Source organism: Schistocerca nitens, chromosome 2 (assembly GCF_023898315.1).
Source record: "Schistocerca nitens isolate TAMUIC-IGC-003100 chromosome 2, iqSchNite1.1, whole genome shotgun sequence".
NCBI lineage: Eukaryota > Metazoa > Arthropoda > Insecta > Orthoptera > Acrididae > Schistocerca > Schistocerca nitens.
In genome coordinates this window covers 386603159-387179874 of record NC_064615.1, presented here as the reverse complement: position 1 = coordinate 387179874, position 576716 = coordinate 386603159, and the positions used below count along the sequence as shown (strand labels likewise).

Genomic DNA, 576716 nt, shown 5'->3' with positions numbered 1-576716 from the left:
GTTTATATGTACGCAGTCACAAAATATAAAATGAATAGGCATACAGAATTATGGAATTCACAACCGATTCACTGATAACTTCACGATTAAAGGCTACACGTCAGAAACAGCCTCTGTCTAAGAAAATAGAGCCAATTGGGGAAACCCGTTTTCAGATTCAGATCCAGCATACCCTATATACCCAGTATACGTTCAAATATCCCTGGCAACAAGAAAAATTTTTTGTGGTGCTGTGTGCTGTGTTACTTACTAAATATAGTTTCTGTAATACAGCTTACAGCTTCAGAATCAGAAGTACAAAAAAAAATGGCTCTAAGCATTATGGGACTTAACAGCTGAGGTCATCCCATGCCCGAGGCAGGATTCGAACCTGCGACCGAAGCAGCCGTGTGGTTCCAGACTGAAGTGCCTAGAACCGCTCGGCCACCATGGCCGGCTTCAGAAGTACAGTACAAGTTATCAACGGACATTAAACGGCGAAAATTTTGTATGGTGCAGAAGGTATTTTATCTGTATTTTCGGTGTTACAAGTGCCTACCCGTGAAGGTGCTGCTGGAGACAAACCGGCCGCCACTCTTCGATTCAAAGAATATATGGATATGAATCAGCGACTTTATCGCTGATGTTGAACGAAAAATTAAGAAGCAAGAGAAACTTTTTTTCTACCAAGTGTGATAGCAAAATGATTAAAAACTACCTGAGAAGTCAGCAGCAAAAATACAATCCTGGGGAGGAGGATGTGGAGCATCTCTGGCAGAAATTAAGACGTATGTCACATGTGAGTCACGTCGTCGGTTAGTGGGTACCAAAATGGGTAATGAGGGGCGGTAAGGACCCATCATGGTGCACTAACAACATTATTTACTACGAAATCAGATATTACTATAAACTTGGCTCAAGTGAAGTAAATGCCTAACTGGCAAACAAATTCTGAACGGAGTCAAAATGAAGGTAAAGACAGCTATGTGATAAACGATCAACGAATTCAAAAGCAAGATCTTACGTATTTAATTGCCAAAACCACTAGAACGTTTTGGTTCTACGAAAAAGTTGTCACTGGATTAAAGACGTCGGTTCAGTTGTTGATGGTAAAATGAAAGCCGAAACTCTAAATTCTGTCTTCCGAATTTGTTTTCCAGACGAAAATCCAGCGTGAAAACGACAGATATGAGAGTAAGCGAGCACGAAATTGAAAAACAGCTCCTGACTACAGGGGTGTGTCGGGGTGCCGGTTGGATTCTACACTGAATATTCAGAGAAAGTGGCCTCCATTCCAGAAACAGTTTTCCGTAGATCGCTGGCACAAAGAAGCACGCCACGCGACTGCACCAAGTCACACCGCGTACCAGTCATAAGATGGATAACTAGACTGTTGCGCTGATCTACAGAGATAAATCACTGGCGTCAGTTTGTTCCAAAATTAGGGGCCAACTCATACTGGAGTATGTATACAATTACCGCTAACAGTGTACGTGTGAAATCCAGGTTGCTCCTTTACTTCATGATATCCAGATGGCTGTTGATAGCGGAAGTCATGGAGACGTCGTACTTCTTAACTCACAAAAAGTCTTTGATATAGGTCCGATCCGCCACATAGCAAGCAAAATATCTCAACAGACAAGCGACTGAACTGAAAACCACGCAGTAAACTGAGCCGAATCAGCCGTTCTTAGTGTGTATCAGTGTCAGGGGAGAGACTATCGAAGGCGTGTTCTGACAGGGTCTCTGTGTTCACGATATAAATAAACTTACAGGTAGCACCTTCATGTTGAAGGTCGGCCACGTAATCAACCTTTTTTGCAGTCACAAACCGACATGAGCGTTAATTATTGTCCTGATATTTTAATGATGAGGCTGTATGCTACCTTCTAAAAATGGAACTTGTTGCGTTATGCTGTAGATCGTTAGAGAGAAGATAGCTGCCATTTTCAACATTCACTGAAGCTTTTGGCTGAGACTGTTACATACTAATGATAAAATACACTCCTGGAAATTGAAATAAGAACACCGTGAATTCATTGTCCCAGGAAGGGGAAACTTTATTGACACATTTCTGGGGTCAGATACATCACATGATCACACTGACAGAACCACAGGCACATAGACACAGGCAACAGAGCATGCACAATGTCGGCACTAGTACAGTGTATATCCACCTTTCGCAGCAATGCAGGCTGCTATTCTCCCATGGAGACGATCGTAGAGATGCTGGATGTAGTCCTATGGAACGGCTTGCCATGCCATTTCCACCTGGCGCCTCAGTTGGACCAGCGTTCGTGCTGGACGTGCAGACCGCGTGAGACGACGCTTCATCCGGTCCCAAACATGCTCAATGGGGGACAGATCCGGAGATCTTGCTGGCCAGGGTAGTTGACTTACACCTTCTAGAGCACGTTGGGTGGCACGGGATACATGCGGACGTGCATTGTCCTGTTGGAACAGCAAGTTCCCTTGCCGGTCTAGGAATGGTAGAATGATGGGTTCGATGACGGTTTGGATGTACCGTGCACTATTCAGTGTCCCCTCGACGATCACCAGTGGTGTACGGCCAGTGTAGGAGATCGCTCCCCACACCATGATGCCGGGTGTTGGCCCTGTGTGCCTCGGTCGTATGCAGTCCTGATTGTGGCGCTCACCAGCACGGCGCCAAACACGCATACGACCATCATTGGCACCAAGGCAGAAGCGACTCTCATCGCTGAAGACGACACGTCTCCATTCGTCCCTCCATTCACGCCTGTCGCGACACCACTGGAGGCGGGCTGCACGATGTTGGGGCGTGAGCGGAAGACGGCCTAACGGTGTGCGGGACCGTAGCCCAGCTTCATGGAGACGGTTGCGAATGGTCCTCGCCGATACCCCAGGAGCAACAGTGTCCCTAATTTGCTGGGAAGTGGCGGTGCGGTCCCCTACGGCACTGCGTGGGATACTACGGTCTTGGCGTGCATCCGTGCGTCGCTGCGGTCCGGTCCCAGGTCGACGGGCACGTGCACCTTCCGCCGACCACTGGCGACAACATCGATGTACTGTGGAGACCTCACGCCCCACGTGTTGAGCAATTCGGCGGTACGTCCACCCGGCCTCCCGCATGCCTACTATACGCCCTCGCTCAAAGTCCGTCAACTGCACATACGGTTCACGTCCACGCTGTCGCGGCATGCTACCAGTGTTAAAGACTGCGATGGAGCTCCGTATGCCACGGCAAACTGGCTGACACTGACGGCGGCGGTGCACAAATGCTGCGCAGCTAGCGCCATTCGACGGCCAACACCGCGGTTCCTGGTGTGTCCGCTGTGCCGTGCGTGTGATCATTGCTTGTACAGCCCTCTCGCAGTGTCCGGAGCAAGTATGGTGGGTCTGACACACCGGTGTCAATGTGTTCTTTTTTCCATTTCCAGGAGTGTAACTACGCTAGTAGGCTGACATCCGTCAAATCTCATCTAGGTTACATTCGATGCTGGAGCTTCTCCTGCCCAAATCAGTGTTCACTAGAATAGGCGAAAAAGAATTGGAAAATTGAAAGTCACTGATATACCCCTACATCTATTATAAAAAAATTTAAATACACCTTTTAAAAACATACAGAGTGTCCTAAGGAAACTCGACCACACTTGTGCAGGAAGGTACAATGATCGGATTTCAAGAAGGACGCATATCTGGAAACGCACGGCTTGGGCACTGGGGAGCGTGGAAGTCTGAGATGGGAGTGCGTTTCACATTACATCACTAAGGCCGACACGAGTAGCACATCGTGTTGTCTACATTACAGTCGGCCTTCGAACTGCTTAACTCTTTGCTGAACCTCACTCACATGAGCCAATACGTGCGGTTGTATTTGAAGAATTTCAGTCGCTCCGTGGACTCGAGCAATAAGTCCTCCGGTGACGATGCAGATGTGCCATTCACCATACTCTTGATACTACCCACTGAAAATAATCTACAGGTGTTAGACCTAACGACCGTGTTGGCCATGGAACTGGTCCACCCCTACCGATACATCGACTGGGACATGCGACTTTGAGGTAATTACACATATCGACATCAATGTGTGCTGCATCTCCGTCGTGTTGCAGCCACATGTAGCGGCATTACATCCAATATGGTAGGCATAACATCTCTAGCAAATGTGAGGTAGATCGATCTCGTTAGTCTGCTTGGCAGTAGATGTGGCTCAATGATATGGTCACCAACTATTCCAGCCTTGATGTTAAGACCAACCCTGTGGTGGTGATTTTGAATTACCAGCGCACACGGATTTTCGTTCGACTAAACACGGCTTTTGTGTATGTTTATTATGCTGTCTCTAGCGAAAGTGCATTCATCCGTGAATAGCACCAAGCTTGGGAATTGTGGCTCGAGTATGGGGCGTCGTGGGTTGTCCTCCTTCCGTAATGCCTGGACTTGCTGCAGACGTATGGATGGAGCCGGTGTTCGTGGACAACACGCCACATGGCACTTTTACCAGTGTGCAGCCTCTGTGCCACCTGCTAAGTGCTGTTAGCTGGGTCCTCTTCGAACACTGTGAGCTCGTCTTCCACCAACTGTTGCTTTCGAGCCGAGCGTAAGGGACCCGCATCGCGTTTTGGCACCTATCACAGGGCAAACAGTAGACTGGGGCTAGTATGCGCAAGTACCAACCGCGAATTGCCATTACTTTAATGGACAATGGACGGGAGAAAAGAGCCACGTGCAACTTACCGGTTTCTCTGAGGCATCTCTCAATGGCTACGAACTTGGAATGACGTGGGGTATGTCTTTTTGGAAGTCCTGCAGTAGCTCTTCACTGCAATAAGCTCTGCCATATGCAAGCATCATTTCGGTCATTTCCGTGTCTTTGTACTGATACACTTCGTACTACTGTCAACAACGTTACTGCACTGGCAAAGCACACAAGGTCCGCAGTAGGATGCGCAAAAGGGCTGTGTGGAGAAATGTAGTGCGTACGCAGGAATGTTTTTAGGGTCAGGTCGTCCATCCCCAGTACACAGATAGCTACAGGGTTGCATACCATCCGTATTCAGACACAAAAACGAATCGGAAGAAACTGTGACAACCGTTCGTTCTCAGACTTTGACGCTCTCCAACGAGGAAGTCGTGCGTTTCCGGATATGGGTTCCTTGTAGAAAACCGAAGTTAGTTAATGTAGAGCAGATCATTTCAAACATTGTCGGTGAGCTAAAAGAGAAAGATAAGAAACGCCTTTAGCAATAAAAAGTACTGCTCAAGAGTGGCTGTTGCGATAATTGTTGAGATGAAGGCACAACTTCTTTCTCGACTGGCCACAGTCTAACGTGTCTGTGGAACGCAGCCGGCCGCTGTGGCCGAGCTGTTGAAGGCGCTTCAATCCGGAACCGCGCTGCTGCTACGGTCGCAAGTTCGAATCGCGCCTCGGGCATGGATGTGTGTGATGTCCTTAGGTTTGAGTAGTTCTAAGTCTAGGGGACTGATGACCTCAGATGATAAGTCCCATAGTGCTCAGAGCTATTTGTGGAACGCAGTCCGCAGTACTTCGCATATCTGCAGCATATTGATACTGTTTAACTCGGATCTCCCTTCGACGTCGTTGAACTATACTCAGACTTAATTCGTACACGACTTAAGGTAAGCTCTGCGTCACTGTCAATACGACAGGTGTGTTACAGATTCTACGTATCTTGAGGAAGAATTAAACGAAACGAAGCATACTCGTTGAATACCTGCTTTCAATTCAGACCTCGTCCTACCGTGCTGTTAACTTTGTTCAGTGCTGAATGACGTGTAATATGTGGCTGTTCTCATGGTATTACGCCCTAAAATGACAGTGTCAGGGAGTAACTTATTTTAAAACCAGGATATTCTGAGTCGTCATAAGAGTGACAGGGGGTTTGTAGTCCCATTCATGCTCAGATCAAAGAACACCAAAGCTATAACTGGAAACTGAACTGGGAATTCCTATGAAACCATTTACTGCCATACTCGAAAGACAATGTGGCGAAAGTTTCAGGGATGCTCCTTTTGCTTTCAAATTATTTCCTCCACCGGTAATATCTCCGACGGAGTACGTATAAAAGAAATTCTTTTCAGTCGTTCACAGCGTGAAAATTACTCACCGTCTTCCGAAAGGTGAGAAGAAACGTTCTCATTACTCTAACAACCGGCCATCTGGTGGCGGCATTTAGAATTTCAAATGTCGCCCGTCTTACCGGTGAGCGGATTTCGAAAGAAGCCGAACATCCGGCAACGGAGATAGAGAAGGGGGAGGGGTGGGGGAGGTAAGGGGAGGCGTCTCCACCGGAAGCGGAGACGAACGGTCGGCAATTTCCGGCGTCAGAACAGAAAGCGATGTGCGCGCCTCCGCGTGCGAGTCTTAGAATAGGGCCGGATTAAAGCCAATTTGTAGGCTCACTATCTATTTAAATAACCGTGGAAGCCAACGGAGTGTGATATTGCCCGAGGCGCGGTAGAAATATCTTCGAGGAGCCGCACTTTGCCCAGGGGCTCTGGATGAGGCGAAGCTGTGCTACGATTCGGATAGTAATAAGAGGAGGAGATAGGAGAGCGGCAACGTGGGGGCGTCGATTATGGCGTCGCTACGTCACCTTTCCTCTGGAGAAGACGCCTTTGAACCACGTACCTTCGCAGTCCTCTTAAGGCAATAACGCCCAAGTAAATACTATGACTCAGATGAAATATTATTGAAATGGATTCTTCTTCTCAGTTTTTATCGACCAAAGGGAACCACGTAACAACCAATTCCTCCTTCTTCTTTGTTATTTTCTATTTTCCCCTAGTTTCTCTTCACTTACACATGTTAATTTTTCAGAATATCCTCCCATGTTGATCAAGATTCCTTACCTATCAATGGCATAATGGACTTCGTTGTTTAGTGTTTTAGTAATAAATGAGCTCTTTATGTTATTTCTGTAGTTCGCGCTAATTTCTCGGACATCACATCACATATTGTTTCAAATTACGAGTAAATACTAACACATACTGCTCCAATACATTGAATAACCGGATCCATTTATAGGAACGCGCGAGGAACTCCCCAGCTACATTGTCAGGTTGAAACTAGAGCTGACAGGCGGAAAAATATTACTGTAAACGGAACAACTTATATAAATCACCGATACTGCATTAATCAAGCATGAAAATAATAACCTCCAGATGACAGAGATTTTGGATAAAACTTACCGTGCTAAATTGACGCACTGGTTTCCTAGAAAAAAAGGAACATTTGTTTTGATACATTATTTTACATCATTGTGCGCGTGTCCAAAGAAACTGAACCTTAGCTTTTATCATCGGCTGTCGGACATTCTCGACAATTTATCGTCTTCCAACCTTTTTTGTAACTGACTAAGTTCTCGCACATCGCTTCAGATACTGTTTCAAGTGACGAGTAAATACTATCACATTCGGCTGCGATTCGTTGGATAATTGGTTCAATTTGTAGCACCGAACGAGGAACTCCCGCACTGCATTGTCAGGTTGAAAATAGAGCTAGAAGGAAAAAAAAATTACTGCAGACGGAAACATCTACTATATATCATCGATACTGATTAATCCACCCGTGAAAATAATAACTTCGAAATGATCGTAATTTTGGATAAAACTTACCGTGTTAGATACAAACACTTCGTAAAACGGATTTAAAGTTTGCCTCATGGTGACGTATTAGCGTTCCCTGTTTGGCAAGGGGCAACTATTGCACCATAGTGGGGAAGGAAAACAGTGGATGAGGAAACAGCGGAGGGTGAGGGGGAGGGGGGTAGGGGAACACGGAACAACTGCCCCAATCTACGAACGAAGTGTTAGAGCAGCCACAGTATGTAGACGAGTACAAGTTCGTAAAATTTAAAATAATAAATACACTCCTGGAAATGGAAAAAAGAACACATTGACACCGGTGTGTCAGACCCACCATACTTGCTCCGGACACTGCGAGAGGGCTGTACAAGCAATGATCACACGCACGGCACAGCGGACACACCAGGAACCGCGGTGTTGGCCGTCGAATGGCGCTAGCTGCGCAGCATTTGTGCACCGCCGCCGTCAGTGTCAGCCAGTTTGCCGTGGCATACGGAGCTCCATCGCAGTCTTTAACACTGGTAGCATGCCGCGACAGCGTGGACGTGAACCGTATGTGCAGTTGACGGACTTGGAGCGAGGGCGTATAGTGGGCATGCGGGAGGCCGGGTGGACGTACCGCCGAATTGCTCAACACGTGGGGCGTGAGGTCTCCACAGTACATCGATGTTGTCGCCAGTGGTCGGCGGAAGGTGCACGTGCCCGTCGACCTGCGACCGGACCGCAGCGACGCACGGATGCACGCCAAGACCGTAGGATCCTACGCAGTGCCGTAGGGGACCGCACCGCCACTTCCCAGCAAATTAGGGACACTGTTGCTCCTGGGGTATCGGCGAGGACCATTCGCAACCGTCTCCATGAAGCTGGGCTACGGTCCCGCACACCGTTAGGCCGTCTTCCGCTCACGCCCCAACATCGTGCAGCCCGCCTCCAGTGGTGTCGCGACAGGCGTGAATGGAGGGACGAATGGAGACGTGTCGTCTTCAGCGATGAGAGTCGCTTCTGCCTTGGTGCCAATGATGGTCGTATGCGTGTTTGGCGCCGTGCTGGTGAGCGCCACAATCAGGACTGCATACGACCGAGGCACACAGGGCCAACACCCGGCATCATGGTGTGGGGAGCGATCTCCTACACTGGCCGTACACCACTGGTGATCGTCGAGGGGACACTGAATAGTGCACGGTACATCCAAACCGTCATCGAACCCATCGTTCTACCATTCCTAGACCGGCAAGGGAACTTGCTGTTCCAACAGGACAATGCACGTCCGCATGTATCCCGTGCCACCCAACGTGCTCTAGAAGGTGTAAGTCAACTACCCTGGCCAGCAAGATCTCCGGATCTGTCCCCCATTGAGCATGTTTGGGTTTGGGACTGGATGAAGCGTCGTCTCACGCGGTCTGCACGTCCAGCACGAACGCTGGTCCAACTAAGGCGCCAGGTGGAAACGGCATGGCAAGCCGTTCCACAGGACTACATCCAGCATCTCTACGATCGTCTCCATGGGAGAATAGCAGCCTGCATTGCTGCGAAAGGTGGATATACACTGTACTAGTGCCGACATTGTGCATGCTCTGTTGCCTGTGTCTATGTGCCTGTGGTTCTGTCAGTGTGATCATGTGATGTATCTAACCCCAGGAATGTGTCAATAAAGTTTCCCCTTCCTGGGACAAAGAATTCACGGTGTTCTTATTTCAATTTCCAGGAGTGTATATTTGGAGAACTGTAAGAAAATAGTGCTTTATACAGGTGGTCGGAAATACCCGTTACGTACTTCTAGGGGAGTGAGTACATCGTATTTTGAATAGGAACCCATGTCCGGAAATGTCATCCAACGAGACTACGGAGCGCCAAAGTTATAGGCGGGAGCAGCCGGCCGCGGTGGCCGTGCGGTTCTGGCGCTGCAGTCCGGAACCGCGGGACTGCTACGGTCGCAGGTTCGAATCCTGCTTCGGGCATGGGCGTTTGTGTGATGTCCTTAGGTTAGTTAGGTTTAAGTAGTTCTAAGTTCTAGGGGACTTATGACCTAAGATGTTGAGTCCCATAGTGCTCAGAGCCATTTGAACCATTTTTATAGGCGGGAGCGTCTGTAAATGTACGTAAACACGGGCTGATTCCTTGATGATGTTACAGACTTTCTAGGATGATGGAGAATTATAAATGTATTAATTTAAAGTAAGGATCCCTGTACCGGAAACGAACGAGTCGAAAGTTATAAACGAAAACCGTTCTGATACCTCTCACAGTTGAATACATGTACCGGTTCTTGTGTTGCGAAGAGTGTAGGGTGGTAACTTTCAGTGGTGGTAGTGTGGACAAAAACGAGAAAAAATGTCCAATAAACCTGGGCTCTAAATTGCATACCTGAGAAGCTATGACCATTCTTTCATCTTCACTAATGTGAAACACATCTTCTCTACTGAGCAACTGTTCATAGCTGTTAAGGTACGCACAAGTCCTAGAAGTCTGTAACGGGAACTTCCGACTACCATGTATGTCGATGTCGTTCGCTACAGAAATGGAAAGAGCTGGAAAGAACTATTAGTAAGCTAAAGGTAAAGCCTCTGGTACAAGCCCATGGGTGGGCACTGGCCAGTCAGCAGGTAGAGTGCAGCCTTTCTTCCTGGTACATGATAACAACGTAAGTCAACCTGAGGCCGTCCTGGAAACACTGGAACGAGAAACATTCCCTGCCCCTATTCGAGATTGAACCTGTACCTTCAGGACCGGTGTCTAGTACTCTACCCGTCAGAGTGGTCTGTAAAGGGAGGCGGTTAGGCGGGTACCAGCGTTCAACACTCATTCGCTGTCAAGAGAGTGAGTGCCTGCGATAAAATGGGTGGTCAGAAATTGTAGCGCAGGACAAATTCTCACTGTACGCTGTCTTCAGAGGAATGTCCAAGCATTAAGTTCGCCGTAGCCTTAAACGGAAGTCTACCTACTGAGTATCACAGTGCTTAAAGTTGCATGTAGTTCTCTTAAAATCGAATAAAAGAAGCTTTATCGCCGAATTAGAAACTTCAAAGGGAAGAGAATACACACCAACATCAAATCAAAACGCGTCAGTGTGGGACGCCCGGATACAGTTAGAATTTATAGACCTACAGTGTGACAGGCACCTGTGTGATAAGTTTAATAATAAACTAAGTCTTGTAGACTCGTATAAAAACTTTCTTCGACTTAATTTTCCGCGACTTCACATGTCTGCAGCTACGATTATGCCGATGTTTGTAACTACATATTTGTGCGAGTGTCCTTTTTCCGCAATGAAGTGAATGAAATCTACCCACTAAAATTCACTGACAGACTTCAACATAAAAGCTTACCTTCGGAAACAATGCGCAGAAAATGGAATCATAAATTGACATTTTAGTGAGAAGCGAAATAAGTTGTGTTAATTGACATCCAGACTTTCTGTGTTTAATGTGCAAATAAAATAGTCACGAAATACAAGTTAATGTCAATTTTAAACTTCATTCGAAAGCGATATTCGTCTTAAGGCTGAATGATTCGTAAGAAATATCATGCTTCTTGCTTAGCTGCCCCATGTTCTTCGCCCCATCAGGTAAAAGAAATGCAGGTAAGTTTTCACTGTCATTATCAATGTAGTCGTCTTAGGAAATAAATTTGCCATGAAAGGCATAAATTAGCCACCGTGAGGTGACAAATCTCCGTAGACCTATCATTAACGGCCTTAGAATAGACATTAAGCTTTCTTGTGCTACTTTCTTGTTGCGATTCCCCGCCCCCCGATCCTAATACTCGCCGTGAGCTGGCCGGTTCCTCAATGCTGTGGCGTGAGCGCGAATAATACGACCATTTTATGTAAATTATTTTCAAAAGTTTTTGTCAGTATCGGTATTAATTTCGTAATGGCGTCATAAATGTCGGAGGAAGGCCTAGTCGGCGGTGCGGGTTTCCCCCATCGTCCCCTACGCTCCTCGGAGTATGGTACATCATCATCATCATCCTCGTCATAAATAATGGCATTTCCAGTTTAAACATTATGAAACACTTGTTTGTTGCCTACAATTGCTAAAACAGGGATTCTTTTTAACACAAAACCATCCTCTATTTCTTTACCTAATCTACTGTCCGACACCTTTCGGCACTTAATTTCCATTGTCAAGTGTATCTAATTTTGTAAATTGATTTGTTGATATTTTTCTTCATTATATACTGAGGTGGTCTAGGGATATCAATTTGCTATAGCGTCGTGGCGCAGCGGTAAGCGCTCGGGTTCGTAATCCGAAGGGCGCCGGATCGAATCTCGCACCGTGCAAATTTTCCGCAGGGGCGCAGTGGTCTCGTGGTAACGTGAGCAGCTGCGGAACGAAAGGTCCTAGGTTCAAGTCTACCGTCGAGTGAAAACTTTAAACCGGCACGGTAGCTCAGCGTGTTCGGTCAGAGGGATGGCTGCCCTCTGTAATAAAAAAACTGAGTTAATGGATCGACAACGAACTGAAACGGGTGTCTTTCGACGTCCGCCCAGAGCAGATACAACGAACGAAAACGAACAAAATGAGATTAAAATAAAAAATAAAAAAAAAGACGAAAAAAAAGACCCGGGTTCGAGTCCCGGCCGCAGCACAAAAAAAAGGGGTAGCGTCTTTGATTCATAATCAAAACGTCTTCGGTCCCGGGTTCGATCCCCGCCGCTGCCTAAATTTTGATAAATATTCAGCATTGGCGGCCGAAGACTTCCGGCATGAGAAGTCAGCCTCATTCTGCCAACGGCCTTGTCAAAGAGGGCGGAGGAGCGGATAGAGGTTCAGGGCACTCTCTTGCCCTAAGGGGTGGGAAATTGCCCCTAAAGGCGGAAGAATCAGCAATGATCAACGACATGAGGATGCAGAAGTCAATGGAAACCACTGCATTAAAGACACGTAACGTGTATCCACAGGACATGTGGCCTGTAATTGAAGAAGTGTCATGATGATCTCTCCATTGGCAAAAGATTCCGGAATAGTCCCCCATTTGGATCTCCGGGAGGGGACTGCCAAGGGGGAGGTTACCATGAGAAAAAGATTGAATAATCAACGAAAGGATAACGTTCTACGAGTCGGGGCGTGGAATGTCAGAAACTTGAACATGGTAGGGAAACTAGAAAATCTGAAAAGGGAAATGCAAAGGCTCAATCTAGATATAGTAGGGGTCAGTGAAGTGAAGTGGAAGGAAGACAAGGATTTCTGGTCAGATGAGTATCGGGTAATATCAACAGCAGCAGAAAATGGTATAACAGGTGTAGGATTCGTTATGAATAGGAAGGTAGGGCAGAGGGTGTGTTACTGTGAACAGTTCAGTGACCGGGTTGTTCTAATCAGAATCGACAGCAGACCAACACCGACAACGATAGTTCAGGTATACATGCCGGCGTCGCAAGCTGAAGATGAACAGATAGAGAAAGTGTATGAGGATATTGAAAGGGTAATGCAGTATCTAAAAGGGGACGAAAATCTAATAGTCATGGGCGACTGGAATGCAGTTGTAGGGGAAGGAGTAGAAGAAAAGGTTACAGGAGAATATGGGCTTGGGACAAGGAATGAAAGAGGAGAAAGACTAATTGAGTTCTGTAACAAGTTTCAGCTAGTAATAGCGAATACCCTGTTCAAGAATCACAAGAGGAGGAGGTATACTTGGAAAAGGCCGGGATATACGGGAAAATTTCAATTAGATTACATCATGGTCAGACAGAGATTCCGAAATCAGATACTGGACTGTAAGGCGTACCCAGGAGCAGATATAGACTTAGATCACAATATAGTAGTGAAGAAGAGTAGGCTGAAGTTGAAGACATTAGTCAGGAAGAATCAATACGCAAAGAAGTGGGATACGGAAGTACTAAGGAATGACGAGATACGTTTGAAGTTCTCTAACGCTATAGATACAGCAATAAGGAATAACGCAGTAGGCAGTACAGTTGATGAGGAATGGACATCTCTAAAAAGGGCCATCACGGATGTTGGGACTCAAAACATAGGTACAAAGAAGGTAGCTGCGAAGAAACCATGGGTAACAGAAGAAATACTTCAGTTGATTGATGAAAGGAGGAAGTACAAACATGTTCCGGGTAAAATCAGGAATACAGAAATACAAGTCGCTGAGGAATGAAATAAATAGGAAGTGCAGGGAAGCTAAGACGAAATGGCTGCAGGAAAAATGTGAAGACATCGAAAAAGATATGATTGTCGGAAGGACAGACTCAGCATACAGGAAAGTCAAAACAACCTTTGGTGACATTAAAAGCAACGGTGGTAACATTAAGAGTGGAACGGGAATTCCACTGTTACATGCAGAGGAGAGAGCAGATAGGTGGAAAGAATACATTGAAAGCCTCTATGAGGGTGAACATTTGTCTGATGTGATAGAAGAAGAAACAGGAGTCGATTTAGAAGAGATAGGGGATCCAGTATTAGAATCGGAATTTAAAAGAGCTTTGGAGGACTTACGGTCAAATAAGGCAGAAGGGATAGATAACATTCCATCAGAATTTTTAAAATCACTGGGGGAAGTGGCAACAAAACTACTATTCACGTTGGTGTGTAGAATATATGAGTCTGGCGACATACCATCTGACTTTCGGAAAAGCATCATCCACACAATTCCGAAGACGGCAAGAGCTGACAAGTGCGAGAATTATCGCACAATCAGCTTAACAGCTCATGCATCGAAGCTGCTTACAAGAATAATATACAGAAGAATGGAAAAGAAAATTGAGAATGCGCTAGGTGACGATCAGTTTGGCTTTAGGAAAAGTAAAGGGACGAGAGAGGCAATTCTGACGTTACGGCTAATAATGGGAGCAAGGCTAAAGAAAAGTCGAGACACTTTCATAGGATTTGTCGACCTGGAAAAAGCGTTCGACAATATAAAATGGTGCAAGCTGTTCGAGATTCTGAAAAAAGTAGGGGTAAGCTATAGGGAGAGACGGGTCATATACAATATGTACAACAACCAAGAGGGAATAATAAGAGTGGACGATCAAGAACGAAGTGCTCGTATTAAGAAGGGTGTAAGACAAGGCTGTAGCCTTTCGTCCCTACTCTTCAATCTGTACATCGAGGAAGCAATGACAGAAATAAAAGAAAGGTTCAGGAGTGGAATTAAAATACAAGGTGAAATGATATCAGTGATACGATTCGCTGATGACATTGCTATCCTCAGTGAAAGTGAAGAAGAATTAAATAATCTGCTGAACGGAATGAACAGTCTAATGAGTACACAGTATGGTTTGAGAGTAAATCGGAGAAAGGCGAAGGTAATGAGAAATAGTAGAAATGAGAACAGCGAGAAACTTAACATCAGGATTGATAGTCACGAAGTCAATGAAGTTAAGGAATTCTGCTACCTAGGCAGTAAAATAACCAATGACGGACGGAGCAAGGAGGACATCAAAAGCAGACTCGCTATGGCAAAAAAGGCATTTCTGGCCAAGAGAAGTCTACTAATATCAAATACCGGCCTTAATTTGAGGAAGAAATTTCTGAGGATGTACGTCTGGAGTACAGCATTGTATGGTAGTGAAACATGGACTGTGGGAAAACCGGAACAGAAGAGAATCGAAGCATTTGAGATGTGGTGCTATAGACGAATGTTGAAAATTAGGTGGACTGATAAGGTACGGAATAAGGAGGTTCTATGCAGAATCGGAGAGGAAAGGAATATGTGGAAAACACTGATAAGGAGAAGGGACAGGATGATAGGACATCTGCTAAGACATGAGGGAATGACTTCCATGGTACTAGAGGGAGCTGTAGAGGGCAAAAACTGTAGAGGAAGACAGAGATTGGAAAACGTCAAGCAAATAATTGAGGACGTAGGTTGCAAGTGTTACTCTGAGATGAAGAGGTTAGCACAGGAAAGGAATTCGTGGCGGGCCGCATCAAACCAGTCAGTAGACTGATGACAAAAAATATATATATATACTGAGGTGACAAAAGTCATGGGGTACCTCCTAATATTCCACAATGTTCTTCAAACCAGTCGCGAACAATTGTGGCCGGGTGACATGGTGCATTGTCATCCAGTAATATTCCATCGTTGTTGAGGAGCATGACCCAGTCCATTCCACGTAACCACAGCCCACGCCATTACGGAACCACCACTAGCTTGCACAGTGCCTTGTCACTTCCATCCACGGCTTCGTGGGCTCTGCTCCAAACTCGAGCCCTACCATCAGCTCTTAGCAGCTGAAATCGGGACTCGTCTGACCAGGCCACGGTTTTCCACTCGTCTAGGGTCCAACCGACATGCTGGCGGTCTGAGGACAGGTGCCGCAGGCGATGTCGTGCTGTTAGCAGAGCCACTCGCATCGGTCGTCTGCTGCCATAGCCCATTAACGCCAAATTTCGCCGCACTATCGTACCGGACAGCTCGTCGTACGTCGCCATTTAATTCTGCTGGTATTTGACGCTGCATGGTCATGACCGTCAATTACGTCCTAAGAAGGTACCTATAGGCTATCCACCCCCGGTAGCTGAGTGGTCAGAGCGACAGAATGTCAAATCTAAGGGCCCGATTTTGATTCCCGGCTGGATCGGAGATTTTCTCCGCTCAGGACTGGGTGTTGTCCTAATCATCATTTCATCCCCATCGACGCCCAGGTCGCCGAAGTGGCGTCAACTCAAACGACCTGCACCCGGCGAACGGTCTACCCGACGGGAGGCCCTAGCCACACGACATTTACCTTTATCTATAGGCTCCTGGAGTCCTTCAGACAGAGAAACCTCTCTAACGGTCACCGTCTCATCTTGGCGGCCACCTGTAACTACAGTTTGAAAGACGTTGCATTAAAATTAAACTGAACCAGAATTACTCCTGTACACAGTGAATCACGGTATGTAACTTTCGTCTCACTCTTATCTCTGGGACACACAGGAAATCTCGAGGTAAGCATTTTTGTTTGTTTGTTTTGATTTACAATAAACTTCCCTAAAAAAAGTATAGTCTCACAACACGTTCTCTGTATGTTACGGTCCAAGTCAAATTTATTCGTTGGAAAGTTTCATTACAGCCGCATGATAAGACGTCGTCCCATAGACACGTCATCAGAGTTTCATTGCATCAGCTAGGTGGGGTAAGCGACAGGACGGGAAACAGACTAATAAATACAGCTTTGCACATCGCACTACCATGATGATAACAGCACGCTCGTCCATGCAGTTAGACACCCACGTACTCAAAGTACTCGTCGTTGAAAAATCTCATAGCTCTGTTGGCAGTCAAGCGACTATTTAGATGCAAGCGGCACGACGCAATTTCCTACCGGGATCGCTGTCAATACTGTGAAGCGCAGAGTGGCCTAATGATGACAACGGCGCCCGCACCGCTTTTCCGAACAGGGCGGCGTCTGCGCCACCCTGCACTGGCATTACTGTCCCTGTAAATCTCTATTAGCGGGGCAGTTTCCAGTCCGAATGTGGAGAGGCCGTGTTGCCAGAATTGCCAGTTTATTTCGTCATGCGCGCGGCTGGGGTGACCGCCACATATTTTTTTTATTCCGTGCGCCAGACTGCGCACAGTGGCTGACATATTTCCCAACGGCCGACGTGACAGCGTGAGAGCGCGAACCAGATGTCGGCATCTGCGGCGCGCCACAGGCACCCACCCGATGGCCAGGCGCCATGGGCCGACAGGGCAAATATCGCGGCCCCTCTGTTCACGCGCTCAGAAATATTGCTCTCTGGATACCGCAATGGAGAAATTTCTGTACTAGCCAACGTCTCACACAACGATTACTGTACCACGTTTGCAGAAATATCGCAAATAGTTATGGCAATGAAAGCTACAATTTGGCACAATCTTCCTCCTCGATAGCACTCATCATGATACAGCGTACATTCTATTCTTTTCCGAATGTACGTAGCAATCTCCTGCACCCAACCGCTGTGTTTAATGGCTTTGAAACCTACAAGAATTCTGGAGTATTTCGTGTCATCTTTGCCACAGCACCGGACTGATTAGAGGGCTGAGGACTCAGGTGAGAGACTGATGGCGACTGATAGCGACTGATGCCGCCCAGTCTAGAGAATATGTTATGTGTGGGCCTGCGTATACGTTGCTAAATATAGGAATTGATTCGTGGTAAGAGCGAGTTTGTAATTTTTGGTGTTTGGCTTGTTCTTGGTTGACAAAACAACTTTCATTCTTCATACTTCATCTAGCTTGTCGCGTGTGTTCTGCTGAAGGAGAAAATTGCAAAGTACACACACACACACAGAGAGAGAGAGAGGGGGGGGGGAGGGAGGAAGGGGTGGAGAGAGAGGGAGGGAAGAGTGGGAGTGGGAGTGGAAGGTGGAGATGGTGGGTGAGAGAGGGGTGGGGAGGAGAGTGGGAGGTAGAGGGGACAGAAAAAAATGTTCAAATGCGTCTGAAATCTTATGGGACTTAACTGCTAAGGTCATCAGTCCCTAAGCTTACACACTACTTAACCTAAAGCCAGCCGGAGTGGCCATGCGGTTCTAGGCGCTACAGTCTGGAGCCGAGCGACCGCTACGGTCGCAGGTTCGGATCCTGCCTCGGGCGACTGATGACCTCAGCTGTTAAGTCCCATAGTGCTCAGAGTCATTTGAACCTGCCTCGGGCATGGATGTGTGTGATGTCCTTAGGTTATTTAGGTTTAATTAGTTCTTAGGCGACTGATGACCTCAGATGTTAAGTCGCATAGTGCTCAGAGCCATTTTTGAATTTAACCTAAATTACCCTAAGGACAAACACACACATCCATGCCCGAGGGAGGACTCGAACCTCCGCCGGGATCAGCCGCACAGAGAGGGGACAGAGATTTGTTGTTAAGGAAGAGGGAGAGCGGAAAGCATTGGAGAAGGAGAAAGAGAGAGAAAGAGACAGAGCGTAAGTACGAAGATAATCATAAAGTTACAATCATCTCATGGAAAAAGCTGAGGTGCATACATGATACTTGGTGTCATGTCAGTATTTCTCTACACGTTCACTCTTCAATGCGACAAATTACCCTAACAATGAATGACGTTTGGAAACCTTGGTTGTAGAAGTCTTTGTATTGGCTATAGGAAACCGCGTCATCACCAATTTCATCTCATAGTCATTCTTCAAATGACTACCTCGTTTTCTTCTCAGAGGAAATGAGAAGTCACGTGGTCCGTGTCAGGAGAATACAAGGGATCAGACAAAATCTGATAACCCAAAGAAGCAGCATTTATCATAAAATGAGTCAGTGTGTGAACAGTCGCGAAACTCTGCGGGCTATGGGCTTTGCAGTGCTCAAAAAAGTCCTGTAAGACGTCGAAAACGGAGCCAAGACACATTTTCACTTTTCCAACGATCGCTTCGATTGTGACGCGCCGGTCTTCGAGCACTTGAGCATCCACTTGTCTTCCGATTCCCGGGTCTTCACAGAGAGATTTGATGTCCCAATTCTTTTGCGCCATTAATATTTATTTCACCACTGGAAGCGCGTGAACCAGTTAACCACTGTGTGATATGCAAGTGTATTCTTTCCGTACATTTCCAACAACTCGGACTGGCGTTGTTATTTGATATTGGCAAATCGAAGAAGGGCGATCTGTTATGTTAAAAAGTGTGGATAGAGAATCCTATGTCAATATCGCTAAAAGTCCTTCATTGATTACTACTTTCAGCTCATTGACGAACCACTGAGATCAATAAAAATTATTACTTAATTAAGTGTGTATCAGCCACCACATAACTCAGCATGTATTGTTGCACCCGTGTTCTCTTTCAAATGCAGAGAACAAATTACCGCAAGATACTCCACTTTATCAAGGGATGAACCATTTTCTACTGAGTCTTCTAGCGATTTGCTACGACAGTATGATGCGGGGACATCAGTGTGAAAGGAAGGCGTGAACGAAGTGTGGGGTTAAAGTACCGTAGACATCAAGGTCATTAGTGACGGTATTTCAGTGTGAACCAGGACAGCAGACAGCTGCAAACAAATGAAAAAATAATTTCGTAGCTTTACTTTTTCATGGTGATAATTAAAACTTTTTGAATGCCTGGCACAAATGAAGTGCAATACTCACAGAAGAGCCAGAGGAACCGGTACACCTGCCCAATGTCGTGTAGGGCCCCCGCGAGCATGCAGACGTGCCGTAACACAATGTGGCATGGAGGCGACTAATGTGTAATGTGGTGCTGGAGAGAACTGACACCGTGAATCCTGCATGGCTCTTCACAAATCCGTAAAAGTACGAGGGGGTGGAGATTTCTTCTGAACACCACGTTGTAAGGTATCCCAAATATGCTCAATAATGTTCATGTCTGGGGAGTTTGGTGACCAGTGGAAGTGTTTAAACTCAGAAGAACGTTCCTGCAGCCTCTCTGTAGCAGTTCTGGACGTGTGGGGTGTTACATTGTCCTGCTGGAATTGCCCAAGTCCTTCGGAATGCACAATGGACATGAATGGACGCAGGTGATCAGACATGATGCTTGCGCACGTGTCATCTGTCAGAGTCGAATCTAGACGTATCAGGGGTCCTATATCACCAACTGCACACGCCTCGCACTATTACAGAATGCAGGGCCCATGGACTTGTGAGGTTGTCTCCATACCAGAACACGTCCACGTATAATTTGAAACGAGACTCGTCCGACCAGGCAACATGTTTTCAGTCATCAACACTTCAGCCGCGCGGGATTAGCCGAGCGGTCTCAGGCGCTGCACTGATGGACTGTCCGGCTGGTCCCGGCGGAGGTTCGAGTCCTCCCTCGGGCATGGGTGTGTGTGTTTGTCCTTAGGATAATTTAGGTTAAGTAGTGTGTAAGCTTAGGGACTGATGACCTTAGCAGTTAAGTCCCATAAGATTTCACAAACATTTGAACATTTTTCAACAGTTCAACGTCGGTGTTGACGGGTCCAGGCGAGGCGCAAAGCTTTGTGCCATGCAGTCAACAGGAGTATACGAGTGGGCCTTCGGCTCCGAAAGCCCATATCGATGACGTTTCATTGAAAGGTTCGCACAGTAATACTTGTTGATGGCCCAGCATTGAAATCTGCAACAACTTGCAGAAGGATTGCACTTCTGTCACGTTGAACGATTCTCTTCAGTCGTCGTTGGTCCAGTTCTTGCAGGATTTTTCCGGCCGCAGTAATGTCGGAGATTTTATGTTTCACCGAATTCCTGATATTCACGGTACACTAGTGAAATGGTCGTACGGGAAAATTCCCACTTCATCGCTACCCGGAGATGCTGTGTCCCATCGCTCGTGCGCCGATTATAAAACCTTATATCTTGTGACCTGCCATTGTAGCAGCAGTAACCATTCTAACAACTGCGCCAGACACTTGTTGTCTTATACAGGCGTTGCTGATCGCAGCGCTGTGTTCTGCTCGTTTACATAGCTCTGTATTTGAATACGCATGCGGATACCAGTTCCCTCGCATTTACAGCTTTTTATCTGGTAATCATTGCACAAAAGAGCCATTTTCAGTTAGTGTCCATGTGTGATTACACGAAAACATTACAATTAATAAGAGTAAATAAACTTGAACACTTTAAAACAGCAGACAGTGATCAGTACTACTGCCGCAGTCCTGCCGAAAATATCGAGAAGCCTTGATTAGAAAATTGATACACAGGCAGTCTAGTAATCTGCAACATTTAAGGGGGGTAAGACGTCAAACGGGCCGTCTTGGAGACACCACAGGTCATTTTAATTTCCACTGTCAATACTTTTACGAATAAATTCATAAAAATTTGTCAGCATGACCCGGAAGGATTCAGAATTCACAATCATAGCAGTGGAAGTTCAAAAAAAATAACAAAATAATTTTTTTACACGTGAAAGTTAATCATTTTTCACTTCTTTTGGCTGCGTTTGTTGCTATAGGTACACGTTTCTTCATAAGTAAGGGAGATTCTTCGATGAATTTTGCACAGCATACAAACCATACTTACAGGTGTATGAAACTCTAGAAATTATTTAATTTATGAAAAACTGAATGTGCTGTTACATTTTAAACTTTATGTTTAGAAAAAACTCAAATATTATAGTTAATTATCTCAATTTTTACCACAGTTTTTAATATATTTGGAAAATTCTAGCGTTTCATGCACCTGTAAGTATGTTTTGTATTGTGTGCAAAATTCATCGAAGTATCTCCCTTAATTATGAAGAAAAGTGTACCTATAGCAACAAATGCAGCCAATGGTAAGTGAAAAAAAGGTGAAATACAAATGTCAAAAAAATAATTATTTTCTTATATTTTTGAACTTCCACCACTATAAGTGTACATCTTGAATCCTTTCTGGTCATTCTGATAAAGTTTTATGAATTTATTTTTAAAAGTATAGACAGTGGAAGTTAAAAATTCCTGTGGTGTCTCTCCTGTTCCAAGTCGTCCCGTTTGACGTCCTACCCCCCTTAAAGAAACCAAGGAAAATAATATTTATGAAGTATCAGAGAAGACAATATCAGGTTCAGTAGAATGTTAGATGGCATTCCAGTTTATCTTCACTGTTGCTTTAACTCGTACGTCGACTGAAAAGTGAAATAATGAACTATCCAGAAAGTAAAGGAATACTTAATGGTCACAAACACAATTGGTAAGGTCCAGAAATGAATCAGACCTTCTGATGAAAAGTAAGAAGAGAGGGGAACTGGTGAATGAAAATTTCAGAGTACTTGCCACATCATTTTGGTTAAGGTTAAATAAAGGAAATTAGAAACTGACAGAGACAATATTAACATGATCTCATTGTTTCAACGAACGTATTTCCCTGTACAGACGGAGAAAGGAAGCGCATCAGAGGAGGTCTGGAGTAGGCAAACGAAGCATTCTCCAGCGTAAGAGAACTACTAACATCAAATACTGCCGTAATATTGGATGGAGGAATAATTTTTTTGGAGCACAGTACTGTACAGAAACGTAACTTATGTCACAGGAACACCACTGGAGAAGAAATTAAAACTTAGTATGTTAAAAATTAATCACTGGATAAACAATCATAATTGGATGATAATAGAAGTGTGTTGAAAACCCTTAGCAGAAGAAGAATATGTATAGTGGACATGCGATAAGGCGATGATAAAAAGTTACATGGAAATCTAAGGAGGAGATGGAAAAATGTCAACCATATCAAGACTGAGAATGGAATCAGCATCAGATCATTCGAATGAAAAGGAAACGGAACTGCTGCTTCGATTATAATTTGATAGCCAAGGCATCTTCGATTTTATGATGTTGTGCCTAACAAAGGACGCTGCGTTTTTGGCTCAGAACTGCGGACACTTATTTTCGTGGCGTTGCAATTGGCATCCTCAGTTAAAGTACGTCATGGTACTTAGGTTGCTCTCACTAGTTACGATGACTACACGCTAAACGAACCAATGTGAAATCTACTGCTGACTGCTAAAAAACAGTATTCCATTTGAATCCGTAGACGTATTACGGCACTGCACTGAACAGGTATTTGAATGTGGCGCAGGGGCAGTTGAATTTAGTGAAACTAAACTTCTAATTGTAGTTGTTTATAGGTCGCCTAACTCTAACTTCAGAGCATTTCTGCTCAACCTGGAGAAGGTTCTTGGGTTACCTTATAGGAAGTCCCAAAAATTAGTTGTATGTGGTGATTTCACTATTAATTTTGTACGTTGGAAGATTTCCTAAATTTATATGATATGATGCATTCCGTTTTTCTCCAACCAGGGTGCAGGGGAACAATAGCATAGCCATAGACAATATTTTTATTCATTACTCATTACTAGATGGGCATTCTGTTAATAAAAGGGTGAATGGCCTTTCAGACAATGACGCACAAATTTTAACACTAAACGGTTTTTGTACTCAAACGAATGTTACATATAATTACAAACTATGTAAAAAAGTTAATCCAACGGCAGTAGAGAGTTTTTTCAACCTCGTTAAGGAACAAGAGTGACAGTATGTTTATAGAGCTGACAACATTGATAACAAATACAATGCTTTCCTTAACACATTCCTCATGTTATTTGAAAGCTGCTTTCCACTAGAACGTACTAAACAGTGTACTAGCAGAAAAGGGCAGCCTGGATGACTGAATGGTGTAATAAGGATATCACAAGAACAAAGTGGGAATTACATCAAAATCTTAGAAGTAGTCACAATCAAGCTACAGTAGGCCATTACAAACAGTACTGTAAGGTGCTTAAAAATGTTACCAGGAAGATATGTATGCAAATGGAATAGTTAATTCATAGGATAAAATTAGAACCATATGGTCAGTCGTGAAGGAAATGTCTGGTCAGCAGCACAAGGTCCATGATATAAAGTCAGTTTGTAGTAAAAATATTTCTGTTACCCCATGTCAGATGTATGTGCAGTATTTCACAGTCACTTTCTGAGCACTACTGGTGAATTAAATAAAAAGTCAATAATTAAAACTCAATAATTAAATCACTGAAGACTAAGGACACTCATGAATATGATGGAGTATCTAGCAGTATACTAAAGAATTGTGCTGCACATGTTAGCCCTGTACTTAGCCATATTTGTAATGTTTCTTTTTAGAATGGTCAGTTTCCTGAGCGATTAAAGTACTCAGTAGTAAAGCCGCTTTATAAAAAGGGAGAAAGGGATAATATAGATAATTTTAGACATATTTCTATGCCATCAGTGTTTGCTAAAGTTACTGGAAGGGCTGTGTATGTAAGGATAACTGATCATTTTATTTCACATAATTTACTATCAAGCGTGCAGTTCGTTTTTATAAGTGGTTCAACAAATGAAATTGCTGTACTCTCTTTTCTCTATGACATACTGTATGGATTAAACAAAAGATTTAGAACGCTAGACATCTTTTTTTGATTTACCTAGGCCGTGTTAATCACAAAATGTTGCTCCACAAGTTGGACCATAGGGGTTACGAGGAGTAGCTCACAATTAGTTCACCTTTTACTTTAACAACAGACAGTGAAAGGTCATTACTCACAGTGTTGAGAATGGCTGTAATGTGGATTCTGAGAAGGGCACAGTCAAGTAGGGATGCCCCATGGATCAGTGTTGGGACCACTCCTGTTGTTTATATAAATGATACGCCCTCTAGTGTTAGAGATAAATTTAAAATATTCCTGTTTGCTAATGACACTAACATGGTAGTAAAGGATGTTGTGTGCAACATTGGCTCTGTTTCAAATAGTGGATTTATGACAAGTTCATGGTGTATATAAAATAAACTAACAATCACAATAAGACTCAGTTTTTACAGTCTCTTAACACACAGTACAACAAAACCCGACGTTTTAATTTCACAGAATGGGTATATGAATGGCAAAACTGAGCAGTTCAAATTTCTAGGTGTTCATGTATATAGTAAACTGTCTTCGAAATCCCACGTTCAGGATCTTGTTCAAAGACTTAATGTTGCTATTTTTACTCTCCGAACGGTATTTGAGGTAAGTGATCGACACGAAAAGTAGTCTACCTTGCTTATTTTCATTCGTTTATGTCGCATGGTATATTTTGGGGTAACTCTTTCCATTCCATTTTTGGCTCAGAAACGGCCAGTTTGGACAATAAGTGGTGTAAGTTTGCGAATCTCTTGTCGACCCCTCTTCATTAACATAGGTAACTGAAGAATTTCCTCATGGGTCACTCCTTCTATTGTGTCGAGGAGTTCCTTGAAAAATTAAGCTGATTCATATGTTATATTGTTCACTGTGCTTACATATACTTAATGCTTGTATTTTTTCGGGTTCATAAACATTTTATCCCCCCATGAACCATGGACCTGGCCGTTGGTGGGGAGGCTTGCGTGCCTCAGCGATACAGATAGCCGTACCGTAGGTGCAACCACAACGGAGGGGTATCTGTTGAGAGGCCAGACAAACGTGTGGTTCCTGAAGAGGGGCAGCAGCCTTTTCAGTAGTTGCAGGAATGGATGATTGACTGATCTGGCCTTGTAACACTAACCAAAACGACCTTGCTGTGCTGGTACTGCGAATGGTTGAAAGCAAGGGGAAACTACAGCCGTAATTTTTCCCGAGGGCATGCAGCTCTACTGTATGGTTAATGATGACGGCGTCCTCTTGGGTAAAATATTCCGGAGGTAAAATAGTCCCCCATTCGGATCTCCGGGCGGACACTACTCAGGAGGACGTCGTTATCAGGAGAAAGAAAACTGGCGTTCTACGGATCGGAGCGTGGAATATCAGATCCCTTAATCGGGCAGGTAGGTTAGAAAATTTAAAAAGGGAAATGGATAAGTTAAAGTTAGATATAGTGGGAATTAGTGAAGTTCGGTGGCAGAAGGAAGAAGACCCCAAGCAGATTCAGAAGGATGTAGGTTGCAGTAGGTACTGGGAGATGAAGAAGCTTGCACAGGATAGAGTAGCATGAAGAGCTGCATCAAACCAGTCTCAGGACTGAAGACCACAAGAACAAACATTTTATTTTATCTGTTATTAATTTTATGTTGTATTTTCATGTAGTGGCATGTTCCATGACCTTGGAGATTTGCTCCTCTTCCCACGCCCAGGTTCCCGGGTTCGATTCCCGGCGGGGTCAGGGATTTTCTCTGCCTCGTGATGGCTGGGTGTTGTGTGCTGTCCTTAGGTTAGTTAGGTTTAAGTAGTTCTAAGTTCTAGGGGACTTATGACCATAGCAGTTGAGTCCCATAGTGCTCAGAGCCATTTGAACCATTTGTTCCTCAATTTGTTCCTACGGAACTAGACGTGTAAAACAAAAACAAATAAAAAATAATAATAACACTCCTTGTACACTTAGGTTATACTATGACCACTAGAGGATTTTGTTTCCGAAAATGGGCTTACAGCAAATTGTGTATCACATACAGTGAGAAAAATCGCTACTTTCAGTGTTGCACTCCTTGTTACAGCTTTTGAGATTGTCAGGAATAACATTGAATGTTGTAGAAACCGCGCAACACATGTTAGTGAACTTATTTTTTCCTCAATTAGACGAAAGTCTTTAAGTCTACCGCAATCTGCTGATTTCGGCCTTTGTGGCCATTACGAAGTGATTAATATGTAGAGACAAATTTGTATAAAATCCAGTTTACATAGACGAATCAATGGGCATGACTATTCATATTCTTAAATTCATTCACCAATAAACAGTGCCTATCAGTGTCCGCCTCGATAGTTCGGTGGTCATGGCGTCAGAATGCCACGCAAGGGACACAGGTTCGATTCCCAGCTGTATTCATCATTTCATCCTCATCGACACGGAAGTTGTCGAAGTGGCGTCACATTAAAGGATTTGCACCAGGCGGTCGGTCTACCCGACGGGACGCCCTGGTCACACGACGTTTCAGTGCAGTGCCGTATTCAGTAACTTACACATACAGATGTTTATGAGGCACTAGGAGTGAATAAATACATACTGCTTATAACCGTTAAATTAAATCGCTTTCTGATGATTCACTTGATTAACACTCGGGTAAAGTGTGAAAATGTTGGTTTGTCATACGAAATACAGGGTGTAAATAAATCCTCTTCACAGACTTCGAAGACAGGTTCCCTGCGCACAAACAAGACAAAAATGCCATTAAACGTTGACTCTAAAATGCATACCTTAAGAGCTATGAGTACTTGTTCATCTTCGATTCAGTTCTTCGCTGTCCGTATGATGGTAAGAGGTAGTAAGGACCAAAAAATGAGAAAGTGTCCAGTAAACATGGGCGCAAAAATGCATTCATAAATAGATACGAGCACTAGTACAGTAGAAGAGATTTGTTTCGCACTAGCGAAGATGAGCAAATGCTCGTAGATCTTACTGCATGCACTTTAGAGCCCTTTACTAGGCATTCTTTCTTATTTTGGCGCAAGGGATCTGTCCTCAAGGACTGTAACGGGAATTATTTACATCCCTTGTAAGCAAGGCTGGCATAATGAAACTCGCGGGATAGTATTTATAAGACTGACATGGAGTTGACCATTGTTAACGAACAGCAGAACTGCCTATCTCATAAAATACTGGAAACATATTTTCGATGCACCAGTCGGTTCTGCCACTGATTTCTGAGTGAAATGGAATCAGGACTTTTGGATCCTCACTTTTTCATTTCTTCAGACGAAGCCTGGTTCGGTCTGTGAAAGTATGTGAATTCGCAGAACATGCACAGCAATGCATCAGAAAATCCCCATCAATGCTCTGAAGAGACTTTGCACAATCTTAAGATTGGTGCTTGGTAGACAACATCTGGTGCCCGCATCGTATCACGATTCTTCCACCGAACAGTTAAATCTAAACGGTATTTCTAGAAACTAATTAATCCATTTGTGAACCAACTCTCAGAAGAATATGGAAATTTTCAGCAAGACGGAGCAACCGCACACACCACCTTGACAACCTTGTCACGACTGCCTTAGGTGTTCGGTAATGAGAGGACAGTCAGCAGAGGCAGTGCAACCTTATGATTTCTCACGTTGTGTTTATTTTTACCTGTGTGGCAAATTAATAAGTTAGGTTTACTCAGATAATCCCCAAACATCTGCAAACCTATATTAGAACGTTGAAACCACTGTTGCTGCTATGAAGCTTTCTGACAGATTAAAACTGTGTGCCAAAATGAGACTCGAACTCGGGACCTTTGCCTTTGACTGGTCGTGAGTCGTGCTTTGGTAGCTCAGTTGGTAGAGCACTTGCCCGCGAAAGACAAAGGACCCGAGTTGGAGTCTCGGTCCGGCACACAGTTTTAATCTGCCAGGAAGTTTCATATCAGCGTACACTCCTCTGCAGAGTGAAGATATTCTGGACTGTTGCCGCTGTCCCTTATGCGGAGCTACTGAGCGTGTCTCGCAGCACAGCGCTGCATCGACGCCAGCAGTGGTCATTTCTAGCATCTCCTGTGGTGTCCACCAATACGGGGCAGTTCCACGTCAGTCTAGTTGTAAATATTTTCCGGATCAATTTTATTTTGCGCATCATGTAAATATTAACTGTTCATAGCTGTTACATTAGATACTTCATGATGATTCACTTCGTTAGGAGACAGGTTACGTCTTGAAAATGAGTATTATATTCGAAACTAGACTCCAGTTAATTTCTGTGTGAACACAACTAAGGCAGAAAGGAGAAACTACGAAGTCAGTTATGTTGTTTCACGCATAATACCAACCTTTCAACGATTTATTACCTTTTCAAGTGGAGCTGTTTATTTTTTCCTGTTTACGATATTGTTTGTCATGTTTTCGTGTGTTTTGCTCTGCGTCTCTTGTCTTTCTGCCGTATGTTTATGGTTTTACTGCAATCATAAAATAATATTCTTGGGATTTTTTCGACGGTAATGTTAGAAACTATAATTTTTATGTGTTTACCTGGAGACCTCCAAGTAGATACACAATAATTGCAATTTTCTAACAGTCCAGATACACAAGAAACAGTGCCGTCTAAAAAAATACCAAGATTTATATTTTCCGAAGTCCCGATCGTAGTAAAACCATAAGAAGTATAGTGTAGGCAAGACAATCAGAAAACAGAATGGGAGATTTCACACACAATAGTGATATAAATAGTTGCACTTGAAAATGGAGATAAATTTCTGAAATGCGGCGCTCTATGCATGCAAAAACGCAACTGGTACACTGTTTTATTTTTTAAATGGTTAATAACCAGTACCAGGCTATCGCAAAACATCGATTGGTATATGAATTTAAGTCTATAGTACTTGCTGAGTCTTCCACAAATATGTTTGAATTTCATCAACCCTAATTGTTGATTCGATTCGCAGTGTATAGTTCCTGTCATACATATGTTTTCATTCTAAAATGCGTCACATCTTTAGGTCGAAATTTAAAAAGTGACAACTGAAAATCTGTTCCCGCTCTCGTGAAACTAACATTATGTAATACTTTACCATCTATAGTGCAGTCCCATCAGTAAATGGACTACTCCCCTTACTCTCTTGTCTTTAGAAGTGTATTGCTTTCTTCGTTTCAATTTCTGCGTCTGTAGTCATTACCATTCATTTTAAAACATCTATTAATTTAATACTTCGCAAAACCAATAGCCTACTAGCTTCCTCAAGACCTTGTGCTCCTTACAAGGTCATTTTTGACAGTCCACAACCAGCTTGACGTATATGCATTTACACTCCAGAAGCCACTTTACGGTGATAGGTGGATGCTGCTTCGGGCACAATTAAAATTTGCCTGTATTTCCTGTCCAATGGTTTGGCTGTTTGTAAGCCTCCGTACAAGTTCTAATCAACTGAGTTTCCCGTTCACATTACGCGAAACGAACGTGCGAGGAGCTTTCAGCTACCAGTCTACCCTTTACCGAACTCAGCTAATATATATGTTCCCCTGGTCTCTCTAACCGTATCACAAATTTCTTGTTCCATTTGCTTCAGTTTTGGTAGTTTTTGTTGTATTTGCTAAGTAAGTCCAGCGTACGACATCCAAGGTAGCAGGAAGCAAACCCCTATCACAAAATAACCATTGCTGGACAAGATAACTGTCTTATCTCTGAAACAATTAATATTGGCGACATAATATGAAACTTGTAGTAAACAGCTATTAAAAGTATGGATACAGATTACTCAACTTTGAGTGCTGCAAGGCACGTGACTCAAATATATTGGAAGCAACTGTCTAATCTGCAGAGTTCTGTTTGGACTGCTGTTTGTGACAGTTAATAAGTTCAGTCTGAATCTCACTAAACATTCGGCGTTTCCTTTCCAACGGTCGCTCGTAAATAGCGGCTTGGTATTACGCCAGCAGTTCGTTTCCGTTGCTGAGTGCATACAATTCATATGGCGGGCGAGCCACTGTGTCGGCAAGTCAATGTTATAGACACAGAGGAACATCGCTTGATACGCGGGCCTTCGGTGGATGTATGGTGTTTGCTACAAAAAATGATCGCCTTCTTCCTTCGGGTGGTGCAGCAAGCAATACAACCACGAATACTACTTCTCCCAGATATGACCTATTATCCCCGAACAAAGACAAACGCAGTGACTTGGAATCGAGGTTTGACTGTTCTTTATCTTTTCCGAGACGGCAGTAAGAATGTACTCGACTTTTGGGCCTTACTACAAGAAAATCACTCACAGCTTATGAGACATCCGAGATATCGAACATATTACGCTAATTTTTTAGGGAGTGCCTTGCTTGATCCCCCACCCAGTTGGGGTGTCCCGGGTAGGAGAATGTCATTGTTTCCTATATGTATCAGAACAAGAAAGGACCAGGACAGTGGAGAGGATCCACCAACACACGAGAAGACGTACCCGGCACCAACGCGAGGTATAACAACGGTATTAGGGAGGTACGCGCCCAAGAAGAGGAACATGGTCCGTTATTGTTTTGTACCGACAGAAGCAGGTTTTTTTTTACTTCTTCTTCTTCTTCTTCTTCGTTTCACCCAACTTTGGGGTACGTTGAATCAATCACTTCTGTGTGTTCTGTGCCTTTCTTTTCGCCCAGTACTGCTTCATTCTTTCTGATCTTGCTTTTCTTTCCTCATCAGAGATGACAATCGTTCTTTTCTTCCTATTTTGGAGCTGGAATCCCTCTTTTCTGTCTTTGCTTATCATTTTTGCGGTCCTGTCTGTGAGCATTTTTTCTGTGATGTGTAGTTCTCTTAAGTCTTTCTCTGTTTGGATAAACCAATTTGGTTTGGATTTTTTATTCCTGAAGTAGTCAAACATTCTTTTTGTAAGTCTATTTGGGTTCATTCTGAGAATGTGCCCATAAAACTCAATGTTTTTTTTTTACTATTATGTAAAAAAAGTAGACTTATTTATGTTTCCCAGAAATATTTTATTTTATAAAGGTCATCGTCTTATATAAAAAAAACTGATAGAAGCAGTTTATGTTTGTTATTGTTACATCATTATGTAACAAAATGTCCACTTATTTACGTTTCCCAGAAATATTTTATTTTATAAGGGTCATCGTCTTATATATATAAAAAAGAATTTAAAAATCGGGCAGCTTAGATGGGTGCCATGCGGAGGATGCGGAGGATCCGGGTTCGATTCCCTAGTACTGCGAAAGATTTTTCCTTGGTGGAAGGACTAGTATGGGATGCACTCAGCCTTGTGATGCTAACTGTGGAAAGTCTACAAAACGTCTGAGGAACAGGTGCGCAGTCAACGTGCCCCACATACCCCATCCGCAGGACACACAAGGGAGAGGATGACACGGAGGTGAGTAGACATCCCTCGGGCTTTTACGACCTGGCAAGGATCTCGTTTCTTTTATTATTATTATTATTTTCGATTATTCCCATTTAAGAGAGCGTTTGAACTTGAATTCCTTTATGATGATTGTTTATGTTTTTTTCTGGGCCCAAATTTTCTTCATGTGTTCACTGTGTTGTTTCTTTCGCTCCGCTGTCCATTTGCATCCTGGTCTCTTCTGTGTTGTGGTGTCAAATTTATGTTTTCTGATGATGTTCCTGAATTCAGTTCTATTTTCTGCATCGTTTACTGTTATGTGTGCTTGTCTGAAGTCCTCTTCAACTTCTTTTATCCATTTTGTTTTTCCCCTGCCTGAGTTGATGACTTTAAGAATTCGCTTTGAAATTCTGTTTTCATTCATCCTGTGGATATGTCCGTAGAACTGCTTTCTTCTTTTCCTTATTGAATCCGTAATCTTGTCTGTGTATTTATATAATTCTGATGTTGGTCTCTTCTTCCACATTCCTTGCTCTTGTATCGGGCCAAAATTTTTCCTGAGAATTTTCCTACCTTGTTTCACCATTTCTTTGATTTTAGTTTGCCCACCTATTTGCGTTGTTGCAGATGCATACAGTGCCTCCGGAAGTACGACAGTGTTGTAGTGCCTCAATTTTGCGTTAATGGATATGGACTTTTTGTTATAATAGTTCCACGTGAGTTTATATGCTTTCTGTAGTTTTTTTATTCTTTCCTCATTGGCCTTTAGGTTGATCCCTGATGGCTGGATGATTTCTCCCAGGTACTTAAAATGTGGTACTTGTACGATTTTCCCATGGGTTCTCACAATAGGCAACTTGTCTTGTGGCACTCTTTCTATGTACTGGGTTTTCTCATATGAGATTTGCATGCCGGTTCTTTGTGCAATTTCGTGTAACTTCTCTATGGCGTTAGTGGCTTCTTTTCTATTATTTGTGAGGATTGCAAGGTCATCCGCAAAAGCTAAACACTTCACATTGAATCTATTATCTTTTCTAACTCCAATTTGGATTCCTTTGACTTCTTTTTCCCATGTCCTGATAATTTTTTCAAGAATGATAAAGAGTAATGGTGAAAGTCCGTCACCCTGTCACACTCCAGTTTGGATTTCAAATGGTTCCGAGATATCCCCCATAAATTTAACCTTGGAGACTGTGACAGTTAATGTTTCCCGAATGATTGCTCTTGTCTTTCTGTCAATGCTGAATTCTTCCAGCGTCTTGCAGAGCGCTACTCTGTCTATTGAGTAGTAGGCCTTTTTAAAATCTACAAAAGTGACCACCGTGTTTCGGGTGTTTCTCATCTGGAGAATCATTTTCAGATTCCAGATCTGCTCTATGCATGATCGTCCCTTGCGAAAACCAGTCTGGTATTCTCCTATTTGTGGGTCAGCTTATTCTTCTAATCTATTCGTGAGAACTTTTGATAGGATTTTATATGTGACCGGTACGAGTGAGATACCCCTGTAATTATTTGGTTCAGTTTTGTCCCATTTTTTGTGGAGTGGATGGATGATTTATTATTATTATTATTATCTGTTACGGCGGCAGCTGTTGATAGCATCGGCTAATGATTACTGTAGACTGTAGACTGGAGCTGCAGGAGCTGTGAACTGGGTTGCAACTGGACGAGTGTGTGCGCTGCGTCTCATTTATCCGCGATCGTCGAAATTAATTCCCTCTGCACTCCGCTTTGCGGAAGAGGAAAGTAGTTCCAGTTATCAGGGCTCTCTGTGGCGGCTGACGTCACTAGCGGTGGCCCTGACGCTTTGAAGGACCCATGACGCAAGCAGAAATTAGTTCTAGTGGCCTAGTGAGCGGCATCTGAGTGTCGACAGATAGCAACTGTGTGCCAAACGGCTACGTACAAGGCAGGTTTGTAGTTGGATTCTCTTCTTGTTCTAGTGTAAAGTGCAGCAGTCCTGTTGGTTCCACACATATCATGAAAAATTTTTGGCTGTCAACACTCTGTTGACTCTGTGTATAATTAGATACAAGTCACCATGTGACAGGAAATGTTAGGTGGTTATATGAGGTAGCTACTAGACTTCATTCACATTTGTTGTCGGCGCTTTTTGTTGAGTTTGTCCCTCTGCGCTTCATAACGTCGTTATGTGAAGGGCAGTACCAGTTCATCCCAGAAGCTGTTCTGAGAGACAGAGACACTGCCTTGGTCTTCGTAGCCACTGCGGTAGCGCAGCGGCTGCTGCCTCTGGCTGCCCGTCTGCGCAGTAATTACCGCGAGCTCAGTCGCGTGGGCGGGCGGAAGGTGCGCCGAGAAATAAAATATTCACCGCCTGCCGCGACCTGGGTCTGCCTGCAGACAGCGCCTAATTTGCGTCCGGGTAAGGAACTGCCGCGGTGCTGCTCTGTCGGGGATTCCCCTTGAAGGTGACGTCAATCTTTGGGACTTCCCCTGTTCTGGCTGGGATTGTCACTGTAAAGCGCGAAGTAGCTGTATTTCTGGCAACCTGCCTCTCCTTCCAGCCGCCATCGTCAGGGACGCAGTGTTGGCCATCCGACAAATCCTTATTCTTTCCTCTACACCTCTCATCTATAACTGCTTTTGACGGTAACTTCGACAAGCCTCGTTGAACTGTCAGAGGTTCCCGACATCCTGAACATCCGTTTGCTTCCATATTATACAAGGATGTCATTAATAATCACGTTGATTAATCGATGCAAGCTGCAAACCTGTCAGATCTCCTGAGGCTATTTTCATAGTATTATTACTACTTTTACACGCTGTCCAGTCACACTAATGTGTCCGCCTGTCGAAAGCCTCAGTAACCACCTTTGCAGTGCGAACCTCTGTAATAATCGTTTGTACAAGAAGAGAGTCATTCAGGTTCTGGAAGTTACCAACAGGAATGTGGAACTATGCCCACCCCAGTGCTGTAACCAGCTACGCTAGGTCCCTCGCTTGAAGATCCACGGCGCGAACAGCCGTTTCCACGATTCTGCAGTGAGAATCAGACTTCAACAAGGACCAACTTGGCATAGTCTTTGACAAACTAGGTATGTAACCATTTACCATCCAATTAAAAAGTTTGCAAAAGATGACGATTTTATACATTCCAGCCTCAGTAACCACCTTTGCAGTGCGAACCTCTGTAATAATCGTTTGTACAAGAAGAGAGTCATTCAGGTTCTGGAAGTTACCAACAGGAATGTGGAACTATGCCCACCCCAGTGCTGTAACCAGCTACGCTAGGTCCCTCGCTTGAAGATCCACGGCGCGAACAGCCGTTTCCACGATTCTGCAATGAGAATCAGACTTCAACAAAGACCAACTTGGCATAGTCTTTGACAAACTAGGTATGTAACCATTTACCATCCAATTAAAAAGTTTGCAAAAGATGACGGTTTTATACATTCCACATTCATGTGCGACAGAACTCTGCAAAAATTTAAACGAACTGAATGCAAAAAGTGGAAAAAATATTGAAACATCGATGAAGGTAAAATCCTTATGACGAGTGTTATAATTCCATTAAGTACCGCATCATTTTATTGATTAATGTCAATAATGTTGTAAGACATACTTCAGAAAACATTTTATATATCGGAGAAGCTTACGTGTGCCAACTACCCAAAGTTCCTCTACAGTAGTTTGCAAACAATAAGAACACCAAACTTCTTAACTCATTCAGCCAGGTGGTATCGTGCAGATTGTGCGATGTTACGGCGGTCCTGATTAATGCCTATCTCACCACTGGGTTCCGTGTTCTTGTCTCTTCCCTTCTGGTGTCGGCCACGGGTCGGCAGTGTCCAGACATGGCTCCGCTAGCGCGGCGGGGGAGAATCCTGCAGTCGGGACAAGAAACGTGGTCCTCAATCGCTGTGTTGTCACCAGGAGGATGGGAAATCTGTTGCGAAGGAGGCGCGCGGTAAAGTTTCTGCTCTTCGACTGTCGTGATGTGAGTGGGTCTTTCCACACACGTACAATGCTCAAGGCCGCGTCCCAGGGCACACCACTGTATTTATTTACAAGTTCACTCTGTACCTGGATTAAAGTACAGATACACCACCTGTGGTCACATCCTACTTGTTTTATTATTAGTTTCCGTCAACAGAGGTGTAGTTTGCTCTTTACCCAACATTTTAAATGTTCATAGCTGCGCCCAGCACTGTCGCCAGCACGTTAATGGGTTGCCATAAGCGCAATGCACAGGGTGACAGTTATTGAACTATATGAAAAAACGTAAATTAGTTACAAATAGTTTATTCAACTACATATATTCGGACTTGGGTTTGACATGTTAGACATGTTAGACATGTCTGCCATCCTTGGCGATGATGTGGCGCAGACAAATAGCGAAATTCTGCATGGCCCGCTGAAGTGTTGGAACATCGATGCTATCGATGACATCCTGAATGGCAGTTTTCAACTCAGCAGTGGTTTTGGGTTATTTCTGTACACCTTGTCTTTAATATAGCCCACAAAAAGGAGTCACATGTGTTCAGATCCGGAGAATATGGCGGCCAAACTAGGCCCATGCTAGTGGCCTCTGGGTAACCCAGATTCAGAATGCGGTCCCCGAAGTGCTCCTCCAGGACATCAAACACCCTCCTGGTTCGATGGGGACGAGCTCGGTCTTGCATGAAACATATCTTGTCGAAATCAGGATCACCTTGGATAATGGGGATGAAATCATCTTCCAAAACCTTCACGTACCGTTCGGTATTCAACGTGCCATCAAGAAATATCACACCCGTTATTCCGTGACTGGACATTGCACACCACACGAGGAAAAGACTTTTAGATCGCGAAATGTGGATTCTAAGTCGCCCAAATGCACCAGTTTTGCTTATTGATGAACCCATCGAAATGAAAGTGGGCTTCGTCGCTAAACCAAACCATACTCACATACTAATTCCCATCATCCCCCGCGGCCAACCGTGCAGTTTGAACGTCCTAACGCAAACCGTTCAGAAGTTATGACCATTATGTTTCACTTAGTGCAGTAATTGTCACCCTGCATGTCTGAAGACATTCTCGTCTGTAGAGTGGGACTACTGACAAAGCAATTAATGTGGGGGTTTACCAATACATTAATTCCTAATTGACTCTGTGTCCCCTGTATGAGATGCCTACCTGTGGTAAGTGTAGCGAACTCCCTACAGAGTCTTTTAAGATGAAATACCATAGTGTGTCAGGCTGGTGGAACACCGTGGTGCTGTCTTCATCCCTTAGAGGTGCATTTCTCTGCAATAGTTGAAGGTAGGGTATACAAAGACCGTGCCCAGAGGACGACGGTCATCAGGAATCCTGAATATATCAATACGTCAGATTGCCAAAATATTTCACCACCTTGAGGGTGCCACCCACATGAAGACATGAAAAGGGTTCAGAACAGACATACGATAGTAAAAAATGTTTCTGAACAAGCTGTCTGGAGGGTCACGACATATTTGGCACACAGTAATACATGTAGAGTGCGAGCAACTGGAATCGCAGAGGAGACGAGACAGAGAAAGCAGACGGCCTCTAGTGCCTGTCTGGTCTCCAAGCAGGTGTGCTCCCCGGCGTCTACCAGGCCATTGATAAACAGTAAAGTGGAAACTGTCAAACGCGTCCGAAAAACAGACGAATTTACGAGACACAGAGTTTGTGGATAGCGGAGTAACTAAACAGTATTTAGGATGGCGCCGGAGTGCTTCTAGAGAGGAACATCTATAGCGAGTGCATTCTTTTACTCTGGGAAAAGAAGTCGCTCTACGGTTATTGGCGAGGCATATGCGATGACCGTCTGCTAGTGTCATACTCAGTTTCTGCGTGTTCCAGTCTAACTGTGATATAGACGGCTGCCACCATTCCAAGTGGTTCCCTCCCCCAGGCGCAGAGTGACTTCGTAACGGCCGATGCTGCTGACAGAGAGCTCACCGCCCTGTAAATAACATGCGCTCCAATACTGAAGTAAAACCCCAGATGCGAATCTTCTATTTGCCTCAAAGCACTACCTAAAACGTGGCAAAGCGACCTTGCGACAGTTATTACCATAACTGGCATATTTTTGTTTTCTGTTCTTATTATACTCTATATTGGAAAAATATCACTGAATAAGGGTTCGAAAGATAATATAGCGTAGAAGTAGTTAAGTAAGTTACATAGGGTAGATTACTATAGGAAGCCTCGGAGAAAAGACTATAAAGCAAACGGAATCTTAGAAGAAAAAGTTGTAATGCCTGAAGCGAAATAAGAAGTAACTTTTCACAGGACAGAAATGCCAGAATTAGAGAGTGTGCCACAACAACTGAAAAACTGCAAGATATCATAAACACCAGTTACAAAAAGGATGCCTCTCCTGTAATGAAAAATAGCTTCCTTCTCTTCATCAACAAATGCGGAACGAGGGGATGTAGTTGTTGTTGTGGTCTTCAGTCCTGAGACTGGTTTGATGCAGCTCTCCATGCTAATCTATCCTGTGCAAGCTCCTTCACCTCCCAGTACCTACTACAACCTACATCCTTCTGAACCCGCTTAGTGTATTCATCTCTTGGTCTCCCTCTACGATTTTTACCCTACACGCTGCCCTCCAATGCTAAATTTGTGATCCCTTGATGCCTCAGGACATGTCCTACCAACCGATCCCTTCTTCTAGTCAAGTTGTGCCACAAACTTCTCTTCTCCCCAGTCCTATTCAATACCTCCTCATTAGTTACGTGATCTACCCACATTATCTTCAACATTCTGCTGTAGCACCACATTTCGAAAGCTTCTATTCTCTTCTTGGCCAAACTATTTGCTGTCCATGTTTCACTTCCATACATGGCTACACTCCATACAAATACTTTCAGTCGTGCGGTAGCGTTCTCGCTTCCCACGCCCGGGTTCCCGGGTTCGATTCCCGGCGGGGTCAGGGATTTTCTCTGCCTCGTGATGGCTGGGTGTTGTGTGCTGTCCTTAGGTTAGTTAGGTTTAAGTAGTTCTAAGTTCTAGGGGACTTATGACCACAGCAGTTGAGTCCCATAGTGCTCAGAGCCATTTGAACCATTTTGAACCAAATACTTTCAGAAACGACTTCCTGACACTTAAATCTATACTCGATGTTAACAAATTTCTCTTCTTCAGAAACGTTTTCCTTGCCATTGCCAGTCTACATTTTATATCCTCTCTACTTCGACCATCATCAGTTATTTTGCTCCCCAAATAGCAAAACTCCTTTACTACTTTAAGTGTCTCATTTCCTAATCTAACTTCCTCAGTATCACCCGAGTTAATTCGACCACATTCCATTATCCTTGTTTTGCTTTTGTTGATGTTCATCTTATATCCTCCTTTCAAGACACTGTCCATTCCATTCAACTGCTCTTCCAAGTCCTTTGCTGCCTCTGACAGAATTACAATGTCATCGGCGAACCTCAAAGTTTTTATTTCTTCTCCCTGGATTTTAATACCTACTCCAAATTTTTCTTTTGTTTCCTTTACTGCTTGCTCAATATACAGATTGAATAACGTCGGGGAGAGGCTACAACCCTGTCTCACTCCCTTCCCAACCACTGCTTCCCTTTCATACCCCTCGACTCCTTCTCTTCATCAACAAATGCGGAACGAGGGGATGTAGTTGTTGTTGTGGTCTTCAGTCCTGAGACTGGTTTGATGCAGCTCTCCATGCTAATCTAAATAGCCTTTCGCTCCCTGTATTTTGACCCTGCCTCCTTTAGAATTTGAAAGAGGAGATAAATTCCGAAAAACTAGAAATTAGCCATAGTAACACCTATATCTCAGAAAGAACACATAAAACACTGTGAGAGTTATAAGGGCATTTCTGTACCCAGTACTGCATATAAAATAGTTTTGTGGATAATAACACAAAATTTAGTAGCAATTTTAGAAATTACCTTGACGGGGGAGCTAACTGGCTACGGGAAAGGTAAGTCTCGTTCAGGAAAATATTTCCCATCAGCCATATAACTGAAAAGCATCTAGAATTTAATCTGCTATTTACTGACTACGTGAAAGACTTTGACAGAATGAACAGGAGACTGTTAGGGAACGTTCTAATAAAAATAATGCAACAAAAGTACTAAGACACGAAACTAACCACTGCGGGAAAAGATAATGCTATGGTAACAACAAACTTAGACTTAGGACAAGAATTCAGTTTCTATCCATTACTTTTTAATACCTTCGTTGATGGCATATTGAGACAACTGCTACAGGTTCAAATCGCTCTGAACACTATGGGACTTAACACCTGAGGTCATCAGTGCCCTAGAACTTAGAACTACTTAAACCTAACTAGCCTAAGGACATCACACACATCCATGCCCGAGACAGGATTCGAACCTGCGACAGTAGTGGTCGCGCGGTCCCAGACTGAAGCGCCTAGAGTGCTCGACCACAGCGGCCGGCAATCACTAAAGCAAATAGAGTTTTAGATCTACAACTCTAATCGATAAAACTGCCTAAGGACAACTCTCTTTGCTGATGACCCACGTCTTATAGCCGCCAGTCGGGACATCCTTCAAAAAGTCGCTCATAAGTTCATTATAGCTACAAAGAATTAAAAGTTAACAATTTCGCCAGAAAAGATAGTCTTCGGTTTAACGGTCAATCCAAAATGTATTAAACAAGCGACAAATAGAGTGAATGAATTCAGCTTCCTCGGAAATATCAACTCGTTTTTCGCACGTGAAGAAGACTTGCCGGAAAAATTGGAAGCATCAGGTTTATGGCTGGAAGAATGTAGCGAACACTGAATAAAAATGAGAGAAAAGAAACAGAAATAAAGTTCTACAAAACAATGGCAATACAACGCATAATTTATGGCTGTGAGACCTGCACAATAACAGCAGGAAATGAACGAAGAACACAAGTTGTGGAAATGAGGTTTTTAAGAAGAGCCGCTGGCTGTAGACTACGTGGATATGATAAGAAATACAACAATCAGACAAGAACTAGGACTGAAAAGCACAAATTAACATATCAAAGTGTATAGAAACACACCACCTGATCAAAGCTATAGGGACGCGTATTAATGGACATTAGTATGGTGGTGGCACCTTTCGCACTGCAAGTGAGGTGTGTGAAAGTCTATGGAGGAATGAGAGAATATTGTTCCACAACAGCCGAAACCAGAGGAGGTAGTAATGTTGGGCGCTGGCATCTGGAACGACGTCAATATTCTAATTCATACCAGTGCTGCTCCACTGGGTTCCGGTCAGGCCACTGGGCAGGTCGGTCCACTTGAGGAATATTACCGTAAATAAATCGATGTGTCACAGATACTGCTTGATGACAGGCTGCATTTTCATGCTCGTAGTAACTGTCCTTGTTTCCCATCTGTTCCTCAACGTGTTATGTTTTAATATCCTTCTCTATTTTGTGATTTCTTCAGCGTAATGAGGGACACACTATAACCGAGAACATCACCCTCATACCGCATCACCACCTCTCTGTACTTCAGTGTTGACACTATACATGATGGCAGGTAACGATCTGCAAGCATCTACACTACTGGCCATTAAAATAGCTACACCATGAAGATGACATGCTACAGACGCGAAATTTAACCAACAGGAAGAAGATGCTGTGATATGCAAATGATTAGCTTTTCAGAGCATTCACACAAAGTTGGCGCCGGTGGCGACACCTACAACGTGCTGACATGAGGAAAGTTTCCAATCGAACGTAATTTTTTCGGATGAATCCAGGTTCTGTTTACAGCATCATGATGGTCGCATCCGTGTTTGGCGACATCGCGGTGGACGCACATTGGAAGCGTGTATTCGTCATCGCCATACTGGCGCATCACCCGGCGTGATGGTACGTGGTGCCATTGGTATCTCGGTCACTTCTTGTTCGCATTGACGGCACTTTGAACAGTGGCCGTTACATTTCAGATGTGTTACGACCCGTGGCTCTACCCTTGATTCGATCCCTGCGAAACCCTACATTTCAGCAGGATAATGCACGACCGCATGTTGCAGGTCCTGTACGGGCCTTTCTGGATAGAGAAAATGTTCGACTGCTGCCCTGGGCAGCACATCTCTCACCAATCGAAAACGTCTGGTCAATAGTTGCCGAGCAACTGGCTCGTCACAATACGCCAGTCACTACTCTGATGAACTGTGGTATCGTGTTGAAGCTGCATGGGCAGCTGTACCTGTACACGCCATCCATGCTCTGTTTGGCTCAATTCCCAGGCGTATCAAGGCCGTTATTGCGGCCAGAGGTGGTTGTTCTGGGTACTGATTTCTCAGGATCTATGGACCCAAATTGCATGAAAATGTAATCACATGTCAGTTCTAGTATAATATATTTGTCCGATGAACACCCGTTTATCATCTGCATTTCTTCTTGGTGAAGCAGTTTTAATGGTCAGTAGTGTATCAATCGTTAATCCTTTCATCACATTGCCACAGTGCATAGTTCGATTCATCACTCCAGTCACTGGTTTCCAGTCATCCACTGCCCAGTGGCGTTGCTCTTTATTCCATCCCAAACGTCGTTTATCACTGGCTACAGAAATATGTGGCTTGTGAGCACCTGCTGGACCATTGTATCTCATGATTTTTAACTCCCTATGCACAGTTATTGTCATTTCACGAGTTATTCCTTCTGCTGATTCCAAGCGATTCTTTACGACAGTCCTCCACAACGTTCGGTGCACAACGTCTGTCTTGTGTTTGTTTAGCAGCAGTTGTTCCTTCGCGTTTCCATGTAATAGTCGTATCACCAACAGTCACGCTGGTCTACTTCAGGAGGGTTGAAACGTCCCTGATGCATTTGCTACTCAGGTGACAAAAATGGTTCAAATGGCTCTGAGCACTATGGGACTTATCATCTGAGGTCATCAGTCCCCTAGACTTAGAACTACTTAAACCTAACTAACCTAAGGACATCACACACATCCATGCCCGAGGCAGGATTAGAACCTACGACCGTAGTAGTAGCGCCGTTCCGGACTGAAGCGACTAAAACCGCTCGGCCACAGCGGCCGGCTACTCAGGTGACATCCAATGACTAGTCCACATCCGACGTCAGTCAGTTTTCCTGACCGACCCTATCTGCTGTTACTGCACCTCTGCTGTCAGCCAAATACTGGCTCCCTCATTTTATACTGGCAGGACCAACTATTGCAAAATTTAATGACCGATTCCACATTACATTCGGTTGTCCGGATAGTGTGGATCAGGCAGAGTGAATGGAGGAATTATGTAACAAAAATGAATGAAAATAGATAGGAAAAATATCATTGGATCAAGAAAGTGGTAGCTAAATAAAATAGAAGCCCACGAGAAACAAATGTCACTGAACCAGAGGACGTAACAGGCAAAAGCCTACTCGTTGAAGCAAGAAGAAAATCAACTGGGTCGGAATATGTTTTATAAAAGGTAACTGTAATCAGCCTGGCCAAGGTCCAAATCAATTACAATATGCTCTATTTGCACTTCTTCAGCTGAAGCCCCATATTTTATTTATTATCACTTGCAAATGCAGAGAGCTTGCATACTTGAGCCAATCGAAGTTTAATTATCACCTAGAAAAAATAAAACTACGTAATTAATAGTTTGTTTGTTTGCAATCCTGGTACACGTTGAAATCTCTACACCACAGTACCGCAGCATGCCGCTAGAGGAACCCAGACAAAAGAGTTGAAAAGCTGGAGTATTGCGCAGGAATTCGTTTCCAACAACACTGAAAATATTTCAGCTATCTCACGCCAGCACAGACGTCTTAAGAATTCATTTGGATGGGCCTTGTCTTTCAGCGTAAATGTGTGGCTAGGCAGGACTCTATAGAGAACGACCAAGATACTAAAATCCCTAGGCTTCGGTATGTGATGATTTTGTCCTGGACGTTTGTCTCGCAAACGTAGATGTCCAACAACTGACCGAGCGAGGTGGCGCAGTGGTTAGCACACTGGACTCGCATTCGGGAGGACGACGGTTCAATCCCGCGTCCGGCCATCCTGATTTAGGTTTTCCGTGATTTCCCTAAATCGCTCCAGGCAAATGCCGGGATGGTTCCTTTGAAAGGGCACGGCCGACTTCCTTCCCTAATCCAATGAGACCGATGACCTCGCTGTTTGGTCTCTTCCCCCCAAAGAACCCAACTCCAACAACTGATAAATCAGCGGATGCAGTGGCCATTTCTGCACAAAGATGTAAGCCATTGTCTATGTTATTATCAGTATTGTTGTTGTTGTTCTTGTTGATTTTTCCTTTATGTATGGAAACCAATGTATTACGGTTGCAGTATACCGTTTCTGGTTACATGAACGGAAAATCGGAGGGCGTGATGAAAAGTAATGCCTCCAAACTTTTTATGTGAAAACTCTAAAGGCGTTTTAAAGAAAACCAACTTTATTGGTTAAAAACAGTCTTGGCTGCAATTTTAGTTTTTTATTTTTCAACGACGCGTTTCGCCTTATTTAGGCATCTTCAGGTTATCTACATAGAAATCAGAGAACAAATACATCTATTTAAGAATCGCGATCGCGTTGTGGAGACTTGGATAACCTATAAGCATGTATAAACAGATCAACTATTGAAAGAGCAAATACCTTAATTCGGTATTTCTTAGAAGAATCCTTTAGTCAGTGTAGCCAAAGGGCATCGTCGAATATATCAGGCGAACATCGCCTTCGTTAAACTTAGTAAAAACTAGAAATATAAAATAGTAAACTCATTATCTTTTCTAGATGGACGCGAGGGGCACAAAGATCTGCATAACGCGTTCCCGTTCACAGGAGCGAGTAACAGAGTAAGATGGGGGCTCAGGTAGTAAGCATAATGCCCAAACTTTATTAACATTCTACATCTTTACTCTTCATGTTTACATACTTGCAGCTGTCTGCCGATAGAGGGCTCCCAACTGTAGCCAGTAACATGGGCGGTGTGTAACGTAACTATGTCGGTGAATAGGGAACAGCGTGCTGTAATCGAGTTTCGAATTCGAGGAGTTATTTCACACGTTGACCACCCTCTCCTTCAGCATGACAATTCCAGGCCACGCACGAATGCTGCGATATCTGAAACAAACAGACGGTCATCGATCATCCTCCATAAACTCTCGATTTGGCTCCATCCGCTTTTCATCTGTTTCCAAAACTCAAAGAACGCCCTCAGGTACTTCACTGTGACACTGATGAAGCGGTACTAGGAGAGGTGAGGGTTGTGGCTCCGTCAACAACGTGAAACATTCTTTAGTGACAATATGAATAACGTGGGGGAAAAGTGTTACGTTGAGAAATAAATACGTAGACATGAAAAATAAAGATGTAGAATATTAATTGTTTTATTTCACGTAAAAAATTCGGAGCATTACTTTTGAATATGTTCTCGTAATTGGTACAGCAGATAAACGCAAAGCAACCAGTACATATGATTAGTTTTACACATCTTTCATTTTACGGACTGTCGTTACCTATACTAAAATATGACGATTTACTGCAATTTGTACTGACAGATTTTCGCTAAATACATGTTTTAGTGTGATCAAGACGATCGGGAATTTTCTTTCAACCACAGCTACGGTACTCAGTCAATAGTGGTGAAAAGTGCACCACAAAGAAGTGCTTTTCGGTTCATCGATAACAGTGCCGCCCGCCCATGAATAAGACATAAACGTAATTAAATTAAACGGCCCGCCATTGAAGGCTGGCTGCGTGGTACACAACAAAGCGCGGTCGATGCCGGACTGCGTTCCGCGATGGGGCCGCCACTCCACCTGTCACAGCACGCTATTCGTCCGCTCTTCCAGAAGCGGGTCGTGGTGACAGAGAACCCGACCACACAGAGATCGCGATCGACACATTTTTCAACCAGCAATTTAGATTCCTCATATCGGTCTTCTGCCCCCATACTTACTGCCTCGTAAGTTGCGGAGTACTTTCACGAACTTACAGCATCAGCGTATCTAAAGCAGCAAAGTTCCTGCACTGTTTTCTGTCTTTTCTATGATAATCCAGTCTCATACAATAATACAATTTTCGTGATCTTTATGTCTCCGTGACAGTCTTCTAAGGGGTAATTTTTTCTAAGCTTACCATGGTCATCCGTACTGGGGCTGGTATCTTGCCAAGCACACCGTAACATTACGTAAGTGCAGGCAGCACCCGTAATGAAATGGTTGAATTTTCCGACTTTGATGTGTGACAGTTAACTTGCACTGTTAAACAAATTTGATTATAGTTACCAGCTGGAAAATGCTCCTGTTGAAGTAGAAAAGAGGCGGATAAGTATAAATCGTCTTACCCAGTCTCTCATTGTAGTTAAGTCTTCATACTCAGCATCTCCCTTTCACTGTCACTGTCCATACATGTCTCTCTATCAGTGTCTCCTTGTTCTCCCACTGATTTGTGTATCCCACTGTCATTGTCTCCTCTCTTATATTGTCTCACTTTGTCTTTCTTTCGGCTGCTGCTGTATCCACCATACCTCGGCAGTTCAAAAGTTCTGGGAGGTGTGACTTATTTTTTACCCCTATAAAAAAAGCACTCCGTCTTCAGTCCACGAATGGCCTACCGGGACCATCCGACCGCCGTGTTATCCTCAGTGGAGGATGCGGATAGTGGGGGCGTGGGGTCAGCACACCGCTCTCCCGGTCGTTATGATGGTATTCTTGACCGAAGCCGCTACTATTCGGTCGAGTAGCTCCTCAGTTGGCATCACGAGGCTGAGTGCACCCCGAAAAATGGCAACAGCGCATGGCGGCCTGGATGGTCACCCATCCAAGCGCCGACCACGGCCGACAGCGCTTAACTTCGGTGAACTCAGGGGAACCGGTGTATCCACAGCGGCAAGGCCTTTGCGTTTTCCCCTATACCTACGTGTTTGAAATTTCCGCCCAAAACGCGGCCTCCCCTATACCATGTGTTAAAGTTCGCTGCTCTAGGAGGGTCCAGACCCCTCCAAGTGTGAGTGGTCTCCACTCACCTGTATTTGTCATTTCCACTGTCTCATCTTTCTTTTGCTCCATCTTTCTATCTCCATTTCTTTCTCTTTTATTGCCACTGTCTCTCACTGATTATCAACATCTCCTCTTTCTTAAGCTCCAAGTGTTACTGTCTTCATCCATCTCTCTTTCTCTTTCGCTGTCACTTTCTCCCTCTCGAACCATCTCTCTTCGTCTCTCACTGGCATTTTATTCTCTCTCTTCCACTGTCACTGTCTCTCTATTATTGCGTTTCAGTACGAAAAAGTTCGATTTTGTTCACATACCAAAATTTTTGATGAGGAAAGCAGAATGAGGATTGAGGTAGCTAATTCCTCGCTCTTCTCTCAGACTCTTTGAAGGGGGAGCATATTCACATTTTGTGTGCTCCGACGGGAGCATTTTTCCTCTGAGTCTCTTCTTTTCTGTGTTATAGCTAGGTGTGCATCTTATATAAAATGAATTTACAGCGCAGTAAAATTTTGATAGTTTACTTGTATACTTCGACACATGTATATACGAATACAACAAATAAGTGCTTATAATATAAGTCAAAATAAAATCGTTTGCCTTACATTTTTTCTGGGTATTTTGCTCATCGATAGCGATTAATCAAAACACCCGACTTGTGATTTGTGTCTTAAAAGAGAAAAATTGTTATTAGAGATATTTTACTGAATTTGCAGTCTTTCCTGTTTTATATAATTTTTGTCAGTCATTTTAAGTTCTTTTCAGGTACGTCACTGCAGTATCGCTTTTGACATATCTGGACAGGTGTGAAGTGCCCATCGTGTAGAGACAGCGCTTCGGGATGGAAAATGCTGACTAAAAACATAGTTTGGTGATTTCAGAACCTTTCCGATGAACCTATAACCCTCGCCGTGTCTTCACCAAGTCAGTTAAAACTACATTTCCGCCTCAGACCGGATATTATGTGCATATTTTACATGCATAAATACGGTAAATTTGAACATCTGGATTTAGGGAAGAGATAATCATATAGAAAAAAGTTTTAAGGTTCCTCGAGAAAATCATCTTAAGAACATGTAAAGATTTCGGCAGTTTGCCATGAATGGAAATTATAGAAGTGGCCGTCCCCAGAACTGGTACTTTTCGTACCGGGGTTTTTTCAGGAATCCCCCATGAACAAGTGGTGCTTTTATAAGTGGCTTAAGATCCACCTTAGACCATACCTGCTGCAAAGTAACCAACCGATTAGCTCAATTTGCCTACCTCTAGGATGCGTGTAATGCTTAAATTATGATCCTATACGCTGAATAACTATAATACGCCCGTTGTTCTGGTAGCTGTATAAATGGGAGCTAGGCCAAGAGATATCTAAAACACTTGATTCACTATCTCTGTGATCAATAGAACCCGACACAATAAACCATGAGAAATCACATTTTCGCGCGCGGGGTTTTTGGAACGTATTGGTACGGTGTCCTGTCGCGACGGAACTACTAAACATCGCACTCCAAGGCGTTGTTAACTTTGCTGAAAAGAATTGAAATTTTGGAGGCACGTTCATGTTCGAACGTAATGTAGGATGATAGCTAGATGCGCATGTCAATCACAAGATATCTAAGGATGATATATATCCACCATGGTTTGATAACAGAACTGGAACGCTACAAAGAAAGAAAAGAGGTCTAAAACGCAGATTAAATGGAATCCATAACCTCCTTTCCAAACAAAAACATTGTGATATCATGATGAGAGCTCGTTAGGCCAATGAGGGCACTGAAATAATTCTGTGGTGACATATGAAAATCTGTTCCGGACTTGGAGACGAACCCGGGCGGTCGCCTTAGCCACTTCGACTATCCGAGCACGCTTCCTACCCAACCCAAATTCCCATCTTCTGTAGTGCCATTCAGTCCAATTTCTTCATTGCTCGTAGCATCTCGCATGATTCCTGCAAGAGATCGGACCTAGAGTGAATCCATAATGAAGATTTCATGAAATGACGTCAAGGCGTTGATATTATTATTATATGTCTAGTGACTGTTATTTCGGACATCAGCTCCACTGCTCAGAAAATCGTGAAAAATATGATTCTATGAATTTGAAATACTTATTTGATATGAGTACAGCGAATGGTCAAAAGACCACCAGCAAGTTATCATCTGCCGTACGGTTGACATTATCTACCGGTTTCGTCATTGGCTTTGGAGGGACAGAACTTGATGGTATAACAAAACCATAGATATTTTATTCTGTCAATCGAAATATCTCCTCTAAAAGCCATCTCATCTCTCTTCCTCTTTGTGATTAATGAATAAATTCAATTTTGGGCTCCAAGCAGCAGCGTCATGACTACCCGTTCTCAATATAGTGCTACGAGTGATTATAATTGCTAAAATTAAAAATGGAAACTATTTATCAATAAACTTAATCACTAAAATTTTGCCCATGAATCCAACAGTATCGCCAGTCGTACCGTTGCCATATATTTAAAGTTTCGGTAAAATAGTTTCGTGCATAATGATGGCTGGTTGACCGCTGGTTAATCAGCTACCCGTCCGCAACGAAACAGCATTACCTCAGCAGAAATGATTTCGCTACGAAGACTTCGTGAGGATGTAAAGAACGTTATCCTATCAGCTGACAAAGGTAATACGATATTTTAATATCAAGTAACGTCTACAATGCTTACGTATAGCCCGACGAGCGATTTCCCAGACCAACAAGGACCCCACTAACAAGTGATCCCAATGACGGTTGCGTTCTTGAATGCTACTTCTTTCCCTGAAGAAATTGTGAAAAGATTAAATCGCTGGGGCGCATTTCCACCGAGGGTAAATGGTTTGCTAAGAGTGCACAAGAAGGATGTACCGTCGTGGCCTATAGGAAGGAATATGCGGAGTCCAAAGTATTATGTAGCCAAGCGTTTAGCCTCGTCTTTGATACTTTTGGTGAGGAATGTCCTCACTATATTCGGTGCTGAAACTGAATTTATCAGCAAGTTGAAGACTCTCAGGCTCAACAGTTCGCATGTACTTGTCAGTTTTGATATAGTATCATTGTTCACCAAAATCTGCGCCCTCACAGAATACTTATCTTTACAAAACAATTTCATAAATTATTATAACTTTATTCATTTTATTCCAGAAAGGTACTTATAAACAGACTGCCGCTTTTTACATGCAAATCTCGTCAATTTATTTATGAAGGGCTTTGAGAAGAAGGGACTGGACTCTTCTAACTTTAAGCCTAATACATCCCGTGGTATTTAGGTGATTCGTTTATGGTGAGGGACCCCTTGGCAAGGGGAAACTTCATAAACTCTTTCACCACATTGGTTGCATACATGAAACCATTCAGTTCGCGATGGAGTTGGAAAAAGACACATGCCTCCCGTTTTTGAATGTTTTAATTCATCGCGAAACGGATGGCACAATGGGACATGGACTCTACCAGACTCTGACACACATGGATTTGTATCCGCAAGCAGGCAGCTCTCATAATAACAAGTGGTGTGCTCAGTACACTTGTCCATAGGCCACATACTATTGCAGATCACGACAGTCCTTGTGAAAAGTTTGAACAAAAAATAGTGTTTGGCAACATTGGCTACCCGTCGCACAAAATACACGAGGTCTGCGGTTCAAACCGAAGGTGAGTGGCTTTGATCAAGAGGCTGAAAAGGAAAGATTTAGGCCTTCCTACCGTATGAAGTGAGACTGCCTTCAGAAATAGGTGTCGTCTCTAAGCATAAAGTGAAGGTTACCTTTCCCCTGGCATCAAAGGCAACCATTCCCGTTTGTTCTGTGAAGGATGACAATGCTGCGCAAGGTAGGTGTATAAAATAGTCCCTGTGAGTGTGGGCTTTCATATGTCGGGTAAACAGAACGAACTGTTCATAAATGTTGCTAGAGAAATCGATTCCCCCTCCCCTCCTCCCCCCCCCCACCTCCACCAACCCTCTGCTAATGTCTGAGAAATAAAGAGATGGTGCTGCTGCGCAAGGTAGGTGTATATAATAGTCCCCGTGAGTGTGGACTTTCATTCATATGTCGGGTAAACATAACGAACTGTTCATAAACATTGTGAAAAAAATCGATGCTCCCCCCCCCCCCCCCGCCACCACCCTCTGTTACTGTCTGAGAAACCAACAGCAGTGCACTGAGATAGGCTGCGGACTCTGCCCCTACGGGACCCATCGAATTTCGTCCAGAAAACGATTTACTTCATAGCGATGATAGCTCAAACCTGAATAAAATACAGTACTCCGTACTTAAAATAGTCTGCTCTCATGTGTAACGGTTCAGCACTCCTGTCTTCAACGCCTTGTGTTACCGAACTAGAACATCTAACATGATGTTCGTTATAAGGGGCTTGTTAGTCTATTTCGTTGCATCCCGAGCGATATCTCTGCACCTGCTACGAGCAATGTTCTTATTGGGCTGCACCGTCAATATTTACGGCCTATAAGATGGATGTACAATTCTCAGACATGGTACCAGCAGAAGAGACTACTTGGATCCTGATTTATTACTGTGATTTTAAAGAATTATGTATCATTTGTTTAATTTATAATACGAGTCACCATAGTTTTAGCCCTTTTTATTGCCGTGTTGCAGTTCTGCTATGTACCACCCAGTTTCCCGTAAGTAATTACGTTCTAATCTTAGAACAAGAAACACGCAGCGTTGCAGCTGTATTGCAACATTCCCGGTGTCTTTCTAAATTCTGAGAGATTCCACCAGATGACCCTGCTGCGAGGATTCGTCAATTGTTTTCCTACATGGTTGTGAAGTCATCTGTTTTCCAAGCACGAGAAATCGGAAAGAAGTGTCAAGTAAGATAGAATGACACCGCATTTAGTAGGTAAACTCTCATTTTACACAGTCTGTTAGAGTTATTTCTGAAAGTACATAGTTTTTCATTTTTAAGTGAAGTTCTTTATTTGCTGCGGAAATACAACATTTCGTAAATACGGCCCTGATAAACCAATCAGTTAATTTCTGACACCCAATCTGGTTACACGCTATTTTACGTTTTCGCAATATTTTAGACATTATGGATACTTATTATGTAGAATGGCTAGAGTTTTAAAGCCCAATTAAAAAAAAGATTTGTGACTGGAAACAGTCTGAAGTTCTCAGCCTAGCAACTGATATTTCAAAAAATCTAAATTATCGTCTGATTTTTTATAAGTACTTTGGTTCAATTCTTTTGTGAAAGTATCTGCACCTAGAGAGTATTCTTAGCTTGGGCACTATTAGAAGAAACCGAATTTCGAATTGTAAAATTCCAGAGTGGAGGAAGTACAGGAAAATGTAGGTGGGTATTTGTTAAAGTGTACGGTGACAACAGTGGGACAGATGTTACTGTACCTGATTGAAAGGATGATAATGTAGTAAATTTCGCTTCAGTATTTCAGGGGAAATGCCTAAACCACAGTATTAGCGGTATGATAAATCTCACAAAAAGTTATACTACCGTTGTGAGACCGTTCATTGTTGGTAAATGGCACATGGATGGGGTATATCTGATAGATAGTACCGTAGGGAGATATAAAATATTACTGATGAGGAAAAATTGGCATGCTCTTATGTTTAACCACTTTTTTCGTAGCTGTAGCGAATTCCTAAACATTATGCTAACGTGTACGAAGAGAGAAAGGGTTTTCAGGGAAAATAACGAATTCAGCAGAGTTCCGGCTGGCTTGGCAGAATTATTGTACAAACTAAACACAGAAGACGACGGAAGCAGAAAAAATTGGCTCCGTAGAAAAAAAAAAAAAAATACCAGCAAAGGAACGTAAAGGCCCCATAGAGCATTTGTCACCAAAACCTGTACGTCAGGTCACTGACCAATATGTACTTACAAGAAGGTTAAATGCAATTTCCTTAAATGTAGAAATTATGAAAAGACCAGGCGTGAAAAGTGCGGTGTTTAACTCTGTTTAAATAAAACCTTTGTTTGTTTCGCGAGATTCCATATCGTGTAACACAACTTCCTCTCATATAAAAACTGTACCCTAATACTGGAACGTCGCAGAACTGCGACACGTACCTTTTTCAATCCGGAAACAAAATGAATTTTTGTTAATTTTCCATCATGCCATGTGAAACAAAGAACATGACTTTTACAATGTTACCTAAATTATTGAGATACAAAGGTTTAAAAACACCTTGTATATTTGACAGACTGAACAAATAGTTAATTACAGAACGGCAAGACCTCATGGTCTCATGATAGAGCTGTTAAATTATACGCGAATTATGACACAGTAAGGTCTATCAGGCGTAAAAAATTAAAATATCGTAGTTGACTAGGATGGTCTAGTGTTCGATCATAATTGTCACAAGCAATGACGAAACCTTAGGTACAGAACTGACATTGAAAAGTGCAGAATTAATCTAAACAATTTACAAGTAGAACCTAAAAAAGTTAACAACACAATATTCACAAAAACAAGGGAACGAGTGACATCGCTTACACCATACTTCATCGTCATTTGACAATTATTACAGTAAGTGAATAATGATAAAATAAAGTTGGAGAATAATTGAATAAAACATCAGGAACAGTCCTTAATAACGATGTCACAAAACATGCATTATCTCTGAAAATGTAAAACACTAAAGCAACAAAACTGGCGTTTTTGTTATGCAGTTCATAAAATGACAAGTGAACTCTGTTAAATTAGCTAGTTATTTACAATGGAAGAGAACGTAAACCAGTGGTCACACAAAGCTGTGTTACCATTAGGTTGATAACGATAAAGTGAACGTGAGTAACGAATAAAAGCGATTATAAAAATCCTGTTGTCATTGGAAATACGGAAAGCTAAACTAACTAAGCTGGATGATTTCAGTAGTGTGTTAACAACTAAAATCAAACAGTGTTATATTTACCTCTATTATGTTCCACAAAAGAGGAAATGACCAGTGGTTGCAAAGTGAACGTGAGTAACGAATAAAAGCGATTATAAAAATCCTGTTGTCATTGGAAATACGGAAAGCTAAACTAACTAAGCTGGATGATTTCAGTAGTGTGTTAACAACTAAAATCAAACAGTGTTATATTTACCCCTATTATGTACCACAAAAGAGGAAATGACCAGTGGTTGCACAAAGCTGTAATATCGTTAAACAGATACGTCAGTAAGTAAATTATTAAACAAAAGACCATGACGCAAAAACAGCTGATGGTTCCGTCGCCATTATGTGAGATAAAAGAACGTAATTTTTTTAAAAAATGAGTTTTATAAAAAAGGGGATTTAAAATACTTACAAACGTACGTCTGAAAGAAAGTTGCACCATTAACGTTATGGGTGAAAAAGTATAAAGCAATATATATATATATATATATATATATATATATATATATATATATATGTGTGTGTGTGTGTGTGTGTGTGTGTGTGTGGTGAAAAAGTATAAAGCAAATATATATATATATATATATATATATATATATATGTGTGTGTGTGTGTGTGTGTGTGTGTGTGTGTGTGTGTGTGTGCATAAAACTTCATCATAAACAGACTAGACTCGTACTAAGAACCACCTAAACATTAGTTGCAGCGTCTCTGCATTTGATTGAACATCAGTATACAGTTGAGAACACTAAGACCTATAAGAGAATGGAAATAGAAAAGAACACTTCAAGGATAACGAGTTCAATCACTCATACTCTAAAAACTAGGACTTTTCAAAGATTCATATCACTTGCTGCGTCGGTACATACATAGAAAAATTAATGTAGTCACAAGACACAGTCATGACTGTCAGATATAGAAATGCAAACATAACAAGGTACAAATTTGTCACTTTACGATACCCTTATATAAAGAAATAAAACGTAGTTAAAAACTGCAAATCAAATAGGCTTTACATCGTAATACTCCCTATCGGGGAACAGACTGCGCAAAACGATAAACAACATTAAAAGGAGGTCGGGCACTTTTAGCAGAGTAAATACATTACATAGAGTAAAAACAAACGGCAGTTACAAATATAAAACAAACAAATACATCGTGTGAAACCGAAGTACGAACTCATGAATATAAAATACGTGGTTTCTACTATGACAATGATAAGGCACTATACAAGTGTATTATGCTTAAAACGATGTATTCAGATGTAATTATAAACATCTGAAGAAAGTGAAAAAACTAAAAGTCGAATATAACAAGGAAAAAAACGACGGCAACGGAATAACATTCAGGGCGCAACAGGAATTTTAAAATTCTTTAAGGATCTGTTTGAAATTGACAGCGCAATTCCTGTTATATAATGCTGTTTGCTCATTTAACACACTTTCTGGTTGCCTCTCTAAAAGTGTGTTTGTAGCTCTTCCGCTATATTCACACATGTAGCTTTTCCAGCTTTGTGGAAAATACTAATATTGTTTTCTATGCTATGGAGGGTTGACCACCAAAAGACAAAGTGTTATGTTCACATAAATTAACACGTTCCCTATATCTTGTGATGAGCTTCCGTCCCATCTGGCCAACGTAGCTGCATTCCCCATAATCAATATATCTTAGCTTGCATGTGCCGGACAGATGAAACAGGGACATCAATTTTGTGCTTACGGCAAGAATTCAGTACATTGTTAGTAGTGAAACCAGTATTAACTTGTTTGTTGCAGAACGCTTACGCTGTTTTGTAAAACACTTCAGTCACGTATGAGATTGCGACGTACTTTTTATTTTTTCGATATGTAATTTGCTGCAGAGTAATTTCCCTGTTGTCCTTGAAGGTTAAACATCCAGCCCACTCGTAAGAAAAAGTAAATATTCTGAGTGAGGATTTAGGGGATGTTAATGTCACGGGATTTTCCTTCGGTTGCAGTTTAATAAGAGCGTTAATCAGTACCAGCTACGTACCACAGAAATTCTAGATGACGTCAACATAAATCTGTCTTTGGACATTACCCTCACGTTGAGCGTTATGCTCGAGGCAATGCTCCCAGATTCTGTGGATAACTTCTGAAAGCTGGTTGGCGCAATATAACGACAGCTGTTTCCCGTTGGGGAAGTAAGTGGCACTTGTCGAGATAGTCGGCACTGAGGGGACAGGACGTGTGGTTCCGCATGTCACGCCAGCCGACAGCCGGTGGTTGGCGCCCCCGCAACTACCAGTCGAGTGCCAGATAAACCGGCACCCCGCTCCCCGTGCTGCCCCGATAACAACACCTCTCCCGCTCACCCTCACACTTACCCAACCTTTTTCCCCAACCGCAGAGGCCACTGCTTCCTGACTAAACATTACGCCACACCCTGGCCGCGACGTCGCCAGATATAACAGGCTACACGGAACTTCTGGTAGGGCCCGCTCTCCAAAACACTGTATGTCCACAACAATCGGATAAAGCCACTCTGTAAGCACTTTGTATTGACTTTCACTGCCAGTTGCTATTCTGTTATGAAAATAATAGCCAATGTCATGTTTTTCCTTAACTTTTATGACCGATTTCGACCATATTAGACCCTCTAAGGCGTGTAAAGAAAAGGAGGATTGTTTCCACCAATGACATCTGCTTTACACCAGTAACCCATAGATGACGCGTTAGTGGTAATAAAGCAGACCATGACAGTGATAACTAAGAAACTGACACATCGAACTATCGTAGCACTAATAGATCCTCTTAAGCAAGTGTTAAAATACAACTTCTCCAATGGTAAAGTTTACAGGCAAACTAGAGGCTTTCCCGTGGATGACTGTACATCGAGCCCCATTGTCGAAATACTTTTAAATTATCTGGAACATAAATTATTCAGCCAAAATCCCATGTGCATGCAGAGTCTTATTTTCTGCCATTATCGCTGAAGGAGACAAAGAGATGATGTCCACGGTATTCTTCAAAATTTCGACAAAATCCACAAGAATATTAACCATTCCTGCGAGCATGAAGTACAAAAACCCGCATCTCGTGGTCGTGCGGTAGCGTTCTCGCTTCCCGCGCCCGGGTTCCCGGGTTCGATTCCCGGCGGGGTCAGGGATTTTCTCTGCCTCGTGATGGCTGGGTGTTGTGTGCTGTCCTTAGATTAGTTAGGTTTAAGTAGTTCTAAGTTCTAGGGGACTTATGACCACAGTAGTTGAGTCCCATAGTGCTCAGAGCCATTTGAACCATTTGAGCCATGAAGTACAAAACACATTTCATTGATCTAAATATATACACGCGAAATGATAAAACTGTTCTTAATATTTGCAGGAAGCCCACTATCCCTGCCATAAATAGGCATTCTACCAACTGCCATCCAACCATACGAAGAATAGCAGCATACAACTAACTCCATGATCGATAGGGCATTTAGAATCCCTCTCTGTGCAGAGAATCATGACGAGGAAGTGGATATAACTAAACAGCTTGCTGAAGTTAGTGGTTAAGCACCCACATTGATATACAATTTAGTTGAAAAATAAAAAAATTATGAAAACATTAAAAAGCAAGAAAAATACCCAAGCATGTGTTTAGGAGACGTTTCACAAAAAAGGCATTGTTTATAAACCACATAAAATGAGAATAGCTTTTTAAAGGAACAACAAACTCTCTCACTGACTACTCCGTTATCTTCCAAGTAATGATGAGAAATTCAAAAAAACTAATTTAGGAAATTGCTTTGTAATGAATGCTCACTACTACATATGGATAGGAAAACCTGCCTCTTGCTCTCACACTAAGTTCAAGAAACATTGAAGCGCATTGTGATATAAGACCAGCAAAATCAGCAACAGTCACACACATCGAAGCTACAGGCACGGCCGGTTTAAGGCCGAAGCGAAATAAGCGGTCGCTTGGAGTGCTAATCTGATAGGTGCAAAATTTGTACACAGGGTGTATCATAGTTAGCAGCTTAAACAAACGATTTCCCCTCTCACCATATTTATTTGTGACGGTCTTACCACGAGCCCAAGGTACCTACCGTGTAAGGGAAGAGGGGAAGGGGTGAGGGGCACCAAATGAATGTCACCAGTGTGGAAGAAAGGAGGGGGCAAAGGGCACCAAATGATATGTCGCTTGTGTGGATCAAAATGTTTTGGAACTGGTCTTGATTGCAGATCATACCTTCGAGGACATAAATGATGATCTCAAGGTACTGCACACTTTCAATAAAAAGAAAGTATGCCAAAATACACTCAATAATCATTCTGTAAGCAAATAAAGCATTCTCTTTGAAAACTTCGACACAGTGTCCGATACAGTTTTGAATATGTGTGTCTATAATGAGTGTAATTATTTCTTGAAATACAACTTAGCTACCAGTACATTCATACATGTTATCATATAGGCACTAATTCTAGAACTGTGTGTTTATGAAAACACGTAACTATAGTATCATATTTATCTTGTCTCCCACATTTTTAATCATAAACATTATAATGAAGGACGGTATAAGCAGAGTCTTTTTCATCTACTTGCAAAGAATTTCATAATTTTCATGAATATATTTCATTTTTATTATGGTACTAAAGAGAAATTTATTACAGTTTAAAGGTGCAAGATTAAGACTTAATTTAATCAGGGCCTGCGTGGTGTATAGTGGGACGCAGTTGCGATTTTCAGCTGTAGAATGCATCACAAATACTGATTCACTTGCACTGTTAGTACTTTTAATACCCTTAAACCATCTGCTTTTATTACATCTTTAAGTTCTGTGTTTAATTCGTTGAATTACTAACGGCCCATATCACAATATAACCTCTTGGCCACCTCACATGCTGTTGTATATAATCATCACCGCTTCCCACAATCCGTTACAATTAGAAGATATCTTCTTCCTGATGATGACAATTAACCATTGAAACGCGTAATGGATAAAATAAAACTTTGAGGCTGACGTAGAATTATATGTTAATTAATTCAGCATGTGAGTTATAATAATGGACATCAAATGACGTTAGTGGTAGAAACAGTCCTCCACTTCTTTAGTTTTAGGTTTGCACAGGGATTAATTCGGCGGAAACGCGGTCGTAAATGTTATAGGAAATAGTGATGTAAACTGTTTCGTTCATAAAATGATAAAACAAGCTCACTGTCATCTCTTGAGCCCCAGTGGCGCCATTCAGTTGTGTGGAGATGAGTTGCCGCTTCATTTTGCCATCAGATGTAATCATCTTCACACCGAGGCATTTCTCAAATTAGGTAGTGGAATATGATGAATGATGTAGCTGCTCGATAGTTTTTATCGCGGCATCTGCAGTGATTGACATACGCATCGTTGCGGTAAAAGAAAAACTTTCTTCGAAAAATATTGTTTGTTCTCATATATTTCTTGTGAAATGTGTGCGATAAAAAGGACTGATCTTTGCTGGTTTCCATTTTGCAGATAGTCGACAAATGTCACCCAGAAGAAGTTTCAAGGCTTAAATCTACATCTTTTGAAACTGATCGAATGGTTTTCATTTTATTTGGAGCGCGTGATAATTGGGGAATAAACTGATTTGTTACTTCGCCAAATATCGTGAACTATCGTTTATTTGTGACGCAGGCCTTACGGAGATAATTATGTAGCACTTGATCGTGACTATACATAAATATATGAATTTTAACCGACAGATGAAATTATTATAGATGTCCAAATATTGCAATAAAATGATCCTACAGTTACATTAAGTATTGTTTTACTACTTTTAATCTACTGCGAAACTCATCTGGTCGATAATACTTCAAACCCAAAAAATTTACGCAGAGTTTTAAATCCAGCTGCATGATACGTACTTAAGCTCAACATGCTATATCATTTATATAGTTTGTGATACATATTCCTGTTTACAGTTTTTTACATCTACGGCAATCTCCAGTGGCAGGTTAATCATTCCTTGAGGCCATAACTCATACATAATTTATGCATCTCTGATTATTGTTAGTGATTTCCAATAAGCTTTTTTAGGTATCCTTCTTACGGTTATTTCATTTCATAGTTTATGGGCTCACCCGCTTTTTATCCGACTTCTACAACGAACAGTTCCGTTTTGTATCCCGCTTGGAAGGCGGCGCGTGGGTCTGCTCCTGTAATTTAGAGGGTAGGCCGAATGTAGGAAGCTAGGAGGAGCAGATGAGGTAGAACTCTCGGTACTGCAATTAAAGTGGTTTTGCTGTATCTCAACACAATAATAAACGTGAATACATAACCTTGTAATGAGGAGCACGTAGGTGCGAAGCCGGGTGTGTCAAAGCTAACAGAAATTACACAGGCAAAATCTGTAGTGGCTCGCCCGCTACGAAAATGAAACAATGTTGGTTGGCCGTCTGCTCGGAATCAAATGGGCTGAATCTGGAGCGGCGCTCGTAGAGCTGGACAGCGCCGGCTAGAGGGCGCTGACGTCGGTGTGGATCGTCCGCTCTCGTAGTGCCAACCTAAGAACGTGTACCTACGCCGTGACATCGTAGCTATCGATACCACATTCCGGTCTCTTCCTCGGCGATATTGCCCCTTGTATCGCTTTTACACAGACTTCAGAAGCTTCTTCCTCGACTAAGGTTTGATGTTCGATACTGGCAGATTCCTCAGCGAGATGAGGGCGCTTCTCGCCTGCAGCAGTTGTCTCCTAAGAATTCCTCTCTCCAGACGTCTTATAGACCTAGATTCCTAGCCAGACGATTGCTTTTGCATATTCTGTTGGGCATTCTGCAATTTTCTGATTAGCTTCTTATAGTCAGTAGTGCCTTCCTCTTTGTTCTATTAATCCTTAACTTGAATTCAGAGGCTAGAAAACCACATATTCCGTTCAGCAGCTCGCCTATGCACTGTAGGAATAGAATGGAACATCAGTGGCACACCTAAGTCTTGATTACTGAAGTAAGAAAGTATCCAGAAACAACATACTTCAATTTTTTCTTGTATGATGACGTATTAGCTTCAGGGGTGTTTGTTTATTGACGATATAAGTAATATAAGACTCTTAGATTGCCGCTAGGAAATAAGGGCTCATTAGTTTACTATTAACAAAGGTGTATTATTAAATTAACGTTCAATTATGAAGTGTGTTCATCATGATGAAAGGGGAGTGTGAAAGCAGCCTTCAGGGTGGTTAGAATTACATTTCCGTTACTTGAGCAAGGGTATAAGACAACTATTTACATATAGGTACCCAACTTTACAGGAACAATGTTCACACTTCGGATGCGGGATTTGTGTCGTTAGTGGTGCCGGCCGGAGTGGCCGAGCGGTTCTAGGCGCTACAGTTTGGAACCGCGTGACCGCTACGGTCGCAGGTTCGGATCCTGCCTCGGGCATGGATGTTTGTGATGTCCTTAGGTTAGTTAGGTTTAAGTAGTTCTGATTTCTAGGGGACTGATGACCATGGATGTTAAGTCCCATAGTGCTCAGAGCCATTTGAACCATACCTGCAAAATTATATCACTTTACGACACATTGTTCAGCAGATATGACGTCAAAATCATTGAGAATCGTGAAAAACTAGCTGTTTCTTAAAACGGAGCGTAAATTACCCTCGCTATAGTCACCCAGTGTTTGATAATTAAAGCACTTCGCGACGTCCAAGAAACTTTAAATATAATTTCAAAACTTTTCTAAACTTTTTTCTCGCTTACAAGCACAACGTCAAATATGCAATACATTAACTCAGTTGTAAAGTAATCAGGAGTTTAAAGCTGTTTCATCCCGAGCATACCGAGTCTTTGAAGAATCGGGGCTTTACCTGTGAAATCTGTAAGATTCTACAGGTGCTAGCAATACGAGGCTTGTTTTCGGAAAGGAACAAAAAACATGCATGAAGCGCCGCAGACATGACGACTTTCGCTTTCAAACCCAATTTTACCAAAATAAATCCAGTGAATTATTAAAAGGATCGCTGAGGACAAGACGGGTCGAAGTAAACACAGTCTCATTCGTTTACAGTGATATACTAAACAGCTCCGCTTATTTTCCTTTTCTTTTTTTCAAATTAATTTTCCGAGGTTTTGTTCGGTCGTGTGGCTACCGGGTTGTGACCCAGTGACATTTGTTTGTTTGTTCAGTTGGCTGCTTTCCGTTGGTTTTTTAATTTCTCCTTTTCTGCTGTCTTCACAGCAAAAATGTTCACCGTGAATAAATAGATGCGCTTTTAAACCGCCAACAACAAGTCGTTTTCACTAGGACCTGTATTACGACCTTTTATTCGTTTTTAGATGTGAAACGCGTTTCGGGATTACGATGATGACAGATTTGTTCTCTACATTTCGAGATGTCGTTGCACCAGTCATATGGACGTGGGAGAAATGTTCATTCGTAAATAGTAAGTACGCATAATTTTATTCTTAACTATATTTTTTATCCTTTTTACCTATTCTGTTTGGTTCTTCTCTTCGTGTGAATTACTACTGCAGACGTAAGATTTCGCAGCTTAGTATATAACGCACATTAATGTAAGACATGAAAATCCACAATAATTTCAGCTAAAGTGGGATAATACTTAGTTATAAAAGACATAATAATGGGAAAACAGTTACAGATCTATGTAGCCCAGAGTAAAACTGAAAACTAGCGTTTTTTGAAATACCTCGACCCATACACCAACAACATAAGGATGCTTTCCCGTAATTTTACGTTGTGCAGTTAGCCTGAAATGGTATCAACCGAATATCTGTTTCTGTATCAAGACTGCTGAACACCGTGCCACAAAAATTAAACAAACAGGAAATAAAGGAGTGTCAGATTATGAGATCAACCGTGACAGCCATCCGCATCTTCCTTGAACCTAAAACTCCCATACACCAACTATCTGGTCATTCTCAAGAAACAAATGATAACGTATGGACCATATTTCCGTAGTCGTCAGTATCATACCTTCCGCATCCCTCCACCCCCTCCTTTCACACACACACACACACTATCTCTCTCTTTCTCTCTCTCTCTCTCTCTCTCTCTCTCTCTTAATTTATTTCTCTCTTCAGCATCCACCCACTCTCGTCTACGAATACACACGCACTATCGTAAGAAAGTTACATGTGGCAGAAATGAATACTACACAACCACTGAATGGGATTAGAAAAATATACAAGGTCCCTGATTCAGTTGGTATTAAGTTTTCGTGTGCTACAATCTTCTGAATATCGTGACATATAATCAGTCAAGGCGTGGACATTTTCGTGGCAAACATCTCCCCCCACGCCATTTGCACACGCATCCACAACACTTCGACAGTCAATGTTGGAGGCTCGTGACAAATAAATTGCCTGTCAACCATTAACAACAGTAGGTAAGCACACTCTCGGTCTCCATTATCGGTCTCCAAGGACACTGTAGTGAGCAGACTGGATATGAATTTGGGAAGTCTGAGTTGACGTCCCAGCACGGCCATGCTCATATACGTTTTCTGTGATTTCCGTAAGTCACTTCATGCGAGTTCCTTATGAATCCTCGAAGTATAGCATGAATTTTCTCGTCTATTTTTTTCATGTGTATTAGAGCTCCTACTGCGTTCTTCTTGATACCAAGCGGAAAAAATCAAATATTACATCCTTCTCTTTTCTGAAGGAACGCAGCGTGCTCTTATTTAGAGCCTTAAAGTTGTCGGATGCTTCGACAAAGTCGGACAGCAAGTTACACTAGTCCTTAAGCCGTCACTGTCTGTGAAGAAAACGCGGGCACAGAAACGACAGAGAAAAAGTCTAGAAGAAAACGCGGGCACAGAAACGACAGAGAAAAAGTCTATGGTATCTCATGGCAGTTCTCGAAACGCTGACCATAATTTCGGAGCTAAGGAGCAACAGGTATTTTAAACCTATATTATCTCTTTCATCTGCGTACTGTTCTATATTTTGAGACATCCCCTGCCCCATACGTATGTGCACACAATTTCCGGTTGTAGAAGTAAGGAATGCCATTTAGATTAGATCATTTATATTACAAAAACGAAAAGAAACTAACTAACAAAGGAAACAATCAAGATATGCACGTAGAGCTCTTCATTTTATGTAAAGTAATACCGTACTCTTTTCGAAAGAGAACATGGACTTTCGGATGGCCTGGTACTAGGAACCATACCCTTGTCTCAAAGTATACTACACTGCGCAACACTATTGAAGATTCACTTTTTTTTAACTTCACCATTTTCTCCCATTCCGACGTAGAAGTTTGAAACTTGACTAAAATGTGGCTGTAGCCTTCCTCTGTAATTGTGCGGAAACGTGCGCCCTGTGAAGTCACCCTCAAGCTCGACATTGCTTCAAACAGAAAATTTTGCCGTGCTTCTGCACAACACTTCCGTGGACAATTTGGGAAGGTCGTCACACTCTTTCTTACCCACATCTCATCCATTCTCTTGACGGCTTTGCAGCTGAGATAACGACACCCAGGGTTTAAATAACACGCTTTTCTTATGAGTGGCTGGTTGGGTGGTTGGTGTACACGGTGGAACCATTAGGGACCTTTCGAAACCATTCTGCGAAATCTGAATATGATCCGAAGCACAAAGGAGGGTTCATGGTTTGTCAGTCCTCCTTTCTCGCGTCCTCCTGTGTTATGATCAAGGGCAAGTGCGACATTGACACGTACGTGAATAAGACGGCATAGGATCCCTCTAAGATCCTCCAGTTCGCCAGCATCCATGGTGGCACCCAAGCACCTTTGGTGAGCATTTTAAAAATATTCCTGTGCGCAGATATTCATTTACCGATGACTGCGCACCAGCAGGACAGACCACACTTTCAGTACCTTTCACATTGCGCATGCCGCTAGCAGGCGCTAATACAGCGATGTAGCAACACTCAGCGCACGTTGTGGAGATAAGGCTGCCAATGCGGCTGGCACGTACTCATCGGTGAACGCATGTCTTCGTACAGGGACATTTTTCAAATGCCCATCAAAAATGCGTGTGTGTCACTGAGGGTGTTGTCACATTGGGAAGGGGGAATGGTCTTAGCGCGACCCATTGCCTTTTTATTCATGTGCTTGTCCACCTCCCACGCCCTTCCCCCTCCCTCCCTTCCACACACCCAGCAATCCTGCTACAGTAGGAGACGGAACAGGAGCACTGAAGAAGCATAAACATCTGTTTGTGTTTCATATTTCGTCGAGGGATTTTGAATGGTACAAAACAAAAACTGCGGTTGCACTACACTCCAATGGAGTCAGATCTTCTTCAGTGGAGTCGTAATGCCACGATCTTCTTAGAGAAGGGTTGAATGGTCTAGGAGGTGTTAGGAGTGGAAAAGGTTGTCAAGAACATCGTTCTGTTGCACATCGCACTGCAAACTGTCGTCTTCGACCGCGAAATGGTGGTAAATGAACGACCCTTGAGAAGTGGTGGTTCTACTGACATATTCTGTGACATCTCTTGAGGCCTTTTCATGACGATTCTGAATGGTGGAATGTCTGTAACGTTTTCCTTCATTACTAATAACAAAATCGCGGTGATTTCAACACGCTGGGCGTCACCGTTCTGCCCTCCATCGCTGAGGCGTCAAGAAAGGATTGAAGTGTGGGGAAGGGAGAGGGGTGACGATCTTCATTCGGTTACAAGACCACGGTGACGTTGGACAGAAATGTGATGATATTTGGTGCTAAAGTGACATCATTAATCCACTTTACATCTCACACGAATTTCTGTGTTCTGGTCTTTTTTTTCGTAAGTGTCGACACCTTTCTGTTTGAAACATCGCCGGGCCCGAGTGTGACGTAGCAGGAGGCCACGCTTTTGTGCTATTACAGAGGTAGATTGCAGGCACCTCCGAGCCAAATTTAGAACTCCGTCGCTGTGGAAAAAATTGACAGGGTTTCCAAAAAAGTAAAACCTACTCAAGTGGGCAGGATGAGCTATTTTAATACTCAGGACCTCGACCCTTAGAACAATTCTGAGATCAAATTCTAGCAAGATGGTAGTGGAATTATGAATATTTGCGACGAGATTTCCATTTCTAGCATTTCCCTTGAAAAATCGGAAGACTCCCTTGGTTGTGACCAAGGTGCGGGAGAATAAGTTTGAGATAGGTTTTAATTTAAAGCTAAGAGAATATTATCGCAGTCTATGCAAGGATCGTGTCTTCGTTCATCTATCTCAAAGGGCGGACCGATGAACATTCACTGACATGTATTAACAGAGCTCATGTCAGCAAAAAGCAATGATTCATATTTGAAAGGGCATGTTAATGCTTTATTTAGATTATATTATCTCTGTCTGCCCGCTATATCCACGGACATTAGCTCCACATGATGGGTCACTGTTCTTCATATCAGGTCGATGTCTGATGTTCGCCATTGGATTTAACGCGTCCGGTAATTCCTACTAATATAAAGATCCCACATGACAAATTCTAAAGTGAAGTATAAATGTTAACGAAACAAAATTCAGACGCTTTCCATTCTTATGTTGCTAGTAACATAATATGCACTGAATCACACTCGCAGTCTTTGCATTGTTCACGTTACTGCCACTACACAAAATGCAAGATTTCCATTGCCTAAACACTTATCTGTCACATGTACGTACGTCTCTCGCTTCCAAATATTCATCGTCAATCTCGCGTATGCCATCAGCCGGAAAGCACCGCAAAGTTAAGTTTGTAAAACCATACATGTCGTCGCAGCTTCCAGGTAAGAGAGTAATGTTTTCTCCAATTCCATGAACCTAAAAAAATAACATAGTCAATCTAAATATAATGTTTAGAAAATAATGCAATAATATGCTTACAGTACTTCACTGTCACAACTAATGGACAACGTAATACCATTTAGATGAACTTATATAACAGACCTACATTTTCGCATAATTGAAACAGTTGGTGACATGTGTTCCTAATATCCCTGTTGCATGGAAAAACATCGGTTCCGAAGAACAAAGTAAATCCAAAAAAATGTAGAATCAGATATAACCGAATCGTTATTGGTCGATTACTTCTAGGCAATTACGATCAAAAGAATTTTTACAAATGGTAAAAACTGTAAAGTAGTTTGTGAAATTACAGATAATGAAGTTCAATATTCTTTAGCATAGATTTCAATGGTTACAGAAAACGGTCGTCAGTTAATTGTGAATGAGCAATATTGTACAGTTGTTGATCAATTTCGAACAATATAATTAATGCAAGAAAATCAGGGACGAAAGGGCGCAGTAACACTGACTTGAGCTCAGATTCAAAATCACGGTTATCAATATGAAATAAAATTAATAGTGAAATCAGTAAAGCAAAAAGCGCTAAGCATATCCACTTGACTGCTAATTGTTCGGCACTCAGTTTGCGTAATAAGTAGCTTCGCGCAGCCTACCATAATCGGCATTATTAATGTTTCTACTATTGCAACTGTTAAATAAATATTTCCTGTTAAGCAAAATATGTCTTACTAGTGATTAACTTTTCCATAACACCGTTACGTATTTTGAAATTGGGATCAGAAATTATTAATCACACAAAGAAATTAAATATTCTAATTTATAATAATTTTTAACAACTCACAGAAATAACTTTTGCATAATCTCTGAATGTCAATACTTTTTTTTTTAATTGCAGATTTCGCTGAGCAGCAAGGTCCATTATCTTTAACTACCATTATCAATTATTTTTTAAGTTATAATAACTTTTCTCTTTTTTAAACACATTATCAAAATTAAATTAGTTCAGCAATTTTAGTCTTTTTATCATCAACAGTTACACTCGGTTTTAATTAATCATGACAGTGGAGATGCATAAAACAATCGTGCCAAAGGCACCGTCAGTAGTTAAAATTAAAATACCACCTGCATCTGTACAGCATAATTATAAAGAGATGGTCGATGCGAACACGGCATACTACCACTACTTAGCTTGTGAACTGGCGCGAAGAGGGTGTGGAAGCACTAGGGCAGACAATTTCACTGAGAGAGAGAGAGAGAGAGAGAGCACTTGTGGTATGCGTGAGACACTCGCGCACCTTAAAACACCGGGATATATGTATACTCATGCGCATCAAAATTTTAAAGGCTGTGCTGATTTCAACCCTCTGTCTTAATAAATAAAACATATGATAACCATTTAAAACAACCGCATACATAGAAAATATGAACACCAATTTGCCTGTGTCCTAGTGTCAAGCAGGTGAAGCTTGCGCTAAAGAACATATCCCACGAGAGAGGGAACTAGTACTACGCGCGAGAATCTCGTGCAAATTAAAGGCTAGGATACATACTAGCGAAAACAAACAAAATGTTGTAAATCGAAACTATCTGTCGTCATGAATACAAAACATAACAGAAACATTTAAACCACACATACACATCAAAAACCGCGAACAACAATCATTAAGAATACGTAAAATCCCAACAAGACAGGAAAGGAGCATCTCAGCAGTATCAACAGACAAAAAAAAACTAGCTTCTAGCCAGCCAGACTACATTACGATAGAGCAAGAAGAGGTGTGAAACTATCAAAAAAAATTTTGTTTCTAAGCTTCACCTGTTCGTTAAGAATAAATCCATCTTCTTGAGATAGATGTTTGAAAATTTCTAATTCCTCGAACAGGTCCAGTTTGTAACCCTTACTCACTTCGTGTAGGAATTATACCTCTTCCAATTTACGTGGAGTATGTTGAAAGAGCAATAGATGTTCAGCAAGCGTGGAATTGTACACGTTTTCCCCATATTTACCTAGCATGTGTTCTTTATATCTTACTTTAATGGGTCTACCTGTCTGTCCAACGTAATAGTTTGGGCAGTCGTTACAAGTAATTTTGTAAACTCCGGATTCAATGCCAAGTTCTTTCCGTGCCCCAATAGTATGAATCAGTCTTTGTTTTATGCTATTGTTTACAGAAAAGGCAACTCTGTAACCGTATTGCTTCTGTAGAAGTCTCCTGATCTTGTATGATAGGTTCCCCAAAAGTGGAATAGAAATAAAGTTATTACCCTCACTCTTTATCGCCCTGTTATCTCCTAAGGTTGAACATTTTACAGCTGTTTTTTTTCCTAACAAGTTGTTCAATTAACTTAGGGTCGTATCCATTATTAACAGCTATGGATTTTACAAAAGATATTTCTCTTTCTAAACAATCCTGTTCTAAAGGTGTGTTCACGGCACGATGAACTGCAGAGTGAAAGACGGCAATTTTGTGAATTTGTCGGTGACAAGAATCTGCTGGGATTATATTATCAGAAAAAGTATTTTTACGAAAAATGTCGAAGCTAATGGCATTGTCAAATAACTTAAGCTTCAAATCAAGAAAATTGAGTTCTCTCTAATCGTTTCGCATCTCTTTTGTTAAATTCATTTTTTCGTGAAAACTGTTAAGAACATGAAACATTAGTTTCTTGGTCACTCCCTTGAAATATTATGAGTATGTCATCAACGTAACGAGCATAGAAAGAAATCATATTACCCAACACAGGATTATTTTTGAAAAAATTCCCTTCTAAAGCATTCACAAAGATGTCAGCTAAGATACCAGCTAATGGGCAACCCAATTTCAATAAATCTTTATTCTGCAACTGTTTGGCTGTTATCATTTACCGTGAAGATTATCAACATTGCTGCTTCAGCCATGTTTAAAATTTTGATTTACAAAATAGTAACAAAATATATTACATAAAAATTACTCGATTACTTAGCATTACAACATTAATACTGCGAAAATTTCTTATGCCAGACACTGTGTTGTTGTGATACAAACTGAACGAACTTCAGGAAAGAGCAACTGATACGCTCACGTGACGTATTTACCATTGTAAAGTCTTGAAATTTTATCCCCTGACTGCAAGTGATTCCCTGAAATGGGTTTGGAGGTGAAGAAAGAAAATCAGGATTTAACATCTCCTCACAACGCAATCGTTGTAGACGGACGTCAAAATCACATTACCAGAGGAGGGGGCCGAAATAGGTCGTGTGGTTCTTGAATGAAACATACTGTCATTTCCCTTCAGTGACTCAGGAAAACCACGGAAAACCGCCGCCGTCCCAAATGTCCAGTGCCTTACCACACCGCCAGGTTGTTCACGCCGCTTTCGACTATCGACCTGCATTTTATAAATGGATGGAGAATCCATCCAGCATCCGCTGCCCGGGAGAATTATCTTCTGCCTAATATGCTGGGCGATTCAGCATCTTTCCCTTCTGAGATTTTCAACATTCACTAAACCCGGAAACTGGAGGAGCGACGCAGTAAAGTCGGTCCCAGCCAGTGATTGCTTTCATTTGCGAATCTCATGTTCCACGGGAGATTCTACAGGGGACTGCCGGTTTCGTGCCAGACACGTGCGGAAAGCGACGCGGGCGTGGCAGGCAAAGGAGACCCTTGTGATTATTCTGTGCCTGCCGTTAGCTGTTCCAAAACTATATTTAAAAAAATGCAGATTCACTTTGAGAGAATTGCGAAGCTAAGAAGTTCACGATAGTTAGCATTTGCTCGATGGGAGATATAAGTGCTTCTGATTCGTAAAGCTCTAAATTTTAGTTGGCAAATAAAGGCTAAAGTAAAAGACCGTAAAAGGCAATACAATCTAAAGGATTAAATATTACGTAACAACAAATAGCAATAGCCGAATTACCCCCCCCCCTCCCCCCACACACTCAAACCGTATGAATTTGTGCGTGTCAATGGAAGACGATATTAAGGGCTGATAATCCCGCCATTCAACACACTGTGTTACAAATGCATTGAAATTCTCGCTCTTTTCAAAAATCCGGTATCAATTGCGGTCTGACCATCGATTCTACCCTACTTGAGACGAAAACTCCTTCGTGAAGTAGAATCTAAAATTTTACGTAATAAAAATTGGTTCTGATTTAACATCAGACACTTCCGGTCACAACATAAAATTCCTTGAAATTAACCGTCCCTTTCAATAGCGATCTTTTTTCTTCTATTTAGTTTATAACGTTTCTTCGTGAAGTTGTCCGCCCCCGGTAGCTGAGTGGCCGCCGGCACGGTAGCTCAGCGTGTTCTGTCAGAGGGCTGCGTGATCTCTGTGATAGAAAAACTGAGCCAAGGAATCAACGATCAGCTTGAACGGATGTCTTGCGACGTCCGCCCAAACCAAACGCAACGAACTATATCGAACAAAATGAAAAAAAGTGGTAAGCGCGACGGGATGTCAATCCTATGGGCCCGGTTTCGATTTCCGGCTGGGTCGGAGATTTTCTCCGCCCAGGGACTGGGCGTCATGTTGTCCTAATCATCATCATTTCATTCCCATCGACGCGCAAGTCACCGAAGTGGCGGCAAATCGAAAGCCTTGCACCAGGCGAACGGTCTACCCGACGGGAGGCCCTAGTCGTGCAGTTCAAGTTTTCGTATTTGAGTTCTCTTTTGGAAATCATCCCCACCTTTACTAAGGTATTGAAAGTCATAACCACCTTTTATTCACAGTAAATAACAGGTTTTGTGCAGATAGGGAGGGGGGGAGGGGGGGGAGGGGCGGCTCGTTTCTATGAACTAACTATGAAATGCCTGATACGAGAGCACTGCTCATCTTAACTTTGACACTTTTTTAGAAAAGTCTTTTGAAGTAATTGCATTTCAGTTGAAGCACGATCTAAAAATACCTGATCTGATAACGAATTTTACCTAAAAGGCAATACTCAATTACTATTAATCAATTAAAACTTTGATAAATTACATCGTTTACTGCCGTAAAGCGTCTCCTAGACAAAATCGAGTATTAGTTTCGCAATTCTCTGGTTCAAATGGCTCTGAGCACTATGGGACTTAACTTCTGAGGTCATCAGTCCCCTAGAACTTAGAACTACTTAAACCTAACTAACCTAAGGACACCACACAGATCCATACCCGAGGCAGGATTCGAATCTGCGACCGTAGCGGTCGCGCGGTTCCAGACTGTAGCGCCTAGAACCGCTCGGCCACTCCGGCCGGCACAATTCTCTGGTGAATCATAATTGTTTGTATACTAATGACGATAATCATTAATGAAAACCACCTTAGCCACATTATTACACATTTATTGGATTACGGCCCGTTTCGTTGTAGAACATCTTCAAGCTGCCTAATATCGTGACACAAATTGTTGTCGAGTGCAGTGTTGTGGACCAGATCCAAAAACACTGATCATAAGCATTATGCCGACTGCCTGGCAGAAGTATGGCGACCAGGCACGACATGCTCCGTATAGTGAACAGTTTACTGGCTTTAGCACAACTCGGCAGCCTGAAGATTTTCTTCGATCGGGACTTGTCGTAATACAATAAATGAGTAATAATATAGGTGAGGTGCTTTTCATTAATCATTACTATTAGTGTCAGTTGTGGTACTCAACATGGTTAAGCTTATTTCGTTTGATATACATCGCTACAACATTGTATTGGAATTTTGATTGTTAGGTTTTGATAGTGACTTTTTCCTGTTGTATGTTTTTAGCTCTTTTCAACCCCATTCAATCAGTATATTATAAAGAGGACTTGCATCCAAATAAAACTAGCAATTCGTGAGAAACACCTAATTTCAGTTAAACATACTGAATTATCGAAGTAATTGGTCATCAACATAGCTAAAAATTATATGCAACTCAACTTGAATCCTTAGGCACGTCGTAACTCTGACGCGGGATTTGTTAGACGCCAGCAGAATACAGGAAGCAGCCTCAGCTGAGGCCGAGCAGTTTTCAATAGTGTTGAGTTAGTTAGGTCAGTGATTCTGATTTTTATATTTTGTAGAATAATAGTTTGTCAGCAGTGACGGAGTCAGATGCCAAGTGTCTTGGTTTTTGTACAGTACAATAACAAATATTACTCACAGGTTTTGTTCGTTATTTAGGAAGTCATGTCGGACAAACAGTAAATGTATATGTAGACCCTCTATCCCGGAAGCCCATCGACCACAAGATAAGCATGTCCACAGGATTAGTCTGCAGCTCGTGGTCTCGCCGTCACGTTTTCGCTTCGCGAGCACGGGGTCCCGGGTTCGATTCCCGGCGGGGTCAGGGATTTTCACCTGTTTGTGTTGTCCTCATAATTTCATCATCATACATGAAAGTGGTGAGTTTGGACTGAGCAACGGTCGAGAATCTGTACGGGAGCTGATAACAGCGCAGTTGAGCGCCCCACAAACCAAACATCATCATCATCATCCACAGGATTATAGGAAATCGTGATTCCGTGGTGTCTGTCCTTTCAGCCATGTCCGAAAGAACAGGTACAACGCATTCACATAACTGATTCGCCTCAATGAGCAATAAATTCACAATCTTCAGTGCGGATGCAGCTTTACGTTCGACTTCCAGCGGAAATCTAAAGTTAGGGAGCATGGAGAACATAGACGAGGACTGCAATAGGTGAGAGTGTGGGTGAGTCAGGGAGCGTGCCGAGATAGTCCACGCATTTGCGATACACACTGTGTCCGGGTGGCGAGCAGTTAAGGCAGCTGCGTAGTAAGCAGGAGATCCCGGATTCGAGTCCCAGTCCGGTACACATTTAGACTCATCGCCGCTGATTCCGCATAAAGTCCCAATGCAGCAGATAGTATCAGTCCCTTCCATTTCCTTTCCTTCCTCTCCCCCTCCACCTTCAGATTACGTAATATATCCACAGGAGTTGTGGATCTGGGAATCCGCTGATGGGGACTCGCTGTTTAAACATCGGTACAAAAAAGCTGGAATCTAATTACTAAAGAGTTACGTTCAAATCTGTGCTTCACCATCTCAGTTTGATTCAATGCATTCGTAACTGTTGCTTAACATGACTGTTATAAATACGCAAGACGCTACATAAATCGTGACAAATAAAAACACCTACAGCCGTCCATATGATTTTATTTTATTTTGTCGCTACCAGTTTCGACGCTTCATTGCGTTACCTTCAGGCTGTTTTGATGCGGTACAGGTTGATACGGTCCGCATGCATAACCCATCAGTTGCCAGCACTACTGGATTCGCAGATAATGTGTCAGCACACCAACCATCAACTGTGAGTTGACAGATAAATTAGTTGGATTCTTCATGCCTGGATGTCAACAGCCAAGTCACGGAATTGACGTAATGCACTATATTAAGGGTGTTCCTCCGCGTGTGTGAATCGTACTGATTCCAGAGCTTTACAAAATTCAGTAAAACGAATTGGGTATTGGAATATCGTCGCCTTTCGTATGATCCGCGGTCCAAAAGTCGTGCATGGCATGGAATAGCCTATTTTCTGTAGGTACATTGCATTCTGTTACATTTTAATACGTCACTGCACTTGTAAACATATTTTTCTTGATTTATTCAGCAGTCATCACAAGACGAGAGGCAGATTTCGTAAATTGGAACAAGAATACACTCGTAAAATTTTCAGTGCTTCTTACGTGCCTGTTATAAACTTAGTGGATTTCTAGGGTGGGAGTTCCACGTGACAGATTCAGATGAGCAGTTATCACGACAGCCCATACGGTTACTACAGGTTTGCAAAGACGTGAATACAGAGGCGCACGTCAGCTTCCTTCAGTACAAGTTTCCAAGTCACGCAAACAGATAAGCCGCTGTAAAACTGCTGCTCGCCCAGTAAAACACCAGTCACACTACAGAACTGATACCGAGTGTCGAACAAGCTACACTATGTGATCAAAAGCATACCGACACTCCCAAAAACATACGTTCTTAATATTAGTTGCATTGTGCTGCCACCTACTGCCAGGTACTCCATATCAGCGACCTCAGTAGTCATTATACATCGTGAGAGAGCAGAATGGGGCACTCTTCGCAACTCACGGACTTCGAACGCGGTCAGGTGATTGGGTGTCACTTGTGTCAAATGTCTGTACGCGACATTTCCGCACTCCTATACATCCCTAGGTCCACTGTTTCCGATGTGATAGTGAAGTGGAAACGTGAAGGGTCACGTACTGCACAAAAGCGTACTGGCCGACCCCGTCTGTTGACTGACAGAGACCGCCGACCGTTGAAGGGGGTCGTAATGTGTAATAAGCAGACATCTATCCAGACCATTACACAGGAATTCCAAATTCCATCAGGATCCACTGCAAGTACTATGACAGTTAGGCGGGAGGTGAGAAAACTTGGATTTGATGGTCGAGCGGCTGCTCATAAGCCACACATCACGTCAGTAAATGCCAAACGACGTCTCTCTTAGTGTAAGGAGCGTAAACATCGGACGATCGAACAGTGGAAAAACGTTGTGTGGAGTGACAAATCGCGGTACACGGTGTGTCGATCCGATGTCATGGTATGGCTATGGCGAATACCCGGCGAACGTCATCTGCCAGCTTGTGTAGTGCCAACAGTAAAATGTGGAGGCGATGGTGTTATGTTGTGGTCGTGTTTTCCATGGATGAGGCTTGTTGTTTTGCATGGTACTATCACAGCACAGCACATCGATGTTTTAAGCACCTTCCTGCTCCCCATTGTTGAAGGGCAATTCGGGATGGCGATTGAATCTTTCAACACGATCGAGCACTCAGCCTGTGGCGGAGTGGTTACACGACAATAACATCCCTGTAATGAACTGGCCTGCACAGAGTCCTGAGCTGAATCCTATAGAACACCTTCGAGATGGTTTGGAACGCCGACTTCGTGCCAGGCCTCACCGACCGACATCGATACCTCTCCTCAGTACAGCACTCCGTGAAGAATAGTCTGTCATTCCCCGTGAGACTTTCCAGCACCTGATTGAACGTATGCCTGTGAGAGTGGAAGCTGTCATCAAGGCAAAGGGTGGGCCAACACCATATTGAATTCCAGTATTACCGGTGGAGGACGCCACGAACTTGTAAGTCATTTTCAACCAGGCGCCCGGATACTTTTGATCAGATAGTGTATCAACTTGTATGGAAATATTAGGCTCCACCAATCGCATTTTTCGTTTCAAAAGAAAAAAAATGAAAAATTAGATCAGTCGGCGAACAAACATCAGCTTTTTTAAATTTATTGATAGCCAAGTAAAACAAGTGCATCACATTACACAAGCAAATATTATAAATATGCCAGCCGTAGTGGCCGAGCGGTTCTAGGCGCTTCAGTCTGGAAGTAGAATTTCTGGTTAACTAATAGAAATGCGAACACGAAAAGAGTGTAGGCCATCATTTTAATACATACTTGTTTTGTCACTGCAGCCATCACTTGATAGAGCCGTACGAGGGAGTGCTGGAAACCGATGCTTCGGAATTTTTTACTGAAAACGTTTAAAGCTATTTAAATAAAACAAACCTTTATTCTTTGTATCTACATATTAGCTATTTCTCAACATAATCACCCTGGCGACGACCACATTTTTTCCCAACGAGAGACCAATTTGTTGATACCGTCATTGTAGAATGTTTGACTTTGTTGGAAGAGCCACAGACTCACCTCTTCTTTCCCCGCGTCAACTCTACCAAACTGAGGTGCTCGAAGGTGTTATTTAAGTTATGGTAACATGAATATCGGATGGGGCCAAGTTGGAACTGTATGGAGGCAGATCGATGTCTGTGAACCCAAGGTGTCGGATTGTTGCAGATGTCGCTGCGCTCCTGTGTCGTCTGGCGTTGTCATCCTGAAGAAGAAGGTGATCCATGTGTGGACAAACTCTCCGAATTCGGAGCGCGATCAAAGCATGCTGTTTCTCAGACGCCAACATAGTTACGTTACACACCGCCATGTTGCACGCTCCAATTCCGAACCCTCTGATGGCAGAGGGCTGCAAATATGTAGACATGAAGAATATAGATGTAAAATATTACTAACGTTCGTCTTATTTAAAAAGCTTCTAAAGTTTTTATATCAAAATATTCGGAGGCATTACTTTTCAGCACGCCATCGTATTTTGCAATCCCATGGTTCGGTAACGTTCACTACTATAATGACCTACCTTCTTGGAATTGGGATTCTTACATTTTTCCTCAGGGCATAGGGTTTTTCGAGAGTTTCGTATTTCTTGTTTACCAGGCAGAATAGTTTTATCATTGCTGGTTCTTCCGAGCATTGCAAAAATTCTGAGATACTGTCTACTATAGGTGCCCTGTTTCGGCTTAGCTCAACTGCTCCATTACATCTCCCATCTCACCTTAATCTGCTTACTCTTTGCTAACTATGCTGCTGTATTCAAGTTAGTTACCCTCGTTAATCCCTTCTCTATAGGGCGATTAAGCTGTCCCTGCCAACAGGTTTTATGCAACGCACAATGCCATCAAAAACAACTTACAAGATTTTCATATTCTCTTCCTCATTGCACGCAAACTATTAGTCCTACAGAAAAAAATGAACAATACTTTTGTAGTAAATTTAATGTAGCTGAATTTTATACTGGAATAAGTTGTTTTTGAAGATCACAGTTTTCGAGTCGTTTAAGAAAAACGCGTTTCAAGGTCAATTTTGTATGTTCATGTTGAGCTATGGTATCTAGCGGAAAAGTATCGCACTACAAAATTAAACGACATTAAATTTCCTACAAAAACGCTCGCATTTTTCTAATAGTATGCTGCTAGGAAGCCAGAGAATATGAGAATTTCGCACATTGTTTTCGAAGGCGTTGCAGGTTGCATAAAACCCATGGCTAGGGGCAGCTGAATCACTCTTTATATTCAGTTCACCTATCAGTCTTTCCTTCTTTCGTTGGTACAGCCTCTTGATAGTCACACAGATGCTTCTTTTTCTGCAAATGTTTTTCCTTAATTTTCCCACATGAGACATCTATAATTCTCATAGCCACTCATGCTTCTACAGCTTTGCATTTCTCCCCTATCCATCCAGCATTGTTATTCTTACCCATCCTGTCGATCTCATGTTTTAGACGCCTATACTCGCTTCTGCGTGCTTCATTTGCTATATTTTTATATTTTCTCCTTTTGCCACTTTAATTCAGTACCTCGAGGATTGTCCAAGGTCTCCTATTGGGTCTTGTCCTTCAGCAGGCTCCATAATTTCATCTCTCAAATCTATGCATTCGTCTTGTATTTCTTTCACTTGTTTCGAGAAGTCGTTGACTAACTCTCCATTTATTGCTCTCATCAGCCTTTGTTTCTTTCAGTTTACCTAGGTTCCATTACCTTATTCTTGTACAACTTTCTGCAGTGTTTTAAGTTTTAATCTGCAGTTAGTAACCGATAAGTTATGGACAAGATCCACATCTGCCACAACAAAAGTTTTGTAGTTTTGAACCTTGATTCGAAACCTCAGTCTCTGAAACCTAGCGGTACCATCAGGTCAATTCCAGGTATAAAAACACCCTTCATGAATTTTAAACCACATGTTCCGAATAATTACATTTGTTCTTGTTCAAAATTCTAGCAATCGTCTTCCTGTCTCATCGTTGTCCCCCAGTCCATATTCTACTCTTTTTCTTCCTCCTTTTCCCACTATCGAATTCCAGTGCTCCATCACAGTTAAATTTTTGTCTCCCTTTACTATCTGAATAATTTCATTTATATGATTTCCATCTCTTCATGACACGTGGAGCCAGTAGGAGTGCTAACCTATGCTTCTACAATGAGTGTCTACTACAATGAGTGTTAGCTTTGTACTGTATCTACCTAGGTCATGAATTTGTGTTCGCTATGTCGTTCACAGTAGCTGACCTGCATATTTATTTTCTTATTCATTATTGCACCTATCCTTATATGATTCTGTGTTCATAACTTTATACTCGCCTGACCGGAAATTTGTCCCTCCTCTCACCACACTTCATCATTTCCCACTACTCTTTGCAACACACTAAGGTCATGGATAATCTTTCACGAATTACATGTCGGACGATCTTAATGGACAAATCATATGCTCAAATTGTCCAGGATGTTCTTCAAACCAATCGTGAACAATTGTGGCCCGGTGACATGGTGCTTTATCATCCACAAAAAATTCCATCGGTGGTGGGAATATGAAATCCATGAATGGGTGCAAAAGCTCTCTAAGTAAGCGAACATAATGTTTCCCAGTCAGTGATCGTTTCCACTGGATCAGAGGATCCAGTCCAATGCGTGTAAACACAGCCCACACCATTATGGAGCCACCTGTAGCTTGCACAGAGCCCTGTCGACAACTTGGACCCATGGCTTCGTGGAGTCTGCATCACACTCGAACCGTACCATCAGCACTTACCAACTGAAATCGGGTCTCATCTGACCAGGCCACTGTTTTCCGTTCTCTGGGTCCAACTGGTATGACCACGAGACTAGAAGAAGCTCTGCGGGCGATGTCGTGCTGTTAGCAAAGGCACTCGAGTCGGTCATCTGCTGCCATAGCCCATTAACGCCACATTTCGCCGCACTGTCCTAACGAATAAGTTCGTCGTACGTTACACGTTGATTTCCGCCGTTATTCACGCAGTGTTGCTTGTCTGTTACCCCTGACAACTCTACACAAACGCGCTAATCTCAGTCGTTAAGAGAAGCCGACGGCCACTGTGTTGTCCGTAGTGAGAGGTAATTTCTGAAATTTGGTATTCTCGGCACACAATGTGTGTCTCGGAATATTTAATTCCCTAATGATTTCCGAAATGGAATGTCCAATGAGTCTAACTCCAATTACCATTCCGCGTTCAAAGTCCCATCGCGAGGCCGTAACCACGTCGGAAATCTCTTCACATGAACCACCCGAGTACAAATCACAGCTCCTCCTATGCATTGCCCTTCATACCTTGTGTACGTGACGCTACCACGATCTATATATGTACACATCGCTGTCCCATAACTTTTGCAAGATCAGCGTAGTTTGCGCATAGTTGTTTCTGAAGGTTACTAGAGCACTTGCCCGCGAAAGGCAATGGTCCCGAGTTCGAGTATCGGTCCGGCACATAGTTTTAATCTGCCAGGAAGTTTCATATCAGTGCACACTCTGCTGTAGAGTGAAAATTTCTTTCTAGAAACGTCCCCCAGGCTGTGGCTAAGCCATGTCTCCACAATTACCTTTCTTCCAGGAGTGCTAGTTCTGCTAGGTTCGCAGGAGAGCTTCTGTGAAGTTTGGAGGGTAGGAGACGAGGTACTGGCGGAATTAAAGCAGTGAGGACGGGGCGTGAGTCGTGCTTAGGTAGGTCAGTTGGTAGAGCACTTGCCCGCGAAAGGCAAAGGTCCCGAGTTCGAGTCTCGGTCCGGCACACAGTTTTAATCTGCCAGGAAGTTTCATGTTTCTGAAGCCATTGCGGGTCGCTTAAAACCCACAGGTAGTGGCAGTTTAATCATCCTTTATGTTAAATCGTACTAAATTTAAAAAAATGATGATCAGCGTTGCAATTTTTATTAAGATAAAAAGACCATGCCTGAGTTGCGATGAAATTGAAACAGTTTCACGAACGACATTGTAAATGCAAAACTCGCGTGTATAAGGATTGCTGGAAGCCAACAGAGAATCCGATTCTGAAAACTTGAAACAACACCGGCAATTTGTGCCGAAAAATACAGCCTACAGTATATTAGACGCTTAATGTTGGGAGAATGTAGGCGGGCCGACAGAGGCTTAAAGGCTGCACGTTTCGGATAACAATACACTCTTGCAGCCTAAAACAAGAAGATAAATGGCCATTGTACATTTTTCGCGTTTTTCGTGTCGCTGTCTGAAACTATGACAGCGAGAGAATAAAAAAAGGGAATACAGCCACTCGCCACTCGTTGTTTTTTTTGCCTCCTGTTGTGCACTGCCTTCTGATGGAATTTGTGGCGCGGCCCCCTCCTGCAGAGCTGACTCGGCAGTTCCGGCGACGGCGGCGGATGTCGCCCGCAGAATAAAAATGCGGCGCTGGTGGCGGCGGGCCCGCGTGTTGCTGCCAGGGGCAGGGGGGGGGGGAGGGGAGGCGCGTTATTGGCCCGCAGCAAACAAATGCCTGTCGTGCCTATAGCACTCTCACGCTCGCCGTACGCTGCAACAGCCAATACTTTACAGAAGCTATTGTCTTACCCGTCTTCCCCTTTCCGCGTCACTCCATGAGAAGTACGGGTAGTAATTTTAGAATACTGTCCTCTTCATCGATTACATGCAAAGGACGGCGTCTACAGGTAAAGGAGGCACTCCCCCCCCCATCCAGAAAATACGGACCAAGTCACGGTGAGTGGAGTGGTGTGTGAGAGAAGGGGGTGCGGACTGCGTGCTCATCAAAACGTACGGTAGGTGCAGGAGGGATGTCCGTGGAGACGCCAGACAAACATAATGGTTCCTCGAAAGGCCATCAATCTCAAAGCAGTTGCAGGGGGAGCAGTCCGGATGATCGACTAATCGAGCGTCGCATTTAGTCAATACGGCTTGGCCACGAGACTGTACAATGTCCAGTCTCATTTCCGTGACGACCTGGCAGAAGACTGATTAACCAACTTCTACAGCGCTGACCTCCTCGAGATATGCAGAAAGAGAAGCAGTGAGGTTCTTTAATGTACCGACAGGAATGTGGAGCCATGCAGCCGTGACCAGCTGCGTTAGGCTTCTCGATCGAGGATCCATGGCACGTGCAGCTCAATCGCACTGATGCAACGGATTCTCGATTGGGTTTAAATCCGATTAATTTAGTGACCAGGGAACTACTGTAAACTCATCCAGATGCTCTTCAAACCACGTACGTACACTGTGAGCTGTGTGGCGCGTTGCACTGTCCTGCTGGTACATGCCATCGTGTCGAGGAAAAACGAATTTTATGTAAGTGTGCTAGAAGCATGCTTTTACTGATCCATGGTGCCTTCCAGTATGGTACGACCACGCAGGGAATGCCACATAAACATTCCCAAGACCATTACACTCCCTCCTCCGGTCTGAACCCTTCAGACGACAAGAGCCATCAGTTCCATTGAGTCATCATAAAAGGCCATCTGTCGCCATTCATAGGACGTAGAGTTGCGATATTGGCGTCAATTTCCAGCTTTCGTCACGGGCGAACAGTAGCCATCAGGGGTGCATAAACCAGACTCCTGCTTCTGAGGTCCATATGCAGCAACATTCACTGAAAGATAGTCGAGGAGGCACTGTTGATAGCCTCCTGTTTCATTCGGGCCTTTAGTTGCTCAGTAGTCGCACGTGTATTCGTCTGTACACATCACAGCAGTCGGTCGCCACTGTCATCTGTGTGTCGTGGTGCGCCACAGTTGCCTCAGCGCGGTTTTGATTATCTCCATTTTGCCGTGCACGGTCTACTTAAACGACGGCGGCACGTGAACAGTTAACAAATTTAGGCGATTCCTTGGCCCGAAAGCTAATGATCATGCTCTACTGAACGTCAGATAAATCGCTTCGTTTGCGCATTACGACAATGACTGTACTGTTTCACGTGTCCTCCCGACATGATTTACATACCGTCCTCTCCTAGTGCTGGCACCTGCAGCCTGTGAGTGATTACTGTACGTCGACGTCGAAAATAGGTGGTGGTCACATTAATTTCAATGGATCGTGTAGTTTTTCGCGGTAACATTTTCAGATAAATCTTTCACGGACTCTTGCCCAGTGACATTTGTATGTAAACTCAAGTTTTCGGCGCCATTGTCAGGAACTATCTATCAGTCGTTTTGTGCTTTATTTATTTCGTCGAATTATGACACGGACGCGTCACGAAATCATAGAACTTCCTTACGCTATTAGAGTTCATGCCGATGTCTATGATGTCTGTGATGAAACGAAAATTTTATCCCATGTACCTACCTACAGGAATTCTGTCATCAGAGAAGTCGTGGTGTGTGGAAATGAACGCTTGATGACAGAAGGATACAGAGAAATACATTAAGTTATCCTCCGTTCAAACAGATTAGTAGCGCTACCAATGTTCCTCCATCACAGACGATGACATACTCCGTGTTAGCATATGAAAGTTCCGCGACATCGTGCCGTCACCATGACATATTTCGGCCAACTATATAAGGTACTACACGGCGCTAAGCTAATTACTGGTGATTTCGCCAGAGAAAATCGTCGAAATCCCGTAATCTAAATGGTTCAAATGGCTCTGAGCACTATGGGACTCAACATCTTAGGTCATAAGTCCCCTAAAACTTAGAACTACTTAAACCTAACTAACCTAAGGACATCACACACACCCATGCCCGAGGCAGGATTCGAACCTGCGACCGCAGCAGTCCCGCGGTTCCGGACTGCAGCGCCAGAACCGCTAGACCACCGCGGCCGGCAATCCCGTAATCCTATCGAATATTTATGGCACATAACCGAGTTGTCAGTTCATGCATAAAATCCTGCAACGGTAATACTTTCGCAATTATGGACTGTTACACTGTTTCTGCAGGGGACTTCCAAGACTTGTTGAGTCCATGCCACATCGAGTTGCTACACTACGCTTGGCAAAAGGAGGCCCGACACGATATTCGGAGATATCGCATGCATTTTGCCACTTTAGTGTATTAATCCTATACAAAAAACGAACGAGACCTTTTTGTATGAAAATAAATGTTGTTAAATTTTGTACTGGGACACGTTTTCGCTAGAGGCCGTAGTTTTCGAATTGTTCAAGAAAAACTTATAAAAGTGACCTTTAAGTGCGTTTTCCTTGAATAACTCGGAAACTGTGGCCTCCGGCGAAAACGTATCCCAGTAATAAATTCAGCTAGGTTACATTTCCTACGAAAAGGGTCCGTTCATTTTTTATAAAAGATTAATAGTTTACACGTAGCGAGGGAGAGAATATGAATATCTTGCTCGTTGTTTCAGAAGGTGTTGCGGGTTGCGTAAAACCAATAGTTTGGAGCAGATGAATAAATCTGTATAACAGGTTTCTAGATTTCTGAAATTGTATGTAGCGCACGAATAACAAGGTAAATGAAGAATGGGGCTCATCAATTATTTTCATCAATAAACGACAAAATAATCTAAATCGGAAAATAACAAAGCAGCAAAGGCCAGGCAGAATTTAGGTGCTCCAAGAATTCGTGATTATTTCTTAGTATAGCACTGTCATATCACCAATGACGCAGATAACTTTTAACATGAAGAAATTGACAGCAATTAAGTTAATTCTCAACAAGATATCATATTTGACTGCACACATAAATTTTTAAATTAGTCCGAAGATTAGAAACAGAAAGTGATATAGCAAGGGCCATGACAGTGGTGCAAATCTCAGTATGTATGTGTTACACAACTGCTTCCTAATATCACTTTCCATTGAGTGCAGTTGGTTGCACGTGACGTTGTAGGATATAAATCAGTCTTTCACCGCAAAAGAAAAAAGGAAACTTTTTTGGGATCAAAAATTATTTTATACTCTACAAGTTTTATATATCATGTCGGTTTGTTCTTCACTGCAATTATGTCATATTTTCATCAAGTGATATTCTTTTCAAACATATTTGTAAACATAAATGCGATTAGTCTCGACATAGTACGTCTACTTCTTTACCTTTCAGCTAGCTGTAGTACAAGCGCTTTAGCACGCAAATGCTTGAAAGGTGGCTACACTGAGCCACAGCGCCAGAGATCGCTAGAGAGCATTGTTCCGCCGCCTCCACTGGCAGTGATTATTGAGATGTCGTAGTGGGCAGTGCTTGTCCAGGACTCGTAGTAGTCAGTTCGTGTTCAGATGTGCTAGTAGGGAGTGCTTGCTGAGATGTGATACTGAAAAGTTCTTGTTGAGATGTGGTAATAGCGAGTCGGTGTGGAGATATATTGTAATGATAGAGTGATTTTGGTCAATATATGAAGGTAACGAAACTTGATTTTTTTTTCATTATTTCCATGTTTTAAATAATGCGTCATTACAGGTTCAGTCAACAAAGCATCTGGCTTGTGTTCTTGTATTAGAGTGCAATTCTGGTTTTCTTGAGTAATTATGGTATTTTTATTTTCTTTAATTAATTCAGTATAAATGATATTTAAAATTTCTTGTGTTATTGAAGAAGAACCGTGCCAGATGCGTACGTTGAGTCATACTTCCACACACAGAACAATTACACTTGTGCTTTGGTTTCGTAGGTTTTATAGTTGCTGGGGACTTAATTAATTAATTGTGTTAATGAAAATTTCCATTTCATTCTTTGTTGTTGTTCTATGCAGTCAGATAGCGTAATAATACTAGTCAGGGCCAACCGTTTACGAGACTCGTAATCGGACAGACAGCTACTAAAGCAACAATTAAAATTATTTGCATTATATATTAATTAAGCCCCCATGCACGTGGCGACCGCTGCTTCGGATCGTCCCTTGGAATTCTTCTGATCGTAAAAATAGTAGACAGTAGTATTGTTGTAGTAATTTGTAGTCTAGTAATTGTAGTCTATATTGCATGTGTAGATTTGGTAATTGGCATTTTTCTAATGGTATTTTTTAAAATTTAATTTTTGTTGTCTTGTCTATGGGTTTGACAATTTAGTGCAATTATTTCAATTGTTCGATGATCGTGATTGAGGGAAGCATTTCGTGTGAATGATATTGTTGGAGATATAGTGTCATTGTGTGTAATTTTTTTATAGTGACGAGTTTTGTATATTTTGTAAATGATCACGCGATCAATGAAAAAGGCAAAAATGATGGATAGTGAGAATGACGAGATTGTTAACATGGCGAACTCGCCAACAGAGGAAAACAGTGTGATGAATAATGAAGTGGAAAACAATGTAATAAGTCGGGAAAATAGTCCGGAACCATTTCAAAATTTTTCTCAAGCAGAAAATTCACAGAATACGAGATTAACGATAGAAGATTCTGAAATAGTATCGAACACAGATAGCTTTATGGCTATGCAGAAGGAAGTTAGTTTTGTGGGAAATGTTAGGGGCGAAAAGAATTTCGAACCGGCTGATATGGAGCAATTGATGAGTGCAATATTAAATTTGGGATCACAGTTACGATCTGAATTAAAAACAGATAGGGAAACAATGGCAACACGGTTAGACTTACAAATGGGAACAATGGAGCAGTTTCGATCTGAATTTAAAACAGAGATAGGAACAATTAAAACAGAGATGGGAACTTTGGGATCTGAATTAAAAACTGATATGGGAACAATGGAAACACAGTTTAGATCTGAATTAAAAACACAGATGGGGACAATGGAAACACGGTTAGACTCACGAATAGGGACATGTTTCAAAAATATGAAAGATGAATTAAAGACAGAAATCAGAGAAGAAGTACAACCGATTTTGAATTCTCACAATAATAGATTAATTGCAGTAGAGATTAGACAAAGGGAACAGGATAGAGAACAGGAGGAGAGAGATCGCGTGATAGTACAGAAATTTTCAGAGTTAAATTTACAACGTGCACACGATAAGGAAGAAATATTTGAGAGAATCGAGGAATCCGTACCAAATGACAGAATAAATAATCTAACACAACAATATGAACAGTTAACTACCAAATGTGTCAACACTGAAACCCGAGTCGCGACACTTACGGAAGACGTAAGTAAACAGAAAGAAAAAATAGGTGACTTATCGGAAAGAGTTGAGGAAATTTCAGATAAATTGACAAATCTTAGTTTACATGGGGACAGAGATTCGGATGATACAGCTCCATTACCATTTGCAGAAACCGAAGAGTACCAGAACATAAATAAGCATGTTGAAAATCAGGGAAAATTTAATTAACGCGTTAAAAGGGAAGTTGAGGCATTACGAAAGCAAGTCAAACAAATTGAGGGCGAAATCGTAGGAAAAGACAGCAGAAGAAATTTAGAATCACAGATAGCAGAGGGCTTTGAAGAAGATAATTTGTTTCATTTACGGGACGCAACAAGAGAGCGCCAGGCGCGCGAACTTGACAATAATCGACATTCAAACTGGGACAGACGCGGTAGGTCTTTGTCGCCACGAGGCGAAAACTTTGACTATAAACACTTTTTGACTGTTCGGAAATTTAAGATCTTCCGCAATTCTAAGAATGACATACATCCATGTGCATGGTTAGATCAATTTATGTATGCACTCCCACCAAATTGGCCACTAAGTCACAAACTGGAATTTATGTGTGGATATTTAGAAAACGAACCGGCGACGCGGATGCGCGCACTCATTAGAGAGTGTAATAATCTGAATGATTTTTATCATGCATTTCTATCGGCATATTGGTCCGAAAACACACAAGACAGAGTCAAACATAGTCTGATTATGCAGCGTAATTTTAAACAGTCTGAGTTCCGCACGCCGGCAGAATACTTTGAAGACATGATTCGAAAGAATCAGTTCCTGTCCAACCCTTGTTTAACTAAGCTGCCACAATCCATAAGACAAATTGCTTTAGCTGGAAGATGTAAAGACGACATTGAGACTTTTAAGACTTTGTTACAAGAACTTGAGTATGACAACGACGACGGGACTTCTTGTAACTTTTTCAGTAACAGTAATTACGATAGATTTTCAGAGAAAAGGGATAGTGATCGGAACGGGCGTTATATGGGTAATTTTGAGAATGACAGACGTAACAGACAGGACAATAGATACCAGCCTTATGACAACAACAGACGTTCTAACAGAAATTACACAGACAATTATAATAACGGTAATTCGTACCGGAATGATCATTCATACGGAAACAGTAATCGGTATCATCAAGACAGAAATTATCCATACAGTAATAGAAATTCTTACTACAGAAATAACCAGGGTAGTAGGTCTAACAATAATTTCAGAAGTGACAGTCGAAATTATACAAGAAGTAGTTATGCAGACAGACAGGAAAACAGAAATTTTAATAACAGACACAACCAAGAATTTGCATCTAACAGACAGGAAGGACCTAATTGGCATCCTCCGCGTGACAGAAATTCAGAGAGACAAGTGGAAATAGTAGAAATTGATCCGCGAAATGTCGGGAATAATCAAAGACGTGACGCAAACAATCGACAGTGACTAGCAGCTTCGGCTTCTGGCAGCAATATAGACGGTTCAGAAAGTAATGACACTACAGCTTTACACTACGTACGCCTGGAAGACATGAGAGACATTTTGCTAGATGAAAAGGAAAATAATGTAGACGCATTTTTACATCCTGTTATTGAAGTACGTGTGGGTAAGAATAAGTTCACGGCAGTTTTAGATTCTGGGAGCCCATTGAACGTCATTAGTGAATCAGTTTTTCGTATATGTGAAAGAACTATTGCCTGTCCTGTGTTACCTATTTCTAAAACTACAATTCGAGGAGCGATTTCTGGAAAAGGTGTGGAAGTTAAACAACAGACCAACCTAAATTTCATTTGTCAAGGATACGAATTGTCTGCTAATTTTATTATTGTTCCATTACTCAGTTCACAGATTATATTAGGTATGGAGTTTCTTAACACACATAAGGCAATTTTGAACTTTAAAGAAGGAAGTGTGAATTTGACTGTTGCCGGAATGCCGAAATGTTTGAAATTTTTCGAGTGTTTAGCAAGATCTGAATCAGATACAAAATGTTTAAGGTTTCTTACTTCTGATGTTTTCGTTGAGCATTATGACGACAGTGTGTTTATTCATGACAATGACAATAGATATAGAGACGCGATGGAGGATGTAATTAGTAGCGAAGAATTAATTAATGAAAAGGTTAAGAAAGCTGAAGTGCCAGATGACGTTGCAAGAGAAGAGCTGCACCATATTTTGACTTCACATGCTACAGTGTTTAGTCATCACACAGGAACTATACAAGGCTTACAATATTTATTTAAAGTAAAAGAACACACACCATTTCGCGGGAAAACGTACGCTATTCCTTTGGCTTACAGAGACAAGGTTAAGAATGAACTTCAATACATGTTAGATCAGGGCATTATTGAGCCAGCAGTCAGCCCTTATACCAGCCCATTACATGTTGTTCTTAAAAAGGATGGGTCAATTCGTTTGGTTCTGGATTCCAGACAGATAAATAATATTATTATTCCTGAAACTGACCGTCCACAAAATTTAGATGAACTTCTTCAACATTTCCATGGAATTAAAGTTTTATCCACGATTGATATGCGCGCAAGTTTTTGGCAAATAGAACTCCACCCTGATTGTAGAAAATATACTGCCTTTTTAGCCTTTGGTAACTGTTACCAGTTTCGGAAATTACCGTTTGGACTTACTGTATCTTCAGCAGCATTCATTCGTAGCTTAAATGAAATTTTACCTGTTTATCTTCGTGACAATATTACTTCATATGTTGACGATATTCTTATTGCTAAACACTCTTGGAGTGAGCACAACAAAATTTTGGATTACTTATTACGTATTTTTGCAAGAGTTGGCATAATAGTGAACTTAGAAAAATCTGAATTTGGTCGTTCTCAGGTGAAATTTCTCGGTCACATTATTTCTACAGAAGGTATTCTTCCCGATCCAGAGAAACTAGATGCTATTCGTAATTATGCTGTTCCTACTACAAAACGTGATGTTCGTAGTTTCCTTGGTGTCTGTAATTTTCTTAGACGCTTTGTTAGATTGGATGATTTGGCCACACCTCGTTTACACATTTCAGTGCATATGCACATTTTGGTCCCAGAAAATGCTTTCATAAATTACGAGAAAATTGCTACTTCAGTAATATGGAAAAACGTATTCGATCTGTTCTTGCCAAATGCAAATTATGTCAAAAGGCTAAGCCGCCAACAATTTCTCACAGAGCACCGTTGTTTCCTATCATTCCAGCGAAATTAAAGGAGATGGCTGCAGTTGATTTGTTCGGTCCAGTGGTTCGATCTACTAATGGTTTTGCGTACATTTTTGTAGCAGTGGAATTGACATCAAAATATGTGTGTTTTACACCGTTACGCAAAGCAACAGCTCGTTCAGTATCTAATGCTTTCATCAAACATTTTCTTAAAGAAGTGGGTCATGTTGATAAGGTTATATCAGATAATGGATCACAGTTTCGCTCTAAAATTTGGCTTCGTACTCTACGGCGTCGTAAGATTAAACCAATTTTTATTTCACTTTTTCACCCTCAATCTAATTCTTCAGAGAGATGGATGAAGGAAATCAATAAATTGTGCCGTCTTTATTGTCATCAGAATCACAGAACTTGGGATCAGTATCTTCATATTTTTCAAAACATTCTGAATGAACTTCCTAATGACTCAACTTCTTTACCGCCTCTATTGATATTAAAAAATAAAGTACCAACAAATCGCATTTCTGAAATCGTTCCTTTTCCGCCTTCACGGAAACTGCGGCATTCTGAAGTTGTCAACCTGGCTCTACAAAATATTGCATCTGCGGCTGCTAGAAGAGAGATATCAGCTAAACATCCTGGTCGTTTAAAAATCTTGTCAGTTGGCCAAAAGGTGTTAATTAAGTCTCATCGTTTGTCTCACAAAGGAAAAGGCTTGTGTCGCAAATTTTTTCTGCTTTATAACGGTCCATATAGAATTCGCAAAATTATACATGATAACACTGTTGAAGTAGAAACTCTTAAATCTCGACGCTCTAAGGGAATACATCACATATCTAACGTTAAAATTTTTGTGGAATGACATACTTGTGAGAAACTAACAGCTACGTAAACACACGGAGAGTACAAGGATACCGCGCTGTGTTTTGGCGGCGGCACATACTCAAAGCAACAGTCAGTCTGCGCGCCGCACAAGGCTGTCGTTGACCGCAAACAATCACCTCCTACGTCACGCGCCTACAGCTGATCGAGCGCTCAGTGCGAATGCACTGACAGACGTAAACAAATACACAGTCTAATTTCTCCGACTAAATTCAGTATAAAGCTATAGTGACTTGATAAATTATGTTATTAACGTTCAGTATTTTTCAGGATACGGTTGTATAAAATATTTAAGACCTTCAGGTAAATTCTATGTGTGTCCGACGTTAAGAGGACTTGCTATGGAGAAAATTTCAGGAAGAATGTAATTTCAAAAAAGAAAAAAAGAAAAAAAAGGAAGTAAAAAACCAAAAAGGTAACGATTAATTGAGTTTATTTTTCAGGTAACATATTTCCACTTAGGTACGTACTTTAGACGTAATTTGCTGCTCGCGATTACGTGATTCATACTTTGTGCTAAATTTCATGTTCTATGAATTTACTAGTGAAGCGACGTGCTTGCGCACATTAACTGATTTTGACAATGATTGACTAATAAACAGGGTTGTTATTTGTATATATTATGCATTGCTTGGCTGCACTGCTTTTTCACTGATTTCATATTTTTTATTATGTGCCTGCTGTGCTTATTTATTTAAATTATAATTGTCACCCTATTAGTTGTGCTGTTATGTATGTAGGTTACACTTTGTGATTTATCTGCTTGCGCCTTCATGTTTACTTATTAAGATTACATACGAACATTTATTTGCTTATGCTGATATGATGCTAATGACTTGTTTATTACGTAAGATATATGTTTGCTGCTTTTTGTATGGATTGCATATTTACACATTTCTGTTTTGTTGTCATAACTACTCTCCAATTTAGAATATAGCAATGATGATGTACAGTGTACGAACATAGAGTTTAGGTTACACTGTGGTATTAATTATAGATTGTTCGCTTGGCAGAGCCTCGTTGTAAGAATTGTGCTGCATCCACTTGTTGACATTCTGTTCTCTACTGGTATATTTACTCGCTATTGCATGTTTTGCTTATGCTCAGTGCCTTATATTTTAAGATAAGAAAATGAACTGCTATAATTCGACGAACGACATTAGTACAAGAAACTTCACAGAAGCCACATGAGCTGGAGGTTTTATGGAAGCTGTATAAATTTATGCTAATAGGAAGGAAGCTAACGACATGACATACCAACGCTAGGTTAGACCATTAACAGTTATTACACTGCATTCTTCGTGAGCAATTGAAATAGGAAGTGACACTTGACACAAGAAATACTCCATATGTTTGCTTCTGTTTGCCATAATTTTTGAAGTGGTGTACACACTGTGAAATATTATGATCATTCACACTCCGTAATCGTACTTAATTACTGAAAGTTATTCAAACTAAAGGCTGTTAGAGGTCATGTATGCATTTCTTTTATTTAATGATGGACAAGGAACCAAAATGTGTCTTATAATTTATAATGAGTAGAAAATTTGGGTCAGATGGATTACACAGAGGTTGTGTGTAGACACTGTGTCTTCGGATTGTATGGGATGATGAATTGAAGTTGCACTAGGATTTTGTCTGTACTTGTTCGAGGAGACTGACTAGAGGAAAGAGTTGTTATGGAAGTAAAATGATATTGGTGCTGAGGTTTATATATATCGACGTAGTGAAGAGGTATTATTGAAGTATTAAGATTAAGTGATGATTATTGGAGTTTTCGTGGACAAGAGGTAAGGTAAATGATATTGATGATAAGGTTTATATGTATCGACGTATTGAAGAGGTATTAGTGAAGTATTGAGATTATGCTGATGATTATTGGAGATTTGGTGGATAAGAGGTAAAGTAAGTGAGGAGCATTTTTTTTTTTTTTTTTGTTGGTCCATATGGAACAAGGAGGATGAAGATGGCAGACTAGAACACTCAAGTAGAAGGAAGATTGTCTACACACACACTTTGTCAAATCACAAAGCAGTATATACTTTTTTTTGAGAGAGGAAGCATTTGCATATCTTGGTACACTGACAGTTGTTCAGCAACCGTACATTTTGATCTGGCTTGGCAAACATTGGTCTTGACATGATGACTATGACGTTGACTTAACTATTATTGACTGTTATACATTGCTGCCACTACTACTTGATACACATGATGAACATAAAATTTTGACAGAATTGCATTTACACAGTTAACACTATTCAATTACACAGTAGTACTTAATGTGGATGAAAGATGAGTGAGTGTGTTTTGTGTGTTTTCCTTTCCTAATCCTACCCACCTATCTCCTAAATATTATTTTATTTGTTGGTAGTGGCTTGCACTGACACCCATAAATGTTATAGGTTTACTGGTATTTGTGTATTGTAATAGTTAATAGGACAATTATCTGATATCATTTGTGTGTTTGTTATGATTTGTATGTTTAGTGTAAAAGCATTGTATGTGTATTCAAACTATTGTTCATGCCTGAACTGTCTGACTAGTGATGGTGCTGCACTTTTCAACATTATGCGTGACATTTAGTCATGTTTAATTTCTGCTGATGAACTGTGTGATCAGTGATTGTAAAAAATTATGGACTGTTACTTGTACCTTTTCTACATGATTGGTGCCGCTAGGACATGTTTAATTTCTGCTTATAAACTCTGATGAACAGTGTGATCAGTGCTAGTGAATTTTATGGAACTGCTTCTGCTGAGAAATGTGACTTGTTGATGTCTGCACCTGCTCAACATTGCTGGGTACCACTGATGGACTGCTTCTACTGAAATGGTGTTACTTGTTGATGTCTGCACCTGCTCAACATTGCTGGGTGCCACTGATGGACTGTTTCTACTGAAAAGATGTCACCTGTCGCTGTCTGCACCTGCTCAACATTGCTGGGTGCCACTGATGGACTGCTTCTACTGAAATGATGTCACTTGTTGGTGTCTGCACCTGCTCAACATTGCTGGTGCCACTAATGGAACTGCTTATACTGAAATGGTGTTACTTGTTGGTGTCTGCACCTATTCAACATTACTGGGTGCCACTGATGGACTGTTTCTATTGAAAAAATGTTACTTGTTGGTTTTTGCACCTGTTGACCATTGCTGGGTGCTACTGCTGGAACTGTCAACTGCTTATTCTTGAGCTATGGAAAGCGTTTATGTGAATATTTGTATAAACTGATTTTTTGTGTATTACTGGTTGTGAAAAGTTATGAGACTCTTACCTGCACATATTCGTCATTGCTGACGCTATTGATTGAATTGTTTAACCACATAATACTTGTGTAAACTATTATGTAAAGTCACATGTATGAAAGAATTTGTATTGCTTACTGTATTCTATATAATAGGTTATTGAAAGGTCAGTGCAAAGCCAAAATTTTATCTAGTTATATGATATTTACGTATTAATATTATCTTTTATTTTTGTCTGTATTTTTTTGACGAATTTGGTGGTATTTTCACCACCAATGCTGGCAAAAATACCATCAAATTCTAGCCGTGGAGGAAGGGCATATGAAGGGTGGCTACACTGAGCCACAGCGCCAGAGATCGCTAGAGAGCATTGTTCCGCCGCCTCCACTGGCAGTGATTATTGAGATGTCGTAGTGGGCAGTGCTTGTCCAGGACTCGTAGTAGTCAGTTCGTGTTCAGATGTGCTAGTAGGGAGTGCTTGCTGAGATGTGATACTGAAAAGTTCTTGTTGAGATGTGGTAATAGCGAGTCGGTGTGGAGATATATTGTAATGATTAGAGTGATTTTGGTCAATATATGAAGGTAACGAAACTTGATTTTTTTTTCATTATTTCCATGTTTTAAATAATGCGTCATTACAGGTTCAGTCAACAAAGCATCTGGCTTGTGTTCTTGTATTAGAGTGCAATTCTGGTTTTCTTGAGTAATTATGGTATTTTTATTTTCTTTAATTAATTCAGTATAAATGATATTTAAAATTTCTTGTGTTATTGAAGAAGAACCGTGCCAGATGCGTACGTTGAGTCATACTTCCACACACAGAACAATTACACTTGTGCTTTGGTTTCGTAGGTTTTATAGTTGCTGGGGACTTAATTAATTAATTGTGTTAATGAAAATTTCCATTTCATTCTTTGTTGTTGTTCTATGCAGTCAGATAGCGTAATAATACTAGTCAGGGCCAACCGTTTACGAGACTCGTAATCGGACAGACAGCTACTAAAGCAAAAATTAAAATTATTTGCATTATATATTAATTAAGCCCCCATGCATGCTTCCTCCTTTTTCAGAGACTCTGTGACTCTATTAGTCGCTGGGCGCTTGTGAAATCCCCGAAGGGAAGTGCAAAACCGAATATGGTTAGAGAACAACGTTCCATCGACATAATCATCATTAGAGACCGTTCACGAGCTCAGTTGGATAGTGACGGCGTCGGAAATCGGCAGTAGTGTCCTAGAATTCACCATCTCATGATTGGTTTAAAATTAGTTGGGGAACCATGCAGAATATGAAACCCCATAGGTACACGGGAGTTACAGTCCCATCTTCCTCAAACGAAACTCCGTTGTTCGTCAACCTACCTCGGTAAATACGCCCAAAGGTGTTCAGGGGGCAATCGGAGCTAATGATGTAATGTTTTAATGTGACAAAATCGAAGTATTCAGTACGGTAACTGGTTAGAGAATAATGTTCTTATGATAGGTTAAACGTGTGCTCGTATTATGATTCTTGGACCATAAGAGGCGTTAGTTCGCACACTTTTCATGGCTAATGAGCTATTCAATACGACCCGTTAACATAAGACGTACGATCAAACTGTTTGTCCGATTGAATCCTCAAGAACTTTAAATTATATAGTTTTTCACGGACGTTTGTAGAAGTTTAAACACAATCATCCGGCTTGTATTCATTACATAAGTTAAAATTCACAATTCACGTCGTGGCCACATAGAGACTGATATGAACACACTTTTCTTTCGGCTGCAAAGTATGGTTTTCACGATTCGTTCCCTGTAAAGGCCCTTGAGTTGCTTTTATATCAGGGCACTATCTTTTCGCTGTAGATTATGTTAGAATTCTGGTGAACAGCCTTGTTACGGCCTCTAACAATTTGCTTCGCGTGAGCGGTGAACCCTGATAAACCTCGGTCCCATACTCTGAAGTAGCAACCAGACACGCAATCTGTAATGGCGCACATCGTGCCTAAGACGTCACTGACACAAATTAACCCTTTCAACTACACTATTGGCCATTAAAATTGCTACACCACGAAGATGACGTGCTACAGACGCGAAATTTAACCGACAGGAAGAAGATACTGTGATATCCAAATGATTAGCTTTTCAGAGCATTCACACAAGGGTGGCGCCGGTGGCCACACCTACAACGTGCTGACATGAGGAAAGTTTCCAACCGATTTCTCATACACAAACAGCAGTTGACCGGCGTTGCCTGGTGAAACCTTGTTGTGATGCCTCGTGTAAGGAGGAGAAATGCGTACCATCACGTTTCCGACTTTGATGTAGGTCGGATTGTAGCCTATCGCGATTGAGGTTTATCATATCGCGACATTGCTGCTCGCGTTGGTCAAGATCCAATGACTGTTAGCAGAATATGGAATCGGTGGATTCAGGAGGGTAATACTGAACGCCGTGCTGGATCGCAACGGCCTCGTATCACTATCAGCCGAGATGACAGGCATCCTATCCGCATTGCTGTAACGGATCGTGCAGCCACGTGTCGATCCCTGAGTCAACAGATGGGGACGTTTGCAAGACAACAACTATCTGCACGAACAGTTCGACGACGTTTGCAGCAGCATGGACTATCAGCTCGGAGACCATGGCTGTGGTTACCCTTGACGCTGCATCACAGACAGGGGCGCCTGCGATGGTGTACTCAACGACGAACCTGGGTGCACAAATGGCAAAACTTAATTTTTTCGGATCAATCCAGGTTCTGTTTACAGCATCATGATGATCGCATCCGTGTTTGGCGACATCGCGGTGAACGCACAATGGAAGCTTGTATTCGTCATCGCCATACTGGCTATATCACCCGGCGTGATGCTATGGGGAGCCATTGGTTACACGTCTCGGTCACCTCATGTTCGCACTGACGGCACTTTGAACAGTAGACGTTACATTTCAGATGCGTTATCACCCGTGGCTCTACCCTTCATTCGATCCCTGCGAAACCCTACATTTCAGCAGGATAATGCACGACCGCATGTTGCAGGTCCTGTACGGGCCTTTCTGGATACAGAAAATTTTCGACTGCTGCCCTGGCCAGCACATTCTCCAGATCTCTCACCAATTGAAAATGTCTGGTTAATGGTGGCCGAGTAACTGTCTCGTCACAATACACCAGTCACTACTCTTGATGAACTGTGGTATCGTGTTGAAGCTGCATGGGCAGCTGTACCTCTACCCGTCATCCAAGCTCTGTTTGACTCAATGCCCAGGCGTATCAAGGCCGTTATTGCGGCCAGAGGTGGTTGTTCTGGGTACTGATATCTCAGGATCCATGCACCCAAATTGCGTGAAAATGTAATCGCATGTCAGTTCTAGTATAATATATTTGTCCAATGAATACCCGTTTACCATCTGCGTTTCTTCTTGGTGTAGCAATTTTAATGGCCAGTAGTGTATTAATCCATTGCCTGCTGCTTGCGTATTACTCTGTAAATATCTGTTTATTATTCCTTGTTCTATCTCCATAGCTGCTACCCGATTCCAGGAAAGGAGCGTCGCAGCACGCAGCGTATCTCCTATTTTATGCTTTTTGTATCGCTAGAGAATTTTTTTTAAACGGAGCTGCACCTCAACGGACATCCATCAAACAATTTTATCACACAATGCATTAATGAATTCATCCATCTATAAAATTTTTCCCACACTGGAACTATAACCATGAAGCTTGAAAATCATACAGGCCGATGAGAGACTGACTGCACATGAAAGCAGCGTTCAATTGTTTCCATAAATATGAAAAATAGCTCTAATAAACATTCTGTTACTTGATCGATAACCGCAAAATATCAGTTGATAAACTAAGTTACGATTAAAGAAAAATTTAAAGCAGTGTGAAACACACAAGCGCGTTACTAAACCCTTAAATGCCAATCAAAACTTGCATGAAAAAGTATTACGACAGTTGCTTTGTGATCATAACAGTATTACGCAGCTATTTACCTCGGATTTTTAAGATCCAGCATATAAAGAGGATTTTACCACCAAGTACACTAGTAAAGGTAATAGACCTTAGCCTCCTTATTAAACGATGTAAAAATGAACATAATGGTAACATATATATCACATCCTGTATGTGATACCAAGCATGAAATATGTGTTAGCTAAAGGAACAATCACTATAGACGCCAAACAGATGTGAGGAGGAACAAAAGGAATAAGCAATGCACAAAGTGGCCCGACCAAAAGTGAGGGATTAAATATCCGATTAACTAAGAACGCTGATAATACTGCTTAGGTCTCCGTACTTGCAGCTTCAATTAAAGCTTTATAACTTTCTCTCGTAAATACAGTTTTTATGGAAAGACATATACATACCTTTTTTAATTTCTGTGTTCTGAGGCATGTGATCTGGATCTAGCGAAGATCCCGACAACTCAACGAATTAGCAATAACGCAGTATTACTAACGTAATGATATGTATGCCTTAATGTGTGATGATGAGCACTACCAGCTCGAGACGCGTTGTAAGTGAATTAATGTTACAAGAGCAATAATCTTTAAACATTGTAACTGGCTACTCGATTTTAGACGCATTCCGTACTAGAATGCAGATATGTGATGATTCCTGTTACCGTTTCATTAAATGGAGAGGATAGACGTTCAGAAAGGGCACCTTTAAGGCTAACGCGGTTTCCTGAAGCGGGGCTCCAACCTGCCACATCCGCTTTACGAGACAATAGTGGTTTCCCAGGCCACTGAAGCTGGAAAATGATACTTTGTAAACAGTTCAAAAATGGCTCTGAACACTATGGGACTTAACATCTGTGGTCATCAGTCCCCTAGAACTTAGAACTACTTAAACCTAACTAACCGAAGGACATCACACACATCCATGCCCGAGGCAGGATTCGAACCTGCGACCGTAGCAGTCGCGCGGTTCCGGACTGAGCGCCTAGAACCGCTAGACCACCACGGCCGGCGTGAACAGTTCCTTGCAGTAGTTTAAATATTTCCACATCAACAGAAAGTTCTTGACATAGGCAAATGAGAAACACAACGGCGATGACTACTTAAAATCTGAAATGACTTCCATCTTTTCTAGGGACAAGGGTGCTCCTGTCCTTCCAGGAAATTGTTCTGTTTCTTCCCTGGCAGAATAAATCACTTCAGCTCGGAAACAATATCTCCTTACACAACTTGCGTATTGAACACGGCAAAATATTATTATCTCATTGCAGACCGCAAAAACCTCATATTCACTCATAATCAATACCGTGTTTCGTATGCAAGTGTTAGCTGGGTCATCGAGCACATACAGAAATTCAGTGAATAAACGTTTGCATTAACTTAGTCACTTCCCAAAAAAGTTGTGAAATACTTTTATTTCTACCAAAATAAGGATGGCAAAAAGAAGGTAGATGTGATAATTTATTTCAGTGATTGTGTTGAGTACAAGGGATCTGGACTAATATTTTAGTCTTCCAACAAGCATTAAAATGTAAATTAGGTCGTGATGAGAATGTGACCAACGTGTAGACTTTTATAACCCAAAGTTTCAAAAAAATTACGCGACCGACATGAGCACCCTTGTACATTCGGACGATAATTTGAAAATTTTTTCGACGCAGATGAAGCCGAACATTCCCATACTTGAATACCACCACCCAAAAGCTCAACGGTATACTTACTTCATGAAAATAAAAGTTATCACATTACATCACACATAGTTCAAATGGTGACGTGACACAGAACCGCAATACAATGGTTGTTTTGAGGTTCTTTCTATTTCTTGTTGGCTCTAGCAAGACCCCACATTCATTCGTAAACATCCTTCTCATCTCCGTCGATCCAATGTGTATGCGAGTCAGCACCTGACCAAATATTTGCCAAGGAAAATCGCCAAACAGCTGACTGTCTATACATGAAGTGCATATGGCACCTGTAGATGGCATTATTGAGATGGCGAAACTGGTGCCTTGATAAATCCTTCTTATCTGTCTTTTCTGTACAGTGCGATTATGTCGCTATTTCCCTATGGATGAACACAGACGTAGTTCATGACTTACACTTCAGTCTATCGGTTTTTGTCTTGTGCAAGCTGAGCAAGTATCCGTGATCCAAAGGTCTAATTACCTAATCAGCCGCTCTAGTCGTATGTTGCGTCATTCAAGAGATTTCATATATACCTTATGTGCTTAAAAATCATCATCGGTCTTGCCTGTAATACCAGTGGGCTCAAATACGGTTCCACTCAGCCATAAATATTCCTAGTACACTGCGTGCAGTTTCACAAATTCTTTCAATTTGGGTTGTCTATTACTACCTAACATACCCCACTGATTTCAGCATGTCTTCCACTCTGTTTCTCACTCCGCAATAATTCTGCTTTGTTTCTTTGTTCCCTTTCTTCTCTCTAGTAGCATGTTTTTCTTTTGTTTAACTTGGAAATAGTTTCAAGTATGCATCAAATTTTGCATAACATTGCTTCCACACATCTTCGATTGTGCACATTTATGTCATGTCTTCCTTTATTACTTGGATTCACTGGTTGCCTCTTGACAAAATTCGTCTAGTGAGTCCTGTATTCTTCCTTCTCGCTATATCGCCAAAGAACATTTCTCACGCTTCTCAGTTTTTACTGATGCCAAAATTTTTCTTAAAATATTTTTTTCATACCTGACGTAACTGAAAATACTCATTGTGCAGCACCAAAACTTCCTCGTTAGACTACTTCATTGTTGTATCTTGACTTCTTGTTTTAACCGAGAAATGTGTGTTTCGTTGTTTAGGCACTAACAGAGAGACATCGGAAAAAAGATTAATTCGTTTCCACATTATTGTATGCCAGAAATTCCTTTCATTGCCTCGGTTACTAACAAGTTCTTAAAAAATTATCTTTAAAATATTCTGCTGAAGGCATCAGATGAATAACATTATATGGACCTGATCTTTTCCCTCCCATTTCCTTCATCAGATAACAGGCCGGAAGCTGATACTTAATAAGCCCAAGACGTTAAGAATTTCGATACAACAGCGTAAATGGTGCGAACGAGAAATGTAATTACGCTGCTATTTCTCTTCTCTTTCCTGCGTCCTGTGCGGAAATCATCTCCACGCAGTTAACTGCCTTTTCCGTTGCGTTGGCTAATTTTGAGAGTTACACCATCCTAGGGCCAATCCTTTCCAGGAAATATCCATTCATGATGATTACATCTGATTCTGTCATTTCCAAATAAAAATAACATAAGTAGCAAATTTAAGAGCTCCAACGTATATTTTACGTATGGAATGACATATATGGGCACAAATCTTATTTCCTGAAGCGCGTTCCATTCAAAGGTTACTTTTATGTGATACTCGATATTATATTTTCATCATGTTTAATTTATGTTGCAATTGGTATTAACACTAATCAAAATCAAGGTCTGCAGTTGCGATTTTAGATTGTACGTAAACATACGGTTTTATCTTCGAGGGGATAGACTTTTTCGACTTTTAAGAAGTTGATATTAAGAAAGACAAGAGCGAGTCATGTTATTTGATGGAACACTTTCCTTCTGATCTTTCCTGTATTCTAATTCGTAGTAAAGTTTCCCGTCAGCGTCTGAGTTAATAAAGTGTTCGTTTTATTTACATAACTTTTACCTGACACTGAAGTGGGTTGTATTCAGAAACTGTGATGGGGCAAATACCACAAATTCTAACAACGGGCAAAATTTTGCACGACATACCAGCAGATAAGTAAGCTAAACGAGGAATTAACGACGGTAATGGGACTAACATAAGTCAAAGTTATTAAAATAAAAATTAATCACTGTATGAGAAGGATTCCCAATTTTTTAAAGTATCTCTTTACAACGAGTACGACCACTACCTCCAGTTATTATTTTGGGAACCTTTTCTGCAGTTTAAGAACTGTGTCCATGTCCTGTGCCTTCGATCCCGAGAGAAGAATCCCATAGGTAAGAACTGATTGTATGAAGACATAGTAAGTCACCGCAAATCATTGCCTGTTAAAAACTTATGCTAACACCCTAAGAGCACAACATACTGATGACATCCATTTTGCCAGTGCCTCTGTATGTTCATACTATGTTAGATGACAATCAGTGTTCATCGCTAAAAACTTGGTGTTTGCTTCGCGGTCTATAGATTTATCATCTATTCTTTATATTTAAACTGACAGAGTTGCTTCCCCCCCTCCCCCTCCTCCTTTTTTGGTAAAGTACATATTGTTCGTTTCCTTCATGTTCAAGATCAGTTTATTAAATACTACCCAATTCGTAAGCGTCTCTGAATGTTTCATTTGCTTTCTCTAATAAGAGTTCTGATGTTGTATTAGTGACTATGATGTTGCTGCCATTGGCAATGAGAACTTTTTCTCCATGTCTTACCAAGAACCCTGTATACTACCCTGCAAAACACCTATTTTTATGTTTCTTGTCTAAAAATTATTTCACTGTATATTTATCATCAGCAGTAAGGCGAATGTAAATCCTCCTGGCAAACAGGGTTATCTCTCAACTTCCGTCTTACAAGGAACCCCTTGTATACGACATATCAAAAGGCTAATGATGTTTACGGTGTTTGACGCCCTCACCATATCCTATGGTGAGCACAGCATGAGGCTATCGAGCGCAGTTGAACTGTTTAGTCGCAGAGTAACTCAAAAGTGCTACAATGCTAGTGGTCTAGTGGTGATGATACAAATCAGATCAATGGAAACTATAGACAAAGCAAACACTGCATTATATTTACAACAGCAGTTGCCGTTATTGACCTTTTGTCAGAGCGGAACCCAATGGCAGATGAAGTATTAACTTTTCTGCAAGATGAATCAGTGGAATGTGTGGTGTCGTATACGCCTGACTATGCGGCAATGTAAATGGCCAGTAAAATGATGACGATACGTGCTTAACAAGCGAAAGTGATACTGAAACAGGTGCCGAGCCATGTAGTTCATCGTCAGTGTCAGACACGGAGCCACAAACCCGGTCTCCAGTGAAACGTAGTAAAGAACAGTCATTGTCCAAAGAGAAGGTACTAAACATAATTACGTTTATGGAAGATCATGTGTGACATAGTGAAATGAACAGACTTAGAATAAGTTCGCAGCACTCTGACTGTGTAGCGCTTAAGAAAAATTATGGATGTTCAAGGGAAGACAAGGCACACTTGTTACAAAAATTGGTTTCTACGCATTTCAAGGAGGCTCGATACAATTTACAGGATGCGCATAATAGTGACTGACTACATTATGCACATTAAATTGAGCGCGAAATAGATTACAATTATTTCCGGAGAACTAGTGGATAGTTGCACAACTTCAGACAGTGCTACAGAATTGGAGGAAGTAACATACCAAAATTTCAAAGAAAACGTCAACTTGACGATGCACAGAAAACTGCGGAGTCAGCCCGAAAAGTTTTGGATGAGAAACAAACTTATCCCCTCGTTCAATAAGGAGTTTGTTTTCAACTCGGGATTTAAACTGGAATTGCATATGAAAGGAACCCTGGAAATTAGAGCTACCAAGAGAGTTGTATCAAGATCAACTAACATCAATGCCTTAACGCATTCTTGTACAATTATGCCGACTGTTAATCTGGATGATAAATTGGCTGGAAAGTCATTTATTGTGCTGCGAGAAGTTGAATCTGTTCTGTCCCCTACGATTCCTTCTCGTGTGCGTGATCTTGCAAGGGCAGCGAGGAATATTTGCGCCACGGCAAGCGACAGTGGGAAATGAGCGTAAGAGAAGTATAACTATGATAAGAGCACTATTTTTGGCCAATAGCTGGTCAAAATAACTTGCTTGATTCTTGGTCCGCGTATATAAATCATATTGCCTTAGAGCACACTATCCCTTCTGAGAAGTGTTGACAGTGCAATTCAAACCACCCAGAACCACTAGACAAATTCAGTCTCTAGATGTTTGTTTCCTCCGTGCCTATAAAACACATTATCGCACTATCTACAGCTAAGCCTTAAAGGATAATCCGTTTCACAATATACTTCACAACACACTGTCTCGCATCCGGATTCATGCCATCACATTCCATCAGTTCTCACATCCCAGTTACGAAAATCAGAGAAAACGTAAATTGTGATGAGCAGACAGGAATTTGCGACTCACTCCTCCTATATGCAACTCTAGTGCCTTTAACCAGTTCACCACCTCGGGTGGTAGATTGTTGTATAGATAGATAAACTGAAAACTTGATAGCTGTAGTCAAAGAGAGACAGAGAGAGACAGTCGGAGTGAAAAAGGAAGGGTGGAAGAGAGCTAGGGAGGGAGGCAGGTAGAGTGACAGGAATACTAAAATAGTTACCGGATGGTTCGGTGACTGAATAAACGGTAAATAACTGGTTGTCCGAAAGAGAGCAGAGAATTAAGGAGTCTCTTTGGAAGACACGACATTTTCCGTTCAGTGTATCCATCTGTGCCTAGAGCAGACGGCGCTTCATCCAGTCGAGAATCACAGAATCCAGATAAACTGCGAGTATTCCCGATATTGAGAAAGATGGCTGTCCGGTCGAATGCACGGCTGTCTGGGAACCGGCCCGATACGTTTACCCTCTATTGTCAACAGCAGAGGAAGGCGAAGCAGCAATCCACTTTTGCCGGCCTGTGGCGCCTTCCGGCGACGGGCGCCCTTCCGGCAGCCTCCTCTTCCTGCTGTCGTTCCTCCATATCCTTCCCGATGCTCGCCTGGGGACGAATTTGCAAGGAGCGGGCGCCTATTTTATGGGGCAGCGGGCCTATATAAAATAATTGACCGTGAGTCAGCGCCGCGGGCGAGCGACAGCCAGCTGGGCGTGTTGCGGGCTGCAGCAGCAGCAGCAGGCGCAGAGCGGTCCGACAGGCCCTGTGGACGTGTTGCGGCTTGCGGCGCAGCGCAGGCTGTTCTGAGGCCTGCAGAAGCGCTTTCCGTACGCTCGCAACAAAAACACGGTTATGAAACAGTCAGTCAAGAATAGATCATTCAGCTTGTAAAATATGTCACTTAATGGCTCATGTTTGTACCACGTTTTCATGTTTTCACCCAGCTGTCACGCTTTTCTCGGATGAAATGCCGCGCAGGGTAGCCGTGAGGTCTACGGTCTTGGTTCGCCCCCCCCCCCCCCCTCCACTCCGTCGGTGGTTCGAGTCCTCCCTGGGCCATGGGTGTGTGTGTTGTCGTTAGTGTATTTTAGTTTCAGTTAGATTAAGTCGTGTGTAAGCCTAGGGACCGATGACCTTAGCAGTTTGGTCGTACAGGAATTTACCACAAATTTCCAAAAATTTACAACGAAATCCAGAAGGCAGTAGAGGATAGAGTTTGATGCCGTGTTTCTTGACTTCCGGAATACGTTCGGTACAGCTATGCACTACTCGAAGACGTATCGGAACTGCAGCAAGTCGTGGTTTATTTTCACATAGACGTCAGACCACATGCGAGGTTGAAGAACATTGCGTAGCATATCAACGCAGCACCCATTTTTTCGACCCACAATTTTTGCCATTGCTGCACACAACTTAATACGAAGAAACATCCGTTTCTGACTACTGTAAATGCAGTTTCGGACATTTTTAAAGAGCCCGTTGGATATACGCAAGCGGAAGACATTGTGATCCAGGAAAGAATCTGTCTGTTGGGTAACACAAGCAATCACACCATTTCCACGATTTGCTCTTAGCAAAAACGACAGGCATCTAAATTATTACGCCGACTACGAGTCCTTGACAATATCTACATTAGGTATAGTTCTGCTACCCAATAGTGACACATGAATTTTTTTTTTCCTGACCGGAACTCGAACCCGGATTTCCCGCTTTTCGCGAGTGGTCTTCGCAACCACTTTGAAGATCCGGGATATACGTGCACGCTCTCCTGGCCTACACAAACTTTCATTTATCATACTGTATACATCCTTCTATCGTGGTCCACTAAATTCGTCACCTCGCAACGTTACTTGGATTCGCACGACAGGAACAATGAAACAACGAGTAATCGAGACCAGTGTTGTTATAGTTGTCTCATTCTCCCTGCTGCGGGAAGCATGGTAATGCTGCTACCTTTAGGTGATGAATTTAATGGATTACGGTATAAACCTGTAGACTGTGTGACATAAGGAAGTTTGGGGCAGTCCGCGCTAATAGCCGAAGTTGTTAGGGCAACTGCTCGCAATGAGTGGGAAATCCGGGTTGGAGTCCTGGTCGAGCAAAAATTTTCATGTGTTACTATTAGGTAGTAGATCTATGTCTAATATGGCTCACGTCAAGGAACATGCAGTTAGTGAATTAATTTCGAAATTATTTCATACAGCTGTGGATCGTCAACAGTGTCTGTTCTTTTAGACATAAACATAAGAAAACGACAGGGTACGTCATCAGCCACTGCTAGCGGATAGCTGAATTTCACATCTCCGCCATCGAGAGTGCTGCCTGTTGGCAGTGTGATCGATCCTGTAGTTACGATCACACTATGCCAGGTGCCGGGGTGGTGAAGAGTTTGTACCTATTTAATTCTGACGAATTTTGCCTGAGAAAGAGACATGCACTCGTCCCCCTCCTTACCTACCACCTAATTAATTATGCGCACAACGGTAACGAAAGGAAATGATGGTGGACCCTGCTAGTTGGTAAAATAAGGAGTGCACACTCACAATAATTTAATAAAAATCGTAATCTACTCAGAGAAAAAAAAGAGAACTTTATCATAATAACAGCAGGAAATGGGATTCTGCATATATCTACGAAATGATATGCGTATTAAATATTGCAAGGAGATTTATAATACATCAGAACATAAAGGCAGATGATCATCGGCACAAACAGTAGGTTAAAGGATAGGGTATACCGAACTGTTATGAGAATAAGAGTTAGCTTGAGAACAAGGGGCTCCTCTTCTGTGATGCAATAGATTGACGGTAATGACTGGAGGTCCTAATGAATTATCGCGATTAGTAGTGAGAGCTCAAATAGGATCACATGGAGAAACGAGAAATGTGTACTTGTAGCAAAGCGAGCGCTCGTGCTATTGAAGACTTCAGTATAAAATTGATAGTTCCTACAATGCCGGAGCCGGAAAATATTTTACCAATACTGAAATCTACAGCAGGTCGTCGTAGGCAGCGTTCTAATGATGTAGGCATCGAGTTCTGCTGTGCAGCAACTCTGTTTCAACCCGTGGCCTCGAAGGCTGTCCGAGAATTCTAAGTTCTGCCGAAAAAGTGCTACTAAGTTGTAAGACTGTCCGACTCCGACGAAGATCATATCCTGAAATCCTGCGACCGTGCAACGGAAGAGCGAAGCCAATATTGCTGAACTCCCTACCATCCTCGAAAACAGCGAATCAGCATTCAGTGCTGACTCCAAAATTCCCCCACACTGTCTCCGAACATCATTCGCGCCAATAACAACCGTTCCCTACAATTTCGAACAGGGCTTTATGACGTCAACTAGTCTCAGTTTAAGTTAACCAACCATGCCTCTGCTATTCAGCTAAGGGCACTGAACTTGCTGTTTGGCCGGCTACGAAAACAACATGCCTAGACCACCGGCCGTCCGGCGCCAGACAGTCGCGCCCAGCAGGGCTCAGCCCACAAGTATTCTCAGATCATGAGGACATTGCACTCAGTTGGTGAAAGCCGGAATGGTAAACACATAGACTGCCGCGACACTCAGACGTCTCGCAGGTAGTTTCTCCCTGCATACAATAGGCGAAACTCGACCGACATCAGTCACTCCGTCAGGCGCTTAAGCCCGCTAATGCTCGATCCTCTCAGTCTTTCGAGAAGTGCAGTCCCCAACTGGAAACGCAGTATGCCGCGTCCTCCGGTGCACGCCTCGTACAGGCCACCCAGGGAAGTAAACCAACATGCATAGGAATCAAGTGAAAAGTATTTTGAGCTCTCAGTACAAATACTCTCATTACAATAACTATATTTTGCCCATTACCACCGTGCAATGACATGAAACATTAATAAAATTGATGAGAATGAGAGACGACATGCAAAAGAGGGCATGGAACCTCTTAACTGCAAGCACACAACGCATGCAGCCCACGAATAAATTGTGCGAGATGAGCAGCTGGTGTCAGTCATCGATAGCTCGTCAGGAGGTTCCCAGATGAAATATCTCACGTGGCAGAACGAACTAAATATGAGGTAATATCACACAAACCTTATCGTTGGATTGAGAATTTCGGGCGAATAGAACAACGGATGTCATTCTTCACGGAGAAATATCTTCAGACGTAAAAATTGCTTCGGGCCTATCCCAAGGGACTGCTATAGGGCCACTAATGTTGAGAATATATATAAGTCATCTAGCGAACAACATCGGAACGTCCGTGAGGCTCTTCACAGATGATAATGTTGTTCAAAAAAATGTTCAAATGTGTGTGAAATCGTATGGGACTTAACTGCTAAAGTCATCAGTTCCTAAGCTTACACACTACTTAAAGTAAATTATCCTAAGGACAAACACACACGCCCATGCCCAAGAGAGGACTCGAACCTCCGCCGGGACCAGCCGCACAGTCCATGACTGATAATGTTGTATACAGGGTGAACATTAATAAAACTGACGAACTGCAGGGACAGATTCCTGACTGGAAATGTAGGAGAAGAGATCCTATGAACATATTTCCGGAAATGGATCATTGCCACGGTAAATAACGCTGACAAATGAAAGTTCCTCTCACCATGTGCCGTGTGTTCCTAATACGTTGCAGGCTGTGTGATTGATGCAGCGTGTTGTAGGCAGCAAAATGGTCCGGTATTCATGTCGGGAACAAACCAAGATGGAAAAGGGTGCAAAGATTATCAGCAGTGGATTTCCCTCTACGGCAATGATTTGTTTCCTTGGTTTTTGCACCAGACCATCACAGTTATTGGATTTCTGCCCTTAGTGCTCTTTATCAATTAAACAAACTTTACCAGAAATGGCATCATCAACCTGTATAATCGTCATCTGCGGGCTACAGATAATCCTCGGGGAATGGTTGAGACGTCTCATCAGCATCGGTTCAGCATAAGTGTGTGGACAGGGGCTCTTGGCGACCACATATTTGGACCGCTAATTATTCCACAAACCTGAACAGAGGAACGTACTGGACTTCCTGCGGAATAGTCTTCCTGGGCTCCTTGAGAGTGTGCCTTTGGCAGTACCACAGGTTATGTGGTTTCTGCATGACTGAGCACCACCCCAGTCCCGTATTACAGCTAGCCGGCAGCTCAACAACGTCTTCCCTGGACGTGAGGAGAATGGCCTGCTAGATCACCGGACTTAAACTCCCTGGATTATTACCTCATGGGGAATCTGAAAAGCGTTGTGCATACTGAACCAGTTCCTGATGTGCAGACCCTTCAAAAGCGTTTACAGGACGCCTGTGACGCGGTTCGGAGAGAGGCCAGAATGTGCGAAAGAGTCCGGCAATCTACGATGCGACACGTGAACGCGTGCATTCCATCCCACGGAGGCCACTTCGAAGGTTTGTTGACACGTGGGTGCGCTGCAGCTCCGTATTGCTTTCCGAGAGGATTTGTTGTAGTTCAACGCACTCCGTCTATTTCCGGATACATATTAATGGAACATTTTTTCCTCCACTTCCGTCAGGGATCAAAAATGGCTCTGAGCACTATGGGACTTCACATCTATGGTCATCAGTCCCCTAGAACTTAGAACTACTTAAACCTAACTAACCTAATGACATCACACAACACCCAGTCATCACGAGGCATAGAAAATCCCTAACCCCGCCGGGAATCGAACCCGGGGACCCGGGCGTGGGAAGCGAGAACGCTACCGCACGACCACGAGCTGCGGACGTTAGGAATCCGTCCCTGCAGTTTTTCGGCTGTAATAATGTTCACCCTGTTCTACAAAATTGTAACGAAATGCAGGAAGACCTACAAAGGATGGACGCTTGGTTCGTGGTTCGGCAGCTCTCCTAAACATAAACAAATGTAGCATACTGCGTATTAATATACATAGAGACCTGTTACTGTTTCATCACACGATCGCTGAACACTCAGCATCATCCCTAGATTGTACAACTTGCTCAATTAGGAGGTGTGATATCTCGCATATCAGTTTTCATTTTTGGTCTGAAGGATCGCATTGTATGAGACAGCTGACCATGAAATGCGCCATTTGATATTCAGAATATTTGAGGAGGAAATTCGTATACTTATGTGTTAAAAGAGAGTTCAACATACGGGAGAAAAAATAATTCGAATAATAAACGATTTGTACAGTAGTTTGCTTCATTTTACTAACCATATTAATAAATGAGAACCGTGGGAGGCGTCACGCATGAGTTTGTCAGTAATACGAGAACATCTAGATTCAGTAAATTAGATTATTTTAATTTTCGCTGTATTTTATTCTGTTACTGAGCTATTCGTCTGAAAATATTCGATAAAAACTACGGAATACCCAAATTATAGTGCCTAGGTCTCCTAAACAAGACAGAATCTCTACATGATCATTTGTTTCGTACTTTTCATTTCAGTGAGTTATAACTACCATAAAGGATCAGACGCATCTAAAATGTTTACATGATCAGCATGCTCCTACTCTCCGATATATTTCGATGAGCTGCAGTTCTCCTAACACAATGAAGTGGACCTAACACTGTGGCGCACAATTTTCATTGCAGTGGACAGCTGTTAATGGTCACTTCAGTCAGTCATGGGGCTGCAAATGCATGCAGGGCACATCAATAGAGAGTGCCCACTGCAGTGGACTGTTTGCATTTGCAGCCTCAGGACTGATAGAAAACTCCAAAGAAGCGATCATTAACAGCTGTTCTATGTACTGGTCGCTATGCGCCATAGAGTTAAAGTATTGTTACCGAAAGAAGGCGTGTGTCATGAGAGAAACCATCAACATTTGTTTAATAATCCCAGACTAGGCAACCAACAATTCGTACGTGAAGCACGTTGAAAGTGCGCACTTTCTGAACAGTACTTCAGAATGTGCTCACCACATCAAAGTATTTGGTCTGACTTCTTTTCACAGAATCGCCGTAGCTGCTCCTATTAAAGAAATTCGTGTTACCAATGAAGACGCAATAAGCGTGTAGTTGTTCTATTATCTCAGTACATGACTACTACGCAGCTTGTTAAACTGAGGCCTGCCTGACTTTAGTGAGCTAACCCGAATGTCTTACTTTTGTACTACAAATTTTCTTTGTGCCACCACAATATTATTCAATGCGACCTCATGAAATCGAAGTTCAGTTATTAAATAAGCTTTATCGTACAGTTGGTGGTGGTATTTGCGTTCAGCTGTACATTTTCTTCCGGGTTCTGTTGTTAAATTATCTCTGTGACTTCCAGAACGATATAAATGGCCAGTACTGCGTTATTGCTAGCGTAAAAGTTATGACATAATTTGAAGCTCTCTGAAAAGCTACAACTGTGTAAAGGACTTGTGCTTACAGGGTGGTCTGTATTTGGTGGACAGTTGATCTGTCTGAACAGGCGCTGAAGACTCAATCTGAGCTTCAGACGGCCACTGATTCGTCTCCATTGATTATCTTTCTGCTGTCCATCGTGAATATCGCTGAAGTGACTTAGGTACAGGCAAAAAGTACAGGGAAAAAATGGCGACGACAAGACAAATATTTCAATTAGGTTCGTTCCAAAAGCGAATTTCACGTTTTAATGACATTCTGGGCTCTCGTAGTTAAAGTCGGAGACCAATGTGGTGTCTCTGAACTTCTGTGATAAATCACAACACTCAACAAAGCTGGATGTTATAATTTACCTTATATTATTTTACCCTATACTGCTGAAGTGAAATTGAAAATACACAGTTGTGAATGTAGGCTGTGAGTTTCTTAAGTGGTGGGTCCTCGTTCGAAATTCAAAATTTCCCGAGGATATATTGTACTACTTTTTTCTGTTTTGGCAAGGTGTGGGGGGGGGGGGGGGGATGGTATCGGTATGCATCCAACAGTATGCGTACTGATAAATAGATAGTATCGTCTATGGTCACTATCTCACAGTACAGGATAAAATTATGAATGTTACACCCTTCTTCCTGCCTAGGCAAATGGAGTAAATCGGTTAGTTCTTCCCGCGTTTGATATGGCATACTGTGGGATTGATGGGACTTATTGGAACACCATTAGTTCATTGGCTGTTTCTCGGAAAACACCACGAAAGGGTTTTTTTCTACTATGTTTTCGCCATCACCAGCTTACCAAAATCCAGCAGAGGATTTCAAAAGGCTATGTACAGAAAATGGCTGAAATTTTAAAGATATGTTCCTAATCTTCCAATCTCTAACAACCTTGACAATTTTCTTGACATCTTTGTCCCTTTCCAGCTGCGGATTCGGTGACGGCTATTCGCAGCAAATGGCTGTAATTTCTACAATGTATTCCTAAAATCCCGATCACGAACTACCTTGAAAATTTTCCTCACATCTTTATTCGTTTCCGAGATACAGAGGTTCAAATTTATCCTAACTGTACACGTAAAATACGCATTCAGTATCCCATGTGAAGCGAAAGTGTATTTTATAAAATGACTTAGCACGGAGAAATATGCCGTAAAGTGTTCTCGTTATCATCTGGGAACCATATGTTGTAGCACTAAAGCTCACGCAAAAATTTTTTGTACGTAAATCCGGCAAGAGGTATAAAATTAGTTTTGTGTTATTTCAATTTCATCTAAGTAAATTACTTAAATTTTACTAACCAATACATTTCTTTTCATATGAGTTACATGCACTTCTGCAGCAGGAAAAAAAAGGGAACAGAAGAAAAAATGGTCCTATCAGAGGAAGGTAAACTGAAGCAACTAGCACCCCACTTTGCGGTCAGAGTCTTTTAAAGAAGCAGGAACATATTCGCATTTTTTGTGCTCCGATAGGAGCATTTTTCCGCCGGTTCAGATATGTCTGTGCACTGTCGGACATTAAATTGCGATACGAGCCTTGACGGTACTGGAGGAATGAGCTATCAAGAACGATAACGAATTAAAAAGGCTATCAGTCTCGCTAGTCACGCGGTCATTGCAACAGACCCGGTCAGGTCTGAGATTTTCTCTACTTGGGGACTGGGTGTTGTGCTGTCCTTACGTTCGTATCGTCGTAACTGTCAAGAAAATCGTCTACAGTACGCTGTCGTATCGTCTTTCCGTTACTGAGATGGTTGAATGGCCATGAAACGAAAGCCAATACACTGAAAGAAAAAAAGGAAGGCAGACTAAGCGAAAGAATGGTCGTCGAATTTGCAGCATTGTATGGTTTCCACACTATTATCTAGAAACTATGATCTATAAACTAAAAACTGTAAAAGAAAGAGAATCGAAGCGTTTGAGACGGCGTGTTACAAAATGGTGCTGAAAGCTAAAATTTTCAGAGGAGATAAGAAAAGAAATAAGGAGGACCCACAAAATCAAGGAGGAAATGAATGTATGGAAAAGACTGACGAGGAAAATGGCCATGGCATGGTGATAGAGCGTCTGTGAAGGCGGCAGGGTAGCAGAGGAAGCCGCGAAGGGTAAAAATTGTTAGGGCGGGAAGAGGGGGGCAGGGAATGGAATATATAGAATAAATAAATGAGGAAACTAGAGGTAAGCTCAAATTGGAAGTAGGTTACGGGCTGCATAAAACCAGTTACAAAATTGGCATCGAAAAAAAACTGTATGCAAACATCTTGTATATTTACTCATAACTGTGAGGCAAATATTACCTCAAGTAGGGCGAATAGCACCTGCATTACTAACTACGGCATCTGACCACAACTTATTAATAATGGAATTAAATTTACTGAATGAGTCTGCGATCATGGTAGATTTTTGTGAATAAAGACATCGAGATCGTTTCATACAACTCTTTATTTATAACGATGTTTCAGTGCTACTATTATTAGATGAAAATCTAGCACTTGTAGCCGGCCGGAGTGGCCAAGCGGTTCTAGGCGCTACAGTCCGGAGCCGCGCGACCGCTACGGTCGCGGGTTCGAATCCTGCCCCGGGCATGGATGTGTGTGATGTCCATATGTTAGTTAGGTTTAAGTAGTTCTAAGTTCTAGGGGACTTATGACCCCAGCAGTTGAGTCCCATAGTGCTCAGAGCCATTTTTTTCTAGCACTTGTAGAGCGACGTTCAATGTCAGTTTCTATAACATTTATGCATAAGGAGGCGTCAGCTCATTTAAGGTTTCCGTTGAAACTGACATAGAACGTTGTTTTACGACCGCTGGATTTGGACCTGATGGTGGTAGTAGCCGAAACGTCGCTATAAACAAAAATATATTTTTAAACGTTCTAGGCTGTGGTCTTTATAAGAATGATCAAAGTGCATTACTCATTACCAAAGCGGCCACGCGTTAAACGTGGACAAAAAACGCGGGTTGCTGTTGCAATGCTCTTGCCAGACACTTGTGAGTGAGTACACATCCAGACCGAGGACACCGAGAAACATTTCGTTTTCATTACCTGCAAATCACAATATAAAAGGAATGTTGCCCTCGTGATTTAGCAGTCGCGGTTCGCCCGGAACTGAATAGGTGACAGCCGCCAGAAAGCGATGAAAACCTAACTACTGTCGCGACGCAGCGGCGGCCGGCTCCCACAGAGGGCGTCACGGTTACGGCGTCACGAGTGACAGAGCACTAATCCATACGTGACTGGTCGTCCGACCACCACGCCGTCACCAGAATCGACTGACAATCGCCGCGTGTGATTTCGAAATACGCGGCAATTATCCAAACGGATGAGCGTAGCGCGGCAACGTTCCGCAAACAGCGGCGTGACCGGTGTGCGGATCGATGGTAAATTTACAACTGCCCTCCTGCCGTCCAAACTGGATTATTCCCGCTGAGGCACCGCGTTGATTTATTTAATCTGCGACGGAACTGCAAATAACGCAAAATAAACTTCGTTAGGCCCCGTAGTCTCTTTCGGCCGCACGTCTGTCGAACTCTGCTCTGATTGAGTTAGCCGGCTCCGCCTTGCGCTCGCTATTTACTTGAAGCCTCACAATCCGGACTTCTACTTTGTTCGCCGACGCTTCCAACTATATACGCCAGGGCCCCGATTGATTAGAAGGCGTACTGCCTGCGTAATTCAGTTACATAATTAACAGATGAACAGAACGGTCAGTCAGATGAGCAGACAAAGTTCATGAGAAGCGTCCTTGTCTGTTGTGATAGAGAAAACTGAGAAATACAGATATGTAGTATTCCCTGACCCTATAGATCTTAAAACATCCTTCCATTCGCCAGCAATAGTAATTTTATGATGCGTTTGCAACACGTTAATTGCGGTTCTGCCATTTAGAGCACGTCATCTAGTACCTGTTCGTTGAATTACGCATTATACAGGGTGGGTCAAATAAAAGTATCGCAAACGAATGGATGCGATTGGAAGGAGGAGGGCCGCGCGGGATTAGCCGAGCGGTCTCAGGCGCTGCAGTCATGGTCTGTGCGGCTGGTCCGCGCGGAGGTTCGAGTTCTCCCTCGGGCATGGGTGTGTGTGTTTGTCCTTAGGATAATTTAGGTTAAGTAGTGCGTAAGCTTAGGGACTGATGACAGCAGTTAAGTCCCATACGATTTCACACACATTTGAATATTTTTTTGAAGGAGGAGGAAAACACCTGTAGTACTCCAACAGGATGGAGCAACTGCCCATACAGCTGGCCGAACCTTGGAGCACATTTACGCAACTTCACGCCTGTCAGAGTTGCCAGTAGGGGTCACTCAGTCTGGTCGCCGCCCTAGCTGGCCAACCAGGTCACCTGATAGGTCAGTGTGCGATTACTTTGTGTGGGGAGGCCTCAAGTCTAATGTGTATCGCAACAACCCTCTTAGCAGCAGAACATTCGGGATCAGACTGCAGCAACTCCAGCCTTCAGCGGCTTGGTAATCGAGACCCAAAAGTGCCAAGACATGAATCTTGGTAACTTTCAACATCTGCTATAGCCAGGTTACTACTGTATTTCCTTTCCTCTGCTGTGTTTCTTCGTGCCCTGGAACTCCGTTCTAAGGGCCACTTTTTTTGTCCCACCCTGTACAATAAATTACTGTCTGGTACAAAAGGTGAAACACCTGTTGATTTAGTTCTTCTACAAATCATGTTTTAAAGATTATTATACATTGCTGTCGACTTTCAAACCGATTCATCGTAGTCTTGTATTACCACTACAGCAAGCACTACCGTATCGCATCGGATAAGGCAAGAACGAAAACAGAGAGAGCCCCACTGTACAAACATGATATATAGACAAGCGTATGATAAAGTATCTCCTAATCGTAATGACATACAGTCTGTCCAGATGAATACGAATAATATAGCGCCAACGTGGCTGCTATAAAGGCTTGGTGCCACATCACGCCTAACACCATTAGAGATCGAAAATTAGCTGAATTACAGGACGCATAGGTAAAAGAAACGTCAGAGGGGTGCGTGATGTAAATCAGGCATGAACAAAGCTCCTCCTCATTACAAGTAATCGCTGAATTATCCGCTAGAAACTTTATGGCGTGATTAACATTTACCGAGAAGTTGATGTTCAAATTACCATTCCATTGTAAAGATCGCTGTAACATTTTGAGTCTTAAACAAAATCAGATACATTTTGTGTGTGTGTGTGTGTGTGTGTGTGTGTGTTGTGTGTATGGCCGGTAGTCGAAAAAATGTGGCCTCGTGCCACACAACATCGCCATACTCGTACAAACACCCACTTGTGTTTGATCCAATGATGCCATCCCTGTAACGTATAAATTTGTGGCTTCCTTTTGCTACTGTCGCATTGTTTAAAGTCCGAAAAAAGTTAGTCATTACGTTCTGACACACACTATGACGGTTTTTGTAATGACATGTATAAAAGTGAATAGCTGCAGGGTCCAGATGACTGGGCGAATTAATCGATCATGCATTCGACCTACACTAGTCTCCAAGAACTAAGCATAAAGAGAGAAAATTATAAATAGAAGAGGAGAGCAACGACCGTCCAGAATTACCAAGCGGGATCCATGATGTCTTCCTTGCCTTTTCACTTTTGTTTCGAGCCCAATGTAACGTTTACGCGACCATAGTAATATAGTACCAAAAACTGATCTCTGGTGTATTGTGCACCCGTGGACAGAGAAACTATTATTCTTCGATTTCACTGCTCTCTATAAAGTTCTTTAAATAGTTTTAAATGGAAAATGTCTGTTGGTATTCAGGGTGAGTCAGGGGGAAAATTAATGCTCCGAGGGGTGATAGTATTAGTGACCCTCAAACAAACAAAAAGTCACGTTTGCATGTGCCCCATTCTGAATGGCTTCCGAGATAGAACACATTTAATGCACATTGTTATTTATTTTCAGTATTACCCAAACACTATCATAGTTTAAAATGAACTACGGAAGTGCAGAAGAGACTGAGACGAATTATTTTATATAGGACACTCGCGGTCCATCAAGGCGAGAAACTGCCTCGACCTGGTCTACGAAAACTGCCTAACCTACAGTGGCTGCGCGTCACGTGAGATTTTCAGTATTCTCGAGTTCTCTTCGCTCCAACTTTTAGTACTGGAGAGAAAATAAGACGACACTTTTTTGGAAATTTAACGTACTTTATTTTTGTACTGCGACACGTTTTCGCTACAGGGTGGAGTTTTCCAGTTATCCAAGAAAAACTTACAAAAGCGATATTAAATGTGTTGTGCCTAGGAAACCTTCCGGAATGGGGCATATTAAGGTTTTTGTTCACAATCACTGATACTATCACCCCTCAAAGCATATGCATTTTCTCTTGATTCATCCTGTATTTACAAAGCAACCTATAGGGAGTGACCACATACATAAAACTAGTTGGATAATCGGTAGATGTCAGACTCATATATTGCAAGAATTATGAGTAAATGTAATTCATCAGTGGAAAGGGTGCTTGTTTCCGGCGTTGCTCCTCTGTCTGGAGCCTTACAAGACATGATTAATAGAGGAAACAGAGAAGAACGAAAAGTCTCGTCACAGATTGATTCATACGAGCGAGGAGCTCGTCACAGATGAGCTCTTCAAATCACAGCTAGACACTACAAGAGAGAATTAAATTAATACCTTCAGCTGCTAACGGGCGTTGACATATATCAACGGGGACAGGTGAAAATGTTTGCCTCGACCGGGGCCCGAACCCGTGATGCCCTGCTTACATGGCAGACGCTCTACCCATCTGTGCCACCGAGGGCACAGAGTACAGTGCGACTGCAGGGACTATCTCGACTATCTCGCGCACGCCTCCCGCGAGACCCACATTCTCACCTTGTATGTCTACACACTAGATTCGTAGTGTCCCACCCCAACACACTCATTACTCGTGGAAGACATTCTTACCAAGTCCCGTAAGAGTTCGGGGAATATGTGTGCATCCGCACAGAAGAAGAAGGTCATGGCCGGTGTTGCCATGTCCGAAAGAACAGACACCATATCCATATAAGTATAACTACAAGAGAGAGACTGTGTGTAATTCCAGAAGTTTTTATTCCAAAAAGATTCAGTCAACATGCACAGAGAAGCAAAAATAAAACGACCAGCACACGGCACGAGATTAAATGCGGCGTGGTGGAGTTGCAGCACGTGAGGCAGTAATGGAAGTATACAGGGTGTCCGGAAGAACTCATGTCCGTAAACGTACCGTTTCCGTTTCAAAACCATGCAGTAGAGTCACGGTGAGGGGTAGTTACGCTTAATCGGATGATGTCATTTGACGTCGATCCAACCTCTCTGACCCGGTTCGAGCACCATTAATGTGTCTCCGAATGCTGGAGCAACATCGTTTGAGTGCACGTTTAAGGAAAACACTAATATGATTCTTCTGAGTGGCGAAGCTCACAGTATTGGGAGAGGTGCTCGTCACCTTTCTAAAAATCGTTCTCCACAACGCTCGACTCCGTCGCATACCCTCTTCGCGGCAATTACGAAACGGCTTCGAGAAAGGGTACCCTCTTCGCCAGTAGGCCGTGCATCCGAATTGGAAGAGGCCGTATTGCATCGCACTGAAGAGAACCCGTTAACGAGTACATGAGTAATTCGTTTTGCTGTTAATGAGCAAAACTGTAAAAAAGAAATGTTGTACTGGATCACGCGTAATCAGTTACTTACGAAAGTGGTCTCGTTACCAACCTGTTTTCAAATGATTGTAGGACGGAAACGGTACGTTTCCAGATATGCGTTCCAACTCCTGATATTATCTACTCACTCCCCACAACAAATCTTAGAAGTGTGTACCGGGAATTTCCGAACACCTTGTAGAACCAGAGCAAAATGGGGAATAATTGTAACGACGATACCGGCAGCAAATGAGAAAACCCACTGACATTAGCGTCTTTGAGAAAGTGCTTATTGTTGTGGCCTGGCGTCTGGAAACAAGCCTCTCCGTCACTAAGAAGGTGTTGGGCTGTTTGGTGCTGCTGTCGTGCGCACCTGTGGAAAGTAGGACAGTGAACGCACGAGTTCGACGTCCAAGCCTCATCACAAAACGTGGAATTCGAAGGCTAGCCGGCTGTGTAAATCTGACGGTAGATTGCAATGCTGCTGCAGGCACAAGTGTTACGGGGAAAAATATTCAGCGCAAGTTGTTGAACATCGGTCTCCGCAGCAGACTACCTCTGCATGTTCCCATACTGACACAACGACGAAGTCAGTTGCGATCTCAGTGGTCACTACATCATCGAGAATTTGAATGCCTTTCTAGAACATCTGAACTCGATCCACCCGAACACACGTTTTACGATGGAGGTGGAAGAGGATGGTTGCCTTCCCCTTCTTGACGTGTTGGTTAGGAGGAAGGATGATGGATCATTGGGACATGCAGTCTGCAGGAAACGAACTCACAACGACTTGTACTTACAGGCTAATAGTTGTCCATCCGGCTCAGCGTGAAGGGGTACTTCGTACCTTGGTACACAGGGCACATGTCGTTTCCGACTCTGAGACTTTCCCAGCTGAGTTGTCCCATCTTGAAGTTACGTTTCGTCAAAATGGTTATAGTGATAGACAGACTGAACGAGATTTCCGCTAGCGACCAACTGTACATCGGGTGATTGATGATAATTCTGAGTCGACACCTAAGTCTACTGCCTTTTTACCTTACGTAGGAAACACTTCCAACAAGATCGGTCGTATTTTACAGAAATACGATGTGAAATGTGATTTCCAACCTCCATCTAAAATTAGAGTGCTTTTGAGTTCGGTTAAGGATGATTTTGGTCTGCGTAAGGCGGGTATATATCGCATTCCCTGTAGCTGCGGCATGGTATATATTGGTCAAACTATCAGGACCGTGGAGGACCGATGTACTGAGCACAAACGGCACACACGATTACAGCAGCCAAGTAGATCTGTTATTGCCGAAGATTGCTTTGATACTGGTCATCCCATGTTATATAATAACACCGAGATATTGGCCTGCACGTACAGCTATTGGGACAGTGTTATTAAGGAGACAGTTGAGATTAAACTAGCGAGCAACCTCGCTATCAGGGATGGAGGTTTTTGTTTAAACTCTGTTTGGAATCCGGCTCTCTCCCTTGTCAAAAAACAGAGGGACAGAGTCAATGCTACCTCACCTGCGAGTTCGTAGTCTCACTATCGAACTCTCTGACTTTGGTTATCTTTGGTGGCACTAGTGTTCAGTGTGAACTCTCTGACTTTGGTTATCTTTGGTGGCACTAGTGTTCAGTGTGTGTTTTATCTTTCCTGCATCAGTCCGAGAACCGAGGTTTTAAATTTGCATGTACGTCATCTGTCCGTTGCAGTTAGCCTTGAAAATGGCGGGGTGTTCTCCCGCCGAAATATCGGCGATCGCTGAGTTACCTGGCTGAATTCTCGGAAGTTATTTGAAAGCGACATTCATTTAATTCATTAAAACCAGAAACTGAAATCATAACATGCAAATGTTATCAAAAGCAGACTCTTAGGATAATCTGCTCCTGCACAGTAACCAGCACCACATAAAGGGACAAGAGAATGTTACACAAGCATTTCTGCGAAGATTAAAACCAAAAACGTATAAAATTCTCCATACCATATATTCCGAAGAACCCCCCCCCCCCCCTCCACCGACAAATTAATAGACTGCCAGAGGTGACATTGCTAGAGAAAAACAATTATGTTATTTTGTATTATTAAAACCTCTATTAACGAATACTTAGAATGCTTAAATCTACGTACATAATACACCAATCTAACAGACTGTGATATACTCAACGTATCTTTATTTGATGAGACAGAACACCCATTACAATTTTATAAGCGTGTCTCTGAGTGAGAACGTTTCCAAACTTCCCACGCATCCAGTTGACCAACAACCAGTAATCGTTCACTAGCAAATTTGAGACCCTCGTCCTCCCAGCTCACTGTTCCAACAGGGCAGACTGAAGATTCCTACGTAAAAATTCATACGACGCGTGCTCAGTACAGCACTCGACTATAGCCCCTCACTTACAGTGTCGTTACCAGAGCTTCAGAAACCATGAAACTGCCCTCCGGACAGTGTTCTTCGCATAAATTTTCTAAAATCCTCATATCGTATGACTTAACACCATTTCAGTTCTGAAACATCAGAACACAGGGTGTAGATCAACAACTTACAGCTGCACAACTTCACAAATTCGCTTAATGAACTGCCAACCCGTGTGGCTGAGCGGCTCTAGGAGCTTCAGTCTGGAACCGCGCAGGTTCGAATCCTGCCTCGGGCATGGATGTGTGTGATGTCCTTTGGTTATCTAGGTTTAAGTCGTTCTGAGTTCTAGGGGACTGATGACCTCAGATGTTAAGTCCCATAGTGCTCAGAGCCATCTGAACCATTTGAACTTAATGAACTCCAACAACTTCCCCAGTCCGCCGTTTCTCGTCACAGCACGGCAAACGAGCTTTCTGCTGTTGCCACTCGGCTTTCCCCACGGCCCCTCGGCCTCGCGGCTCTGCCCCTGAGGAAAAAAGACGCTAGACGCTAATCGATAGCAAAAACCGATTGTATTCGCAGAATCATGCCAACCAGTACACAGACTACCCGCACCTCATCATACTTGATGTCCTCACCGTCAGCTATGGAGTGTTTGAACAGGATAACTGTCCGTGTCATAAAATCAGAACAATCTTACCGTAGTTGAAGGAGACATAGTGAGTTTACACTGATGACTTGACCACGGTATCCAGCTCATGTGACCCCAATGGGTTATACCTGTCAAGATGTTGGGGCCCAGTTCCGTGCGCACGAATGACTGGCTCGTAATTTACAGAAATTGCGTCACCGGCGCGAAGACACCTCTTGCCAGATACCTCTGGAAACCTACCAAGGACTTGTCGAAGCTACACCTCGAAGATTCGCTGCTGTATTACGTTCCAAATGTGTACCGAAACGCTATCAAGTACGTACATCGCGCGACATAACAAGCTCGTTAAAATAAGACTGATTCGAGCTTATGCGGAGATTCACAGGTAGTCGTTCTTCCCGCTGGCCGTTTGCGACTGGGACAGGACAGGGTATAAATCAGAGAGGTGCCATTAGCAAACAGCGTCAGACGACGAAAGAGAAACTGCAGAGTATTGACGTAGATGTAGGGAATGTAGATTAGGATGTAGAGGACCCGTTCTTTGCAGGGTAGCATTAACCGAATTCTACAGGCACGTTTGTCTCAGAACACAGTTCAAAGTCGCTGAATGTGCCATTTCAAAGATCTGACGGGACTTCCCTTTCACTGCAAATATTGTCCGTAGGCGAATACTAAGAAGAATCCTTGAACAGTACAAACGATATCTGGTGTTAATGAAATTTAGTGATTTCAGCGGAACTTGAAGCTGCCTCAGGTATTACAGTTTCTCAAGAAAGTTTGTATCACGAGTTCAAAGCTGATAGTGTATGTCAGATGTCCTATACACTGCAGTAAAGAGCTTCTTGAAGAGTCGGAAACATTGAATTTAGGCCAATAAATGAATCGAAGAATGTGCTATTCACAGATAGATCTCGCTTAAGTTTGCATACGAATCTCGTCGAACGTTCGTCAAGGGAATAAGTGGTGGGCGATGTAGTTAAAGAAACCTTGTGGAAAATATACCAGTTTGATGGTAGTGAGATGACGATAAGGAAAGATGGATGGACGTAGAGAATGTGACATCGTTCTACGCCCTTCAAATAAATCCGTTTACGCCTTGGTTACTAAGGCGGGATACTACAGCCACATGTGCTATTTTTCAGTGGTACTGTTGCTTGACGCTTTATCGTCGCAGCCGATGATGCGTGTGAGCGTCAGATTGATCTGTTAGTCAACAGGATGGAGTGGCCGGCGAGACCTCGGGTTTTAATCGTGTACAGCGTATCTGGGATGTGCCGGAGACGCGAATGCAGGCAGTCAGCCGAGATCAAAGGCCCTGTCGGATCTACGCATAGCTCTCTGTCAGCACTGCGATCGATCGCCAGTACAGCTCTCTAGTCACCTCACAGAAACCGTGGCACGCCACTTCCAAGTATGTGGAACAGTTCGGGACAAACGTATCCGTTATTAACTGTTTCTGGTTTTGCTTCTTATTTATAACTTCTAAGAACCGTTTCAGAAATGTTCTACATACTGATTATGGGCACTTTTGTATGTTTTAAGTCTTCTAATCAAATCTCGAAATGTTACTGACAAATTATTTCAAACTATAGAGTAAACGTACATCAATGATAAGACTGGCTGGCAGCATTCCAGTCCTCTGCGGAAGAATTACAGTAATTGTTGAACAGGGTGAACAATTTACTGAATACGAAATATGGACCGAAAGTAACCCAAAGAAAGACTAAAGTGTTATAGAGCATTATAAAAGGGATGAAGAAATTCTACTGCCTAGGAAGCAAGCTCTTCGAGGATAAAGAAGAAGAATAGCGTACACAAAGAGGGTATTTCTCGTTAAAAGAAGTCTGCTATGATCAAACATAGGAATGAAATTTTCTCCTTGTAGCGGTCCGTGCGCCGATGTGAAACTTCTTGGCAGAATGAAACTGTGTGTCGGGACGAGATTCGAAATCTGGACCTTTGCCTTTTACGGCCAATGGTCAGCCGTGCTTGGGTGGCTCAATCGGTAGCGCACTTGCACGCGAAAACTGCAGGTCTCGAGTTCCAATCTAGTTCCGCCGCACAGTTTTAATGTGCCAGGAAGTATCAGACATAAGCCTTGAAACGTCCCCTTGGATAAATTTATGAGTTACTGTGCTGATAAATCTCTTACATTATTTGATTTTCAAACAGATGAGCAGAACTGTACGTATTCAGACATTTCGCTCTTTACCTATTCTGATCAACACTACACTGACACACAATATTTTTAGCGCAACGCAATCTGACTTTCAATAATCCCTACAAAAGAATGGCCTGACTAACATTAACCTATACCTTTCACAAATCACTTACCTCACAAAAATCTTCGTTACTCGAACTACTGCAATACAGCTAGCGCCACTACTGCCAGCTAAATAAAAGATTCAAACGACTGAAGGCACAAACTACTAATAGGCATACTTAGCAAATGAAAGATTTTGATAGAGAACAAACAATGTATTTACGTTAATAGTGTTCAAAAGTCATAATATATATAGCAGTTCATGCCATCCAGTCTTACAAATTTACTCTCTGTTGGACGCACGTCCAGATCATCCGCTCTCAAAACTCCACCATTTCTCTCCCCACATCCACCACTGCTGGCGGCTCACCTCTAACTGCGCAACGCTACGCGCTGTTAACAGCCAACAGCCCAACACAACAATAGCAGATAATCCAACAATGCAAACCAACCACAGCCTTCACACAGCACAGTCAGTGATTTTCATATAGAGCGCTACGTGGCGTTACCAACATAAAAACCTAAACAGCCTACTTACAGCCTTAACTTGAGAAACAAATTTGTCAAACATTTCGGGTGGAGCAGAGCGTTTTGCACATTTGAGTCCGTACGCTCTTTCTGTAAATTGTGTATTAATTCATTTATTTAGTGTTACAAATGCACGCTGCAACTAAAGTTTATTGATAACTAATGGGGACGTGGGCCACAGAATCAACGAAGAAAGAATATGTGGAAGACACTAATTAAAATAAGAGCTAGCACATGAGGGAATACCGTCCATGCTACTAGAGCGAACCGTAGAGTGAAAGAAATGTTTGGGAAGACATAAAGTAGAATACACAGAAAAAGTAATGGAGGATGTTGCGTGTTAGTGCTACTCCCAGATGAAATAATTGCACTAAAGAGGGAGACTGTGGTTGCTATTCTTTATGATATTCCACACAGTAGCACAATGGGGCCAACGTAATGGCCTTATTGTGGAAATGTTATACACAGAAACTGAATTTTCAGCTAGGCTGGACAGCCAGGACTCACTCTTTCTGTGTCGCGGCGTTTTCACTAATGTCGTTGCTGATATTTACTTCTACAGTGGTTTGAAAGGTATTTTCAAAAACAATTTCTTTAAACTCTCTCAGTACTATGTTGCCGAGCAATCGACACTATTTAGCGTATAAATGGATGTGTATAATACATCATGGGTCATGAACGACAGGAGCAATGTCAACCCAGTTCAGCAAACATATGACTTACCATTTGGAAACAAACACCGTAAACTGAAACAAGGGAAAGAAAGAAAGAAAGAACCATAGCGACCCTAGGAGCGGGAATGTGTGTTTAGGAGGGCATGATACGTAAAATAAATTTAAAACACCTGATATTAGCGCTGAATTCCTACATTTCCAGGTCGATAGTGCGCGGCTCCGGTAATTTTACATCGGCTGTTAGTTGTCGCTGCAGGTGCTCCTCGTCACATTACTTCATAGACCAGTGACATTGTTTCGAAATCCGTAACGCAGCGGTTTGAGCCAGAAGTAAGTTCGTGAAAACGAAACACATTAACACCTGGCGACTCCACAGAGTTGCAGCCGACTCGGTCTGTGTGTAATATCAACTAAATAGTGAGGCTGATAAAAAGAATAGACGACAGAGGCCAGACTATGGCTGAGATTTTATTACGTCATTCTGAAAGGTTCACTTGCATCACTTAAGCATACAATAAACCGACTCTAAATCAAGCTTAATTAGCAAAATTGTATAACATTTTAATGAAACTACAATTGTTGCCCTCGAGGCAGGCAGTAAACTAGTAATCAACTTGCATTGTGCAGCGGTCCTGACCTGCGTCTATCACCCATTTACCATAGCTGACCGAAAGGAAACGTCTGCTTGCTTGGCCGATTCTTCATGAAGTGAACGAGGTCTTGTACGAGCTAAGGCTGTTCTGGACAATTTACAGCCTAGTAGTGTGGCAATCTTTCTGGGTCGGTAACAGTGGATGTTGGTTCGCACCGAACCCTTGGATCCTTCGAGCGCAAAGGTGGGCTTAGATCCCGTTACGCATTGAGCTCCTCGTCTGGAAAGAGGGACGCTTCGCTCACCAAGAGCGGCGAAACCGTTTCCGGCCAGCATGTGGTATGTCAAAATCTCGCGCCTTCTCCCACCACAGGGCAGAGTCTCACTCCTAGACTGCAGTTAATACATGATCTGTAAACTGATAACACTCTGGCCTCTATTAGACCAAACGCTTGTTTACAGATTCATCCTCGCAACACCCTCTCGTCGTCTGCTCAGTCGGCACTAATTGTGCCATTTAATTTGACCCATTAAGAATTCTCTCCAGTAGCTTAATTTGTGGCAACCTCAATAACATTGGAGACTCTCCTAGAAGGAACTAACTGCGGAAGATACTAATATCCCATGACTCCATGTCACGTGAAATTGTAAACGTCGTGTGACTAGGGCCTCCCGTCCGGTAGACCGTTCGCCGGGTGCAAGTCTTTTGATTTGACGCCACTTCGGCGACTTGTTCGTCGATGGGGATGAAATGATGCTGATTAGGACTACACAACATCCATTCCCTGAGCGGAGAAAATCTCCGACCCAGCCGGGAATCGAACCCGGGCCCTTAGGATTGACAATCTGTCGTGCTGACCACTCAGCTACCGGCGAACACGTGAAATTGTGATAAGTAAATAATCAAAAATGTCGGATACTATGTAGAAAATGCCTGTCTTAGATTTACGAAAGGTGTGTCCATAAATGCTTATTAGAAAGCATATTAGGAACAGTTCAAATCAGTTTTCACGCATTCTCCTAGCAACATATGTCACAGCAAATAAATACATAAACAATGTAGCTTAGTAAGATTGGTAAATGGCACCATAACAATTCCGTCATGGCTTGACGTGTCTATTCAAAGTTGTCAACTGCATTAAATGTGCTTCTTGTATTTCACGTTCGTACTATACATTACGTCTACTATTGGTTTTTGCAGTATTCCTGATAATCTCTAAACCCACAGGCCATCACTGAACGTACCCGGTGTGATGTTTCCAATACAGCAGCAGGCACAGTTAAATACGTGCTTAAAAGGGAACTATGGAATGAAAGGAATATTTTTCGTGTGCATATGAAGAGCTTCCTGTAAATCGGACGTTTCATTATACGTGTACAGCTTCATTAAGGACTAATGAACTGTTTTGCCAGTTATTTGTTATTTATGCGTTTTGAAGCGATAAGACTGTTTGCAATATGTTTACGACATTATCTTTTAATATAATCTTTTTTAATCACAAGCGCAATGTTTGTAAATAATTTATTTAGACGATCAACAGAAAGATAAAGTAACATATTAAACGAATCCATTGAAGCTTCATTAATGCGAACAATCAGAATTAGATAAAAAATGAAAGACAACAACTCTTGTTAAAAATAGCAGCGCTAACAGTACATTAATGAAATGCATCCCAAAATGATCATATTATTCGTGGGCTACATCCACACATCGTATGTGAGGATGTTTTACGAGCTTTGACCAAGTAAATGCAGTCTTTTTGTAAGTGATGGGCATTAATTCAACAAACTGCGGTTTTGCCAAGATATAAAATACTGCTAAATCATTATTTATTTACTGATGGCTTCCTAATGCCATAAAAATAGTTTCATCGGCACCAATAAAACATATTTCACATTCGGTCACACCAGAAATTTTGTGAGTCAGAGATAAGTCAAAATGCGTCTGACTGAGATTCAATTTACTATATGACAATAACCACGCCTTTCAATCCACATTTGCATTTAAAATCACAAAATTAGCCACATAACAATTACAGTGTTTCAAGGAATTAACGCACAGTGGTTGTAAGAATGAAATGAAATTCTAGATGAGAAACATATTACGTTAGTGTTTCTTGTGTTGGACACTAAATAAAATTGTTTCTAATTTATATCTTGTTTATAAAGCCACCAGAAATAATCTTCACGAACATTGCACATGTAATTCATGCACTTTTTCTGTAAAATATTTAATATAAGAAATTGAGGAATAGCTGATGTGTACCTCTATTACTCTTTGTTTTCTTTTTCATTAGACGAATTTTCTTTAGCCTAAGTAATGCTTCAAACTATTTCTGGGAAATTAAGTATTATAGGTTCCCCTTTTTCTGAAGTATCAGAATCGGTATATTCAAAATTCTGAGAGAATCAAGAAAAATCGACTTCATAAAATTTCCATCCAAGGTAGTTGCGATGCTGTGTAGTTTCCGAAAACTTGTCTAATAACGGTCGAAGAGTTCATTACCACCACAGAATATTTCTCACATATATCAGGACTGATTTCTCTGTCAATCTGAAAAGTTGGAAGGCGGTATCTTTGGGGGGATTGATGATGCGGAATGTTCTGAAACCTAGGAGTGTGTAGATGGCTCCTGAAGTGATGTTAGCAGTTATTTAACAGTCGATCGACGTCGTGCTCTAAAAATTTGCTTTACAGTGAATCCAGTTGCTGCGATGAATTAAGGGTCTTTTCAGATTGCAAGGAGCCTGAAAAGTCACCATTGCGGGAAGAATAATGTGGTCCAAGCGGCTTCAATGGGGTGCCGGAACACCCTTGTCGACTGTCAAGGGGAGTGTGAATACTGAGAAAAGAGCTATCAGCGATGCACCACGGCAGGAGACTAATCTTACATACTATTAACCTTCAAGAAACTAAATGAAAACTGATTTGCCTTGTTAAATTGCAGTTGCAACAAACGTGAAACTGTAACTTAAAGACGAACATCAACGTAACCTTAAAGGAGGTGATGTTACTTACTGTATGTTTCTGCTTCAGTCTAGACATGTTACTTCTCTCCCAATGTTGTTTGCAAACATTGTAACTCATTTGGTGACAATACTCAGTAAATGGCTGAATATAGCCTTGTAAGCCGAAAACCGGTTAACACAATAAAAGTAATATTGTAGAACAAAAGCAAACTGGTGCTTTTCATTTCTTAAAGAATGTACATTTAAAAATAATTCTAGAGTATTTATAACAGATGTTATTCCTGTTCTTTGTTGGCACTGCATCAACCAACGATTAACCTCACTTATGTTTTAATATTGCTTTAATACACTTTAATATCTACACATATCAGTGTGTTGGTCGTTTTTCCTCTGTGCCTAACAGTCTGCCCACAAACACGTCACAGAGTTTATGGCCCTATGTTTTCTTCACAGTCGTACTGCACCACTAAGTGGTCTATGCCTGTCAGTACACACTAACCGATTTGCGTCCACATGTCCTCAGTTCAACACTTGACCTGCTGCCCGGACGAAAATAAGCATTATTGGCTTGCTCTTGCCACATGTACTAACCAACCTAAAAACATACGAACTGTAATGCTTATAATTATTAGTGCGCAAATGACATAAATACTGATATGATGTTGCAGAGTACATTGTCCTCAGTCATCAACAGAAATATTTGCTCATACCCATTACACCCTATACATGGGGTGAACATCTATCCAGTCAATTTAAATTTGGTGTGTTGTAAGCAATACACGGACGTTCATCAGCCATTCTTGAGATATCTCCTCATGACGGTTTGCACTGCAGTTCCACCTTTTCTCACTAGGTCTTGTATATATTCTAGCCACAATCCAATAAACCATCTATAAATACATAAATATATTCACATATGTTCGTGTAGGTCGACCAGCAATTACAACTCACACTATGCTTAAAAGTCACTGTCATGAAACAGAGACCAAATTGCGCATTTAAAAGTAAAAAAACGTAATGCTTGATCCCTACGGAAATATAACTATACATATGGCTATATCCAAGTATGTCTGCAGCTAAAGAGCTGTGAGCTCAAAAATCATCTAAACTTCAGCCCTAGCCAAATGTACCGTAAGTATTACAGTCAAGACACGATCACTTTGTCCGGCTTTGGAGACTTTTTGCTGGGATACTTTCACTCAGAATCTGACGAAGTTTCCACAATTCGCACTGATACCCCATTTAGATTAGATGAATTGTTATTGTCTTCTCAGTGACTGCGTTAACGATTTCACTCATCGTCTAGAGCTGCTTATGACGCTGTCGCCCACATATTAGTCAGATAAGCGCTTCTGAAAACAAGTCTTAACATGGAAACAGTTTGTACAGAATCTCACTCCCATATTCGTTTTGAATAATTTGTGAGTCCTTTTCTTCATTTCCAAAAACTAATTAAAATTATTTGACGATATTTTGATTATAATGAAATGCAATTCTCTAAAGGTGAACAATTATAACTAATATTTAATTTATTAGTCTATATTTATGCAATATATGCAGGTAACGAAATCCGTTGTCGCAGAATGGAAACAGTCTTCAAACTTGAAAAAGATGCCTACAAGCGAAAATTCATCTCAAAATACACAAAACTGCGACTGTATAAGACATTCATCACACTAGAATTCATTCATGGGAGTGAAACACTCATTTTAAAAGACAGACATTGAAGAGATCAGAAAGAGTGAACGAAAAATAATAAGGAAAATCTAAATCTAAATTGAACTGAAGAAGCAACATTCAGATGAAGACCATATAAGTAAATTTAAATATGTACCAACATTTTTCAGACTTGAATAAATGCAGGCTAAAAATTCTATGAGCATATTAAAAGAATGGAACAACCAAATCAAAAATTGTGGAATGTCGCAGTACGTCTAAAATTGAAACAATAAAATAGATCAGTGCAGTAAAAGAAGACGTGAAGGCAGCAGGAGTAACACAACTTGATATCCCAGACAGAAAATATTTAGAAGGAAAATTCATGACGTTGGCGTGGGAGAAGAAAACTAAAATCCCGAAACAGCTTGATCTGATGATAGGAAAGGAATCCGTTCTGAGAAATTGAAAGTAATTTATATACAAGTAAAAGCTGCACAAAACTCTGAAAATGCTCTTGTTGCACGTCATGAGTTCCAGCAGAGCCAAAATAAGATAAATAATCTCCTCCTTCTCCTTCTTCTTCCTTTTCTCCTCATGGAGTAGACTTACACACTGTTTCGTCTTCACTGAAGCCAACTATTTCCCGTACATCCTACGTCTCTCTTTCCTGTTGATTTATAACTGATTACTTGTTTAACTAACTTGTTTTCTCCCATTTTATTGATATATCATTTCCATGTAATTCACACTTTCTCTATTTTTTAGCTTGTACAGTATATATTAAGTTCTTCTCTTATTGATTTTTCTGTGGTCTCTAACCGTACAGCCTTTACTTTCCTCAAAAACTTTAATTCCGCCGACTGTATTTTTCTTTTGTCTTTCTTAGTTAATGTTCAAGATAAGCTCATGTATATTAGAATACGCGTAGACGTCACATTGTAAAATTTTGACATTATATCCTTCCTTGTCTTGCCACCCAGTGTTCTGTGTATCGTGTCACGCATCACTTGGCATTTATTTAATTTATTACTGAATTCGTTCCCATATACATCGCTAATATCGCAGCATAACAGCTAGAAATGTGATACCTAGTCTACTGACTGTTCATCTAGTACTATTTTGCAGTGTATTGGAAACTTCCCTTTGAAGGACATTACTTCGTTTTTACTGATTTTTTTTAGATGATAATTCCTGCACATGTTGTTTACATGATGTATTCCACGAAGGAGGTTATTTTCTTTCTTATCAGTTATTATTTGGCCGTCGAAAAAGAGTATTTATGTGTTTGTTAGTCCTAGTATCAAAGTAAAAATTCGATTAACTTCGCATCTACACTAACAATTTCGTCAAAGTATAATTTGAATACAACAGTTGATAGCCTACACCACTGCCGCACTCTTCTGTTAATCTTTATTGGTATTGTTTTCCCTTTTCTTGTATTTACTATAATTTCTGCGTGCTAATACCAATTTCTTATTACTTGTATTAAATGTCACGGATACCCTCGTTTTTCTCTGATGTTCCAAGCATCGCTTCTGCTCACTCTATCGAAAACCTTTTCACAATCTATGAATGCGATGTGAATCTCCAGTGTGTATTCTCGTTATTTTTCAGTTAACTGGTGTTCGATACTAACATCGTTATACAAGATCGTCCCTTTATAAAGGAATTTTTTCCTCCGTTAGCAGGATGTGAACTATATTTCATTCCTAGGAAAAATGAGCTGAGATTTAAACATAGGGAGAGGGCGAAACGGAATCTCCGTAAGTCGCAGGTGTTTGCAATATCACTTGTGATGATTTCCAGTCTCACTATGTAGGCCAAACTCTAATATTTTTTGAAGTTAGGTTTAAAAAACGTATTTCTGACTCGCGTTCCAGTTCTGCCTAAAGTTCATATTTACCCAAAACAGGTAACTCAGTTTCTCGTATTACAATTCTGCATACGCAACTCAAGGTTAACGTCATTAATACCTATGAAGAGCTCGAGATCTTTGGTGCTTTGAGAAAATATTCAAACCAATCACTTAATTTTGAAACTGAACTAGGCCATAAAGTCATTTTGGCCAACTCTGATTGCTTAAATTAATAGCCTGGTTCATTTGCTCTCTACCACTTACCTCTTCTTCCTTGGTATCTTTACTAAGGCTATTCTCCATCTTGAAAAAAAAAGAAATTAAAAATTCCTTAAAATTTGTTAAATGGGTAGCCTAGGTCATACGCCCTCTTCCCCTTACGTCTTCTTCCTTTGTGCCTTTACTAAGGCTACCCTCCTATTTGAAAAAAATTTTAAAAATTTGTTAAAGCTTGTACGAATTTTTCAGATTTTAATTCTAGATGTTATATTTACAAATCGAACACAAAAGGTTCCAGACTTTTATCTCCACTTTTATAAGTTATTCACTTGACATTTGGTATCTTTATTAACACATTTATTCTTGTATGACCGATTCCCAAGCGTTTTCTTAAAGTTTATCGGATGTTATTTACGCGTCCACACAGGCGTTGCTTCCCTTGGGCCCTTTTTTTTTATATCCTGTCAGTTTGTGTATGGCAGTCGCAGCGTTCCGCCTGGCTCTGCTTCGGCTGAGGTACTGCTTATACTTCGTCTTCACCTCTCCTTCACCCCCCCCCCCTCCCCCTCTTCCCGACGCTTTTTATAATCTTTTCTCTCGTCTCATTTGTTCATAGCTTCAATTTTATTGCTGCGGTTTAATCCATGAGTATCGCTTTTTGCGAGATTTCATAGATTTTAAAGAAAAGGTTGAGATCTGACTGTAGAAGTGGCTTGACCACTATAATGTAAGTATTCAGTCTTGCGGACACTTTTTATCACTGTGATGTGGTCTTTGCGTAACATTGTTTACGGTCTCCTTCTTCTTTTTAATCAGGTTTGCACTTGATGATGTAATTTAAGTTACGAAACCGGTCGCACGCTTTTACTAAAGGACTTGCAATAGCTGCAGCGGTTTCCATACAACATTTGTAAGAAGCGTACAGAAGGGTTATTCGTTTATAGTTCTCGCAAACATTTCTTTCTCAGTTTTTGTAGAGAGGCATCACTTCCTCTGTCTCCTATCATTCACGTACCACTAGAATTCATTTAAGGGATGCAGTGACAATAATAATAATAATAATTTAATAATCGTCTTCCTCGCAGTCACATTTCTTTTAAAATGTTACGTAAACATGTCAGACGAAACAGGTAAATAACGCTCTGCCCGAGCTGTCCCATTAGCTCAGTGAGACGAGGCAATAGCGTTGGGAACAGATATATAGACAAAGGGATGCAAAAGGTAAGCTACACCAGATTGCACGTTATACTACGCACAATAATTTCGTATTGTATGTTTGACGCCCAGGCTTAGCTTCACAGAGCCGGTATGTACATATGCGAGCAACATTCACATTAGAGAAGATATTCGAGGCGACCAACTTACATTTGGAGACACTTCACCAATCGCTGCATCGCACATACATCAAAAAAAGTTTTGCATCACCGAGTGTTCCGGAACTAGTACAGAAAATTAGAATAGAGATCAATATAAACATCATTTCCGCCCTTTTTTTTTTTTGACATGAAAACAATAACTTTACATGTTGTACCACCATACAGCGAGACCTCCAGAGGTGGTGATCCAATTGCTGTACACACCGGTACCTCTAATACCCAGTAGCACGTCCTCTTCCATTGATGCATGCCTGTATTCGTCGTGACATACTATCCACAAGTTCATCGAGGCACTATTAGTCCAGATTGTCCCACTCCTCAACGGTGATTCGCCGTAGATCCCTCAGAGTGGTTGGTGGGTCACGTCGTTCATAAACAGCCCTTTTCAATATATCCCAGACATGTTCGATAGGGTTAATGTATGGAGAACATGCTGGCCACTCTAGTCGAGTACTGTCGTTATCCTGAAGGCAGTCATTCACAAGATGTGCACGAAGGGGGCACGAATCGTCGTCCATGAAGACGAACGCCTCGCCAATATGCTGCCGACATGGTTGCACTATCGGTCGGAGGTTAGCATTCAAGTATCGGCGCCTTCCATGACCACCAGCGGCGTATGTCGGCCCCACATAATGCCACCCCAAAATAGCAGGGAACCTCCACCTTGCTGCACTCGCTGGACAGTGTGTAAGGCGTTCAGCCTGACTGGGTTGCCTCTAAACACGTCTCCGACGATTGGCTGGTTGAAGGCATATGCGACACTCATCGGTTACGTGAACGAGATGCCAATCCTGAGCGGTCAATACGGTATGTTGTTGGGCCTATCTGTAGCGCGCTGCATGGTGTCGTGATTGCAAAGATGGACCTCGTCATGCACGTCGGGGGTGAAGTTGCGCATCATGCAGCCTATTGCGCACAGTTTGAGTCGTAGCACGACGTCCTGTAGCTGCACGAAAAGTATTATTCAACATGGTGACGTTGCTTTCAGGGTTTCTTCGAGCCATAATCCGTAGGAAGCGGCCATCCACTGCGGTAGAAGCCCTTGGGTGGCCTGAGGGAGGCATGTCATCAACAGTTCCTCTGTATCTCCTCCATGTCCGAACAACATCGCTTTTTTCACTCCGAAACGCCTGGACACTTCCCTTGTTGAGAACCCTTCCTAGCACAAAGTAACGATGCGGACGCGATCGAACCGTGGTGTTGACCGTCTAGGCATGGTTGGACTACCAACGACACGAGCCGTGTACCTCCTTCCTGGTAGAATGACTAGAACTGATCGGCTGTTGGACCCCCTCCTTCTAAAAGGTGCTGCTCATGCATGGTTGTTTACGTCTTTGGGAGGATTTAGTGACATCTCCGATCAAAGGGACTGTGTCTGTGATACAATATCCACAGTCAGCGTCTATCTTCAGCAGTTCTGGGAACCAGGGTGATGCAAAACTTTTATTTGATGTGTGTAATTTGCTGAACTCTACGCAATACAGCTGCATCCGCCATTGCCGAAGCGGCATGCACGTGACCTACTAGGTCGCGTACGTCCATGGGTGGAGGACTATCAACATGTTCCTTTAAGCGTCGACACAAACAAAAGTCTAGTGGATTATTGTCCGGGGAAGCTGGAGGCCAGAACATTGGACATCCACGACCAATCCATTCAAATTCATGCCAATGTGGGGCGGTGCAGCATCTTGCTGAAACCATAACAATCGCCGAATACCAAGCGGAGCGTTTTCTAATGCGTCAGGCAAAGTATTCCAAAGGAACCTACGATACATGGTCGCATTCAACTTGTCGGGAAATAGGTAAGATATCAAAAGCACTCCTCCCACGATTCCAGCCCAGACGCTTACATAAACGCGTGTCTGAAAGCCAAGTTCACGGGTGACGTATGGGTTCTGTTCCGACCAATGCTGTTGTGGAGGTTGAAAATACCTTCGCCAGTGAAGCTAGATTCGTCAATTCATATGAAATTTATAAAATGTTCCTTACCTTCCACTTGGTGCAAAACCCATTAACAAACCTCTACACGTCGAATGCGATCCTGTGAGTTAACGTTTAATGATATGGATGCAGTTCTTTATCGTGCAGCACTTCAACAACCAGTCATTGAGATATGTGGAACTGGCTCAAAATATCGAGGCTACTTCTCCGAGATGTCTGGTAAATGTTTTCAAGAATTGTAACCTCTGCTTGTGAAGTACGTCTAGTCCTTGGACGACCTTCGTCTATTGCTTCTGGACGAAGATTACCGTTTTCCCGAAGGCGTTGCTCCAGAAGATGAAAAATATTCTTACCGGGATGCAGAAAATGCACGAGCACCACCAGAAGCAGCAGGAGCTGGCTTCTCGGATGCAGCTAACACCAAAGCACGTCGACGTATTCATCGTTTGCGCATTCCATCGAGAAGTCACCATACGTGAACTTGAGTAGTTGTGGTTGTGCACTGCGAGGTTAGTAGACACAAGCAAGCAGTTTAATGGATCCCAATCTCATATGACACCCCATTGTCATGTGATACACGTCGTTCTGGAGATTTCGATGCGCTGCATGCGACGACAATTTTGCCAGCTCTTCGTTTTCAGACATCTGTTTTCAAAATGCACCCGATCTGATTTTGCTAGATAAACTTTTGTCTTAAATATGATTGAGGTATCACATACCGATCTATCCGAAAGTGCGGCATTTTTTCTTCGCGCTGTATAGTCCATAAACAAAACGACAAAGTAACTGATAGTCAGCGGATTTCTCTACGCTATTCAGAGGTTTCTGCACGGTGCGTGGAGAGAAACACGAATAGTGTACCCGGGTCGACATCGACTGCGGCATTGGCGAGGCCCGGCTTCTTGGGTGAGCGTTACTCTACCGGCTTTTCCGATGACGTCGAAATGGTCGAACGATGTTAGCGGGCCAAATGGCGTGGCGACGTTCCCGCGCGACGCCGCGAGGCCGGTAATCAAATACACAGAGCGGGCCGTCGCGCCGCTATAACGTCCTCGCAGCCGAGGGCGCGCACCCAATCCCAGCGCTAACTGACGCACGAGCGGAAATCGCCGCTACAGATTCGTTTTGCGTCTGCCGATGGGGGTTTCTTACTGCTTACTTCTGCTAGCAAAACGCCGCGGCGAGATAGATATTCATCTCTCTGGCAATCTTCAGCCAGCAGATCATACCACACCTGCTATTTATTTATTTATTTTATTTTGCACCATATAGTCACTTGACAGCATCAAGATGCCGTAACCGATTTCGACCAGCCATTTGTGGTCATCTTCAAACTGTAAATAGATAAAAAGAGCGGTTAGTTTCGTCAGATGTGGGTTCACATCCTCGACTTAACTTTCTAATCATAAAACCGTTTTAAATGTCAACCAGGGGCTGTCGGAATTTTTCTTTATACACATGAAGGTTATTGCATCATGTATTACATCAGCAGCCAGTTTCGGTCTCTGACCACTTTCAGATGCTTCCAATATCAACAAAGTAAAAAGATAAAACAATCTCTTACCGTTACACTTCGCAAATTACAACTACTGTTACGTCACATACAGTCGTGTCCTGTAAGTACTGTGCGTGTTACATTTAAAAACTATTTAGTTTTAGGTGTACAGGGGTCAAAAATCTGTACATATGGTCTTGAACATCACATATTGCAATGTGTAACGCGTCATATAGCCGCTAAGAGACGACTCCCAAGCCTTTGTTCAAGGTGTGCAATAACACAAAAGCACTGATAAATACTGTTGTCAAAGACTGCGCAGCCGTTTCTCAAAGTCAGAGCTGTTTCCCGGCATGTGCTACGGTGAACCTCCAGTGTAGGCTGTGAATCGTGAATATGAGCAGTACATTTGTCATTACACACAAGTGCGCGCTGAAAGGTAATGCCTCCGAATGATAAAACTCTTAAACGTTTTTAAATAAAACAAACTATGTAAGGGTGCGGGGGTTTGTTTTGTTGCTTGCTTATTCTTGAATTGAGAACAACTGCGTGAGGTGAAATGACAAGTTTAATCACTCAATATTTCTCACCAAATTACAGCTTTTCACACAGTTTTCAACTCGCCAACATAAAAACAGCGCGATGGATAACGCATCTTGTCAACATCAAAAAGTGAAATAAGTTTATACACAACAATGTTAAATATTAACTCTCTGAAAGAACTTTAATCTTAAGCATAATATTAAGAAAGTTTAATTGGAAGTTTCTTTACATTAATCCTAAGCACAATAATATAAAAGTACAACTGGATGTTTGTTTACAAAATTGCTCCTATACATACGTTATGATGTTGGTCAGTACTACGAAAATCGTCTGATTCCGGTTCAATGTTCAGTACTATTTAGGATGACAATCAAGTCTACGGTGGATGGTTAGTCAAGTGACAAATTTGAGCGCAAGATTACCCAAGGCCGCTCGAGTTTACAGTGGACACAGGCATGTGAACCAACAAAGTTTACGCCTCTGTACGCGGTATTTACCTTAAGCTGCGACGTGCTGGTGTCTGCAAGGCCGCTCTCTCCCACTGAATTTCCTACAAAACTAATCTGGCCTTTCCTGGACTTTCCAGCAGAAACTTTCCCTATGTTTCTCGTTATGCAAGAAAACATGTACTCAGCCCTAGTCTTATTATGTGGCGATAAACACGCGCATGGTTGGAGCAGCGTGCATATTATAGCGCCCTCTCAGTTCTCGCAAGAACAGTTAACTCATTTGGCTGGTCCGTTTCTCCACAGTTGGAGCTAAACGTTGCTACAGCAAATTTTAGCTCGAGTGCAGCCACGGTGAATGCAGTGTCCACACCAATTTCTTCTCTGCATCATACTTAGCGTTAAGCGCTCCGTTCTGCACTTGACGCCATTTCAGAAAAGAGTCCACGCCACCAAATTTTTCTCTTGTCCTACTCATGGTAGAACTGCCTCCCTCCACTTGGGTTCCTTTTTCACGTCACAACTTTTTTCGACCAATAGTAGCGTTCCTCTTATTTTGTAGAAACACTCTCTACCAATCACAACGTCCCTTCTATCAATCTGCGTCGAAACTTCAGTAGTTTTCTCCTTCCTAGTGAGTTTCTGCCAATCTGACGTTTTGTGCCCACTGCAGACGCCTAAAGTACATTGATCTTTCCATGTGTCACACTTGCTGGATGAAAATGCGTCACTTGCTTTTGTTTGTATCCCGTTGGAATTTCGAAACGCAGTTTTCTAAAGCTTCTTCTCTACTCTTGTACCGATGCCCTCGCTACAGGCGGCCCTCCAGCTTGAATCGACTGGCCCGGGGTATCTGTCCTCCTTTCTGCCACCCCTTTAAGTGGTTGCCGGCATAACTCCCGCAGTGTGGCTTCCTACACTGTTGTGGAGCTGGCTTCTCAAAACTAAAAGTGACTCGACTCGCGTTACCTGTTCTATCTTCCACTCAAAGACATGCATTCTATAGGAATGGTGTGTTAATTACCGTCCACTGACTTTCACCCCTTTTTGCATTACATGTTGATAGGCAAATGTTCTCATAACTGTTGATTTATGTTAGGTGTCATTTTCACCTTCTCATTGCGATTTGTAAAGGTCTCGTGTAAGGTGTTAATCTGACCATTTATTCTGCCACATTACAAATTTATTAACAGTCTGTGTCTTTATTTTTCATGTCTGCATATTCATTTCTCCACACAGTCACCCTGGCAGCGAACATGTTTCTCCAAACAAGAAACCTGTTTGTTCATGCCATCACTGTAGAATGTTTGACTTTGTTGATGGATGCACAAACTCACCTGTACTTGTTCTGCCTCAACACTATCAATGTGAAGTCTTCGAATATGTTCTTTAAGTTCTGGAAACAGATGAAAATCGGGTGGGGCGAAGACGGGACTGTGTGGAGGGTGATCGATGGCAGTGGTTCAAAATGGCTCTGAGCACTATGGGACTCGACTGCTGAGGTCATTAGTCCCCTAGAACTTAGAACTAGTTAAACCTAACTAACCTAAGGACATCACAAACATCCATGCCCGAGGCAGGATTCGAACCTGCGACCGTAGCGGTCTTGCGGTTCCAGACTGCAGCGCCTTTAACCGCACGGCCACTTCGGCCGGCCGATGGCAGTGAACCCAAGTCGTTGGATTGTTGCAGATGTCACTGCGCTCGTGTGTGGTCTGCCATTGACACACTGAACAAGAGGTTGCTCCATGCATGGACGAACTCTTCGAATTCCTACTTTCTGTTTTCTGAGGGTCTCGCAGTAGCTTGCAGAGTTTATTGTGATGCCTTGAGGGATGAATTCCAAATGCACCACACCTTGACCATCCCAAAACAGTGTGAGCATGACTTTGCCTGCTGATAACATGGTCTTAAACTTTTTTGGAATCTGTGATCCTTTGTCGTCGAACTCCATAGATGCTCTCTTGTTTTAGGCTCAAAATGGTGACCGCAGTTTTCGTCACCTGTAACAAAGTTGCTAAGTAACCCATCACTCTCACGCTCAAAAAGTAAAAGAAATTATTAACAGTTGTCTAGTCTCCTCCGTTTCATGCCCGGAGTGAGCATTTGAGGCACCCGCCGCGCACACAGTTTTCTGTACCACCGTTCTGCAGGAAAGGCCTGCGCACTCTCTCGTGATATGCCACACTTACCTCAGAGCTTTGTCTGTGTTACTGGACGATGTTCTCTGATGAGTTCATCAACCCGATTCCGATGAGTCTCGTCGGTTGCCATACGAACTCATCCAATCTGAGCTCCGTCACACACTTTCAGGTTAACAGTACTGTTTCCTTCATTACGAGCACAACATCTCAATGTCGCCCATTACTGATGTCGATGTAATCATCACCGTACACAGCTTTGCTTTCTTTCTACTGTGGATTTCAAATGGACGCACGTTTTCTGCAATTAAAAACTCGACTGCTGCATGTCGTTTCTCTTGGACCGACAAAGTTACGCTACACACCGCCATGTTACATGCTAAAATTTTGAGTTCTATAACGGCAGATGGTTGTAGCTTGTATCAGAAAAGCGGGAAATTCAGCGGAGCGGGGAAGTCGGCTGGGTAATATGCGTAACATGTAAATACCTCAACTAATATTGAGAGCAGAATAAAAAAGTCGGAGGCATACTTTTCAGCATGTACTCGAATAAAAATTAAAAAAGAAAAATACTAGAACCGATTCGAGCGTTGTGGCATTGGTATAACGTAATATCTAGGATATTAGTTTAATATTCTTCGGAGTGCCACTACCAACAGCGACAGTTAACATTGTAACATGCATATCGCTCTTCTCCCTTCTGTAAAATATTACGTAGTGCAAATTATCTCTCCAGTTCGTTTAGAAGGAATTTCTCCGGAATTTCTTTTCGAGGCCACCAACCTACTGTAACACATCAATTGGCAACGGCTGACCGTCGTCTATCTGTTTATTTTTATTTTTTTTTTTAACTTTGCAGTTTATATTCTAAGGAGAAAGATGGACTGTTTATGATCCGGCCCATTGTGCAGCTAGATTCTTTACAGCTAAATTCCAGTGATCTGGGAATGAGGCAGAAGCGTTCTGCATCACTAAAATATACTGGGGGCAGTAACCAGTTTCGGGATTTGCCTTACAAATTAGGAAAACCTCCGAGAAACTTTGGCCGAAAAATGTTGATTTATAATTAGTTTCTGAAGCAACTTTTGTCTCAAACAACCAAGGTTGTGCATTCCGACAGACTTGGGCAATTTCAGCAGGACAATGCGATACTCCGCACGTCCAGAATTACTAGAGAGTGACTACAGGAACACTCTTCTGAGTTTAAATACTCCATGGGTATTTGTGTTATTGTGAATCTGTGATCAGTAAAGTCGACAACTTGCTCGACGAATGTTAAGCCAATGGCGGAACTAGATCATATCACAGACAGATGTAGAAATTACTGCGACAACCTTGGCTAACGTTGATTGTAGGTTCGCCAGCTTTAGGATAGTAGTAGCAAGAGAGAGAGTGGTGTGAGTGAGGGTTACTTCATTACTTTTCGTTTACTTTGGACGTGTACTTAGCATGACGTGTCTTGAAGATATGCATCGTATTTTCTCTAATGATTTTTCGAACGGAGAAACTGGCAATCTGAATATCCACGGACAATCTCCTTTTCTGAGTATCAGGCTACACATTCGCTGCACTACTGTAATTTTTCATTGAAATCTTTTAAATTTTAATATTATTTACTAAGAAATTGACAGAAAGTACGTCGTCGGAGTTTAATTTCTGCACAAACTTAAAGATCAATGAGCATTGCCTACGCAGTAACATACACTGAAGAGGCGAAGAAAATGGTACACATGCCTAATATCGTTTAAGGCCCCGCGAGCACGCAGAAGTGCCGCAACACAACGTGGCACGGACTCGACTGATGTCTGAAGTAGAGATGGAGGACACTGACACCATGAATCCAGCAGGGCTGTTCATAAATCCGTAAGAGTACGAGGGGGTGGAGATCTCTTCTGAAAGGCACGTTGCAAGGCATCCCAGATATGCTCAATGATGTTCATGTCTGGTGAGTCTGGTAGCCAGAGGGAGTGTTTAAACTCAGAAGAGTGTAGAAGGGTGTTTCTGGAGTCACTCTATGGTAATTCTGGACGTGTGGGGTATCGCATTGTCCTGCTGGAATTGCCCAAGTCCGTCGGAATGCATAATGGACATGAGTGGATGCAGGTAATAAGACAGGACGCTTACGTATGTGTCACCTGTCAGAGTCGTATCTAGACGTACCAGGGACCCCACATCACTCCAACTGCACACGCACCACATCATTACAGAGCCTCCACCAGTTTGAACAGTCTCCTGCTGACGGGCAGGGTCCATGGATTCATGAGGTTGTCGCCACACACGTACAAGTCCATCCGTTCGATACGATATGAAACAAGACTTGTCCGACCACGCGACATGTTTCCAGTCATCAATAGTCCAATGTCGGTGTTGACGGGCCCAGGCGAGACGTAAAACATTGTGTCATGGAGTCATCAAGGGTGCACGAGTGGGCCTTCGGCTCCGAAAGACCACATATATGATGTTTCGTTGAATGGTTCGCACACTCACCCTTGTTGATGGCCCAGAATTGAAATCTGCAGCAATCTGCGGAAGGGTTGCACTTCTGTCACTTTGAACGATTCTCTTCAGTCGTCGTTGGTCCCGTTCATGCAGGACTATAACATCACGTTCAAACTCAAATCTTGATACCATGCCAATGTAGCAGCAGTAACCGAGCTAACAGATGTGCCAGACACTTGCTGTCTTGTATAGGCGTTGACGACCGCAGCGCAGTATTCTGCCTGTTTCATATTTGAATACGCGCGCCTATACCAGTTTCTTTGACGCTTGAGTGTATAAATAATGAATTTGTCATTTCATAGAGTCTCTCAGAGCCCTTCAAGTGCAGAAAGGTTCCGCTTCTATCAGTTTATATCGTCCGCTCCGTTCCTATCGGTTTCTATCGTCCTCCACTAGAATCAGATCTTCCTACTGAGAGAGTATGGAAGAGAACCGCACACCTGCTGCTCGGAGCCATACAGCGGGAGACCTGCGGCGGATGCTCACAGCATACACACACACACACACAGCTCGCGCAAGCAGTCGCGCCAGGTCCAGTTCATAAAATTTCATCTGAAATTCACAAAATGAATTCTCAGTAATTACAGTATCGCATACGCCAGACCAGCCAGTCTGCGAAACAACGACGAAAAAAAGTGCATGTAATCAAGGCTCTCACGTTCCAATAATTAAACTTAATTAAACGTAATTAAAAAGCGTTTAGCCGACACTGTAACAAACCTTTTTTTTTTAATTTTAGAATGTACTTCAATTAAGTGATGGAATTACCTGCAGCAGTAATTGCTAATCAGGATGGATGACAAAAATATAAACACTGAGCCTACTGTTGCATCCTTCTACACCCCATTTTTTTAATTTCTTATTTTCTTGTGTGGCCTCTACGTGTCCAACTGTTTAGTCTCCTACATAATTATTCCGTATGTTTAGGAGTTACATAATTACTTGGTATGTTTACAATGCATTTAGGAAACATCATTCGCAGCATTTAATTACATACTGTCACTGCAAAATACACAATAATATAGGATGAACCCGAACTCCGCCGACATAATATCGAAGATTGTTCAAGGATATATTTTATGTATTTTATTATAAAATACCATTGGTCTCCGAAGGTTCGTTACAGAGTAACTACGTCTCATTTGATTTCTTACCTCATATATTTTTATATCTTCATTACACTAAAATTGTCTGCACAACAGTGAAACTGTGGATAGCATGTGAGTCTTTATCAGAGAAATTGTTCCGTTCACTCACGGTAATTGCTGCCGATAGTAGTAATGCCTGCTTAACTCTGCGACCTGAAGTTAGTATTCAGTACTGCTCGGTTTTGTCTCTAGTTTGTTTCACCGGCAGTGTTAGTGCTACTTTAACAGTCACACACAGCATTATGCGTAGATTTACTGATGAATAATTGACCAATATGCACTTTGTCTATTGGTTGACTCAATCCAGGTTAAGAGCACTGCAGTGATGCTCTGCCAATGTGCTTCAACACTGATGGCAACGGCATTGTAGCAAATTTTGCCTCTATCCGTAGGCATCTATGAGAAACCATATCCTTCCGTGGGAGAATGGATTGCATGTTATAGGCCTTTTCATAGTTGTGGAGGTATTTTCCTAGAACACGTTGTATCAGAAAACATATATTCTGTAGATCTATAAATTCTTCTTTTATCTGCCACTATCATTATTGTTATTAATGTCACAGTTATTGTCGTTATTATATTGTTGTTATTATTAGGTTATTACTATTATTATTATTTCTTTACTTTCTCAGACTTTTTAGAAGTCTGGTTAAGAATGGAGTGACGCGGACCTTTATCAAGCGTCACTTCCTTTTTGCTGTACGGTACATGTTATATTGCATTTAGGAACTTTCGGGTAATTGAACATGTATCAATAATTACGGATTTCTGTAATTGTATATATATGTTTGGATGCAGCTGTATTGCATTGATGTATTGGTGGATACTGTGTGGTATGACTCCTGTAGTTGATAGTATAATTGGTATGATGTCAACTTTATCCTGATGCCACATGTCTTTGACTTCCTCAGCCAGTTGGATGTATTTTTCAATTTTTTCTCCTGTTTTCTTTTGTATATTTGTTGTATTGGGTATGGATATTTCGATTAATTGTGTTAATTTCTTCTTTTTATTGGTGAGTATGATGTCAGGTTTGTTATGTGGCGTTGTTTTATCTGTTATAATGGTTCTGTTCCAGTATAATTTGTATTCATCATTCTCCAGTACATTTTGTGGTGCATACTTGTATGTAGGAACGTGTTGTTTTATAAGTTTATGTTGTAAGGCAAGCTGTTGATGTATTATTTTTGCGACATTGTCATGTCTTCTGGGGTATTCTGTATTTGCTAGTATTGTACATCCGCTTGTGATGTGATCTACTGTTTCTATTTGTTGTTTACAAAGTCTGCATTTATCTGTTGTGGTATTGGGATCTTTAATAATATGCTTGCTGTAATACCTGGTGTTTATTGTTTGATCCTGTATTGCAATCATGAATCCTTCTGTCTCACTGTATATATTGCCTTTTCTTAGCCATGTGTTGGATGCGTCTTGATCGATGTGTGGCTGTGTTAGATGATACGGGTGCTTGCCATGTAGTGTTTTCTTTTTCCAATTTACTTTCTTCGTATTTGTTGATGTAATGTGATCTAAAGGGTTGTAGAAGTGGTTATGAAGTTGCAGTGGTGTAGCCGATGTATTTATATGAGTGATTGCCTTGTGTATTTTGCTAGTTTCTGCTCGTTCTAGAAAGAATTTTCTTAAATTGTCTACCTGTCCATAGTGTAGGTTTTTTATGTCGATAAATCCCCTTCCTCCTTCCTTTCTGCTTAATGTGAATCTTTCTGTTGCTGAATGTATGTGATGTATTCTATATTTGTGGCATTGTGATCGTGTAAGTGTATTGAGTGCTTCTAGGTCTGTGTTACTCCATTTCACTACTCCAAATGAGTAGGTCAATATTGGTATGGCATAAGTATTTATAGCTTTTGTCTTGTTTCTTGCTGTCAATTCTGTTTCCAGTATTTTTGTTAGTCTTTGTCTATATTTTTCTTTTAGTTCTTCTTTAATATTTGTATTATCTATTCCTATTTTTTGTCTGTATCCTAGATATTTATAGGCATCCGTTTTTTCCATCGCTTCTATGCAGTCGCTGTGGTTATCCAATATGTAATCTTCTTGTTTAGTGTGTTTTCCCTTGACTATGCTATTTTTCTTACATTTGTCTGTTCCAAAAGCCATACTTATATCATTGCTGAATACTTCTGTTATCTTTAGTAATTGGTTGAGTTGTCGATTTGTTGCTGCCAGTAGTTTTAGATCATCCATGTATAGCAAATGTGTGATTTTGTGTGGGTATGTTCCAGTAATATTGTATCCATAATTTGTATTATTTAGCATGTTGGATAGTGGGTTCAGAGCAAGGCAGAACCAGAAAGGACTTAATGAGTCTCCTTGGTATATTCCACGCTTAATCTGTACTGGCTGTGATGTGATATTATCTGAATTTGTTTGGATATTAAGTGTGGTTTTCCAGTTTTTCATTACTATGTTTAGGAACTGTATCAATTTAGGATCTACTTTGTATGTTTCCAATGTTTGTAGTAACCATGAGTGGGGTACACTATCAAAAGCTTTTTGGTAATCAATGTATGCGTAGTGTAGAGACCTTTGTTTAGTTTTAGCTTGATATGTCACCTCTGCATCTATTATCAGTTGCTCTTTACATCCTCGTGCTCCTTTGCAGCAGCCTTTTTGTTCTTCATTTATAATTTTGTTCTGTGTTGTATGTGTCATTAATTTCTGTGTAATGACTGAAGTTAATATTTTGTAGATTGTTGGTAGGCATGTTATGGGGCGATATTTAGCTGGGTTTGCTGTGTCTGCTTGATCTTTAGGTTTCAGATAAGTTATTCCATGTGTAAGTGTATCAGGGAATATGTATGGGTCTGCAATGTAACTGTTAAATAATTTAGTTAGATGTGAATGTGTTGAGGTGAACTTCTTTAGCCAGAAATTTGCTATTTTATCATTTCCAGGGGCTTTCCAATTGTGCGTAGAATTAATTGCTCGGGTGACTTCATGTTGCAAAATTATCACTTCAGGCATTTGTGGTATCATCTTGTATGTATCTGTTTCTGCTTGTATCCACCGTGCATGCCTATTATGTTGTACCGGGTTTGACCATATGCTGCTCCAGAAGTGTTCCATGTCTCTTATGTTTGGTGGATTGTCTATTTTTATGTGTGTGTTATCTATTGTTTGGTAAAATTTCTTTTGGTTTGTGTTGAATATTTGGTTTTGTTTCCTTCTATTTTCACTTTTTTTGTATCTTCTAAGTCGTTTCGCCAAAGCTTGTAATTTTTGCTTCTTTTCATCTAATTGCTCTATTGCTTCTTGTTGTGAGATTTTACCTAACCTTTTTCGTTTTTTGTCTGATATTTCATTTCTTATAAATTGTGTTAACTGTCCGATGTCTTTTCTCAGTTTTTCTATTCTGATCTGTAGCCTGTGTTGCCATGCTGGTTTTGTGGGTTTCTTCTGTGTGTTGGTTGGTTCTGATCTCTGCCTAGTGTGTATATTTAGTGTAGTGAGTGCTCCTACATAAACCAGTAGTTGTAACTCTTCCATAGTTGTGTATTCATTTATTTTGTTGTGTATGATTGTGTTGATAGTTTTTATTGTTGTTTCGACTTATTATTATTATTATTATTATTATTATTATTATTATATTAACTATAGTGGCTGCAGCTGCAGTAGAATAAGAAATGCCAGTGTTAGCTTTATTAGCTCAAATACCCACACCGCCATTGCGGACACTCATATCATTTTAATACTAGTTGTCATACTAAACTCGTTATTTTGTAAGGTGAGTATGATGTAATAATACTGTATGTGTGAGCCTCTGTTTCGATGTAGGAGAAGGCCTGATGCCCCTAACCAGATAAGGTTAAATAAATTAATTGGGTTAACAAGCCAAATAAATAATAATGACATTATCAAGAGCCTCCAGCGGCTATGGCTCACATTTACAAAAATATTCAGAAACTATCCCTGAACAGCCTCCTAAATTTTGACAGCGGAGTTGTGGCTGTATAAACTTACCTGGCATTACTTAAACAAGTGATAATATCTGTTTTATGCTGTGACTCTGTCACAGTGGTAATCGTATAGTACTATGGGTAAATTACATGAAGTTTATCACCAGAAATAAATAACTAAAAGATGCTAGGGATTATCGCTGTGAATATATTTTTTATTCTTGGATGAAAAACATATTACACTGTACTGAGGATTAGGACTCGTATTGTCAAGTAACCAAATGTGTCAACACCCATGTCTCTCCCTAATTTATCACCTACTAATTACACACAAAATTAGACCACAAACATCAAAACTAAACATCAAGCCATATTTATACAGTGTCTATATTCTTAATCACGAATATAGAGCAGTTGTAACACAGCAGGCATTCGACACCAAGTAAGATGTTTTGCAAATCTTGAGAAAAATGAAATTCACTGATTATGATTAGTATGTCGCAGAAGTGGAAACACAAGATGTAATTTTTTAATCGTCTGTGCACATATGTGAGACGAAATTAATAATGAGGCCATACCAATTAACAGACATACGCCAGTATTTTGTGTGTGTGTGTGTGTGTGTGTGTGTGTGTGTGTGTGTGTGTGTGTGTGCGTACGTCTGCGTGAATGCACTTTTGTGTTTCTTTAAAATTTAGAACAAACTTGTCATTAAAAGTGTATCATCTTGCCACACCATTGTAAAAACTTGTCCCAAAACTGTGTCAATTAGACCCTAAAATTGTATCAACTTCCTCTTGAAATTGCATCATATTGCCCAAGAAATATATCCACTTGCCCAAAACTGTATCAGCCTACCCCAAAAATGTACCACTTGCCACAAACCTGTATCGATTTGTCCCAAAACCTGTATTTAGTTACCGTAAAACTGTATTGGCTTGCACCCTGAAACTGTATCACTTTGCCTACAAATCTGTGGCAACCTGAGCCCCAAACTTTATCAACTTACCTCAAAGCCAAATTAACTTGCCCCTGAAATTGTATCAACTTGCCACTTCAGAACTGTATCAACTTGCCTGAAAAGTGTATCAACCAGTCCAGAAAATATATCAGCTTACACCGATAGTATATCAGTGTGTCCCTGAAACTGTGTCAACTTGCAACTGATAAGGAATCAACTAGCCCCGAAACTGTATCCTGAAACTGTATCGACTTCACTCAAAACTGAATATCATAGCCTCATCCACTACTATCTGGAGGGATGTTTTGATGATACATTTTTGGGGTATATTAATACGATGGGAAGGAAAGTGGATATATTTTCCAGGCAAGTTGCTACATTTTGAGGCGCTAGTTGATGAAGTTTTGGTGACAAGTTGGTACTGTTTCTGGGGCAAGATGACACAGTTTCAGGAGCAACTCGATACACTTTCAGTGACGAGTTCATACAGTTCTTGGCGTCCAGTTGATACAGTTTTGGGGTGAGCTGATACATTTTCAGTGCAAGTTGATACAGTTTACAGGCAACTTAACGCAATTTCAGGTGCTAGTTGATACAGTTAATGGAGCAAGATGGAGTAATTTTGGGATAAGCTGTTATGGTTTTTGAGCAAGTTGTTATAGTTGCCTTGCAAACTGATACATATTCTCTCTCTCTCTCTCTCTCTCTCTCTCTCTCTCTCTCACACACACACACACACACACACACACACACTATAATCATGGTACGGCTTCATCATTAAATTTCATCTCACATGAGTGCACAGAACATTAAAAAATTACATACAGTATTTCCACATCTGCCACATCTTTATCATCATCATCATCATCAGTAAATTCCATCTCTCTGATTTACACACCACAGTAAAGTTCATCTCACTCTCTGTAACGCTTACTTTAATGAGAGAACAATATTATAATACATTACAGAGGGAGTGAGTGGAATATAATAGTTGACAACCCCTCCAGTAGCTGACATTTTCATTATCCGACATTATTTCTCCAACGTACACACCACAGTAAATTTCTTCGATCTCTCTCTCTCTCTCTCTCTCTCTCTCTCTCTCTCTCTATCTCGCTCTTTCACACACACACGCGCGCGCGCGCGCGCGCCCTCGCAAACATTCTCTCTCTCTCTCTCTCTCTCTCTCTCTCTCTCTCTCTCTCTCTGTTTATCATGCTTACTTTAATGAGGTACAAAATTACAATATATCACAGAGGAAGGAAAGGAATGCAGATTTAGACAGTAGCTGACACCTCCTCCACTAACTAATGTATCCAGTATCTGACATAATCTATCTCATATATTCATAAAGTAAATTTCTTTTTTCTCTGTTTGTAGCACTTACTTTAATGATGCACCAACATTATAATATAATATGTACACAATAAATATATTACAACAGTAGTGACGAATGTGTATTGTGCTTGAAATCGTACACATTTTGAGAAATAGTACAGTTATATTTGGAGCAAAGTTGAAATGTTTGTTCACGGTCAGAGATCCGGAATTGTACTTTTATATCACTTTAAGCAGCCTGCATATGTTTTGCACTGGAAATCAATACTCACCATGATAAATAATTTTATTTCTATGTAAAGCTTTCACTTTCGACGTATCGACTTTCCACCTCTGTCTCTAGCTATATTTCATATCTATCTTGTTCCAGCACTGTCTTAGGTCGTGTTGTGTGTGTGTGTGTGTGTGTGTGTGTGTGAGTGAGCGTGTGTGCGTGTTTGCGTGTGTGTACGTGTGCTTTCCTCATGTATTTTATGTGTGGAAATACTACAAGCTACACCCTTTAGGCAATTTTTGCACAAATGCTTTTGAATGTGGAGAAAAAAACTGGCATCGTTGCAATACTTTTTAACACATCCAAGATCGCTGTTCCGAGGCTACATTACGACTGGCTGTATCATGTTAGTGATCTATAAGTACTGGAATGTAATCGGCTATTTCGTTTTAATGACAGCCATCATTCCAAGATATGACGGGTAGCTTCTTCGAATGCGAATTACATCACAGATTAGGGGACATAGCTTGTTATTTGACGATTATGACTTCATAGTAAGAAGAGTAGCGTGACACGTAGTTGGTAGTAGAGCAGTAGAGTTTCTAGGCCACAATTATCAGTTCTGCTTCTGCAGTGGGCACCCGAATGCGTTGGGAGTTCTTTTTCTCTTTTTTTTACAAGGTTGGCAAAGTACTCTGTTTGGTCTCGAATGTCCTTTGCATTCCTACTCATAGCTCATTAATTATAACATATGTCATAACATGACAAGCAATATCTGTAATGTGCTCCACATACAAAGTAAACATTTTGATTGCTAGCTATCTACAGCTAAAAAGTCTAATCATCCTATTTAAGTGTTTGCAAATGAAGTTTACTTTGTAAAGTATGTCATTTTTAGGCGTAAATACTGTTTTTCATCCTATTCCGCTCTGTATTATACTCTGCCTGCCACCATAAGTGTCTACATTCGTAAGGAATTTTGTACACACTGTGTGTTCTGATTCCTACATCCATTTTAAGAAGTTTCTTGCCTTACCGGAGGCAACTGATTTACTATTGCTTCTCTTCAGCAGTCGTGTAACATTCTCTACCAAAGAGCCAGAAAACAGCCTAAACGAAAACGTCACATTACGGCTCGGTGATATTTTGATTACTAGCTCGCTCTTAATATCCTGCGATATTTGGCAGTATTGTAGTTATATTTTTCGAAAGATATTTCGTTTGTGTTCTCGCACGAGGTTACCTGAGACTCTTTTCTTCAATGCATCAGGGTTGTCGGTAAACAGCACTTCTGAGCCGGGGCGCCATGGGCGAGAATGTGTAGGCAATGGTCCGTAAGGGTGGGTTTCTTGTGTGTGCTACGGCTGATATGCTAGTTGGGTCTTTGATGGAGTGTTCGAAGGGTTTTCCGTCGTTTTGTTGCAGAAAAAAGAAAATATACTGCAGTTTTTATTCATAATATATATCCTTGTGCGCCATAGCCATCTTTATCAAAGACTTCCGTCTTTGGTAGTTTCAGCGTGCTGCTGAGGTCGATAGTTTCTTAAATACTGCTATAAATTCAAAATACAAAATAGAGGACAGTGTAATGCAACTCGGTTTCTGCAACTGATAGTGTTTTAAAGTCTTCTTAAGGTCCGTACCTTTCATATCTCTTGTAACATGGAAGCAATTGTAATTTTTAGATGTAACTATTTTCTTAGTAGTAGCATTCGATAGTTCAAAAATAGTTTTAATCTTCTTCTAAGTACAGCAGCTTGTGCTCATTACGCAAGTGCCAGTTTTAGAAACAAATAAATGAATACAGTAATATATTTTCCCTATATCAACTCATTATTGTCTTCTTCGACAAATCGTCGCTTACAAAGAAACTATTGTTTCCAAAAAAACAAGCAGTCTGAATAACACGTTCGCCGAATGACATTCGTTGTAAATAACCATCGATGCCTTTGCCTAAGAACAATGTTGGATACGCAGCCACAATACAAAATGTCTAATGGATAGAAAAGCAAATTTTAAGCTAAACTACAAGCGTTTCTCCTGCATTACACCTTCTATACTGCAAGCTATTTTCAATGGAAACAGCATGATAAATTAAGGAATAGTTAAATTGATAATGGCGGGAATTATGAGGCGAACCAGTATAAATGTAGAGGTAGATCAATATTTGACTATAGTAAGCAAATTAAAGTGGACATATGTTGCAGTAGTTATGCTTAAATGAAACTTACACAGGATATAGTAGCACGTAGACGTATATCAAACCAGCTCACAACGCACATCATGTTCCGTATGGAAGATAATGTTTATTTGTCGCTAAATCAAAGTTTGTTCCACAGGTAATAGTGAGAACCATGAGAGACTACTGCATCCATCTGAATTAATTGGAAGCTACTTCCCTGTTTAGGAATTTATAAGTATCTGGCATGCAGACATAAGGTGCAACAAATTACATATACGTAGCTTATAAACAACACCATTAACATGGTTTCTATTTAACTATAGCCGACATATTCGTCTTCAGAGATTCAGCTACTGTACTGATATTTAAGGTAATTCTCAAATACTGTGTCACTCTCATCTGCACATTTTTAATTAGTTTACATGTTTCTATCAGTCTGGATTATCTTCAGATCTGAAACAAAGTAAAACTAAATACATTCCATCCTAATATTTCACAATCAAAGAAAAGAATTTTACATAAATTTAGAATTTACCTAAATAGTAGCGTCAGCATCCCATCTTATCTACTCCGAACGACAGGTCAGAGTACTGTGTTTTGCAACTGCAGTCATCGCTTTAAATAGATGTATTTGTTGTGGAGGGGGGAGAGGAAAAACGGGAACTGGAATGAGGCTGATTTGGAAAAGACTAGGAAACAGGAGGGGGGCGGGGCGATGTCATGAGTTTAAAAAGAGGGGCCATGCAATGCTAAAATTATAGAACGTATAATTATGTTAAAATTCTTGATGAAATGCTAATAGTATAGAACAATCGGTTTGTGATATTGTGATATGTAAATGGAATGCAATGGTAAAACTATAAAATGGAGCTGGGGGCTTGAGACCGGGTAAAAAAGATGAAGGGATCAGGGATGGAAGGACAGTGGCACGGATGGTATGGTCTCAACAAGAGAGGGTCTTACACTAAAATTGCAAGAAGTCAATTATGTAAAATTATATTCTGTTAAAATATCAAAATGGATGTGTAAAACTGTAAAAGGGGAATGAGAAGTAGATTCTAAACTTAAAAATAAAGTAGTGAAAACAAAATTAGTATCTTAAGATATTCCAAGTGAGAAATGTTGAAGGCATAAAGTCTGAAGGTCTCATTCCAAAAATATGAAAATACAAACTGTATGAAAAAAAATTTCGTTAAAATATTGGAAGTATAAGCGTAGAACAATGAATGCACAAATAATGAGGATACAGATCATAAAATTACACAAGTAGAATTGTGTAGAGGACTTATAGCTTCATGAAGTATCATTAAATATCACAAATTTTAAAAACATAGAAAGTATAAAACCGAAAAAATAAAGAACAATAAGTTATAATAGTGAAACTGTGTTCAGAGACTAAAGTTAACGAGTAACAGGATGTGACAATTACGGTTCGTTGCATTTACTCAGGCTCGGTGGCGTTGTACGGCGCCCAGTTTTGCGGTATGTACGGAAGTCACTCTGCGCGTCGGCGTGCTGCTAGGGCGGTGTGTGGCCGATGCGCTGCCACTGTGTCTTCTCTGTGAGTGGGGCTCTTGACCACACGTGCGCTGCGGTGCGGTGGACGATTGGAAGAGGCTTTCAAAGTGTTAATGAAATCGTTCTGCTGATTCAATATGCTGCCAGGCTTTTGCAAAAGGTGTATAAAAAACTCTAATTGGTATATATCTGACATGAGACAGAGTCCTATTGCCTCAGTAAATACAATACTAGCACAAAATGTAAAAACGTTTTACACATTTTACGAGCAATATAGTTTCAAACGTACGTATGAGTTTGCGGACAAGGTTAAGGATACAGTCATACCACCTGATTATATCTTTGCGTACCTAGATGCATGCCTCTCCATGAGGCATTAGATATAATTAAGAACAGCTTTATAAAACACAATAAAATACCTGTAGAAGAAAGAGTTGAATTAATGGAGCTTCTAGAACTGACGTTATCGTACAACTACTTCAAGTTTAACGGTAAGATGTATCACCAACCTGAAGAGGTAAGCGTGGGAAATTCCCTAGTCGGCATTACGGCGGTGATTTTTCTTAATCATTTCGAAAACCAGTTCCTCACTAGCAACCCTGCAGTAACCATCAAACTTCTCTATTATTACTGCTATCTGTATGATGTTATTTTGTTAATTAATTAAACGAGATCGAAGCGATGTTAATGATATAGGGAAGAGAGTGAGTGCGGTTTAGTTGGGTTTACAAAAAAATGGCTCTGAGCACTATGGGACTTAACATCTGTGGCCATCAGTCCCCTAGAACTTACAACTACTTAAACGTAACTAACCTAAGGACATCACACACATCCATGCCCGAGGCAGGATTCGAACCGGTGACCGTGGCGGTCACGCGGTTTCAGACTGAACCGCCTAGAACCGCACGGCCACACCGGCCGGCTTGGGTTTGCAGTTGAGCACGAAAATAAACGAGCCATCGATTATCTCGACGAGTATGAGAGGAATAAAGAAATCCCTATTACAAAGCAAGGTACAGAAAGCAACGATTATCCAGTCTAAATAGTAACTTAGTTACTACAGAAAATTAAAAGATAACAACCGAGTAAAAACAACGGCAGGTGAGCAGGTAGACAAGAAAGTCGTGCACATGCCCAAGAAATATACAGGACGCGTTTCAGCAATTAATGATAGACAGTTTCGCAGTACTAATTTGCGTATACTGCCACGCAAGTCGCCGAAGTGGCGTCAACTAAAAAGACTTGCAATACGGCGGCCGAACCCGAAGGGGATATCCCGGCCAATAAATGCCATACGATCATCATCTCATTTGCGTAAAGGGTATAACACTAATGACATTATTCGCTTTAGACTGAGACACCGTGTAGATAGAAAAGCCTCCAAATTCACGGCAATATGGGTATATAAATTCAAATGTTGCAACTGTCCAAACGTTTACGTAGGTCAGTCAGGAAGGGCGTTTGAAATGCGCTTCAAGGGGCACGGTTCAATTCATAGAAATAAAAAGGCGTTTGGTGAGCATTTCTAACATCGAAGCCTGCTGCTGAAACTATTGATACGCATTTGAAAGTACTGCATAGTGAACCTAAAGTACACTTCATGACATTCTTGGTAAAAACTGAGTTTTTACACACCACCTGCAAGAACCTGGCAACACATTACGTCAGTAGAACGATTTTATTAACAGAGCCTTTTTAGAAACCTCGAAAGCCTCTTCCAATCGTACGCTTCACCGCAGCGCACGTGTGATCGGCAGTCGCACTTATCGAGTAGACACAGTGGCTGTGCATCGGCTCACACACCGACCTAAAAACAGGCTGGCGTGCAGACTGGCTTCCGTAATAACGCAAAAATGAGCGCCGTACAACGGCACCAAGCAGGAGCAAACGCAATTGACCATAACGGTCACAGCCGGCAGAGGTGGCCGAGCGGTTCTAGGCGCTACAGTCTGGAACCGCGCCATCGCTACGGTCGCAGGTTCGAATCCTGCCTCGGGCATGGATGTGTGTGATGTCCTTAGGTTAGTTAGGTTTAAGTAGTTCTAAGTTCTAGGGGACTGATGACCTCAGAAGTTAAGTCCTATAGTGCTCAGAGCCATTTGAACCATACCTGTCACAACCTGTTCTTTATAACATTAGTTGCCGCACGTAGTTCGACTGTTACAATTTATTGTTCTGTCTTGGCTTCTTCGGACGATGTTTGTTTGACGGTTTTTCTGACGTTTCGCTTTCACTACTGGCTGGCACTCTCAAAGCTTCACCCTCTATTGCTGGTACGAGACTGGAGTCGAGCTCGTGGCAGCAGATTGTATATACCTGGCGCACCAACATATGAGGGCTTTTCCGTGGTCATTTCCGGTACGGTTCTCCTCTTGCTACCTGCATCGGTCGTTCGCTGCAGCACAGGAATCCTTGAGGCTTCCTTCTTTCTTGTTGAAGCTTTTCTCACGTTTGTGTATTTCTATAGCTTATCTGAACAAGTCAGTGAATTTTACTGTACGCTCGACCTCACACAGCGCGTGCTCTGCCACGGCCGATTTCTCCACCTGCCCCAATCTGCAGCGCGGCTTATGTTCCGTGATCCTGGTGTTGATTGATCGTCCAGTCATTCCAACATAAACTTTTTCACAAGTGCATGTTATCATACACATTCCCAAAGTTGCAAGGGGTCCCTTTTATCCTTTTCCGATCTGAGACACTCTTTGATCCTCTTTGTCTGTTTGTAAATAGTCTTTGTGCCGTGTTTGTGGAATATACGGCCGATTCTGTCCGTCACTCTGGGAATGTATGGCAGAAAGGCGGAACCTGACATTTCTTTTTCCGACGTGTCACTTCGCCGAGTGTTTGAATCTGTTACACTTCTTACACAACTGGTGGAGTACCCATTGCTCCTCAGATCGCTCTCCAGGTGTTTTATGAATCCTGTGGCTCCTAACGATCTATGCATTTGTTAGTATGCCATGTACTTTCTCGGGCTGAGCTGGTTCATACATGCCCATTGTCCACAGATATCTCTGTTTTAGGGAAACTAAATAATAAACTTGGTTACCTTAAAACAGAGACACCTGTGAACAGTAGGCATTAGTATTTTTATATGTCATATTGTCGGGTGAAAGCAGTTATATATGAGCTAAAGCTACAAGGTCCATATCAGAAAAGTTGTCACAGGGCTAGGGCTTTGACATTATGACCAAGTCAGAGAGAGGAAGGAAGCGATGGTGCCTGAATTTCAATAAGGAACACAAAACTGCATATCTAGAGAAAGGGGATCATAGGAGTAGATGTCTACAAGAAAGACATAATAGCCGTAAGGAGGGTATAAGAGTGAGGATAGGAGCAAACTCAGAGTGCAAAGTGTAATATCCTGGCCCGACGAATTCGAAAGCCCACCGGCAGCTGCAGGCGGCGCTCCTGGTATTTGCAAGCGCTGCTGCCGCCGCCTCGGCGCTAGGGGCGGGCCCGGCGCCCGCAGCCACGCAGCCCAGGGTCCCAGACCTCAGTCGTGTTCCGACTGCGCCCCCGTTTTCTTCGTAGTTCTCAGCATTGCTTGGTTCTTGATATTGCAACGCCTAGGCACTCGAAACGGTTCACTCTCCGAATTTGTCATTCTGTAGTGTTGTCTTCGTTGTTCGTCCATCACTGTTGTTATCTTCGTGTGTAGTTCAGCGACTCACCATCGACGTCCTTGGACGATCGGCTAGTGTCTTCTGATCGTCTGCGATTCCGGTAACTATTGGAAGCTGTAATGGAAGTTAACTCACTCAGGGCATGATGAAACACGCGTGAAGTAAGGGATTCTTACAAGGCAAGTCGGTGGGATTTAGCGGGCGCCTGAGCAACGAGAAGCAGCAGGGGCGTGTGTTAAATCAATAAAATACAGGCAAAGAAGCCAGGAAAGGGCAAATTTCACAGTCAACAGATCATCGGAGATTTAAAAAAAAAAGCAATGGACTAGAGCCTGTTTGATCATTAATTACTACAGAGTGATTGGTTGAACGGTGCTCTTGAATTTCCAACTCCTCAAGAATACCACGATAACGTTTTTTAGGCTCAAACCCTTATCCATGAGTAGCAAAATATGAGCTTTGCCGCTCAAATGGCATCCAAGCACACTACTATTTATGTATGTATGCTCTCTATACCTAATAGCGAAATCCCTGCCCGTCTGCCCTACATAAATGTCATTGCAAGAGCCACACTGGATTTTATAGACCCCAGCTTCCCCATTTTTCTTAACATTGGCCATGATAGGAAGCAGAAACAGGTTTTGCTTTTTCACCTGCTTGGGATTTGGGATGTTGTCTGTTAATGATTCTCTCGCACATTTTTCGGATGGATTTTTTTCTACATCCATTGGCTAGATCCGCCAGAACAATCATGTCCTTTTCCTTGTTGATGACCTCATTGCTAAACTCCAATTTGGCTAATCTATTCAAATTACAAGAAAAACGCGCATGGTAATCAGTGCACAAAAGAAATTTTATTTGTTGAGCGGTGTCAAACATCTAATGCCTTTCTTCAGAAGAAGGGCAGTAGCTGCCTGAAACTGATCAAGAAATAAAATTTCTTTTGTGCAGTTCGTTGCCGATTTTGTAGACAGATACTCTTACAGTTGCTCAGGACGGGTAAAATACTAAATTACAGAAGGCTCATCGCTGAATTATTTTTTATTTACACAGCAGATAGTACCAGTAACTAGGGAAAGGGAACAGAACTGGATGCTGGGAGAAGTAAATTACATACGACCTGCAACTTTTCCTTGTTTCCTCCACCGCCACGACCAGTTCAAGTCCTCATTCGTAAGAAATTGTCAAAATCTAAAGTCTTCGGTCAAATGACATATGACCTTCAGCATCCAAGCGCCATCCTCCAAGTCCATACAATACCCTAGCGAAGTAGCAGCAACAAGCGAGCTGTGTGGCCGAGGGCTGGAGGAACAAAGCCCACTGTTACCTCATAATCCATGTTAGGCAACAGAGACACGTTGGGAAGTAGTCGTTCCTTTATGGCGCTACGTAGAGGAAATGACACTGTGACAACAGAGGGAATTTATACTCGCGGGACGAGGGAAAGGCTAACCAAATTGTCAATATTTTGAGAGACCAAAGTATAGATATCCATACTGTGATGAATAAAAGAAGAGGACGTCATTTGTATAGATATGGAGGTTCATAATTGTATCAGCAATTTGTGTTGCAAATTGTATCTTTAATGAAACTTCCTGGCAGATTAAAACTGTGTGCCGGACCGAGATTCGAACTCGGGACTTGTGCCTTTCGCGGGCAAGTGCTCTACCATCTGAGCTACCCAAGCACGGCTCACGACACGTCCTCACAGCTCCAATTCTGCCAGTACCTCGTCTCCCACCTTCCAAACTTCACAGAAGCTCTTCTGCATACCTTGCAGAACTAGCACTCCTGCAAGAAAGGATATTGCAGGTTTGCAGAAGAGCTTTTGTGAAGTTTGGAAGGTGGGAGACGAGGTACTGGCAGAATTGGAGCTGTGAGGACGTGTCGTGAGTCGTGCTTGGGTAGCTCAGATGGTAGAGCACTTGCCCGCGAAAGGCACAAGTCCCGAGTTCGAGTCTCGGTCCGGCACACAGTTTTAATTTGCCAGCAAGTTTCATATCAGCGCACACTCCGCTGTAGAGTGAAAATCTCATTCTGTGTGTTTAATGTCTGTACTAAGTACTCTGTTTAGATAGAAGATAACCATTGTGTTAAACTCATCATCACTAGAATGAGATTTTCACTCTGCAGCGGAGTATGCGCTGATATGAACGTCCTGGCAGATTAAAACTGTGTGCCCGACCGAGACTCGAACTCGGGACCTTTGCCTTTCGTGGGCAAGTGCTCTACTATCTGAGCTACCGAAGCACGACTCACGGCCGGTCAACACAGCTTTACTTCTGCCAGTAACTCGTCTCCTACCTTCCAAACTTTACAGAAGCTCTCCTGCGAACCTTGCAGAACTAGCACTCCTGAAAGAAAGTTCTGCAAGGTTCGCAGGAGAGCTTCTGCCAGTATCTCGTCTCCTACCTTCCAAACTTTACAGAAGCTCTCCTGCGAACCTTGCAGAACTAGCACTCCTGAAAGAAAGTTCTGCAAGCTTCGCAGGAGAGCTTTTGTAAAGTTTGGAAGGTAGGAGACGAGATACTGGCAGAAGTAAAGCTGTGTTGACCGGCCGTGAGTCGTGCTTCGGTAGCTCAGATGGTAGAGCACTTGCCCGCGAAAGGCAAAGGTCCCGAGTTCGAGTCTCGGTCGGGCACACAGTCTCATCATCACTAGTTTCTTTCTCTAACTGTACTGAAGTTGGTTGCATGCACATCAGGATAATATCTTTGTAGGGACTTGAATCTCCGTTATGCATAAATTCTCAGTACTATTTCAGCCATGTGTACATTAGTTTTGTTGTGGATACAAATGTAAATTAGAAACATTCATCGTACAGTTTTTACTTGACAGTTGAAAATATTCTATTGGGTCCACAAGCTTTCATGTCGTACCAATATTTGGTTTTCTGTTATTTGTTAGGATATATCTTGAAAAAATGGACAGACTTTTGTATACAATATATTCTAGATTTCAGATACGAGCTTGGTATATTCTGAAACTGTTACCAAATGGTCACGTATTTCTACCGACAATTAAATGCAATACTGCAAAACATTTTCGGTACTGGACGTTGCTATTGCCAGTTCACATTGACTAACGACTGAAAATTCCATTAACAGAGAAGAAGTAAGTGGAACATTAATTGCTAACAGAATATTAACGAGATACATAATTATACAGCACTTATGTATGTTGTCACGTCATACTGTTTTGAAAAGTCATACTAAACATACATCGTCCAGTTTTTGCCAAAGCGAGTTTTCTTGTAAGAAGTAACTAGACCGTATACATGGATTAAATTTTTAAAAAACCAAGTAAGCCAAGTAAGTGCTTAGGTTCATAAATGTGATATCTCTGGATCGAATATCAATGCTGGTACATCTTTTTTCCATGCTCACGGAATTCTAACAATATGTTATCATGATACTGTAAATCATCAATACTTAATAATTGTTTCATTGTTTTCACGCTTTTTGTATCGAGAAATGGCGAAAAAAAATTTTCGTAAGGAGGCTGGGTATAAAAATCGGACATACAATAATTCCAGTAAAATCAGTGTAATAGTTTTATTTGTATTATTGTATCTACATTTGTGGAAAGTATAACTTGTAACCTATTGAGCACTGCACGAATCAGGATGATATTGACAATAGGAATGTGGAAAACAATAATTATCAGGACATACAGTATATATAATAAATCCGAATTTTGCATGTGCTATGTTTTTTCAGTGTGTCTGTCGCAAAACACATTTGGTTTACATTCGTAAACGGTTCTCGACCATCGCACAATTTCGTTGCATACCACGCATATCTGTTGTTAGAATTAGAAGGAATGAAAAAAATATACACCTGAAGTGAGTTTCCATTCAGAGACCTCTCGGTTATAAAACAAAGCGATTACTCGCTCGGCTGTGGACTCCTTAAATATTAGTGGCCATTGTACGAAGTATATAAGAGGCCCTAAAATTTTCAAACTCTGTTGCGTTTCCCTGTTTATACACACTAATGGAAAAAAATCGCATCACCAAAAACTAATTAATGTAGAGTGATGACATCCCAAGAATAAATTTCTCTGGGTAACGTATTTAAGTGTGAACGTTGCAAGACCAGTGGTTAATGAAGCGCGATATAAGCCATTGCAAATGTGAAATGGTGATACATTAATAACCGGTGTAGCCACCAGAATATTGAAAAATAGCATGCAAAACATACAAGCATCGTGTTGTACAGGTGCCGGATATGTTTCTAGGATGGAGTTCCATGCCCGTTGCACTTGCCCCGGTCAATACACGGACAGTTAACGCTCGTTGTGGCTGACACTCTTCTTGTCGTCGGATGATGTCCCATATGTTCGACTGGAGACAGATATAGTGATCGAGCAGGACAAGGTAACACGTCGACACTCTGTAGAGCATGTTGGGTTGCAACAGCGATATGCGGACGAGTGTTATCCAGTTGGAAAACAAACCCTGGAATGCTGTTCACGAATGGGAGCATAAAAGGTCTGATCAACAGACTGACGTAGTTTTAAAGTCAGGGTGTGTGGGATAGCCACGAAAGTGCTCCCGCTGTCACACGAAATCGCACTCCAGATGTATGTATGTCTAGTGTGTCTAGCATGCAAACAGGCTGGCTGGAGGCCCTCAATTAGCCTCCTTTTAAATATCACCGGCACCGAGGCAGAACCAGTTTTCATCAGTCAGCACAACAGACCTCTACCCTGGCCACCAATGAGCTCCAAATGGCAGTGGAATGAGGTCAGTGGAATGCACGCCGCAACAGGGCGTCTAGCTCGGAGCTGTCGTTGAAGTAACCCGTGAAGTAACCGCCGATTCGTAACAGTTCGTTTTGTCACTGGGTTGCCAATTGCTGCTGAAATTGCCGCTGCAGATGTAGTATGATACGCCAGAACCATAAACCGAACACAATGGTCTTCCCTCTCGGTAGAGCCACTTGTCCGTTCGGAGCCCAGTCTTCTTGCGACTGTACAATCCTGTGACCACAACTGCCAGCAATCATGTACAGTGGCTACATTCCTGCCAAGTCGTTCTGCAATGTCGTAGGTTCTCGTAGCCTTATTACGCGATCGCGTTAAAAATCAGTTAGGTGTTAATAGTGGCGTCCTTGTCAGCTTAGAGGCATGATCATTTCCAGTCACGTCCAACCACCTCCAATCTCAAAGGTAACACGCTCACGGCCGCTACAACGAGTATTTGAAGCAAACCTGATTTGCACCATCGTAGTGGCTCTCTTATGCGACTGGCGTGAATTAGTCGTCATGTTTCAGACGGAGAAACGCACCTACCAACTTTTGTCAGTATTGCACAGCTGCTTCTTGGTGCTGCGATTTTTTTTCCGTCAGTGTATAGTGAAGTCCTAGTTGTGCACTACGGCCCCTGTCAATATGCACCGAATCGGTGAGCGGAAGTTCATATGGTCCCCTTGTGAGGCAAAATATAGGAACACGAGGGATGGGGCAACCGACGTACCTCTCCATGTCAATTCTTTATGTCAGTCAGTTATTGCTGCCTTCGCTGCCAGTGCCAATGGCGGGATTCCATTCCTCCACTCCGTAAGTAAGGCCCTGTTCTTCAGGCTCTGCTGCCCTTCTGGGCCTTTTCTTCTTACAATGCAAGCAGTAGAGACGCATATGGAACTGAAACCCTTTGTAGATTTTCTGGTTCCTCAACTTCCCTACACACAGGAACAAAGAGATAAAAGGCCTAACGTGTGGCGGAAAAAGACCATAGGAAGTGTTTGTGCGGAATAAACTGTGTCAAATGTCTTGTCACGGGTACAAGAGGAGCGCTTAAGAGCGTGTGCAGAAAGGGGGGGGGAGGGTGAGACGGGGGGTTGGGGAGAAGAGAGCGGCGGCCGCGAGATGTGTATCTTAAAGGGAGTCCCGCACATGCCAGGGAACCGTATGTGGTGTGTGGCGCGTGCACTCAGCCCGCCTAATCCGGCCCACGGCTTAAAAAAACAGTCGGTCTGTTTGCTCCCTGGTGGAATTAGTGGCCACTGAGAGGCGGGGAATCGCTTTTGACTGCCACCCTGCTCCGGGCTTTGTGTGTGTGTGTGTGTGTGTGTGTGTGTGTGTGTGGAGCGCCAGCAGCAAAGGGGAATAATACCCGGCCGCTGCACCGCACCGCTTTGTGGACCAGCGCCGCCCGCGGCGCGCGGCGACTGTCTTCTGCTGCTGCCGACTAAGCTCTTTAGCCCTTCATTCGAGGAAGGGGACACAGGTCGGGGCCCTGAAATTACTTTGTGCTCTCCTACTTGGAGGCAAAATTGCTTCAGTCCTTCCGACTTCTCACGGTTCGTCCTCATCGCAAGAAATTGCTTCGCAGATACGCTTCGCAAATTGGTTCAAACTGGGTCATCGATTTGAAATATATGGAGCGTTTAACATTTGCCCTGCTACTTAAAATCCTATTGCTTCACACGTGTATTAGCTTGCTAGTCGAATACAGTTTCTCTGCCTTCGATTCATAAAACGTGTGGACGCCTAACACTGGAACATTTAGAGGAAAAACACTGTTACCCGAGCCTGCGTGCGCATAGAGTAATTTTGTTATGATGAGGGATGGTGAGTAAGTAACTTACTGTTCGTGGAATAACATTAGTTGCCCTCATCTGTCTACCTGTTCGGGAAAGATGTGTGCATTCCCCCCTCCCCCAACTTCCCCAGCTGCCCCAATGCTCATGCTGCATCACTCACAAATGGTGTGTGTGGTGTAGGGCAGACCGCAGGCTTTCGCATCTGTACATCATGCTACAGAATCAGATACACATATAAAATGTGTAAATTATGCAACAAATTTAATAATTTTTATCGTGGTTTATGTTCGCTGATGTAAAAAAATGTATATAAATGATCTATTCCCTACTTCATCTTCTTGGGGGTCGATTATATACAGGGTGGTCCATCTGAAGTTTCGGATGAGATTATCTCGAAAACTATACATCGGATAAAAATAGTGGGTAAGACAAGTTTGTAAGCTCAAAGGGAGACATCAAATGATACTACACGTGACCTACAGCCCCTGCCCCCTTGGGTGGGGCGGGGGCAACTTTTAAATCTTAAACGGGAACCCCCATTTTTTATTGCAGATTCAGATTCTCCATAAAAATGTAATCAAGTTTTGTCTGAAACATTTTTTAAATCATTGACAGATGGCACTGAAATCTATAAAATTTAAAATTGAGGAAGAACTCCGATTTATTTATAATCACCGAGAAAGACCTTCGAATCGATACAAAATGTGCACCAATTCTTTCATTACGCCAAATTAAGCTATTTTTTTTTACAAAACGTATCCTACCCGCCACAGTTTTTGATGGAGGGAGGCGGAATGGTATTAAAATCTCGTTAGGGAACTCTTCACAATAGAATTACTCACCCGACTGTGGAACTACCGTGGCCAAACTGCGAACTATGGCTCAGTGTAAAGGTCGGTGAAATGCGATCAGACGTCACTTCACTTTCAGTTTGTGAACCATAAACATCAACTCACTAAAGTAAATGATTCTTTAGCGAAACATGGCTCACTATCCTCCTACAGAGATTGTTGATATGATGTTAATACCCCTCGGTAGCTGAGTGGTCAGCGCGACCGAATGTCAATCCTAAGGCCCGGGTTTGATTCCCGCCTCGGTCGCAGATTTTCTCCGGTCGGGGACTGGGTCTTGTGTTGTCCCAAACATCATCATCTCATCCCCATCGAAGCGCAAGTCACCGAAGTGGCGTCAAATCGAAAGACTTGCATCCGGCGAATGGTGTACCTGACGGGAGGCTCTAGTCACTCGACATTTTTTACCATAAGCGGAAAAGCTTGAATGAGCAGATAAAGATTCGAAATGATGATGGTTTTTTTCGATATTCGTGGCACTGTGTATCTTAACTGTGTTCCTGGAGGTCAAACTATTAAACAATATTGTTGCCTTGATCTTCTACAACTCCGTGAGAAATTAAGGAAACAACGATCCGATTCTTGGAAGAACAAGTCATGGGTTCTGCACCAAGACAACTCACCGACTCGTACTGCATTGTCTGTTAAGAGATTTCTAGCGATGTACAGCATCCCAGTGTTAGAATACCCACCTTATTCGCTTGACCTAGCACCATGTGACTCATCTATTCCCCAGGGACATGTCGGCATTTAAATGAACAAATTTTTAGTCCATTGAAGCGGCGAAAAAAAGCGGCACGCATCATCAAGGAGCTCTCAGAGGGAGACTTCCAGCACTGTTTCCATGAACGGGAAATTCGCAACGAGTGTTGTAGGGACAGAGGAAAAGATTATATTGAGGGTCACAATAACTAAATATGAACGGTTTTAAAATAAATTGTTTTACAACAATAGTCTTGTATATGTGAGCAGCTTAGTAAATATCTCTCCTACGCTTGGACTGTCACCCGGGGATTCCTAGCGGCCTCGAGCACCAGGGCGTCACCATTGGGCGGCGATGGCTTCATTTCCTCTGGTTACCTTGTTTGTTCAGCTCCTCAAGAGTCCTGTAAGATTTCCCAACTTCTCCTCCTAGAGATACCGGTCGGCGTTGTCAGCGTCCTGAATACACCATCTTGCGAAACCTGATCTGGACTTCGGCCTGACGACTGCTTCCCCCTCTAAGACGTCGTTCACCTGAGAGTCGCAGGAACAGTACATTACCCCTGGCGAGACCATGATCCAGCAACCCTCTTTATATATTTTTCTCTTATTTCACTTCTACAAAGGATGATGTAGTCCTAAGATAAAAGGAAATATAATCACTACATCACAATGATTTAGCTATATAACTGAAAGTAGAAAAAAGAGTAATAAACCTGCGATGCCACAGGTGCTCCTCGAGCCCCCTAATGCATTGAGTTTCCACTTGAAAAACTACGCACAGCTGATTTCGACATAAAGTTTGTCATATAATGACTGATACATCATATACAGTATTAATGCGACATCAGCATTGCGCTGAAAGCTTATCGTAGTAGCTCACTCCCATCATTCGCAGTAGTGTATTTCAAAGTTTCCACTGCCGTAACTCCTCGTGTTGCTTTTGGATTTCTGCGAGCCCGGCCAATTGGCTGCCGAGAAGATCTCCGTGAGCTCTTTTGTGTTCAAATTAGGGAACTTCTCCCGACAACTTCCGACTTTATTACACAGCCTTTTAGGTATTATTTTTAGGTCCCGAGCGCAGACAATAGACCTCGACGCGGAGAAATTTTCTTGGCTCAACTTGCAGAGCTATAAAAGGAAACAATACGCGTTTCGTTTAAGAACGGCTAACAAAGGAAATAATAGCAGGGTGCTATATTAAAGTCGTATCATCAAGTACTGTTCTGCTGTACTGTTGGTAGGAAGCTACCAATACACCTACGGTGGTCCTTTCAAATTTGTTCGTAAGTTAAAATTCAATTGATAAGAATAAATCACTCAGTAAAAAATTTATTGGTTGTTGCAAAGTGCCGATTTCGAACATTCCCTGCCGATCACAAGCCCGTAATCCTCACGCACTCATCTTTGGTCCCTCAGGTTATTTCTCTCTCTGTGGGTTTTCTCTGATTTGACACTATATGCTATGAAAACATCTTCGAAACGATGAGTACAGGAATGAGAAATATAGCAATATAAATTCCTTAGGAATGAAAGAAACAAAAAGTTCAGGGTACCCAAGTCGAAATCACTACGGCAAAGGTGTGAAGAAGTCGAAAAAGAAATGATCGTCAAGAGGACTGGCTCACGATATATAAAAGTCAAAACAGCCTTCGAAGTGGTAACAGTAAGAATGCAATGGGAATTCCACTGCTAAATGCAGCGGAGAGAGCGTATAGGTGGAAAGAGTACATTAAAGGCCTCTGTGTGGGGCAAGACTTGTCCGATCAAGTGATAGAACAAGAAATTGTAGTCGACATGGAAGACATAGAGGACCCAGTATTAGAATCAGAATTTAAAATGCCTCTGGAAGACTTGAGATCAAATAAGGCAGAAAGGATAGACAAAATTCCATAGGAATTTCTAAAATCATTGGGGGAAGTGGCAACCAAACGAATAATCAAGATTCTATGTAGAATCTATGAGACTGGCGAGATACCATCAGGCTTCCAGAAAAATATCATCCACACAATTCCGAAGATACCAAGGGAAGATAAGTGCGAGAACTATTGCGCAGTCAGCTTAACAGGTCACACATCTAAGCTACTGACAAAGATAATGTACAGAGGAAAGGAAAAGAAAACTGAGGATCTGGTATATGACGATCAGTTTGGCTCCACGAAAGATAACGGAACCATAGAGGTAGTTTTCTGACGTTGCCAATGATACTGGAAACAAGACTTGTCGACGTGGAAAAAGAATTCGACAGTATAAAATGGTACAAGATGTTCGAACGAGGAAAATAGGGATAATATAAAGTTGATCGTCGGTAAAGCAGATGCCAGACTGAGATTCATTGGAAGAATCCTAAGGAAATGCAATCCGAAAACAAAGGAAGTAGGTTACAGTACGCTTGTTCGCCCACGGCTTGAATACTGCTCAGCAGTGTGGGATCCGTACCAGATAGGGTTGATAGAAGAGATAGAGAAGATCCAACGGAGAGCAGCGCGCTTCGTTACAAGATCATTTAGTAATCGCGAAAGCGTTACGGAGATGATAGATAAACTCCAGTGGAAGACTCTGCAGGAGAGACGCTCAGTAGCTCGGTACGGGCTTTTGTTGAAGTTTCGAGAACATACCTTCACCAAAGAGTCAAGCAGTATATTGCTCCCTCCTACGTATATCTCGCGAAGAGACCATGCGGACAAAATCAGAGAGACCAGAGCCCACACAGAAGCATACCGACAATCCTTCTTTCCACGAACAGTACGAGACTGGAATAGAAAGGAGAACCGATAGAGGTACTCAGGGTACCCTCTGCCACACACCGTCAGGTGGCTTGCGGAGTATGGATATAGATGTAGATGTAGATAATCTGTAGGGAAAGACGGGTAATTTACTATATGCATAAGAACTAGAGGAGAATAATAAGACTCGACGGCCAAGAACGAAGTGCTCGGATTAAAAAGAGAGTAAGACATCCATATCGTTCATTCTTTACATCGAAGAAGGATCAAGAATGCAATTAAAATTCAGTTATAAGACTTACTGATAACATTGTTATCCACAGTGAATGTGAAGAAGAATTACAGGATCTATTGACTGGAATGAACAGTGATGAGTACGGAATATGGATTGAGAATAAACCGGAAGAAAGAAAATGTTATGAGAAACAGCAGAAATTAGAGCACCGAGAAGCTAATCATCAAAACTGGTGATCACGAAGCAGACGAGCTTAAGGAATTCTGCAACCGTGGAAGCAAATCAACCCATGACGGATGAGGCAAAAAGCACATAAAAAGCGGACTACCACAGGCAAAGAGGGCATTCCTGGCTAAGAGACGTTTATAGGTATCAGACATAGCCTTTAATTCGAGGAAGAACTTTCAGGCAATGTACTCCTGGAGCAGAGCACCGAATGGTAGTGAATCATGGACATTGGAAATACCGGGGCAGAGGAGAATCGAAGCGTTTGAGATATGATGCTACTGAAGAATGTAAGGTACCCTGAGATGAAGTGAACAGGTCCTAGCGCAGAGGGGGAATTCGTGGGGGACCACATCAGACCAGTCAGAAAAACAAAAATAGAGACAGAGAGGTGAGTGTTCTCTCTCTCCGTCTCTCTCTCTCCTCATTTGTCCAACTGTTGTCTGTGTGTGCGAGGGGGTGGGACATGTACGGTACTGCACCCATCATCGTGTTATATCTTCTGGTTCCTGCAGGCATTTCTCTGAGATAAGCAAGTAAGGTCTCGAACATAACATAGGTTACCTCATGTTTAGATAAATTATATCTCTCAGCAGTGTCTAGACTCTCTGAAGCGGTGTTCGTATACTATTTTCAAACTTGCTTAATTGATAACTCTAACGAGAAAGTTAATATTGCTTGGTAGAACACAAAGAATTTGATAACAGCTTGCAGAGATTCTGCAGCATAAGTCAAAAATGTTCTGAGACTGATTTTTTCCTGGCAACGTCAGCGCTGTAGCTATGGTAGCAGCTTGAACTAACAACTGCAAAGAACAGATATGCAATCGACCAGTCAATTCTGAACAGGCAGCGTGCTGCCATTCTCTAGAATGTTTTTAAGAAGAGAAAGCAATTATTTGTATCTGCTGAGTGTATTTTCATAAGTGCCACTCTTGACTGTCCCGAACCTCTGCAGAGATACTGTCGCACAGTGACCTTTCTTGTAACAGAACTTTAACAGAAGTGCGCGATCCTGCATTGAGACAGTCACGCTGAGCGAGTCAGACGCAAACTGAGGAACAGCTGTGTGTCCCGCGTCTTTTACTTTGCACATTCTGCCACTTACAACGTCATCTACTGGTAAATTTTTTGTTAATTTTTTTATGTTTCCTTACTGTTTCCCCCTTCTTAGATATTGTTCCGTTCAAATTTGACTTCGTTCTGAGCAGTGATCCTTTTTTACAGTTCTGGACCGTTAATTATAATCCAAAAAATGGTTCAAATGGCTCTGAGCACTATTGGACTTAACTTCTGAGGTCATCAGTCCTCTAGAACTTAGAACTACTTAAACCTAACTAACATGAGGACATCACACACATCCATGCCCGAGGCAGGATTCGAACCTGCGACCGTAGCGGTCACGCGGTTCCAAACTGTAGCGCCTAGAACCTCTCGGCCACCCTGGCCGGCAGTTATAATCACCCTCCATTTTATTCTACGTCGTTTCTGTTGTATCGGTAGCTGAGACGGACAATAAATAAAATCAGACACCCACATAAGGATAACAAATTAAAAATTTTATTTAAAGATAACATATTAATAAATTTATTTAAACTATGTACTCTTAAAACTGATTTATACGTAACTCTAAACGCTGTTTCTTCTGTGGTGCTGATTTATACACAGAGAGGGTGAAGTTCTTGGTTGTAACAAATAGTGTTGAGTGCTGATAAATTTATATAAGTCTCTGAATATTAGTAATGCTTACTGGCGTCACAGTACGTTCGATGTATTGTTCCTCAATGCAGTCTTCCACATTTGTGTTGATAAGTCTATAGTCAAGTCGTTTTAATATTTGGGCATAACTTTACCAAGTGATATGAGGTTGAACAAGGAGGTGAGAAATGTGGTAGGGAAGGCGAATGATAAATTTCGGTTTATTGGGAGAATTTTAGGAAAGAGTGGTTCGCCTGTAAAGGAGACCAGTATAGGGCGCTGGTGCCACCTATTCTTGAGTACTGATCGAGTTTTTGGGATTTGCACCAGGTCGGATTGAAGGAAGCCATCGAAATAATTCAGAGGCGGGCTGCCGGATTTGTTACCGGTCCGGCCCAACAGTGTTTCGTAATTCAAATCGTAACTGGACTATTTTTAGCTATACATTATACATCAAATATTGAATGCTTCGGAAACTCAGAAGGGAATCTCTGGAGGGAAGACGACGTTCTTTTCGAGAAACACGATTGAGAAAATTTAGATCACCGGCATTTGAGGCGGACTGCAGAACGATTCTACCGCCGCCAACATGCACTTCGCGTAGGAACCTCGAAGATAATATACGAGAAATTAGGCCTCACGGAGACAGTTGTTTTTCCCTTGCTCTATTTGTGAATCGAACAGGAAAGGAAATGACAGGTAGTGGTAGAGGGTACCCTCCGGAGTATCCATGTAACAGAACACTGAAGAGCCAAAGAAACTGGTACACCTGCCTTATATCGTGTAGGACCCCAGAGAGCTAGCACAAGTGCCACAACACGGCTTGGCATGGACTCGACTAATGTCTGAAATAGTGCTGAAGCGAACTGACACCATGCATCCTGCAGGGCAGTCCGTAAATCCGTAAGAGTACGACGGGGTGGAGATCTCTTCTGACCAGCACGTTGCAAGGCATCCCAGATGTGCTCAATAATGTTCATGTCTGGAGAGTTTGGTGGGCGGCAGAAGTGTTTAAATTGAGAAAGGTGTTCCCGGAGCTACTCTGTAGCAGTTCGGGACCTGTGGGCTGTCGCATTGTCCTGCTGGCATTGCTGAAGTCCGTCGGAATGCAAAATGGACATGAATGTATGCAAGTGATTATTCGAATTGACGTGGCTTGAAAACCGAAAACATTTTCTTCACATTTGTCATCGCGAAAAACTCCGATGACAGATTTAACTGCTCTCAATATGTTAGGCAGACGTAGCCATAAGTTTGTAATACTGAAAGCTACTCGGAATTTGCTGCCGTCTCTCTAAATTACGATAAAACATTACACTTGTTAGTTACACGTCAGTGATAATCAATGAATAAATTCATTCTCATAATAGTAAAGGAAAAACGGGCTCTAAAATGCATTCTCATACGAATTTAAGGAGGGTATAGGTCATATCACCGACATAGTGCCTACATTCGGAGAAGAAGTAAATTTGCAGCATAGTACATGTGTCCATGATAAAAAGTGACCACTGTTAAACACCTGCTTACAATCATGTGTTTCTTTTGTGCTGCCGATCAATGCCATCAAAGGTTTACTTTCTGCCCTCCATCGCAGCAAAGTTACACTGAAGCTCTCACTCGATCGTGTGTAAATGGTAAGGTTTCTCTGAACTATGTCTCGTCATTAGTTTTTGAGTCTAAGCGCTTTGTGAAGCTAGAAAGTAGTTTATTATCTCTTTTCTCTCTTTTTCCATACCAATTACTAACAAGTTCAACCCAGTTTTTCTGCTATTCTCTCTCTCTTTCTCTCTGTCTCTCTCTCTCTCTCTCTCTATCTGTCTATTTATCTCTCTGTGTCTGCTCTCTTCGTTGAAAGTACACTTAACTGCGACTAATACCGAAGTAGAGAGGATATAAAATGCAAACGGGCAATAGCAAACAGAAGATTTCCCAACAAAAGGAATATAAATTTAAGTGTTAGGAAGTCATTTCCAGAGGTATTTGTCTGAAGTGTAACATTGTCTGGAAGTGGAAAGTGGATGATAGGAGGTTCAGACAAGAAGACAATACAAGCTTTTAAAATGCGGTATTACAAAAAATGCTGAAGACTATGCGGAGAGATCGAGTAATTAATGAAAAGGTTCTGAATAAAAATAGGGAAAAAAGAAATTCATGGCACAGCTTGACTAAAATAAGGAATCGGTTGATATGAAACATCCTGAAGCAGTAAAGAATTGTCAAATTGATAATTTTGTAATGGAGGGAAGTGTAGGGAGGAAACAGGTGGGTGTGGTGGGGGGGGGGGGGGCGAGGAGGGAGGAATAAAAATTGTAGAAGCAGACCAAGGGATGAATACAGTAAGCAGGTTCAGATGGATGAAGGCTGCAAAAATTATGCAGAAATGAAGTGGCTCGCATGGAGTAGATCAGTGTGGAGAACAGCACTGAGCCAGCCTTCGGACTGTAGATCACAACAACAACGCTGTTTCAAAAATATACTTTCGTTATGCGGTAGCGTTCTCGCTTCCCACGCCCGGGTTCCCGGGTTCGATTCCCGGCGGGGTCAGGGATTTTCTCTGCCTCGTGATGGCTGGGTGTTGTGTGCTGTCCTTAGGTTAGTTAGGTTTAAGTAGTTCTAAGTTCTAGGGGACTTATGACCACAGCAGTTGAGTCCCATAGTGCTCAGAGCCATTTGAACCATTTTTTATACTTTCGTTAATAACATTTATATATGAACACTGAAATATGAAGCACTCAACAAACCAAAAACTGATCCGAAGCCGACAGTGGGTTACTGTTGTTGATCGTAGTGAAAGCCTTCTTGGTATCTGAGTAACAACATTTCAGTCTGTCAGCTGTTACTGCTGTTACTGGGGACACAGATCCACGTTGAAACTGAAGGACGCTGCAGCACGGATGCTCACAAACTCAGAAACTTTTTACCTCTCTTTAAGAGTTGCATTAAGAGCCAGAAAAACTCCAGAGCCAACCAAGAAGCAAATCACAGACTTTTGGATTGCTGAGTTGACGCTTATCTCACCCAGAAACTAGTACCACATAACCTTCAAATAACACATTATTTCCAAGAAGTTATTAGTGCTGATACTAGTCTCATAGAGCGTAATCTTACACTTCTCTAACCATATTTTTATAGATATCTGATAAATGTATTATCACCTTCGCCAATAAAGTGGGTAAGGAACTTCTCTCCTTCTACAAAAGGTTAACATGTTCTTTAAGAGCGAAAATGTAGGCGTTCCTCAAGCGTAAGAGGCTCTACATAATGCACCGTGGATGCAAAGTTTGTGGTTCCCGAGAGAGACGGGGAGCTATTGCTAAAGGTAGCCGGCTCCGTGCTCCTTTGCAGGCCCTCATAATAGCCGCCCCCACTGGGTCGCCTGCTTTCTGCTCCCACCCCCACATCCTCTCACCCCCAGACTCTGCCACTCCCTCAATACCTCCCCCACTCTGACGCACTAAGTACCTCATCCGTGCAGCCCACCCTAGTCCTTTGTCGCCACCGAGGTGTGGAAGGGCGGAGGGACTTATAAAAGAATTCTCCTACAGAATGAGGGCTTTTTACTTGCAAACAGCGGAAGGAACGTTTTAAAACCGCCTTGTCTGAGGCGCGGCCGCAGCCGCACCTCACCGCGACCTCCCTTGCCTTCACGCGAGACTTTTTCTTGTCAAGCCCTCTGTCGCTGTTCTTCTTCTCCTCCGTGACGATGGATCGCCTGGTGCGAATTGGAGGAAAGTGGAAATTTCTTACGCCGAGAGGCAACGAATTTTATTTTCTGTCGTTAAATTGTCTCTCTTCCACGATAATGCTAACTAAATAAGGGCTAGCAATATTGTCAAACTAATGTTTTCTACGTTAGGATGACACTAAACGCAGATTCGGTATTTTGGAATAACAAGGAACACGCTGTGCAAAGGATGCCAAACCCTAGAGTTACCTACGGCTATGAAACAGGAAAATATCTTCTGCTGCTTGACAACCATCAATGTTATTTTATGTCTTGAGGGACGTGACGGTGTTAACATTACCTCTGCTAGAAGAATTTGCAACACCAAAAAATTATTAATGCAGACTAATGAAATTTGTGGAATATATTGGTCCAGATAATATATTTTATTGAGTAACATTGCAAATATTACAGATTAATGTAAGCGCGAGATAAGCCATTGCAATTAATGTGAAATGCTGGTACATTAATAACCGGTGTAACCGTCGGAATGTTGAATGCAAGCGTGCAAACGTGTATTGATTGTGTCGTACAGGTGCAGAATGTCTGTTTGTAGGATGGAGTTCTACCCCTGTTGCACTTGGTCGGTCAATACATGGACGATTAACGCTGGTTGTGGATGATCCCTAAGTTGTCGTCCGATGATTTCTCGTATGTGCTCGGTTGGAGATACATCTGGTGTCGAGTAGGGGATGTTGGGTTAACAGTGACGTGTGGGCGAGCGTTATCCTGTTGGAAAATACCCCCTGGTATGCTGGTCATCAACGGCAGCACAAAAAGTAGAATCACCAGACTGACGTACAAATTTGCCGTCAGTATGCGTGGGGTAACCACGAGAGCACTCCTGCTGTCATACCATTCGCACCCCAGACAACAACTCCAGGTGGAAGTCCAGTGTGTCTAGCGCGCAGACAGATTGGTTGCAGGCCCTCACCTGGCCTCCTTCCACCCAACACACGGCCATCACTGGCACCGAGGCAGAACCAGCTTTCATCAGAGAACACAATAGACCTCCATCCTGCACTCCAGTGAGCTCTCGCTTGACACCACTCAAGTAGCATACGGTGGTGGTTTGCGGTCAGTGGAATGCACACAACAGGGCGTCTGGTTCGCAGCTGTCTTTGAGGTAACGTATTTGTGACACTTCGTAGTGTCACTGTGGTGCCAGCTGCTGCTCAGACTGTTGTTTCTGATGCACATTGCTGCTTCCAGAGCAATACGTCAAACGCGATGGTCTTCCCATTCGCTCCTGCCACGTGGCCACCCGGAGCTCGGTCTTCTTGCGTCCGTACATTCGTTTCACCACCGTTGACAGCAACCAAGTACAGTGGTTACATTCCAACAAATCTTTCCGCAGTATTGCAAAAGGAACATCAAGCTCTAGTAGAGTATTACACGACCTCGTCCAAACTCAGTGAGGTGTTGATAATGGCGTCTTTCTCGCCTTATAGGCATTCTTGACTAAAATCAACTCACCACGTCCAGTCTCAAAGGTAATTACCGCTCACGACCGTTATATTGAATATATGAAGCAATCATAATATGGCCGGCCGGAGTGGCCGTGCGGTTCTAGGCGCTTCAGTCTGGAACCGCGGGACCGCTACGGTCGGAGGTTCGAATCCTGCCTCGGGCATGGATGTGTGTGATGTCCTTAGGCTAGTCAGGTTTAAGTAGTTCTAAGTTCTAGCGACTGATGACCTCAGCAGTTAAGTTCCATAGTGCTCAGAGCCATTTGAACCATTTTTTGAATCATGATATGCTTCCTAGTGACGCTACTAGTGCCATTCTTATGCAACAGACTCTAAATTTGAATAGACACCATCTTTCTGATGTAGAAACACGCCTCCAATTTTCGTTTATGTTGCACAACTCCCTCTTGGTGCTGCGATTTTTTTTCCGTCAGTGCTTTTGAAGGACTATGGTGGCCGCTATTCACACGTTGGTCCGTTAGTTAATATGTGTCGTGCGACAATACGCTGTGAAGGAATCACAAATGCTATACACGGCACTATAACATGGAAAGGCGCAGGTTGCAATGGACAAATATTTACGGACAGATGGCGCATTTTCTTTTCTTTTAAGTTGCTCAGTTACACGGTAGCATAATATGCTGAAAGTTAAACTGGCACTATTGTCTGTTTGATTTTTTAAGGAAGCAACCACAAAACGCCCCATGTGCTTACATCACATACCTTGCTTTTCTAGTACAAATTCCTCTGCCTTCTGAGAAATAGTCTAAAAACCTTGTCATTGTTTTTAAAAGTTACAATTTGGAACCTGTCTAAAACGCTACTTATGTGTAAATTTCGAGATATTAGTAAATATGTAGTTAGAACAGATTATGATCAAATATCCGAGAATTTTATTGAATCACTAAAGCTGTAGTAAGTTAATGGGGAATTATTAAAGAAATCTGACTTATTGAGTGACCACCGTCCTCTGGTTTACAACCTTTTTTTCTGACATAATCGCTGTTATTTGTACACAGTACTTCTTGAGTTATCTCGTAGTGGTAGCTGTGTCACAATAGTCTCATTCTTTTCGTACTGACATAAATGGACACGGTCGTGAATCACAGTGGAACCAACATAGCTAGAGACAGTAACTCTGCTTTGAGATATGGCGTGTTGGTCACTAATATTAAATGTTTGATAATCATATGATAAATATTAGTTAACTGGGGTTGGGCGTGAAGTCACGTTTGTCTTGGGCGCAAAAATCCGAAATTCAAAGGCTTGAAAATATGTGAATAAAATGGTGTACACAACGGACCTTACTGTTAACATTAAATCACAGATCAACGCTTTAATTCTACTTTTTGACACATATGCAAATATTAATACGTTAAGGACCAGATCCTTTAGTTCCGACCCATAACAGTGACCGGGAACTGCGTGACGTCTGGTTCATAGTGCCCACGCAACGTATCTGTCTTGGAGCACCTCTGATCTCCTTTCAGTACAGTCGTTTGACTTCACAGAACTATTTTTTCGTATTGCTGTTTGGTGTTTGCATGTAACACGAAGAAATTTATATTTCATTTACTTTGCATCTTTTTTATTTTAAACTTTCATTGTCACAACATAAAAACTTTCTCCACATAGTGAAACAATAATTTTTAGTGTTTGTAGAAAAGTTCCACGTTTTGTAAACTATAATTATGATGTAAATGTAAAATACTTTTAAAAATAATCATCATGATCCACCATATTAACGTGCACAACAATAAATGCATTATATCATACAAATATACCTATTTTTTCAGTGTCCATTTGTTGATCTGTTCTTCTGTTATAATGTTTACAACTGTTACTACATAGCACTATATTGAGACATAACGATAATTTGCGTATATTCAGTCTTATTGGATTGTCCGCAGCTCGTGGTCGTGCGGTAGCGTTCTCGCTTCCCACGCCCGGATTCCCGGGTTCGATTCCCGGCTGGGTCAGGGATTTTCTCTGCCTCGTGATGACTGGGTGTTGTGTGCTGTCCTTAGGTTAGTTAGGTTTAAGTAGTTCCAAGTTCTAGGTGACTGATGACCATAGATGTTAAGTCCTATAGTGCTCAGAGCCATTTGAACCATTTTTTTGCATATATTATCACTGATCCCTTTGGTTTAATTTACCGACGAGACTTCATCCTTTGCAGTTACTGTTATTCCTTTTACCGTAGAGCCTATACAGGGCATCCAAGAAATATTGCGACAGACTTCGAGTGGTTGTAGAGGGCGTCTTGAGCAACAAATCGAGGATAGGAACCCGTGTCCGAAAATGTCTTCCAACGACGCTACAGAGCGTCGAAGTTGCAGGTGCCGCCTCCTGCCGCTAGGCTACACTTTCGTCAGCAAACGTGACTTTGAACGCTGATGGACACTAGGCGGAACGTCTCGCAATGTTGTTTGTTATTTAGTGACCGCGAACCACGGCTGATTGCCACGATCGACAGTGGAGAAGATGGAGCTGGTTGGTGCGTAGAAACGCCTTGTCTGCTATGAATGTGATGCTCAGTTGCCACCATGGTTAATTGTTTCGGACACGGGTTTCAGTCTGCCGTTAATTTTTCTCGTTGGAGAGGTCGCTTGGAGAACGAAGACTTCATATCACGTAAAACATAGCCGTTCTTTCGGAACACATACTTCACATGGTTAATTTCTGAATGCAAGAGGTCGTCGTCAGAAACAGTTTTTGCTCAGTGTACCAATGTATTTAACACTTATCTCTTCGGGATTGGATGATGAAAACTCTGAGCGCTCATATATAAACCGGTATGCGTCGACTGGCGGTACACTGAGTTGCCGAGACGTCCGTCCGACTTCCGTGTTATTAAAATATCCAAAAAATAGCTGCCTTCCTTCTTTGTCTGTCCAATGAACTGAACATTTGGTGGAAAATTATGTGAAACAACGGACAGAATAGCTATTGGTTTTCCGCTGTCTCCAACATTGGCCAACTTTTAAATGGAACGTTTTGAGGAGAGTACATTAGATTTGACTCCCCTTCGTCCATCCTCATTTTATCGCTATGTTGACGACACCTTTATGGTCTGGTCACACGGCGTAGAACCTCGTGAGCACTTCCTTGAACATATGAACAGCATGCATCCGAACATCCAGTTCACTTTCGAGACAGACAGAGAAGGAAGGCTGCCATTTTTAAATGTTTTGGAACAACGAAAGTCGGATGGACGTCTCGGCTACTCATTGTAATGCCAGCCGTGACAACGGATATATTTTTAGCGTTGCATGGAAGCGAGCTCTCGATGCAGAGAAGAGGCAGAGATTTTCGTCTCAATGTTTACGCTACCACGGGAGCGGTGGTGTCACCAGTGCAGACGTTGGCACCATCTGCGACAGCATTACGTAGTTACCAATCAGTCAGGTCTTCTGTGCGCTATAAAAGGCCACTACAGCAATAGCTTAGACAGTTGTTCCTGACGAAAGCGGTGTAGGTAATCGTCGAAAGATCGAGATTTCACACTCCACTGACGCGTCACGAAGTTTTATACCACAGTGTCGTCGCGAAACACTTCGTTCTCATAGTTTATATGCTTGGTTATGCAAACAGTAAGCATTTCAGCAGAACTGCACAAAGTAGATGGGAGTAACGCCCCCTGCTTTCTGTAGATATTGCAGCGGGTTTATGCTTCAAAAATCGAGTTTGAATGTTGGTTGTTGGTGAGATAACTGTGTAATAGCTCGTGTAAGAAAGAGAAACGGCTCCCACAGCTTTCGGAATTCAACAACGATAGGACCGTGATCTTTCCGTTTATCCTCCTGCGATATTGCGGCCAAGCTGGTCGGGAAACCCAGAGCTGTCACTCGAATATGATATCGAAGAGCTTAGAAGGGCTATACTGAAAGCCACGCAATACCTCAATGGCCCCACGCGATTAGCGCCTGTGAGGGTTTAACAATGTCACGCACTTGAATCATAAAATGGGCTTGTTTGCAACAAGATAAGTTCCCACACGCACAGTGCAATGACGTCCGCAGTATCTTTGACTCTCGATACTGTGACATTTCGTCTTTCTTTGACGCGGAACAGAAAGAGGCACGCTGACACTGGCGCACACAGTGACAATATTGGGATGCAGAGGTGGCACCATTTCTTCAGAAAAGTCTCAGATCAGCGGAACAGGACCACGATGGACGTATCTGTGTGTGTAGGCTCTGAGGAGAGCGAATGTTGCCAAATTGCATTCGTCATCGTCATACGGGTATAGCACCAGGCATAACTGTACAGGATCCAAATTGGTAAACAACATTACCGCATCCGATTGACATACCTGACTGATGACCTTAGAAGTTAAGTCCCATAGTCCTCAGAGCCATTTGAATCTAATGAATCTAATGATTGACATACCTGATAATTTCGACAGAAAAAGTTACATTTCTAACTTCTTAAGTCTGATTGATGAGACCTATCTTCCCTTATGCCAGTGCTGTCCATAGTAAACACAGAGTGGGTGTTCGCTTAATCAAGTTCTTTACGTCTATTACCCACTGAAAAATCTGGCCAAAGACTGCTGAAATACTGACACGCTATCACTCGCTAGCCGTTGTGATTGGTGAATTCTAGCATAAACAGTGGAATGATGTACACACCTGTGCGTTATTCAATGACAGTTCGACTCTATCAACAGCTCTGGCAAAACCCAGCTCGCTCTGTTCGCCCATGAGACAAAGAAATCAGTAGTTACAGGTGCCCAAGTAGATGCCGTGTTCCTTGTCTTCCGTAAGGCATTCGATACAGTCCCACACTGCCACCTAATGAACAAAATACAAGCTTATGGAATGTCAGACCAACTGTGTGACTGGTCTGAAAAGTTTCTACCAAACAGCATGTCATTCTGAACGCAGGGAAGTCTTGAGTTATAAAAGTAACTTCTGGCGTACCCCACGGAAGTGTTATACGATCACTGCTTTTCACAGTATATATATATGACCCATCAGATAATGTCGGAACTTCCATGTGGCTTTTCGCAGATGACTCTGTTGTATGAAGAGAAGTCACCACACTATAAAATTGTATCGAAATGCAGGATGTGCATCAGAGGATCGGTGCTTGGTGCAGAGAGTGGCAACTGAGCCTCAACATAAAGTAACGTATTCCGAATACATAGGAAGTTCTTTATTGTATGATTACAAAAATGAAGAATAATCACTGGATGCATTTACTTCCATAAAATGTCTAGGAGTATGCGTACGGATCGATTTAAAGTGTGAGAACCATACAAACTTAATCGTGAGTAAGGCACATGCCAGACTGAAATTCAGTGGAAGAATCTTCAGCATATGTAGTCCATCAGCAAAGAAAGTAACTTACAAAATACTCGCTGGAATAATACTCGAATATTCCGCGTCAGTACGGGTTTCATACCAGAAAGGACTGATAGAGGAAGTAGAGAAGCTCCAAAGAAGACCAGCTAGTTTCGTTACAGGTTTCATTTAGTAAGCGCGAAAACTTCACGGAGATGGTTCAAATGGCTCTGAGCACTATGGGACGTAACATCTGAGGTCATCCGTCCCCTAGGCTTAGAACTACTTAAACCTAACTAATCTAAGGACATCACGCACATCAATGTCCGAGACAAGATTCGAACCTGCGACCGTAGCAGCAGCGTGGTTCCGGACTGAAGCGCCTAGAACCGCTCGGCCACAACGCATTCCAGAAATGATACACACCTCTGGCTCCAGAAGACGAATTAACGCTGCCACTAGACGACTGTATTCTTGAGCATCGTATTAGATAAACCCTAACTGCAGTAGCTCCGCACGCTACCGGCTATATTGTACGAAGTTTACTACCGAGTACTGAAGGGAATCTTACCACCGGCATGCTTTCATGATTGTTTTCCTTTTTTTCTTTTCCATACCTCGTATCCCCACTGAGTGATCATGTTAATGGATTCCTCTTTTTTCCTCGCCATTACCTCGTATCCTTACTGAGTAATCATGTTAATACGGATATAACAGTGTTAGTGGTACAGGCTGGCGGAATGCCCTTCCTGTAACCACTCGTCCGTCCCTCGCATCCCTCCCTCCAGCCAGAACGGAAATTGTATACCACATCAGATTGAGTCGGGTGTTATCCATGTAAAATTGACAGAACGTTCACGAAATGTCTGAGAATCGTATAACTGAGGCGGGATGTGGGTACCAGCCAAGTATTCACCCAGTACGTTATCGAGAACCGCCTAAAAATTACATCCAGGCTGTCCGACACATCGGCCATTGTCGTAAAGCCGCGGGACGGATTCGGTTCGGGACCGGGGCGGCTCCCCAAATCCCAGAAGCGGCTATCAGAGCGAGACGTGACAATCAATGTTTTTAGTTACTCTGTTTACATCCCTGCAGCTCTTGTTATTAATTTGAAAATACGGCACGACACGGCTGTTGACGTATTCGGTGTGGTTAGTTTCAGGGGTGGCCGGATGCTCCTCCTGCCTCCAACCTGCTACCTCCACCCCCTCCTGGGGAAAAAATGTGTACCCCAAGTGGCTGCGCTTAGTGTTATTCATGTGAAATTCAGCCAAAATTTTGTAAATATTTGTGAATCACGTAACTGAGACAAAACTTCGGTGCCAGCGCAGCATTCACGTAGTGGAATGTGGGAATCAGTCTAAAAACCAGCCGCGCGGGATTAGCCGAGCGGTGTAAGGCGCTGCAGTCATGGGCTGTGCGGCTGGTCCTGGCGGAGGTTCGAGTCCTCCCTCGGGCATGGGTGTGTGTGTTTGTCTTCAGGATAATTTAGGTTCATTAGTGTGTAAGCTTAGGGACTGATGACCTTAGCAGTTATGTCCCACAAGATTTCACACACATTTTTTTCTAAAAACCACATCCAGGGCGGGCCGGTGTGGCCGTGCGGTTCTAGGCGCTTCAGTCTGGAACCACGTGACCGCTACGGTCGCAGTTTCGAATCCTGCGTCGGGCATGGATGTGTATGATGTTCTTAGGTTAATTAGGTTTAAGTAGCTCTAAGTCCTAGGGGACTGATGACCACAGTCCCATAGTCCTCAGAGCCATTTGAACCATTTTTGAACCACATCCAGGCTGGCCAGCAAACAGACCCTCGTAGTTAATCCACCTGCCGGATTCGGTCCCGGGCCGGTGCATTTCCCCATACTGGAAGCGGCGCTTTAATACGTACGGCTATCCAGGCATGTCTCACAAAGAAAGACTATAATCCAGATTCATTAAATTGCTTACAACGTGTCGCGTAATAAAATGCACCACTACGCCGCATTTGCCTATTTGTCGCAACAAATTTCCATAACTCTGATGTGTATGTGACTCGCTACGAATGTCCACCAGATCCCAGTGCTGACACTGCGCGCCCCACCCGTGTTCTTGCAGAGGACCACGACCCGTGCGGCGGCGTGACGTGCCCGCCGGGTTCTCGCTGCGTGCCGACGTCGCCGGGCGGCGCCGCCTCCTGCGAGTGCTCGGCGGACTGCCCGGACCTGGAGGCGGCGGCAGCGGGGGCGGCAGGGGCGGAGGAGGGAGCGGCACCGCCCCCGCAGGTGGTCTGCGGCTCCGACGGCCGCGATTACGACAGCCACTGCGCGCTGCGGCACGCCACCTGCCGCAACCACTCGGACCTCAAGCTGCGCTTCGTGGGGCCCTGCGGTGAGTAGTCCGCCATAGCGGCGGCTGGGCCGCCCCGCCCCTGTACCGGTGTGCTAAGCTTCTGACGTCACGACATACAACATGAATGAAGAGATGCCTGTCTTAAGCACTCTACATGATTTTAAAAGTATTGGTTAAAAACAGTCTTGGTTGCAATTTTAGTTTTTTATTTTTCAACGACGCGTTTCGCCTTATTTAAGCATCTTCAAGTTATCTACATAGAAAACAGAGAACAAATACATCTATTTAAGAATCGCGATCGCGTTGTGCAGACTTGGATAACCTATAAGCATGTATAAACAGATCAACTATTGAAAGAGCAAATACCTTAATTTGGTATTTCTTAGCAGAATCCTTTATTCAGCTCATTGGCTACACAATAGAATAAAAATCCGATTTAGCTGCTAGTAACTTTTCTAAATTTATTCCACAATTAGCTTCGAAGCTTAAAGATTCATTTTCAGGTGCTACCAACTGCAAACAAAAGGAGGGGCCTCCAACGTACAGATTCTATGGCGTTGACATACTCGAATGAAAGATTCTGTTGTGGAAAGTGGTGTATTCACACAATTACGAAACCACAAATGCATGGTGGTCGAGCCAGTTAGTCAACGGAGATGCCATCCAAGTCAGACAACCGCATGGGAACGTATGACGAGCAACCACAGCGCCCGCCTGACGTCATTCACTCCCGCTGCCGCGGTCTGCTGCTTTCTGGGGCGTCTGTACTAGTGGCTTCCGTGTCGTGATGTCCAGGGAGACCCTGTGGTTGCTGGTCACACCTTCCCATGTTGTTGTTTGAGGTGGGTGCGATTCTCATTGACAGACTGACCAGACCGCCATACATTTATGGTTAATAATTGTGGAGTACATCACTCTCCACAACTGACTGTGTCAGCCCCGTAGTACTGGTAAGTAAGAAGCCCCTCATCTTTTTCGCACATGGTATCACCTGAAGATGAAGCCTTAAGCTTAGAAACCAGTCGTGGAATAAATTTAGAAAAATTACTTGCAACTGAAGTGGATTTTTACTCTATAAATACTTTACTCAGTTGTGGATACTAGCCTGATCAAATATTTTATGTAAACTATTAGGTGCAGTTCTCACTGAGTGTAGACGATATGCGATACGATGTGCTATGCGACTCTGGATGCGACACAGAAACAACATTCATCGGCAGAGCGTATAAAACGTAGTGGGAGCGACTTTGGTTCACACAGGTACACACCGGGACACGCACCGATACGCAACACGGGCGGCAGACAATGAGGGAAATTTCAAGTCATCCGATGTGCCTCAGAAAAATTGTTTTATAGAGATGAAGCAGAGCTACATCCGTCTCTATAGTTATTTGTCTCAGGAAAACTTTTACTTTTCGCATAGAAACTTAAATACCACTGTTTTGAGATTCGCGCGTGTTCCCTGCTAACAAGGGAACCTCCCCATCGCACCCCCCTCAGATTTAGTTATAAGTTTGCACGGTGGATAGGCCTTGAAAAACTGAACACAGATCAATCGAGAAAACAGGAAGAAGTTGTGTGGAACTATGAAAAAATACGCAAAATATACACACTGAGTAGTCCATAGTCAGGATAGGCAACATCAAGGATAATGTGACCTCAGGAGCGCCGTGGTCCCGTGTTTAGCGTGAGCAGCTGCGGAACGAGAGGTCCTTGGTTCAAGTCTTCCCTCGAGTGAAAAGTTTTTTTTATTTTCAGACAATTATTATCTGTTCGTCCGTCCGTCCGATGCGAGGTAACTGCGCCGTAATATGTATCCACAAGAAAACCTAAATCGGGCAAGGTAGAAGAATCTTTTTACATTCGCCAAGTGTACAAGTTAGTGGGTCGACAACATATTCCTGTCATGTGACGCACATGCCGTCACCAGTGTCGTATAGAATATATCAGACGTGTTTTCCTGTGGAGGAATCGGTTGACCTATGACCTTGCGATCAAATGTTTTCGGTTCCCATTGGAGAGGCACGTCCTTTCGTCTGCGGTCGCAAAACACAGACACTAAGCTTATTACAGTGAACAGAGACGTCAATGAACGAACGGACAGATCATAACTTTGCGAAATTAAAGTTTTCACTCGAGGGAAGACTTGAACCAAGGACCTCTCCGTACGCAGCTGCTCACGCTAACCACAGGACCACGGCGCTCCTGAGTTCACAGTATCCTTGATGTTGCCTATCTTGCGCATGGACTACTCAGTTTGTATATTTTGCTTATTTTTTTCATAGTTCCACACAACTTCTTCCTGTTTTCCCGATTGATCTGTGTTTAGTTTTTCAAGGCCTATCCACTGTGCCAACTTATAACTAAATCTGAGGGGGGTGCGATGGGGAGGTTCCCTTGTAAGTACTCTTTGATATTCAATTTTGAGGAAGTCATTCGGCAAAAAAATTATTTTTTACATTTTACAGTCTGACGTCATAGCTTGATAATGGAAGAAAGAAGCTTTTAACAATTTAAGAGGAAGTGAAGGTTCAAGTGGAAAACTTATGAGGGAAATAACAACCAAACTGTTCCTCCAAGTGTGGTAGGTCTAGACTGTTAAAGTCAACGCTATAGGTTACCTGTATTCCAAGATAAGCCTACTCACACTAAGGTAGTTTTAACGCTTTATTATTTGTAGTAGTTAATTGTGCAAAGTATCAAACACGTTATTACTGGCAATAACCGCAAAGCCTCTAATGTCTTGTTGGTTTACAATTAAGTTGTACGTCGGTGCTGTTATGAATGCAGGAACATTGGTTACGAACACAGGATCAAAATATTTAATTAATTTTATTGCCTGTAAGACAACTTGAAGCAAAATTAACATCTAATGGGACTGTTAGGTGTTAGCGTCGTTGAACGTAGTGGGCGACGTGGTTCGTACACAGCTCCAGAAGGAACCTGTGGGTTGGCAGCTGTTTTCTTCACAATTTCTAATGGCAAAAGGAAACGCACATAGGTGTGGGAAAAAAGTCGAAACCCTAGTTGCACCAAACAAGCGGGGTGACGTCACCTATGTTGAACGTAGGGGTAACAAAACCAGAAACAAGAAGTATACCGCTGAAAGATGTAGAGCTAATAGCTGATCATATTGTAAGTTACCGAAAGAGGAAAGTCACTACGCCAAGGCAAAGAGTTCAGATTTGTTTTTAAGTGAACATATGAACTTCAACAAGTTTCATACAGTTTTTAGACATCATAATACTAATGTTCATGTCGTAATATTTATGTTCATTACCGGTTTTACATAGAAAAAGTGAGGGAAAAGCTTTCCAAAACTGATATTTATGAAGTCGAGAAAAGATACATGTAATATGTGCGATTTATCACACAACAAGATACAAAATAGCCAGAGGAACAAAGAACTACACTGAAGCATCGTTGAAATCCACGACAGAAAAAGAGAGCGAGCTAGAGAAATGATGAAGAATTAACAGCTCCTATAAGAGGCACCTGTACGTTTTCAGTCGGACAAATCCTACTTTTTGTTACTATTTGAGGAGAGGCCCGGTAGATGACGCAAACAACTTCTCTATTAGCCCGCAGAAAACTGGTGGATACACTACGGCTAACAAGAATCTCTTCAGCGGTTCGAGCTAAATACATTTCTGAGGTATAGGCTTCAACTATTTCCCGGGAGCGAGATCTAAAACGGAAAACTAGCAGTCGGAGAACTGCTGCCTACTATGAAGTCTAACTTCTTGGCGTGATGCAGTCTTCACCGATGGCACGCCGACGACAGCTTAAAGTGATGGATTGCAATCAGTCGGCACATGACTCGGACTGCTTTTGCCGACGGGAACTGTCCGCAGTAGTTTTCTTTGCTTTTTTCTTTTTTTCCCTTTATTGTTATTTCAATCCCCACAGTGGTGGCTCGCTGGCAGCGGGTAAAAACCGCTCTTCAGCCATATTTTATATAGACTGTAAAGATCGTTAAAATATGTAAAAGCTGACAATAACAGATGATTTTGTAAAAAATACATAAGTGGACAATATTGATGATATTTACGTAAAACCAAGGCACAATAAACGAGGATTTTGTAAAACACACATAGATGGAAAATACTGAACGTTTTTAAGACTCGTTTGACGATTTTATATTACAAGTAAGACAGAGTTATTGATGAATGTAAATGACGCCATGGTGTAATGGTGGTGCTGGTGACGCATCAAAAATTTTCATGATGAAGGTGCAGTGATGAGTATGACTATGTGGGTCCGCAGCGGTCCCTGGGTCGGTTTAAATAGTCACTCTGCAGGAAGAAACGCACTGCCCCCTAGTCATTCGTGACCGGGTGGAGGCGTGATTTTGTGATGCTGCCAGCGACCTCTTGTTGATGCCTGGCGAGGTACCCTGTGGTCCGCAGCTCCTAGTGCCCCTCCTGACAATATGGATCTATATTTGATGTTCCCGCGTGGCTGTTACGGAGCGCTCGAGCGTCGCCTACTTTGACCCCAGCATCGAAACTGTTGTCAGGGTTGCGGATGCCCCTGCTCACCATAGCACAATCGACTTGCTGCAAGTTTTTTTTCTGTAGCAACATTAACGACTTCCAAATGTATTACTTACGACAGTTGTCTTCTTTTAATCTGGGTCTGTACATGGCCGGCAACAACCATGATTTTTGTTTGTTTCACATGACCGTTTGAGTGGCCAAGGAGAATATGAAAGCGCCAGTTCAATATTGAGAGGCATTAAAAATAAAATAACAAAGAAGAAAGAAATAATCGTATGGAGCGACAACTTTAGTAGTCAAAATAATAATACCATTTTTTCTTTGGATATATTTGGGGTCTAACTACCATGCTGTCGAGGTTCAACATAAATACATTATGCCAGGCCATCCCTGCTTAATCTGATGTAATTTTTCCTCCTATCTATGTAATTATGTAGTTACGTAGTTCTCAATTCGTTCGAGCAATCAATCATTCATAATAGGAAACACAGTCATAACTCAGTCACTCAAAATGATTCAGAAATTTTACTTGTTAGAATGAAATCAGGCGATGATTCTTCTTCTCTGCAGGCTCGTGCTTTGCGGCAGTCTGCTAATCTGTACAAATAAAATGCCTCGTATTTTTGGGAGCGTTGTATAGTCAGTCGGGAAACCTCAGATCAAGCGGATATTTGGCTTTGATGAAGTTTAACCTTCCGAAGAAGTAATGGAGTTCTTGGATTATTAAATGCAGGTTCGTGTCCAGTCTTTTGGAAGTTCCCTTCTGATTAACAACTATGCAATACATCGATGAATATCATTAATTCTCAAATGTCAAATAATGTAAATTGTTACACTCCTTTTGTATGAAGGAGCAATATATATATATATATATATATATATATATATATATATATATATATATATATATATATATCTTTTAATCGTACAATTTCGTATCAATTATCTTTTGTCATAAATCTCAATATTCAGAATACAATTTTTCAAACATTGCTCAGGCTAATCGGCAAGAAGACAATCTCGGAAGCTTTCTTCTAACAACCACCAGAGAGAGTACTACAAAGAATAATTATGCGCTCATGGCATAGCTATTGTATGAAACTACTTTGCGCATGGATTCTGCGAGTATGAAGATAGAAAATTAGTAAACGTCATTCAAGGGTAGAATTGTATCAGAATAATTCATCGAATATAAAGAGATATTACACTGTGATGGCGACTTTGGCCTCATGGAAAAAGAAACAGAGATGAGGAATGTGAGGTTCCATTGGATGTTGTCAATCTTCTCCGTATGTTTGCACGAAAATATCATTTCTAACAATTTTGATGGATGACGAAGAATTTTATGAGTTCAGTGCATCAGCGAAAAGTTGCCTTAATGCAACAACTTTAGAAATTTCTGAGGCTGTTGGGTTCAAATCGACAAGGAGAAACTAGGAAAAAAGCTTTCAGTGGCATTGAACCATGGGTGAAAACAAAACAATTTAAAACATGAAACAAAACAAAAAATCCTTGAACTTTCACGGTTGAGAATGACGTCAGTATTGAATTCGGAAATGGTTTCGTACACAAACGGAGGAAACAAACTTTTTTATAGTGAACTAACACAGTAACCACGGTCTGAAAGTTGTTCTTTACGTATTAAAACTTTTAATAATATATTAATATTTTTATGTACCCTAAAGAACAGTACTGTATCCTACATTTTTTCAAAGTAGATATTTCAATACAAGAGTTTTCAAGAACACTACTTTTTACTTAGGACCTACAATTTAAGACTTAAGTACTAGTTTCTTACGTTTTATGAATAATGGTTCAAGTGGCTCTGAGCACTATGGGACAACATCTATGGTCATGAGTCCCCTAGAACTTAGAACTACTTAAACCTAACTAACCTAAGGACATCACACAACACCCAGTCATCACGAGGCAGAGAAAATCCCTGACCCCACCGGGAATCGAACCCGGGAACCCAGGCGTGGGAAGCGAGAACGCTACCGCACGACCACGAGCTGCGGACTTTTTATGAATAAAACTTGTAAAAACAACTATTTTCTCCCACTTTTACCAAAATATTGTCCTTAACTTGTTTTTAGCTTACTTTTTGCTTGTGAATTTTGCCTTTGATTATGTATACTTCTGGGCGTTTGACCATGTTTAATGACACAAAAGTTGACACATACCTGCTTTCATAAAATGTTCAGACCAAAGAGGTATTTACAAGAATAATATTCTATAGGTAACATTAAGCTTTCATGCGTTCATATCCTGACTGTTGTAGACGTTTCTAAGGAAAATGTAAAAAAACTGACAAACTGCCTATTGGCTTCTGTCTCGGGTTCTTCGGCCGACGTTCATCTAATGATTTTTCTGGCGTTTCGCCAGCACGAGTGGCTGGCATTGTCAAAGCTTCACCCTCCATTGCCGGTGTTGAACTTGAGGCGAGCTCGCGGCCGCAGACTATATGTACCTGGCGCGCCAACGTCCGAGGGCTTCTCCGCGGTCATTTCCGGTGCGGTTCTCCTCTTGCTACCTGCGACGGTCGTTCGCTGCAGTACGGGAAGCCAGGATCCGTTTACCTTGAGGCTTTCCTCTTTCTTGTTGAAACTGTTCGCGTGTTTTGGGATTTCTACAGCTTCTCTGAACAAGCGCGTGTGATAGTGCTTCTCTACAGCCAGAACTTCCGTGTCGGCGAATTTTATTACGTGGTCGGTCTCATTCAGTGCGTGTTCTGCCACGGCCGATTTCTCCACCTGCCCCAACCTGCAATGTCGCTTATGCTCTTTGATCCTGGTGTTAATGGATCGTCCAGTCATTCCGACATAAACTTTTCCGCATGTGCAAGGTATACGGTATATTCCCGACATTGCAAGTGGGTCTCTTTTCTCCTTCGCCGATCTAAGACACTCTTTGATCTTCCTTGTCGGTTTGAAAATCGTCTTTACGCCGTGTTTGCGCAATATACGGCCGATTCTGTCCGTCACTCTGGGAATGTATGGCAGAAAGGCCGTACCCGACATTTCTTTTTCTGGTTCCTTACTTCGCCGAGTGTTTGGCTCTGTTACACTTCTAATGTAGTTTGTGGAGCAATGGGTACTCCACAAACTACATTAGAAGTGTAACAGAGCCAAACACTCGGCGAAGTAAGGAACCAGAAAAAGAAATGTCGGGTACGGCCTTTCTGCCATACATTCCCAGAGTGACGGACAGAATCGGCCGTATATTGCGCAAACACGGCGTAAAGACGATTTTCAAACCGACAAGGAAGATCAAAGAGTGTCTTAGATCGGCGAAGGAGAAAAGAGACCCACTTGCAATGTCGGGAATATACCGTATACCTTGCACATGCGGAAAAGTTTATGTCGGAATGACTGGACGATCCATTAACACCAGGATCAAAGAGCATAAGCGACATTGCAGGTTGGGGCAGGTGGAGAAATCGGCCGTGGCAGAACACGCACTGAATGAGACCGACCACGTAATAAAATTCGCCGACACGGAAGTTCTGGCTGTAGAGAAGCACTATCACACGCGCTTGTTCAGAGAAGCTGTAGAAATCCCAAAACACGCGAACAGTTTCAACAAGAAAGAGGAAAGCCTCAAGGTAAACGGATCCTGGCTTCCCGTACTGCAGCGAACGACCGTCGCAGGTAGCAAGAGGAGAACCGCACCGGAAATGACCGCGGAGAAGCCCTCGGACGTTGGCGCGCCAGGTACATATAGTCTGCGGCCGCGAGCTCGCCTCCAGTTCAACACCGGCAATGGAGGGTGAAGCTTTGACAATGCCAGCCACTCGTGCTGGCGAAACGTCAGAAAAAATCATTAGATGAACGTCGGCCGAAGAACCCGAGACAGAAGCCAATAGGCAGTTTGTCAACAAGTGGCCACGAAAGCCTTAACAATTTTGTATAAAAACTGTTATAAAGACAATGTTTCTTCCATTTTCTCAAAACTTAAAGTTTGGGCTGTGGCTCAGTTTTTGTTTTCAGACTACATATATCCTTTCTATTATATTGCGTGCTCAAAAGAGTAAATTTTCGATATTCGCTATCGTTCTTGGTGTTATAGTTTTATTGGTGGCTTTTAATTGAAAACACATTCAGCATTTCATAAACATAGTAAAGAACTTGTGGTTTTGCTTCAGTTTGAATATGTGAGTGTTAAATAGAGTCTGTTACCAACATACTTCGTGAATAACACCTTCTTCTCTGGCCAGTAGCTGGCTTTGACGTGCTTGCAGCCGGCCATGTGCAGTGTCAGCCCTTGCGCGGGCTCTCCAGCTGAGAACTGTCATACCCAGGGTGCCAGTGGTGGCTGTGCCGGAGTGCAGGTGTTGAGCGTTGCCCTTTCCCAGCCGCTGATGTCAGCGTGCGCAACCAGTGCTGCTGTTTCTTCTTCGAACCGTTTCTCAGTGATCACATTCCTGTTCCTTTCACCAACGAAAAATGTCTTGACTGCATAGGGAGTTAGAATCTTAGTCCCTGTATAGCATTTAGATGTGCAGACCGCTCAGTTATTCACATGGGTATATAGACATATAATTTAATCGCCGGATTACCTCAATGATAAGACTGTGTGAAAAGACTTGTTGCTCTGCAAACAATAAATGTTGCTATGTTTTGAAAATACATCTTGGTTTGCCCTATGAGACTGAAACGTAAGAACTGATGAAGAAGAGCAAATCGCGAATATAATAACAGTTTCTGATTTTTAGGACTAACAAGCAACATTTTGCTTTGTAGCTGATTGTGATTACTGTATGCCAGGATAGGGGAACCGCAGAGCGTATCTCGCGCAAACACGAAGTTCTAATTCTGTCCTTCGCAAAATACTCTCTCCACTCTCAAAGCACCGCAGATGTCATCTCTGTTCCGGCCAAATTAAGTCTTGGTCCTTTGTTTTATCTCTCACTGTTCGGATAAGTTAAAACAAGATACAAACCTCGAAAAGTTCCCCCCCCCCCCCCTTCCGCTTCTTGAAATTAATTAAATTTTCTTTCCAGCTGGTAGTTTCCGAGACAACTTTATTACAATTAATTGTCGTTCTTGAGTGTATCCAGACTGTGGGGAAAGATGTTTTGCTTCTGCCTTCTTTGGTCTTGTACTGTTCCCGACCATCATTTCAATTACCAAGTTGTTTTAGCGTTTCTCTCAGTTATATAGTGGGTGTGATTTATGAGTAAATTTTTTCTTTCATATTTTATTCAATTACTGTTCAGCAAAGCATTGCACGTGATCGTAAGTATCTCATAATATACATATCAACTTTTATAAAGAAATATTTACATTTCTTATGATGAACGCGGAATAATCCTTAAAATCTTTGCGTAGTAAACACGTAAATAAATTACAAGCAATGGCTATTACTGGTTTCACCCATTGCTCGTAATAAATTACAAGAAATGGTTATTAATATTTTCACCCATTGCTCCATGGCAGAGAGTGAAAGACACAAAAATACACAGCGACTTTTCGACGCCTTTTGCACACATTTCCGAAAGCACTACAAAACGCTATGAATCTAACGGCACATATTGAGTAGTGTGAAACAGAATTTATATCCTTTAAAAACACAAATTATGGTGAGGACGTTCTCCCAGGCGATCACGACACAGACCGTCTAATCGACATGAACCATCGGTTTCGCCACATTGCCGCGACCCTCCGCATCTGCTATCTGTGTTTTTCTGATCAATGTTAAATATTCTCAGTAATTAACTGTTGCCTCAGACAGATACTGCAGTGTATCTCAGCATCCACAGCAACTTTATTTTTATACATCTCCTTTCCTAAGATGTGAACAAGTGCATGTACGGAGCGGAATCTACACCACAATGGAACCCCTGAAATAAGTGAGAAATTGTGCACGACATGGAGTCCAACAAGAACTTCTGCGAACAAAACTGCATCAGATGATCTTGTAGTTCCAACTGGATTTTTTCTGCAGTAAAGGAACAAAAGATGACATTAACGTAGCAATTTTCGGACTAACTGTGTCTCACTCCAATTACACGTTTTTGAACACAGGTTAGTAACTAATTCCCATAAAGTATTGTAAATACTCCTAATCCCTGTTTATTCTGCGTCTTCGTTTTTTCCTCATCTAGTTACAAGCTAAGTTTCTGTATTGTTATTTGTTAGTGCGTGTTTAATATGCTAAATATTTCAGCACGCATTATGCCTACCTTTATCTTGTAATCATCGTGATCATTCAATTACAATCTAATTATTACACATAAGACCGTTTAATTCAGCAAAACTGACAAACAGTACAAATGAAAAGATAATAAATTAGCAAAAATAAAACTTTAGCACAACACAAATATATTTAAAAATGTATTGATTCACTAAAATTCGATTACTATAACAATCTTAAAGAAAGAAATAATACTAACGCATCTACCGAGTTGCCCAACAATAACTTATTAATTATAAATACATGCATACAACACAAATATATTTTAAATGTATTAATTCACTAAAATTCGATTACTATAACAATCTTATAGAAAGAAATAATAATAAGGTATCCTCCCTAGTGCCCAACAATAACTTTTTAATTATTAATAAATACATAAAGGAAAGAATTGATCCAAAATTATTAGATACATAAATGTAATTTATAATAATAATTATTGCATTTGCTATAAAAGAAAGAAATTTAAATTGAATACATTATTTATCTTTGATACAGTTATTTTAACTGCATGTGATACGTAATATAAAATGCAGTAATATACAATTAAGTATATTAAATTAAAAAATATTTTGTTGTTGTTAAGTAATGAAATTATTATACACTGATATACATCTTATATGGCCTGTTAATGTAGTAACTGTATGACAGTGTAGTAAATTACTGAAAATACATAGTAAGACAAAAAAGACTACGTACCACGAAAGAATTATCAGCAATTTAAAAATGTATTGATTCACTAAAATTCGATTACTATAACAATCTTAAAGAAAGAAATAATACTAACGCATCTACCGAGTTGCCCAACAATAACTTATTAATTATAAATACATGCATACAACACAAATATATTTTAAATGTATTAATTCACTAAAATTCGATTACTATAACAATCTTATAGAAAGAAATAATAATAAGGTATCCTCCCTAGTGCCCAACAATAACTTTTTAATTATTAATAAATACATAAAGGAAAGAATTGATCCAAAATTATTAGATACATAAATGTAATTTATAATAATAATTATTGCATTTGCTATAAAAGAAAGAAATTTAAATTGAATACATTATTTATCTTTGATACAGTTATTTTAACTGCATGTGATACGTAATATAAAATGCAGTAATATACAATTAAGTATATTACATTAAAAAATATTTTGTTGTTGTTAAGTAATGAAATTATTATACACTGATATACATCTTATATGGCCTGTTAATGTAGTAACTGTATGACAGTGTAGTAAATTACTGAAAATACATAGTAAGACAAAAAAAACTACGTACCACGAAAGAATTATCAGCATGGGCTGTAAATCGGTAGATTTGATGTACATGTAGAGACAAACAAATGATTACGATTTCAGAAAAACCAGTTTCACAAGAGAAAGAGCTTCACAAATTAAGTAAGGCAATAAACCCGTTGGTTCACTTCTTCCCCTTATGCAAGCAGTTATTCGGCTCGGCATTGATTGACAGAGTTGTTGGATGTCCTCCTGAGATATATCGTGTCAAATTCTGTCTAATTGGCGCGGTAGATCGTTAGAATCTCGATGTGGCTGGAGGGCCCTGCCCACAATTGTCCAAACGTTCTCAGTTTGGCAGAGATCCGGCGACCTTGCCGGCCAAGGTAAGGTTTGGCCATACGATGGCAAGCAGTAGAAACTCTCGTCACCGTATGCGGGAGGGTATTATCTTTTTGAAATGTAAGGCCAGGATGGCTTGCCAAGGAGGGCAACAAAACGTTGCGTAGAATATCTTCGACGTATCGCTGTGTTGTAAGGACACCGCGGATGACAACCAAAGGGGCCCTACTATGAAAGGAATTGCACACCAGCTCAGCACTTCTGGTTATCGGGCCGTAAGGCGGGCGACAGTCGAGTTGGTATCCCACCACTGTCCAGGACGTCTTCAAACACGTCTTAGCTCGTCATCGGGGCTTAGGTCGAAATGGGACTCGTTACTGGAGACTACTCAATCAGATTGGTGGCCGGAGACGTGTCCCATTCGTATAACTCCTTCGTAGTGGGTCTTTTCTTCTTTTTTGTCTTTTGGGAGTTCAGTTTAAGTTTGGATTTCTGACTTTTTATTTTATTCGGCTACATTACAAAACGCATTTAATATTATACGAGCATTATTAGTTTCAACATGGGCTACTCGTCGTCAGAAGCATTCCGTATCGCTATACCACTCAGCATCTGGTGTCTGGTTACGTCATACATGAAGTACTGGTCGTGCATTCGAGTATTGCAAGAGACATACTTTTCACTTGACATCGGCTGCCTTCTTGACTCCTGAGAATAGAGTCCCGCCACACTTGTAACGGTAAATCTGAGCAATACGGCGCTGTGACCCAAACACTTCACTCGCATTCAGCAGGAGAGAGCTACAAATACCTGTCATGCTATCCTGATTCAAGTGTCATTGGTTTCTGTCTGATAGAAACCATTCGAACATCCCGACGTATTACGGAATTGACCAGTAGGAGTCGTGTGTGTGTGTGTGTGTGTGTGTGTGTGTGTGTGTGTGTGTGTGTGTGTGTGTTTAGCTCAACGGCTTAGTTATCAGTGCCTCACTAGATGTTACGACAGGGGCACCGGCATTTAGGGAAGAATGGGTCGGTCAGGAGAGTTCAATGGAGATCACTCGAGTATCAAATCCATACCGGACATCTCAGTCCTTACAAAACCTCCCAAGTTGACTACTGGTGGTGTGACAGTGAAGTGGAAACATGAAGAAACAATCAAAGTTAAACGAAGGTCAGGCAGATCTCTTGGATTAACCTACAGGGATCACCGAGCATTTCGGACGGTGGTTGTAAAAGATCGCATGAAAGTAGCGTAAGGATTCGCTCGTGTGTTCCAAAGTGCTACCAGCGCTCCAGCTAGCACATTACTGTGCACGGGGTATAAAAAAGGATGGGGCACATTGGTCGAGCATCTCCTCATAATCCATATATTTCGTAGACAGTGTTAAAGGATAATATGACTAGAAACGAGTGATTTGAAGTGATGAGTCTTGCTGTACCCTACGTCCATTGAAACGCCCGCTAAACCCGCTGGGCAGAACAGGTAATTAGGATTGTGGAAAGGGCCAAATAAGGGTGGGGTCAGTTTCACCTTAATATTGTAATTTATTCTAATTTAATAACACATTTACAACACAAGCGGCACACAGCCGAACCTTTACAACTACGAGATTCAAAATGCAAATATTTCACGGCTGAAGGCCTCCAAACAAGCAATCTTAAAAATCAACAAGATAAAAATGCAGTTAAAATAGCAAATAAAATAATCAAAATATATTACAGCTAGGCTGAAAGACTCAAGGCAAAGGTGGATAGACAAACAAAAACAAGATGCAATACAAATGGCTGAAGGCCCACAATCTACTTCCAAAATTTTAAAAAAATATAGCCATAAGCCTTAAGTTTTAAGTAGCTGAAACCTAACTAAAAGAAAAGACAAGAGAACGGCAATAACCTTTCAGCAACTATCCACTTGACGGAATTCAAACTTACTTACATAAAACACAGTAAAACCAAGAATTTTTCTGTTATCATTGGCTACGATAGATTATAAACAGACAATTAAACACCGGTGAGTAAGACAATAAAGACAACAGCACTCAGAAGCCTCCAGGGGGTCGGTCTGCCCTCGTTCACTTAGGTCAGACAGGTGGTGAGCCCAACTACACTTGATCTGTCGGAACCCAACCAAGGGACAGCCACGGACCAACCGACAAACGACGCTCGCCACCAACCGGTACATGAGAATTCAAACACAAAATATTATGGGCGTGATTACCCACAATAAAATATGTATATGTATTAAGCTGTCAAAACTAGACACCGTGTTGGACAGCGACAACAGGTGAGGAAAGGACACTGCCTGAAATTACGTTAGTGGCCGCGACAGGTAACCGGAACACTAACGGTCACAAGGCAGTAAATTCCGCTGGTGTGCTTGAATTGTACTTAACCAACACAGTTAATTCCACCGCATGGCGGCTAAATTTCAGTAATGCAAACACTCGGTGTCGCTCACAGGAAAAGCTCCCAAACAGTGAACCACCGAAACGAACCACACAACATCAATAGACGTGGCTTGGGTACTTGAAACCACGACTCAACCCTGACGTCCTGGGTCGGTGAACCACGAAGCTCGTAGCGATCGGACAGCTCCACACACGCTCCGACACTGTGCAGGGACCGCCAGCGGACCCAGCCGACTGCACCGCGCTGAGATAACTTCCCTGGTCCGCAGCAACCGACCGACTACCCTCAGAATGCCGACAACACCTATAACTGTCGTCAGTGGAAATAACACCATCTACACACACAACCTGACAAACACTTTCACGAAGACCTGAACGATACCCAACAGTAACTAAGCACGCACGAAGACAAATCTGGAGTCGATGCACACACACACTGCCGACTCATGAACGGCGAGCCAAAACGCGTCGTCCGGTAGGACGACCGACCGACGATCCACCAAGCCCGTGGCCCGGCTCAAGTGATGCGTGGCAGCAATGGTCGGGTGAGCCATGTCGACGCAGACCGCACTGCTGCAACCCGACTGCACGAGTGCGGCATTGCAACTCCCCGACTGGCAGGTCCAGACTGCGCTCCAGACGCGTTCCAACTGACTGGCAGCCCGAACTCGCGACCCGAACTGCTTTACGACGGACAACGGCCGGGAAGTAGTAGCAGTCGAGTAAAGACACTACGAGAGGGGATATATTGATACGCGCTGCTAGTGCCGGTCACGGTCAGGCAAAGCAGCAACTCAGTGACAATAGTAATTTTAAATTAGCGTAAAATTGGGAAATGTCTGGAGAACATTACCAGCCATCGTGTGCAGTGCCAACAGTGGCGTATGTTGGAGGTGATGTTATGGCATGAAGTGTTTCTTTCTGGTCTGGATGTGGTGCCTTGTATATGAGGAAGGGTATGAATAGATTTTACAGTGCACTATCAGCAGTAGAGGGTTAGTTCGGAGACGATGGTTGTTTCAACATGACAAAGCAACCTGTAATGAAGCAACATCTGTGAGGCGATGGTTTCTGGGCCATAACATCCCTGAACTGTCCTGGCCTGCCTGGACTCCTCACCTTGTCTCAGTTGGGGATAAATCAGATCGTTCACTTCGCTCCATAGTTCATCTCTTCGCAGCGCCTTCTACTGATAACTCATTTTAGATCTATCATGGCAATGCCACTAGTGTACTGCAGGCTACAGGGAATGCGAAAATAATATGAACACTCACTTGAAGTGATATACAGACACCTTTAAAATCCAAAATAGCGTCAGTTATTTTAAGAACACACGCTATCAACACTCATTTCTGTTTAGTGCTTTTTTATGTTGTTCCTCTTACACGAACTGCACAATTCCTTGTGATGTGTTGGAGGAAGTGGTGGAGTACCTCCTTGCATTCCCAACTGCAAAGTAAAATTCCACATTCTGAAGTCACAAAACTCGTCCAGCTACACGTTCACCCTCGTTTTCACGTCCTATGTGAGGACTTGTTTCCGGAAACAATGCGGACGCCCTTACGTACATTTGATCTCGTCGGCCTTCCTTCAAACACACAGACTCGTTTCGCTAAGACCACCTGAAGATTCATTCGCCGATTGCGAAATGTCGTGGAATATGCGTGGTAGTGAAGTTCTTACAAATGTGAAATCTACTTTCTTCGGGTGTTGCGCACAGCTCCTATATTTCCACGCAAGCACCATTTTACGTTCTGCCTGAAAATAAAAGAAAGCATACCGTTGACCTGGTAGTTTCCGTACAACCGGAATACCTGCGCTGAGCCGTAAACTGCCCCATTTACTGCGCCTTTAATGTGCGCTCGCAAATTGCTGAGTTCTGCCGCGGCTGATACGATAGTCGCGGCTATACGATTACGTTGCCGGCGGTTCCACAGCGCGGCGCTGCCGTGCTGCGATGGCGGGCGATGCCCGGCCGTCATGTCACGCTATCCTGATCCTAACTGCGCGTCGCGTGTCGCAGCGGCGCGTGCTGCCTTCGCAGCTAATGGCTGCCTACCGAGTGAGCACTGGGTGACGTCACCGACAATAGGGCGTCATTCATTCCCCGCTGCGCTAGTCATGAGAATTCCTGGGAGACGGCATGACTTTGCTCGCACACGGAAAGCTTCCTTATTGCTGTGCCCAAGCTCTCTCGCGAGCTTTCTTCTGTGTCATTTGCGAAATGTGGCTGTATGTTGACAAACGCCATCTAATCTCCCCAATAGCACTTGCATATCACGGGACTTGTGTGGGCTTAGATTTAAGACTAGAGGGAAATGAAACAATAACCTCTATGAAATTATGAAAAAAAAATTCGTTCTAACACGAAGAAAACGACACACCATGAAGGAATTATCGGAATGGGACGGAAATCGGTAGATGAGATATACAGACAAACAAATGACTTGTTTCAGAAAAAATTGATGATTTATTCAAGAAAAAGTGTTTCACAAATTGAGCAAGTCAATAACGTGTTGATCCCCCTCTGGTTCGCATGAATGCAGTTATTCGGCTTGGCGTTGATTAATAGAGCTGACTGATGTCCTCCTGAGCGATATTGTGCCATAGTCTGTGTAACTGGCGCGGTAGACCGTCAAAATGTGTGTCAAATCTTATGGGACTTAACTGCTAAGGTAATCAGTCCCTAAGCTTACACACTACTTAACCTAAATTATCCTAAGGACAAACACACACACTCATGCCCGAGGGAGGACTCAAACCTCCGCCGGAAGCAGCCGCACAGTCCATGACTGCAGCGTCTTAGACCGCTCGGCTAATCCCGTGCGGCATCGTCAAAATCCCGAGCTGGTTGGAGAACCCCGCCGATAATGGTCCAAACGTTCTCGGTTGGGGAGATATAAGGCGAACTTGCGGGCCAAGGTAGGGTTTGACAAATACGACGGTAAGTCCAGGAATCCTCGCCTAGAAGGGCAACAGAACTGGGCGTAAAATATCGTCGACGTAACGCTGCGCTGTAGGAGTGCCGTGGATGACAACCGTGTTTGTCGGGCCGCATGTTGGGCGACAATCGTGTTTGTATCCCATCGCTGTCCGGGGAGTCTCCAGACACGTCTTGAGCTGGTCATATGGGGTCAGTTCGAAGGTGGACGCATCTATGAACATAATTCTACTCCAGTGAACGAGATACCAGGCCGAATGTGCCGGACACCACAGCAAACTGGCCTGTTGGTGTACAGAGGTCAATGGTAGTCAGCGAAAGGGACACTGTGAGCTCAGCTCACTTTCTATGAGCCACCTGTTAATGGTTCTTGCAGTCACTGAAGAACCATTTGCACGCCGGATCGATGATAATGATGAATCCATGGCTCTGAGAGGATCTCTGATGGTTGTTGCGTCCTCAGGTCCTGTCATCTCTCTAGGTCGACCGCTTCGTTCTTGACGCTGTGTACAGCCGTAGTCACTCATACCTGCCAACATCGTCGAATAGTGGCATCGCTCCTATTCAAATGTCGAGCGATTCGCCAGTTATTCCAACCGGCTTCTTGAGCCCAACCACGCGTCCTTTCTCAAATGCATCTCTCTGACATCGGTATATACTGCCTACGCATTTGTTTGCGAGGCATAAACTGTCCAACTGCGTACACGGAAAGAAATTCTCAAAGAACTGCCTGCCCTGCCATAGAAATGTCCCCTGTATACTGTGCATGCCAGCTGCAAGGTCAAATTCCGCTGCAGCGTCACACATTCGTTACGGTCGCCGAAGTTCACAGCGTTGCAATTTCGCATTGAAATAGAAGGGAAACCATAACGAATATGAAGGCTGTCTCCCCGTAAAAACCCATCCATAAAATCAAAATTTGCTGCTGGGTAACTTTCAATACCACGTTGTTCCTCCCGTGGTTGTAACATGACTGGTCACTCCTTAGCAACCTGTCTACAATGTGGTCCAGCCATTCATGTATGATCCTCATTGCGGCCGTCCTCGTGTCATAAAGTGTATGGAGAGGGCTCCTGTGCCGTCGCACGGCTGGTTTCAGCTGGTCCCAAGCGTAATCAGTCGGGGTAATGTCAGCAGACACCGCTGATTCAGGACGGTCAGAAAATATTTTTTAAGAGAAGTGACTTTTCATCTGCCACCCACCTTTCCAGTTTCTACACAAACAACATATCATTTGGCGCCTTCCCCACATTTCCCTTCCCGACTCATACATTAGTTGCCGTTCCTTGGGCTCTTCGTAGGACTTTTAAAAATAAATCTAACACTGAAGAGCGTCGAAAGGGGTTGTTTTCGCTACCAATTATGATACATGCTGTGTTCAAACGTTCGACTGGGAGTGGACCAATCCTTGTGCTTGATTACTACCTCTTGGACGGAGGTGTTCTCATGCATTATCGTCTTTTAAGATTTATCGCCGAAATGTCGACAGTATGGCTGGACACTGACCGGATGATTCTGATCCGATACTACTCAGACCTCAAATTACTCTCGATACTGGTGAGAGGTGCCCAAAATTTGACAGAGCCACATTCGTGCTAAACCGATGCGACTGCATGCCTAACACGTGCATCGGTACCCTGCCGCCTCCACGATCTTCTATGAAGCTCATAATGTGTCAAGGGAACCCTGCACTAGTTAGCAAAGAAAACCCAACGCCACTGATCCAGGTTCCATTCCATGTGTTCTCTTTTCCGCCTTATTCGTATTCGGATATTTTACTCTGGTTCATAATAGATGTCTAGAGGACACATTGATGTTATGGAGAAGGTGGCCTATTGTCTTGATTCTTCTAAGCTCTCCCAATTGTCTCCAAAATGACAGATCACAGTTCCGTTGCATTCTTCTCGAGACATCTCCACCTCCACCTCCTCCTCCTCCTCCTCCTCCTCCTTCTCGTTCTTCGTCTTCTTCTGCAAGGAAAACTGTCATATACACGGAGCCCCTGCAGTAAAAAGGAAAGTAATTAATATCAAATCAGCATGAGTATTAACTCACTGATCATTTCAGCAGCTAAAACAATAATAGATAGAAATAAAACATAGCCAAACTAAATAATTAATTAACCCCCTCTCTCTCTCCCACACACACACATACACACACACACACACACACACACACACACACACACACACAAAATATCCACTGACACAAAGCGTAACACATTCACTCACACACACACTCAACAAATGAATAAACATCCAGACACACATACAAGACATAAACACGCAGCGACAGTTGGCAATATTACACACTGTAAACGCACACAGGTTCAGCACACCCTGTGAGAAGTGAAAGCGAAGTGTTGTAATAAATGTGGACGAGAGAACGTCGAAAGTTGCACATCTGTTGTATCGAGATCGAATAACACATCTGCAGGGTGACAGCCATGAACTAACAACATTGGAAATCGTAAATAGCACCAAACGACAATTTAATCTCATGAAACTTCTGCCGCAAACGTTTTTCCTAGCCTAAAATACAAGAGAGTGGCGCAAGAAAACATAACGTATTAATATACTTGGAACTATTACTTAATGCGTTTATTACATATTTAAAAACAAACATGTACTGTTGGTTATTGAAGTTACTTCATAAATACTCTATATTTTCTATTTGGCACATGAGCAGGAATAGTAGGAACATCAATAAAAAATACTTACTCGTGCCAAATTAGGACAAGTGAAACGCCTATGAAAAAAACTGGTTTTTGTTTAGTTGAGAATGTGAAAACTGCCTCCATGTATCCTTTTCATAATTGCTGATATTCCAACATGGACTTTCAATTGCTTGATTTTTCCTGACAAATCTCATTTATGCTGCTTAGAATTTCCTTTAATGCGGTTTTTAAGAATCATTGACCTATTTCCACATAGTGATAGATGTGTAGCCGTAGCTTTATAAAATTTTAATTTTGTTTCCTTCCAAATTTTTTTGTTTTTTTAATGTTTTGTTTAACAGTCTGCATATTGATTGATATTTTTTAATCTTGTTGTCCACATAATTCTCTGTACCATAACTTATATTGCTTCATAAACAATTAAAGCTGAAAACTTGCTCCCATGGGTATTACTTATTATTATTTTTGAGCGAGCGGGATACTTCACTTATTGAGCCATGAGTTCAGTTTTCTTTGTTGATTCTTGAGCGCTATATTCTCTTTTCCTTAATAGATGGAGTTTATACACTGCTTTTTGTAGGTCATGTTCATTTTCTACCAAAACTATTATACTGTTCACATAAATAAGCATATTATTATTATTTTCGATTATTCCCATTTAAGAGAGCGTTTGAACTTGAATTCCTTTATGATGATTATGTTTTTTCTGAGCCCAAATTTTCTTCATGTGTTCACTGTGTTGTTTCTTTCGCTCCGCTGTCCATTTGCATCCTGGTCTCTTCTGTGTAGTAGTGTCAAATTTATGTTTTTTGATGATGTTCCTGAATTCAGTTCTATTTTCTGCATCGTTTGCTGTTATGTGTGCTTGTCTGAGGTCCTCTTCAACTTCTTTTATCCATATTGTTTTTCCCCTGCCTGAGTTGATGACTTTAAGAATTCGCTTTGAAATTCTGTTTTCATTCTTCCTGTGGATATGTCCGTAGAACTGCGTTCTTCGTTTCCTTATTGTATCCGTAATCTTGTCTGTGTATTTATATAATTCTGATGTTGGTCTCTTCTTCCAGATTCCTTGCACTTGTATCGGGCCAAAAATGTTCCTGAGAATTTTCCTTTCTTGTTTCTCTATTTCTTTGATTTTAGTTTGCCCACCTATTTGTGTTGTTTCAGATGCATACGGTGCCTCCGGAAGTACGACAGTGTTGTAGTGCCTCAATTTTGCGTTAATGGATATGGACTTTTTGTTATAATAGTTCCACGTGAGTTTATATGCTTTCTGTAGTTTTTTTATTCTTTCCTCATTGGCCTTTAGGTTGATCCCTGATGGCTGGATGATTTCTCCCAGGTACTTAAAAAGTGGTACTTGTACGATTTTCCCATGGGTTGTCACAATAGGCAATTTGTCTTGTGGCACTCTTTCTATGTACTAGGTTTTCTCATATGACATTTGCAGGCCAGTTCTTTGTGCAATTTCGTGTAACTTCTCTATGGCGTTAGTGGCTTCTTTTCCATTATTTGTGAGGATTGCAAGGTCTTCCGCAAAAGCTAAATACTTCACATTGAATATATTATCTTTTATAATGCCAATTTGGATTCCTTTGACTTCTTTTTCCCATGTCCTGATAATTTTTTCAAGAATGATGTTAAAGAGTAATGGTGAAAGTCCGTCACCCAGTCGCACTCCAGTTTGGATTTCAAATGGTTCCGAGATATCCCCCATAAATTTAACCTTGGAGACTGTGTCAGTTAATGTTTCCCGAATGATTGCTCTTGTCTTTCTGTCAATGCTGAATTCTTCCAGCGTCTTGCAGAGCGCTACTCTGTCTATTCAGTCGTAGGCCTTTTTAAAATCTACAAAAGTAACCACCGTGTTTCGGGTGTTTCTCATCTGGAGAATCATTTTCAGATTCCAGATCTGCTCTATGCATGATCGTCCCTTGCGAAAACCAGCCTGGTATTCTCCTATTTGTGGGTCAGCTTGTTCTTCTAATCTATTCATGAGAACTTTTGATAGGATTTTATATGTGACCGGTACGAGTGAGATACCCCTGTAATTATTTGGTTCAGTTTTGTCCCCTTTCTTGTGGAGTGGATGGATGAGTGCGCATTTGCATTCAGATGGGATCTGTTCTGTTTCCCAAGTGTTTAATATGATTTTGTGAATTTTTCCTGTTAATCTTTCATCATTTAGTTTCCATAGTTCTGCAATAATTCCATTTCTCCTGGGGCTCTATTGTTTTTCAGTGTCTTGATAATTTCTACTATTTCGTTGATGGTTGGCGGTTTAGCGTCAGGATTCGGTGTAGACGTCTCGTAGTAAATATCCTCTGTAGGTTTTTCGCATTTGAGAAGTTTGTTGAAATAGTCTGCGAGGATTTGGCAGTTATTCTTCGTGTTAGTTTCTAGTGAACCATCCGGTTTCTTGAAGCAAAGATTGGGTGGCTGGTATCCTGCAATATGTTCTTTAAACGTCTTAAAAAAATTCCTGGTGTTGTTCTTCTTAAAGTCTTGTTCTATCTCATCTAGTCGCCGTTTGTCATAATTTCTTTTTTCCCTCCGAATAGTTTTCGATGTGTGTTTTCGGATCACTAGAAATTGTTGCCATTTTTCTGATGTTTTATGACTATTGAAGTTTTTCCAGCATATTAATATAAGCATATTAATATATTTGTTTATATTTATCCGTATACACGGGTTTATTTCCTGGCTCCAGCTCTTAATCTGATCATTTTTATACACCTGAATTAAAACTTGGTAACAGACGACTGCCTTATTTAAGTCGCCTATTGGTAGTGATTTGCTCAGTTCTGTAATTGCCAACTTCTATTATTATTTTGTGTGCTTTTATAATCTTTTTATAGTTTGACTACGAAAACAGTACTTCCCATTGTTTCTTTGGGGTAGCCATGAACCGTAATTTGTAGGAACTGGTCATCATTTACGATGTTGACTGCTGGCGACCGTTACGAGGCATAAGTTTGAAGTCTTGTGTCTCACAATAGTATGTTAATGTTCAAATGACGTCTCTGTGGTATAAGCCATTTCGACAGGGAACTACCCATTCTGACAAGTGCTGACAATGTGACATCGTCTAATAGTAAGCAGAGAGTGGCCCTTTGAGGAATTCTGACAGATTTAAGAGTGTATGTAAGACTTATTGTTCCATTCACGATTGAGAAATAATACGAGGCGTATTCCGAAAGTAAGGTCCGATCGGTCGCGAAATGGAAACCACAGTAAAAATCTGATAAAGTTCTGCATAGGCGTGTTGGACTGTGTCTCTAGTAAGCCTGATGATCGCGTCACTTCTGTCTCTTCAATTCTGAGCGCACAGTGAGCACGTAAAGATGCCTAGAAAACAGTGCCTCCCGCCAAGTATGAGTGTCCTTGAGGGATTTCGCCTGATTTTATGCAGCCCACACAACGTAAGTGATGCATTTCCTTCTTCATGGCAGTTCTCGGCCGCACTCTGCAGGGGCAATGAGAACGTTTTGGCACAGACAACGAACTGCAGATCATCATAGAGAATCGACGGAAAGCGCAGGCGGCTGCCTTCTATGACGATGGTATTGGAGAGTTGGTGCAACGCTACGACAAATGTTTCAGACGGAGCAGCAACAATGTAGGGACGTTGATGGAAGGTGTGGCTAACTACTGCAAATAAAACAATTTTGATTTTCACTGTAGTTTCCATTTCACTACCGATCGGACCTTACTTTCGGAATAAGCCGCGTAAATCCCAGTACAAATACTTTCTGTGCTTCATTTGTGTCGTAGCTTTAACACGCAGACATAGTTTCTCCATTTCCCCTTGAACCATAACAGCCATGGAAGTGTCCGTATGTGAACATTGTGGTGTTGTGTTGATCTTCCGTCGATCTGGATGTTACATAACGGTTCGTGTGAATAAAAAGGAGAACATTCTCTGGAGAAGAATCTCGGAGCAAGAATACGTTCCCTGGAAAAGTTCTCAGTTTCGCACGAGAGAATTCTTACTCGCTACCTCCCCTCTTTCTTCAGAAAGTTTCTCGGTGTTTGTCGTCTGCAGCGTCCGACACATAATACACGTGTAATCTTACATTTCATTCAACTCGCTCAAACAGGCAAACTATTCAGTGTACAAATATGGATGTTGCATCAGTGTGTTCCGGAAGAAAGATACTCCATTTCGATTTTAGTTTTATGTGTGGCAACAAATCATTAAGGTGACACACGACAGTTTATGGAAATGAATTTCGAACTGCGGGAAGATTTTATTGTTATTGAAGCTAGGTAACACAAGGACATGTCGCATTTTCACCCACTCCAAACAGGAAGTCAGTCGAAGTTTTCTAACACGAGGTGGTTTTGGTTAAATATGAAGCATAAAGGTCCGATCACGTGTCAAATACTTTAACGGTAGCCCTCGTGGTTTCGTTACGATCAGCACATCGCTATGTTTGTAATAATCCAGTTATAATATTTTTGATCCTTACACTTACTTCTAACACAAAAAATATGATTTATGCTGTGAGAAAATATGATGAAGAACATCTGAAAATGTCAGTTACACAGTTGTTTGATGTACACCTAGATCTCCTTCAGTCTGAAAACTTGAGTCTGCTAAATAGCGCATAAAATATTTTCATTTTCGCTTCGTCTGAAAGTTCGCTCCCTCGTCCTTCATAACCTTCGGGAAACAAGTAAGCCAAATAATGTTTTACTGTTAAAGCTGCATAAACTTCTATAGTTTCCGTCTTCAGTATTACTTTGGGCCAAATATATCTGTTTTGTCTTCCGAGCAACATAAATTCTGCCATTTTTACCAAAAATCTCTGTAGAACTTAATCTCAGCAAAAATTATTGAGCTTTGAGTATGCAACAGAGCTCACTTCAAGAAACAGAGAATTTTATCTACTTGTGAGAAACATGTCCAGTTCTGCTCATACAAAACCGGAGAATGTTGTACGCGTTGAACAACTCCCCCCAGACTTTTACTCAAGGTGAGTGCATTCTTAGATGAAATATGTTCTCTGGCTAACATTATTCATGCGATTCTTAGAATGTTCCCCGAAATTCCAAGAATAAAATAGGTTTATTCTTATGACCTAATAGCTGCACGAGCAAGTCGTTGGTGTCCAAATTGTTTACATATCCGTGACTACAGTCTCGCATACATATCATCTGTGCGGTTTCTGCGTGCTAAACATATTGGTCCAAGAGAAACTAATCTGAATTATAGAGGTATGGCATTAAGAATTATAGTTAGTTATTGTAATAACAACACGATGTACGTGAGTTAAATAACCAAGGCATTCATGGTTTAGCCAGCATAACTGAAAGTCTTGAAAACTGAGACAATGAGAAACATGGTGACCGTAACACGTGAACGGGAATATTAATAAAGGAAATTGTAACGTGAGCCTATGAATCTACTTTTATAAGTCCCGTAAAGAAGAGTGTTTATATGCATCGAGATCACCAACGGAAGCGTGCATCTCGTTATTTCTAAACATGAAACGCAGAAACACACCTGTCAGGTTTTTGCAGCTCGGAGAAGGACGTGGCCGATGAGCTACACGATCGCTATACACATCCCAAGTGTAAAATAGGAAATTCCATACTGGACTAAGTCCCTTGCGGATGAAGTCTTTATTTCGAGGCTTTTAAGTTGTAAATTACATGCGATGATTATAGGCCGTTTAAAAACAGCGGTGGACTGTGCGGCTAGTCCCGGCGGAGGTTCGAGTCTTCCCTTGGGCATGGGTGTGTGTGTTTGTCCTTAGGATAACTTATGTTAAGTAGTGTGTAAGCTTAGGGACTGATGACTTTAACAGTTAAGTCTCATAAGATTTCACACGCATTTGAACATTTTTTTAAAAAGCAGCGGAACATCTAATATAAACCGAAAGCGCGTCATTTTTGCTGCGATTTGTTATATCAAAATGACAGGAAACAGGATATCGGCAATTAAAGTCTTTTCGTATTTGGTGCTTTTCCTATTATAACTTGTTTGCTTGCTGTGGAGGATGTCATTTTCAAGTCATCGGAGCACTGAAAACTTATACATAAAAAAGAGCAGTTTTAGTTACAGTTATATGTAAGGTAAAGACATAGAGGTGGGTAAACACTGCAGGTCATCGTAAGATCTACTGGTCTCCTGGAAGCTAGTTAGGACGCCGGCCATGATCCTCAGGAATGGCCTGCACGCTCGCTAACACCAGTAGATTTCTGTTTATGGGCATACCTATAACATCGTGTTAGTGTCACCGAACCCACAATCCGAAATGGTTTCAAACAGCGCAGAGAGTAAACTTCTCGTTATGTGTATCAGAAGCATTATATTTCGTCCGCAAGTCGTTTAGAAGGCGCACTCAGTCGTGCATTCAGGTTTCAACACCTCACCTATATCAACATTCCAACATCACATCCATCTGAGCACAGTCAATTATGTACAGCATGTTGCAGCCACTCCTAAAGCTTACAAAACTTCTTGCTCCGTAACTGAAACTGACAAAAATTTGATTTTTATTGATTTTTACTCAGGTGGCTTAAATATTAGGTTGGCGGATAAGTTCGTAGCGTTTTCACTTTTGCATGTTGTTACTCTGGTTTCTATGGGTTAGTTCATCAGTTGTCATTTATTATTAGTAGCTTACTGTAGCTACCTGAGTTTGCATATCGTCATTTTGTCGCCTGGAGATGGTGAGTGTACTGTACCTGTGGACGCTAGAAAATGGAGTGCCAGGTGGAGAAATCGCTACATTTCCGACATATTCTTCTGTCTGAGTATAATAGAAGGGTGACATAGCGGAGGCAGCAAGAAACATTTACGCCGAGTATGGGAATAATGCCACTGGACAGAACAAGGCAAGAAAATTTTTTCTCGTTTTAAGGAGGATCTTATTGACGTTAATGACTCTACACATTCAGGAAGACCTTCATGGTCTGATGAAGATCGTTTGAAAGCATTAATCCAGTATGATTCACGTCATTGTACTGGAGAACTACCATATGTGATGAACTGTGATCTTTCCATCATCATGCGACATTTGCATGCTGTGGGCAAGATAAAAAAGCGGTTGTATGGGTATCGCATGCTCTAAGCCAAAATCACAAAAGTCAGCGGAAGCCGTATGTGCTTCTCTGGTTGCTCGTCTTCAACAACAACGCCGACCGAACATTCGTATCCTTTGTCGTTGCCGGTGACAAGAAATGGTGCCTTTATGCTAACATAAGACGTGCGTGCATTAACAAAAGGTAATGTTATGCATATGGTGGAACAGCAATGGAATGGTTTACCACGAATTGCTTCCCCGAGGTACAACCGTCCCTCCTGACATTTACTGTCAACAACTGAGACGTCTTGCAGACGCAGTCCAAGAACAACAACCATGCAGACTGCGTGGAGTGATGCCTCTCCGCGCTAACTTCGGCCCACATTCTGCTAGAGTGACAAAAAACACAGTAGAGGAGTTTAGTTGGTAAGTCATGTCGCACCCTCCTTATTCATCTGATCTTGCACCCTGATATTTTCATCTTTCCGCTCCCTCTCGAATAACCGTCTTCCTTTCCGGATGAAAATGCGCTCCGAACATGGCTCGAGAGTTCTTCGTCTCAAAATCACAGATTTCTACAGTCGCGTAATCGAAAAGTTACTACAGCGTTGGCAGACTGTTGTAAACAGAATATACACATATCAAAAAACGTTTTGCGATCGCCTCGGTTCCGAGAGCTCCGGAACCTGTACAGAAAATTGGAATAGAGATCAAGATGAACATCATTTCCGCCATTTTATTGCTCATGAAAACCACACATTGCGTGTTGTACCACCATACAGCCAGACCTTCAGAGTTGGTGATCCAGACTGCTGTACACAGCGGTATCTCAAATACCCAGTAGCACGTCCTCTTGCATTGGTGCCTGTTGGTCCAGTCTGTCCCACTCCTCAACGGCAAAAATGGTTCAAATGGCTCTGAGCACTATGGGACTTAACATCTTAGGTCATCAGTCCCCTAGAACTTAGAACTACTTGAACCTAACTAACCTAAGGACATCACACACACCCATGCCCGAGGCAGGATTCGAACCTGCGACAGTAGCAGTCCCGCGGTTCCGGACTGAAGCGCCTAGACCCGCACGGCCACCGCGGCCGGCCCTCAACTGCAATTCGGCGTAGATCCCTCAGAGTGGTTGGTGGGTCGCGTCGTCCATAAGCAACCCTTTTCAGTCTATCCCAGGCATGTTTGATACCGTTCATGTCCGGAGAACATGCTGGCCACTCTAGTCGGGCGATGTCATTATCCCGAAGGAAGTCATTCACAAGATGTGCACTATGGAGGCTCTAATTGTCCTCCATGAACACGAATTCCTCGCCAATGCGCTGCCGATGTGGTTGCACTATCGGTCGGAGGATGGCATTCACGTATCGTACAGCCGTTACGGTGCCTTCCGTGACCACCAACGGCGTACGTCAGCCCCACAAAATGCTATCCCGAAACAGCAGGAAACCTCAATCTTGCTGAATTCGCTGGTCAGAGTGTCTAAGGCGTTCAGCCTGACCGGGTTGCCTCCAAACACGTCTTCGACGATTGTCTGGTTGAAGGCATATGCACACTCATCGGTGAAGACAACGTGATGCCAATCCTGAGCGGTCCATTCGGCATGTTGTTGGACTCATCTGTACCGCGCTGCATGGTGTCGTGGTTGCAAAGACGCTGCATCATGCAGCCTATTGCACACAATTTGAGTCGTAACACGACGTCCTGTGGCTGCACGAAAAACATTATTCAACATGATGGTGTTGCTGTCAGCTTTCCGTCGATTCATAATCCCTAGGTAGCAGTCATCCACTGCAGTAGTAGCCCTTGGGCGGCCTGAGCGAGGCATGTCATCGAGAGTTCCTGTCTCTCTGTATCTCCTCCATGCCCGAACAACATCGCTTCGGTTCACTCCGAGATGCCTGGACACTTCTCTTGTTGAGAGCCCTTCCTGGCACAAAGTAACAATGAGGGCGCGATCGAACCGCGGTACTGACCGCCTAGGCATGGTTGAACTACAGACAACACGAGCTGTGTACCTCCTACCTGGTAGAATGACTGGAACTGATCGGCTGTCGGATCCCTGCCCCCTCCCCACCCCCTCCCCGTCTCATAGGCGCTGTTTTTGCGGGTTTAGTGACATGTCTGAACAGTCAAAGGAACTGTGTTTGTGATGCAATAACCACAATCAACGACTATCCTCAGGAGTCCTGGGAACCGGGGTGATGAAAAACCTTTTTTGATGTTTGTATTATTGGTGACTAAAGTCTATACTAGTGTATCTGTGGTGTTCATTAAACTTACGGCAAAACGCTTGTGCACCAACCCATACATCAGCTACATGATAGAAAAAATAATGTTAGAACGTGTAATTGGTTTCTGTAATTCTCTCGAAAATAGCTAATCTGTGTTCATAATTCCGTGGATATATTAGCCTTTTCTACATTTAACTGTCTAGGAAAAATTTGGAAATTTGTGGTAAGGTCTTATGGGACCAAACTGCTGAGGTCATCGGTCCCTAAGCATACACACTACTTAATCCAACTTAAACTAACTTACTCTGAGAACAACACACACACACACACACACACACACCCATGCCCGAGGGAGAACTCGAACCTCCGACGGGGGGAGCTGCGCGAACCGTGACGTGGCGCGTCAGACAGCCCGGCTACCCCGCGCGGCTTAACTGTCCAAATAACTATTCTATTCACTCAATATTTTATGGGTTACGGAGAAAAACGCCTTATCTGAAACTCCTGGTATCTGCACATACTGATGGAGAATCGGTAGCAGAATTACACTCCTGTCGCATTCACCCAAATGTTTGCAGAAAGCTGTAAATATTAATAACGAATGAAACGTATATTGTTTTAATTGTATCGGTACTAAACTAGTCGTGTTGTCGTTTGTGGTGAAATAGAGGGATAACCAAGAATAAACTGTGCCTTCGCATAGCTGGAAGGCACTCTGTGGACCAGACATAAGCTGGTGGAAACACCTGTGTTGTCAACGGCCCCACCGGCTTCCTCCGCCACAGCAGCCGCCGCCCCGTGACAGTTTATTTCGCACAGGCCGGGCCGCATATTGGCGCACATTCTCATCGAGGAAATGGCCCTCCACCAGAGTGGCTGTCGCGTCGCGGAGCAACAGGTGGCAGCCGCCGCGGGGTGCCCAATCGCTGCTGGCTGCGCCAAGCACAGCGCGAACCGCCGGCTGTACGCACGATGGGGTGCACAAAGGGTGAGAGACGAGACCGTTCAGACTGCCGCTGTAGACTGTGAACTGTTGTCGGATACACGACCGCCAGCTTTGATATTTTCTACATCCACATCTAGATTACACTGACGTGACAAAAGCCACGGTATAGCGATATACACACACGTATCGCGTACGTAAGGTATAAAAGGCAGTGCATTGGTGGAGCTATCATTTGTACACAAGTCATTCATGGGATAAGGTTTCCGATGTGATCATGCCCGCACGACAGAAATTAACAGACTTTGAACACGAAATTGTCGTTAGAGCTAGAGGCGAGTGACATTCCATACCGGAAATCAATATTCCGAAATCCACGGTGTTCACAGTGTGAGTGCCTTTGCTAACAGCACGACATCGCCTTCAGCACCCCTCCTGGGATCGTGACGATATCGGTCGGACCTAGACAACTGGAGAACCGTGCCCTGCTCAGATGACCACCGATTTCTGTTGGTAAGAGTTGATAGTAGGATTCGAGTGCAGCACAGACCCACAAACCCATGGAAGCAAGTTGTCACCAATACACTGTGCAAGATGGTGGTGGTCCATAATAGTGAGGGCTGTGTTTACGTGGAATGGACTGGCTCCTCTGGTCAAACTGAACACATGATTGACCGGATATGGTTATGTTCGGCTAATTGGAGACCATTTACACCCATTGATGGACTTTATGTTCTCGAACAACGATGCAATTTTTATAGATGTTAATGCAATGCGTTACCGGGCCACAAGTGTTTGCGATTCATTTCAAGAACGTTCTGGACAATTCGAGTGAACGATTTGGCCATCTAAATCGCCCTACATGAAACCCATCGAACACTAACCCAACGTAATCGGAGAGGTCATTTCGTGCGCAAAATCATGCACCGGCAACACTTTGGCAATTATGAACGGTTATAGAGGCAGTATAGCTCAGTATTTTTGCAGGGATTTCCAATGACTTGTTGAGTCCATGCCACTTCGAGTTGCTGCCCTAAGCCGGGAAAAAGAATGTCCGACACGATATTAGGAGGTATTGCATGACTTTTGTCACCGCAGTGTAGTTATCTGCAATTCACACTTAACTTCATGGCAGAGTGTTTATCGAACAACCATCAGACTGTTTCTGTACTGCTCTGCTCTGGAAAGCACGCAGTAAAAACAATGATAATTTCTCCTTATGTAGACGGGCGTCAACAAAATATTTTCGCATTCGGAGGACAATGTCGGTAATTTAAATTTTGTGGAAAGACCTCCCGGCAACGAAAAACGTCGTGTTTTGATGACTGCAACCACGACTCGCCTATCACTTTGGGGACGCTCTCTCCCTGTTTGTCGATAATACAGAACGAGTGTTCTTCTCTGAACATTTTCAACACCGTCTGTCAATCCCAGCTGTTAAGAATCCCATACCGCACAGAAGTACTGCAGAAGAGGACGGACAAGCATAGTCTAGGCAGTGTCTTGATTACATTTGTTTACATTTCCAACTGTTCTGTCAATAAAAGGCGGTCTTTGGTTCGCTTTCCGCACAGAATTATCTGTGTGATCGTTCTAATTGAAGTAGTTGGGAGTTGTAATGCCTAGGTTGTACTGACAACTTTTAAATTAATGCGATTTATCGTGTAACAGAAATCTAAAACGATTGCTTTTAGTAACAGTGTGGACGACCTAACACTTTATATTGATTACTGTCAGTTGCCACTTTTCGCCCATACAGATATCTTGTCTAACAAGGAAAAATCACAATTCGACCTCACATTTTAAGGCCCAAAAACCACACTTGCAAGATGTCTGCCCCAGAAATTGATCACAAAAGAAAATTCTGGTCATAATTCTGAAAGTATGCAGTAATTTCCTTCTGAATGCATAGCTTTTAAACATTGGCTTTTTATCACTCGCTCCGGCCCACTGCAGCCGCCTAACGCCCAAGAGCGAAGAACTGTACAGAGGCGTGAGAAAGAGGTTCGTATTCGTAATGTAGACGAATAAACAAGCGATAGTGCTTTGTTCATCGGCGTAAAAACGCCACGTTTTCAATTCTGTGGTTGGTAACAGAGGCCTCTTTGCTTTGCGCACTTTCATGTTGCGATAGACAAACTGAGCGCAAATTAATGAAATGAAATGAGTGTGTCATTACAGAAGTAGTATAGAGCTATTTAATTTTTAACATCACTGCTGTGCGCAATTTTCTTTGGATTCAAAAGCTGACAATGTTAACGTGAGATACTTCTGCAGGATTTGAGCTGTTGTTCAATGTGATTGACAAGTTTAATTTTCAAATCGAAAATCAGTAACTCCATTTCGTAATAATTCTTCAGTGTCTTATTTTCATTCATTTTTATTAAGAATTATTGAACATCTACGTGTATGAGGTTGACTTGTTTCGTCTAAAACAAAGCGTTCTCGGACAAGATTTCAAAACACGGTCGGCAGCGGTGACACCCTGCCCTTGCCGTCAACATCCAGCGAATCGCAGGGCTCTTCCTGTCAACCCGCTCTACAATAATTCGCGCTCACACATTTGGCACCTGCAGTGAAGGGGAGCGAGTGACAAACAGCCGGGCCGTGCGAAGTTTTAAAGCTGCACATTTAGAAAGTCGTAACTGCGTATTGTTACAAGATGGTCCAAATTTACGCGGGATCGACTGCTGATGCTGACATCTTACAAGTGGCCTTTCTTTCACTTAAAATATGAAGTCAAACTGGTGAAGTTATCTTTGTAATCTCCCCCCTCTTCCATAATTCCAGTTATTGTCCACGATAAGCAAAGTCATTTATGAAAAATTTGAGAGAAGCGAAGACTACAATAATCTTTCTAGTTTACTTAGCTTTTCGTGTAGAGTTGGCTCCAATTCTTCTTGTCTAGGGGTCTGATTCTTGAAGCTGAAATTCTCACTTTTTAGGTCCTCATGGTTGAATTGATCTAAATAAATTGAGGATTGTTGTCGCAGAATTGATGTTGTTAGGTTAATATATTTTGTCACATGTCAGTATATCATACAGTGTTTTGAATTTTCACATTAACAAAGCCGAAATCACATTGTTCGCCCAAAATACAAAAACACGTCCTATCACATCAGAGACATGCTTAGTACAACACCACTTTGCGGAAATAACCATATTCCAAAGGGTTTATAATTTTTATTGACAAATGAATTTTTATTAATTTCGATTATTATTTCATAAATGAATTCATAAATAAACAAAGTAAACAGTATTACATTGAGCGATTAATAATAGAAATTTTAAGTGTGCCAAATAATTCGTAATTCCAAATGTTTCTAAAAAATTAGTTTAACTAGCATTCAGCGCTAGTACTTGTCGATTGTAACATCGAAAATAAAGTAATTCTTTTGAGTAAATTTTAGCTTGAAATATAACATATTGTGTATGAAGTTATATGAAAGTGTTCAGAAAAGCATCTGTGCTAATACTGACCTGTCCAAAATACGGAAAATAATACTAGTATCGATAGCTAGTGTTGAGGAAAAGTAATGCTAGAAAAGGATGATGTAACGTTACATCTTGCAAATCATTGTCCAAGGTTTTATCGCCGAGCACTTTATTGGACTATAAAGGACAACTTCAACAACAAACAATCTAACTGCGCTTCTCAGTTTGTCCCTGAATCTTTAATATACACTGTGCAGCAAAATTAAACTATCACTTTTTTCAAAACCACGTAACTGCCTGCCATTGCGACACATAAATATGAAATTTGGTCTCAAAGGTGCTTACAGTCTTCCTCTGTGTTGCTGCTACTGTGGAGGGACCTTTCCCATTTTATTCAAGTGCATGTGAATGTTACATCCACCCATGAACACGAAAGAAGAGGACTGAAAAGACAGAAACACCATTTGTTACTTCAGGTCACATTCAAATATTGTCGAATGGTTTTGGGCCTACCATGCCTTCGACATCCGCGGCATTATGAGAGGGTGCCACATCCGATGACGTTGGGCAGAATTGTGGTGAAATGCATTTTTCAATATGACATCATTAATCCTTCTTTCGGCTCACATGAACATACGAGGTGCGGCCTTTTTTCGGACGCGTCGACACCGTGCTGATTCAAGCATCGCCAATCCCCAGGGTGACGTTGCAGTGGGCCACGCGTTGGCACAGAGGAAGATTGTAGCTACCTTTGAGCCAAAATTTCAAACTTATGCGTCACAATGGGTGACAATTGCGTGGTTTCCAAAATGTGATCCTTTAATTTGATTGCACATTGTAGGGTAGATCAACAAAAGAAAACCAGGATAACGGAACGTAGTCGAATTAAATCGGATGATACTAAGGGAATTATATTGAGAAATGAGACACTTAAAGTAGTAAATGAGCTTTACTATCTGGGAATCAAAATAACTGATGATGTCGAAGTAGAGAGGATATAAAATATAGACTGGCTATGGCAAGTCAAGCTTTTGTGAAGAAGAGAAATTTGTTAACATCAACTATAGATTTAAGTGTCAGGAAGTCCTTTCTAAAGTATTCTTATGGAGTGTAGCTATGTATGGAAGTGAAACATGGACGATAAATAGTTTAGACAAGAAGAGAATAGAAGCTTTCGAAACGTGGTGCTACAGAAGAATGCTGAAGATTAGAGGGGTAGATGAGGAGGTACTGAATAGAACTGGGGAGAAGAGGAATTTGTGGCACAACTTGACTAGAAGAAGGGGTCCGTTGGTAGGACACGTTCTGAGGCATTAAGGGATCGCCAATTTAGTATTGGAGGGAAGCATGGAGGGCAAAAATCGTAGAGGAACGACCAAAGGATACATACACTAAGCAGATTCAGAAGTGTGTAGGTTGCAGTAGTTACTCGGAGATAAACAAGCTTGAGCAGGATTGAGTAGCATGGAGAGTTGCATCGAACCTGTCTTTGGACTGAAGACCACAACAACAACAACAACAGACTGTGACATCTGGCAGCCGCCTTACCATCCAGCCGCACGCCACACAACAGTGTGCTGCAGGTTGCTGCTCTGTCTAGACGCCTACAACTCAGCCGCAACAGCTGGCCAGTGTGGCCGAGGTTCTATGCGCTTCAGTCAGGAACCGCGCTGCTGCCACGGTCGCAGGTTCGAATCCTGTCTCGGATATGGATGTGTGTGATGTCCTTAGGTTTGTTAGGTTTAAGTAGTTCTAAGTCTAGGGAACTGATGACCTCATATCTCAAATCCCATAGTGCTCAGAGCCATTTTAACCATTTTTAGCATGCAGCACCCACAAGGGATCTTCTGTAAAACATAGACAATCTTGGAAATTTTGCATTCTTTTATATCTGGCATGCTTTTTTCGATGCTTCTGCAAGAGTATCCAGACCAGTTGTGTGTATCATGGGAGATCTGATAACTTTCTTATTAGCTTACATGGTATTAAACTCTCGCCGTCAATACTATTTGAATTTAAGCCACATATGGTCTATGATTACACACATAGTGTGTTGGGAATGGAACTATCTCTTAGGAAAGAACTAAGAAAAAATTTATCCTCTGGTTCACACTCTATGGCTGTGCTGGAGGGAAGCACAAATGTCACTTTTCCCATACATGATGACTTACAGGTTTTTAGCAATATACAGATTCGCCAGGAGAATGGCTGGAAGAAACGTTATTTGCATGGGAGGGTACACCGAAAGATTTACTCACACATCTCAATAAACATCTGCCGAAGAAAACTTTTTTAAACATATTATAGGTCATACGGATCTGATACGCATGCACACACTCCAAGAATAAATAGTTCGAACTTTTTTTTTTTAAATTCACAATCTATTGCACACATTGCAATAGCAATAGTAATACTCACACAATGTAAAGAAGCAGTTTGTCATGTATGAGCACCAAACTGTAAAGCTGAGATGCAGCAGCAGCAAACAACAACAGCAAAAAATACCACTTCAAGCAGATTATAAATACAGTATAACAATATGTTGGAATGTAAAATTAACAGGCAGCTTGTTGAGAATACTGCTGTTGACATGTCCAGTGTATTTCCTACCACGCAAGCTACGCTGTTATATAGTTTGATATGCAACTGACTGTTGTGTGATGCAGAGAAACGTATCCATCTAACCACATGTCATTCCCTCTACATCTCTTGATCTGCTCAACACTTCTGTGTAATTCTTCAACGTATACGCTTACTGTTTTTACTTCTGCTTTCCTTTAAATGGTGAAACTCATCTGCTGCAGCGAGGCACAGTAAATATCTTTTTTCACTAGTTTAATATCTATGATTCCCAAAATGTAGTTTTGAATTTTGAAATACATCCCCAATCACATGTATTAAATTTCCGTTTGCATGCATCCAGTGTTTTAATATGACTTCAAATGTTATTTAAAATCTGATTATGATGAACGTAATTTTGTTTCCTGTTTGTTGTTTCATGTATGATTTGTTTGTATTATTCAGCTATATGTAACAGAATGCGCAGTCCTTTTGGATGACTCATAAAGATTAACATGCATCCACAAATTTATTTTTATCGTTCTTTTCAAACATTCCATGGTACTTGCTTTCATGTAGGAGTATGTTGAATAGTCATGTATGTCATACTACTCCAGTACTACTTTGAAATATCTATTGAGAAACTTACTTTAGTAAACCCTCATCACTAGCTTTGTAGAGGCCTCATCGCTACTGCTGTGGAGGCCGATGTGTCACTGTTCTTACAGCAGGTCAAGTTGTGAGTTCGCGATACGGCTTCTGGTGCAGGACACTGCTAACACAATTTCTTCCTGCCACTGTTACACAGCTTTCCCTTGGGGTCAGGTAACAGGATAGGAGAACGAAGGTCCTACAAAACACCAACAAATTAGTAACAAACCACACAAATAAGTTAAAAGGTTTACTTATCTTCATGACTAGTTGAATAATGAAGTCTGCAACACTGTATATAATATAACACAAAAAAGGCCCTCAATGGCTAAGTGCAAATGATCACAGTACATAACAAATGCAATTTACAACAACTTTCTGCTTACGTCTAAGAGTTTACTAAAGAGCGTTAGTTGTCTAAGTCAGCCCTGGACGATGATCTATAACCAAGCGCATGAGAGCTAATCTTATATCTACGAAGTAGGCTTCTCTGTTGTCGTCCAGTCAGTAGCAGATTGTGCACAGCAGTATTGGAAAAAGGAGATATCTGGCAGACTCTGCATTGTTGCCAGATGAATACAAGATGGCGGCATGTAGACTTGGCAACAGTGCATGATGTCACCCAAGATGGCGGATTGTGACGGGGAAGTTTGAATTTTTGCGGAGAGATAGGTCAATAGGGCTACCTCCACTAACCTAAACCCCCTATGCTCCACTTCTCCTGAAAATCGGCGGGAAGTTCAAATTTCCAACAGGATAGTGCATCACACCACAGTTATCTCTACTAACCTAAGAAAATCGTGGGAAGATAGGCCACTTGGGTTAACCTAAATTACACGACCACCACTTCTTCCTATGAACTGGCACCAAGTTTGAATTTTGGCGGTAAAGAAAGGTCAATACGCATATCTCTACTAAGCTAAGAAAATGGCGCGAAATAAAGGACACTCATACTAACCTCAGTCACCTGACCGCCACCTCCCCCAGAAAAATGTCGGGAAGTTCAAATTCCAACAGGATAATGCATCACACTGTGGTTATCTCTACTATGGTAAGAAAATCGCGGGAAGATAGCTCACTTGGGCTACCTCCACTAAACTAACTCACCCAACCACCACTTCTTCATATGAACTGGTGCCAAGTTTCTTCGTATGAACTGGCATGGGTATAGCTTTTAACATCGGTAATTGTGTGCACCTGTAAAACGAAGATCGCTTATGACAGTAACATGCAGTAGCCCCTGAAATCGGTTTTTTTTAACAATCACTCAATGGTTTACAGCTCATTGCACCTTGCTAAAGTTTGGGGTTTGTTGAGGAATAATTTCCTGTCTATATCTTCGGAATTATGTTGAGCGAGCGGTCAGTAGACTACTGCTGTGTGGTTGATATCTTGAAGTACAGCGAAAATGGCATAATATTATGGCAAACGATGCGGAAATACTTGTTTTCGTGTAGTCCCAGAGTCTGGAGATGGGTGTAGAAACGCAAGCAAGCAGGCAGATCCGGACCAGAAACAGTAGCGAGTTTGTACTCAGGGGGAACTGAGCTAGTCTTTGCACATTAGCTTTGAGAGTGACTGATTCACTGAGAGCTTTCTGATGTAAAAGGGGTGATTTTGTATGGCGTAGGATACGAATTGTACAAGGGTTATCCCAAAAGTAAGGTCTCCTATTTTTTTTATAAGTTCAAAACTCTGTTTGCGTGGCAGTTGGTCACACTGTTATGAAGAGTCCACACACTGTGTGTAAACATGCGCACGCCACGCTGAGGCGCTCAGTCTTGGCTTGGCAGCCGTTGAGAATGGAGCTCTCGTTGGATGTTACCACCAAGTGCGAATTGTGCGCAGTTATTCGGTTTTTGAACGCAAAGGAGCACTGCGCCGATTACAATCCATCGCCAATTGACGGAAGTGTATGGTGAGTCGTGCATGGATGTCAAAAATGTTCATAAGTGGTGTAGAGAGTTTGCAGCTGGTCGGACCGAAATTCTCGATGAACAAAGGAGCGGGAGACCATCAATTTTCGAGGAGACAGTGTTGAAGGTTGAGCAAAGCATGCGTGAAGGTCGGCGGATCAGCCTGGATGATCTCTGCACGTTGGTTTCTGAGGTTTCCCACTGCTCACAGAATTTTAATGGAAACATTGAACTACTGGAAGGTCTGCGCAAGATGGGTGCCACACATGCTGACTGAGGACCACATGCAGCAACGAGTTGATGCTTCCCACACATCTCTTCACTGCGTTGCAACTGAGCAGGGCAACTTTCTGGACTCAATTGTCACGGGTGGCAAAACCTGGGCATACCACTTTACACCTGAGGCCAAGCAATAATTACGCCAGTGGCGGCATCCTTCGTTGCCGAAGCCATGGAGCTGGCAGTGAGCTGTTATGACATGGGCATAGAAAAACTGCCACAGCATCTACAAAAATGCATAGACAGAAATTGTGATTATGTCGAAAAATAGGTAAATTTTCAAGCTGTAAACTGATTTAAACCACTGTAGAAATAAACAGGTCTATGTACTTATAAAAAAAATAGGAGACCTTAATTTTGGGATTACCCTCGTATGTTTACTACATCGACATGGTACTCATTGATATATTGCTGAGTTGGAGTAGGGAGGACAGTGTAATTGAGTAGTTGTCTTTCCATATTTGATGATATGTATGGAACTTCGCGAGGTTTGGTTGTCGGTGCAATATGGCAATCAGTGTAAAATAGTTTATTGCCACTGAACGTCACATCTGTAGAAAGAAAGAAAAGGCGGACAGTGCTTCCCTAGGACTGAGGAGCATCGTGATATAGTCGGTGTGAGTGTAGGCATATGATAATTTTTTTGTGCGTTGTACAGATATAAAAGATAAATGCACTATTTGCGTAAAATGTGTATATATTGCATTGTAAAGTTACTATGGTTTATGTTGTGGCATGACTAAAGAGGATGACTGTGTGTCCTATCGTGAGGGACTATAGATTCAGCACATTGATAACCATGAGGGTATGAGAGAGATTTTTTATGTGGAAAACTATGTGTGCTATAGATACTGAGATTTGTTCCCGAAGCACAGCCATCAAGAGGAGACATTACGTGTACATCGATCGGTGTCAGACTGTAGCACCAATCATAATATTTAATTGTAGTTACAATGGTAAATATGATCCCGGCTTCCAATATCCTTGTGAGTCTGATTTTGATGATCTGTAAACAGCTTTGTGGGTTTAACTGTCAATGTCATTTAGCGATCTGTGCAAAATAATTTTACCGCTGAAAGTCCTGTCTGCAGAAAGAAAGAAGAGGTGTATGGTGCTTCAATACCGACAGCATCAGTAATTCGGAGGGTAAATTCGATAAGAGCCAATCATAATGCTTGATTCATTCACATCTTTTGTGCTGGGATATAGGAGCCTCTACATAGCCGTGGGAACGTTTGAGTGTGTTGAAAGCAGGAAGGTTAATACGTGATGGACTGGGGTATCGCGATAGGACCGTTGTGAAGAGTGCATTCGATGTTATTCTGCGCTATTTTCGTAAACAGGTTCTGTTAGGGCAACAATTTCTTTGCATACAAACTGAGACATCACGAAAACTCCTACAAAAGTGCACATTAAGTATTTCTGGAACACTATGCAGTTTACTAGAGTTCGACTGAGTTCTTGTTTTTTATATAATCACATGACATGAGTATAAGATTGAGAACGGTTTAGATGGCGAGTCGCCATGCAGATGTTTCACAGTGAGGTGTCAGTCACACTGGGCCGTTAAGCAGGGTTAAGTGGTGTGTCATGTTGTGCTAGGAGCAATGCGCCCTGTGCTACTCTGTCATCAACGGTAAGGACAAGTGTTGTCCGGAGATGTCTCGCATATGGTGGCTGAGCCTTGGAGTTCTGTGACGCCATTATAACAGTAGCTGTGTACGCGAAAATAGAGGCAACTTTCACCTGCATCGGGCGGCAGCTCATGGCTGACTGATCACATCAGCACTGGTGTCTACGTGTAAACATATTTCAATAGGAATTTATCTTGTGTCAAATAAGAAAGGGATGTCGCCACCTCACGCCTGAGGGCACCTGTGTGTAGTTTGACAGCTAACGGCCGCATCACTTGGTGGGAGTTGCCGCTAACCTCCAGTGCACCCTATTGGACAGAGGGTGGCAGGTTGTTCTGTGCATGTCTTTGTTGTATTATTTCAGGAGCAGGTCTGTAAGCTGTGCTGTGAGTTATTTGGACAGTTTACGAGTTGATTTCGTGTCTGCACATCTGTGTACTGCATTATTCAGGAGGAGTCTACATGTCTGTACTGAAATTATTTCGGAAAAGTAGGGGTTGTTTGCGTGTCTGCAGACTGTGTATTGTGATTTCAAGCACATCAGGGCGAGTGTTTCGTGTCAGTGTGATAAATGTACTCCATCTCTAAATAAAATGTTCCAAAATAAAAAGAGTGCACTCCTTCCTTACTCTCTGCAGCAGCTTAGCACAGCCTGAGTCATTTTCATGCCATTTTCCCCCTACAGACCACCATCTAGGATTAGGTCAGAGAAGGGATGACAGTACCCTCTGGTGGCAGTAATGTGTACTAGATCAGTTGGAGTATAGATCTTGAGGCGGAGACATTGCTTGCAAAATAAGAACTTATGTCCGTCATAGGCAGAGTCGTTTTCCCGCCATTTCCCTCCACCTCCTTGGGTTACGTCATGCACTGTGCACATTAGTACACATTAGTACACGTTAGTGCACATTAACCCAACAACATCGGCTGGTTGGGAGACGTGGCGGTCGGTTGAGGATCATGGTGGAGACTTTAACTATTTCCTTCCAAGTCCAGGTGGGTGTGGCATTCGCGAAAATTCATTCCAAATCCACAGTAGTGTTCTCTGGTGGTGTCTATATATACTAGGCCTTGTGGTGAACACAATGTATGCAGCCATCTTGAATAATGGTATTCACATCATGAGATGACATCACGGACGACAGTGCCCTCTGGTGCCGCTACCATGTACTAAGTCAGTTAGAGTCTGGAGCTCTTCTTGGTGAACACATTGTATGCTGCCATGTTGGATAACGATACTTGTGTAATCGCCTGACCTCACGGTAGCACCCTCTGTTTGTGGTGCTGTGTACTAGGTCCAGACCTCGTGGTGAACGCACTGTTTGCCGCCATCTTGGAGTAAGTCATGGATGAGAGCACCCTTTGGTGGTGGCGATGTATACTAAGTCATTTGGTGTCCGGATCTCATGGTGAACACACCAGATGGCCGTACTGTTTTAAATTGTTTAAATAAAGACTTATGTCCAAGTCCTTTTCCCACAAATCCTTAGGAGGAGGTGGGGGTCGGGTGACTGAGGTTAGTACAAGTGTTCTTTCTTGCATGCCACTTTCTTAGATTAGTAGAGATATGCGAATTGATCTTTGTTTACCGCCAAAATTCAAACTTGGCACCAGTTCATACAAAGAAGTGGTGGTCGGGTGAATTAGTTTAGTGGAGGTAGCCCAAATGAGCTATCTTGCCTCGATTTTCTCACCTTAGTAGAGATAACCATGGTGTGATGCATTATCCTGCTGGAATTTGAACTTACTGCCATTAATCTGGGGGAGGTGGTGGTCAGGTGACTGAGATTAGTACAAGTGTCCTTTCTTTCACGCCATTTTCTTAACTTAGTAGAGATAAGCGAATTGACCTTTCTTTACTGCCAAAATTCAAACTTGGCGCCAGTTGATAGGAAGACATGGAGGTCGTATGACTTAGGTTAGCCCAAGTGGACTATATTTCTGCAATTTTCTTACGTTAGTAGAGATAACTGTGGTGTGATGCACTATCCTGTTGGAAATTTGAACGTCCTGCAGTTTTTCTGGGGAAGGGGAGGGGAGGGGGTTTAGGTAAGTGGAGGTAGCCCAGTTGACCTATATTACCGCCAAAATTAAAACTTCCCGTGAAAATCCGCCATCTAGAATGACGTTATAACCGCCATCTTGGATGACCTCTTGGGCTGTTGCCAAGTCTACACGCCAAGTCTACACCCCTTGGATGACATCACTGCCGCCATCTTAGATACATCTAGCAACAATACACCAGAACACTCTTTGTTCCAATACTCTCAGCCAGCACTGGGCCGAGGCGAAGTCGATATATTTGCGCTAGTGTCGAGCCTCTATACCACTGCCACCAGCTCGCATCTTTGTGCCTGTGGTGGTTTTTTTTCTGGCTGTGTCTTGTTCGCACGACAAAGCGTTTACCATCACGATCGGTTGGACAGTTTACTGGGAATGATTCCTCCACATCTGTAGAAAGTTGTCCATGACCTGTGAAGCTGATTTCCGCCCTCGCCCCCCCCCCCTTCTTTTTACAGTATTTTGTTTTTGCAAGTAAGACCTCCACGAATTTGGAATATGCATCACTGACCACTAAACTACCGTTTCAGTGTTTCGAGACGAAGTTCGCGTGACACTGTGAGGTGGGGTTTGCTAGCTGTAAGCTGCTATTAGGAGGTTCTGAAGGTGCTAGGAGTGCGCGCGTGTGTGTGTTGCAGACCCGTGCGCGAGCGTGCGCTGCCTGGAGTCGGAGTGGTGCCAGCTGGACGAGGAGCGGCGGCCCGTGTGCCGCTGCGGCGAGGCCTGCTCGCCGGACGTGTCGCCCGTCTGCGCCTCCGACGGCCGCACCTACGGCAACGAGTGCGAGCTGCGCCGAGAGGCGTGCCGCACGCGCCAGCCGCTGCGCGTCATCTACCGCGGCATGTGCAGCTCCGGTCAGTCGACTCAGCCTAAACGTACCCGTGCGCGCCTGTATTCGTGAGCTCCCTTCCCTTCTTGTTTGGCATTTACACATTTCCATTTCAGTGTCTAAATTGAAATAACTGTACATATAAAACACATATTAATAGTCTATCGGTTACTGCTGCCGATGCCTAAGGGCTTTCTTTTAGTATTGATGTGGATGACACTTTTCCTTATTCAGAGATTTTTGACACTTTTCGTATCACATAGATGACTAGTTTGGATCTTCTGATGGCTTTACTACGCTGCAAAAACCAGTATCATCTCCTAAATATATACACTGACGGAAAAAATCGGAACGCCGAAAAATAATTAATGTAGAGTGATGAAATTTCTGGAACACATTTGTGAGTGTAACGTATTTAAGTGATTAACGTTGCAAAATCAAAGTTTAATGTAAGCGCAAGATAATCCATTGCAAATGTGGAATGCTGGTACATTAATAACCGGTGTAACTGCCAGACTGTGCAATGCAATCATGCACACGTGCATGCATTGTGCTGTACAGGTGCCGAATGTCAGTTTGTGGGATGGAGTTCCATGTCTGTTAAACTTGCTCGATCAATACGGGGACAGTTAATACTGTTCGTGAACGACGCTGGAGCTGTGAGCTAATAATGTCCCATATGTGCTCGGTTGGAGACAGGTCTGGTGATCCAGCAGGCCAAGTCAACATGTCGACACTCTGTAGAGCACGTTAGGTCACAACAGCAGTATGTGTGGGAGAATTATCCTGTTGGAAAATACCCTCTAGAATGCTGCTTATGAATAGCAGTACAACAGTTCGAATCACCAGAATGACGTGCAAATTTGCAGTGAGGGTGCGTCGGATAACGGCGAGAGTGATCCTCCTGCCAAACGAAATCGCACCCCTGACCGTAGCTCCAGGTATAGGACGAATGTGTCTAGCACACAAACAGGTTGGTTGCAGGCACTCACATCGCCTCCTCCTAACCAAGACACGGCCAGCACTGGTACCGAGGTAGAACCAGCTTTCAGCAGAAAACACAACAGACGTCCGCCCTGCCCTGCAATGAGCTCTCGTTTAATACCATTGAAGTCTCAAATGGCGGTGGTTTGGATCAGTGGATGCACGCTACAGGGCGTCTGGCTCGGAGTTGTTTTTGAAATAACCGATTTGTACCAGTTCGTTGTGTCAATAGGTGTCCAAATTGCTGCAGATGTAGTACAATATATCATTCCATATCCCGAACATCATGGTCTTCCTTCTTGGTAGTGCCACGTGGCCGTTTGGAGCCCGGTCTTCTTGCACCGAACATTCTCGTGACCACCACTGCCAGCAATCACGTACAGTGGCTACGGTCCTGCCTAGTCTTTCGGCAATATCGCAGAAGGAACATCATCCAGCTTCTCATAGCTCTATTACACGACCTCGTTGAAATTCGGTATGGTGTTGATAATGACCTGTTTGTGGCCTTAAAAGCAGTCTTGACTAAAACATCAATTCATCACGTCGAATCTCAAACGTAACTAACGTTCATGACTGTTACATTGTGTATTTTTGTATCCTCATTGTGGTGCTACTAGTGCCGCTCTTATGCGATTAACGCGAAATTTGAATACACATCACATTTCAGATGTAGAAAGACGCCTGCCAACTTTCGTTTATGTCGCACAACTAATTTTCCGTCGATGTAACGGTACATATAAAATGCAGATTAATAGTCTACCGGCTACTGACGTCTGTGGTCAACGTGTTTCTTTTAGTGCTGATGTGGATATTGTCATATTTTGCCTCATTCAGAGATCATTGTAACTTTTCCGCAAGTTATAGATATCGTGCCGTTTTGCAACTGCTTTAGATCTTCTGATGACTTTTCTGGACGGCAAATAGCAGTATCATCTGCAAATGATGTGAGATTATATGCCAAATCGTTTATGTACGAGTAGACCAGGAACAACAGAAGGCATATAACACTTCCTTGGGGAACGCCCGATGTCACTTCTGTTTTACTCGATGATTTACCGTCGATTACTACGTTCTGTGATCTTACTGGTACCAAATCACGTGTTACTCCATAGGAACGAAATTTTCATTATAAGTCACTTGTTCAAAAGCCTTCCGGAAATATTGAAATATGGAATACATTTGAGGACCCGTGTTAATAGCAGTCATTACTTCACGAGACTAAAGAGCTTGTTGTGTTGCAGATAAACGATATTTCCTGAATCTGTGTTATATGTTAGCAGACCGTTTTGTTGAAGATAATTCCTAATGTCAGAACAGAGAATATGTTCCAAACACTTGCTGTTAATCGACGTCAGTGATATGGGTCTTTAATTCATCGGATTACTCCTAGTCGTCTTCTTCTGTATTGGTATGATCTGTGCAACACTGCATGCTTTTGGCAAGGCAAACGATCTCTTGAATATGATTGCGAAGTATGGGGCTTTTGTATCAGCATTCTCTGAAAGTAAGCCTTTATTTTCATTTACGCTCCTTCGCTACACCGAAGTTCCTCATTTTGGTAGCTATTTTTGATTCGAATTCTCGGACACTTACTTCATCTTCTTTGGCAAAGGAATTTCGGAAATTTCCTGCGCTGCATTAGGCCGTCTGGTACAGCAACCGTATGTAGAATACATGAATTAAAAACAATGTTGGTTGGAACTTATTAACGACGCGTTTCGCCTTCGTGGGACATCTTAGAATTTTCCTGTTACAAAGTATTAAGAACAATAAACCTGGTGTGTGCTAGACTGAAGTATCTGATTCGATGCATTCTTTAGTCCAGCACATAGTCGTTTTATTGTCTTTAATATTGTGTGACAGGAAAATTGTAAGATAATCTGAGACCTGCTACGAAGGTGAAACGCGTTGTTGATAAAAGAATATCGAATTTCGGAAAATTACGTTTAATAACTCCGCTTAAGTAACGCTGTCATAGGTAACATAAGCAATGGTATCGTGCAGTGAAGGTACTGATGGTGCCTTGCCGCTGGTGTAGCCTACTTAACATACGACTATCTCTTCGGGTTTTCTGACAGATTACACACCTTTCATCTTTTTTTTAATAAAACTGTTGAATTTTTATTTACGAGGGTTGCCCAGAAAGTAATGCACCGTATCTTTTTCTTCAACAATTCTTCATTGAACATAATGATAATTACACACTAAGGAATGGTGTTTTATTTACACATTGTATTTTTCCACGTAATCTCCATCCCGTTCTATGACATTCCGCCAGCGCGAAACAAGGGCGTGTATGCCCTGTCAGTGCCAATCCTTGTCCTGGTGGTAGAGCTAGTGCTTCACTGTGTGAACTTCCTCTGCTGATTAATAGATGGAGCGCCAACTGCCGAGTCGTGATGTCGCGAATGACAACATCAGCTGGCTGCAACATGTCAGGTGTGACAGCCATGGATGGTCCGCCCGACCGCTGCAAATCGTGGAGCTCCGCCGAACCGCCTTCTGATGACCTCACCCTCCTCGTCCAGCGACTAACTGTACTTCTGTCGACAGCAGATGCTCCACAGAGTTTACACAAGTGTTCGTAAATATTCCTCAGAGTTTCTTCCTCTGCCGTGAGAAATTCAATGACGGCACGTTGCTTGTAACGTACACCACCTACAGACGCCATTTTGAAACCTGCAGTTTGTCGGAAGTGATGTAACTTGGCGCGGTTACTCACAAGGGAACCTCCCCATCGCACCCCCCTCAGATTTAGTTATAAGATGGCACACTGGATAGGCCTTGAAAAACTTAACTCAGATTAATCGAGAAAACAGGAAGAAGTTGTGTGGAACTATGAAAAAACTAAGCAAAATATACAACTGAGTAGGCCATGTCGAAGATAGGCAACATCAAGGAGAATGTGAGCTCAGGAGCTCCGTGGTCCCGTGGTGAGCGTGAGCAGGTGCGGAGCAAGAGGACCGTGGTTCAAGTCTTCCGTCGTGCGAAAAGTTTAATTTTTTTTAATTTTCAGACAATTATTATCTGTCCGTCCGTCCGTCCGATGCGAGGTAACTGCGCCGTAGTATGGGGACGCTACACCTAAACAAACATCGAAACACACGGCTTCAGTCGACTACAGTGCACGGAAGAGAGAGTATTCCTGCTAACGAGGCTCCCTCGCTGGCAGTTGATTGTTCGCTACTTTGGGCGAGAGTGCATTAAATACGTGAGATGTATTCCGTGGGCAATATGAATCCAGCAAATATAGCTCGTGACTTCAATAACAAGGCACGTCCTTTCGTCGACTAATCGCACGGTTTTGCGGTGCGGTCGCAAAACACTGATACTAAACTTATTACAGTGAACAGAGACGTCAATGAACGAACGGACAGATCATTACTTTGCGAAAATAAAGAAAGTAAACTTTTCACTCGAGGGAAGACTTGAACCAACGACCTCTCGTTCCGCAGCTGCTCACGCTGACCACGGGACCACGGCGCTGCTGAGCTCACATTATCCTTGATGTTGCCTATCTTCCACATGCGCTACTCAGTTTGTATATTTTGCTTATTTTTTTTCATAGTTCCACAGAACTTCTTCCTGTTTTCTCGATTGATCTGTGTTCAGTTTTTCAAGGCCTATCCAGTGTGCCAACTTATAGCTAAATCTGGGGGGGGGGGGGGGAGGGTGATGGGGAGGTTCCCTTGTCAGGAGACTTCAAATAATACGTGCGTAACGTTTCGCATTCGTAGCAATGTTTTTGGGTGAGAAAAAAATATGCGATGCATTACTTTCTGGGCAACCCCGTACAACCAAAAGTTTGCTTATGTGGTGTCCTTATGAATGAGGGAGGAAGAGTGTTGGCTGTAACCTGATCTCGTTCAGGGGTCATATTCCTAGAGAGGTTGCGAACTACTGGAGCTGCCACTTGCTGCCGGCTGTAGGCACGCCTGATTGTTGACGTGTCGGCCGCAGGGAGCAACCCGTGCGCGGCGCTGCAGTGCTCGGGCCCCGGGCAGCGGTGCGCCATCAGCAAGCTGGGGCTGGCGCGCTGCGAGTGCCCGCCGGCCTGCGAGCCCGTGCTGCGGCCCGTGTGCGGCAGCGACGCGCTCACCTACCCCAGCGCCTGCGAGCTGGCGCGCGCCGCCTGCCTCGCCCGGCAGCACGTCGCCGTCGCCCACCACGGGCCCTGCGGTCAGTACCGCTCGCTGCAGCTCCCACCACTAGCACTAGCACTAGTTAGTAGTACGGGGTGGGGCAAATAAGAGTGGCCCGGACAAAAGAGTTCCAGGATACAAACACAGCAGAAGACAGGAAATACACCCAATAATATCACTATAGAAGATGCTGAAAGTGACACCATTCACCTCTTGGCGCTTCTGGGCTCTGGTCAGCAAGTTGCTGCAGGCGGATCTAAGATAGACTGGTGGATTTCTGCAGTCTCATCGGAAGTGTTCTGCTGCAGCTGTTAAAGACTACGAGGGTTAGACATAGGGCTTGCCACACGATGTAATAGCACACTGACAGATCATGCGACTTGGGTGGCCAGCGAGGGCCACGACCAGATTGTAGGTCCAGGTGGAGTATTCATCCGTATGATCGACGAGATATGCTAGGCTCTTGCGGCAGGCGTCGGGATGATTTGGTAGCACTCTGAAACCTCTTCTGGTGAATTTCAGCCACATTTTCTGGTGTGCGGATACGTTTCGGCATGTTTTCGACTTGGCCAAAACAGATTCTGTCTGACACCATTTTCAGACTAAGCATTGTATGGCATTCTTTGCTGCCACATTGACACCATTAAACCTCAGCAAACAACTGACCTCATCGTGATTAAAATTCTTCTGGGTATTATGCCGCGTCATTGCTAAAAAACTAACAACAATAATAAACTAAAACCGACGTTTCGGCCGAATTGCAACGGCCTTCCTCAGGGCACGACTGGTTTTGCATGGGGATAGGTGCTTCTATTTATTACAGACTATCGATGTCTGACGTCACTGTTGTAAAACTTTTAATTGGCCCTCTAATATGATTGGCTAGTCATGACGCAAGGGAAGATGGAAACGTCGGTTTTAGTTTATTACTGTTGTTAGTTTTTTAGCAATGACGCGGCATAATACCCAGAAGAATTTGAATCACTATGACACCGGCCGCGGAAGCCTATGTTCTTATGTATATAACTGGCCACACCGTTTCCGCGACTTTATTATCACGTAACTTTCCGCAACGAACACCCGTTGCTCCACTAAGAGTACCATCGTCCCCTTTGCACTGCTCGACTCACACTGACATAGCCCGAACTACGCTCTGAATCGGTGTGGACCACGTGGCGGGCGTACACATAGTTTGCGCGTCACGGAGTGTATGCATACATTCACGCCCAATTGTATCCACTCGTCCGGGCAATTTTTATTTGCCCCACCCTGTACTAGCACTGCTTTTATTCATCCGCGCATTTCTTTCACTAGGAAACTGGACATGTCACGTTAACCAGCTTCACTACCTTTCTTATAACTTTGTTCGTTATGAAGATATGAACAGCACTACGTCTTTTTTAAACCGAACCCTGCATTTTTTATTCGGTAATCATCTTCCTCATCTCAAGAACTATTCTAATACATATCACAGTGTGCCAGTTACACACACGTGAAGTTGTTAAAAACGTAACACTACTGTTCTAGCGTAGAGTTTAGGTATCCAGGTTAAAGTACAATGAGGTAACAAAAGTCATGTCATACGTCCTAATATCGTGTCGGACGCCCTTTTGGCCGGTGTAGTGCAGCAGCGCTCGTGGTCGTGCGGTAGCGTTCTCGCTTCCCACGCCCGGGTTCCCGGGTTCGATTCCCGGCGGTGTCAGGGATTTTCTCTGCCTCGTGATGCCTGGGTGTTGTGTGCTGTCGTTAGGTTTAAGTAGTTATAAGTTATAGGGGACTGATGACCATAGATGTTAAGTCCCATAGGGCTCAGAGCCAATAGAACCATTTTTAGTGCAGCAGCTCAACGCAACACGGACTCAAAACGTCATTGGAATTCCCCTGCAAAATTAATGAGTCATGCTGTCTTTGTAGCGCTCCACAACTGTGATAGCGTTGCCAGTGCAGGATTTTTAGCACTGACTGACCTTGCAATTAGGTACCACAAATGTTAGATGGGGCTCATGTCGGTAATGTGGTTGGCCATATCATTCGCTCTAACTATCCAGGATGTTCTTGAAACCAATCGCGAACCATTGTGGCCCGGTGACATGGCGCATTGTCATCCTTAAAAATTCCATCGTTCTTTGGGAACAAGACGTGCATGAATGGCTGCAAATGCTCTCTAACCAGCCGAACATCCAGAAGACCCAAGCCACTCCACGTAAAAACAGAACATACCATTATGGAGCCACCACCAGCTGGCACAGTATCTTGTTCACAACCAGGATCCATAGCTTCGCGGGGTCTGCACCACACTTGAACACTACTGTCAGCTATTACCAACTGAAATGGGGACTCATCTGACCAGGTCACGGTTTGCCAGTTTTCTAGCGTCCAGCCGATATGGTTACGAGCCCAGGAGAGGCTCTGCACTCCCTGTCGTGCTTTTAGCAGAGGCCCTCGCGTCGGTCGTCAGCCGCCATAGCCCATTAACGTCGAATTTCGCCACGTTAATCTAACGGTTAGTTCGTCCTACGTTCCACATTGATTTCTGCGTTTTTTTTACGTAATGTTGCTTGTCTGTTAGCACTACAACTCTACGCCATCTCCGCTATTCTCGATAATTAAGTGAAGGCTGTCAGCCACTGCGTTGTCTGTGGTAAGAGGTAATGCCTCAGACGTTTTATTCTTGGCACACTGTTGGCACTGTGTATCTCGGAATACTGAATTCCTTAACGATTTCTCCCACGCCCGGGTTCCCTGGTTCGATTCCCGGCGGGGTCAGGGATTTTCTCTGCCTCGTGATGACTGGGTGTTGTGTGCTGTCCTTAGGTTAGTTAGGTTTAAGTAGTTCTAAGTTCTAGGAGACTGATGACCATACATGTTAAGTCCCATAGTGCTCAGAGCTATTTGAACCATTTGAACCTTAACGATTTCCAAAATGGAATGTACCATGCGTCTAACTTCAACTACCATTCTGCGTTCACAGTCTGTTAATTCCCGTTGTGCGGCCATAATTGCGTCAGAAACCTTTACACAAGGATCACCTGAGTAAAAATGACTGCCCTGTTATACTTTGTGTACTCGATGCTGCCGTCATTTGTATATTTGCATATCGCTATCCCATGACATCTGTCACGCCATTGTAAACTCACCCACGTGCCGGATTTGACAGTAAACAAACAGAACACGAGGACATCGCACATCGGCCACTCAGTCAATAGTCTTCAGCTGAAGGTTTGAGAGACAACAGTGTATACCAACGAAGAAAAGGAACAAATGTAGCTCTTATAGGGAGAATGTAAGTTACCAGATACGTAATTGCAATAATGCTTTCGTATTTACAATCCGGGTATACGCTATATAGTGCTGTAGTACTTACAAATGAAACGTGGGATAAAAACATCCTCGATTAAAAAACCACATCGTTGCTTTTTTTTATTGTTACTCAGAGGTACTATCCTAAGAGCGGTATCCTGACAAGAACCCACGTTTCTCGTCTTGTTGTCGCGCTTCAGGACACAAGAAATATCAACTCAAACTTATAATATGCATAGATAAGTAGCATTCCTACCTTTTCTTCGTTGGTGTGGGCGTTCTCTCGCACAAACCTTCAGTTGAAGAGTGTTGACTGAATGACCAGAGTACATTTTTCATCTGTTTCTATTTGTTTACCGTGAGTACGTGAATGAGATAACGATGCCTGGGTACCTGCAGTGTACGCTAGAAAACCAGAGTACATGTCAGTTTTGTGTTACATCTTTGACAACTTCATGCGTATGTGACTGGTAGGCTGTGATCCGTTTTTAAAGTTATTTCCGATGGTCGAGTTAAAAGTGCACCCTGTTTACAGAACACTTACATGCTTACGCGGCTAGTTTCGCAAGACTGGGACAACTTGTCGACCATAACCTTATACTAGAACCATCCTACATTTCTTTGAAGTATTTTGGAGAAAGCACGGAAAAACGAAAGGAGATGACCTCATACAGACTGTACCTCCATACACCCAAATTCATGTTCAGTCTGTATAAAACAGCGCAATCTTATTCCGTTTAGCCGTAGTGTACAATACTGTTTTGAAAATAGGTTATCTAATAAAGTGAAAAGTTCATTTCTCATTAGCATTCACTACACACACACACACTCTACGCGCATATTTTGTAATGTAACCTTACACACAGTATCAGCTGGACATCATGACCGTAACGACGATGTATGACATCTATTTCTTGTACGGTGATTTCCCATTTGCTTGCCCAGAAAATTTAGTCAGAATCCCTCTGTAAGGAGCGAGATGCTGATCTCAGAAAGACAATAAGGCGTTAGTATTACCACTGCAGAGCTTGGGGAGTAAAGTTTCCCAAAACAGAAAAGAAATTTTATAGTGCTAAAGTGCTATGTGAGGTAACACAGCTGATTTATTATTGTTAAAATTATTATTATTTACTTGTTTTACATTTTTTACCAAACCCTTAGTATATTATCTAAGTACTCCCCAAATATACAGAATGTATTGCTAAATAGCCTTTATAAATAAGTTAGTTTTAGTAATCTCTTTAACCTCATTGGAAAATTTATTATACAGTTTTGTTCTTTTGGAGAAAATGAAGTTTGAATTTTATGCTTATGATTTTTACTTGTTCCATAGTCGTGGACAGAGCATTTTGTGCCGTAACTGTCAAGGTAATTTTTATGTCCGTAACTGATTTGTAAAAGTACTCATACAGTATGGTTATAAAATACCCAGTATTTTGAGCGGGTCAATGCAATAATCCCGTTTCTTGCTTTCGGTTATTACTTTTATGGACCTTTTCAGTATTTTGGAAACTGTGTTCATATCTTGGCCATTGGTCCCCAAAAAATGATTCCAGAGATAAGTGGTGAGTGCACAAGTGGACAATATGTAAGTAAATGACATTGGCTTTTACATACTGCTCATACGACTCTAGGAGCACAACAAGCTACTTACTAGCATATTATGCAGCAAAGCAAACTGAAGGCCTTGCCTGGTGGCAGCACCATCGTGATTACTCCCTTGTGACGAGGAGCGAAGGTATCAACAGCAACAGCACTTTTACAGATGGTGTTCTATGTCCTGCATAGTATTTCCACTAAACTTTGGCCAGCATATTTTATTACACAAAACGTCTTGTACACTACCATTGTGGCAATATTTATCGACAGGGTGAAGGATCTGAATCAATGTTTCGTTTGCATGAAGCATTGGTGTCTTTACTTTGATGCTTCACTTTTCCATAGGACTCTAATGTTATGGCTTTTTTGAAACTATGTAATCTCCCACTCACACACTAATTCGTTTTTTCTGGCAGCTTTTTAAACTGAATTCCATATATGGAACAATATTTCCTAGCTACCCTTGTTCTCTGAGGTAGAAGTTGCGAAGTTTCCACGAAGTTCGTATTTCGTTATGCAACGGTAGCTAACGGTTAATGCTGCTGAATTGTTCTTCCACACAGCATCCCATACGAGAAAACTAGTTGCGTCTTTACCTGTGGTAGTTTAGGTACTTGTGCTAAGCACTGCTCTGTTTAAAAAGAGTAGCTCGACATAGTCATAGAATCCAGCCACACATATCTGTTTTGATGCCCTGCAGTTAATGCGATGGAAATGACAATAACCGGTAGCTGTGATCCTGCAGTCTAATAGTCTATGCATTGGCCAGAATTGCGAGATAATAAAATATAAAAAAAATATAGAATGAAAGTTGAATGGATAATTTAATAGCAAGGGTTCAATTCCAACGACTGTAATTTATGTAAACGACAGAGAATTGTGTTGAATAATGTTGATTCAAGAAAAGACACCTCAGATAAGCGGGAAGTGGTCCTACAATATTCAGTTAAAATACAGACAAAAATTCTCTTATGAAATGCAGTAAAGTTACGTTGAGAGCGTTATGAGAATGGTAACAAAATCCCCAAGTTGAACAGTCATCGAACAGACAAGAAAGCTAAGTCCGTTTCATAATTACAGTACATGAGATATTCACCAGATCAAAACAGTTGTGTTCAACCTGATTATTTACAAATTATGATACATGATACAAAGAACAGTAACTCATGCCCTGTCTATCCTCATTTCCGTGATACATGCTATGTAACTTAAGAGTCCTATTCTGGAGCACATTCAGACCTCTCCAAATATAAAGTCCCTTCAGAAATTAAGCTACGGTAATGGCCGTTCACCATCCAGAATCAAACGCCTGCACTACCGAATCATGCGCGTTACCCCAGGCTCTTCAATAACTCGACATAACGTGTCCAGAACCGCCCACTTCAGCTCTTCACTCGGGAAGTCTCAGACTTTCTTATGTTCTACAGACATGATTCGACTCACTTGACTACTTCCTCACACTAAACTAATATATTACAACAATATTTAACTAAAAGAAATGTTATAAGCATTTGGTCACGTTCAGACCAGGTACAATGAATATAAATAAAGGTATGTCCATGAATAAATAAACCAGTATTCTTGTACAAGGTCGCTCATAATAAATGACAACAGATTGTCCTTAAATGTTAATTAAATACTTAATTATTCCTTCTTGACAGAAGTGTCTTTTGGTTCTCTTTTCAGTTGTGGTATCCGCTAACCCATGTGATGACCACATTCAAATTAGCACAGTTTCTTTAATAGCACTCTGCTATCAACATTTCAATAAAGTTACTGATAAAATAGTGAAGGGTTCATTGAATGACTACATAAGTATGAGGAAATGTTTGATACTGAAGTATTGTAAATGTGGAGAACACGATGGGATGGGAAACAGATAGAAAGATATAGAAGACATAATAAATCAAGAAGCGGGGAGTGTGTGGAGGATGATCGAGGGCAGTAAACCCAAGGCGTCTGACTGTTGCAGATGCGTGGCTCGTGTGTGTTCAGGCACTGTCATGCTGAAGGAGAGACTGCTCCATGTGTGGACGAGCTCTTAGATATCGAAAGTCGATTACAATACGTGAAACGCCCGCTAGATCACGCAGGGCTGAGGAAATTAGTATTGTGGAAAGGGCCAAGGGAGTCGGATTCATTTCACAATTGTAATTTATTATCATTTAGTTCACAAATACACTTTTGAAATACTCAAATTTGCTTCGCGGCTGAAGGCCTCCAAACAGATGCTTTAGAATAAGTTCAATTTTGAAAATACATGACACACAGTTAAATCTACGAATAAGATAAATCGTATACATATATGAGATCAGCATGTGAAGCGGCTGAAGGCCGCCGGATTAAATCTTCAAAATTCCAAATATACTATGATGATTAAATGGTTCAAATGGCTCTGAGCACTATGGGTCTTAACTGCCGAGGTCATCAGTCCCCTAGAACTTATAACTACTTAAACCTAACTAACGTAAGGACATCACACACATCCATGCCCGAGGCAGGATCCCAACCTGTGACCGTAGCGGTCACGCGGTTCCAGACTGTAGCGCCTAGAACCGCTCGGCCACACCGGCCGGCTATGATGATTAGTGAAGGCAGAAGGCCACAATGTTTTAAGATGCTAACATGGCCCACAAGGTGCACAGAAAGAGAGAAACAAACGGAATAAGATGACTTAGGGCCGCAAAGTTAAGTTCTGAAAATTAAGGATATATATATATATATATATATATATATATATATATATATATATATATATATATATATATATTGCAACAATCGGTAAAACAATATATTAAGTTTAAAAATTTCCTTTTTGCAACAGCAACGGCGGAAGGCCCAATAACTTGTAAAATCTTTCAGAGGAAATTACAATAACCTTTTAAGAGCGGAAGGCGATAATGTTTGGACTTGAAGGAAACTCTGAAAACATGTTTCATGGGCTGGAGGAACATTACTAAACTTGTCAAATCAAAAATATAAAATACAGTTAAATTACAACAACATAAACACTGCCAAAAGGATAATTAAGAGAACGGCACTCGGGAGTCTCCAGTGGATCGGTCTCCCCTCGTTCACTTAGGCGAGACAGGTGGTGAGTCCAACTACACTTAATTCGTGCGAACCCAACCAAGGGACAGTCACGGACCAACCGACCAATCGCTTGCTTGCCACGACAGTGTACACGAGAATTCAAGGCTCCAAAAAATTACATCTATCACTATCCCCAAACAAACACGTATGTGAACTGAGCTGCCAAAATTACACACCATGTTGGGCAGCAGCAACAGTTGAGGAAAAGACACTGCCTGAAACTACGTTAGCGGCCAGGGCAGGTAACCAGAACACAAACGGCCACAAGGCAGAAAATTCCACTGGTTCACTTAACTACGAAACAAGATAATACGGCTGACTTCACCCAAAATGAACACTGCCTGAATTTATGTTAGCGGCCAGGTCAGGTAACCAGAATACTAACGGCCACAAGGCAGAAAATTCCGCTGGTGCACTTGACTAAGGATAAATTAATTTGATCAATTCCACCTGACGTCAGCTATCTCGAATACTTCACTCGTTGTTGCTCACAGGAAAACCTTCGCAACAGTGAACCACCGAAACGAACCACCACAACATGAATGGACGTGGCTTGGGTACTTGTAACCACTACTCAACTTTGCCATCCTGAGTCGGTGAACCACGAAGCTCGTAGCGATCGGACAGCTCCACACACACTCCGACACTGCGCAGGGACCGCCAGCGGATCCATCCGATTGCACCGCGCGGAGATAACTTCCCTGGTCCGCAGCAACCGACCGACTCTTCTGAATGCCGACAACATCTAAAATAGTCGTCATTGGGCATACGCCAACTACACACACAATCTGAAAAACACTTGCACGAGAACCTGACCGATACCCAACAGTAACTAAGCATGCCCAAAAACAAATCGGGAGTCGATGCATAGACACACAGCCGACTCATGAAGGATCGGCGAGCCAAAACGCGTCGTCCGGTTGGACGACCGGCAGATGATCCACCAAGACCGTGGCCCAGCTCAAGTGCTGCGTGGCGGCAATAGTCGGGCGAGCCATGTCGACTCAGAGCTCACTGCTGCTCGAACCCGACTGCCCTAATGCCGCATTGCAACTTCCCGACTGGCAGGTCCGGAATGCGCTCCAGACGCGTTCCAACTGACTGACAGCCCGAACTCGCTTACGAGAGACAACGACCGGGAAGTAGTAGTAGTCGAACAAAGATACTACAAGAGGGGGTATATCGATACGCGGTTCTAGCGCCGGTCATGGTCAGGCAAAGCAACAACTCAGTGACAGCAGTAATTTAAATTAACGTAGTGAAGTGGGAGTACGTTAAAAACAGGGTGTAAAGTAGATGATGGCGGGAACACGAGCCACGCACGGCTCTATACGCTATTTCTCACGAACCGAGATAGTTACGCTGCATACCGCCATGTTACACGCTACATTTCGGAGCCCTCTACCGGCAGAGGGTTGCAACTGGCATCCGTGAAGCGGGAAGGTCGACTGAGTAATATGCATGACTTGCGATACACTCCAATACAAAAAACAACGCATCACGAAATGGGACAGAAATCGGTTGATGTGATATACCTGTAGAGACAAACAAATGATTACAATTTCAGGAAAAATGGGTGTTTTATTTAAGAGAAGTTGCTTCGCAAACTGAGCAAGTCAGTAACACGTTGGTCCACCTATGGCCCTACTGCAAGCCTTTCGGCTTGCCATTGATTCATAGAGTTGTTGGACGTCCTCCTGTGGGGTATCGTGCCAGATTCTGTCCAATTGGAGCGTTAGATCGCCAGTCCCGAGCTGTTTGGAGGGCCTACCCATAACGCTCCGAATGTTCGCATTGGGGAGAGGTCAGGCGACCTTGCTGGGTGAGGAAGGGTTTATAAACCACGAAAACAAGCAGCAGAAACTCTCGCCGTGTGTTGGCGGGCACTATCCTACTGAAATGTAAGGGCAGTATGGCTTGCCTTGAAGAGCAAAGAATATCGTCGACGTACGGCTATGCTGCAATGGTGCCGCAGATGACAACCAAAGGTGTCCTGCTACCAAATGTAATGGCACCCCTGACCATCACTACTGGCTGTCGGGCCGTATGGCGGGCGACAGTCAGGCTGGTATCCCACGCTGTCTGAGGGGTCTCCAGACACGTCTGCGGCCTGGAGTGTAGCTGACTGGAAAGGAACTGACGCTTCTAACTGAGCCCCGACCTGCAGCGAAGACGTGTCTGGAGACGCCCCAGACAGTGGTGGAATACCAACCTGACCGTCGCCCACCATATGACCCGACAACAGGAATGAAGGACTGTTGTGCCATTTTGTTTCGTAGCACCACCACTTTGCTCGTTATGCACGGTATCCCCACAGCACAGCTGTACATCGACTGTATTCTATACCCCGTTTAGTAGCCCTTAATAGCAACCACCCTGGGTTTACATTTCAGCAAGATAATGCCCGTCAGCACACGGTGAGAGTCGTTGCCAGACTCTACCTGGCCAGCAAGGTTGCTGGACCTCTGCCCAACTGAGAATGTGAGGAGCATTATGGGCAGGGAACTCCGACCATCTCGGGATTTTGACGATGTAACACTCCAGTTGGACAGAATTTAGTACGATATTCCTCATGAGGCTACCAATCAATTTCAAGCCGAACAATTGCTTGCTCAGTTTGTGACGCTCCTTCTCTTGAATAAATCATCCAATATTTCTGAAATTGTGATCGTTTGTTTGTACTTATATTCACATCAAATCTACCGATTTCTGTCATATTCGGATGATTACTTCGTGGTCCTTTCTTTTTTAAAAAAAGGAAAGAAAGATAAAAAATAAGAAGGAAAAGTGTATTCTCAACCTATACTGAGAACATTTCAGCACGCCCTCATAGATTGGGAATGAGACACTGAAAGTAATAGATGAATTCTGACATTTAAGAAGCAAAATAACTAATTTACAATTTGCATTAGTGATCTAGTGGATAACGTTGGAGCTTCATGAGGCTATTCGCAGACGATTCTTTCGTGCAGCAAGATCTGCAGAGGATCGATGATTGGTGCAGGGATTGTCAGTTTTTTACTGAAGGTAAGTACGTATAATGCATTGCGAATAAATAGGCGAAGAAATCTACTACTCTTAAATTACACTACTGACGAAAAGTCATTGGAAACAGTTACTACAGCAAAATACCTAGGGGTACCCGTCGAGAACAACCTAAAGTGGAATGTCCAAATAATAGGAAAAGTAGATGCCAATCTGAAGTTTAGTGGAAGAACCTTAAGAAAACGTAATTCATCCACGAAAGAAGTAACTAAATGTTAGGGATCTTTTCTGAAGGTATTTTTCTTACATATAGCCCTCTGCAGAAGTGAAACGTGGACAGCAAACAGTTCTACCGATTCTTGACTATTGTTCATCAGACGCGGACACTTATGAAGTAGCAGCAACAGAAGAAATAGAGGAAATCCAGCGAAGGGCAGCGCGTTTCTTTACAGGATCGTATACACGGCGGGAGAGCCTTACGGAGATGGTCAACACACTCCAGTGGCTGCAAGAGCGGCGTTGCACATCACGGAGAGGTTTATTCATCAAATTTCATGAGTTCAAGTTTCATGAAGAATTGTGGCAACACACTTCAAAAAAAGTTTTGCATCACCCGATTCCCAGAACTCCTGAAGACAGACGTTCACTGTCGATATTGTATCACAGACACACTCCCTTTGACTATTCAGAGATGTCACTAAACGCGCCCAAAGACGTAAACAACCATGCATAAGCAGCGCCAGGGGGTCAGACAGCGGATCACTTCCAGTCATTCCACAAGGAAGGAGGTATACGGCTCGTGTTGACTGTAGTTCAACTATGCCTAGGCGGTCAGTAACGCGGTTCGACCGCGCCCGCATTGTTACTTTGTGCCAGGAAGGGCTCTCAACAAGGGAAGTGTTCAGGGGTCTCGGAGTGAACCGAAGCGATGTTGTTCTGACATGGAGGGGATACAGAGAGAGGAACTGTCGATGACATGCCTCGCTCAGGCCGCCCAAGGGCTACTACTGCAGTGGATGACCGCTACCTAGGGATTATGGCTCGGAGGAAACCTGACAGCAACCCCATCATGTTGAATAATGGTTTTCGTGCAGCCACAGGACGTCGTGTTATGACTACAAATGTGCGTAATAGGATGCATGATGCGCAATTTCTCGCCCGACGTCCAAGGCGAGGTCCATCTTTGCAACCACGACACCATGCAACGCTGTACAGATAAATCCAACAACATGCCGAATAGACCGCTCAGGATTGGCATCACGTTGCCTTCACCGATGAGTGTCATATATGCCTTCAACCAGACAATAATCGGAGACGTGTTTGGAGGCAACCCGGTCAGACTAAATGCCTGAGACACTCTGTCCAGCGAGTTCAGCGGAGGTTTCCTGATGTTTCGGGATAGCATTTTGTGGGGCCGACGTACGCCGCTAGTGGTTCACGGAAGGCGCCGTAAGGGCTGTTCGATACGTGAATGCCATCCTTCGACTGGTAGCGCAACCACATCGGTAGCGCATTGGCCAGGCATTCGTCTTCATGAAGGACAATTCGCGCCCCCACCGCGCACATCTTGTGAATGACTTCCTTCAGGATAACGACATCGCCCGACTTGAGTGGCCAGCATGTTCTTCAGACATGAACCCTGTCAAACATGCCTGGGATAGTTTGAAAAGGGCTGTTTATGGACTACGTGCCCCGCCAACCACTCTCAGGGATCTACGCCGAATCGCCGTTGAGAAATGGGACAATCTGGACCAACAGTGCCTTGATGAACTTGTGGATAGTATGCCACGACGAATACAGGCATGCATCAATGCAAGAGGACGTGCTACTGGTTATTAGAGGTACCGCTGTGTATAGCAGGTCGTACAACATGCAATGTGTGGTTTTCATGAGCAATAAAAAGGGCGGACATGATGTTTATGTTGATCTTTATTCCAATTTTCTTTACAGGTTCCGGAGATTTCGCAACCGAGGTGATTCAAAACTTTTTTTGATGTGTGTATTTCTCATGCATCTTTCGTGAATGGGACAGGAAAAAAAGCGAAAAGGTAATTAGACCATAACCACTCTCCGCCACACACCGTAAGTTGGCTTTTGGAATAGACAGGTTGATCAGAAACAGTCTGAATAGTTTGTAAGCGTCTGCAAGGACGGTTGTGCTAAGAAATAGTTTCCAAAAATAAAAGTCGATACGTTGCACCGTTCCCGAGTTAATTAGTATTGAAGTTACCCTATCAGGTCGTTGCTCGTGCAAATGCAAACTACCTACCAGATTCAGTTAATGTTAGTTGTTTTCGTAGCGTAGATGATAGCGAGCGAGACTGCTCAGCCTCTAGCTTGGATTTGATCTTTACTGCGGGCCCACGTCCAGTTTTCGTATCGCTTTCTTGTTCGGCTTATAACACCAAACGAAGAACACGCTGGCAACACCGTCTCTGGGAGATCTCTCGAATTTGGGCGTGGAAGGGCCTGATTGGCCAATTCCAGTGATAATTAAATCGGAAACGGCGCAACTTTTTTTTTTTTTTTTTTTTTTTTTTTTTTTAACAATAGTTTCTCAGCTCAGTCTAACTTGTAACACCCTTGCAAGCTTTTCAGATTGCTTGTCACCACCCAGCAGATATAGATTCAGATTTAGCAGACGTGAAGAGGTTATAACATGTCCGCTGACAACAGCAAGAAACGCTTTTCTGAAAAAGATAAATTTATTAAACAAATTAACGTTTGTGTTAATTTAAATGTTAGGGATCTTTTCTGAAGGTATTTTTCTTACATATAGCCCTCTGCGTACGTGAAACGTCGACAACAAACAGTTCGGAGGACAAGATAACAAGTGTGATGGCACAGTGCAATGCTGAATGTTAGATGAGTAGATCAGACGACTAATAGAAAACGGAAGCAAGTCAGAGAAAAAAATAAGTTTGTAGCACAACTTGATTGAACGAATGGTCATATCGATCGGACTCACGCCGAGTCAATAAGGAAAACGTAGGCTGGTAATGGAGAAAACTGTGAGCGATAAAAATTATAATGGGACACGAATGCTTTAGTACCCAGTGTGAAATCGATGTAGGGTGCAATAGCTACACAAAAGCGAAGAAAATTGCCAGTATAGAGTAGCATAGGCAGCTGCATCAAATCAGTCATCTGATTGGTTACCACAAGAATAACAACAGAAAGACAGTGATTCAGAGCGCCATATAGTGAGCGCATAGAAAAGATGACAAGGGTTTCGCCAAGAACGCCTCAGGGAAGTGTGATAGGACCATTATTATTTTATATATACATAAGCAATCTGGTGGACAGGGTGAGCAGTAAACTGCGGCTGTTGGGGGACGATGCTAGGGTGTGTGTTAAGGTGTCGAAGTTGTTGAAGGATACAGGATGACTTAGACAAAATTTCTAGCTGGTTATAAACGGCAGCTAGCTTTAAACGTAGAAAAATGTAAGTTAATACGAATGAGTAGGGGAAACAAACCCGTAATGTAGAATATAGCATTAGTAGTCTCCTACTTGACACAATCATGTCATTTAAATATGTGCGCGTAACGTTGCAAAGCGATATGAAATGGAACGAGGATGCGGGTATTGTGGTAGAAAAGGTGAATGGTCGACTTCTGTTTGTTGGAAGAATTTTCGGGAACTGTGGGTCCTCTGTAAAGGAGACCGCATATAGGACGCTAGTGCGACGTATTCTTGAGTACTGCTCTAGTGTTTGGGGTCCGTACCAGATCGAATTAAAGGGACAACGAAGCAATTCAAAGTTGGTCTGCCAGATCTCCTGCCAGCAGGTCCGAACAACACGCAAGTGTTTGGAAGATGCTTCGGGAACTCAAATGGAAATTCTGGAGGGGAGGAGACGTTCTTTTCTAGAAACACTATTGAGAAAATTTGGAGAACCGGCGTTTGAAGCTGACTGCAAAACGATTCTAGTGCTCCCGACATACATTTCGCATAACGTCCACGAAGATAAGATACGAGAAATCAGGGCTCATACTGATGCATACAAACAGTTGTTTGCGAGTGGAACAGGAAAGGAAATGATTACTAGTATTATAGGGTACACTCCGCCACACACCTAAAGGCGGCTTAAGGAGTCTTTATATAGTTGTAGATGTAGATGTACACTTACTTCGTATGACTACTGCTCAAACAGTGGTCGCTCGTTTCGCGCATCGTGCTGTGTTAATAAAAACTGTAGACGTACTAGGACAACGTAACCTCAATAACGTAAATTAGTAAATATAACGCAGTATATAGACTAAATTTTCTGACAAATATGTTATTAATATAACATCTTACTGCATACAACATCTGGAGACTTGTAAATATCTCCAGATATTGTATGCAGCGTACTATTAGTGACATTGAATCATCTGAACAATATTTAAAATTGTGTTGTCCAGTTCACGTCTTTGATGTTACTTTGAGGTGGAATGCCATGTATATATCCATACAAATGTCGTGACTGAAAATCATCCTGTACCTTATGACGATTTTTTCGAAAAGGGTAACAGTAACAAACATTTTCATAAATGCTGACGGTGTGCAATCTAGTTTTCGATAAGTATTTATTAAGTATGCAGTGTTTCGTGACTTTTGTCATTGAAGGAAAAAATCTTCTGGACTATTAGGTGGTATCATACTTCCTCTACACGCTCGAGGTTTCTATCCTTCTGGAATCTTCTTAAGGATCTTGTGGTGTTCACGGTTAGCTGAACACCACAAGATTCTGAAGAAGATCCCAGCAAAGGGGTCGAAATGTCGATCTTGTAAAAGAAACAGCATGCGGCCTAACAACCGAGGAGATTTTACCTTCAAGTATGTAATAGTCTACCATGATCAACTGATTGTAGATATTCCTACGTGATTTTATTAGGTTGGTGCGTAATTTCGTAGCGGCTGCTATGGGTTTATTTATTTGTAGTTTTTGTAATATTTGTAGTTCACTGTTGCTGTTTGTGTGTACATATTGTCATTTTGTCATCTGGAAATAATGAGTGGAACTGTGGACGCTTTAAAACGGAGTGCCAAGTGTAGAAATCGGAACAGTTCCGACATATTCTACATGTTCTCCTATCTGAGTTCAGTAGAGGGATGACAGCAGCGGAGGCAGTAGAAACATTTGTGCCATGTATGGGGATCATGTCATTGGACAGAAAACAGGAAAATTGTTTTCTCGCTTTAAGGAAGATCGTTTTGACATTAGTGACTCCTACGTTCAGGAAGACCTTCAGGTTTTGATGAAGATCGTTTAGACGCATTAATCCACTACGATCCATGTCAGTGTAGTCGTGAACTGCCAAAGGTGATGAACCGTGATCATTTCACCATCGTGCAACATTTGCATGCAATGGTGAAGGTTTAAAAATCGGATGTGTGCGTATCGATGCTCTAAGCCAAAATCACTCTTTTCTCGTCATCAATTGACTCGTGAACAACACCGACCATTCCCGTCCTGTATCGTTACTGGTGATGAGAAAAGCTGTCTTTACGTTAATGTAAGGAAAAGAATGGAATGTCTGAGCCCAAACAAAGCAGAAAATCCTCGTATAAAGACCTGTGTGAATGCACAAAAGATAATATTATTCATCTAGCTGTAACCATCACTCTGACATATATTATCAACAACTGAGACATCTTGCAGACGCAACCGAAGGACAACGACCAGAAGGTATGCGCGAAGTCTTACTACTCCACAATAACGCCCGCCCGCAGTCTTCTAGGCTGACTAAAAACACTTATATGAGCTGGGGTGGGATGTCATTCAGCACCCACCTCCTTCAAGTAATCTTGCACCCTCAAGTTTCATCTTTTACGCTCTCTATCGAAAAACCTTCAACGAACTTTCTTTCCTGACGAAAATACTCTCCGAACATACTATATCATACTATCTTCTGTGAAACAAGAAAATCGATTATATTTAGAAGTAGAATATCTGTATGAACGAGAATCTTTGGCATGTTTACGTTCTGCTACTACACTGTGCGAAAAAGTAATATCCCAGTATGTACTGCAAAATTAAAGATGTGTATTGTGTATACAACACAAGCAGACATCATACAAAGTTAAACTGTAAGTTAGTTTCATATTATTAACGCTGTTAAACTTATATCTACAATATACCATGTTGTAACACAAAAATATAATATCAAGAGGCAAGCAACAACAAAATCTGATGTAAATCACCTGAAGATGAGCCTCCAGGGCTCGAAATGCATGGTGCAGCAAATAAACGCAACTTGTGACTGAAGGCGGTTTGTTCTTCATTTTACGAAAGTAAAACAGTCGCGGACGAAACACTAAAAAACAATGGATAAAATGAAAATAATTCGAAGAGCTCTTCCCCTTAAAACTACGAGATTTCATCCGCGGAATCGAAAAGTTACTCCAGCGTTGGCAGACTGTTGTAAACAGTGAAGGGGAATATATTATTGATGACTAAAACCTCGTAGATGTATTTGTTGTGTTTCTTTAACATATGGAAAAAAGCTACGAACTTATGCATCAATCGAATGTATTCTCAGATAGCTTATAAAATTTTTTGTATGTTTTATGTACATAATTATCACAAGATATTGGCCATAGGGACAGAAATCAAATGGTTGTGGTAGACTAATAACCACCACCTTATTAGGGAAAAGTGATGTCAATAATTTCACTCATCTTGTGGACACCCGTTCTGACGGTGGTTTTCTAGTGCTGAATGGGTGAATAGAGCAGGTGTTATCACAATATTGTACATCAAGCAGCGGCAAACAGTACCAACTCCCATACTAAGGCGATACTCAGCTTACATTAACTGATACTTTGTACTGACCGTTGGAGGATACATCCGTATTATCATACAGCCCATTCTGTTGCCATTTTTAGATCGGCAAGATAAAAGCGCTTCCAGTCATCAACTTCCTTAGCCCACTTTGTCATCCACCTTGTCGCCCATGGAGCAATGAGGAATATAACAAAATGGTTCAAATGGCTCTGAGCACTATGGGACTTAACTTCTGAGGTCATCAGTCCCCTAGAACTTAGAACTACTTAAACCTAACTAACCTAATGACATCACAAACATCCATGTCCGAGGCAGGATTCGAACCTGCTACTCTAGCGGTCGCGTGGTCCCAGACTGTAGCGCCTAGAACCGCTCGGCCACCACGGCCGGCCAGGAATATAACAGGACGACCGTCTGCAAACACCCCTTGGCCGATTACAACAAGTGGATGTTGCGTGAAACATAATCTTCTAAGCTGATCATGCCGTTAAGCAGGTGCCCGACTTCACTGTAGTTAGAACAGACTGTACAACGTACTAGATCTGTGACAATCTGTTTACATGTGTATGGCATGATAATCATAAATAGGCTCCATCCTATTTTTATACTCCATTCATGGTGTGCATAAGACGGCTAGAGCGCAACGCCTCGTCTGCAGAGGGATCGCTGTCTAATTTGTCAGACCTTACGCGAGAATTGCAACTGAGAAATCCGCATGTGGGTGACGCTGCCCAATGCGCGGCAGAAGCACATTTTTCAACTTTCTGCATCAACCGAAAAGGATCCGAACTCGGAAATTTTAGAAACAATCAGAAATTTTATTCCTTTACATTTTTCATTTAAAATACCAAATAAATCAAAAGCGTGCTCTTATTTTTCGTATCGTTTACGTTAGGTGTAAAATATGAACTATTTCTATATAAAATCTTTCCCATAAAAACTTAGGGATCAAAAAGTTGTGAACTGAAATGGAAACAAAATTTTGAAACTCTCCCAAATTATTTTCCGTTAAATACATAAATGATTGGAATTTTAGATAGATTCGCTCTCTGTATCAGCCTTAACAAAAAGAGATCTCGAAATAACGAAGGCACTCTAATCTTGGAAACATAAACCTACTTCATTTACACTACAACTACACTACATTTAACAGAGTAGGTGTTCGACGAGTTGATACATTTGAAACACGTAAAAACCTATACCTTACACAAATGGATAGACATTTCACAAGTCTTTCTCATCCACATATTTTCTGAGAACGCCACGCAGCTGGATGTGAGTCTATACCTTGGATCATACAGCTGCGGTCATCCTGCTTCCTGCAATGTCAGCTTATCAAGTTCTTGCCTTTTAAAGTTGGAACGAGTGACATGAGCTTGCAATGCGCATGTGACCGCGACAGTTTCCATAAGAAACCGCAAATTAACTGCTGGTGGGTAAGGGGTTTTCGAAGGGGAGATCGTAAGTTAATATCGAGGAAACATTCACTTCATTAACTAAGAGTTAATAACGAGTGAGGTAGTTGAAACGTACTCACAGAAATATTTTATCATATCCTCTCCTTTACTTTTATGCAATAATTTATCTCCTCTCAGACCAAGCGTAGTCTCTCCACTGCTAAAGCCGAAACCTTGTGCGGAATGTTTTCTGCGTCTCCCACGGATACTGCTGCTGCGTCAGTAGTCCAACCGTGGCGATGGCTTCTTGCTTCCATCGCGAACTCTCCTCAACTTTCCGGAGCACAGCAAGCAACCTCCTATTGTGCGCTCTCCTGACTGCCTCCGGAAAATTTCTTGCTGCCAACAGGCTCATTCTAGAGAACTAAACCCGACGTCTGCGGTTTTACCCGACCATGAAGATGCAAATGTACTTGAGTCACAAACTGTTAGACTGTTGTACGTTCGTTAGAGCACCTAACAGTCTTCCTTGAATTCTATGATAGCATCAGTGATATGAATTTGTTTCAGAATTTACAATGGCTGACACGTCCATCTCACAAGGGACCATGCGACCTGTAAATCGCGGTTTTGATGAGTCTTATGTTTCTTGCAGAGGGACCTGTGTTGAGTACCGGGAAAGCGGCTTTTCGTGCCAAGGCTAATGTTCACGGCTACATCACTGGTTGTAAGGGTTCGAATAGTGCCCGTGTACTTTTTTTTTTGTTTCATCGCACAGAATTTCATCAAATAGTGTATGTCATGCCCGTGAAGAATAGTGAACAACAAGAGCTGCGGTCATGTCTAGGAGATGCAGAAAGCGAACATTGTCCAAATGTTTGGAATTTTAACTATTAACTACAAACGGAATACACATCTGAAGAAAGAGAGCTTGATATTCATACAGCTACTTCTCTTTTCCCCAAAGGTCTCTTCCGTTGTTATATTGGCAGCACCCATCTTTATCTTAGTTATAACCCTTCTAAAGACATGTATTTCTCCTCTAGCCATTCCTCCTTCCCATTTTTCACCTTTTTCCCATTTCATTTTTTAGACGTTCGTATTCCCTTTCACCTGCTTCATTTGCTGTTTTCATATTTTCTCTTTTTGTCAAGTAAACTGTATTTACCCTGTCTTATCCAAGGATTTGTAGTGAGCTTTGTCTCTTTGCGTTTTTGTTCTGTGCCCTCAGCATTTCATCTCTCAAAGCTATCCATTCGTCTTCTATTATATTCCCTTCCCCTGTTTCAGTCAAACATTGGCTGCTTGAGGCTCGCCTGAAACTCTGAATAACCTCTGGTTCTTTCTACTTATCCAAGACCTTTCTCCTTAATTTCTTACCATTTTACGACTTATTATTGGTTAACTTGCACTTCATTGCCAATTGCTACATGAGGAATGAGACCGCTCACATTAGTAGGGAACTATTTAACTTTGCATATCAATGCATGGCTTCAGCTGCGTCCTTAACCCGTGACAGTTTTCGTTAAAGTGAATCATGTCAGTAACAGTGGACAGTTAGCTAACAAGATGCGTTAATGAGAATCGTTCGAAAATTTCGTGTAGAAGAACTGACTTAAAAGAAACGCCACTGTTGCTGAAAATAAGTGTATTTAGCAAATACGCTCAACTGATAAAAAGGAAGTAAGATTAGGATAAATTAATCTCACATACCCATCTGCAATAAGGAAGATCATCATTACTTTAAAAAGTAGAAGTTGATATGGGTTGGATAATACTTCCACTAAGATACTAAAAAGTTGAGGGTGTATAATATGTAATGTCCTTAGTCACTTATATGGCATTTTAGGCCACTAAAAAGGATGACTCCTCTGACGACAATAACTATTGCCCACTGTCACTCCTTACGCCATTCTCCAAAATTTTTAAGAGGTTAATGTACTTCAGAGTTACCACCCAACTGTGTAGTTATGATATACTCAGCCAATTACAGTCAGCTGTTTACACTTTTACTGAGCACTTGCCAAAATCTATGAATGATACAACACGAGCCTTTGGGATCTTCTGTGAATTACCAAGAACATTTGATTGTCGAAAAAAATGTGTGTGAAATCTTATGAGACTTAACTGCTAAGGTCATCAGTCCCTAAGCTTACACACTACTTAACCTAAATCATCCTAAGGATAAACACACACATCCATGCCCGAGGGAGGACTCAAACCTCCGCCGGGATCAGCCGCACAGTCCTTGACTGCAGCGCCTAAGACCGCTCGGCTAATCCCGCGCGGCACATTTGATTGTGTCAATCAAAATATTGTATTAGAGAAATCAAGCTTTTATGCCATACGTATTTCAGCACATACCTAATTTAGTTCCCATATAAGAAATCGAACTTATAAAGTTACCTTAGGCTGTTCAAGTAATACAAAGAAGGTCGCCTTATCATATGCATGGGGAAAAATTATAATGGAAATCCCACTGGTTTCAATCACTGGTCCACCACTGTTCTTGCTTTATGTTAATGATATGCCTTTTTATTTCAAGCAGGTGCCAGAATTAGTACCATTTCCAGATGATAACAAGCACTGTTGTAAAGCCGAACAAAGAAGGGCCAACAGAGAAAGTAGTAAACGATGTTTTTGAAAAAGTTACTGAGTGGCTTTGCTTAAATACACTAGCTTTAAAGTTTGAAACAATACGCAGCTCGTCCGGTTTTGTACTGTCAAAAAACCCCACCTCCTGTTAACCCAGTGTACTACCAAGAAATACTGAACAGGAAACTGCTACACCTGATGATGTATTTAGGTTCGACTACTTTTGCTATAAGAATAATAGGCAACTTTAGGGGTACATAAGTTAGTAAATTAACATATTTTGCGTATTTTTATTCACTGATGCCTTATGGGATAATCTTCTGTGGTAATTCCTAACTTATGCAAAAAGTATTAATTATACAAAAGAAAGTAGAATTGTGTGTAGGGTTGACACATATACATATTGCAGGCATTTCTTTAAGCAGCTGGGAATGTTAACCACAGCCATACAGTACATTTATTCGCTAACTAAATTTATTGTCAACAGTCCATCTAAGTTCGAAAATAAGAGATATATTTAAAAGTACGATACTAGAAGGAAAAATTCTCTGCATTATAATTAATGAATCCAACTTAGGCACAGAAAACTGTGAAATATGCAACTATAAAGCTCTTTTACAATCTACCCATGCATATAAAATGTCTGACAGATAGCAAAAGTACTTCCAAATGTAGATTAAATTGCTTACTCCTTAACAACTTCTATACTGCAGAGGAATTGTTGAGTAGAGATAGTCAGTCATAAAAAAATTGTAAATAACCAGCATGCGGCCATTCTAAATATTACGTTTTTAATTAGTTATGTATATAAGTGTTCTACGTCTGTTCTGTTGATACGTTCTACATCGTAGCTTTTAACGTGAATTTGATCAATGGGGCAAGTAAGTAACTAAAAGACCCGGCTGCGACGAGATCATCACTAACGCAGCGCGAGCTCAGAATGGGAACGATGGGGAAGAAGTTCGGCGTGTCCTTTTCAAAGCAACTACCCAAGCATTGGCCTTAATCTATTTAGGGAAACCACGGAAAACTTAAATCTGGATGGCAGTGCGGAAGTTATAATCGCCGTCCTCCGAAACGGGAGTCCAGTGTGTTAACCGATCATATAGTGACGGTCTCCAATAAAGCAGAGCCTACTAGGTTCCACATGCGTAATCACACATTTCCTCCACTGTTCAAAACTTTTCTGCTTGTCGTTTCCCGCGATGCTCCTTCGTGTTCGAAACTTACTGCCAGATTAAAACTGTATACCGGACAGGGGCTCGAACCAGGTACCTTGTCTTTCGTTGGCAATCCTTTCACCTACTCAACTTTACACGCATGGCTCACGATCTGCCCTGCCCGCCTCACTTCTATCCGTGAATCTGTCTCACCTTTCCAACTTCACAAAAATTCTGCTGCACACTTTGTAGGACTATCATTCCCGGAAGAAAATGTATTGCAGAGAACTGGCTTACAGTACAGGGCTTCTTTCCATAATGAAATTTCACTCTGCCGCGGATTAGGTGCTGTTCTGAAACTACCTGTCAGATTAAAACTGTGTGCTGACTTTTTTCTCTCTCGAACTGGAGATCTTTTCCTTTCGCAGGCAAGTGCTGTACCGACACTGTTTTTTACCCGGATATCCCACATAATATGAATAGTTGCCTTAAGTGCCTTTTATGCAGGTAAGTGTTCTACCGCCTTTTTTAAATTTAAATAGGAACAACAGAAAACAAAAAACTGCCTTTTTGTTGGAGTTACAAAATGACATTAACAATTTTCTATGTAAGTTGAACAGTATAACTATGAACCAGACTGACGTAAAACTAACATTGTAATAAGTAGTAATCTTTGGAAAGTTAAACATCAGCAATTGAAAAACACAATAAAATTATGTTGAGAAGAAATACTTCTCCAACTATGCCTCAGATTTTAATGAATATCTTTCAAAAATTAAAGCAAATCATGGTGTAACACTTAAGTGAAGTTAAATTTCAGTAACATCAATTCCATTACCATGCCACAAATAATATTTGTGTATTGCTTGAAAGATATTAAACTAAACATTATTTTCGCATAACATAAAGAAGAAAAAAATGGCTCTGAGCACTATGGGACTCAACTGCTGAGGTTATTAGTCCCCTAGAACTTAGAACTAGTTAAACCTAACTAACCTAAGGACATCACAAACATCCATGCCCGAGGCAGGATTCGAACCTGCGACCGTAGCGGTCTTGCGGTTCCAGACTGCAGCGCCTTTAACCGCACGGCCACTTCGGCCGGCCATAAAGAAGAAACACACAGCACAATGGAGAACGTATTTCCAATCCCCCGCTGCTCTGTCATCCGAGTATGCCTCGTCGTAGGCATATGGTGTCCACAGATTCTTATCTTCTGTTCATTCTTTCATCGCATCGATAATTTAACTTCTTCTACTATGGACATTCCAACTTTGCGGGGGATCTTGAAACGGACTCCATAGGAAGTTAGAGAAAAACTGTCGGTATTTCGGATTGCCCACAATCTTCAGATGCCGTTCCAGTAAAAAAGGTCCAAAAGTCCATCACATTCCTTGGGCCATCTATGAACAAATAGTGCACCGTATGACCTGGAAGCCACTTTACTGCATTTGTTTTAGTACGTGGGTAGTACTTCCAGTCCGGGAAGAATATAATCCCTGGTCCAGTGTTGTGTTGTCCAATTCGAAGAAAAAATGGTTCAAATGGCTCTAAGCACTATGGGAATTAACACCTGAGGTCATCAGTCCCCTAGACTTAGAACTACTTGAACCTAACTAACCTAAGGACATCACACACATCCATGCCCGATGTAGGATTCGCACCTGCGACCGTAGCAGCAGCGCGGTTCCGGACTGAAGCGCCTAGAACCGCTCGCTACAGCGGCCGGCCATTCGAAGAAAGAAAGTGATCATCTGTATTGACAAAACGGCACACTTCTGCAGAGGGGATGCATATGAGGCGGTGTTCATCGTTGTCCAGAGTTTAGCACTGAGGAAACAATGGTGAATCTGTCATGTGATTACATTTTCACGCAATTTGGGTGCATAGATCCTGAGAATCAGTACCCAGAATAACCACCTCTGGCCCTAATAACGGCCTTGATACGCCTGGGCATTGAGTCAAACAGAGCTTGGATGGCGTGTACAGGTACAGCTGCCCATGCAGCTTCAACACGATACCACAGTTCATCAAGAGTAGTGACTGGTGTATTGTGACGAACCAGTTGCTCGGCCACCATTGACCAGACTTTTTCAGTTGGTGAGAGATCTGGCGAATGTGCTGGCCAGGGCAGCAGTCGAACATTTTTTGTATACAGAAAGACCCATACAGGACCTGCAACATGCAGTCATGCATTATCCTGCTGAAATGTAGGGTTTCGCAGGGACCGAATGAAGGGTAGAGGCACGGGTCGTAATGTGACGTCCACTGTTCAAACTGCCGTCAATGCGAACAAGAGGTGACCGAGACGTGTAAGCAATGGCATCCCGTACTATCACGCCGGGTGATACGCCAGTATGGCGATGACGAATACACGCTTCCAGTGTGCGTTCACCGCGATGTCGCCAAGCACGGATGCGACCATCATGATGCTGTAAACAGAACCTAGATTCATCCGAAAAAATGACGTTTTGCCATTCGTGCACCCTGGTTCGTCGTTGAGTACACCATCGCAGGCGGTCGTGGTTCAAATGGTTCAAATGGCTCTGAGCACTATGGGACTCAACATCTGAGGTCATCAGTCCCCTAGAACTTAGAACTACTTAAACCTAACTAACCTAAGGACATCACACACATCCATGCCCGAGGCAGGATTCAAACCTGCGACCGTAGCAGTCGTGCGGTTCCGGACTGAAGCGCCTAGAACAGCTCGGCCAACGCGACCGGCAGTCGCTCCTGTCTGTGATGCAGCGTCAAGGGTAACCGCAGCCATGGTCTCCGAGCTGATAGTCCATGCTCCTGCAAGCGTCGTCGAACTGTTCGTGCAGACTGTTGTTGTCTTGCAAACGTCCCCATCTGTTGACTCAGGGAACGAGATGTGGCTGCACGATCCGGTACAGTCATGCGGATAAGATGTCTGTCATCTCGACTGCTAGTGATACGAGGCCGTTAGGATCCAGCACGGCGTTCCGTATTACCCTCGTGAACCCACCGACACCATATTCTGCTAACAGTCATTGGATCTCGGACAACGCGAGCAGCAATGTCGCGATACGATAAACCGCAATCGCGATAGGCTACAATCCGACCTTTATCAAAGTCGGAAACGTGATGGTACGCATTTCTCCTCCTTACACAAGGCATCCGAACAACGTTTCACCAGGCAACGCCGGTCAACTGCTGTTTGTGTATGAGAAATCGGTTGGAACCTTTCCTCATGTCAGCACGTTGTAGGTGTCGCCAACGGCGCCAACCTTGAGTGAATGCTCTGAAAAGCTAATCATTTGCATACCACAGCATCTTCTTCCTGTCGGTTAAATTTCGCGTCTGTAGCACGTCATCTTCGTGGTGTAGCAATTTTAATGGCGAGCAGTGTATTAAACTGAGTCTACGTGCGACGATACCCTCCAGGTGCCTAACCTTTTTCGTCAGTCAGTGTACAGTTCTGGTTGTAGTGTCACTTCGTGTAGAGACATTTCCGGCTGTCGTGTGCAGGCACCGAGGACCCCTGCTCGGGCCACGCGTGCGCGCGCGGTGCAGAGTGCGTGGAGCGCGGCGGCGCGCCGGCGTGCGAGTGCCCGCGCTGCCCGGCAGAGTTCGCGCCCGTCTGCGGCTCCGACGGACTCACCTACGGCAACGAGTGCCGCCTGCGCGCCGACGCCTGCCGCCGCGACGCCGACCTCCACCTGCTGCACGACGGGCCCTGCGGTGAGTCCGCGGCCCGGCGCTCAAGCTGCTGCTCTGTGGCGCGAAGACAAATTATTTCACCATTTCGTAAGACTAGTTTTTTTTACAAACATTCTCCATTAATACATACTCTTATCACGTCTACCAGAGGGAAGCGAGAAGGAAGGAAGATTAGGGTTTGAGTTCCCATTCACATCGAGGTAATAATGAACGAAGCAGAACGTTTCGAGGATGAGGAAGCAAATCAGCTGTGCCCTTTCAAAGCGACCATTCCGACATTTGCGAGGAGCAATTTCGGGAAGTCTTGAAAACCTCAATCTGGAGGCCTAGCACGGATTCTGTCCTCCCGAATGCGAGCCCAGTGTGCTAACCACTGCGCTCTCTTGCTCAGAAAAGAGGGAAGTGTGCATTCGATTTGAGCCCCGTGTGTAACACAACAAGAACTTTGGCGATATTCAGTTTCTCGCCAAGCTCTCTAGAAGGTCTGATGTGGTGTCTGTAGTAAATCACCTTCTCCAGCCTAGCGACGTTCCTGCAAGTATATGAATGTGTGGTATCTGTACTTTCGAACATGTCAAAAAGAACAGACACTGCGGATTCATATACCTCATTCGCCTCCAAGAGCAATGAATCCCAACCTTCAGTGCAGATGCACATTTACATTCGACCTCCTGTCGGAACCTAGTTAGCGAGCGTGAAGGACATGGCGGACACTGCAGATAGGTGGCACTACGCAGAAGTGTGGTCGAGCGGGGAGCTTGCCGGGATAGCCCGTGCATTTTTCCATAAACACTGTGTCCAGGTGGCGCAATGGTTAACGTCACTGACTAGTAAGCAGGAGTTTGCACTTGGCGGCTGAACCTCCCGCCTGGGAACTCCCGGCCACTGGTGCCATACAATCATTCCTACTTTTGGATGCCAATTGTACTGCCGGCACGGTAGCTCAGCGTGTTCGGTCAGAGAGCTGGTTGGCCTCTATAATAAAAAAAACTGAGTGAAAGGATCAACAACGAACTTGAACGCATGTCATGTGACGTCCGCAACGATCAACAACGAACAAAATGAGAAAAAAAAGTAAGTAAGCAGTAGATCCCGGGTTCGCGTCCCAGTCCCGCACACATTTTCACTCTGATTCCGCATAAACCCCCAATGCTGTCGATGTCATTACTTCCTTCCCTTTCCTTTCTGCCCCCTCTACCTTCAATTTACGTACTTCTGCAAATGCTGTGGTGTCAAGTTTTTCCTTGGCCGTACTCTACATGTAGGACGCACACAGTGAGGAATCTGACGACTGATGTTGGTATCCGAAGCAAGCGTTACGTGTAGCTTATGTGCTCGCTTGTGACGATTTTGTTACTCCCAGACGTTTGTGAACGCTGCCTTGTCGGAACGGAACTAACCACTGTTTCTCTTCCTCCACGTCATGATGATCAACTTAAGTACAGTTCGTAACGCCTCTGGTACTTGCTGACTGGAAGATACACGCATAATTATATTACTGACAACGTACGTAAACGCTTTCTACACACATCATGAAAACCGCTATGGAGGGTCGCCTAAGACATTCAGCTACAAACACCGATGGTGAGACATGTTCTGCAAAATGAGATTTATATGAATTTCGTACTTTTGTAGGTGGGACTCAAACTACAGCCTAACGATTCCATAAAGGAGGAAGTTTTTTTGTAGCAATTTGATGGCCACTACTGAACAGGGTTAGTATTTTCCTGAAGATATCATTATAAGTGACGAAGCGACATTCAATTAGGCTGTAAGTGTCTGTAGGTTCGGTATCCGCATATGGCGGATGCAAAGGTCACACCTTCATCGAAGTCGGACAGAAGAGCCCAAAATTAAATTTAATTTCGGCCTTTTCGAAACACCATGCGTTTAGCTCTTTTTTCACCACTGGGAGATTCATCCCATGAACACAAATTTACATTGGTTAATGCCACATCTCATCCGCGGAGAAGGAGGAAAGTGGCTCATTTTTCAGCATGAACTTACACCCAAAAGGACATATGAAAGTCCGGAAGGAAGTGAATTGACATTTGCGAGATCAATAAACAGAACTGCAATGGCCATAGTTGACACCTTCGGTACATGGAAACCTCATTCATCGGGTAGCTTAGTGTTTGAATGCTTCCTGTGCGGTTTAGTAAAGGACAGTGTTACAGTCTTCCATTTCAGCGGAGTTGCCGAAATCGAGAAGACGTCTTGTCAGACACGTCTATAACAGCCACCGGGGCTGCCTAAGGGCTGGAGAGCTTGTGCTGACCACGGCAAAGTCTGGCGTCTTCCACGCGAGACCAACATACAGTGTATCTTTGCTCAGAGTAGAACTTTAAACTTCCCACTTCCATATGGTGCTAAAACTATGTTAATGTAAATTATGTTCATTGTTGACTAAAATATATGCTTATTATATAGTGCAGTAATTAATAGCCGCACTAAATATCTGATGACAGTCGTACACTGGAATTAAGAAGACTAGACCAGCCATCTAGCACTCTGCTGTCGCCTGAATAATCGTAGATTGTCAGCACATTCAAGAACATTCGTCTTTTTCGTTGTGATTTCGCTTGTGTTTGTGCACGTGATGCTGGTGTCTTTGTCATTTGGAGGAAACGTCGCCCTAGTTGAAAACATTGGTATCTCATGGTCTTTTTACCTACTGGACGTGAAAAATTATGTTTTGGTTTTTTCAGATGGTTGCGAGGGCCACAAATGCAGCCACTACGCTGAGTGCAAAAGCGAAGAATCGGGGAAACCACGGTGTGTCTGTCCCGATGCGTGCAATGACGTAAGTACTACCGCTCCCAGACATGCAATAATGCAAGTAAAAGAGCACAGAGACGCAGAAGTTCTCGTTTCTCGGATGTATGTTAGTCTAAATTTGTTCCCAGCTGCTTATTAGTACTGAAATTTCGGCAATGGCTAGATTTATTTATCTTTTGTTGACAACAAACTTCGTAACAGTTTCTTTATTTACATAAACTGTTTTTATGTTCGTTGCTGGTAACACTAATTTCATATTATGGATGCAATCGCGGTATATTGCACCCCGGCGAAAACAGTGACACAAGTCGAAAAACGGCACTTGCAGTTTAATTCACTGAGAAATTCGGATGAAGTTCCCCAGGGTGTAGGAAAAATATAACCGAATTTACAGTGAACAATAGCTGCTTGAAATTTAAATTAATCTTATAGTATTTCAATATAAGTTCAACAGGATTAATTTTTTTGTCGAGTTTTCTGAAGTGTTGAGTTTTTCAGTTGTGTTACTGTTTTTGCCTTGGTGCGAAATCCACAGCCGAGAACAGAGTATTTTAGGTGAACAGCCAGCAGTGTGGCTGAAGTGCGCCGTGCGCCTAGCAGCTAGACTGTACCAGCACAAATAGTAGGTTCTTGAACGTGTTTTTATTATTATTATTATTATTCCAGTCCTTTGTTTCTCGAGAGGTACTCGATTCCTATAGTTCTCTGTTTTGCTCATTATTAGACTGCACGTGCTAAAGAGATACCTAACGTCCATGATATGGATGCATTTCCGTCACGGAAACTTCCCCAGTCACTTCCCACAGTACACGGTTGGTCGTCAAACATTTCTGCTTAAGAGTCGGTACTGGATTGCAGGGCCGCATAAGTACCGATCTTATTATTAATTGGCAATCTACACCAATCAGTGTGCTGTGAGCTCGCAATAGAGTAACTATATTAAAAGTGCAATAACTAGGCAGCCATCCACCAAGTACCTATTGTTAGGAATGGGCACCTTTCGGAACACTTCCCGTCGTCTGTTTTCTGTTTGAGATTGCTCCCACCCTCAATGAGCCCGAAGTTTTGACACTGTTATTGCCTGTCGAATTGTTGTTATATTGTCTGTGTGAGCGGATGATCAAGGGGTTATAACAATAATTGTACTTAAATTTAAATGCATTAGGCAATATGAAACACGATCACAAAAGTTTAACTAAGTGTTTTGAATGTCATTTTTCTCCTACTCATTGCTCTGTATTACAACAGCCTTACGTTTATTTCATATTTCTTGCTAGAAATACGTACCACATTTGAATATGATCTCTATAATACGTATTCACGAATACATATTACTTCCGTCTGAAGTTTGTAACAGAGCAGTCGATCGGTACCAGGCACATACGCCCATGAATTGTCAGCACCGGAAGACAAAAAATAAAACATTCCCCCTATCACGTCCCCTTACCCCGCAGTTGCGACGCTATTTAACCCTCTACCCCTGATGCTAGCAACCAACTTTCAATAGTTCACGATCGAATTCACGAATGTCAATTAAAATTAAGAACATCTTAAGATATTACTGTCACCGTATGTGTGTTCGTTATTGAGCAGGAGAGCTACATTCACAGGAAGCTCTTAACATTATCTAACGTTTTTATCTTCGCCTGGTACACTATGTGATCAAAAGTATCCGGACACCTGGTTGAAAATGACTTACAAGTCGTGGCGCCCTCCATCGGCAATGCTGGAACTCAGTATGGTGTTAGCCCACCCTTAGTCTTGATGACAGCTTCCACTCTCGCAGGCGTACGTTCAATCAGGTACTGGAAGGTTTCTTGGGGAATGGCAGCCCATTCTTCAATGAGTTCTGCACTGAGGAGAGGTATCGATGTCGCTCAGTGAGGCCTGGCAAGAAGCCGGCGTTCCAAAACATTCCAGAGGTGTTCTATAGGACTCAGGCCAGGACTCTGTGTAGGACAGTCCATCACAGGGATGTTATTGTCGTGTAACCACTACACCAAAGACCGTGCATCATGAACAAGCGTTCAATCTTCTTGAAAGATGCAATCACAATCCCCTAATTGCTCTTCAACAGTGGGAAGCAAGAAGATGCGTAAAACATCAATGTAGGCCTGTGCTGTGATAGTGCCACGCAAAAGAGCAAGGGGTGCAAGCTCCATGCATGGAAAACACGTCCACACCGTAACACCACCGCCTCCGAATTTTACTGCTGGCCCTACACACGCTGGCAGATGACGTTCAACGGGCATTCGCCATACCCACACCCTGCCATCGGATCGCCACATTGTGTACCGTGATTCGTCACTACACACAAGGTTTTTCACTGTTCAGTCGTCCAATGTTTACGCTTCTTACACCAAGCGAGGCGTCGTTTGGCATTTACCGGCGTGATGTGTGGCTTATGAGCAGCCGCTCGACCATGAAATCCAAGTTTCCTCACTTCCCGCCTAACTGTCATAGTACTTGCAGTGGATCCTGATGCAGTTTGGAATTCCTGTGTGATGGTCGGGATAGAAGTCTGCCTTTACGCATTACGATCCTCTTCAACTGTCTCTGTCTCTTTCAGTCCACAGACGAGGTCGGCCTGTACGCTTTTGTGCTGTACGTGTCCCTTCACGTTTCCACTTCACTATCACATTGGAAACAGTGGACCTAGGGATGTTTAGGAGTGCGTAAATCTCGCATACAGACGTAGGACACAAGTGACACCCAATCACCTGACCACGTTCGAAGTCCATGAGTTCCGCGGAGCGCCCCATTCTACTCTCTCACGATGTCTAATGACTACTGAGGTCGCTGATATGCAGTACCTGGCAGTAGGTGGCAGCACAATGCACCTAATATGAAAAACGTATGTTTTTAGGTGTGCCCGGATACTTTTGATCACATCGTGTAGTAACTAGATGCAAGTCATTATAAAATACGGCTGAGAACTACGGGTCATTAGAGCATTTGGTTCGGGCGGCATGCGGCCTACGGGCCACAGTTCGACGACTACTGGTTTAGAGAGTTTCCGACGATCATCATTAGAATGTGGTTTGAATCATATAAACTTTTTGTGGAAATGGTGTCGCAATCGGCACGCACCTTTGTGAAGTAGGTTTGCCACCACCTTCGCGTCAGAAAATTCAACAACTTACAAAATCATCAAGGACTTCATAAGCTATTATAATCTACATATATATTTGTCTGTTTCCAGGGGGAGGTTCCGTACTATAAGACGGACTGTCTGTCAAGCGATAGCGTCCTAACTACTTATTGCCTAATCCTCACCGGTACCTTTTGGAATACACCGTATAAGCAGAAAAATGTTTGTATTTTTACTATTATTCATCTCTCTTTCCTCTCAATAATCTAAAGTAATTATACTCATATCAGTTATCGTGGTGTGTTATTCTCTTCTGTTACAAACTCCTGTGTTATCTATATGTCTTTACATGGATTTGTTTTCATCGTGGGATCTACCACATACGTAACATGGCTTTATGGCATCTATATCAAACATCAATACATCTGAATATAAAAAGTCAGTCAGATAAGACTACAGGAATTTGGGGACCAGAAAAGTGCTCTTCCAGTTTTCAGTCAATACTTCTAGTTGTATGTTACCTTATTAAAAGATCGCACAGCCTCATCATGTAACGAGAAACATGATGTTCGAGGATGAAAGCTTAACCAAACTGATGCAGAGTGCTCTCATGACAACATTCCTTAGATCATAACGCTGCACTCTCCAACATCTTTTCTCCCAGTAAAAGATGTAGTGCGTCCAGCAGCGCTAGTTGCATAAACTGACGTACATCCATCCTGTGAAACAACAAAGGTAAATTTGAATGTATGTATCTTGATTATGAACACAGACATCATCCATAAGCAACAGAGCTCCATATGCAGCAGGGTTTTCTAATCTGTTGCAGAAAAATGCAGCTCTGGTTGCCGCTTGGACTATGAACTGTTTACATGCAGCAAGGCAACAGGCCTCAGTGGGAGCCGTGGTATAAACGTCCATATCAGGCGTGTAGGCCCTTGGTTTTCGCAATGGTTATTCACAAGTGTGTCATTGCTCCGTCCACGATACGTTACCAACATACACACCACGAAATTACCTGCCTCAAATGTAATGTCCTCCCCCACCCCCCCTCCTTGTCTGAAAGCTGACGATTACCCCTATTTGCTTTACAAATAAGACACTTCCTTTATCCACGACAGTAGAGCAATGAGCGCACGGTGCCCACTGACAACCCCTGTCATACAGCGTGTACAAAACGATACCGACAAACTTCGAGGGGCTTTAGAGGGTGTGTTGAGGATAAAATTGTGGATAGCAACCTCTGTCCAGAAACGTCACCCACCTACATTTCAGAGAGTGGAAGTTATACCGGCCAACACCTGTCGCTAGGCAACCCCTGACGGACTGCAGGTAATAAAGAATGTCCCATAAAAAACGCAACTTTTGAGTGCATAATAACATAAAAATTTATTCCTGCAATTAAGTAATTTACATATTAATGCAATTCTACCTGCGGTTATGTATAAAATATGATATTACTCAAAAGCCCTCCATGTTTCTTCAGGCACACCCTCTTTCTTACGATGAAATATTTCAAAACTTTTCAGCGTAACTGCATCTCTCGTTCAGAAATTACACGCTGCTTATCGGCCTTGGACTCTGGAAGTGATTACCGTTTATTGGCGAAACACGAGGCTCCAAATGCCCCCACAGAAAGAAATCGCATGGTGTCGTATCACAAGACTTGAGCGGCCAGTTCAAGTCACTGTTGCGGGAAATTACCCGCAGAGGAAAGCTCTCTCTAATTTTCTGTATGTCCATCCATGTGACTGGAGGTCTGGAGGACTACGCCATTCACTATTGTAAAAAATGAAACACCAACAGCCATCCTTATGATGTCTTTTATTCTACGGCTACCAGTTTCGGCGCTTCAACGCACCATCTTCAGGCCTTAGCTGATGCTGAAGGAGTTAATACCATCCGTATACACTATGCATCAGTGGCCAACATAAATGGTTTACGCAGGCTACCTGTAACTGTGATATTGTCTCTCCAATCATCAACTGTCAACTGTCTCTCACAATTGGTCCATTGTTGCAATCGATGTGTGACTGCTTGTACCATCTTGTTGAAACCAAACCTCTGCAGCATTCAAACAGCCAGATAAGACCACAAAAACTCGTTTTATATACTGTGATAGTGTTCGCCGTCCACTGTTAATACGTTCCCGGCGCTATTTTCATAGAAATACGGCTCAGTTACTCTCTCAGTCCAGATACCACACCACACTGGCACTCGTTGTGGTTGTAATGATTTCTCCATAATTACCCTAGGATTTTCTGTGCCCAAAAGCCTGCAATTTTGCTTACTCACTGAGTCATTCAGCAGAAAGTACGCTTTATCGGTGAACATTATTTTGTTGGTGAAATTCTTGTCCGTTCTTTATTTCACAAGCGACCAATGGGCAAGTGCTTGTAGGTTTTCGTAATCGTTTGACCTAAGTCCTAGTGTCACTCGGATTTTATAGACCTAAAGGTGCAGGTCTCCTTTCAAAATTCGTTGAATGCTGGTCCTGGGGTAATTTTGAACGTCGGCGAATAGAATTCCCCTGGTTTACCGCAACATTATCACTCACGATGGCGACGTTTATCGCAGAACGACTGACATGGGTACGCCCCGAAGGACTAATCTCCACAACCGAATTGGTTTTCTGAAATTTACCAATCAGTCTCATCACAGTAGACTTATTCGGTGCATTAAACGAAGCCAAAATTAGTGTAAGGAGAGATATGCGTGAAGCTTTCAATGAATACGAAACTAAAACTCAAGCTACCAACTTGACAGAAAATCCTAAGAAGGTCTGGTCTTGTATTAAATCACAAAACGGTTCAAAGCCATCTGCCCAAACACTTTGCGACTATAACAGAGAATGACACAGAAAAGACTGAAATGCTAAACGTCTTTTTCCAGAACTGTTTCACATAGGTAGACACACTGTAGTTTCTCCTTTAAATCGTTGCACGAACGACAAAATGACAGATAGAAAAGGGATAGAAAAGCAAATGAAATCGTCCAAAAGAGCAAAAGGCCATTGAACCTGACGTGATACCAATTCAGTTCCACACAGAATATGCGAAAGAACTTGGCCCTCTTCTAGCATCTATGTGCCGTAAGTCCCTTGAGGGGCGAAGAGTTCCTAATGATTGGAAAAAATCGCAAGTCGTTTCCTTTCTCGAGAAGGGTCGTCGAATAGACACACAAAGCTATAGCCCTATATCTCTGACATCGATCTGCTGTAGAATTTTTGAACACGTTCTATACTCACGTATTGTGGCATTTCTGCAGACCAAAAATCTCCTGTGTAGGAATCAACATGGGTTCCGAAAGCAACGGGAGTTTGAAACGCAGCTCACTACGTTCGCCCACGAGACTCAGAGAGCAGTAGATACAGGCATCCAGGTCGATGACGTGTACCCTGACTTCCGAAAGGCTTTCGATATAGTCGCGCACGGCCTCCTAATGAACAAAATACAAGCTCACGGAATATCAGTTAAGGTATGTGAGTGTATTGAAGAGTTTCTAGAAAACAGCACAGAGCATGTCATTCTGAACGAAGAGAAGTCTTCAGACGTGAAAGTAACTTCGGGAGTGCCTCAAGAGAGTGTTACAGGACCATTAACACACATAAATGATCAAGTGCATCGGAAGTTCCATGAGGCTTTTGGAGGATGATGCTGACGTATCAGAGAAGTCGCAACGCTAGAAAACGTTAATGAAATGCTGGAATATCTGCTGAGTATCGATGCTTGGTGCAGGAAGTGGCAATTGACTCCAAATGTAAATAAGTATAAAGTGCTGCGAATACAAAAAAAGGAAGATCCTCTACTATGATAACAAAATTGCGGAATAATCACTGGAATCAGTTACTCCCACAAAATATCTAGGAGTCTGCGTACGGAGCGATTTGAAGTGGAATGACCGCATAAAATTAACCACCAGTAAGGCAGATGCCAGACTGAGATTCGTTGGAAGAATCCTTAGGAAATGTAGTTCATCAAGAACGGTACTTGCTCACAGAACACTCGTTCGACCAATACTTGAATAGCCGGCCGAAGTGGCCGTGCGGTTAAAGGCGCTGCAGTCTGGAACCGCAAGACCGCTACGGTCGCAGGTTCGAATCCTGCCTCGGGCATGGATGTTTGTGATGTCCTTAGGTTAGTTAGGTTTAACTAGTTCTAAGTTCTAGGGGACTAATGACCTCAGCAGTTGAGTCCCATAGTGCTCAGAGCCATTTGAATACTTGAATACTGCTCGTCGGTATGCCATCCGTATCAGATAGGACGGACAAAGGAAACAAGGTCCAAAGGAGAGCAGCACATTTCTTTACAGGTTCATTTAGTACGTTCGAAAGCATCAGGGAGATGCTCAGCCAACTTCAGTGACAGACGCTGCAAGAGAGGCGTTCTGCATCACGTTATGGTCTACTGTTAAAGTTCCCAGAGCACACATTCCTAGAAGAGTCAAGAAGTATATTGTTTCCTCCTATGTGTATCTCGCGAAAAGACCATGAAGATAAAATTTGAGAGATTCAAGCCCACACGGCGATATGCGACTGGATCAGGAAAAAGAGGAAAGTGACAATGGTACAGTAAGCACCCTCCGCCACACACCGTAATGTAGGTTGCGGAGTATAGATATAGATATAGATATAGATATAGATATAGATATAGATATAGGTTACGTTGATCAAACGGCTCCATGGATTTTGCGAACAGTCTCTGAACAACATTCATCACTTTTGTAATTAGTTTTCACTACGAAAATAGGTCGAGAAGCGATCTATTAGTAACCACAAAGACAACAGGTGAAAACTCGTGCAACGTTAAGTGCTGCCAACTTACTCGATGAGAAATGGCGGAAATTTCAAGAGTTGCCTTTTCAAAGTCATCCAGACATGGGTTCCGATCCTCAGTTTGTTACTTTAAACATCCTCTAAACCTTAATGTTTGTTGGTCTAATTTTGTTACATTCCGTACAACGACTTGGATGGTTTACTTCAAGTGACATATGCAACTGACGATATACACCCTGGAAGCGTCGTTTCTTGGATGTGATCGTCATACTTGAGAGTATATGAGCGTCACAACACCTTTAGGGACAAATTTTTTCTCTGGAAATTAATGTTTAGGAAATACCCGTTTATAACAGTTATTAAAGTAGTGTACAAATGAAATTTTAGAACACGACCTTTTGTGAGAAACCAGAAGTGTAGTTGTAATGTGGCGTTTCTGCGCAGGCGCCCAGCCCAGTGTGCGGGACGGACAACGCGACCTACACCAGCCTGTGCGAGCTGCAGAAGGCGTCGTGCGAGAGGCAGCAGCCCGTCTCCGTGGCGCACGACGGGCAGTGCGGTAAGCCACCTCCCTGTACTCGCCACAACCCTCCAGGGCTCCATCCGCACTCCTCACCGAGTCCGAGAACATCCGACCCCTCCCAGAAGCTCACTCTGTCCTTTGGAGGTATCATTTCTCATTCTACACATGTCTCCAAGTAACTACATGTTAGTAATTTTAGTGACGAATAGTTCAGAAAGTAAGTTCTATTCGTCGATCCTAACAGTACTACAATTTAGCTGCAATTTTGAACATGCGTCTTGAAGTGGTTGCTTTATGGATCGAAATACACAACGTGGATCGCACCAGAGGGTATTTCATAAGGTTTAGACGATTAAAATTTCAATACCACACAAATTAATTGCGACACAAAGTTGAACATTTTATATAAGGTACAAGACTTAGTCAAGTTTATTTCTGAAATAGTACATCGGAAAAACGACGTCCATTCGAGGCTACACAATACTCGAAGCGCACCCAGTTTTTGAACACATCTTTCGTAACTGCTGGAGGAATTCTGGAAATTTTATCGTGAATTCGATCTTCCAACTGTTGCAAGTTTCTCAGCAGGTCGGAGTACACTCTCGTCTTCAAATAACCCTTTGGCTAACAGTGTGGCACTGTTAAATCAAGCGAGTAAGGTGACAGTTCAACACAAGCGCGTTTCGAAATTATGCGGTTACCAAACGCGTCACGGAGTACTTGGATGCGTGGCACGTTCAGCGTTTGGGCACATTTTCGTGGCTAACGACGCGGGCTTGTCTGTAAACCACTATTTACCCCTTCGCTGTTCTCGTGAGTCGCGACTGCTTTTTGAGACTCGGTTGACTTTCAATTTGATGCAGTGGCAGCTGCACGGAAGTTTCTTACCAAATTCAATATTGTTCCACGAAAAGGAATTGAATATCGCGCCTGATGGTTACAAAAGGCACGTTTCTCGCACACGACTGATTGGCCGTAGTAAAAACGGCACTCCACTGCGAACGCACGTTGTTGCTTCGATCAGTACCAAAGAGGTACACATCGCGTTGTTAACCTGGTCACACTTGCCTGTTAGTCAAGCAAGCAAGCTGCCGCGCGTTACGAGGCTTCCATCCAAGCCAAGCTGTGCCCAACCCTAGCAGGCTACGGGAGTCCAGCTAATCTGCCCGCCTCCCCGCTGTGCCGTGCTGCGTAGCAGTTTATTCTGTAGTGTTATGAGTAGCGTTCGGAAGTTGATAAAAGTAACAGAGTATCACAAAACGTATCTCAGTGACATATGTATTCATTCCGCGTCATTGCAGTCCAGAAAATGGCGGAGTTTATTTGTCCTTTTTTCCTTAATCCGGCCTTATTTATTTATTTCGGTATGAACGATGTTCTCTGCAACTTCATCCTCTTTCGACTAGTACTGCCTATTCCAATTTGAACTATCATCAGGTCACCCCTAATACACGATATCTGCAGTGATGAGAACCATTTCTGAAAGTCGAGATCCTTTGCACTTAAGGACCTGAAGATGTTTATAATAGTGAAACGCCAACTAAAGTAAGGCCCTGGAGCCTAGTTTCTGTAACTTTAGTTCACAAATGTGCCCTTTGTTATACCAATTTTAATTATTTTTTTCAGGATGTGTATTGCAGGCTCACTGAATTCATTCTAAGTGCCCCAAATACTTCATTGTAAATTACCCAAACGCTTTTTAGCAGACACGAAGCCCGATTTTCTTATTATGTTAATCTGAAATGTGCATTTCTGCAAGAGGAAACTTTTTTTTCATACTAAGCTTTCTTTGTGCTACGTTGCGTACTACTTGAACGTGGTTTTTAATATCCACTGAGGCATTTTTTTTCCTTTTCTTTATCAATGTATGCCCTAAATTTAGAAGGCATATGTACTGTTAAATGTCGTCAGGTGCTAGCAAATATTTCCACTAAGTGTTTGTCCTCTTTACAAAAGGTTGTAGACTGAGGAAACTGCTGGTCAACTTTATAAAACTGTCGTAACATACTCTAGGTTAACAAATGAGTGTTTAGTAACTTTTTGCACAACTTGTATTGTGAGACACCTTACCGATTTATATGAAGCTGACATAGAACTACACGACAACTTCTCCCTACTGGACTTAGGCTATGTTTCATGACTGGCATGTACTGCTCAGTTCGTAATTTCTCCTGAATCTCCTTTAAGCGTAGTTTGTTCATTTTGCTCCTCCCACCGTCATGATAAATGAGCCGTAGTGAAACTGCTTACTCAGACACAAACTTGGCTATTCTGTACTCACGCTGAATTGACAGCACAACCTGTTGTTAGGTGCAGCAGGCTGAACGGGTTCCGTGAATCATGTTGATGTTGAACCTCTTTTGTCTGTGTCTGCTTTAACAGTAACATATGTATTTGAGTGGGGTCCACCTTTAGCAAACACAATATTGTTTTTTGTTCCAGACATGTTTCACTGCAGTTGGAGCAGCATCAGTGGTTTTTTTATTGTTGTGGCTGTTAAACATAAGGAATGTTCTTTACTGTTTAAATACATACAAATCTTAGTTTCTAAATCAGAATTACATGTTTTTGAGGAACACATAAAATTGTGTATACATACCTTCTTACCACATGGTGTGGTTTTCCTGCTGTATTACGTTTTTATGGTGTCTGTTTTTCTTTACAGTTTGTCGCCTGCAACTATATACAACTTAATGTAGGAAAAACATTTACGCAAAAATTACGATTTCCAAACTGTTGTGGCTAAGCCTGAGATTAATAATTTACGTGGAAGGTTGTGTGTGTGTGTGTGTGTGTGTGTGTGTGTGTGTGTGTGTGTGTGTGTGTGTCTATATCTATTTACATTATGTTTCACTTACGGTTTCTGTTTCCGTCATCTTCTTCATTGTCAAGTTCAGTGTTTTGAGTTGTCACTGTCGCTGTCACCGTCTATCAGCTGTGATAACAAGATGGCGGACAGTGGAACAGTATAAGATGTGAAAACAAGATGACAGACAATGGAACAGTTGAAGATGTCAATTAGAAGAACAGGCAGAAATTCCCAAACCCCACATAAAAGAAATAGCTAGCATTCTAAAACTAATCACAGAGCAAAACTATTTCTCATTTGACAATCAGTTTTACTCACAAGAAGACAGACTTCCAATGGGGTCAACAGGCAGTGGACTTCTAGCCAACATTTTTCTTAATCACATTGAAAATAAAGTATTTGAAACAATAGTAGGACACAAACAATACCAGATAATATATTGGTATCGTTATGTAGATGTTGTCATATGCCTTCTAGATGAAACACCAAGTCGCATCCACCAACTCCATAGTGATATGAACAAAGTCCACCCAAAAATAAAATTCACCTTAGAAACAGAAAACAACAAAATGTTAAATTTCCTTGACCTCACAATATACAGAGACAACAACCAACACCAATTCTCCATATTCAGAAAAGTAACCACCACCAGCACAGCCAGTCACAAACATTCCAAACATGTGACTACACACAAATTAGCCAGTTTCAAAGAAATGCTACACAGACTGAACAAAACTCCACTCACTGAAACTAGCTATAACAATGAATTACAGACAATCAGACAAATAGCTGTAGAGAATGGATATGACACAAACACTATAAATAAACTGAACCACAAAATTAAAACAAAATTAAAAGGACACCCAACACACAAAAGCCTTCTCACCAACTTACAAACACACAGGACACACAAATGAGCTCACATCAACAAGTATCAACCAGAGCAAACAAGTGGTCACTCTCACCTACAGCAACAAAGCAGCCCACAGAATAGGCAACATACTCAAAAAACAAGGGCTAAAAGTAGCTTACAGGACAGACAACTCAACACAGATGAAACTAAGGACAACCAACACAAGCACAGACAAACGCAACATATCTGCTATTTACCATCTAACGTGTCAAGACTGCAAACCAGTTTATATAGGACAGACAAGCAGAAACTTTAACACCATATACACAGAACACAGGAGAGCATTAAAGAGTAACAGCTGCCACTCCACATTTGCTGAACACCGTATATACAATAAACCTATCCCAACAGATATCAACACTGATTTGAAAATTCTCAAATGCAGCAACACCCCCCCCCCCACCACAAAAACTAATAATTGAAGAAAATCATCAAATACAAAAAGCCATAGTTGATGGAGAGCAAGAAATAAAAGAATACATAGCTCTCTGCAACACATGCACACACAAACACTCTCTGAGGAATTCAAAACAACCGCCAGTGACATCTTCAACTGTTCCACTGTCTGCCATCTTGTTTTCACACCTTCTACTGTTCCATTGTCCGCCATCTTGTTATCATAGTTGATAGACAATGACAGTGACAGTGAAAACTCAAAACACTGAACTTGACAATGAAGAAGATAACGAAAAAAGAAACCATAATTGAAACATAATGTAAATAGATATAGATACACACACACACACACACACACAACCTATCACATAAATTATTAATCTAATTCTAAGGCATAGCCACAACAGTTTAGAAATCGTAATTTTTCCGTAAATGTTTTACCTACATTAAGTTGTATATAGTTGCAGGTGACAAACTGTAAAGAAAAACAGACACTATAAAAACGTAATACAGCAGGGAAACCACACCATGTGGTAAGAAGGTATGAATACACAGATTTATGTGTTCCTCAAAAAATTGTAATTACGATTTAGAAACTAATATTCGCATGTATTTAAACAGTAAAGAACATTCCTTATGTTTAACACCCATAACAATAAAAAACCCACAGATGATGCTGCAACTGCAGTGAAACATTTCTGGGACAAAAAAAAATTGTGTTTGCTAAAGGCGGACTCCACTCAAAAACATATGTTAGGGTTCTGTGAAACTTGCCAAGCTGACGGAAAACCAACCTGGCCTGCTTTAAGAACTATCGTTAACCACTCTTCTGTCTCCGCTGCGGCAGGTTGAGCTGTTTTAATGGTTGCTGCGCAGATAGGGGCAGGCAGGCTGGAGGGTGAATTTTTACACTTCTCGTCAGTGCAACATGATGACTGACCTTTATATGGGGTGAAATTTGACACTGCGCAGTATTAATAGACGCCGCCACCACCGCTACAACTTGTTTTCAAGGCGCGTTTTTCAACTTTAAAACAGTTAAAAGAATATGAAACGCCCTGTACGTCTTTTGAGCCATCAATTCAGAAAATGTCACAACAGTTTGAGAGCAACCACTATATTCACTTGCCTCGACATTGGCTGTCCTACAATAACTCCAGTTTTTGTAGAAAAAAAAACAAAGATACGATCGTGAAACGTATGTTGAGGATAAGCCGTTTCCTCATTCGTTATGAAGTTCGCCCATTGTGCTCTTCCTCGTGGACATTCCCACAACGCGTACAGAACATCCACTCACCTACGAACCACATTTCCAAAAGAGGTCTTCTTTCTCAATAATGTAACAGACAGTGAAATTCTACTCCAGTCGTGTCTTTTAACAACTGAATCCCACAACTATTAGTTGTGTTAGACTTTTTTACCGATTTGACCTCGATGAGGACCAAGTTTCGCTAAGGATCTGGGGAAGCAACAATAGTATACTTTTTTCTTGTCAATATGCATTACGCATTCTTGTTTCTGAAATATTCTGTATCATAGATCATCTTTTCATTGTGGATGTATAGAATAAAATGTACATCTAATCTAATCTAATCAAGTAAATGCAAAGATGAGACTTCGGTGGAACAAGGATCACAAAAACCAAGTAGAAACATTTGATATGACCCCGTAGGCTTACTTTTAAATATTTACCTGCCACAAAGTGTGCAGCATCATAAAGTACGCAATCGACATTATCTTCCCAGGTGTGAAATTAGATGGATGTACATTCTATTCTCAATGAAGCAACTGCAAGATTCCAAGACTCGTTTCGTAAGCACATAGGCGAGACAGCTTCGGATTATAATGGAGCAAGAATATAGCCACTTCAGTACCTCAGCGGAGAATGCAGGAAAAGTTATCTGGCATGACGAGACAGAATATAGATTGGAACAGTACTATAGCGCCCACAAACGAGTGTTCTAGGTTCCTGAAAATCGACACATTCAATTTGACGAAGTAATGCATCTAAGAGGGGTTAATGTATGGTATAGCAGATCCCGTAGCAAGACGGAAAGGTAGCACCTCACCAGTAATTCCTGATTTCCGTTTATTCAGTTCGCTTGCCCGTAGTTTTCTTTAGTCATTTATAAGGCGCAGTCAAATGAAAACGAGAAGGAAAAATAGTAAGTAAAAAGAAATCGCTGTAACTGTTAATACATCCATCCCACTGTTAGACAAGACAGTCTATGGCTTTCTGGAGAAATGTTTGCAGCTGCCTACGGAACCTTGATTGTTTCCAGGCGCCCACATGATGCCAATGTTTTGTCGCCTACCTTGCAGAAGTTTCGCTGGGAAGCCCTCACACGTCTTTCATAGTCTCGATCCCTTCACATGCGATTTCCAGCCCTGAAGAAAGACATTCGTGGCTGTCGACTTGCTTCGGATAAAGAGGTGCACGTTTGAGTACAGTCATGGTTCCGTAGGCAACCGCAAACATTCTTCTGTGAAGGCACTGACCCTTCCTCACAACGAGACAAATGTATTAACACTCATGGTGATTACTTTTTAAATAATAAACAGTTAACTTATTATTTTTCCAGCTGTCTCGTTTTCGTTTGACTGCTCCTTATATACTTTTTAAACTCTCTCACTGACCGATGTATTGGTTTGCGATTTTGGTGGTCTACAGAGCTACACATACGTCGGATCTACATTCGCACTATATTTGTGTGTCCTATTATTTATTAATATGCTCTAGAAGGTGCCTGAAAATGGGATTTAATTACCGGAAATTCAGTTGGAAGTCAGTTAATAATTTTCAGAGAAAGAAATGTATGGGCAAGAGAACTAAATTAACAGAAGTTGATGTGCAGTGTCTTCTACTGCCGTAAACTTCCGGTATGATTTTTTGAACTACAAATAATTTTTACAAGAAACCAAATAATCATCTGAATCCTACAATCGTCCAGGATGTGTTATAATAAGTAACTTTCAATAAAAATATCAAGTCATGTCATAGAGCGAAGTCACACATATAAGCTGAAATTATCAACTTTTATGCATTCCACACTTCACGTATCTAGAACCACATTTCACTCTTCAGTGTTTGGCAGATGGTTCATACAATCACGTTCAGATTATATTTCGACCGTTCCACTCTCGTGTAGAACCCAGGAAAAATAAACACCTGAATTTGCCGTGGGAGTTCTCTCTGTTCTTATTTTATTACGATGGTCAATTCCCCCAATGTACGCGGGTGTCAACAAAATATTTGCGCAGTCGGAGGATAAAGCTGGTGGCTGAAAACCTGTGACAAGATCTCGCCGCAATGAAAAATGTCTTTGTTTTAATTATTGTCACCCCAACTTGCTGTAGTGGTTAATAAAAAAATAAATGGAGAAGAGAGACCGTGAAAAGGGGGAAAAATGAAAAGCAAATCGGACTTTGTATTACAGAAAAGCTATCGGACTTCGTTATTCGGAAAAGCTATTGTTGGGGTGGTCCTTCTGGCGTTTTTGAGCAAAAGTTAAACCAATTTCCACTACAAAACTTACTGAAAAGAAACAGAGAATAACAAAATGTAACTGACATGGGGAAGTGGCGTAGATAAATCATCCTTTACCAGGTTAACTTGTCTTCTTTCGGGCGGCGTCCAGCTCTTCAAAAATCTCCTTCATTTCTGTGTGAAAAGTCGGCTCCGAAATCTTGCAATAAGTTTCATTGTCCAGGAATTTCTAATTTATACCAATTAAAATAATCTTGATACTGTATGCAATTTAATTTACTTCTTAACAACTTTCACAATATGTCTACACATTAAAATCAGATAAAGACTAGCTAATAAGTATTTTGTTTTTACGTCTTCCAGATCACGTCTGCCTTAAGCTTCGGCTAACAAGAGACAAAACAAAAAACGGATAGAAAACAATAAAAGTGTTACCATTTTAGTATTTTCTCTGCCGTCCAGCGCTCATACCGCTGCGACGGGATATTTTTTATCTGAGGGAACGAGTGTAGCGCGGCGAAATTCAAAGCCCCGCTACATCGCCCCGTCGACTGTCACGCTAAAACATTTAGCGTGGCAGGCTAGCAAACAATAGAATAGATATACCTAAATGTCTATTATACATATTTTCCCAGGAAACGCCACGTGCATACTTAGAGGATTATCTTTGTCAATACTTGGTTCCTAAATTTATATACTACATACACTTGTTACAGTTTTGATCCTTTTTAGACAATTAATATATATATATGTTTACATAGTGTGTGTTTGAGCAAGCTGCTCACCAGCGCAGTTAACGTTGTGCGCTTCCAGCGTTGGTTTCCCAATGCATCTCTGGCAGCACGTAGTCTTTGCGCATGCGCAGTAGCATCACTGAATTTCGCGTGCGTCATTTTCAAAATCGCTGCGTTATGAGTCTTGAACAGTATTCACTCTCACATAGTGTTCATTACAAGTTGTTATTCCAGCATAATTGGCGTGTTAAGTCCGGTGACACCATAAGATTGAGCGTGTGCGTGATCTGAAGCAACGTCCATGTCTTCTGTTACGACACAACACTCCAGGTCCTTGTGCGTTTTCATTACTTTTGTTCCCGGGACATATATGGTCGATGTAGTTTTTAGCCTCCACATCGCCTACGACAGGTGCTGAGTTTATTGTCTCTAAAGCATCTGAAGGCCGGCCAGGAACAACGGCGTCGATGTTCGCAAAGGTAGGTGTTTCACCACGTTGTTTACACTTGCCAACAAACGTTCATTTGCAGTGTGAAAATCCTCATTATCGTCGAAGTAAATTGCAGTTTATATCGATTTACAAACAGTTATTTGGTTTATGCACCATAAGTTTCACAAACAACACAAAATTCGTCGTTTATAACGTTCACAGTTTGCAACACTTTTTTGCAATATTTACTTTTTAACAGTTCACTTTGTCCAAGCATGTTTACATCGTTAATTATGAAAGCTTGCATTTCGTGGTCACATTTCAAAATATGTTGACGATATGCAAAATTTTAACACATATACAAATACATATAAATTTACAAGAATATGCATGTGAAATATTTACACTAAAAAATTATACTAAGTCCCATTGGCTTTATTTTATTGGGGTATTAATTTCTTTTTTTATTCAGGTTTGGGCGTGCCAAGGGATATCAGACTTAATACTTAAAGCACGGGCTTTCCTTCATTTATTATTTATCTATTTCTTTTGATTCCATATCTTAGCTAGTGGTTGACCAGGCTTGTAATGCCATACTCAATTTTCTTCATGTCTTTTAATTCATACCTGAAAGTTTACTGTCACACATTATATTTTTACATTCCATAAACAAACAATACCCAGCTGCAGGAGGTGGTAGGATAATGGAGAAAGAAAGAAAGATAGACTGGTAGAAACTATTCACTACCTATAAACTACCAAATCCTACAGCTACTACATGAAAGAGAACATAATACATTATAACATTTGGATCACCTTCAAGGGGTGTATGAAAGGAGGTGCTTACAATTTACCAAATCATGGGTAAATGTAAGTGTCCGTACATCAAGTCTGTGTAGTCTAACATCATGACAGATCCTGTGTTTGTGTTCTGACTGTTCATATGACTAAGTGTATTATACATTAACAAATCCTTGCATGAGTAAATCACATAGCTGCTCAGTACTTCCTCGATATCTCCACTTCTTGTGGATACCGTATATACAAATGGAAAATGTATCTCAGAGATTGTCTCTCTCATAATATTTATTATATGATAACATATCAAATTTCCTCTCAAGAGTTCAACCATGAACTTTCTTCTACTTTAGTGAAGGTTAAACATCATGTATGTAGTATATATATATATATATATATATATATATATATATATATCATTTCTATCTATAAATCATAAATAAAGAACATAGTATTATAATTGGCAGTAAAATGCCTCTTTCTCAGTGTCCGTTGCTCGATGTCGGCTGCACGGGTGGTCACTGCTCCTTTACACCTACCTTGCATAGCCTGAAAAGTCAAATGTCTTCAACGTAGATGTAATTTTGTCATCTTTTCGCTTAAGTGGAGGTGTTGTACGAATCGCAAAACGGCCTTAATAACTCTATCTTTTGCTTCCTCAGGGTTTTCTGTCTTGTGTAAAAAAAAATTTTTTTTCTATACAAATGTATTCACATGAGGGCTGTGTAAAAACTATATTTCAACTTAAGTTCCTTAAAATATCATTCTCCTGTCTGAACACAAACTATAAATGGTTTCTTCCACACAGTGGCTTAACAAAACTTAACAAAAGGTTACCAAGTTACACTTCTGCCATAAATTAAAGCTAATGTGTTTCCAAGTTACATTCTTATTACACTTCTTTCCACAGCTGTAATCATCATTATGTTCACTCTGCTTTTCTTGCATTCGTTCATCTTCAAGGGCACTGTAAATAGATACACCTTTAACGCCTTGTACTCACGTGTTTTAACTCATCACAAATGTTTTCTCTCAAACTGAAATTCTTATGTAATCTTAAAGATGTAGACTGTTTACTCACTTCTCTATGTAGCACAATATTACCAAAACATTCTCACTCATTCCTTACTCACATATTCATCATAATATCTATATCCTTATACATTAAACATATTCCTCATCAAACATTAATATATCACATACGTGGGGCCATTTGGCACTTCCATTCTCATAAAACTCCAATAATATTTTCCTCAAATAATCTCTTGTCTCCATCAACTACTTCACAGTAACTTACCTTCTTATATTAACCTAAATATTAACTCATTCATACTAATCATTCATTCTTACGTCCTCATTCATTCTGCTACATACCTATGTCATTACTGATCTCAATAGCTATTATTTCCTGTCATTGGAGTGCCCTGAAATAACACGCTAATTGTTGATTTACCTTATAAATTACAAGTAACAACAAATGTAACCTGTGTAGTTCTCATTCCTATATGAATATCTTTTCTCATTCAGTAAGTGTACTCACCTGGTTTTACATTCTCTTCATAATTATGTGTACAAGTGTAACTGCAGTATATAATTTCCATAAATTAACGTTTGTGTTCTTAGGCTGTATAACTTAATGTTCGTGTATTCAATACAAATATTTACGGTCTCGTTTCCACAGCAACTTGCTCATGTTCAACTTAGTTATTATTATATTATGTTGTTTTAGTGCACAAAGGGTTTCAAATGTCTGTGGGGATGCAGCCCCCTCGGCTTGTGAGATAACGGGTATTCTAGGGAGTAACAACCTGGGTAAGGTATGCTTGCTATTCTGAAAGGACCTGAATATAATAGCTGCCATTTTCTGTTCAGTTGTTTTAATTTTGTAGCCTTGGGATGTAAACGCAAAAGAACATGGTCATCAACCTGATAGGTTTGTTAATTCCTTTCAGCTGTCATTTTGTCATCGTACCTGAGGAAACAAACCGTCTCAGCCGTTGCGCTCTTACAACACCTCACGACCGAAGCACGAGCACTTAGCTCGGTCGTCGACTGTTTTCCGTCGTCTGCTGTGTTTGGCCGGGTTCATTGACCAGCTCCACTATGTTTACATTCCGGCCGGTTGGCGCCCACGCGTCAGCTGATGGCGCGTCGCAATTGTTATTGCTACTTCGTGGCGGGGAGTGCATAACTGTACTGGGGAACGGGGGCAGATTCCGTGGAGGGTTATGATTTGTCATGCGTGAATTTTGTGTGTTCCACATATTCTGTCGGTGATTGTTAGGAATGTCATGTTCCTATCAAAGTAGCCCGGGTTTTACCGGTTATTCTCACGTCTCCTATTGCTGTTGTTGTTATACTGTCTGTGATTTTCATTTTGCATGTAGTTACCATTTTGATATGGGTGATAATTATTGTAGTTATCGTTATTTCACGAATTTCTGCGGTTGTTCCTACCGTCATACACGTTTCCATTTGAATATGTTTCGCGCGCAGGCATCGTATTGTGTCGCGGCGCGGACGGATGGTTCCACCAACCACCGTCACTACGGTTCCTTTGGGGTGGGTGCTGATTTTGTTTACTAATATGCGTAAAATTTGAATGGCGTGAATCGCCTCTGTAAACTACGTCCATTTGATCTAAGAAGTTTAAGAAAGTCTTAACGTCATTCTCCGGTACTCCTATTAATCTGTCTCGGTATGTAAAGGGTAAGTGGCTCTTTAAAGTGTCAATTATCGCTGGCAAGTCGGCTGGTTTGGTCCAGTACAGTGTCTTGTCTCGGTACCTCTCAAAGTATTGTCTTAATGTCTCTTTTTTAGGGTCATAGGTCTCGGGGTTGCTCACTTCTCTCCTTAGACTCTGTTGCTCATTCTCGGACCAGAATTCGTCCAAGAAGGCTTGTTCGAACTGTTCAAACGTAAGGCACCGCCGCTTCATAGCGGCACCCCACTTAGCTGCTCGTCCTCTCATGAGATTGGTGACGTATCTGATTTTATCGACTTCTGACCAACTACGTGGAAAAACACCGTCAAAAGATCTAATAAACACAATAGGATGGACTTTGTGCTTGTCCTCACTGCAAAATGTCTGGAAATACCCATGTCTTACAAACGTGTCATCGGCCGTGCCGATTGGCGTAACTGTATTGACGTAGTTTGTGTCACTTGCTACTCTAGGTGTCGTACCGTAATATTGCTCGTTTGGTGGAAAAGAAAGCGGCACATTGTAATTTTGGCTTGTAATAGGTGATTCCACAATAGGTGTTCTGTCTGTGTCATTAGCCATGGTTTTAGCTGTTTTGTCGTTCCCTGACGATGCATTTGCACCAATCGCCAAACACGGCACAACATTGTCTCGTAATTTTGTCACTTCGTGTTCTATGTGTTTTGTCTCGTCTTTAACATGTGTCTTTGTTTTTGAAAGTATGTCTTCTGTAATTGTTTCAAGTTTTTTGTCCAGATAGTCGTCACACAATTTACACTCATGTACAATTCTTTCGGCCATGTTGGTGTCGTTGTTTAGTGACGCGAGGTCCGCTCGGTCTTCTAATTTTTCTATCTTTTCTTTGAGGTGGGTTTGTTCAAGAACTACCATTGTGAGCTGTTGGGTAATATTTCCCACTTCTTCAGTCAGCTTTTCTTGGATGGAGCTAGCTGAAGTGTGGGCCTGAGCTAACTCTTCCACACGAGTGTTCACTTCCTGCTGCACATTAACTATTTGAGTTAACTGATTCTCACATCGGGTGATATTGTTTTTTGTTTCATGTGTGAATGTAACCAAAGTTTCTTCCTGTTTAGTGACTCGGTTGGACAACGTCTCAAATCTCTGGCTGAGCTTTTGAGTGCTGTTATTTAATTCTGTCATCTGTTTTGTCGTTCGTTCAAAATTTTCGGTCATAGTACGGTTTAATACGTCAAATTTTTCGTCGCTTTTATCTAGCCTTTGTTTAAAGTCCTAACCAAGTGCGTCCAGTTTTGCGTCAATTTTCTGACTAACGTCTCGTTTCATGTCTGCAAATAACTCTAATAGTCGGTCCAGTTTGTCAGTTTACTGTGTCCGATTTGTGTCACATTGCTGAATTTGTCTCATATTCGGTTCTGACATTGATGTTAACAATGGCGCTGACGGTCTAGTCTCACGTCCATTACACATTTGGTCATTATCACAAATGTTGCGAGTTTGAGGCAAAATCATTGCACTGATCTGTGAACTCGTCCATGGAGGGAAACGCGGACTTTCTTGTTGGTTGAACGATGAATCTACTTCACTTAACTCATCTGCCGAAACTATCTCTACCTTACCGCGTTCCATTGTAATAGGATGTATAATCGTAAGTCAAAAGGGGAAAAATATAAGACTGATTAATAAAGATTTGACTCAAATTTAGGTTGAAATATTTTCTCGTCAATGTAAATGATTGCTGTATTGCAAACAATGGTTGAGAAAGATGCAGCAGGGCGGACAAAATTTTTCGTAACAAATGACTGTTTGGCGGTCAAATTCACGATCTTCACATGCTACAACAATACTGTAATTATCACAAACTACAATAGAGATAGATGATTTTGGAAAAATCTAGAAGAAAACTACAGGATGCGTGGAAAGGGAAAAATGGATTCTGCAGTTGGCTATTGAATGTTTGAATGAAACATAATTGTGTGACTCACCATTAAATTTTCTGTCCTGCAGCGGCTGGTCAAACACTTCTGCGTAAATCGTATTCGTCAAAATATGGGTTTTCTTAATACATCTCCATCGGATAATCATCAAAAGGTCTCAAAATAAGTTTTGCATCAATATATGCCATGAAAAGAAAACAGATTGAATTAGTTACAAAAATTCTTTACAATATTGTTGTATAATCATTTGTACAATAAAGTTGGTGTTTTCGTTACCCATTAAACTTCAGGATTTTTGTTTATTCTCTGTTGGGAAAAAATACAAATTAAAGTTTCAAATTTGCTCAAAAACGACACATCCGAAAATTGCGTCCTGTCGCGGGAGCCAGTTGTGGTGGTTAATAAAAAAATAAATGGAGAAGAGAGACCGTGAAAAAGGGGAAAAATGAAAAGCAAATCGGACTTTGTATTACAGAAAAGCTATCGGACTTCGTTATTCGGAAAAGCTATTGTTGGGGTGGTCCTTCTGGCGTTTTTGAGCAAAAGTTAAACCAATTTCCACTACAAAACTTACTGAAAAGAAACAGAGAATAACAAAATGTAACTGACATGGGGAAGTGGCGTAGATAAATCATCCTTTACCAGGTTAACTTGTCTTCTTTCGGGCGGCGTCCAGCTCTTCAAAAATCTCCTTCATTTCTGTGTGAAAAGTCGGCTCCGAAATCTTGCAATAAGTTTCATTGTCCAGGAATTTCTAATTTATACCAATTAAAATAATCTTGATACTGTATGCAATTTAATTTACTTTGCTACTTCCATCCTCCGAATTTCTTAACAACTTTCACAATATGTCTACACATTAAAATCAGATAAAGACTAGCTAATAAGTATTTTGTTTTTACGTCTTCCAGATCACGTCTGCCTTAAGCTTCGGCTAACAAGAGACAAAACAAAAAACGGATAGAAAACAATAAAAGTGTTACCATTTTAGTATTTTCTCTGCCGTCCAGCGCTCATACCGCTGCGACGGGATATTTTTTATCTGAGGGAACGAGTGTAGCGCGGCGAAATTCAAAGCCCCGCTACATTGCTTATCATATCCGTGATACTCTCAACCATGATAATTCAAAACGAGCTGCTCTTCTTTGAAATTTTTCAATGTCTTTCGTCAATAATGAAACTGAATTAGTGGCTGTAATTTTGATTTATAAAATAAAGTGATCTAAATATCATTGTCATTAGTCGGTTAACTCGCTGCTGAGTGTCGTGACCTAATTCATTCATTCATTACTTAAGCAACTGAATCGTCAGTTAAATGTCTCCATCCACAGTGATCTTCAGCTCTTCTTAATATAATGTGAAGAGATAGATTAGCAATCTTCTTCTCTTGATCCAGCCATCTACTTGCTGCTCTTCCTCGTGGTCTTCTGGATTCAATTTTGCCTTGCAAGAGGGTTCTTATTTCTGTCCGTGGTACCCGTAACATCTTCCGCTAAAAACACCTCACGAAGTAATCGGTTTTGTTCTTGTCACTAGCTTTCACAGTCCAGGACTCGCAACCCTACAGGAACACAGGAGACACCAATGATTTCACACAGCACGTCTTCGTTGTTTTGGACATTGCCCGATTCTGCCAGATCTTAGTAACTTCAACTAATGTGGCTCGTCCAAGGACCATACTTCGTTTTATTATTTCATCATACTATCTTGTGTCAGTGATCAGGGATCTAGATAGTCACAATCTTTCACTAGCTCCAGATCTTTTAATCATCCTGTAAGTTAAATTTGATGTAAACCTTCGCCATTAATCACCATTTTTTTCATTTTTATCTTTAGATATAAATTTAAACTAATAGTTTTCATTGTGAAGACCAGACCACTGAATTCTTCCTGACTTTCTGCAATTCGGACGGTATCATCTGCAAAGCGTAGTCTATTGGTTTTCCTGCCGCCAATTGGAATTCCACCATCCCAACCATTTAGTTCTTCCCTGATGAGATACTTTGCATAGATCTTACAGAGCTGAGGTGATAGTATACAATCTTGTCTGACTCCATTTGTGACATTAAAAAAACTGCGAGTATTCACCATCCATCTATATGGGTGCCATATGACTGTAATAAAAACCTTTTAGTAATGACACTAGATGTTTTGGAACTCCAAACAACGTGTCCCCACATCACACAGCCAGAGACCTTTTTATAACCTAGGAAACAATGAAGGCAGGTACACAAAACTCACGACATTTCCCAGTTATCTGTCGCAAACTCAAAACTGCCTCTCGAGTACCTTTACCTGCCACAGCAACTGCTTGTTCTGCTGAAATCTGTGATTGCAAGAGAATTTTTTGACATTAATTCATTATTTTCAATGGTCTTTGCTGGCATGCGACATTAATGCTATAGTCCTACATTGTTTATGAAGAGGAAGTACACTACTGGCCATTAAAATTGCTACACCACGAAGATTCTGTGATATGCAAATAATTAGCTTTTCAGAGCATTCACACAAGGTTGGCGTCGGTGGCGACACCTACAACGTGCTGACATGAGGAAAGTTTCCAACCGATTTCTCATACACAAACAGCAGTTGACCGGCGATGCCTGGTGAAACGTTGTTGTGATGCCTCGTGTAAGGAGGAGAAATGTGTACCATCACGTTTGTGGCAAAACGTCATTTTTTCGGATGAATCCAGGTTCTGCTTACAGCATCATGATGGTCGCATCCATGTTTGGCGACATCGCGGTGAACGCACATTGGAAGCGTACATTCGTCATCGCCATACTGGCGTATCACCCGGCGTGATGGTATGGGGTGCCATTGGTTACATGTCTCGGTCACCTCTTGTTCGCATTGACGGCACTTTGAACAGTGGACGTTACACTTCAGATGTGTTACGACCCGTGGCTCTACCCTTCATTCGATCCCTGCGAAACCCTACATTTCAGCAGGACAATGCACGAACGCATGTTGCAGGTCCTGTACGGGCCTTTCTGGATACAGAAAATGTTCGACTGCTGCCCTGGCCCACACATTTCCCAGATCTCTCACCAATTGAAAACGTCTGATCAATGGTGGCCGAGCAACTGGCTCGTCACAATACGCCAGTCGCTATTCTTGATGAAATGTGGTATCGTGTTGAAGCTGCATGGGCCGCTGTATCTGTACACGCCATCCAAGCTCTGTTTGACTTAATGCCCAGGCGCATCAAGGCCGTTATTACGGCCAGAGGTGGTTGTTCTGCGTACTGATTTCTCAGGATCTATGTACCCAAATTGCGTGAAAATGTAATCACATGTCAGTTCTAGTATAATATATTTGTCCAACGAATACCCGTTTATCATCTGCATTTCTTCTTGGTGTAGCAATTTTAATGGCCAGTAGTGTAGAACAGATGTATTCCACTTTTAGGCCGTTCACCAGTTTGCCACACAGTGTTACATATGAAATGTAAACCACCCATGCCTTCCCCTACCATAACAGTCAATATTTCTCTGGAAATACCGTCTATATCTCGTGATTTATTGTTTTTTAAATGCTTGATGTCATTTTATATTTCACTGAATAGATACCATACATATGTTCTCTTCTTTGATATTATTTCCTAAGCAATACAACGTTCCGCAGTGTTGTTTCCACCAAACTGTTGGTAATTCTGGTCAATAACGATATTGCGATTTACATCTTCTATCAGCCTTGTGCGCAGTTTGAACTCTTGGGTAATGCTGTTTATCTTCTTTAAGAAGTCAAGCGTTTCTTTTAACTTTTAATGCTTGTTTACTTCATCACAAATGCCGGCGAGGTACTGTGTCTTGTCAGTGGTGAGCGTTTTTATGTATGTGTAATGTTATTGTGTTTACTGTATGCTAAGGTTTTGTTTGTGTCAATTTGAGCTGCACTGGTAAGCAAACGGCCTGGGATACTAACATTTTCATGATGGTAGCACGTCGTGGGGACCGAGTCATACAGAGTGGTTCTTGTTTATAGTATTCAGTCAAGGCGCTGATCCACTTTGACGGCTGTTTCTGTGTGCATATCTTCTTTTGTATCAATGCATATTGTAAATTAAAATCCCGCTTCCTCTACAGCAGTTTCTGTTTGTAAGTTCAGGCTACTGTTAGGAACTACTGTACGGATTGTGATATGGTTTTCACTAATAGGTAGATTGATTCACGAGAACAGTTTGCGCAAATAATTTGTTACTGCTAAGTAATAATGAGTACCGTAATGTATCGTTACCTGTTCTGTATTCGATTGGCGATTGTAATGGCATATCTCGGCAATGATCAGCCGGCCGGTGTGGCGCTGCGGTTCTAGGCGCTTCAGTCTGGAACCGCGTGACCGCTACGGTCGCAGGTTCGAATCCAGCCTCGGGCATGGATGTGTGTGATGTCCATAGGTTAGTTAGGTTTAAGTAGTTCTAAGTTCTAGGGGACTGATGACCACAGATGTTAAGTCCCATAGTGCTCAGAGCCATTTGAACCATTTTTTCGGCAATGATCGAAGCTACAGGTACGTGTTGGTCAGGCACAGAGGAGGCGATATCTGGCGGGAAGGGCAGTGAAGTACACGGCTGCCGCAAGTCCAGAGAGCAGCGAAACTGGACCATGTTCTCCTGTGGTGATAGTCTAGCAGTAAAGCTCGTGGGTTCGTATCCTAATTAGGTCACGGACTTTAACCTAGCGCTCATCTCTCAGTTATGTGGAGATTCGCCATAAATGTCACGTGTTCCGGATCCACGTTAAACTTTCCGTGAATGTTTAAAGCGTACGTTAGGGACCCACAAGTCGTCCAAATGGCGTCCAATTGAAGGACTTGCACCAGGCCACTGAGACACACGAAATTGCTATTACCAGAATCTACACATGTGTACATATCTTCTCCTTCTATACATACTGTAAATAAAACTCCAGCCGTCTTTTTCTGTCTGTATGTGAGGCTAATCTCACGGAATTTTAACATCGTTTCCAGTAATAGACATACTAATTGAGGAGGAGGGATTGTGTGCCTGATTTACTAGTTGACGAACCCGGCATTGCCCGGGTATTCATTTCGTCAGTTTTCTACTAAAAACGAAAACATTACTTGTAGTGAAGTCTGAAAAAAATTTCATTTCCATGTACCCGTGAAAACACATTTTAAATTTTGAAACAGTCGTACAAAGAAATATGCGTCGCGTGTCTTCAATGCGATTTTGTAAACGTCTCTGTGACAACACCTGTTCATAGCTCTCTAGACGGCTATCGTTTTCACTTATAGCTGCTTGATCATCGCAGTTGAAAGCTGTCAAAAGTGCCACCAGGTGTTAGGGATTTCCTAAAGCTAACTTCACTGTGGAAGTGTGTAAGTAGTAAAGAACAGAAGCATTAAAACTTCATGCATGATGCGGCAATTCTCATTTATCTTAGTGTTTATTACGTTATATCTCTCGAACTATGTGTTGTACATTGATGTATTTGTGTAGATACATTCAGCGGTGTACCTGGATACTATCAGCGAAAGACACCGACGGACAAAAATCGCAACACCAAGAAGGAGTTGTGCGCCATAAATGAAAATTGGTACGCGTGTTTCTACATCTGAAAGATGATGTCTACTAAAATTTCGAGCAAGTCGCATACGAGTGGCGTTAGTGGCGCTAGTAGCGCCACTATGAGGCTGCAAATCAGGTTTGCTTTCAATACACGCCGTAGCAGTCGTGAACGTTAATTATCTTTGCGATTGGCCCTGATGAGTTGATATTAGTCAAGAATGCCTTTCAGGTGACAAAAACGCTATTTTCAGCAACTCATTGTGTTTGCACGAGGTAGTAAAATAGGGGAAGCTGCATGTTCCTTCCGCGATACTGCAGAAAGACCTGACAGGAATGTAGCCACTGTACTTGATCGAGGGCAGCGGCAGTCACGATAATGTAGGGTCACAAGAAGACGAGGCTCCGGATCACCAAGTGATATTACCGAGAGGGCTCTGGCTCTGGAGAATCATAACTGCATATGCAGCAGCAATCTGAGCAGCTGTTGGTACCACAGTGACACAACTAACTGTTACGAATCGTTTACTTCAAGGAGAGTTCCGAGGCAGACGCCCTGTGGCGTGTATTCCACTGACCCCAAACCACCGCCATTTGCGACCTCAGTGGTATCAAACGAGACCTCGCTGGAGGGCATGGTGGAGATCTGTTGTGCTTTCTGATCAAATTTGGTTCTGCCTCGGTGACAGCGATTGATGTGTGTTGATTAGAAAGAGGCTAGTTGAAGGCCTGTCTGAGTGCTAGACACACTGGATCTACACCTAGAGTTATGGCCTGAGATGCGATTTCGTATGACAAGAGGAGCACTCCCGTGGTTATCCTACGCATCCCGACTGCAAAATTGTACTTCAGTCTGGTGATTCAACCTGTTGTGCTTCCATTCGTGAACAGCAGTCCAGGGGACGTTTTCCATGAGGATAACTATCGCCCACATACCGCTGTTATAACCCAATATGCTCTACAGAGTGAAAACATGTTGCATCGGCCTACACGATCACCAGATCTGTCTCCAGTCTAGCACATACGGGACGTCACCGGACGTCAACTCCAGCGTTATCCAGGACTAGCATTAACCGTCCCTGTACTGACTGACAAAGTGCAACAGGCGTGGAACTCCGTCCCACAAACTGACATTCGGCACCTGTACAACAAACTGCATTTACATTTGCATGTTTGCATTCAACATTCTGTCGATTACACCGATTATTAATGTACCAGCATTTCACATTAGCTGTGGCTTATCTCGCGGTTCCATTAATATATTATCTTGCAATGTTAATCACTCAACCTAGATAAATGTATTCGCGAAATTTCATTACTCCACATTAATTATTTTTTGGTGTTGCGTTTCTTTCCCATCAATGTATATTGCGAGTAAGGTTAGTATCTAAGAAGTAATAAATTAAAACGTCATGCACAATGCTGTAGCTTTTGTCGCATCACAGTGTTTCTGACGTTATATCTCCCGGAATAAGACAGGTAGGTGGGTCTTCCCCCACAGCGATTTTTGGCTGACAGGAAGGAAAGTGTGTGCCATATTTGATAGAAATCTGTACAATGGTTTAGGAGAAGATGTGGAACGTACACACACGTAGACGCATAGATATGCATTTTATAATGCACTCAAGCACCAAAGAAACTGGTATAGGCATGCGTATTCAAGCCAGCCGGTGTGGCCGAGCGGTTCTAGGCTCTTCAGTCCGGGACCGCGCTGCTGCTACGGTCGCAGGTTTGAATCCTGCATCGGGCATGGGTGTGTCTGATGTCCTTAGGTTAGTTAGGTTTAAGTAGTTCTAAGTTCAAGGGACTGATGACCTCAGATGTTAAGTCCCATAGTGTTCAGAGCGATTTGAACCATTTGAACCATGCGTATTCAAATACAGAGGCCGGCCGGAGTGGCCGAGCGGTTCCAGGCGCTTCAGTCTGAAACCGCGCGACCGCTACGGTCGGAGGTTCGAATCCAACCTCGGGCATGGATGTGTGTTATATCCTTGGGTTAGTTAGGTTTAAGTACTCGTAGTTCTAAGTTCTAGGGGACTGATGACCTTAGATGTTAAGTCCCATAGTGCTCAGAGCCATTTGAACCTTTTTTTTTTTTTTTTCAAATACAGAGATCCGGTAAACAGGCAGAATACGGCGCTGAGGACGGCAACACCTATATAATACAACAAGTGTCTAGCGCAGTTGTTAGATCGGTTGTTGCTGCGACAATGTCAGGTTATCAGGATTTAAGTGAGTTTGAACGTGGTGTTATAGTCGGGGCACGAGCAATGAGACACAGCATCTCCGAGGTAGGGATGAAGTGGGGATTTTCCCGTACGACAATTTTACGAGTGTACCGTAAACATCAGGAATCCGGTAAAACATCAAATCTCCGACGTCGCTGGGGCCAGAAAAAGATCCGGGACCGACGACGACTGAAGGGAATCGTTGAACATGAGACAAGTGCAACCATCCTGCAAGTTGCTGCAGAGTTCAGTGATGGGCCATGAACAAGTGTCAGCGTGCGAACCATTCAACAAAACATCATCGATATGGGCTTTCGTAGCCAAAGGCCCACTCGTGTACCCTTGATGATTGCACGACACGAAGCTTTCCGCTTTACGCCTCTCATGGACTGTTAATGACTGGAAACGTATTGCCTGGTAGGATGACTCTCGTTTCAAATTGTATCGAATGGATGGACGTGTACGGATATGGAGTGGAGACAACCTCATGAATCTGTGGAACCTGCGTGTAAGCTGCGACTTTTCAAGCCGGTGGAGGCTGTGTAATGGTATGGGGAATGTGCAGTTAGAGTGATATGGGACCCTTGATACGTCTACATACGACTCTGACAGGTGACCCGTAGATAAGCATCCTGTCTGATCACCTGCATCCATTCATGTCAATTGTGCATTCCGATGGACTTGGACAATTCCAGCAGGACAATGTGACACCCCACACGTCCAGAATTGCTACAGAGTGGCTCCAGGAACACTCTTCTGAGGTGAAACACTTCCGCTCGCCCCCAAACTCCGCAGACATGAACATTATTGAGCATATCTGGGATACCTTGCAATGTTCTGTTCAAAAGAGATTCCGCCCCTCGTACTCTTACGGATTTATGGACAGCCCTGCAGGATTCATGGTGTCCGTTTCCTCCAGCACTTTTTCAGACGTTAGTTGAGTCCGTGCCACGTCGTGTTGCGGCACTTCTGCGTGCTCGCGGGGGTCTTACACGATATTAGGCAGGTGTACCACTTTCTTTGGCTCTTCAGTGAATGGTTGGATGGATTACCACTTCACCAAACAAATCGCCCAGCCGAAGATACTTGTACAGTGCGAAGCCTGGACGGATCGCTACTCTTAATTAGCTATCCTGCAGGAAACATCAACAGAGGCTGCGAGTGGTAAGTATCCGGGGTCGAGTTGCAGCCCGGCATACTTGTCACTTTTGCCGCAGACTGTGCACGGGGAACCGAGCGCCGCCCTTTTGTTTGGTCCGCAGACGAGTGCGAGGGCGTGTCGTGCGAGGCGGGCGCGGAGTGCGTGGCGGGCGAGTGCGTGTGCGTGGAGGCGTGCGAGCGCGGCGAGCCGGCCTGCGGCTCCGACGGCCGCACCTACCCCAGCGTGTGCCACCTGCAGCGCGCCGCCTGCCTCGCCGGCGCAGACATTCACCTGCTCTTCTTCGGCGACTGCCAGGACCAGCTCTCCTCCTCCGGTAAGTCCACGGCCCCTCTCCTGTCTTCCATTCTCGGTGTCGTTCGCAACCAACGAATGTATTGTTGCTCTAGTTCACAAACATTGTATGTTACGTTTCATGTATAAGATAAATGGAAAAAAAAATTGTGATGACTGTTTTTCAGCAGTGTGTTAAAAGATTGCTTCCATTTCGAAATTAGATGAGGAATAAACGTATGATTAGTGAGAGGGACAAATGGCATTATGGATTAAGATGATAGCTAGGAAGCAAAAGGAGTCATTTTTTCAGCGACCAAAAACTCTGAAACGTAACTGACGTAAAATAGCCTTGATGTTTTTGGTGAATCTCTTCACAGAATGTTCTTTTATGAATAGGGACAGCTCCAAAACAGACACCTCTCATTTTGGAAATATTCAGTCTTAAAAGTATTTCTCTTGTTAGAATATAGATACACGTGATCCGTCTGCAGAAGTTACTAACTGCAGCAAATAAAATTCAAAAATGGTTCAAATGGCTCTGAGCACTATGGGACTTAACATCTGTGGTCATCAGTCCCCTAGAACTTAGAACTACTTAAACCTAACTAACCTAAGGACATCACACACATCCATGCCCGAGGCAGGACTTGAACCTGTGACCGTGGCGGTCACGCGGTTCCAGACTGAAGCGCCTAGAACCGCACTGCCACACCGGCCGGCCAAATAAAATTCACCGCAGACACAGTGTCTTTCATTAAAGGCTATCGGTTTTGGATGATTAATCACCATCTTCAGGCATCATAAGTGTGAGTCATTGTTGGTCAAATTATTACTGACCAGATCGTAGATACTTACAGCAATATGGCCGGGGGTCGGTTACGAAACTCCAGTTACATGGGATGTGGCAGTAGGAAGAGCGTCATCAAACTGTACACCAGTCGTTCTGGGTAATATGCATTATGCTCTTCCAAAAGAACGTCTCTTTTGGCTAAGGGCGGATGCAGTTAGTGCTTAGAAAGGCCTAGCAGCACGCCTGATGTACTGTCCGACAATACTCTTCCTGCTGTCACGGTTCATACAAAATAGAGCCACGGGAAAAGTCACGGGAAGCAATGCTGCGCTTGAATATGAGCCACTGATGACGCCCGAATACTGAGGACACGTGCGGCGTATGGCGGGAGTGTAGCCTCGACGAGTGAGCAGTCTGTCACTGACAGGTGGGTAGCGGGCACGGCAGCAGATCGCGCGTTAGCCAAGTTTGTACGTTGGATGGTAAGCCACGGCAAGACGTAACAGTCACAACGTATTGGAGATTACGCACGAAATCGAGTCGCGGAGGTTATCAGTGTCTGGGTTGGATCTTCAGTACAGCAAAGACTTTCTTTCCACGTGTGTAAAGAGCAGTACAGGACGACTAGAGGAGTCTGGCGAACGAATGCCGCGTCGCTTCGACAGATCTATACAGGGCGCCAGACGCTCCACTCTGGGGCACACGGCCGGCGATCAGAATGTGTAGCGCCAGGAAACCATTTGTTGTCAGAACTTTGCGTAGACAAGAGTACCACAAAGGCTTCAGCTGCCGACGACCCACATCTCGTCCTGTGCCTTCCCGCCATTTTGGCGACTCATTGGATTTGGAGGCTACCAACAGAAGTGTACAACTTCTCCTTCCAGCCTACCTGCTTCTACTCGTATTTCCGCCGCAACCACTGAAGTAGCTCGACCTTCCGCAACGAATTCACAAGAGCACATGTGTACTGAACCACAGTGGTTAAAGCAGACCAGTTTGTGTTTCCGCAAGCCTGGCAAGCTTCATGGACCCGTTCAGCCTACTGCACCTGACAATAGGTCGCGCTGTCTATCCAACGTAACTTTCCAGCTATATGTTTCCTTAGGCAGTTTCACAGCATCTCAGTTATCATAGCGGTGGGAACAGCAAAATTAACAAACCAAACGTAATGGAGATTGAGGAGAAATTAAGAATTGGGGAATATATACCAGTCACGAAACAGAGCCCAAGTTTCGAGTAAATCGGAAGATGTCTCGCAATGCTAATTGTGCCGGTAACATCGAATACGTTACGACACGTTTGAAAATTTCACCAGCGCTTCCCTCACTCTATAAATATTTTGAAAGATGACAAAGACTGACTAGTGTGTGGACATGTGTGCTACGCACTTGCGGCCATTTAGCAAGATTAAAGTTGTTGGAGATGTGACACATTATTATAGAAACTGAAATAAAGTGCCTATCCTTTCCTTATCTCCCGTGAGATTTAAAAAAACTTATATTAAAACATTTAAAAAATTATAAATATTACACACACCAAAAAAAAGAACCCCATTGGGTCATGGTTAAGGACCCATCCTAAACATCCCAGCTACTGACTCACCAACAAACACTCACAGCTCAGGGGGGGGGGGGGGGGGGGACCAGCCACATGAGGGGGGGGCCTGTCCGCCCCCTCTTTGATTATATGACTGCTGCAACATACTTCGATATACATCTTCGATAGAATAGTCTACTATGCTTATCTGCGATACTTATGAATATAGCGTTAAATGAGCCACGCGCGGCTGGCTGCGTGCAGTAGTTTTGCTTGCACCTAACGGCGCTAAAATTCACTTCCAGCAGTTGCGTAAGCCGCGCTGGAGTTAGATAAGGAAGTGGTATATAAGTGACATTTAGCAGCATATAGCCTTTCTAAATTTAGGGCAAATATTTATTGAGATAGGAACAAAAACGCTCAGTCGACATTAAACACCACATACACATCGAAAAACAATTAAAATTGGTATAACTTACTTTAGTTGGCTTTGCAGTACAATAGACATCCTCGCGTTCATAGGTGCAAAGGATCTCGACTTTCAGAGGTGGTTCTGCTTACTAGAGGAAATATGTATTAGAAGTAACCTGATTATGGTTCGAATTGAGAATCGCCAGGACTAGTGTAAAAAAAACTGTTCGTTTCTAAAAAAGTAAATAATCCCTAAAAACGCCGAAAAAGAAAAATGGACAAATAAAATTCACCATTTTCTGACATTCAACGACTGAAAATAATATATATTTCATTGAGCCATGTCTTGTGATCTTCTTCTCCTCACGGCATTACAACCCTCTGTGGATTTTAGTCTCATCAACAAGTTCCCTCCATTCTGCCATCCCCAGCGCCATCCTCGGAGATTTCATATCTTTTTCCACATCTTTTATCCACTGTTTTCGTGGCCTTCCTCTCTGTCTTCTTCCGGCTGGCCTCCATTAAAAAATCTTTTTAGTTGTTCTTCCAGTATCCATCCTGATGACATGTCCAAGCCGGGCTATTCTTCTACTTTTTATAATTATTACTATGTCAGCTCCTTGCATGAGGCGGTCCAGCTCAGCATTCGTCCTAGATCTCCAGAAACCCTTGTCATCCTGAACTGCCTCATTGATGGCTCAAATGGCTCTGAGCACTATGCGACTTAACTTCTGAGGTCATCAGTCGCCTAGAACTTAGAACTAATTAAACCTAACTAACCCAAGGACCGTAGCGGTCCCTCGGTTCCAGACTGTAGCGCCTAGAACCGCACGGCCACTCCGGCCAGCGCCTCATAGATCTCGCGCAGCAGTCTACGTTCAAATATCCTGAGCTGCTGCTTATTAACACTCGTTATCGTCCGTGTTTCGCATCCATAGTTTACAACTAGCGTGATCATGATCTCATATAGTTGCAGCTTCAGCTGCCTATTTAATAACATAGAGGCCAACATTTCTTAACTGTATGGATGCATCTATTACCACTTAGAATGCGCAGTTTTATTTCAATTGACATGGAATTTGTGCTGTTTATAAAGAACAACTAAAACGATTTTTTAATGGAGGCCAGCCGGAATAAGGCAGAGAGGAAGGCCACGAAAACAGTGGATAAATGATGTGGAAGAAGATATGAAATCTCTCATAGTCCGAGGACGGCGCGGGAGACGGCAAATGGAGGAAACTTGTTGATGAGACTAAATTCCACAGAGGGTTGTAATGCCGTGAGAAGTTCTGCACATATTCGAAACTGAAACCACCTGCTGAATGTCTATACAAGTTATTATTTTCCTTTCTGGTGAAATGCATGTACTTTGTTCCATTTATAGAACTTCGATGGTATATCAAGCAGCAGCAAATCATTTAGCATTTGTGCTCTATCGAGACTATCAAAAGCCTGCTTGAAAACTACGTAGAGGTTATGAAGCTCAGTGTTATATGCCTTTTCGTATATTTGCCTTAACACAAATATTTGGTCTGTTGACTTATTAGGCCGGAATCCACGCTGATATTCCCCCAGAATCTCTTCCGCATATGGTGCTAACATGTTGTAGATAATACTAGAGAAGATCTTATAGGTTACATCCAGCAGGGTAATTCGTCGGTAATTTGAACAGCAGGTCTTGTCTCCTGTCTTGTGTATTGGTTGAATTACACCTAAGGTCCATTCTTCTGGGCTTCTTTCCTGATACCATATCAACTTAATAAGTTTGTGGATCCGCGTATGGAGATCAGTTCCCCCATTTTTAGCACTTTTGCAGTTATTTCGTCAGTTCCTGGTGCTTTTTAATTGTTTAGGTAATACACTACCTTCGTACTTCCTCTAACGTTGGTTCCTCTATTTGTGGATCTGAGATGTAATAGATTGGCTGTTCATTCCTGGTCGGATTGCCTACAAAAATTCCCTTGAAATATTCTCTCCATCTATCCAGAACATCTGTCATCAAATTTGACTCTTTGTCCTTACAAGCTGTTATTTTCGGTCTATGTTGTTAAGTTCCTTCTTTAATTTTCTTTTAGAATTTTCTGCTTTCATTCCTTTGGTAGGCTCTCCCATCTCCTCTATCTTTCTATTCATGGCTTCCCTTTTTTTCCCCCAACATACCCTCGCTGCCTCTATTCCCTTTTCATTATACAATATCTGATTTGATCTAGTGTTCCGCTGCAAGCATTTCAGCCTTGCTTCTTGTTTCTGTTCCACTACCTGCCTACATTCATCATACCAGTCTTCATTCCTAAGTCTCCTTGTTTCCCCAGTATTTCATGTGCTGTTGTCCTAATGACATCTTTAATAGAGTTACAGTCTTTGTCTATGTCATCTCCATCATCTTTTATTCCTAACTCCGGTTTTTACATCTACATCTACATCCATACTCCGCAAGCCACCTGACGGTGTGTGGCGGAGGGTACTTTGAGTACCTCTATCGGTTCTCCCTTCAATTCCAGTCACTTATTGTTCGTGGAAAGAAAGATTGTCGGTATGCCTCTGTATGGGCTCTAATGTCTCTGATTTTATCCTCATGGTCTCTTCGCGAGATATACGTAGGAGGGAGCAATATACTGCTTGACTCCTCGGTGAGAGTATGTTCTCGAAACTTCAACAAAAGTCCGTACCGAACTACTGAGCGTCTCTCCTGCAGAGTCTTCCACCGGAGTTTATCTATCGTCTCCGTAACTCTTTCTCGATTACTAAATGATCCTGTAACAAAGCGCGCTGCTCTCCGTTGAATCTTCTCTATCTCTTCTATCAACTCTAGCTGGTATGGATCCCACACTGGTGAGCAGTATTCAAGCAGTTCTGTTCTGGCACTCCTGAACAGCAGCTCTATCTTTCAGCTGTTCTATATTCCATTCCTTTACTCAGGTACTACTTCCTTTGACAGCCTTGGCAAGTTTCTGTCTCATTTTGGCTCCTACTAGGTAATGGTCTGAATCAGAATTAACTCCTCGGAAAGTGCGCACATTTTTCACATCGGATGCCCACCTCTTTGATATCAGGATATGATCTATTTGGTTTGCTTCATTTGTTTCTGGTATTTTCCAAGTCCCTTTGTACATATTTTTCCTTGGAAAACAGGTACTTGCTGCCTTCAACTTGTTTGCAGAAGCAAACTGGGCGACCACCATAGCATTATTATTAGTTTCATCCGACTTTCCTTACCAAACACTCTTCTGAATGCCTCTTCCTTTCCCAGTTTTGCATTATAGTCGCCAATAACTATTTTGGAATCATATCTTGGTTGCCTGTCACAAACCTCCTGTAGTTAACCATGGAAGATGTCCACAGTATCTTCATTTGACTCTTCCGTAGGAGCATATACATTCACTAACGTCACATTGTGAAGTTTCCCTTCATACGAAGAGTACATATTCTTTCATTGTGTGGTGTGAAAGCAATAACAGATCTACGCATATCTTTGGAGACTATAAACCCAACTCCATACTCCCCTTCTCTTTCGTCTTTTCCTAAATAGTACAGGAAGAATTTATGCTTATAAATCCCTCCTCTTCCCTTTCACATGATTTCCTGCAGTGCAACAACTCCCATTCCATACCTTAGCACCTATTCTGCAAACACTATTCATAGCTTCTGTTTGCAACAGCGTACGCACGTTCCATGTTCCAAATTTAAGCACTGGTAAATCGATACTCTTTCCCACCACAGTTTGTCTTCGTAGGGGCAGTCTGGAATACCATGAAGAGTTGTTTTTTTACAAGGCAGGGGTATCAACCTTGCGCTCGACCCCCCCCCCCCCCACCCTGTAGGACCAGGCTTTCATTTCAAGGTTAGCTCCTTTAGAGGAGTCGACGACTCAGCCTATACAGCCCGCCCCCCCCCCCCCTTCCCTACCCTATGTTGTGGGACACACTCCTCGGTCGAGGCCACTCCGGCTTGGGTGACCCTGCCAGTAGCTACGCTACCGCCGACACAGCTCTCGACCTCATCAAAGCACGCAAACCCTCCCGCCCGGCGCTGAAGGTGCCTACGATAAGACGGTGCCGCCTGGGAGGGCATGTCTTGTAATAGTCGGACAAAAATGACTTTACATTAACTTTCGAGCCCTAGTCCTAACACTACAGTGAAAGCGCACAGAAATAACTGCTACATAGTGTAACAGAGACTAGGAGGCAAGCAAGACTCCTTTAGCCTGCGTGGTTTGCGCGTAGCTTGGCTTGGATGGGAGTAAAGCTGCTGGTAACGTGCGGCATCTTACCTGCATGGCTAACAGGCCAGCTTGTGCAGGTTAAAAGTGGAATGTGTACATCTCTGGCTAGTAACCCGTCCTGCGCCGAGTGGCTAAAGGTATCCCTGGTCACGTGAGTTATATTTAGGTGAGAAATGTCTCGCTGTTACGGTGTTTGATGATGCAGGAGTAATCTTCCAGAAACGGTAGCCTTTTGAAGTGCTATTGTTGCAGAGGCGAATTTTACTTATTGCACGTTGTTTAACTCAATTTACGTTTTTTACTCCGTGAACTTCAACACCTACCACTCAATGCACACTCTGGTCCGATATCTTTGTGCGTCGTTCAAACGCACAAAAACTAAAAAAGAAACTCCATGGTCACAGAACGAGCCTTAACGTCACACTCTTTCTACACTGACGGAAAAAAATCACAACACCAAAAAATAACTGATTTAGAGTACTGAAATTTAGGGAATACATTTGTCTGTGAAAAAAATTAAGTGATTAACATTTCAAAATCACAGGATATTGTAAGCGCGGGAAAAGCCACTGGTAACGTGAAATACTGGTGCAATAATAACCGGCGTAACCGCCAGAATTCTGTATGCAAGCATGCAAACGTGCATGCATTGTGTTGTATAGGTGCCGGATGTGGGATAGAGTTTCGTGCCTGTTGCACTTAGTCGATCAATACAGAGACCGCTAATGCTGTTTGTGCGTGACGCCAGAGTTGTCGTCCGATGTTGTAGCATATGTGCTCGACTGGAGACAGATCTGGTGACCGAGCAAGGCAAGACAACATGTCGACAATCTGTACAGCGTGTTGGGTTGCAACAGCGGTAAGTGGACAGGCGTTATCGTGTTAAACAACACCACCTGGAATGCTGTTCGTGAATGGAAACACAAGAGATCGAATCACCACATTGACGTACAAATTTGCACTCAGGGTGCGTAGGCTATCCCAGACCATAACTGCAGGTGTAGGTCCAATGCGTTTACCACGCAGACAGATTGGATGCTGGCCCTCAACTGGCCTCCTAACCAACACACATCTATCACTGGCACCAAGAGAGAACCAACTTTGATCAGAAAACACAACAGACCTCCAACCTGCCTTCCAATCAGGTCCCGTTTAATTCCAATGAAGTCGCAAATGGCGGTGGTTTGGGGTCAGTGGAATGCACGCTACAGGGCGTCTGGCTCGGAGCAGTCCTTGAAGTAACCGATTTGCTGCAGTTCGTTAAATCACTGTGGTGCCAAATACTGCTCAAACTGCTCCTGCAAATGCATTACGATGCGCCAGAGCCGTACGCCGAACACGACGATCTTCCCTCGCGGCATCGCGGCAGTGCCAGTTGCCCGTCTGCAGCCCGGCCTTCCTGCGACCGTACATTCCCGTGACCATCACTGCCAGCCATCATGTATAGCGACTACGTACATTCCTGCCAAGTCCTTCTGCAATATCGTAGAAGGAACATCCAGCTTCTCGTAGCCCTAGTATACGACCTCGTTCAAACTCAGTGAGCTGTTGATAATGGCGTCTTTGTCACCTTAAAGGCATTCTTGACTAGCATCAACACACCAAGTACACTACTGGTCATTAAAATTGCCACATCAAGAAGAAATGCAGATGATAAACGGGTATTCATTGGAAAGATATATTATACTAGAACTGACATGTGATTACATTTTCACGCAATTTGGGTGCATAGATCCTGAGAAATGAGTACCCAGAACAACCACCTATGGCCGTAATAACGGCCTTGATACGCCTGGGTATTGAGTCAAAAAGAGCTTGCATGGCGTGTACAGGTACAGCTGCCCATGCAGCTTCAACACGATACCACAGTTCATCAAGAGTAGTGGCTGGCGTATTGTGACGAGCCAGTTACTCGGCCACCATTGACCAGACGTTTTCAGTTGGTGAGATATCTGGTGAATGTGCTGGCCAGGGCAGCAGTCGAAGATTTCCTGTATCCAGAAAGGCCCGTACAGGACCTACAACATGCGGTCGTGCATTATCCTGCTGAAATGTAGGGTTTCGCAGGGATCGAATGAAGGGTAGAGGCACGGGTCGTGACACATCTGAAACGTAACGTCCACTGTTCAAAGTGTCGTTAATGCGAAGAAGAGGTGACCGAGACGTGTAACCAATGGGACCCCATACCATCACGCCGGGTGATACGCCAATATGGCGATGACGAATACACGCTTCGAATGTGCGTTCACCGCGATGTCGCCAAGCACGGATGCGAACATCATGATGCTGTAAACAGAGCCTAGATTCATCCGAAAAAATGACGTTTTGCCATTCGTGCACCCTGGTTCGTCGTTGAGTACACCATCGCAGGCGCTCCTGGTTCAAATGGTTCAAATGGCTCTGAGCACTATGGGACTCAACATTTGAGGTCATCAGTCTCCTAGAACTTAGAACTACTTAAACCTAACTAATCTAAGGACATCACACACATCCATGCCCGAGGCAGGATTCGAACCTGCGACCGTAGCAGTCGCGCGGTCCCGGACTGAAGCGCCTAGAACAGCTCGGCCACCGCGACCGGCAGGCGCTCCTGTCTGTGATGCAGCGTCAAGGGTAACCGCAGCCATGGTCTCCGAGCTGATAGTCCATGCTCCTGCAAACGTCGTCGAACTGTTCGTGCAGACGGTTGTTGTCTTGCAAACGTCCCCATCTGTTGACTCAGGGAACGAGATGTGGCTGCACGATCTGGTACAGTCATGCGGATAAGACGTCTGTCATCTCGACTGCTAGTGATACGAGGCCGTTAGGATCCAGCACGGCGTTCCGTATTACTCTCCTGAACCCACCGATTCCATATTCTGCTAACAGTCATTGGATCTCTTCCAACGCGAGCAGCAATGTCGCGATACGAAAAGTGGAATCGCGATAGGCTACAATCCGATCTTTATCAAAGTCGGAAACGTGATGGTACGCATTTCTCCTCCTTACATGAGGCATCACAACAACGCCGGCCAACTGCTGTTTGTGTATGAGAAATCGATTGGAAACTTTCCTCATGTCAGCACGTTGTAGGTGTCGCCACCGGCGCCAACCTTGTGTGAATGCTCTGAAAAGCTAATCATTTGCATATCACAGTATCTTCTTCCTGTCGGTTAAATTTCGCGCCTGTAACACGTCATCTTCGTGGTGTAGCAATTTTAAAGGCCAGTAATGTACAATTTCGAAGCTACATAATGCTCAAGACCGTTGCAGCGCGTATTTAGAGCAAACATGATGTTCCTCCTCATAATGGCGCTACAAGCGCCATATGCAACTTCCGCGGAACTCGAATAGACATCATCTTTCAGATGCAGAAGCACGCCTCCTATAGTTCGTTTATGTCTCCCAACTCCTTCTTGGTGTTGCGATTTTTTTCCCATCAGTGTATTTTTCCGTGATCTGCATATTCCACAAACACTGCAGTCTACAATAACGAGAGACACAGAATCACAATTTTGCTGTCGTAGTGCCAACTAGCCTCCTGAAGACGCTGCCACGCTGTTGACGAGCAATGTTTTCGCAGAAGAAGAAGACCTGACTACGGTCCCGACGACGCTGCAGACGGAGGCGGAAGAGGTAGTATTCCAGCCGCTGCCCGGCGGCGCCTTCGAGTTGGACCTGGACTCGTGGCAGACGTCGCTAGAGAACACGGTGGACGCGGAGCGCGAGGCCTGCCTCAACATCGAGTGCGACTTCGACGCGACGTGTCGGCTGGGCCCCGACGAGTACCCGCACTGCACCTGCCAGTTCGACTGCGGCGCCGAGCTGGAGGCGGGAGCGGCCGGCAGCGGGGGCGGGCCCGTGTGCGCCTCCGATATGCGCACCTACCCGTCAGAGTGCGCCATGCGCATGGAGGCATGTCAGAGCCAGAAGGAGCTGCGCCTCCGGCCCATGGAGCTCTGCCAGGGTAAGACCCAGCCTTATCTACCACAAAACGTACACGTCTTCGTCTGGGTTCGTATCACGTACAGTCGCGTGATAGATGAGCACATTGACGGAAACTGTTAGACCATGAGAACCTGGACCCAGCACTATCAAAATGTAGTGTTTTCAAGCTTGTGCGATACGTTGATCAAATTTCGTCCTTGGGAAAGCTTATTTTCGGCACAGATTAAGGACCTTCCTACACATAAAGATTAGTCTGACTACATGATGACGACTGGATGTGTCTAAAGTTACGGGGGGAAATCGCTTATTAGCATCATTGGGACTTGGGCAAGGGAGAATCACTGCATGACGAACACCGGACCATCATACCGACAAAGGCAGTAGTGCAAATGACGAGCCGGCCGAAGTGGCCGCGCGGTTCTGGCGCTGCAGTCTGGAGCCGCGAGACCGCTACGGTCGCAGGTTCGAATCCTGCCTCGGGCATAGATGTGTGTGATGTCCTTAGGTTAGTTAGGTTTAACTAGTTCTAAGTTCTAGGGGACTAATGACCTCAGCAGTTGAGTCCCATAGTGCTCAGAGCCATTTGAACCATTTGCAAATGACGAGGGGCGACCAGATGGACTCAAGACAACAGTGTGGCAAGATGACTCGGCACGAATCCTTCCAAAACGACTGCACCACGAGGAGAACGTATGATTGTTCGACTGTCTCTCACCAATAGAGGGATGACTACAGCTCATATTCTGGCAGAGATGACATTCTTTGTATCAAGACCTGTCTTCGGGAAGAAGTAGTAGAAGTGGGCTGAGATCTAGAGTTTCCATGCGTCGTTTACCGCTGATATACCACGGACAATAGACTTGCATGGTGCAGAGCCAGAGTCAACAGGCACATTGTGTGGTGTTCAGTGATGACTCTTGCTTCGGTTTGTGGCGGTCAGATCAACCTGTCTATAGACGACCTGCTGAAAATCCACAGAAAGCAACGATTCTCGAGATCTATACCTCTCCAACTCATGGAATCGTAGTGTGGGAGCTGTTGGATATGATAACAGAAATGATTTGGTTATTATTGAAGGGAGGTTAAATGCTCGTCAGTATTTTTATTTGGCAAAGATGATAAACCCTGTCGCCACACTCTACGTGATCACAGTACCAAGTGGTATTTTTAAGTAGGATAATGCAAGACCGTCACTACAGTTCACACCACAAACACCTTGAGAAATGTACTGAGCTTTGAATGACCTGCCCAGTTCATTAATTTGTCAAGGATAGAGAATGTCTGGAATACGATGGGAGGCTGTATACTTTCACACTACCCTTCAGCCAGCTAACTTCATGTAACTGGCACAGCAAGCATTTCAGGCAGGGGAAGAAATTTCTCAAAATGATATTTGGAGGCTGTTTGTTTACATACCACGACGAATACTAGCACATTTTTGTGTCTGTAGGGGTCACGTCTGTCATGTTGCTGATGGATTTCATTTTCGAATGGAATGAAACTTTAATCATTTGATACTTCACGGTAACGGAGAGCTTTTTATCGAAGGACTCCATTCTTAAATTGTTTAGTACTCTTAGGCGATAACACCTCCACAAAGTATGATAAATGGGGCACTGTTACTTCATGGTGTAACATTTCCCATTTCTGTCAGTATAATTTACTTCGAGGATAGCTTCGTCTTTACCATATTTACCATCTGGTGATCAAAGGTGTTAGTAAAAATGACAGGAAAGGCCAATATCGGACTCCCAGTGGTTACCATAAAAGCATGCACTGAAACGTCATTCACTCAACTTCTTTTCTAAACTGCGATGTAATGCAGTGTCCTTGTGGTAAACTTGACTTCCTGCTCAAGGCACTTCAAGATACGTCGAGAATGGCCTTATTGGGCTGTTACTAAGGAATACAGACCGTTCGTTAGCTTGCCTGCATCACGGCACATCCTACGCTCTCCCTGTTGCAGCTAACGCACTCGAAACGTGGCTTCTATAAAATAAAGTGGACAATGGCTAGTCGTTCACAGAAAAGTCTACATATTCTTTTAATTTTGTGTCCGACTGGAGAACATGTTTTAACTACGTAGCGCTTTTTTCTTTTTTTTTCCTCCGAATACCTCTGTTAGGTTTCTTTTGAGTTCTTGATCATTCGAATTCCATTCTCATATTTTGTTCCTAGAATTTTACTCAAAATGTTTCTTTCTTGTCTTTCGATATTTTTGATTTGAGATCTGCTGCCAGTTTCATATGCGCAAAATTCTTCTGTTTTAACAATCGTATTGTAATGTCGTGATTTTGCATTTTGTAATAGAGAATTTTTATTGTAATTGCTCCAAGTGAATTTGTACAATCTTCTTAGTTTTACAGTTCTTTATCTGCTAGCTTCCCGACTTATCCAATCAGCTCATTAATCTCACCTAAATGTCTGAACTTGTCTACAGTTGGAAGACTTTCCCGAATCTGTTGACTGAAGGTTGGTTGTTGAAACCAAACAAGTTCAAAGATCACCGTATAATGCCACTATACTTATTGGATGTAATTAATCAGCCGACTTCATACAAGCGAGACGCAAGGCTGAGCGTCTGCTGCGGATGCTGAACAATTTGTGCCTGCCCTGACAATCGCCAGTCAAATGACTGAGTTCGCCCCAACGCTGGCGTACTTTGATACACGCCTTAACTTCGCACCACAAAATATACGTAAGCCTTTAATTACAACTGCTGTAACTTGATTTATATGGTACTTCCATGTCTTCCCAGTCGCTCCTCGCTGTAGCATGTAACTTGTATGAAAGCAACGGGGCGTCTCCCCTTCATTTGATACCAAACAATCCAGACAGCTGGCGTCCCTGTGGCAACTATAGAGGGCCGACATTGAGCTGAGTAAAAGTCTATAACCAAATATGTAGCAAGACTTTTCTGCAATTTATCGAAGAAGCACTGCGGTGACTGCACTTGTGCTTCGTACACATAAATGATGGCATAATCTTCCAAAGGTCTCATGACTACGGGATCCTCATAAATCCGGAGAAATGTGTCATCGGTGCTAAACAAAATAACGTTCCTGGGATTACTAGTTTCCGCAACCGTACGTGTCCACCAGCTGAGATCATCGTCGCACTTACCCAGTCGCAAGAACGGCGCGATAATCTTTCGCCGTCTTTTATTAACCCGAGCTACTGAGGATGCAGTTATAAGAGTCGAAAAACACGAAATAGAAGCAACAGATGATAGGGTAGTGAGACAGGTTTGCACCCTATCATCGATCTTACCCACTCTATACATTGTGCTGGCAGTAAAGGGAGAAGAAATTAAAACTTTGAGGTTTGCTGATGACATTGTAGTTCTATAGGAAACAGCAAAGAATTTTGTTAGTCAGTCGAACGGAATGGATACTTCTTGACAAGAGGTATAAGGCGAACGTCAACACAAGTATTACATGGGTAAAGGCGTATGGGAAAATTACCGGTCCTGTCACAGTAATGTGGCCACCACCTATGTTCGACATCAACGTGCTGTAACCACTCACAGACGGCAAGTGGTAGCACTAGCAGTGGTGATACACGAAGCGTGTGGGGGGGGGGGGGGGGTTTGACGCAGGAAACAATGCAGTCGTTGTCATACTGCGCAAACAGAGCGATTTACCTGATGTCCAAAAGGGCATGATCATTGACTTTCGAGCCAAGGGTGGAAGCTTTTCCGAAATGGCTAAGTTTGTAAACTGTTCGAGTGTCACCCTGGTTAAAATATACCGAACATGGCAAAATGGCGCTATCCAAAACTGGCGCCGAGGCAACTGTGGTGTACAGTAGCAGTAGACAAAAGAGGTGAACGACGGCTGTAGAGATGCGTACGGGTGAACAGACGAGGAACTGTTGAGCAACTGACCGCCGACATGAACCAAGGGCTAACAGCGGTGTCTCCTCAACGACCGTTCAGTGAGCGTTGCTGAGTATGGGCCTCTGCAACAGGTGCCTGGTCTATGCACCAACGCTGGCTGCTGTTTGTCAGCGACGAATGCTGAAATTTTCACGCCGATACCGCAACTGGGCGTCCACTGAGTGGCATTTTCAGATGAATCACGTTTTGTGCTACATTGGACAGACGACTGCTGGCGTGTACGACTTGAAATGTATGGAAGAAAACACCCTGCAACAGCCGTCGGCAAGGTCCAGGCTGGAGGAAGGAGGGTCATGGTCTGGGGAATATTTTACTGGCATTCCTTCGGTGATTTCCCTATTCTGGAAGGCGCACTGTATCAACACAAGTATGCTTGTCCATGTCCACTCCTACATGCAGTTTGGTTTTCGTCAGTATGCTACAGAAGAATGCTGAAGATTAGATGGGTAGATCACATAACTAATGAAGAGGTATTGAACAGAATTGGGGAGAAGAGGAGATGTGGCACAACTTGACTAGAAGAAGAGATCGGTTGGTAGGACATGTTCTCAGGCATCAAGGGATCACCAGTTTAGTACTGAAGGAAAGCGTGGAGGGTAAAAATGGTAGAGGGAGACCAAGAGATGAATACACTAAACAGATTCAGAAGGATGTAGGTTGCAGTAGATACTGGGAGATGAAGAAGCTTGCACAGGATAGGGTAGCATGAAGAGCTGCATCAAACCAGTCTCTGGAGTGAAGACCACAACAACAACATGGTGGCATCAATCAGTAGGACAGTGGAACGTGTCATACAGCTCGCAGTATACGTGCGTGGTTCGAAGAGCACCAGGACGAGTTTACTGTACTCTCCTGGCCACCATACTCTCCGGATAGAAACCCAGTCGAGAGTCTGTGGGACTACCTCAGACGGGTTGCTCCCCCCGTGGATCCTCAACAGAGAAACGTAGCTCAGTTGGCCACGGCACTGGAGTCGGCGTGGCTCCACGTGCCTGTCTGTACCTTCCAGAACCTCATGCTTCTTTTTCCACAGTTCAGTACGACTTCTTCCTGTTTTCAAGCTTGATGTGTGTTCAGTTTTTGACGGGCTATCCACTGGGCCATTTTACCACTAAATCTGCGGGGGAGTTTCCCTTGTCAGGAGACTGTAGGGGAACAAGTGGCTGGTGCAGAGCCTTGTTCGCCAGCCGTGTGACGGCGTCCTGCTTGCAGGGATGGAGGTGAAGCCGTGCAACGGGGAGCCGCCGCTGGTGGACGAGGAGACGGGCAGGGAGTACGACTGCGGCAGCGGGCCAGCTCGCCAGGACTGCCCCTCGGGCAGCTACTGCCACCAGACCGCGTTCTTCGCTCGCTGCTGCCGCAAGGGTAAGCGCCTGGGCCGCTGCGCCAGTAGCCTGCTGAGCCCGAGCACGTGTTATAATGCCACAGACCCCACTACACAGACTGGCTGACGGAACTTCGTGTCTGAGATCAAATGACAAGACACGTCCTACTTTAATGTTTTCCTCGATTGCTAATGGGTTGGTGCATAAGTTCGTAGCGTTTTTCCGTAAGTTCGAGAGCTACACGTAACAGAAACTTTAGTCCTCAATCATACACTACTGGCCATTAAAATTGCTACACCACGAAGATGACGTGTTACAGACGCGAAATTTAACCGACAGGAAGAAGATGCTATGAATGCAAATGATCAGCTTTTCAGAGCAATCACACAATGTTGGCGCCGGTGGCGACACCTACACCGTGTTGACATGAGGAAAGTTTCCACCCGATTTCTCATACACAAACAGCATTTGACCAGCGTTGTCTGGGGAAACGTTGTTGTGATGCCTCGTGTAAGGAGGAGAAATGCGTACCATCACGTTTCCGACTTTGATAAATGTCGGATTGTAGCCTATCGCGATTGCGGTTACCGTATCGCGACATTGCTGCTCGCGTTGGTCGAGATCCGATGACTGTTAGCAGAATATGGAATCGGTGGCTTCAGGAGGGTAATACGGAACGCCTTGCTGGATCCCAAGGGTCACGTATCACTAGCAGTCGAGATGACAGGCATCTTATCCACATGGCTGTAACGGATCGTGCAGCCACGTCTCGATCCTTGAGTCAACAGATGGGGACGTTTGCCAGACAACAACCATCAGCACGAACAGTTCGACGACGTTTGCAGCAGCATCGAATATCAGCTCGGAGACCATGGCTGCAGTTATCCTTGACGCTGCATCACAGGCAGGAGCGCCTGCGATGGTGTACTCAACGACGAACCTGGGTGCACAAATGGCAAAACGTCATTTTTTCGGATAAATCCAGGTTCTCTTTACAGCATCATGATGGTCGCATCCGTGTTTGGCGACATCGCGGTGAATGCACATTCGAAGCGTGTATTCGTCATCGCCATACTGACGTATCACCCGGCGTGATTGTATGGGGTACCATTGGTTACACGTCTCGGTCACCTCGTGTTCGCATTGACGGCACTGTGAACAGTGGACGTTACATTTCAGATGCGTTGCGACTCGTGGCTCTACCCTTCATTCGATTCCTGCGAAACCCTACATTTCAGCAGGATAATGCACGACCGCATGTTGCAGGTCCTGTACGGGCCTTTCTGGATACAGAAAATGTTCGACTGCTGCCCTGGCCAGCATACCCTCCAGATCTCTCACCAACTGAAAACGTCTCGTCAATGGCGGCCGAGCAACTGGCTCGTCACAATACGCCAGTCACTACTCTTGATGAACTGTTGTATCGTGTTGAAACTTCATGGGCAGCTGTACCTGTACACGCCATCCAAGCTCTGTTTGAATCAATGCCCAGGCGTATCGAGGCCGTTATTACGGCCAGAGGTGGTGATTCTGGGTACTGATTTCTCAGGATCTATGCACCCACATTGCGTGCAAATGTAATCACATGTCAGTTCTAGTATAATATATCTTTCCAATGAATACCCGTTTATCATCTGCATTTCTTCTTGGTGTAGCAATTTTAATGGGCAGTAGTGTTTATTCTGCTTCACTCGGTCTAAGGCGCTGCAGTCGTGGGCTGTGCGGCTGATCCCGGCGGAGGTTCGAGTCCTCCCTCGGGCATGGTTGTGTGTGTTTGTCCTTAGGATAATTTAGGTTAAGTAGTGTGTAAGCTTAGGAACTGATGACCTTAGCAGTTAAGTCCCATAAGATTTCACACACATTTTAACATTTTTCTGCTTCACTATTTACAACAGTCTGCCAACACTGGAGTAAATTTTCCGTTTCACGACTGCACAAAACACGTGCTTTTGAGGCGAAGGAGTCGTCGACCCGTGTTCGTTGCACATTTTCATCCGGGTAGGAAGTTCTTTGAAGGTTGTTGCACAGAGAGTGGAAAAGGTGAAAATCTGAGGGCGCAAGATCAGGTGAATAAGGTTCAGAATGCAGATCGTTAATAGTGGAGTAGTGTGTCTTTACGCAGTCTTCCTGGTCGTTGTTCTTGGACTGCGTCCGCAAGACGTCTCAGTTCAAAAATGGTTCAAATGGCTCTGAGCACTATGGGACTCAACTGCTGAGGTTATTAGTCCCCTAGAACTTAGAACTAGTTAAACCTAACTAACCTAAGGACATCACAAACATCCATGCCCGAGGCAGGATTCGAACCTGCGACCGGAGCGGTCTTGCGGTTCCAGACTGCAGCGCCTTTAACCGCACGGCCACTTCGGCCGGCTCCCCACTTGGGTGCCAAAGCGAACTCTCCCAGCACAGCGCACGCGCCAACACATCCGCACAGCTGCGATACAAACCACCTGCGAGAACCGCGGGGGCGACCGAGCAACGTCTCAGTTGTTGACAATAAATGTCAGCAGTGATGGTTACACCTCAGGGAAGCAATTCATGGTACATCACACCATCGCTGTTCCATCATATACATAACAATTTCTTTTTTGGATGCGCGCAGTTCTTTGTACAGGGAGTTACTCCTTTGTTTGGGCTCGACCATTCCTTTCTTTTCCTTATGTTGGCACAAAGACGCCATTTCTTGTCAACTGCAACGATACAGGATAGGAATGGTCGGAGTTGTTCACGAACCAATCGATGACGAGCAAGCAGAGAGACACGTAGGGCCATCCTCTGATTTTTGTGATTTTGGCTCACACCCAAAGCTCCAGATGTCAGACTCTCAGATCTGTATCAAACGTTATACGTCGATAAGAGCGTCAGCCAAAATTCCGATTTATTTCGTAATATGTGCTGTCGTAAAGCAGAACGGACGTAAAAGTTCATTAAAAGCAACACTAGAACTACGGAGCACACCAAAAGCATGACTGTGGGCACCTATTAAGTGTTGCATCCGTGGGGAAGTTGGGAAACCGGTAGATCCTCATACAAGCGGACCGTGGTTCAAACCTCACTGGCAAAATTTTTTTTAATGTATTATGCGTGAAAGTCTTATACGGGACAAAGTGTTTATGACATGTAAAAGGGCTGTTTGGAGTTTACAGTAATGTTCTCTTGGCAGTCTCCTCTCACTTCGTTTCTTCGAAAGTAGTAAACCTATGGAGAACATTTGTAGTTGTACGGAATATACTAACAGAACACAAAAATAAAGAAACCATTGCACCACACATGCAGAAGTAATAGTAATAATAATAATTAATAATACACAAAATAATAAGATCAATAATAAGTACGTAACGTTCGCCTAAAGTAGTGATGGCCTAGTGCCAAAAGAACATTGCTCCAAACTCCGAAAAGTACTTTTACATGTCAGGAAAATGCTCTCTCACACTACAGTTTCACGCTTAAACAGGTAAAAAAATTGCCATCAGTGGGGCTAGAATGTCGGATCTTTGGTACGACGACCAAACGCTCTACCTCCTCAGCCACGCAAGATATACAGAAAGATAACTTATAGATACGCTCTTCCTGTGCTCCGTAGCTATGGCGATACTTTTAATTACCGTTTACGCATCTCCCACTCGACGATAGCATACAGCACGAACTATATCGGTGTTTTGGTTCGTACTCTATCGACATAAATCATTTCGTACCGACCTGAGTGTCTTATATCTGGAGGTTTGTATGCTAGAGCATGCGGTGCCCATACGCCCGATTTCTGACCCTTTCCCATTGCCTGCAAATGTCGCATGTTGGTGGAATGACCGCAGTTCATCACATTTGCCAGTTCTCGGGTACACTGATGTGGATTATTATGGATTAGTGTGTTTAAACGATCTGCATCAACCCCGAAGGTCTACTCGAACGTGGAAAGTCATTAATGTCAGAACGACCTTCTTAAAAGGAGCAAATCATTTTCTTGTCGTACTCTGTCAAATGGCATTTTTCCCAGACACGGAGCAAACGTTTCTGGCTGCCTCCCTTGCTGTCACCCCTCTGTGAAACTCAAACAGATAATACGTCGGAAATGTTCCAAATTCTCCATTTGGCACTCCATTTTCTAGTGTCCAAAGCTCCAGTCACTATCTGCAAATGACAATATGTTAACTCCAAATGACAGTAAGTGAACTCAAATAGCAACAATGAACTACAAATAAAAAACGGAAGTCGATAAATAAACCCATGGCAAACGGAATACCAACATGCAAAACAAAAACGCTACGATATTATGCATTAACCTAATATAAAGCGCTCAAGGAGCCCCGTCGATCTGATTGAGGTTCTCTCTCATCCACACTTGTTTTGTATGCTTGTTTCGTCTACCCCCTTTCGTTCATTCTCTCTATTTGTCCAAATCATCTCAACATACCTTTATCGTTGCTTGAAACTACATCTGCTTTCTCTCCACAAAGCTCCCTAAAATTAACTTATACTGTAGTTAAAGTTTTAAGTCTTTGTTAAATTACAGGTACTTTGAACGAAACTTGATATCAATTTAACAATGTTATTTGTTTGTATCAAGAAAATTAAATCATGACAAAGGCAGCCGGCCGCTGTGACCGAGCGGTTCTAGGCGCTTCAGTCCGGAACCGCGCTGCTGCTATGGTCGCAGGCTCGAATCCTGCTTCGGGCATGGATGTGTGTGATGTCCTTAGGTTAGTTAGGTTTAAGTAGTTCTAAGTCTAGGGGACTGATGACCTCAGATGTTAAGTCCCATAGTGCTCAGAGCCATTGGACCATTTTTTTTTTTTGTTTCTTTTTCGTGACGAACGACGCGGGATTGTCTGTAAGCTCCTCGATTATTTGTCTCTTAAATCCAGCAACTACATTTCAAAGTGAGCAATATCAATATTAGAGAGAGAAAAACTTAATTCGTTTACAGTAGCAGTAAGAGATTTTTTTTGCCCGCATATGGTGCTTTGCGGAAAGAGCCATACTCAAATGGTCAAAGACCTGTATGAGGTTTGCAGGCCGCGGTTTGCCGACCACGGACTTAGAGATATCGTAGGAGACATAAACTTGCCGCTCTAATCTCCAGTACCTATCAGTTACCTGTAACAACCGCACACACTTCAAAACAAAGGGGGCCCCGTCCATTTGCGTCGAAGGTCACAGTGGACTCGAGGTAGTATATCTGCCTCTAAAATGGAAGTCTCGTATTCTAGTGCCGCCTCAGGCATCAACGAGCGTTTTAAATGTCCCATTAAAGAGTAGTGCAGTGATCACGGTGGTCTTTGACTGGTAATCAAATGATCCAGTTTCATGTGTTGGAACCCAATCACTGCTTAATCTGAATAAAAGCAATCAGCAAATTCTGGTACAAGTAGTCAACCTCTTTCGGCCAACGACCTTGTCAAAGAGGGCAGAGGAGTGGACGTTTGGGCACCCTCTTGCTCCTGGGCTGGGAAACTGCCCCTAAAGGACGGAAGAATAACTATACGAGAATGTAGAAATGAAGACTAAGTAAATCCTGCATTAATGACACATCATGAATATCCACAGGAAATGATGACCTCACCTGGCAAAATATTATGGTTTAGCCTACTGCCCCCATCGCATCCCCGAGAGCAGGTTGCCAAGGGAAGGATGATCATCAGAAAATGTTGAAAGCCAACGAAAGGGTAACATTCTGCTAGTCGGAGTGTGGATATCATAAGTATAATGTGGTAGCAAAGCAAGGTAATCTTAAAAGGGAAACCCGAAAGGTCACTCTAGATATAATAGAACTGAGTGAATTGAAATGGAAAGAAGATAGGGGTTTTTGTGCAAACGAATATACACTGATAAGCCAAAACATTATGAGCACTGCCCACCGCGACGTTGAATGCCGCCTGGCGACGTTGCAGGCACATTAAGCGGTAGCAAAAGTATGTAAGCGGAGCAGACACGGAAGGGGAATCACCCTAGCGAAGATTTGGGCTGCAAAGGGGGAATTCCATTGAGATAAACGACTTTGCCAAAGGGGCAGCCGGCCGAAGTGGCCGTGCGGTTCTAGGCGCTGCAGTCTGGAACCGCGAGACCGCTACGGTCGCAGGTTCGAATCCTGCCTCGCGCATGGATGTGTGTGATGTCCCTAGGTTAGTTAGGTTTAACTAGTTCTAAGTTCTAGGGGACTAATGACCTCAGAAGTTGAGTCCCATAGTGCTCAGAGCCATTTGAACCATTTGACAAAGGGGCAGATTATTATTACGCAGATCCGGTGAACGAGTATCTCGAAAGCAACGAAGCTGGTCGAATATTTACGTGCTACTCTCGTGAACATCTACGGAAAGAGGCAGAGGGACAGTGAAACCCATGGTTGGAAGTCCACAGCTTTTCACAGAACGTGGGGTTCGAAGGCTTGTCTGCTGTGTAATTAAGGTAGATGGTGATCTGTGGCATCTCTGCTGAAAGAGCACAATGCTGGTGCACGTACAAGATTTTAGAGCACACCGTTCATCGTACGTTGTCGAACATGGAGCTCCGCGGCAGACCACCCCTGCGTGTTCACATGTTGACCCCACGACATCATCAGTTACGATTGCAGTGGGTATGGAACCAATGGGATTCGACAGTCGATCAATCGTAACGTCTCGGCCCTTCGGCTGAATCACATTTTGGCTACACTAGGTCGATCGATGGTCGTCTCCGCAAACGCCGTCATCGAGGTGAACGGCGACGTGAAACATGCAGCGCGCCACGGACGCAGGCTGGTGGGATGCTATAGGAGACATTCTCCTGCGCTTGCATGGCACCTGTGGTAGTAATCGAAGACACGCTGGCAACTGCGAAACACCTGCATCCCTTCTGCTTGACATCTTTCCGCACGGTGACATCATCTTTCAGCGGTATAACTGACCGTTAATGTATCGGAGTCAAATTCGCCTGATGTAAATTCTATGGAACCCATCTGGGTCGCTATTGGGCGTCATCACCGCGTACGCAAATCAGCGGCCCGTTACTTATGCGAATTACGTGAACTGTAGATAGACATCTCTTGCCACATACCTCCACAAACCTACCAACAAACTATTGGATCCCTTATATGTGGAATCAGTTATGTATTTCGCACCAAAGACGGAAAACAGTCTATTAAGAAGGTGGTCATAATGTTTTGGCTCATCAGTGCATATTTCTGATAGGGTTATGTGCAGTACAGATATCGCACATGACGTACTAAATCATAACGATAGGATACTACATAGCAACAAAGCGCAATGTTCATTGCATGAATAAGATAGACTAGATTTATTTTACTTGCGTTCTGTTAGTAACCTTGTGTGCAGTATTGCCAACTATACGGTTACGACCGTGTATTTACGGTAGGCCTTTATGAGTAAGAGTAGATTAATAGGCCTTTTTGATTATGTAAATAAATCGATTAAATATATCGGTTAATCGTGTCATAATAACCGATTATTCAGTTCATTGTTTTGTTACGTCTTTATTTTTAGATCTGTTAGGCATGCCCCTAAAATTATTTTTTTATGACAAAATGATTTGTTCTACAACAAATGAAGACATGCTATCACACTTATATTTCTCTTTTTGCAACGAACAGTAGAAGCTCAGTTTTATGAAACACATAGTTATCACTTTTTATTCTCAGCAGAAATACTGATAGCCTGGGGAGAGCCGGCCATGACAAAATTCTTCCATCTGGTGAGCAAAATGTATGAGACAGGCGAAATATCCTCAGACTTCAAGAAGAGTACAATAATTTTAGTTTCAAATAAAGCAGATGCTGACAGGTGCGAAAATTATCGAACTATCAGTTTAATAAGTCACAGCTGCAAAATACTAACACGAATTCCTTATAGACGAATGGAAAAACTGGTAGAAGCCGACCTCGGGGAATATCAATTAGGATTCGAAAATGTAGGAACTTATCTTAGAAGATAGGTAAAGGAAAGGCACACCTACGTTTAAGCATTTGTAGACTTAGTGAAAGCTTTGGACAATGTTGACTGGAATGCTCTCTTTCACATTCTATATGTGGCAGGGCTAAAATACAGGGAGCGAAAGACTATTTACAATTTGAATGTAAACCAGTTGGCAGTTGTAAGAGTCGATGGGCACAAAAGGGAAGCAGTGGTTGAGAAGGGAATGAGGCAGCGTTGTAACCTGTCCCCAATGTTATTCAAGCTGTATATTGAGCAAACAGTAAGGAAACAAAAGAAAAATCTGGAGTAGGAATTAAAATCCAGAGAAAAGAAATAAAGACCTTGAGGTTTGCCGATGACATTGTAATTCTGTAAGAGACAGCAAAGGACTTGGAAGAACATTTGAACGGAATGGACAGTGTCTTGAAAGGAGGAAATAAGATGAACGTCAACAAAAGCAAAACGAGTATATGGAATGTAGTCGAACTCAATCAGGCAATGCTGAAAGAATTAGATTAGGAAATGAGACACTTAAAGTATTAGATGAGTATTTGCTATTTGGGCAGCAAAATATCTGATGATGGTCGAAGTAGAGAGGATACAAAATGTACACTGGCAATGGCAAGGAAAGCGTTTGTGAAGAAGAGAGACTTGTTAACATCGAGTATAAATTTGCGTGTCAGGAAGTCTTTTCCGAAAGTATTTGTATGAAGTGTAGCCAAAAATGAAACATGGACGATAAACAGTTTAGACAAGAAGAGAATAAAAGCTTTTGAAATGTGGTGCTACAGAAGAATGATGAAACGTGTTTTTTGTTTTCTTTCCTTGAAATAGGATGAGTTTCCTTTTCCACTGAAATGTTAATAACGCTGGCCATTATTCATGTAGGCTACAACCAAAAGGGCTTCACAAGTATGTAAGCGAAAACATTCCTTTCGAGGGATTGAGTGGAAAACAAGTTGGTCAAAGCATTCATATAACATGTTACGGTCACAGATTTGTGTCAGTCGTTTATCTCACATTAAATGAAACCACTGAAACTCATTGTGTCATATAGCTGACGTGGTTCCTGAGACTTAATTCATTCGCGGCAATCCTATCTCAAACACCCAAGGGTGGGGACACTACCAAGTGTTTGCCCCGGTTCAGAAATGTTGTAGATCCGGGGCTGTGTTGCTCATATTCTGCTTGATTTTTGCTCGAATCCGTAATATTGGATGGTCTAAATGATTCCTTTTTTTTCGTATAAAACAGGAGCTGGTTTCATCGCATTGTGTTCTGTGGACATTTTGTTCCTGCCAACGAATCAATTTTTGAATGCGTGATTTCAGTGTGTTGTGAATAGTCTGTATTGTTCGTATTCTATTTTATTTTTCTTAGCATCCATTTTTATACTTCTTCGCATTTAATGGAGATCTCCATTAGCAACTTTTGACAGAAATGTTGTTCGACTTTATTACCACTTGTCAAAGAATGAGTAACTAATTCTGCGTTGATTGGTATTGCTTATTGTCACTGAATGCCCCACACAACATAGTGGTTTGCAGACATATATGTAGATGTAGATGGGAATGCTTTGTTGTTCTAGTGACCAGAGCAAACGCTAAAAATACAACTATAGTTACGCAGATGCGTCCACACGTTATTAACAGGTACTACAGGCAATGTATTTTAACAGAAATCAACATACTGGGAGTTCTCCATTAAATGCGAGAAAATACAAGCAACAGCTGTGAACAAAAATAAAATGGAATACAAGCAATATGCTTACAACGCGTTTAAATCGAGCAGTTCACACACTGATACGTGTGCAGTAGAGATGGGCAAACTGAAACACGTAAATGTTTCGAAACAAATGAAACAGTACAATGTAATGTTTCGATACTCTGTTTCGAAACAATGAAACAGTTTGTGCTTTGTAATTTAATAAGCCTACACATTTTATTATCTTGAATGTCTACTGTATAAGTATGTCCATATAAACACAAATGAGGTGCGAGAGCGCTAATCATATCGCAGAAAGTATGAAACTATCACTTAGGCGTCTTGGCAGTTTCGTATTTCATGCAGCAAATGCGCTGCTTTCGTGTCGTGTGACTTTCATACTTTTCAATTGGCTGAGGGCAGCCACAGCTGAAGACAGAAGAACCACCACGAACGGAACTAGGGAGCAAACTGCAGAAACAACGGATATGCTACTGGGATTCCCACATTCCGTTCGTATGGGTAATATATCCATCCTGCTAATTTCCATGCACACAAAGAGAATCATTGTGGATAATAGGCACAGTGGCTATAGACTCACAAACAACGCCTAATAATTCGAATAAATAACAAAATATAACAGAAAAATTTTTGTCTTTCAAGGTATTTCGAACCGTTCACCATGCTCCCCAGCCCTTCCCGTTCACCATTACACTATCAGTGATAAGTCAAACAGATTGCTTGCAATGATACCTACATCAAATTTATGTATATGTCTAATAACTGTCACTCTGCACCTTTTTTTATTCAAAATGTTGTAGGCTTACTTGCGTTTCTTAATATGATTACTTTAGATGAACAGAGAAGCGTATGTTATCAAAAAGTGTAATTTAACTGAATGAATTTCACATGTTTATTATTTTGAATGTGAATAGTATGCGTTGTTTTATTGTTTGGTTAGTGTTTATGAAGCAGATGTTACGCCATTTCGTAATAGGACAGTCAGCTAGAAACGGAGCTTTATCTTCGGATATCTTAAGCTTCATGCTATTGCTTGTCAATAAGATTTCGACACTCTTGAAAGTGTTTCACGAAGTGGTATGTTGTGTTTCAGTACCTGTGCCGAGCGCGAATCTCGTCCGACACAGCGGAATGAAACATCACTGTTTCGATACAATTAGTCCGTTCCAAGCACAGGTGGACTGAAACAGCCTTATTTTGAAACAACGATACAGTTTGTGTGTCTGGCTCGAGATCGAATCTGGTCCGGTTATCCGAGACAGGGGCGGAATGAAACACCACTGTTTCGAAACAGAGAACCACAGCCGTTCCGAAACCTGAATCAGTTCCACGTATAGATACACTGTATCGAAACATAGAAACAGTGGCCAAGTCTAGTGTGCAGGAGTACACAGAATACCAAGCGACAAACCCAGCTTCCATTTTATATGAAACAAAAACAAATATGGGATAATTTATCCCATCTAGTATTATGGATGCGATCACAAATCAGGCCGAATGTGAGCAACATATTTACAGTGCAATTCAAAGAGCGCAATACACACAAGAGGTATTAATCAAAATATATAGAAAAAAAAGTTCGTAATAAGGTAAACAATGTGATGAAACCAGCTTCTGAGTCATTCGATGTGAGATGCTCTTTAGACATTTACATGTGATAAAGCACGATTATTCCCACTTGATAATGCCCACACTTTCGAAAACGCTAATGCCGTTCTCGGTTTTATGTTCTGTGTTGCTGGCACTATACTTGTGTTTACTGGTTTGACGTAGCATGACACTATTATTACTTCTTAATATCTATGGTGCACAAGGGTATTGTATTGTTAACACTCCATTGTTCGTAGCCGCTTTAGACATAACATTTGAGGGCCAAAGTCGACCGGCTTCTGATGACCCAGAACTGGGGATCCCTCTCATTCAGGACATTGTGAACAAATAATACCGTAATTCTATATTGGGAATCTCTGCCCCACTATCGGTTGGTATGGTAAACTGGCTGAAAAGAGCTACCCGAATCTTAAACAATCCACCCAACTCATTGCAGTGGAAAATGAAAAGGGGGGAAGAAAACAACGCACTGCTATTAGTTCCACGAAGTTTTAATTACTGGTATTCAGACAAATCACTTAAGTGGATTGTATTAATAGTGTTGTTGCATATAATGGGAGCTTCTGGCTTTATCAAACGCTCGAATTTAATTTTTACATGAAATCTAAGGCAGTTCTACGATCTTAATTACGAAATAAATACAGCCAATTTGTAAGTATTCAAGTGACGATGATATTTTCATCGCAAATGTAACTGATGATACTGGTTGTCAGTCAATTGATCGTGTCTCCTAGACGTCTGAGGAGAGTGAGTGGTATACAATTCTCAATATCACTCTCAATCAAGAAGTTATGGAAGAATTTGTTACAGTACTCGGTTGTTGATCAAATTTGTATTTTCTTTTCCAGCTGATTATCAGTTAGGCTTCTGTAAGGCCTGAAAGCTCCCAGTATACAGAGTTTTTCTCTTAGAAAATATAGATGCACGTTTCTGGAATGGTCATTAATGGAAGAGTTGGTATTAGTGTTTCTCATACTTCACAGTGATGCAGTTACCATAGAACTACTTGTGAATATGTAATGGTTGTGAAGTTCTTGCATCAAAATCATTAAAGAGCCTTGTGGTTTGCTTTGTTTAGAGACATGTCTTGTATGTGACAGCTACTTTACTCCTTTCAGCATTAGACATGATGACATCCTTTGGTGCGTACTGCACAGGAGGCTTCTGCAGTTTTCTGGTCTATCGGTGGATTTTCAGACATTGTATTGGATTGTCTATTATTGTGAACAATTTCTTCAGCAGCTGCAGCCACATGCTTTGTCTGTTTCACGTTGCCCATCCTCTATCCGACTATTATCAGGTAGATGCACTGGGTAGCTTATTTGCATCTGCAAAATTCAAAATTCCTGTGCACCAGCGTCATAGGATATTTAAATTATAAGCAGACATCATATTAGCAATCACTTCTCTCTGTGTGTATGAGAAGTAGGTTCAGAGTATTTATCAATGCTACTGAAAATGCAAATGTTGCATCTCTGTTGTATGTAGCACAGCTGTGAAGCCAAGCCTAAAATTTATTTTGGATATGTTTTAAATCATTCCATTCACTGACAGAAGATTGGAAGCAAGTTTTGGTATATATAGTACATCTCTGAGTTCGTCTGTTTTCACACCAGTGATGTAATGCCATGCACGTTGGTGGTTTGCAGAGCATAGATATAGATGTAGATTTAGTGTCAATTTGATATTTCACATACTTTATGTTGGAGAAGGTGGCTTGTTGGCAACAGTAGTTCTGGGTCATGTCGATTTGTCACTACATAAAGGCAGCTGAGATTACAGATCAGTAATATTCATTGAATGTGAAGAAGCTATAAAATTTGGAGTGAAACTTTCATTTTCTTCAAATTTATTTGATGTCTTTCTCCTTCCTGCACATCATTGTCTAACAGTATTCCCATATCTATTGCAACTGAAGCACTGTGATCACTTATTGCCCTTCACTGTGTTTTGACCATGCTCCAGTTTTCTTTATGCAGTTCATGTCCCTGTGAAGATATTTCATGTAATAGTTTTCTTTTTAGTACGGCATCTGGATTGACGTTATTCCCACACTTTTTACTCCTGTTATCATTGCTTTGTATGTTTCAGTCAAACTGGCCAACAGTCATAAACAGCAAATTTAGTATTTCTCATATTATAATAGGTTGACATGAATTTGTTCACATAGTCTTAAACACTTTTAGACTATTCCAAAATTCTGTAATGGGAACTGTATCCTCCAATAAGTTCACTTGACTGTTTAAACTACCAGTAATGTCATAGAAAGTTTGCTCTGATTTCTACCAGATCTCCTTAGCTAAGGTTGTAACTTGTATGTGTACATAATTGATTGGATCTAATTATAAAATTAGATCTTGCCCTTACTTTCTTTCTTTGGATTAGTGTTGATGGTACCCACAGTCCTACAGTTCATCATGTTCTGAATATGCTTGTATTGCAAAATTCCAACTTGCATAATTATGGCATTTGGTGAGGTCCTCAACATGGATTTGATTTTTGTTGAAAAACTATATCATCTTCTGTTAAATACAGGAAAGTACAGTGTGTAACAGTTCAAGCTCACAATCACCAATTTCAAATTGTCACCATTAAGTCAAAATACAAAACACTGAAGAGTTTTCACCAAGCCTTTAGTTTCCTAAAGCAACCACTAACCATTCAACCAAACAATGGGGAACACAGGATGGAATAATTACAATATTATGAAAAGGATAGATTGCTGCTTACCATTTAGCAGAGATGCCGACTTGCAGATAGGCACAACAAGAAGACTGTCAAACAAGCAAGCTATTGTTCAGAAGGGCCTTCATCAGAATTAGACAAACACACACACTCATGCAAACAGGAGGCAGCCAGAGACTGAGGTCACGTATGTGTGTGTGTGTGTGTGTGTGTGTGTGTGTGTGTTTTGTCTAATTCCAATGAAGGCCTTTCTGGTCGAAAGCTTATTTGTTTGACAGTCTTTTCATTGTGCCTAACTGTGATTCAGCGTCATTGCCATATAGTGAGTAGCAATCTACTCTTTTGATAATATTGTCAATAACCGTAACTGGCACATTGCTACCATGAAGGAAATTTATACAATTAATATCAGTGAAAACGAAAAGCTTTTTTAACTCTTAGAAACAACAATATGAAACGAACATCAGTTACTCCAGAGACGATAAACAACACAGACGTTAACATCATATGCATTCAAGACTTATGCACATTGTAATCTTATGAGTGACTGCTAGTGTATACGTTAAAATGGTTTACATTCCAGTATATTACAAACACACAAACTAATTTGTGTTTCACATTTTTTTTCTTTCTCATCCACAGCCGGTGACATTTCAGACATGCATTCTCCCTACACTGTCTGATGTAATTCCCTCTTTACTGACCTACCTAACATGTCACATTGTGTGATTTGGTGCTTTGGGCCAAGTAATCTGGAAGGTTACACTGTGTGCATCCAGTCTGTGGCATTGGTTCATCCCTTGAGCTCTTCCCATGTCCCACAAGTGAATCTATACCCGGTATAATGAGAAATAGGACTGTGGGAAGAGGACAAGTGCAGGAACAACATATATAAGGACCTCACGAGCAGCTATATAATGCACATGCTGCTGCTACTTGTGTTGCTATTTGTTGTTGCAAACATTGAAGCACCATTACAGTCTCCATCAGCATTTCTGATGCCACTTATAGAGTGTGTGGCTACGATGTGATGGAGTATGGCGAATCAGTGTGCATCAGAAGATGCTTGGAAGCTGTATACTCTCTTTAATACACATCCAGCAGTTCGTAGTACAACTCAGCTTCACATAATGCAGTGCTGGAAGGTAGGCCTTGACCCACAGACTTTGGAAGGTACTACATTTGGATTCCAGCCAGTGCTACACTTAGCCCAGCACAGGTGTACTCACTTTCACGGCCTGCTGACCTCTGGATACTGAGGCCCACCAAACCACAGCAAGCGACAGATGCAGACACTGAGGCAGCATTCACCAGACTGGCTGCCATTAGTGGTGATTGGCTGTTGTGAGCAACCCAGTGACTCGGTGATTGGGAGGGCCTCAGTTCAACCCTTGGCCCATCAGGAAGGAGCTGGATCTCCTGAGAAGGCTGTCCTGTCAGGACAACTGCAGAGCAGTGGCGATCTCATGGTGGCACCTAACTTGACTCACTGCTTCAGCACCTATCTGGCCTGGCCTGATGGCTAGTACTTATTCTCAGTGAATCGGGCTTCTTGTGGTGTTGTGAATGCAGAAGCCATGTATGCCACATACCAAAGTGTCCCTGGTTATGATAACCATCCAGACACTGATCAGCAGGTGGACAGCGAGTGTAGTGAGCACTTTGATGTGATGCTGGGTCAGCATATTGCCTTAAGTGGCCCACTTTGTGTCACTGAGGTCATCTGCCTAAGCTCATGTCACTACAGTTCTTTCCTCTGGAGCAACGAGGGGTTGGTTGGGGAATGGTAGGTCACACAGACCTTTTTTTCCCCTTCATAGACTTTTTACAGTCAGATCTGGCTAGTATTGACAAGACATTTGATGAATGATTCATTTGTCCCTGTCACATTTCACATTTTTATAGCAAGCCACATTTATTTTCTCCGACTTTTTTTTCACGACATCTTTCTGTTATTTCTTGTCTGAATATGGAAATCTGATGCTGTTCCATAGTATTGCTTTAGGTTGCTCTTTTATCCATGTCCAATAGCTCCATCATCATCATAAATACATCAATCTACTACTAAATTGTTTATGACTGAACCAGAATAACTCATTTAACTGTACTTGTAAGAAAATTTTCATTCCAGATTTTAGTTGTTGAATTTCCTCTCTCTGACCAGTGCATATTTTTATAAGGAGGCTCATCTGCTAGTGATTTCATTAGTAAAAGGCTGTCTTTAGCATTTTATTGTAGTCCACAAACAACAGTATGTTACAATGCTACAAAAGAGAGAACAAGAAAACACACTATCACATTTAATACTTTTATTTTTGTAAAGAGGCAGAGAGAGGAGTGTATGAAAATTAAGAATGCTCTAGAAAATCCAGGATGGAATGCAACAATATAATGAAAAGGATAGTTGCTACTCACCATACAGTGCAGGTACTGAATCGCAGAAAGGCACAACTAAAAGACTGTCAGAAAGTTAGCTTAGCTTTTGACCAACCATGCCTTTATCAAAAATAAACCTACACAAACTGGCTCCAGCATACAGAGACTGTGGTCGTATGTGTATGAGTTGAGTTTTCATGAGTGTATGCATTTGTATATGTTGTCTATTTTTGACAAAGGCCTTGTTGTCTGAATGCTAACTATCCAACAGGCTTTTTGTTGTCCCTTTCTGCAACTCAGCATCTCCACTATATGATGAGTAGAAACTACCCTTTTCATTATATTGTTAAAAAAGTATCCATACATTGTAATAACTTTCTTTCCTCTAGAAGCTCTTCATCATAATGATCTTTTGAAATGATGTTCACAGCAGATGCAGACAACAAGCAAGACATGTGTTCAGGTGCTTTCTACGGTTGTTGTCCTGATGGGAAGACACCTGCTCCTGGACCACTGAATGCTGGCTGTCCATCACAATGTGGTTGCAATAAATTAGGTAAAATTATTCTGTTTGATACCAATTCACTAGAATTTCTGTTACGGATGATTCTCTTTTAACATTATACACAGTGAGGCAGATAAGACAGGCCATCATAAACATACCACCCATCCAAAAAGTTATGAGACTGATTTTATTCCTGGTGTGTAAGTAATATCACCATAGTTACTGTGGTGGCAGCTTGAACTAACAACTATAAACAACAGATGTGCATTTGATCTGTCAGTTGTGAGTAGACAGTAGTGTGCCAACATGTCTGTGTTACAAATTGCAGTGGAGCAACAAACTGAACTACTCTAAATCAATTGTTCAAGACGTTTTCCATGTTCAAAGCTTGTCCTGTACATATTGACTCCCAAGCAAAAACAATGACCAAGGAGGCTTGTCACAGCTTCATTGAAATGAAAATCATCAACATTTCTTTTCTTGAAACAATTATCACTAGTGACAAGAATTGGTGTTATCAATATGAACCTACCACAAAACAAGAAAGTGCAGTTTCCTTGTAGCTATGTTATTTTTTGTTTTCTTCATAGTTAATAGTCCAGAAGCATTAAGTTTGCTGAGCGTGAAAGCCACTTTGGATTTCCTAAATCACTGATCCAATTGTCTCTGATGGTTCACCAAGACCGAAGGAAGCTCGAATGTGAGTTGAACAACTTCCCAAAGAAGGATTTTTTTTATTGTTTCACATTGTTATATGAACATTCTGTGTGTTGCACTCTAGTGGCTGGTGTGAATTAGATGGTGGAGGAGTGAGAGGGGAGGGCTACGTAGGATACCTGAAGCATTAATACCCCCATCTGAACTTTCCAAATTTTTTATTCATTCAGCCTTGAAACTTTTTGGACTGATGAGATATACCTTGATTCAGTAATTATACTGAGGTGCTGTTTTCACTAACCTGTAGTGGAAAATGTGGAAAATTTTCTGCTGCAGACAAGTAACTTTGTAATACTTATGGCTGCTGAATTACAACAATGCCTTTTTAATAGATTTATATACTTTCTTCTGTGGGATTGTAGATGTTTATCAAAATGACATAACATGTATAGAACTTGATCAAATAGTATCAAGATAACAAAACTGCAAACCGTTATCCCACAACTGGAAGAAAGGGTTCCACAGAGTTTTACTCTATGATACCAAATGTAAAAGAAAATGTTACTGAGGTACTGTTTACGTATTTATTATAATGACTGTCATATAAAGTGTTCAAAATGCTGACTCTGACCACTGACATATGCTATAAAGCAGTTCTGCACATACAATACTCCATGTTGAATTTCATCTAGATTTATCACAGTACAGGCATTCTGTGTCTTGAGAGTCATCAGTGTTTCCTTGTAGCCATGTTATTTTTTTGTTTTCTTCATAGTTAATAGTCCAGAAGTGTTAAGTTTGGTGAGCATGAAAGCCACTTTGGATTTCCTAAAACACTGATCCAATTGTCTCCAAATGTTCTGTTGAGCAAATTTCTAATTACCTGTATGGAATGAGCAGGACACCCATCATGTTGGTACAGCATAGACTTCCCTGTCTCCAGGGAGTGTTTTCCAATAACTGCAGCAGTGTATGTGTTAGGAACTGTAGCAAATTGCGACTGTTGAGTCCCATCAATAAATCAAGGACAAATGATAACAATTATTGAAAAGCCCAAGCGACAAATTCGCACACCAAGATCAGAGTTTATGCACTTCTTGCAGCCAGTGTGGATATTCAACTATTAGAAGTGCACGCGATAAAGGTCTCTAATTGCTGGTTCATTTGTAACAAAATCTTGCACAGAAATGCCACATCACTTTGCAGGTTTCATATACACCATTGCAAGACTTTTAACTGATTTTCAAAGTAACTGGCATTAAAATGTTGATGGAACAAAATGTGAGAAGAATGAAATGCATTATTTGCAGAATGCTCATTTGTTTGACCCAACCCACACATTGTGACATACAGATTGGATGTTACTGTTGCTAAAATGTTCACTTCATTTCTCTCATCTGTTTCTGTTGATATTCACAGGTTTATTTTTGTTCTTCATATTTCTTTTGTTTTGAAACTTATATATAATGTTCACAAAGGCAAATTGTGAGGACATGGCAAACTCAGGATACCTTCTGGCATACAACTGCACTGGTGCTCTAGAACAGTTTAGGTGACATTTACCAAGAACAAATACCATATCCACTTTTTTGACTGTTGTATACATTTTGAAAATCTGAGCAGCTTCACAATGAGATTGCTTGATTGCTACAATAGCAGAGCACATACTGATGGGCTTCAAGCACACAGGTAAACACAAGAACTATGCCTCAGTTGTGTGTTTGCTTACAGTACAGTGTGTCAAACATTTGTGGTCTGTCTTCTCCTGATAGTGAGACAGTACTCTGCAACATTGTTATATTTTTTCTGTTTGAACAAGTTCAGTGTACTTTATATACCTGAAGTCTTCTTCAGAGGTTCTTACATCTATGGCAGTAACTTATTTGTGAATGACATGAATGCTTGCTTGCATTTCAACCTGCTTCAATACTGTCTCAATGTGGAGTACATCTGCAGTCTACACTTGCACAAGGTACATCATTTCTGTCACCATTTATGAAAATCAGAAAATTTAGCATAATGTTAGTGCCAAATTCATTTTGCTCTTTTCTTGTTAATCAAGACAATTTAAACCATTATTTAATTTAAGCTGAAGCTGGACCATGGTATCAAGAAACAATAACTGGTTGACATACATTTTAAAAAACAAAATAAATGACTGTAACTCTTGTTCTGATGATATAATGGTGTACGGAAACAGGTAAATTTACTTAGATATTTCTGCAGTCCTAATAGTCTTTATGAAAAGATGTAATCAGTCATGAAAAGAAAGTTCTTAAAGATAAGAAAAAATGCACACATAAGAAAAGGAAGTTTTAATAAGAGCGCAAAAGAGAGCTGACAGATAAAAACAATTTAAGTGACAGACTGTTTTTTTATGAAAAGCTTATGTCAGAAAATGTGACGTCATCTCATATGACAGTGTACCACAACAGGAAACTAAATCCAAACAGCCACTTGCCATCAAGCAGATAATAAATTAGATGGCTCATCAACACTGACTGATTGATTTTTTTTTGGTCCAGTCATATCAGACAGCACAAATTGTACAGTTGATGTTGGACAGGTCAAAGAAAAGCTGTAGCAATACATAGCATTAGTAAATAGTAAGCAAATTTAAATTAAGTACCTATTCTTACGATTTAATTTTAAGCAACTTTTTTGTTATATTTTACAGAACAGAAACAGTACTTTATTAGAAATGCCTTTAGTTTCATTTTAAATATTGGATACGCAGCAATTTTTATTTCCTCTGTATTTATTGAGTGGTACTAAACCAGCATTACATATATTTCGCTAATAAGCTGTTGTTCTGTGGTATTTCTTATCTACATTTTATTTCCCTCTGGAACAACAGTTGTGTACATTTTCTTTCTGTACTAATTTGCCTGTTTTCAAGAGGTAGTCTCAAATGAACAAGATAGTTTCACAAGTAAATAAACTTGGAACATTCAGAACACTAAGCTCAGTGAAATGAGATTTATAGGATTCCATCTTTTAAAGGTCACAAATTATTCTTAGAGCTCTTTTCTGCATTCTAAAAACCTTTGCACCAGAAGTTAAGTGTCTCCAGAAAATGATCCCATATCGAAGCAGTGAGGGGAACTGTGCATAGTATGCCTGCAGTACTATTGTTTTATTTGTTCTTGACTAATATTCTTAACCGTAGCAAACAGATAAGAATTTCAGAATGATATTTTCACTCTGCAGTGGAATGCACACTGATATGAAACTTCCTGGCAGATTAAAACTGTGTGCCGGACAGAGACTCGAACTCAGGACCTTTGCCTTTCATGAGCAAGTGCAAGTAGAGCAAGCTGTCAAGTTGACACATGGGAATTGCTTTAAACTTTTGGTATCATACTCATCATTAATAACCAGCCAAGGCTCTAGCTTTGTCTTAACATTACATGAGTAAATTGTGGGAAAACAAAAGTGCATACTAAAGAGTAAGACACTGAAAGAATTCCTGTTTATTAAAGGACATGGTGACGATGCTGAGTGTACAGTGTGTGTTGTGAAATTTAGCATTGGGCATGGAGGACACATGATATAATGAATCACATGAAGTCCAACAAACATGAAGCTGCACTTCAGATTAACTCTTCTGGATCAAAAATTGATAACTACTAATCTGTGAAGGTAGTTTCAGATATAGATAAGCAACTTTTGGCACAAGAAGACACATTTGCATACCACACAGAGATGGACAACTCAAGTTTCAGGTCTATAGACTGCATCGTTGATCTAATTAAATCACTGTTTAACTAGTAGTTTCCATGCTCACAGGCAAAAACCAAAACAGTTACCACTAACAAAATTGCACCATTTGCTATGGAATAAATAATGAAGGAATTTAAACAAACACAATTTATTTCAGTGATGACCAATTCTTCCGGCTACGTGGATTTCAAGCTCTTTTCTTTAGTGATTAGTTTTTACCAACCAGATAAAGGCATTGTACTGAGAGTGTTGGGAGTTGGTGAACTCTGGTGTTGAAAGTGCAGACTATTTGACTTTGTGCCTGTATGTCTTACAGGTGTTGCAAAAGTTCAGTCTTAATTAAAAGGCTGTAATAATTTTGGCTAACAACAGAATACGAACTACGGAGGTCAATATCATCTTTATTTTAAGTTTTTTTTTTTAAAAAAAAGAAAGAAATAAAGTTAAAATAATTTAATAAGTTTACAATGCCCTGCTTATATTGTGCACAATTCCGTCCAAACAGATACAGGCAACTTATCCATTGATTACAGCCCAAACTTCGTAAAATCCATCAACAGTTCCTTATTTATGCAGTATGTGTTGAAAAACTAAAATGATTCTGGAAGTTTGCTGAACATACAAAACTTTTAAGTCATAATGAAACTAGATACTTATCTCTTCTACCAACTGTTGAAAAAGTTGTTGATATATTCCAAGTGTTAAAATCCTACTTATTGTTGTCCACTGATGACTAATCTATCACTCAGATTTTTTTTAAGTCACCCTATACTTACAATCAAGCCAGTTACATATTTTGTCCAACAGCATTCTGTGCACTGAAAAAGAAAATGTATCTATAACTGAAGTTGCAGACAAAATAAATATGTTCCTTGTCAAATAAGAAATCAGAAAATCTGAAAGATTTTTGCCATCTGCTGTAAAAAAAAAAAAAAAAAAAAAAAAAAAAAAAAAAAAAAAAAGGCAGTTACATGAACTGGGAAGAGATATCAGTTTAATGACAATACTGCAGCTTCATATATACCTACATTGGGTACATTCGAGAATAATGTGAACCATTTCTGGAGCCTCTTCTGCTAATGAAGTGGATAGCCTTAACAAAAACCATCAGCTGGAGTAGTATTCAAGAATTGTATTGTTTTGTAAAATGTAGTATCAGGAATTTTACTGTCAACTAGTGAGAATTATTTGATGAGTACTGTTATATAAGAAAATTCTGTGAAGCTAAACCACTAAACTGTAATATGAAATCAAATGTCAGTGTCAGTGAAGAAAAGAGGAAGTTTTTACTCATTTTCATGATGAGCTAGTGTGTCTAAAACATGTTAAAATCTTGGTTCAATTTTCATCACCTATTCCAGGTTCTAATACATCTCCCTAAAGAATACTTTCAGTAATTAAACTTATAAGGAGAGATGAAAAAACAGACTCAAGTTAGAAACAGTAAAAGCATTGACAATGATAACAACCACATTTGTTAGCATCCCTTGTATGGACTTCTACAACTTGATGCTTAATGAAAATAAACTAATACAGCAAATACACCCCCAACTAAAAAGGACGACTGAAGTACCATTGAGTCCATACTATTACTTCAATCCAAAGTGTGATAAATATGTGTTTATATTTACATCCAAATTGTATTCACAAAATCAGTACAGTTTGTAACCTCACACAGTGGCACGGTAGAATATGTGAAAATAAATTATAATGGGCGATCAAAAAGTTTCTGTTTGAGGGTGCTGATGCAGGACATAGGCTCCCAACATGTAATCAGGGAGTTAGCATTGCATTTATGTCTTTCCAATGTGCATGTGGTATATTCTGAAATGTGAACTACAGCAGTGTTATTACCAAATGCGTCCAAACTGGACCAATGTGCTGTTATTCTTTTCTTGGCTGATGAAAGACAAACACCAGTAGAATGAAGAATGTGTATGGGGAAGCATGTCTGTTGAAAACCATTATTGTGGTATGGTGTGTCAAGTTCCATGCTGGTCATGATTTGACACAAGATGCCAGTTGACTTGGAAGGCCAGCCTCATCCATTGCACACAACAAGTGGGTAGTTGATGATGCAATTAGGGCACTCCAGTGCATGATCATTCTTGCACTATCCAAGGATCTCAACAACAGCTTTGGTAGCATGCAGGAGTTAAGCTACCATCAGCTCTGCAGCCAGTAGATATCCCAACATTGTATGCTAAACAAAAAGCAAACTAGGTGGCTATTTGCATGAAGCACCTGATGCATTTCAATGTGGAAAGCAACATGTTCCTTGAGCACATTGTCACAGGTGAAGAAAGCTGGTGCCACCACTGGGAACCAGAGTTGAAAGTATCGATGATGTGGTGGTGTCATCCATCATCCCCCCACCATCCCAAGAAGTTGAAGAGGCAGCCATCTGCTGCATATGTGATGTTGATCATATTATTTGATTACCAGGGCCTATTGCTTATTGATTTCAAGGAACCTGGTGTCTCCATTACTGGGGAATGGTACTCTGCAACACTGGAGAAATTATGGCATGCTGTCAAGGCAAAACTTCCACATAAACTGCAACAGAGGATGCTGCTGCTTCATGGTACCGCATGTCCCCATGTCACAAATGTTTTAATGCAGGTGTTATGCTATCTCAAGAAGGAGACACTTGAGATCTGATGTCTCCCTATGTAATTATCACAGCTTTGGTCCCTTGAAAAAGCCTTGAAGGTTTGACAGCTCTTGTTGGAAAAGGATGTGCAGCAGGAAGTTATGGACTTCTTTGTGCAGCAGGACACAGTGTTTCACCAAACAGGTGTCTTCAATCCAGAGCATTGCCTCAATGCTCATGGCAATTTCATTTGGTATAATGATTGGTATAATGTGAAAGGAAATATTTTTATCACCACTTATTATTAAGCTTGTATCCTGATTTTTACTCATTTGTTCAGAATTTTTGTGTGTTATTTTGAAAATGTTCTGAATTTGGTTAAAGATAATATTGAAAGGGTCAAAGTATTACAGTAATATACCTGTATTTGGTAAAACAGTTCACCATTTACACAAAACTGCGCACAGCTTTATCAATATGTTGTTCTACACAAATGCCAATTTTCAGGTTCACTATCTGATACATGTGATACCCTCACAAAACAGTGTGTCTGCAAACCAGGAGTTGGTGGATTGAAGTGTGACCGCTGCGAGCCAGGATTCTGGGGATTACCAAAGATCTCAGAAGGTCACCAGGGATGTTTACGTAAGTGTTCTGGACTTCACTAGATCTATTTCTGTGTGCCTGGTTAGAGCACAGTTCCTCAAGGTTTTACCAGATGTCTTCTGGTATATTTAAGTTCATGAGATATGACTTTATGCCTTAATTATGGACTTACAAGTACTCTATTGAACAAAAATACCTGTAATTTTCACAATTTTCTTTTCTATAGATGGTACATGGACATTCAATATACCCCTCTGGTCATATGTTAATAAGCCACATGCTTTGAAGAAATTTTCATTAGTGCACTATAATTAGAAGTACATAAGATCTAAACTTGTGTTGTTGACTGCAAGCTTCATACTGAACTTTTTAAATTATGCATTTACTGAGCTATCTGAATCCACAAACAGTCTTCTACATTTTGCACATTTAAATCTTGTGTGGACTTTTAAAACACTGAGGGAAAAACCTAACAGGATATGGGTGCTATTGTCACTCTTATAACATATTTTATTTTTAAATTATGCATTTACTGAGCTACCTGAATCCACAAACAGTCTTCTACATTTTGCATATTTAAATCTTGTATGGACTTTTAAAACATTGAGAGAAAAAACTAACAGATGCTATTGTCTGTCTTATAACATATTTTATTTCACTTTGATTAAAATATTGCTGCTAAAAGTACCTGTTGTAAAGTATGTTCATGGTACACTCCTGCTGCTGATATGGCTATGCAACTAATACAGGCTACCATCCACTAATAACAGAGAAATATGAGGTTATTATGTGAGCATGATATAACTAATGACTGGACTAATCAGGCAAGACTTGGAATGATGTGCAGTTTATTTTTAGTAATTCCTTTTTATCAGTCGTACAACAGGTACAAGACAAATTTCCATCATCATTTGCATAGTCATATGAGAGTGTAAATGTAATCTTATGTTCTTTTAGTAAAATATTATGTATGTTTTTGGAAGAAGGGGAGTGTAAAGAGAGTGTTGTATTGCCTTAAATGTGACAGTGGAAAGATAATGGAAGGTAGACATTCAGACAACTGTAAATGTAAAAACTGAATCAGGAAAAAGCAGTTTACTACAGAACAGTCACAGTTAAATTAGATAATGTTACACAAATTGAAAAATTACTCAGATTAAAGGTAGCAACCGTTCCTCAGACTTAAATAAAGGGTGCATGAGCCAGGTTTTTTTTTTTTTTGGGGGGGGGGGGGAGATTACATCCACGAGAGCTTAGTAATTTGAGCAGAATAATTTGTTCAGTCATTCTTACTTTGAAATATTTCTATGAGTATATGGGGCAGTCAAATCAAAATGAGACAGACTACATGAAAAGCATGGTGTGGATGCTGGTAATTCAGATAGGTGAGTGCACTCTATTGGGAATCTAGAAGGAACAGTGTGAATGTTCACCACTATGCCATTTGTCTGTTAGACATTATCAACATGATGTCCGAAAGATGTGTGTGCATCATAGTTCACTGTGGAGGCAGGGAAAGAGGAACAGTGATTTGTAGTGCAGTTTCTGAGTTTGGAAGGAGTGTCAGGAAGTGAAACTCATACAAGATCAGAGCCATTGTGTATATGCCCTGGAACAACTGGGGAATCCTGAAAAAATGCAGGATCTTTTTCATCTGTTAAAAACCTACTGAGTATGGTGAACACAGTATGTCATGTGTGCATATATTTGTGAGTAATAAACAATTTTGAGAAGCTGTGGTACCATTGATAAACAAGATCTGTCTATGACTGGATAATTGTGTCATTACCCATTCTGCCAAAGCTGCAGTGGATGCTGTAATCAGAAATGAACAAGTCAGACACTGGAAGATATTTGGATCATGTTGGGCCTCAGACACTGTACGTCTTACACCCTCGTGACAAAGCATCTGAAGTTCCAGAAATCATTGTGCAGGGGGATTCCTCACAACCTGATGTAGGAACAGAAGTTGATCATAATGTTGAGATTGCTGCAGCACCTGAAGTGGCACCACGATGAAGAATATCATTCCCCATCTCATATTACCACAGGAGATGAAACATAGCGTGATCATCTTGAGCTTGAGAGCAAGCATCAGAGCCATGGTGTATATGCCTGGGAAAACTGGGGAATCCTGAAAAAAATGCAGGATTTTTTCATCTGGTAAAAACATGAGATTTTTAGAAGTTTTAGTTTCATTGTTTTTGTAATTTTGACTGGTAAAAACTAATATGCCATCAAAGAATTTTACTTTTGGCAACTACAGCAGAATAACAGTGTGGCAACAAAATATAAACGAGAGATTATCACCTAAATAAAGCTGTAGTTGCAAATAAAATGAGCCATTTAAAGCAACAAAACACAGTGCACACACAAACATCTGCTGACAGCAAAATGTGTTAAAGGCTTTAGCATGAAGACTATGCTATACTTCATAACAACAAACTGCTTTCGGTGAATGTGACATCACAACTACATACATTTTGAAATGCCCCTACACAGGCAAGACCGACCAACCACTTTTTTGGCAGCCTGCACACGTCTGACCAGTTGCACTCAGCAATTACATCACCATCCTGTTATTATGATTTTTTAATCTAGGTGTGTTTATTTTGTATGAAATACTGGTGTTTTAGGGGTAACAAGGCCAAAAAAGCTATAGAAAGCTTTGGGCAAAGAAGTGGCTAATGCAAGGAAAGAAATCTGCTCATGTTCTGTTACCTAAAGCAGTTGGAATCTTGATGATTTCCATAACTGTCTAAGAATGGATGAATCATCAATTTCTGTGCTCCAGAACACCATCAGACCATCCCTAATGAAAAAGTATACAGATATGAGAGAGGATGTGAGCTGTGAGGAGAGGCTGTTAGCTACCTGATGATTCCTAGTGACTGGCAGAAGTGAAGAGGTTCAGTGCTGCTGTATCCACACAGTTACTAACTAAAATTATTCCTGAAACCTGCAGCGTGATTTATAATTTAAGATTGTCATAAAAAAAACTGCATGTGGTGGCGCACTTTATCTAATAAATACAGCAACAGATACATAAGAAATAAAGCATTTAGCAACTGAAACTTCCTGGCAGATTAAAACTGTGTGCTGAACCAAGACTCGAACTTGGGACCTTTGTCTTTCATGAGCTACACAAGCATGATTCACGACCCATCTTCACAGCTTTACTTCTGACAGTACCTCATTCCTACCTTCCAAACTTCACAGAAGCTCTCCTGCGAAACTTGCAGAACTAGCACTCCTGAAAGAAAGGACATTATGGAGACATGGCTTAGCCACAGCCTGGGAGATGTTTCCAGAATGAGATTTTCACTCTGCAGTGGAGTCTGCACTAATATGAAACTTTCTGGCAGATTAAAACTGTGTGCCAGATGGAGACTCAAACTCGGGGCCTTTGCCTTTTTCTTTGATTGAATGACCCAGTCCTCATTGACTTTCTGGAACATGGCACCACAATTAATGCATAGTGGCACACAGAGTCTTTGCAAAAAGTGAAGCAAGCCATCAACTGCCAACTCCCAGGATGTTTACAGATGGCATCATTCTGTTGCTGGATGATGCCCAACCATTTATGATGCCATAGTTGTTTCAACTACACTACAGAAGTTTGCTGCGAAGCCCTAACATGTCTTCCATATGGTTCTGATCTCTCTGCATGCAGTTTCCTTATTTTTGTAGCCCAGGAGGTGCATACCAGGGTGTAGTTATGTATCTGTAAACAATCACAAACATTTTTCCATATATTTGAATATTTTGTCTCACAGTGGGATAAATGTATTGACAGTTATTGGGATTACTTTTGAAGTAATAAACGATTTGCTTACTTTTTTCCATCTGTCTGATCTTCATTTAGCTGAAACTTACTATGAAACAGTGAGCTAATGTTTAAAAAATGGTATAGGCTTAAATGTTTTGTCTGTTTCTCTAGTTTTCTAGTTTTATGTAGACTAAAATATAAAAAATTATGTACCAACAAAATAAGTCATGATACTTAATTGATCTGCATATTCTCAATCTTTCAGCTTGTGATTGCCACCCACATGGCTCAGTGAGGGATGATTGTGAACAAATGACGGGACGTTGCATGTGCAAGCCCGGAGTTTTGGGTCAGAAGTGTACAGTTTGTACTATAGTCAGTTTTAAACTAACCCCATCAGGATGTGCTCCAGGTACATATTTTATTTTAGACCATTGTCATTATTTTACTTCATTCTACTGAATAAAAGAGACTTGGCTCTTTTAGTCATACACAGCATTCATATTATTTCTACAGCCTATTTTAATTCTACAGGAGATGATCTAGCAAGTGCTGGTACAGAACGACCCATACATCATTCAACAGTACTGAGATTTACTCAGCCAGAGGCTGAAGGAGTGAGCTCACCTTTGTTTAAATCAACTCGTGACCTGTCATCACATAGGAGTGGCCATAGTTATTATTATGAACATACTGACTCAATGGGCAAGCCACCTGAACTTGCACCAGCCTCCCTGCATCAGGGCGAGGCCACCAACAGTGAGTGAGCACCAACACCTGGCTGGCCAGGCAAAGTTTGTATTGCATATGGACTCTTTGAAGTTTCAAATTTAATTGTTGGAAAAAAGAAATAGCTAAATAACATTTAGTTCATGCCGACATGGACAAATAAGAATAGATAGTCTCAGTTCAGTTGAACCAAATAATAAGCACAACAAATATATAAAAACTTATTCATTTGCAGCAATGCATATGTCTAATCAGTTTGTCTTCCCTTCTGGTAAAATTTTTCTCATATTTTGCACAAATACCTGATTATTAACTTCATACTACAATTGCTTCCAGTTTCCTTCTTCCAGCTTTTGCATGTTGTTTAAGCTTTGGATCTCAGTGTCAGTAGGATTTTTACTAAACTTCCTGGCAGATTAAAAATGTGTGCAAGATCGAGACTTGCACTTGGGACCTATGCCTTTCATGGGCATGCGCTCTACTGACTCAGCTACCCAAGCATGACTCACAACCCATGCTCTCAGCTTTACTTCCACCATTACCTTGTCTCCTACCTTGCAAACTTCTAGAAGCTCTCCTGTGAAACTTGTAAGACTAGCACTCCTGGAAGAAAGGATATTGCGGAGAAATGGCTTAGCCACAGCCTGGGGTAGTCTTTCAGAATCAAATTTTCACTCTGAAACAGGGTGTGCACTGGTATGAAACTTCCTGACAGTTTTAATCTGCCAAAAATTTCTATACCAATACACACTCTGCTGCAGGGTGAAAATTTCATTCAAGATTGTTACTGATGATGAAATTTTGTGAGAGGCTCATTTCTACTTACAATAAGACTATACTACTTATGTAATTGATATAGGATGTAAAAATAAATTTTCAGTCATAGACAGAAGTCTAAATTTGTTGCTTCGTGAAAGTCCTTTGAAGATAAACAGTGGGCGTTACTGAAATAAGAGGAAAATTTCTTAGTGTAACATTGCTGTATTTAGTTGTATTTGTCATGCTTTTAATGACTGTGATGGGTAAATTATTTCATTATATTATATTTCTCTGTGTTTGATATAAAATACCACCCAGTCTTTAACACTGCATCTAAAAGCACAGGAATTTTACAACGTGGTTATTATTTGCACACATCGTTATTTTCCTCATCATACTGTTTATCAAGTTATCCTTCTACAGTGACTCCATTCGTCATTAATAAATATAAGGATCTGAACATCATATAGTTAATACAGTTTCTCTGAGGAACTGTCTCATGTAGTCCATTCTACGTACATTTTCTTCATCTCCAGGTTTCTCATTTTTGCAAGAATTACAGTTGTTATTTTTCTATACACATTTCCTAAATTCCTGACAAATTTCACCTATTCTGGTAACTCTAGTTATTAATACTATTTTCTACTCTCATTTCTGTTAGTTCTTCTATAGATCTAACGTAACCTGGGTAGCTTTCTGTATTTTCCACTCCCAGACTGTATGTTACCTGATAAAACAATATGTTTACCTATGTTCTTATTAAACATCTAAAAATTTATGTTATCTCTGCCAACTCTATCAAGGTCAAATCAAAGATGTAATCAGTGTTTCTTCATGCATTGGTTCCAGAAGAAATGTGTTTTTTATGTCAATTCAGTTCAAAGAACTGAGATAATAGTAGTTTCTTGGAGTATTACAGTCATCCTTCAAAGATATTATATTTCTCTTATGTACATTACATTTATGCTTTAACACCAGAGTTAAATTACAAGGGTCTTACCTACATTTTCCTTTATGGTTCTGTTGTTTTTGTTGTTGTTATTGTAACAACAACAGTTGCTACTACTACTGAGTAGTGTTGCTTCATGGCGATAGCAGACAAACAGTATGGTGAAGGCTGGCATGTCAGGTGAGGAGGACATGCAGAATAATGGTTACCAAAGTGATGAGTGCTAGAAGATACTAGAACTGTCTGTTTTTTCTAATTACAATTCGTAGTGGAATACTGTAGATGTTGTCATGTTACGGTAGGAAACTGAAACACTATAACCATTCCAGGAAAATGTCTTGAAAGTTATGCTGTACTACATAATGTTTGTATTGTGGCTACATACCTTGTTTTCACCCAGTCCCTAATGCGGTTAGTAACAACAAGAGTCTGAAAGGTCACTAAACATTTGTTTATTACATTGTCCTTGGCCTGTCTTGTGTGCCGGTCTGCACCACACTGTGTGCCATGCACCAGTATTACTCATTCATTGCTGGTGCCTCGTTGTTCTTCACCTACTACTTACCCTGTTTGCATGTACCATTAAACCAAGTATCACTGAAGACTACACTGGATCTGCTCTATCAAATGAGCAAAATAAATTTCAGTATATAAAAAAAATTGTTTGTTGTGAGAAACAAACAAACATATCCTGCTGACATTGGGTGTTGCATGAAACCAGTAATGAGTATTATTTCGTGAGGCTGACTATATCCACACATTGCAAAAATGGGATTGGAAATATTTGTCAAAACAACAGAGAAAATGCACCTGCTGACTTGTTGTAAGTGGGGGGATGGGGGGGGGGGGAAGAGAGGGGGAGAGAGAGAGAGAGAGAGGCGTAACGGGATGGGGAGGGGGGTATATAAAAAAAATTCAGCGATGATGCATCTGCATAAATCTTGGTAGCATGGCCACCACCTTTCAAATTTAGAAACCTCTTTTGAATTTTACTACATATGACTTGCACCAGCAAATGCATAATGGTGTTATTGCATTCACATCCTCTGTCAGACTGTTTGCCAGTGGAGTTAAATCACAGTATTATTTTATGTATATAGGCTGAAGTGGTGAGTGAAAATTTGCAACAAGACCGGGAATCGAACCCAGGTCTCCTGCTTACTAGGCAGTCGCATTAGCCACTAAGCCATCTTGGCACAGCAGTACACATAACTCCATGGATTACCCTGGTATTCCTCCCTCCTCAAACCAAATTCTCACTGCCACCTCAGTTTAATTTAAATTCCCCCTTACACATGAACAGAATTGTTGATATTCTCCATGTTCTGGAATAGCAACTCAGCATCGAACATAAATGGGGGATCCAGCCTGATATCGAGGTAGAACTACCATTTTCATTTGATGCTGAGGTGCTTTTCCAGAACATAGAGAGCCTCAGCAATTTTGTTCATGTGTAGGGGGGAATTTAAAGCAGACTGGGGTGGCAGTGAGAATTTGGATTGAGGAGGGAGGCATGCCAGGGTAACCCGTGCAGTTGTGTAAACCGCGGTGCCAATGTGGCATAGTGCCCAACGCACCCGACTATTAAGCAGGAGACCCAGGTTTGATGCCCAGCCTTGGTACAAATTTTCACTCACAGCTGCAGTCTGTATACATAAAATTGTATCTGTATGAGACTAGTAAAGTCTCTGAAGTTGCGTTATTTCATTTAAAACATGATAATCAAATTAATAAAATTAATTGCTGCTATATGTGGTACTAGGCATATACTTTTGTCTTTGCGAACACATTAAATGGCTGACTATGTTCTGTGCCTGATCCAGCCATCCCAGTTAATAAGTACTTCAGCCAAACATATTTCTACATTCTACAGATTCCTTCATACTCAGATGCCGAAAATCTATCATCATAGCCACGATTTTTGGATGGTAATAATACTGGAATAATAAATATACAAGGGTTATCCCAGAAGTAAGGTATCTTATTCTTTAACAATGTATAAAAAGATAGGTTGCTACATACCATAAAAAAGACACATCAAGTTGCAGACAGGTATGATTAAAAGACACTCACATATAGCTTTTGGCCATAGTCTTTTTCAGTAAAAAAAGACTTTGGCTGAAAGCTATATGTGAGTGTCATTTAATCTTGCTTGTCTGCAACGTGATGTGTCTTCTTTACAGGAAGTAGCAATCTGTCTTTTCCTACATTGTTGATATTCCTACCTGAAGTTTCCATTGTCTGTATCTTATTTCTTGGTGATAAAAAAGCCCTTTATTTTCTATAATATTTACACCATTTTTTCTACATAGTCACCATTCTGGGCAATGCATTTTTGTAGTTGCAGTGACAGTTTTTGTATACTCATGTTGTACCAACTTACTGCCAAGTCCTTGAGGAAGTGCAGAAATTCCTGCTTCACCCTGTTAGAGGTGAATTGTCTTCGGGATAAATGTTCTTTCAACTTAGAAAACAGATGGTAGTCACTGGGTGTCTAGTCTGGACTAAATGGTGGATGGGCGATTTATTTATTTTATTTGTTTATTTATTTATTTCATCTGTGAATCATCTCACAATGACATAGGAGTTGTCACAGTATTACAATAAAAATCAGTAGCTCAAAATATATATACACACAGAATACTAAAATATTCTTTAAAAGGATAGGACAAGTGGTTAGCCATTGTTTTGGTGATGGAACTATTGTGGCATTTGCCTGAAGTGGTCTAGGAAAACCACAGAAAACCGAAATCAGAATGGCCATACAGAGCAAACCCCATCCTCCTAAATAAGAGGTCAATGCCTTAACAGTTGTGCTGCCTTGTTCAGTTGATCCATATTACACAATGTTCTTTGATTAATGCACAAATATCTTCTGATAAATAATAATATAAAAACATAATTTTGCTCTTTTTTGCTGCACACACTAAGGACATTAGTTATCAAGAATGTTTTAGGTGCCTTTTTGAACAGATGTAACTGACGGGGAAAAAATTGCCACATCAGGAAGGAGTAAATTAAAACTGGTAGGCTTGTTCCTACATCTGAAAGATGGTATGTGTTCCAATTTCACACCAGTTGCATCAGAGTGGCACTAGTAGTGTTGCTATAAGGATGAACATCAAGTTTGCTAAATTATGCTGTAATAGTTGTGGTGTTGCTTATCTTTGAGACTGGATGTGGTGAGTTGATGTTAGCAAGAATGCCTTTAAGGCGACAAAGATACCATTATCAGCACCTCACTGAGCATGAACAAGGTCAAGTAATAAGGCTATGAGAAGCTGGATGTTCTTTCTGAAATTTTGCAGGAAGACTTGACAGGAATGTAGCCACTGTACATGATTGCTGGCAGTGGTGGTTGGGACAAAGTACAGTCACGTGGCTCCAGATGGACACATGGCACTACCAGCGTATGGCTCTGGCGTGATGTACTGCATCTGCAGCAGCAATTTGAGGAGTAGTTGGTGCCACAGTGACACAACAAACTGTTACAAACCACTTACTTCAAGGACAGCTCCGGGCCAGGCATCCTGAAGCATGCATTCCAATGACCCCAAACCATGGCCATTTGTGACTTCAGTGGTGTCAAAAGAGAGCTCGTTGGAGGGTATGTAGGAGGTCTGTTGTGTTTTCTGACCAAAAGTGGTTCTGCCCTGATGCAAATGATAGTTGTGTATTGATTAGGAGGAGGCCAGTTAAGGGCATGTAACCAGCCTGTTTGCATGCTAGTTACACTGGACCTACATGTGGAGTTATGATCTGGGGTGCAATTTCATATGACAACAGAAGCACTCTTGTGGTTATCTCATACTTCCTGACTGCAAAATTGTATGTCAGTCTGGTGATTTTACCCATTTTATGAACAGCATTCCAGGGGTTGTTTTCCAACAGGACAAGGCTTGTGAGCATACCACTCTTGTAACCCAGCATGTTCTACATAGTGGCAACATGTTGCCTTGGCCTGCTTAATCATCAGATCTGTCTCCAGCCGAGCATATGTAGGACATCATCAGACAACAACTCCAATGTCATCCATAAACAGCATTAACCTTCCCTTTATTGACCAACAAAATGTAACAAGCATGGAACTCCATCCCACAAACTGACATCCAGCTCCTGTGTAACACAATGAATGAATGTTGTATGCTTTCATTCAACATACTGGCAGTTACACTGATCATTAATGTGCCAGCATTTCTTTTTTGCAGTGGCTTGTCTCAAACTTACATTAACCTGTGATCATGTAATGTTAATCACTTAGATATATCTAAAAACAAAGATGATGTGACTTACCAAACGAAAGCGCTGGCAGGTCGACAGACACACAAACAAACACAAACATACACATAAAATTCTAGCTTTCGCAACCAATGGTTGCTTCGTCAGGAAAGAGGGAAGAAGAGGGAAAGACGAAAGGATATGGGTTTTAAGGGAGAGGGTAAGGAGTCATTCCAATCCTGGGAGTGGAAAGACTTACCTCGCTCCCGGGATTGGAATGACTCCTTACCCTCTCCCTTAAAACCCACATACTTTCGTCTTTCCGTCTCCTTCCCTCTTTCCTGACGAAGCAACCATTGGTTGCGAAAGCTAGAATTTTGTGTGTACGTTTGTGTTTGTTTGTGTGTCTATCGACCTGCCAGCGCTTTCGTTTGGTAAATCACATCATCTTTGTTTTTAGATATATTTTTCCCACGTGGAATGTTTCCCTCTATTATATTCATAATCACTTAGATATGTTGCCAAGACAAATGTATTCACAAAATTTCATTACTCTACATTAATGATCTTTTGATGTTGCAATTTGTTTCCATCAGTGTATTTTTGTAATGTCTTTCATTTCCTTTGGCAATTTATTGTGCAATTTTATTCCCTGATAGCAAATACTGTTTTGAGCTTCTTGATTATTTTTCTGTGGCAAATGAAAGTCCATGCTGGTTCTTGTTACATCATTATGTACAGAACTGTTAATAGAATACTTGCCAATGTTATACATGGTAAGTGCACAGATTGGTAGATGCACTCACTTGTTGTAGAAACGATGCCCAGATTTCTGAATAGCTCTTTACAATGAGCTTGACTACAATTCCTAGTTATTATTCTTATGGATCTTTCCTGCAATTAAAAAAATGCCTCCATGTTTTATGCCTTTGATCCCCAGGTCAGAATCCTATAACTATGAATTGAGTGTACACAGGAACAGTATGTCACCACAAGACATTGCTAGTAACAAACTGATGATAAAGCCACAAGATGCTGATGACTTTATTTTTGCCAATATCTTTGTGTGCTCATCCACATTAATTGATAATCAGTATTCATCCCCAAAAACTTTGTGCTTGTTACCCAATCTATAGATTTATAATCTATGCCTAATGTGACAGAGTGTTTTCCCTCATTGTACTGAACTGCGTACTGCTCCTTTCCTTTATTTTCCATGTCATTTCATTGCCTACTTGAGGATTTCATTTGCTTTATATAATAAGAGCTCCGATGTTTTATCATTGACTATGATATTGCTGTTATCAGTGAAGAGAACTTTTCCTCTATGTCATACACTATCTGGAAAGCCACTGGCATATGTTAAGAATGAAACTGGAGACAATTCACTGCCCTGAGGGACATCTATGTTTATGCAGTTCTTGTCTGACAATTGTTTTGCTAAAAACTTGTCATCCGCAGATGTGTGGACTATGTCTACCTTTTGTACCCTGTTTTCTAGGTAAGACTGGAACTTTGTTCACTATTTCTCTTGCAGTTCACACTTATAGCTTGTTTGGCTGTATTTTATGGTCAACAGTGTCAGAAGCCTCAGACGAGTCAAAGAATTGCTTGGAATGCAGCAGTCCATGTCAAGAACATCAAGTAGAACTTTTGTGAAACAAATGGCCAATATTGTACTTTAAATTTATTTGCAGTTGCAAATATGGACAAATTTATTCACAGTTGCAAATATGGACAACAATCAGCTGTAGAATGGAATGACGACAATGAAAATTTATACCGGACTGGGACTTGAACCTGGATTTTCCACTATTAGCAAGCAGTCACCTTACCATTTGGCTATCTGTGCATAACTTATGGCCTGACCGAAACTTACATGTATTGTCAACTATGCGTCTACAGCCTGTACTCGTACATTCATTATGTATATTCCCCTACAGCGGAGATATATTACTTGAAAGTCACTTGCCCGGTGTTTGCGAATAAATACAATATTGCAGTGCCTATGTTATTCTGAATTGCAGTGAAATGTTCTTTCAGACATTGGGAATAACACAGGCACTGCAATATCGTACCTATCTGCTAACGCCAGGCAAGCGACTTCTGAGTAAAATGTCTCCCCTGCATGGGGATATACATATTGGATTTAAAAGGCATGTGGTTGACGACAAATGGAAGTCTAGGTCTGGCTTTGAGTTGTGCACACATAGCTGAATGGTAAGGTGACTGCTCATGATAAGCAGGAAATCTGGGTTTGAGTCCTGGTCAAGTAGAAATTTTCATTATTGTCATTTGATACTACAGCTGATGGTTGTCCATATTCACAATTGTGAATACATTTAATGTATTTCTTAATGGCTGCAGTGGCCACAGTGCCTGCACATTTGCATCATGATTTGGAATAACACAGACACCGAACTATTGTAATATTGTACTTCTCCCACTTCAGAAGCCAAACTGTGCTTCATTAAACAGGTTGTATTTATTCATGTAACTAAATCTCTCCTTCTTAACAGATTCAATTAGTTTTGAGAAAGGCAGTAGTGAAACTTGCCTGTAGTCATCAATACTTTCTGCATTACCTTCCTTTAGTAAGGGCACAGTCATGCATGCTTTAGCAACCTTGGAAAGATATGTGAACTGAAGGATTAATTTATTATATTTATTAATGTGGCATGTATGCTGTCTATGCATCCCTTCTGGAGGGAGACTGGAATGTCTTCTAAACCTGCAGACTTCTTGCTTTCTTAATTTCCTTATTGTGTTCCCAACTTTGAGCTCTGTTGTCTGAAATGTCATTGCACTTGCTCTGTAGGTCACTGAGGGTGTTATTCATTATTAGGAAGATTTTGTTGCATCTCACATTTCGTTTGCCAATGTCCTAGAAAAAGTATGTATTTTACTTTCTAAGAAGATCCTTTTGTATGTCTGCAGTTTTGTGGGCTTCCCATTCAAAATTTTGCAGGAGAACGATGGGCTGTGTGCAGTATGTGGGCAAGTCTTGTCATGGAGAATACTTACACCCTTGCTCAACATTTCTCTCATCCAGTACTGAATTGCACAGAGGTTTTTCAGTACTTCACAGTGCCTGTCACTGTTTATTTTGGTCCCAACAGGTATGAAATTGACAAAAGATACTCCCTTTTGATCTCAAAATAGTGTTGCCTTATGTTTACTGGTGGACTGTGTTTCTATGAATTTTTGTGGGTGGGGTGAAGAGGAATGTTGCCACTCATGTCATTGTTGTTTGATCTCATGAGTGAAGTGATACAACCAGGTTCCTTTGACTGTGACAATCGAACGAGAATAGTTATCCTTTTCATCTACATAGCAGCAAAGAGATTTGTGGTAAGACTCAACTTGTTGCTGTTTATGGTCTTCCATCAACTTTTGTGGTACCCATCTTGCACGAGCCTTCCAATTTTGCAACTTTTCCATTTAATTTCTGTGAATTGTGCTTCAGGAAACCTCATAACCAAAATGCAAAGATCATTGAAAGTGATCAGATGATCTTCACCCATGGGATATTCAACTTTTGCAACTGTCTCATCTGAAACTGACAGCCTCCTGCACCTTAGTTCATCATTAATTTAACTGAGACCAGCTGTAAACTCTCTACACCACTTATAAATGTATTTGACATCCATGCATGACCCTCCATGATTGCCACCCCAATTTGCTTATCACATCCTTGACACTTCCTCCTTTACTTCATGTTAATACAAAATGAGTTGTGCTTCTTTGTACCTTTTGATGTCCTCCATTAATTCTGTATGGTGAAGATCCCATACCATTCAACAGTACTTCAAAAGAGGATGGACAAACATAGTGCGGACAGTCCTTTTAGTAGATTTGTTGCACTTTCTAAGTGTTCCATCAGTCAAATGCTTTCTGTGACTTCTTTCCCCCACAAGATTTACTGTGTGATGACTCCAGTTGAGACAGTATTTCATACCGGGAAAATCTGCAAATTTATTGATCAGAACTAACCTAGACTGTGGGATACATTACAGATCAATCTGTCACCACAACCAATATTTGGCTGGGGAGGGGCAATATCATACTCTAGCTAAAAGTTTACATACTGAATCTTCTTTCCATTTCATAGTCAGCTACTAAATAACACCAAAAGCTAACTCCAAGGTAAGATCTATAGATAGTTTATTTATCAACCAAAGTCACATTTCCCAACGTTTTATCACAGCAAATCATACTTAAAGACATGTTTTAGAGAGATATTTAATGCTGTTTATGATAACTTTGATGTGGCTTATTGTTTTCTGCATTTTTAATTCACATTTTGTGACATTTAAGGTTTTGTGAGTTTAATCTGTGATGTTTATAAGTTCACATGACAAGTCAGTATTTCTTCCCTGATGTCATAGGTCTTGTGTTGTGGTTGTACTTCTTCAATGAATAAATAAATTCTGAGTTGTGACAGAATCTCGCAATATATTGGCCCATATCCCCTGGTGAGTTTAGACAATGGAACAAACTTGGTCCTGCAAGAGAGAGCTCGTATATGTCATAACATCTAATATTATGGAACATACTTCTATTAAATTAATAATAAAGTCTAAGGCTCTTTTAGAAAAAGCAAAGGTGATTAACAAAAAAATTGGGAGAAAGAGGATTTGAACTTTCTCTTGTTCATACTGTCTCTTCATCATATCCTTTGTAGCACCTCTTCTTCACATAGCAAGTCTGTATCTCTATTCACTATACTACCATATGCTTCCACACTTATGTCTCTTGTGTTATATGATGCCTTGAAGCCATTAATAACTGATATGCCATTAACTGATATGTAATTGTCAGAAATCGTTTCAAGAAAGACACATTTTTGATACATCTTCAATGTGTCATTGCCTTGAAATGACATAGTTTCATAACATGCATGTTAAAATTCAAAAACAATGAAATATGAACATTTTTTAACATCAAACAGGAAGTTTCTCATATTTTCTTATAACAAATTGTACCAATAATGACACTTTCTTGAGACATCTTTAATGTGCCAATTCATAAAACGTACATTTTAATATAAAACCCACCAAATATGGGCTTCAAATAATTAAGACTAAAATCAATATGCATCCCCCAAGTTCTACTTGTGACATAGACCTGTGTAGTATAGCTAGACTGAAGGGACTGAACTCTCAGGAAGTGTATAAGAGCTTTACTCTTTAGAAGCCACACCCCAGACCTCTGTGACATAGAGCTAAGTGGCTTTTCAAGGAACAGCCTTAAGACTAGCTACAACCTGTTTGAAATGCATCACTTGATATTAGATATTCTAATAACAGTTCCAAAAACAGTGACTGTCATTAGGTAAACTCATGTCAGAAATATGCCCTGACAATTTAAACTCTATAATCCATTATTGATAAATGTATTTTAGTATATATTGTGGGTGGCTCCATCTTAGATCCTTTAACTATGAGCTGAATCTGTTCCAGTTTCAGTTGTTTATGATTGTAACCTTTAGGTTTTTGGTGAATTCAACAGCCTTCAAATATGTGATTTATCAAGTAACCTAAATTCTACAGAAGTTTTTTAGTACTCATATGGATCACCTCACACTTTTTTTGTTCAGGTCAATTACCACTTTTTACGTGAATCAAATATCTTGTATAATTCATTGTGTAATTTCAAATAACTTACGGGTTTGCTGCCGGGTGACATCATCGACAACTGCCGACATTTTGACAGGAGCACACCCAGCCATTCTCAAGGCACAAATGCAAGGAGGAAGAAATGTGCAAGGAAATTTAATACCTTGGTTCACAGAGGAGAAACAAAGAATATACCACACACAGAACAAGTGTCAACACAAACAAAGATACCCAACATCAGATATATCGATAGTGACTATTAATCAACAGGTGAAGTAGCACTAATTCTGTCCCTCTGTTTTTTTATGAGAGACAGCCGGATTCCAAGCAGCATTTAAACAAAATCCACCATCTCTGTTAATAAGGTTGCTTGATAGTTTGATTTCAACAGCTTCCTTAGTAACACTATCCCAATATCTGGACGTGGAAGCCAGAATCTCCGTGTTGTTGTATTCCATAGGATGACCGGTATCAAGCCAATGTTCTGCAATAGCGGATTTGCTCGGCTGTTGTAAGTGTGTGTGACGCTTATGTTCAATACACCGGTCTTCCACAGTCCTGATTGTCTGACCAATATATGATATGGCACAACTGCAATGAATACGATAGACCCCAGCCTTACACAAACCAAGATCATCCAGGGCCTCAATCTTAGAAGGTAGTCGAAAAACACATTTCACATCATATTTCCACAAAATACAGCCAATCCTGTTGGAAATGCCTCCTGTGTAAAGCAAAAAGGCCATAGACTTAGGTGCCACTTCAGCAACGCACATTTGTCTGCCTCTCACTGTAACCATTCTGACAAAAGGTGACTTTGAGATGTGATAGCTCAGCTGCCAAACTTTCAGGGTCTGAGATAACATGGGCCCTGTGAACCAAGGTACAAAGTACTCCTTCATGCTGAGCTGGATGGTGACAACTATCAGCTGGCAGATACAAGTCAGTGTGAGTAGGCTTCCTATAAACAGAATGTTCCAACGTACCAACAGTCTTCCTTTTGACCAACACATCAAGAAAGGGCAGGCATCCATTCTTTTCCACCTCCATAGTGAACTGAATATTCGGGTGGATTGCATTCAGGTGTTCCAAAAACCAGTTTAAATTCTAGCTACCATGAGGCCAAACAACAAAAGTATTGTCTACATATCTGAAAAAAAACACGCAGATTTCAAGGTCACTGACTCCAATGCACGTTCCTCAAAGTCCTCCATAAACAAATTGGCCACAATAGGTGACAACGGGCTTCCAATTGCAACTCCATCAGTCTGTTCGTAGTACTGACCATTGAATAAAAAGTAAGTGTAAGTCAGCACATGTCGAAACAAATTTGTTAACTCGACACCAAACGTAACCTCAATTAGCTGCAATGAATCAGAGAGAGCAATGCGAGTGAAAAGAGAAACCACATCGAAACTGACTAAAATATCAGAGTCATTCAAACGCAATCCCTGCAATCGATGTAAGAAATCTGCAGAGTTCTTAATGTGGCATTCACACCTACCTACTAGTGGTCTCAACAAACTAGCAAAGTGTTTAGCTACACAATATGTCGGAGCACCAATATTAGAAACAATTGGCCTCAACAGGACTGCCTCTTTATGGACCTTAGGGAGGCCATATAATCTAGGTGATACAGCACAGTAATAATTAAGAACTCTTGACAGTATCCTGTGATAAAGAACTTTTCTTCAGGCGGTTATTTGTCTTTCTCTCAACACTCTTAGTAGGGTCAGCACCGATTTTGCGATACGCCAAATCAGAAAGTAGACACTGCATCTTTTGAATGTAATCACGCTTGTTCAACAAAACGGTGGCATTTCCCTTGTCCGCAGGTAAAATAACAATATCTGGATCCATTCTGAGTGAATGTAAAGCAGCCACCTCAGCTGCTGTAATGTTACACTTGGGTGGACAGGCCCCAGTCAACACATGACAAGCTTCCCTCCTAACCTCTTCCGCAGCCTCGGAAGGTAGTTTATAAACAGCCTGTTCGATAGACCTAATAAAATCAATGACTGGCAAACTCTTAGGCATCAGTGAAAAGTTCAGACCTTTCTCCAGCACAGACAAAACTACATCGTCAAACGTTTTCTCTGTGAGATTGATCACATAACGTCGAGAATTAAAATTAGAATTAGACACTGAGCCAAGGAAACATTCAAACTTCGCCGAATGACGAGCAGTTACAGATTGAAATTCCCAGTCATACTGCGACCAAGAGGCACCATCCGCCCAATCCCAAGAAAATTCAGAAACATTAGATGCCATCATTAAATGAAGCTAAAAAATTGTAATTTGTTTTGATTCTTTGATGACTTCACAAGACAGTAAAGGACAACATCATCTGCAAACAGTCTAATAGGACTGGTCCTGTTGTTTACTAAAATGTTTATATACAATGCATGAGAAAGAAGTGAAGCACCAAGAAGACATAGTCAGGTGTCAATATAACTTTGTACATGTTTGCACCATCAGCAGGTATGTAAATGATTAGTTGAAAATCCCTGTGATAGACAGAACAGCTCCCAGAGAGCATTAATGACTATATAAGTAGTAGGAACAGGATCAGATGTTGAGTCATCACTGTGAAGGACACAAGCTATGCACTCGTATAAGAGAGCATTATCAGTGCCTGACACTGTTTGAAAGGGGCATCATCACTGGTCTCCATTCGCTTGGCTGGTTGAACTGTGCAATGTCCATATTAGTGATGCATTTGGATGTGACAGTGGCCCAGTCTTGTACTGCATGGGAAACTGACAGCAGACATACTCGTCATCTAGGTTCCAGTCGACCACATCTGACCATCACAAGGGAGGATCGACCTACTGTGAACCATGCACATTGTAACCCTTTCACCTGTGCCTGTGATCTGTGCATACATTCTTTGTCATCTCGTACCATTGGTCAGAGGCTACCACCAGGCAGACTGGGGAATCACTGTCCATGCTAAGACTGGAATTAACATCACAACAAAACAGGCTGCAGTTGGAGAGGTGCTGTGACTGGGATGATTATGATCAGCAGATGAATGGCTTTGCGTTGTGTTCACCGATGAACTATGTTTGTGCTTCTGCCCTACCCTGGATGGCCATTGTCATTGAGTGTGTCAGTGATCTGGGGAATGGTCCCATGCTCCCAAAGATTTGGAGAGGTACAGTAATGTTACTCCTCGTGTCATGGTGTGGAGGACCATTGGGTATGGCTTCAGGTCATGGCTGGTAGTGACTGAGAGAACTCAGACACATCAGTACATTGAGGTCACGCCGTGTGCTCATGGGTTACATATAGTGTGACAGTTTTGTGGTGCTGTTTTTCAACAGGACAATGCTGATTCACATATGACACATGTCTCTATGAACTATCTGCATGATGCTGAGGTACTCGCATGGCCAGCATGGGGCCAGTTCAGGCATCAGCTCCATCCAAGTGCCTGTATCTAGGACATCGTGCACCAGTTGCAGCAGTAATTGGCCAGCTTACCTCAGGAGAGGATACAAGGGCTTTACAATATACTTCCTGACTGAGTCAGTGTGAGCATTCAGGTCAGAATGGGTGCACTGTCATACTGATAAGTGGGCATATTCTGCCAAGTTCCTTGTGAATTTGACTGGATTTTGTAATCACTGAAATAATATCGCATACCCTCTTAGACTGTGAAGTTTCATTTCAGTCCCTCCTCCCCTTCTGGGTGCTTTGCTTTTGTTTTTAGGGCATGTAGGTTAAGAGCAGCAGAGGGCTATAAAGCATCCTTTCAAACCCTAGATACAAATTCAGTTTCACTAGTGACTTTCCAGCAATTACTGCAAGTGTGATGTTTCTGGCAGAAAATCACAAATCCAATCACATAGCTTAGGCAGTAGTCCATAGTCCCACAACTTGATTAGGAGACACTTGAGATGAATAGTGTCAAAAGTCTTGTGAAAATCTAGAAATATGTAATCATCTTGAGATGCCATGTCAATATCGTCCATTAATAAAGAGCCAACTGTGTTTCACATGAACATTATTTTCTGTCTGTGAGGTTATGTGTCAATAGATCATCACCTTGAAAGTATTTCATAATGTTGAAGTACAGTAAATGTCCCAAAATCATACTACAGATTGATGCCAGCGATATTAGTCTGTAATTCAGTGGATTACTTCTATTTCCTTTCCTGTGTATTGGTGTAAATTATGCCGCTTTTCATTATTTCATGTTTTATCAAGTGAGCAGTTGTATATTACTGATAAAAATATAAAAATGGAGCTATTTCATCAGCATACTCTGTGAATATTGAAAATTAGCTGATAATTATTCGAGGAGAATGTATATCTTTCAGTTTTAGACAGGTGGTCAAGTGCACTACTGGGCCGTTGGCTCTGTATTGGAAAATGAATATTGTATAACAGAAAGGAGTTCTGAGAATACTGAAAAATTAGCTAATTAGAAAATTAGAATATATACATTGTAGTTTTAGGCTGATGGTCAGATCCTTCAGTCTGTTTGATACTGTTTTGTAATTTTTTCAGATGTTAGTTTTTTGGATGAAAATTTCCAGCCCACTCCAGCTACTGTTCATATAATAAGTCTTTTGGGTGACTTATGTACCTCGGACTCAGAATGCAGAGTGAGAAACAGCTGGTGTGTGCATGGAACATGCATGTGCAAGGATGAATATGTGGAAACTCCTGAAAGGCAAGATTGTGTAGGTAAGTTTTAATAATGCATACAGGAAGAAAATTAAAAAACTTTTGTACCCAAAAACATAAATTAATAACTAACTTCATTGACAGATTACCTGGTTCCTGCTTTTGATGGACATTCATATGTGCAAATAAGACGTCTAAAGGCTTATCACAGACTAAGTGTGGATGTAGAATTCAGCACATATAACAATAATGGAATTATACTTTATAACCAGCAGATGGCAGATGGTACTGGAGATTTTGTGTCACTTGCCGTTGTTAATGGGTAAGATACTTTAGTATTACATAATCTTTGTATAATATGATAGCATTTAAAATTGATCTCAGATGTATTTACACAAGTTTTGTGCTCATTTTCCATGTGAGCTGCACAATGGGGGTTAACTTTACTGATGAAGAGGTGATCAGTTGATACTGTTTTGTAATTTTTTTCAGATGTTAGTTTTTTGGATGAAAATTTCCAGCCCACTCCAGCTACTGTTCATATACTGTTCCAAAAATATAATGCTGGATGAATGATAGAAATAATTTTTATCTCAATATTCTCTATTAAACTTCCATAGGTTAATGGTTTGTGTTAGTAATTTGGGGTGCTTGTCTGCAGGCACATAATGAGCATTGTTCAACTTCTGAAAATTAGGAGTTTAGATGGGGACAGGGCCATTCATGATATAAATTCTGTGTAGTCTCAAGAGATCAAACTGTGCACTAGATTGATGACAGTTGGTTTGGTACACAAGTCAGCCTGAGTTTGGGTTTTTGGTAGTTTTCTATGCTTTTTTAGACATATATCAGGCTTGTTCCCAAAAATATTGAACACAAACTGTTAAAATATGATAACGCATAGAGCAAAGTTTGGGCAATAATCGGATTGCACACTTGACTTCATTCACTTAGATTAACTGATAACTGGCATCTGACCAGAAAGATGAAAATAAAAACATTGGCTGAAGACACAAAGGCAGAAGCCAGCAGACAGTATGCCAACAAGTGGCGACGAAAGATAGGATAATGGTTAGGAAAGAGAGAATCTCATATTCATAGTCCATATTTGTTATTATTGCTATGCAGTTGTTTAATCTTCTGATGTTTCTGTGGATGACTGATAACTGAGAAGGCAATATGTTACAACATACAAAACTGCAAGTAATCAAGTAATTAGCACTGCACAGACTTCAAATTAAATCTGTGATACTTAAAAAACTAACAACAGAAATTGTTCTCAATCATGGTAATTGTGTATGTATTTTTGTGTGTGTGTGTGTGTGTGTGTGTGTGTGTGTGTGAGAGAGAGAGAGAGGGGGGGGGGGGGGGGAGTAGGAGTGAAATGCACTTGCGAGTCATACTGGAAGTAAAACCTTCTCATCTCTTGCAGATCTGGTTACTAATTATTTCAACTAATCAATAGATAAATGACACATTGCCCGTTGGCTTACATCTTGGGATTTTCAGTTGATAGGCCAATGTTTATTTATCAGTTTTCATGATGTTTCATCAGCCTGAGTGGCTGGCATTGTCAGACGTTCACCCTCCATTGCTGGTGGCAGATTGTAGGGTGAGCCTTTGACAGTACCAACCACTCATGCTGGCAAAATATCACGAAAACTGTTAAACAAACATTGGCTGAAGATCCCAAGGCAGAAGCCAAGAGGCAATATGTCAACAAGTGGCCATGAAAACCGCAACAATTTTGTAATAGTATAACTGTAATTTCAGATACTTACTTGAGTCATTTTTCTATAGTAAATTGAGCAATAAGATAATATACTGAGATTGAAAGCTGTCACACCCCAGTTCATTTCCACAAGTGGATGTTTTACACAGTATTTTACTTGATTAAACACTAGAAAATGTTACACAATACCTCTCTGAACATTTGTGCAATTTTATTGCATAATATGTTGTTTTTTTTTTTTTAATTTTCATATAATCTTCTGTTAATATAAATGCAGTGTGCATCTCATTAGCATAATGGTTTAACAAAGCATTTTTATTCTGGCAGGTATGTGGAATTCAGGTACAACTTGGGTAATGGTCCAGTTGTCATCAAGTCAACAGAACGTGTGAAACTCAACCACTTTCATAAAGTGAGCGCAAAGAGGTACCAAAGAGATGGCATGCTGCGATTGGATAATGGAGAGTTTACTCTTGGCCAGTCACAAGGAGCACTTAGATCATTGGACCTGCAGGAGGATGCCTTCATTGGCCATGTGCCCACCAACGCCTCCAAGTGTGTGGGACAACTGCTATCACGGGTATTCATTGTGGAACAAACGAGGAAATTCTTTTCATTATTATTTATTGCATGATATATTCTTAAAGTATCACACACAAATATTTAACACACCACTGGAACAGCTTAATTTTGTGGGATCAAAAACTGCCATACAGCATCTAACCAAAATATTAATACAAAATTAGTGGAGAAGAGAGCTTCCCTTATTCCAAAACAAGGAAAGAAGAGAGGTGAAAGTTCAGCAGTTTTAGTTATTATTAAATGTTCATTGTTTGATGACACATTACAGTTACCAACTACCATGAACTGTTAATAATGCCAGTTGACTGGAATGGCTGATAAAGAATCTTCTTCTTGTTTGTATGCATGTTAGAAGCCATACCATGGTGGACTGTTACAACCCACCCTAATATGTTGGCAACTGGTTTTATGAGCTTCTATTAAGAACTCTTCATTGCACAAACTAATTGTTTCAGGCATCCCCACAGACAGACATCTAAATGATTCAGGTTTTACAAACATACATGCTGTAGAACTGATTCTCCCCCACCTATCCATCTGTCATTGTATGTCCTGCTCAGAACATCTGCAGTAAATGTGAGAAAGAATTTCTTGAGCCCATCATGTGTAAGCAACAAAAAATTATTACCAGGGCATATTCTGCAGATAGTCAGGAAGAGTGATTCCAGTGAAGCCATAGTAAACATTTCCAATTAAACACAACCAGACAGTCACCTCCATTTACTGCCCATACATTCATCTTAAACTAATGCTGAAGTACAGCATGATTTGTACCATAAGTATATGCAACATTTCACAGACATTTGAAGTGAAACTCTGTGACATCATCTCTTCCAAGTCAAGCATCATCCCTTGACTACACTGTAGAGACAAAACTTGTTTGTCAGTTTGTACCAAAAAATCACAGGCAAAGCTATACAGAATCACATTCTAAACAATTGACATAAATTTAAATAAAGATGCCTGTCTTGTCATGAAATATGTTAATCATGCAAAACTGTAGTAAATGCACAATCAAAGTGCAGCATTAATGACCAACTAATGATCGCACACAGTGAACTCAGGAAACCTTCCAAAACAAAGCATAACACTCTGCTTTACAATGACTTCATCTGCAAGTTGACTTGGGTTGATAGCATGAAATGAAATATTCTTTCAAACTCAAAAATGAAGCTTTTATGGACCTACATCTTTCCTTGTTTTTTGTAAATAATCTGTTACAAAAGGCTGTTCAAGTTTTTTTGATATGACAATACACACAGTATTAGAAAGAGGGAACCATTATGTCAGATATGTTACACAAATGTGAAATCCTTTTATTCATATTTATTGTATGATGTAACACATCCAAGTACCCTAATCTTTTCTTGGTGTATGGATTACTTAACAATTAGAGCATTTTGAGAGTGACAAAATTTATATACACACATCAAAAAAAGTTTTTCATAACCTCAGTTCCAAGAGTTACGGAACCTGTACAGAATATTGGAACAGAGATCAATATAAACATACTTTCTGCCCTTTTTATTGCTCATGGAATCCACACATTGCATGTTGTACCACCATACAGTGAGTCCTTCAGAGGTGGTGGTCCAGATTGCTGTACACACCGCTACCTCTAATATCCAGTAGCATGTCCTCTTGCACTGATGCATGCCTGTATTCATCGTGGTATACTATCCACAAATTCATCAAGGCACTGTTGGTCCAGATTGTCCCACTCCTCAATGGTGCTTTGGTGTAGATCCCTCAGAGTGGTTGGTGTGTCACATTGTCCATAAACAGCCCTTTTTAATCTATCCCAGGCATGTTCGATAGGGTTCATGTCTGGAGAACATGCTTGCCACTCTAGTCAAGCCATGTCATTATCCTGAAGGAAGTCATTCATAAGATGTGCATGATGGGGGTGCGAATTGTAATTCATGAAGATGAAAGCCTAATATGCTGCCGATATGGTTGCACTATTGGTCGGAGGATGGCATTCACATATTGTAGAGCCACTACAGTGCCTTCCTTGACCACCAGCAGTGTATGTCAGCCTCACATAATGCCACCTCAAAACAACAGGGAACCTTCACCTTGCTGCACTCGCTGGACTGTGTGTCTAAGGCATTCAGCCTGACCCAGTTGCCTCTAAAAACATCTCTGACGATTGTCTGGTTGAAGGCATATGTGACACTCACCAGTGAAGAAAATGTGATGCCAATCCTAAGTGGTCCATTTGGCATGTTGTTGGGCCCATCTGCACCGTGCTCCATGGTGTTGCGGTTGCAAAGATGCACGTCGACGTGGACATTGGGAGTGAAGTTGCGTGTCATGAGCCTATTTCACACAGTTTGAGTCATAACATGACAACCTGTGGCTGGAGGAAAAGCATTATTCAACATGGTGGTGTAGCTGTCAGGGTCCCTCCAAGCCATAATTTGTAGACTGGGGTCACTGCAGTAGGTAGCCCTTGGGTGGCCCGAGTGAGGCATGTCATCAACAGTTCTTGTCTCACTGTATCTCCTCCATGTCCGAACATCACTTTGTGAAACTTCATAATTTTGCGGTGCAAAGAGTGATTCATAAAATTTCTTCTAGTATTTCGACTGAATACCATCCAGCCATCTTCAGAGTGAGTCAGGGCAACTGACGCCTCAACACTTGCTCCGTCCTTTTAAACCCATGGACTGCACTACTGAGCATGCAGCCACAGATATACAAGACGCAAAAGATGTTAATCGGTGGCATAGAGGTATGGTATAGGCATGGAAATAGATCTATGGCTGTGCAATCGATCCACATGGTGATATCAATGTACCACTGCGAGCTGCACCGTCGTCACGTCTTTGTGATTTTATTACAGAAATTGCCGGATTCCACAATTTTTCCAAGCTGAAACAACTAACCCTATTAATTAAATTCATCGCCAACCAAATTTCAGTTGCTTCCTTTACTACTGAGTCCCAGACAGTTGAAATCGAGGCTATAACTTCGATGTTATCGTACACCGTAGAGTACCCAGTGTCAATACAGTGCTCTGCCACTGCAGCTTTATTAGATTGTAAGAGCCGGGTGTACCTGCAGTGCTCTGTGCATCTCTCCTGGACAGTATGTGTCATCTGTCCAATGTATCAATGGCCACATTCACAGGGGATCTTGTAAACCCCAGGCTTCCGAAGCAACAAACCATCTATAATGGAACCCAGGAGTGCTGCTGTCTTTGGTGGAGGATGAAAAATCACTTTCACTTTCTGCTTACTGAGGATCCATCCTATTTTTGCCGTTAGGCTTCCCATGTTTGGCAGGAAAGTCATCGATTTAAAACTTTCCTTGTCTTCTTCTGCTTTTCTTATACCCACAGTTGGTTTCATTTGTAGCGCCTTGTGTATCTGTTGTGGAGAGTACCCATTGGATTCAAAAATTCTTCTCAGGTGTAGAAGTTCGTCCTCCAGACTTCTCTTGTCAGCAATGACATGTGCTCTGTCTTCTAAAGTTCTGAGTGCACTCATCGTCTGTGAAGGATGGTGGCAGCTATTTGCATGTAAATATAAATCGGTATGGGTCAGTTTTCAATATACTGTGTGTCCCAAAGTGCCATCTTTGCACCATACCAGCACATCCAAAAATGGAAGGCATCCATCTTTTTCAATTTCCATCTTGAACTGAATTTGTCTATGGATGGAATTCAGACGATCTAAAAACTCTTTTAACTTGTCTTCACCATGTCGCCACACTACAAACATGTCATCAACATACCTCCAAAACACTGTGGGCTTCAAGCTAACAGATTCCAGCGCCTTCTCCTTGAATTCCTCCATAAAAAAGTTTGCCACCAAAGGTGACAAAGGATTACCCATGGTAACACCGTCAAACTCTGTTCATAAAATTTATTATTGAGTAAAAAATATGTTGAGGTCAAAACATATTTAAACGAAGTTGAAATCTCTTTATGAAAACTTTTTCCAATGAGAAACAATGATTTTGAAAGAGGAACCTTTGTGAACAATGACACTTCATCGAAACTGAGTAACATATCAGAATTGTTCAGTTTGACTAATTTCAGTTTGCCAATGAAGTCCACAGAGTTACGTATATGATGAGCACATTTTCCAAGCAGAGGACTTAATAATGATGCTAATGTTTGGCACAATCATAGTTTGGAGAGCTGATGTTACTCACTATTGGACGCAGAGGAACACCATGCTTGTGGATGTTTGGAAGTCCATAAAGCTTTTGAGGCACCACACCACTTGGTTCAATCTTCGCACAACTTCTGGTGGAAGGGGTGAGGTGTTCAGAAGCGAAGCAGTCTTCCTTACCACATAGTTGGTGGGGTCTTTACTGATCTTCCGGAATGTGCTGTCACTCAGTAAACTATTCATTTTATCATGATAATCGTCACGACACATTAAAACAGTGGTATTACCTTTATCAGCTGGAAGAACCATCGTCTCCGTATCCTGGCAAAGTTTACGTAGTGCAGTCCTCTCTGCCACAGATATGTTACTCCTTTGTGGGCAAGCCTTCATAACTGCTCGGCAAGTTTTACATCTTATTTCTTCTCCTGATTCTTTAGAAAGAGGATGAACATAGGGTGACTTGACTTGACTGGCGCCATAGGGTGGTGGGGTTTTGGGTTCCGCTGGATAGGTCAGGAGTCGACTACACGCAACAGGTGGCTACACTGGTAGTAGGGGTTGTGTGGCGTGGACTGGGTGGTTTTTTAGGTTAGATGGCCTCGGGAAAGTACAGAAAGGGCAACAACCTCAAAGGGTGCAGGACATAGTCAGGACATGCGGGGACCAAGCAGCAATCGGTATTGTAATTGTAAACTGTCAAAGCTGCATTGGTAAAGTACCGGAACTTCAAGCGCTGATAGAAAGCACCGAAGCTGAAATCGTTATAGGCACTGAAAGCTGGCTGAAGCCAGAGATTTTTACAAAGGCACAGACAGTGTTTAGAAAGAATAGATTGCATGCAACTGGTGGTGGTGTGTTTGTCGCTGTTAGTAGTAGTTTATCCTGTAGTGAACTAGATGTGGATGGTTCCTGTGAATTATTATGGGTGGAGGTTACACTCAACAACCGAGCTAGGTTAATAATTGTCTCCTTTTACTGACCTCCAAACTCAGCAGCATTAGTGGCAGAACAACTGAGAGAAAATCTGGAATACATTTCACATAAATTTTCTCAGCATGCTATAGTCTTAGGTGGAGATTTCAATTTACCAGATATAGACTGGGACACTCAGATGTTTAGGATGGGTGGTAGGGACAGGGCATCGAGTGACATTATACTGAGTGCACTATCCAAAAATGACCTCGAGCAATTAAACAGAGAACCGACTTGTGTAGATAACATCTTGGAGCTACTGATAACAAACAGACCTGAACTTTTCAACTCTGTAAGTGCAGAACAGGGAATCAGTGATCATAAGGTCGTTACAGAATCCCTGAATATGGAAGTAAATAGGAATATAAACAAAGGAAGGAAGGTTTATCTGTTTAGCAAGAGTAATAGAAGGCAGATTTCAGACTACCTAACAGATCAAAAAGAAAATTTCTATTCCGACACTGACAATGTTGAGTGTTTATTGAAAAAGTTCAAGGCAATCGTAAAATGCGTTTTAGACAGGTATGTGCTGAGTAAAACTATGAGGGACAGGAAAAGCCCACTGTGGTTCAACAACAAAGTTAGGAAACTACTGCAAAAGCAAAGAGAGCTTCACTGCAAGTTTAAATGCAGCCAAAACCTCTCAGACAAACAGAAGCTAAACGATGTCAAAGTTAGCGTAAGGAGGGCTTTGCATGAAGCGTTCAGTGAATTTGAAAGTAAAATTCTATGTACCGACTTGACAGAAAATCCTAGGAATTTCTGGTCTTACATTAAATCAGTAAGTGGCTCGAAACAGCATATCCAGACACTCCGGTATGATGATGGCATTGAAACAGAGGATGACACGCGTAAAGCTGAAATACTAAACACCTTTTCCCAAAGCTGTTTCACAGAGGAAGACCACACTGCAGTTCCTTCTCTAAATCCTTGCACAAACAAAAAAATGGCTGACATTGAAATAAGTGTCCAAGGAATAGAAAAGCAACTGCAATCACTCAACAGAGGAAAGTCCACTGGACCTGACGGCATACCAATTCGATTCTACACAGAGTACGCGAAAGAACTTGCCCCCCTTCTAACAGCCATGTACCGCAAGTCTCTAGAGGAACGGAAGGTTCCAAATGATTGGAAAAGAGCACAGGTAGTCCCAGTCTTCAAGAAGGGTCATCGAGCAGATGCGCAAAACTATAGACCTATATCTCTGACGATGATCTGTTGTAGAATTTTAGAATATGTTTTTTGCTCGCATATCATGTCATTTCTGGAAACGCAGAATCTACTCAGTAGGAATCAACATGGATTCCGGAAACAGCGACCGTGTGAGACCCAACTCGCTTTATTTGTTCATGAGACCCAGAAAATATTAGATACAGGCTCCCAGGTAGATGCTATTTTCCTTGACTTCCGGAAGGCGTTCGATACAGTTCCGCACTGTCACCTGATAAACAAAGTAAGAGCCTATGGAATATCAGACCAGCTGTGTGACTGGATTGAAGAGTATTTAGCAAACAGAACACAGCATGTTGTTCTCAATGGAGAGACATCTACAGACGTTAAAGTAACCTCTGACGTGCCACAGGGGAGTGTTATGGGACCATTGCTTTTCACAATATATATAAACGACCTAGTAGATAGTGTCGGAAGTTCCATGCTGCTTTTCGCGGATGATGCTGTAGTATACAGCAAAAGTTGCAGCATCAGAAAATGCAGGAAGATCTGCAGTGGATAGGCACTTGGTGCAGGGAGTGGCAACTGACCCTTAACATAGACAAATGTAATGTATTGCGAATACATAGAAAGAAGGATCCTTTATTGTTTGATTATATGATAGCGGAACAAACATTGGTAGCAGTTACTTCTGTAAAATATCTGGGAGTATGCATGCGGAATGATTTGAAGTGGAATGATCATATAAAATTAATTGTTAGTAAGGCAGGTACCAGGATGAGATTCATTGGGAGAGTCCTTAGAAAATGTAGTCCATCAACAAAGGAGGTGGCTTACAGAACACTCGTTTGACGTATACTTGACTATTGCTCATCAGTGTGGGATCCGTACCAGATCGGGTTGACGGAGGAGATAGAGAAGATCCAAAGAACAGCGGCGCATTTCGTCACTGGGTTATTTGGTAAGTGTGATAGCGTTATGGAGATGTTTAGCAGACTCAAGTGGCAGACTCTGCAAGAGAGGTGCTCTGCATCACTGTGTAGCTTGCTGTCCAGGTTTTGAGAGGGTGCGTTTCTGGATGAGGTATCGAATATATTGCTTCCCCCTACTTATACCTCCCAAGGAGATCACGAATGTAAAATTAGAGAGATTTGAGCGTGCACGGAGACTTTCGAGTAGTCGTTCTTCCCACGAACCATACGTGACTAGAACAGAAAAGGGAGGTAATGACAGTGGCACATAAAGTGCCCTCCGCCACACACCGTTGGGTGGCTTGCGAAGTATAAATGTAGATGTAGATGTAGACAGCTTCTTCAACGGCACTGATGAAAGTTGGTATAGGTAAAACCTTCAGCGTGCGTGCAAAGTGCAGTCCTTTAGCTAAAACCATCATTGCAGCGTTGTCCAAATCTTTATCCATCACTTTAATGACAGACCATCGAATAAAAGTTTCTTGCTGTGAAGATGTCTGAAGACAGCTAAACATTGCCATCTGTCTCAATGTGGCTACCTCACGAACCCAGTCTAACTTGGCCCACATTATACCATCGATTCGGGTCTATGAACTAAGGGGTAACTCCACAGATATCATTAGTAGATGTAGGCCATAAAGTTGTTCTGAAACCAGGCTCAATTTTTGGCAGGTAAAACAGTTCCTCTCCTTAACCATAGCAGCACGTGCATTCCTTAAAATTTTATTCATGGCAGTCGACTTTGTAAAATGTACTAACCTGTCAAATTTGAAACCATGCCAATTGGCAAATACTTAAAACCATTTCTTCCCTAAAGAGGTACTTAATGTGCATCTTTATATTTTCAAGACGCAAAGAGTGATCCATAAAATTTAGGGTGCGCAGCCGCATAAATTCGACATCTTCTTCTAATATTTCAGCTGAATACAATCCAGCCACCTTCAGAGTGAGTCAAAGTGACTGATGCTCCAGCACTTGCTCCATCCATTTAAACCCGTGGACTGCACTACTGCACATGTGGCCACAGATACACAAGGTGCCAAAGATGTTAATCGGCAGCATAGAGGTATGACATATGCATGGAAATCGATCTATGGCTTTGCAGTCGATCCACATGGTGATATCGATGTATCACTGCAAGCTGCACTGTCATGACATATTTTTACAGAAATTGCTGGATTCCACAATTTGTCCAAGCTAAAACCACTGTCTCTATTAATTAAATTCGTCACCAACCAAATTTCAATTGCTGCCTTCACTACTGAGTACACTCATCGTCTGTGAAGGATGGTGGCAGCTATTTGCGTGTAAATATAAATCCAAATGGGTCAGTTTTTGATATACTGTGTGTCTCAAAGTGCCATCATCTTTGTGCCCTACCTGCTCATTCAAAAATGGAAGGCATCCATCTTTTTCGATTTCCATCGTGAACTGAATTTGTCTGTGTATGGAATTCAGATGATCTAAAAAGACTTTTAACTTGTTTTCACCATGGGGCCACACTACAAACGTGTCATTAACATACCTCCAAAACACTGTGGGCTTAAGCTAGCAGATTCCAGCTCCTCCTCCTTGAAATCCTCCATAAAATAGATTGCCACCATAGGCGGCAAAGGATTACTACCCATAGCGACACCCTCAGTCTGTTCATAAAATTCATTATTGACTAAAAAATATGTTGAGGTCAAAACATGTTCAAAAAAAACTGAAATCTTTTTATCAAAAGTTTTTCCAATGAGAAACAACGATTCTGAAAGAGGAACCTTGTGAACAATGACACTACATTGAAACTGGCTAACATATCAGAATTGCTCAGTTTGAATGATTTCAGTTTGCCAATTAAGTCCACAGATGCATCTGCTGAGTGACTTTTGCCACCATTTCCCAAGAATTTTTAGATCATCTGAATTCCATCGGCAGACAAATTCAGTTCACGATGGAAACTGAAAAAGATGGAGGCCTTCCATTTTTGAGTGTGCTGCTTCGGCACTAAGATGATGGCACTTTGGGACATGCAGTATATCGAAAATCTACCTGTATGGATTTATATTTACATGCTAATAGCTGCCACCATCCTTCATAGCTGATGAGAGCAGTCTGGAGGACGAGCTTCTACACCTCAGAAGAGTTTTTGAAGTCAACGGTTTCTCTCCAAGAGAAATATGCAAGGCACTACAAATGAAACCAAATGTGGGTATAAGAAAAGCAGAAGAAGACAAGGAAAGTTTTAAATTGATGGCTTTTCTGCCATACACGGGAAGCCTGTTGTCAAAAGTAGAATGGATCCTCAGTAAGCAGAATGTGAAAGTGATTTTTTGGCATCCACCAAAGACAGCAGCACTCCTAGGTTCCGTTAAAGATGATTTGATGCTTCAGAAGCCTGGTGTTTACAAGATTCCTTGTGAATGCAGCCATTCATACATTGGACAGATGACACATACTGTCCAGGAGAGATGCACAGAACACCACAGGTACAACTGGCTCATACAACCTAATAAATCTGCAGAGGCAGAGCACTGTATTGACACCGGGCACTCTATGGTGTACCATAACATCAAAATTTTAGCCTCAACTTCATCTTTTTGGGACTCGGTAGTGAAGGAAGCAATTGAAATTTGGTTGGCAACAAATTTAATTAATAGAGATAGTGGTTTCAGCTTGCAAAAATCGTGGAATCTGGCAATTTCTGTAATAAAATCACAAAGATGTTGCGACGGTGCAGCTTGCAGTGATACATCGATATCACCGCGTGGATTGGCTGTGCAGCCATAGATCCATTTCCACGCATATGCCATACCTGTATGCCGCCCATTAACATCTTTGGCACCTTGTGTATCTGTGGCCACATGCGCAGTAGTGCAGTCCATGGATTTAAAATGATGGAGCAAGTGCTGGAGCATCAGTCACCTTGGCTAACTTTGAAGATGGCTGGATAGTACTCAGCCGAAATATTAGAAGAAGAAGTCGAATTTATGCAGCTGCACCCCCGAAATCTTATGCATCACTCTTTTTGCCATGAAAATATGAAGATGCACATCAAGTACCTCTTCAGGGAGGAGATGCTTATAAGTGTTCACTGATTGGATAATTTAAGACACTTGAGAGAGAGGTTACTGAACTCTTTAAGTTTTTTATTAGGATGCCGTGACCATGGGATTGTTCCAAAGTTTGCCAGATTAGTACATTTTATAAAGTTGACTGCCATGAATAAGATTTTAAGGAAAGCTGGTGCTGCTATTGTTAAGGAGAGGATCTGTTTTACCCCCCAAAAATTGGACCTGTTTTCGGAACAACTCTATCGCCTGCATCTAAGGATATCTGTGGAGTTACCCTATAATTCATGGAACTGGATCTATGGCGTAATGTCGGCCAAGTCAGACTGGGTTCATGAGCTAGCCACATTGAGGCAGGTGGCAAATTTTAGCCACCTTGAGATTTCTTCGCAGCAAGAAACTGTTATTTGACACTCCGTGTTTGTTGGTAGTAGTTTATCTTGTAGTGAAGTTGAAATAGATAGTTCCTGCGAATTACTATGGGTAGAGGTTATACTCAACAGCCGTAGCAAAACAATAATTGGCTTCTTCTACTGACCTCCTGACTCCGATGATATAATAGCTGAATGCTTCAAAGAAAACTTGAATCTCATTACAAATAAGTACCCCACTCATACAGTTATAATTGATGGAGACATCAATGTACCCTCGATTTGTTGGTGAAAATACATGTCCAAAGCCGGTGGTAGACAGAAAACATCTTCCGAAATTGTACTAAATGCTTTCTCTGAGAAGTACTTTGAACAGTTAGTTCATGAGCCCACACGAATTGTAAATGGTTGTGAAAACACACTTGACCTCTTAGCCACAAATAATCCTGATCTAATAGAGAGCGGCACGATGGATACAGGGATTAGTGAACACAAGGTCATTGTAGCGAGACTCAAAGCCATATCAACCAAAACCTCTAAAAATAAATGCAAAATATATCTATTTAAAACAGCAGATAAAAATTCGCTTGAGGCCTTCTTAAGAGACTCTACATTCCTTCCAAGCTAATTATGTAAGTATAGACCAGATATGGCTCAAATTCAAAGATACAGTATCGACAGCAATAGATTCATACCACATAAGTTAAAAAGAGATGGGACTGATCCACCATGGTACACAAAACATGTCAGAACACTGTTGCAAAAGCAACGAAAAAAGCATGCCAAATTCAGAAGAATGCAAAATTCCCAAGACTGGCTAAGTTTCATCGAAACTCAAAATTTACTGCAGACGTCAATGCGAGATGCTTTTAATAGTTTGCACAATGAAACATTGTCTCAAAATATGGTAGAAAACCCAAAGAGATTCTGGTCGTATGTAAAGTACACCAGTGGCAAAAAACTGTCAATACCGTCGCTGCGCGATAGCGATGGAAATGTTACCAATGTTGGTGCCACTAAAGCGGAGTACTAAATACAGTTATTCCTTCAGGAAAGAAGATGAAGCAAATATTCCAGAATTCATACCAGAACAGCTGTTAGCATGAGTGACATAAAAGCAGATATCTTAGGTGTTGCGAAACAACTCAAATCACTTAGAAAGGCAAGTCTTCTGGTCCAGATGGTATACCAGTCAGGTTCCTCTCAGAGTATGCAGACACAATAGCGCCTTTCTTAGCAATCGTATACAACTGCTCACTTGACGAATGGTTTGTTCCTAAAGACTGGAAAGTAGCACGGGTCACACCAATATTCAAGAAATGAAATAGGAGTAACCCATTGAATTACAGACCCATATCACTGACCTCTATTTGCAGTAGGATTTTGGAGCATACACTGTACTCAAACATTATGAATCACCTTGAAGGAAATGACTTATTGATACATAACCAACACAGATTCAGAAAATATCATTCTTGTGCAACACAGCTAGCTCTTTATTCTCTTGAAGTAATGAGTGCTGTCGACAAGGGATCTCAGATCGATTCCATATTCCTAGATTTCCAGAAGGCTTTTGATATAGCTCCTCACAAATGACTATTAATCAAATTGCATGCATATGGAGTATTGTATCAGTTGTGTGACTGGATTCATGATTTCCTCTCAGAGAGGTCACAGTTCATAGTGATAGATGGTAAATCATTGAGTAAAACAGAAGTGATACCTGGCATTCTGCAAGGTAGTGTCATAGGCCCTCTGCTGTTCCTGATTTATATAAATGATCTAGGTGATAATCTGAGCAGCCCCTGTAGATTGTTTGCAGATGATGCTGTAATTTATCATCTATTAAAATCATCAGATGATCAATTCCAATTACAAAATTATCTAGAGAGAATTTCTGCACAGTGCGAAAAGTGGAAATTAGCACTATACAAAGAAAAGTGCGAGGTCATCCACATAGGCACTAAAAGAAATCTGATAAATTTTGGGTATATGATAAATCACACAAATCTAAGAGCTGTCAATTCAACTAAATACCTACGAATTACAATTACAAGCAACTTAAATTGGAAAGACCACATAGATAACATTGTGGGGGAGGCGAAACAAAGACTGTGCTCTGTTGACAGAACACTTAGAAGCTGTGACAAACCCACTAAAGAGACAGCCTACATTACACTTGTCCATCCTCTGCTGGAGTATTGCTGCGCGGTATGGGATCCTTACCAGTAGGATTGACGGAGGACATTGAAAAAGTGCAAAGAAGGGCAGCTCATTTCATGTTATCGCGCAATAGGGATGAGAGTGTCACTGATATGATACGCGAGTTGGGGTGGCAGTCACTGAAACAGAGGCAGTTTTCTTTGCAGCGAGATCTATTTATGAAATTTAAATCACCAACTTTCTCTTCCGAATGCATAAATATTTTGTTGACACCCACCTACATAGGGAGAAATGATCATCACAATAAAATAAGAGAAATCAGAGCTCGAACAGAAAGATTTAGGTGTTCCTTTTTCCCAGCATGTTCTTACAGCTGATAAAGGTAATGCCACTGTTTTAATGTCTCGTGATGATTATCATGATAAAATGAACAGTTTACTGAGTGACAGCACATTCCGGAAGATCAGTAAAGACCCCAACAACTAGGTGGTAACGAAGACTGCTTCACTTCTGAACACCTCACCCCTTCCACCAGAAGTTGTGCGGAGATTGAAACCAAGTGGTGTGGTGCCTCCAAGGCTTTATCGGCTTCCAAACATCCACAAGAATTGTGTTCCTCCGAGTCCAATAGTGAGTAACATCGACTCTCCAACCTATGATTTTGCCAGACATTTAGCATTGTTATTAAGGTCTCTGGTGGGAAAATTCACTCATCATATACGTAACTCTGTGGACTTCATTGGCAAACTGAAATCACTCAAACGGAGCAATTCAGATATGTTAGTCAGTTTAGATGTAGTGTCATTGTTAACAAGATTCCTCTTTCATAATCATTGTTTCTCATTGGAAAAACTTTTGATAAAAAGCTTTCAGCTTTCTGTGAACATGTTTTGACCTCAACATACTTTTTATTCAATTACGAATTTTATGAACAGACTGATGGTGTCGCCATGAGTAATCCTTTGTCGTCTATGGTGGCAAACTTTTTTATGGAGGACTTCAAGGAGAAGACGCTGGAATCTGCTAGCTTAAGCTCAAAGTGTTTTGGAGGTATGTTAATGACATGTTTGTAGTGTGGCCCCATGGTGAAGAAAAGTTAAAAATCTTTTTAGATCATCTGAATTCCATACAAAGACAAATTCAGTTCATGGTGGAAATCGAAAAAGATGGATGCCTTCCATTTTTGAATGTGTAGGTAGGGTGCAAAGATGATGGCACTTTGAGACACACAGTATACAAAAAACTGACTAATACAGATTTATATTTATGTGCGAATAGCTGCCACCATCCTTCACAGATGATGAGTGTACTCAGAACTCTAGTACACATAGCATATGTCATTGCTGATGAAAGCAGTCTGGAGGATGAGTTTCTACACCTGAGAAGAGCTTTTGAATCCAGTGGGTACTCTCCACAACAGATACACAAGGCACTACCAATGAAACCAACTGTGGGTATAAGAAAAGCAGAAGAAGACAGGGAAAGTTTTAAATCGATGGGTTTTCTGCCATATGTGGGAAGACAGGGCAGATCCTCAGTAAGCATAAAGTGAAAGTGATTTTTCGCCCTTCACCAAAGACAGCAGCACTCCTGGGTTCTGTTAAAGATGATTTGGTGCTTCAGAAGCCTGGGGTTTACAAGATCCCTGTGAATGTGCCCATTCAAACATCAGACAGACAGCACGTATTGTCCAGGAGAGATCCACAGAGCACCGGAAGTACACCCGGCTCTTACAACCTATTAATCTGTGGTAGCAGAGCACTGTATTGACACTGGGCATTCTGTGGTGTACGATAACATCAAAATTTTAGCCTCGACATCACCTGTCTGGGCCTCAGCAGTGAAGGAAGCAATTTAAATTTGGTTGGCAAGAAACTTAATTAATAGAGAGAGTGGTTTCAGCTTCGACAAATCATATCACGACCATGCAGCTCACAGTGATACATTGATATCACCATGTGGATCGATTGCACAGCCATAGATCTATTTCCATGTCTATGCCATACCTCTATGTCACCGATTAACGTCTTTGGTGCCTTGTATGTCTGTGGCCGCATGCGCAGTAGTGCAGTCCATGGGTTTAAAAGGAGGAGCAAGTGCTGGAGCATCAGTCACCTCGGCTCACTCTGAAGATGGCTGGACAGTATTCAGCTGAAATATTAGGATAATAAGTCAAATGTATGTAGCTGCATGGCCGAAATTTTTTGGACCAATATCGCTTTGGTTCACTTTGAGATGCCTGGACACTTGTTCAGAGCCCTTCCTGGCACAAAGTAACAGTGCAGACACGATCAAACCATGGTATTGACCATCTAGGCATGGTTGAACTACAGATAACACGAGCCATGTGCCTCCTTCCCGGTGGAATGACTGGAACTGATCAGCTTTTGGACCCCCGCCATCTAAGATGCGCTACTCATGCATGGTCATTTACATCTTTGGGTGGGTTTAATGACGTCTCTGAACAGTCAAAGGGACTGTGTCTGTGATACAATGTCAACATCTATCTTCAGGAATTCTGGGAACCGGGATGATGCAAAAATTTTTTCGATGTTCTTAGAAGACAAAAATATAATTGACAAGACAAACACCTACCAAAAGGTACACTACAACATTGCAAGAACTCTCTAAGGGGAAGATTAAAAACAGACCAGCTACCTTATTCTTCGACTATATGGTTCAGAACATGGAGCAGTGACTAAAACCAGGAGGATGGGGAATATAATAAGGATTGTTGACATGCTAGTTCATTAATTATTTAAATCATAAAACCTACCTGCTGCATACCAGTGATAATCAGAATTATTAGTGCAAGAGAGAAGAATAAACTTTATTATATAATATTTTAAAGCATAATACAAGGAACAAAGATACGGAAAGCCTGTGGTTATGGAAATAGAAATAGAATAACATGGAAACATTCTAATGAGTGAAGTACAGATAAGTAAAGTGGAAACAGTTACACACAGTTGAAACAAATATCAAAGGAGTACAAGAAGTTAAGGTAAAACACATATGCAAAAATCAGTATGTTTAAGAGGATGCTGATCAAGTTCATTGGTGATACTGAATGGAAAACTATAAAAGCTGAAGCTTTGTCTATTGGCCTAATTAGTAAATAGAAACTACTAATGCCATTTAAACAGTACTTTGTTCTAAATTTTTATAACACTTTGTACAATTAGCAGACATCATAAATTTTTCAAGTATCCACTTTCTTTCAGCTGAAATATGTAATCCATTTCTATTCTGTTCTATGACTCCTGCAAGACTTCTGTCACATATAATTCGTTACATTTTTTTGATTGCAAATTTTCAATAATATGTGAATGTTTCTATTCACTATTGGTACCTTTTTCCGCAAGACTTCAACACTGAAAGTTCTATCTTTTATCTGTTTATTACTTTCAACTAAAGGCTACATTAAATATGATAATGAGTAGATAATAATTAAATTCAAAAAGTACAAGTAAGGCGAGTGCCACCCTTTTCTCTGGTGTTATGTAACATCACACAGTAAATCACTTTTTCTTACCTTTTAAAAAGTGTTTGATTTATTTAGAGCAAAATGTATTTTAAATATCCCAGCAGATGGCACTGTTTTTGCAAGTGAAATTTCGAGTTTTATTCCTTATATGTTGACACCACTTTTTAGTTACATATACTGGTATTGGAAACAGGAAATTGCATTCAGTTCACTTGTTATATCAGTGTTTCTTTTTCTTTGGAGTTTTCTCTATTGAAATTGGGAGGTGTTTGTGTCAATTTTGAGTTAATATAGCCTAAATCAGTTCAAATTGGTCTTCAAAATGAGTAGAATCAGAATATTGCTAAATGATGTTTTACAGAAGCCAAGAAATTCAGGTTGTATGTAAAGGCTGTTAGTGACACCAAAGTTACTAGAGAATGAGACAGGAAATGAAATTGAAAGTAGCAAAGCAAAAACTTAAATGCTTAACTCCATTTTCAAATGTTTCATTACCAAGGAAAATCCAGTAAACTTGCCCTAATTTAATCCTCACACCCCTGAAAAGATGAATGAAATCAGTACCAGTGTTAGTGGTGTTGAGAAACAGCTGAAATCATTAAAACTGAACTAAGCTCCAGGGCCCAATGGAATCCCTGTTATTCTGTACTGAATTTGCTGCTGGGTTAGCCACTCTTCTAACTATAATCTATTGTAGGTCCCTTGAACAAAAAAGCATGCCCAGTTCTTGGAAAAAGGCACAGGTCACACCAGTCTACAAGAACGATAGTGGAAGTGATCCACAAAACTGTCATCCAATATCCTTGACATCGATTTGTGTAGAATCTTAGAACATATTCTGAGTTCAGCATAATGAGGTATCTTGAACAGAATGATCTCCTCAGTGCCAACTAATGTGGATTTTGAAAACATCACTGATATGAAACCCAACTCACACTTTTCTCACATGACATACTAAAGCTTTGGATCAAGTCAGTTGGGTAGATGCTGTAGTTCTTGATTTCCAAAAAGCATTTGACTCAGTACCACACCTGTGCTTATTGTCAGAAGTATGATTTTATGGGGTATCAAGTGAAGTTTGTGAGTGTATTGAGGTCTTTTTGGTAGGAAGGATGCAGCATGCTATCTTCGATGGAGAGTCATTGTAAGGTGTAGATGTAATGTCGGGTGTGCCCAGGGAAGTGTGTTGGGATGGGAGCTTTGCTGTTCATGTTGCATACTAATGACCTTGTGGGCAATATTAATAGTAACCTCAGAGTTTTTGCAGGTGATGTATTTATCTATAACGAAGTACTATCTGAATGAAGCTGCATAAATATTCATCCAGATCTTAATAATATATCAAAGTGGTGCAGAGATTGGCAACTTGCTTCAAATGTTAAGAAATGTAACATTTTGCACTGCATAAAACAGAAAAACATAGTATCCGGTGACTGTAATATCAATGTATCACAGTTGTAATTGACCAACTCATAGAAAAACCTAGATGTAATACTTTTTAGGGATATGAAATGGAATGATCACATAGGTTCAGTTGTGGGTAAAGTAGGTGGTAGACTTTGGTTTCTTGGTGGTATACAGGGAAGTGCATTCAATCTACAAAGAATATTGCTTATAAATAACTCATGCAACTGGTTCTAGAATATTGCTCAAGTATGTGGGAGCCGTACCAGATAGTACTAACAGCAGATATTGAACGTATATGGAGAAAGGCAGCACAAATGGTCACAGGTTTGTTTAATCTGTGAGAGAGCATCACAGAGATACTGAAGCAAATGATCTGGAAGACTCTTGAAGATAGAGGTAAACTATCCCGAGAAAGTCTATTAACAAAGTTTTAAGAACCAAGTTTAAGTGATTACTCTAAGAATATACTACAACCCTCTATGTATCGCTCACATAATGATCATGAGAATAAGATTAGAATAATTACTGCATGCACAGAGGCATTCAAACAATCATTTTTCCCGCACTCCATATGTGAATGGTACAGGAAGAATCCCTAATAACTGGTAAAATAGGACATCCCCTCTGCCATGCTCCTCATGGTGGTTTGCAGAGTATAGATGTAGATGCAGACATAGACTGACCTTCACAAAAATGAAAGACACAGTCCTGTAAGTAGTTCATCTGCATTTTATAAAAGTCTGAAAGAAGTTAAGCTGTTCAGAAGAATCTGCATCAAGGAGATGATGTTGGTATGCCTGAAGGTACCAAGATTTTAGATTCCAAGTATTGGCCAGAAATTCTGTGAAATATCCGACATTCAATGACGCCAAAATTAGGAAGTTAGACTGCAAATTTGACTTAAATGAAGTAGGAGCAATTTGTGATTTCCATAAAGATCATCAAGAAAATAAATTCCCAAATATGCTACTTCCTTTGAAACACACTTTGGGCACAATTGCAATATCTTCTAGTGAATGTGAAAGGGGTTTCTCTTAAATTAATTTTATAGTTACTTCATCTAGATCATCTATGCTTGTATGGACAACTTCTGCAGTGCTATTCATCATAATTGTAGGGCCTCCTCACACACAGTTCAAACCACAAATACATGGATTCATGGCTGCTCCAAGGTCATCATTCTGCAGCTGATAGCAAAAGCAAGCAGCAGTCTAGAAATGATGAGTGTACGTCACAGGATATGTTAAAAGTATGGAAGTTGCTGGAATAACATCTTTGTGACTACTAGTACATTTTTTCCCCCAGGAAAGAAGCACTGGTTAACTACAGTAAGTAATCTCATTCTCTGAAAAGGGATTGCTGATTTCTCAAAAGGTAGTGACAAGTGAGAGAAAATACTAAATGCAAACAGATCAGTGAGTGGAAAGAATAGTATAAGCACAGTGTGAAAGAACAGGAGCTGTATTTCCATCCCTGTATTCCAGTATATAATTTTCGTTTTCAGAAGCGTGACATGTTTCGTATACACTTTTTTATTGTGAATTACCAAATTATGATCCATTTTAAGAAATACTTAATATTTCTGTCCACATTTTACATTACAGCCTTTATTTTGCTTTATTGCTTCAAATATTTTGATCAGGGACATTCCTCTATGTGAGATTTAGTATTAAACATGAAGTATTAAATTTTGTGCACTTAGAAATGTCATTATAACACAATCTTTTGATATTTTGTTACTATTTGATACTTATTTTTACAGCAGTGGTGAAGAGAAGAATCTTTTTTCATTCTTCGTTTCTTTCTCTTCCATTTTTACTGTTGCCATATTGCTTGTGCAGACATTTCTTCAATACTTGTTTGTCATTTTCTCTTTTCTACTTGATATGTGTGTTTCAGAGTGTTTGAGAATGCTGGTACATCATCTGGATTAGTAGGATGTGTACGACTCCTCCAAGTGGGAAGGCATCGTATCAGACTTCACGAAGGTCGTGATCCACATGTGATTCACACTTTTGGGCTAACTGAATGTAGGCATGATCCTTGTGCTAGTATGCCTTGCTTCCATGAGGGGACATGTGAACGGCTCAGTGTCCATGACAATCATTTTTCTTGCCATTGTCAGCCTCTTTACACAGGTGTGTATGGATACAGTTGCAACTTATAAACTCTGGTAGTGACTGTAAGGAACTAATTTCAGTTTACTTCTGTTATTTCTTGTGGAATGTGACTTGATGGCTAAGTACCTACAAATCCATAGCTCTATGAGTCAGTCCTCAGTTGGTTCTAAGATATCTCCTGCACTTATCGCTTCTCTTTCACCTCTGTCAATGCTTTTGTAGTTTGGAGTCCACATAAAACTGGCTGCGTAAGTCAGTTCATGTGTGTGTGTATGTGAGAGAGAGAGAGAGAGAGAGAGAGAGAGAGAGAGAGAGAGACAGAGACAGACAGAGAGAGAGAGAGAGAGAGAGAGAGAGAGGCGAGAGGAGAGAGTCCACAATTGTAGACTGTTCTCCAAAGTTGATGTGTGGAGATAGATCCATGGAGCAGGGACTACAGAAGTCTCTAGATGCTGTCAACTGAGCAGTTGACAGCATCTAGAGACTTCTGCACTTTCTGCTTCATGGAAAAATCTCTCCACATCAACCTTGGAGTACAATCTGGTGAGGTCTGTATTTCGACTGTAACCAGTCACCAAGAAATGTGATTTGTGTGATATAGACTGTTCCAGTTTGATTGACTCCCATGACTTGTTTCAACTAGGATTAGGTGTAATTTTCATTCCATAGATCTAACATGAGGAGGTCTTGTATAACATGCCATATAAAAAAAACTACAACAAAAACTAAAAAGAAATTTGGTAATGTTCCTTCCAAAGATCCTAAGTAAATAGTTCTCATGGATTTGGAATAAGACAAAAACCTCAAACATATTTTCATACAAGAAATAATACCAAAATTGTCACAAACACATAAATATACAAGGAGTGTTCAGAAAAATATGAGAATTTTTTATTTTTGCACAGAATTTTATTTTTTCATCCACTTCAATATAATCTTCATTAGATATAAACAATGGAAACTCTAGGTTGGAATATCAACAGTACAGGGGAAAGATAGATTATTCATCACTGTAGAGGTGACATGTTGAACTGCAGACAGGCACAATGAAAGGACTGTAAACATTTAGCTTTTGCCCAAAGCATTCTTCAGGAAAAAAAACAACTGCATTCACACAAGCAAGCACATCTCATGTACACATGACCATTGTCTCCAGCAGTTCCAGCTGGAATGAAAATGCTGGTTGGAGTGCCCAGAGACTGCAATCACATGTGTGTGACGTGTGCTTGCTTGTGTGAAAGAGTGTGTTTTTTCTTTTGTGAAGAAGGCTTTGGCCAAAGCTTAATGCAGTCTGTTTGTTGTTCCTGTCTGCAACTCAACATGCCATCTTTATGGTGAGTAGCAATTTATCCTTTTCCTAATATTGTTGGTATTCCAACCTAGACTTTCAGTTAAGCGAGTCTTACATATAATTAACACTAGATGATGACTGTCATGTATATTATTTTTGTATCAGATGGACCAACATACTTTAAAATTGTTGTTGTTATAGTTTTTGAGGCTAACAGGAGGGGTCCCATCTCCCTTCATTCAGCTTGGTGAGCTGCCATTAATCACCCAGCAACAACTCCTCACAGTGCATAAAAGCTCATATCCATGTGACTTTCAGCTCTTAGCAAGGTTTTGAGCTGACTGCTACTCTTGTTAACTATGCGGACTTCCATATACCAGTCTACACTGATGAAAATATGCAGGGGGGCAACCTTGGCTGATTTTCAATGTGGGTCCTCAAAATCTGTTAACTGAATGTATGCTCCATTTGGATATAATTTATACAGGATCTTGATGGAACTGAAGCACCTGATAATTATTTAAGCTGCAATACTCCTCATGTACTCTGACTCCCAAATAGCACTCTGATCCATTACATGAACCAAAAAATGAAACACATCATGTCTGTTAGGAATACCTGAGTATCAGTTATCCAACAGAATATCACCTCCTACCCTAGAGGATGTAAGTCAATAAGGATAATCGTAATGAGCAGGACCTGTTTCTCAGTTTAACAGATTCAGCAACCAAGGACACATGCACAGTACCTTCAATACTACAGTATATTGTACAATTTCAAGCTAAGTCCTCAATGTTGAGAAACAGTATTATATGCCAGAGTGAGAATGAACGGCTGCAAGTGAGACATACTACTCAGCTGTCAGTTGGCTGTAGGCCACTTTAATTATCATCTGGGCTGGGGCTAGTGTCATCTGGTTGGCTCAAATGGCTCTGAGCACTATGGGACTTAACATCTGAGGTCATCAGCCCCCTAGAACTTAGAACTACTTAAAGCTAACTAACCTAAGGACATCACACACATCCATGCCTGAGGCAGGATTCGAATCTGCAGCCGTAGTGGTCGCGCTGCTCCAGCCTGAAGTACCTAGAACCGCTCGGCCACTCTGGCCGGCTGTCATTTGGTTGGTTGCTAAATTAGTATACTTGTGTCAAAAACAAGCACATCTCTTTAGCCATCTCAGTTACAGAGACATTTTTGTTAGGGTTGTAAGAAATATGTATGTTCTTGAAGCACTTTAATATTTGTTCATTATAAATATCAGTTCAGTAATTAATGTTTATTATGAAGATAAAAATAAATATTATCTTTCTTTTTCAACTGAATTTTTATTGTTGTTCTTACTAAACATGTTTCTCCTAATCGTATTAGGCAACTTCAGTGGTTTTTGTATATACTATTCTTTCTGTATGCTCATTGGCTCTCATGTAAGCACATGATGAACATAAACTAAATGTTATGCATTAAAGGAAAATTCATTCAAGAAAACTATAAAATTATGTGATAGCATTACTGGCCAGTATTTACCTGTAGGAGATGAAATATTAAGTACTGCCAATAGAGATATAGTATTACACAGCAATGTTATTACACAGCAATATCCTAACTTTTAATACTATTGGTTAGTTCATTTCTCAGGAAAAATGAAATAATCATGTGGCATTGATGGCAAGGAGACCCTGTCTGGGGAAGTTTGGCTGCCGGGTTGCCAGTCTTATTTCAGGTGAAGCCACATTGGGTGACTCATGTTTTGGTGATGATGAAATTATGATGAGAACAGCACAACATACAGTCCACAGGTGAAGAAAATCTCCAACCCAACCGGGAATCGAACTCAGGCCAGCTGCAGGGTAGACAAACAGGTTACCACTCAACTAAGCAGATAGATCCTTTCTTAGCATAGGGAGAGGGAGGAAAGTTGTCATTCAGACCCCAGGATGAAAACCATTCACCTGTTGTAATGATAAGGGGAGGCATAGATCTTTTTTCACATTTCATTCCACATAACCTTGCTTGCTGTACACTGCACTTAATTTGATGAAACTGCCAGTGGACACACAAAATTAGCCACACAAAAACCAGTGAAGATGCCTAATACAGATAGGTATAACATATTTGGCAAAAACAATGATAAAAATTTGATTTCAAAAGGTAGATAGTATTTGTTCTTATCTACATGATAAACATAATTGAACCTGAGGTACAGTGTATTCAAATATTAACAGTAGACAGTAAATTTACATAAATATGAACTAGCAGTCATGTATAAATACTATGTATATAATAGACTCGATAAGCAGCTGTTCTCTGCAAATAAAATAAAAAAATAAAAGTTATTAGTACATTTTTTTGGTGTAATGAATCCCACAAGTATTCTTTGTGTAACTTAATGTGTAGAAACTATTTTCACATGTTTAAAATAATTGCTCCTCTCTTCTGTTGTGCTACTTGACCTAGTCCACATCCCTGAAAATTTTCCTTCATGATGTAATGTACAAAACCATAGTGGAATAACAGAATCTGAATTGGAGGCCACTTACTTTTCATATTTTGTTGAAATTTAAGATGAGGAACCCATGCCACAGTGACCAAGAAGGAGCGTGTTGGTTTATTACTGCTTATATGTGTGTGCTCGACAGATATCATACTCCAGAATGACATGTTCACTCTACAGCAGAATGTGTACTGATATGAAACTTATTTGCTGATTAAAACTGTGTGCCAGGCTGAGACATGAACTCAGGACTTTATTTTTAATTTGCCATAACCAGTGAAGAACAGTAGAGGAACATTTTTACAGTATTATGTACATTAGAAGAGAAGGAGGGGGAGAGGAGAACAATCAGGGCTATACATTCAACAGTAGGTGAAGCCCAAGGGCAGGAGTCATAATTGAGATCTAGTCATGGTGCCTATGGACCTCTCCGCAGAGTAAAGTGCGTGCAGATGCAGGTAAGAGTGGGAGGGATATGTTGTAGGAAGGGAGTAGGAATAAGGCCCATTACACCCCAACTGGACAGGGCACGCATAAATACTCCACAGTTTCTGGTAACTGGGTTGTTGCTCCCATTCTGTAAGTTGCACCAAAATCTGAGACCTGATTTGTCACCATCGCTGTAGGGGTAGCTGAGCATCCAAAACTTTCCCAGAGTATGGTGTTGGTTTTGGCAGCCAGGAAGTTAGGTTCAATCATGATTGGGGGAATGTGGAGAAAGCAGGCAACCATCTATGGGATGAGCTCCCAAATGTTAAGAGTCGATGGGCATGTGAGGCGGTGGGTGTGCTCATCAAGTTGTTGGCAGGCAGCACACTGTGGGTTGTCAACTAATCCAGATGCATGGAACTTCTGTCATGTTGCTCAAACATATGTGAGGAGGTAAAATGGATGAATATGGTCCATACATTTGACCAACAGGTCACAGGGTACTTCTGTTCAACGATGTTACATGACAACTGACATAAGAGGGCGAGAAAGATATCTTTGGCCATAGGTGGATGCGTGGTCAGGAATGCAAGATGCACATGACTATAAACTGCAAGGAAGGTCACAATATGTGACAAGGTATGAATGTGACCAACTGGCACTGGTGGCAAGGTGGACACCAGCATGGGGACGTCCACCATTCTGTGTGTGATGGATGCTCTCTGTCCAGTCCATGGTTTCCGCATCATTCACATATACGGAGCATCAGACCTCTGCTGAATACTGAATAGACCAAGTCCTCCTCCATGTGGGTGGAGTGGGGGAGGGGGGGGGGGTGGAGGTAAACATTGTATACCGGACCTTAAGGATCATTCCTGCCATCGGATAATATTCAAAGGTCACTTGCAGATGAAGTCTAATTGTGTGCAATAAGGATAGGATGTGTGTAACTTGAACCAGTTTTAAAGTAACACCTCAATTGAGGTAGACAACCCACGAAGATTGTTGTAGATCTCAGCTTAAACATGCTGCAATGCACACCAAAAATTAGTGGCCATCATATGGGATGTATTGGGGGGTGAAGACAATGCCTTGGTTCTTTATGGTCTGCACCAATGGGAAGAGGACTAGTTTGGCACTGGAGAGGCTGAGTCCTATTGGCAGTGCTGCCAATTTATTTATGTTCATTGAACTGCCTGCTGCTGCACCAGATGTCAAGATTGCTTCAGTGGTCTGTCATGTTTGGTGTTGTTGCAGCCTGACTCCCATGAATATTGATTTGGGGTTCCCAAGAGGAGTTCCAGTTCAAAGTTATATAGCAGGGTCAACAGTGGATAGCCTCGTGGGGTATATCACCATACTGGAACTGGACTCATTAAGCAAAGGTTGACTTGTATGTGGGAGTTAGCTCTGTCATGTATGCCACATATGATTTTGAGGAAATGGGGTTGGGAAGCCCATCAGGGAGAACAGGAACCCACGATGTACTTTGTCATTTGTGCTGTCGAAGTTGATTGTGACCACAGCTGCACAGAGCCAGTATGCCACACCCAGTGCTACCATACTGTGAAATTCACCAGCTGGTGCCTGCATAGTCTCCTGACCACCTGGGCTAATCTGTTTTAGTGAAAGGACCCTGGGAAGAAGGGGATGAAGGGTTGCCACCAAAATGCGGGCAAAGATTTTGTAGTCCTCATTACGGAGGATTAGCAGGTGGATAGGAATGATGCTACCTGGACAAAGTCAGGAGGGACAACATAGCCTGGCATGAAAAGTTCTTGAAACATGCTGTTCCATCTTGGGACCTTTAATATCTGGAAGGCATAATAAAACTTTATAGGCAACATGTCTATAATAGGGTATTTGTTAATGGTATCCTTGTCAGTGGCAGCCACCATCTCATCCATGGTTACCTATTCCATCAATTCGTTATCCTCTCTGTCAGGGACAGTGCAAGGGATGTAAGACAAGACCTGCCCAGTTACTGTCACGTTGGCAGTCTGGCACTGTAGGTGTTCCAGTAGTGATCAACAAAAGCGGTGACTATTTCAGATTGTTGGGTGATGGTTTGTGCCAGTGGCATAACAAGTTTGGTTACGAACTGTCATCGTGGATCATTGGTTGTGATATGATGCATGGTAGGTATCTAGTGGTCCAGTGAAGTCTCAGAGGATGGCATAATAGTAGTTAGTTGTGTGTCAGCACAATGTGCTTCCCTCATCACATCAGGGTTTGCCTTAAGGAGGCCTTGGCACACCCTAACCACCACTCTAAAGTTATTCTTTAGGTGGGAAGTCATTACTCACAAGTTTTCCAAATCTCTGTTATGTGACATTGACATCCTGCCTCCTGGAGATGCGTGACGTTCATTTTTCAAGGTGTGTGACAATGATATACTATTTGTGATTTTAGGAGAATCATGTAGATCTATGCACTATGGTGAGAGAAAGCCAGCAGTCATAGATCAGCATCTTGGACATCAGACACTAGCTCCTGGGAGACACTTCTCTTGCCATGTGTCAATGAGCCAGAGGTCTAGGACAATCAAGCAGAGTTCTAGACAGGTATTAAAGTGAGACACCTGATCTTTCTGTTGTGAAATGCAGTTGAAGATAACCTCCAAATATACAAGTAGCATAATGCTCTAATAAATATGGGGGGGGGGGGGGGGGGAGATGTTTCCGAAGTAGAATATGGCTCTCTCCTGCTGGTGAGTGGAACCGTGCAGAGCATAGATGTTGATGATTTGCATGTCTGTAGTGGTGAAGGCCATGCCTCATCCTGTTGGTAGAATGGTGAGATCCATAATGAGAATTCCTTCACAAACATACGCAACCACACCCCTAGCAAGGGGTTATTGGGAGAGGTGTAAGGTACATATCTGGCAATGTGAGGTAGAACAGCTAATTGTGCTTCTTGTAGGAGTGCAGTGTCAATGTCAAATGACCAAATCATGTTTCGCAATAAGAGATATCTTCACAGGCAAACTGATGTAGTTGGTATTTATATTTACAATGCTGTATGATTGGTGGTGCAGTGAGGGTAGGTTCGGTATCACGTTGCTGGGAATTGAGAGCAAACAGGGCGGTCATAGACCATCCCATCCAGCCCACAAAGTTGTAGCCAGGGTATGGTTAGGTTGTGGCTGTGAAGGCACCACTCCAAATGGGGGTCATGGTCCATTTCTACATAGAAGAGTGAAGTCCTAGCAAATCATCCATTTGTTCTAGTGGTTTAGGGTGTTCAACTGATGAAGAATTGTCCAAAGGGTCAGACACATCCTCTGGTTCTATAACCCCTGCACTCGCTGTCAAGGCTGGTGGTGGCCATTTGTTCATGGAAGTCAGTGTTACATTGATCTCTTTGACTCATGGTCATCATCCTTGGTAACTGCAACCAAGGTGTCATCAGCAGGAGAGGCACCCTGATCTGAGACTATGCAACATCTGTGTTTTTGGCACTTGGGTGGCCATTGCTTCTGTGACTGGCTTACCATGTCAGAAGAGAGGAGCAAATCACATGGTTCTGGCTCAAAGCTTGTCACCAGTACTGTCATTTACATAAACTCTATTTTGTTATCTGAGGGATGATAAGCTTCCACTATTGGTGGTGTCAACAGAGCCTTTTTTTGCCGTGGATGTTGATGACAGTTATATAGGTGTCATCTGATGATGCTGATATAGGATCAAAGTTTTGGTGCAGATTTGTGGGGGCAACAAGAGCCGTCATGTAGGAGACTGGAGGTATAGGTATCATGTCAGAGGCCGGAAATTTTGTGATGCCCTTCCTTGCTGCATTCTGAGAAAGTCCAAGGTTGGCCATGGTAAATGATGACCGCATGGTAGCCACATATCTGGAGGTAGGCTGGCACATTACGTCGGAGGTCTAAGGTTATCTGGTGAATGGCATTGAGTACCAGGTATGTTCAGAATTGTGCCCAGTGTTCGGCTACATAGCTATGAATGGCGCCATATGGATGGAAGGTGTCCATGATGCCGGCTGCTGGTAGTTCAAACAGCAGTTCAAAGATCCAAGTTGCCCGCATGCCTAATCCTGTGTGTTTGTCCATCACCAGCTCAACATTACCATTAGTGTGGCAGAAACAGAGTCCCTGCAGCATGTTCCAAAGGATGTTATCACAATTCATGTCATTGAAAGCTTTAACATACACAGTGCTGATCAGTACAGATAAGTGGATGCCCACAATGTCGTTTGTTGGCATTGTGGCTGCATTGCAAAGAAAGCACACTACCTCAAGATCTTTGGACTCGCATAGTCATTGCAGAATGTGAAATGGAGTATTGATTTATGGAATCTGTTCACCATTGATCTAGAGCACAAGACAGCTCACAAATAACGCTGTAGAAGGTAAACGAAACTAGCATGTGCACTCCACATGCGGAAATACAGGATGTACGTTCCACTCAGCTGCTAAAACCAGACTGCTGACTGAGCTACCCAAGCATGATCTTGACTCACCAGTGCCAGTGCCAGGGCACCTCCTACCTTTATAACATCACAGAATTTCTCCTGTGAAACTTGTGTGTCGAGCACCTGCGTGATGTTTCCAGAATGAAATTTTCTTCTTGCAAAGGACTAATAGTTCATTTTAGTCAAGAGTTTGGTCAGTTAAGCATAGATTTAGGTTTCTTAAATGAGGTTTCTTTTTATTGGAATTCCTACACTTCCTACCTTAGTGCCATAGAGGCTATGAAAGATTTTAAGATGACAAATGATGTGGCGGAAAGAGAAATGAAGTTAATGGAAGTTTTCAATAGATTAATAACAGCCAATGAAGAACAAAAATAATTAATTTTGTGATGTGTGCAAGATCACCAGAGACAATACCCTGGTTGTAAAGAAAACATATTGGAAAGAAAATTGTACTAAATTGGTGTTGATTTACACTGCATTCATAATTTAGGCTGCAGTCATGCACTTTGTATGTTCTGTTGCTTAGCAATACTTAAATTTCTCCCATTTAAATAAGTTTAAGCATATTTGCAAAACATATATCAGTAGATTTTAATTGTTTATTCCACACTGTTTTCAGTATATAAGTCTTATTTAAATATTTAAGTCCATTGCAGCATGGGATAATATTAATTACTTGTAATGAAATTTGTCACAGTATCAAAACATGTCAAAAGTAAAAATGGGGGGGGGGGGGGGGATGTGTGCTCAAACCTCGTAACATTTTTATGTAACCCCCATATATGAACAACACTGTATAGCAGGCTGTTCCAGCTCGTCAGCTCCGTCGTGAGCCGTGGAGCGCTCGCTGTGACCATTCAAGTGGACCGGCACGCCGGCATGTGGCACTGCTGGCTGAGGCAGGCGGCAAGGCAATCGTTTTGATGTGCCAGCTGCGTCTTACATGATCGACAACCTCATAATCTTAGCTGCTAAGACGCGGTGACATGCTGCACCAGGAAATACGATGTTCAGGAAATAAATAAGAAACAACTGTTTTACAAGAAATTGCATACTAAATTTATTGGGCCTCTGTAGCTTGACATTTTATTTTCATTACAAGGTCGGAAATATCAGGCGCCAAAGTGTTCACAGCGTTAATGCGGGGGATGGCCTTCATTGTTGCATCCTGAAGAAACGATCGTTCCTTACTTTTTACTCTTTTCATTGCTGAGAAAAGCTGCTCACAACAATACGTAGATCCAAACATGCACATGATCTGAGCGGCATTGTTGTGAAGCTTGGGAAATGTTTTTTGCTGTAATGAACGATACCATCGTGACAAATCCAACATGTTGTAGTACCTCTATTTCAACAAAATTGAATTTTGGAAATCAATAATCTCCAATTGAAGTGAGATGACAAGTCATCGGGGGAAACTGAAAAAGGAGTGCTGAACACCTTAAGTTCCATTTCCAAACTAGTGAGGCCTCGGAATCGTGCTTCAAACGACGTGATGAGCTGCTTTAACTTTGCTTGGTAATCGCCAAAAGTAGTACCTTCAGGTAGTTTTAAAGAAGCAAGATGATTGAAGAAAAATGTCCATTACTCATCTGCCTCTCAAATAAACGTAACTTTTCCATGAACACTTTGATCTCGTCGTGCATGTCAACGATTAGCTGCCCTTTTCCCTGCAATGACAGATTTAAATTATTCAGATGCATAGTTATGTCAGCTAGGAACGCCAGGTCTGATATCCATTTTATACCTTTCAGACAATGCATTTCTTCCCCTTTCATTTAGAGAAAAATGGATATTTCCTCACGAATGGCAAAGAAAACATCAAGAACTTTTCCCCAACTCAGCCAACAAACTGTACTGTGGTAAGGTATATCCCCATACTCCACTTCCATGTCTTTCAGGAATCCTTTGAGTTGGCGATGATTCATACCGTGACACCGCACAAAATTCACACACTTCACAACATCTTTCATTACGCCACCTAGCTCTACTGTTTCAGCACACAGTGCCTCTTGGTGAATAAAACAATCAAGAGTCAAAATGTCTTTGCCGAATTCAATACTGAGTTGTCAAAATGTCTTTCCTGAATTCATCCCTGAGTTTATTTTTCAAACGAGAAGCAAAAGCTTGGTGACGCCCTATCATTTGTGGTGCACCGTCTGTTGCTACAGAATGGAGCTTATCCCACGGCAAATTCATATTGTTTACTGATTCACAAACAGCTTCAAAAATGTCATGTACTGTTGCGGTGAAATCGAGTGGTACCATATCCAAGAGTTCTTCAGTTACCTGCAGCTCCATGTCAACACCATGCACAAAGACTGCAAGCTGAGCACAGTCCGATATGTCGGTGCTTTCGTCAAGCGCTAGCGAAAATGCAACAAAGCTCTCCGCCTTTTTCCTGAGCTGTATGTCTAAATCCACTGCCATGTCCAGGATTCAACGAGACATTGTTTGCTTCGACAGGCAAACCCCTTCAATTGCCTGCACCTCCCTTGGAAACAAACATTCTGCAACTGCTACCATGCATGATTTTATGAGTGGTACCACCGAAAACAGCTTGCCACTCATCGCAGTGATGTGAGCAACCCTGTAGCTTGCTCAAATTGCGGATTTGGTAGTGTTTTCTCCGGTCTCATTCACCTCAAAATTATAAACGCATTACAGAACGCGAACTATGTTGCATGTTTTGATACCCTCCATATTAGGAAACCGTTTTTAAATTTACGTCTCCTGGTATGTCGTTCTTAAGCCTGGCTACCAGTTCTCTGCGTGCAATGCCTTCTACCTGATCATAGTGCGCTGCGTGAAGACGTGTATAATGTCGTTGTATATTGTACCTCTTCACAGAATTAAATAGTTTATGACATACAAGACACTGCGGACGACCATCCCTCTCAATAAATAGAAAGGTATCCTCCAATAGAGGTACAGGCCTCCCGTGACTAGTCATAGCTGTCATTGAACACTGATTATTGCGTCAGTTGTGGCTGCATGCGGCCAGTGGCAGTGAGTTCGCTTTCCCCCTCCACGCGGGCTCCGAGCTGCCGCAGTGAGCGCTCCAGAGCGCTCCGGCTCCCTGGAGCTCGGTTGGAACAGCCTGCTGTATAGAATCAGTGCTTGACCAAATAATCCTTTAGTGATTTGAAACTGTTTCCATCCATTATTATTTTCATGAATTTAGGAAATGCATTATACAGTTTGATGTTGGGTTGGAACATGCCTTTTTGGTAATAGTGCCATATTTGTCTGTTGTACCTGGACATATTGCATTTGTCTTGTGTTGTAGCTGTGCACACATTCAATATGGGTGACACGTGAATGGTTACGTTTAATTTTTTTTTTTTTTACAATAATTATGTTTTCTAGTACCTTTATGTAAATACATGGAAGTGGCAGTATTTTATTTTTCCTAAATAATTGCCTGCGTGATGATCTTTGATCTACCCCTTCTATTAGTCTAATAATCTTTCTCTGTAATCCAAATGATTTGGTCCACAATTTCTCTTAAGTGCTACAGCAATATTAAGTGAGCATAATCAAAACATATAGTCCCAAGATTATTGTCCAATGTAAAATTTCTTAGTGTTTGTACAATTTGAAATACATTTTCCTCAGTTTTCTGGTTATGTAGTCTACATGCATAGCTCATTTCATCTTCTGTTGTTTCTATATACCAAGATATATTGTACATTCTGTTTTTCCAGAGTATACCCATTTATTTCAGTATGAGGACTAGCTGGTGTCCTCATGTGGATGGGGAATATGTCCGCTGCAATGGCTGTTTTCCAAATTTATAATCAAACTGTTAGCATCAAAGTACTCTACCATATTCTTTGTGAGGCCTTAATGTTATTTTCAAAGGTTTCTTTGGTATTTCCAGTAATTAAGATCCAGGAGTCATCAGCAGATTAGTTTAGTTTTCTGTTACTGCTGTTTATATGTCATTTACAAATAGTTGTAGGTGTGTGTCCCTACATAAGTTAATTAATCACAAAAAATCAGCTGAAATTGAGCATGTGAGAACAAGTATATTCAGTACTAGCACAAAGTATAATGTTGACAAGAGCTTTAAGATGAACAACAGATTTATTCAAATAACTAAATTACTACAGCGAGCATTGAAATGATCTCATTAATTAATAGTTCTTAGAGAAAGTCACTTGCTGATATGACAACAGTAAATATAAGAATGAAGCCAAGAGTTGCTGTTAGAATAACATTCTATAGTGCTGACTCACCCAGAAAATAAACTTTACAAGTGTTCCACATGAGTGTGGGACACAGAACAAAGTCACTAACTGGTCACTAAGTATTCACTAGCTCCAACACGAAGACTGGGAATGATAATGTCTCTCATGGGAGAAATTGCCTGGGCAAATCCAAAGAAATGAAACACATTTATTAAGTGAGCACACTGACTGTGGCAGGCAGGAGCTCAAACCCCTTCTATTTCCCACATGGGTAAATGCAATAGCTGGTCAGAGGGAATGTCTTGTGGCACACTGGGAGTGAGTCTCAATTCTTTGCAATGAGGGTCTCAAGTGTATAGCCAAGTGACATGTTCGTCATGACATGTGCTCCTATGTTGTCACCATGAAGGAAAGATACAAACTGAAGATGAGATTACCCCAGCTGAATCCTAGCCAGGTCTGGAACTATTGTCTTGGTCCTGATAACCTGTGACTGTAGTAGATGGGTATCCACTCACATGCCAAAATTGAGAGTTTTGGGTGGAAGTAGGCACATGGAGAAAGAAACTCACTGCAATAACAAATGGCTGTAGTGAGCCAGGTGCATGTGGAATGGGGACAGTATGTTAAGATCAATGTGCAGTGATGGTTTGTCACATAGTAAAAACAGGATTACACTTGAGTCCTTGGGAAACTCATTCTTTAACCAGTATAAATCTGACTGATGGATATTGACTGTGCCACTTACTTCATGCATTATAGCTATGAACTGTCCCCCTCCCCCCTCCCCTCCACCACTCTCCTTCCATGGAAGTATGATTTAATCCACTTACATGCTGCTCCCCTAATACCACAATTCTGAATGTTACTAAGTAATTCATCATGATTGATGGCATCAAAGAGTTTTGATACATATACGAATGTGTTTTAGGTATGTTTCTGTTCAACCAGTGTTTGAGGCATTTTGTATAGAAAAGATAAGATCACTGTTTTGGTTGACAGGTTTTTATTTATTTATTTTTGCTAAAATTACATCGTGGTTCTATTAGTATTTCATACTTATTTAAGAAATTAGACAGTCTTTTATTTTAAAAAAAGACATAAGGTGTCCTAGAGTTTTTGAACATACAGACAGTAGAGAAACAGTTATATAGTTAGATAGTTCTTGGCTTCCTGATTTATTTAGCAATTTTAAGCATGTTGGAAAGTTACTAGTTGAGAAGGGAAGGTTTAAAGGATAAGTCAATGGTTGAGAGATTATGTCTGTACATTTTATACAACAAAATCTGGTATATTATCTATTCCTGATAAGTGTTTAGCTTTTAGTAGCTTGGTTTCTTCCTGTGCTTCCTACATGTTTGTTGGCTTGAGAAATATTGTGGTACCTAATTCTTAAATTTTTGATGTCAGGTGTGTGTAATGTTTATAGGTAACATTTTGCTCCCACTACATTTACAAAATAACTGTTAAACACATTAGATACATCCTTTGATTTGGTGATAGTTTGCAAATTTTGATTAAATTGTGTACTGTTAATGTTCATTTTGTTACAGCCTGTTTCTTTCTTTACAATATTCCAAACAGGTTTCATTTTATTTGGCATATTTCTGATGTATCTGTCATTTTACACCATTATGCTGCTTTTATTACCTTCCTGGGCATTGTTTTACAGTTTTTTAAAATAATTATCAATTTCAGGTTTTGTGTGCTATGCAGGAATAATTCCAATGTATATGATTTTGTGATACCTGAAGTGACCTAGTTATTTATGTGACTGGTTTTTACCTGCTAGTTTTAAGTGGAAATGCTACATCAAAATTATATTTAATTTATCAGAAAGATATTGACTTTCTCAGATATACTTCCAGTACAGTAAACTTGCTCCCATTACTTTTTAAAAAATAATTCCTAAATATTTTGATTCCTACATCGACATCATACTCTGCAAGCCAAGCCGCGCACTGGTGTGTGGCAAAGGGTACTTTTGATGCCACTAACTGATCCCTCCTTACCTGTTCCACTCATAAATGGTGCATAGGAAGAATGATTGCCAGTAAGCCACTTTCTTAGCTCTAATTTCTTGAATTTTTGCGTTTTGATCATTTCATGAGATGTATGTGTAAGGAAGTAGTATGTTGTCCACTGCCGGCCGAAGTGGCCGTGCGGTTAAAGGCGCTGCAGTCTGGAACCGCAAGACCGCTACGGTCGCAGGTTCAAATCCTGCCTCAGGCATGGATGTTTGTGATGTCCTTAGGTTAGTTAGGTTTAACTAGTTCTAAGTTCTAGGGGACTAATGACCTCAGCAGTTGAGTCCCATAGTGCTCAGAGCCATTTGAGCCATTTGTTGTCCACTTCTTCTTGGAAAGTGCTCTGTTGAAATTTCAGTGTAAACCTCTCCACAATGCACAATGCCTCTCTTGTAATATCTCCCACTGGAGTTTATTGTGCATCTCTGTAACACTCTTGTACCAATGAAACAATCCTGTGACAAAACAAAGCACTCTTCATTAGATCTTATCTCTTCTATCAGTCTTAACTGGTAAAGACCCCAGATTGATGAACATTACTTAATAACTGGTTGAACAAGTACCTCGTAAGCAACATCCTTTGTGGATGAGTTAATTTCCTTAAGATTCTTCGTATGAATCTCAGTCTGGCATGTTCTTTTCCTGCTGTTTGCTTTATGTGGTCATTCCATTTAAGGTCACTCTGGATAGTTACTCCTAAATATTTTATGGTAGATACCAGTTGTAGAAGTATGAAACGGGAATTTCCCTATAGGCAGTGCTAACCGTCAGTGTAGGGCCCATGAGATCACGTCTGCAGTGCCATTTGCTTCCTATAACGGCTGATGGTGAAAGTCAACACACAGTAACCCAAGTTCCATACATCAGTATCTGTTTCAAACCCATAAACATGTCGAGTTTTGTGCCTGCAAACTATGTTTTGCAGATAGTATTGGTTTTCTGTTATCATTTGAAGAAAACTGCTGCAGAATCACATCAAATGCTTGTCAAAGCTTTTGGCAAACGTGATCTTGGGAAAACACAGTGTTTTGAGTGCTTCAAAATATTCAGAAATGGTGATTTTGACGAGCATGGGAAACCACAGAAAAAGTTAAAAGACAATGAATTGCAAGCCTTATTGGATGAAGAAGATACTCAGACTCAACAGGAAATCTTAGAACAATTGAATGTGATGCAGAAAGCCATGTCTCTTTGGTTGAAAGCTATGGGAAAGGTGCAGAAAGTGGGTAAATGGATTCCCACAGGAACTGAAAGAAAGACAGCAAGCAAATCGAAAGACCACTTATGAAATGCTGCTCACCAGATACAAAAGAAAGTCATTTCTCCATTGAATAGTGATAGGTGATAAAAAAATGGATATGTTTTGAGATTCCTAAGCATTGTAAATCATGGGTGAATCCAGGCAAACCACTGACATCCACTGCAAGACCAAAAATTTTGGAAAGAAGAGAAGGTTCTGTGTATAGTGGAACCAGAAGGGTGTCATCTATTATGAGCCGCTACAACCTGGTGAAAAAAATTCGAAACAAAGTCATGTTGCTCCATGATAATGCCCCGTCACATGCCCCGTCACACACAGCAAAATGGACCAGGGAAATGACCAAGGCATTCAGATTGGAAATACTAGGACATGCAGCTTATTCTCCAGACTTGGTTCCATCTGATTATCATCTATTTGCATCAGTGGGACACGGTATCACTGAACAATGCTTCAATTCATGTGAAAATGTACAAAAATGGCTTTTCATACTTCTACACTTGGTACTGTTTCCAACAATTTGTCATCACCACTGTACTTGTACAGTAGTGGATTTCTTTTCCTATTAATGCACAATATGTTACATTTATGTACCTTCAGGGTCAACCACCAAAGCCTGCACCATTCATTAATCCTCTGCAGATCATTCTTCAAATTGATACAAGAGTGACATGTTGTCTTCTGTCTACAATGAAGTCTTGAACCCTGTTGCAAATTTTGTCTGGTACTCAGTGAACTTTTTTTTTTTTTTTCATTAAACAGTAGTGTAGGATGGTGTCAAATGCCTTTCTCAAGTCAAGGAACATTGGCTCAACCTGAATGCTGTTATCTATAGTGTTTTGAATCTCATGGACGTTGATAATCTTGTTGAGCACCTGTAAAGTCAAATCTCGCAGAGGAACAAAAGAGCTGAGTTTTGCAAGATCTCTGTTTCTGGAATTCATGTTGATTTGTAGAGAGGAGATTTGTGGAGAGAAACATGTCCCATAATTCTGGAACAGACTGACATCAATGATATGTGCATATGTCCTATAAACTTTCTTGGAAACAGGAATGACCTGTGCTTTTTCCAGTGAGTAAGTGCTTTTCATTACTTCAGTGATCTACAATAAACTGCTGCTAGAAGGGGGGAGGGCAAGTTCTTTTGCATAATCTTTGTGGTATTGTGGAATCTTACAGGTACTGTGACTGGTCTTGATGCGTTTCCACTGCTTAGCAACTGTAACTGCTATTCTATTCTGTGATTGGTTATCTCAATATCTGCCATTTCGGCATTCATATAATAATTAAAAGGAGGGACCACATTACTATCTTCCGCAGTGGAAAAAGTCCAGAAGACCAAATGCAATATTTTGGCCATCTCTCTGTTATCTTCCGGTTTGGTGCCAGTATGGTCATTGAGTGAATGAATCGAGGGTTTTGAACCACTTACTGATTTTAAATAAGACCAAAACCTCTTATGATTATCACTCAAATTGGTCAACAAAATTTTACATTCAAAGTCATTGAATCCTTCTATCATTTCTCTCCTTATGCTCGTTTTCACTTCATTCAGCTTTTGTTTGTCAGCTAGGTTTCGACTTATCTTGAATCAGCGATGAAACTCTCTTTTTCTATTACAGCAATTTTCTAAAACTGCTATTAAACCATGGTGGATCTTGTCCATCCCTTAAAACCTGATTCAGAACATACTTGTGTAAGGCATACTGAATGATGATTTTGAATGTTTTCCATTTCTGTTCTACATCTTCATCCTCAGCACTGAGTATTTGATGCTGTCTACTCAAATACTCTGAATTTTGTATCCTGTCATTCTGGCTAAGCAATTTGATTTTCCTACCTATTTTAACATTCCTTGTAAAACCTATAGTCATAGTTTCTATCACATCTTTATGACATTCATACCTCCCTCTTTGTTAACTGATTCAATAAGTTCAGGGGAGTCTGTTTGTTACTAGGAGATCTAAGACATTACCTTCATGACTTGGTTCTCTAATTATCTGCTCAAAGTAATTTTTGGACAACACATTCATATTAATGTCACACAAATCCCTGTCCCCTGCACCAGTTTTGATGGCATAAGTCTCCCAGTCTATACCTGGCAAGTTGAAGTCACCTCCTATTACAACAGCATAATCCGGAAAACGACGACGGCAAATGATACGGTTCGATAACGGAAGAAATTCATAGGCTCCAGAATGAGATAGAAACTTTACAGTTGCATATTTCGAAAGATATGAACTTCAAGCATATACCGGATCATAGGAATGATGTTGGTTCAACAACGATGGCACACACCAGCAAGGCAATATCATCGGAAACTGGGACTACTGCAGCACAACCACTGCAAGTAACAGCAATGGAACTACCTGCTGCTTTCAACGCTTCACCAACTCAACGGTTGCAATTACGAGCGCCCCCATTCATGCCTTCTCAGCCACACACATGGTTCGCAGTAATGGAAAATTTTTTTCTACAACAAAGAATAGTCAGTGATCACGAGAAGTTCACCTTGGTGATAAGTAATTTGGACCATCAGACCTCAGCTTTGATATCTGACATTATAGTGAACCCACCCACAGAAGGAGCATACTGTAGACTGAAAGAAGAATTAATTTCTCGGTGTGTCAAGTCAGTCAACATCAGAGTCAAACAAGTACTGTACCAAGAGAAACAGGAAGATAGGACCCCTTCAGAATACTGGGGTCATTTATGCAGCCTGATAGATAGTTCAACAGTCTCTGATAGACTGTTACTCCACGTATGGCAACAACAGTGATAGTAAAATACTTTTAATTATAAACTGTTTCAGTTCATCCTTAAAAGATTTCCACAGAAATGCTTTATATTATTTGACAATACGTTATAAATTGTCTCCAACTGCAGGTGAACTGTGATCTGTAGCTTTTTGTTACTCAGATTCTATGAAAACCACATTTGGTTCATGTAATGTAATTATGAATGCCTTTTACAAATATAATTGTCCTAAGAAAATGCAATGACTGCCCAGTTAGTAAATTGTACTTGGTGCAGTAGTCACTGCAGGACTGGCATTTGCTTATAGTAGCAATTATCCTATCAGCTCTCTTCTGAAGCCTACATATCTTACCCATGTAGACTGTCAGTGTCCCACCACAGATTTCAATCTCGTGTCGCAAATGTGAGTGGATTTGTTTAAGGAGTACATTTGTTTAAGGACAGCAGGAGTTTTTATATTTTTGGGACTTTTGGTAAGTAAATGTTGCAGCTAATCCATTTAAAGGTACAGTCTTTCCATGTAAGATGTTCATCAATCACAATACCTAAAAATTCAAGTTTATTGAATGTTTCAGCTGTAGATAGAGGTTAATTATTGATGTTCACTTGAGACTGGTTATAATTTAACAAAAATTTGATCACATTAGTTTTGTCCTTATTCAGTGTAAGTTTATTCATGATTAGATATTCTGTGAACATTTCAAAATTCTCTTTATTATTTTGAAACACCAGCTGCTCAGTAAAGGCCCAGCTAAAAGTTGAGGTAGTGCCAGCATAGCTCACCAGCTTTGAATTTTTCAGTTATGTTATGTCATTTATATATAGCAGAAACAGAAACTGCCAAGAATACGTCCCCAGGACTCCAAAGTCTTGTATGATGATTGTACTATTAGGATATTACCTTCATTCTTATAACACAGTTTATCACACTTGTCTTCTATCCTGGGGTAAGAATTTGAGAAATTGAGTGCTACTCGTCATATACCATAAGTTTCTAATTTAGATAAAAGTACTGCATGATCCACAGAATCAGAGGTCTTAGAAAAATTTAGAAAAAATTGGTTTTCTCACTTTCAACCAGTCTTTTTAGCAGTTCATGGAAAGAATTTATTACTGCTGTTATTGTGGATCACCCTTTCCAGTACCATACTGTGGGTGTTCAATATATTGTATTTGCAGCAGAAAGATTTCATTTGATCCTGAATTAATCTTTCAAGCAACTTGCCAAGTGTTGAAGTTAAGGAAATTGGCCTGTAATTATTTGTGCCAGTGGTTGCTCCCTTTGTATACACTGGTGGTATCTCAGTAATGTTTAAAAGGCAATAGAAAGTCCCCTGGCTGGTTGAAATGTTCATTAAATTTGGTATTGGTTTTATTATTTCAGTTTTTGCTCTTTAAGTACTGTAGATGATACATCATCCCAGCCATTAGGCATTTTTCTTTTGAGTTTTTGGGTTATTTTCATATTCCAGAAGTTTGATGATGATTTGGTCCACAACCTTCTTGACGTTTTTAAATGAAATAATTCTGTTTCAGGATGTTAAAACATTATTTATAGCAAATAATGTTTTAACGGCCTAAAGCGAGATGATTTTATTTAAAAAAAATGAATTGCTTGTTTTAAGTGTCTTTATTTGTAGTGTTTATTTCTCAATGTCTTCTTTGTGTGTCTTATTAAAATTTTCTATGAAAGCCTCACATACTGTTTTTGGCTCATTCACCAACATTCCATTTTCTCCTAGTGCTGTATTAGTGTAACGTGAATACTCTCTATTTTCACATTACACGTGTGCTATATTCCAGGATGTTTTACTAACGTTACTGGATCACTTATCTGTTCAGTTTAATAGTGTATTTATAGTGTCTTCAGGTATCTCCTGTATGTTTTCCTGTTACATTTGTGCTTTGTTAGAAAGTACTACAATTTTGTGTCTCTGAACAACACATATAGGTCCTACATATTTTCCTAGAATTCATAGATTCATGTAGGAATTTTAGATTCTTTGTACAATCTGATTTCTTTAATTTTGTACTATTGTGTGTGCCCAATTAAAACTATGGTTAAACGTTTGTCAACATTTAGTGCAATGTGCTTCAAGGATATGTTTCATTATGCTGAAATGTGTAGCAATATCCAGAGGTACAATAGTTCCATGCTTTCATTAATTCTATTTTATAAGTTACTGATACTAATGCCGTACATATTCATCTTCTCTATTCATTCATATATTTATAAATTTTGTGGAAACATTAATCATCAGATATTATTTTTCTGTTTGCTAATAAATAACTTTTTCCTCTGTGTGTTAATTTAAATTATTCTCCTCCAACAGGTCAACTTTGTGAAGATAGAATTAATATCTGCACATCTAGTCCATGTGTAGCAGGATCAGTTTGCAAAGTTATTCAAGGTGGAGGATTTACCTGTGAATGTCCTTCAGAGGCAACTGAAGGACAGTGTCACAAATGTGAGTATTTACCAGAAATTAGAACAAATTTGAAAATACTGTTAAAATTAAAATGGTAATAAAAGGCTGTATAGGTATTTCATCATTTTATTATTTTCTTTATCAAGTATCTGTGTTTATAATTCATCTCTTGAACATTGTTGAGGTTCAAATTTTACTTCCATGTAATATCTCCAGCTTCTATAGATATCACTATGCACATTTTCTTCAAGGCAATTGTTAGTAGTTCTCTGTTATTCTGCATACAGTGAGGTGTGAATAAAGTTGTTCTGTGCCTGTCCTCTTAAACCACAACCCAGCAGGTTATGGACCCAGGTTACACATTCAGCAAAACTGTCTTTTTTGATTACACAAAAACTTGAATTCATACTCTTAAAAGTGTGGAAATTAACAAGTTTGTTAAGATGATGAGTATGGCACATATGACTGCTGCACACAGAGTTTGACTCATGGACACTACAAGTCAAAGCACTACTCATCATAAACGACACTTGATATGTGTCTAGAGACGTACCACAACCTGCAGTGTGTGATGAAGGCAAAGTGCTTCCTGCTGCAGAAGCTGCATACAGAGCATGGCTAGCAGAAGAGAGAAAAGTAAAAGCAGGCTTGATTTTATCCATCGATCTCACTGAACTGAACCAAGTAAAGAACTGCACTACATCATGTCAGATATGGCTTAAACTCAAACCAATCTATGGATCCTAAGGATCTTTGATGCTGTGGATAAGTCATAAGCAATTGCTGTTGACATTAATGGTGATCTGCTGTCAATAATGCTGCTCTAAAGTCTTGACATTTTGAAACTTAGTGTTGAATCCGATGACAATCTGTCAGATCTGTAGACACTAAAAGTAAATCTTGGAAGGACACAAGCCAAGGATTCAGAATGACAATGAAAGTGTGAGTGGTTGAATACTGGTTAAACTGGATAAACATTTTGTACACTGATTTTTACCTTTTGTTTTCACTTTTTTTTTTTTTTTTTTTTTCAATTTTGGCTCTGTCATTCACAGAAAGTTTTGGCTTATTTTGTGAATAAGCCAAAACTTTCTGTGAGTGACAGTGACAAATTTGAAAAAAAAGTGAAAACGAAAGGGAAAAATCAGTGTACAAATGGAGATTTTGTAAGAAGAAAAAAGAAAAAGAAGATGAGTGCTTTTTCAAGAAGAAACTGAGCGTGCAAGCTGCGAACAGTGTCAATGAAGCCCATTGCTGTGTCTCTACGAATGAACCTGCTCTGAGGTTTTGTGATTCCAACATTATTTTGGGGCATAAACATTGACTGTACATCACACATGTGTAATAATTCTTAAGTGTTCACACATGTGATAAAAACACAAGAGAATTAAATGCTTGCAGACAACAGTGCCATGCAAGTAACAGCTAAAGGTCATGTACGTATCACAAAACTCGGAACCAGTCTCTTTCCAGTGACAAAAGTTGCAGACAAACACCACACAGTGCCATTTGAGAATACTCATGCAGTTATATGAGATACAACAGTAAAGTCAAAATGATTTTAAACAGCATTGTTAACTTGTTTTTATTTACAAGAAGAAGGTACAATAGTCTGTATTGTTGCTGAGCTGAAAGTTACAGAGACTGATATGCAAATCTGAAATGCTCAATTAGGCCACTTGGACATGCAAGATATGATCAAAATGCTCATAAATGAATAAGTGACAGGTTTGAAATTCAGTGATGTCAGTCTCACTAGATGCACCACTTGTCTTAAAAGGAAAAATCACATCCAGTTCCATCACTATATGAGGAGGGACTCAAATGAACTCCTGAAGTTAATACACTCTGATGTCTGTGGGCCAATGAGAGAAATATCTCAAGGTGATGTGAGATTTTTTGTGACTTTTATAGATGACCACACCAAATGGTATCAAGTCTATTTACTTCAGTGTGAAGGGGAAGTTGGAAGTTGACAAATTCACTGAATTCAGAAACCTAGTTGAAAATCAAACTGGTCATGAAATTAGTCCTTTCAGTTAAAACAATGGTAAGCAGTACTGCAATGAAATAATGGACCACATACCCAGAATGGCAAGAATACAGTGATGTCTGACAGTTTCATACATGTCACAGCAGAAAGGTGTTGCTGAATAAAAGAACCATTTGTTGGCCAAAGTGGTTCATTACATGCTGCTCAATCAGGACTACCACCATCATTTTGGGCTGAACCCATCAAAGCAGCTAACTATGTCAGAAATTGTCGCTTAATGAAATGTCTGTGTGATGTAACTTCAAATGCGAAGCAGCTGAAGAGAAAATTTGACTTATCTCATCTTTTTACATGGCTTTCAAACAGTCAGAATAGCCTACAAAAATCCCTTCTTAGCCTTTAGGATCAAACTTTCCTTTGTTTGGCAATTTATCCAAGATGACAACCTTTTTGTCAAATTGCTGCAGATTTCAATGCTGGGCCATCAAGAAGTGTGAGCATGTGAACCATTCAATGAAACATCATCAATAAGGGCATTTGGAGGTGAAGGCCCACTCGTGTACCTTTGATGACTGCACAACGCAAAGCTTTATGCCTCGCATGTGCCCATCAACACTGACATTGGACTGTTAACAACTGGAAACATGTTGCCTGGTCAGATGAGTCTCATTTCGAATTGAATCGAGTGGATGGACATGTACGGGTATGGAGACAAAATCATGAATCCTTGGACCTTTCATGTCAGCAGGGGACTGTTCAAGCTGGTGGAGGCACTGTAATCTGTGGGATATGTGCAGTTGTAGTGATATGGGATCGATGATATGTCTAGGTACGACTCTGATGGGTGACACATATGTAAGCTTCCTGTCTGATCACCTTTATCCATTCATGTCAGTTGTGCATTCCGATGGACTTGGGCAATTCCAGCAGGACAATGTGACACGCCATATGTCAAGAATAGCTACAGAGTGGCTCCAGGAACGCGCTTCTCAGTTTAAACATTTCCAGTGGCCACTGAACTCCCCAGACATGAACATTATTGAGCACTTCTGGAATGCCTTGCAATTTGCTGTTCAGAAGAGATCTCCATCATGTCATACTCTTATGGATTTATGGACAGCCTTGCAGGATTCATGGTGTCAGTTCCCTCCAGCACTACTTTAGACATTAATCGAGTCCATTGCATGTCTTGTTGTGGCACTTTTGCATGCTTGTGGGGGCAGATGTACCAGTTTCCTTGGCTCTTCAGTATATAATAAAACATACATTCTTGTTAATATTAATTTCAGGACATATAGTATATACACAACAGTACAAGTGATATGTCTACTGCTGTATAAAATAAGTGTATTTTGTTGTTCACAGCTGCTTAATGTAATTTACTCTCAAAACATTCTTACTCAAATATGTTAGGCTAAATGCTACAGGCTATGCATGGTTTGGATATGGAGCAGCACAGGCACAGTACAGAATCATGGACATACAAAATGTACTGTGCATTCAGCATACGTGTCTACTATGTAGAAGCTTAGCATATACCGTACACAATACAAAAGGACATGGACGCATGAAAAGTTGTCAAACTTTTCACTTTCTCTGTACACTGTGGTTACTGTTTAGGTACGCAAACAGCAGGTACAGAGTGTGGCTAGCTTTCGGAATGCACTTCCTTAGGAGATGTAGGAGAAACACACACACACACACCACACACACACACATTCCTGTCTCCCTACATTGTGTTCAGTCGATAAATGACAACTATCCTAGGGAAGTGTTCACAGTGAGAAAATGAGATGGACAAATGAATGAAAACCAAACAGATTCCAAACAGTGACTAAGTTTGGGATTTGCACTGATATGAAGCACTGTCCATTTGTCTTGAATACTATTGCTCGTGTCTGTTTGTCATTACTCCCATTGGAACAAGTCCAGAGGGCTGTGCCTGATGAGTAATGCTGTGGGTGTCTTATCCAGGTTTCAGAGGGGTTGGTGTCAGCAAATAAAGCAAATTCCTTGGCTGTCTTCTCTGGGGTAGTTCAGTTGGACTACAATCTTCAGTTGGTGTGATCCTGTGGGTATTCAAAAAGAGTGTGGCAGCTGATGACATCTCAGCAGATTCTACAGCTTTTAGCTTTTGCTCCTTAAATGTCAATACCTAGCATTGAGCTTTGTCATTAGAAGAAGGATGGAACCAAAGGCTGAAGTTATGTTTTATGTTCTTGGTGACACAGAAGTCCTTGAAGGCAGCCTCTGTAAATTGTAATAAGTACGCATAGAAACCATTCAATGAACCAAATCTGGGCCAATACATTTAGTGTGGCTTCCATCATAGTGAACACCATGTCTGCAGTTACTTTGAGCATGCATCAACAAAGAGTCACCACACGTTTCCCAAAAATTTAATAGTCATGGGTGACTGGAATTCGAGAGTAGGAAAAGGAAGAGAAGGAAACATAGTAGGTGAATATGAACTGGGGCTAGGAAATGAAAGAGGAAGCCGCCTGGTAGAGTTTTGCACAGAGCATAACTTAATCATAGCTAACACTTGGTTCAAGAATCATGAAAGAAGGTTGTATACATGGAAGAAGCCTGGAGATACTAGAAGGTATCAGATAGATTATATAATGGTAAGACAGAGATTTAGGAACCAGGTTTTAAGTTGTAAGACATTTCCAGGGGCAGATGTGGACTCTGACCACAATCTATTGGTTATGAACTGTAGATTAAAACTGAAGAAACTGCAAAAAGGTGGGAATTTAAGGAGATGGGACCTGGATAAACTGACTAAACCAGAGGTTGTACAGAGTTTCAAGGAGAGCATAAGGGAACAATTGACAGGAATGGGGGAAAGAAGTATAGTAGAAGAAGAATGGGTAGCTCTGAGGGATGAAGTAGTGAAGGCAGCAGAGGATCAAGTAGGTAAAAAGATGAGGGCTAGTAGAAATCCTTGGGTAACAGAAGAAATATTGAATTTAATTGATGAAAGGAGAAAATATAAAAATGCAGTAAATGAAGCAGGCAAAAAGGAATACAAACGTCTCAAAAATGGCTAAGCAGGGATGGCTGGAGGACAAATGTAAGGATGTAGAGGCTTATCTCACTAGGGGTAAGATAGATACTGCCTACAGGAAAATTAAAGAGACCTTCAGAGAAAAGAGAACCACTCGTATGAATATCAAGAGCTCAGATGGAAACCCAGTTATAAGCAAAGAAGGGAAAGCAGAAAGGTGGAAGGAGTATATAGAGGGTCTATACAAGGGCGATGTGCTTGAGGACAATATTATGGAAATGGAAGAGGATGTAAATGAAGATGACATGAGAGATACGATACTGTGTGAAGAGTTTGACAGAGATCTGAAAGACCTGAGTCGATACAAGGCCCCAGGAGTAGACAACATTCCATTAGAACTACTGATGGCCTTGGGAGAACCAGTCCTGACAAAACTCTACCATCTGGTGAGCAAGATGTATGAGACAGGCGAAATACCCTCAGACTTCAAGAAGACTCTGTGCAAAACTCTACCAGGCGGCTTCCTCTTTCATTTCTTAGCCCCAGTCCATATTCACCTACTATGTTTCCTTCTCTTCCTTTTCCTACTCTCGAATTCCAGTCACCCATGACTATTAAATTTTCGTCTCCCTTCACTACCTGAATAATTTCTTTTACCTCATAATACATTTCATCAATTTCTTCGTCATCAGGAGAGCTAGTTGGCATATAAACTTGTACTACTGTAGTAGGCATGGGCTCCGTGTCTATCTTGGCCACAATAATGTGTTCACTATGCTGTTTGTAGTAGCTTATCCACATTCCTATTTTTTTTATTCATTATTGAACCTACTCCTGCATTACCCCTATTTGATTTTGTATTTATAACCCTGTATTCACCTGACCAAAAGTCTTGTTCCTCCTGCCACCGAACTTCACTAATTCCCAGTATACCTAACTTTAACCTATCCATTTCCCTTTTTAAATTTTCTAACCTGCCTGCCTGATTAAGGGATCTGACATTCCACGCTCCAATCTGTAGAACGCCAGTTTTCTTTTTCTTGACAATGACGTCCTCTTGAGTAGTTCCCACCCGGAGATCTGAATGGGGGACTATTGTACCTCCGGAATATTTTACTTAAGAGGACGCCATCATCATTTAACCATACAGTAAAGCTGCATGCCCTCGGGAAAAATTACGGCTGTAATTTCCCCTTGCTTTCAGCCATTTGCAGTATCAGCACAGCAAAGCCGTTTTGGTTAGTGTTACAAGGTCAGATCAGTCAATCATCCAGACTGTTGCCCCAGCAACTACTGAAAAGGCTGCTGCCCCTCTTCAGGAACCACACGTTTGTCTGGCCTCTCAACAGATACCCCTCCATTGTGGTTGCACCTATGGTACGGCCATCTGTATCGCTGAGGCACGCAAGCCTCCCCACCAACGGCAAGGTCCATGGTTCATTGGGGGTGGGGGGTCAACCTCATAAGTAGTTCTTAAATTTGTTCAAACCCCATACAATGGCCAATGCTTCCATTTCAGAAACCATATAATTGCTTTCGGCTTTGGTCAGGATTCAACTAGTGGATGAAATCGTCCTTTTACTGATTTCTCTATCTAATACTTCCTCTTGAAAAATTTCTACTCCAGTTCCATAATTGCTACTATCAGCGGTTATTAAGAATGTTTTTGCCCCATCGGGATGATACAGAATTATATTCCTAGCTAACTCTTCCTTGATTTTCTCAAAATCTTTTTGACACTCAGACGTCCATACGTACACACAGTTTTTCTTTAGAAGGTTGTTCAAATTGGGGCTATTGATCACTGCATTTTCTGCAAATTTTCTGAAAAATCCACACAATCTGATAAAACATTTCAGCTGCATTTTGTTTTTAGGTGCTGGGTAATTTGATATAGCCATGTCCTTTCAGATTCCTGACATGGAAATTATGTGCCCTAAAAACTTTATTCTTTGCTTGTGAAATCGCATTTATAAAGTTTTAGTGTCATTCCTCCTTCCCTCAGAGCTTGACCCACTCTTTTCAACAGCTGACAATGTTCTTTCCACTTCTTCATAGCTATCAACAAATCATCTACGTACATGGTTATCATTGCAGACAACTCTCTTACAAGTACAAAATCTAATGCTCTGATGAATATGGATACAGACATATTCAATCCAAATGGCAATACCTTGTACTGATAACATTTTCCATCATAGATAAATGCTGTATGCTTTTGACAACTTTTTCAGATCCAAGTTCGACTAATACTTAATCCCGAGAAACCTTTGCAAAACTGTGTTTGGATTTTACGGTCTATCTAACTCTCTTTGTACTATTTTATTTAAGTTTCAAGCAATGATTAATTCTCGAACTCCTCCATCTTTCTTATTTACGATTATCAAGGTATTCGAAAATGTACTGGCACTTCTTTCTATTATACCCCATTCCAGCATTTTTTCGATCCGTACTCGGACAGCTTCTCTTCGTGTGGAAGGGATGGTGTAGGGGCCGAAACGAAATGGTTCATCTGACATAATTTTGATTTGATATTCAAATCCATTTATCAACCCGGCACTTCTGAAAATATGTCTTTGTACTCCCTCAGTAAATCCAAAACATCTTTTCTCTGTTCATTACTTAACCCTTGAACTCACTCTATCAATTTTATAAATTCAGAATCTTTCTCTTCTTTACTCAACACCTTCTTTACGTGATATAGAGTATAGATTTCACATAGGCTACCACCAATTTCATCTCTTTCAATACTAATTGATTTGTTTGTGACACCTATTTGTACATCCATTTCCTCGAAACCTATTTTTATCTCTTCATCCTTATTATATATAAAAACAAAGATGATGTGGACTTACCGAACGAAAGTGCTGGCAGGTCAATAGACACACAAACAAACACAAACATACACATGAAATTCAAGCTTTCACAACAAACGGTTGCTTACCACGTGGAATGTTTCCCTCTATTATATTCTCTTCATCCTTATTGATTCTTATGACTTCATTTTTGCAGTCAATCACTACACCTTCCTTTTCTAACCAGTCCATCCCCAAGATCAACACATTACACAGATTCGGTACTACTAAGAAATCATCTTCAAAGTTCTCACCTTTGATCCTGAAGTCCACTAAAACCTATACTTGAATAGGTTTACTTAGTTTCCCTGTTGCTCCTATTACTTTTATGCCTGTTACTGACATAACTGTTAATCCAGGCTCATCCACAATTCTTTCGTAAAACGACTGACACATTGCACTTATTTGCGATCTGGTATCTAACAAAATCTTAAATTTATAGTTTGCTTTTTTGAATTGATCTCTTTTCCTTCATGTGATTCATGTTCTAAATCTGGAACTACATCAATGTCTTCCCAAGACAAAGTGCATACTCTTTTATTCTGCCTGTCTGGTAATTATTTTGGTTTTGTCTCTGTTACATCATCTGCATCCTGTTTGTTCGATGCCCCACTTAGGTTAAGACAGACATACTTTTTGTCCTCCGGCAAATTTTCAATTAGTTCCAAATCTTTAATTAGGCTCCTACATAGCCTTTCATTTCCCTGATAAGTATTAGGTAATTCGGAAAAATCTACTATTTTGGTTTTAGTTTCAGCCCCTGTTTGAGATTGATCAGTTGCAGTTAACTGAAATGAACTTTCTCCCCTTTCTACTGAGATTGGATGCATGTTGTTTACTTGGGTATTTCTTATTCAAAATCCTAACATGTCTACTTCAATAGCTGAAGATAGTCCTAAATTATTCCCTTTGTTGCTCTTTGGGCCAGTAGATTTCCTTTTGTGAAGTTCGCTAAATCATTCCATTTGAGTATTCCCAAACCAATATTCTCATCATTTTGATTCTATCACCAGGACAGCTCGTGCGGCATTTTCAGTATTAATGTCATTGAGAAAATTCACTCTTTTACCAGCAGCCCTGTTATTAATTACTACACCTGATGTTACTTTTGGTATTGCTCCTTTAGCAGTCCCATACACATCTTTAACTAACATAGGTTCCTCAAATTTTAATTGGATTCGATTGCTATTACTCTGCTCATCACAAAACAGTTCATTAATCTTTCTTTGATCATCTTGTCCTAACTGTGCATGGTCATGCTTTGGAAACACTTGTTTCATGCCCCTACCCAAAGTTCAACTCATCACTTTCATCTACTGTACTTACAGCTCCTTCTCATAAACTATTTGCACTTATTGCAGTACCTTCTTGTTCATTAACACCTGCAGATTGCATTATTTTTGCACTCATTCCATCTTCCTCTAACACTACACTTACGAAACCTAACATTTCCCCCTGTGCATCACATTGAGCAATTATTAGTAGTTTTCTTTGGCACTAAGGAAGTATTTGTACCTCGAAATCATTCATAGTGTTCTCGCCAGCTGCTCACTGAGTTCTGCCAAGCGAGTGACCAGCTTTCCCATTACTCACTCCCCTAGCGCTCTCCGCTGAGTCAAGGCCACCTTCCGCTGTGACCAGGTGGTGGTCCACACCGCTCACCCTGCAGTGTATGTTTCCATGCCATTCAGGCACTCCTAGTGCTGCCTTATAACTCGAGTGCATTAAACCATTTCTCATGATCACTCTGTGCTTTCCGCATCCTTCATACATTTTTGGTCTATATTCTTTCATAAAACCAACATACTTAAACATTTGATACTCATTTTCAGGACAGTAATACCTTCCTATTTTCCCTACATACTCTTTATTGGGCCCTTTATTTCTTCCTGCACACATACGGCCCCTAATAGCCATGGTTTTCAGTTTAAATGTTCTTGAGAATCTTTTGATTCTTGAGAACTATTACTTTTACCTTTCCCTGAAGCACGATTTTGGCCTCTATTACTTTGAACAGAGTTTACTTGAAACTTCACTTGATTTTGATCATTATTTCCGTTGTTTCACCTATTTTGGTTTCTACAGAAGTTGTTGTTATAGTTTTCAGAACTATGTTTTGACAAAAGCTGCACAACTAGTATGATTACTTCCTATGAATCTTTTCGTTTCTTCTGGGTGTTTGCTCCACAATTCACAGATTATTTCGCTCACCGAATGCCTATCTCGGATGTGTGGCAATCGCTTCATCCACATTTTGCAAAAGTCTTTAATGGGGCTTCTCCCTCTTAGCTCAAAAATTCAGGCCATGATGAAGTCACGCCATAACTTCTCCTGTTTATCCTCAGACCAATATTCTTTTGTAAATTTCCTTTTGAAATTTTCGAACGTCATGCTTTCGGTATCTAAACTCGATCCCCATCTCTTAGCTTCACCTGTTAATGCGCTAATGACTACATTTAAAAATTTCCTGGAAACTTTCTTTCGCAATTTGTAATAAAATCTAGAGGGTGCCAAAATTGACTTTTCTTGTCTTGATCAATTTTGTCTTCCCCTTCCAGTATTTTATTTAAATTGAGAATTCACCCTCACAAATCGGTCTAGTTAACATTTCCTTTTCCAAGTTTTGAAATTGTTTTCTGAACTTAATGATTTCTGTACTACACTTTTCTGCTTTTTCACCCATTATCTTTTCGGAATCAAATATCGTTCCTCTCAAATTTGAGATATCGGAATCACATTTTTCAACAATGGTTCGCCCAGCTTTTTGAACTTCATGAAGTACGACGTTTTTGCTTAAGGGTTCTACTTAGGCCTGTACTTCCTTTAATCCAGTGTCTATGTGATCTTTCATTGTACTCATTTTCACTTTCAAGACATCTACTTCTGTTTCAGTAGCATCTAATTGGCTCTCTACACTCCCTAAATGAGCAACAATGCCTTCAGTTTGCTCACCAAATGGTTGAGTTACTGTTTTAAGCCTGATATTCAGATCACATGCTAGTTCTGTAAACTGTCCTGAAATAGTATCAAATTTTCTGTCCACTTCTCTAAACAATCTAATCATATTATCAGTTCCTCTATGAGAAGTCTCAATATTTTCCCGCATGTGCTGCGTATCAGCCACCTCCTGCGTTACCCCAGACACCGTAGCGCCGCTCTCGGCCTCACACATGATGTTACCGCTTCGGCCACCATCCTCGCTCCGGCCGCCATCTTTGCTGCCTATGTCATCAGTCCTTCTGATATGGAATCGCTAAGTTCACTTTGTCATTTCCCGTTCCGATACAAGATAAAAATTTCATTATTTCTCACCCATCTTTTTTATGATTATACTTATTGTCTCCACACCATTACAATATACAGGTTGGTGCCAATGACTCCTACTTTAAAGTCTGAAAATGGAATTTGCAATGTATTCTTTTCCTCTTTTTCCAGATACTTTATTCATTTCTCAGTAATGAGTTCTGTCACAGTTGCCATCTATAATGGTAGCATGGTGATGTAAGTGCTGTTCTGTCACCTTAAGACATATATAACGATAGTATTTACGCATAGTATTTGTTCTAGCCCTGTCTAAAGGCCGCTTACAACACTCATGGTTTCTACTCTTGCAATTACATTTAGTAATTCAGATGTTATTCTAGCTTCGGTAATTGAAGCACTTAAACACAACTACCTGCTTAACAACTGCTAGTGACCTCAGATGCTGTGTAATGGATAAAGCATGGTCAAATGTGAAGTTATTGTATAGTTTGGTTGCAGCTTTTCTATTTCGTCAAACTACTACTTCTTGCGGGTGATAATATTACTGAAAAACATGGTCGCCAGCCAGAATGACAAATCGATTGACATTATTCAACAAATTCACCAAATTTGGTCCTTACTATATTTTGGTTCTTTTCAAAACTTTTTCTCTTTTAATAATTTCTGACACTGAAGGAACAGGCTAATGCACATAGATAGCTGAACCATGACTGCAGTCAGAATTGGCCACACCTACACACTTAGAAAGTTTTGGTCTGTGAAAACAATGCCAGAACAACAATAATGCCTTCTTACATTCCTGAAGGCAATATCAGCAACACTGCCTCTGAAAACATGTATTATACACAAGAAATATTTTTACGATACTTTTGTTAGTATCAAAATGATTGCAAAAGGTTTTATACTTGGTTTTTCTCGGTTGTATTGAAATATTTGCTTTACATAATTTCATAGACAGAAGGTCCCAATAACCAAGTTCACCCACTAGGTAGGATTGTTATTTACTTTACATATTTTCAATGTAATCTACAATTCTCCACATTTATTTTAATTGTTCACTTGAGTGATAATTTAAATTTACTTTGAAAGAAAATACTCAGTTGCCCAATAATATTTCACACCAATGGATTCTCGGTTTCATTATCTTTAGTATAGGAAAAGTTCCCTACTTGGAACACTTTAGGTTAAATGAGTAGTTTTGCATAAGAAAGACACGTAAATGAATATTGAACAAAACACACAAAAACTTGTCAACACAGCTCGTATACAGAACAATGGATGGTTAATTTCAGTAGTGTTGTTGTGAGGACAGTTGCTGGAGATTTAGGTGCTTTGAAGGCACATACCGTTTTGCAGCGGCGGAAATTTTTTCTTGTCCTCATGGAATCTAATTATGTGACTTGTACCATCACAATATGAGTTTGTCTTTCCTGGGGATCTGCGTCAGTCTAAGTAACGGATGCCTTAGACCATTTCACATCCAGGAACAAACACTTGTTGCAGACGTAATTTTGTATCTCCTCTAAAGCATTGCAAAATTGTACCTTAGCACTTCCCCTTCACTCACATGTATTAAGCAATTAAATTTTTGTTTTGTTTAAACAATACTGTGGAGTACAGCGTGCATCAGCTTTCGTCACCTGCATCAACAGTGTCTTGCGCCTGTCTGACCTGCTCCACTTCTCCCCTCTCCTACCTGCTTCCGTTAGCAGCAAAAAATCTCCACCTTTTCCAGCCTTCCAGAATGTTGGTAAATCCCTACTGGTTTCCACCTATTTTTAACTTTAGCCCTGAGCTGGTGTTGACTTCGCCTTACAAACAATTATATGTAGTTAAATAAAGGTAATTATTGTTACTCACATAATATTACAAACATTTGTTAATTGCATATAAACATTAAACTACACATAGTCAAAAAATATTGTCTTCTTCAGACACTCTTATACACTACATACCTGTTCAAATCTTTCTTTGCTTCATTAGTGCAAAGTCTCTTGACTCTTAAAAGGTCGATAGTGTTACAATGCCTTCAGTGACTACCCTATCAGAATATTGTCAAACAATCTTTCACAAAGTCCAAAGAATTCCTTGTTGAATGTAAAGTGCCGAGTACCTAGTGAATGACAGTGGAACGGAAATTGAGGGTAGCAAAGCAAAAGCCCTTAACTCTGTTTTCAAGTGTTGTTTTACAAAGGAAAACAGAAGAGAATTGCCCCAATTTAATCCTCATACCACTGGAATGATGAGTGTTGGTGGTGTTGAGAAAGAGCTGAAATAGTTAAAATTGAACAAAGCTCAAGGGTTCGATGGAATCCATATCAGATTCTGTACAAAATTTGCAGCTGAGTTAGGCCCTCTTCAAATAATAATCTATCATTGAGCCCTTCAACAAACAACCATGCACACTTGTTGGAAGAAAGCACAGGTCGCACCCATCCACAAGAAGGGTAGTAGAAGTGATCCACAAAACTGCCGTCCAGTATCCTTGACATTGCTTGTTGTAAAATCTTAGAACATATTCTGAGCTCAAACATAATGATATATCTGGAGCAGAATGATCTCCTCTGTGAGAATCAGCATGGATTATGAAAATATCAGTAATGTGAAACCAAACTCTCACTTTTCTTACACGATACACTGAAAGCATTGGATCAAGACCAGATAGATGCAGTACTTCTTGATTTCCAAAAAACATTTGACTCATTATAGCACCTATGCTTCTTGTCAAAAGTTTGATCATATGGAGTATCAAGAGAAATTTGCAGCTGGATTGAGAATTTTTGGACAGGTAGGCCGCAGCATGTTGTCTTGGATGGAGAGTCATCATCAGGTGTAGGAGTAACTTTGAGTGTGCCCCAGGGAAGTGTGTCAGACCCTTGCTGTTCATGTTGTATATTAATGACCTTGCAGAAAATATTAATGGTAACCTCAGAGTTTTTGCAGATGATGCAATTATCTATAATGAAACACTTTCTGAAATAAGCTGTATAAATATTAAGTCAGACCTTGCAAGATTTCAAAGTGCTGCAGAGATTGGCAGCTTGCTTTAAATGTTCAACAATGTAAAGATTTTCACTTCAAGAAACAAAAAAACATAGTATCCAGTGACTATAATATCAATGAATCACAGTTGGAACTGACCACATCACACAAATACCTAGGTGTAAGTGTCTGTAGGGATATGTAGTCATGAGTAAAGCAGGTGGCAGACATTGGTTTATTGGTAGAATAGTGGGGAAATGTAATCAGTCAACAAAGATCACTGCTTAAAAATCACCAGTTCTAGAATATTGTTCAAGTGTGTAGGACCTGCAAAGATAGAACTAACAGGGGATATTGAGCATATACAGAGAAGGGCAGCATGAATGGTCACATGTTTGTTTAATCCTTGGGAGAGTATCACAGAATAATGAAGGAACTGATCTGGAAGACTCTGGAAGATAGACATAATCTATCCCAAGAAAGTCTATTAATAAAGTTTCAAGAACTGGCTTTAAACAGTTACTCTAGCAATATACAACACCTTATGTATCGCTCACATAGGGATAGTGAGGACAAGATTACAATAATTTATCATTAGTCATAACGGAAATAGAGTATTGCCACCATGATTTAGAATTCTAACAGCTGTTTCTCATCGTGGGAGACATGTCCATCAGGTGGGACAAACCATTAATGCAAACTATATCATTGCTGACATCTGTGGTCATACACTGAAAACAGGTGAGGTTGTAAAAGTCAAAGCACTATGTGGAAATCTCATTAACATTCATATTTCATAACATAAACACATTGTATCTACTTGCCTGTTTAACCTTTGCTATGTCTCAGCTCTTGAACTACCATCTGAAATTTATGGAAAATTTATGGACTCTGCATACTATGCCAGTAGTTCTTCCTGCACACATTGAACTCATGGCCAGTTTATTTTTGTTGTTTTGCAGTCATTGGCTATTTTGTATAACCATATTCTTGTCCAGTGCAAACAATTCCATTTTGTAATCATTTCTATGCAGTGTTAATCTCTAAATAAAGGCTGGACCATTCGCCGATGACATTGTAATTCTGTCAGAGACAGCAAAGGACTTGGAAGAGCAGTTGAATGGAATGGATGGTGTCTTGAAAGGAGGATATAAGATGAACATCAACAAAAGCAAAACGAGGATAATGGAATGTAGTCGAATTAAGTCGGGTGATGTTGAGGGTATTAGATTAGGAAATGAGACACTTAAAGTAGTAAAGGAGTTTTGCTATTTGGGGAGCAAAATAACTGATGATGGTCGAAGTAGAGAGGATATAAAATGTAGACTGGCAATGGCAAGGAAAGCGTTTCTGAAGAAGAGAAATTTGTTAACATCGAGTATAGATTTAAGTGTCAGGAAGTCTTTTCTGAAAGTATTTGTATGGAGTGTAGCCATGTATGGAAGTGAAACATGGACGATAAATAGTTTGGACAAGAAGAGAATAGAAGCTTTCGAAATGTGGTGCTACAGAAGAATGCTGAAGATTAGATGGGTAGATCACATAACTAATGAGGAGGTACTGAACAGGATTGGGGAGAAGAGGAGTTTGTGGCACAACTTGACCAGAAGAAGGGATCGGTTGGTAGGACATGTTCTGAGGCATCAAGGGATCACCAATTTAGTATTGGAGGGCAGCGTGGAGGGTAAAAATCGTAGGGGGAGACCAAGAGATGCATACACTAAGCAGATTCAGAAGGATGTAGGTTGCAGTAGGTACTGGGAGATGAAGAAGCTTGCACAGGATAGAGTAGCATGGAGAGCTGCATCAAACCAGTCTCAGGACTGAAGACCACAACAACAACAACATTACAGTGCACAATTAACATACTGCCTATATTGGTTGTGACCATTAATAAGTACTTTTAGATTCTTGTAGTAAGGCTTTTGTCTTTTGTTACAGTTAATTCAGAGTTTGAAGAGACATTTATTCCTGAATTCAGTGGAGAGACGTACATAGAAATGCAACGCCTAGAAGGTGTGGTTCAAGCATTTTCATTGGAAGTGTGGTTTCTGTCAAGATCACTTAATGGTATTATCCTTTATAATGGGCAGACACTGCATGGCAAGGGTGATTTCATAGCTCTCATACTCACTGGAGGGCACGTGCAATTCCAGTTTGATCTTGGCAGTGGAGCAGCAGACATTATGTAAGTATTTAGTGTTAATCTTCTGTGTGCTATAGTGTGCTAATAAAAAAATTGTAGCACTTTCAGGGAATCATTGAGATGAAAGAGGGTTCTGTAAAGTGTCAAGCTGCCTAATATTTGAATTACAGAAGTCATTTGTTGCTTTTGTGTAGGTCTATTTCCATAAATGATCACAGGTACGCCACTACATATTTGAGAAATGTTACTGTCATGCAAGCACGGAAAAACATCATGGGTAGGACATGGGCATCAGTTGTGACCTACTACTTTTGATGCCACTGTTCTCTGTCTGCAAAGGGTCACATTGCATTATTTACCATTTTATTTATTTATTTGTCCATCTTTAAACCATAAATATTGTTCCTTTGGCAATTCCTATTGTGTTTTTGACTACCAATTTCTTTCCTACTGAAAACAATGGAGAGTATTTTCAAAAGCTTAGAATCTTGTTATCAGATTAGAATGAAAAGCTTGCAGAGCACTTTTATATGTGACACGGCTCTTGTACAATCAAGCTGTGAGATATGGCAAATAATATCAAATGTATTTGCACTTCAGTCAATTTAAAACTTCAAGAACTTCATTTCCAGAGAGAGTCAACTCCCAAAACTTAATAGAGTGAAAGATATCTCAACCCTTTGGGGTCATCACAGAAAGTAGTTTCAGTCTGATGAGAAATTTTAATAAAGCCCTAAGAGTATGTTGTAACAATATTTGATCTCAGCCAATTATAACATTAGGTCACTGATTCTATGAATTTTGATGCTATATCATATTGTTACAGATTACCAGAGGCAAAGCTCAAACTAATCATAATAGCATAAATTACAAAAGGTACATGTTGACATATACAGTAAATACTTGAATGAAAATGATGGATTAACATCATGTCAACAGGTGATATAAACATTCACTTGCTGTGTACTGACTCTAGCTCAAAAAAATAATGCTAATACTACGTCAGTTTAATTTCATTGTCCTGTTAAATGAGTCCACTGGAGAGGTCAGTTGTAGCAAATCATGCATTAGCAACATTATAACATGCTTCATTTATGTTTAGTTCTGAAGCTTTCCATTCTGAGTAACATGCTGTTCAAGTACTGATAAAGCCTGAAAATCATTATGCCAGTAGCAGAAAGAAAATATATATTTTTCAAAAAGAACCACCCATGATGATAGCATTGGAAATGTCAGCATTGGGCTAAAAATTTTTCCATTGTATGAAAAGTACTGCCTTACTTTCAGTGAAATTGCATCAGACTGTTATTATTGCCGCAGTGCCTCATGCTCAGAAATGACCATGCTAGTAAATGAGTGCAAAAAATACAAATCATGAAAGTATAAATCATGACATATAAGCAGCAAGAGAGAAACTTATATTTTTCCAATGTGCAATGCTAAAGGTTGGCAATAATCATAGACTAAAGGTAGAAATTAGGAGCTACCATGATTATTACAAAGATCTACCATTAGAAATTAGAAGCAAATATGCAGCGACAAAGTTAAGAAACTTGAGTAACACTGGCACAGCTTTTCAGAAAGTTAAGAATAACTTTAAGATTTATAAGGACATGTCCAGTAGTGATCTTACAATAAACTGTAATAGAATTATCACTGGATGCCAACATCAGGTTTCACATGTTTTTAACAAGTACTTTTCTTCTGCTGTAAAAATCCATCAGTGACCACTTCAGCAATATACATCATAAATATAAGGTCTTTCCATTTAAACAAATCATATACTTCACCCCACCTAACAGCAAGGATATAAGTTACAAAGTCAGGCCACTAAAAACATTGAAATCATCAGGCCATGATGAAATTTTTGTTAGCATATTAAAAAAAGGTGCTCAGTTAACGTGTCTGATGCCATGACCACAATATTAAATTATGTAATTGTGTCAAGTAGTTTCCCAAACAATCTAAAAATAGTGCAAATATTCCCAGTTTGCCAGGAATGTGATAAATCTAAACCAGAAAACTGTCAACCCATTTCAAAATGAAATCAAATCTCAATCTTAGCTGTATTTTCAAACATAATTACACTAAATTGGTGACATTCCTCATGCATCAAAATCTAATATTTGAAAATCAGAATAGTTTTCTGAAAAACAAGTCAAATTCAGTAGCAATAACACAACTAATAGATAAAAAAAAACTGCCACAGAAAATGAGAGTGAGAAGTATGTTACTGGAATGTTCCTTGATTGTGGAAAAAACATTTGATTGTCTTAACATTGCCATATTATTTGACAAGCTATGAAATCTGCATGTTAGAGGAACAAGCTATGGGTTGATAAAATAGTATATGGTATATGACCAACTGGAAACAATTATTGTTACTTGAAACAAACAGTGGGTTATTCAAATTCAAAATTACTAATATCAAATATGCAGTTCCTTAGACTTCCTTGTTGAAACCCCTTATTTTCTTGATTTATGTTTATTTACTTATTTATTTGTCCATATAAATCTCATTTTCAGTACATGGATATTACTTTATTACTAGGTCTGCGTCATTTACCAGTCGTGACTGGACAGACTACATCAGGATTACATATATAAGATTTAGTTAAAATTTTATACAATATACAGAAAAGTATCCAAAATAAGGGCAGATGTAACATATTAAGACAATATTATTTTGTCCATTCACTTTGATCAATATTGGAAAATTCTCCAATAGAATATAATGGGTGTTCTTTCAAGTCCTGTGCAATTGTCCTCTTGAACAGTCCTAGCAGCAGAGTGTGCACTTCTCAGTCCAGTGCATTGAACATTTTTAGGACTACCACTGGAAAACTGTCTTGTGTTCCAATCAGCACACCAGAATTAATATGGCTATGAAAGAGTGCATAATAAACTGTTAATAGGTACTGGTTAGTTAATATGCCTTTTAGTTTTCTTAGCAGGTATACAACACAAGAGAGCTTGGAACACAAATACTCTGTGTGCTTGTCATTGTCAGTTTGCTGTCTGTCGTGAAGCCTTGTAGTTTGAGAGCCTCCATGTTGTCCTGGCAGCCAACTTTGCTGAGACTGCGTATCATATGTTGTGTTTATTCTTGATTCATTTTCATTTTATTTTCAATGAACCACTCTTTAATGCTTTCAAAGAGTGCGTCTGCTCTCAACAGAGTTTGTTCAGGTGTTTTCCCCTTGGCAAAGAGTGTGGTATCATCAGCAAACTCTAGATACAATCTATATTATTGAATAGATAAGGAGCAGGAGGGGTCATAGACGGATCCCTGGGGTACACCATGCTCTAATTTTTGCCCTAGGGAGGTTGCTCCATAGACTGATACTATTTGTCTTTGGTTCTCTAGATAGATTGAAGAGTAGCTAGAACTACACCTTAAATACCATTACACTTGAGCTTATTAATCGGTATCTTTTGTGAGATGCAATCAAATGCCTTGCTCAGGTTGCAGAGTGTCAATGCCACACTCTCTCTATCTTCAAACCCCTCCCTTATCTTCATGATTAAGTCCTGTACTGCTGTAAGTGTTGACTTTCCCTTGTGAAAACCATGCTGTGTGTCCTGGAAGAGTTTACTGTTTTTGAAGTAATTTTGTATCTGATGTTTCATTACAGACTCCATGTCTTTAGCAAGAATGGGTATTATTGAAATAGGTTTGAACGTCGGCACTTTGCATGGGTTACCTTTTTTTGTAGACTGGTACTGTCTGTGCCACCTTCAGAAAATCTGGGAAGACACCAGAAGATAAACGCTTGTTAATTACTGTGGCTGATTGAGCTGTGGTATTATTTTCTTCAGTACTGTGCAGGGCATACCATAGATATCTCGACTCTCTGAATGCTTGTAAGACTTCACTATATTTTACAAGGTCCTCAGGGTGTATTTCCTCCCAGTTTTTAAAAGTGCAGCTTACACTTTTTATATTGGCCATTGGATCTAAGCCTGAAACTGGAATTTCATTTTCTGTACTTTACACTACGCTAACAAAGTACTAGTTAAAGGCATCAGGACTACCAGAATTTAAGACAGAAGTAGGCTTCTTCCTGTGCTCATTTACCAGATTCCATGCTGCTTTACATGGATTATGAGTCTCTTTAATGCACTTGTCACTGTGTTTCTTTTTTGCATCCTCCACTGCCTTTCTGTAGATATTTTTGGCTCTTAAATAGTTACAGTGAAGCATGTCTTTAGTTGGAAGATCTATGACTATTTTCATATGGTCTCTGAATATTTTGGTGATGCATTGTACGTAATTTCTTTAGTTCTTCCCTTTAATGGGTTTTTCCCTTCCTTGTGACTTGCTTGCAGGGTTCTTCTTGGGGATTTCTGGGAAAATGTCATCAAATTTTGTTCTTAAGGTTTGGAATAGACATTCAGATGAGTTGCTGGATCCCATTTCTGCAAGCTTCTGTTGCCAGTTTACACTAGACAGTGCTGCTTTAAGGTCATTAAATCTTTCTTCTTTGATAACCCTTTTACTGAATGTGTAACTTGAGTGCCATGTGATTGGTTGCAATTTACTTTTGCTCTCCATAATAAGCTCCATTACTAGTACACTGTGTTCTGCAATCATTGGTTCAACTACACTGATATTATATTCCCAAGTACTGAGGTTGGTGACAACTGTGTCTAGATAGGCAACACCTCTTGTTGGGAGCTGGTTTGCTACAAACAACCCACAGCTGTTCATTAAGTTCATAAAAACCCTCTCTTAATTCTTCCACATCCTATGTTTATGTTGAAGTCACCACACAATGTGAGTTTAGACTTAAGGTGTGTGTGTGTGTGTGTGTGTGTGTGTGTGTGTGTGTGTGTGTGTGTGTGTGTGTGTGTAAGGTAAAATAAATGTGTGTGTGTGTGTGTGTGTGTGTGTGTGTGTGTGTGTGTGTGTGTGTGTGTGTGTGTGTGTGTGTAAGGTAAGATAAACAGTTATCCATCAGTGCAATTAAGATTTCGAAGTTACCATCAGGTGAATGATATACAGAGATAACAGTGAGATCAATGTCTGGTAATGTTGATACAGCTATTTCAAGATCCATATCTCTTCAAATGTTTTTTAAATCAATTTCCTTTACGCTAAGATTTTTGTTTGCATACACGGACACACCACCGTGAGATGCAGTAGTTCTATACCATACATTTACCACATCCAAATACTCAACAGATTTGTAACAGTCACCCTCTGCTTCAATCAGCCAGTGCTCACAGATACAAAAAAACATCTGGTTTCACTTCTTCTACAAAGAACGATAAAAGGTCCACTTTGGTTCGTAAGCACTGTAGATATACACTCGCTATAACTAATGGCATATTGCTGTTATTACTAATGTTCTTTTTATATGATAATCCATGGTCCCGATTTTTTATTTCAGAGTCTATTTTACTGGGGCACTGGTTGATCTCCGGAATAAAAAAATGCTTTACTTCTGCCAGTACCTCGTCTCCTACCTTCCAAACTTTGGAAGGTAGGAGACGAGGTACTGGCAGAAGTAAAGCTGTGAGTACCGGGCGTGAGTCGTGCTTCGGTAGCTCAGATGGTAGAGCACTTGCCCGCGAAAGGCAAAGGTCCCGAGTTCGAGTCTCGGTCAGGCACACAGTTTTAATCTTTTACGAAGTCTTTCTAAAATTTCTTTGTAGTAATATTGGTTAAATGTTTGTCCAGGAGGCACCCACTCTTCATGAACAATTCCCTTGGAATCAAAGAAGCACACAAGCATGCATTTCACTTTTGACTTTGACATGCAAACTATTTTAGGTCTGGCTAATCCCTTTGAGCACCATTGCGAACTTCGGTGTTTTGTCTCTGGATCGTACTGAAAAAACCAACTTTCATCACCAGTGATAACATGGCTCAATGATTCTGGATTGATTTCCATTTGTTCTAACAGATTGGCTACCACATTTTTCCGTGTTTCTCACTGTTGTGGTGTGAGATTTTTGGGGGACCATTTTTGCACAAATCTTTCTCATACCAAGATCTTCAGTTATTATTGGACAAACCGTTCCTCGATTGATGTTCAGTTCTTCTGCAATCATTTTCATGGATAATCTTCAATCAGATCGTACGAGTTCACGCACCCTGGCCAAGTTGACATCCGCCTGTGAGGTTGATGGTCGTCCACTGCAGTCTTCATCTTCAACATTCATTCTGCCTTCACTAAACATTTTATGCCAATGAGAAACTTGAACTCTTGACAAAACCTCCTCTCCAAAAGCCTTCTGAAGCTTACCTGAAGTTGTCATCACGTTTTCACCCAATTTAATGCAAAAAGAAATGGCATACCATTGAGCAATATCATAAGGTTCCATTTCCATGATGAGAGACACAAACACATGTTAACTTATTACAGCTCAGCTTACGACTGAGCAGTTGCTTTGATGTGCCGCTTGGACTAGAAGCAGCTTATAGACCAAGGTCAAAGATATTGTGCCTACACAAGAAAATCAGTCTCTTTACTTTATTGTTGCACCTCGTAGATCATTTTTGTTTGGGACACCATATTCTTCTTATTTTCACAGAAATGGTACTAGTGTATGAAAGGTATGTGATTTTACCTGTTTTCATAGGTGTCAGTTCCCTCAGCAGAGTGGTCATTTTGTGTTTTAAGAGACACTCAGTCTGTTGTTGTGAACACCTATTTATTTAAAAAAAAAATCCCTCACATGTCTCAGTTCCTCAGTAAGGCTTTCTTCATCTGACCGCATACAGGTTCTGTGGACCATTTGCTCTCAATGTGGAGCTTCACTATGATTGTTGTTGATAGCTTTTGGCATGCAGATAAGTATTGGTGTGGGTGGAAATCATTATTTCCCATGGATCCATTCACTCTTCTCTTCTCTAAAATGTCATGGAAAGGTAACTGACATCTCATTCTATTTCCATTGTGAATTTTATTCATGGGTGGATTTACTAGAGATATAGGAATTTTTGAAGACACCAGTGAGGAAAAAGCTAGAATCACATATTTGCCAAGTGCTTGTGCCCTTCCCGGGAATGAGCAAGAAATGAAATATGAAAATACCTGTACTGTGGGTGCAGGTAACAAAAAGTCTCAAAGCAATAAAGGTGTTGACCAAGATTCTTGGAAACTAACACTAAGTTTGCTTAAATCACAGTGGAAAACATCTCAATGCTCTCTCTCTCTCTCTCTCTCTCTCTCTCTCTCTCTCTCTCTCTGTCTCTCTCTCTCTCCCTCTCTATCTATCTATCTACCTATCTATCTATCTATGTACCCTCTCTCTCTCGGCTCATATATAGTTTGTATTAAGTAATATAACGTTTTTTGGGTTTTGGGATATCCTTTTAGTTGATTTTGCCCCTCCCAAGGCTTCGCATCTGAAACTGGAGCTCCTCACTCAGAGTCATATATTTCAACCCTACTTTCTTCCGGATATACAGAAATCTAGGATGCCATGTAGCTGTTTCTATTTCCTCTTTGAAGCTTATGAAAATGCAGTCAGCTGGAGGACACCAAGTTTTATAACAGTGAGATTGATAATTACAGAAAATATTATCCTTGGAGAGAAGAATGGCTTTTGGAAAGCAGGCTTCCATATGCATAAATTTTTCATGCCAAGACTGCTCATAGAAAATAAACAGGAATTTAGTAAAGAGGTATATAGTTGTATATTATTCAGATACTTTTGGCAGTGTGTAAATGAACTGTTGGGAACAGAACTATGCATATAGAAAAAAGATGTAACTGTATTAAATACAAAAACTGACCTGGAAGTGTAAAGCACTCCTTTAAACTTATATACATTATGACAGTGCCATTATAGAGTTGAAAACTAAACTTAAACTTCTAGATTTTAGTAAACATAGTGTAACAAATGATTTCTTTTTCACTCTTATATTTGTAGAGGATCAAATTATCAAATCAGACCAGTAAACAATTTTACAGTGACAAGTTTATGAACTATGTTAAAATTGTACACACATTTTAACTCAAAATTTCTATACATTTAATTAAAGCAATGTTATTTATAGAATCCTCATTAATATAATACTTGCTAACCCTTGCACTAATGGCATTGCACTATTTATCAAATTTAATTTTCTGAAATGTGTCAGACATTCAAGTATCTAAATCAGTTGTAAGCTGGAAATTTTCAAAAATAAGTGCATGTAACCCATGGAAACTCATTGGACGAAACATCTAGCAAAGTACACTTCCATAAAACCATGATTATAACTAATTGCCTCTGTGACAGTGAGTAATGACTGTTAAAAGTAAATGACAAAATCAGAGTACAGGCTGCTAAATGAGACTTTGAGATCAGTAACAGATATAAGAGTGTGAGAGAGAAGGAGAAACATAGGTGTATGGCAGTAGTTTCAAATTTTAAACTTAAAATGACTGAATGTTACAGAAATAAATGGTTGAAATACTCAAAAAGTAAAGAAAGGTTACCTAAAATAATACTTCATTCTCACCCAGAAAAAAGAAGACATTTTTTATTCTCTGAATCAGAGTCAAACAAACAAATTATGGATGTGATCATAAAAAATCAGGATGACTCCCTCATTTACTGCTTTGGGCCGCTTAAAGAAGGCTTTCATTAAAGTCCTTGGATATGGTCAGTAGAATGACAGTATTGCCTGTATTTGAATGTACAGTCAGGATGAGCTCCATAAAACATTTGAACTCATTACCACAAACATGATTCTCATATTCCTTTTCTGAATTTCACGCTATTTTACTTGATATTGATCTTCATTTTACCAGAAGCTGAATTAGGCAACTATCGTATTTTCCAGTAACTACCAACCTATCACATAATATACCATTCTATTTGTGAAAAAACATATCTGTTTGACTGCTTGTTTGATGCACAAATACACAGCTAACGTGAATGCCATATTAGCCAGCTTCAGAACTGCAGATTCCTTACAAATGTGAAAAACAAAACTTTCTGTCACATAATACTTTTTGGCCAGAAATGCATCCACCTGACTTGGCTATATGCGCAAAGCTCTCTAGCAAAGCTGCTATTGTTTAAAATTATGTATTAATACGAGGCCCAATATTATCTCCTCATCTCTCAAACAAGCATTTTCTCACCCTCTTAATCTCTTCAACATCCTAATGAGACCTGTGCTACTTCTGAATTCATTTCCTTTGTATGTAGTTCATAACGTTTTAAACATCACCACAACAAGGTTCATCTTATGTGCCCTTCCTGTCTACAAAATTATCATGTATTTTCTAGAAATTTCTTTTGCTAAAGATCTATGATTTTGAAAAAGACCTCAAATCTGTTGCAACTAAAGTAATGTAATCCTGGAGGGTTCGCCAAGTTTTGTTATAATGAATACATGTTTTTACCTCTCAAAAAATTTTAAATCAGTTCTAGCTATTGTTTATCCCAGTAGTATGTGTTTTGGTACAGTGTTAAATCACAGCCTGGTAGGCAGTTATCCAGTTTGTATTCTGTTTCCAAAATGTCTGGTTGCAAGAATATCTCCTGACAGTGTACTTTGAAAGGTTTTAGGCCTTGAGAGATTTCATATTAAACAGAGAAATTAAGTCCACAATTATAGTTCTTTTGATAAAAAAATGAATACATCATAGAAAGATCAATATTGTGCATAAAGTCTGTTGGTTGACTACATGTGCAGCACAGTTTTTAGATATATATATAAATTATTACAGAATATTCACATTCCCACATTGACCTTATTTATAAATGTTAAATAATTTTATATTTTTTGACAGTTCTGAGGACACCATAATGGTGGGGCAGTGGCACTCTGTCAAAGTTAGTCGTTTTGAGCAAGATGGTACCTTACAGCTTGACATGGGTTCAGTGGCAAAAGGATCTTCTGGACCTTCACTTACTGAACTAAATCTTGAGCTTCCCCTGTACATTGGTGGTGTCCCGTAAGTAATAATTAGCTGAAGTTTCATAGGGTATGTGAAATGTTTTGCTAGAAATAAACCAATGACAATGAATGTTTCAACTAACCACAGTGGCACTGCTGATCTTATGAGACTGTAGATTTGGAATTACTGTTAATAAGTATTAGCTTTTAACTCTAACTTTTTCACAGAAGAATTAACATCATTATATTCAGAATAATTTGCTGCATTTACTTGATTAATCCAAGATGAGAAGCCAAACTATATTTGGATTTTCGTAACTCAAAATTTGGATTCTCGTAACTCTCACATCCTGCATCTTTCATAACATCTTACATACTGCATTTGTGCTCTTTTAGTTTCCCATTCATACATCCTTACATGATACTTTTAGGCACTCTGTCACACCTCAGTAAATCTCTAATTAGTTGCATTTGTCTGACTATTATGTTTTTCCTTGAACTTCCTCTATCTCCTGCTCTTCAAAGAACTTCCTCATTATTATCCTGTCTGACATTATTGCATTATTATTATTATTATGTTTTTGTCTGTTTTTATAACCAGTTGTTGCCAGCCTTCTTTTTGTTTTTAGGCTTCTCCAGGAATAAGTGCTTCATTATTAATATTCCGATTGATAATATTTTCTTCTGTAATGTTCATGTCTCGTAAATCTTCCCTAGTTTCTTCTTACCAGGTGACTTTGACCTCCTTTAAATTAATAATGTTGAGTAGATATTTAGTCAGTCTGTTGTTGCCCAGTCTGTAAATATGACATTAAATTTCAAGTAACTCTTGTGTACAATGTTAGTGAAACATTATGTTTGTGTGTAGAGGTCAGATGTTCTCCCCTTCATCCAAATTTCATCTTCTTGTGTGAATCCATATATTTTTCAAAGATTTTTCCACTCCTATTTCTCATGTTCTACAACTTTAGTGTGCTTTCCAGCAGTTATGGTCTCCAATGCATGTAGTGCTTCCTGTAAAAAGAACGGCCCTGTAATGTTGCATTTTCACATTTCATTTCATGATATTACTTTTTGTTATTATGGTGATGCATGATATTGATTTTTGTTTTAGTGGTTCTGAATGCTTTTTGAACTTTCATGGCTCTTTCGATGTTCCCACAATTGTCCACCCCTGAGAATAATAAGATTCCTGTGAGGTATTTGAAGAAGGTACCATATTGTATCTTCAGTAGGAGTTTTCTGCTGTTTTGATCCAGATTTTTCATTTTGATTATTACAGCTACACATTTTGCATGGTGGCATAGCTCTGAATAGTTTGCACCTTTGTAATCAACATACTTCTAAATATATATTACATTTTAACAGAATGTGTCTTTTTGTGCTATCTCCTTAACTTTATCTGCTTATTCAGTCTATACTATTTGATCTTTATTGCATGTCTGTAGCCATATACCTCAAATTCAGCCCCATCTTCTCTTTGGTCCAAGTTTCATAGTCATAGAGAACAAAACTCCTTAAGCATACATTTAAAAACATTTTCACAGATGTTAGACTGTTACATTGGGACATTAAAATCATTTTCTTCCTGTCAAATATATATTTTACTTGGACAGTTCTTTTTGACACTTCTATTTTACTCCATCTACAATTCCTCTTGAAGTTCATTTCTTGGATTAATCAGCATCTTATACTGCTCTTCTTGGTTCAGGCCATATACTTATTTTTTGTTTACCATGGCAGCATTATCACATCTGGGTCTCTTTCACACCAAACCAGGCACCTTAAATTTTGTGGTTTTATAAATGACTGTAAAATGAAAAAGGAACACCATGCATCATTTTACAACATGAAAAATTTTATTGTACACAGTATATAATCATAATCACATGGTCACACACCTACAGACAGATTGTCTGGGACGACAGTTACAATATCCTGTATCGAAAACTTAGCTTTCCAATTATGTAGAGAGACAGTCACAATGTGCCATTTTGGGAAACAGTATTTTTCACTATGTTTACCTGTGGTCACAAAAGGCGAAAGGATGTTGTTGGTAAGAGATGTTTTCTGGTAATTGTACTTACGAAGACATCTTGAAGATTGTGTTGGGTAATGCAAAAAATTTGTACATGAGCATTCCCTAGCTGGAAGACAGAACCACAACGATGATACAAAGCACAAAAAAGACTTTCACATGGTTAACAGAGGATTAAATTTAACAGCAAAATAGCCCTATGTCAAAAGAGCTGTTTTTTTATGATTTGTCAGCAAATTAAGTTAAGATGCTTACAGGGGGTACTTTTAAAATGTCACTATAGCAGTGGATTATCCAAAAATACCTGTATAAATTGGATTTAGCACGAATAATAATGTGAGAGAGAATCCTGTACTAGAAACAAGTTTAGTAATTGTAGCATATTGTAAAATACTTATTATTTGTAATTGTGAAAGATTAATTCATTGTTAGTAACGTCATGCATGTAACATTACATGTTATGTGTAGATAATAAAAAATAGATGCCTTTGGTCCATTAAAAAGCCAAGCAGAATGGGCTGCACATATCCCACACTGTTCAGTGTTCTTCCAACAAATGCCAGAGGAGTATGGCTTATGCATCTGCACACAATAATGCCTGAAAGATTTTTTTATATGTTGCTGACTGATATAATCTAACTAACAGTCACAAATTAGCATGCCTGATACTAGTCTAAAATCTACTCTCCTCATTAAATGCAACTTTGTGCCACTCATCATATGATCCAGCTGTTTGCACATTTTGTGCATGACTGGGATAATTACATATTTTGAAGTGTGCATTTCATTGGGCCAGTTGACAGGTGCTTATTGATGGATCTTCTTCCACCTCAGATTCTGCTGCATGAATCTGTCTGAAGCTTGACTTACTCAGTTTTGTTGTTAGCTTCTGTGCACAGGCATAAATCTCTTTCATTTAGGATGATGCCTGTTGCATAACTTTTCTCTGTGCCTGCATTCAGCTTTCTGAGCATTATGTCCTGCTATACCATAAATTAAATGCATGTCTTTGGATTCCTGTAATGACTAATGCTCCATCATCAACAACCTCTTATGAACTGTACACTGTAATAAACTGCCCTGTGGACACGTCACAGATGTCAGTGTATTGTTTTTCAGAGTAGAGTGACTAATCTTGATGTGGCAGGCAGCTGTTTATTATGAAACATAAGCAGTTTACAAACATTTGTCTTACATGGAGTGCTCATTCAAGACATATTCATTTATGACACATGAGCCTTATCTCAAAATACTTCACTTAGGATGCTTCATCACCTGTATAATTTTGATACTGAAGACCTGGACAAACTATAAATATGTAAATGCAACAATAGCAAATATTTTGGTTTAAGAGCAGAGTAATATGACATTAATGTACACCCTATATGCACAATCTTAAAGAGTAATACCATTATAAGATCCAGTGGAAACTAGGAGTTTGGAGTGTATAATGGAAATAGCTGAGGATGTTTTTGTGATAGATATCCAGAAATGGAAGATTGTGAAAAACTGGTCTAGTTACTGATTACAGAATTGAACTGTCCAATTTCCTCTCTTGTTTTCATATTACTACATATTTCAAAATTGCAAAGCATGTAAATAAATCTCCATATCTGACATCCCTTAACAGGAGAGAATATGAACCTCTAGGCCTTGGACGTGGATTGGATGGGGCAGTGCAGCGTGTCATTGTGAATGGTGAAGTCCTAGAAATTGTAGACAAAAAACATATTAAACAATGGTCAGGACCACCTTGCAATTTTAGTGCTTGTCAGAATGATGGCATTTGCCAACCACATTTGGCACAATATTACTGCAAGTGCTCCCCAAGACACTGGGGACAGTTCTGTGAAATAGGTAAGTAAACAGAATCAAAAGATTTTTTTTTTCTTTTTGGTCAAATGACATACATTGTATTTTCAGTGCATCTGCAAATTTCAGTGATAATAGAATAATATATTTGGATGAGTTTGTACATGACATCCAAATTATGGTATGTAACAACAATATGGAACAGATAGACTGCTACTCATGACATAGAGGAGGTGTTGAGCTGCAGACAGGCACAGTGGAAAAGAATGCTAGAAATATTCATCTTTCAGACTAAGTCCTTCAAACAATGGAAACTCCAGACAGGAATATCAACAGTCTAGGAAAAGATAGATTGCTACTTACCATAAAGGAGACATGTTAAGATGGAGACAGGTACAATTAAAAGACACTTTTTAGCCACAGCCTTCATCAGAAAAAGAGAAACACATTCCAATCATACACTCAAGCAAGCACAGGCTGGAAGGTCCTCCTCCTCCACCCACCACAGCATCCCCCCCCCCCCCTTCCCGCAAATCACAGCCTTCTGAAATGCTGCAAGCAAAAGGCCTTTCCTGTCCTGTCCCTACATGCTCACAAGGGCAGAACTAGCATCTTCCCGCACCCCTACTCTGCCATCACTCCCTTTTCCTACCTCATACCTCTTCCATACCTCCACTACCTACTACAGCTGGCTTGCTGCTTGTACCAGATGCAGTCACAGTCAGACCTTAGTTCCCAGGGCAACAGTCACCTTGTGTGTGTGAGTTATGCTTGTGTGAACATGTGTGAGTTTTCTGTGTCTGATGAACAACGGCCGGCCGAAGTGGCCGTGCGGTTAAAGGCGCTGCAGTCTGGAACCGCAAGACCGCTACGGTCGCAGGTTCGAATCCTGCCTCGGGCGTGGATGTTTGTGATGTCCTTAGGTTAGTTAGGTTTAACTAGTTCTAAGTTCTAGGGGACTAATGACCTCAGCAGTTGAGTCCCATAGTGCTCAGAGCCATTTGAACCATTTTTTTTTGATGAACAACTTAGTCAAAAAGCTGAATATTTCTAGCATTCTTTTTCATTGTTCCTCTCTGTGACTCAATGACTCCTTTACATGATGAGCAGCAACCTATCTTTCCATGTTGCTGTTATTCCATCATGGATTTTCTATTGTTTAATTTATATTTGTTATTTGTGAAACTTTCAGTGCAGTCCAGAAATTAATGAGGGTAGCACCATACCAGGTCTTCCAGTTGAGGCAACAAAATGAATATTGTTTTTCCCATAGTGGTAAATGGCAGAGCTAGTGACTTTCATAAAATCAAGAAATGTGAAGGGAGATACTGAGGTGAAAGTGTGACAAGACTGCAAAACTTGCACATGTTGTAAAAGTCGATGCCGGCCACTTTTTCCGTGTCAGTGTGTGGTTCACAAGTTCTTATGTGATTGCTAGTGCTGTACAATGAGATGAGCTTTTTCCTGTGTCTTCTCAGTGCTGGGTTCTATGCTGGATGCTACTTACCAGGACTTGATGGGCAATGTAATGCATCTGTGACAGAATAACAGGTCCAAATCTTAAGGTTCTTCAGCATCTCATTAAATGGATAACATTTACTCCCCTAAATTTTGTGAACAGTAAAACAAGCACAAGTGCGCACGCACACACACACACACACACACACACACACACACAATCATCCTGCAGCCCAAATGCTCACATCCATGGCTGCAGCAAGATTGTGACTGTTGATTATCAGTTATTAAGAGCAGTAGGCTGGTTATAGGGAGTTGTGGAGGTGTAGAGAAGGATGTAGAGGCATGGAAGGGGGAGTGGGTAGTGGGATGGTGAGAGGCAGGTACTGGGGATAGAGCATATGAGTTAGGAAGAGGGTAGGGGTAAGGGAAGGAAGTGGAGGAATGGAGATGATGGGGGAGACAGGGATGAGAGAATGGGAGAGGAGTGGAAATGGGGTGGGGAGAGAAGGAAAGGGAGGAGGAGGGGGGGAGTACATGATCTGGACAAGAAAGGAGTGGTGGAGACCATAGAGAGAGTGAAATTGTAAGGTGACCCAGTGGGAAACAGGTTAGTGGAGGTTTAATCCAGGAGGATTGCGAGATCGCAGGACTTGCAGGAGAAACAATTCCCACCTGCTTAGTTTAGTGGAACTAGTGTTGAAAGGGAGTATTCAAATGGCCTGCCTAGTGAAGCAGCTATTGAAGTCATTTGTGTTGTTGTGCATGCAGTATGTCTGGCGATTGGATGGTCAAGTTTGCAGCTTGCCACAGTTCGGCAGTGCCCATCATGCAAGCAGACACTTAGTTACCTGTCATGCCCATATAGAATGCTGCACAGTGGCTTCTGAGCAGGTTTATGGTGTTAGAGGAGAAGATGGCTCAGAAGATCTGGTCATGGATGAATTGAACAGGATACTGTCTGTCAATGAAGGCTCTCCTAATATTATTGATATATTTCAATAGCTCCTGCTTTAAGGCTGTAAGGAAGGTAGTTTCTGATGTGGAATGGATGGCAGCTGTCAAAGTGAAAGTACTCCTTCCTTGTCTTCTGCAGCCTTCCCTATGTCATCCCTTCTTCCCTGTACTCAGGCAGCTGCCCTTAATAATCAATAATCAACAGTCAGTCTCGCTGCAGATATGAGTATTTGGATTTCTTTGTGGTTGTGTGTGTGAATGTGAATGTATGTACTTTGCTAGAGGAAGAGCAAGACCTCGAAAGTTAGTATAAATATTATATTATGTTGTGTGTTTCTACACATCACGCATCAGTCAGCTGCATATTCTAAAAATAACCACAAAAAATTTTGGTCGTATGTAAAATCTATGAACGCTACAAATAATTCAATACCTTCTATTGCTGACAGTACGGGTAATGTAACTGATGATGATAAACAGAAGGCCGAAATTCTAAACCTAGCTTTCAAAAACTCATTTACTATAGAGGACTGCAGCACCATTCCCCATTTCAATTATCAAACAAATGAAAGGATAGCTGACATAGTGTTTAGTGTATCTGGGATTGTAAAACAGTTATCCTTAGAAGGCAGGAAGGCATCTGGCCCAGACGGTATCCCCATAAGATTTTATGTTGACTATGCTACAAATATAGCACCATTCTTATCCATCATCTATCAGAGATCATTGGAACGGCAGAAAGTTCCATGGGACTGGAAGAAGGCCCAGGTCACAGCAATCTATAAAAAGGGTAGAAAATCGGATGCACATAATTACGAGCCAATTTCACTGACATCGATTTGTTGTAGAATCATGGAACATATTTTGTGTTCTAGACTCTGATGAGAAGCTCATCTGCAGAAACCAGCACGGTTTTAGGAAACAGCAGTCGTGCGAGACACAGCTGGCCCTCTTTGTGCATGATATACAACAGGCTCTAGATACCGGCTCCCAGTTTGATGCCATGTTTCTCGACTTTTGAAAGGCGTTTGACTCAGTTCCGCACTGTCACTTGCTACAAAAAGTGCGCGCTTACGGTCTATCTGATGACATATGTGGTTGGATAGAAAGTTTTGTAACATACAGGGAGCAATATGTCATCCTGAACAGGGTGACTTCAACAGAAACAAGCGTAACTTCAGGTGTGCCCCAGAGCAGCGTAATAGGTCCTCTGCTTTTTACAATTTACATAAACGATCTGGTTGATGGTACTGACAGCAGCCTTAGACTGTTTGCCGATGATGCTGTAGTCTACAGGAAAGTAGTATCACAAAAACGTTGTGAACAAATCAATGAGGATTTGCAGAAAATAAATGCGTGGTGTAATGACTGGCAGTTACCTCTCAATATTAGTAAGTGTAACCTACTGCGTATAACAAGGCAAGAATCCCCATTAATGTATGAGTACAAAATAAATGATCAGTCTTTGGAAGCAGTAACATCAGTCAAGTATCTGGGTGTGACTATTCGAAATGATCTCAAATGGAATGATCAGATTACACAAGTAATAGGTAAGGTGAACTCTAGATTGCGGTTTATTGGTAGAAACCTGAAGCGATGCAGTCCTTCTACAAAGGAAATAGCTTACAATATGGTAGTTCGTCCAATCTTGGAGTATTGTTCATCTGTATGGGACCTTTACCAGTTGGGTCTGATTCAAGAGATTGAGAAGGTCCAAAGAAGAGTGGCAAGATTTGTGACTGGTACATTTAGCCATCATGAGAGCATTACAAATCTCATAGAAAGTTTGAAGCGGGACACACTTGCAGATAGATGATGCACTAAATAGAAGGGGCTCCTCACTAAATTCCAAAATCCAATCTTCACCGAGGATGTAGAGTATATATTATTACCACCAACTTTCAAATTGAGCAGTGATCACCATTCAAAGATAAGGGAAATAAGAGCTCGTACTGAGGCGTTCAGGCAGTCATTTTTCCCTTGCGCGATCCGTGAGTGGAACAGAAGGGGGGAAATATGACTTTCGCACGAATTGTGCCCTCCGCCACACACCGTTTGTTGGCTAGCGGAGTATATATGTATATGTATGTAGATGTAGAAGTGAGTGGTTGCCTTCCCTTTATTTTATGTATTACTTCATCCAGGAATTTCTTGTTGTTTATTGCAGAATTGTTTAGACTTACAACTTTTTTTTCTTTTTTATATAGGAAACCTGTCAAATTTATAGTAAACTGTTACTACTTAGCAAAAGAGAATCAGAATGGAATGTTTTACATCATTTTAAGCTCCCTGCTGCAGAATCATTTATGGTTAAAACAGTATACAGATAAATGTACTATTCTGTATCTCAAATTGTAAAATTGTCCTCCATGAATCATAGCACTGTTCTGCTACTAGTATTCACAGAACCTATATCAGCGTTTTTGGTATTTTATTATAAATTTTTAGTCCAATATATTCTGGTGTCTGGCGATAACATTTTGAATAGTACATGGGAAATTTGAGATTTCTTCTACGCTTGAAAGTCAGCTTGAAAAGTGTGTGGACATTATTGTATAAGACAAAAATTTGTTGAAGATTAATAAACATATACATGACTACTCTGCAATTCGTAAGTAAATGTCTGGCAGAGGGTTCATTGAACCACCTTCAAGCTATTTCTCTACCATTCCACTCACGAACAAAGCATAGAAAATGAACATTCAAATCTTTTCATGGAAACTCTGATTTCTCTTTTTTATTACAATGATCACTTCTCCTTATGAAGTAGCCCTGCTTTTCTTAAAATCTCATGAAAGTTCTATAGGAAATTGATTCACTCGCATCTCTAGTGAAGAAAGTCCATGGAAACTGTTGATCTAAGCATAATTCCATGGTACATTTAGTGATGTCATGTATAGTCATATGTAAGTCATTTGCTGTGTGGAGTTGTAGAGATGTTGCACCAGATAGTGTTGCATTTGTTTCCTTTGGTACCATACTAATGTCTGACCCCTTATCAATAAGGAATTATTGACACATGCTTTGATCGAACATACAGACCCTACTCCCTGGGGGTGAAGTGTTGTTCAGTATGTTTGTCCTGTGTGTTGTGGGCATTGAGAGCTTGATGTGTCAGTGCAGGTTGGTGCTCCTACTGTGGAGTGTCTGCAGTAACTGCAAGGAGGCTTGCAGTTCCGTGCAAACTGGGCATGACACTAACAATTTGGTGTGGCAGTTGGTGCATCATTGCGATCTAGGAGAACAGTGGAGTGCTTGTCGTGCTGTTCGGTGTCCTGGGTAAGGGGGGGGGGGGGACATCACCATTGTGCCCTCTCAACATATGTCAGAGCAGTTCAGCATCGGTGGCATTCAGCTGAGATCTGGCATTGCACTGCATGTTATTTTCCACAATGTTGATGTTTAGTACTGTAGTACAGTGAAGATTCTGTCTGCCAGGGAAAGCTTCTTCTCTAGTGGACCTGCATCATGAGTGATCATTGGAAGTTGTAGCTCCAGTGGGAGCGTGACAAACCATAGGTTCCATAATGCCACAGTTGGCGTGAGGTTCATGTTGAGTAGTGTCTATAGTCAGTGCCACAGTTGAAGTCTTGTCCACAAGTTATTCATCAAAGATGGCCTGCTTCAGTTGTTGTTCATGGGCGAGTGACAAACAATGCAGCAAGTCATATTTTGTCACTTCAAATTTGTTTCATGCTGGCAGTTCAAGGATGGCAACATTGATAATGTCAGCATACTCTGTTAACTGGCGAAATTAATGCCACAAATTGAGAGTTATCATCCAAAATTCCTAATGAAGCAAACACATGTTCTACTGTTGTTACCCAAAGTACCTATTGTTTTGGTTGGGGTATCTGTCCCTGGGTGGCAAATTCAGGGGGTGCCAAATACATATTCTTCAGGGGAAGATGTTTCACAAAGCACCTAGCATCCAGCACATGTTAGCATACTGACTGTTCGTATTATTTTGAAATGCATCTCTGTTGGCTTTTGAACATATTTTAAGTTGATATCTGAACAAAACGTAAGTTGATGTTTGAATGCATGCACAGTGTATGTGATGTCTCTGCCATGGGAATCCATGCTGCATCCAGAAATAAAAAAAACTTTACCACAGACAAAAGGCGATGGAGATACACGAGCTGAGCCAAATAAACATGTATGGGTGAAAACCAGTTGCTGTTTGTTTATATGGTTGACTGGATGTGTGAATGATAAGTGTAGTTATAATTCTTAATGAAATCCATAGATTCAGACTACCAGAGCAGAAATAAGTGGCTAACAGTAAAAATAGGTAAGAATTATTACATATTATCTTCTTGAGGTATCCAAGAAAATGAAAGTTTGACAGAAAATTTTTGCTAGATTGCTACACTACTAAGGGCGAGTGTACAGTCCCTGGTTAGCAGCTACTTAATTCTTTTCCCAGAGTAGTGTGGAAACACATTGTATGAACGTGTAGTAATGCTTATCCAGAGAATAAACGTGGGATAACTAAACCAGTGATTCTGGCAGGACTGTGAAGTGAATCGGAGCATAAGCTTTGACAATGGCAGGAATAGTTACAGAATTGGTGATGACAGGATTGTTTGTTAGAAAAAGGAAGGAGAAAAAACAGGGACATAACACAAATTATATGGAAGAATATGACAATTCTCGATTTATATTTAAATTTCATACTACTACTACTCCTCTTTGATCTCATGCTTGAGAAACTGGAGCATTTGAATGAAATGTAAAACTATTTTCTAACATAAAACATTTTGCTTGTAGTTGGCATAATAGCCATTTGGTATTAGTACTTAGTGAATTATATTCTGCCATGTTATTGATGTAAATGAGATAGATAAAAATGACCACTTGTGCCAAAACTGTCTCGCTTATGTTGTGTACGTTACAGTTGGTGCAATATGAGACAGTCCTATTTCATTTTATCTAGGCCTGTTTCATTTATCTAGCAGACAGTCACAAAATAGACATAATCAAATTGATAAACCACATCAGTCTTGGGTAATATGCATATCAACAGCTTTTTCGGTATTAGACAAAACGTCTTTTTGATTTTCCATGTAGCAAAATGTTTGATGAACTTTGATGAGGTAATAGATTCTTTCACAGAAAGGAAATAATACCATGTGAAGCTGTAGCAAGATAAAGGAGGAAAAAATGCTTGAACCTACAGCTTGAAGAAATGTATACTGTCTTGCTTGTCTCATGTCTTTACCCATTTTGTGTTTCCTATATTTAATTTTATGTGCTAATTTTCTGAAGAGTTCTTATTCTCATGGTCACAAATAATCCCATCCAGTATTAACTTGAGTCTTTTTTAACAGTGGTAGGGTGTCAAACTGGCCTACTGGGAGCAGGAGAGGTAGCACAGGACATTTTAATTTCTGCTGTCTTGAATGTAGGTTTGATGGCTTCCATTACAAAATATACATGTTTGAATTCCACAGAGTGAAATACAATGAATTGTGATAGAAGAATTCTGTATGATGAAGCATGGCACTGCACTTTTGCACACTTAAGCCCAAATGACATGTCTTACATTTCCTCAAACAAATATGTTTTATGTATCATACTTTTCTGAAGGATATGCACTACAAAATGAACATATTTTTGAAAAATTTATTTTAAAAAAAAAAAAAAATCTCAAATGCTCGAGTGGGAGAGAAAAGGTGGGGAGGGGGGGTGGAGGGGGAGGGGACTATCAGGCTTTTGCCCCGGTTTGGAAATATCGTAGATCCAGGGCTGCATTATGATCATACATAAACTTTTCTTACAAAACACCTGAATTAGGATGCTAAATGCTTGTTTGGTCCATTCCATTTTTAAAATACAAAGCAATCAGTACAAAGAATGCTTTTCCCAAACAGCTTGTATGAAAGACAATTTGTTAAAAAACATATTTCTTTTGTTTAGTTACTACATTTATGAAAATTCAATCACCAAAAACAGTGCAATATATCCGATATGAAAATCCAAAGTTAGCTGCTTGCCGCAGATGTCAACAACGAGTCTAAACCATAACCAGTAACAAGCAGAATGCATACTCAGAGTACTCCCTTCTGCGCATGCAAAAGCTATCACCATCTAGTTTGCATACACATATTCACTGGAGTTTAGAACTGCTTTTTGTTTCCAAGTGCAGATAAGGTGTCTACTGACCCTCTTAGTTCCATCCATTCTACTGCCAAATGACTGTCACACTAGATCCGTACCATTCATGTGGATCGTCATCTAATACCCCCTATTAGCTCCTATATATATATATATATATATATATATATATATATATATATATATATATATATATATATATATATAACAGAGGGAAACATTCCACGTGGAAAAATTATATCTAAAAAGAAAGATGATGAGACTTACCAAACAAAAGCGCTGGCAGGTCGATAGACACACAAACAAACACAAATATACACACAAAATTCAAGCTTTCGCAACAAACTGTTGCCTCATCAGGAAAGAGGGAAGGAGAGGGAAAGACGAAAGGATGTGGGTTTTAAGGGAGAGGGTAAGGAGTCATCCCAATCCCGGGAGCGGAAAGACTTACCTTAGGGGGAAAAAAGGACAGGTATACACTCGCACACACACACATATCCATCCACACATACAGACACAAGCAGACATATTTAAATATGTCTGCTTGTGTCTGTATGTGTGGATGGATATGTGTGTGTGTGCGAGTGTATACCTGTCCTTTTTTCCCCCTAAGGTAAGTCTTTCCGCTCCCGGGATTGGGATGACTCCTTACCCTCTCCCTTAAAACCCACATCCTTTCGTCTTTCCCTCTCCTTCCCTCTTTCCTGATGAGGCAACAGTTTGTTGCGAAAGCTTGAATTTTGTGTGTATATTTGTGTTTGTTTGTGTGTCTATCGACCTGCCAGCGCTTTTGTTTGGTAAGTCTCATCATCTTTCTTTTTATATATATATATATATATATATATATATATATATTGGTCTTTAAATATGTCTGCTTGTGTCTGTATGTGTGGATGGATATGTGTGTGTGTGCGAGTGTATACCTGTCCTTTTTTCCCCCTAAGGTAAGTCTTTCCGCTCCCGGGATTGGAATGACTCCTTACCCTCTCCCTTAAAACCCACATCCTTTCGTCTTTCCCTCTCCTTCCCTCTTTCCTGATGAGGCAACAGTTTGTTGCGAAAGCTTGAATTTTGTGTGTATATTTGTGTTTGTTTGTGTGTCTATCGACCTGCCAGCGCTTTTGTTTGGTAAGTCTCATCATCTTTCTTTTTAGATATATTTTTTCCACGTGGAATGTTTCCCTCTGTTATATATATATATATATATATATATATATATATATATATATATATATATATATATATATATATATATATATATAACAGAGGGAAACATTCCGCGTGGAAAAATATATCTAAAAAGAAAGATGATGAGACTTACCAAACAAAAGCGCTGGCAGGTCGATAGACACACAAACAAACACAAATATACACACAAAATTCAAGCTTTCGCAACAAACTGTTGCCTCATCAGGAAAGAGGGGAAGGAGAGGGAAAGACGAAAGGATGTGGGTTTTAAGGGAGAGGATAAGGAGTCATTCCAATCCCGGGAGCGGAAAGACTTACCTTAGGGGGAAAAAAGGACAGGTATACACTCGCACACACACCCATATCCATCCACACATACAGACACAAGCAGACATGTCTGCTTGTGTCTGTATGTGTGGATGGATATGGGTGTGTGTGCGAGTGTATACCTGTCCTTTTTTCCCCCTAAGGTAAGTCTTTCCGCTCCCGGGATTGGAATGACTCCTTATCCTCTCCCTTAAAACCCACATCCTTTCGTCTTTCCCTCTCCTTCCCCTCTTTCCTGATGAGGCAACAGTTTGTTGCGAAAGCTTGAATTTTGTGTGTATATTTGTGTTTGTTTGTGTGTCTATCGACCTGCCAGCGCTTTTGTTTGGTAAGTCTCATCATCTTTCTTTTTATATATATATATATATATATATATATATATATATATATATATATATATATATATATATATAAACTTTGACTTTGCCATGTGTGTCTGTGTGTGTGTGTGTGTGTGTGTGTGTGTGTGTGTGTGTGTGTGTGTGTGTGTGTTTTAACCAAGTTTTACACATATGTTACTTTTTATACCTGAAGACATACATACTGTTTTTGAATGATATCCTTTGTACCCTTAAGGATGGAGCATGAGTGTAAAATGTAAAAATATTTTAAAAGCCAATAACATGTATGTCAAACGCGTTTTTTGAAAGTAGCTAGGCTGATTGACAGTCCTGGTGACGTTTAACCCCTAAGAATGATAACGGTTGTAGGAAGGGGCGACACATAAAGTGCAACTGTGGCATGCTTGGAGCAATTTCATCCAGTTTATTTTTATGCTATAGACATGTTAGATTTTATTTTCCCTTGTGGTTTAATACTGGAATAACTAAATAATTTGGTAATGCTAGGTAATCAGCTAATCTGTCAGTGAATTGTATATGGACATTGTGACAGCATAGTAGTTTTTTTCCGAGTGTGTGCAAAGATACACAAGATGGGTCAAAACAAAAGCTGAACTGGTTAATGATCTTCATTTTGTCATTGTGCATTTATCTGCAGCAGCTGAGACAGAACATCCAATATTTCTCTATGGTTTCCTTCTCCTGTTGTTGCTGCCTCAAAATTTTGTACTTCCACAAACTATCTCTGAAAAATTACATCATCTTAGTGTAGGGATGAGCTGAGTAACAACCTTCTCTAGTTTTGTAGCCTGTCTGCCATTCATTCATTCCTCTGTACAGTGTGTGATTTTTATCTCTTACCATTATTGCGCAAAAATCTCTGATATTTGCCACATATATCAACATCACAGTATGTTCTCGATACAACATTCTCTTGAACAAATTAAGCTCATTATGAGTCCATTCTAGGTCTTATTCGATTTCTTCTCAGAAGAAACAACAACACTGTATCAATAAAACCTTCTCTCATTAAAAAATGACGACCATGCCACTTGGGACCTGTGGAATGGTACATTAGCTTATTTGTTTGAGTTGTAAATGTTTGTCATGTATTGTTGTTTTTCTGACATGTTCTATATCCTGGAGGACCTCCTCACTACGGATCAATTGGAATGAAAGTAAATCTAATCTCTAATCTAATCTTGTGTCATCAATGTTCATATTCACACTATTAGAGTTATTTATTAGCTCACCTCCTATTGCTAATGTACTGCAAACTGTCACAGGTTCACAATTTAGAATCTGTAAGCAACAATAAAAATTGTTCATATAGCCCTAACTGCAGAGTTTTGAAAGTACTTGAACAATAGGAAGACATACTAGAAATAAGAATAATCTTCACAAGGATTTAAAGTCACTTACTCTTGTACAAAAAGGTGTGCATTATTCAGGAACACACATTTCCAAGAACTTGCCAGCAGCCATAAAAAGCTTAACAACCAATGAAATTCAGTTTTAGAGAAGCATAAAGAATTTATTGGTGGCCAACTCCTTCTACTCCATTGCTGAATTTCTCAGTAGAACCAACTGATTTGTGTGTGTGTGTGTGTGTGTGTGTGTGTGTCTACATATAAAGCACAATCTATCTAACTTCTGCACCATTTCAGTGCAGTAATGTATTCATTGTAAATAAGTATTGAAGTAGTTCTATTAAGTGTTTATTACCTTATAAATAAAAAAAAACTTTTTTAAAATTTTAAATTCAGTGCATTAATGCAATCTTAGTAAATGAGTGTTGTAAAATGATCCTTTCATAGCATTCATTAAAAAAAGAAAAAAACGATCATTCGACTTGGGTGTGGAAGGTACATTAGCTTATTTGTATTAGTTGTTAATATTTGTCATGTATTATTGTTTTTCTGACATGTTCTACATCCTGGAAGACCTCCTCACTATGGATCAATTGGAATGAAAGTAAATCTAATCTAATCTAAGTGATGACCTATGTACTAATTCTGCTTCACATCTATTGTTCAATCAATTCTATTGTTCATAATGTCATATAATGTGAGAATAGTTTGTAGTGCTTTTGATGTCTGGTGGCTCATTTCTATTTGATGCAGCACATTGCATTGCAGATCTGAAGTGAGAGCGGAATGCATTGTCATATTACAGTAGTAGCTGTTTTAGTTCCATACTGTTCTGCCTTTCACAGTTGGTAACTTTCTTTGTGATTCTGTAGCATTTGCATATATTTTTTCCCACCAGTTTCTATGCTACAGTTTTTTCCCATTAAAAGGTTCTAAGTAAATAGTAAGTGTTGTAACGCTCCTGCTTCAACTGTTATAATGGTCCTGCCTCATATATATTTATCAGAACTGGTGCAAAAAGTTTTTAGTCTCAAATTGCACTGTTCTTTTTAGTTTTGGGTAGGGAAATATAACAAGAGATCTTACACACTTAACTTGAATTGGCAGATGCACCCAACGATTGCTGATAATTCATTCTGGATTTTCAATTTTTTGATTATATACATGATGTGAAACAGGTTTTATATTTTTCAAATTATTTTGACAGGCATGTTATGTTTGCTCTTTTATTAACAGTTTTCGCTCCAACAACTACAAAATAACTTGAGTTCAAACTTGCCCCTCACACAGGCCTACAATCTGCCCATATATGAGGGCATTTTGAAAAGTAAAGATACAATGGCTCACAGTCCTTAAATAGAACATTTATTTAGAAAACGTCAGTTACATCTTATTAACTGAATTATTTGTTATTTTCCAACACAATCCCCCTGTTATCCAAACATTTGTTAAGTTGGTGCACAAGCCTTTGTATCCCACAGTCACAGAAAGTTGCCACCTGTTGTCAGAACCACATTTCAACTTCATCTCTGATCTCTTCATTGTCGTGGAATGATTTTCCACCAAGATGTGACTTCAGGTAACAGAAGACATGGAAGTCGGTGGGTGCGAGGTCCGGGCTGTATGGCGGATGGTCCAGTACGTCCCATTTGAATGGTTTGAGTAGTGCTTTGGTCATGAGTGCTGTGTGAGGCCGAGTGTTGTCATGAAGCAAGCGGACTCCACTTGTCAGCATTCCCCTGTCTTTGTTTTGAATTGCCATTTGAAGACGTTTCAAAGTCTGACAGTATGCAGCAACAATAATTGTTGTTCCAGGAGGCATAAATTCCAACAGAAGAATGCCTTGTCTGGCCGACCTGTTCTTTGTTCGTCATGAACATCGGTCCTACTTTCAGAGAAATGACGACACCTATTCATTACATTTTGTCGATTCACAATGTTCCCATAAACAGAAACAATTTCTTTGTCAATATCTGCTGGTCGCTGACCTTTTGCATGAAGAAAACTTATGATGGAGCGCACTTCGCATTTGGCGGGATTCTGAATTGGTGCAGCCATTTTAAACACGACCTACTCCAACCAGAAGCAACGTTCAACTGCCGAACGACCGCGAGGAGAAAGCTAACGGTTCAAGGTTAACACCAGTGCTGCCAACTTGCTGGCCAAAACTCTTCTGTTCCTCTGGTGTATGGTGTATCTTTACTTTCCAAAATACCCTCGTACATTTATGACAATGTATAATTAGTTTTATGTTGTTACAATTCAGTTGTTTTCAAATGAAAACAAGTTTGTTCTAGTTTATTTTAAATGTGACAACATATTCATTAATAATAAACAGATTTTAAGTAAATTGTTTCATGAAACAAAACATGTTTCAGTGGTAAATTTCTTAGAATCCTTTAACAATTAATATATAAATATGTAATATTTCATCAAAAACAAATTCCCATTCTAATTATCTACAGCAGCAATAATTGCAGTCTCAAGTCTTTATTGTTTTATACAATGAAAGGTGCCCTAGTGCCTGTTGAATGTTGTAAAAGTTGCATTTGTTTGCATAATGATTACATTGTTCTCTCATCAGTTTTTTGAAATTCCTTCATCAAACAAGATGAAGTAAATATTCCATAATCGAAGTAAATTTTCGAGAATTTGAATCAAGAACAACAGTCAACATGAATAACTTAGATATAGGTATTTTTGATACAGTGAAGCAACTTAAATCATTTAATATGGGCAAGGCCTCTTATCTAGATTGTGTATCTGTCAAGTTCCTTTCAGACTATGCTGCAATATACAACTGCCCACTTGTCAAAAGACCCATACCAAAAGATTGGAAAGTTGGACAAGTCACGCCAATATCAAAGAAAGGAAATAGAACTAATCTGCTGAATTAGAGATCTATATCACCAATGTTGATTTTCAATAGGGTTTTGGAACATATACTATGTTCAAACATTATGAATTACCCCAAACAAAATGATTTATTGTCAAACAACACAGTTTCAGAAAATATCATTCTTGTAAACAACAACTAGCTGTTTATTCTTGAAAAGTAATGAGTATTATCAACAGGGCATGTCAAATTGATTTTATATTTTTAGATTTCCAGAAGGCTTTTGACACTATTCCTAACAAATCACTTCTAATTAAATCATGTGCTTATGGAGTATCATCTCAGTTATGCAACTGGATTTGTGATTTTCTGTCAGAAAGATCACTGTTCATAATAATTGACTGAAAGTCATCAAGTAAAACAAAAGTAATATCTGGCATTCTCCACAGAAGTATTATAGGCCCTCTGCTCATCCTGATCTACATAAATGATTTAGGAGACAGTTTGAGCACCTCTCTTAGAGTGTTTGCAGATGATTCTGTCATTTATACTCTTGTAAAATCATATGATCAAAACAAATTACAAAATAATTTAGACAAGATATCTGTATGGTGCAAAAAGTGGCAATTGGCTTTAAGTAATGAAAAATGTGAAGTCATTCACATGCCCACTAAAAGAAATCTGCTAAATTTTGGTTGCACGATAAATCACACATATCTAGAGGCTGCAAACTGAACATTACATATAGGGAGTGCAATTGTGAATAACTTAAATTGGAACACTCATATAGATAATGTTGTGGGGAAAGCAAATCAAAGACTGTGATTTATTGGCAGAACACTTAGAAAATGCAACTGAAGAGACTGTTGAGACTATGTTGGCTGCCTTTTCCTAATAAACTATTACGCTTGTCATGAGTGAAAAGTGCTTGACTTGCCGTAGAATTGTTAGGTCGGGGCTTTGGTGTGATGGGTGCTGTAGTTTTTTCCATGTGGGTGACTGTAGTGGCGTGGGAATAGGGGAAGTAAATGAGACTCATCAGTGGTTTTGTAGGATTTGCAGTAGAGATAGGAAGATACTAGAACAGGAGGGGAAAATTGCCGCACTTCAGGCTGAGTTAGACAAGGCCAGGGGAGATCTTGACAGGTTAAGGAGGGAGAAGGGTAAAGAGAGGTGGGAAGTGGCAACAGGCAACAGGAGGAACAGGCCTAGAACTTTGTCTGACAGCTTTATGGTGAATGTGGAAAATAGATTTGACCTGTTGCTTCAGTTAGAAGCTGGTGAGCCTCAAGCAGTTTCAGATGTAGACAGGGCACAACAAACTTTCAGCAGCAAATTGAAAAGTAAGAATGTAGGGAAATCAGTAAAGAGAAAGAAAGTGTTGTTGTTAGGTAGTTCCCATGGAAGAGGTGTTGGCCAACTTTTGCAGGATGAACTAGGATCAGAATACCATGTCACCAATTTTTTTAAACCTAGTGCTGCTCTGGAGCAGGTGACAGAGGATTTAGGATCATTTTGCAAAGATTTCACTAAGGAAGACACCGTGGTTATAGTGGGTGGGGCAGGTAACAGTATTGACAGAGATCCTGGGTACAGTATAGAGTGTGACCTGGCGAAGATTGCATCAGCATCGAAGCATACTAGTGTTGAGTTTGTATCTGTTCTTGGGCGCCATGACCGACCTCATTTGAACTCTTCTGTCAAGAGAGTTAATTTGGAGCTGGAACGGCTGCTCATGTCGGGTGCGGGGTCACACATTGGTGTGGTTCATGTTGATTCTCTCAGTAGGTGGGATTATACTAGGCATGGCCTTCACCTCAACAGGAAGGGGAAGGGTAAATTGGCTGGGGAAATAGCAGGAAAGTTAAAGGGGGGAGGCACTGTCATGAGTGGTAAAATACCAGTGGTTATAGGATTCAGAAAAGACCCTTTTTTAGAGTAGGGAGGACAGAAAGAAAGCAAATTTTAAGAGAGGTTAGAACTGAGACAAACCTTCAGTTTGAGAAAGAAATCAAAAAACATAATTCCAGCTTATTACATCAGCATAAACAGCCATTAGTTAAGAATTTTCAACTGTCAGCAGATATTTTAACTCCACCCAATTTTAACTCAGTCCATGAGAAATGTCAGCTATCTTTATTGCATCAAAATATTCGAGGACTGAGAAATAAAATTAATGAATTAACTATCTGCATAGATGAATTAGAGTCTTCAAACCCAGCTGACATAATCTGCCTCTCTGAACATCATGTGACCACTGGTATAGAACTTTTAAGTGTTACAGGGTTTAGGTTAACATCTCACTTTTGTAGATCAGAAATGGAGAAAGGAGGAGTTGCCACATTCATCAGGAACTGTCATAAATTTAAGAACATAGACATTCATAAATTTTGCCTAGAACAGCATATGGAAGCATGTGCAACAGAATTAGAATTTCACAAAAAATCCTTCATAATATTAAGTGTATATCGAGCACCTGCAGGTAACTTTAATCTGTTTGTCAACCACCTTGAAGCTGTACTGGCCCATTTAACAACCAAAAACAAAGAAATAGTGGTTGCTGGTGATTTCAATGTAGATTTCCTTAAAGACTCTCCCAATAAGAACTTATTTGAGTTAGTAACACTATCATTCAACTTAATTCCCACTGTAAAGTTCCCCACTAGGATAGCCACTTGCTCACAAACAGCCACTGATAATATCTTTATAGAAAAGTCCAATGAACAAAATTATATTACAAAACCTATAGTCAATGGCCTCTCAGACCATGACATGCAGTTCCTTCTGTTAAATGTTAATACTAAACAGGATATAAAATCTGTTAAATCTGAGCTCAAGAGGGTAATCAGTAAGCCAAAAATTGATTATTTTAGGACACTCCTCAGAGACATTCACTGGACTGATGTTTACAGTGCTCATGGCATGAATGAAAAATATAACATTTTTGCTAATAAAGTGCTTACCTTATTCAAACACTGCTTTCCCCCAAAACTTACCAAGGTTAGAGCAAAGTCTACAAAGAAGCCATGGATTACTCGAGGAATAGGGGTATCTTGTAAAACAAAAAGAAAACTGTATCTGTCAATCCGAAACATTTCCAATGTTGATGCTATAGCACATTATAAGAAATACTGCAAAATATTAAAGACTGTAATATGGATGTCAAAGCAAATATATTACAAGGAAAAGATAGTCATATCAGATAACAAAATAAAGACAATATGGGACATAGTGAAGGAGGAGACCGGTAGAACCAGACATGAAGAGGAACAAATAGCATTAAGAGTAAATGATAGATTGGTGACAGATGTGTATAGTGTTGCAGAACTTTTTAACAAACATTTTATAACTGTTACTGAAAAGATGGAGTTGTCAGGTTCGGTAGATGCTGCTATGGATTACCTTAGATCAGACACTTCAAGTAACTTCCATAATATGAATTTGACCCTCACTACCCCAACAGAAATAATGTCCATCGTAAAATCTTTAAAATCAAAAACATCTAGTGGGTATGATGAAATATCAACAAAGTTAATTAAAGAATGTGATTCTGAGCTAAGTAACATATTAAGCTATCTGTGTAACCAGTTGTTTATTAGTGGAATATTTCCTGAATGGCTGAAATATGCTGAAGTTAAGCCACTGTTTAAGAAGGGAGTTAAAGAAATAGCATCAAATTTCCGTCCAATTTCACTGTTGCCAGCATTCTCAAAAATTTTCGAAAAAGTAATGTACAATCATCTTTATAACCATCTTATCTCAAATAACATACTATCAAAGTCACAGTTTGGATTTCTAAAAGGTTCTGATATTGAGAAGGCTATCTACACTTGCAGTGAAAATGTGCTTAATTCATTAGACAAAAAATTGCAGGCAACTGGTATTTTTTGTGATCTGTCAAAGGCATTTGACTGTGTAAATCACAATATCCTTTTAAGTAAACTAGAATATTATAGTATAACAGGAAATGCTGCAAAATGGTTCAAATCTTATATCTCTGGCAGGAAACAAAGGGTGTTATTAGGAAAGAGACATGTATCAAGCTATCAGGCATCATCCAACTGGGAACTAATTACATGTGGGGTCCCACAAGGTTCCATTTTGGGGCCCTTACTTTTTCTCGTGTATATCAATGACCTTTCATCAGTAACATTACCAGATGCCAAGTTTGTTTTGTTTGCCGATGATACAAACATTGCAATAAATAGCAAATCAAGTGTAGTCTTAGAAAGATCAGCCAATAAAATATTTGTGGACATTAATCACTGGTTCCTAGCCAATTCTTTGTCACTAAACTTTGAAAAAACACACTACATGCAGTTCAGAACTTGTAAGGGGTGTCCCAAGAGTATATGTCTAACATACGATGACAAGAAGATAGAAGAAGTGGAAAGTGTTAAATTCTTGGGATTACAGCTTGATAATAAATTCAACTGGGAGGAGCACACCACAGAACTGCTGAAGCGTCTTAACAAATCTCTATTTGCAATGCGAATTTTGTCAGACATAGGGGATATAAAAATGAAAAAGCTGGCGTACTATGCTTACCTTCATTCCATAATGTCATATGGGATTATTTTTTGGGGTAATTCATCAAGCCAAGCTAAAGTTTTCCAGGCACAAAAACGTGCAGTGAGAGTTATATGTGGTGTGAACTCAAGAACATCCTGCAGAAGCCTGTTTAGGGAACTAGGGATACTAACTACTGCTTCCCAATATATTTATTCCTTAATGAAATTTATCATTAAAAATATATCACTTTTTCAAACCAACAGCTCAATTCATAGAATCAATACTAGAAATAAGAATAATCTTCACAAGGAATTAAAGTCACTTAGTCTTGTACAAAAAGGTGTGCATTATTCAGGAACACACATTTTCAATAACTTGCCAGCAGCCATAAAAAGCTTAACAACCAATGAAATTCAGTTTAAGAGAAGCCTAAAGGATTTATTGGTGGCCAACTCCTTCTACTCCATTGATGAATTTCTTAGTAAAACCAACTGATTTGTATATAAGTACAACATAACTTCTGCACTATTTCAGTGCAGTAATGTGTTCATTGAAAATTTGTGTGTGTGTGTGTGTGTGTGTGTGTGTGTGTGTGTGTGTGTGTGTTAGTATAATCTAACTTCTGCACCATTTCAGTGCAGTAATGTGTTCATTGAAAATTTGTGTGTGTGTGTGTGTGTGTGTGTGTGTGTGTGTGTGTGTGTGTGTGTTAGTATAATCTAACTTCTGCACCATTTCAGTGCAGTAACGTGTTCATTGTAAATAAGTATTACAGTAGTTGTATTACCTTATAAATAAATAAAAAACTTTTTATTTTAAATTCAGTGCATTAGTATTTGTAAAATGACTATTAGTGTTCATTAAAAATGACGATCATTCCACTTGGGACCTGTGGAATGGTACATTAGCTTATTTGTTTTAGTTGTAAATATTTGTCATGTATTGTTGTTTTTCTGACATGTTCCACATCCTGGAGGACCTCCTCACTACGGATCAATTGGAATGAAAGTAAATCTAATCTAATCTAATTTTACTGAAATATTGCTGTGTGGTGTGGGATCCGCATTAGATGACACTGACAGAAGACATCGTAGAAATTTAAAGAAGGGGAGCTCGTTTTGTATTACTGCAAAATAGGGAAGAAAGCACCATGGATATGATATGCAACTTGAGGTGGCAGTCATTAAAACAAAGGCATTTTTGCTGTGGCAGGATCTTTTCATATAATTTCAATCACTAGCATTCTCATCTGAATCCAAAAATATTTTGTTAGCACCCACCTGCATAGGGAGAAATGATAATTGTAGTTACATATCAATCAGAGTTTGCACAGAATGATTGAAGTGCTAATTTTTCCTATGCTCTGTTCGAGAATGGAACAGTAGAGAAACAACTTGAAGGTGAGTCAATGAATCATGTGCCAGATACTTAACTGTAAACTGCAGAGTCATTATGTTGGTGTAGATATGGATGTAGATTTTATGAAATTTATGTTAACATATTTTATTATGGAGGTCCATTATTATTCCCAGTTCCATTACACAATGATATTAGTGCAAGTTGAAAAGACATCACAAATGTGTATACATGCAATGAAACTATTGTGTATCATGATGGGTACTAAAGAGACATACTGTGTACTTCTAATGGTGCCATGGATATGATACATTATACTATCTGTTACATTATATTACACACTAAAATTTTCTGTATCTTGTACCTTTTTATCCCTTTGCCCTTTTGGGGTGTGAGATGTAGTATCCTAAAACACGCAGTAGATTATCCAGGTATTAAAACTTCCTGACAGATTAAAACTGTGTGCCAGACTGAGACTTGAACTCAGGACCTTTGCCATTCATGGGCAAGTGCTTTACCGATTGAGCTACCCAAGCACAACTGTTGACCCATCCTCACAGCTTCACTTCTGCCAGTACCTTATTTCCTATCTTCTAGACTTCACAGAAGCTCTCCCGCAGAACTAGCACTCCTGGAGTGCTAGTTCTGCAAGTTTCACAGGACAGCTTCTGTGAAGTTTGGAAAGTATGAGATGAGGTACTGGCGGAAGTGAAGCTGTGAGGACCTGTTGTGAGTCATGCTTGAGTAGCTCACTGGTAGAGCACTTGCCCGCAAAAGGCAAAGGTCCCAAATTTGAATCTCAGCCCAGCACACAGTTTAAATCTGCCAGGAAGTTTCATATCAGTGCACACTCCGCTGCAGAGTGAAAATTTCATTCTGGAAATATCCAAGTATTTATTATATGACATAGACTTAAATACCTCAAGTGAATTCAGATATGGATCTTGGTTTCTTCTAAATGATCATTGGCTTCACAACAGGTTTTATGTAGATGGATTATGCCAAAGATGTTGCCTGCACCATTTAGCTATTGGAGTGAACTAGTTGGACTACCACATATCAGTGTGAGATTTGCAACTGTGATGCCAAGACAGTATTTATTCTATATTGTTCCTGGATGTGCTACTTTATGTTTCTAGTGTATTTGTATTTAGTGAGAAGTCTACATAGTGTACAATGTCTTAATTTTTGCCCTTCAAGAGCATCAAAGCAATAATTAAAATGACTGATTTTAGAGTATAATGCATTGTCTAGAACACTCTTATTTTCAGCAATTTAGTACTGAGTAGACATTTTCATTTTTTAATATCCAGAAAAATCCACTATTTTTGTCATCAGCTATTCCAGTAACACAAGTATAAAAGTCTATTACTCCATCCACACAGGTGTCAGTACTGCCTGTATTGCTGAGGAGTGTTATCCAGGGTCACAGTCTTGAGATTTCAGCAAAGAACTGTTTGTTATTTCTCACAGTTTATTTTTTCATTTGTGTCACCTAGTAAAAGTGAACCAACTCTACTCTATGCTGTCAGAATTGCTCATGGTGTGGTGGCTTCAGAGGAACAAAATCATCTATCAGAACCAAATTTACTGCCCAGTGATGGATAGTGTGAAGGAACGTCTAGCAGACAGCATTTTAGATGTAAAAATCGTATAGCATGTGTAAACAGCGCAACAAAATCTGGCACTGACCATCCCCAGTAAAGGCTAGAAGACAATGGAAGAATATATCGTGGCTCCACGTTGAGCATTTCCAGGCAGTTCCAAACTTAGCACTTTCCTGAGAGGTTGCGCAAATCAAAAACAACTGCATTCAATAGGATAACTAAATGTATACTTTGATATGGATTTTTCACACCAATATTGTAATAACCACATGATTATTTAAGATTAGCACTTGAATTTGTCTTGTAGTGGGCCAGATACTATTAGAGGAATTGTTTACTAGAACATTTGTTGAATTTTTGCAGCTTTATTGTGGATCTTGATTTGTGCCAAAGAAAACAAGTGTAGAGAAATAGAAAACCCCTAGTGAAACATTTACATCTATTAATTTACTTGTTCTACAAAAAATTATGTGGAAAAATAACAACTCATATACAGTTATAAGCAGTTGAATTGGGGAGGTCTCCTGTCATGGCAGGTGGGATAGTTCAGTATGTTACATACCTGTTGCTGCAACACTCAGGTGCCAGATAGGCAAGATGTCTTGTCTGACAAAGGTGACTGCTGTGAAATAAAATGCAAGATACTGTTTTTGTTCATTTTACTTGACTTTTTATTCAGAATGTAGGCTCCTTATGAGTCAATACACAACTAGAAGCACTGTAAAAATTACTTGAAACAATTCTGATAATCAGCCACTGAAATTGCTTACAGTACTATAGTCATAGCCTTCTGGATACCTGGACTTGTGACAAAATGCTCCTTTCACTGTGTAGTGTTCTACAATATTATAAAAAGAATATACTGCTATTTACCATAAAGATGACATGTTGAGGTGCAGACAGGCACAATGGAATGACTGTTACACATTGAGCTTTTAGCCAAAGCCTTCTTCCAAAAGGGGAAAACACACACATTCACACAAGCAAGCACACCTCATTCACACATGACTAATATCTCCAGCCAGAATGTGACTGTGTGGTGTTGACAGAAGCAGCAATCTGGAGTATGGCAGAGAATGGGGAGAGAGAGCAGAATATGGGTGGGGAAAGAGAAGTCAGTGTAGCTTGGCAGAGTGTGCAGGGACTAGATGGTGGCTAGACAAGGCTGTCACGTGCAGTATTGGGAGAATGTAGGAGGAGGAGGGGGGGATGGGGAGTGGAAAAGGAGAGGGGTAGAGAAGGGTAAAAGACTAGCAGGTGCATTGGCATAGAGCCTCGCACAATGAGAGTGAGAAGACTTGAATTGGGAGAAGGTGATAGGATGGAGGGGTGGAAACTGTTGGTTGGAGGGTTTTGGGACAGTAGATTAGCAAAGGTTGAGGCTAGGATGATTTTGGCAGTGGACAATGTGTAATAAGGATAATTCCCAATAAGGATAATTCCCATCTGCAGAGTTCAGAAAAGATGTTGGTGGAGTAGGGATCCAGATGGTCTGGGTTGTGAAGCAGCCATTGAACTCAAGAATGTTATGTTCAGCTGCATGCTATGCAAGGATTGTCCACTTTGCTCTTGGCCACAGTTTGGTCATGGCCATTAATCCTGTTGGACAGCCAGTTGGTAATCATCCCAATATAAAAAAGCTGTTCTGTCTCTCATGACCTCAGTGGTGATGGGACATTAAACACAGACTTCCTTCCTTTCTTTCATAAAAAGCTGTGCAATGATTGCAGCAGAGCTGATATATAACATGACTGCTTTCACAGGTGGCCCAGCCTCTGGTGGGATAGGTTAAGCCTGTAACAGAACTGGAATAGGAAGTGGTGGGTGGGTAGATGTGGTACTCTTGCACCTGGTCTTACATAGGGATATGATCCCTGTGCCAAGGGGTTTGGATTTGGAGTGGCATAGGGATGTCATGGAGGTTGGGTGGGCAATGGAAAACCACTTTAGGAGCTATGGGAAGTATCTTTGGTAGGATATCTGTAATTTAAGGGCATGATCATAGATAACCATGGCCCTGATGAAGGATGCTGTGCAGTTTTTCCAGTACGGGGTGGCACTGATTCTTGCTGGGTGGTAGGAGGAGTGGGGATGTGCGGGGATATGACACAGGAAATCTGCAGATTAGGTCTGGGGGTAGTGGTTGTCTCTGAAGGCCTTTGTGTGGCCTCCAGCATACTGGGCAAGGGAGTTATTGCCACTGCAGATATACAGTCCCAGGGTGGTCAGGTTGTATGGGAGAAGTGGATAGGAGAGAAGGTGTTGAGGTTGTAAAAGAATGAGGATAGGATGTCATGGCCCATATTCTTGCCATGGATTTTTTCTCATGTTGCTTCATTGCTCGTATCATGACTGTAGTTCAGGACATACTGTTAAGTTCAGTTATTACAAGCAGTCTATGATGCCAGTGCTCTTAAATTTAAAATAGATAGTAGTCTCAATATTGCACTAGTTAATTCATGCTTCCATCCACAGATGGCATTAACAGTAATGCAAAAATAAAATCAGTCACCTTTCCTGTGGGACGGCCATGTAAAAGTGCATTTTATCACAAGTAGATCATGACTGCCCATCTCATGGAACATTACATCTGCAAGGTGTTGTGCTTTTTAAGTGGCACTGCTGCATGGTACTAATGTGAGAACATCAATTTAAAGATACTCAGAGCCATCAGATTAAATAGCCAAGAACAACAAACAAAAATTCTTGCTGCAAGGTATTCAAGATGTTGCCCAACTTACGGACCATTGTTCATTATGGGGCACAGAAATTTGTATGAGTGCAAGACCACTGCCATAGAACTCTCTAATCATAGAAAGAATTTGTCTAGAATCAATGTAAAGAAATAACTGATGTATTCTCTGGGATCTGTCACCATTTATCAGAACCAAATGAGACAGGTAACTACTGGCCAATCATATACATCTGTTTGCTTTCCTACAGCATTTGCAGGTAACCTGTAACTTCGGCAAGATGATGAATCTTCCTATAATTCCCAAATAATGAATTATATATTGATTAAGTAATGCTCCATGGACATGAGGGTGTTTGTGAGGCCACCAGGTCACATGCACTCTGTCCTATTGGCTGTATCTAGGAGGCCACTGAGCAAGATGTGCAAGCCTTGTGCCCATCTCTAAACTACATGGTGGTTTAGTATCTGTGGGTCAAGACAGCACCCCATTCTGATGGTGTCCATGCCATGAGGCATTACCACTGTCATTAGGGCAGAATGGGATGCTTCACACTACTAGGTGGATGTCTGATTGAGTTTCCAGTGAATAGACAAGTGCAGGTCATTACTAATTTTAACATCACTTGTTTTCTGAATTTTTAGACAGTGTAATGATTAATCTGAAGTTGTATCCAAGCAAGTTTTGAGATTCATTGTACCATTTAGAAGATAAATCATGCATCTACTCACAACAGTAAAGGTTCCACTGGTACAATTTCATTCTGTATTATAATATGGAATCAGGTTTCCATGTAAAAATGTACAGAAATGACATTTTCTAATAATTTTACTATTTATTCTGTAGACTTTCATCAACATACCAATGTCTTATAACATTATTTGTTTCCAGATTCTGATGACATTACCTTTGACACACCTATTCTACTAAGTGGCAGTACATTTTATCATCTACAAATTGAAACTGAGGAAAGGTATGTAACAACATCTGAAATAATGTTATGTGTGTGGTGAAATTATAAAGTAATTGTGGATCTTTGAGAAGTAATAAAATTAAAGGGTGACAATTGTTGAACTGTATGAAATAAAATCATCAAAACTTCTGAATGTTTTGCATTACGATGTTCAGACTGCACGGTTGGCTGCGGTGCATGATGGAGATTAGTATGCGCTTGTGCATGTGCCTTATTGTTGTCGGCCATTTGCATGTAAAGATATCATGGTACAGTGTGCATGAGCATATAGTGCTTGTGAAGGCCTACTATGCAAACAACCACAGCCCAACTGTGGCTCAAAGGAAGTTTGCGATGGAGTTCAAGCTGATGTCAACCAGTCGAAGTGTGCTCACAGTCAAGAATGGATAGTGTTCATGATGACAGTGTTGGCAATGTTGGTTGTCCAAAAAGGGTGAAAATTCCAGAAAGCATTGAGCAAACATATACTGTGTTTCAAACCTGCCACAGGAAATCGATCAGACTAGCTGCACAACAGGTGGGAGTCTACCAGAAGACACTGTGACAAATTTTTGTTGAAGACCTGCATCTCTTACCATACAAAATTCAAGCCAATCAGACATTAAGCCCCAGGGCCATGGAACAGTAGTTGTGTTTGTTTGCCCAGCACTATTGCCCACAGAATTGACAAACAGGACATTGATGTGAGTATGATTTGGTTTAGTGATGAAGCCCACTTTCATTTGGATGGATTCGTCAGTAAGCCAAATTGGCGCATTTGGGGGACCGAGAATCTTCATTTTACAAGCAAGAAGTCTCTTCACTGTCAACAGATGACTGTGTGGTGTGCAACGTCCAGTCACGGAATAATCGATGCGATATTCCTTGATAGTAAGGTGACTACTGAAAGGTACGTACAGGTTTTGGAAGATGATTTCATCCACATTATCGAAAGTGACCCTGATTTCGATAAGATGTGGTTCATGCAACACAGAGCTCAACCCCATTGAAGCAGGAGAGTGTTTGATGTCCTGGAGGAGCACTTTTAGGATTGCATTCTGGCTCTGGGTTACCCAAAGGCCACTGACTCGGGCCTTGATTGGCCACCATATTCTCCTGATCTGAACACATGCAACTACTTTTTGGTGGGATACATTAAAGACAAGGTTTACAGAAATAACCCCAAAACCATTGCTGAGCTGGAAACAGCCATTTAGGAGATCATCAACAGCATCAATGCTCCGACACTTCAGCAGGTCATGAAAAATTTCGCTATTCGTCTGCTCCACATCATCAGCAATAATGGAAAGCATATCAAATATGTCATAACCTAAATTCAAATACCTGTAGCGATGTACATAGTCTTAATGGGCTTGCCGCCAGATCACATTGTGCAAATTCCACAATATTTCCTCAGAGAAACTGTCCAACATCGCCAGGTGGTTCAACTTTGCTGGTGGCTAGTTATGACTGACGGTATCTGCACATTGATGCCCCATTTCTAGAAAATGTGTGCAAAGACTACACATGTGTGGAAATCATGAATGTGCCATGATTTGCAGATAGGTGGTGCCATACTCAAATGCCCTCTGCCAAAAATTTTTGCATCATGATTTATGAGCAGCCAATGCACTGTTCCAGGCTGATGAAGGGTTCCAGGCTGTGCTCAGTTGAAATCTCGCATCCCTGTTGATGAGATTATCAGCTGTACGGATATGTATTTCTTCCTTAAAGATGCATTCCCAAAAAGATGATGCCAGGAATAAAACTTCCGTCTTTTCATAACTCATGTGATGTCCTGTATTCAGACAGTGTTCCGCAATTGCCGACTTTTCTGGTTGACGAAGGCGTGATTAACACTGATGTTCATCGCAGCATTCTTGCACAGTGCGGCGTGTCTGGCCTATGTATGCTGCCCTACATTGACAAGGAATCTTCTACACACCACATTTCCTCAGGCCAAGGTCATTCTTAACCAAACCCAACAGGTTTCTCAGTTTTACAGATGGTTGAAAAAACACACTTAAAGCCATATCTTTCGAGGACTGTTCCGATTCTTGATGACATGGCATCAAAATACGCCAAAAAGGCCAAAGTGGTGGATATCATCATATCTTCATTCTGCTCCACAGATTGAACTCACTTGGACCTGAATGCATTATATATCTGTCTCTCAGAATAACCATTTTATCCCTGGCATCATCTTTCTGGGATTGTGTCTTTAAGGAAGCATTAAATATTCGTACAGCCGATAATCTCATGAACAGGGGTACGGGATTTCAACTGGTCACAGCCTGGAACTCTGCATTGGCTGCTATAAAATCACGACATGAAAATCAAGATTTTTCGATAACAGAACCATCATAACATTGGTTTAGTATGGTCTTTAGTGAGTAATGTCTGGCTGCGTTGTTAGTTAATGCAGCATACAGCGCACACGCAGGAGAGCCACTCTGCGATTTTCAGCAGAGGGCGTTTGAATATAGCACCATCTATCTGCAAATCATTGTGCATGCATGATTTCTGTGCCTGCACATTCTTCGTGTGCATGCTCTAGAAACAGTGTGTTGATGTGCGGACACTGCCAGTTGTACCGAGCCACCAGCAAGGTTGAACCACCTAAAGATGTCTGACAGTTGCTCCAAGGAAATTGTGGAACTTGCACAATGTTTTCTGACAGCAAACCCATGAAGACTATTTACAATGTATCCACTGGAAAAGCTTGAAGAGTCATCTGTAGCAATGTTTACATGTTGAATAAAATGTGTGCATGCCACAGTTTGTAATTGATTTATGTTTTGCTTTTTAACATGTAGTTCAATAATTGTCACCCTGTATAAGTTCTAAATGCACATCTGAAATTTGCACTTTTTCTTAGCTACATATTCAGAATTTAGTGTGATATGACTGGTCAAAGGAAACAGAGTGTGAAGTTTAATGAATCATGAATAGAAAGAAGCCATGTACAGTGGTCAAAAATAAATATGAAGGTTTAACATCATTGTACAGAAACAAGCTATACAGGGGGCATCATAATTAATGGCATACAAGAATATAGTTAAAAGTACACAATACTAGAAGCAAAAAAGTCTCAGTAAACATAGGTCTGCAAATGGGCTGTTTGAGAGATAATTGCAACTTGATGTCTACCAGCCACTATTGATGTGATTCTGTGTAAACAGGGAATGCTAGTCCATGGTCCAGTCTTTGTTTACATTTTTGAGATGTGTAGTTGTAAACAGAATGGATACAGCTGTGCAGCACACAGTCAGAATTCTACTCATGTCAGTTGTTTGCGGAGCAAGAACTGTGTTGTATGAGTGCTGATGGTAACATGGAACATTATACACACATCAAAAAAAAGTTTTCCATCACCTCGGTTCCAAGAGTTCTGCAACCTGTACAGAAAATTGGAAGAGAGATCAACATAAATGTCATTTATGTCCTTTTTATTGCTCATTAAAACCACACATTGGATATTTGATCACTATACAACCAGACTTTCAGAGGTGGTGGTCCAGATTTCTGTACACACTGGTACCTCTAATACCCAGTAGCGTGTCCTCTTGCATTGATGCTCGCCTGTATTTGTCATGGCATACTATCCACAAGTTCATCAAGGCACTGTTGGTCCAGATTGTCCCACTCCTCAACAGCGATTCGGCGTAGATCCCTCAGAGTTGTTGTCGGGACACGTCATCCATAAACAGCCCCTTTGAATCTATCCCAGGCATGTTCAATAGGGTTCATGTTTGGAGAACATGCTGGCCACTCTAGTTGAGGTTGTTATTCTGAAGGAAGTCATTCACAAGGTGTGCACAATGGAGGCATGAATTGTCATCTATGAAGACGAGTGCCTCGCCAATATGCTACCTTTACAGAAGCTCTCCTGCGAATCTTGCAGGAGAGCTTCTGTAAAGTTTGGAAGGTAGGAGTCGAGGTACTGGCAGAAGTAAAGCTGTGAGGACGGGGCGTGAGTTGTGCTCGGGTAGCTCAATTGGTAGAGCACTTGCCCGCGAAAGGCAAAGGTCCCGAATTCGAGTCTCGGTCCGGTGCACAGTTTTAATCTGCCAGAAAGTTTCATATCAGCAAACACTCTTCTGCAGAGTGAAAATCTCATTCAGGTATTGAAGTGTTTTATGCTGGCATTGCATTAATAACAACAGTGCAACACATCTGAACATGAGGTTCTCATTAAAAGTGATCATCCAGGAACACATTTACCAGCTATGAAGACGGTCTTCTGCTATGAAATATTACTTCACATTTGATAATAGTAATAGATAATGTGTGCACCACTTTGTTGTGATGAACAAAGCTCCAATAATACAGTGGAAAAAGCAGATATTTTGCTCTGGGTAGAAACCAATGTTTCATTTATAAAGTTGAATTTAGCATGTATAAGGTAAAGTTAATGGAACTTGTAGTGTTGTACAAGTCAAATTCTCCATGCTGCCAGGCTGACAAACTGGCTAATGCTGAAGGACATAATGTGATCAGGCTTCCACCATATCAAGCTCATTTAAATCTGACTGAGACTACATGGGCCTATGTGAATAGTAATGTGGCAAAAAATAACAAGAACTTTACACTCAGTGAGCCTGAAATGCTGACAAAAGAAGCCATAGCGAATGTTACATTACAGGACTAGTCTTGAGTTGTCAGACATACCAAGAACGTAGTCGAGGAGACAGATTCATGAAGGACTGTGGCGAGTTTTGAGTAAATGTAACTTGTCTTGTTGCCATGTTAAAATCTGCTTCTTTTGCCAAAACACAGCAGAGCTTACAAAAATTCACGTCACTAACATTCTAATGCCATTGAAATTGTGACAGAATCCTGAAACAGTATAATATTAAACTAGCAACTGAGGGCAAGACAGGTCAATAGTTTATGAAAAAGCTTATTCTCAGCATAAGAAAGCAACATGTAACTTCTTCATTTATATTATTGTAAAATTCACAGCAATTCTCATTTCACCAGCTATTGATGGTGCTTAAAAATTACATTACTTCAGTGAAAAAATTTGTAGTTGGTTAAATGTCGTGGTAGATACGGCAGTTCCTCATATTAATCATATGGAAAAATACTCTCCTCTTTGCGTGCTGTCATTTACCAAAGTCTTTTTTTTATTTCTCAAACCATTCGTGAGATGTGATAGATCTATGAATATTCCATTCTGGGATTTTCAATGGTGCATGCACTTGTGACTGAGCTCTTGACATACATTCCACGATAGCAAGACTGGAGACAAATTGCAATACCCTTCTAAATTAAAAGAATAATTCAGTATGTTATCTACATTCATACACAGCACCAAAAGCAAATTCATAGTGATCATTATTTTTCACTGAAAAATTTAAGAATCTCTTGCAGTAGTTTATCTACCATCAAAAAATAACAGTTACTATGACCATTAGTGATATGATGCACAGTTCATCATGAAGCTGACAACTTAATCCATAAGATGTGTGAGAAGCAGAGATTACTACTAAATAATTTCTTTAAAATCATCTGAGAAAGATCACAGATCAGCCAGCTTGTGTGGCTTTTTGTTCATGCAGTCAAGTGAGCCTGCCACGTTCTGTGCCAAGTAAGCCTGACATTATCATCTCCTGCTGATGCACTCAGCCCATGCTGGCAACTATGCTTCCGTCCACTTGCTCTGTACTGAACTGTCAGAAGTTGCAACTATTTTAAGCACACTATAGGCTCCAAACCACATCCTGTGCATGAGTTTTCACTGAATATGTGGCTAGGGGTACTAGGTGATCATCTTAGTGGTCTGTATGTGATACAAACAAATTCAGTGGGAGTTACCTTCAGTTACTGTGGCATCATCTGGCAGGATTGCTTGGAGCAACACCGGAGGATGTGGTACATGCATGATGGAGCTCTGGCACATTTTGCTGCTATGATGAGATGACATCTAACACAGCAATATGGCAAAAGATGGATAGGGCAAGAAGGACCTGTACCACAGTCTCCAAGATCACCTGATCTGATTCCCACAGATTTCTGTGTTTGGGGCAACCTTAAAGGTCCTTTTATCTATGAGTACAGTCATGTAACTGTTGTCATGTCCATTCAGAACATGTGCGCTTCTACCATAGTATATCTAATAACTTTTCTTAATTTTGTACAGTATTATCACCTTTTCCTAACTGAGGTGACATTTACACAGAATTAAATCAGTAACCGCAAAGTCTCAGTTATCTTGCAAACCACAAAGTCACAGTTATCTCGCAAACAGTCCATTTATGGATCTATGTTTACTGAGACTTCTTGCTTCTAGTATCATGTACTTTCAACTGTATGTATTTATGCTATTAATTCTAAAACACTCTCTACTCTTTGAAGAAATATCCGACGTTGTTTTCAGTTGCAGAGAAGAGGTGAGTTAGGGAATTCACATATGATTATTTGGCCATTGAACTGATAACTATTCAGGTCATGACAAAATTACAACATTTAAGGAGCTAGTGAGTGTAAAATCAGTTCATTTGATTATCACGGAAACAAATGCTCATCTATAGAGCCATAAAATTATTAAGGCTCTTGAAGTCTTGAGGCTGCAGTGAAATAGTACATTTAACAGTCATTCAGATTGCTATGTTTGTTTCTTTCCACATTTCCAAACTCACCAAAATGCTCAGACTTGGCTCAGCAAATGTTTGTAATTGAGTTACTTGAGGTGCGAAGTTTGAGCAGTTATTCAGTTTTTTAAATGTGAAAGGCATTAAATCTATTGAAATTCATCGAAAATTGATAGAATAAAAGTGTTCAGAAGTGATACAGGTCACTTATAGCTGGTGGCACTGACATTCACAGTGATGAAAGGAATGAAAACCTTCAAACATTGACAACACAGTCACTAATGTTGGACAGATCGTGCAAGATCAGAGAATCAGTGTGCTGAACTTTGCATATTGGTATGTGAGGTTTCTCAAAGGGTCATTCATATGATTAACTGAAAATATAGACTTCTGTGTGGGCATAATGGCAACATACAGGCTCTCCGCACAAACCTTTTGCATTTGATTACTATGGTGTCAAAACCTGAGACCAAACAGCAGTCACATGAGTTGTGACATTTATTTGTGCACAAACTGCAAAAGTTCAAGCAAATACAGCCATGAGATTCTGAACTAGAGAGGAGACATTCTGAGAAAGTTCATAAATCTTCTCCACACAAACACTCACATTCACATTGCTCATCAAAAACGTCACTCTCTAGTAACAAAAACAACAACCCACTCTCCCACTCTATAATTGAGACTTGCCACCCAGTGACTCCTACTTGTTTGGAAAATGAAAAGAACATTTGGTTGGGAGGTGTTTCAGCAATTATGACAAGTCAAACTGCTCCTCAACTGGAGGCAACAAGCTGGTATGACAAGAACACATAAAAATTTCCCTAGCTCCTGCAAAAATGTATCAACCAAAATGGCAATGCCACAGGAAAATAGACATATGCTCAAGCTTTAACATAACTATTGAAAATATAAGAATGTTTCAGTCAGTCTGAGAATATCTTAGACATGGTTAACCAACACCAGTGGTAAGCACTACAAGAAATCATTGTACATGACACAAATACAGACCAGTTAAGAAACTCATTACTTCCTTCAGTATGTGCTCCTCAAAATAAACATGATAACCAAAATTGGAAGGATTCAGCCTTATGTGTCAGTGGCAGTTTATCAATAGTCGTTCTTCCCGTGCATGATCCATAACAGATGGAGGGAGGAAACCGACAGTGGTACAGTATGTATCATCTGACATGTTAACAGGATTGTAAAGTATGACTCTAATAGTATAAACAATGTTGCTTTGCTGTAGAAGAGAGCCAAGATTGTTCAAACCACAAATTTGTGTGTCAGGATGAGAGTTTTTCAGCTGATAGTATAAAAAAGCTTGCTAAAGTGTATCCATACTTTTCTCATTGTTCTGTCTCACAGCCAATTATTTCTTTTTCATTAACTCAATCAGTAGTTTCCATAACGAAGGAGGACGTGCAGTCAAGTAGAATAAGTCGAATATATTAACAACAGAGAAGTATGAGGATGGTTTGATAAGTTTGATAAAAAATGTTTGTTTCACAATAAGCACACTTTACTTATCAAGGTAGTCTCCTAGAGGGATATACACCTAGTCCAGCAATCCTCCAGCTTTTTCAACCCAATGGAAAAAAATGTTTCATCAAACTCTTCAAAATACTAGTTGACTGAAAATATCACTTCCTCATTTTGGCTAAGTTTCAAGGAAGAAGTCACTTTGGGCTAAGTCTGGTGAATAAGGTGGATTAGGAGCCAATTCAAAGCCAAATTTGTGCATTTACACCATTGTTATTGCCAATATGCGGAATGACACATATTCTAGTGAAAGAGCAGTTTTTTATATGCCAGCCTTGGTCTTTTCCAGCCAAGGCAAGTTTAAAATGATCCAACAATGAAGTATAATAGGGTACAGTTATGGTTCTGCCTTTTTCGAAGTAATGTATGAAGATTATTCATTGGGAGTCCCAAAAGACAGTTGCCATCACAGTATCATCTGAGAAAATCATCTGTACCTTCCTCAGCGCACTTTCACCAGCCTTTGTCAGTTGTTTTGACTTCTGTTTTGACTTTTGTGTTCAATAATGGATCCAGGTTTCATCAGTAGGCATAAATTGGGGCAAAAAGTCATGTAGATTGTGATTAAATACGGAGAATATTATGCACTTGCTCAGTTGACATACCTACAGTCTCAGCAGTGTTGCATTACCATATCATGAATTTTGTGAATGGTTTCCTTTGTGGTAACATCAACTGGACAGCCAGAGTACGCTTCACCTTCAGTGCTTGTATGACCACTTTTAAATTCATTAACCTAGAAGTAAATCGTCTTCAGTGATTGTTCAGAGCCTGCATGAACTTTCAATTCTATTTTGATTTGTGCATCAGTCCAACACTTCAAATGCAAAAGCTTAATAACAGCACAAAACTCAGTTTCTTCCATTTTCAATTGCAGTTGGCACACTGACCAATTCAGTTGTCTCTCAGTAATAAACTGTGTACTGTACATTGTTGAAATTCTTTATAAATTTCCTTGTAACAGTTAAACTTACGAACCATGAAGGCACAACAAAAATGTTCCATCTTTCATGGAAATTTACCAGGCTTATCAAACCACCCTTGTAGCTGCTAGAAACTAAATCTGGACATTATCTTGACAATGAACTCTACACTACAGACTAAATTTAACAAATAAAAATTTGCAGGAAAACTGCTAAATTGAAAAAAAAGTTTATATCTCCTGAATAGCCGCAACTCTGTCCCACATACTGTTTCTGCATTGTTGCCTAGCTCTTGAAATCTCCCCAAATGATCTGACCATCAAATTACCCACCTCACTTGCAACTTGTACTTCCACTAATGACCTCTATATGTGGTCAGATTTTGACAGTCCATAGCCCTCACTAATCTAATCCTTCAAAGCCTTGTATCCTGTGAGTCCAAAATATTTTGAGACTGTATTAATAAAAAACAGGGAAATGTTAGGATGGTGGTGTTAATGCTTCTAAAGTTCTACCTATTCCCCCCACCCCCATCCCAAATGCACTGCACATTCATACTAACTTGTGAAACTTAGGGAAGTCTTCCTTTGGAATGTTGCCCTCCAAGGAATCTGCCACACTCAAATTATTCTGGGGACCAAGAGCTGGCTGAAACCCAAAAAAGAAAGCTCTGAAATATTTAGTGAGTTATGGAACACATAATGGGAAGATGGATTAGACGCCATAGGATGTGGAGTGTTCATTGCAGCTGACAAAAATATTGTCTCTAATGAAGTCAATTTCAAATGTGACCATTACATTATCTGGGTTTGGGCAGACCTAGTTGAAATCAAGTTAATTGTTGGATGTTTTTACCAGCCACCCGATTCCACCACAATGCTTTTTGGATTCATTCAAGAAATGTATATGCTCGGTAAAGCGAAAATACTCAGAGCATGCAATATTAATTTGAGGTGAATTTAACCTAGCAAGTATAGACTGGGAAATCTATGGATTCATTGCAGGGACTACAGACAGTCTTGTGAAGTGCTTTTGAATATGTTTTCCAAAAGCTGCTTTGAGCAGTCAGTTCAACACATGCAATGGAAATATTTTGAGCTTGTAGATATAAGAAGGCATATGCCAACATAGTGATAATGAGTACAAAAGTTAATAACCCAGTCAAGAAGGATAGGTGAGTATTTTTTCTAGAAAGAAAAGATAAGCTGTTGCTAGCATCCTATTTAGACAGTGAATGGACACCATTTAGTTCCAGTATGATGGAAGCAGAGGAATTATGGGCAAAGCTAAAAATATTGTAAATCACACTCCAGAAAGGTATGTGCCAAGTAAGTGAACTAAGAAAGGAAAATAACCACCATGATTAATAGCAAAATCTGAAAAACACTGAGGAAGCAAAGACTGTTGCATTCCCAGTTCAAAAGCGAATGCACAAATTACGGCAAACAAAAGTTAGTAAAGATTCATGCGTCCATAAAAATATCCTTATAAAAACATACAAGAACTACCACCATCATGCATCACCTGAGAAAACTCAGGTCATATGTAAAATTGCTAAGCAGATTGAAGGCTTCTATCCACTCACTCATTGACCAGTCTGGTGTGGCAATCAAAGATAGCAAAAGGAAAGCTACAGTTTTAAATTTCATGTTTAAGAAACTATTCACAAGGAGGATCATACAAATACACTGTCATCTGAACATCATGCAGACTCTCATGTGGAGGGCATAATAATAGACATTCCTGGAGTAGAGAAGCAACTGAAAGAGTTGAAAATAAATAAGTTGCCAGGTCCAGATGGGATCCCAACTCAGGTATTATGAAGAATACTCTACAGCAGTGGTCCCTTATTTACCTAGTATTTATCATGAATCTCACCCAGGACATAGTTCCAAGTCACTGGAAAAAAAGTACAGGAGACTCCTGTATATAAGAAAGATAAAAGAACTGGTGTGCAAAATTACAGACCAATATCCTTAACATGACCCTTCTGCAGAGTTCTTGGACATATTCTCAGTTTGAATATAATAAAGTTCCTTGAGGTAGAAAAGCCTTTTTCCTCAAATCAGCACAGTTTTAGTAAGCATTGCTTGTATGAACTCAGCTTGCTCATGATATTCAATTCCATATTCTTACACTTCCAAAGAACATTTGACATGCTGCCCCACTGTAGAGAATAGGTTTCCAGATATGTGGATAGCTTGAAGACCTCTTAAGTAACAGGACTGAATATGTTGTCCTGATGGCAAGTGTTTATCAGACACAAGTGTATTGTCACGAGTGCCCCAGGAAAGTATGATAGGACCAGTATTATACATAAATGATCTGATGAACAGGATGAGCAGAAATCTGCATCTGTTTGTTGATGATGCTGTACTATATGGAAAGATGTCAGCCTTGATAGCCTGTAGGCACATACAACATGACTTAAACAAAATATCTAGTTGGTGTGATGATGATTGGTAGCTAGTTCTAAGCGTAGAAAAATGTAAGTTAATGCAGATGAGTAGGAAACACAATTTCACAATGTTCAAATACAGCATTAATACTGTGCTACTTGACACAGTCAAGTTGATCAAATATCTAGGTGCAACAATGCAGGGTGATGTGAAACAGAACAAGCATGCAAGGATTGTAGCGGGGAACACAAATGGTTGACTTCTGTTTATTGGAACAGTCTTAGGAAACTGTGGTTCATCTGTAAAAGAGACCACATATGGAACAATAGTGTGACCCATTCTTGAATACTATTGAGAAAACTTAGAGAACTGGAATTTGAAGCTGACTGTAGGGCAGTCTTACTGCTGCCTACATACATTTCATATAAGGACCACAGAGATAAGGTACAAGAAAGTAGGGCTCATATGGAGACATATAGATAAGCATTTTTCCCTTGCTCTGTTTGCTAGTAGAACAGGAGAAGAAATAACTAATTGTGGTACAGGGTACCTCTGCCATGCACCATATGGTGGCTTGCAGAGTATGTATGTATATATATGAGTGAGGTTTCTACGGCTGCTGCCACCTCTTGCATCCCAATCTCCATCGTTCACGGTCATTCCAGTCTCCTTCATTAAGATCTCTTGCCACCATTGCTTCATTGATGTCGTCTTTCCAGCATCTTGCAGGTCTACCACGCTTTCTTTTTTGATGTGGAGTCCATTGCCATACCCATTTTGGCTATCTTGTGTCTGGCATACGCTGTAAGTGACCATACCAGAGTAGGCGCTTCCTTTCTATGTAGTCTAGGATTGTGCTTTTGACATTCATAACCTCTCTGATCCTATCATTTCTAATATGGTCAAGTCTGGAGTATCCACAACTACATCTCCAGAAATCCATTTCGACAGCCAGCAGGTGATCTTTCTGCCTCTGAGTTAGTTCGCACAAGTCTGCACCATATGTTGTGATACTTTCAATAATTGTGTGGTAGATGGTATGTTTTGTTCTGCGCGTTATGTTTTTTTTCAGAGAATACCATTTAGTTGCTTTATGGCTCGCTTGCCCTGGCCTATTTTATTGTTTACATCATCCATACTCCTACCATTGGATGACACTGTCACTCCCAAGTACCTAAAATTATGACACCCTTTAACAGTATCAGAACCGAGCTGTAAGTCGTTAACAGTATTTTCTCCCACTTTCAGAAATTCTGTTTTTGATACGTTTATGACAAGACCCCATTTTTCATATTCTTCTTTTAATTTGCGGAGCATGTAATTTGCATCTTCCTCATCTCCAGCTACTAACACTTGGTCGTCAGCAAAAATTGAGTGAACAAGATCTCATCGTCTATAGGGACACCCATTCCTCCGCATTTCCTTTTCCATGATTTTAGTGCCTCCTCTAGGTAGATGTTAAAGAGTGTAGGGGCAAGTGTGCATCTCTGGCGTAGTGCCTTTGTCACCTCAAACTCTTGAGATAGTTGATTTCTCACTTTAACCGTTGCTGTATAACCGTGGTAGAGGAGTCTGAAGGCTTTCACATAGCTCGGTGACACACCATTATCAATTAGACTTGTCCATAGCTTGTTCTGAGGAACTGTGTCATAAGCTTTCTGGAGGTCTACAAAGACAAGGTGGGTTGTAAGGCTCCTTGCTCTCCTTTTCTCCACTAGGTTTTTGTGGGTAAATACTCCATCAGTACAGTAGCGACCAGATCTGAATCCACTTTGTTCTTCAGATTCAGTTATTTCTTCTTCTATCCTCTTTTTCAGGATACGGCCATAGACTCTCACCATGGATGGCATCACACTAATACCATGATAGTTTGCACAATTCCTCCTGTTGCCCTTCTTAAATATTGATGTAACTGTTGCCTTTTTCCACTCCTTTGGGGCTTTAAGGCATTTGTCAAAAATCACTGCCAATATCTCAAAAAGAGTTTTGACGGTGCTGCTTTAAACAGGCGACTTTCTGTTTTTAATTGCATTAATTGCATTTTGGACTTCCTTTTGGGTTATCGGTGGTATATTATCATTACTGATTTCAATGCCTGGTGGGTTCTCAGTGAATGCAGCTCTGTTCTCAGTTAGTAGTCCTTGGTAGTGTTGTACCCATTCCTGCATGCTAATGAGGTTTATATTTGCTTTATCTTTATTCTGTGTTCTCACTGTTTTTAACACCTTCCAGGCTTTATTTGCTCGTGTATTCCCCCATGCTTTTTTTCTATCTCTTCACCAGTTTTCTGCCAGGTTTCGTTTTGTGCCTTAATTATTGTTTTCTGTGCATCTTTTCTCCGCTCTCTGTATTCCAGCCAATCATTGTCTGATCTTGAGTTCAACCATTTATTATAAGCTTTCTTCTTACTTTTTACCTTCTCTTGTATCGAGTGGTTCCACCACTCATCACATATTTCATTACTCTTTTGGATTTTTTCCCCCAGTGATTCATAAGCTGCATTATGGATGGCTTCTTTAACCATCTCATACATCTTATCTGCAGAGGTTTCTTCAATGGCAGCAAGTTTTTCTGCTAGCCTTTGCTGGTACAAGAAGTGGGTAGAACTATGGTCAAGGCTTTGTAAATTACATTGAATATTATTGGCTTTCTCTGGTTTGGCTTCCACTTGAATTTCTGTGCCTTTGATAAACTTGAATAATATCTTAGATATTAGCACAAAATGGTCTGATCCGCACACTGCACCTCTCATAGCCCTCACGTCTTGTACTACTAGCTTTGTTGTTTACTTGAAATGAGAAATATACTCCCCACTATCCTCCCCTTCCTCCTGATGGTGGTATTACACTGCTCATTCAAGCTGTGTGTCAGTGTGTGGTTCACAAGTTCTTATGTGATTGCTAGTGCTGTACAATGAGATGAGCTTTTTCCTGTGTCTTCTCAGTGCTGGGTTCTATGCTGGATGCTACTTACCAGGACTTGATGGGCAATGTAATACATCTGTGGCAGAATAACAGGTCCAAATCTTAAGGTTCTTCAGCATCTCATTAAATGGATAACATTTACTCCCCTCAATTTTGTGAACAGTAAAACAAGCACAAGTGCGCACGCGAGCACACACACACACACACACACACACACACACACACACAGATATATAATGTTATGAAAGGAGCTATGTGAATATTCTAATTGTTTGTGTCTTAAAAAAATATGTAGAATTTGGTGAACAGTACTGTTTTTTATGTCAAATAATCCTGTGTTTGTTACTGGAGTTTAGAGTTGGGGAACCTGAGAAGAGATATGCTCCTGTAATTTATTTTCTGCAATGCTCTTACAGACATCACATACAAGCAAAAATAGACAATGGTCATAAACGATAAAAATTGCATGTGGTGGTGCTGAGTTTCTCTTTTTTGTAGAAATGGCAGTCATCAGCTTTATCAACAAACTGATAATAGGATCAAGCCCTTTTCTACATTGCACACTGATGTTAAAAGGAATATTTATCTGCAGTAAAACTGTAATCTTTTAGGTTTTCTCTGCATGATTGATTAATAGTGAGCTTCCAGGTATCTAGCTGAGTTGTTGTTTCCATTTCCTGCACCGTATTTTGATGACCAACCTAATCATCTTCTTCCAGTGTTGTGAGTTTTGCTATTATGTGTACACGCTGCCTGGACTCCAACTAGACTGCAAGCTACTGTTGATCTAATACCACTATTTACAGGCAAATTTCTTTTCTGATGTCCACTTCACCCTTTGATGCTCTTTTGTTTTATAGAAGGGAATTGGCATTTTGCAGAGTTCAGTTCATACTCTATAACACAAAAGTGCATTCAAGGGTGGAGTGGACATTAGGAATTGAACTTGGCTATAAATAGCAGCATGAGAGCAACAATATCTCACAGTATGGTTGGAGTCCAGGCAGCAAGTACACATAATAGCAAGACTCACAGCATCTGAAGAAGATGAATAGGTCAGTCATCAAAATATTGTACAGAAAATGGTAACAACTTGACTGAACACCTGGAAGTTCACTATTAATGCAGTAAGATTATTTCACTGTCAAATGATTTACTTTCATATTGTTTGTTAAAGCTGCATACCAAAAATAACAAAAGCAAGAATTATTATTTTGTTTGAATGATATTTCTGCCATTTGACTGTACAACTTCTTTATTTTATATTACTATCATGATTTTGGCCTTAAGTCATTATCAAGTACAACAACAGTGTTGGGTATAGTTAGATTTTGTTAAGTGAAGTTGTCATCAGGATCTATTGAACTGGCTGTCCCAGCATGTAGATAAGTAAAGAGTCAACAAAATGTATGGCAGCTGGGTAGCAAACATGTTTTTCAGCCATTAAACAACTGAAACACAGAATGAACACCAATACGGCAGTTTCATGTGCTGTTAACATGGTTTAGTGAAATCAACATGGTTCATTGCACGTGTAACTAGTGTATTGGTGTTTTTCTGTGTTTCAATTGTTTTATGTCTGGAAAACATGTTTGCTACCTGTCTGCCATACATTTTGTTGATTTGGTTCTCATCTACACATTGGGACACCTAGTTCAGTAGAACCTGATAATGACCTCACTTAACGAAGTCTAATTATTTCCAACACTGTTGTACTTGGTAGTGGCTTAAGGCTGAAATTATGATAGTAACATATAATAAAGAAATTGTACAGTAAAATGGCAGAATATCATTCAAACATTATTACGTGACTATGGCCCAAAAATATGAAAAGATTCTTTTTTTTTTTTTTGCTTTACTCCACTGTTACTGATATGACCCTCTGGCCTGGAGCGAGGCAAGAAATTTTAAAATGCAGACCAAGATTTTGCCATATATTTAAATAGTATTCATCCAGTGAAAGAAAAGAGATGACAAGTTTTATGACACAAAATTTGTATTGCTGTTTGTGAGTATTCTAACACCAATGCAGACCATCTTACTTGGTACAGCATTGTAAGGTGATTCATAAAAAATGAAGAATAAAGGCTGTGAATGGTTCACAGGGACTAATATACAGTAAATATAGTGCTGTACAATCCCGCTTAACCAGTTGAACAATATGCCTCTCTAGGCATGTGGACCCATTGTGATGCTCCACATCACTATATTTGGCTGTTCTGAACTCCTTTGATACCATATTCTCATGACAGCCATGGGTCTCCTATCAGCAAGAGCAGCATTATCGCAAAATGATAAACCTCAATCTCACTAGGCCACCATCCTATCATATTCTGACACATGCTGGCAGATGTTTCTCCTTACATGAGGCATAACACAACGTTTTCACAAACAAACAACATTCAAATGCTATTTCTGCATAAGAAACCAGCTGTTTAATTGTTTCTTGTTTACAAACAGTGTAGTTGCACTAAAGTGCTAATCATTTGCATATTTAAGCATGTAGTACACTTCATGCCAAACTGATATTCTTGCTTGCTGTCTTCCATGGTACAATTTTAATAGCCAGCAATGTAAATAGTTAGTGGGATTAGAAAATTGAGAATCACTGACAAGTACCTGAAATCTAGGATATGAAATTAACTGTCAGCAGTTGAATTTAGCTTATTTAGTATACTTTGTACTCATCTACATGAAGCATTTGCAGTGAAATGGCAATATTCACTTCACATTAAAAGACTCTACTTATGTGTGCTGTCTCTAGAGTAAAAGATTTTAGCAAATCCTTTGCTGTATGATTCAAGAAAGTGGAGAGTCCCAGAAGATCTAAAAACACCTAACCCACCTGGTTATCACAGTGTGCAAATTCCACAATGTTACTGGCTGGTTAATTGTCCTCTGTGCAGGCAGTAAACTAGGCTGCACAGGTTTTAGCATCTCACACAGATTGACTGTAATTATTTCTGTTGTCATTCTCTCTCATATTCTTTGTTGTAGTAAGCATCAGCTACGACAATACAAAGCACTGTCTGTCAAGAATACACAGAGACGTAGCTATTAACTTAAAGTCAGTAAAAGATAAACTGAAAAGATTTCTCAGACACCACACCTCCAACAAAATAATTACATTTTCAAAGTCTTCATGTACTATTAAGTTTTATTCTGAATAACAGAGCCAGTACTGAGTTGGGTTACATATGAATAACAGCTTATGACACTGTTGATGTTCCCACATGTGATGTTTGCCTGCTTTAATTCCTCATTGATTGTCCTTGGTATCAACATACAGCACTGTTACACTGGCTGAAAAATGTTGGGTGGAAGTACAACACTGACTACTATAAATGATGTAGCTGACTGACAGGTAAACATTTGCATTTCACAGTTCTTTACTTTCACTGATCACAACCCCCCCCCCCCCCCCCCAATAATACACAGTTATATGGCCAGTGCACTATTGTTTAACTTTCAATAAGCCTCATTAATAGTTTGCAGGCAAACATCAACATACTGCTACAATAGATTACTGTTGAACACCTACGAGCAATAAAAACCTACCCACACATTTCACAATCTTTCAAATAAATTGAACAGACACTCTCATTGTTTTAACACATGGCCTATTGGTCTAACACTTATTTCACAGTGAAGTTGATGCATTGTTGTTGTTCTGACCAACACAGGTTTCTTGCCTGAAACTCGGCCGTGGACTGACTATCTTGGGACCAAAGATCAGGCCCTTATATATCATCACAATAATAGGAACTAAAACTACACATTGCTTGATGTTTAATTTACAGAAATTACAATTAAAACATAACTCATTAAATTAACTGAATACAACAAAAAACTCTGTCTTTTTAACAGTTTCTTCTACTACAAGAGTTAGGTCAAATTATTTGTTTAAATGATGAAATTAACAACTATAGTTACGCAAACAATACCTTGAACAAAACTGGTAATTACATTGGAATTAATTAAGGGCTGGCTTTGCTAACATGTTTTCGAATAGAGCCAAATAGATCCTTTAAGACAACTATTAGTTGTTCCTCCAAATGTTATAATCAGTACAGTATTTATATTTGTTTATAATTCAACAATAGAATTTAAGTTAGAAAACAATTACTGATTTCACCCTATAACAAAAGATACTAACTAGGAATAGTCAAAATAAATTAGAAAATCAATTACATATGTAGAACTAAGCACAAAATTAGAGCTGGTGTTATATTCTTTAAAACTGAGGGCCAACCTTTCTCTTTTATGAAAATGCAGATAATACTCACATATGTTAATGGTAATCAGTCAAAAATGAAAAAAAAATTAAATAGGCAAATGGCAAAACAAGAGGGGAAGTAAAAACATCCCAGCTTGCTTCATCACACACAGATAAACAGATTGTTTCTTCCAGACTATATTCTATTACAAGACAAGACCTGAGTGGTTGAGAACTGTCATCTAGTAGGATAAAATCATTAGTTGCCTTACTGGCATCAGGACATACATAATAATCTCTCTACACAGGCATTACCGCAGTATTTTGATGAAGAACATGGAGGTCTGCATTGCCACGTGTGAAGACACACCACCATGCACAAAGACACGCCTTGTCAGAAGACACATTTTTTATAAATTTTTAGATAAATACAAATCATGCAAATCAGACCATGCCCACTGTCACTTTACAAGTTAAACCCAGAACTTACTCCAGAAAAAAACAGCTATCCATTTATTTACATCACCGAGTACATTTCAATGTGCATTCTAGAAGGGCTCGCTCATAATATGACGGGTGAGCATCACACCTGTAGCTGATCACCTACTTTTTCATGAACCCTTCTCTGTGCATAGTAGACAGAGATATCAATCTTATGGAGGGTGTAGCAAAGTTTGGTGGCCAATGACCTTGCAGCAGTAGTAACTCCAGTTCTTGTCAGACTAAGTTAAGTGCTGTCAGGCTGGGCTAGCTCTAGGATGGGTGACCATCCAGTCTGCTGAACACTGTTGGCAATCAGAGTGCACTCAGCCCTTGTGAGGCAAACTGAGGAACTACTTGATTGAGAAGTAGTGCCTCCAATCTTGTAAACTGACATGCGGCTGGGAGAGCGGTGTGCTGACCACATGCCAGATCAAACAGTGGCTGATCAGTACCATTGGGCCTTCATGGCCTGTGTGGGTGTAGTTTAGTTTAGTTTTAGCAAAGTTTGGTATACGTTGGGTGATGTCACAGACCTAGTCATGCAAGGCATAGCACCATCAGCACCTTTTGGATGCTGAACCTGTAGTTAGACATTGTCCCAACAGCTTATGAACAAGATAATGGTGAATATTTAACCTCTGGACCATCTCTATCTGCCTCCAGTTTGCCAGTGGCTCCCTGTAATTTTCACCTAGTAAGTGACACATTATTGCCGTTCAACAGAGTTGATTTTATTTTTCATGTAACACTGCTATTATCCCATGCAGATCTGTGTTCTGCACTGAGGAAATGACTTGGTCATTGTACTATTGGTTTACATGTTGTTGTTTCGTGTAGTACTATTCACTCACATATCAAGATACTCAATTTTGTGTCACTTCCTTAAGTTTGCTCAAGTAGTTGTTAGTTGTCATAACTTTTCCCCAATTTATGGCAACCAGTGTAAATCATCAGTGCCTTTCTCAATAACATTAACAACTACTATTGCAAGTGTTGCTGTTGAAAGCACTCTAAATGAAACCTCAGTGACTAATGGTTTCAGATTGATCAGTTTTCTGCCAGAAAATCAGTTTGTGAGTCATCACTTACTTTCAGATGTTTCCAGTTTCACAAGAAGCTTATGATTATTTCCTACTAGCATCTTGAAAATTATAATATATATGAATGTTGGCATCTGATTTGTGCTTTGACTGTAAATTACTTAGCAAACTGGCAAGTGCAAAAATACAACTATGACATACAACCTTTTTTCCATGTATACATTAGATCACTTCTTTGTTCAAGTTCAGAACATATCTGGGTAAATTGTAATACTATCTCCAAAGCACATCAATTTAACGTCTGTAATTGCAAATGAGTTTCCTTGAGTGCAGGGCTGCATGTTGAGGCTCATTTGAAAGTGTTGTGTTAACAATTATGACAGGAAAAATATTAGTTGCTAATGATTGGAGGGCAACAGAAAATTAGTGTCTGGGAGGTGCACAGATCAACCTTCTATCAGATGTGTGTATTACACTTCACAAAATGGACATTGTTGAGATTCAAGAAATCTTCAAAACAAGCCATTAACTAGCACCATGAACACTGAATGAAAAATGGCATGCCACAGTAATCACAAAGATTCACACCATCAAGACTGATAGTGCTCAATATTCCGGTAGGTATCCACTCTTAAAGAAGGCATGTAGAATCACATAAACACATTGGTGTAATGGGATGATGAGAACTGATGGAATGTGATGATATGCAACTGGATGTGAAACAGTATGTGATGGAGAATATCGTGAAGCTGGCTATCCTTTAAATCATAACTGAAGGTAGTGAGATAATATGTTTATAGACATGGGAAAAAATATCCAGAGGCGGAATTTGTTAAGTGATCCAGGTGGTGTGAATTGAAATGTCACACACTTTACAGGAGGGATAGTTTGCTCTAAAGGAGTATGATTTTCATATGCAGACCAGTAATCAAGGAAAAGCAAGTTATTTTGACCAGCTATGACCAAAAATAGTGCTCATATCATGGATGTAGTACTCTTATGCCCATTTTCCCACCCTTGCTTGCTGTGACATAAATATTCCCTACTACCCTTGCAAGATCATGCACACAAGAAAGAATTGTAGGGGCCAGAGCTCCTCCAACTTCTTGCAGCACATTAAATAACTTTCCTGCCAATCTACCGCCCATATTTACAGGTGGCATAACTATACAAATGTGTCAAGACACTGATGTTAGCTGACCCTGATACAACTCTCTTGGTGTCCCTAATTTTTGAAGATTGCTCTGCATTGTCAAGTTGACGTTTCATTTGAAATTTTGTTGTTTTATGTCCCACAATTCTGTAGCACTGTTTGAAGTTATGCAACTACCCACTGTTTCCCTTGAAATCAGTGTAATCTATATCATATGCAATTTGATGTGTCACTATCGTGCACATCCTTCAAATTGTATTGAGCATTCTTGAAATGCACAAACACAAGTTTTTGTAACAAGTGCACCTTGTCCTCCCTTGAGTACACACAGTTGTATTGCTGTGGATTTATTCGAAATCTGTTTGTAACTGTTTTTTAACTGGATAATCTTCCATGTATGTAGCTATGTTTAGTACCTGCTCCTTAGACAATGATTTTCCTGAACTATGTTTCATTGGAGACAGGACTTGTGGCTCCCAGTCCAACAAGGATGATGAATTACATGGCCTGACACCTGTTTCAGTATCACTTTCACTTGTTAAACACGTATTGTCATCATTGTACTCCTCATGGACATTGTCCACGCAGTTGAGCATATGCGTTGCAGAAACACTAATATTTCATGTGACACGTAATTCTCACTTCGCAAAATTCCAACTTCAGCAACTGTTATTGTAGATATAATGCAATGTTCTCTGTGTTTATCTTTGCCACTGCTCTGCTTTGTATTTACACCACTAGCACTGTAACACCATTGTGAGTTACCAGTCAAGTAAGTATTTCAACTACGCTCCATAGCCTCATGCTGTGCTCGCCATTGGATACCTCCATTCTTGTCCTTTGTTGCCATCAGCAGCCAATATTATGGTTGCATGGTAGACAATATGTGGGGTGTCAAATGCTGTAAACATCATTGACCTTTTGCAACCTCCCACTCAAGGGGTTCTTTGTTAGTTGATCAGGTATGTGGCTTGCATTGTCAGATATTTCTCTATTAACCAAAGACTGGTTTGATGAAGCTCTTCCCACTGTTTTATCCTGTTGTTTCTAAGTGATTACTGTGATGAATGTACATTACAGTACTTATGTAGAAGAGCAACCAGTCTTCAGACTGAACACAATAATAACAACATAGAGAACATCTATTTATCTAGAACTGGTAGTTTTGCTACTTGATTCAGATTCAGTTTTGTTTTAATGGTTCTTCTTGAAATTATGTCCACATATTCTGTGAGCCTTTAAAAAAAAGTGAGAATTGCTATGGTAAGTGTATAGTGAAGAAAAGATCCTAACTAAGCCCATCAATAAAATGACTGAACAAACTATGAAAACATCGTTTGTGTATACCATAATTAATACATGAGAAAAATATGCTAGTGCTCACCTGATAATATTTATAACATCATCTGTGTCCCAACAATCAGCATACCCATTTGTATCAAAACACAAGCCAGAGATCTTAAAAATAAAAATAAGGTTACATCACATTCTAGGGGGGGGAATGCTACTATTTGATAGAAGAATTTTTAGAGGATGACATGATAATTTGAGCTAGGGTAATTTAGTGTTAGATTTTTAGATACTATTTTTTATTATTGTTATTATTATGATCTCTGCCTTTTGTGTATATAAAACAAAATTGTATTATTGTTATGATGTTGTATGTAAACATCAGCTTTCTGTGTTTACGGAAAATTTTACCAGACCTCTGACATGTCTCCTGTACCTGAATCAAATGATTTTGATTATGTATTTTATGAGACTAAGAAACCACAATTCACAAGCTCCATTAGAATTTAACCTCAAAATTACAGATGAGTCTAATAAATTATGTAACTGAAGAAAGGATGAATTATTTCTTCTCTTCTAGTTCCATGAACTACACTAGAGATAAAACAGTCAACACTACTAGTGGAAGTATCACAGAAAATCTGACAGGCCTCCATGGAATCCTACAGAGCCTGGACTATGAAATAAGCAATGAATATGATGCATACTATGAAGATATTGAATACTTTAGTGAAGAGTAAGTCCTTTATAAAATTTTATTCTTGTATTTAATTCAATTTAATGATGTTCTTTTTGTCACATTTTTTATTTTACATAATAATTAACTATACAGTACTATAGTGAAGCTTTCATATTTCTGTCATAATATATACAAATAAATATACAGATTCTACTCATACATTGCCACTGGTCTCTATCATTTTGCATACTTTCAGTTATGTTATGAGCATAATCTAGCTACTCACTTTTCCTCCATTCTTCCACACTGGCTTTCTTCATTATGCACTCATGCACTGAAGCTATTCTTCAAGCTGAATATTTTCATGCAATTGGTGGATGAAACCTATTTCAGGTCATTTAACTATTACAGCACAGAAGTTTCCCTCCATAAAATGTGAAGCTCTTTGTTGTACATTTTTAGTGACTGAAATACAGAACATTAATATATAATATGTAACCTAGGAACATTATCTCTTAAGCTTCACTTTTCTTGAGCAGTCCTTCAAATGTCAGAAGAACATTAGTGTTTAATGTCTGACTGACAGAGAGATCATTGCTGACAGATCACCAGCTCAGATAGAACAAGGATGAGGAAGGAAATCAGCTGTTCAAATGATCCGTTTCTGCTTTCATCTAAATCAGTTTAGGGAAACAACACAATATGTACAACTAAATGGTCAGATTATCATTTGAATCATACTCCTCCTAAATAAAATTAAAATGTCTGAACCACTAGTCCACATTGCTTGTTTTACCTGAAAGAAGCTCTTTTTTGCCTGACAGTCTACACCTCTCACTGGAAGACACCATCAAATTCTGTTTTTCAGATTATTATTATTACTATATCCCCCCCCCCCCCCCCCTGCCTTTTCACGAATATTGTCTCCAGATATTCAAAATTTGTCAACACAGTGAGCAGTTCCAACAAAATTGTAGGCAAATGTTATGGTGCTCTTTCTTAGATTGATACTTCGACTATTTGTGTTCAGCTAATCTTCTGTCCTCTCTCTAGTAATTCTATGACGTGAATGGAAAATACAGATGTATCAGTATGTGCAACGTCTTCCACGTCCAGTGAGGGCACCCCTGTCGGGAACACCACCAATGTGTTTCAGTTAGGGATCTTAATATACATGTGCCCCCTTCTTCAGTATCAACCTATACTTCTCTAGGGGATGAATTTATAAGAAACTAAATCCACATTACAACACTGAAGAACCAATAATACTCCCGCAATGACAACTGCTGCCACTTCCAGATCAGAAAGTATTTCCCATACAACCTTGCAACATGTATATAGTGAATCTGTGGGGATGAGAAATCCCTTCATAATGTTCTACAAACATGCACAAAAGAACCTAGTCCCACATGCAGTCTATAAGCACATCTAATGTGTCATATACACCCAGCTCCTATACGAACCACATCTGTTAACAAGCATCTCCAGACTGGGCAAGCTTAACAATGGCTTATGGGAACACTCAGAAACCCTTTCATCAAGCTCTGAAGTGAGTAATATCCTTCCTAAAGGTCTCTATCACTCCCAAAACATATACCACCACCCAAACAACTTGTAAGAATCCTAGTACATTGTTCTCTCACTCTCACTCCCGCTAATTGTCACTTCACTTGGCCCATATCTTTGTGGATGGCTATGGTATAAAGCATACACGATGTTTTCATCCATTATCTTCTATTTCCTCCAGTGACTAGTACATGCTGAGCTACACTGTCAAAAGGAAAGTTCCTTCATGAAAACTATTAACTTATGAGACGGAATTTCTGACCAGCACTTACTACCAGAGACAAAATATTTAGTACTGCCAAAAGACATGTGGCAAGGAGATAGCACATGACACTATCCTAACTTCCTTTCCCTTTCCCAGGGAGATAGGTTGAGAACAGTTAAAAAGGGCGGACAGGTCACTCAGACTCCAGAATGAGAGTTCTCAACCCCGGTGATGGTAGTGTCATGTAGTTTTCCTTTTATGTGTCTTTAGGCACCCCTTTATCCCCCCCTCCCCCCTGTTCTTACAACAAAAATAAATTAAAATACTCTTCTAAAATAAAACATATTTACTCTGTAGTTTCAAATATCTTTTATATAAAGTTGATAAAAGAGAATTTGTTATGACACTATTCTCTGAACTGAATTTACTGCAGAGATTTCTTCCTTTATTATACCTCATGTCCACATTTGTGGATTCTTTTTGTTACAGAGATGGTGCATTTCAGTTCATCTGTTATTTTGTCTTCAATCTGTTGATGTCATTATTGAAACAGTAGCAGGCAGCTTCAATTTTTATAATCTGAATTATTTATTTATTTATTTTTACATTTTGGGTTTTGTATAATGATACACTCTCTTCTATCAATAGCCATTACATCTTGTAAAGCAAACTTCAGCCTTCTTAACACTTTACACCTACAATCACTTAAAAAAGAAATCAAAATGTGTCACCAAGTGGCAAATAGACTACTGACATTAAAACCAGAAACATTTCATATTATGACTGCTTTCAGCTCCATATTTTCACCTGCTGAAAGATAGTGGAATTATCATTTTTTCAGCATACTCTGTGAGCACACTGATTAGTGAAGATACCTACCACATTTTGGTGTCCTGCAGTGTGTACAGCCTGCACTGCAGTACTCAGAACACTGTCGGCTTAATTGTAACCACCCATTACACTGTTTCTTTTTTTCCTCACTAGAGCCCAGCATATTGGCCATTACCTCTCATTCAAATACTAATTGAGATACAAGGTTTTCAACATAATAATCCAACAAAAATAATTTTGTTTTATTTTTCAGATATGAGTTTTTCTTTTTAAGCCAACATAATGTAGATAACTTGCTACAGCTGCTGAAAACACTCTGAGACAAAATAAAGAAACATGCACTACAAAGGAATTATCCATTTGTGACAGAAATCAATAGATGTGATGTACATGTACAGACAAACAAATGATTACAGTTTCAAAAAACTTGGATTATTTATTCAAGAGAAAGAGCTTCACTAATTGAGCAAGTCAGTAATGTGTTAGTCCATCTCTGGCCCTTATGCAAACAGTTATTCAGTTTGACATTGGCTGATAGTGTGTGTGTGTGTGTGTGTGTGTGTGTGTGTGTGGGCGCGCGCGCGTGCATGTGCATTTGATTGTGTGTAGACCCGTCAGGCCAAGGTCTGGTTTGGCAAACACAGAGACAAGCTGTAGAAACTCTCGCTGTGCGCAGGTGGGTGTTATTTTGCTGAAATGTAACCCCATGATGGTTTGCCATGAAGAGCAACAAAATGGGGTGTAGAATATCGTCAGCATGCCACTGTGCTGTAAGGATATTGCAGATGATGTCCAAAGGTATCCTGCTTTGGAAAGAAATGTCACCCCAGACCATCACTCCAGGTTGTCAGGTAACACACAGGTGAGTAACCCACTACTGTCCAGGGTATCTCCAGATATGTCTTCATTGGTCATTGTGGCTCAGTGTAATGCAGGACCCATCAATGAAGACAGCTCTGCACCAGCCAAGGAGATGTTAGGATGAAGATGTGTCTTAAGGCACCCAGCGTCATGGTGGGATATCAATCTGACTGTCGCCCATGGAAATGGAAATGAGCGTTTGGCATCATTGGCCACAAGGCCCCTTACAGGGCAGGTCTGGCCGCCTTGGTACAGGTCTTACTGCATTCAACACCACATTGGCCAACCTGTGCACCAGATGGGGATGAAATGATGATGAAGACAACGTAACACCCAGTCCCTGAGCAGAGAAAATCCCTGACCCAGCCAGGAATCGTACTCGGGCAGGATGGCAGTCCGTCATGCTGACCATTCAGCTATCAGGGCGGACACACTGTTGCCCATGATACAGCCTGACATCCAGGAGTGGTGATCTGGAGTGCCATTTGTTTTCATAGCTGGATCACTTTGGTTGCAGCACAACAATATGTTGACAGTATTCTATGCCATGTTTTGTTGCCCTTTGTGGCAAGCCATCATGGGTATACATTTCAACAGGATAATGCCTGCCCACACCCAATAAGATTTTTTACTGATTGTCTTTGTGCTTCCCAAACACTTCCTTGGTCAGCAAGGTTGCCAGATCTCTTCCCAATTGAGGCCATGTGGGGTATTATGGGCAGGCCCTCCAACCAGCTCAGGATTTTAATGATCTAACACACCAGTTGGACAGAATGTGGCATGATATCCCACAGGAGAGCATCCAATGGCTTTATCAGTCATCGTCAAGGTGAATAACTGGTTGCATAAGGGCCAGGGGTGGACCGACACATTATTGACTTCCTCAATTTGTGAAGCTCTATCTCTTGAATAACCAATTTTTTCTGAAATTGTAATCAATAGTTTGCTGTATATGTACATCACATCTACTGATTTCTGTCTCTTTCAGATGACTCCTTCATGCTGTATCTTCCCACTCCCACTCCTCCTCCCCAGCCCCGTGTATCTGAAGAAAAGCATTTTTATAGACGTCAGCTGTACACATTCACCTTTCCACTTTATTGGTTTCAGTTACTGTAACAAGAAAAGCTGTACATCAGATAGATCAAAAATGCACACTGCTCATAAATGACTCGACAATGTACCAAATGCAATGATGTCCACAGTGGTACATAAAGAAGCCATAATTGGCTAATGTCATAAATCACACAAGTAGGTTAAACTCCAACATATAACAGGTTGCATAATGACTGCTGACAGTTAAGAGGTCATTAACTGTCAGCAGTCTTAATGGAACTTGTTATACATTGGAATTTAAGCTACTTGTGTGATTTATGACATTAGCCACTATAGTTAGTTTACATACTACTGTGGAATATTGTATTTTATATACTGCTGAGTCGTTTATGAATAGTATGCATCTTAGATTCATGTCATCTTCCAGTGATAATCGTCATAATAACCAAAACTGATAAAGAATAAAGTTGAATGTGTATGGTTGATGGCTATAATAAGCTTTCCTTCAAACATTCTTTAAAGTTACATCCTTTTTTTAAGGCATTAGCCTTTGAACTAGTTTGATGTGGCCTACCATGAACTCCTTTCTTGTGCCAACACTCTCATCTCAAAGGAACACTTGCAACCTACATCCACTTATCCATATTCTGTACTCATACTGTCCATCCCATTCAACAGATGCTGTAATTCTTCTTCACTCTCACTGAGGATAGCAATGCCGTCATCAAATTTATCATTCATATACTTTCACCCAACATTTTTAATCTTACTCTTGGGCCTCTTCTCCCTTTCCTACACTGATTTTCGGTATGTAGATTGAACACTAAGGGTGAAAGACTGCATCTGTATTTTACAGTTTTCCTACTCAAAGCACTTCATTCTTGATCTTCCATTCTTTTTGTTCCCTCTCTATTTATATTCATGTTGCATATTACTCATCTTTCCCAGTAGATGACTCCTATATTTCTCAGAATTTTGTACATTTGGTATCATTTTACACTGTTAAATGCTTTTTCTAGTTTGACAAATCCTATGAGCATGTCTTGATTTTTCTTAAGTCACGCTTCCATTGCTGCTGTTGTTGTGGTCTTCAGCCAGAAGACTAGTTTGATGCAACTCTCCATGTTACACTGTTCTGTGCAAGCCTCTTCATCTCCAAATAACTACTGCCACCTACATCCCGAATCTCCTTACTATATTCAACTCTTTGTCTCCCTCTGTGATTCTTACCCCACACACAATCCATCCAATACTAAATTGGTCATCCCTTGATGTCTCAGAATGTATCCTATCAGCCGCTCCCTTCTTTTAGTCAGATTGTGCCACAAATTTCGTTTTTCCCCAATTCTATTTAGTCCCTCCTTGTTAGTTACATGACCTACCCATATAATCTTCAGCAATCTTCTGTAGCCCAATTTTCACAAGTTTCTATTCTATCCTTGTCTAAATTGTTTATTGTTTTTGTTTCACTACCATGTATGGCTACACTCCATACAAATGCTTTCAGAAAATAATTCATAATACTTAAATGTATACCTGGTGTTAACCAAGTTAACTGCTTCAGAAAAGCTTTTCTTGCCATTGCCAGTATACATTATTCTCTGTATTATGGCCATCATCAGCTATTTTGCAGGTCAAATAACAAAACTTGTCTACCACTTCAAGTGTCTCATTTCCTAATCTAATACCCTCAGTCCAAACTAATTTAATTTGACTGCATTCCATTATTCTTGTTTTGCTTTTGTTGATGTTCATCATATATCGTCCTTTAAGAATGTGTCCATTCTACTGAACTTTTCTTTCAAGTCCTTTGTTGCCTCTAACAGAATTACAATGTCATTGGCAAATCACAAAGTTTTTATTTCTTCTTCCTGAACTTTAATTCCTGCTGCAATTTTTTTCTTCAGTTTCCTTTTCTGCTTGCTCAGTGCACAGACTCAATGATGTTGGACATAGGCTACAACCCAGTCTCACTTCCTTCTCAACCACTGCTTCCCTTTCATGTCCCTCAACTCTTATGACTGCCATCTGGTTCTTGTACAAGTTGTAAATAGTCTTTCGCTCCCTGCTATCTCCAGAATTTCAAAGAAAGTATTCCAGTCAACACTGTCAAAAGCTTTCTCTAAGTCTACAATTCCTATAATCATAGGTTTGCCTTTCCTTAACCTACCTTCTAAGATAAGTCATAGAGTCAGCATTGCTGTGTATGTTCCTATATTTCTCTGAAATCCAAATTGATCTTCCCCAAGGTTGGCTTCTACCAGTATGTAAAGAATTTGTGTTAGTATTTTGCAACGGTGACTTATTAAACTCATAGTTCAGTAATTTTCACGCTTGTCACCACCTGCTTACTTTGAAATGGGAATTATTACATGCTCATTTACCTTGAACACCAGATTGAAGAGTTTTGTCACGGCTGGTTCTCGCAAGGCTACCACAGTAGCTCTCATGAAATGTTGTCTACTCACAGCACCACCCCCCCCCCCCCCCTATATATTCCTTCCACCTTTCAGCTTTCTCATTTTGCTTAGGACTTGTTTTCCATCAGAGCTCTTGATGTTCATACAGCTGCTTCTTTTTTCCCCAAAGGCTGCTTTAATTTTCCTGTAGGCAGTATCTATCTTTCCTCTAATGAAATATGCTTCTAAATCCTGTAGCCACTCCTTTTCAGCCATTTTGCACTTCATTTTTTAGACATTTGTATTCCCTTTCACCTGCTTCCTTTGCTGGATTTTTATATTTTCTCTTTCCATCAATTAAATTCAAGATCTCCCACATCATGCCAGGATTTCCACTAGGCCTTGTCTTTTTACCTATTTGAACTTCTGCTGCCGTCAGTATTTCATCTCATAAAGCTGCAGAGTCATCTCCGCTGTATTCCTCTCCCCTGTTCTTGTCAGCAGTTCCTAATGCATCCTCTGAAACTCTCAAAAACCTCTGGTTCTTTCAACTTATCTAAGCCCCATCTCCTTAATTTCCTACCTCTTTGCAATTTCTTCAGTTTTAATCTACAGTCAGTAACCAATAAATTGTTGTCAAGAGTCCACATTTGTCCCTGGAAATTTCTTACAATTTAAAATCTGGTTTCAAAATCTCTGTCTTGCCATTATATATGTGTCTCCAGGTCTCTTCCACACATACAACCTCATTCTTGAACCAAGTGTTACCGTATTTACTCGAATCTAAGCCACACTCGAATCTAAGCCGCACCTGAAAAATGAGACTCGAAATAAAGGAAAAAAAATTTCCCGATCTAAGCCGCACCTGAAATTTGAGACTCGAAATTCAAGGGGAGAGAAAAGTTTAAGGCCGCACCTCCAAATCGAAACAAAGTTGGTCCATTGTAATATGAGACACAATTTAGGTCGAATGAAAGACGATACAGCTACAGTAGTTTGGTTCGAGTCGTAAGCTTAGCAGTTAAGCTTTACCAGGTAGCCATTGCTATGCGTCAGGCGCTCCGTCCGTATTTATACGGGTACCCTTCCTTTTTCACGTGCTTCGTCTGGTTTGAATCGATTGCTTATTTTGCTTTGATCTGATAAGTGCCGTTTTCTTTGTTATAGGTGTTTACGTCACTCTAAGCTGAAAATGCATTACTGTACTGTGTAATGCATTGTTTGTCGCATTTTGATAGTGCGTGTTTACGGCCTGTCGCCGCTCGCGGCATGACTTGCTTTTGTGCGCGCTACCGCCACTTAAAAAAAAAAAGAGGAATCGTCTCATTAGCGAAACAATGGCAAGAGACTGCTATTTGTTGTTACTTACACTGCTGCTTTCTTTGATAATGATCAACAAGAACCAAATGCGTAAGATAAAACATGCGTATGATAGAACATGTTCTGAACGAGAGTTTTGCGAAAATTTTCCTCCGTTTGAAAATCTTTGCGGCCGCTTCTTTAGTACATCAAATTCTGCACAGAAATTAGTCATCTTACATTTAAAATCTAGTCAGTTGCCGTGCTTCATTTCTGACTGTATCACTATTAGGCATAATAATAATACGAATATAAACATGACACGATATGTATATTCTTCCGCGTTTGCTGTTGTCTCACTCTAGTTTCGTAGTTTATTACGCAGACAGGATTTAAATGAGATAGCAGCAAACACAAAAGAATACATGGCAAAATGTTTATATTCGTATTATTCTTATGGTGTGATTCACATTTCATCAGGTTCCTATTAGCAACCATCTCTTCTCACAGGTAGGAAAAAACTCGGAACGTAGAGTTGGCCGTATTGGCAAACATTCCTAACAGTCTTGCCAGTCGGATTTTCGTAGTACATTGAAATTCTGCTACATTCGAAGATGAACAATACAGAATTTGTATTTACTTCGTTCGATAATGTATGAAAATGCAGTGGTCGAAACTCGGGGCGGAGAAAAAAAAAAGCTCGTCTTCTACCTTTTTTTTAAAATTTATTTTGGCGCCAGTATTTATCTTTGTGCCCACAAAGCACGCTTGTGTAGCGCTACATATATTCGACGGCAGAAGTTAGTTGTGGCGGCACCTATCAACATTTTTCAGAACTTCCGCTTGCTTTGCACTCGATTCTAAGCCGCAGGTGGTCTTTTGGATTACAAAAACCGGAAAAAAAGTGCGGCTTAGATTCGAGTAAATACGGTAGCTATGATTAAATTATGCAAAATTCTACCAGGTGGCCTCCTCTTTCATTCATTTCACCCAGTCCACATTCACCTACTATTTTCCCCTCTCTTCCTTTTCCTACTATTGAATTCCATTCCTTCATCACAATTTAGCTGTTGACTCCCTTAACTATCTGAATAATTTCTTTTATCTCATCATACATTTCTTCAATCGTATAAACTTGTACTAGTGTGGTAGGTGTTTACTTTGTGTCTATCTTGGCTACAATAATGTGTTCACTATGCTGTTTATAGTACTTTATTTGCGTTCCTATGTTCTTATTCATTGTTAAATCTACTCCTACAGTACCTCTATTTGATTTTGTATTTATAACCCTGTATTCATGTGATCAGAAGTGCTGTTCCTCTTGCTGCTGTTCCTCCTGCTTTCATTATCAAGCACAATGTCAGAACTGCCTGTCTGTTGGCTTTATCCTTCCAAAAGCTGAACTGATTGTCATCTAACAGCTCCTTAATCTTTCTTTTTTTTTCCCCCGATTCTAGTGTTGTATTATTCTTGTTGGTAGCTTGGGTGAATGAGCTATTAAGCTGATTGTGTGATAGTTCTTGTTCTTATCTGTCCTTGCTATCTTCATGTTTGTGTGGATAATATTTTCCCAAATCTGATGGCATGTCTGCAGTTTCATAGATTCTACACATCCACTTGAATAGTCAATTACTTCCACATTTTGTGATTTTAGAAAGTTCAAAAGAATATTATCTACCCCTTCTGCCCTATCTGAGTGTAGGTCTTCCAAGCTCTGATAGATAATGACTCTAATACTGCATTCCCTATGTCTTTTCATATTGACTTGCATTTCTTTTTCTATCATGTTATGTCATCAGACAGACCCCCCCCCCCCCCCATTCCACCCCCCTCATCCCACCATCCCAGTCTGCTGCCCTCTCATAGAGGCTGTGACAGTGTACTCTTTCCACTCATTCCCTCTCTCTCCTCTATGTTTAATAGTGGAATTCCTGCTGCAATATCAGTATTGCCACCTTTGCTTTCAATTTCACCAGAGTGTCTTGACTTTTCTGTATGCTGAATCTGCCCATCTGACAACCACTTCCTTTTTGATTTCTTCACTTTTTTCATGCAGTCATTTCACCTTGGCTTCCCTGTATTTCCTATTTATCTGTATTACTAAATGACTAACCCAGTACATGGAGCATGGTCCCAGTTTCCAGTTACCTGCCTAATGGATTGCAGGGACAACAACAATTTGATTTTCATTTTGTCATATAATTATTGCCTGATTTTAAGAATATTAAGTACTGTTGTGATCTAAAACAATTAAGAGGTATAATCTTACATTAAAGGTTTTAGGCAGTTAATCAAATATTACAGTTAGAAGCTGTTTATATGTCTTGAAGCAGCATAACTCAGTGTGAAAATTATCAAGACTATATTCATCCAGTATAAAGCACTTTATGACTCCCAACTAACTTTATACATAATTTCAAACCTTTATGAAACTCTTTGTTACTGATATCTCCGACAACATTGGGAAAGGAAAAATGTTAATCACTTATTACATTTTTGCTGTTCGTGCAGTAAAACTTCAACATTTGGCATGTCATTTTAATTTATTACTTTTTCAGTACTATCTCTGTTTACAAAACGTCTTGCAGACAGTATCCACATATACCACTGAATGTACCTGGAAAATTGTATCATTGTGCAATACGTAGTTCAGGAGATATGACATCATTAGCACTGATATGTTTGAAAAGCTAGCTTAAGTAGTCAGATGCTTGAAGCTGTTTTATACAGTAGAATGTGATTCTTGAAAGAATCAAAGGTAGGGGGTTACTCATTTCATACCCGAGTGACTTATGTAGATGTGTTCCTCTCTTTCTGCAAACATTTTTGTATTTACTTCTTTCATTGATGAAGTGGGGTATTTCTTATGGTACACAAGACTTCTTCATGCTTATGTACCTTGTAGGTATACTTGTCTCTCCAACTCCCGTGGCTGCCCTTTATAGAGATGTCCATTCTACTTTAACTGAACAGCCTACTGTGGTATTCATTTTCACAGTATCTACAGCCAGAGAGAACTTAAATGCATTTCATCATTCCTCAGTACTTTAGTATTCCACTTCTCTTCATCTTGATTCTTCTTGATTATCCTGTTCAGCTTCAGTCTACTTTTCATCATTACTAGATTGTTGTCTGAATCTATATCTGCTCCTAGGTATGCCTTACATTTCAATATCTACTTTTAGAATCTCAGTTTCACCTTGATGTAATCCAGATGGAGTCTTCCCACACCTCCAGCAGTTTTCCAAAAATACCTCCTCCTCTTGTTATTTTCAAACAGTGTACAATATCTGTTCAAAAAATTCCAGAAAATTCATAATCTCACACCAATAGTGTGTTGGAACAGAATGCAGTTGACATGCCTGTGTTTAATGTGTTGAGATTTTCTAATTTTCCTATCACATTCAAACTTCTGACAAGCAAGCTCCAACTTAACTTGTAGAAGGTTACCACTTTGTTAGTTAGTCTTTTTTTCCCTCCTTGTGGCCATCTCAGCCTTCTTGACAGTCACCTCCTCAAGATCCAAATGAGGAACTAATCCACAATATTTTGTCATTGGAGAAATCACCATGACATTTCTTTCAGTTAAAGGCCACATGTTCTACGAATACACATTAAGTGTCTGCAATGCAGTTGTTTCCATTGTCTTCTGTATCCTCATGCCACTGATTATTGCTAATTCCTTCATGTTTTAGAGACAGTTTCCCACTCCACTGGCAAGATGTTATCCCGAAACACTTCTCTCCCCTCATGGACAAAACCCTTGGCAGAAAGAGCATGACTCCTTATACTGAAAGTGCTCAGCTGCCATTGCTGATGAATTTTTTCAAAATTCAAGCAGTGGTTGGGTTTGATCCAGGAACCATAATGTCAAAGATGCTACTCCTAGACCAAGGGTCAGACAGTTTTGTATTAAACCTCAAAACTGGTTTTTCATACACAGTGCAAACAGCAGTCAAGATATTTGCCACATAAAATTTTCTGTTGTATTTAACTGAGTTTCAACTAGTTTCTTGAAACAAAATATTAAATGGCAAATTACACTTAAAAATGTAAAAAAATTATTGATTTTGGCATCTCTTACAACATTGTATGAAATGTCTCACCTAAGGCCTAAAACTTCTTACCTCAGCCTTTAATTTTCAATGTAGCAACTTTGCTTTTTGCAGAATAAACTGCCTTGCCAAAGGGATCTTCCCATGCAGGGGGCTCTATTGAAGTGAGTTCATCTAATGTTTGTTCTGAAGATTAGATTAGATTAGATCAGTACTTGTTCCATAGATCACGAATACGACGATTCGTAATGATGTGGAACGTGTCAGGTTCATGGAATATAGTCCTTCATATTTAATTGTAAAATTAAATTCCATAATTCAAGTTTTTGGAATACTAAACCTGTGGCTGGACAATTAGAGCCCCTTGGTAAGGTTAGAATCTAGATTAGATGACTGGAATGATCTTTCACAAAAACCGTATGGTTATAATTCCGGTTAACATCTCCGTTAGGGATACTTGACATAAAATTTAGGCCACAGTTATTAGTACACCTTATTTCTGGTAATTTAAAGTTACTTAGAATACCTTGAAAATAATGTTTCAAACTGAAAATGCAGCTTGGAACCAGCTGTTCCACTGGTAAGGGAAAAAGTTTTGCTTTTGTTTTGAAAGATTGAATATATTTTATTTTTGGTTACTTGTGTTTAAGAGGACAGATTTTACCATTTTTACAACTTAGCTTAAATCAGATACAATTATTGCCAAGGATTTGTCATCATGCATTAACTTTTGTAACCAATACTTTATGTGAATCAGATGATCACCAAAAGTGATTTTAAAACTTTCATAACTACTGTTGGTCACAAAATGGTTTTTCTGGAGGTTGAGCTTGTGTGCCATTTCAGATGGAGGCTCAGGATGTACCAGATCAATAGGGAATGAAGGAATTTCAAACAGCTGGCCTCTGTGGTCTCAAAATACAGGTGCCACATCTGTTTCACTTTAGATACTTTTTTATATGCTATAGATATTGATAATTTATTTGCACTTTGACAAATAGTCACAATGACCTGAGAAAACTGCTATCATAATCATATTAACCTTCAAGATGAGATATCGAACAATTCTTTTTTATGCATTTCCATGTGTTATAACATTGTTAGCTAATTCTACATAACTAAAAAGTCATTGCAGACCTACAAAACTTCTGCAAATAAACAATGGTATGACACTAAATATTTTACAAAAAGCATAAATTAAATGAACTACGTATTTTCTAATATGGCTGATCTCAAATAATTGCTTCATCCATTTCCTCATTGCGTCTTGTGATAGCACTACACATAATCAGAGAAAGTGCACTAGTCAAAAACTGTCATTTATTCACTAATAAGTCATACTGCAGCAACATGTCTGCCCATTTCGTTTGCTCCAGAAAGGCTCTGCTGGAACTCTAAATTCCAACTTACTTGTCAGTTAACTGGATCTGATACTCAAATCTGTTAATAATGAAGAGTCTTTTAGACACCACTAACACTCCAACGCACAAATTTATAGCATCAAATGGCAACTTGTGAACAAATTATGTATGTGTTACTATGTGGAAGCAGTTTGCTGCATTTTATTATTTAATGTACTTGCACCATAGAGCCTCCACTGGTATGTCCCATGATTAGAAGCAGTTTCTAAAAACAAGTGTGTAGAGTCAGACACATCAGTAAAAAGTATCATTACAGCATTAATCCTACTAGAATTTCTGCAAATTTTGTTTAAATCTGCTTTTTATGGGGTATATGTTAGGCATTTGTAAACTACCCCTCCCTCACATTTGTTGATTGTCTCTGTCTTTATGGTTAACTCTTTTAATAAGTTTCGAGAGGAATAAGATTTACAATAAACTTTTTACCTATCTTCTTTTCTCGTAGTCGCATACAGTTCTTCACATCTAGGGGCTGATTCTTGAAGCTGAAATTTTTGACATTATAGTTTCTCATGGTTCCAATTGACATAAGTTTGAAGTAACCCTGCGCTGTATTTTTTGTTTTCACACTGTCTTTTGAATTTTCACGTTAACAAAGCCGAAATTACATTGTTATTCCAAAATCTAAAAACACGTCCGATCACATCAGAGGCATGCCCACCACAACATCACTCTGTGGCAGTAACAATATTCCAAAGGGTTTACAGATTCTCTTGACAAATGAATTTCTATTAATTTCTATTATTATTTTATAAATGAATCCAGAAATAAACAGTACTAAATTTTGTAATTAACAATAGAAATTTTAAGCATACCAAATATTTCATAATTTCAAATGTTTCTAAAAGAAATTATTTTCAACTGTACATTCGGAGCTAGCACATATCAACTGTAATAAAGAAAATAAAGTAATTTCTTCTTATGGTATCGATTACTTCTGTTGGGAAAAGTAATGCTAGAGGAGGGTTTCCTTTTACAAATTCCAGTTGTACACCTAGAATGCTTTTCTTCCTCCAGCACAAGAGTACTCACGTATGTCACTTTATTAAGTGCACTGCAGATTGTTACAATCAGACTATAATAAATGTATGAGAGCAACTAAAAAACATGGACTATTTACATGCTGTGGAACAAGACATGCTGTACAACAGTTTTATGTTAGCAAAGAACTGACTGCACACTACACAGTATTGCTGACATGGCTTTAAAAGCTCATGACACTAAACTATATCAATTAAAAAATACATCAAGATTGCATAAAACAGGAACAGCATAACAACAGAATACCGGAAGATAGAATAATAAAACAAGGAATCATTTATAGAAACCAACAGGAAAGAGAGATGTAGAATGACTAAGGAACAGATGGTGTCAGTGAAGATGGAGCAGGCTGTAAATGCACTCCATTAAATGAAGAAGAAGAAATTATAAATCATCATTTACTACAATGTTATAAATGTAAGATAGTAATTTTAGTAATTAGTCCATGTAGTAGTTTTGTACTGATTCATTGTGAGTGTTTTGATGCAGGTGATGCTAGTTGTGGTACGAGGTACCCTCCGCCATGCACCATATGGAGGATTGCGGAATATGTATTTGTATTTGTATTTGTATTTATTTATTTATCCTGTGGATCACATATTGTACAAAGTACACATGATATAGGACAAGTCATTTTTCTTAACAAGTATGTAGTTTGGAGAAAAAAAATAGGCAATGGACTGCCATTTAAAAAAATGTACACAAAATTGTTCATTGATGAATATAGTAACTTCACATACAGAGAATACAAACAATTTACATGGGGAACTAAGAAACATGTAGGCAATGTAGTGCTACTTTAAATTTACACAAATAATCACTGAGATTACAGAATAGTGAAAATGTCAACTGGAAACACAACAGAAGGACAATGTCATTTAAAAACTACATTAAACATGAAATTAACATTGAGATTTCACAGACAATTAAGTTTTAATACTAATAGAATGTGTACTTGTACATTCAAAAAGCGAGTTAAAAAATTTTGGGAAGTGAAACTGAAACATAGTTGTGTATAGTAGAAATTAGGTTATTATTTTGCCTACAGAATGTTTTACTCTAATCACAGTATTTTACAAAGGAACTTTATAATTTTTCATTTCCAGGAATTCTTGTACTGAATAGAAACAGTGCTTTGTCAGAAATGCCTTTAGTTTATTTTTAAATATTGGATCTGGAGCAGTTTTTATTTCTGGAATTTTATTGTGTAATACGACACCCAGATGAGTTATATATTTTTGGTATAATGATGTCCTTGAAAAAATTTGATGGATATTAGATTGCCCTCTGGTATAATGAGCATGTATATCATTGTTTTGGATTAATGTGCCTGTTCTTGAGAGGTATTCCCTGGTGAATAGGATTGTTTCTTGAATGAATAGGGATGGGATGCTTAGAACATTAAGTTTTATAAATTGACATTTACAGGATTCCAGCTTTTTGAGGCCACAGATTATCCTCAGTGCTCTTTTTTGTAGTTTAAATATATTTGTGCTGTGAGTTGAATTTCCCCAAAAGATGATTCCATAGCAGAGCAATGAGTGGAACTGTGCATGGTATGCTTGCATTAGTGTGGATTTACTTGTAGTAGATTTTAGTATTCTTAGTCCATAGCACAATGATGAGAGTTTCTTTGATAAGTTGTTTATATGTGTGTCCCATTTTAAATTTTGTTGGACCCATAGACCCAAAAATTTGGTTGCATTTACATTTTCAATTTTATCATTATTTAACTTTACTTGGATAGTTTTTTGATTGGATGTGGAAATTAGATGGAAGTTGATACATACAGTTTTCCCACTATTAACAATTAGGCCATTTTTGTTAAACCACTCAGAAAGTTTTTTCATAGAGTTATCAGATATTGTCTGAAGGGATGTATGTAGATGTAGATGTAGAACCGACAATAAGTCTGCAAATCCTTCTGTGCACCTAAAAAGCATATTCTACCCAAAAGAGTTAGTGGATTGCACAATTTTACTCCTTTGCATGTGGAGTACTTGGTTTTGCCTAAACTGCAGTGATTGTTTTTCCAAAGCAGTTTTTGGATTGTTTCCTCTGCTTGACACTGTGGTTTCAAAAATTGATGAATTTTTCACTAGAAAAGCAGTCATATTATCATATCAGTCCTTGACTCTCGACATTATCTTTCTTTTCCAACTCTGTTTGACTGTTATAAAATTTGTTTATGAATATGTAGCATACAAGCTGTGACTATAAAACAGTATACTGCTGAGTCTCACCATGTATGTGGTCTGTTCAAAAAATTCTGGAACTTTGTCACAAAATTTTTCTATGGTTACCTTTTACTTATTGTGCACAGTCTCTGAAATACTCTCCTCCAAAAATGATACAACACTCCCAACACCATTTCCTCTTTTGGAAGCAACCTTGGTACACCTCTTGATGGATCGCACAAAGCACCGTTGCAGAATTTATTTTATCTCAGCTATGATTGCAAATCTTCATCCTTTCAATGGGGTTTTCGACTTTTGAAATAGAAAAAAGTCCACAGAGGCCAGATCTGGAGAGCACAGAGTAGGAGGTAGGACAATGGTTTTGATTTTTTATGCAGTAGTCACACACCAACAGGATGAATTTGCAGGTGCATTATGTTGATGCGAGAGCCATTTGCTTCTCACATTTTCTCACAAGCATCACAACACGTCCCCATAGTACCTTAGATTAACAGTTTGTCTCTGTAGCATGAATTCATGGTGAACTAATCCTTCAAAGTTAAAGAAAACTATCAGCATGGCTTTGTCATTTGATCTGACCTGACAAGCTTTTTTTGGTCTTGAATGGCCTTTCCCGACACTTTGTTAACATCATCAGAACCATAGAGCCATGTCTCATCATCAGTTATGAGTTTCTTAAGGAATATCTTGTTCTCATTTCTGCAATCCAAAAGCTCTTCACAGATTGTGAGGCAAAGGTCTTCCTGGTCTTGACTCTTGAGCTGTGTGACGAATTTGGCAGCAACACACTGCATTTCAAGATGCTGTGCAGGATTTCAGACATGATCCAACCAAAATGTTACATGTTTCTGCAATCTCTTGGACAGTCAGTCTTCCATTGGTCTGCACAATTTCACTGATGTTCCTCACATGAGCATCGTCAGTAGACATCAAAGGGTGTCCAGAATGGGTCATCTTTAACTTCAGTCCAGCCACTTTTAATTCTTGTGAACCATTTGTTCACTGAATATGGCTTAAGTACTCGTCACGATAGACTTCCTAATCTTTTGGTGTGTCTCTTTTCTTGAGTTTAACACAAAATTTAATGCAGCTATGTTGCTCCTCTAAATATGCCAGCTCGAAATTTGCAAATTGTGCAGCACAACATTCTACTCAATGCAGCCCTGAACAATAACTAAAAGACATACAACAATGAAACTTCCAGCAGTTACACATCACACGCCTGCATTTGCAGAGATGTCAACTGCATTTCACTCCAACACACCATTGGTGTGAAATTAGTAAAGTTTCAAAAATTTTTGAACAGAACTCATAATTACAGCTATGCAACCAATGCCAGCTAAAAGTACAACCTCTCTATGAATTTTTAGAAGTTCCAAACTATGCACATTTTTTAGTGATGTTATGACCAAGACATGCAAGGATCATGATAGTACTACATTGCCATAATTTGCATTTACCTTTAGGTGGAAAATGTTCTCTTATCCACCACCTGACATATCAGAAGAACATGATTTGTGAGTGCTATGATGTACAGTTGTATTTGTGTGTACTGCAGTCTATACTGCTAGAGTGCTGCCAGAGATAGTAAAAAAGAGATGTTTTGCTGATATTTATGAGCTGAAAAAAAGATATTTTTAAACTACCACAAATAAAATTGTTCACCTGGATATCTCTCTCTTTCCTAGTATGTAACCAGCTGTTCTAGACACACTGTTTATTTCTGCCCTTCCTATCACCAGAGCTGTCAGTTAACCTCAGGAATGGAGGGCATGTGTGCCATCACTCTTTGAACTGCCTAAACTTTATTCTGTGTGTTACCATATTTGAGCTGTTTGTGCCTTGTGTTTTCTTAGGTGCAGCCAAACATTTGCATAAAGAAGTGTGGAGAATGACCTAAAAACCACACTTAAGATGGCCAGTATATCAGAATTTGTGTCATGTGAAATTGTTCTGAGTCTGACCCCTCCCTGTCTCTCAAGATAGTGCAATATTCAAACAACACAGGAAATGTTCATGTTTTCATTGCAGATGTAGTATTAAACAGATATTCTTAAATAACACACTTCGTTTTTTTTCTTTTAGGCATGAAGCTTCACAAAGGAGTCACTATGAGGTTTCATTTCGAACAGAAGAGACTGAAGGTTTACTTTTATGGCACAGCTTGGAAGAAGATTACAGTGGCCACTGGGCATTAGTTGTTGTTGGAGGGTACATGCAGCTCAGCATCAGTCACCACAGTTTTGTCATAGCTAAATCACAGGTGTGTAACAGAATATTATTAAATAAAAGTTTTTGAAAGCTTGAAAGCATATTTGCTTACCACAAAAAAATTCAACACATTTTTTGCATTTGTCAAAAGAGATTCTTGCCAAACATCTCTTGCCAAATGTCTCTTGAGAAGTGTATAATGTTCACATCATTAATTTATTTCATTATAATTATTTCCTATAGCCTTAAAAACTAAATCTGTGATGACTAAAAAAACTTTTATTAAGAATTTGTGTGTTATTTGTTTATCAGTTCTGATTATACTTTGTTAGTCAGTCTCATTCTTAATTAATTTCTTCATAAACTATAGATGAAATTATCACCAGAACAGTACATAAAGAATCAGACATTTGGAAGAACCAAACATTAACAAGTTAGGTTTAGCTGGTAAATTATAAGAAAGATCACATTAGGAAATTTAAAAATAGTGCATGTCAGGTTAGATTTGCAGTTTCCCATATTTTTAAATGATTTTATGATGCCTTCAGCTGGTATTTTTCTTATTTGATGTACAAGTGTACAATCTGGGCCTTATGCCATTTTCAAGCATCTATATGTTGAATGTGTTAGCATCAATTATGAATTTAACATAAGACCAAGTCATATTCCAAGATACACTATGAGAATTATAACTTACTTTACAGAAGACTCATCAATGGTAAATTATGCTACATACATCTTGATCCTTTATTGTAATTATGGCTGCATATAATTGTCATAAAATAAATTGGAAATATTTTTTCATTATATGGGAGCACGTTACTTTTGAGCAGTTGTTGCAAATATCTTATATAGAGAGTTGATGTTTTCAACATACATGTACTAGGAAGATTGTAAATTATTTTACAGAAATTCTTTAGTGGTACATTATGCCATATATAGGCTTACTAAACATCTGGGGTTAGCCCAGACAGTCCTGGTTTTTTTAGCACTGCCTGGGGTAATGTATGGAGTTGCAAAAACCCAGAGTTTGAATGCTATTTTTTTTTCAAACTTTGGACCTATATTTCGAAATCTTATTTCTAAACATTCTGTTATGGCTGTGCCTCTCTCAGCTGATTTTGGAGCAAGTGCTGACGATGTGGAGGCATCGCTATCAGTTGCAACACAACTTTTCAATTAGTCATTTGGCAACACAACAGGGGCAGTGTGTTTATGATGTTCCTTTTTGTGTGTGTGTGTGTGTGTGTGTGTGTGTACATTCTTGATCATTTCATCTATACTCATTTTTTTCTTATCATTTAGCAATGGGCAAAAGAAAGTGTGTGTTTAACGTTAGCTGGCAACTGGAATACAAACCTTTGCAACGGTATTATGACAGTCACAATGTACATGTTTATTGCACTCCAAGCCCTGAAGTATATTTGGTGCATATAAAAAAGGGGTGATGTTGAAGACCACATGAAAGCAGATAAACATAGGAGTTCTCTTAATGCTACTGCTTCACCAAAAATAAGAGCAATTTTTATGGATGTGTCAACGGACTGATAGACCATGTTGCAATATTTTTAAAATGGTTGAGTTTGCAATGCCTTTGCCTGGGACATAAAATCCAGCTGAAGTTTTTCCAATCATGGGGAGCATTTGGTCTGCAGAAAGGGGTAGACTTTCTGTATTTACTCCTAAACTATTGCAACTAATATAGAAAATTCTTTTTGTGAATTTTATGATGCATTTAAAACAGGCAAATAATTTCTGAAAAATAGTGATGTCTAGAGAAAAATGCAACTGAGTAAATAAAGTTTATGCTTTAGTAAACTGTTAAGACTTTTCAGTAATTGCAAAAATATGTCACAAAGGAATGAAAGACGTTAGTTGCCAGTGGCCATTGATTAAAATCAATTGGGAAAGTTGAAAATTTGTGCCAGACGGGGATTCAAACTGGGATTTGCTGCTTACCAGGCAGATGCTCTGACCACTAAGCCATCCAGACACAGTTGTCATCGCAACTGCATGGACTACCCTAGCATACCTCCAGTCAGACCCAACTTCTCAATTTATCCACACACCACTAATGTAGTGCTCCTTGCCCATTATCCTCCTTGCCTGTGGCATATCACTGATTCTTGTAAGAGTTCGAACCTGGTGTATATCTGCACTGAAGAGGTAATCGGCCATCCTTGACTTAATTGTGTATAAATGTCTCGGTTTGGAAAAACCAGGTGGTAACATGTTGTGGGTTGGACCTAAAAAAGTATGGTAAGCCTATATAAGTCTTTGTTCTTATGTAATATTTAATTATCATTTATCATTGTTATAAATATGAATCTAATTTCCATACAATAAGTTGGAAATATTTGTTTTGTACTTATACATAAAGGCAATGTATTTAAACTGTACAGACAGTGGATAATGGTTATCATTCTTTTATGTGGATCTGTAATATATGTTAAATGTTGTAGACAGCCCTTGCAGAATGTAAGTACTGTGTGTGATGCGAGGACATGAATTGGGAAGAGGTGACAAGACAGGCGAAGGGGAAACTGTTGGGTTGCTGTTGCAGGGACAGAGGGTTACTTGAGATTGGGGCCAGGACAATTGCAGAAGCAGAGGATGAGTTGTAAGGATAATTCCCATCTGTGTAAATCAAACAAGTTGGTGGTGGAAGAAAGGATCCAGATGGTTCATGTTGAGAAGTAGCCATTGAAATTGAGCATGTTTTGCCTGGTTGCATGTTGTGCCACCCACTGGTCAAGTTTATTCTTGACAACAGTTTGGTGGTGGCAATTCATCCTGGTAGACAACTGGTTGGTAGTCATACTAACATAAAAAGCTGTGCAGCGGCAGAGTTGGTATATGACAAGGCTGCTTTCACAGGTGCCCAAGCCTCTCCTGGGATGGGATAAGTCTAGGGGAGGTGGAAGGATCTTGGGTAGGATGTCCCTCATTTCATGGAAGGATGAGAGGTAATTAAAGTTCTGGCAAAGGACATGGATCAGTTGTTCCAGTCCAGGATGATACTGGGTGGTGAGGTGGACTCCTCAGTAGCTGATTGTTGGGGATGATGGAAGGATTATGAGGTTGTGAGTATATTGCACAGGAAATCTGTTTGTGGGCTTGGTTTGTCTGTGAAGCCTTCAGCATACTGGGAAGGGAGTTCACATCACTGCAGAAATGTCATCCATGGTTGGCTAGCCTGTATGGGAGAGATTTTTTGGTGTGGAAGGGATGTTAGCTGTTGAAATGCAGATACTGTTGATGGTTAGTGGGTTTAATGTGGACAGAGGTGTGGTTAGAGGCATCAGTGAACCTGAACCAGGCTAGGGATTGGCAGTATTGGGAGGTTGGGAAGGTTTTCTCTATATAACCCATAAACAGGTTGGCATAGGAGGCTGCCCTGAGAGTGCCCATGGTAAAGTAGAGTTGTTTATAATCCTTCCCTTCAAAATAAAAGTAGTTGTGGGTTAGGGACTAGCTGGTAAGGTGCATAAGGAATGAGATGGTGGATTTGGAGTCTGAGGGATATTGGGAGAGGTAGTTTTCGATAGTGGCAAGACTGTGGGCATGAGGGATGTTGGTGTATAGGGAGGGCGGCATCAACTGTGACAAGTGGGAATCCAGGAGGATGGTGGAAAGTCAGTGAAGGAAGTGGCAGTCTGTGTTTGGGGTAATTGGTTGGATGTGTTGGTCAACAAGAACAGAAATTCTTCCAGTGGGGGTGCAATAGTGATCTACAGTGGGGTGTCCAAGATTGTTGTAATTGTTGATTTTGGACAGCATATAAAAGGTGGGCATGTGGGATGCATTGGAGTGAAGACAGGGAAGAGATTTGGGAAGGGCCTATAGATTTCAGTATGGATTGGAGGTTATGTTGGAGTTCTGGGATGGGATCGCTATGGCACAGAGGAGTCAGACAGTTAGCAAAGGCCTTACATGAGGCAGTCATCATGACTTATCATGACAGTGGTGGAGCCTTTGCTGCATCAAGGATGATTATGTCTGGATCTTTTTTCATTTTGTGTATGGCTGCCTTTCTTCTGCTGAAAGGTTAGTGGTCTTAGAAAGGAAACTGGAGAAGGATGATGAGGCCAAGTTGTAGGTATGGAATTCCTGGAAGCTGACTAAGAGGTGGTCAGGTGGGAGGGGGGGGGGGGGGTCATGATTGAATGTTTGTATGAACTGTGAGAGGCAAGGTTCAATGTTGGGATCAGGTTGGATTTGATTGGAGGGATTGATGGCAAAGATGTGTTTCCATGTAGGGTTTGGGAGGAGGTGTTTGAGAAGTTCAACATGATTAAATCTGGGTGTAGGGCTGAAGGTTAGGCCTTTGGATAAAACTGAAACTGCTGTGGGACTGAGGTTTTGTGGGATGCTGGGAGGGAATTTTGGAGGATGTGGTAAATTGAAGAGCTCAGCTGAGCAGTGTCTGTGTGCTTGAGAGGTTGGTGGGGGATGCAGTGGGAGAACAATGATTGTTGATAGTTAGTGGTGCTCAAAGGTGGGAGGAAAGGAGGGAGTAGAGGTGGTTCTGGGCTATTTGTGTCATGGAGAGGTGTTTTTGCAGTACCAGGTTTGTGAGGGATAGGGAATGGTGGAATCTGAAAAGATGAAGATTGAAGATCATTGTGAAAAAGGAGGCATGGGATCCAGAGAAAGGATTTCTTTATGGTGGTGGTGGTGGTTAGTGTTTAACGTCTCGTCGACAACGAGGTCATTAGAGACGGAGCGCAAGCTCGGGTTAGGGAAGGATTGGGAAGGAAATCGGCCGTGCCCTTTCAAAGGAACCATCCCGGCATTTGCCTGAAACGATTTAGGGAAATCACGGAAAACCTAAATCAGGATGGCCGGAGACGGGATTGAACCGTCGTCCTCCCGAATGCGAGTCCAGTGTGCTAACCACTGCGCCACCTCGCTCGGTGGATTTCTTTATGGTTAGGCTATTAGAGGAGGGGGGGAGGAGGGTATTCCACAGTTCAGACAGCATTTAAGGAACAGTGTGTGGGACAGGGTTTTAGCTGGGGAAAGGAATACTTTTCTGAACTGGTGCAGGAAGGTGGAGCAGGGGCCCTTTGGGTTAGAGATGATGATACAAAATGGGAAATTATGCAGGAAATGGACAAGCAAAAACATTAGGCAGTTATAGGGAGGATTGGATAATATAGTGTGAGTTCATGGAGTGAAACATACAGAAGAAATTGTGCTGGGAGCAATAATGTGGTTTTGTGACGTGATGATATTTAAGTTATCATCATGCATGTGAAAGAAGAAAGAAAGATGTAAAGTTCTGACAGGAGGAAAGTGTGAGGAGGGATGGGTGGATTTGGAGCAACCACCCTGCTCTTGGTTCCTTCCTAAGAAAACTAATATCTCAGCAGAAGAAAAGACAGCCATACACAACCTGAAAACAGATCCAGACATAATCATCTCCCCTGTAGACAAATACTCCACCACTGTTATGATGAGTCATGGTGACTACTTGAAGGAAGGCCTCTGCCAACTGTCTGATACCTCCACCAACAAGTTCTGCCATAGTACTCCCACCTCGGAAGTTGAACAAACCTCCAGTTCCTACTGAAATGCATAGGTCCTTCTCAGAACTTCTCACCTGAGTCCATCTCTCTCTTGAGTCCAGAAAGTTGTCCTGTTCGGCTGCAAGGTGGTGAAGAAATGCACGGGAAGCTTCAACTCATTGCCACATGTGGTCCTCAGTCACCCACACACCCACCTCCTATGTGCAGCTTTCGCAAAGATGGTTGCTGCCACTGGTGTGATTGTTGCTTGGTCTCAGGTGTAAAGTGGTATGCCCAGGTTTTGTCACCCATGACAATTGAGTCCAGAAATTTGTCCTGTTCGGCTGCAAGGCAGTGAAGAAATGCACAGGAAGCTTCAACTCGTTGCCACATCTGGTCCTCAGTCCCTACACACCCACCACCTATGTGCCCCCCAAAATCCACAAACCCAACTATCCTGGATGCTCCTACTGCAAGAATTTCTGCTCTTGTTGACCATTACCTCAAAAAAATTGCCTGAAACCTAGTCTCCAACATCAAAGATACTAACCACTTCCTTCACTGACTTTCCACCATCCTTCTGGGTCCGTTCTCATCACATTATATACCAACATTCCTCACACCCAAGGCCTTGCTGCTATCAATCACTACCTTTTGTAAAACAAAAAGAAAACTGTATCTGTCACTCCGAAACATTTCCAATGTTGATGCTATAGCACATTATAAGAAATACTGCAAAATATTAAAGACTGTAATACGGATGTCAAAGCAAATATATTACAAGGAAAAGATAGTCATATCAGATAACAAAATAAAGACAATATGGGATATAGTGAAGGAGGAGACCGGTAGAACCAGGCATGAAGAGGAACAAATAGCATTAAGAGTAAATGATACATTGGTGACAGATGTGTATAGTGTTGCAGAACTTTTTAACAAACATTTTATAACTGTTACTGACAAGATGGGGTTGTCAGGTTCGGTAGATGCTGCTATGGATTACCTTAGACCAGACATTTCAAGTAACTTCCTTAATATGAATTTGACCCTCACTACCCCAACAGAAATAATGTCCATCATAAAATCTTTAAAATCAAAAACATCTAGTGGGTATGATGAAATATCAACAAAGTTAATTAAAGAATGTGATTCTGAGCTAAGTAACATATTAAGCTATCTGTGTAACCAGTCGTTTATTAGTGGAATATTTCCTGAATGGCTGAAATATGCTGAAGTTAAGCCACTGTTTAAGAAGGGAGATAAAGAAATAGCATCAAATTTCCGTCCAATTTCACTGTTGCCAGCATTCTCAAAAATTTTCGAAAAAGTAATGTACAGTCGTCTTTATAACCATCTTATCTCAAATAACATACTGTCAAAGTCACAGTTTGGATTTCTAAAAGGTTCTGATATTGAGAAGGCTATCTACACTTGCAGTGAAAATGTGCTTAATTCATTAGACAAAAAATTGCAGGCAACTGGTATTTTTTGTGATCTGTCAAAGGCATTTGACTGTGTAAATCACAATATCCTTTTAAGTAAACTAGAATATTATAGTATAACAGGAAATGCTGCAAAATGGTTCAAATCTTATATCTCTGGTAGGAAACAAAGGGTGTTATTAGGAAAGAGACATGTATCAAGCCATCCGGCCTCATCCAACTGGGAACTAATTACATGTGGGGTCCCACAAGGTTCCATTTTGGGGCCCTTACTTTTTCTTGTGTATATCAATGACCTTTCATCAGTAACATTACCAGATGCCAAGTTTGTTTTGTTTGCCGATGACACAAACATTGCAATAAATAGCAAGTCAAATGTAGTCTTAGAAAGATCAGCCAATAAAATATTTGTGGACATTAATCACTGGTTCCTAGCCAATTCTTTGTCACTAAACTTTGAAAAAACACACTACATGCAGTTCAGAACTTGTAAGGGGTGTCCCAAGAGTATATGTCTAACATACGATGACAAGAAGATAGAAGAAGTGGACAGTGTTAAATTCTTGGGATTACAGCTTGATAATAAATTCAACTGGGAGGAGCACACCACAGAACTGCTGAAGCGTCTTAACAAATCTCTGTTTGCAATGCGAATTTTGTCAGACATAGGGGATATAAAAATGAAAAAGCTGGCATACTATGCTTACTTTCATTCCATAATGTCATATGGGATTATTTTTTGGGGTAATTCATCAAGCCAAGCTAAAGTTTTCCGGGCACAAAAACGTGCAGTGAGAGTTATATGTGGTGTGAACTCAAGAACATCCTGCAGAAGCCTGTTTAGGGAACTAGGGATACTAACTACTGCTTCCCAATATATTTATTCCTTAATGAAATTTGTCATTAAAAATATATCACTTTTTCAAACCAACAGCTCAATTCATGGAATCAATACTAGAAATAAGAATAATCTTCACAAGGATTTAAAGTCACTTAGTCTTGTACAAAAAGGTGTGCATTATTCAGGAACACACATTTTCAATAACTTGCCAGCAGCCATAAAAATCTTAACAACCAATGAAATTCAGTTTAAGAGAAGCCTAAAGGATTTATTGGTGGCCAACTCCTTCTACTCCATTGATGAATTTCTTAGTAAAACCAACTGATTTGTATATAAGTACAACATAACTTCTGCACTATTTCAGTGCAGTAATGTGTTCATTGAAAATTTGTGTGTGTGTGTGTGTGTGTGTGTGTGTGTGTGTGTGTGTGTGTGTGTTAGTATAATCTAACTTCTGCACCATTTCAGTGCAGTAATGTGTTCATTGTAAATAAGTATTACAGTAGTTGTATTACCTTATAAATAAATAAAAAACTTTTTTATTTTAAATTCAGTGCATTAGTATTTGTAAAATTACTCTTAGTGTTCATTAAAAAATGACGATCATTCCACTTGGGACCTGTGGAATGGTACATTAGCTTATTTGTTTTAATTGTAAATATTTGTCATGTATTGTTGTTTTTCTGACATGTTCCACATCCTGGAGGACCTCCTCACTACGGATCAATTGGATTGAAGTAAATCTAATCTAATCTAATCTAACCTCTCCCAATGCCCTTCATACTCCAAATCCACCACCTCATTCCTTACACAGCTATGAGGGTAATCCCAAAAGTAAGGTCTCCTATTTTTTTATAAGTACATAGACTTGCTTATTTCTACAATGGTTTACATCAGTTTACAGCTTGAACATTTAGCTATTTTTTGACATAATCACCATTTCTGTTGATGCATTTTTGTAGATGCTGTGGCAGTTTTTGTGGGCCCATGTCATACCTGCTCGCCGCCATGCTGTTCAGAAAGTAATGAACTACTTCTTTCACCTCGTCGTTGGAGCTGAATCGCTTTCCAACCAAATGTTCTTTCAACTTACAGAACAGGTGATAGTCACTGAGCACCAAGTCAAGACTATAGGGTGGATGGGTGATTATGTTCCACTGAAACTGTTTCAGGAGAGCAACGGTTTGCTGAGTGATGTGTGGGCGAGCGTTTTCATGGAGAATGTGTACGCCCTTGCTCAACATTCCTCTTGTCCGGTTCTGAATTGTCCGTTTGAGTTTTTTCAGAGTCTCACAGTACCTGTCAGCATTAATTGTGGTCCCTTTGGGTATAAAGTCGACCATCAATACCCCTTTCTGATCCCAAAAAAACGGTTGTCATGACTTTACCAGCAGACTGTGTTTGTTTGAATTTCTGCAGCTTTCGCAAAGAAGGTTGCTGCCACTGGTGTGATTGTTGCTTGGTCTCAGGTGTAAAGTGGTATGCCCAGGTTTCGTCACCCATGACAATTGAGTCCAGAAAGTTGTCCTGTTCGGCTGCAAGGCGGTGTAGAAATGCATGGGAAGCTTCAACTTGTTGCCACATGTGGTCCTCAGTCAGCATGTGTGGCACCCATCTTGCGCACACCTTCCGGTAGTTCAATGTTTCTGTTAAAATTCTGTGAGTGGTGTTTTGGGAAACCTCAGGAACCAACGTGCAGAGATCATCCAGGGTAATCCGCCGATCTTCACGCATGCTTTGCTCAACCTTCAACACTGTCTCCTAAGAAATTGATGGTCTCCCGCTCCATTGTTCATTGTGAATTTCGGTCCAACCAGCTGCAAACTCTCTACACCAAATACGAACATTTCTGACATCCTTGCATGACTCACCATACACTTCTGTCAGTTGGTGATGGATTTCAATCGGCGCAGTGCCCTTTGCATTCAAAAACGGAATAAATGCACGCAAGTCACACTTGGCAGTAACATCCAACAGGAGCTCCATTCTCAACGGCTGCCAAGCCAAGACTGAGCGCCTCAGCGCAGCGTGCTCATGTTTACACACAGAATGTCAAGCACTCTTCATAACAGTGTTATCAACTGCCACACAAACAGAGTTCTGTACTTATAAAAAAATAGGAGACCTTACTTTTGTTATTACCCTCATATATCCTGACCCATAACAAATCCACAGCACAGCCATGTGCACCCATTTGGCACCCTCCTATGCCAACCTGTTTATGGGTCATCTACAGGAACCTTCTTAGACTTCCAAAACTCACAACCCCTAAACTGATTGAGGTTCATTGATATCTTAATGATCTGGAAGTAGGGCCACGACACCCTGCTCACATTCCGACACAACGTCAACACATTTTCTCTCCTCTCCTTCACCTGAGCCTCCTCTACCCATTGCACTAACTTCTTGGACATTGGCCCTATGTGAATACCAGACTGGTACCAAAGTTATGCCTCAGTTACATGATTTTCAAACATTTAGAAAAACTTTTGCACACTTTCATATGACTAACAATTAGACCTAGACAGTTGGGTCACACATATTCCACCTGGGGGTACGAGGTGGTGACAAGGAGGGAAGCCAGCCACCCCTTAAACTAACTGTGGCAAATCTGTTAATAATCATGCTGACCCTGTGGTGATGCAGGACAAAGCATGAGAAAAAGAAGAAAAAAAGTGAATATGCTATCATAATTTCAACATAGGAGCAAATATGTATATGGCAAATATACCATTAACAGATCTTCTGTAAAGTAAATTATAATCCTCTTAGTATATCTTGGGATATAACTTGTTCATGTGTTACATGTTAATTCATTTAATGTAAAATGCTTCTGTTTTAGATACCTGAAAATGGCCTAAGGCTGCAGTTGTACAACTGTACATCAAAGATAGAAAATGTCATCTGAAGGCATCACAAAATCATTTTAAAATACATCACAAAAGCATTTTAAAATATCACTGCAGCTGTGAACCCTGTATCAATGTAGATGATAGTTTCTGATATCTCGGACATGAACAAAATCAAAAACAAATTACTTAAAAACAAAATTGTTACAGAATTTTTACCTATATTTCCTTTAAAGTCATTATTGCTGCGTTAACATACTTACACCAATGTTTTCAAAATTGCTGAAGCCATTCCACGAACCATTTATTAAGATCAAACTTAAGTAATATTTTTCATTACTTGCTTTTTATTTAACAGCAGCTGCAATTTATTTTCCTATTGCTACTTTCAAGCAGAACTCATTTTCATGTTGTACCCGTACAAAATAAAGTTGTCTAGGAAGCATTTATATTACCTAAAATTACCTCTTATTGTTTACTAATCAGTAAATGGATGTTGTGTATTGTATCAAATATACACCTGTTATTTGTGATATTATTTGGCTGCTTAGCTAAATATGTGATGTAATGTAAATTTTTCTAAAATATCTAGTATTTCCCCTTAAGTACTCTTCATATGAGTTGAAGATTTGTTCCTATATCAATCATTACATATGCTGTTTACCTTAAAATATTTACCAGATATGGAATAACTGTTTTAATTTTTATGGACACATCAAGTTCCAGTCAAATTTTGCACTGTCACCATATGAGGTCTGTCTAAAAAGTATCCGACCTTTGATTTGCCAGTGCAAAATAGAGACAATAGTGTGGCACCACTGTACACAGTAAAGAAAGAGATCTTTATGCACACACGTGAATTTTGTCCCCGCCTTCCAGCACATCAGACGCTGCCTGTCGGTCGCTTAGCGAGGTGCTACACAACGTGTTTGTTGGATTACCGATTCTCTCAAGATGACTGAACAAGTTGAGCAAAGATACTGCAGCAAATTTTGTCAAAAGCTTGGTGATTTTCAAAGCAAAACAAGATTCAGCAGGTGTTTGGAGAAGATTCAATGGGTGTACCGCAAATTAAGGAGTGGTTTAACCGATTCAAAAATGGCCACACATCAGCGGAGAGTGACCAGCATTCTGGCAGTCCCCAATCTGCTTGGAGTGCAGCAGCTGTTGTTGAGAGGGTGCAAAATCTGGTGATGACAGGTTGTTGTTTGACCATGCGGGAGGTTACCCAAGAGGCTGGAGTGAGTAAAGGTTCTGCACATGCACTTTTGCATGATGATTTGAACATGCACCAAGCGGCTGCAAAATTCGTGCCCAAGTTGTTGTCACCAGAACAAAAAGCCCTCTGTTTTGGTGTTGCACAGGACCTTCTGGCCACCACCAACACTGATCCTGGGTTTCTGAACACCGTGACAATTGGAGATGAGTCATGGGTGTACGGATATGAGCCAGAAACAAAAAGACAGTCGTTGCGATGGATGCGTCCAGAGCCTCCAAGGCCAAAGAAAGTGTAGCAGGTGCAAAGCAAAATGTAGGTGATGATGACTGTCTTCTGTGAAGTCTGTGGAATTGTGCATCACAAATGTGCACTGGAAGGACAAACAGTGACAAAGGAGTACTATCAAGATGTTCTCCGGCGACTCTGTGGCACAGTTCGGCACAAAAGACCAGACGTGTGGATGGTGAAAAACTGGCAACTGCATCACATCAATGCCCCTGCACATTCATCCCACTTGATCCAAAATTTCTTGGCCAAACATGGAATTACAGCCATTCGCAAACCTCCCTATTCTCCAGACATGGCTCCTTGTGACTTCTGGTTGTTTCCAAAATTGAAGATGCCACTGAAAGGATCCCGTTTTGAGGGTAGAGAAGAGATAATGTGGAATACGATGACGCAGCTGAACACCATTCCAAAAGAAGACTTCCAGAGGAGTTTCCAGCAGTGGAAGGATTGATGGGCTAAGTGTGTGTGCGAGCACAAGGGGCCTACTTTGAAGGGGATTAGGGTCCCAACCCCGTCAGGTATTCAAAATGTTTTTTCTGGCCAAAGGTCAGATACTTTTTAGACAGGCCTCATGTATTTGAGGCACTGAGTAATTGATAGATAAATTAACATGACTGAGAATGTTGCTGACTTTTGGACAAATCCTATTCAGGGCTAACAGAATACACATACACCTTTGCAACTACATTGTCCTGGGTGACTACATTGTTTCAACACTGCAGCTTGAGTGGGGGGGGGGGGGGGGAGGAGCTCTATCAGATGAAGTGGACATAGGGAAAAAGGAGGCAGGAAGTGGAAACGTTTGGGGAAGGATCATTGATAGCTGGAAGACAGAGCTAGCAGGCTGATGGGATAGAAATGTGGAACTGATGAGCTTGTTCTGGTTGCAGGTAGGGGAAGTGATATGTGGCCCTGTAATCCCCATGGCCTCAGTGTCCAGTTGCCTGTGCCCCACACCACCTCCACTCCTGCCTCACACCCCTTATCTTTGCTCATCCTGTAGTCACATTCTCCTCTCCACACTCTCCCTCTTTCTCTGTTCTATCTCCCCCTCCTAATCCACATCTCATGTCACTGTTCGTTGCACACAATCTCCACTTTCAGCCAGAAGAGCTAATTTGTACAACTTTCCCATCCAGTGTGCCTGCTGGTTCTCCCTTCCAGTCACCCTTCCCCAACCCTTCCTCTCATTCATGGCCTCTTCTTTCTCACTGTCCACTCGGCCTGACAGAACCCCTCACCTAGTCAAGGTGCAGTGCTAGCACAGTGTAGTCAGCTGGGACAATGTAGCTGTGCTGGTGTATGCGTATGTATCTAGGTAAGTATGTGTGTATGTGTATTTTATTAGTTCTGAAGAAGGATTTCTCTTGGAGCTAGCAATGTACTAAATCTAGCTTATGTGCCTATCAGCGACTCACCATCTTAACTGCATGGTGAGTTGTTACCTTCACTTCTTCCAATATTTATATTCCATCAAGGACTTTCCATTATTATATCTACATAAAACTTATTAAAATTATCACCAGTAATTTATATGTATTGTTGTGTCTTGTATATACAAACACACTCTAATTTCAGTTAGCATATACATGTTGATTTCTAATCTTGATCACAAAATATTCATTTTGCTGATTATAATAGTTGATTTTAAGTAATATGGATCCTTCCCAGTACTCTGCTCAAAACTGCTTGCTGCAAGATGAGTAAAATAAATTTGTAATACACAAAACATCATTATTCAAGGTGAAGAATTTTTTTTATATAAAGAATATTGTCCTGAGTGGTTGTGTTGGAGAAAATTCAATTGCTTCATGATGACTACTGCTATTCTTCTTAGAATTGGTGTCAGACTTCAAACCAAAAATATGCCAGCCTTGTTACTGTATGGATCACTAGAAAGAAGACGTTCTTTTATGAAGCAGTGCAGTATATGACAGTAAGCTAAAGGAAAATGATGAGCTTTAAAATTCAACTGCATTCATATGTGGTTGGTTTGGTATTTTTTTAAAATGTCAAAGAGAAAAAAGATATGATTTCAGTTATTGGTACAGGATTTAATGGAAGGTTCAGTTTTCTGTAACGACAAAAGCCAAAGAAATTCATAAAGTATCAGTCAAGAACAAACTAATGTTACAGACATAGGTACTACACTTCCACAGGGAAGAAACTTAAGAAACTTCTCCTGGTTGTTTTTAGCAATGCTTTTAACATTAAAGTTACCTTGTACTCTATCAATGATGAAAGACCATATAATGTAAATGTAATGTACATGGGCAGACAAAAAATCAAGTGGCTGCAGGGGAACACACACACACACAAAAGGATTTAACTTTCACAAGCTTTCAGATATAATGGCTCCTTCTTCTGATGAAAGAGTTGAAGGGGAAGGAAGAGGGGTGAAGGAAAAGCACTGGAGAGGCTCAGGGAAAGGGGTACATTTCAGAAAAGTGACCAAGTACCCCTGATCAGGGAAGACTTACCAGACGGGATGAGAAGGAAAGACTGATTGGTGGGGACTGCACCGGATGAGATATGAAATCACGAGAGCTTAAAGGTGAAAGACAGGATATTATGCAAGACAGAAATTACTACTAAAACATCATGCAAAAGTTAATAAGAGTGAAAAGCAAAGTGCATAGTATGTAACATGGGTGGGAAGGGGGATGGTGAAAAATAGACAGGTCGGAAAATGAAAAAATGTAGAAAACTAAAATGGAGTGAAGAAAGGAGGCATTACGATGAAGTAGTGCTGAAATGGAAGAAATTAACGTAAATTAAGTCAGATGGGTGACAAGAACCACAGACATGTAGTGCTTGTTTCCACGTGCAGAGTTCTGAGAAGCTGGTGTATGGTGGGAAAATCCAGATGGTGCATGTGGAGAAGCAGGCACTGAGGTCATGATTGTCATGTTGTAGAGCATGTTTTGCAACATGATGTTGTGTGTTACTAGTATACACCCTCTGTCTATGTCTGTTCATCCTGATAGATAACTGGGAGGTAGTCATGCCAATGTAAAAGGCTAAAAAGTGTTTACATAGCAGCTGGTATATGACATTTCATTTCACAGGTGGCTCTCCCTTTGATAGTATATGTTTTGCCAGTTACAGGACTGGAATAGGTGGTGGTTGTAGAGTATATAGGGCAAGTCTTGCAATGGGGACTGTCACAGGGGTAGGAGCATAGGGTACAGAGATGGGTCCAGAAAGAGCATAGGGTCTGGCAAGGATATCGCAAAGACTGGGGGGTGGGGAGGCGCAATGAAAAGCTATTCTAGGTGTGGTGGGCAAAATCTCAGACAGAATGGATCTCATTTCAGGGCATGATTTTAGGAAGTCATGGCCATGTTGAAGTAGCTGATTAATACATTCACGGCCAGGATACTACTTGGTAACAAGTGGTGTGCTCTGAAGTTGCTTCTTTTTAAAGGGATCATCAATCCCATTATTGAATGAGATGGTCCAAGAAATCTGCTTTTGAACTAGGCTGTTGGGGTAATTATGTACAGTGAAGGCTGTGTTGAGGGAGGTGGTCTATTAAAGACCAAAGTCTAGTATGAAGAACACAACATCTGGAGTGTTATATTTAAGCCAATGTTTATCTCTTGTTTTTATTGTATGTCTAAAATAAAACAGAAATGGCACAAAACTGTGATTGTGGTCATGTCAGAAATAATACACAGATAGACACTGATACAACAATTTCTTGTGCTTGTATATTTATGGTATTAATGTAGGAATTTGCCAAATGTTACACATGTACTTAGCAGTTAAGTACAGCACTACCCATTTTGTTAGACTTATTTTGGTACATAAATACCAAAATATTAATGTCACAGTCACTCACCTAAAGCAGATTGAAGAAAGGAGCACAGAAACATTCACACTAGCTTTCAAGCACTAGCCCATTTTCTAGCAGTAGTACACACTTTCTCACACATATGTGAATGTGTGTACTGTTGCTAGAAAAAGAGCCAGTGCTTGAAAGCTAGTGTGAGTGCTGTTTTCTGTGGTGTTTCTGTGCTCCACCCATTGATCTGTTATAGGTGAGTTGTTGCCTTTCCCTTATTTTTTGTACTTTGTCACCCAGGAATTTCCATTATTGCTAACATCATAATGATCTTCACAACTGTGCCCAGGTGAAAGTGGCTGATGGTCTTTGGCATCGCCTCACAGCATCTCATCGAATGTATCATGCTGCCCTGCAGGTGGATGAAGAAGACCCTGTAACAATTACAATCAGCAAGCCTATTCCAAGATTAAAGGGCAGTTTTTGGATTGGTAATGAACTTTACATACTAATATTTTTTCTAAGAATTAAAAAAAAATATAGACTGTATGTAAATGTTACGTGACTAGGGTCTCCCATCGGGTAGACCGTTCGCTGGGTGCACGTCTTTCGATTTGATGCCACTTTGGTGACTTGTGTGTTGATGGGGATGAAATGATGATGATTAAGACAACACAACACCCAGTCACTGAGTGGAGAAAATTTCCGACCCAGTCAGGAGCTGAACCCGGGCCCTTAGGATTGACATTCTGTTGCACTGACTAATCAGCAAGGTAGTGAGCTACTAGAGCCAGCATGTCCTACAATATTAACTATGGTAAATTAGTTAGTTATTTGTATGCTCTAAATACAAAAGGAAAAAAACTTCCAATATCCGCAATTGTGTAGAGCATTTATTTGGATTACTGGTTTCGGCAAACTATGTTGCCATCTTCGGATCTGCAAAGCATTGACCGAGTTGAAGCACAGTGTGGATATGAAAAGCACGTATGACATAAGTGCGTAACATTTTTTACAAAATATGGATGTCTAACATACCTAATAACGACACTTCAAAGACTCTCATCCACGTGCACAATATATTGTGTCTGTTCATATAAAAACATTTCAAGAACATGCAAGGCATAGTATATTGGCATGTCGTAGACATTACAGATGTTATGATCGACCATCAAGCAGTGGCACTGTAGTAAATACAAACAGGATACATTGTATCTTATGAAGCATAAGTACAAATATAGGTCCATAAAATTGTTTGTAATGCAATTATACAATTTTGCTGTATAAGGAGTCATCGTAATCAGAGTACATAAGGTAAAACATTATAATTTTTTAAAAAAATATCTTAAATTTTTGTAATTCTTTGTCAAATGTAAAAGAGAGTTTTGTATATCCATATTTATCATTTAATATATTTTTTAATATATTTGTAATGAAGCCAAACATATGTCATGTACAAATAAAATACATTGACAAACAAGTCACAAAAGTCCACCTAACGTTTAAAAGACAAGAAATAGATGCAATAGCTCCCCTAAAAGTTAAAAAAAATGATAAAGGTAACATAAAAAGAATTAACTGCTATATTCCTAACAACTATATGTAAGTAATCTATATTACATGCTACCAGAAATGAAATATGAAGTCAAGGTATAAGGCAAAATATTGCTTGATGTCTAGGTGAATTTAACCAGTGTGTAGACACTGAGAGGGAAAACAAAAAATTGTTTTTGTTACATGTTCAAATAATTTAACCATTAGTTTTACAAAGAGAATCAAATAAGCTATTATATACACCATTCAGTACTGAGCTGGTGAGATGTAAGTTTAGGCACCAGCATGGTAAACGAGGCCTAGGTGTAATAAGAGGAAATAAGGGAGTAAAGAATTTTGTAAACCAAATAGTAGCATTAAAAGCATAATACACACTAAAGTATAAGTGCAACACCATATATGGTTGAATTTTATGTTAACAAACATTTTCCAGGAGCTCACTAAAGGATTAGAAACAAGGATGTAAATACAATACAGACAGCACACGTCAAGTATGGACAGCATCATGATTAGAATTACCTGATATATCCTCTACCATTGTATGCAATCATTTATGTTAAATACCACAAATGTGAGATGGAAAGCGGAAAGGGATCTCTTGTCAAAAATTTTGGATTTTGAGCTATTGCAATTTTTACTTTCGACATTAAATTCTGTGCAATTTGTAAAGAAAAACAAATTGATTTCTGTCTCTAAATTTAAGTGAGTTATGACATACCAAATATTGGTGGTGGGAAGTAGATTTTTTGAGATAAAGCACTTTAAAGTTTACCTTTATTACCATTGTTTAATTTTAGATATTTTATAAACACGTTTTGCATATATATGCCCCTAGAATGTCCTTTATCAAATGGTACAGAGTTTTTTTTTTTTTTTAGTTGAATTTACATATTAAGTGGTTAAACCATTCAGACCTGTAGCACATTATAGAGTATGAAACATTAAAACCAAATAAATTGGCCCCAAACTGAGAAAAATTAGTGTACACTCCACAGCTTCTTTTCTTTCGTTTTTCAAAATATTGTTATTTTTTCTGTATGTTATGGCATCTCTTAGACCAAATTTTGATTTTGAAGCCCTTAATTGGACCAAAATGACCTAAAATTTTTAATTCAAAGAACCCGCAAAAATTTATTACTGAGATTTTATAGTGGCCAAGGGATTTGATTTTCTATTTCTCAAATACTGTCTGAAGGTGTCTGTTCACAAATAGCATTTTTGCCTCTTCTTCTTTGGTTCTGGAATACCTGGCTGCTCAGGTCTTTCTTAGGATCCTCATTGCCACTGACTTGAGCTTCTGGTTCAGGTTCTACTTGAGACACAGAATGTCTTTTTATTCACAATAAAGGATGACAGCCAGAAACAGTTGCAGGATAGAATTATTTTATTAAAATTCTTGACCACGGTTTCGGTACATATAAATATACCTTCATCAGAAGTAAAACTTCTAAAATTACATCATGCCATGGAGAATAATAAAATAATTATGCCAAAGGCGTCGTCAGTAATTTAAAACATCATCTCCATCTGTAATGGGTCCTGATGTTTTAAAAAAGCAAATCATTTCATTGTCTTGTCATCCCTGCTGGAATTACTGCACCAGGAAACCCACCAGGTCCATTTTCTTTGGGAAAGATGCGGTGTGCAAAATCATTTCCATGAGCATCCATTCTACAATGTACACTACCTTTGTAGCTAATGATGAAGTCAAAGTAGATATATTTGGTTCTTTAAGTTGTTTTGTTTGAATTACTACTCACAAAGACATTTAGCCTGTCAGGAACTTCACCTTTTTCATTTCTAGCAGCAACAGCAGATTTAACATATTCTGTAGGTGAATGTTTTTGTTGCTACAGTAGCGCCGGCTGTCAGGTGGCATTTTAGGGGTGCAAACTGCAAAATTGGAAACATCTGTAGGCAATATAACTTTTGTATGAGAAGGGACCACTTGTCATGTTTGGCATTATTGTATTCATAAAACATTCTTCTTTTATACAAAGCTATTCTGAGCTCCTTAAAAAGTCTGTAAAATTTAGAAGATATTATTTTGTGGAATACTTCGTAAGCAGCTGTGAGGTTTAGAAAAGGGGCCAATGTTATTTCCCCACAGCGGCAAGTGGTCTTTTCCAGAAGACTGTCATCGATTGCTTTTAATGTATTACTGACACCTGTCATATTCAAACAACTTTAAAATCAATATGAATGTGTACAGAATGAAGTAAATTATTACAATATGCAGAAAACTGGAAATAAGTATTTTAGACATTATCGAGCATTTTTGCATGTACTGAAAATTTTACTTCTCTGACATGAGGTCCCTGTTTGATTTCTGTCTCACAAATATTATAGCACAAAATCCAGGTACTACATAAAGCTAGCACTCAGTGCCTATGTATATTTTAATAAAACTTTTGACATCACAGAAGAATAATCAGTAGTTTCATGATAAAATCCCATATACATCTCTTAGTGTATAGTAAAACTGCACTACAGTGAAATCATTAGGCCATCATATTGATTCAGATATATTAGCATGAAACTCGAAGTCTAGGAGCCATAGTGGTCAATATCTAGGTGCAGCACAGAATTATGCAAAGAAGAAAAGGGCCAAAAGGAACCACTGATAATTGGAATACAGTGGACAGCACACATTAAGTGCATGTACTGCATTATATAATATTTGAAGTCCATGCCAAGCATAATACATAAATATAATCTTTTTTTTACATAAAAGACACCAATGCAGATCCTTCAAACAGTAGGAAGGAAACACAGAAAGAATGTAAGTTCTTAATATCATGTACAGAACAATATAATATAAATCCACAGTAAAGAGTTGAAATCACAAAGCTAATACGTAGTGGTGCTCGAAGTGTATGAACACCACTATAGTGTCTAATATACAGTCAACATAGTGATGCGTAAGTGTATATAATGATCTGAAGTCTATGTGATAAATCCAATAATTTGTGAATGAAAAAATTCCATACAGATATTACAGAATAATCATAAGAATCTTTGTAGCATGAGGTCTAGGTACAAGACATACTGAGCAGGCATACAGACTCTCAATAAACAAAATTTTCTTTCATGTTTTACAAGGAAATACAAAAACCTGAAATATTTTTAAAACAATTTTTCTTATATACTCTGATATGAATGACTCCTTGTATGGTAAAATTGTACAATTGCTTTGTAAACAATTTTATAGTTATATTGTTGTAGAAGAAGCTGAGTAGTGCCATGGGGTAGTGGTTATGATACTAAACTTTTGAATAGAGGGTCGTGAGTTCAAAACTCACCTGGACTATGACTCCTTGTATGGTAAAATTGTACAATTGCTTTGTAAACAATTTTATGGTTATATTGTTGTAGAAGAAGCTGAGTAGTGCCATGGTGTAGTGATTATGATACTAAACTTTTGAACAGAGGGTCGTGAGTTCAAAACTCACCTGGACTGTACCATTTACTTTCTATATTCAGTTTGAGTACTTTCTAGAAGTATCCACAAATGTCAAGAATCATTATACCGGAATGTTCTGTAGCTGTATGTATACTGTACATGTTCTGGCTGGAGGCAGTTTGCTCCGTGCTCTTGTATATGCAAGTGCTGAATAAACCTTTCTTAAGTGAAGCTTGTGTTCATCATTCATCTAAGTATGACTTCTTCTACGTGACATTATTCTGGTGGAGATGCTGGGTATTGGAATTTATGATAGCGCACATTATCGACAACACAGTGCCCCCCTCGCCCCCCCATCGGGCCAGCAGCAACACGCGATGACAGAAGTGCCAGGCTGAAGATAAATTAAAGGGCAGGGAACAGCGTCCAGGAGAAACTACAGCATCTTACATTCAAGACGTCTTGAAACTGTGTAAAATAGTGGATCCTAGAATGAAGGAGGAAGGTAAGGTTGCACATCTCATGAATGGTGTTACTGAGCACATGTATAAAGCTCTACTCCTGAAGGAGGTTTCGACAGCAGACGACTTCAGAAAATGGTGCCAGTATATCGAGACAATGCATCAAAAAAGAATGACATGCAAGAAGTTTGAACAGTTTCCACACATCATATCAATGTCTCTGATGGAGGAAGCAAATGATTTCATAAGTGTTCTTCATCAGATAGTGAGAGAGGAAGTTCAGAAGGCACTTGGATTGCAAGGCGAGCAAAATACCGAGAGGCTTCAAGAGGTCATAAGGGAGGAAGTGGAACAGACATTGAACCCAATCTCTCATCCTTCATTTCTTTTTAAAATGGTGAAAAAGTCGAGACCCAGGTGGAGTTAAGTTCCTACAATGCTGCATGAGGAACCTGTTTGGACTCCAAGGAAGACTGACGTGTAGAGGACCCAGGATAACAAACCAGTATGTTTCCACTGCGGACTACCGGGACATGTGGTGCACTATTGCTGAGAAAGGCAGCGGATATTTGATGATGCCTGCACCAGAAGACAGCAGACCGATCTTAGCCAACACCAACTCTGGGACGACGAAGATGAACAAGAAGATGTGGGTGCAGGACGACGTAGGTCACCATCGCTGCAAGCTAGCCGCTGGAGAGGATGCTCCCCAACACACCGATAAAGGTCTCTATTGATGTTTACAAGCTCCAGCCAATCACCTAGCCACCACAACCTCGAAAACTAAAGGGTGCGACCTTCCTTGGAGGTGAGGCTGCCGAAGAGAAAAATACTCCGCCGTCGATCACTACAAAAATGATAGGGAACTACATCAATATCCTCATGGATGGCCAGCCAGCTCATGCTCTTGTGGACTGTGGAGCATCATATTCAGTAATTTCAGGGAAGTGCCGTCGCCAGTTGCGGAAAACTGTATTTGTCGACAACAAAACATCTCTGCTGAAGGTTGTCACCAGTGGTCCTCATCAGGAAGAAGGATGGCAGTTGGTGCTTTTGTGTTGATTACAGGAAGCTTAATAAGATAACTAAAAAGGACATTTACCCTCTTCCACAAACTGATGATACACAAGATTGTCTGAAGGGGACTACATTTTTCTCAACCATGGACATGTACTCGGGATACTGGCAAATCAAAGATGATGAGGCTGATCATGAGAAAACTGCATTCATCACTCCGAGGGCCTATATGAGTTTAAGATAATGCAGTTCGGTTTGTGTAAAGCACCAGCAACTTTTGAACTGATGAAGGATAATCTTCTGTCACCTGAAGTGGATGATGTGTCTTTATTATTTAGGTGCCATTACAGTGTTCTCAGAGACATTTGATAAACATATAAAAAGACTGAGGACCATTCTTATCTGTCTCCAATATGGTGGACTGAAACTTAATCCAAGAAAGTGTCTCTTTGAAGCAAAAGAAATCAAAATACTTCGACACCTTGTGTCAAACGAAGGTGTGCAGCCAGACCTAGGAAAGGTGAGATCTATAATGGAATTTCCTATTATTAAAAGTATTAAAGATGTGAGAACCTAAAAGTACTAAAGATGTGAGGAGCTTTCTTGGATTATGTTCTTATTACCATAATTTCATCAAAGACTTTTGTATCAATGCCAGGCCATTCCAAGAGTTGTTATAAGCTGCTGCTATATTTATGTGCGGTGGTGCTCAACAAGATTCTTTCAATGTGCTGTGAAAATCTCTGACGACTGACCCTGCACTTGGTCTGTATGATGAGAAAGCATCTACAGAACTACACACAGATGCCAGTGGGTATGGGCTTGGTGCTGTTCTGGTGGAAATTTCGGATGGAAAAGAGAAAGTTATAGCTTATGCTTCTAGGACACTTACAAAAGTTGAGAGAAACTACTCAACTACAGAAAGAGAATGTCTTGCTGTGATCTGGGCCATGTGCAAATTTTGACAGTATCTCTATGGAAGGCCATTCACAGTTGTTACAGACCATAATTCACTTTTTTGTTTGACAGGTCTTAAGGATCCAATAGGATGACTCGCCCGGTGGGTGCTACGTCTTCAAGAGTATGACATTACTATACTGTACATGAGTGGAAGAAAACACCAAGATGTCGACTGTCTCTCAATAGACCCTGTGCAAGACCATCAAGACTTTGATGAAGATAGTGACTGTCTCACTGCACTCCAGGATCTCTCTGCTGAGCAGAAGAAGGACAGCAAGATATCTCAAATTATGCCTGCCTCAAATCGGTCAGATGATGTGAAAGGACAATTTAAGGTAGCTAATGGATTATTTAGCAAGAAAAACTTTGATTCGTTTGGAAAGAAGTGGCTACCAGTGACTCCTAAACACATGCACCTAGATGTTCTACAGAAATTCCATGCACACCTGAGGCCGGACATTTAGGATTTATGATAGAATCCACAAGAGATTTTTCTGGCCAGGTTTATTTAGGAGTGTTCGTCATTATGTGTCGCACTGGAAATAGTGCCAGAGGAGAAAGGCAGTTCCTCAGAAATCACCTGGCCGACTCATACCAATTCCATCAGCCGAAATGCCTTTCCAGTGTGCTGGGATTGACCTCCTCAGACGATTTCCAATGTCTACTAGTGGCAATAGATGGATTATTGTTTGCACTGATTATCTGACATGCTATGCCATTACAAAAGCCATGAAAATAGCTGAAGCATTGAAGGTAGCCAAATTCATCATGGAAGACTCTGTATTAAAACAAAGTGCCCCAAGGTCATTAATTACAGATTGAGGGAAAGTTTTTCAGTCAAATCTTGTGACAGAGATAACCCATCGATGCTACATTACTCATCACATGACGACTGCCTACCATCTGCAAACTAACGGGCTTACTGAATGCCTTAATAAGCCCTTGGTCGACATGCTATCAATGTTCGTCAATGTTGAGCAGAGCCACTGGGATGAGGTGCTACCTTTCGTGACATTTGCCTACAATACCGCCAAACAAGACACCACAGGATTTATGCCATTTTTCCTGGTGCATGGATGTGAGGCGACTATGATGAGGATACTGTGTTTCCATTACATCCTGCTGATGTGGATGACGACTGCATCGGCTAGGTGTTAACCAGAGCTGAGGAAGCTCGGCAGGTAGCTCGACTCTGCATGCTGCAGGCTCAAGAAAACAATCACCGAAGGTATGACACATGCCACTGCCCTGTTATCTTCCAGCCTGGTGACCTAGTCTGGATCTTCATTCCGGAAGGTTGGTCTCTCTGAGAAGCTCCTCAGGCGCTACTTTGGACCTTATAAGATTGTAAGACAGTTGTCTGATGTTACTTATGAAGTTGAAGATATGGTCCATGTCCTTTGTATGAAGCCCCACGAGGATCCTGCCACCCAGGGTAAATTCAAAGCTCCGGCAACAGGCAACAAGCGGAAAGGTGACGAAGAGTGTAGCAGCAAAAGAAGTTCTAAGAAGATCACCACCAGGGCAAGCATCAGTCATCGGAAGTTGGAGTATGCAGGACTGATGACTCATTCCCAGACTAGGAGGACGTTTTTTTAAGGAGGGAGCAATGTCACAGAAGAAGCTGAGTAGTACCGTGGTGTAGTGGTTATGCTACTAGACTGTTGAATGTAGGGTTGCGAGTTCAAAGCTCATCTGTAGTGTACCATTTTAATTTCTATATTCAGTTTGAGTACATTCTAGAAGCATCCACAAATGTCAACTATCATTTTACTGGAATGTTCTGTAGCTGTATATATACTGTATGTGTTCTGGCCGGAGGCAGTTCGCTCCACACTCTTGTGTGTGCAAGTGCTGAATAAACCTTAATTAAGTGAAGGTAATGTTTGTCATTCATCTAAGTACATCTTCTTTTACGTGACAATATGTTTGTATTTATGCTTTATGTGATACGATGATGTATTCTGTTTCTTACTATTGCGGTGACACCTGGTGGTTGATCATAATATCTCAATCTTCATTCGGCTCTTCAGCAAACATGAGCATATATACCCAGTGTAATATGCATGATATTTTATCTATGAGACATTTTTACTTATGATATGGCATTATATTGAACCTTACATATTCTTGAAATTTCTTTTTATGTGACATGATATACTATGCAGATGGTCGAGATTCTTTGAAGTGTAGTGCATAAGGTATGTATTATATCCATAGTTTGTAAAAAATGTTACATAGATGTTGTTACAACTTCAAGTTGAACAAATATATTTCAAGGACGACACAATACATGTAAGTCACAGATAAAGTAAACAAAGTAAGATGTGTGTACACTGTAACTGTCAAATCAGCACTGAGTCCAAGTCTAGCAGCCGCTGGCTGGCTGGCCGCTTAGGTGGCGTGGCTGCTGCATGGCTGGCAGACAGCGCCACATGTAGAGGATGCACGTAACTGCACGGCGGCACTTTGAAAGATCGGCGAGTCACAACGCTTTTCCCCCCTTTGAATTTTTTGCACTGGTCTTGATGGAGGTGGCCTGTAGATTGCAAACGTCCATAGGTGTTGTTTAACTGGCCGTAAAGTCTCAAGGAGGAGGCTTCCCGTACGGACGGAAGTGTCCCCGATGATAACGGGTCGAGATGACAGGAGACGTGGGGGTCGAATCTGCTGGGGCCCCGTTCCCCAATCTGCCTATTGCGGCAAGTCCAGTTGTTATAACAGGAGACATGGGTGATGTGTCGGCATCTGTAGGAGAAGGAGGCGAGTAGAGTTGCTCCAACAGATGATGGTCATCTGGTTCCTGCATGGGCACGTCTTCTGGTGGCGTCAGTTCTTGTGCTGGCACTGAGATGATGGTGAGCTGCGTTGTGAGTAATGAGAGATTCCGAGATCCCAAGCATCAGGTAGAGCCAAAGGTGGTGTAGCGGCATTCGGAACAGGCGTTGCTGGCACACGAGGCTGAAGCTGGTCCGAATGACGCACTGCAACACCCGTGTCCGTCTGGATTTCATACAGGCATCGGCCACGGTGTCGTAAGATGCGGCCGGACTCCAGTTTGGCCGCCTGCCATATCCCTGTACCCATACAAGGTCGCCGGCGGTGAACCGGCCAAGTGAAGGCACCTGCAGCCGTGAGGTGGAAGGCCACAGAAGATGAAGTAGCGTGTGGGGCTGTCGGCCATGTAAGAGCTCAGCCGGGATGTGATCGCCCATGGGGGTGAAATGGTAAGAAGCCAGAAATTGGAGAAGCGCATCATCAGCAGCAGAAGAAATCAGGAGTTTCCTCATCTGAGCCTTAAATGTGTGGACCAGTCGTTCAGCCTCACTGTTTGACTAGGTATTTAGCCTGTAAAGGTTTACCTCCAACACCTGTAATCAGTACATACTCAATTTTTAGACAAAACACTTTAACTGCCTCTGGAAAGCCTCAAGTGACCATCTTCCATCAGAATATTAGTGTCTTAGAGAAAGAAGATTGTAAGCCTTTTGTTCCAGAGTCATCACATAGAGAAAATTGTAAGCCTTCAGTTCCAGAATCATCACAGAGTACAAGTAGTTCATGTAAAAAACAGGACCCCAATGGTTTAGAGAGAAAGAAAAACAGACATGAATTACTTACCCTCATGCAAGTCAACATTCACTGTATCAGGAGTAAATTATTAGAGTTAGAACTCTTTTGTAAGATAAAAATATGTGATGTTTATTTATTGAGAAATTTGAACAAATGATAAGAAAAATTTTAAAACTCAAAACAAATGTTGCAGTATGTGGTGGTTTCAGCATAGAATTGTTAGGCTCAAGGCTCAGATGAACACAACTCAAAAACATTTTTAAACCTACTCAGATCATTAAATTTATATTGTACTCACAATAGCCCCACACATGGGAATGCCTGCTTGAACAAAATTATAGTTAATTTCTCAAGAGACCTATACAGCAAATGAATGTTTCACAGCTCATGATCCTGACACACCATTATGCACAGTCAGATAGTGATTATGTGGCTGCAAATAAGGAGCCACACATGACACAAGTTAAAAGTCAAAAACAAGAATGTTTTTATGTTATTCATGGACTGCCCTAGAAAAGCAAATGGGCAGTATATTTATGAGTACAATGTCTTCAGATCAACTGTTGAAACTTCCTTTAATAATTTCTTTAAGTCAGATACTGACTTATGGTACTTTTTCTCATCACTGAAAAGAAATTACTAAACCAACGAAAAAGGAAAAAATCTTAAATCTTTCTCCAGTATCAGAGGATAGTTGCTTTCAATGAACAAAATGTGTAAAAATAAATAATTGCAAATGTGGCACAGAGCATTGGGATATGTATAAAAAAACATTGACAAGCCAAGCTTAAATTTGCCAAACTGATTGCCTATGGAAACAACAGAGAAGGAGCTCCCAACAAATGCAAGACTACTTGGAGTATTAAAACACAAAAATCCACATATACCCAAACGGAAGACTTCTGCTTGAGCCAGAAATGCTCAGTAACTGCATTATTACTACAGTAAATAAATTAAGATTAAAAATTAAACAGCCAATCACATCAGTTTCTTAGAGGTCATGAATTCCATCAGGATCTTGTCACACACATAGATATAGTACATGCTGTTTTAAAATTTCCATAGTCAAAAGGTGTGGGCTGTCTAACTACACAACAAAAAAGGACAAAACATCGTATTTGCAAACTGTCTGCTTGTATTATGAATTAGAATTTGGAGTTTATCCTGATCAACTCAAAATTTCAAAAATTATACTTATGTACGAAAAGGGAGAAATGCATCTACCAGAACTATAGACCAGTGTCTGCCACTCCTATCTTTCCCAAAATATTTGAAGCAATTTTTCACCAACAGCTTAGTAACTATTTTGAAGAACATGATGATTTTTGTAACAGACAACATGGTTTTTGACAAGGAAAAAATACCACTTTTGCAAACATTCAAACTTTTAATCAGACAGTAATTTCATTTGAAAATAAGAATATGGTATCTCTTGAACTATTTGATTTGAGTAAGGCATTTGAATGTGTCTGCTTTTACATCTCACTAGCCAAACTACAGTATTATGAAATAAATAATACAGCATTAGAAATAGTTAATTCTTATCTAAATAACAAAAGAATATTTGTGTCATAGTTAATTCTTATATAAATAACAGTTGACAGCGCACGTCTCTTGGAGCACCGAGCCAAGTCGGACGGGTTGTGTCACCGACTCGCTAGGCGCTCAGCGGGCAGTGCGGCACTATGTTTTCGAATTTTTTCAAACTGTTGCATCCTTGAGCCTCCCAATTACCAGATATACATCTAGCGGTTCTCGGCTACACTATCCGGTTACAGGAGTCAAGGATCACACTTTATTAATAATTATAGTACAAAGTAATATCACCAGTTACAGTTACATTTTCAGCAAGTACACCAAGTACTTTCATCCATACATGTATTTTTTCATCATTTCTAACTTTTCTACAGGAGCATATTACTATACACATATACAGGCATATTACTATACACATAACTAGGTCTACTTTGAGTCTTCAGGTCGATTCCACAATGCCAGGTCTTGTAGGCAAAAGATTCAAGTCCAGGAAGGGATGCGTTTTCACAACGAACAATGGCTAGAGTAAACCAACCACTACCAGAATTTCCAGTAGCAACATTGAGAGTAAAATTAACCCTGGACCCAAGAAAGAATATAGGTCCATTTAATACCACTGAGTGGGCTGTTCCATTTGTTCCAAATTTATTCTCCAAGCTAATAATATGTTTGTAGACAGGCATGCGGTGGCAGCGTTGACGATACACACATTGACGGGGCATAATGCTTCAATGCTGTTGCAGATGGAGCTCACAGCGGAATGGTTCTGCTGGCGTGCACTGCCCGCTTATATAGAGAGCGAGTGACCTTGATTATGTAACGCGCTGATAACGGACTTAGGCACTGCAAGCGCGAGCAGGCAGGCGTTATAGCGTACGTGCACTGTCATTTCAAAATAGACATTATTCCTAAAAGAAAGTCACATCTGGTGTACCTTGGGTCTCTGTCCTCGGACAATCCTTCTTCGTTTGTTGCAATTAATGATTTGCCACATTATGTTGGACTTCTGTCAGTCATCTGCTATGTGGGTGATAAAACTTTAATCACCACAAATAGTGATATGTCAGACTTACCCCAGAATTACAGTATTCTACCCTCCAACACTAAACAGATTCTTATCTAATAAACTATTGTGTAATCCAGAGAAAACTCAACATTTTCAACTGTGACTAGCTAATAACATAGAATCAAAATCTGTGAAACTGCTTGGAATACCCACTGGTTTCAAAGTAAACAGGCAACACCACATCAACCATGTCTGCAAATAGATATCACAGGTGTCATCTCTCATATGGAAATTAGCTGATATAGTGAGTAATAATTATCTTAGGACAGCTTACTTTGGGCTTTTTCTGTCTCACATATCTTACGGGCTGTTGCTATATGGTCACCCATATCATGTCAGTGATGTAGTACTTATTCAGAAAAGAGGCCACAACTAATATGTAAATTTGGTCCAAGGGAACACTGCCGTCCTTTATTCACCAAGATCAAAATTCTGACAGTGGTAAACCTCTATATCGATGCATCACTGATAGATGCTAAAAACAGAGTAACAGAGTTAACACCAAAGAGAAAAAACATAACAGAGTTAACACCAGAAAGAATATACACTGTCATGACACTGGAAACAAAAAGAGTATTGACATTCTTAGGCATAGGCTGATGAAAATAGGCAACTTTCACAAAGTGAACTGTCTGAAATTATTTAATAAACTGCCATATTCTGCACTCGATACACCTCTCATAATTTTACAAGAAAGATGTATAATTGGTTAATAAACAATCCATTCTGTAGCTGAAGAGAATTCTGGAATACATTTAGTATAGAAGTTGAGTTTTGAGGTTATAACTGCAATTCTGTACAACTGATTCAAGTAGGATTAATAATTTGTACATGTAACATGAACATTAATTAATATAGTGTTTGCTGTTGTTTCATATCATCATTGCAAAGCCCATTCCACTACATGTGGCCAATGGCAAATAAAGAATCTGAATCCAAACAACAGGAATTTTACCATTGTGACAATCCCCTAACTTTCCTCCCTTATATTTTCACCTATGAGTTGAATTAATATATTTTTCTCACTCATGTAAAGGTATAGACCATGCTTTATGTATCCCTGCCTCCCAGTTGCAGCACAGCTGCAAGCCCTGCTCGAACTGAGTAGCAGTCTGATCAGTCCCTGCTTAATCTGACTGATGGATTTGTTCATCGAGGGTTGATCCTGCTGCTGCAGAACTTGAGTGAAATCTGTATTTATGTATGAGGTTGCTGCACATAGCTTATCCAGGCCACTCCTGATACTATGTTCTCCATTTTCCACCAGCCAGTTGCTTGCTTCTCCAAGTATTAATACCAGTTTGTCCTTACTCAAATCCTTAGTGCCTATAAAACATCTATACCTGCCAAGGGTAGCACAAGACTTTACAATATTTGTGGTCTGGCACACTGATTCAAGTTTTTCCTGCAAACGTTGGCCTACACCTCTCCCATGATTGGTACCAAGCAGTAAAACATTTCTTTTTTTGTTCAACATCTTTTCTGATCCATATCTTAAATTATTATAATGATTTACTGTGTCCTACTTTCTTCTACAGCTGAAAAATAATAGGCTTATCTGTTCTCGAGTTCAGCGATAGCAACAGAAGTATAGGCTTCTGTCTCTCCTTTGGTTCTGTCATCTTCCTGTTTTTAAATATAACCTATATATCTGTAGGAGAACCTCATTGGGAATTCCTTCTTCTGTCCCACTGCAGTCACCTGCAGTGAAACTGCAATTCACAGCCCCCACACACCCACACACCAATCGTGAACTATTAACTAACTTGCAGCAGCATGTACATTTGTCACCCATAGTCATACTATTGTATATAATTACACACACACACACACACACACACATATATATATATATATATATATATATATATATATATATATATATATATATATATATATATATATATATATATATTCCTGGAAATTGAAATAAGAACACCGTGAATTCATTGTCCCAGGAAGGGGAAACTTTATTGACACATTCCTGGGGTCAGATACATCACATGATCACACTGACAGAACCACAGGCACATAGACACAGGCAACAGAGCATGCACAATGTCGGCACTAGTACAGTGTATACCCACCTTTTGCAGCAATGCAGGCTGCTATTCTCCCATGGAGACGATCGTAGAGATGCTGGATGTAGTCCTGTGGAACGGCTTGCCATGCCATTTCCACCTGGCGCCTCAGTTGGACCAGCGTTCGTGCTGGACATGCAGACCGTGTGAGACGACGCTTCATCCAGTCCCAAACATGCTCAATGGGGGACAGATCCGGAGATCTTGCTGGCCAGGGTAGTTGACTTACACCTTCTAGAGCACGTTGGGTGGCACGGGATACATGCGGACGTGCATTGTCCTGTTGGAACAGCAAGTTCCCTTGCCGGTCTAGGAATGGTAGAACGATGGGTTCGATGACGGTTTGGATGTACCGTGCACTATTCAGTGTCCCCTCGACGATCACCAGTGGTGTACGACCAGTGTAGGAGATCGCTCCCCACACCATGATGCCGGGTGTTGGCCCTGTGTGCCTCGGTCGTATGCAGTCCTGATTGTGGCGCTCACCTTCACGGCGCCAAACACGCATACGACCATCATTGGCACCAAGGCAGAAGCGACTCTCATCGCTGAAGACGACACGTCTCCATTCGTCCCTCCATTCACGCCTGTCGCGACACCACTGGAGGCGGGCTGCACGATGTTGGGGCGTGAGCGGAAGACGGCCTAACGGTGTGCGGGACCGTAGCCCAGCTTCATGGAGACGGTTGCGAATGGTCCTCGCCGATACCCCAGGAGCAACAGTGTCCCTAATTTGCTGGGAAGTGGCGGTGCGGTCCCCTACGGCACTGCGTAGGATCCTACGGTCTTGGCGTGCATCCGTGCATCGCTGCGGTCCGGTCCCAGGTCGACGGGCACGTGCACCTTCCGCCGACCACTGGCGACAACATCGATGTACTGTGGAGACCTCACGCCCCACGTGTTGAGCAATTCGGCGGTACGTCCACCCGGCCTCCCGCATGCCCACTATACGCCCTCGCTCAAAGTCCGTCAACTGCACATTCGGTTCACGTCCACGCTGTCGCGGCATGCTACCAGTGTTAAAGTCTGCGATGGAGCTCCGTATGCCACGGCAAACTGGCTGACACTGACGGCGGCGGTGCACAAATGCTGCGCAGCTAGCGCCATTCGACGGCCAACACCGCGGTTCCTGGTGTGTCCGCTGTGCCGTGCGTGTGATCATTGCATCTACAGCCCTCTCGCAGTGTCCGGAGCAAGTATGGTGGGTCTGACACACCGGTGTCAATGTGTTCTTTTTTCCATTTCCAGGAGTATGTGTATATATATATATATATATATATATATATATATATATATATATATATATATATATATATATATATATATATGCCAAAAAGAGTTTTATGAAACACTTAACCTGTAGCCCAGCATTTCTGCAATTATTTGTGATTTAACTCATCATTTGGTGCCCTCATATTTGAATATACAGGTTTCTTGCTTGTGCTTAACAGTTTTTATCTGATGTTGGCACTTTATTACTGAGACAGCATGCTTATGCATTTCAACAGTTCATGCTAAAATCAATCTCAATAGATATTGTCTCTCTATGACCACATCTCACATTTGGGAAAGTCTTATATAATAAATGAAATTGAAATATTCAGTGGATTACCATTTATTTGACACAATCAGAATATTTTACTGCTTCTTTTTTAACATGATAACTAAAATGATAAAATAAAACTAATCAGTTTCAATATGACAAAAACAAACAACCTACTTATCACACAATTTGTTTTAAAAATAAACAAAGCAGTAATTAAAAGTAACAGAAAAGAAAACAGTGACTTAGTAGGGAGAGGTAAAGTGGAATAGGGAAACTGGTAAGAACAAAATGGAATACATTAGAAGTATTTAAATGCAGAAGAATTATAATTATAAAGTGGTCAGGAAAGGCAAAATAACATACTGGAAAGAACAGGTAGAAACTCTTAACACAAAAATTGATAGATCAGTAATATATCTGATGCAGTAATATGTCAACAGATTATCTCCTCCTCCCCCCCCCCTTCTCTCTCTCTCTCTCTCTCTCTCTCTCTCTCTCTCTCTCTCTCTCTCTCTCTCTCTCTCTGACAGTTTCTCTCTTCAAAGTAGTAAAAAGTAATAAGAAACTGTATTATAGGAAGGTTCATGTTTGTTTACCTGAGCCAGCCAGTGTGATATGCTTTTTCTGTGCTTTTCCTAAAGCATTCTAGATGAATACTGAAATTATTATAGTTTACAAGCCAGCTCCTATCTCATTCCTTACTGATTATCAAGTTTTACGAAATAAAATAAATTCTTCTGTAGAATGTTTGTTATCAATGTTTTTTATTATGGCATATAATAATTCATAATTTTGATGTTTTTATTTGAAAAATTTTCCACATGTATAATGACTTGTTCTATGATTAACCAACATCACAGATGTCCATCGAAGAAAAATAAACAATACAGGTAATTCATAAGTGGAGGTACATGATACTGTACTGTTGCTGACACTAATGTTCTGACTAATTTTAGATCTAATGTGTAGTGGTTTTAATACAGCATTGTTAACAGTACAGATTCAATTATACATAACAGTGTCCATAAAACGTGCATTTAATAGTATAATCACAAGACTCTTTTTCTTGATAGTTGATTGTCTGTTCAAGGATACCTTTTTGTTTGTCAGTGAAATTTGTAACAGACACTAATTGTGTTTCTCAAATTCCATATAATGCTGCTCACTGTAAATGTGACATTATGATTACTTCTTACACAAAACTACAGTCAGGATTTGTTGTTGTTTTACAGGAGGATCTCCAGCCACTTCCACTGGACTACATCCCAGCTATTACACTGGCTTTCAAGGGTGCATCAGTAATGTGAAACTATCTGATAGGTTTATAAACTTTAGAGACTACATTACAGACAATAAGTCATCTTTACGATTTTGCCTCAGCACTGTATCGTAACACATGCTTCAGCTTCATGTCTGTGACATGATGTGTAACCATTTGATCTTGCAATAGCATGAACAGTCTCTGAGATTCATGTACCATTGGAGTATGTTTATTGCTATATGATCAGAAACATTGTTCCTAAAACAGTCTCCAAAATGTACTATTAAGAATGATGGCAAATTACTCAGATGAACTATCTGGCATGACATGAGAAGGATAAATCTGAAGAAACTGTTTTGTAAGTTTACTAACAGAACATATATTTCCTCAGGGTGTTCACTACATGAGCTCAATATGTGTAGTTACTGATGACATGAACTCTTATTGCTCATTTATGAAGATTTAATTGTTGCTGTACAAATTTGTATTATGAAAACAGAAGGAACATGACGGAAACTATGAAACTTCCATTCTTGTGATTTCTGAACATTTATAGGCATTCCATTTGCAAAACAAAAACTAATGTAAGAAATAAATGTAAGCATTTCTCAGAAACCACACTTTTAAGTTACACAGTTAGATCTTGAAGGGCTGGAAATAGATACAGAGTGGATGAAAACTAAAGAGTTTAAGATTTCGGCTCCTTCTGTTGAAGGGAATCTTAAGCCTATTGGTGTAATTAATCTTGGTGTTTGAATGACCCACAAAAGTCCTCTGAAAATCTTTCAAAGAAGATGTACATGCAAAAATTTGTTTAATTCACCTGTTCCATAATTTAGTAGAGTCAATTTTATGACTTTAAAATACACAGAAAATTCAGATTTGAAGTGAGAGACCCAGTTTCTGTGGAAGTGATTCTCATTCCAAATACTGTCAATATGCAATAAGAGTAAATTGAGATTTTCTGAGAGATGACAGTTTCCCTGTAACAGCTTCAAATGAGTAAACTATCTTAGAAATATCAGAAAAGAGAAGGATTTGTTTCAGCAGCAACAGATTTTTTATATTATAAAGGGAGCTTTTTTCTAAATGTTAGGAAAAAGTATATATTTATTTAAATAAGATGTAATGTTTCACTGCAAAATATTTCCATTTTTTCAATTCCTTATATTATTTTTGTAATGTGATTGTGAAGGAAAGGAACTGGACAGTGTGGAAGTGCAGTAAATGTGTTAAAATGTTATGTGCCATAGAAGATGCTACAATCAATGTGTGTGTGTTCATTGCATTACTAGATGTAAACTTATTCTACTCTTTCTTCCAGTAGTTACAGCAAGGTTTCAAAATGTATGTTGTAAATGAGACAGCTACACAGAATCTTGTATTGAAAAATCAAGAAGTGATATAAAATGTTTGATGATATGTGACAGAGAAATGATGTCTGGCAATATACAGTACTTATGAAAATAAAATTAAATTTCCTGGCCTTTTAATCAACATTTCTGCGTGTTATACACACAAACTGTAAAAGAGAAGTGAAATGTACATAAAAAGTTAAAGCATTTATTTGAGAGAGACTGTTACAATATAGATAAGACTAAATGATTAGTTACAGTTGGCCTCCCAATAGTTTGGTTTAGGTTGAGAACATTATTCTAATTCAAGTTCAAGGTATCTGTAATGAAAAGATCAATAAGAAGGGATTAAAGACTATATGAGGGAGAAAATCATAAGCTTGAAAGGAGAATTAAATAGGCCTATGCAAACGGTAGATAACTGACAAAGACTGAAACAACAAAATATATATATTAGAAAAAGAGATAATGAGAGACTGTGGAATTTGAGATAATGAGAATGAAAACACTGAAGAAGCCATCTACTAGGAACTGGATTGTTTTGAACTTGCAGTTAACTATAATACAGTCAGGTGTTATTTGTACAGTCTACACTGTAAAAGCAAGTAATATGTCTACAGAATGAACAGTATCTTATGTGGTCTCTTCAAGTCAGTTATCAGTAACAGAGAGAACTGATTTAATGCTGAACTTTGAGTTACTAAAATACATCAACTGAGAATGGTCTATTGAAGCATTCTGAAATCTTGCCATGAGCTCTCAAAATTTACATTAAGTGTTCTCCTATCTTCCTCCTTTACACTCATATCTGTTCTCTTTTCCTCTCTGATCAGTTTATTTCTGAATTTAGTAAAACCTAACAACTTAGATGTATAATTATTGCATAACACTGCCAATTGTTTATAATGGTTGATATAATGACAGCAAATAAATTGTATGTTTCTGTACAAAGTATGGCAATCTAAAAATATGTAACAATGTGTATGTTATAATAAGAACAAACCGAAATGTAATGTTAGTTTTATCTTTATGTAAAACTGGCTGAGTGTAAATGATTTAATTGTGTTCTTTCTTTGCTAGAGGGCAATTTTTTTGCATCATACCATATATCATCTGTGTACAGTAATGTTCATTGAATTCTATGTGACACAAAAATCATGTAAAAATTTGTAAATATTGTAAACAATGTACAAAAGAGGATACTCATTGTTGAAGTATGTTTTGTAAAAATAAATAGTATAGTTATTTATTAAAGTGATGTTACCTTTTAACATACAGCATTTCATGACTGTGGAAATTTAATTGAAAAAACTGATCTCATTAAAATCAGCTGATTTATGATCATATCTCTCTAAATCTTACATTGTTCTACATATTTTGCTTTGAGACAATGTAAGAAAGATGACAAAACATTTTTATTTTTCCACAATTTATTTTTGTTTTCATGTAATTCAGTGATAACAAGAAAAAAATTTCATCTAACCTGCAAATTGGAATATTCACCATGTTCTTAAATTGCTGCTGGAAAAAGTTTGTTTGTTTGTTTGTGTGTGTGTCTGTGTGTGTTGTGTGTGTGTTCCTTTTTGCCCAATACCCCTGCTAAAAGCGAATTCCTTATCCTATCACTGCATCGAAAGAAGACAAGCAGCAAAACTATTAGGACGCCACAATACTGAAATATCGGATCATCCACAGATGAAAGATCTTCCATGTCATCCACAAAACAGTACCAGAAACAATTTATCTGGTGTAAAAAAATTTACTGTGTGTGTTATTTTTCACAGGTTTTTCTCTGTTGCCTTAATAAAAATCTTTGTTCATATATTTGCTTCAATTCTTATAGGGAATTAGAAACTTTTTAGCTTGGTAGATTGAAAGTTAGTCAACATGCTTAGTTCTAAGTCATTTGTTCACTGCTCTGCAAAACACTGCACCATGCACAGCGTAGCCTCACTGTGAATGCTGTTCTATAGCACAGGATGAATTAGTTGACACTTGGAAGCAACTGGAAATCACCATGGCTACTGTCAGATGATTGGCACCTGCTGTGAATCAGTGTGTTGGAAGAGATCCCAAGAATCGTATATTGGTGTTACCTCACTTATTATCATCTCCTGTGGATCCTGTCTGCTCTGCATAAAATATGGGATCTCGACCACTTGGATGTGAATGGCATTTCAGTGGTAGATATAGCCATCCTGTACAGGGTAGAGGGGGACCAGGGAGGACCCCCTGATTCTCCCCTTACCAACAACTTTGAGGTGTTGTCTTCCACTGAAAATGAAACAGTCTGGGCTCCAAGGTCATACTTTGGCCATTCCAGCAACTGACAGGGGATTTGAGAAGACTAGCCCTTGTGCACAGAGTTTCAACAAAGCTCCCAACTTGCAGCATTGTCCCCAGAACTGATCATGGCCCTCTTATTTTGAGTTTAGTGGAAGGACTGAACCAGAGACTTCAAAAGTTCTGCTGCAACTTCCTGCACTTGTGCCATATAGTTGAGAACTGTAGGGTCCCCATAAATGTGTTAGGTATGCACTATACATCAGAGACTGCTACTCAGATACCCAGTTGTATGTGGGGTACATGCAAAGGTTTTTTACATTAGGCGACTCTTCATCCATTGTAGATAACAACATCTCTAGGAGATTCAGAATTATAAGTGTAAGATCCACAAGAATGCTGCACACAGGTGAGAGTATTAAAAACCTAGTAGTTCACTGCTGAAGCGTTCACAACAAACTGCAGGAATCTGAAGTGCCCTGAAAAGCAGTGAATCTCACATAATACTAGACACAGAAAGCTGTTTGAAATATGAACTGGTAGCTGTGAGATTTTTGGGGAAAACTTAAGTATATATCAAAAGGCTAGGCTAATGGGAAATGCAAGTGACCATCAAGATAGAAATTGGAGCTGTATGTGAGACAGTTTGCGTAAGACTCAGCATCAGGGAAGGGCATAAAATGGTAATTCGATCCTTCCACCACCCATGAGACTCACTCATTGGTGGAGACTTATATCACGCAACAACCAATTGGGAAAATTATAGTTTTGTTAGTGGTTGCCACAACAAGACATCCTGTGAAACATTACTGAATGCCTTGTCTGAAAAGTTGGAAATATATTAGATTTCAGGACAAGACATTAATCAACCTCACTGAGGATGTTTACAATGAAACTGGTATCAGTAACCATGAGGGAGTTGTGGCAACAATGATTTTCAAAGTACAAAGGGCAACTGAAACAAGTATAAAGATATATATGTTCAGAAACTAGATATAAAAACAGTAGAGTTATAACTCAATGAGGAACTTGGCACTTTCAACACAGGACAGGAGCATATAGAGGAACTATGGATCAACTTTAAAAGAGTAGTTGACCATGAACTGAGTATGTATGTACCCAATAGAACAGTTCATAACGGGAGGGTTCCTCCATGGTATACTGTCACTATAAATAAATTTCTAAAGAAACAGACTACTGCATAGTAAGTATAAAACAAAGCACAGGGTTATAGGTAGAGAGATGCTAAATGAAATGTGTTTGACTGTCAAAAGAACAATGTGTGAAGCCTTCAATGACTACTGAAGTAGAATACTGCCAAATGATCTTTCACAAAAGTGAAATAAATAGTGGCACCAAAGTCAGTGTCCAGTTGCTCATGAATGAGACAGGAACTAAAATTGAGGATAGCAAAGCAAAAGCTGGAATACTTAACTCTGTTTTCAAATGTTCCTCTACAAAGGAAAACCCAGAAGAATTGCCCCAGTTTACTCCTCGTATCACTGTAAAAATGTGTGAAGTAAGTGTTAGAGTCAGTGGTTTTGGGAAACACCTGAACTCATTCCAACTGAACAAAGTGCCAGGGGAATCCCTATCTGATTCTACACTGACTTTGTTGCTGACCTAATTCCTCTTTTAACTATAATTTATCATACATCCCTCAAACAAAAAACTATGCACAGTTGTTCGAAGAAAGCACAAGTCACACTTGTTCACAAGAAGGGTTAGATGGTTAGATGTGATCCACAAAACTACCATCCAATAAGCTCGACATCAGCTTTTTGTAGAATCTTACAACACACCCTGAGCTCAAATATAATGAGACATCTCAACAAAATGCCCTCTACTTGCCATCCAGCATGGATTCCAAAAACATTGATCATGTGAAAAAAACCTCTCACATTATATACTGAAAGTTTTATATCAAGGCAGTCAGGGAGATGCGGTATTTCTTGACTTCCAAAAAGCATTTGACTCTGTACCACATCTACACTTAATATAAAAAATAAGCTGTGGACAATTCAGGATGGAATGTAAGAATATCATGTAACACATAGTTGCTACTCACTTTTTAGTGGAGATGCTGAGTCACAGTTAGGCACAACAAAAAGACTGTCAGAAAGTGAGTTTCAGCCAACAAAGCCTTCTTCAAAATTAGACAACATATACACTCATGCAAACACAACTCACACACATGATAACAGCCTCTGGCAGCTGAAGCCAGACTGAGAGTGACAGTACGTGATGAGAGAGGCAACCAGGTGATGGGTGTATAGAGGGGGCTGGACAGGGCGAGGGCTGGGGACAGAAAGTGCTGCTCATGGGATTGTACAGGGATGAGGGGGAGAGAGGATAGGGCAGCTAGGTGCAATTGGGAGGTTAGACGGAGGGTGGGGTGATGGGGAAGTTGTGGAAAAGGAGAGAAGTAAAGCGCTGGAGGCTGCACAGGTGGAATGGAGAGTGGTGTAGTGATGCAGTAGGAACAGGGAAGGGGCTACACTGGTAACAACAATGACTACTTCTCCTTTGAAGGCATTACCCACAAATAAATCTGGTGTATGGCTATGCCAACCTATTCATGGGCCATCTAGAGGAATCCTTCCTAAACACCAAGAATCCTAAACCTCTCACCTGGATCAGGTTCACTGATGACATCTTCATGGTCTGGATTGAGGGTGAGGACACCCTACCCACATTCCTCCAGAACTTCAACAGCTCTTCTCCCATTCACTCCATGTCCTACTCTACCCAACAAGCCACCTTCCTTGATGTTGACCTCCACCTCAAAGATGGCTACATCAGTACCTCTGTCGATATCAGACCACCAGCCACCAGCAATATCTCAACATCGACAACTGCCACCCAGTCCATACCAAGAAGTCTCTTCCATTCAGCCTAGCCACTCATGGCCATGGCATCAGTAGTGATGAGCAATTCCCCTCAAAATATACCGAAGGTTTCACTGAGGCCTTCACAGACCATACTTACCCTGCCAACTTGTACAAAAACAGATCTCCCATGCCTCATCTTTCCAGTCACCCAGCATCTCACAAATTCCCTCTCTCCAGCCACAGAGGAGTATTCCCCTCATGACTCAGTACTGCTCACAACTAGAGCAACTGAATTACATTCTCTGCCATGGTTTCAACTACCTCTTGACAAGCCCTGGAGTGAGAAATATCCTACTCACTAACTTTCCTACCGCTCCCACAGTGGTATTCTGCTACCCACCAAACCTACACAATATCCTCATCCACACTTACACAACCCCAGCTCCCAACCCCTTGCCTCATGGCTTATATCCCTGTAGAGACCTAGATGCAAGACCTGTCCCATACATCTACATACCATCACCTACTCCAGCCTGATCAAAACCATGACCTATACCTTCAAAGGCAGGGCCACCTGTGAAACCAGTCATGTGATCTACAAGCTAAGCTGCAACCACTATGCAGCACTCTATGTGGGCATGACAACCAACAAGCTGTCTGTCTGCATGAATGACCACCAACAAACAGTGATCAAGAAACAGCTGGACCACCTAATTGCTGAACATGCCACCCATCATGACGTTCTTCATTTCAATGACTGCTTCACAACCTGTGCCATCTGGGTCCTTCCCACCAACATCAGTTTTTCTGAACGGCACAGGTGGAAACTCTCCCAGTGGTATATCCTATGCTCTTGTAACCCTCCTGGCCACAACCTTCATTAGTCATTGTTGTTATCCATGTAGCCCCTTCTGTTTCTATTCCAGCACTACATAGCCCTCTATCCACCAACAGAACCCCAATCTTTTTACTTCTCTCCTTTTCTGCAACCCCCACTCCTGCCCACCGTCAAACGTCCTGAGTGCAGCCAGCTGCCCTACCCTCTCTCCACCTCATCCCTGTATGCTCCCACCCTAGCCTCCTCCTTACTCCCACCACCCAGTTGCCTCTCCCACCATGCGCTGCTCCTCACAGTCTGGCTTCAACTGCCAGAGACTGTGGTCATTGTGTGTGTGTGTGTGTGTGTGTGTTTTGTCTAATTTTGAAGAGGGCCTTGCTGGCCAAAACTCACTTTCCGATAGACTTTTTTGCTGTGCCTATCTGTGACAGCATCTCCACTATATGGTGAGCAGCAACTATCCTTTTCATAATACTGTAATATCAAAAGTACCATCATATGGGTTATCAAGTGAAATTTGTGGCTGGATTGAGGACTTTTTGGTATGGAGAATGCAGCATGTTTTCTTGGATGGAGAATCATTGTCACATGTTGAATTAACTTTATATGTGTCCCAGGGAAGCATGTTGTGATTCTTGCTGTTTGTGTTTTGTATTAATGATCTTGCGGACAATATTAATAGTAACCTTAGTAACCTCAGGCTTTTTGCTCATGGTGCAGTTATCTATAATGAAGTAATGTCTGGAAGAAGCTACATAAATAGTCAGCCAGATCTTGATAAGATTTCAAAGTGATGCAAAGATTGGTAACTTCTTTTAAATGTTTGGAAATGTAAAACTGTGCACTTCACAGATGAAGAACATGGTATCCAATGACTGTAATATCGATGAGTCAGTTGGAATTGGCCAACTCATACAAATACCTGGGTGCAACACTCTGCAGTAGGGATATGAAATAGAATGATCACATAGACTCAGTCATGGGTGTAGTAGATTGTAGTCTGTGGTTTATTGGTAGAATTCTGGGGAAATGCCATCAGTCTACAGACGAGATTGCCTACAAATCACTCATGAAACCCACTCTAGAATATTGCTTAAGTGTCAAGTGTGCAAGACTCATGCCAAATAGGAGTGACAGGGGTACTGGACATATGCAAAAAAAGACAGCACAAATTGTCACAGATTTGTTTAACAAATTGGAGAGTATCACAGAGATGTTGACGAAACTGAACTGGAAGGCTGTTTAAGATAAACATAATCTATCCTGAGAAAGCCAACTTACAAAATTTCAAGAACTGTATTCAAATTATAACTCTAGGAATACACTACAAGCCCTTATGTATCAGTCACATAAGGATCGTGAGAACAACATAAGATTAATTATAGTGTGCACAGAGATAATTAAACAATCATTCTTTCTGCATCCAATGGAATGGGAAGAAACCATAATAACTGGTACAATGGGACATTCCCTCTGCCAAAAACTTGACTACTTCTGCAGAGTACAAATGTAGATATGTTGCAAACCACAGTGAAGTGAATGACAGATGCTATTTCACACTGTTTCACTTATTTGGGATTCCTCCTATTTCACTTGAGTAGGAAGCCTCGGAAGAATAATTGAGTAAGCATCTGTGTGCTCTTTAATCAATTTAATCTTGTTTTCACAGTCCTACAGGACTGATACAGAGGCATGTAAAGCTAGTGCTTGAAAAATTGTAAGTAGGTTTTCACAGGATAACTGGCATCTACATTATAGCACCTACCAGTTTAGGTTTTTCAGCAGCTTTTTATTGATCACCCATGGGACAAGCAAAGCTGTACAAATTTTTGCCACCTTTTTTGTGTACATTCAGTATCCTCACTTAATCCTGTGTGGCATGTGTCCTACATATTTGGGCAATATTCTAGTATGTATCACACAAGTGTTTTGTAAACAATGTCCTTCATAGACTGGCTGCAGTTCCTTAGTATCATACCACCTGCTTTACCTACAACTAAACTTTAACAAAATTTCATATCATCATGAGTTACTACACATAGGTATTTTTATTAGTTGACTTATTGTAGTTGTGACTCATTGATGTTGTCATTGGATATTTAGTTTTTGTTATGTAAAGTGGGCAGCTTTACATTTCTGAGAATTTGAAACCTAGTTGACATTCTTTGCACCACTTTTAGATCTAATCAAGATCTAACTCAATATTTGTGCAGCTTTTTTCAGACAGTACTTCATTATAGATAACTGCATCTGTTCTTGAGTATTTGCCTTATATGAATAAAACTGACTAGTTATTTATCTGTGGGTATCATTATGGCTGAAAGAATCCTCATATCATCTCAGTGTCACACTGTGCTGAAGCCAAATCATAAAGTGCGCACAGCAAATGGGTGAATATCAAATGTACTGCTAAAGCATGCTCCTTTACCAAGAGTTTCAATGTCTGTTCAGATGCTGAAGAACAGTTAACTCCATATGTTGTAGGGACAAAGACTTGGGTGTTACATCATATGCAATTCACTGTACAGAACTGTTACTTGAAGATTCTGCATAAGATTAATCACCTAATATAACTATAAGCATATGCCACTTTCTTACCGAAACTGAAAAGTAGATCACCTATATACTATATATAGTATACTGTGATAACAACACTGAAAAACAGAAACATAAAGAAAAGTTGAAAAGATCAACCTAAGATCACAGCAGAAAAATCATACAAATACTCTCACTAATAAAACCAAATTTGAACACTTTCTCGCTCATTCATCATGTTCTGTAGCTCCTACCAAGAAAGAGAATGTCTAGTTGCCTGGGGCAGGTAAAAAAGAACAACGTCTCAGACAAGTAATCTGTACACCACAGCATAGTAAATCACTGAAACTGGTAGCCAAATAAAATAACAGTTTGGAAATAAGACAGCTGAAAAGTGTTTGATTTGACACCCTGCAACAAACAACCGAATCCCGCAACAATCTCTGAAAACATGGACATACAGAGACTGAATTAATTGTATTATTTAATAGGACTTGGTGCAACAATAATGGATATTCCTGGATGGAGCAATATGTAAAATAAACTAAAGGCAGCCACTAACCTATAGTGGACCAATGTGTGGAGCACAAACACATGTCAAGAAGCAGCATTCATGTTAGTTTGCCATGGTCACTGAAGTGTGTATTTGGTGTCTGTGGGGTTGTATGAGTGAGTGTGTGTACTTTTGTTGAAAAAAAGTAAGAGCTCGAGAACTGATGTGAATGATGTTTTCTGTTATGCGTTTCTGTGTTCCACGCATCAGTTTGCTATAGGTGAATGATTGCCTTTTCATTATTTTAATAGTATTTGTGCAGTAAATTTAATGGGTTCTGTAAGAGATCTAGCTTCACTAAAGAGCACAAGAGTAATAAATGTATCAATTTTTACACCTAGATGTACATAGAGGATCTGGCAGAATGAATAGTAGGATTTCAGTTGCATACTGTGACATTACTGTTGAACTGTGTGAAATAAGTAAACATGTGCTGCGTATAGGATGGACTACTTGTGCTTCTAATTTTTTTAGCATTTTTAATCGTTTGTGTATTGGAATTTAATAAATACCATATTTTTGTTTTAACTTCATGACTTGCCACATTAAATTTAGAAAATCTAGATTTAAAAATGTTGTTGAAACCACCACATGCTTCCTTTATTACAAGAAACTTTCCATTCTTTCATTTCTCCTTCACAGTCTACAAAATCAGTTATTTTAACTACCGTAATGTTATAGCAAAATGGTTTGGTTATTGGTTTAAATTCTTCTAATTTATCTTCTCCTTTTGTGTAAATAATATCTCAACATTTGAAAGAAGATTATTATTATTTAAATTTTCTGGAAGTAACCATAATCCAAATCTTTCGTTGGTTGGTTTTACTTTATTTCCAAGCAGTTCTGTTATAGAATTTTATTGTTTGTAGTGCACATTTTATTTTCAGCTTTCATTTATACAAGAAAAAAATTTATTAGTTTTGCAACAAAGTAGCTAGGATTAAAAAGATTAAAAAATATAAAAAGTAAAAAGTAGTTGAAACTGGATAGCTGAAAGTAAAGTGAAGTGATTTTCTTACCTATATGAGAGATACCAGGAAATTAAAGTTACATGCGAATGTTAAAAAACTGTGAACAGACCTTATCTCATAAAACATTTACAAACAGATGTTCATAAAAAATCTCATGGCTGCTAAAGCAGAAAGTGAATAATTTCCAGTTTTTTAATGTGAATGAATCGTTCACCCTTTTATTTTCTTATGTTCACCTTTTATACAAAAATTACATTAACTTTATTTTCTTACATTCACCTTTTTAAAAATATACTGAATTTAAGCTGAAAAATACGTATTATAATAGCTACATTCTGTATGTTCTGGCTAACTTTTGGTGAACTAGCGAACAAACTTGTGAGTGAGCTAGCGAGCCAGCACATACAGAATGTAGCGACTTTTGTATATGTATTCTTATTCTCAACATGGTACTTACTATACTGGAGTTTATACTTGTTCTCTGCTATTTTTGGGAGTATCATCTTTTACTTTTACATTGATTGCCTTTAAATATTATTCGTCTGAAGGGTGAATATTTCTATTTTTAAATTGTTTAAGTATTGTAACTAAAAACATTACTTTGTGGGAACAATGACATTAAGTTTTTCATTTTAGGCCATGTATTGATTTTCTATTTGTTCACTCAGTTATTTTTTTTTCTTTTTGAGAACTATAGTCTTTATCTTAGGTATTTATTATTTAATAATTGATTGTAGAGTTTTTGTGGAGTGGGAGCTTTTTCATTGAAGTGGTTCTACGGTTGTTATGACTTTGATTTCAGATTGAATGTATCTTATTTTTATGTAATCTACATTTCTTCCATGGTAATTTATTATAGAGAGGATTATTTATCTGGTGAAAAAATATAAATCATTTTATTATTATTGTTTTAATATTTATTCCTTCAATAGGGTTTTTAATTATTAGTCCTAATTTGATTAGAATTTTATTAGATTGAGATGGTTTGGGATTGGTTTCTTATTATCAGAATGTAAAGTCTTGTTGTGCATGTACATTAACTGCTTTGTTAATGGAATCGGTGATGCTATTTTAATTTCAATTGCTTGAATGTTAAATTTTGGTGGTTGGAATTATATTATTATGATTTTATCTCAAGTTCCTTTGAGATAAAGATATTAATAAGTTTGTTGTTTTTAACATATTATAGGGAAATAGGCAAAATTGATTTCCACATGTTTCTCAAAAACATGTCCTCCTGAAAATATTTTGATGTCTGGCCTACTCACTGATTAATATTTAAAGAGCCGCATATTTTGACTGTGCAAAGGTAGCATAATCATTAGTCTCTTAATTAGTGGCTGGAATGAATGGCTTGATGAGAAATCAAATGTCCCTTAATAAATTTTTGAATTTAACTTTTAAGTCAAAAGGCATAAATTTATCTTTAGGATGAGAAGACTTTACAGAGTTTAACATTTTATTTTTACATGGTTTTTTGTTGGAGTGACATGAAGAATAAATAAACTCTTCATTATTATATCATTGATTTATGTTTGTTGTTTTGAACAGTTATTTACGATCATAAGATTAAGTTACCTAGGGATAACAGCTTAATTGTCTTCTAGAGCTCACATTGACAAAGCAGATCACCACCTCAGTGTTGGATTAAGAACAGTTTTGGGAACAGTAGTTTGTTTGACCTATAAATTCTTACATGATCTGAGGCAGACTGTGTGAGCCAGGTTGGTATGCATCCTGAGATTATTTACCGAAATTAGTATGAAACGACCATATTGGTAAAATATTTTTTATATTAATGACTGATATTAATTTATTAGTATTTTGACAGATTATTGTGTTGAATTTAAATTCACTTATGTAGATTTTTTATATTCATTTTAAATTTTCTTCTGCTGGTTATTTGTGTTTTAATTAGTGTGATTTTTTTAACCTTATTTAGGTTATATCCAAATTTGTTAGGGGTCCAAATAAGATAGAGCTTGTTGGTATTCTGTGGGCATTGCAGAAGGAGGGGAACACCTATGACACAGCCCTTGAAATCTCAAATGAGTCTGCAATAGTCAGTACATGGGAGGAGTTTTCACATTGAAGGGCCCCCTCATGAACCTCACAATTGGGGGCCTACCGAATAATTGCATCATGAACCATTTGGGCAGCATACTACTCCTTATGTAAACCAACATCAGTAACAAAGTAACGACAGTTAAATCGTGAAGCTCGGCTGCCTAGGTCTGATAGGAATGTTCCAGTTTCTTACGACATCGACAGGACCAACACAAACGGCAATGACATGCGTCCGTTTACCATAGTATTTCGAAAGAGGGTCACACATGTTATCAGAAGAGAGCAAAGACAGATCCTTGAGGGGGGGGGGGCAGTTGGCAAAGGAGTTGATACATGCAAGGCGATAACCAAGACAAAAACAAAGCATGACATAAGGTAACATCAGTCAATCCAAATGCACAAAAATACTGCCGCAGCTGTTTTTTGCAGGCTTCCTGTTCTTTGACAAACTCATCATAAGCCAGAAAGGGTGGGTATAAATAACCAGAGTAGCGACAGGAGGTTCAAGGAACTACGTGACACGCGATGCTGATTGAGACAGTCCTGAACTGGCCAAAACAGAAGCAAGCGTTTGCAATGCCTGGTGACGCCTCCTGCTGTTGACTCAGATGCTGCAATGCCACAGTAAGAACCATTTGCTGACCAACCAGCTGATGTAAATCCTCATCAGTAGCAGCGTCAGACATTGTAAACTGAAAAACCTCACGGAGAACAATCTCACTCTCGTCGTCACTTGTGTCGTGACTTGGGCACACAACACAACCAAGAATGTTAATGTAACTTCATTAGATTGTGGCATGTACTCCTATCACCAAGATAAGATAAATGTATGTAAGCAGTAACAACATGAGAACTATGCGCGAGTCTAGGACAGCAAGGTTTAAAATAGGCAGTCGCCCGTGTCGGGCTCTATCAGAACTTCACAGTAGTGCTCTTTCGCGGCACACTCTCATGGATGACAACACACTGCTAATGCAGCTTTCAAGTGTGCACAGCTTACTTCAAATAGATAATGTGATTCCCAATGAACCATGCCACCCATAAACCTATAAGTAAGCTGCTTTCAAAAGTTCATCACTCAGGACAGCAAATGCTACAAAGGGCAAAGGGTACAGATTGAGGGAGCTAAACATTACTAGGCAGACAGCAATGAACAACAGTTATTGTGTAAACATGATGTATCTGTTTGTGCATAAGGAGAGATGTGTCACACGATAAGGACAAAAGAATGATGCTCAGTGTGCCATATTATGGAAAAAAATCTGATAAATTGAGGAATACATTTTAACCATACAATATGATGTTAGCATTCCCAGTGGAAAATTTGGTAAAACATGGCTTCAAACATACTGTTGGTAACGTGTAGACTAACTTGGAGTTTGTAAAAACAATCTACGTCATGCAGTGTGAGATACATCAGACAAGGGAAACATTCTCGATTAGATATAAAGAACACAGAGACACCTTTATATATCACATAAACCATCCTTTAAAAGGAAATGAACAGAAACTAGAAATATTGCTCCTACAGAAGAAGGAAAGAAAACTTTACCTACTTGAAGGTCTCAAAATAGCAGTTTAGTAGAACAGATTTAATAAAATTTTTAATGTATGAGCCAGGACAGATTCCTTAACAATTTTATGGACCTTTTATGATATTTGAACAAATATCACGCATACAGTAAAATTTTCAGGCAATTTATGTAAATATGCGCCTCCTAATACCACATGTTGTTACTCTTGGGATGAGAAGAAAAGCTGTCAAGTAGTTGGATTCATGCGATGGTGTGTGCATTCTGTTCACAGGAGAAAAGAAAACAATGCTGTACTGTAAATCAGCTGATGTCACAAGAATGGCTGTTGTCCGAGTCACTGTTGCAGAACAGGCGGCACACTGGTGAACGAACTGCAGTGTGATGGGATAGAAGACAGGGACTCAAGATTGAAATTTTAAAATAAAATGAAGATTTTTCTTTCCCAGATGAATATGTTATTATGAGTATCACCCTGCATGTTCAAGTACTTCTGATTGGTGATTTTAACATGGGCAGCCGGATGATGAGAATGTGACTATTGAAATGCATAGCTCTGTGTTAACTTTGGTTTATCATTTACTTAAGATTGAAGAAATATAAATATTGGCTTAACAACTACTTCCTTGCCTCCAAAAAAGAAAAAAAAGAGTGACATTAAAAAGAGTCACATTTCGCATTAACAAGAAGAAACAGTCACTTCAGGCTACTTGTGTAAAGTATACTGACAGCATAATTATAATCAGTGTTAGTCTACTCATGCTGTAATTAGTTCTACACTACTTTATACTTGCATGTTAAAACAAAAGCAGGTACCTGTACTTTGTAAAAGCTACTGTTCCTCCTCTTACAACACTCACTTGCTGTTTTATCTACCACCAGGTTCATACTAACTGGTTACCAGATTTTACACAGTACACTTAGGCCTTGTGTATATTGGGGAAATCAAAATGTGTACAATGTGATTATTAGAACTGAGCACAATTTACATCCTTGAGTCTAAATATTCTTATAAATTATAGAAAGAGTGGCTAATAACAATGCTTTTTTTGATTTTCTTTGTTTCTCTGAAGATTTTCAATTTTCTGCCCTATATCTACTGGCAACCTGTTACAGACATTTGTGTTAGAATATAAAACACAATTTAGAATTCTTATGCATGATTGCACTTCTACAAAGAAATTATTCTTACTTCCAATATTGTTGTTGTTGTTGTTCTGGTCTTCAGTCCAGAGACTGGTTTGATGCAGTTCTCCATGCTACTCTGTCCTGTGTAAGCTTCTTCATCTCCACCTACCTACTGCAACCTATATCCTTCTGAAATTGTTTAGTGTATTCACTTCTTGGTTTCCCTCTACGATTTTTACCCTCCACACTGCCCTCCAGTATGAAATTGGTGATTACTTGATGCCTCAGAGCATGTCCTACCAACCGATCCCTTCTTCTAGTCAAGTTGTCCCACAAATTCCTTTTCTCTCCAGTTCTACTCAGTACCTCCTCATTATTTACGTGATCTACCCATCTAATCTTCAGATTCTTCTGTAGCACCACACTTCAAAAGCTTCTATTCTCTTCTTCTCTAAACTATTTATTGTCCATGTTTCACTTCCATTCATGGCTACACTCCAGACAAATACTTTCAGAAAAGACTTCCTGGCACTTAAATCAATGCTCGATGGTAACAAACATATCTTTTTCAAAAATTCTTTTCTTGCCATTGCCAGTCTACATTTTATATCCTCTCTACTTCAACCATCATCAGTTATTTTACTCCTCAAATAGCAAAACTCATTTACTATTTTAAGTGTCTCATTTCCTAATCTAATTCCCTAAGCATCACCTGATTTAATTTGACCACATTCCACTATCTTTGTTTTGCTTTTGTTGATGTTCTTCTTATATCCTCCTTTCAAGACATTGTCCATTCCATTCAACTGCTCTTCCAGATCCTTTCCTGTCTCTGACAGAATTACAATGTCATCGGCAAACATCAAAGTTTTTATTTCTTCTCCAAATTTTTCTTTTGTTTCCTTTACTGCTTGATCAATATACAGATTGAATAACATTGGGGATAGACTACAGCCCTGTCTCACTCCCTTCCCAACCACTGCTTCCCTTTCATGCCCCTTGACTCTTATAACTGCCATCCTGGTTTCTGTACAAATTGTAAATAGCCTTTCGCTCTCTGTATTTGACCCCTGCCACCTTCAGATTTGAAAGAGAGTATTCCAGTCAACATTGTCTAAAGCTTTCTCTAAGTCTACAAATGCCAGAAACGTAGGTTTTCCTTTCCTTTGTCTTATAAAATAAGTTGTAGAGTCAGTACTGCCTCTCATGTTCCAACATTTCTATGGAATCCAAACTGATCTCCCCGAGGTTGGCTTCTACTAGTTTTTCCATTCATCTGTAAAGAATTCATGTTAGTATTTTGCAGCTGTAACTTATTAAACTGATAGTTTGGTAATTTTCACACCTGTCAACACCTGCTTTCTTTGGGATTGGAATTATTATACTCTTCTTGAAGTCTGAGGGTATTTCACCTGTCTCATACATCTTGCTCACCAGACGGTAGAGTTCTGTCATGGCTGGCTCTCCAAATGCTATCAGTAGTTCTAATGGAATGTTGTCTACTCCTGGAGCCTTGTTTTGACATAGGTCTTTCAGTGCTCTGTCAAACTCTTCATGCAGTATTGTATCTCCCATTTCATCTTTATCTATGTCCTCTTCTATCTCCATAATATTTTCCTCAAGTACATCGCCCTTTCTGCTTTCCCCTCTTTGCTTAGTACTGGTTTTCCACCTGAGCTCTTGATATTCATACAAGTGGTTCTCTTTTCTCCAAAGGTCTCTGTAATTTTCCCATAGGTAGTATCTATCTTACCCCTAGTGATATATGCCTCTACATCGTTACATTTATCCTCTAGCCATCCATGCTTAGCCATTTTGCACTTCCTGTCGATCTCATTTTTGAGACATTTGTATTCCTTTTTGCCTGCTTCATTTACTGCATTTTTATATTCTCTCCTCTCATAAAATTAAATTCAATATCTCTTCTGTTACCCAAGAATTTCTACTAGCCCTTGTCTTTTTACCTACTTGATCCTCTGTTCTGCTGCCTTCACTATTTCATCTCTCAAAGCTAACCATTATACATTTTGGAGGTAATTTACAGATCTCTTGTTATTAATCACAGATAACATTATGGAGTAAATGAATTGGCACTGAAGAGTAAAATTGCCTAGTTCCCTAAAAATGTTGGATTATTGGCTTCACACAATAGTCTTCCTGCAAATTTCTGTAGAACGTCTTCTTTATTTCTTTTAATCTGAATGGAATTGCTACAGAAGTTTACACTACAGTGTAGACCAACGATCAGGTGTGCAAACCAATGCAATGAGATCGTTTTCTAAGAGCAAAACAGGCAGAACTGAAATTTTTGGTTAACTTATCCACAAGCTGGTGCCACCTCAGTTTATTATCCATCTGGATTCCCCGGAATTTCAGACGAGGAGTTCCATCAAGTATAAGTCCATTGATCTCTATTCCTAGTACTGGTAAGTCATTTCTGTATGGAATCGATGAATTGAATAATAAGAATCTTTGTAAAATGAAGGGTTTGTTATTTGTTGTAAATCAGTTGTAAAACTGTTCCATCATTTTTTGGTTATGTCTAGTGTACATGTGTTTGTTCCATTTCTAGTATGCTTCTATCATTCGTTAACAACAAAGTTGTTGAAGATACTCAATTGTCTTCAGCAAATCATTTATGGAGGTGATAAACATATGTGGGCAGAGAACCGATCCTTGCCAGAAATCGTAATTGATGTTGCATCACTCTGAATTTATCCTCATTCTTATAGTATCGTTTGACAATACGACTCCCATATTCTGTTGTTAAGATAAGAGTCCATCCATGCATAGTTCCAGTTAAAATAACATTTGACTGTTGCATCTCCTCAAAGTTGCGGTTTTCAGCCATATTTTATACACTGAAGCACCAAAGTAACTGGTATAGGCATGCATATTCAACTACAGAGATATGTAAATAGGCAGAATATGGTGCAGTGGTCGGCATCCCCTATATAAGTTAGAGTGGAGTTGTTAGATCGGTTAGGCCCTACTGCTGCTACAATGATAGGTTATCAAGATTTAAGTGAGTTTGAAAGTGGTGATATAGTCGGTGCAAGTGCGATGGGACACAGCATCTCCGAGGTAGCGATGAAGTGGGTTTTTTTTCTGTACGACCATTTCACAAGTGTACCGTGAATATCAGGAATCCGGTAAAACATCAAATCTCTGACATCGCTGGGGCTGGAAAAAGATCCGAGACCGACGATGACTGAAGGGAATTGTTCAGACTGACAGAAGTGCAACCCTTCCGCAAATTGCTGCAGATTTCAATGCTGGGCCATCAACAAGTGTCAGCGTGCAAGCCATTCCACGAAACATCATCGATATGGGCTTTCGGAGTCAAAGGCCCTCTCGTGTACCCTTGATGGATGCACAGCAAAGCTTTGCACCTCACCTGGACCCGTCAACACCAACATTGGGTTGTTGATGACTAGAAGCATGTTGACTGGTCGGACGAGCCTCGTTTCAAATTGTATCAAGCGGATGGACGTGTACGGGTATGGAGACAATCTCATGAATCCATGGACACTGCATGTCAGCAAGGGACTGTTCAACCTGATGAAGGCTCTGTAACGGTGTGGGATGTGTGCATTGGAGTGATATGGGACCCCTGATACGTCTACAAACGACTCTGAGAGGTGACACGTACGTAAGCATCCTGTCTGATCACGTGCATCCATTCATGTCCATTGTGCATTCCGCTGGAGTTGGGCAATTCCAGCAGAACAATCCGACACCCCACACGTCCGGAATTGCTACAGAATGACTCCAGGATCACTCTTCTGAACTTAAACACTTCCGCTGGCTACTAAACTCCCCAGACATAAACGTTATTGAGCATATCTGGGATGCCTTGCAACGTGCTGTTGAGAAGAAATCTCGACACCCTCGTACTCTTACGGATTTGTGGACAGCCATGCAGCACTACTTTAAACATTAGTCGAGTCCATGCCACGTCATATTGCGGCACTTCTGCATGCTCGTGGGGGCCCTACGCGAAATTAGGTAGGTGTACCAGCTTCTTTGGCTCTTCAGTGTAATGATATGCACCTAGCAACTAACGTTAAGATCTTCTTAAGAGTGTAGTTGCCCTGCTCAGCAGCAAACTAAAATACTTAGAGGGACAATAATATTTTAAGATGTGCTGAACATTAATTGACGTTGGTGGATTCGGCCGTGAGCTACGTAAGTGTGGCTGCTTACCTCAGGGGCAGAGGGGTGGACATCATGAATGGGGTTCCTAATATAAAGACTCCTTTCTTACTAGGCTAATTACTGTTTAGCTCTACAGGGCCTTAATACTGAAATGTTTCCCCACACCACCTAGTATTGTCTTTCTATGTTGTGGGTAAATACATACAGCGTACACAGGGCGGTGTGTGAAACTGATAGCGATTACACGCTTCCGCTGTTGTAGAAATCTGCTCCAGATGCTGCCGATACCGTGTTGAGCTGAAAGTGGTAACCAAAGTACGGAGAAATATTCTTCGGGGCTCTGTTGCATAACAATCAGATTGTTTTCAGTTCTGAGAAATGTCCAGTTACTATTGTGGATTTGAATGATCCATGAAGTGACTTCTTTTCCGAAGAAAACATCGAACTATTTCACTAGAACTGAACGCTCCCGTCGGAACGGTTCTCAAGCTGGTGTTTATTAGTAAATCACAATAAGACGTACCTTCTTGAAATGAACAATATTTTATTGTTCTATTAACTGATTTCCTTCCATGTACACTTATATTTTACAATGTGAATCAAAACTCGCAATGGCGTCGATTTTTTACATCACAAGAATGGCTCTCCTCTCCTAAAATTACTCTTAACAAGAACAAAAAAACTCTATATCCTCAGAATAATTATGTGAGCGCTGACCGCCACAGAGTAATAAACAATATCTTTGTCTCTCTCTCTCGCACTGTCACAGCAAGTTACGCTGCATGATAAATCATACTAACTATATTTTATAGGTAGTTTTCAGAGAAGGCATTTAGTAAAATTTCACAGGATGTCTTATCACGCCCACCAATAAGAAAACTAATTTTCCCAATTAATTGTTGGATGATTAAAGCGTCCACCAATGATTACAATATGATTGGTGAATATAGATACCAGGGGAATAAAGGGACAAGTGATCTGTTGTTTTCTCTAAAGTTGTCATTTACATCATGAGATGAGTCTGCTGAGTGATAGAAGCATCCAAATATCATTTTATGCCCACTCCTGATACTGAGTCCTGCCCAAACAATCTCACATACAGCTTCGGTTTCTTCTTTAGTGGATTTGAGTTTCGCATCTACTGAGGCACAGACACATTTCCCATTTGCCTATTCTTTCTATGTACACTTAAATTTTCCCCACAAATCTCACTCCTATCAGTTTCAGGTTTCAACGAGCTTTCTGCACCTAGTATTACGCGATCTTCACTGCTTTCCATGGCACCTTGTTGCGAATGCTTCGGCAGTATACTATTTGGATTTTAATACTCTCTCCCGCGGAAAACATTTCTTTCGATCTTACACTGATACTCCTGGGTTTCCAACAGATATCTTTATCAGGATTGGATGCAACCTTGTATGCACCACACACACAGTCAACTACCTGACTAGCTACCTCTGATGTGTCGTGTACACCTAACCCATTTAGGTGGACCCTACAGTTCTCGGCTCTGTTGCACAAGTGCAGGAAGTTGCAGCCTACCTTTTCATAAAACGTTTGAAGTCTCTGGTTCAGTCATTCACTCAACTCAAAAACAGGGGGCCATGATCAGTTCCAGGGACAATGCTGCAAATTGTGAGCTTTATTGAAGCTCCATGCGCAGGGCTGGTCTCCTCAACCTTCTCTGCCAGAAGAATGGTCTCAGTGGAATGGTTTTGCACGCTGACACTTGTTTGTTCCAACGTGCGCCACAATCTGCAGTTGGCTGCACCCTGTTCCCTCAGCCGCTCCTGGAATAGCCTCTTCAATATGCTGCTGAATGAGTCCTCCAGGCATACACACAGAGTGCACCTGGTGTCCTTTCCTGTCCCTTGCTGTCATTTCCCTAAGGGGTACCATCATTCGCCGTACGTTTGACAATTAAGAGATCTCTACCCTTCTGTGTTTGCCTTCTCCCGACACCAGAGAAAACAGGTTTCCCCAAAACTCTCGGGGGCTCCTTCAACAGCAGCTGCCAATCGTTTGACAGTAGTCAGGGAGATTTCCAGCTGCTTACGAACGTCAGTCAACTCATTCCAGGTTCGAGAACAGCATTCACTGTGGGGCTGCGTTTTGGCTGGTGCAAAGTATTATAAGGCAGTGAACAAATAACTTTAAATTAAACCCCTGACTATCTGTTGAGCTAAAAAGATGCTAACTACGTATAACATAATAGAAGCAAACACACAAAGAGAGATTCCTGTTAAAACCTGTGGTAAAAACTACTACTTTCCTAAAAAGTTATGAGGTTAATTACAGTTGTAAGCAAACACGAAAACAGAGCTCATTTATGATAAATGCAGGTAATACACTGAAGAACCAAAGAAACTGGTACTCTTGCTTCATTTCATGTAGGGACCCCGCGAGCAAGCAGAAGTGCCACAACACGATGTGGCATGGACTCTACTAATCTCTGAAGTCGTGCTGGAGGAAACTGACACCATGACTCCTGCTGGGTAGTCCATAAATCCGGAAGAGTACGAGAGGGTGGAGATCTCTTCTGAACAGCACGTTGCAAGGCATCCCAGATATGCTCAACAATGTTAATGTCTGGGGAATTTGGTGGCCAGCGGAAGTGTTTAAACTCAGAAGAGTTATCCTGGAGCCACTCTGTAGCAATTCCAGGCGTGCGGGGTGTCGCATTGTCACAATGGACATGAATGGATGCATGTGATCAGAAAGGATGCTTACGTACGTATCACCTGCCAGAGTCGCGTCTAGACGTATCAGGGGTCCCATATCACTTCAATTGCACACGTCCCACACTATTACAGAGCCTCCATCAGCTTGAATAGTCCCTTGCAGACACGCAGTGTCTATGGATTGTCTCCATACTCGAACTCGTCCATCCGCTCGATAGAATTTGAATCGAGACTCGTCCGACCAGGCACCACGTTTTCAGTCATCAACAGTCCAATGTTGGTGTTGACGGCCCAGGCGCGGCGTAAAGCTGTGTGTCGTATAGTCAGCAAGGGTACACGAGTGGACCTTTGGCTCCGGAAGCCCATATCGATGATGTTTCGTGGAATGGTTTTGCACGCTGACACTTGTTGATGGCCCAGCATTGAAATCTGCAACAATTTGCGGAAGGGTTGCACTTCCGTCACGTTGAACGATTCTCTTCAGTCGTCGTTGGTCCCGTTCTTGCAAGACCTATTTCCGGCCACTGCGAAGTCGGAGATTTGATGTTTTACCGGATTCCTGATATTCACGGCACACTCGAGAAATGGTCGTACGGAAAAATCCCCACTTCATCCCTAACTCGGAGATGCTGTGTCCCATCGCTCGTGCACAGACTATAACACCACATTCAAATACAATTAAATCTTGATAACCACCCATTGTAGCAGCAGTAACCGACCTAACAACTGCGCCAGACACTTGTCTTATACAGGGTGTTACAAAAAGGTACGGCCAAACTTTCAGGAAACATTCCTCACACACAAAGAAAGAAAATATGTTATGTGGACATGTGTCTGGAAACGCTTACTTTCCATGTTAGAGCTCATTTTACTACTTCTCTTCAAATCACATTAATCATAGAATGGAAACACACAGCAACAGAACGTACCAGCGTGACTACAAACACTTTGTTACAGGAAATGTTCAAAATGTCTTCCGTTAGCGAGGATACATGCATCCACCATCAGTCGCATGGAATCCCTGATGCGCTGATGCAGCCCTGGAGAATGGCGTATTGTATCACAGACGTCCACAATACGAGCACGAAGAGTCTCTACATTTGGTACCGGGGTTGCGTAGACAAGAGCTTTCAAATGCCCCCATAAATAAAAGTCAAGAGGGTTGAGGTCAGGAGAGCGTGGAGGCCATGGAATTGGTCCGCCTCTACCAATACATCGGTCACCGAATCTGTTGTTGAGAATCGTAGGAACACTTCGACTGAAATGTGCAGGAGCCCCATCGTGCATGAACCTGTTGTGTCGTACTTGTAAAGGCACATGTTGTAGCAGCACAGGTAAAGTATCCCGTATGAAATCATGATAACGTGCTCCATTGAGCGTAGGTGGAAGAACATGGGGCCCAATCAAGACATCACCAATGATGCCTGCCCAAACGCTCACAGAAAATCTGTGTTGATGATGTGATTACACAATTGTGTGCGGATTCTCGTCAGCCCACACATGTTGATTGTGAAAATTTACAATTTGATCACGTTGGAATGAAGCCTCATCCGTAAAGAGAACATTTGCACTGAAATGAGGATTGACACATTGTTGGATGAATCATTCGCAGAAGTGTACCCATGGAGGCCAATCAGCTGCTGATAGTGCCTGCACACGCTGTACATGGAACGGAAACAACTGATTCTCCCGTAGCACTCTCCATACAGTGACGTGGTCAACGTTACCTTGTACAGCAGCAACTTCTCTGACGCTCACATTAGGGTTATCGTCAACTGCACGAAGAATTGCCTCGTCCATTGCAGGTGTCTTCGTCGTTCTAGGTCTTCCCCAGTCGCGAGTCATAGGCTGGAATTTTCCGTGCTCCCTAAGACGCCGATCAATTGCTTCGAACGTCTTCCTGTCGGGACACCTTCGTTCTGGAAATCTGTCTCGATACAAACGTACCGCGCTACTGCTATTACCCCGTGCTAATCCATACATCAAATGGGCATCTGCCAACTCCGCATTTGTAAACATTGCACTGACTGCAAAACCACGTTCGTGATTAACACTAACCTGTCGATGTTACGTACTGATGTGCTTAATGCTAGTACTGTAGAGCAATGAGTCGCATGTCAACACAAGCACCGAAGTCAACATTACCTTCCTTCAATTGGGCCAACTGGCGGTGAATCGAGGAAGTACAGTACATACTGACGAAACTAAAATGAGCTCTGACATGGAAATTAAGCGTTTCCGGACCCATGTCCACATAACATCTTTTCTTTATTTGTGTGTGAGGAACGTTTCCTAAAAGTTTGGCCGTACCTTTTTGTAACACCCCGTATAGGTCTTGCCGACCGCAGCGCCGTATTCTGCCTGTTTACATATATCTGTATTTGAATATGAATGCCTACACCAGTTCCTTTGGCGCTTCAGTGTATATGGGGCTACTCCTCTTAAAGGGAAAGCTAATAATATGTTAGTTGGAAAATCATCTAGTCAGTGTCAAAAACGGGCGATTATTAAGATCCACGCTTCGGTGTGTCCCTAATATCACAAGTTAAATTACGTACAAGAATCGTTACCAATGAAATTTCTTAGATTACTTTTCTTTTTCTCAGAATCTAAACTTTTGTCGCAACTGAAAGTGTTAATTAAGAAGTTAATCAAACTTGTCATCTTCTCCAGTGAGTCAGAAAGTGTAATTGATGTTTACAGTTTCCTTACGAGGAACCGAACATCCCTTCGCTCTCTTTCTGATGCAGAACACACAGTCTGGACGCAGTTTCAACGTTAGTATAACGCACTGACCAAGCTGATTGCTTCATAAAACTATACAAGACGTAGAAAGAGATATGCCACACGTTTCTAATGATATAATACTAGCCTAATGGTATCAGTGATGGCTAAAACCGACATCTTTTACATCCGAAACTACAGATGGCATTTGGTGACTAATATAACTTGCATCATAAGGTAACTGATTACATTGAAAATATTTTAATTTAAGTAGCATCAAATCCACATGCATAAAACATGAAAAAATTTCGTGTTGACAGTACACAGGAAATAAAGCGCCGAGTTATTAATATTCTGTTACAACAGATTTTGGATACGTTATCGTCACAAATGCGTAGCTCAGTGCTCCAAACCGCTGCAGACTTTATTGGCAGAGAACATTAAGTAAGTAGACCATCCACATTAGTTACATCTAAAAATTAGTCTTCTTTACTCCAGGTATCACCAGCAATATTTTCAGTAGATTGAGATCTCGATATATACATAGTTTCCACTCATAAAATGAAAAGTAAAGATCACTACTATCTTACACGTCGGCGAGAAATCTCTCATTTCTCGTAATTGCTGAGAGAGTAATTTAGCAATTGTTTGTCACCTACACATGAAATGTGTTACTGCCAATTTAATTTGAAACAGCATAAAATTAAACCTGTATTGTGTGCTGAGCCGGGGACTTAAAAACTACGGAGAGGCTTTGTCCCCACTGTAGCCCTAAGTGGTTTACAAGCCCACAACAGGCTACAGCAGTCCACTCACCCCACCGCCGCCCCACACCGAACCCAGGGTTATTGTACGGTTCGTCCCCAAGTGGACCCCACCCGCGGGAACGCCTCATACCAGACGAGAGTAACCCCAAATGATTGTGTGGTAGAGTAACTATGGTGTAAGCGTACGTGGAGACAGTGTTTGCGCAGCAATCGCCGACATAGTGTAACTGTGGCGGAATAAGGGGAACCAGCCCGCATTCGCCGGGGCAGATGAAAAACCGCCTTAAAAACCATCCACAGGCTGGCCGGCACACCTGACCTCGACACTAATATGCCGGGCAGATTCGTGCCGGGTTCCGCGCGGGTAGCCAGGCGAGCAAATCTGTATTACTAGATTACGAAGCAAAATGGCCAGTATGGATCACGGCAACGTTATCTGCACACCAGAAGCGTTAGTTAGCACTTCCTCAGCGAGATGTAGAAGTTCATTTCTAGACTGATTCATTAAATACCGTGCCAATGGGCGCTTCTACGATCACGTCCCTTGCACGAGGCATTGGTCCAGTATTTCGGTAACAGAGGGCGCTCTCATACCTTTGCCTTATTTATTTTGTTTCTAGTTTCCGTGTCCGTTCTTGTTCTTCATAATGTCGCATTGCACAAACAATGAAGCTAGTTTCATAAAATAGCCCGGGAAGATCTTAACACATTCGAAACGGTGCCCGATTCTCATTTGTGTACTTGCTTAGTGAGTGCCCGAGTGAGAGTCGTGCGCCGTCTCGAAGGATTAACATTATGACAAAACGAATCATTCACAAGAACAGAATCACCTTTTTCGTCACTGTCAGAATCACTTGAAAGCACTGACATCTTAGGCTTCTTTACAGGTCTAATGTTGTTTCATACCATTGTCACTGGAATCGTCCTCAGAGTCACAAAAACATTCATTCACAGATTCATTCGGATCTTCATTCTCACTAGCAGCATCAGAATAATTATCGTCAGAAACCCCCGAAAGTATTTCGGATTCGTTAATTTCCTTCTATCTCTAAAAGCAGGACGAACTTCAAGACGAAAACAATAACTATTTGAAATATCAAAGTACAGTCAAAATGCTAAATAAGTGATAAGTACCGGTACATGAACGTGATCAAGTCTGATGCATTGACTTCTGGTGTAAACAGCTAAACAGGCGACGAATTGAACTACATCACAGCAAATGGCATGTACAGACAGCGTTTAGAGAGCACGAGTTATCTCGAGACCCATCCGTAACGGATGGCGCGCGAAACGTGAGTATAGTCTGGCTCTGTTCGCAATGTGTTAACGGCCTGATTAATTCCCAAAAAATATCAAAACAGCAAAATTTAGCGTGACGCCTAGGGCATAGAGGGGCAATCCTGCTGGTTGCTAACGGTAGGCAGCAAAGCGGTAAATTATATTGACCTTGAAGAGCTACTAGAACGTCTCCTTTTATGGGTCGTGAGTTAAACCAGGACGATCCACAACCTTGTAGGCTGAATTCCCTTAGCTGTAGTCGCGACACGAGGGACTTCGTCGTGGTTGTTGACTGTCTTGACTTGCAACTCATTGAATCCACTCTAGTAGTGTTTAAAGTCATTCACGTGTCTGTCTTACTCACGATATCCTGCAGAAGATTGGGTCGATCGGTGGAAGCCGTCTAGCGTGACGTCACAAGTTCGTTGTGGGGCCAGTATTTCTTGTGGGCCCCGGTTAGTATTACATAGAGGGATACAATCTTTACCTAAGAATTAAAAGTTGAATCTAGTTTATTGATCTGCAAAAGAAATAAAATCCTGAACATTTTTGGACGTTATCAACATTGTCGAAGACAGAAGTATTAACTCGAACTGTCCCCAGAAGTCGACAAACTTTCACATACTGGAAGGCTAGCTGACTGCTATCGTTCACCTTCAATAGCTATTCGAGCATGTTTAGTCGAAGACAGCGGCGCCAACTTTTTTATAAATTACTATGTCTGCTGCACTTTGAAGGTATCAGAACAGTAATTACTGTTTGCATTTAGATTTTTCTCCTCATTCGCCACATTAACAATTACTGTTTTTTGTTATAGGTAATTAACAACTCTAGTATTATTGACGCCTGAGTTACAAGCCTTCCCCATGATATTTCATCTTTTGTTATCTAACCTCCTCGTGCTGAAAGATGTCCTACACGTCCTGGCGCTATGAAATACGTTAGTTATGACTGCACGAACTGTAGCGAACGAATATAATGCCGTCAAAATAATTTGGAAGAAAGTATAGCCCACTTTTAACAAAATATCAACTGTAACAAGGATATGTCACAGACATATTCCTCTCAGTGATATGTGGGTCCTTTTTCAAAACTGGTGGTTTTCTAAATAAAGTTTCAATTTTTTTAAAAAGAAAAAAAAGCAGCTCGGACCTCACGAGTTATCTTCATAGTTACAGTAGACTTCCTGAATATAGTGAATATCTCTCAACATATGAGAAATACTAATATATTCGTGTTAATTAAAAAGATTTATTTCACATTTTACTACCATTATTAATACCACCAAAATTCGTTGGCAAGAGAATGTTGCGCACATAAATATTTTTTTATATTTCAAGTACAATACTACCTTTCCCAAAGCCCGAAGGTTTCCAAACCTACAACCTCCTTCATGGTTACCATGATCAACATATCCTCACTAACAATTATTTCTCCTTTGAAGACATCACCTACAATCAAATTCAGGACTTGACAATGGCCACCTGCATGACAGCATCCTATGCCAACCTATTCATAGGCCATCTAGAGGGATCCTTCCTAAACACACACAGTCCGAAATCCTCACCTGGTTGAGATTCATTGATGATATCTTTGTGATCTGGATAAAGGATGACGATAGCCTATCCACATTCCTCTGGAGCCTTGAGACCTTCTCCTCCATTCGCTTCACCTGATTGTCCTCAACCCAACAAGCCACCTTTCTCTTTGTTGACCTCCACCTCAAAGATGGCTACATAAGTACGTCCATCGATATCAGATATACTAACCACAAGCAGTACCTCCACTTCGACAGCTGCCATCCATTCCGTACCAAGAAATCCCTTCCATACAGCCTATCCACCTGTCGCTGTCGCATATGTAGTGACGAGCGGCCCTCTCGAAATATACCACGGCCTTCACAGACCATAATTACCCTCCTAACCTTGTCAAAAACATATCTTCTGTGCCTTATATCTCCAGCCACCAGCCACCTCCAAAAGTTCCACCATCCCACCACAGAGGAGCATTTCCATGACTCGACACAACCCAGCACTGGAACAACAGATTTACATTCTTCACCATGGTTTCGGTTACCTCTCATCGTGCCCTAAAATGAGGAATGTCCTACCCACTATCCTTCCCATTCCTCCCACAATGGTATCCCACCACCCACCAAACTTCATCCATCCTCACTAAACCCTTACTCCTAGCGCCTTGACTTATGGCTCATATCCCTATAATAGATCTAAATGCAAGACCTGTTTCATACATCCTCCCACCACGAAATATTCCAATTCAGTGACAAGCATCAACTATGCCATCAAATGCAGGGCTACCTGTGAAACCAGTCATATGATCTACAAGCTAAGCAACAACCATGGTGCTGGATTTTATGTGGCCATGATAACCAAAAAGGTGTGTGTCTGCATGAATGGCCACTGATGAACTGCGGCCAAAAACAGCTGGACCACCCTGGTGCTGAGAACGCTGCAGAACATGACGTTCTTTATTTCAATGACTGCTTAACAGCCTGTGTCATCTGGATCCTTTCTACCCTGCCCTACATCTAACTACCTGACTGCACCTAGCTGCCTTATTCTCTCTCCACCCCATCCCTGCACGCCCCCACAAGCAGCACTTTACCGCCCCCCACTCGCTACCCTGCTATCCCTCCCCGTTACTGCCCCATGTTCCTCCTCACGCCCATCACCCAGACGGCTTGCAGTCTGGGATCGGCAGCCACAGACGGTGGTCATGTGTGTGTGAGTTGGATTTGGGTGAATGTCTGTATGTTGTCTAATTCAGAAGAAGGCCTTTTGGCTTACTTGTTTAGCACTCTTTTTGTTGTGCCAGTCTGCGACTCAAAATCTGCACTATATGGTGAGTAGCAAGCAATCCTTTCAGTAAGATTGTCATTATCTAAACAAGGTACACATCAATAGAACACAAATGCAATCTATGATTTTTTGCACATCTGTTATGAACAATCCAAATAAGTATCTTTCACTCGTTGCCACAAAAATTCTGTCGTCTTGTCCATTATATTTTATACATATAGTTTTGGGGTTTTTCTGTCTCCTTAGACTCACAGTTTCACATATCCACTACATTTTTTGTTTTCTGACTAAATTCCAATACGATCACTTGAGCCACGAGCATTATGATTTTATTTTCCTTTCTAGCAATTTAATAGTCTTTCTCTCCAGTAAAATATTCATTGCATAATTTAGAGTACTAAAATAGGTAATTAGCCTTTTATTACTATTATTTTAGCTCATTTTCATCGCAAAATGTTACATTTCTGGGTAAAAAACCCTTTCCCGTCTCGGGCCCCGAATGGCATAGCTGCGTCATTTGGTCAGTGATCACCCCTTGCCATTAATCCTCAACGTGCCACCGAGCGAGGTGGCGCAGTGGTTAGACACTGGACTCGCATTCGGGAGGACGACGGTTCAATCCCGCGTCCGGCCATCCTGATTTAGGTTTTCCGTGATTTCCCTAAATCGCTCCAGGCAAATGCCGGGATGGTTCCTCTGAAAGGGCACGGCCGACTTCCTTCCCCATCCTTCCCTAATCCGATGAGACCGATGACCACGCTGTCTGGTCTCCTTCCCCAAAAACCAACCAACCTCAACGTGCCAGTTCAAAAAATGGTTCAAATGCCTCTGAGCACTATGGGACTTAACATTTGTGGTCATCAGTCCCCTAGAACTTAGAACTACTTAAACCTAACTAACCTAAGAACATCAGACACATCCATGCCCGAGGCAGGATTCGAACCTGCGACCGTAGCAGTCGTGCGGTTCCGGACTGAGCGCCTAGAACCGCTAGACCACCGCGGCCGGCCAACGTGCCAGTCGCCGCAAGCTTTTGATTCATAGCTCTGCCCCTTTAGTTGCTTCCAATCTCCGATTGTTTACATTAGTTCAGTTGCTTCCTGTGCCCATAATAAAAGAACATAAACGTATTTGAACTCTGTAATATATCAGTTAATCTCGTTATCATACTGCATACATTCGTGACTGGCAATGTTCTGAGTGAGATGCCACACAATTAAATGTGTTCATGTTTTACATTGTGTCGAATAGCACACATCATTATATCTGCTGTATTACACACTGCTTACTGTCAGTTTCGAAAGTGCTTCTTCCTCAGCATTTGGTGAGATTTTAGTTCTAGCTCAAACACATATACGTAGGCTGGAACTTAAATAGTGGCAACACTGCTGTGGAAACTCTATGCAATGGAATCTACTATTGTCGCTGATAGCACACGTTGTTGACATACCTACCTTACCTCCGAGCAAATGGACTCGCCCGTCCCACGTCACCGGCGTGCACACAATCGAGGGAAACACCGTCATTTGTGAGCGAGAGGTATAACGTAACGGTGTCTCTATGTTTTCGAAACAGGAACAACGGAGTTGGATCAAGATTTAATGTGCCAGAGGTTGTACAACACGACAGTGTCATCAAGGTCTTCAAGAGACGTGCCGGGAATCGGCGTTGCCGTACAGAACAGTGGCTCGTCGGGTAAAAGCCTTCAACGAAGGTCGGCAAACTGTGGCAGACATGCATCGGGCAGGTCGTCCTAGCGTCTCTGAAGAAGAAGTGCATGCTGTTGCCGCGTTAATGGACAGTGATCGACGCCATACGATTCGTGAGCTCGCCCAAGAAACCGAATTAGCGCATACGACTGTGCTTCGCATCCTGAAGGAACGCCTGGACATGTGAAAAATTGCATCACGATGGGTTCCGCATGAGTTGGCAGAAATGCGGAAATTGATGCGTTACGACGCTGCTCAGACGCACTTGGAGCGCTACGAGCGCGGAGAGGCTTTCTTAAGCCGTATCGTAACACTGGATGACACATGGGCCGCCGCGCGGGATTAGCCGAGCGGTCTTAGGCGCTGCTGTCATGGACTGTGCGGCTGGTCCCGGCGGAGGTTCGAGTCCTCCCTCGGGCATGGGTGTGTGTGTTTGTCCTTAGGATAATTTAGGTTGAGTAGTGTGTAAGCTTAGGGACTGATGACCTTAGCAGTTTAGTTCCATAAGATTTCACACACATTCGAACATTTTTGAACACATAGGCCACATCGTAATAACCAAAATTGAAACGCCTATCCTACGAATGGCATCATTATGGGTCGCCGCTGAAGTCGAAAGTGCCTCAGAGCCCCAGTGCGGAGAAAATTACGGTGAACCTCGTGTACGACTGTGGTGGTGTTATCCTAACGCATTACGTTCCTCCACGGCAGACGGTCAATGCACAGTATTACTGTTCGTTTTTGGAGCATCCTGCAACCAGCTTTGCGAAAGAAGCGGCGACACTTACTGCGCAACCCACCCATCATTTTGCACGACAATGCGCGGGCGCATACAGCGCAAGCTGTGGTTGCTCTGTTCGGTTGATGGGCCTGGGAATTACCATCTACCATACTCCCCAGACTTAGTCCTTGTGACTTTGATTTGATTCCGAAGATGAAGGAACCACGTCGTGGCATTCGCTTCAGAACTGATCCAGAGATTCGACAGGCAGTAGACCGCTCCATTCGCACAATCAACAGAACAGGCTCTGCTAACGGTATACTACGCCTTCCACATCGCTGGCAACGGGTTCTACGCAGCACTGGTGACTACTTTGAAGGACTGTAACAGGTGCAAATATGTAACTCTTTTTCTATCGGTTGTGAGTAAATAGTTGCCACTATTTAGGTTCCAACCCTCGTATATATTTTGCAGACAACCTTGTAGGTAGGGCAACCACAGTTATGAGTAGTCATCTTGGGTATTAATAAACCGCTTCCTCTGTATTCAGTCGTTTATTATTGAATCACTCCCGGTATCGTGCCACTAAACGCCACATCTTCAGGTGAACATGTAACTAAAACATTATTTTCACCTGAAGATGTGGCTTTTAGTGCCACTAAACTGGCAGTGATCCAATAACAAAGGACTACATACAGCTGAAGCGGTATATTAATAGCCAAGAAACATTTTTTTCTTCTAGTTTATTTCTAATTGGCTACTCAATATTATTATAGGTTCTTGTTGTGCTATTTCTTCTAGTTTCAGGATTTTCTGTAATTTTCGTTAAGGTGAATTCCATCTTCTCATCAACGATCGACTTACTCATTTAAGGAAACTGCAGTAGTCCCCTCCAAAGGATGGTGATGATGATGTTTAGTTTGTAGGGCGCTCAACTGCGCGGTCATCAGCGCCTGTACAAAGTCCCAATTTTTACGCAGTCCAATTTTTACACAATCCAATCTAACCACTGTCGCGAATGATGATGAAATAATGAGGACAACGCAAACACCCAATCCCTGGGCAGAGAAAATCACCAACCCGGCCGGGAATCGAACCGGAACTTCGCGATCCAGAGGTAGCAACGCTAGCCACAAGACCACGAGCTGCGGACACCCTCTAAAGGAAGTGGTAGTTGAAAATGGCGTGAGACAGTTTTGCAGCCTACGGTCCAAGTTATTCTGTCTGCACATGAGCAAGCACTAATGGAAAGGGAATTCTGTCACAGACGGAATAGCGGTTGAAAGCAACAGAAAGTACCTTGAAAAGAGGTTATAACTGAACATCTACAAAAGTAAATAAAGAGTATTGGAATGTAGCCGAATTAAACCAGATGATTTTGAGGGAATTAGATTAGGAAATTAAGCACTAAAAGTATATGATTTTATCTCTTTGGGCAGCAAAATACCTGATGATGGCCGAATAAGAGTGGCAGTAACAAAAAAAGAATTTTAGCGAAAGAAAAATTTGGTAGCATGGAATATAAGTTTAGCTGTAATCGAAAGGGAAAGGTGTACAATAAGCAGTTCAGGTAAGAAGAGAATAGAAGCTTTTGAAATGTGGTGCTACACAGGAATGCTGAAGATGGGATGGGTAGATCGAATGGCTATTGAGGAGGTGCAGAATCTAAGTGGAGAAATAAATTTATCGCATACTTGGACTAAAGAAAGGGATCGGTTGACAGGACACGTCCTAGGCATCAAGGCATAATCAGTTTGGTAATGGAGGAAATGAAACTTCCTGGCAGATTAAAACTGTGTGCCGGACCGAGACTCGAACTCGGGACCTTTGCCTTTCGCGGGCAAGAGCTCTACCGAGACTATTTTTTCTTTTTTTTCTCCATCCATCTTTTTAAGGACAAACATAAACCTTTATTATTCACAAAATAAACATAGTACGTCCTGACACATGATAACTTCCGCCGCCTCGCTACCGGTCTACCATGCAGCATGAAATAATAACAAAATCAAAGTGGGGCCACCTCCGGCACCCTAAAGAAAAGTATTTAGAGATATGAAAACAAAATTTGAATTACATCCATTAGCTAACTGTGAAAGCGTTAGTTTTTCCTAGGTCGCATACTCGCGTAGTGTTCTTAGCCGATCACTTTACTTGGTCGGTTTCACAATGACAGCACCGCCGCTCATCTTTGCGCACCCGGCACACTCCAAGTATATGGCGGGTCCCCAAAAACCGTTACTAGGAAATTGGCACACCAATCGTTGTACTTTTCTAGCCGTAATAGTTTTGTGTGTCCATCTTGCAAGTATTGCCAGTAATCCAGGACGTTCAGTACGTTCGTACGTGTGTCTCTATAGATGTAATGGACAGTCATACCTGTGATCCACGCCACTGCGTTCGTCTTATGACGCAGAAAATACGTTTCTTCTGGAAAAAATACTATGTCAGAAGAGACTGCTGTATAGATAGTGCGCCGCATGAACGCTATTATCTTTCTTGCGAGAGTCCAGACAGTCAATGCCTCGCCGCATACCAGCCGATAGTCGTCCGTATCCAGCAAGCCGCATTGCTGACACAAGTGCGAATCCGCCAAATGTATTGCGTACTTTTTATCATCCGTAGGGTATTTTCGGTTCACGACAATGTACCATGTTCAAAAATGGTTCTGAGCACTATGGGACTTAACATCTGTGGTCATCAGTCCCCTAGAACTTAGAACTACTTAAACCTAACTAACCTAAGGACATCACACACATCCATGCCCGAGGCAGGATTCGAACCTGCGACCGTAGCAGTCGCGCGGTTCCGGACTGCGCGCCTAGAACCGCTAGACCACCGCGGCCGGCCAATGAACCATGTTGATCTGACTGTTGTAGGTAGGTGGGGGTGGTGGACCGTGCGCCACACCACGTGCCAATTAACAGCTGGATGTTTCCGTTCCACCCTATTCCGGGCGATCTGTCGAAGAAGCAGATGGTACACGTCCTTCGATGTCGACTGTCGGGTCGTCGGTAAAGGCTCTCGAACGTAACTGTGTTCCACGATGAACGTGCGCACATACGTTAAAGGGGGCGATATATGGCCGACACTGACTGGAGGAAGATGAGATGTTGGTACGAGTTCTTCGATGATCGTCCCCGTAAGCGAGTGATTCCTGTTGCGCCACCGTTTGAGCATAGTATTAATATACATGGCACGCGCCTTCTCGTGCACGTTCACTAAACCAACGCCCCCCTCTCGCGCTGGGAGGTGTAACACCTACAACGCCTCTCGGTGTTAATAAACCAAAATAGCTCCCGAATTAGCTCCCATGCCCTCGAAATATAAATTCAGAAAATGTCCCAAGCCCCTCCACAAGTAGTTATTTACTAAATAGAAATAAGAGACAAATAGAGGGAAATCTATAGTAGAAAAATAATAGAAAAAGAAAAGAATTTTAATCATAAATTTTCGAAGCATGGGAGGGGGGAAAAGCGATAGAAATGATTAAATTATTAGTTATTCTTATATATGAGAAAATTAATATTATAGTCACAGAACGTAGGTCTTGAACACCAAAGATAGCGTTTACTAAAGTATAAATAGACATACAATGCAATTATGATGCTAAAGTCTCTATCCTCTAGTCTGTTCGAAGTCAATTAGGACGTACAGCTTTAGAAAGCAACAATAGGAGGTTTACTAAACCAGGGCGCAAGAATAAATCGCGACGAGATTGTTTTTTTGGGAAGCATTAATTTCAGATCAGAATTAGAACTTTTGTCATATTAGAGGAACGGGGAGGTAATCAATAATCTCTCTGACTTTAACGTCACTTCGTGTGAAGATTTAAATATTTTACGGAATTAACGATTTTTGGACAGATTCGGACTTTGTATTGTGATAGTGGAAAAGCTTTACTTCACGCGACTAGTAATCACAGTTCGTGACAGTTTATGGATATTAAACGGGAACAATCTTCTTATCGAAAGTGCAGAACATTGTTTAGTATCTCTGATATTGACGGGATTCCAGATTAGATACTTATTCAAAGAACCCCTTTGAATGCGATCGTGTGAATGAACTGATTTATTAATAATTATTGTTAATAAAATAACGTGTTAATTTGAAACTGACTATGCGTCTTGAACTTTACTTCGATTTAGGTTCATAAATAATTAGGTTACGTGATTTTCACCAAGAATAAACTGCAGACTAGTAACTGAAACAAGTGAACGAGAATCTATTGAAAACACTAGTATTAATTTACTTATGGTTTTTTCCTTAAGAACTGGGAAGACAATACGTGTAGTGACTCACTGGGGTTAATTTAAGAATTAGCCGGGATGAAACAAAACCCGTCAATACCAGTCAATGTATAGATAAATTAACATTCCTACTTTCATGCAAGATACGGAAGTCGGGATAGAAAAAAAAGGGTCGCTACAAACGTATATGGCGCCCAACGTGGGGCTCGATCAGAAGACGAATTAATCAAGATTTAAAGCTGTTACAGGATTTGAGGCCCGAACAGAATCTTAGGAAGAAGAACGTCGTGCGTTATTTGTTTGACAGGTTGCGAGAAACGCAAGTCTTTCCAGTTGCTGGGGGAGACGACCGGCAACGCAGAGGACGATTCACCGCAACCAATAGAAGACGACGCTGGACTTCGCGTCTACGAGTGCGCAGCCAATCACATTGCAGCTGATCTACGGAACCGCGAGAGTACAGCTGATCGCTGTACTTCACTTCTTGTCTTTACGAGACCTCACTAGAGATTACTATGCAAAAGAATCGACCTCAGGTATTTAATTAATTTTTTCTAAAGAAATCTTGATAGTGGTTGTTTCTTTGTGTCACCTTGATAATACTGTTGTAGTGTAGGAAGTGTGTATATTTATTGAAAAAGCGTGTGACGATTTATATTAACTTTATAAATGGCTAGACGTAGGAGAAATAGAATGGATGATATGGAACATTTACCATTCGGTAAACATAATGTTCAGAGAAATGTGGTAGAGGCACTAGATCTGGGATTAGGTCCTGTTGATTTGCAAGAAAGTATTCTTGATACCGCTCATAATATAGAAACAACTGCCGATATGAATGTAAGCTTAGTAGAAGGCAGAATACAGGTAATGTGTTTGGAGATAGTCCGTTGTTTGGAGATAGTACGTCGCAATCTAGTAATACCAATACTTTGGATGCTAGCTTGTTAATTAATATTCTTACTCAATTTAAAGATGAATTGGTTCAAGAAAGTAGATTAAAAGAAGCGGAGCGTTCAGCGAGAGAAGCTGAGCGAGAAGCGGAACGTTCAGCGAGGGGAGCTGAGCGTTCTGCTAGAGACGCAGAGCGTTTCGCTAAATTGGAGAAAAGTATTTCTGCTAGAGAAGCAGAGCGTTTTGTCCAATTAGAAGAGGATATTTTAAAAGAAAATAAAAAAATTTGCCGATAAATTGGATAACTTAGACGCAGATTTTAAGAAATATTTGAAAAAGTCCAAGATGACGTACAAGAGATTACTGAAAGGTACGATACCTTGAGCATTAAAGTTACACATTTAGAATCGAATCAGGATCAGATCGTAAAAGATGTTAATAACTTCGTAAAAGATGTTAATAATTTGAGCGATAGGATGGATAGATTAGAATTTAATACTAAAGAAGCCGTAAATGATTATTTAGAGGAACAATCGAAGGGCGCTGAAGAAAGATTATCTAAATGGTCTGAAGAAAAATCTTCCAGGGTTACTAAACAAGCCTCTGATATTGTAGATGATATTCAGCGGTTACGTCAGGAAATTATTAGCGATTATAAGCAAGAATTTAAATTAATAAAGGAAAGAGCGTTAGAGGAAGTATCGAAACAACATTTAAATTCAAATTCCAAAGTTTCTGGTAATGAAATTCGTGACGAGGGAATGGACAGATTGGATACCGGAGTGATGCAAACCGATATCTTTTCTAACCATGATTTTAATTTTAGACCGAAGAAACGGGTGAAATTTGGTGGAGAAGTGAATGAAAATGATGTAATGTCTGGCTGGGATTCGGAACCCCGAATGCAGCGAGGTTATTTATATAATTTAAAAATTGAAACCAGTATTTTTAAAAGTATACAATTCCCCACGTTTTCAATCGAGAAAAATAGCGTTCAAATACATCCTAAAGTATTCATTAATAGCTTTAAGAGAGTATTTCCCCAAGGTTGGACAGAAAAGGACAAAATACAGTTTATTGTCTCTAAAATGGTTGGAGAAGCAGCTATATGGGCTACCGACGCAAGCGAACGATGTTCTTCATGTCAGGAATTTGAAAGGCTATTTCTGGCAAAATTCTGGTCATTTAGCAAACAAGAAAGATTACGAAATGAGGTTTATAATCCTGAGATATTCAATCCTAAAAAGGGTACTCTTAGGAATTATTTTGAAAAGTACATAAATAAGACGAAATTCTGGTATAATCCTATTTCGTTTAGGGAAGTAATAAGAATTTTAAGATCTAGATTGTCAATTTATATTCGAGAACGTCTAGTAACGGTGCCCGGTGACGATCTTGAGTATTTTTTGTCCATGAAAAATGAAGTAGACATTATGTTAGAAGATGCTAGACATCAGAATATTAACAATAATTATTGTCAATTTAACGTAGGTAGTGGTAATGGCAACAACCTTAACTACAACAATAACAACTTCGCTCGGGGAAACGGCAATCGAAATGGGAATAGTAATAATATTAATCAAAGGCAAAATTTTAATTCTGGGCAAAGGTAAAGACCTTCTTTTGGGAACAATAATCCGAATTTTGGTAACTACCATTATTAGGGTTCTAATAATAATAATTTTGGAGTCAGGAACGATAATAATACATCGAATGATGTCCAGACTAGGAAGCGTAGATCTACAGAAAACCAATCACAAAATTTTAACGGAATGCACAGTATTTCTGCACCGAGTACATCTTGGGCACGTAATCGAAATGTACAATGGGAGGAACCATGTGTGAGTAATGGTAATAGTAATTTCAGGACCAGTATGAATAGTGCTGAAAATTCAAAACTGTTATCCGATAGAAAAGGTTTTAATAATTCCGCTGCTTAAGGTAACGGTCAACATACTCTGAGCATAGTAGAAGTACACGACGAACCCAAACTTACGACTGAAACTAGGGAGGTAAACTGAATCCAGTCAACTTAGGCCTTCCTCGGTTGGCTGGAGGGAATCAGGAAGGCAAATCGTGTGATACCTACATACTCCGATATAATAATGAGAAAGACATCCGAGAAGAACTGTTAGAGGAAAGACACTGTACGAAGACCAATAAAGAGACTTTATTAGCCACGGTGGAGGTAAAGATTGGAGAAATTCCTGTGCAGATATTGATAGATACTGGGTCCTCAGTGAATGTCATGAATTACAGTTTCTATAAGCAGATTTGTCGACGTAAAACGACGCGGACTTTACCGGTATCTGGGTGCACGATCTCTGGGGAATTTAGTGCTAAAACACAACGTGTTAGGATGCAGGTTCAGGTTGAGATTGAAATACAAGATGATCGACTAATAAGCGACTTCTTGATTGTTGAGAAACTTTCTGTAATGTGTATTTGGGGTTGGAATTTCCTAACAGATCACAGTGCTATCTTAGATATTAAAGAAGGTACGTGTAAGAAATAAGCGACAAATTAGTTGAGTTAAAGTTCATGAAAAGATTTGATGTTCATGGAACGTACTAATAATAATAATGGCGTGTGACGAGGGCCTCCCGTCGGGTAGACCGCTCGCCTGGTGCAAGTCTTTCGATTTGACGCCACTTCGGCGGCTTGCGCGTCGATGGGGATGAAATGATGAATGATTAGGACAACACAACACCCAGTCCCTGAGCGGGCTCTTAGGATTGTACGATTGGAACGTACTGTAATAGCTTTAATATAAGAAGTTTGAATAATGACATTTTATTGCAAGGTTGTGATGATCATTGCGAGGATCATAAAAATGTAATCAGTGAAAATGTTATTAATGATAAAGTATCGGAATCAGAACCTCTCACGGATTTTCAAAGGGAAGATTTATCTTCAGTGTTAAGGAAGTTCAAATCCGTTTTTAATAAAAAAAAAACCAGGAGTAATAAAAGGGTTTTAATATTACATAAGGGCTTATCCGCATAAGAATTTTTGTAGAGTAAATTACTCAATGCCAGTAGCAGATGAGTTGTCCCGATTACCTAAAGATTTAAAAGAAAATAATTATGACGACAGTGAACACAATTTTAAATTATTTTTAATTAGATCAACATCTTATAAAAAGGAGTTTAATGAAATGTGTAACAAAATCACTGAATTGCAATGTGCCGATAAGAAGTGGGGCAATATAATACGATCTTTGAAACAAGCGAGTAACGTGAATGGTAATAAATATCAGCTGATCGGCGGAACATTGTACTATCATAAAAACGCAGATTCCAACTATTTAATATGCATACCTACTGAATGTTTCACTACCTTTATTTGGTATAATCAGTTTGGGGACATACGGGTGTAAAGAAATGTGTAAGCAAATTATTAAGATATTGTTTTTACCCAAACTTGAGAAAATATGCAGTACAAATTTTGTCTAGATGTGTTTTGTGTCAGAAGACTAAGCCAAGTAATATCAGTAATAAAGTAGAATTAGATCCTATCTTTCCGTCTAGACCACTGGAATTGGTTTCGTGTGACGTAATCGGCGCGTGGCTGATTGTGAAGGGAAATTTTCGATACGTGATAGGTTTCTACGATGTGTTTTCGAAATTTATTAAGTTATATCCTATAAGAACTACGAATGTAAGACCTATGTCGAGGATATTTGTGAATACATCTCTTTATAGTATAGGGAAGCCAGAAAGAGTAGTTACAGATAACGCATCATATTTTATTAGTAAACATTGGAAGCAAGTGATGTCCGAACAGAAAATCCGGCATACCTTCATCTCCAAGCATAAACCTCAAAGTAGCCCGATAGAGCGGGTATTTAGAGAGTTGAATAGATTTTTGAGGGCTCACATTTCGAAGGCCCATGTAAGATGGACTGAAATGTTGTAAGAGGTCCGAGCAGATGTAATTTCGATGTATTGCTCATGCACTGCCTGCGATATGCAAGGTCTCTGACCAGAGAGCGGTGTTGACTGCAGTAGGAACTGTGTAGCTGTAGCAGTAAGTTGTTGCTTGTCTGGAGTCTGCTCTGATCTGGTATGGTGTATCATGTTGGCTGGCCCGGTCGCGGTGCAGCGATGTCGGAGCTGAGTATTATTGTATAAGGTAAAAAGCAGCCTCGCGCATATGTAGTAATGTTATCTCAAGTCGCATGTAAATGTTTTAAAACTCTCGTAATAATAATCTTCCTCATAAAAAGTAACTTTTAACAACCATTCATTTCAATTTAAAGAATTTACTAATTTCTCCCACCCATGATCATCCCAATTATTGCAATAGAAAAATCAGTTGCTTCCTTTCATAAATGACAGATAGGTCGGCCAGCATTGCACAGAGCTGTGCCGGAAAAATTTATTGCAAGAGCAGATATATCTGGCGACTTCATTGAGGTAATAATTTTTCCTTTTTTTATTCAGAATGATCTTTCAGGGCCATGACGCAGCACTGCTGTCGTCCAAAATTTACCAGGTAAAATTCACAGTGAATTATTGAAAAGTAATAAGTGAGCGACAATTTAATTGAGAGGTTAGTTACATTGTTTTATTACCAGGTTACTGAATTTATTTTTTTATTGGGGCGTTACACTGAATGTGAACGACATAATTATAATTTTTACTGTTGAGAGGTTTAGGAATTTTTCTGTTTTGAGGTTACGCTAAATGTGAATGAATTTTGAGCTTAGATTAAATCAGAAAGAATTTTGTGCTCAGGTTACACTGAATGACGATATTTATTTATATTAATGATTTTAAATTATTGTGGGGAGGTTACACTTGGCGACAACCGGCCAGGATCGTATTTTCTTTGTGGATTTCTGAAAAGTAGTCATACATCTGCTCTTATTTACTTAAATGTATTTTGCATCTGGCGCAACGCATTTATTAATTTGTCACTTTTTCTTTCACAGATCATCGGCAATTTATTGCTCTTTGTTGTAATTGTGTTTGCTCCATTTCGCTTTGTCTTTGTTTCATTTTGTGCTTAATTTTGATTTGTGAAAAATGCCGCGAAAAACTGTTAACAGTACATCGCGATGTACAATGAGTGAAATAGCCGACTCGAATAATTTGACCGATAATACTTGCGACACTCAGTGTAATAATGATAATCCCCTAATTACAGATAATCAGCGCCTGCCGATCACTAGTATTGAGTTAAATCCTAATGATGGGCAAACAAATTCAATTATGTCCACAGTAAATTTAACAATTGATGACGCGGCACGTTCCGATACAATGAATGCTGCCCAGTTTGACACACCCGGTTTGCAAAGTTTGCATAGTGAACAGATAAATTTTTCTCACGAAGATGAACAATGTAGTCAAAATACGTCAGATTTATTTGATTCCGAGGTAGTGACCAACAGTGCACATCCAATTGGCGAACCTTTTCAAGAATCAGAAAATGACCAAATGATTACACAAAACGCGACAAATGCAGATACACCATCACACAGCACAGAGAATACAGTAGCTAATTTTGGCTTTGATCGAGTTATAGCATTAATTCTACAACTTAATGAAAACTCAAACAACAAATTAATGAAAATAATGAAAATCTCAAACAACAACTTAATAAAAAACTAGACAGCAATTCCAAACAGTCGAATGATAAGCAAGATAACAATTTCAAACAACTTAATGAACAGAACAAACAACTTAGTGAACAGATTACAGCCGTTGCCGCGCAATGTCATGATACCAAAGAACAATTACGTGAGGAGATTAAGGCTTGTGCTACGAGCAGTAGTGAAGAAATTAGATCTGTGGCTCAATAATTAAGTAATACACATACAGCCACAACTAAATTACTTAGAGACGAAATTAGTGCAGTCGCTAAACAATGTTCTGAAAACGCAACACAGTTACGCGACGAGTTTAAATTAATGTCAGCAGAACTTTCACGCACACTGGATGCGAAAGTAGAGGTGAAATTTGACCAACAGAACAGCCAAATTGACGAACGTTTTAATCACCACTTACAAAGCAGTGAAACGCGTTACCGTAAATTTATACAGGAACAGAATAAAGTAAAGCAACAAGTCATGGAAACAATTAATGCACAGAGACAGGAAGATAAGCGTAAATTATTTACGAAAGCAAAAACATACGTAGACAACAATATTGCTACAGTATTGGACGAAATCAAACAGTTGAACACCGAATTGCATGATGAAATCTCCGATCTTAAAACAAAAACAGACACACACACACATTAGACTTTCAGACAATGACCAACAGACTTGAAAAGTTCGAATTAATACAGGATCCCGATGCCATTAATGCAGACGTTAAAAATATTGAACAAAAGCACACATAAAATACAAAAACAAATTAATGCTTGTGATACTAAAAACGATGATCAGGCAAAAGCACTGACTGAAAAATATGATGAATTGGCCAGTCGTATTGGCGTTATCGAAAGTAATAATGACACCAAATCAGACGATACGTCACCAGTTTCGTTTAATCAAACACCCGAATTCCAAAATTTACAGCAGATGATCAGTGAGATACGTTCGTCTAATAATACATTACGTAGAAAATTGTCATCTTTACAGCACGAAGTGACGGAGATGAAAAATATTTCAGCCTTTAACACATCACAGCATACGCCACTCTCCGAACATTTGTCAGACTCACACAGCCAGTTTAATTTAGGTAATTTATAGAGAGTACGTGACTTATATTCCGAACAGACACAGACAAATAGAGTCTCATGCAATACTGAATCTACTCAGAGACGGTAATTTTAATTACAAACAGTCTCTATCGCTGAGAAAATTTAAGGTATGTAAGAATGACAGAACACAGATACATCCTTTGGACTGGATACGACAATTTGCTTTTGTATTTTCTCCAGCTTGGCCTGCAATGCAGTAACTAGAATTGGCCTGGATACGACAATTTGCTTTTTAATTTTCACCGCCATTGCCTGTAACGCAGAAACTAAAATTTATTTGCAGCGCGTAATAGACCTCAAGGGATTCATTACGCTTTGATGAATATCTGCCGTAGCGTGCACAGGGCCCCGAGCCATAGTAGTGCTATTTCATCTTTAGTTTTCTGCACTGCTGCCTTCTCTTTTACTATCCTTTATATCTATCAAAACAGCTCTTCAACTATCGATCTATCTAGGATTAAGAATGTGTAAAGAAAACCTGATATCACAAGTTTTACCTGAAAGTGACAGTTTTCATTAGACACTCACGAAATGACAAGAACTACCAGCGTAATTTTATTAACAGCCAAAATTTTAATTATCAATATCGTCAAAATTATCAGCAACAGGAACCACATTCTGGTAACAATAGAGGTTTTTTCCAACAACAGCAACAAAACCAACCGGTTAGCATACCTAACCAACAATGTAATGTGCAACGTCAACCAAGCTTTAATGTTTCGCCGCCTACACTTATAGCGTCGGCCACGCCAAATAGTAACGCACAGCAACAAGGAAATCAGTACGTACAGAAAAGACATCATTTCAACTCATATCGCAATGCACCGTATAGAAATGACTATCACGACAGACGTAAAAGTAATGAGCACAATTTTCAGCGTACGTTTAATAACAGTCGGTCTCACCAGCAGCAAAATCATCCGCAACAACAGATTATCATGAATGAACCAGATAGTCGGTATCATCCCGAACCTAATGCGTCAGGACGAAATAACAGAACAGTACAAATAGTCGAAATGCCACAGCATCCTCCCGCAAATAATAGCACGTCAGATAGAATTTGACTAGATACAGTACAGGTTCATCTTCCAGCAACGCAAGTAATACTTTTGACACGCAGAATCTTGTTCACGAAAAGGTTATTACTTTGGACGACATCCGAGACACTCTTTTGCAGGAAAAACCAGTTATTCAAAAAACCATTTCACACCCTGTCATTGAAGTAAAGATTGGATCATCCAAATTTTCAGCAGTAATCGATTCTGGATCACCTATGTCAGTTATAAATGAGGAAACTTTCAACGAATGTAACAAAGAGAATACCTATCCTACATTACCATTAGGCAAAACTAAAGTAAAAGGAGCAGTATCTGGTAAAGGAGTAGATGTAAAATTACAGACACACTTATCGTTTTGTATTGCAGGTCATACGTTTCACTCAAATTTTTGGATTGTTCCCTTATTGACAACAGACGTTATTTTAGGTACGAATTTTCTGGTACAACACGACGCAATTATTGACTTTCAAAATTCCTATTTAATGTTAAAGGATGAAAATGTACAATTGGCTTTAGAATTTCAGCACTCTTTATCTGCAGAAGAACAAACAATTAATCGTACTGCATCACATAACATAGACTGTCATTCCACATTGTTCACAGATACGTATGTACACAACTATAATACTCCAGACGAAGCCGACTATGACGTTATACAGATGATTTCTGATAAAGTTAAACAGAGCAATGCAAATACAGACGACGAACGTACTCAACTACACAAAATTCTTTTACAGCAAGCTCCAG

At 40.8% G+C, this 576716-nt stretch overlaps 1 non-coding gene and 1 pseudogene across 1 annotated transcript; one reads left to right on the top strand and one right to left on the bottom strand.

Annotated features, from left to right (window-relative positions):
- Positions 1-182092: 182092 nt before the first annotated feature.
- Positions 182093-532326, top strand: LOC126235042 (agrin-like; annotated as a pseudogene).
- Trnat-agu (transfer RNA threonine (anticodon AGU)) lies at positions 340854-340927 on the bottom strand. The gene has a single exon. It is a non-coding gene; the product is annotated as a tRNA-Thr (tRNA).
- Positions 532327-576716: the final 44390 nt, after the last annotated feature.